The sequence below is a fragment of the Amphibalanus amphitrite genome, unplaced genomic scaffold (genome assembly GCF_019059575.1).
Source record: "Amphibalanus amphitrite isolate SeventyFive unplaced genomic scaffold, NRLGWU_Aamphi_draft 000115F_arrow, whole genome shotgun sequence".
Lineage (NCBI taxonomy): Eukaryota > Metazoa > Arthropoda > Thecostraca > Balanomorpha > Balanidae > Amphibalanus > Amphibalanus amphitrite.
In genome coordinates, this window is record NW_024881610.1 from 391,557 (window position 1) to 913,519 (window position 521,963).

General features: G+C 51.5%; 23 protein-coding genes across 56 annotated transcripts; 10 read left to right on the forward strand and 13 right to left on the reverse strand.

Annotated features, from left to right (window-relative positions):
* Positions 1 to 5,229: 5,229 nt before the first annotated feature.
* LOC122381185 (transcription cofactor vestigial-like protein 4) lies at positions 5,230 to 40,758 on the reverse strand. Of its 2 annotated transcripts, XM_043365068.1 has the most exons (6): positions 40,620 to 40,758; positions 31,615 to 31,694; positions 15,550 to 15,736; positions 13,631 to 13,872; positions 7,473 to 7,610; positions 5,230 to 6,397 (listed from the first exon to the last, which is right to left on the reverse strand). In XM_043365068.1, the coding sequence occupies exons 1-6, from the start codon at positions 40,628 to 40,630 to the stop codon at positions 6,300 to 6,302; spliced, it is 756 nt and encodes a 251-aa protein (XP_043221003.1). In that variant the 5' UTR covers positions 40,631 to 40,758; the 3' UTR covers positions 5,230 to 6,299. The 2 variants fall into 2 exon arrangements, with proteins under 2 accessions (XP_043221003.1, XP_043221004.1); XM_043365069.1 differs by lacking the exons at positions 31,615 to 31,694; positions 40,620 to 40,758 and adding an exon at positions 19,878 to 20,097.
* Positions 40,759 to 41,883: 1,125 nt separating this feature from the next.
* On the reverse strand, positions 41,884 to 68,529 carry LOC122381184 (N6-adenosine-methyltransferase non-catalytic subunit-like). 2 transcript variants are annotated; one of them, XR_006256484.1, is made up of 9 exons: positions 68,336 to 68,512; positions 67,211 to 67,378; positions 66,747 to 66,890; positions 66,154 to 66,327; positions 65,565 to 65,774; positions 65,077 to 65,249; positions 43,207 to 43,334; positions 42,739 to 42,945; positions 42,691 to 42,706 (listed from the first exon to the last, which is right to left on the reverse strand). XR_006256484.1 is itself a non-coding variant. In XM_043365067.1 (8 exons), exons 1-8 carry the CDS (start codon positions 68,399 to 68,401, stop codon positions 42,851 to 42,853), a joined length of 1,158 nt encoding a protein of 385 aa, XP_043221002.1. In that variant the 5' UTR covers positions 68,402 to 68,529; the 3' UTR covers positions 41,884 to 42,850. The 2 variants fall into 2 exon arrangements, 1 of the variants encoding a protein (XP_043221002.1); XM_043365067.1 differs by having other exon boundaries at positions 41,884 to 42,945; positions 68,336 to 68,529.
* Positions 68,530 to 74,836: 6,307 nt separating this feature from the next.
* Positions 74,837 to 107,275, forward strand: LOC122381186 (adiponectin receptor protein-like). The gene is made up of 10 exons (XM_043365071.1): positions 74,837 to 74,866; positions 76,304 to 76,428; positions 80,652 to 80,757; positions 85,104 to 85,244; positions 93,712 to 93,840; positions 98,101 to 98,272; positions 102,092 to 102,272; positions 104,620 to 104,807; positions 106,289 to 106,482; positions 106,813 to 107,275. Exons 2-10 carry the CDS (start codon positions 76,319 to 76,321, stop codon positions 106,942 to 106,944), a joined length of 1,353 nt encoding a protein of 450 aa, XP_043221006.1. The 5' UTR covers positions 74,837 to 74,866; positions 76,304 to 76,318; the 3' UTR covers positions 106,945 to 107,275.
* A 1,703-nt stretch (positions 107,276 to 108,978) lies between these two features.
* LOC122381187 (E3 ubiquitin-protein ligase Hakai-like) lies at positions 108,979 to 122,930 on the reverse strand. 2 transcript variants are annotated; one of them, XM_043365072.1, is made up of 6 exons: positions 122,689 to 122,930; positions 113,520 to 113,658; positions 113,124 to 113,354; positions 112,453 to 112,539; positions 112,056 to 112,241; positions 108,979 to 111,684 (listed from the first exon to the last, which is right to left on the reverse strand). In XM_043365072.1, the coding sequence occupies exons 2-6, from the start codon at positions 113,625 to 113,627 to the stop codon at positions 110,746 to 110,748; spliced, it is 1,551 nt and encodes a 516-aa protein (XP_043221007.1). In that variant the 5' UTR covers positions 113,628 to 113,658; positions 122,689 to 122,930; the 3' UTR covers positions 108,979 to 110,745. The 2 variants fall into 2 exon arrangements, with proteins under 2 accessions (XP_043221007.1, XP_043221008.1); XM_043365073.1 differs by having other exon boundaries at positions 108,996 to 111,684; positions 122,870 to 122,887.
* Positions 122,931 to 123,403: 473 nt separating this feature from the next.
* Positions 123,404 to 135,893, forward strand: LOC122381190 (resistance to inhibitors of cholinesterase protein 3-like). Of its 3 annotated transcripts, XM_043365075.1 has the most exons (11): positions 123,408 to 123,618; positions 124,662 to 125,042; positions 126,973 to 127,100; positions 127,510 to 127,653; positions 132,019 to 132,289; positions 132,629 to 132,771; positions 133,149 to 133,187; positions 133,442 to 133,504; positions 133,759 to 133,839; positions 134,048 to 134,099; positions 134,357 to 135,893. In XM_043365075.1, the coding sequence occupies exons 1-11, from the start codon at positions 123,471 to 123,473 to the stop codon at positions 134,461 to 134,463; spliced, it is 1,557 nt and encodes a 518-aa protein (XP_043221010.1). In that variant the 5' UTR covers positions 123,408 to 123,470; the 3' UTR covers positions 134,464 to 135,893. The 3 variants fall into 3 exon arrangements, with proteins under 3 accessions (XP_043221012.1, XP_043221010.1, XP_043221011.1); XM_043365077.1 differs by lacking the exon at positions 124,662 to 125,042 and having other exon boundaries at positions 123,404 to 123,618; XM_043365076.1 differs by lacking the exons at positions 133,149 to 133,187; positions 133,442 to 133,504 and having other exon boundaries at positions 123,411 to 123,618.
* Positions 135,894 to 135,972: 79 nt separating this feature from the next.
* LOC122381188 (DNA polymerase iota-like) lies at positions 135,973 to 142,184 on the reverse strand. Its single transcript, XM_043365074.1, has 2 exons — positions 142,132 to 142,184; positions 135,973 to 138,700 (listed from the first exon to the last, which is right to left on the reverse strand). Exon 2 carries the CDS (start codon positions 138,688 to 138,690, stop codon positions 136,321 to 136,323), a length of 2,370 nt encoding a protein of 789 aa, XP_043221009.1. The 5' UTR covers positions 138,691 to 138,700; positions 142,132 to 142,184; the 3' UTR covers positions 135,973 to 136,320.
* A 1,292-nt stretch (positions 142,185 to 143,476) lies between these two features.
* LOC122381177 (1-phosphatidylinositol 4,5-bisphosphate phosphodiesterase classes I and II-like) lies at positions 143,477 to 235,246 on the forward strand. Of its 5 annotated transcripts, none has more exons than XM_043365041.1 (28): positions 143,484 to 143,957; positions 153,237 to 153,427; positions 197,043 to 197,120; positions 200,756 to 200,824; positions 201,957 to 202,094; positions 203,308 to 203,441; positions 213,993 to 214,077; positions 214,408 to 214,508; positions 216,345 to 216,520; positions 217,161 to 217,307; positions 217,809 to 217,960; positions 218,510 to 218,674; positions 220,083 to 220,235; positions 220,532 to 220,802; positions 221,053 to 221,262; positions 224,218 to 224,372; positions 224,784 to 224,948; positions 225,484 to 225,651; positions 226,942 to 227,067; positions 227,912 to 228,089; positions 229,400 to 229,519; positions 230,837 to 230,902; positions 231,171 to 231,393; positions 231,628 to 231,739; positions 231,883 to 232,055; positions 232,235 to 232,346; positions 233,170 to 233,334; positions 233,674 to 235,246. In XM_043365041.1, exons 2-27 carry the CDS (start codon positions 153,329 to 153,331, stop codon positions 233,293 to 233,295), a joined length of 3,702 nt encoding a protein of 1,233 aa, XP_043220976.1. In that variant the 5' UTR covers positions 143,484 to 143,957; positions 153,237 to 153,328; the 3' UTR covers positions 233,296 to 233,334; positions 233,674 to 235,246. The 5 variants fall into 5 exon arrangements, with proteins under 5 accessions (XP_043220979.1, XP_043220976.1, XP_043220977.1 ...); XM_043365042.1 differs by having other exon boundaries at positions 143,493 to 143,957; positions 220,535 to 220,802; XM_043365044.1 differs by lacking the exon at positions 229,400 to 229,519 and having other exon boundaries at positions 143,477 to 143,957.
* A 56-nt stretch (positions 235,247 to 235,302) lies between these two features.
* Positions 235,303 to 239,480, reverse strand: LOC122381178 (asparagine synthetase domain-containing protein 1-like). The gene is made up of 6 exons (XM_043365046.1): positions 239,244 to 239,480; positions 238,824 to 239,021; positions 237,728 to 238,684; positions 237,310 to 237,489; positions 236,863 to 237,044; positions 235,303 to 235,872 (listed from the first exon to the last, which is right to left on the reverse strand). The coding sequence occupies exons 1-6, from the start codon at positions 239,286 to 239,288 to the stop codon at positions 235,395 to 235,397; spliced, it is 2,040 nt and encodes a 679-aa protein (XP_043220981.1). The 5' UTR covers positions 239,289 to 239,480; the 3' UTR covers positions 235,303 to 235,394.
* A 4,212-nt stretch (positions 239,481 to 243,692) lies between these two features.
* LOC122381193 (tuftelin-interacting protein 11-like) lies at positions 243,693 to 251,701 on the forward strand. Of its 10 annotated transcripts, none has more exons than XM_043365082.1 (14): positions 243,693 to 243,852; positions 244,287 to 244,604; positions 244,808 to 244,898; positions 245,053 to 245,300; positions 245,614 to 245,884; positions 246,060 to 246,258; positions 246,525 to 246,746; positions 247,282 to 247,490; positions 248,307 to 248,548; positions 248,976 to 249,187; positions 249,567 to 249,668; positions 249,869 to 249,980; positions 250,228 to 250,382; positions 250,777 to 251,701. In XM_043365082.1, exons 2-14 carry the CDS (start codon positions 244,403 to 244,405, stop codon positions 251,032 to 251,034), a joined length of 2,523 nt encoding a protein of 840 aa, XP_043221017.1. In that variant the 5' UTR covers positions 243,693 to 243,852; positions 244,287 to 244,402; the 3' UTR covers positions 251,035 to 251,701. The 10 variants fall into 10 exon arrangements, with proteins under 10 accessions (XP_043221017.1, XP_043221025.1, XP_043221024.1 ...); XM_043365090.1 differs by having other exon boundaries at positions 246,063 to 246,258; XM_043365089.1 differs by having other exon boundaries at positions 244,318 to 244,604; positions 246,063 to 246,258.
* Positions 251,702 to 256,767: 5,066 nt separating this feature from the next.
* On the forward strand, positions 256,768 to 303,935 carry LOC122381166. The gene is made up of 4 exons (XM_043365023.1): positions 256,768 to 257,160; positions 271,797 to 271,944; positions 288,007 to 288,141; positions 301,882 to 303,935. Exons 2-4 carry the CDS (start codon positions 271,802 to 271,804, stop codon positions 303,632 to 303,634), a joined length of 2,031 nt encoding a protein of 676 aa, XP_043220958.1. The 5' UTR covers positions 256,768 to 257,160; positions 271,797 to 271,801; the 3' UTR covers positions 303,635 to 303,935.
* A 100-nt stretch (positions 303,936 to 304,035) lies between these two features.
* Positions 304,036 to 390,747, reverse strand: LOC122381168 (serine/arginine-rich splicing factor 7-like). Of its 8 annotated transcripts, none has more exons than XM_043365032.1 (6): positions 390,725 to 390,747; positions 307,590 to 307,667; positions 307,141 to 307,294; positions 306,675 to 306,875; positions 304,833 to 304,922; positions 304,036 to 304,510 (listed from the first exon to the last, which is right to left on the reverse strand). In XM_043365032.1, the coding sequence occupies exons 2-6, from the start codon at positions 307,633 to 307,635 to the stop codon at positions 304,459 to 304,461; spliced, it is 543 nt and encodes a 180-aa protein (XP_043220967.1). In that variant the 5' UTR covers positions 307,636 to 307,667; positions 390,725 to 390,747; the 3' UTR covers positions 304,036 to 304,458. The 8 variants fall into 8 exon arrangements, with proteins under 8 accessions (XP_043220967.1, XP_043220966.1, XP_043220963.1 ...); XM_043365031.1 differs by lacking the exon at positions 390,725 to 390,747 and adding an exon at positions 309,393 to 309,420; XM_043365028.1 differs by lacking the exon at positions 390,725 to 390,747 and adding an exon at positions 309,112 to 309,393.
* On the reverse strand, positions 323,012 to 325,819 carry LOC122381175. Its single transcript, XM_043365039.1, has 3 exons — positions 325,539 to 325,819; positions 324,617 to 324,752; positions 323,012 to 324,238 (listed from the first exon to the last, which is right to left on the reverse strand). The coding sequence occupies exons 1-3, from the start codon at positions 325,630 to 325,632 to the stop codon at positions 324,058 to 324,060; spliced, it is 411 nt and encodes a 136-aa protein (XP_043220974.1). The 5' UTR covers positions 325,633 to 325,819; the 3' UTR covers positions 323,012 to 324,057.
* LOC122381172 lies at positions 333,360 to 334,671 on the reverse strand. Its single transcript, XM_043365035.1, has 3 exons — positions 334,490 to 334,671; positions 334,083 to 334,218; positions 333,360 to 333,604 (listed from the first exon to the last, which is right to left on the reverse strand). Exons 1-3 carry the CDS (start codon positions 334,611 to 334,613, stop codon positions 333,424 to 333,426), a joined length of 441 nt encoding a protein of 146 aa, XP_043220970.1. The 5' UTR covers positions 334,614 to 334,671; the 3' UTR covers positions 333,360 to 333,423.
* LOC122381174 lies at positions 355,525 to 356,961 on the forward strand. Its single transcript, XM_043365038.1, has 3 exons — positions 355,525 to 355,738; positions 355,997 to 356,141; positions 356,421 to 356,961. Exons 1-3 carry the CDS (start codon positions 355,630 to 355,632, stop codon positions 356,602 to 356,604), a joined length of 438 nt encoding a protein of 145 aa, XP_043220973.1. The 5' UTR covers positions 355,525 to 355,629; the 3' UTR covers positions 356,605 to 356,961.
* LOC122381173 lies at positions 360,269 to 361,521 on the forward strand. The gene is made up of 3 exons (XM_043365036.1): positions 360,269 to 360,421; positions 360,646 to 360,790; positions 361,006 to 361,521. The coding sequence occupies exons 1-3, from the start codon at positions 360,310 to 360,312 to the stop codon at positions 361,184 to 361,186; spliced, it is 438 nt and encodes a 145-aa protein (XP_043220971.1). The 5' UTR covers positions 360,269 to 360,309; the 3' UTR covers positions 361,187 to 361,521.
* Positions 363,916 to 365,345, reverse strand: LOC122381176. Its single transcript, XM_043365040.1, has 3 exons — positions 364,888 to 365,345; positions 364,597 to 364,741; positions 363,916 to 364,381 (listed from the first exon to the last, which is right to left on the reverse strand). The coding sequence occupies exons 1-3, from the start codon at positions 364,997 to 364,999 to the stop codon at positions 364,201 to 364,203; spliced, it is 438 nt and encodes a 145-aa protein (XP_043220975.1). The 5' UTR covers positions 365,000 to 365,345; the 3' UTR covers positions 363,916 to 364,200.
* LOC122381169 lies at positions 367,841 to 369,583 on the forward strand. Its single transcript, XM_043365033.1, has 3 exons — positions 367,841 to 367,967; positions 368,272 to 368,416; positions 368,781 to 369,583. Exons 1-3 carry the CDS (start codon positions 367,856 to 367,858, stop codon positions 368,959 to 368,961), a joined length of 438 nt encoding a protein of 145 aa, XP_043220968.1. The 5' UTR covers positions 367,841 to 367,855; the 3' UTR covers positions 368,962 to 369,583.
* On the reverse strand, positions 370,529 to 374,795 carry LOC122381171. The gene is made up of 3 exons (XM_043365034.1): positions 374,464 to 374,795; positions 371,360 to 371,504; positions 370,529 to 371,021 (listed from the first exon to the last, which is right to left on the reverse strand). Exons 1-3 carry the CDS (start codon positions 374,573 to 374,575, stop codon positions 370,829 to 370,831), a joined length of 450 nt encoding a protein of 149 aa, XP_043220969.1. The 5' UTR covers positions 374,576 to 374,795; the 3' UTR covers positions 370,529 to 370,828.
* A 4,063-nt stretch (positions 390,748 to 394,810) lies between the features above and the next one.
* LOC122381195 lies at positions 394,811 to 397,849 on the reverse strand. Its single transcript, XM_043365091.1, has 3 exons — positions 397,702 to 397,849; positions 395,608 to 395,752; positions 394,811 to 395,382 (listed from the first exon to the last, which is right to left on the reverse strand). The coding sequence occupies exons 1-3, from the start codon at positions 397,811 to 397,813 to the stop codon at positions 395,190 to 395,192; spliced, it is 450 nt and encodes a 149-aa protein (XP_043221026.1). The 5' UTR covers positions 397,814 to 397,849; the 3' UTR covers positions 394,811 to 395,189.
* A 12,954-nt stretch (positions 397,850 to 410,803) lies between these two features.
* On the reverse strand, positions 410,804 to 429,055 carry LOC122381152 (nardilysin-like). 8 transcript variants are annotated; one of them, XM_043364992.1, is made up of 20 exons: positions 428,962 to 428,983; positions 426,770 to 427,150; positions 426,445 to 426,551; positions 426,151 to 426,218; positions 425,713 to 425,853; positions 425,204 to 425,372; positions 424,633 to 424,880; positions 424,163 to 424,416; positions 423,730 to 423,940; positions 417,106 to 417,234; positions 416,611 to 416,740; positions 415,965 to 416,223; positions 415,419 to 415,569; positions 415,040 to 415,176; positions 414,346 to 414,475; positions 414,220 to 414,231; positions 413,647 to 413,883; positions 413,383 to 413,519; positions 411,816 to 412,023; positions 410,804 to 411,419 (listed from the first exon to the last, which is right to left on the reverse strand). In XM_043364992.1, the coding sequence occupies exons 2-20, from the start codon at positions 426,934 to 426,936 to the stop codon at positions 411,090 to 411,092; spliced, it is 3,225 nt and encodes a 1,074-aa protein (XP_043220927.1). In that variant the 5' UTR covers positions 426,937 to 427,150; positions 428,962 to 428,983; the 3' UTR covers positions 410,804 to 411,089. The 8 variants fall into 8 exon arrangements, with proteins under 8 accessions (XP_043220927.1, XP_043220932.1, XP_043220934.1 ...); XM_043364997.1 differs by lacking the exon at positions 414,220 to 414,231 and having other exon boundaries at positions 414,334 to 414,475; positions 426,770 to 427,077; positions 428,977 to 429,055; XM_043364999.1 differs by lacking the exons at positions 414,220 to 414,231; positions 428,962 to 428,983 and adding an exon at positions 429,003 to 429,052 and having other exon boundaries at positions 414,334 to 414,475.
* A 91-nt stretch (positions 429,056 to 429,146) lies between these two features.
* Positions 429,147 to 436,029, forward strand: LOC122381197 (protein FAM114A2-like). 2 transcript variants are annotated; one of them, XM_043365093.1, is made up of 9 exons: positions 429,147 to 429,281; positions 429,842 to 431,048; positions 431,279 to 431,486; positions 431,669 to 431,898; positions 432,175 to 432,292; positions 432,686 to 432,798; positions 433,120 to 433,233; positions 434,855 to 435,163; positions 435,476 to 436,029. In XM_043365093.1, the coding sequence occupies exons 2-9, from the start codon at positions 429,852 to 429,854 to the stop codon at positions 435,560 to 435,562; spliced, it is 2,376 nt and encodes a 791-aa protein (XP_043221028.1). In that variant the 5' UTR covers positions 429,147 to 429,281; positions 429,842 to 429,851; the 3' UTR covers positions 435,563 to 436,029. The 2 variants fall into 2 exon arrangements, with proteins under 2 accessions (XP_043221028.1, XP_043221027.1); XM_043365092.1 differs by having other exon boundaries at positions 429,163 to 429,281; positions 433,120 to 433,215; positions 435,108 to 435,163.
* A 130-nt stretch (positions 436,030 to 436,159) lies between these two features.
* On the reverse strand, positions 436,160 to 450,638 carry LOC122381198 (PDZ domain-containing protein GIPC3-like). The gene is made up of 7 exons (XM_043365094.1): positions 449,923 to 450,638; positions 440,705 to 440,801; positions 440,046 to 440,179; positions 439,070 to 439,208; positions 438,401 to 438,510; positions 437,898 to 437,979; positions 436,160 to 437,344 (listed from the first exon to the last, which is right to left on the reverse strand). The coding sequence occupies exons 1-7, from the start codon at positions 450,181 to 450,183 to the stop codon at positions 437,187 to 437,189; spliced, it is 981 nt and encodes a 326-aa protein (XP_043221029.1). The 5' UTR covers positions 450,184 to 450,638; the 3' UTR covers positions 436,160 to 437,186.
* A 6,737-nt stretch (positions 450,639 to 457,375) lies between these two features.
* On the forward strand, positions 457,376 to 519,191 carry LOC122381180 (metalloprotease TIKI2-like). The gene is made up of 8 exons (XM_043365047.1): positions 457,376 to 457,606; positions 465,342 to 465,416; positions 473,277 to 473,831; positions 486,095 to 486,247; positions 501,870 to 502,065; positions 517,145 to 517,235; positions 517,922 to 518,110; positions 518,419 to 519,191. The coding sequence occupies exons 1-8, from the start codon at positions 457,556 to 457,558 to the stop codon at positions 518,582 to 518,584; spliced, it is 1,476 nt and encodes a 491-aa protein (XP_043220982.1). The 5' UTR covers positions 457,376 to 457,555; the 3' UTR covers positions 518,585 to 519,191.
* The last annotated feature ends 2,772 nt before the right edge of the window (positions 519,192 to 521,963 follow it).

Here is a 521,963-nt window from a genome sequence, read left to right on the forward strand (position 1 = left end):
TCCTCTCCTTTCTGATGCTAGGTCTAGCTTTATGTCTAGCTTTTGTTCGGCCATATATGTATGTAAAATGTCGTTCGTTTCTACAGAAAAAGGGTGTGGACGGGGTTGGGTCGGGTAAGGCGCACTCCCTGCCCTGCCCTCTCCTCCTCACCCTCCCAGTCCCACCTCCCTCCCCTCCCTCACCCACCGTGCCCTGTCACCTGGACGGAAACGACACAAGTGACCCGACCTCGGCCGGTGAATAACGAGCAGGCGGCACGCGGCCGCGCCGGCCGGTCCGCATTTCACTGCCGTTTTAATTGCTCGGCATTGCAGGCAACTAAGGACGAGTCAACTCACTCGACAATGGATGGCCTGTACTGAGTGGGCGAACTTTGGCCCGTCTGCACCGCCACCCCACTTCCGTCGGTGCCTCAACTGGAACGCTTCCGCTCGGTTTTTTCGTCTGGAAGCTGCACACGTCTTTTGAGGAGTGTTTAGTGAGATAGTAAAGTTCTGAACCCCGTCGATGGTATGGTAGTTTGGCGTTATAGTCGACCTGCGACTGACAAGGCCCCGCCACGATTGGTAGACTACTTGCAACGCAGACCGGACAGCGTGACAGTTTGAGCGGCGCCATCCGTCAGCCGTCTCTGTCAGCGGCGCGGGGCGCGGCTCTGCCCCGTCGGCCCTGCATTGACACGCGGTGAGCGGGACGGCGGTGCGACATCAAACGGCCCGGCTCAGAGGCCCATCCGACACGGCACCGCGTCCCGTCAGCGGGCTTTGTCGGCCAATGGCCGTATCTGCCGACATAATGCCGCCATCAAAAAGGTGGCGCGCTCCGAAATGGGCCGACCTAATTAGCGCGAGCGATGACCCATTTGCGTGAAACTGCACGGGGTATTTTTCAGCTTCACTCGACGCTACCTGTTCCTGGTTTCGCGTCTCGTCCGCTGTTCGGTTTCATTCCCGGTCCTCAAACATTTGCCCATTTACCTGTCACCCTTCCCTAGGATGACCGCTCGCCGGGTTCGGCCACCGTCTCCGGGTTCCTCAGCAAACACCCCGTCCGTCTCTCCGCCCGGCCGGTCGGCTGGTCGGCGGGCCGCGGCGCGCTACCGTCCGCGCTCAGTGTTTATGTTTTGGCGCGGTGGCCGGCGGGTGCGGCCGGCCGGCGGCAGGTGGAGGATACTCTGAGTCAATATGGAGCCGGTCCAAAACACGGCGTCTCGCCGCCGCCGAGCGTGGTTCCTGGGGAGACAGCCGGGCTCCGGGCGGGCCGGCGGGGCAGGCTAACGTCTGGGCACCCCTGCCAACCCGCTGTGGAGCCGAGTGGCCACTCGGAGCAGAAGCAGGTGCTATTTCTGCATCCCATGAAGACGGCTTGGCTAATGCAATAAAATCGATTTATCGCGGCCGTGCGAAGAATCCCGTCAGATCACCGAGGAGCTATTTGCTTATCGAACTTTTCTCGGAACTTGGAGTTGGAGAGTTGCCGATAAGCATTGGATTCCTTCCTTGTGTTGTTTCAAGACGTCGCTGACAGAATTCAAAGCAGCATGAATTCCTGCACCTCCGTGATCGCGTGGACCTGCATTTTTGACTGAGCTCTGAGGCTGAGTCGCAGGTGTCGGACGGGCAGGCGGTGTGTTCTGGGGTAGGTATATCGAGAGACGTCTGTTCCGGGTGCGAAGGAGACTCGAGCTGTGGACGATCAGAGATCTGGACTGGACGTTCGGGTCGTGATTTTGTTTAGCTGGATTGCGTCGGGAAAGTGGATGCAGAGGTGCGCTCCAAGGAAGAATGATGAATTCGATAGGCATGTTGATTTTTGGTGTGATAAGCATAACCCGACAAGTGGTGAAATATTTGTGTGCAAGTCAAGCGAATCTTGTGAGTCTTACATAACAACGGTGACTGGTTCGAGTGACTCTGGTCCAAACTCCAAACTGTTCACGTCGGGAAGTACTGAGCTGATCCGATCCGCCTCGGCGAACTGCCCACGACGACGTTGGTACTGTCCCCGCGGCACATCAATGACCCTTCCCCCCTCCCCCTCTCGTCCCGCCACACCCATGTCGTCAGTCCCTGCTCCCGGGATGACGTCACAGTACGGCTAAGAAGCCGCCGGGTTCGCCGGCGGGCGTTACGCCGAACCGAGTCAGGAAGGCGTCGGTTTCGGGAACCGGCGCTCACGAGGCCGCCACGCCGCCGACAGCTCCAAAGGCGCCGCCGTGCAGCGCAGCGTGGCACTCCTGGCGCAGCGTGGCACTCCCGGCGCAGCGTGGCGATCGTGGAGCGCCGCCCGCCGCGCCGCGCCCGTGTCTGTCTCTCAACTGTGACGACTGTTGGACCAGATAGCTTACAGGCGGCGGCGGAGTCCAGGAGATGATATAAATGGGGAAGGCAATGGGAACGTGTTGTTTTTATATTAAACACGTTCAACAGGTTTAACACGTTTAACACGTTTAACACGTAACACGACGTAACAACACGTTTAACAACACGTTCCCATTGCCTTTCCCATTTATATCAATACGTCTATGTAATAATAATAATAAAAGTCCAGGAGATGTCGCACCTTCTGAAGCTGAAGAGTCTGTCCTCTCGACCTTTTCTGACTGACACGATCGTCTCTCTTCGTTCTAGGTGTGATGGTGGGAGCAGGGAGACTAGTCAGCGGCGAGGTGGGAGTCGGAGACTGATGATGCGTCGGGAGGTGGTATCTGAACACGATCCGGGCGGCGCGGGTCCTCTCGGAGGGTGATTGTGGAGGCCCGGGCGGCGCCACAGACCGGTTTGGACTATCAGTCGCCCGGAGACATGGCTGGCCAAAGTGGCCGGGCAGGGGAGACGTACTCTCATCGTGGGAAGCTTCTTCAGGCGCTATCACAGATGGAATGATTACCGACCCAACCGCTATGAGCTCGTGGCACGGCACAGAAGAATGAGACTTGTTCCGTAAACACCGGTAAATCATGCCTGGTGGTGGGTTTTGGGGCAGTGCCGGGCCGCGATGGGCGCTACTCTGCATTTTAGCCGGCCGTGCAGCCGGGACGCGGGGCTCTCACGGAGCTGTTCGTCGCCACGGAGATGGATCTGGGCGTCTGTCGCCGCCGGCGGAGCGGCTTGAGGGCAGACCCACGCCAGGAGGGTGGCTCTAGGAGCCGGCGGCGGGGGCGGCAGCGATCCCGGCCGCCCGCCGGCAGCAGAGCAGGCTGATTGTCTGAACGGGGCGTGCTGCGCCGTCATTAGAGACAGCTTCGGTGAGGGCCGGGCGCCCGGGAGTAGCTGCTGAGAGCAGTGAAATTAATGCTAATCTGACTCATGCCGCTGATCATAATAGGGCATACATAGCTGAGTTACTAAGCTCGCAGACCGTATACGCCTAACTGCAATCACGTCCGACCCGTTTGCTTCGTTGTTTCGTCTTCACGTTTTCTTCATCGTTGACGGGCACTACATCCTCCCGAACATTCCTCCATTCTGTCGACTAGTGGTGCGTTACGGCGCCCTGCGCTGACCGGTCGTTGTCTCCTCAGTTGCCGTCGCCGCTGTGCCGCCGAAGCCGGTCGGTCGGCGGCGCGGTGGCCGGTCTCGGCTGCGGGACCGGACGGCGCCGGCTTCCGGCAGCGATCGGCGCGGATAAGGGGGCCCACCTGGCGGGGTGGCGCCGGGCCGAGCCGCACTGGACGACCTTGACGCCGGCCAGCCCAGTCACCGCACCGCGCCGGTGGCGGCGGCGGTTCGGGAGCGGCACGGCGGCGGCAGAAGCAGCGACGCTGGAGGCTCGGTGTGGCGCTGGATCGCTGCACCGTCGAGCGTCCGTCGCTCATCTGCGGCCGCCGCCGGCCTTTGATACGTTGCCGTATATATTGTTGGATAAGTTTTTCCTGATGTAAGAAATGGCGCGGAATCGTCTTCACGTTGGAAGGAAGATGCTGCTCACAGGTCTCCGTGAAAATTTGCTGCTGGTCGTGGAAAGTTACCGATAGTTTTAAGTACGGGAGAATGAACGAGCATTTGAAGAACTGCAGAAGCAGCTGGCGTGGGCTTTGTTCCTCTTGGAGGCGTGCAATATTCACAAATAGCTTGTGGCGAGCGACGGCGAAAGGCAAATATCATACGTTTCCATATTCCGGGATAGCTGTTTGTTGTTTTCGGCACCTGGCTTTCATTTCAATAATGAATTCTGATGCCGGAAGAGGACAAGCTACCTGTCGAACTAATTCATGCCGTCTCTAAAGGTCTACGGGTCCTCCGACATTTGGGCTTCCTTCCAGCGGTTACGGGGCGCAGCGGGCGGGGCCGTGGCGTTGCGTGCAATCCGTTATTTCCGTGAGGTCGTTTGCACCACCTATTATGAGCCTGTACGCATGAATATTTCACCCGCACAATATACAAACATCAGACGGAAAGTTCAACGTGTCGTCCTAAATCATAGCGCACTACGTGGTAATACTCCACCCGACAACGGCTCACTGAGTTGAAATGTCAGTTCTGGTGCGTCCACCCTGCCCCTGTACCGGAATCTTGTCGTGTTGTGTATCGGGAACCACAGCCCAAATTAGGCATATCTGCTCGTTACAGATGCTATAATTTAACAGTCAAATTGGCCGCACTGTTTCCGGACGTCTGTCAATCTGCATTAGTCATGCATGCACGTCTCAAATCGGTCGGCTCTGGCATTGTTCAGAGATATGCCGAGAATGCTGCTAGGCGGCCGTGGCATGCGGCTCGACGGGCCTGCACAGACGGATGGTTGATGTCTGCAGAGACCAGTATCCAATTATAATATGATCGCTGGTACGGGAGCGTGGGGTGCCTCTGCTGACTCCACTCCGGTGACAAGATGCTACATTACCTATATCTGCGCCAGAACGTTAATGCCAGTGACACGGCACTGACTCAGAAACATCTTGCCTCAAGCATTGTGTGGAGTTCTTAGTGCACACTGCACAATGATGAGCCTTCACGGCGCGTGTTTTGACGCCCGTGCAGGTAGTCAGCGGCAGAGCGCGGCCAGGAAAGAAGTGGGACGCCAAACCTGAATTTGTTATTATGACTCAGTTCGGCTCAGCGCTGTCAGGAAATGCCCTCCGCTGTCGGAGCCGCCATGGCGGTAACTGGGAGAGACGGACATGGATATTAACTAGGCAAATGGAGACCAGACCCCAACGCTAGCCCATGGCTGTGCAACTGAACGCTCAGCGAGACGCACCACCGACAATCCTGACACTCAGTAGGTAATCATTATTCAGCTTTGTATTTACATCACACATGCTCGGATAACACAGCTGGCATACCTTTACAAAACGGCGGCGGCCGTATGCCGTGTTGGGCGCCGCGGCAGGCTTCGGTACCGTGGAGTATACCACCCCGCAGTGCCGAGCTGGACTGCCGAGGGCCGGCGCACAGCACACGCCACCGCCACAGAGCACAGAAGGACGTCGAAGAACTGATCAAGTCGAGGCCGTCGAACGGAGGGCCAGTCAGCGGCGACAAACCCAATAACAAAATACAAAACAACGCGCTCTGTCATCACAGATTATTGTACTGTACAACATAACCGCCCGCGAAGCCGACCTTTGCAGCGTGAGGCGCCCCGCGCCACCGCCATAGCGACCGGCCCCGTAAACATAGAACACGCATACATCAACCAGTAAGGTAAACATCCAACGCAATCACACAGCTCCCTGTTCTCCGCCAGTCGCGAACTGCTCACGGCCGACAGAATCCGCCAATCACGGCTCTCGGCCGCCACTCGCACACCAATCAGAGCGCTCGGAGAGCGCCGCACACACACCCGACCGCCGCTGTGAATGGGACCAGCCCTCTGACTGCGCGCTGCGCCTGCGCGAGCGTCCCGGCGCGCTCGGTCGCCGCGCGCCCTCCCTGATTGAGCCGCACGAGTCGGCGCCGACGTCACTCGCTCCCCGGCACCCCTGGTGTCCGCTCGTGGTCGCCGACACCGACGACCGTGCGCCCTGTTGACTCGGATTCTCATTGCGTCGCTCTGCCGTGCGCGGACGCTCACTCGTGCCTCCCGGTTCCGCCGGCTCCGTCAATATCCGTCGCAGCACTGTGGGTCACCGATCGGGTCACTGCTGCTCCAGTGGAGTGACTTTCGGATGTCCACACGCGGTGCGGTGACGGCAGTCCACATGCCCTCTCAACACGACAGTGGAAACGTCGGTCCACACATCCACACAGCTGGCGGCGGTCCACACTGCTGGCGGACGTCCACGCGTCCCCCACAGGGCGCCGGACGCTCGCGGAGACCCGAGTAGCGGTCGGGACGGCGGCTCGGTCAGCGTTCACGTCACCAGCGGCAGGGCCTGGTCGCTGCTGCTCTGGTCCTTCTCCTGGAGTTTGATCCACGTGTCGCCCAGCGCCTTGGCAAAGTGGTCGTCCACTGGAATCAAAACAGAGAAACAGTCAGTATCGTGACACAAAAAGCGGAAGGCGGCTACGAACCATTTGTTGAAACGTACTTTTTAAGCACTTGTGAAGCGCAATGTGGCAGCCTGTTCTGAGAAGGTGTAGGTCATTTTGTGCGTCAAGCGCGATTTTACTGCCCATCGCATAGAAGTTGTTCGTCGAATCAATACGTTCGACGTAAACTGCTCGTACGTCGTTCTATCCGTCTCCAACACCTACACTGGTAATTCACCTACCCACGCCATGCTCTTTGAACCCACAAACTGGCAACCATTACGCACGCAGTTTACACAGCGAAATATTGTCCGGCTGGAACAAAATGGCTCAGGATTTCTTGGACTCGTTCGGACGGTACAATGACATCAGCGCGAGCTCGGACTAACTCATCGTTCAACGCCCCCGGGCCATACAAACCAAGCACAGAAAGGGCGGCGCTATCGTGCTGATTCCCATCCTTGATTGCCTGATAAGACTCTGAATGGGCCAGAGCGGTTGAAAATTACCTGATGAGCTCTCAGGAAACGGACCGCTTTGAGCAAGTGACCTTCCCAGTTCTTGAGAACAGGATGTGCGAGCCAGGCGAGTGAGCCATTTAATAACTTAACCCGTCTGACTGCAGTAGGGTATGGGCAGCAGATTCGCCCCAAACTTTGTAAGCTAGCGACGCTGATTGACTCAGAAACTCAATTTAAATGTGACGTCCGCTCTCTGTCCTGACTGAGCGCTCCGGGCGTCGGGTCGGCTGTCAAAGGCTGCGGACGGCTCGTCCGAAACGGCGCCGCAATCATACGTCTTCCGAGTCTAATCTGTCTGGCTCGGAACGAATCTGTCCAGTCCGGGCTCTGCAGACACCTTTGTCATCCAGCGACCTCTGATGACCTCGGGGATTCGGCGACTCTGTGACCCTTCAACGGACCCAAGCAACTCCCGACTACCCTGTGACCCTTTAGTGAACAGTCACTGGCACGGCGACACCTTCAGTGACCCTCTCAGTGACCAGTCGGTGGCACGGCGACCCCTCAGTGACCCTCGGTGACCCGGTAACTGACCTGACATGCCAGTGACGTCCTCCTCTCTGGCCTGCGGCGGAGACGGGGTGCTGCTGCTCTTGAACAGGGACGCGTAGTGTTTGCCTAACGAGCGTCGGAAGTGCTCATCTATCACCGGATCACACACGCCAGGGAAGTCTGAAACAGGCAGAGAGTCACGGGTCAGTCGGCTGGCTGGTGGTGACTCGGAGTGCCGCAAGACCAAACAGCTTGGACGGGAAAATAGTCCCAGCGGCGGAGGTCACGCACTGAAGATTGCATCTTCCCAGGAATGACTTTGTAATGCTGTCAGGGCCGGTTATCGGGCCGGTAAATCGCATGATAAGAGCAGCACAGACACGGTATTACACGGCGTTTTAATGGCGTTACAACAGACTGTCCAGTTCTTCTGGCAGGTGTGATGTGATTGCGATTGCACGGCGCTCGGCGCCATTCAGCTATAGACAGCTGAACTGACGGAAAACAACATCTCTGTCATCGGCGCTGTCACTGCCAATCGGTGCCAGCTGGTGCTGATAGGAACAAAGGCCGTCAGTGTCACTTCCAGAAAGCCGGCTGGATCTGAAGTGTTGCCTGCGCCAGCAGACAAGCTTAACCATGACCAATCAAATACCTTAATCACCGTTCCACTGAGCAAAACCTTCGGCTAAACACAATGACTACAATTGCCATTTCGTTACTGCTAGGTCAAGCAGTTGGACCAGTGTTGGCCCGCCGAGCACGTTGCCGGCCGGCGGCGGCGGTCGGTCGGTTGGCGCGGGCCGACGCTGCGTCCCGCGGGCAGCCGCCTCCAACGGTCGGCGTCCTCCTCCCTCCCGGTCCGCCATTACCGAGAGGCGTCCGCCGCCGCGCCGCCCAGGTGCACCGCGCTGTCGCAACACGCACCCTATTCAAAATCGGACGAGATAAAGGTTCTTGATTGTACACACGGCCGCGTCTGCCGGGCGGGACGGGCTCGCACGCGGCCGGCCGGCGCGGCGGCAAAAACGACTCGGGCGGACGGCGCGCGGACGACGCGTCGCTGGATCCATATTCATCCGGAGGAGCCGTCGGCGGGCTGTACCGGCGTCCAGCGTCGACAAAAAGCCGGTCACGACGACCGGCCGTGTCCCGGTGTTACATATTCGGTCGGGCCGTCCGCGCCGCGGGCCAGACCAGCGAACCATAATACCTGGCCGGGTCGGGTCGGGCCCCGGCGGCGGCCGCCATTAGGGAGGGAGGGAGGGAGGACGGTCCGCTACACGGGAGGACGGCTGGGGAGGAGGTGCGCCGGCCGGCCGGCCAAACAGTGGCGGCACCGCGGGACGCCGCGCCGCTCCGCACTCGGCGGCCCGGGCCACAACACGGAGCCCGGCGGACGGACCACAACAGACCGGCCCGCGGTCACTCACATCCACGGCGCCGACACAGCCTCGGCACAGGAGCCAGTGGCGGGCGCTGGTGGGAAGTCGTCAAGGAGATGGGTCCATATACGTTGGAACACAGCCGTAGTGTGAAAAGGCGTAAGGAACGTCTTACGTAATTTCTTCAAATTGTCATCGCGCTGGAGATAACGATCCACATCAGTCACTTCAGGCTGTCGCACATGACCTATGCAAGGACCGTCCACGACAAATACGTCCTCAGCACGCCATGGTGGCTCGCTTCCTTCCACACATGCACATTTCATGTCATGCATGCCTGTGGGCCTCGGTCAAAGCTGCCCTGTTTCCAAACAAAGGGTTTTCTGCCCTTCAAACGGCCCACCATCATCAATAGCGAGTGCAGAATCGTTCGACATTTGCCGCTGCAGCTTGGGTCGTGACTGGCCCATTTTAGTTACGGTACGAACGGCCGCTCTGCACACTAAGTGCGACTATTCATTAGTAAACGGCACGGTGCATTACTGCAGTTACCGCAGCCAAATCGCCCGACAAAACAAACGAAACCGAAAACTCGCCCGGTCGTTCGAAGGCGAGTGTGCCGCCGCCGGGCCGCGCCGGGTTGAGTGAGTACAGGAAGGCAGCGTGCACTTACACCCTGACGTGCGACATGTGTCGGAGTGAATTATTAAGATGCACAACTTCATGTTGAGCCTAGATAATGACTCTATAGGTTGATTTGGGTCATCAAGCAGTGATTAAGCACGAGGCGGTTATATAATTATACAACATATCCACCCTGCGGCTCGAGCATCAAGCCTGGGCAGAATTGAATAACAGCGTGCTTGCACTGATAACATACACCTCGATGGTGTGTGCAATTATGCGGCGGCCTGGCGCTTCCAGCATTGTTCCCATAAAGTAGGAACGCGAGCGCCGGTGCCCGGTAACTCAGGCCAAAATTAATGACAGACAGTTAAATGTCCCCAGGAAGCACCACTTCCACTTCATGAAACGTTTATTCCATTGCGCAGCTGGACCCAGTCGCGTTTGTAAGAGGTCGGGGCTTGCGACTTGGAGACAGTAGTCGACCGTGACTCTTCACGGCCGTGACAGTCGGCGTGACATGTCACGTGTGTGATAGTTGGCGGCACGACCCCAGCGACCGTGACACTGCCGGTGTCCAGGCGCGTTGTCACCAACACGGGCGCCGCCACGCGCTCCGAGCTCGTAAGGCACTGCCATACAGCCGAGCCGGCGTAATACGACCCGACTCCGTCACGGACTTCCTAGAACTCATCAGCACCGCCAGACTTAACAGTCTGATGGTGTTAGGACAACTCCAGTCGTCATCCGCTCGCCAACCCCAGCTCGAATGTCCAGGAGACGACCACCTTCACGGTCCGTGTCTCAATTTAGCCTCTCGACCATAACTCCTCGAGCATGCACTACTCCTTCCCCGCGGCCGAGCCGGTTCGGGCCGGCGCGGCCATTGATAGCTGCTGTGGGGCGCTGGGCGCGGAGCGGCCTGGACCGGCCAGCTGACGTCATTTCCTGGCGTGACCGGCCATAAACGGAGCCGTCGGGACGCCGGGTACATGGGCGGGTCACCGCCCCTCCCCGTCCGCAGCCGATGTCGCCTGCGATAGCACGGAACACGCCAGGCGGCTCCGAAACCGCCGGCCGGACAGAGTCGGCTCATGGAGGCAGTTTGGACTTCGGTAAACCGCCGAACTGGTCACTCGGTGGCTAGAATTGAACATAATTTGAACACCGGTAAACCGCTCGACTGGTCACTTCAGTGTCTCGAAATGAACATTGACAAGCGGTTGTGGGAACGATCACCGGGCAGCGCGGCCACACCTTGTCGTTTTTTACCGCCGCGGCCGCCCGGCGACGACAGACTGTCGTGCTCGTCGTTGCGTCAGCAGTCGCTCATGAATGGGCGGCGCCAAGGTTGTCGGGTCGGCGGCCGCTGTCGGATCGGCCCTGCCCGCGACATGTGCCACCACCGTGTGAGGCGCAGCGTCCATCAGTGTTCGACAGGCTCAATGTAAGCAAAGGCTGGGGCCGGCGCGGGGAGCGCCGTCCACCACGGAGCCGCCGCCGCCAGTCCGCCCATTCATTGAATACTCGGCGGTGCTAAGCCGGCTGCTCAAAACAAAGGTCCGCCCGCCCTGCATCGCCTGCATCGCGGCATCCCAATAAGCTATTCGTGTCCGTCCATGTCGGGCGCCTTTCCGGTCGCCAAATCGGCCCAGGTGTGTATGTAATTCACTCCGCCCTAATCTGGTTGGACAGGCCGCGCCGCAAACCTGGCAGACACCGGTTCACAAACTGCCGAGTAAGGCAGCTAAGCCCGGCGCCCGTTACAGCCCACATGATACCTTCATAATATGCCGCGACAGCGATGCTTAGCCGTGTTCCTGGCATAATGTAGGCCTGCTAATGCGCGGCGGTGTGTGTCTCAGCAGTCCGGGCGCAGCTTTGACCGGTCTGTGTCCGGCTGATGACTGACAGTCGGCGGTCCCCCGGCGGTGCCTCTGCCGGCCCGGGCCCAGCTGTTGAGCCGGAGTGCGGCTCGTCCCTCTGCTGGGAGTGGCGCGGGCGGCCCCACGCAGCCGTCCGAGCCGCCGCGGCAGCCAGAGGCGCCTCCGCTGCAACATTCCCCGCCGGACAGGTGGCGTTTCACGGATTAGACGGATCCCACCGCGCTTACAGACACACGTCCCAATGAATGGCGCTGATAAGCGCGACTAGACGTCACCTGGCCAGCCGGTTTAACGGATATTTGCAATACTCAGGCATGGATTGGATCTGTATGCCAAAGCCCAAGTCGCGCATTTTTTTACCGCCATTAATGACGGGAAATTTTAAAAGGCTGCTGCACAGCCACAGTGCACACCGTGTGCTTAGACGTTCAGTTATCATATTATGCCATTGTCGAAACAGTATTAATCGCGATGAAAATAATGAGCCAGCGTTACAGCGAACACTGACTCGACTTATGTAACGTTGGTCTCGCCCACCTGTTCTCCCATGTGCCAGCTCGCTCTACCGAGTACCGCCGTGACGCCCGCGACTGTGACCTCTGCGCCCGGGGGCTGAGTCACCCCATCCCTCCCCGCGGCCGGCAGTCACGCCCCGGTTCAGTCGGAGACCGGTGACGTCATAAAACGGCCGTCGGAAGACCTGTGACGTCACAAACAACACTTGTCGCCAGCTAAGAGCTGCGGCGGCGTGTGTGAGTCAGCCGTGGGGCGACCCGACCTGACGTCCTCAGGCTGTAAAACGGTGAGGCTCGGGGGAGCCCGACGGCCGCCGGCTCAGCCCCGCCCCCGTCCGGCGCCGACAGTCGGAGTCTCGGCCGACGGTCACGGTTTGAGCCGGCCGTGACGGCAGACGCCAGACGGTAGGCTGGGCTCTTAGCAGCGCCGCGGTCGGCGATTGACGGTTCCGCTAGGCAGACTAAAGGCTACGGATGGAGCATGGGCGCTGGCTGAGAGTGGTAGACCTCACGCTCAGTCACGAATGCGAGTACGACCGGTCCGGTCTGGCGGAACCCACAGACGGGCACGTCCTATGGTCTGGAGAGTGGCACGCCCTGGGACCGTGCCCTGTTTGTCAGTACGCCGCCGTGCCGGGCGTGGGTTCGGCCAAAGGTGACGAGCACGGCGGCGTGGAAAGGTCAGACGCCACAGAGACCGACCGGCGAGGTGTGAGCGATGCCGCCGCCGCAGGGACACACGTGAATACGGAATCAATTTGCGGCCGATATGGGATATATATTAGGGATACAGCCGGGTTGGGTGAACTTTCCGTCCAAATAAGGTCACTCCCGGAGGCCGGCCTGGGGCGGGTGCGGTGTCCGTCCCGGGTGTGATCGATCGGACACTGCCAGCCGTCAGTCGCCGCGACGGCCGCCTCTCGGTGTATACGTTCGGCCTGCACGGACCGGCCGCTCCGCGGAACCGCCGGCCACCGAGTCTAAACAACCGGCCTCGGACCGGCGCGACACACGGCACAATCGGGTCGACCGCCCCGCAAGGTCGTCAGGATGACCGGGCAATGGCAGAGAGGATGATGGAACCCTGGGATAGTGGATGCTCGGGGTGAGTTATGCGCGGACTTTCGCTTGGAGGCTGGTCAAGAGGCATCAGGACACCTCGAGACACCAGACACATTTATAGAGCGTTTCGGTGCTCCCGACCTTGTGTGAGGCCGTTCTTACGTCATCATCTCACACGCGGAGCACGGCCGGTCAGAGTTCATACGATGAGTGGCGGCTCACTCCGCCAGTCATCGTCTCACATCCGGGATAGGTCATCCGTCGCCCGTGATTGCCAGGTGGGTTTGTTATCTGCTGCACGCACAGCGACACTTTGGCGAGGAGTGATCCTCTCGACAGTCATCCCGCGTGGGTGCGAGCCCTGTGCGGCGCCGCGCATCCGCCTTTCGTCAGCTGTGACAGATCGGGAGCCCCTGACCTTTGATGCCCTGATTGACGACTGTGACGCCGCTGGGCGAATTAGCTGACGTCATACACGCGGTTGTTTTCAGGTCAGAGATCGCGTTGACATCGACCACTTCAAATCTATCACATCGTATAAATCTGCAAATCATCTAGGTGTGCTTTGAACCGACGGCGTAATAATTACGAAGCTTCTTTTCGACGATATCCCAGATTATCTCCCTCACAGTCGTGGAAGCAAACATCCCCCGACAGTCTTAGAGTCCTTCCATTCCTCTCGGAAGCATCCTTTCTCACAAACCCTCCCGTCTTCCTGGCACACCCACCTTTGATGACCTCGCGGGTGCGCAGCTCGTCGGGTCGCAGGTCGCCGTCTGACCCGGCATCCTCCGAGTCGGACCGTCCCGGCCCACAGGTGATGACCGACGGCCGGCCGAGCTGCCGACCGGACGGCGACACGGCCGCGCGGTACGGCGGCGGCGAGCCCCGGCGGACCGTCATGTCCAGGGGGCCGTCTGCACCGCCAGCCGCGCCGCCCTCGTCACTGTACGACGCCGACGAGTCCTCTCTGGAAAGGAAAGATGGGGACGGGTTAAAAAGGGGTGTCTGTGCTGTGGGTTAGGGAAGAGTGTGCGACGGGTGGACTTGGTAGCGGTTGGTGAGATAGAAACGGATGCAATGGATACGAGATATGGCGAACGCGATGCCCGAACAGATGCCCAAGACCTGTGAGAAGAATTTTTGCATCACAAGGCTTCCTTGGCAAGCTCCCTTTGATTGGGTGATCTCGCGTCTCCCCACTATCGCTTCCCACCACTTGGATACCCCATACGGGCCGTATGCCGTCCCCCGGGCCCGGAAGCCGGTGGCGCACTGATCCGACCGACACGGCGCGCGGCGCCCGGCTGGCCAGACGCCAGCGATGCGCCTCTGGCCGGCAGCGCTCGGCATTTCCTGCGGTAATGACGGCTAAATGGCGGCTCGGTGCGCGCCGAGAGGGGCCGGGGAGCCGCGCCGCCGCCCCCAGCCCCGCCCGCGGCCCATGTCGGCGCTGAAATCACTCACACCCGGCCGCCGGGGGTCGGTAACTCGCCGCCGAGAATGCGGCGGCGTGCCTACGGCGCACGCCGTGCCCTGGCGTGCCGAGTGGAGAGTAGCGAGTTGTGAGTGCCGTGTGGTGCTAATGACGTCAAATGAAGAGTCGAAGGCTTTGTTTTCAAGTGTTGACATGTTGAGAATAAGTATTTCACGCACTAAAAACAAGAGGCGTCATTTTCAATGTTAAGTGTGACTGTCACACTTGAGCTCGAGTTCAAGTGGGTTCGAGTAGTTGTGTGGGTACGGTGACCGACTGGTACCGACTCAGCACGCTTAGACATCGTGTGGGCGCTGTGATGCCTCCCTGCCCACGGGCGGCCACCGCGGGTGTCACGGTTCCGCCGTGCTGGAGGTGACTAACAGGCCGCGGCTCTGCGGCCGGCACGGAACGTCCGGCGGCCGCCACACCAGGCGCCGTGTCACGTGATCACGGGACGTGCCGGCGCGCGCGGCCGGCGGGCCGGTCACGTGACCGGGCGACGTTTGGGTGAACGGGTCGCCGCCTGGACGTGTCGGGCGGAGCCGCCGCCGGCAGTATCAGGCGACACAAGTGGCGCTCCTGCACGCCGGCCCACCTAACTACCGGCGGAAATTTACTCCGCATTAGGGCCTCAATGGACGGTGAATTAACGTATGGCGCTAAATGAAACACTAATACCGCACCGTAAATGTAAAGAATGTGCTGTGTGCACAACCCACTGTGTGCTGCGAAAGCATGAAAGCCGCCTTAAATAATTGCATCATCAAGTGTCGCGTTTCATGAACGATTTCAATATTTCACTTGCATAATTTCATTGCGAAGTCTGCAGCTTAGCCGCAAAAATGTAGTCGTCATAACAACTTAAACAACGGCATATGCAACGTGCATCAACTTCTCCAAATCCACCCGGGATTTCGTAACATAACCGCAGAAAGCAGAACACAATGGCGACATAAAAACAGTGCGTGTATGTCAGCACGTCGTCCCATTCGAGTGTGCGTGAGTGTGGGTGGGAGGGGAACGCTTGCGATTGCGAAGGCTGGTAGGTGCGTGCTGTGCGTGACCGGCGAACCGCCCCGGCGCGGCCTCTCTCCGCCGCGCCCGCCGCCTGTTGACGCCGTCTGTCTGTCTGTCTGTCTGTCTGTCTGGGCGGGGGCGGACTCGTACCTTTTGACGCGCATCTTGGGCCCGGTGAGCGGGTCGTGGCGCCGGCTCTCTGACCGCTCCACCTTCCACTGTCGCGTCGGCAGGTCCTTGGTGGGCGACCTCCTGTCCTGGCTGGAGGACGGCGACAGACTCGAGCCGCCGCCGCCGCCTCCCAGCGCGCGCTGCGCCGCCCGACGCCGCAACTCCTCTGAAACAACAACACACAGACGTGAGTACGTGAACATCGCATCATCGCTCTATATCACAGCTCGACCTCCTCGATTAACCATCACATCACGTGACGTCACAACGGCGCCAGATTTGTAGCTCTGGACAGACCACGTGACAGGCCGTCGTCACCCCTGACCCGGCCGCACCCCGCCGCCGCCGCGCCTGCCGTCATCACTCGTCACCCATCCCCAACCCACCGGCGTCATCGCCGCCATCGCGGAGCCGCCTGCGTCACCGTCATCCCGCCGCCACGGTCCCCGAGCTGCGTGCGCGCCGGCTGACCGCAAATGAAGCCATCCGTCAGTACACGCCGGTAAACTGAACAGCACGACCGGCACGCCGCTCCGAGCACGCTGCCGTGCCGGGACGTGCGCCGTTCTCGGGCTGGGACGTGCCGGCGGTGCGGCAGTGTGCTGAGCACGGCACACAGGTATCGAACATCGCGCCTGCGACCGACCGGCGTACCCGCTGCTCGCGCCTGCCCGCGGAGGTGCCGCGCCTCGCCAGGACGGGTGTCTGTATCGACCGGAGGCGCGCGCGCTCTCCCATGATTAATCACAGTGGAAAAGGTCGTCCGGGAGGCGCGCACCTATTGTCACCGGTGTTGATCACGGTAATCGGTCCTGCTGGCGGGTGGGGGCGGTGAAGGAGGCGGAGGCACAGGTTGAGAGCGGGTGGGGCGGGCGGGGCGCCGGTCAGGGTAGGCAGGAGGCTCAGGTGAAGGCAGGTCGGCCCTGAGGTGGGGTTACATATCGCGGGAGATCGAGGTGGGGAGCTCAGGCAGAGGGGCGGGTGAGAGTGTATAGAGGACTGGGAGGTGGGATAGAGGATGGGAAAATCGGGTAGAGGCTGGGTAGAGAGAGGCAGACTGAATCGGCGGATGTCTGCGGTAGGGCGGACGTGCCATTCGACGGAGGAGGTGTGCTTTCCTGGTACGGAGACAATGATGAACGGATCGCGAATGAGGATGCCGCCTGGCAAGGTCGAAGCCAAGGTGAGAACACGCTGACAAATTGTTGTCTGTGTTGCAAAACCGCGAGCCTTCACAATCTCATCATCTGCAGCAACTGACAATAAAACTCCATCGGTGAAAAATAGCCGCGCTCCTACAGAAAGTGAGTCATCAGGTGTCACCACATCGCACGAACGACGATGAAGACACGCCGCCCCCCGACACGGCCCTTGTCACGCGCGTCACGTAACGACACGGTGTCCTCAGGGTGGTTCGGCCGTCCCCGTACCGGTCGGTCCGTTAGGGGACCCAGGGCGTTTCTGGTAGTCCCGCAGGCCCGTCAGTTACGGCGGCTCCGGCGGTCCCAGCCCGCAGCTCCGTCCCGATCTAACCGTGTGCACGCCGCTCAGCCTGGGGCAGGCCGTGGTTCGAATCAGGGACTGAATGGGCTCCACGCCGTCCGCCCGTCACGCTATGACGAGACACGCAACGACGATAGGGCCAGACGCAAAAACAATGCCGAACACAAAACTCAGGTAATGGACGTCATGGTGTGAAAAATAGTCCGCAGGTAGTTGTCAGCGGCTACCATGTAATTGCGTCTACTTGATGCCGTCACAAAGCGGCCTGCCTACGCGGCCGTTCGGGCGCGCCGCTGTCCGTCGCAGGGCGCCATGCTGCGTCACGTCCTTCTGTGTGCTGTCGGCCCGTGTCCGTCCTTCGGGTCGGGCCGGCACACGGCGCCGGGGGCTCCGCCACGCCACATACAAATGCCGCGTCATGAAGGCGGCGGCCGAATGAAGGCGGCGGCCGTCCGTCCACCCGGGCCGTCTGTCCGCCCCGGGCCGCCGCGAGGGCGCGTCCTTGTTGATGTGCCGCAGCACGCGACACAATGATTTCTCATGCGTCACGCCAGCGGCCCATCATTAGGCTCACCGCGGCACGGCGCCCTTCGGCGGTTTTCACCGACAAATCCAGCATCGAAAAACCACCACTCAAAGGCAAAGCGCTCTGAATTTGTGGCTTTTGAACTCGGTGCTGAACTGCGATTGAGCGCCTGCGCTTGGTGGTGAGTGGGATAGCTCAGGCGTTCCAGGTGAAGCGCCCCTCCCTCCGCCGTAGTAGCTGGCGTCCACAGCCGGGGCCAGAGAGCCCCTCCTCCGCGGGTGTACCGTTGGGTCCGGTGTCCGCGGGTCCGGCGGCCGCGGATCCCGGGTCCGGCGCCGGCCTCATTACGGAGGGTCAGCGTCCCCGGACGGCGCCCGGTAAACAGCCACCCCACCGGCGAGGAGCCTTGCCGCGGGCCGCCGCGCGCGGCCGGCTAACAAGAATTACAGGTGTCCGCCGGGCATCCGGCGCCGGCACTGTGCACCCGAGCAGCGCGCCCGGCTGCGGGGAGCGGTAGGGCGGTGAAGCGGGACGGCCGGGACCAGCGGAGGACTGGCTGAACAAAAACGCACTGGAGGAGACGGTCCGACCGACTGGGCAGAGCTGGGACGGCACGGGACGGGTGGGATCTGGGACCGCACCAGTCCCTGGACCGGACGGGCGGAAACTGGAATATAGGAGAGGGGGAAGACAACCTGTCCCAAGAAAAGAGCGGTCCGGCCGCCGGGTCACCCCTCCCCTAATGACGCCCATGATCGGGCCTAATTTGGGCCCGGACGGTGTCCCGCGCGCGGCCGGATGCCCGCTCAGCCCGCTCGGGAGAGGCGGTGCCTTTGAAGGCTCGCCGGACACAAGGCATTAGCGGCCATTTCACGTTTTACAAGAAGTGTGAATGGAGCGTCGGGCTTCTTTTGTGCGCGCGGCTGTCGTCGAGGTAATTTTACGGCATAGCAGCTCGGAAAGGGCCGGCCGGGCCCAAACAAACACGCACGGGCGGCGCGGGCACAGGTGACACTGTCCTCCGGCTCGCGGTGGGACGGAGGTTGGGTCCGGTGTCCTGTTACAGGCGGCTCCACTCCGCAGGCCGCCGGTCCTGACCGCCGCGCGGGGACCCGCGGATCAGGTCGGACCGTGGTCCCTCAGTGGTGACACGGCGGGAGGAGGGTACTGTGATATGACTGGAATGGTACGCCTCGACTCCGACCGGTTCCGTGTGAACCCACCGCGGTGCGTGGCGCTCTGCCGCTATTGAACTCATTCGGAACAATCGCCAGGATCAGTGGAGGCGCAGACTGAGGCGCAATTTGCCGGGCTTTACGACGTGCGTATAGGTGTGTCGTATCTGTATCAGTCCAAGCAGCGTACGCACTACGCAGTACGTACCGTACTGATACGAGCGTAACTGCGTAAATACAAACAACCGAAAGCCGATGGAAGGATTTCACAATCACAATCCGCAATTCAATCCGTATTTTCACAATTTTCGACTCTGTGCTGTGCGACCTGTCCTACCCGCACGACATCGTGAGCTGTTATGGTTGTTGACAACACAAACAATCAATAACAGCACTGTAAGTCGCCACGTCGGCGTGCATGAAGTGTCGCGATGAAAAATGAACACCGCGAAATAACACCGACAAACAAGGGTTCAGTCAATTTTTGGTGTGCAAACAGCTCGTACTACCGATGTTTATAGACTATCGGGAGACAGGTGGGAAATTTGATGGGAAAGTGAATTGGTTAACTCGAAAACGGTGTTGACGTTAGTGGCTTGTCCACATTTGTACCTTATCGAATAATTTTCTCGAGTAAACGGCTATATTTTTAGAAATACGATAGAACTGCCTTTGATTTATTTCTTCTTGATCGATCGAAACTCGAAGTTATCATACTGGATAGTCCATGGCTTCCACCGACAACACAAATACCTACTGGTCGACAACTCTTCCTATAGTCATTTAGGAGATTTGCATCCCCAAATTATCGGTAGAAGACACAGCCCTGGAAGTGCACTCATCCCGGATGCTAAGTCGTCGGTGAAAACCGTATGCACTGCAAAGCGGCACCACTATCCCCTTGTAGAGGAACTGACATTAAAAAAGGTTTTAAAAGTCGAATTAGTACTGCGGATCGAAAATGAGCTGGGGAGGCGTTACCATGCCCGACCGTCCAAGCTCCACCACCAAGTGGACCACCAAGTGGACCACAAGGTCCACCCGCGCTGCCCGGCGGCCGCCGCCTCCGTCCGCGTGGCTCCACTCCACTCCACGTCACTCACCATCGTCGTCCTGGTCGAACCACGGCTGCCACACTTTCACCCGTGGTCGCTCCTGATCGGACATAGTCGGCGGCATCGGACTGCTCGGCTATCGTCCACCGCCGCCTCTCAGCATCGTCACCGGCACCGAGCGTCGCGCGCGACACACACCCACCGACAGGTCTCCGGGCCGACTGCCGGCCGCCGCCGCCCCGCCGCCGCCGCTGCCGCCCGGGCGGCTGAATGAGCGGCGGTGGCGGCGGCGGGCTGTGATTGGTGGCTGGCCGCCGCCGATTGAGGCTGCCCGTACCGCCACGCCAGGTGATCAGTTCACTGGCTGCGGCCCTGGAGACGATGTCGTGTGGAGCATTTGATGGCCCGAGGCCTTACTCGCAGCGGTGCAATGCACCGCTGCGAGTGCATGGATGGAAGCTAAAAATCACGTCAGCCCGGCATGCCTGTGGATCAGACGAATTGTATCGAATACCGTCCCCGGAGTAAATCACCAAGCCCAGAGCAGCGCTAACGCAGCTGTGCTGATCCAGCTCAGCTCAGCTTCCCGAGTCGGTCTTCAGGAGCACGTCCGCTCGTCGGCCGCCCACACAACCTCCCGTCGACGGCCAGACAGCTCGGCGGAGGAATTTGGCAGCCGCCCGAGACGTCTGAATGCCGCGCGCCGGCCGGCACACGTGAACTATTTGTAACCGGAATGCTTAGGAAAATATTGTCTCTGCCGCTGGCCGGCCGACTTGGCTGGACTCTCGGCTACCTCTGATCACTGACGGGTGGACCCGGTGGGCCAGTGATGACCAGCGACCTTTCAGAGCTGGACGGTAGCCGAAGCGTGGCCCACAGTGGCTAATTGGACAGCTTTACGCGGCCGGAGCCGGGCGCGGTTTGGCGAGGTCAAACCGCTCGGCACGCCGCTGGGACCGGTGCACTTGCACCCGGCGCTCCCAGAGTGCACGGCGATTTGTGTGAGAAAAACGGCAGAGTAATGTTTGCGGTAGGCAGACAGCTTTGCCACATAAATTTACTAAACAAAAAACTTACTGGATGGGGAGCATGTGTACAACGGGCTTCCGCGTCAGCCTGTAGTGCCTCTATATTCCTTATTTTGCTTTTGAGGACGAAGGCACGAAGCGTAACACAGCTAGCGTATTTTCAACTATAAAGCCAGCACTGCTTTTGAACGTATGGATATTGGATACCTTCAGTGTTCGCAACACATTGAACACTTTACCAACAGCCATAGACCATCGTTCGATTTAAAATGTCAAAAACGTAACCTCTCACATTAATTTCGATCGTTGGCCGCCGTGACACTAAACGGCCGTGAATGATCTATCGCGATTGATAGAGATCAACTGTGGAAACAAGAGCGCTTACACAAGCGAACGATTGGTGAGTCCCCATTGCGGACAATTGTCTCCTTGTCCTGGGATGAGCAGTTAAAATGTCCCGAGAGCTACGCCGTAGTTTCTTCCAGCATCGGAAACCGGTAAGGCTGCTGGCAAGAGGACGAAGGAAGGTCGAACTTTGAATGGACATTCCACGATAAAAATGACATCTACACTAAACCATCCATCCAAACTCACAAAAATAAAACCGGTCAGACATACCTTCCACCCTGCAATATTTTTGCCGAAAAGGTAATTATACCTAGCCCGAGACCGAAACAAGTATGACGCTTGCAATCTGCACAGCTTCCCAGGGCGTATTGTCCCGACACAGGTCTAACGAGGAACCGTTGTTAGTAGAACGGTTTGTGGTAGGCGATTGTCATACCGATAAAGGCATCGAGCATCGTCAGATGAAATACCTCATCATTCGTCAATAAGATGTGCTCGAGATAGCGGCGCCAGGGATCCCGGTTCGGTTGTGCACAGTCAGTGCAGTGTTTCCCACGGCTGGCTGGGCTGCAGGCGCGCGTTGCTGACTGTCAGGACAGGCGGGGATCTTATGGTGACGGGCTGTCACGGGCCTGTACTGTCACCTGTCAGCTGCCAATGTGACTGCCACACGCATAGGACTGGTTTAAGTCACCGAGAGAGCGCCGAACACAACTGCAGGCCTGAGGTGTGTGCACTGGACGTAACATATCCTGACGATGTCACATTGTGAATAGTGTGTCCGACAACGCAGCACTGACAGATCTCAGACAGACGAGATGGTCACCCTGTGCGGTCCGGACGAAGCCCCCGACTGAACACTGGACACCGGACAATGGACATCCGACCGGACAGTGGATAGAAGACTGCAGAGAGAGACTAGACCACCCGCGGATGTCCTGCTTCGATCACTGTGGTCTCGCGCTAGACGAACAAACTAAAAAACAACCTCTGTGCACTACCGCATTCCGGAATCCCACAACGCCCTCCCGAATCCGTCAGACCTCACAAACGACGTCAAAGCTGACACGGAACACTCAGAGACAGCCCACGGACCTCTAAACCGACACGTCGCCCGCCCAGCTCGCCCAGAGCACCTTACCTGTGCACCACATGTTCTGCTCCGATCACAATGGTCGACTGAACCAGTCCTGGCCGACGCGGCCGTGTCGGTGCCCGGCACCCTGTCCCCAGTATCCTGTATGCCACGCCGGCCGACTGCCCGCCCGTGTATCCTGTATTCCATGCTGGACGACACGGCAGCTTCGCTCAGGGTCAGCGGGTCGCGCCGGAAGTGACCCGTCGGACCGGAGCGACACAGCTCCTCAGAGGCTTCACCGAACGTCACAGATAGGTGACGTCATCGAGTGAGCGTTACGTGATGTCACTTGAAGAGATGTGACGTCAGCGTGACGCCCGTGCCGGACGAAACGAGTTCGCACTGGGGCGGAGAGCTCCCAGGTCTAAACAAACCACCCTCATGGGACGGGTGGAAACGGGTGGTGTATGGGCTTCATGGAGTCACCGTATGACAGCCACTGCAATGAAAGTCAAGTATAGTCGCTAGGGTACATTTAGTATAAGCTCTGGTGTGCGTCACCTTATGGCTTATGTAACATCCTCCGCTCCCCTTTGATACAAACACTTAAACAGATGACTAGCTTGACCAAGGGTCAGTTCAAAGTTCAGACCAATTAACCCTCGCCCGCACATGGGGGGGTGGTTGCCAGGCAGTCTTTCTGCTCTGCACTCAACATTTTTAGAGCTAGAAGGCTGATTTATCGTGTAGCTGCTCGTCTATCCTTTCTTGATGTCCACTGAAAATTTCAAGTTTCTGTGATTTTCGGTTTTGGAGATATGACCTTGTTTTTCAGGTCATGTCATGACCCAAATGGCCAATTCTCAACATCTTACGTTTGCCATGGGCCTTGTGAGCTTTTGACACCCTGATTTCGGCCTTTGTTGCCAGTCTTACCTCCCACCTATCATGGAACATGTTGTTCGACGATGTACAGGGGTCAAGGTCAGGGTCAAGGTCAACCTAGGTCATCTAAGATAATTGCGTTTTAGGCAAGCTGAATTTACTTTTTGTGAAGTTTTTTGACTGCATTTTTGGTAAAAGCTTCTCAGATCATGATTTCATGTGATATTGACCCAAAAACAATCGGTGCACACATCAGTATACACACAGACACACACAAACATACAAACACATATAATTGACCTTGACCTAACTTGACCTGAAATGACCTCAGCAGCAAAATTCTGGTCGGATAGTGTGACAAAGAGGTTATAGTTGGCTTGGCACCAGAAAACAGCATCGTCATCGGTATTTGATAAGCAGCGCACTTGATATCCAACGGTGACCCAAAACAGCAACATTTTTTAGTTTGACCTGACCTGGAAGGTCAATGACTGACCTGAGAAGGTAAAACTGGGTATCATTGGATTCGTCTCTTCCCAAAGAATCTTTTTGGTCTTTACTGCTAAGCTCTATCTCCAACAGGAACGAAATGGCGCGGGGGGGGTGGCAACCCCCCCCCCCCCCCCATGTGCGTTCTAGGATGGGAAAATGGCATGTGCGGGCGAGGGTTAAAACTTGCTTTAATGCATGAAGATTGAAGCTATATGTACATTTACAAGTTGCAAGAACGCCACGCTGGCAGAACATTGTCCCCGAGGTGAACTCTTCAACCGGCTTCCTGGCCATAGGCATGGCCAATGGCCATCAGTTTTATAAATGTCTGATGTCTCTGCCCCCGTCAGACGCCGGCCTCCACCACACTAGCGTCCACAAGTCCAGTTCGATGTATCTGTCCATCGTCGGACGCCGGTCTCCAGTCGCGGGCCGTCACAGACCGGTGGGTAGCCTGGAGGACGCTCCGCGCGGCGGACGGCAAACAAAGGCCACGCCGCCGCGCCGCTCCGTGGTCCGAGACGCACCCGAGCAAGGCCGCCGCATCTCTGAACCTGCGCCACAGCAGACGCCAACGCGCCGCAGACGCTGCGACGGAGTAGCGCAGACGTGACGGAGGGCTACTCTCGTCAGACCTCAAACTTCTTCTAGCTCGCAGAAGATTACACCCCGCCAGGAAAAATCAGACGCGCAGAGTGACGCGCCGACCGACGGTAACTTTTGCGACCGTCACGACGCGCTGATGGGATCTCTTTGCGCCGCCGCAGACGATCTCACGGCCACTTTTGAGGGGCTTTGGAGTGAAATGCTCGGCTGATGGCAGGACGTGCAGCGCCACAGTCGGTAGTCTGGTTTCGGCCCGATCGCCTTGGCCCGGCCCACAAGTGGGGAGACTGGGGCAGAGGATATGTCAGTGACATCGTCCCCTCAGAAAACAGACAGACTGTTCCGAATCCGGATAGGAGCTGGAAGTGCGAGCGGGGCGATGCTATGTTGACCAGGGAGCCGGTCATCCTAAGTGGGTGCTAAATAGACCGATCTGGTTATCTTTACTAAGCTGGTTTGGCAAACAGGCTGATGTTATTTCCAAACCCAGAGATAAAACTCGCTGATCAGCGATAGGACGGTTTACATAAGCATCAAATCAACTCCCGCCAGACGTTTTACAGGATGGGCTGGACTAGGGCGACTAGGGTGCTCAGCAAAACAAACCAGTTGTGAATTAAGATCGATTCGGCCTCTGTAAGTGTGCTTGAAGCGCATCAGCCATTACTGGTCAGTTGGCGTTCCCGTTCGCGGAGCAGCGTGGAGGCGGTAGACAACCACTTCCGTGGCGGCGCGCCGGCGCTCAACCAGAGCCGACGACGACCTTGGCGGCGCCGCGCCACCTCCGCCGCCGTACCGCAAAAAGGCGCCACTTTTGACGCGGCCGGCCGGCGGGGTGCGGCCGCGGCTCGCGTACGCTGCAGCGCGGTCGGCGCGGCGCTCGTTTTTGTTCCCAGCCGATGTATGGTGTATCGGCCGCGGTGAGCGCCGGTGGCGCCGCCGCGCGGCCGACGCTGTCGACTTCCCAAGGTTGGTGCGGCCGGCGCGGCGTCACTGCCCGCCGCCCCGGGCACCGCCCGCAGCGGCGGCGGCGGCGCACGCGAGGCCCGGCCGGCGCGCCCGGAGCGGCGGTAGGACCGAGGCCTGCGCGGCGCCGCCCGGTACGGCGGTGTCAACGGCACGACTGCGGCAGACGGCGCGCCGTAAACGGAGCCCATTGATTGTCGACGGGCCGTTCCAACTAAAGCGGGAGGCCGTGACTGCGCTTCTGGGAGCAGCGCTATTAGTCAGTGACGTGGCGACCGCGCATGCAATGGAGTACCCCCAATTACTTGTGATAAGATGTTCAGCCAGGTTTGATGGCAGAGGAACTATTAATTCAACTAACTACGCTCATTCACTAAAAGGTGCATTCTGATACCGGACATGCCAAGCGCTGTACAAAAATATACGTTCGAGACGGCACACGAACGAAAGCCCATGGTCCCGACAGAACACGTTTTGTTTCACCACTCATTGAACAAAAGCAGCTGCCTCGCCGGATCGGTACTTGTTTTGACAGCCGGTCCCGTTTTCCGCATTGCTAGGAGCGAGCTGATTCATTCAGCGCAGTGTTTCCGGCACAGCGCGCCACCAGTCCCGTTTACATGCTCAGGAAAACCGTGCCGATATCATACTAAATAATGAAAGCTCTAGAAGTGTCAGTCCTGTTGCTTGACGTGTTTTTATAGTGCAGACGAGTAATGAAACACACGATGCCCAGCAAATTGCTCATTGAGCACTGTGCAGCAAACGAATGAAGAAGTTTGGACTTAAAATCAGTTTTTGGACAGAAAAGGTTGATACCTTGAATGGATCATGGAATTTTTATCGACCAACGACAGACGTGCGCAAACGCCATCGGACCATCACAAACGTATCCACTGTGGGCCCTCTCGGCTGCCGGTCCGGCCCAGGACATCGACCACAGCGCCACCTACACCATCGGTCCGGGTACGCGAAGCGCCACCTACCGCCTGCAGCTCAGTCACTGCCCATGCGCCACCTATACCGCCTCCCAGCAACTAGCGCCGCAGCGGAGTAGGTAAGGTACCGCTACAGCAGCGCCACCAGCGGCCGACTCGCGAACCACTGTTTGAAATACCGCTCGATAGTGTGCTGGCCACTATCGAGCGGTCTGGCTCTGCTTTCCCGGGTCGGGCGGGGCCGTCGCTGCCACTCGGGGCGCTGGAACGAGGGCGCATCTGCTCCTGGCGAGACATACGGTCCTGTTTGCGGCGGAGTGCCCCGGCCGGCGCCGCGCAGTATGACTCACTGCACGCCGGCGGGACATGCCTCCAGGCGAGGGGCGGGGGCAGGCGACAGCTGACGTGCCCCACTCGGCCCTCACGGAGTCTGCCGCGCTGCATGTTTTGACATGGGCCTGGTGACGAACCCCGCTGAAATGCGTTTGGATTCCACGGCTAAACATGGGCGAGCCAGCAGCGTTGGCCTATCCAAGGAATGCCGTTAGCAAACAGACGTGCGCAGTTAATGTCTTCAAATGGCCATAACCGAACTTGCACTGAAATAGTACGCATTCCACTCACAGCGAACTCGTGCAGTACGCGTCACATTGATTTAGTAGTGAATTTAGCAGCACAGCGGTCTAATGCCTGGACAGGGTTACGGGCCCGTTTTCGAGTCGGCATATTCACAGCTCAGTTTAATAAGTTCATCGGCACGGCATTGCATGCCTTGAAAGACTTGCGGTGCTTCATGGCAGCAGCGGATTTTTCACATGGGTGAATTCAGGAATGTCGTAAAGGCAAACGACATTTCTTATTCAATGCAAGCCCAGCTTGGAACATAGCTACGAAAGCACATGACAAGCCGACTTTAAAACAGGGGGCACGAACGCTAACTTGATAAAACATGCAGTGCTATGCGACAGTACAGCCAAGTTTCGTCGCCGGCAGTCAAACAAGCTCGTCTCGTCTGGTTTATTTCCGCCGGTACCGTCACGGCGAGCCCAACTGAGACCAGCTGGGGCTGAAAAAGCGGCGCCCCGCCGCGGCTGGACTGATGCGAGTCGGCGGCCGCGGCCCCTCTGAGGGGGCGGAGACGGCGCGCACAGCTGCTCGTCGTCTGTCCCCGCCGGCCGTCGGATCCGACGGGGTGAGACGGGCGCCGGCTGTGACCGACGGGTGGTACGGGGAACCCGATACTGTGGTAAGGGCGTCGGTACAAGTGAGGAAGCCGTCAGCGTCACCGCCGCCGCGAACTATCGTCATCGCCACCGCCGCCACTGCCGCCATCGGTGCTGCCATTCCCGTCATCACTGCCGCTGTCGCGATGACGGCAACTCCGCTGTCGTCGGAAGCCTCGGAGTCGCTGTTTTGCTCCCACATTTCGCAAGCCGCGCGGCGGCGGAGCGGTCCAGAGCGCTGGGTCAGTGCACCTCGCGGCCGGCGCATTCCTCGCCGGTGCCGCAACACACGCACAGAACACGCTATTTTCGACGGGCCGAGTTCACAGGGCGACCAGGACGGCGTCGGGCGAGGGCCTGAAGGCGTGTTGCAATGGTGGAATGACCCGTCCCCGGTGATAGGGAGGAATGTGCAATATTTGACACTTAAATTCGCACATCGGCTGTATGTTTGGATAGTTGATAATAGCTCGTCACGGGAAATTGGTTCTTGTGCAATACGTCAGTAATTGCGTTCGGCTTTATTTTTCTCCTCGCAAACGTGGTGATTAAACGCACGCATTCTTGGTTGAGAAAGTCTAACATACCTTTAATTAACAAGTCCAAGCCGCTTCCACTTTTTCAGTCCCTATACTTTTCTCTCCCCTCTCCCTCTCTCTCTCTCTCTCTCTCTCTCTCTCTCTCTCTCTCTCTCTCTCTCTCTCTCTCTCTCTCTCTCTCTCTCTCTCTCTCTCTCTCTCTCTCTCTCTCTCATTTCTCTCCTTCTCCCTCCCTCAGGTCCTCTCTCTCCGTGTCGCTCCCGCCGGCCGGTCTGAGCTCTGCTCTGCCCCGGCTCTGGTATGGCCCTCGGGTCCGTGTTTGTCGGCGCCATTCCCGGCCACATACCAGCTGTATCGGGCCACGAGTGCCATCATCTCACAGTCACGAGCGGCACAGACCGTATACTAGCGGGCATACCAGCAATGAACGACAATCAGCTGTCATACCAGCGACCACCAGCGGACATACCAGAGGTCACCAATGACCATACCAGGTCACCAATGACCATACCAGGGGTCACCAGTGCGGCACCAGCGACTATACCAGTACAGTCACCAAGTGCAGGCCAAACTAGCGGGCGTGCCAGCGATGAGCGACCTCCAGCGCTTGCCAGTGCTCATACAAAGAACAAAACAAGGGCTCACAGCGTTCTTGCAAGCTCTCCGCATTGCTTACTTGCGCTGATCCTTACCAGTGCTCACCATCAGCCATACCAGTGCTCACGGCACCATACCATACCAGCGCTGCGCGCTCACAGCGTCTGCCGGAGCCGCATTCCGACTGCGGCCGGTCCGCAGAGCGCTGGACGCCGCTGCTCCGTCGGCCGAGAGCCCAGCTCCACATACCAGCGGCTCGGAGCGCCAGCTGAGAGTGCCGGCCGCGCTGCGCCGAGTGACGCTCAGAGGACACTCAGCGGTCGAGCGGGAGCGCAGCCGAGACGGAACGAATCGGAACGCCGAGCCCGAGACAGTCACATTCCTGTGAGCTGAACCCTGAGACCACCGAGCAGAGCGGCCGCGAGCCGTGACGACTCTCTCGGACAGAGACTTCTCTGCGCGCTATCGCTGAATTTCAGAGTCGAGAGTTCCTCGCTCCAATCTGGAGAGGTACTGAAGACAGGCGCGCAGAGAATGTCGAGCAGTGCTGCGGATCTGCTGGCAGTGGAGACGGCGTGGGCTGAACACTGAATGCCTTTCAATTTGCGCTCAGTATGATATGACGTAGTTCCTCCATGCGCAGTTGGCGTGCCTTGGTGGTAAGCTTCGGAAAGAACATCGAAGGCTGTCGGTATAACTGAGGTCTGACATTGCCGCAAATGTGATCAAATCTGTATTGTTTTAAACAGTTCCAAGCAAGACAAAAGATAACCGCGTGTCGCCTTGATAAACCTTTTACGAAAGGTAGACAAAGCGTACGCTCGTGAAAGCGTTGCTCGACAAAGCCCCGTCTCGGTGCCGCCTCTGAGCGGCTCGGAATGCCGGAGGTCGGTGAGGTCAGAGCGCCGGTCGGCCGAGCTCTCCTCCGAGTCGTGCTGAGCTCCGGTCGCGCCGCGCCGACCGCGGAGAGCGGCGAGCGCCCAGTCGCGGCGCCGCCCACCCGTATTACCATAACACGGCTGGAATCCGGAGCTGGCTTTCTCACGGCGCTTGGCCGGCTCACACCGAGCTCGACTGTATGGAAGCAGGGGAGACCAGGTCGAGGGGCGACAGGGGCTACCGAGCATACCACAGGGGCTGACGCATAGGACAGGGCGGGGCCGGCGGCACGCGGCCCGAGGGGACAGCACGGGGACACGGCACGCCGCCGGAGGGAACAGCACGGGGACACGGCACGCCGCCCGAGGGGACGCCGCGCGACACGTGCCTCCGCGGCGGCCCGGCGGCGGCACATACCAGCGAGCGGCGTCCGTCCGGTCGGACGGCGGTCCGTGCGGCGGTCCGGGGACGGCGACAGAATAGGATCGGCACGCGGCCCGTCCCCGCGCGCCCCCGGACACAGCACCAGGTATGTGAGTAATGCGGGAGCAGAGCGCCGCGATGAAACCGGAGGAGAGCGATATTCAGACGAGGTCTTATCGATGGGAGCCGGCACAACGGATCAATGTGGTAAAAAAACGGAACCGAATTATCCACATAGACGTCTGCATCTCGCCGTGGAGCATATGGGGCTCGTCTAAGAGCTTCCGAAGAATAGCCAAGAAGAGGGCAAAAAATACCGGACCATAATGAACAAGACGCTGGAAATAAATGCTCGGGCGTCATGTTTCAGGGAGGTGATTGCTCCGACCCGGCGCGGCCGGCCGGCCGAGACAGCCTGATGAATGAGGCAGTCGTACTCACAGAGGAGGCTGACGTCGGCCGTAACATACCGCGCCTAAACGCCCCGACCGGCGGCTGTTTATTGTTGCTGGACATGAACAACATTCCCCCGAGCAAACAGTGCCCGTGCGAGGGTTACGGCGCACCCCGGGCTCACGGCCACCTCTCACATTCCGGCCGGCCGTTACCACCGCCGGAAGTACAGCACGGCACGGTATAGTGCCGTACAGCACGGTACGACACCGCACGGCACTTCACGGCCGGCCGAGCCGACGGAAGCGGCGCCCAGGTATGCCGCACTAAGGCGTACGCGGCGCGCCGGAAACCCATTCAGCATCGGTCACTCCCACGGCCGGCGGCGGCGCGACCTCCAGTCCGACCGGCTGAGGTCGGCCCGGCCACCGGAGCGCCGGAGCGCCGGCGCGCGGCTGCACGGCGCCCATTTTCACGCGCTGTTTGGCGCGCCGCAGCTGGCACTAAATTCCCGACAAATTGCCGCTGTCGCGCCCCGCCGTTCCCGCGCCGTTCAGGTCGGACGGTCGGGCGCCTTGGGTTGAGGTGCGTTGGTCCGCCCCGTGCGGCGCCAGGCTCGGCGCCGGCCTCGGAACCCGATCCGGCGACCTGACGCCCCACAGGGCCGTGGGAACTGCGCGAGACGAGAGCGAGCGCTTACAGGATACCCCAGCCGACGCACGGAGTGCGCCGGTCTCCCTCCGCCCTCAGACCCGGCCCGAGAGGAGGGCTGCTTTGTCGCGCGGAGCAGCCGGGCGCACAAGAAGGGGCCGAGGTCACCGATCCGGCGTGTTGCCAGGCGGGGTGTGAACTTGAGGAGGTTCTGGTGGGAACTTTGGGCTGCGTGAGGACTAGGAGTGCTAGTGAGATGAGGACCTGGCGAACAGGACCAGACAGGAGCGAGGCGATTCCTCACCAAATACCGCCGGGAAACGAATAATCGCACACAATTTGCCCATGATTGTGAAACGAGCCCACGAATGTTCGGAAGTTTTTAGTACGCATTCGGTGAAACCAGGAAATACAAAGCGAACAATACACGCCGTGCCTAAGTTAGAGCTGCGCAGCAGTCGCACTTACCAAGCCGCATTCCCGCCCAGTGAATGTGACTGTAATGTGTAATGGCTACTCATTCCGGCGAACCCTTCAGGTCGATCGTCCAGTCAGATGGAACCCACCGAAACGGTAATCGGAACCGGTATTTATCACTTGGTGGAATCCGCCGCCCACATTCCGCTGACGCCGCAGCGCGGTCGGCCGGCGCTCCGGAAGACGGTCTCAGACAGGGAGAACGGACGGCGGGGAAGGGGTAATGTAGCCCGGGTCTGGTGACCCGGCCGGTACTCACCGATCTCCTGTCCCTGCACCATGGAGGCCGCTCGGGACAGAACGTCCAGCGGAGACTCGCCCGCTGCCTCCATGCCCTCCCTGCAACAGCAACACACTCAGTCAGTCACGTGATCGGAAACACCAGTCAGCAGTAGTGCACACGTGACCGGTGTCGCCGGCAGCTAAGCTGAAATACACGGCAGCCCGGGCCGATGACGTCATCAGCTCGCTCCGGAGCGCTGCTGTGGGTGGAGTGATCAATACATCAGTCAGCATTAGATCCGATCAAGGCGGGCCGGCCGGCAGTCCGACTCGGCCTCCGGTCATTACAGTTCGACGCCGCGATACTCTGCAACCGTGGATTGAAAGTCGCCGATTATCCCTCCGTGCAGCGCGCCCATCGGCGGACAATTAATCGCAATCAGGCGCTGACCGCGGTCGGACGGTCGTTCCGTCAAGGCCGGACACCGTGTGACGCTCCCTGCGGGACCGGGCCGGACGCGACAGGTGCATGTGTGCGTGTTCAGCGCGGCCCGACAGCCGGCTGCACCAGCTGTCAGCCGCACCTGAGGGGCACACTCCTGAGAACCGCTGACGAGCGCGTCCCACAGCCGCGGCGGGTCGGTGTCCGAGGGACACACGACATCCGGAGAATTGATACCCTGAGAACGGGCCGATAGAATCACTGGCGTGGTTCGATGTCCTCCGCAGGGCTGGAGGAGGAGAACGGCGTTCCCACGTCACGGTGGTGTTATCGTCACGGGGAATGTCACAGTCGTCACCAAAGCCACCATCACCGTCATCGGTAATGTCGCACCTGCCGCTGTCACCGCTACTCAGCTGCCGCCGTCTCTGCACCCTTGGCCTTACCGCAAACTTTCGCGCTGAGTATTACGCCGCTAAATTTCGTTTACCCTTTACAATTTAGTAGGTAACGTCCGTCACAAATGCTGTCACAGTTGCTGTCAGCGTCTGTCACGGGTCACCTGCAGTCACCGTCACCGCTGTCATGACACCCCCCCCCCCCCCCCGGATCGCGTCAGTCTGTAAACTTCCGGCCGTCGGTGTCGGCTCTGGGCCGGCACCGTCGCGTGCCTCAGGCGATAACGCAGACACAAGCCGTCTGAGCACACAACAGCTCCGAAATAAGCGGCCTGGATGGCGGATAAGTGGCATAAAGCCGACAACCGTCGCTTGCTCCACTTTCAATCAACTCGTAAGGTGCATTTCACATGCGCTGTCAGGACCACAAATCACTTGGCACTGTCGTCTTTGCCATACAGCACGGCCATATTTTGAACTCAGGCGAGGATTTCAGGTCATCGGAAAACACGGACTGATTTTCCGTCTTCCGTCATGCTGCACTGAGTGCCGAGTGTCGCACTGCACTGCAGGTATATGCGCCGCGGTGCGTGGAACCGGACCGTGCCACGATGCGATCTGTACCGTCACGGGTAGCGAGCTGCGCGCATCACGCTCCTTCACATCCAGGGCGGTCGTCTGCACGTCTCTGCCCCGGTTAGTGGCACTGTGACGCTCAGGTCACGGGGCTCACTAGATCATCGAGTACCGCTTCGGCCGATCCCAGTGCACTGAACGTCATCCGTTAACCCCTGCCAATGGCGCAGCTCCCTGCAGCACGGTAGCCCACTCGGTGGTCGGCCGTTGGAGTCATGTTTTGTACGGCGCTGTGACTTGATCACGGCGAGCGGCTCGGCCCCGTTCGAGTCGTGTCTCTGGTCACAGCGGGACAGACAGCTCTGAGCCCGGCGAACCCCAGCCGAGCGGCATTCCTCACTACTGGCGTCACTATGGCCAACGGACGGCGACGGAGCTAAACAGGAGCTAACGGTGCTAGACAGGAGCCAAGGAGTTAGCTCGGTCAACATTGACGCTCAAACTGAGCAGAGGTCGTCTCAACAAATCTGGTTTGCGAGTAACATCGTGCCGCGCTTCCCATCCATTCGACCTTTCAGACTGACTTTCTCGGGAAAAGTTCGCGGAATGATTGGACAAACCGTTACTGATGCCAGTGGAGCGACACCGTGATCATGTTATGTGAGAAAACGAACTGGAAGAAAACGAACGGACGTTACATACTAAAGAAAAACACGATCAGGTCAGCTGGAACCACAACTCCATGTAGTTAGGCTTCTATGCAAATTCAGCATTATTACATTTTCCCAAAAATTGACCGCCCAAATGACGTATTCATAGCTGGAAAATTGGCTGATTTACATGTGAATACCCGCTCATCTACCAAGCATATGCGGCGCAGCGATCGGGGCCGCTGAGCGGGACACTCATCCCAGATTCCCAGCGTGGGTCGGCGCGCTCAGTGGAGCTCGGCACGCGGCGACATTCCAGCCGTCACTCTGAGAGCGGGCGGCGGCGGCGGCGGCGGCGCCGTGACCGCTGCGCCAGCCGCGCGCCGTGACCGTGCCGTGAGCGGGCGGCGTTCGGGACGCACCGTCTGCGGCGCAGAGGGCGGCGCTCCTGTCCGGCGCCGGCAGCCGGAATTTACGGCTATTTTCGACACATTCCAGCTGAGCGCGGCGGAGTCGTTACGGCTGAAGCGGCCGCCGCCAGCTGGCTGCTCGGACTGACGGCGCGCGCTGCGACCGACCGGAGCGACCGCTTCTGCTGGAAGGGCCGCTGCGCAAGAGGGATGGGCATGGATATGGTATGACGGTATGGAGGAATGACCGGAAACTGGGGATCGACGAATGCGTTTGTTAGGATGAAACGATGAAAGATAAACAATCAAATTGGAAGAGAGCGCATAGGAAGAAAATACCACGGAAAATACATGCAGGTAACAATGAAGACCGTAACGTTTAACCACGACCCGACCACGACGCCGAAAAGACGTCAACTTTACCGAACCTGGATGGACCGGCAGGGAACTGGGACCATTTTCGTCCCACATTCCGGCTTCAGGTGTTCTACAAATCGGAACACTGCCGCGGTAGCCTCAGCAGTTAAAGGAAATAGTTCACTTTTAACATGGGGTTTTGAGCTGGAATAGCAGTTTCGTAGCTTGAGCTGAGACTAGCACAAATCAGGAGCTTTTACGGCTCAACGATCACCCTAGACGAAGATATTCCATTTCTCGTTCCGAAAAGAGTGCCTTGTAGAGGAATGCGTGCCTTGCACAGGAATGCAGCCACGTCATCGTCAGCCAATCAGCGTGCTGCTTACAGCCAATGCAGTATGCGTGGGTTTGAGCTACGCAATATGATTGGTCAATGCGTAATAAGCTTCCGCGTCAAACATTATTTTACATAGAATATAGTTCGTCCTATATTAAAATATAGAAAATAATTGTTTTTACAAAAAGGTTTTATTTTATTTCATGATTATTTTGAGCATAAAAAATCATAAATCAATAGCAAAATACTGATTTCAGGAAAGTGGACTGTTTCCTTTAAAGCAGCGGAGTACCAGAGGCTGACCGCGTAACCAAAGCCGCATGGAGCACAGGCTCAAAACTTAGTCCCGGATGCAGTCGAGTCTTCCACCGAAGGAAGTTAGCTGTAATTCTGCAGAAGATAGCGTTCCCAGAAGGGAAAAGACATCATCCGCCGCCGTCAGTCCGAACTCGGAACGCGAGACAGTATCGACAAACTTGCACTAACGCCGCCCGAAACATGCCAGTGGACTCATGTCACATACCTTCTGGCGAAATTGCTACAAGTTCGACCCATGGCTAGCGATGACTTCACTATTTAGACATACCTCTCGGGTATGTGACTGGAATGCGTGTCGCCGCGCCTTGCGACCGGCCCCGCAGGAGCGTACTAAACCAAACATCAGCCGAGGCGCACTCTGCCGATCAACCCAACCAGTCAGTCTGTCTGGTACCGCATTGGATGCACATATGTCTACGTGCCGCCGCTTCAAATCCAACGGACATACCGGCGGACCGGTCCCAGCGACACACGGCGTGTTTGGAACGCGACTCTGGTGGAGGGGTTGACGTCTGACATGACCCCTCCATCTGTAGCCGTCTGAGCCGCCCTGCGCGCCCAGCGGGTCGTCCCGGGCCGCTCCGACCCCCGCTGGGTCACTCCGCCGGCCATCTGGACAGAGCCATGGACAACGTCCGGACTCCGGACTGCAGCTGATCGAGCTGTCCTTGCTGTCTGACTCCGCCCCTTCTGTCTGTAATCGGACTGGGGAAAGCTGCCGGATGCTTGTCTATCAGGTGGCGTGTAACCACAGCGCGTCGTGACGGCCGGGGGCGCTCAGAGGGGGGGGGGCAGCTGGCGGGCCTGCCGGCAGCTGCCGGAGGAATGTGAGGTATGGCACCAGCAGCCTGCCGGCGGCCGGCATACCGCCGCCTGCTCGCGGTACCGGCACGGTGCGGCGGCCGGCCGGCTCCGGAGCGCGGCGGCCGGCGCTCTCCCCGCTCCGGAGCGCGGCGGCCGGCGCTCTCCCCGCTCTCCCCGGCATAGCTCCTCGCTCCGCACTCTGCCGCACTCCACAATGGATCGCTCTAGCCAGCCGCACTTCCTGAATGCTCAAAAACATTCCTGTTTTGCCCCTAACAAATTAACAATGATAATGTTTAAACTTTAAAGCTAACCTGAAGCAATGCTTGTACGGCATGCAATATGTTCACTTTATAACAGTTTCATGTCTGAGGAGCGCCCACACTTCTCGGTGGGCGTCGCGTCCTAGGTTAGGTATTTAGTTAGCATAGACCAGATAGAAATGACCGATATGACTGCGATCTGCCAGTCACCTCATCACACACACTCTCGTGAATGATAATCCCCGCATGGAATGTCCCCTCGCCGTGCCGCGGCGTCCGTCGTAATCTCCTCACGATAGGAGCGTGCGCCTTCCATCCTGATCCCGTTCTCACCTCTCACTCTCACCGCGCTCCTGGGATTCCTTTCTCACTCTGTCGGGACTCCTCTCTCTCCCGGCACGCGCGGCGCTATGATCCTCCATCCCAGAGGAGCAGCGTGCCGCCGTACCGGGCTTTCTCCCGTCCGTCACGATCGAACCTCTTTGTCCACCGCTGCTGAGAGATTTTCACGCCGACAGCGGTGTTTATGGATACAGGAAGTGCGTTTCTGGCCTTCTGCGCTCGTGTTTCTTTCGGTCTGTTTGTTTCGAGGCTGTACCGGTGACGGAACATGTGTCTGCAGTCGCTCTCCCCTCTATTTATACATCCGTTCTCCGGTTTATTTCGGGCCTGCGCGGTTCGTCTTTTCTCCCTCCCAGACTTTCCAGGCGCTCACTAGAAACAGGCACGGAGCGACCAAAGAGGACGGGAGCTGTGGCCTAGTACGCGAACGTGCTGCGGAGTCTTTTCAGCGCCTCTTGTAGACTTTTTGTCACGTCATCTATCCGCCAAAACCCAAAAAATTGAACCAAACAACGGGACTAAAATTATCGGTGAGGAACCACATATTACGAATTTCTCACGCCCGCACGGTGCGTAAAGTTGTTCATACGAAACAAAGCACGGTCCCTATCGGTGACGACAGGTTGCACCAGCCACACAAAGGCCAAAGGTGCCGAGAGTGTACCATCACTCCAGGGCAAACAAGGCTACAGAATGGAGAGCGCCGCCCTTTGCTGGTCGATAGCGCTCCTTTATAGACCGTAAACTGAACAATATAAATCGCTGAAGAGGCGAGGGCACGCCTAGAAGCACTTATCAGACGTCTTACGGCGCCTATTTGAGAGCATTATCATCGGATTGCAAGAGTGTTGAGCTTTTCGTGCCGTGACCCCGGCCAGGTTGCGGTGTTACGACACTGACAGGTCGGTTGACACGGCACGAGGACACGTGTGAAGGCTGACACACATGACATCCATGACACAGCTCGAAAGGTCATCAGAAATGACCTGTTTCGTGTAGTTACAAGCTGTACACGACACGGTAGGAAAAATCAAGGGACTAAATCGAATTTCAGATTAGAGACGTAGCAAGTCAAGCTGGTTAGATGCATGCAGCGCAAGTTAGTTTCAGTAAGGAGCGAACGAGGACAGAAGAACATTTCTAAACTCAAGTGGGGGACACTGTCGTTCAGGTCTTCCCGCCGACCGAACTACCAAGTGGTCCGTCCACCTCGCCACATCGCCACACCTCGCCACACCGCGGTCTTGACGTTCCGTATGTCTTGGCGCGTTCGGCGTTCCTGTGTCCGCCCTAACGTGTCCCTGTGTCCGCGCCTTGCCCGCCCTAACTTAACCCTGTATCCGTTCTGTGTCCCGGTGTTCCTGTGGCCGTCCTGTGTCCACCCTAACATGTCCCTGTATCCTTCCTGTGTCCCTGTATCCGTTCTGTGTCCCGGTGTCCGTCCTGTGTCCCTGTGTCCGTCCTGTGTCCCTGTATCCGTCCCGGTGTCCCTGTATCCGTCCCTGTGTGTCCGTCCCCGGCTGGTGACCCGGTTTTTGTACCGTCGACAGTCGCGGCGCCGGCCGGCGGGCGAAGGCCGAATTCCTGTCGGCGCGGCGGCGCGTGTTTTGTTTATGATTGATCTGGTGGGAGCGGCCGGCCGGCCGGGCGTGTTTTGTGCCTCTGCTGCTGACCAGGCCGATCACGGAGCATGTGATGGTGACCGGCCAGCGCTGCAGCCGTGCACAGGGGTAAAAACGACTCCAGATCCTAATGGAGAAATGCATGTTTAAGTTATGCGCCGGGTAAAAAGAGGTGAGCTCTGGTGTGGGCGGGCATGCTTGGCAAAGCACTCTTGTTGCTGTTTAAAAATTGATGTCACTCAGTGCAGTAATGCGGCCTAAATCGCCTTACAGGAACGCCGCCCAAGTTGACCGCAATTGGGGCGTTAGCCGATAGTCGCCAGACCTTAGCGGACCAATAAAACCACCGAGGAATGCCATCGCTCCACTACGGAGCCAATAAAGCAGCTCATCAACAACAAACCGTCACCAGCTACGCGCGGATCGATCGGCCAATAACCACCGCCGGACCGTAACAGGACCATCGCCGGACCACTGCAGACCATCGCCGGACCACCACAGACCGCCACAGAGCACCACGGACCACGGCATCCCCACAGCCGGCCCGGGCCGGGCCGGGCCGCGGACCGTATCGGCCCACATTCCGGGCCGGGCGACCACGCCTTGTCGTCTCACGAGCCGAGCGGCGGCTCCCACACCGAGTGGACGGACTGGCTGGGGAGCTGGGTGGAGCAGAGTGCGGCTGGCGCAGCTCCCCGGTATAGGATGAGCCTCTGATGTGGATTGCTGCTACTAGATGGAGAAGGGATGAGGGAACGAGTTGAAAACAAGGTAAAACGAACCTACAATATCAAACAAAGACGGCACGGACGTTGATCATTGGTCAATCACTGGGTAGATACACCCACGATATAGACTCTCCAACAGCTGCACTAATATTAGGAGAACGATAGTGAACGGTATCCAGGCGTTGTTTACCGCACGCTACAGGAATGTTGTCCGTGACTCAGCTCCCCCTACACCTACGGAACTCACCACGGCGACAAGGAAACTGGAGCAGGAGGTTCCTGAGTGTGTGTGCTGAGAGAGCGATAGGGAAGGGAGAGCACCAACAGAGGGACGAGGGGGACCGGAAGTGCCAATCGGACCGGAACCGGATTCCAGCGACTCTCTGAAGTGTCACGCGGACACACAGAAACGAGAAACACCTCACGGGAAACGAGACGCGATTGATTGCGAGAACAATGGCGCAGAGACGAGGCGGAGGATAGAAATGCGTAAACCGGAAAACGAGGACAGGCACGCTGTGATCATTGCGTTACGCTTCAGCTGATTGCAACTGGCGTGCCGATCGGGCCCAGCCCGGACCAAGCCCACATCCGGTGCACAGCGGGTCGCGCCCAGCACACTTATTTCACCGGCCATACGTCATCACTGACCCGCACCCGTCCCGCACCCTTCCGCACCCGTACCCACCCAGAGCGGCCCAAATGGGGCGTCGGCGCGCCCAGCCTGCCCCGAATAAAGTGCTGGGCGCGCACGTGAATCATAGCACGACCGGAACAATAGTGAGCGTGTGCCGGCCTCTTGACCCCGCGTGACCCGGACGTACCGCCGGCTACAGAAAGGGCCGACCTCGCGGACCGAGACGAACGACATTCCAAGACGGCGGGAATTATCAGACAGTGGGACTCAAAGATCCGGAACTTCGCCTCGATAACGACAAAGTACGGAGTCGGGTAGGTGGGCTTTTCTGGAGAATCTGCAGTTAAGGATGGGTGTGAGGAACGTGACAGCGCGACATACCCGCCAGCTAATGTCACGGTGCCAGTGCATCAAAGGGCCTGCATGACTAATAAAACAGACGTGCTATCGGGTCCTCAGACAGAAATCGGTCAGTCCACACGGAAAGTGGACCGATCCACATTCCAGTGCGTTTTATCAGCACTAAAAATGCGTAGTCAGTGGGATCGGCTGCGAAGTTTAAGACTGCAATGCTCATTGGTAACTGGTCCTTAGCGCCAATGCCTGCGTCGACAGCCCAAGCCCCGCACCAGACTCGTCCGTATGTGACCTTTGAAACCGACGCAGGACCACACTGCCCCCTTCAGCCCCCTCCCCCCCCCCCCAGTGACACGTCAGCGGGTGACACCACCATGGTCACGGGTCGCTAAGTGACACCCCGTCCCCAGTCCCTACCCTCCCCGGCGAAGACAAGAATGCAACAAGTGGGGCCGGTCGGCCGGGCACCGGTACCGGTACCGGTGGCCGGAGCGGCGCGCCGGCCGACAGCCCGCTCGCCCACATTCCTAGCCGTAACAGGCCGGCCGGAGCGGGCGGCCGGGCAGCACGGGCGCCGGCCGGTCCACCGCCCAGCCGCGGCCGGGCTGTCTCAGCTCAGCGGCGCAGCACGAGCGGCGGGCACAGCCGACGGCGCAGCTCCGGCTGCCGACGTGCATCCGACGCAGCTCGGAACAATCGACCGCTCCCGGCGCGCCGCCATACCGCGGTCCTGCACAGCGACACGGAACGACACACAGGGCCCCTGCAACCCACCACCGCCCCTGCGCGCCCAGTACTCACTCGTATCTCATCTGTGCGTCTCTGTGCCGTCTGCTGTGTCGATGTCTTCAGTCCGCTATCCGCTGGCACTTCCTCACCCGTCGGCCGTCGCCACACGCCTGCCGCCGCCGCCGCCCAGCCGTCCTAATCAATGAACTATGCCTGGAATGCCGCGGTCACGTGACCGCCGCGGCGCTCTCTGATTGGCTGACGGCCAGATGCGCGGCCCGGCGCGGGCGGCAGGAATGCGTGGGTCAGAATATAGGCGCGCTGGTATTTAATCCGGGCACCGCGGCCCTGAGGGACGGAAGGGGGTGCAGGTGACGGGGGCAGGTGACAGGGGCGCGCACAAGGCGTGTGGAACGACTGGAATGGACGCTAGTCGGCGGACCGGGAGTCGGGGCGGACCGGGACCGGGCGGGTCGCGGGGACCACGGCGCGGCAGGGGACGTGCGCAGTAGTACTACGAAGGAACGGTACGAGGGGCACACTAGAGCGTGGTTGTGTGCCTCCCTTGAAATAACTTGGTCAATATTGAGCCATGCCTCCAACGCTAGACATCGCACCGTTCCTGATCCGATTGTAAGGAACCGGCGCTAGTAAACGTTCACTGAGCGCGAAGTAGTTCACTGAGCCGGTTGTAAAAGCAGCGTTAGTGTACGCCATACGGAAGTATGCACTGGCCTTTGTTCCATATGAACGTCATACCAGTGCTTCGGCCTTGGATCAAAGTAAAAGAAATGAAGCGGTTAATTATTCAAACTTCCTGCAATAAACCCTAATGATGGTGTCAGCGCATACATAAATGATATTCTTACAGCATTTCAACGATCAGCACACAACATTGCAACATGTGGCAACGAATACTGTCTCAGCACCGAGAGTTTATGATGGGAGTGTAAATGTGACCAATGCGAGAGTGCGCAACGCTTTACTGGCTACCGGCAGTCTAAATGAAAAAAATGGGCACCCAGCGCCACTGATCGCTCACGCCCCAATAAATCAGGTGATTAATGAGATGTTTGGTGACTAGAATGTCTAATAAAACATTAAAAATAATAGACAGCCATTAATTACCGAGCTCATCCCTATGAGCATCCGAACGCCCCTACATACATTTTAAAAATGCATTTCAATAGGGTCGGAACTTAAAGTTTAGGGTTCGAACGTCCTCTTTCGGTCGCACAAAACCATGCCCAATATGACATGCTAGGTACCTGCTACCTGCGGGAAGGAATAAACCAAGCAGGTTTTCCTGTCTTCAACACCGACCGACCACACAAAATTGGTATCCAGTTCTCTATTGACGTACAAATGGACAGTGAGTGGCCGCCACTGAGTTTCAGTGGGCCGGAGGCCGGCGGCTGAGGCGGCAGCGTCACTGAACGAACATGCCGGAACTTACAACAGAAATGCCGTAATAAGGTCAAACAACAGCGCAATACATGTCGGGTCGACATTGTCCAGTTACGAATTCATAACGGATGCCGACACAAGGGCGCGGTCAGAACATACCAATCAAGATAGCAAATAGTGTATCAAATATTGGTCTGGTACGGGGTCCACCACTAATAGAAAGACAGACATCGAAATGGGAAACATGTCTCGCGTACCAATAATATGCAGGGAGTTCAATAAAACTTATCTACCTCTAACTGTTCATCACAGAACGCCGAATGAAATGCACTTCCTCTCCGAAAGGAGACACAATAGCCGCGTTTACATAGGGATTGTTGCAAGCTTATAGCTCCGCCCATGATGTTGCAATAGATGCCAATGGTACCTTACAATTTACAAAATGATGCCTTTTAAATCTACCAAGAGCATTGCATCGAAATTATCGCAAAATAAATGAGCTGAAGCCTCGTCAAACATGCTATGTAACCAGGCATAATATTGAATATTGGGCGAGACGACAACCATTCCATTCCAGCTCTTACTGAGTCAGTGATCACTGGTCAATGATCGTTGATCAGCCCATCCCTAGGTCCCAACACAGTCGACAGATGGCAATGCCGTCGTTCTGTTATACGCTCTCTCTCGATGAAATCCACCAGTTCGGGGCAGTGTCTCCCTCAATGAAATGTATCCCGTACACCACACATGGCGAAGGGCTGCCAGCGGGTGAAGAACGTCTGGCAGTGTGAGCACGTGACGATGAAGGAAAGACACCATGCGATCTGGCCGACAGCATTCGCACTGGCAGCGCCACCTACACAAGCAGCTAGCGACTAGAGCGCCACCTACCGCGGTCAGCGACCGCCCCGGCCGCGGCCCCGGCTGTAGCCACCGCGACTCTTGGGCGGCGGCGACTTGGGACGCAGCGCCTCGATCCGCTCCGTGCAGCCTGCCGAAAAAAAACGGACAACAGTCATACCTAAGCCACAGGGGAATTTGTGATTAATACGGCACAGCGAAGTGCACTTAAGAGCAAACGAGATCAGTGAGTATGCACTTGGCGGATTACACGTCATCGAATAGTACAGCCCCTTTCCCTTTCCGTGAAAACTAACTAGAAACTCATGACATTCGTAGCCGTTGTAGAGGTTCGGAGGCCATACTATTCCAATAAGACCCCATGAGCCACGGGCGCCGCCAGGGACCCTACCGGTGGTGGTGTTTCCGCCGGCGAAGTAGCCGTTGTAGAGGTCCGGGTCGAAGTTGGACGAGGTCAGGCCGGGTCCGACCGTCAGCCAGCCGGGTCGGATGGTCGACTCGCGGCCAAACAGATGCAGTCTGCCGGGCACACAGGGGTGCGGAGGGTCACCTAAGGTCATACATCCCCGCCATACATGCACTGCATCGGTCACACTGAGATTTGTACAAAGCCATACACTCCGTGCAGTCGAGCGCACAGTAAACACGCTTTGCGAACGCTCCCATTTGATGCCATAGTAACAAATAAATATATGCTGTCCAATCAAAGTCGCTAAAACGGCAATTACGCTGAACGCTGTGGGTAATTTTTCGTTCAGGGATCCCCCCGATAGTTGAAAGTACCGCATGGAGCTCGGGACTTTGGGATCACCAGCCGGTAAAGTCTGTTTCCAGGGCAGCGAATGGGTGCAGAGGTCAATGGGATAAACAACATCACCACTGGATGACCTCGCATAGGGGTAGGATGGTGGCAAGGCGATAAAATATAACGCGATTAAAGGACGCGTTGAAGGCACCTAACCCAAAATGGCATCAACTTTTGCAGTGTTGTGGCTCGCAAGAGGATTCCCAATGTGAAAAAGGAAGCGAGCTTCTTACTCGCAAAATATGAATTGCCATGTCATGATTGGCTACATAACGCTGGTTACATTCATTATGTGGCCGTTCACTGCTAGGGACGTCGTGTCAGTTCAGAGTTAATTGTTCTGATCAGAAATTTAATTGAGTTCAGATCAGCGGGTCACAGCGCACCAACTCAATCAACTAAAATGGTTTACTTTCTCCTCCGTCAATTACCTAATGTACAAACAATGGGCTGCTCGCTGCCTATTGTCAAGGTCTCAATTGCACGCAAGCTTAAAGGGACCCTCCCACCTTAACATTAGATTTGAGTTGAGATGGCCAAAATGGGGTCCCTGGCTCACAATTACCGGTTTGGGCACTCACAACATCGAGAAATGCCTTAAATCGGAAATATTGAATTTCAAAATTGCAGCATTTTGATTCAGAGGGGCTAATGCTTAGGAATACCCCTCTGAATGTGTGACGTCAGCGCAGATATCTAACGATTTTTAAATGTTTGACTAAAACGTTTTGTAGCACGCGGTGGTATATGCTATTTGCGCGCAACATCTGCCGCAAACGCCGCACTTCTGAAATAGAGGTGGCAAAATGTGGACCCGAGGACCCGGTCCAAAGAACCAGTCTGGACCCATATGGGTCCAGACCGGTTCCCGGAAATTTTCTGACGGGTCCAACCGGGTCCTACCATAAACTATACATCTTGCACACTACACATTATTGCAAAATATGAAGTGAATTAAGTGAATGTTTCTTTGCACACAGAAGCTCATGAGTATTCCCAATTGGAAATAGGCTCTCTTGCATGATGCAACTAATGATACCTGCAAGTAGTTTGTATTAATTGACTTTTGGAGAACGGGTCCAACTGGTTCCGATTCCAACTAAGACCGGGTCCGACTGGTTCTAGAAATGTCCAGCCGGGTCTGGTTCGAGTCTGGTTCCCAAAATTTTCATCTTTTGCCACCTCTATTCTGAAATAAAGTCGCTAGAAACAGCGGAGATCCCAAAAAAGTAAACAAAAGTAAAAGTCTAATATCTTGAAAACCGGTGAATATTTTTCGGTGAAATTTGGTAGATATTCGTTTTCGCTCTTTCTGAACCGAGCGACATCACTTTCATGCCAATTCATAAACTTTTTTGAAGGTGGGAGGGTCCCTTTAAAGGGACTATCCCACCTTATAAAATGTTTTTTAAAACCAGTTAAATTGTGCCCGACTTTATAGATTGGATGACCAGGAACACGGTTCTGGCATTTATTTTTCATTAAACATCTTAGGCTTCCCATATTCCAAACACAAACTTTCAAATATGTGACGTCACAGCCCAAAATTACCTCCTTCTCCAGGCCACATTACTGTCATAAAGCTGATTCTTTTTACTCTGTAGGCACCACAACAAAGTTCAGACAAAGTTTCAAGCGATTTTTCAACGAACAAACCCATTTAAATCAGAATGACTAAACGAGGTGACGTCACACTAACGGTCGCTCCATGTTGAAGAAGGGCCTTGTACAAGGCCCATTTTCAAATGAAGGGAACGAATTTCTTCAACACCAAGAGGCCGCGGGGGTTGCAACCTAGATAGATAGTGGTTTCTGAACAGTGAACCTCGCCGCAAACTTGGCTATCTCAACTCAAACCCCATGTTAAAGGTGGGATAGTCCCTTTAATTATTTCCATGACTGGTTGGCAAACTAGTCAATAAGCATTTGATGCTGGATACAACACATGCACATCATACTGGCAAAAATATAAGTGACACTTGTGACAGCCTTGGTTACGGAGCGAGCGAAGCGAGCGTACAGGGTGTCCCGAAAGTTTTGCAACATCCGTTTTCCCATATGTTTTGTCTCTACCGCTAATATCAACGTTCCACTGGCAACCTTCCGCTTGTCCCGGGTAGACGGCGCGACTGCCCACCCGACCCAGCGGCGGTTATTGCCGCGGGGCACGGCTGACCAGTCTGGGGCGGCCGCCGTCTGACCTTAGGTCAGTCGCAGACATGAAGGTGGCCGGACGGGTAACGCGCAGAGAGGCGGTGCGCTCCCGCGCGATCGGGTTGCTGGAAGGTGGCGTGGCGCAGGGGGTTGTCGCAGAGAAGCTGGGCGTCGATCGGACCACTGTCTACCGGTGGTGGAAACGTTTTCGCGACGGCAAACCGTTAGCCGACAAGAAACGTTCAGGCCGGCCGCGTGCCGTGTCCAACGTCGCCAGAATCGTCTGTGCCAAAGCTGCTGGCAAGCGTGGCCAAAGCGTCAGGAAATTGGCCACGCGGCTGACGCGAAAGGGTTACCCGGTGTCAAAGTCGGGTGTCCATCGGTTCATGACCCAGTCGAAGCATTTCCGGTCGTACAAAAGATCAAAACAGCCGAAAATGACAAGAAAACAGAAGCTTGCAAGATTGGAATTTTGCAAGAGGGTAAAAAATTGGGGCTTCGATGAGTTCAAGAACGTCATCTGGTCCGACGAGTCCATCTTCGAAATCCAGCACACGCCAAATCGGCAAAACGATCGAGTCTGGGCGAAATCTCGCGACGAAGTGCCCCCGGTTGAAACCATCAAGCACCCCGCGAAACTCATGGTGTGGGGCGGAATGACCGCACAGGGCCTGACTGAACTTCACGTGGTGCCAAAAAACCAGACTGTCAACACCGCATACTACGTGTCCGAGATTCTGGAGGGCTCACTTCTGCCGGCGGTCAACCGTAAGAGCAGCAATGGCGGTGTCACGGAGAAGAAAATCGTCGACCGGAGGTCAGAAGGAATTTTTATGCAAGATGGCGCACCAGCACACACCGCAAAGCGGACACAAGAATGGTGTGCGGAACACCTCCCAGGGTTTTGGGGTAAAGGGGAGTGGCCTGGCAACTCCCCCGACCTGAACCCGATAGAGAATGTGTGGGCAATCATGAAGGAGAGCCTCGACCAGCAGGAGCCCGCCACCAACCTGGGTCAGCTCGAGCGCCGGCTGAAGAAGGCCTGGAGAGACATCTCCGCGGACACACTGCGCCGCCTGGTGGCCAGCATGCCATCACGTGTCCAGAAGTGTGCCCGGCTTCGCGGTGACTATGTTGGTTGTTAAATAAAGCGGAAAGGACAACTCTGAAGTGTTTAATTTACAACGTTAAGGATGTTGCAAAACTTTCGGGACACCCTGTAGTCTTTCCTTAGATTAACGGAAATTTCTGAGTATGAGCGGCCGGCCGGCCGTGGTCACGCTTTTGCGAGGCTTATATCTCAGCAATCACTTGACCGATTTACACGCGGTAATTTTTGTAGGGTAGCTTCATTCCTTCTTCCAAGTATTGGACTATTCCCGATGCATGTGGGTGACCCCTTATGCACGTGCCACGTGCAAAACGAAGAGGTGTCACTTTTGTAATAGTTGCAATATCTCGGTAACTACTGGGCCGATTGCGCTGAAAGTTGGCATGTAGGTAGGCACCCACTAGGCAATGCATATCCATGTGCCAGAGTTGGGGTGCTGCTGCACGTGCGCACGTGCAGGGGTCGATTCCAGATCTCGAGAACGGCTGGACCGATTGCGCTCAAATTTGGTACACGGTTACGGAGCAGTTAGTAGGGTGCCGTGCACAAGTCAGTTGGGACCTATTTTGCACGTGCGCACGTGCAGGGTGCCGCTTCCAGATCTCGAGAACGGCTGAGCCGATTGTGCTCAAATTTGGCACATCGCTAGAGACCGGTTAATAGGGTGCCGTGCACAAGTCAGTTGGAGGTACCCCCTCGCAACTTCGCACGTGCAAGGCCCACCCTCTCGCTTGCTCCGTTAGTCGCCCCAAAAGGCGTTTTACTGGTACTAGGTAGTCGAATTGTCCTACATCTAGATTCATGACATTTCTTGGTTCTTATGGGGATGGTCTGCAGCTTGTGAGCTGTTCTCCGAGGAAGAGAAAAACTTTTTGTGCGTGACTAAAGATCAATATTTATTCAACGGACAATCCTGATACACTGCGTTACGGAACTCTCTAGCCCTAGTCGACCATGCAATATAAGATACCCAATGCGGTGTTTCCTGCTATTTGTGAGAAGAAAAAATATTATCTTTAAATGCATTTGGTGTATTCTATTAGAATATGAGGGGATATCCTACAAAGCACACCTCACAAATTTAAATACTTTCAACAATATGACAACCTGCTACGAATAATGATACCCGTATAATTTAATAACACTCCTTGACAACATAAGACCAAAGCTCACGATCTATCAGTTTCTATCATCACCAAAAGAAATTACGACTATATCTCATATGTGGCAGATAAAACTCTACCAAGAAGGCAACCCAGTAGGCTGCGCATGTTTCAGCTGACATCCTTATCGTCTAAGCGACCATCTTTTTGATCCAGTCCATGTAGTGGCTGACGTCCGTGTAGACGCCTGGCAGGCCGGGCCGGCCACAGCCGATGCCGGCCGACACGACGCCCACCAGCGTCGAGCGGCCCTCGAGCGGCAGCAGCAGCGGGCCGCCGCTGTCGCCCTGGCACCCGTCTCGGCCGCCCTCCTTGAAGCCGGCGCACAGCTGGCCGGCGTGCAGCCGGTTCTTGCGGCCGGCGGCGGCGAACCAGTCGGTGCACTCTAGCGGCCCCATCACCGGCACGGACACGGTGCGCAGCCGGTCGGCCCGCTCGCCGCCGTCGCGCACCTCGGCCGTCCAGCCCCAGCCGGCCACCGTGGCCGTCCGGTTGAGCACCGCCTCCGTCTGGTCGGAGGCCGGCAGGCAGGCCGGCTGCACGCGGCCGCCCCAGACGGCCGGCTGCGCCAGCCGCAGCACGGCCAGGTCGTGCCGGAACTTGCCCACCCGGTACTCGGGGTGCAGCGCGATCGCCTGCACCGGCAGCCGCTGCTCCTTGCCCTCGTGCTGCGTCAGGTCGTGCTCGCCGGCCACCACGCTGAAGCGGTCGGCCTTCATGTTCTTCAGACAGTGGGCGGCCGTGACGACGAACCACTGGCTGACCAGCGTGCCGCCGCACCACGGCTCGCCGTCCAGCTGCAGCGACACCAGCCACGGAAACTGGCCCGGCCGCGCGCCGCTGCCGCCCACGATCTTGGTGGCCGCCCGCTGCTTGCCGCACGGCACGTCGGCCACGTTGAGCGCCGCCGCCGCCGCCACCAGCGCCGCCAGGGTCCACAGCAGCAGACGCAGCTGCATGGTGATGCCGCTCGAAGGAGGGAGCTCACTGACGGTCAGATAGAGACTGTGGCAGCTGACTGACCGAGCAGAGACGGACCTGTTGTCCTGTCCTGTCCTGTCCTGACCGTATATATCCCACACTGGAGCACACTGGAATCTGAAGAGACAGCTGGTGTTGTGACTCCGCTGTACTGGACAGCTCAACGAGCTCTGGTGCTATCCCAACAATCCGGACAGATTTATACGGGCTGCCCCCGGGCGGTGTGATCACGTGACCGCAGTATTAGTCGGCACACAATGTCACGTGTACTGTTGGCAGCCGACTATCATGCGCTGCAGTGAACTCTTTGTGACTGGTAAAGCAGATATGCATTTAGTCGCGGTGAAGGCTACAAGTTCATTGCAGTGTATATCAAGAGCATCACGGAAATGGGGCAGTTGAAGTTCAACGTCAATGACATGGGGTTAAGGACATTGACCATGGGGAAGGGAATATTTTGTACGTGTGCGCTTTTTTCTGCTGAATACAGTGACACGCAAAGGATAGAGGAAAGCTAGGGTAACAACTGCATTGAAAGTTGAATGTTCAAGAAAGGAGTACTTTCAAATAATCACAAAAATGTGTCGGCTAAATTCAATGGCATGGATTTCATTAGTCCCATATCGCTATTATGCGATGTAATGGAGGACTGCTTCGAACCATATTATCAGTTGAAATGGTATCATCATTTATAATTACCGTAAACATATTTATATCTCGCACATGATGTAAATAATAGCAAATGAACCAAAGGACACAACACAAGAAACCTTACCAATGGTTATGCAACGACAGTAAAACCCACATTTACCTACGAATTCAATGCCATTGCTAAAGTGAATTACATTTTTACCGTTTAATTCCGAACACTTAATTTCTATTCCGAAATTTAGACATCTTAGATTTTCCGATACGCATCAAGAAATACAATTTTCTGAGCGTTCTACGCCAATTGGAAACAGAAGAATATAAAAAAGTTGAATGACAGGACGGCGTATCAGATGGTAACTAATGCATCAAGACAGTGCTGATATTTGCACAAAGCTTATCAGTCCAGGGCTGCGGAGTCGTAGTCGGAGTCAATAGTTCTGCCCGGAGTCGGAGTCGACAAAATCCTACCGACTCCGGCTCCGGAGTCCCGAAGACCCGGAGTTTTACCACTGCATGCCTCAAAGTCATGCCCTTCACCTCTTTGCTTAACAACATAACATTCGTTGAACATAAAAAAATGAGATATAGTCCCAGCCAAGGGCATTCCCTTCATTAAGAGGAGCGTTTTCATGGAAAAGGAAGAAAACAGCGGTTGCGCCACAACCCGTTTTTATTTTTGCATGTATTGAAAAAGTGTAGGTGAAAGGCCTTAGAACGGACAAAGGTTCGTTTCAGACAAGATGAGATCTCCGACATGAGCTCTTCTTTCATTATATAGACTGGGAGCAATGTCCGGAGTTGGAGTCGCAGTCGGACACAGAGTCGATTTTTAAGTCGGAGTCAGAGTCGGAGTCAATTAAAAATCCACCGACTCCGCGGCCCTGCTGCGGACCGGACCTTTGGTCCGTAGGCCGTATCCCACCAGTTTCTGATCGCATTACATGGCAGACTTCTATCCTTTACAACGTTTTCCCCAAAACCCTCCTCCAGTCTAAGCATGCGTCGTTGCTACTGAAGACAAGTCCACAATGTAGTGTTTATCTCTGGTGTTGGATGGCAACAGAAATAAGCGACCATCACCAGAGTATGCCAAACCGCAGAAACATCTCTAACGCCAGATGGCATTGGAAGTAAGCGCCTGATCACTGATGGGCATGCTGTACCGCAAGTACTGTCTAACTCTGATGTTTGACGCTAGATGGCACTGGAAGTAAGCGCCTGACGGGTATGCTGTACCGCACGTCCTGTCTTACTCTGGTCTTCGACGCTAGATGGAACTAGTAGTAGGCGCCTGAAAGGTATGCTGTACCGCACGTCCTGTCTAACTGTGGTCTTTGACGCTAGATGGCATTCGATGTAGCCGCCTGAAAGGTATGCTGTACCGCAAGTCTTTGGAGAGTCCGCCTTGTTGCCTCCGTCGGGCGTTAGAGAATAGTTAAATAAAGTTATTGTCGTGGCATCAACTGGCAAGGTTATGATGCAGTTTAAAGTGAAGAAATAGTGGCTTCAGTGTGCAAGATTGGTGGTTTACTTGATTGTCAGGGGAGAAAAGTGAACCGACATTGCTCAAAACCAACGTCAATATGGCATCAAAATAACGGTCACGATTAGATAGGTAGCATCTAAAGAAATATGTCCAACAGGCCAATCATAACTCTATCCTTGTTCCACAAGCTCAACTCAGTTCAGCGTTTGCATCCAGCTACAGGTAGGCGACATTTTGGATGTCAAATTTCCGTTAGCAATTAATTGCCCAGTCACCTTTGGCTTTCGCGCAATCACAAGGATATGCGATGCATACAGCTATTTGCTCCCATCTACATTTAGCTGTACTTATTCACAGTGATGTTGGGCTTATGCTGCATTGTACCTTTCCCTCCCTATATCTACACATATCCCTATATCCCTCCCTATATCCCTATATTCACATTGTTATAACATAAGTAATTTCTGGTATGGCGAACGAGTATGTACATAAATAAAGGACTGGCCTACAGATCGGTCGCAATATGTGCGTGTTACGCATACTCTGTCCATTCGCCGGGTAATTCAGGAACTCTGTGTTGCATGATGTTCAATGGAATTATTGAAGAACGAAATCGATAATTCGTAATGCATTTTATTCGCAAAATTGTATTCTCATAATAAATAATTAACAGATAAACATCCACCACCATTCATAAATACCTACAAGCACATTGTGCCGAGTATCTACACAAGAGCACACCCTTGCTACTAGTTGCAATATCTACAATAGGAGTTCGAACAAACAATTATTTTAAATAGCTACCCGAGAAAAGTTCTAACAGCACCCGTCCAACGTAAGCGAGTCAAATGTGAACGCAGTTGCCGTGTCTTCCTTTGAATTTACGCGACCATCTTTTTGATCCAGTCCATGTAGTGGCTGACGTCCGTGTAGACGCCCGGCAGGCCGGGCCGGCCACAGCCGATGCCGGCCGACACGACGCCCACCAGCGTCGAGCGGCCCTCGAGCGGCAGCAGCAGCGGGCCGCCGCTGTCGCCCTGGCACCCGTCTCGGCCGCCCTCCTTGAAGCCGGCGCACAGCTGGCCGGCGTGCAGCCGGTTCTTGCGGCCGGCGGCGGCGAACCAGTCGGTGCACTGGTGCGGCCCCATCACCGGCACGGACACGGTGCGCAGCCGGTCGGCCCGCTCGCCGCCGTCGCGCACCTCGGCCGTCCAGCCCCAGCCGGCCACCGTGGCCGTCCGGTTGAGCACCGCCTCCGTCTGGTCGGAGGCCGGCAGGCAGGCCGGCTGCACGCGGCCGCCCCAGACGGCCGGCTGCGCCAGCCGCAGCACGGCCAGGTCGTACCGGAACTTGCCCACCCGATACTCGGGGTGCAGCGCGATCGCCTGCACCGGCAGCCGCTGCTCCTTGCCCTCGTGCTGCGTCAGGTCGTGCTCGCCGGCCACCACGCTGAAGCGGTCGGCCTTCATGTTCTTCAGACAGTGGGCGGCCGTGACGACGAACCACTGGCTGACCAGCGTGCCGCCGCACCACGGCTCGCCGTCCAGCTGCAGCGACACCAGCCACGGAAACTGGCCCGGCCGCGCGCCGCTGCCGCCCACGATCTTGGTGGCCGCCCCCTGCTTGCCGCACGGCACGTCGGCCACGTTGAGCGCCGCCGCCGCCGCCGCCAGCGCCGCCAGGGTCCACAGCAGAAGACGCAGCTGCATCGTGATGCCGCTCCAAGGAGGGAGCTCACGGACGGTCAGGTAGAGACTGTGGCACCTGACTGACCGAGCAGAGACAGACCTGTTGTCCTGTCCTGTCCTGTCCTGTCCTGTTCGTATATATCCCACACTGGAGCACACTGGGACCGGAGAGGCAGCTGGTGTTGTGACTCCGCTGCACTGGACCGCTCACCGTGCTCTGATGCTACCCCAACAATCCGGACAGATTTATACGGGCTGTCCCCGGGCGGTGTGGTCACGTGACCGCAGTATTAGTCGGCGGACAATGTCACGTGCTGGCAGTCGACTATCATGCGCTGCAGTGAACTCTTTGTGACTGGTAAAGCAGATATGCATTGAGTCGCGGTGAAGGCTACCAGTTCATTGCAGTGTGTATCAAGAGCATCACGGAAATGGGGCAGTTGAAGTTCAACGTCAATGACATGGGGTTAAGGACATTGACCATGGGCAAGGGAATATTCTATACGGGTTCGCTTTTCAGCTGAATACAGTGACGCAAAGGATAGAGGAAAGCTATGGCAACAACTGCATTGAAAGTTGAATGTTCAAGAAAGGAGTACTTTCAAATAATCACAAAAAATGTGTCGGCTAAACTCAATGGCATGGAGTTCACTAGTCCCATATCGCTATTATGCGATGTAATGAAGGACTGCTTCGGACCATATTATCAGTTGAAATGGCATCATCATTTATAATTACCGTAAACAGATTAATATCTCGCACAATAATGCAAAAATAGCGGATGAACCAAAGGACACAACACAAGAAGCCTTGCCAATGGTAATGCAACGACAGTAAAACCCACAATTACCTACCTACGGATTCAATGTCATTGCTAAAGTGAATTACATTTTACCGTTTAATTCCGAACACTTAATTTCTATTCCGAAATTTGGACATCTTAGATTTTCCGATACGCATCACGAAATGCAATTTTCTGAGCGTTCTACGTCAATTGGGAAAATAAAACTATAATTAACTTGAGTGACATGACGACGTATCTGATGGCAACTGATGCATCGAGACGGTGCTGATTTTTGCACAAAGCTGATCAGTCCAGGGCTGCGGAGGCGGAGTCAACAGTTCTGCCCGGAGTCGGAGTCGCCAAAATCCTACCGGCTCCGGAGTCGGAGTTACCACTGCATGCCTCAAAGTCATGCCCTTCACCTGTTTGCTTGACAATATTACGCTCGTTGAACGTTCAAAATGAGATTTTGTCCCAGCTAAGGCCACACCCTCAAAGAGCGTTTTTTTTTAAGAGCGAAGAGCGTTTTCATGGAAAATGACGAAAACAGCGGTTGCTCCAGAACCCGTTTTCATTTTTGCAGGTATTGAAAAAGTATAGGTGCCAGGCCTTAGAACCGACAAAGGGTCGTTTCAGACAAGCTAACAAGATCCCCGACATGAGCATTTCTTTTATTATATAGACTGGGAGCAATGTCCGGAGTTAGAGTTGGAGTCTGACACAGAGTCGATTTTTGAAGTCGGAGTCGGAGTCGAAGTCAACCAAAAATCCACCGACTCTGCAACCCTGCTTATGACCTTTGGTCCGTAGGCCGTACCCCATCAGTTTCTGATCGCATCACGGCAGATTCCTATCCTTTACAGCGTTTACCCCAAAAACCTCCTCCACTCTAAGCATGCGTCGTTGCTACTGAAGACAAGTCAACAATGTAGTGTTTATCTCTGATGTAAGATGGAACAGGGAACATGAAACAAGCGACCGAAGTATGCCAAACCGCAGAAACATCTCTAACGCCAGATCGCATTGGAATTTGGAAGTAAGCGCCTGATGGGTATGCTGTACCGCAAGTGTTGTGTAACTGGTCTTTGATGCTAGATGGAACTGGTAGTAGGCGCCTGAAAGGTATACTGTACCGCACGTCCTGTCTAACTGTGGTCTGTGACGCTAGATGGAACTAGCAGTAGCCGCCTGAAAGGTATGCTGCACCGCAAGTCTTGGACAGCAGTCTTGTTACATACCTCGGTCGGGCGTTAGGGAATCGTTAACAAAGTTCTTGGCGTGTCATCAACTGGCAAGGTTATGATGCAGGTTAGAGTGAAAACATAGTGGCTTCAGTGAGCAAGATTGGTGGTTACTTGCTTGTCGAGAGAAAAGTGCACCGACATTGCTCAAAACCAACGTCAATATGGCATCCAAATAACGGTCACGATTAGATAGGGAGGATCTAATGAAATATGGCCAATCAGAAGTCCATGATTGTTCCACAAGCTCAACTCAAACCCAGCGTTTGCATCCAGCTACAGGTAGGCGACATTTTGTATATCAGATTCCCGTAAGCAATTAATTGTTCAGTCACCTTTGGCTTTCGCGCAATCACGAGCAATGCAATACATACAGCTATTTGCTTTCCATCTGCATTTAGCTGTTCTTATCATAGTGATGTTGGGCTTATGCTGCATTGTATCTTTAACCCTCCCTTCACATTGTTATAACATAAGTAATTTCTGGTATGGCGAACAAGTACATAAAGGACTGGCCCACAGACCAGTCGCAATATTTGCATGTTATGCATACTCTGTCCATTCGCCGGGTAATTCAGGAACTCTGTGTTGCATGATGTTCGATGGAATTATTGAAGAATGAAATCAATAATCCGTAATGCATTTTATTCGCAAATGTTCCAGTCTCATCAAAGATAAGAAACAGATAAACATCCACCATCATTCATAAATACCTACAAGCACATTGTGTCGAATATCTACACAAGAGAATATCAAGAGAATCTCTACACCCTTGCTAATAGTTGCAATATCTACAATAGGAGTTCGTACAAACACTTTTTTAAATAGCTACCCGAGAAAAGCTCTAACAACACCCGTCGAACGTAAGCGAGTCGAATATGAACGTTGTTGCCGTGTCATCCTTTGAATTTAGGCGACCATCTTTTTGATCCAGCCCATGTAGTGACTGACGTCCGTGTAGACGCCCGGCAGGCCGGGCCGGCCACAGCCGATGCCGGCCGACACGACGCCCACCAGCGTCGAGCGGCCCTCGAGCGGCAGCAGCAGCGGGCCGCCGCTGTCGCCCTGGCACCCGTCTCGGCCGCCCTCCTTGAAGCCGGCGCACAGCTGGCCGGCGTGCAGCCGGTTCTTGCGGCCGGCGGCGGCGAACCAGTCGGTGCACTCGTGCGGCCCCATCACCGGCACGGACACGGTGCGCAGCCGGTCGGCCCGCTCGCCGCCGTCGCGCACCTCGGCCGTCCAGCCCCAGCCGGCCACCGTGGCCGTCCGGTTGAGCACCGCCTCCGTCTGGTCGGAGGCCGGCAGGCAGGCCGGCTGCACGCGGCCGCCCCAGACGGCCGGCTGCGCCAGCCGCAGCACGGCCAGGTCGTGCCGGAACTTGCCCACCCGGTACTCGGGGTGCAGCGCGATCGCCTGCACCGGCAGCCGCTGCTCCTTGCCCTCGTGCTGCGTCAGGTCGTGCTCGCCGGCCACCACGCTGAAGCGGTCGGCCTTCATGTTCTTCAGACAGTGGGCGGCCGTGACGACGAACCACTGGCTGACCAGCGTGCCGCCGCACCACGGCTCTCCGTCCAGCTGCAGCGACACCAGCCACGGAAACTGGCCCGGCCGCGCGCCGCTGCCGCCCACGATCTTGGTGGCCGCCCGCTGCTTGCCGCACGGCACGTCGGCCACGTTGAGCGCCGCCGCCGCCGCCGCCAGCGCCGCCAGGGTCCACAGCAGCAGACGCAGCTGCATCGTGATGCCGCTCCAAGGACGGTGACTCTTTCAAAGTATGACAAATTATCCGGTAGCTGGGGATGGCCGGTGCAGTGGGCAAGGCTCTGAACTGACGATATATGCTCAAGTTAGCCAAGTTCTTTGTTGAAACCAACTAGAACGTAGAGCTTTCCAGCTGTTGTGCAGTGGACTGCTGACTGGGTTCTGATGCTGCCGTCATTCGTCACATACTTTTATGCGGGACGCCTCGCGGCTAATACAGTCACGTGACTTTGTTATCCGTCAGCCGGCAAAGTCACGTGGCACCAGCCGACCAGCAACCATGTGCTCCAGGCCGCGCTTTGTCGCTATCAGGGAATATGCGCGTTGGCGATCCACAGTGAAGGCTGCGGGCCGCTTATCTTCACACGGGTCATTGTATTCCGGAAAAGCCAGTTCACTGTGAATGTCATAAGGTTAAGGTCGCTTACCAGTGATGAACATCACACCGGCACATGGGGCACCACGCTGACAGCTTATCGCATCGTTTATGCGGTGTAATAGCTCATTATGCGGGATCCTACGGTAGATTGTATGTAAAGCATGTCCACCTGTCATCATTCGTCCAAAGTGCAGACCACCTGCTCAGTGCAGGCCTAAATCAGAGATGATGGTTCAGGCGCGTTTACCTCTCTGTTGGCTATGTATCTACTATCTATAGTCATATACCCTGAAATTTGCTCGTCTTTAACGACACAAAAGTAACCGCCCCGTCATGTGTATTGGTTAGCTTATCCCAAGGCCCTAGGCTTATCCAGTTGCAAGAACAGCCGGCAGGGACGGGTGCCATTAAACAGAGCCGAGCCGAACCCTTAACAGAACTGCAGATGTGTCGGTAGCTATACAGTTATACACTCCCGTTGCAACTGTTGCACATGCATGGAGGGTAGCTATCGCCTGTCGGCCGCCGCGCCGAATATCACGCAGTCAATGCTGCTTCCGTTCGGTCACATCTTCCATGTTTTTAGACCCCGAACACAGTCTTTAATAAAGGTCAACAAATATTGGTCTGAGCTATTCCGAAGAAAAATGTAGGCATACCATTTCGCCCGCACCATACCACAATGACAAAAAAAAAATGACAGAGCGTGTCATCGCCGTCTCGACTGTTCGGCGATATCCGTCGCACTAGAGCTGATTTCCTTAAATGGTTCAGGCAAAACAAATAATCACATGACCTAAGCGGGCTATGAGAGGTTCGGCGACACCAGGGTGCGATTTCATTGTACCTGATCTGAGCAGTAGCACAGTCATGGCTGTCTTTAACCCGATTTTACCTACACCAGAAGCGCCGCATGGCAACGGTATGAGTCAGCCCACCAGATTGGATTCCGCTCCAGTTCATGGAACATCATTGGACCCGACCTTCACCCCACTGGGATGACATTTCACGCTCCCCGACCCCCAGCCGCGTACCCTTCAACCCGTTCCTAGCCCACTCACCAGGCTGGCCAGGTAACAAGCCGGCACCGTCCCTCCCCCGCGCCAAACCGGAAATGAGCAGCACAGGTGCTGAGCAGGTGCCGGGGACACGGCCGCGGAACATCTACAACAGTTTACTACGGTGCGCGGCTGGGGCGCGGGCGGCCGGTACCAGCTGATCGGGGTGCGGACCGCCGCCCGCACGGCCCCGACTTCCGGGGCCCGCCGCCGGCGGCAGTGCCCGGTATGCGGATGTGATGTCGGCTGAGCCGCCAGATCTGGCGTGAAGCGTTGTGTAGTACTGGAAACAATGGCCGGCGAGCACCCAGCTGATGGTGGCAGACAGAACAGGAAACGGCGCACGTAATTGCCGAGTTATGAGCGCAACGACGATAAACGGTTCCGCTTACTGAGACCGTCGGGCTTTTTTTGCGCGAGAAGTTCAGTCTTAGTTGGCGTCAAGGCCAGCTGATGTAATCGATAGTAGGTACCCGTATTGAAGAGACCCGTGTCAGATAGGTCTATTGATTTGTGAAGGTGACTTGGATCCAATGCGAACACGCAGGGGCCAGGGAACCCCTACATTTACTTGCTATAGTAAATTCAAGTCGTTACTCAAGAGGCTCATGAAACTTCAAGTTAGATTTGACAAGCAAGTAAATTTCAAATATATGAGTTCACCGCACCGGCGTGGTGCATGGAAACCCTGCGTAGTTCAAACAAAAAATCCTCCATTGTTCAACTTTAACCCGCGAGTTGCTGGGGAGGGGCGTTAAACGCCCCCACCTTTTTCGCCGCGCTGTAGCTGGGTACCTGTAGGGAATTGATTAAAGCATATTGTGCCAAAGTTTAAAAAAACAACTCGGTCCTAACAATTTTGAGATATCGAGGTTTTAGTGACGTCATTAATTCTGAGATTTCAACCCAAAACGGCATATGTTCGAAAAATCATATAAAATCACAGAAAAGATATACACACATGCCATAAACGCCAATAGACTGCCAATGCTATGTATCATCAAATGGCCATCTTTGATTTTTGATAACCGTTTAAAGGGACTATCCCACCTTCTAAAATGTTGTTAAAACCAGTTAAATTGTGCCCGACTTTGTAGATTGGATGACCAGGAACACGGTTCTGGCATTTATTTTTCATTAAACATCTTAGGCTTCCCATATTCCAAACACAAACTTTCAAATATGTGACGTCACAGCCCAAAATTACCTCCTTCCCCAGGCCACATTACTGTCATAAAGCTGATTCTTTTTACTCTGTAGGCACCACAACAAAGTTCAGACCAAGTTTTAAGCGATTTTTCAACGAACAAACCCATTTAAATCAGAATGACTAAACGAGGTGACGTCACACTAACGGTCGCTCCATGTTGAAGATAGGGCCTTGCACAAGGCCGATTTTCAAATGAAGGGAACGAATTTCTTCAACATCAAGAGGCCGCGGGGGTTGCAACCTAGATAGATAGTGGTTTCTGAACCTCGCCGCAAACTTGGCTATCTCAACTCAAACCCCATGTTAAAGGTGGGATAGTCCCTTTAACATTTTCCAAAAGCTTGGACTAAATCTCGGCTATTTCTCGTGACACTTCACGACCATGATGCATTTATTTCCTAAATTGATATTTTTCAATCAAACACGTAGGTACTTGTATGATAAAATAAATGACACCATCGTGCTCCACGCCCAAAATTGCCCATTAAACATGTGTCATAGACTGCAAATACCAGTTTTGATTTTCGGGGGCATTTTCTTACCTGATTGACCTGACCTTGACCCTAACCTATGTTTGACCGACCCCTATATGGATCTGACACTCTTGTAGCACTTATATGAAGGATTGTGCACCGTTTTGACCAGAGTTTATGACGAGAGGCGCCCATTACGAGGTTCTGAAGTCCATGCTACCGAAAGCCCGATTTCAGGTGCTTGACCTGACCTTGACCCGATCTGTGACCTTGAAATTCAACTTTCAAGTACTCACAGAGCCTATTTTAAGGGAATTTGACTGGGGGGCAACCTGGAAAATTGTCTTTAATAATCCATTAACCCTCGCCCGTATTGGTGTTTCCAGTAGCGAGCGTATAGGGGGGGGGGGGGTCCGTTGAACCCTCCCCCTTGCCGTTTCGCCCCTGATCGAGCTAGAGCTTCGCGGAAAAAACGACCGTGTTGCCCGTGATGAAAGGAAGCCGATTATACCCAATTTTAAGGTCCTAGGTCATCGGTTGACCTTCCAGGTCAGGTCATTGACCCAAAAGTCGGGAAAATCGGGACCTGTTAGAGCGTCGTAAAGAGTGGCTGCTATGGTTTTTCGGGGTGCTGATCACGAATGTCATGTTAGTTATGATCATAGATGATGTCTTCATGCATTTAGGCCAGGTCAGGTCAGGTCAGGTCAACCAGTAAGGGTTTTGCCGGGTATTCGTAGTAGGTGGCAACCGCCTCTGACAGCTTCGTAACATGTTACGAAGGCACCAAAACTACTTCGTAAATGGTCAAATGGTTGCTTAATTCGAATTCAGCTCCAAAAACTAGCCTAGAAACATATAAAACTCGAAAATGTGAACCGAGGTCATCAAAGGTAAATGATCTGACCTGACCTTCCGGTGATCTTGACACCCACCCTAATGCATGGGAGCAACATCATATCCCATGTTTGAACGTTTGAAACCACGAAAAGACTGCAAACGCGCGGCTAATGCGAGGCGACATACGCCGAATCGCGACCTCGGCCAAACATGGTGCCATGGTGCTAGGCCGCCGGTGCATCTGAAAGAACTGTGGTGCCCCTGACAAGCCTGAAGTTCCAACGACAGGCCCGTGGTGCCCCTGACAGGCCCATGATGCCTTTGCGAGGCCGGTGGTGTCCACGTGAGGCCGGTGGTGCCCCTGGGCCCTGAAAGGACTGTGGTGCTCCTGACAAGCCTGGAGTGTCCCCGACAGGCACGTGGTGCCACTAACAGGCCCAAGGTGTCCCAGTCCCTGCGAGGCCGGTGGTGTCCCTGCCAGGCATGTGGTGTCCATACTAGGCCTCTGGTGCCCCTGACAGGTCCGTGGCGCCCTTGCTAGGCCTATGGTGCCTCTGGCAGGCCTATGGTGCCCCTGGCGGGCCTGTGGTGGTACCCCTGACAGGCCCAAGGTGGTGCCCGTGCGAGGCCGGTGGGGCCCCTGGCAGGTCTGTGGTGCCCCTGGCAGACCTATGGTGCTCTTGCTAGGTTGATGGTGCTCCCAACAGGCCTGTGGTGCCCCTGACAGGCCGGTGGTGCCCCTGGCAGGCCTGTGGTGTCCCCGGGCCCCAAGACGGTGAGGGGTCATGACCCATATGACCCACCCTTAGATACACCACTGGTCATTACTTACAGACTGACTCATTTGACATCCATTGCAAAACAAGTCACAGTAGTTACGTAGTATGTTTGTCACCCTGTTCCTTTATGCCCATTTTTATAGTGGGCAAATCTCGACGACTAGGGGGGCAATTCTGTTGAGTGCGGGGGCATTTGCCCCCCCCCAGTTAACATGTTAAAATAGGCCCTGAGTACTCATCTGCAGCGTCTCGTCGCGTTCTTTCGTTTGCCGCCTCGTGCGTTTCGCTGCGACCATTGGTTCTCGACTTATCGGCTGGGGGCGTTTAACGCCCCTCCCCAGCAAACGGCGGGTGGCGAAATACCCCAGCAACTGCCGGGTTAATAGATCAGCTAACATAACAACGATCTTAATTAACGCATATAAATTAACGAGGCGAACTCAATTTTCGAGCTCCTCGTTGGCAAACATCACATCAGCAAACTGTTTCGCTCAGGTGACAGATCCTAAGAGCTCGGCTCGCGCGGTCCCCCTCGCTATTTGCCACAGGAGGGTTGGTCAAGTTATATGCCGTCGAGGCAATGATCGTGCCACGACCAGATGAAGTCGGAAGACCGGGTTCATCGAGTCGGATTATACCCGTAAATTATTCGACTCTAAATTGCCTGAACGAGCGTGTTGATAAGGATTTTGTGAGAAAATAATGAGCCTGATGGCAGTTTCCCAAACAAGTAAATCACCGGCTACGGATCTTTAAATCGCCAGACTTGACAGGCCACGCGAAAAAAGAACTGCCGACGTGTAAAGATACCAGCAATTCTAACAGATATTTTTCACATCGGCGGTAATTTTTCGCGCAGTATCTGAAACTTGAGTGAACTTATATCCTAATTACAGTTCCAGCCGGGGATTTTACTGTTGATAAAATTAGCCTCTGGTAAGTGTTAATTCTTGAAATCTTGGGATTACAAACACCGGTACAAAAATAAACAGAATCCAGCTTTCTATTGGCTTAAAAATATTTTATAGGAAAAATATCACGTGGTGCAGGGTGAATAAATTCCAATATCCGAGCTAACTATCTAGTCAAAAACTAACTGCGCATATGAAACTGCGTTTCGTCAAACACTCTGAATGACTGTCAGAATCCCCGCTCGTGCGCACTGTGCCGGCGCACCGGGTCTCGAGATAATACGGGTGATGGACGGGCGGCCCATAGGGACACAGGGAGTGCATAGACCCCGCCGGGGCGCCCGTCCCCAGTCCAGGAAACGGGCACGGGAAGCGGAAGAGCGCGGCGCGCGCGGGACTGCCGTAACGCCGCCGGCGGCTGATCGCCGGAGGGGAGGTGGCAGTGGCGACCTTCAGCCGCCGGCTCACAGCACGTGATACAGTCGGCCGGGTACGGGGGCAGTCACGTGACCCCACCGCCCCGAGGCAGCCCGTATATAGGCGACTGGCGAGGGGTCATCAGCATTACACCACGGTGAGCGGTCCAGTGCAGCGGAGTCACAACAGCCAGCTGCCTCTCCGGTCCCAGTGTGGTCCAGTGTGGATATATACCTACGGACAGGACAGGACAGGACAACAGGCCTATCTCTGCTCGGTCGGTCAGCTGCCACAGTCTCTACCTGACCGTCAGTGAGCTCCCTCCTTGGAGCGGCATCACGATGCAGCTGCGTCTGCTGCTGTGGACCCTGGCGGCGCTGGCGGCGGCGGCGGCGGCGCTCAACGTGGCCGACGTGCCGTGCGGCAAGCAGCGGGCGGCCACCAAGATCGTGGGCGGCAGCGGCGCGCGGCCGGGCCAGTTTCCGTGGCTGGTGTCGCTGCAGCTGGACGGCGAGCCGTGGTGCGGCGGCACGCTGGTCAGCCAGTGGTTCGTCGTCACGGCCGCCCACTGTCTGAAGAACATGAAGGCCGACCGCTTCAGCGTGGTGGCCGGCGAGCACGACCTGACGCAGCACGAGGGCAAGGAGCAGCGGCTGCCGGTGCAGGCGATCGCGCTGCACCCCGAATACCGGGTGGGCAAGTTCCGGCACGACCTGGCCGTGCTGCGGCTGGCGCAGCCGGCCGTCTGGGGTGGCCGCGTGCAGCCGGCCTGCCTGCCGGCCTCCGACCAGACGGAGGCGGTGCTCAACCGGACGGCCACGGTGGCCGGCTGGGGCTGGACGGCCGAGGTGCGCGACGGCGGCCAGCGGGCCGACCGGCTGCGCACCGTGTCCGTGCCGGTGATGGGGCCGCACGAGTGCACCGACTGGTTCGCCGCCGCCGGCCGCAAGAACCGGCTGCACGCCGGCCAGCTGTGCGCCGGCTTCAAGGAGGGCGGCCGAGACGGGTGCCAGGGCGACAGCGGCGGCCCGCTGCTGCTGCCGCTCGAGGGCCGCTCGACGCTGGTGGGCGTCGTGTCGGCCGGCATCGGCTGTGGCCGGCCCGGTCTGCCGGGCGTCTACACGGACGTCAGCCACTACATAGACTGGATCAAAAAGATGGTTGCCTAGACGGCAAGAACGAAACAGTTAAAGCGCAAGCAGCGCTTGGTTGGAAAGGTTGGAAGCGAATCAAGAACCAAATATGACTGCGAACGGATTCCATAACGGATTACGGACGCCATAGGATCTCAAGTTAAGGAATCAGAGCTATGCCATAATTTAACCGATTACATCACGAGACAGAACCGAGATATTGCAGCACTTTGTCGTCAATGTGGCACCTCTGCCTCACATACCTCTGAGAGGGCTTAGGTTGAAGTTCTCATCATTAATAGCTGTGATCGTGTGGAAAGTAGATTTCATATTATTACCAATATGACATGTTAAGTACTTGTAATGGATTTATTTATAAGTAGTGACTAAACTTACTTGTAGTTCTTGCTGTTTGTGAGGCGTTTATGTTTCATAAGGTTTGTGTGATTTTCTAATGTTAAAACCTAAAATAAAAATGAGTAGTTTTTAAGAATGGTTCTGGTAATACACCAGTAGTTCATGTACGAATGTTCCATTATGATGTTCAAATATACAACCACACAGGCCGCCTACCGGTTGATCGTCTTTCACTGGCATGCTGGGCACCTACGTGGTAAGTGAAAATCCTACGATTCGACAGGAAAGCGATATACAAATCAATGCCTGCGTATTAACTGTGGACAGACTTAAACGTACTTATCTTTCCAACGCTCTACGCCTGAGTTAGTCTAGGAGTTAGTCTGTGTTTAACTTTATGAGTTAGATTGTGAATGAAATGAGGATCGAGGATCCGGTAAAAATTGTCTTTTCGTAACATCGGAAGGTAGCGGTTGCAGCGACCCACTCACGTAAGATGTCAGTCGCTCATGTCACTGCCTCCCTGTTTCCTGAATCCTGCACTATGCATTGCATAGCTAGGAGGGGTGGGAGATAATATGACCGAGACAGCGGACCGATGGACACCCAGCGCCATCTACATTCTACGGGCAACGGGAGTAGTCTGTGCACACCCTTACTCACATAGCGGCCGGACCAGGAGGACCTACCGAGTCACTCCAGGCAGGCCTGACCTGACCCACGACACGGCCAATGCGGAACAAACATGAGCCGAGTGACGAGTCGTGGCAGGACAGCCGCAAGACGCCACACCAAGACGGAACTGGGGTGGCCCAAACCATGACACAGAAAAAGATCACAATAAATCACAATAACCCAGCCAGCGCCGGCGGGACTGACCTGCGCCGGCCGAGGCAGAAGTGCTCGATGATGTGGAAGATCTCCTTGGCTTTCTCCAGCGACCCGTAGCCGGGGTCCTCGGCGATGATCAGGTCGATGTCGACGTTGGCGTGGATGAAGTCTCCGTCCACCGACCGGCGCACCGTGCCCTTGATGCCCATCAGGCAGTGCTCCTGGAGACGGGGTGGGCGGGGGAGTCAGGTGGGAAGTGTACGGGTAGTTGGGAGGGTGGAGACACAGAGCATCGGCGAGGTGTCGGTCTGGTGGTCCGTGTGATGTCCAAATCGGCGGCGAAAATTCACAGTGGTTCTGTAGAACCTGTCCCAAACCTCATGCTCACAATGTCCATATGTACAAGTCGCTAAATTCATAGCAGTATTGACCTCTGACAATGTCAGACTACGTGACAAAAAGAGATGTAGAGTGTAACAAGCGAATTCATGTAACCAAATATGTGTACAAGCCAAACAAAAAGTTCAATCATTCACCTTTGTGCGCTGGAAGATGGCCTTAGTCTCCAGGTTTTTGTTGTGGCCGGGGTTTTTGATGTTGGTCTTGATCCAGCAGATGTCCTCGCAGCGTCGGAATCCCCACTTCCTGAGACACTGTCTGCCCTTGTCGAGACCGTCGGACGAGCCGCACCAGAGGAACACGAATGAGCGGTGCGCGGCCACCTGGTCCAGCTGCAGACCCATTATCTGACCGGAGAAACAGGGAGGTCAGATGTCAGCGGAGAGGTCACCTGGTGCAGTTGTAGACCCATTATCTAACCGGAGAGGGGGGACAGCTGGAGAGGTCAGCGGTGGGTTGACAATCAATTCATACACCCTAGCTGATAGCTGGATAGTTCCTTGACCCAAGACAGAAATTCGATGATAACATTTGATTCAAAACATTGACATCGCTTAAAAGTGTTATATTATAATGCTCGTCTATCCTACATAGTCTATCCTACATAAGTCTCCTACGAGCGTTGAATCTTGATAGTACTAGCATATATCGGCAGCCCTGTCCTCCTCCCTCCAACCCCTCGTTCCTCGTATTCCCCACCCTCCACCACACCGCGCCGGACCGCACCTCGTCCCAGTTCCAGAAGCGCTCGTTGGTGACGCCCAGTGTGCGCTGGTACTCCTCCAGCGGCGGCTCGACCAGGATCACATCGAACTCACTGCGCAGCTGGCGCAGCTCGAACGACAGCAGGTCCGTCTTCAGGTACATGGGCGGCGTGGCCGTCTCCTCGATCAGCTCGTCCTGCCGCGCACAGACGGTCCCCGTGAGCGGGCAGTTTGTACTGGTGTTGTGGGAGAGTGACGCGGCGCGGAGGGAGCGCAGTGAGCAGAGCTCGGGATGGAATTGTGGAAGTGATGCTGTGGTCGCAGGGAGGAGGAGAAGGTTTTTGAAGGGAGTATGGAGAATATAGTTGCATGAATAGAGACATGATAGCAGAAGGGTCACTCGCATGATGAGGCATGGATGCATTGTAACCATAAAGTAACCAAGGTATATTCTAGGAGAGGTGACTATATAATATATATCTAATTGGAGAAGGCTATTCACTACTCACAAGTTCCATATAGCTTTGCATCTTATGTCTAAAATCTAACATACTTTTGTCCCTGCCGTCTTTTACCAACATTTCCGAATTGATTTTCGCAGAATATCGTACCGACCTTCAGTTTGATGAGCTCCCTCAGCTTCGGGTACTCTTCAAAGCGGTCCTCGAGTCCGACGTCCCTGATGAAGTTCTGCGGCCGCTGGCCGGTGTCGACAAAGTGCTGGCAGTAGTCGTTGTGGGGGTTGGCCGACTGGGTGCCCTGAGAAGATGCGGAAATGACGGAGGCCGGTGAGTGGGGGCCCAGTCTCATTTTCAAACGTAAGTGGCAAAAAGGATGTTCATAGTGCAAATGGCCAAGCAACATGCCAAATCAGCTGTGAGACGATAGGTAATTGAAGTAAGAGGCTGAGAGAAGATGAGGGAAAAGACTACAGAGATGTTACCTGGTGTCTGTCATGGGTGTAAATTATGGGGACTAACAAAAGCAGGGTGGTCATTTCTTGCATTTAAGACATGAAAATGATGTTCACGCCAGTATGTCCAAGAACTTGAACAGCAGCAAATTACTACTGCTGGTACCTTGAGGAAGGCTGAAGAATCAGTATACACCATTTCTTCAGCTGTGTCACTTTCATCACTTTTGGCCTTCTTTGCCTCTGGCTCCTCTTTCTTCTCCTCATTTGGCTTCTCTGATGATGAGGTACTTCCTAGAACCTTGCCCAAATTTTGTGGGCTGGAGACTCCAAGCTGAAACAAAAACAACAATCATGAAGTCCCTTCTTGCCATTAACCTGATTGTCAAAGCAAAAGCAAGAACCTTTAAATACATCGCATTGCACTACCTACCTAAGCATCATAAGCACAATGCAAATGTTTTCAAGGAATAAAAAATAGAACTCATAGGCACACTGAAGAATATTTACAAAATATTAGAGCCTGTTCCAATTCCCTAAAGAGCCTTAACAAAATCTGCTAAGGAAATCACAAGCCGGACACAATCTCAACTCACCCAGACTTCAACTGACTATGTCTACTCTGACTCCCTTCCATAAGTAGCCAACCATCCAACATCAGAAGTGTCATGCATCAAGTGCAGCAATATGCCTGATATGCTTGTTATAGACCTGTACCAGGCTCCCACTGAATGTTATGACAGATTACGTTGCATGAGCTAGAGGAATATCAGAAGCAACAAGACCCAAGCTGAAGGTCATAATGTGTCTCCAAATTTTAAAACTCATTCAAGCTATGTTATGATCACCTGATGCAATAAAAAATATTCAATTGATTCAACTATTATGTCTCATCTTTCCCATATCTCAGAAAAGGCTGAGTTTGAAAATCCTGAGTGACTTTTTCCTGAGTAAAAGAGATGTCAAGTATATGGATGAAATAAAAAAGCTAGGCAATGAATTCAGCTATTCAGTTTTCAAGTGACTTTTAATAGCTGTCTCTCATCTCTGACATTCTAAAAAGTTGTGTCAGTGTAAAAACTTATCATATAGCTTAGCAGGAAAACTATAAGGACCATGGGATATAAAATGTTTTCATGTTGACATGAAAACGATATAAAACACAATATAAAGCACAATATAAAACTGTTTAATTCAATACTAATCAAATACCTATATTGTCTAGGAATAGAAGATAGGGCAGGTATTACAGAGCCGAAAGAAACACAAAATTAGAACATGAAGCACCTACCTGCTGAGCCAGGAGCTGCCTCCTCCTCTGAGACTTTTCCCGCATCTCCTTTAGTTTCTCAGACATTTTAATAATTATTTGGGAAGCTAATAATGCGACACAAAGAGAATAACTTGAAACACCACAAAAATACTCATACACACCAATATACACAATATCCACACTATCGTTATCCGATGCGCGCCAGGGTGAACGGAGACAACTTTTTAATAGTATTCTGTCCGATACGCTCGCTTTGCGCTCGCTTATGCTTGTAGTGTAACTCAACTGTTTCTGATTAATATTCACTAAATTTATCAGAAGAAAACAAATATATTAACACATTTCAAGGGGGGAAAATGTTATTCTATCATATTTCTATATTTTGATATACTACTTTTTGATAAAGCCCAAATATTATATGTGCATTCTGTTTTCTTTCACTACGAACTGCGGAAATGAACACAAACGAAAGTTCTTAAATGGCTGAACTGCGCTGTTTTTGTAAACAGTACTCAACTTTTCGAATGACTAACAAAAAAATTAGAATTAAGCATAAAACCGTAAATTTTAGGAAAACTTCTATTTTTTAAATTTAAAAATAAGCTATACATTTGATGAATGGCAAAACGAAATAAAGTTCTGAAAATCGCAAGACGTGAATCCCGATAGGTGGCAGCAGCAGCCAACCCCTGAATCATGCTGCACCGGATAACACAAAATGACAAAAGCGCATGAAGCTGAATCAAAAACGCTTTGTTTGGTGTTTTGTTGGGTGAGGCCGGCTGGCGGCTTTCGGTCTGACAAGACCATTTCAGAGCCGGAAGGATGATAGGAATTAGGGGGAGACACTGGTCTGGGCAGACACCCTAGAGAGTCGCCGGGGCTGAGCCCGTCCAATTGGACAGGTCGACCAGCCCCCCAAGCACTCTCTGCACCCGGCTACGGGGTGCGCTCCCGCCTCCCTCGGGAGCAGCGGTGCCGCTCCAAGGGAGCAGCCCGCATAAGATTAAGGTGCCTCTCCAACCATAGGCGGCGGAACAGGGAGGGCACCAGGACACCGTGCCCCCGTTTGATTTCGGCATTTTAACATTAGCCCTATGGACGTTGCATGGAAAGAATGGGACCAAAAGTCGGCAGTGCCCCCCTTAATTGCAGGTGTTCCGCCGCTACTGTCTCCAACCCGATGTGGGGGCTGCAGCGTAGAGGAGGAGTTCAGTACCCTGAGGACGGAAACGACGGAACGGAGGATCGAAACCGCAAGAGTAGAGCATCTATATACACGGCGGGTGGCCCCAGCAGTGGAGACGGAGCAATTGGAAAGTGTGGAGCCTGTTGCAGTCGATGGTTGAGTGTCTGTCTCTTGTCATACACATAGGCACCGTAGGTCAAGCCCCGGGGGTAGAGTGCATTGTGCAAAGGGGCCATTACCCGTACACTAATTAGCCGTTCGATTGCAAATTCTACCGTGGGACTGGGTGCATAGATGATGTACCTATCATGTAGGCACACGAGCGTATTCCTGCTCTCTCCCTTCTTGTACCAGCTAGCAGCAGGTCACAGCTGAAGCCGACACCGGAATGGGATATTTCCGCTAATCATTCCATAAGATATTCAGCTCTATGCGTATATTTTTAGCCTATGATCCTCCTATTTTAAGCTGCTCATGTTATCTTTGTCAGTCACAAAATGTCAACACGGGATCGGCTGAGTGACCAAGTCGCATCACTCATTGCTGAGCCCACATCGGGTAGCCAGCCATCATTCCACTCCCCGTAATGAATTTCGATTAGCTGCATAGTCACGGACACGGTACCTAGGGCTTTGTTCCATGTCGACATCCAAATGGTTTCAATGCACATTATTGTTTTGAACTATATGGAGGGAGGGAGGGAGGGAGGCACAAAAAAAAACAAAAAAAAACTCTGCGACACTAATTTGTCTAAACCGGCCTATACGTGCGATATATCCTGGAAAGGCTGTGATTGAGCTGCATTCCATAGCCATGTCATTTCCGGTATACTGTCCTCAAATAACGCATATATCAGTCGCAGCCATTCGGGTGCAGTGGCATGCACAAATTGCACCAATCTAGTCAGAATGGTGTATTGCCTCAATCAGACCGATCGAAGTGTTATAAGAAATTGCAGCAATTATGCTTCATACCATTAACGAAGTACGATTTCAAAGAGGGGTTCGTCGCATGGTGACCGTTCGAAGAAAGGTTATATCAGTCAAAACAAGCACCGCCTCAGAAGTCCCCAAGGACCGATCGGCGTCAGACGGCAGAAATATGGAGCGTCCTCTAGTCGAACAGAAGGCTTTTGATTACAACGAGAGATAGTCAGCTTTCGACCGACGATCGAAACGAAATATTGACGAGCATTGCTCGGGCAGTGCCGACAAAAGTTGATCGAGCTGCATGAGTGCTGGTGCAATTGTAAGTGGATGTATAAGGTCAGAGCACAGAGGAAGTTGCCAGTATCATTCATCCTGCCGTGAGCGTGAAGCTGAGGTGCCGAGGTTTGGCATAAGTTGAGATACCGCACGTCTCGAAGTCGTGCGTCATTCATTTGTCGGTAGTTTCCGTGAGTCCGGTGAAGAGTGTCGGCGCAGAGTGTCGGTGCGAGCACTTGGTACCGCCGACGAACGTCATGCGTTCCGCGGCGGCCTCTCTTCTGCTGCTGACGTCCGCCGCGCTCGGAGCCGAGCGGTTCGACCGTTAGCAGGACCTGCAGCCGGTCAGCTGGATCCACCAGGTGCCGGCGCCCTCTCTGGTCAGCTGCTCGGCCCGCTGTGCGGCCCACCTCTCCTGCGGCCAGCTGAGCTGGGAGAGCACCGACCGTCTCTGCAGGCTGGCGGAGTCGACCGCGGACGGCGGGCAGCCGCCCAGTGACGCGCCGCAGCTGACGCTCTACCGTCCGGCGGCCGCTGCGGCGACCACCCCTCCGTCCAGTACGTCTGCGGCGACCACCCCTCCGTCCAGCACCGCTGTGGACGGCCGCTACTACTGGCACGCCACCTCCACCACGGTTCTGAGCTACGACGACGCGCGCACGCACTGCCAGGACCTGATGTCGGGCGCCGACCTGGCCAGTCTCCACACGCAGGCCCAGCTCGACTTCCTGTGGGCGGACACGGCGCGCCCCATGTCTATCGAGTTTATCGGCGTCACATATAGGGATATTAACGGTGAACGGCGGGCCCGCAACCCCGACGACACAGACCTGGCGTTTGATATCACCGACTACATCACCGGCAGCAGTGGCTCGCGGCTCGTGCTGCCCTCCAACCGGGGCACCGGCCAGCTGCTCAGGATGAGCCACAGCGGCACCAGACTGACCAGCATGGTCTGCGACTCGCTCACGGCTCCTCCGAGTGACGTGGTCGCCACGCCACCCTAGGGCTTTAATCCATATTAGTAGGAAGGTGGCGTCTGGTCCGTGGAGTCTTACCGATAGCTTACGCATCCCATGCGCCAATTGGGTAGTGACGATGGATTGTTCAAGCAAATATAGGTAGGTACCTACCCATTGCGCCAATAAAAGGTAACTCATAGTCAAGAAACATATTTTGTGACAGCATAGCTAGGTGCCAATGTTATATCTGCTTGATAGGAGGCGCAGATAAGATTGTCCCCGGGACAGCGGACACTTTACAATAACCACGAAGAAGAAATAAAGTATGTTTTTGCTCCATCACATCGGATCATCCTAAAATATATAAACATTGTTTGCCCACGACCTGTGCCGGTTTTAATACGTTGACGAAAATGCATGAAATATCGCCGCGCCCTGCTTCCGTCTTTTTACGTCTGCTGGGCTAAGCGAACAGCGGTAGTTTTCCTGAGTCCCGGCTCGGCTCAATTGGACATCGGAACAACCAACGAACAAGTCAAGAGACACACATCGTTTGAAGAGTTGTAGGCATCATTTCCAATAGGTAGGTATAGGTAGGTATGTCCGTAAGTCGATCGCTCAGGAGCAGCTCTTGTCAGCGGCCAGCGCTGATGGTCACACTCACACAAATGCATGATGATGTCGCACGGACAACCAGGGAAAGCCAAGGATAGCTATAGCCTATAGGAGCATGTTCTTTCGAGATGGGTGACCGTTTCAGCGACTGGGTAGTTGTGCACTGTGCATAGATGATTCGGTGGCATGTCTCAGCCAGTCACGCCGGCACGCTGTAAACCACTGCAGCCATTTAGGGATAGCTGAATTAGCCTGAGACCTCGCCCTCATATCGTATCATCCCATCCTTTCATACCTAGGAAACACCTTTCCATGCTTCTATCCTCAGGATACTGAGATCCTTCTCCTCCACGCCGCAACCCCTCTCCGGGCTGGACAGGCAACTTTATCTCATGCGGGCTGCTCCCTTGGAGCGGCACCGCTGCTCCTGAGGGAGCGCACCCCGTAGCCGGGTGCAGTGAGTGCCCTGGGGCTGGGTGGCCTGTCCTCTGGACGGGCTCAGCCCCGGCGACTCACTAGGGTGCCTGCCCAGACCAATGTCTCCCCCTAATTCCTATCATCCTTCCGGCTCTGCAATGGTCTTGTCGACCGAAAGGGCCTAACCCAACAAAACAAACAACAATACCTAGGAAAATGATCAAACGCAAGAATTGGTTGTCACTTGTCAGCCCGATACATGGCCTCGTGTCAGCCGCGAACTGCGAAGCATAATGATGGAAAGTCGACTACAGAATGATGTTCCACTTTTCATAGGCCATTATTTGCCTGGAGTGGTAGGCTGTGCCGCATCACACGGGCTGAGTTTTCAAATTATAGCTTTGTCCCAATGCTCACAATCGACACACTTAATTGCGTGATAAACGGCACAACTTAGCGCTCCGGTTAACTGATAGCTTCTGAGGAGTGGAACATCATTCTGTAGTCGACTATACATCGCAAGCTAACACAAGCGCAATAGCTTCCACAGGAGGCTTTTTATCAAATAAGGATCTTTTCGTTGGAGGTGAGCTATGGCTAGTTTGAGCATAATTATGAATATTATGATGGTAGAAAATGACATTATGCTCATGATACAATGAAATGATATTAACCCGCGCCCCACTGGGGTCTGCGTATAACACGCCCTACTGGGGGGGGGGGGGCTATTCATAGCCCCCCTCCTAACTCCGAAACTACTGGGCCGATCGTCAAAATTCAAACGGTGTCTGATAGCCCCGGAAAAACTGTCGAGCGAAACCTAATTTCATTGACCTCGAGGTCACCGATGACGTCACAGGTCAGGTCAAAGTAAAAATTATTAGCATTTTGGCTTCTTCACGTTTTGGGCTCTGGCCGCCGTCTTACAAGTCAGATCAGGCTCATTTTTGGTTCACACACTCGTGAACAGATGCTCTAAATACTCTGAGGGTACCAAACTTGTACTTTGATTTTCAGGTCAAGGTCAGGTCATCACAGGTCACGAAAATATTATGTCATCCGTCGGTCACGTGACACATGTTTTATGGTCCATTTAGGCCAAACATTTCGAATTTGATGTCGTCTGTGTCATTCGAGGTCATTTTGAGTCAAATTTAGCTTAGGTCAGGTCACTTTCAGGTCAAAAAAGGTCAAATTTTGAAGTTGAAATTTTTCAACAAAAAAGATGTCTATTGGATGCAGTTTGAGCTCAGGAACACGATGGTGCTATTTATATTGGCGTACGACGTCGAATTCGTGCTGAAAAATTGATTTGAAAAATTAATAATTGTTAATTTTTTGCAATAATGCGTATAACTTGGTCATTTTTGAAGATATTTGGCTAAAACTTGCTAGAGTTAGTCATAATAATGCGGTCTATCACATATATCCCGGTTTTTTCGAAAAGTCAAAACGTTTTTGAAAAAAATTAAAAAATATAAATTTTGAATATTATTATATAAAATTTTCGAAATGTTCAAAATTTCGAAAATCCGAGATAGCAGTTTGATAGCGCAGTCTATTCTAAGTCCTCTCATGCAAAGAAATTGGATCTAGCTTAAAAACTGAGCTCTTGGGAGCGATTGCCGTGGTTCAATGTTTTGCGTCGAAATCGGCCGAACATGACGTCACTCTGACGTCATTTCCGGCCGACCTATGGTAGGTACGAAGTTCAAATTTTGACACAAGGTGTCAAATTGATGCAGCCGAAGGTACTGAAAGTTTGGCGTCGATACGTCAAACGGTTTGGAAGTTATTGCAGAAAAACGGGAGGGGGGGCTATAAATAGCCCCCCCAGTGGGGCGCGGGTTAAAATAAGTTCAGAAAGTATTATGATACCTATATTTCGACTTGCGTCGTCTTCAGACATTCTGAAGACGACGTAAGTCGAAATATATCATAATACTTTTTGGACTTATTGTTTTGCTGATACAAGCTCATTTTATTCAATCTTAAATCCTATTTGTATAGAAATACAATTTTTCCAGCCGTGCATTGCGTCCCATATATTTGTCTGCGTTTTAGTGCAATGCCAATCAGCTGTGCTTTTACCAAACCTTGGGAGCATTGACAACTTTCTTGCGTCATTTGTTGTCGTTCGGGCGCCGAGGTCGGTTGCGGCGTAGGTCCCCCTTGGGTCCCCCCTTTGGTATTCCAATTCTGGATTGTTCCTTTGTTCCAATTTTGTTCTGTGTGTTTTGATAGGTTGGGGCAAGGCTGTATATAGGTGTTGGTGTTTTCCTGTTGCTAAGAAGGTCACTGGCATGTGAGTAGCCAAAGAACAGTGGCAACAGCTCAGGCCAAGGACCAAGGTTGTATTGGTATTGCTGCTATTTCCTGAAAGCAATTTGCTTTTGCTCTGTTATTCGTTAATACTCATAAGGGTCAATAGTTTGTTGCTATCTGAGAGGTTTAATGGTATTTCACCTGGTTACATTTAAGTTAGAATCTGTGTATTTGTATTTTGTAAAAGTATCATTGTTCTAGTATTCTTGTGTTAGGCGTTGGTGTAACTTTGAGCTTAACTTGCTCAATTGTGCTTTCAGATGAATTCCTGAAGCTTGCCAATATTTTCAAGAAATTAACATTATAAGCCCTCACCCTCACTTACGAACACTCTTGGAGATACAAACTTCCTCGAGCATTTTAATTTGAATTGTAAAATTAAAGGAATTAGTATCACAATATGCTACATTGCGCTTGACTGACAATTAACATTTTCTGCCAGTTAACTGTAACACTTAATGCTCAAACATTGGAAAAATTGATGTCAAAACACCTTTTGGGCGGGACGTTGACCTGATATCCCATTGTTAATGTCTGCATACGCCATGCAACATTGATGGATTAATAGACTTATCAAGTCTAAGTGCCTGCTTCAGGCTCAAGTCAATTGGGAGCTATGCAAAGTTGACAGAACAGAAGTGTTTTAGCTTGGTCTTATATAGGAAACAATAATTTTTGTTTCATATTTTATTTATCGTAGCAGCAAACAGGTATTAGGAATCAAAGTCTGAGATGCACCTGCCTTGTTAAAAACATTTTTTAATGAGCTCATTTCATTAACCTATTTTTGCTGCTTGTTGTTGCACACATAATGTACAAGCTGATCATATAGGGTGCATCACAGTTCTTTATTGTCAGTAGAAAACACTGGTCTTTTGACCTACACTTCCTTGTCATATATATAATCACATTCAATGTAATATCTACCCATACTCCTAGTATGGTGCATAGTATTGTCTGAAGATGCCATATGGAAAGCACAGGTGTTGATTGTTGGGTTCTGTCTGTAGTTGGGCTTTTTGGCTTTTCAGATGCAATACCTTACAGGCTTACTAGTTGAATGTTAGTCTAGAATGAAAGTTCTGGCTCTTCCAATATCTTCCAGTATATCTTGAGTTACTACTTACTTGTCATTTGTATGTGTACATTAGTATTTTTCAAACCTGAGTCTAGTGATAGCTCTACCACAGTGCCTTGTAGCCTGTGGGGCGGCACCTCCCCAGCACAGCAGTCACACAAGCTGTGCCCATCCTGACAGTGTGTCTCCCCGCAGCGGCATCGAGTCACCATGGCCAGTCCTGAGGATGTGATTGAGTACGCGCCGGTGGGCCCCGAGACGGTGCCGCGCTGTCACCGGCGGCGAGTCTCCGAGTTCTCCCAGTTCTCCGAGCTGGACAGGTGAGGTGCCGCCGCGTGACTAGCAGGGTTACAGCAGGCTGGCTGGATGGGCTTCTGTTGCATGTGTTAGCCCTTGCTGTTAAATGCTAAGATTGTTTTCAGTCATTATTTTGGCATGTTTTCAATGTGAATAAGTGGAGATAGCGATAATCGTCGCAACCACAGTTTGTTGCGATTGTCAGTTTCCACGGTTATTCGGGGTTGGCAAAGGTGTTTCTAGAAAGCACAGTGATGTTTTCAAATAGGTATTGTGGTGATCAGCAAGTGGCTTGTTTCTTTAGGTTTCTTTAGGTTATCCTTCTTTATCAGTAAGTGCCTTGATTGTTTCTTTACCGCACTTGATCCCACCTCTTCATTTGTCGGTCAAACGCCAAGTTTCCGTCACACGGCGAATGTTCCAGTAGATTGCCGTGTAAGGAAATATACCGTTAGCGCAGCCAGTCACCCAGAGTGCCTGCATTTCATTATTCAGATCGAGCCGTGAAATCGGCGAGGGCTGAGGAGGAAAGGGGGGGGGGATGTGACTTGTAGTCTGTCCGGCTAGGACTAGTACCCGGTATTTTAGCCTGGGGCAGGGTTGGCAAATGGAAAGTGTTGCTAAGTAACCAACTACCTTGGTTGATTGGTGCTGGCTATGGATTGTGCTCATATTGAAGCTGGGCGGAGACCAGACATTGTCGGTGTCGGGGACTGAGGCTTGAGCTGAGGCTTCGAGTAGACAATTTATGAGCTACCTACGATGGGGCTTTGCTGAAAATATCATCGGCTTATCCGATGCTCACAGTTTCCGAACATTTTCGTAGTTTCCATTACGATGCGTGAATAATCGATTTGTCCGGTTGAATTCGCGAACACATTAACCATTGGTGCTGAGTTCACATTGCCTGCAGCGCAGACCAAAAGTTCGCCTGCCGTTGGGCCGTCTCGCTCCGAGGCGGGCGCGGGCATTAATGTGTAATGTGTGAGCGCGCGGCGCGGCCGGCCGGTTGATGGCCCGTGTCGACTCGCTCATGTCTGCGCGGCGCCCCGTGACCTCACCGCCGGGTGCAACGGCCGTGCGGCGCGGCGGTGACGAGCGCGGCGCGATGGCGGCGAGGGTGGCGCACCGGAACGGGCGCGGACTCGCCGCGTCAGCGACTGACGGCCGACAGTCAGCGGCTTAGGAGCTGGGGAGTCATGAGCGGCTTCGTTGGGTTTCAATGCGAGCGGTGACCGCGTTCAAAGATGCGTTAGATAAGATTGTGGTGGGAGATTGGGTTTCACATACTCGTTGTCGGTTGATACCGAGGGCTGTATTAGCTGAGAAATCCGTGGACCGTATAATTTCAAATGTCCAGAGCTAAATTTACAAGGTTTCTTGGAAGTCTGCTGTCAATAACCTGCTGTAAGTCGCTCAAAACTCTGCTTTGCCAAATATATCAAATAGCTGATTTGTTGAACCGCTTGACATTCAGCCATTGTTTCTGGCATGCCCTGTAGTTTGGCCCAGCACTGGTAGGTAACGTTTTCAATCAGCTGTCACGCTCCCGTCCGCGCAGACCGCGATCACGAACACGGAGGTGGACCGTTTTAGCACCGAGTCCAAAGTTCTCGGAACAGTCCCGACCACAGCGGTTGTATACTCGTTGTGTAACAGCATGCGCCGGGGCTCGGAGATTGTCCGGGGTGTAAAGTTCGCCCTCGCCGCGAGCCGCCGAACTAAAACAGAAGGTAGTGACGTAGGCTAATACTGGTCTTCGTGGTGTGCCGGTGGAGAAGATTGTGGGCGGTGGTGGGATTGAATCCAAAGGTCGGTCGGGATCTTGAGATTCGCTGCTGTCAGAATGCTGGAACCGGTTTCGTGTCCAGATGCGTGGGGAGGCGTAGTACGGGCGATTGGGGCGTGGTGCCGGAGTAACAGAGGCCAGCGTGACCTTAGTATACTGCCCTCCTGTAATATCTGATTAGTGGTCAAGTTTCGCCGGGGGATTCATCTGCCCTCGTGATATTCGCCGTGGTTTGAACCGTCGACTCACGCCATGTGACAAAAGGTGTTAAATGATCACCAAATGTACCTATTTGTTCGAATATGGACGGCGCTATTCTCGTGAGCATTGAAACAGAGCGGTGGTCTTCGACAGCTCAATGACACTGGGATTTTCAATGGAAGTGACGTGAAGTGAACATTGTGCCTTGAACCAAAGGTCGGTCACTCGACCTTGAACCAAAGGTCGGTTCAAAGCACAAGGCTCACTCGTCTGTCTTTGGCAAAAAGGTGTTCTGGCAAAGTCCGCCAGCGCCCGATGTGCTTTCTCGGGTTCGTGAAGTGGAAATGGAAGTAAGGTAGGTAGGTGCTCTCGCTGGCGGCTGGGAAAACCTGATTACTTGGCTATCTCGGGTAAGATTACTTGCTATATGACTCAATGTATCTGGACTATGATTGGACTGCTGTGACTGAAGACCGAACTGATGCGTAGGGCTGGGGGGGGGGGGGGATATCGACTTGAACGCTCTGTATTGTTTTGTTTCGTTCGATGCCCAGGAATACAGTAAAGAAGACTCGCATTTCCCCTTCTTCTTTGCAGCTTCGCCTTTGACACATATTTTATTGAATGTGCTTCATTGCGCACATAGCCAGATATTCAGGAGGCCTAGGTTATCTGAGAATGTCTATCTTTTTTTTGTTGACCTGTCTTACTTTCCGTTCCATTTGGTCCGAGTTTGACATTTGACATTTGTTTTCCCCTGTTCTGGCCGGACGCGATATCTTGCATGTACATATAGTGTCGGTGCAAACGATGCTTTCTTTGCTTGTACAGTGTAGTTTAAACGACTGCTTCATTTATTTACCTTTCATGAGTGCTGCACATACAGCGCGCTGGTGACCGCGCTGGCCATGGGAGCCGTGCAGCGCTGTTTATCCCGTTACCACTGCGTCGGCCGTCCCGTTTGCGTGCTGACCCAGTATTGTCGGTGGGCGGGGGAGGCCGGCGGCAGTGCGAACCTCGGCACAGTGCAGTCGCGCCGGCACCGCTTCACGTATTGCCCCGCGTGCAGCCGTTCGGGCCAGTGCAAGTGGGTCTCCTGGGAACTTATTCGCCAGTCATGGAGTAATTTAGCGGGTCCTGGCCATCGCCAGCCAGGCATGCTCGCGGTTAATGCAGTCCGAGCATTCAGGCGTAGTAATGGCAATGAATTCGGAAACAGGCGCTGTTTGGATGGAGAAGAGCAACCGGAAAACATTGGGCGAATATCGCGGCTTCGATTACTTTTTATCTCCATTCGATTGTCCTATCGAAAAGTGCATCTTAAGCGCAGAGTGGGTGCTGTCTGCTGCAGTGTTTCATCCATAAGGGAAAATATACAGTTAAATGAATGAATGAACATTATTGATTCCCTTTTTCTTTTAAGATGCTTTAGAAACGACTGACCACTGCGCGGCCCCTGGGGGGGGGGGGGGGGTCCATTATCCATCATTACAGGCATTTTTCCTGTTCGATCTTACTCCCAACTTTTGCATTTGAATGAATGATATTTTCGCCCATCAATAGTGTTTATGACCACTTGGAACCTTGCTTTTGACTGTTTTGGCCTCTCACATAAGAGAGATGCGTCCATCCACATCTCTCGTCCATGCTTTTGGCATGTAATTTTATCTTCGCATTGGAAGCGGCTGGCACGATACACTGCGTTGACACAATTTTCGATTTTATTTTGCAAATGGCCACTTTCCGGTCTTCGAGCAAGACAACGATTTTTTTGGCGATCTAAATCAATCACAGTGTGCTCAGTTGCGAAACGGCTTTCACAAAAAATTGCTTGTATGGTTCTTGTTTGACTGCGTCAATATTTTTGTAATACTATCTCAAAACGAGTTTTAAGTAACAGCACGAAGCGGATTGGCCGTACTCAGCAGCACCTTTAATTCTGATCGGGGTAATCCAACACTTGTGCAACGAATTGGCTGCGGATAACGAGTCGCCTCTCGTTTGAAGGACGAAGCTCAAGCCATGCCGTTGCTCAATCATTGAGTGTATGGGAGGATTTAAGCAGTTTCGCCATGCTCACGTGTTTGGGGCCATTCTGCCTCGTGTGTTGTGAAATACTTAGCTTATCTTAGACCACGGCTAATCTTAATCGTAATGCACATCGTGACGAAAATGTTGAAACTGTCATGAAGCTGGATGTCGCAGTGCAACATATATTTTGCCAAATGTTTAAGCAAGATTGTTATTTTTCGTCAGATTCGAGCTGCCCGAGGTGTCTCGTCTTCTGGAGCAAGACGAGGGCAGTGGTGGCGGCCATGCCCTCCCCAGCACACCCCAGGACGACTCTTACGATCCCATGGAGGTATGTAACCTATTGCACATTATGGGAATATGCTCTTTTTTGGAATCGCTGCTCTAGGCTGTATCGTATCAATCACAGAATATAAACTCAATTTCATCGTGCACCCAATCGTTCCTGGTGCCGAGGTGCGTGCTCAGTAAATCTGCGTACCTTGCTGTCTTATCTAAATTGCAGAGTGATGTACAGGGACCTGCAGTTGCTACTGTACACATATATTACCAATTTAGAATTGCGCTATTATTTGCTAAGTGCTGGCCATTGGAGAAAGGAAATGTAGTGCAAAGTATGGAGGAATAACACATGTTTGCTCCTAGGACGTATGTTTTGTATAATTCCTCTTACCACAACAGATATTCTTCCAAAACTACAATCGTGCTATTTTTCCGCGCCGGCTGCCTCCCCAGAGCCCGTCCTTGGTATCGCCTATAGCTTCTGTTCCCGCTACGTGAATGAAAGTCACGTGACTACTACAGGTTTGCGCTCAGTACTAACACACCTAGCCCGAGGGCCGGTCCGTAGCGGGGAGGGGTAGAACGCCAGAGCTCCAGCGCAGTGGAGGTGGTGGTGGCCCGTATCATAAAGAGGCAACCGTAAGCAGAACTACAATTGCCGCAGTTTAAGATTATGATCAAGTTTTCTTTAGATGTATTGATTGACAAGTAAGTGCAATGCTTATCCGTAATCCGATATAATAAAACGGTGTCCAAGGCCTTGGAAGAACTATAAAACATATTCAGCAGCGTATACATTTCTGATACAGGCCATGACCTTTCACCTTGCCTCCGGGGAGGACCGCCCAGGAAGCCACATACCGAACGAATCGAAGCCTCGCAGCGCGGCGGCAGAGGAGGCGGATAAACCATCGCCAGATATTTCGCTTACTTATGTTTCCAGAAGAAGGAGGGGGGAGGGGGGTGGAGGGTGAGGGCTGTTTTCAACCCACTCACCAATCCTTTCCTTATTAACTTATAGCTTACCGAAAAATGCAATACAATGGTGGCCGTCACGAGATGTAGCGAAGAGTGCCTCAGCCACACCGGTTTTGAGTAAACTTTAAGCATTGGAATTCAGGCCAGTGATCCTGAAGCATTATTTTATGTTTGTCGTGCATAAGCTGGGATGACGTGGTTCAAGTTAATTGCGAAGAAACGGTTTTAGTTTCAGAACATTTATGAGGCTAGTCGCGCCAAATAGTATACGTTTGTTACAAAATGTCATAGAATGTTGACGTGCTATCCAGATGATGGAATTTATTTGACACAAGAAGTCAAAAAGTGGCATCGTTAGCCATCCTGCATACCTATAAATCGATTCGTCACTTTGGTTCGAGCTCAATAGTTCTTTTCGCGGATGATCGGTTTCGTTTTCTTTTTCTTTTCTTTTTTTTTGGGGGGGGGGGACAGATTATGAGCCAGTAACCACCCTCCCCAGCCCCCCAAACAACAATTGTTGACAAATACTGTGATGGCCTAAAAAATGCCCTCACTCTCCCCTATTTGGGGCTCTCAACTTTGATTTGTTAAAGTTTTTTGTCTGTTCATTATAAAAGCTGTCAAATTTGCCATATCATTTAACTTTTATTGAGTTTGTATTTCACACTTATCTAAAATGAACAATTTTGTCACTGGCTTCTTTTATGAATGGAATTGGATGGTCGCATGAATGAACGAATGAATAGCTCCATTTGAGCATCAGCTGAAATCAATCCTAAAATTTAATCTACCAGTCTGCAACGAAAAGGTTTAAAAACCAGTGCAAGTTAGGTGCAGTTTCTAATCTATGCCGTTTTTATTAAGTGTCTCATAGCTCCTTAATCTTGAGCCGCTTCTCTTACGATTCATCTTATGTGGTGCTTAGATTGTTCAAGAAGTTATAGTATTCGAGCTCGTTGGTCTTAAAAACTGCTATCGAAGTAAATTAAAGTACTTCGGGCTTCGGCACTTAAAAAACAATCGATATTTAACCCTCACCCACTTAGGCATTTCTTTCCAGCGTCTTACATGTAGCGGAGGGGCGTAGAAACCCTCAGCCATTCGGCCCTTGATAAAAATAGCCAGAGCTTCGCTGAAAAATAAAAAAAGAGCGAGCTGCTCGTGACGAGAGAAATCCGATGATTTGAGGGTCCTGGTCATCGCTGACGAGAGAAAGCCAATTATTTTTATATCCTGGTCAATGCTGAGATCCTAGGTCACTGGTTGACCTAGATCAGGTTAATAACCCAAAAGCACGTAAAAATGGGTCCTGCTAGAATTTCTACAAGTGAAGTTTGCTGGGACTTGGCTTGCTTCTGACTCCGAATTTGCACTTGCTTTGATCAAAGATGATGTAGGTATCAAAGCATTTGGGGTAGGACGGCTTACGCCAGATCACCCATTAGGCGTTCTGCCACCTATCCATAGAATGTTAACCAGCACTTACAGCCTTGCAACATATTGCATAGGCACTATAACTGATACCTAAGTATGCCAGTTTTCAAATGCTAAAATGAGTGCTAAATTTCAAACCAACACTTCCTAAAAACCACATTAAAAAGGTGTGAATTTAAGGAAGTTAACCGATATCATTTCAAGTAAATGACCTTAACCCTGAGTTTCACGTGACCTTGGCACCCACAACAATCAATGAGACAAACATTAGATAGTATATTTCACATGTTGTCACGTTGCTAATTACGAAACGACTATGGAAACACACAGAAGATGTGCGCTGACTTTCAATTGCTATTCTGGCCTGACATGATCTTGGGAAAAATAATCACAGGTTAAAGGTAATTTGGTTCAGGGATTTAAAATTATCAGTCAAGATGCAAAAATGATCAGGGCTATTTAATTTTCCGGGAAGTTGTAAATTTGATTAACTCCAGGGCACCAAAGAATCGTCGCAATCCTTCGCTTTGCCGCGAATCGCGATTTATTGGTTAAAAAACAGGGGGCGCGGTCTACCTCTACTTATATGTGTAGTGAGGGCTAATATTCATTTTATCTGTGTTGATGAATATGCAACAATTTCTACATGAACTGAGACCAGTCAATGTGAGTATGTTTTTCTCACGGACAATGACAATATAAAAACAATGCGAATAAAACCAAACGTTTCGGACAACAACGTGCCTTCGTCAGTGGAAAAAAATAAGTGTATAGGTTTAACATCGATGAGAACTATATGCGGCACCGTCTCGGTCTGGCCAGCCGGGTTGCCGATAAAATACACAAATGTTTATAAGCTTCCATGATGTGCTTAAAAAACTGCTGAAAATATATCTTAGAAAATAAAGATAACTACTTCATCGATTTTATCGAAAGAAAACATGTATGCCTAATTACTTATTTCTTGCCACTGACAGAGGCATTTTTTTTTGTGCGAAACGTCTGGTTTTATTCGTATTGTTATTGTATTGTCATTCCCTGTGAGAAAAAAGGATAACTCTTCAGTTAGTAACCATAACAGCGAAACGGCTTAATGTAACACAATTCACTGTGTATACGAGACCATAAGTCCCTAAAAATAATCCTATTTACAACTGTATAAAAAGATACAGCTTATACACTATACAGCTTAGGCATACAATTTTTTCTGCAATAAGATAATATTCATTTATCTCCACAGAATATGGCAAATTAGTGACGCTGAAGTTCGCTTTCGAAGCGTCTCCTCCACGCATTCCACAGCTCTCGTGCCATTTTGGATCACGGAACATGGCTGGGCGCAGGACAGGCCGTCTGCGAGCTTGGACGGACCACGTGATCACCTCCTCCCCTCCCCCTCACTCCCGTCCCCTTCCCCAGCACGGCGTCCGATCTAACCGCGCCCCAGGCAGTCGGCTCGGTCCGACCCTCCTCTGGTCGAGCCACGGCCCGGTGCCGCCTGAGTTTGTGCCGGGTGCAAAACTGGAGCAGTAACTAGCGCCGGAACTAGTAGTCAGCACGACCATCGTCAGATGGCAGGAGTAAATGGAATAAGCGGTTCCAGGTTTTAGAAGGAATGGGGCAGGAAAAAGCGCTGAAAACAATGTTTTGCTGATATAGCCATAAAAAGTTCACTGAATTAGGAGAGCAGCACATCAGTTTAAAGCCTTTCAGATGGTGGTTTTAATAAGCACACAATCATTTCCCAATTCGCCTCCAACGGTGTCACAGGCAAAGGATACGCTGAAATACTAGTGTGTACAGAAGCAACTGCGGGTCCCTGTACCCCCGCCCCACCTGTGAATCCGACCTTGTGCCCCTTTCCTGCGCCGCGGTGCGCGCCGTGTCCGGTGTTTCCGCGTTCCGGTGCCCTCCTGCAGCCGGTTGTCTGACGGCCGACCTCGCGCCGCGGCCTCTCCTGCGCCCTGTCCTGTCCTGCAGCGGGCCCCTGTGACGGCGCGGCCGCCGGCGCCGGGGGCAGCAGCCCGCTCCCCGGCCCGCTCCCCGGCGCGACACCGCTCGGCGGACAGCGTGCAGCGCCGGCTGCGGCAGCGGCACCCGGCCATCGCGCAGCGAGCCTCGGTCAGTGGGGGCGCCGCCCGCATCCTGACACGGAGCGGGGCTCAGTCACCGCACCAGTGTCCTGTGTCCTGACCAGACCCGTATCCTGTGTACTGGCCGGTATCAGCGCGCGGCGGGGTAGATTGTCCCTTCCGGTCATCCTTGCAAACCCGAAAGGAAATGACAGATAACAACTGACCACTGCACGCATAGATAAACAATGCTTATTGCTTCATTTTTAAATATTGAGCTTACAGTAACTTACCGGTTTCCGATTGTTCTGCTTAGGACATTACGTATTAACTATTATCCAGGATGCATATTGAACTGTGCAATGTGCAGGATCGTTGCATGCTCCTCTGGAGACTGACGCCCGTCCTGTTCACGACATCTGCTGCTAAGGCCAAACTTGTTAACCTGGTAACTTACTAGGTTACGTAACTTTTTGTGAACTGTGCTAGAAATTTCACAACTAAAGGGGATGTCTACACAGCCACACCAGCAGCATGCGAGTGGCGTTATGAATGTACTGAATATCCCACGATACAGTCCTTCGTATCATTTGCTGCAAGCTGATGCTCATTATTGGTAAAAATTACATTTCCCTCATCATTGACTGTACGGTGTCAAATATAGCCGCGGGCTGTGACACTTTAGACTTGACTTCCGGCGCGCGATGCTCGTCCGACGGATCTGGTGAAATACCCGGTCGCCACACTCGCATAGCATCGTCGCCTCTGAATCTCTATCCACTTCTATATTCTCCCGCCCCCTGTCATCCTCTCAGCGGATGCTCCCGTGCACGGGCACGTGACTGCCAGATCCGGTTACCGTTCGGTCGATGTGTGCCGGGCGGCCGGTCCGTGGCCCTCGGACCGCCCGGCGCTCTCCAATCTCCCGGTATCGACCGACCGGCCGGCGACGTGTGTGCGGATGGATCGACCACGACCGGGGAGCCATGCTAATGGCGACACACGCTCGTGGACAGAAATATGGCGAGAGCATCGGATGGAAATGGCGCGGCCGGTCGCGAACTTTTCCCAGTCTGCAGCGTCTGTTCAACTTGTTTGTGGCTTTGTTCTATCTGCTGTTTTTATCTCAGCTTTGCTAATTTTTTTTTTTGTAATGTGATCACGGTCTTGGTATTTTTATTTCGCTCTCGTCTGGCTAACGACCCGCAGGAGGAGAATGTGATAGGAGCCGCGGCGAATGGCGGCCAGCTTGGACCGTGGGCGGCCGCCGGCGTCCAAGGTCCTCTGTGTGACCTTTACGGGCCCACGGGACGGCCGCAGCGGGCGGCCCTCCGACCCGTCTCGGTGTGCGTGAGTGCGCCGGTCCTTCCATCGAGTGCCGGCGGCGGCGGCTGTAGCGGCGGCTGTGAGTGAGGGGCGGAGAGGAACAAGTCTCTGGAGTCCGACTATATCGACCGCCCCCGGCGCCGCGCTGCCTGCTTGGGAGGTCAGGCCTACGCCGTCCCATTCAACACTGATGGGATGCACATTGCCCATTCCACAACAGTGGTAATGGTAGTGCCGCCTGACAATCAGCGATGGATCGGTTTGTTGTCCAAGCGATCCTGAACGGGCTGTTTGTTTTCCAGCTGGTCATAAGGAGGCCGTGTTGTGAGGCGGCGCCTGTGCGCGGTCAGGGCTCACGCAGTACCGTCCGCCGGCGGTGCTATTGGTAACAGCAATGGTGGCGGTGTATGCGGCGGCGGCGGCGCTTCTTTGTTCCGTGCCACGGCTGGTCGGGGGGCAAACAGAGCGCGGCGGCCGCTCTCCCTCCCGGCGCTCGATGGTAGTCCACAGTCGATCGACGAGCAGTCGCCCGGGAGAGAGAGTCGAGCTTCATTGCAGGCCCTCTCAGCGCCCGCTCTCATTTCCGGTGATTCCTGGGCGACTATTTCGATACGGGGATGACGAAAGAGGGCTTTTTTACGGGTAGGACAGTGAAGTTTGAGAGTTCACAGTCGGGGCGGCGGTGGTAAGACATAAAAGTGAAATGAAATTCGAAGTACGATGAAGGTTGGATTGATAGGGTGACTTTCGGGTAACTCTTCTCGTGAGGTCGTCAACTCAGTCGATTTGTTTGCTGGCCCGTACCTTACTTTCCCGTTCTTAATTGGGGCTGCCGCAGCTCTAGGTACGGTCTCTATTGCATTTTATTGGGGCTCAACATGAACAGCGATGGGGCTAAGTCACGCCTTATGAGAAGCAAACACATTCCATAGTTGGCCGTGAGCTCGAAATAGTCTGCCCACCCCGCCGCCCGCCCTTGACCGTCAAATCACCGTTTGTGTCGGCGCCTGGCTCGGTCACGAGGCCGTGTTTTGGGCGGAGTCGCGTTCCGTGACGGGAGTCGGTCCGGGCGGCGGGCGGTGTTGTCGCCGCCTCGCGGCCCAATCGATCGCTCGAGCGGCAACCGATGACTGCTGTGCGCCGGCCGGCACCGGTCGAACGGTTTGGGTGGTCCGGCAGCGAAGGGGTCGTTGCAATGGGTGGGGAGGCAGAGGCGGGTGCGAAGGTGGAGACAGAAGTAGAGACGAAGGAGGAAGGCTTCGGTGGAGCTGGGATCAAAAATGCTTGAGAACTATGAAAAAGGGACCAAAAATCAACATCGTTTTCAATTCATTAGTGCGGAGCTGCGCAATGTCTGTTCGTATCGTTGCGGCACAAAAAGTGTAACGATGGTTTCCTCTTGCGGAATTCAATTAGGGATCTTTGTTAATTATGCCAGACTGCGTGGCTGAATTTGTGCAATCAGACGCTCTGGTTTCCGTTGATAAATAATACAGCGCTGGAGTGCAAGCTGTATTTGAAGAGCAGCAGCCCAACTCGTATCGCTCATTGAAAATTCACTGACATCGCTATCGATAGGTATCAGCGCTAGTTTTTGTCCACCCTAACACAGCAGATACAAATAGCGGGTCAGTCCAGTGGGCTGTGCGTCCGGTAGCTGTCTTCGGGTTTTTGTGTCACTGGGTCGTCAGTTCAATGCTCGTCCGTCAGCCTTCCTGCGATTGACAACAGTTCACTTCCTGGATCTGCTGTGGAACTGCTACAAACTGATCGAGTATGGAATAACCCCTGACCTTTATTTGCGCCTACATGGACGGGCATAATCCACTTATTCTGTGGTTTTTGTATCGAAGACACGAGACTAGAGTTTTATGCTTCCTGTTTCTGGTGCGATTCCTCGATGCTGTACACAGCTTCTGGTCTGCCTTCCGTCTATGCCATCGGCCCATTTCTCCGCTTCATTCCGTGTTGTCGTGCTCGGTTCTATCGGTATTGCGTGCCGGGCCGGACCGGACGATCCAAACTGGCCTGTTTACGGGGCGCGGCGCCTTCCTTTGTTGCTGCGTGGGCCGGGGACGACCATAGCGGCCGACAGCGCGGCCCGGGCTGAGCGGCGGGCGTGCGAGTCACCGCCGCAGGGAACGGAGCTATTCCGGAGCGACTGCACTGTGCGTGGGCAGCGGCCCGACCCCACAGGTGGCGGCTGCAGTCTGTACCCGGAGGGGCGGATGGGGAAAGAGTGGTGCGTGCCGCCCTGCGCAGCTCCCCGATCACCGCGATTTGACCTTGGTGCCAGGCTGCGCAAAGTGCAAAACGCCTCGAATGGTCTTTGTATATACTGCGCCCCAACTCTACTATGGACGTCAAACCCCTTGAGACCCCACTTTTTTGCGATAATTTTTAAATGCGTCAACTCTCGTTGACAATATTCTGGCAATGTGTGTTTCAGAACCTGCCGAAACTTTTATTACTAAGGTATTTTGACGCCAAACGATTATGAAAGGTACTTCTCATTCACTCGTAATGCTAAGGTCAATTCAGGCCCGGGCAGAGGCTTGCGCTCGGCCACACTCGAGCCCCGCCACCAGCGCCATCTGCTCTTAATGTCATCTACCAGCGCCCGCTACCGCTACCAGCTACCGCCCACCATCAAGCCTGAATGGAGCGCGAGACGCGAGTGACCGGTCGCCGGGCTAGGAGCGCCGGAGGGGTAGGGCGGAGTTTAGCGCTGACGTCATTACGTGGCTCCGCCCCACGAGCGCGTAGCCTCTACCCAAACAGCAGATTCGTTCCGTGAAATTTAACATTACGAGTGAATGAGAAGTACCTTTCATAATCGTTTGGCGTCAAAATATCTTAGTAATAGAAGTTTCGGCAGGTTCTGAAACACACATTGCCAGAATATTGTCAACAAGAGTTGACGCATTTAAAAATTATCGCAAAAAAGTAGGGTCTCAAGGGGTTTGACGTCCATAGTAAGTCGCTTCTGCGATAATCCTATGTTTGGAAGATACCCTTTTTCCTTGACCTCAGGTATGTGGTTTTAACTGATTTAGATGACCCACATCATATGTGAATGCTTAAATTGCAATTCTGCCGCGGCTTCTGTAACGCCTATGACATTTCTTTCTGAAATACCATCATCCGACACGCCTTACGAAACGCGTGTTCATTGGCTGGCTCAGCTTGCGCAACGGCGCTGCCCGGCGGGTTGAAGCTGCACAGACCGTCTAGGCCGGTTCCGACGCGCCCTGCAATAATGCATGTCGACCTCAGGTGTCCAGTACGCGTCCTTGACCGGCCGCTTTGACGAAACATCGCGCCACACGACCCGACAAGGCCGTCTGCTCGGGTACGGGGGAACGTCGGGAGATGTGCGGCTGTCGGAGTCACTGCCCCGCCAGCTACCCTGCCGTGCGGTCGCACCCACTCTCGGCGCTGCGTGACGACTGCCGACTGAGCGGGCACCTGCCGCCCGTCACGTGACGCCGCCGCCGCCGTGCCGCTGATGAGGAGGTCGCCCGGCGTGCAGAGGGTCTGGCTGTGCGCTGCCTGTCGTCCGCGGCGTGCGCCCCTGGTCTCGGCCGCCGTCTGTGTCCGCTGTCTGTCTGAGGTCGGGACGACTCCGCCGGGCCCGGCCGACCGTCCGAACGGAGCTCTGCGCACACGGAGAGACACCGCGCTGTCCCACCGAGTTCACGGATAATGTCGACCACCTACACGGTCCAACGAACTGCTGCTCCTGCTGCTGATAGCATGGTATGTGGTCGGCGGGAACTTCAAATGGGCTAGACACTAGAGCGATGGATAGTGAGGTGCTTAGTATCTTCACTCTGCAGCGATCAGTGCTCAGATATGGATCACTAGGAGTTCATAGGGAAAGCTGGCCTGATAACGACGGACTTCACTGCCCTGCTGCTCTGTTCCAAGCCTACAGAGTACAGACTCGGGCTTTAAGGAGTAAGACAAACTTCCTCTACCCTGAGCGGGCCAGGCCGCTGTCGATTGAGTCACAGACCCCGGGGGCCAGATCCCGTTCAGGGCCGTGTGCCCGCCCACCCGACTAACCTAGTTCGTGCCCAACGTCAACAAACGGGGAGATAGATACAATGAGCCCAGCATGCGGTGTGTTGATTGAAAATAGTCGGCGGGATAATGCGGGCAAGACTAGGAATTTCTGTTTTACTGCTCGAGAAGTTTACTGACGAAGTCGATCGAGATCTATCCATCAATAACTTGCTGACTTGGCTGAACTAATGTCACTGTTAGAAATGTGGCTTATTCGACCGCCTATAAATTTCATCAGCTATCATTTTGGTAAGAAACATGGCTGGGCTGACCGAGTCGTGCAGTTATTGATGGGTTCCCAATGCCTCCGTGATGGCTAGAGAGCTCGTCAACCATCGCGCTGTGGCCATAAATACGCACATCGGCTCCGTTCAGCTCATGCATCCATCTCTGGCCCGCCCCGGTCGCTGCTGTGGGCGGGGCGCGGTGACAGGCTGGGCCGGTGGTCGCCGCCGGGGCCTTGAACGGCGCCGCCGTGCCCCCGCCCCCGCCCCGGCCCTGTTCGGCACACCTCGGACCCAACTGCGCGCCAGCCGGTGACGACGCCATCGCCCGACCTTGATCGAAAGCCGCCATCGTGGCGGAAGTCGGCGGTGTTATCCTCTTCATGGTTACCGTATCGAAAGTGGAATGCTGGCTGCTATTGATATACTATGAGGAACGTGATTGTAATTGTGGAGCAGTAGGTCTTCGTCCACTGGCGCTCTTTACCGGTGGAGGTGCCGTTATTTAGTGCGTGGGCGTGACCCATGGTCGCCCTGGTCGCGGCGGGACACCTTTTTGTTTGGTTGCTGGGTGCCTGTAGTCAGGCACAGGACACGTCAGCTGGACTTTTTTTTCCTTTGGCGTTTGTGAATGTCGTTTCCAAGAAGTGGAAACATGAGTGGTTAGTAACGGGACGTTTTTTTTCGCGTATGAAATGCTAGGTTGGAAAACGGTCAAAGTTCTTAAGCATCCAAACATTTAACAAGTCATGTTGAAAATATTGGTTGAAAGATAGGGCAACTTAAAATAGTTCTGCTCTAAGGGCGCGAACAGTAACCCTTTTCCCATTCCCATTGTTCTCGGAAACATCAACAAACTCGGACGCTCGCAACGCTGAAGTGTCGAGCCGAATTCGTCTCAAAGGCCGTACCAATACAGCAGTGCGCTGCAGCGCACTGCAGCGTCGGGCCGTGAAACACCGCCCAGCTTGTACCTCTGGCAAACGTAGTCAACATATGCTGAATAGTAATACGGACATGACACGTCATCGGTTAGTGCGACGCTCGGTACACTCGAGGGCAGATTGATGTTCCACAACTCTTTATCCACCGGGTTCCTATGGCTCAGCATTGGCAGCAGCCGCCTGGTACCGGTAGACTGTGCCGCTTCACTTACTTGTCAAGCGGCACAGCCTACCCGAACCGTATGCCACCGGTCTGGGTCGGTGGCTGGAAGGCGATGTGGGCCGCCTGTGACGTCAGCGCAGCGGTGAGGGCCGAGCCCGGGGGCATGGCTCGGGTCGGCGCGGCGCGGCGGCTGGCGAGGGCTGGGGAGTGAGGTTGGGTGGGAGCACGGACATCGCGCGGCTGAGCGAGTGTAGTTAACTTTCGTGTCTCAAGGCGCCAATTATTCTACCTAACAATTGTGCTAAAGCAGTTGTTAAAATGTGCTATCCCCAAAACAGCGCCTATCATCATACTTGTCATGCACATTACGACACACTTAAGCGTGGCATTGGGACAGCCGATAGAACTTATGTCACTCGTGCATCGAGGTGCGGAGCTATATTTTGTATAACATATTAGTATTAAGGCCTTGATTGAGCAGATTGGTGTCTATTATTTCGCACGGTAATCGTCCAGAGACGTGGGAACTGGGGGTTATGAGCAGTGCTGCAGCCAACGCCCAATTTAAAGCGACTATTACTGTTGCTCTAATACCTAATATAATAATAATAATAATGTATGTGGTCGCAGCCCCCAATAGCAAACCGTTCCAACTAGGAGCCAAAAAGTCGGCCACTCAGAAGGGTTCGAACCGGGCTTCTCCCACCGGCCAATTCACGACTCGAGCGTTCATCCACTGAGCTACCGAGAATGGTCCTCGTCTGCACAAAACAAAATGACTTTCACCCGCTGACCGCCAATGACAGCATTGTGACATTTGATCGCGTTTGACCGCGGCGGGTGGTCGCTGGTTTCGGCAGCTCAGTGGATACACGCTAGCGTCGTAGGGTGACCGGTTGGAGAAACCCGGTTCGAACCGTCCCAGGTGCGCGACTTTTTCGTTCCTAGATGGAACGGTTTGCTATTGGTGGCTGCGACCACACATTAGAGGAATAGTAAAAGTTGCTTAAAGTTGGGACGCCGCGCTATCCAAAAACCCCAGTTCCCACCTCTCTGGACGATTGCTTTGTGAAATAATAGACACCAATGAGCTCAATCAAGGCCTTAATACTTATCTGTTAAAAACAATGTAGCTCCGCAACTCGATGCACGTGTGATATAAATTCTATCGGCTGTCCCAATGCCACGTTTAAGTGTGTCGTAATGTGCATGACAAGTATGATGATAGGCGCTGTCTTGGGGATAGGACATTTTAACAACTGCTTTAGCACAATTGTTAGGTAGAATAATTGGCCCCTTGAGACGCGAAAGTTAACTACACTCGCTCAGCCGCGTGATGGTCCGTGCTCCCACCCCACCTCACTCCCCAGCCCTCGCCAGCCGCCGCGCCGCGCCGACCCGAGCCATGCCTCCGGGCTCGGCCCTCACCGCTGCGCTGACGTCACAGGCGGCCCACATCGCCTTCCAGCCACCGACCCAGACCGGTGGCATACGGTGTGGGTAGGCTGTGCCGCTTGACAAGTAAGTGAAGCGGCACAGTCTACCGGTACCAGGCGGCTGCTGCCAATGCTGAGCCATAGGAACCCGGTGGATAAAGAGTTGTGGAACATCAATCTGCCCCCGAGTGTACAAACCGGTATAATTCAGGCAGCCGTTTTTTCCGTCAGCGTCTTTTACCATCCACCCTCCTTTGTTTTCGCTACCGAGCCAGCTGACTACCAAACACATGCTGCGACAGGATCGGCGCTATTCTGACGCAGCCTCTAACTCTGTGCTGTTTCCGCCCCACAGGACGAGTTGGTGGACCAGGTGATCAACCGGGAGGAGTCCAACAGTGACCTGGACTTCAGTCAGCTGGCGCACAACGCCATCGAACATGCTGAGGAGCTGGTCCATAAGGCGGAGGAGTTCGCTCACAAGGTAGGTAACGTGACGTGACGTGACCGTGCGGTGACGGTGACGTAACGGGGTGGTGACGGCATGTGACGGACGGTAGAGCGCGCGGCGGTCGACGAAAGTGATCTTTAGATGGGTGTTGTGGTCGTAGTCAATGAGAGAAGTCATGGAAAAGTGCTGCCAAAAGCGGCGATGTCTGGCACGGTGGTAAATGTCGTGTCTGAGAGTCAGTTTCCAAAGTGGCGACGAACATGATATTTATAATGTAGATGGTGGCACGGAGTTATGGTGAAATATAAGATGGCTAAAGTTGGAACGATTTACCCCATTGTGAGCGATGACTCCGAAACAAGCTTTTACGCTTCCATTTGCCTAATGGTTTGAAACTGCATTAGGGCGCACCGTCTCTGGGTATTGCCGTCAACTTCAATGTGCCCATTCTCAGTATTTTAATTCTGATCTAGCCCGGACTCGAAGCCTCTCCAAGACTTGATTAAAATTCACACGAACTCCGGGATAAGCCAAAGCTGTGCTCTGCCCCTGTGGTCTTATTTCATTTAGTGCTGTTGCTTTGTGTTGGCGCAGTCGAAATGAGGTGCGTAGTTATACAGCAGTGTCTGCTGGATACCGGTTCCCTCGCCTAGCTCTCAGGAGGCATCTTTGTTCTTAAACAATAGCCAGAAGGTGTTTGTTAATGTCCTCCTTTATGACTTAATTAGAACATCAACAAAGTGCTGCGTCCACAAAGGAGTTTGCTAAAGCACACGTGGGTGAGTTGAGTATGCATATGGAGAAGTGATTACAAATGCTGGGATCAGTGGAAACACGCACGACCGAAACAGTTATAAACTACTTGTCGGTACACAGCTGCAGTAGCTGTGTACCGACAAGTAGTTTTTATCGAAGGTATTTTTGTATTCTCGTACGAAACAGTTATGTTTGTGGGACTAGGAATAGATGAATAGTGTTTAAATGAATTAACTACCTCCATTCCATTGTCCACTTTTCCCTTCTCCCTCGCTCTTCCCTGTGTTCTCTTCTTCTTCTTCTTCTTCTTCATTCTTTTTCATGTTATCGGGGCAAGAGGCACGATGTCCTGCAGGGCCCGTTCTCGCCGAGGCTTTTCTATTGCACTCTTTTCTCTCCTCTCTCCGTCAGTCTCTTCCTCTCCCTCCCTCCCTCGCTATTTTCCCCCGCTGCCTCTGCAGTAACTCCTTGCCTCTCTCTCTCTCTCTCTCTCTCTCTCTCTCTCTCTCTCTCTCTCTCTCTCTCTCTCTCTCTCTCTCTCTCTCTCTCTCTCTCTCTTTCTCTCACGCTCGCTGCAGTAGCGGCGGAACACCTTCAATTAGGGGGGGGGGGGGACTGCCGACTTTTGGTCCCATTCTTTCCATGCAACGCCCATAGGGCTAATGTTAAAATGCCAAAATCAAAGGGGGCACGGTGCCCCGGTTCCCTCCCCGTTCCGCCGCCTATGGCTCGTTGGTCCATTTTCCACAAACGTCTGCCGCTCGAAGAGTGCCACTTTAACCCAGGCTGCTGCGGAGAGTGGCACAGAAGGACCATACTCCTACTCCGGAGAGTGTCATCCTAGGTAGAGCAAAGGTACAATAACGATTTCGACCAACTTCTATAAATAGGATGTCAAAAAGTCAGAGAACGGTCTTATCGTCCAGGTAGGTACAAACTTATATTGGCAGGCTGGGAGCCTATAAGCAAGCTGTTTGTTGAAATTTTAGCCACGCAATGATCTTTCACTTTCAACTTTGAACTATTGAGGCGGACCTCTGTCTGTGAGACTAGCCTATGCACCTGTACGATCACCCGCTCACGGCTCCCGGTCCGCCGGGCTGAGTGATGACGGTAGCGGGGCCCGGGCTGGCGGGCGCAGAGCTGCCTCAGCTGACGGTGACGTCCAAAGGAGGCTCGGCTGGCAGCGGCCGACCCGCGGCGCCGCCAGACACGTGACGTCACCAGCCGGGGCACTTGTCACCGTGGCGGGGGGGGGGGGGGGGGCGCCGCCCTGAACACTGGGCTCGCAGCTCAGGCCAGATTGAGATCTATTGGACCCAGCGAGCTGCCAAAGCGGCGGCAATCGGCTCAGCGGTGCGCTGGGTAGTGGCGGGCGAGAAAGTGCGACCCGTCTGACCCTGGGAGAGAGAAAGAGAGCGAGAGTTGGCTGCGGGGATGTGGTTTGGTGAGAATATATGCTGCTTTGGTTATTGGACTGCATAGTTGCTTGCCACAGTGCTTAGAACTGAGAAACGATAAGAGGTAGTTTTTTTTTGTTTCGGACAATTTTTTTTGTGTTCAAATATCCGGTAAGTCTGCTCTATTTGGCCACCAAACCGTTGTGTAAATCGTTCAGAATTACATCTGTAGTAGGTAATCTGGGTCACATGCTTTCATAATTGACAGGTTTTCAGTCAGGTTACACCGTCTAGCGTGGTTTGCGCTGGCTTTGGGCCCATGCCAAACTTTTTGTTGGACTCGTCCCACCTGCTGTAACGCCTCGGAAACTACGCTGATTGCGTTAAACTTGCTCGTGCACCTGTGATCGACATATCATCTGCGTGCTGCTCTGAGGACTAGTTCTGGGGATCGCCGTGCCAATGTGTCCGTGGGACTATTTATTTTTGCAGTGCGCCAGTCTTGAAGACTAGATTGGAGAACCGGTGTGGTAGCCCGCCCCCTCGCCTCGTCTTGAATGACGCCACGGTTGCCACAGGCCATCATATGTTGAAATTCGGTGAAGGACAATTCTACTCTGGGGATTATATGATAAAAATGTTGGCCGTACTCGTGGGAATTTGCGTTGGGCAAATAAGGATGAATGGTTATCTGGCTCGCAATAAAACGCCTGTTTCTCAGTCACAATAAAGAAAGGAACGCTTTTTGTAAGGCAATGTTTCAAAAGCATTTGCCAGAAGCCAGAAGGTCGTAAGTAGTAGTCACTTCTGCTGCGCCCTGTGTTGGTACTTTCTGGAAACAGGCGAGAGTGCTGATGTTAAGCGCTGGGAGCTTCATAGCGAACATATAGTGAAATTCTCTAATAATTTCGCTATTAATAGCCGAATTATTAATAGCTGTATCCTTATTTAGTCATCCGCAGAAGCGGTAGGAGCATCAGTTATTCGTTTCCAGCTAGCGCTCACATCAGGCCCAAGGCCATATGGCATCGGACACTGACCAACACTGACATCGGGCAAAAGTGACGGGGACTCTTATCCGTCAGAGCCACGTTTGGAGGATATTGTCGGCGTCCTCGGCTCATCTCTTAGCAGAATAAATGTCCGGCTCGACGGTATTCGACATCGCTTAGTAAGCCTGGGTGCTGGAAACCAGCAGATTTGGTATAGATTTACAATAATTATTTGATAATGTGCTTTCGCCCTTCGTGATTATTTTCATGAGAATCGTGTAGTGTTCAGTACATAGGTATGCGTTGAAGCCAATAATCTATTTCAGTTTATTTAAAGCGTTCAGAAGCGGCGCCATGTCCGGAGCGCCATCCGGCTTTCCCGTGAAGGGGTACCTAGGTGTTTCCGAGCTAGAAAGATTAGCTGAAATTCTGCACACCTGAGTGATCTAGATAAATGGGCTTAGGGTCATTGGGTCCCATTGTTTGGGCACCCTGACGCACAGCCTGAACAACACCAGCTTATGAAGTGTTTGTGTCGATCACTGGATCCACAATAATCGTGCCGCGCTTGAGACTGATAGTGTCTGGCCGTTTCCTGAGTATGTGGAAATACCAGCTCACGGTGGAAGGCTCTGGAGCCGATTCGACTGAACCTGTTTGTCTACAGAGGATGTGGGAGCAAAACGTGACTGCTGCTCCAGTGAATATGCGGCCCGTGCGGTCTCTGCACCGACCCGCAGTAACAATGTAAACTGACGACCTGGAGCTGGGCTCGGGGGACAGCTGACACACGGACACCTGTTTTGATTTTTGCAGTGGTTATACGTCCATAGTTTCCATTTTTCTGCGAATACATTTCGCCATCGGTGGTATTTTCACTGTCCGCTGGTGCATTGCATTGCGAAATGTGGCTTTTATTTTCTTTTGTCTTTCTGGTTCTGGGAGGAATTTTTTCTGTTCTCACACTAAGCGTTGTGTGTTGACAACCGTCCAGAGACAACCAGTATTATCTGGGGCTAGCAATCTGAAATGTACCAGCCTAACGTTGTAACGTGCTGTTTGACATGGCTGATCATCTGTTCGTCCACACTGCTCACACCCCTACTGCACTAACCGCCCCCTCCCCCTCCCTCTGTGACCGGCAGGTGTGGGCGGCCGGCACCCGACTGGTCTCCTTCCACGCTCTGCCGCCCTGGGCGCAGGACAACGACTACATCCACAAGTCGCACCGGGCGCCCATGCCGTCCTTCTACGCTTGCTTCCGCTCCATCTTCTACATACACACGGAGACCATCAACATCTGGACGCATCTACTCGGTGAGAGGCTCGAGGGCTGTCGCAGGGGCGGGCAGGGCGATAGAAGACACATGAGTGGATGGTGTCCAGGATTGTAATCGGTGATTGACAGGGATGAGTTATGACTGCAAGTGCAGACTCCATGCAGCCTTCACATTTCACATTTGCGCTAAATCGCTACTGTAGGATTATGGTAAATCCAGTGGCAGTCCTTGGAACAGTCTCATGAGATGGGGGTGGTGAGATGAGGCGGTGGACACGGCGTCACGTGCGGTGATTCCGCACCGGTCCCGAGGTCGGCCCGCCAGCGTCTATTTGTGGATAACTCCGCCGCTGCCGGAGCGGCCCGGCCGACCTCGCCGCCCGGCCCGGCGTCTGCCACCGAACGGCGGCCGGCAGCGCTATTGAGATCGTGCCGCGGGTGACGATAGTCGCCGAGGGAGGCGATGGGACTGCAGAGCGGCAGGCCCAGATTGAGCTGAGCGGGCCGTGATGATGATTGAATCCGGGGCGGCCGCCAGCAGTCGGACGGTCGAACGAGCCGGTCATCGCGGCCGGCCCACTCAGTGGGACAGTCTCTACTGAGCGGCCGGCGCTTTGGAAGTCTCGATCACGTCTCGGCGAGTCGCGGCTGTCCTGAGGAGCTCATTGAGCGGCTCCGTTCCCGGCGCGGTGACCGAGATAGACGCTGCGGCCCGGTGCAGTGAGCACGTACCGAGGTAACGAACCGGCGCCGGCCGGCGGGCCCGGCGGCAGTGGGCAGAGCCGGCCGGCGTTCCGGCGTCAGACCGATCAATAACCGACCCTTTGACCGGGTCCGTGCCGCCCGGCCGGCCAGCCGGGGTTTCTCGGCTAGATGACGGGATGTGGGGCTCCGGCCGGGGGAGACACAGACATGCGCGGTTGGTTGGAAGTTATTATTCATGTGTAGCTGCCTGCCGTATTCGATTAGGACTAGTGCTCGAAGCTGGAAAATATTTTGTCTGAGTTGTTAGTCAGTGGTTCTTCGTTATGCTAGCTACCCCACGCCGGATGTAGACAAACCTTTATTTCCTGCCCAGAGATTGGTGCCGTGCGTCTTGGCAACACTGATGGTTCTGGACACTTGTCGACCCGCACTCATGGCTGACCCCAAACCTTTCCCTGCCTCGTCCCGCTGATCGTCGTGATACAGCGGTATACGCGCACCTGAGTGGCGCCGCGCCGCCGCTCATAGCACGCTGTAACTGTACCCGTCGGCCGCTCGGACGGCTGCCCGTCACGCCCGGCTCCCGTGTCGGTGACTTCCGTATGACCTTTATTTGACTGGGAGGAAAAACTGGGCCCCAGCCGCGACCCGAGTCGAGTCGTCGCCGGACCGGTAGCTAAAAACTAGCCCGGAGGATTAAATGCCGATGAGGTTAGGTGTATTTCTTGCAGTGTGCCTACGGTGCATCCAATGCCTCGTTGGCGTAAGGGATGTGATGAGCGATTGCTTTGTAGTTCAACTTTTGCTTTAGTGTTGGTTCATTTTGGCGCTTTATAATATACTGTTTTCGCCTCTATGGGGCTGGAGCACCACCATTATGCCTACCATTGGGAGGCCATATAAGCTGCAATATGAACCATTGCACTCACAAGCGGCCAATGAATCTACTCAAACATTTGTAAAGTCTGCTTTCAAATGCACCGGTCCGAGACATTTCCACGTCTGCAGTTCAGTCGTGGCATCCCTTTCTCTTGGTGTTTTTTTTTTTTTCGAGAACTCGTGTTTTCGTTTTACTGGAGACCATTTGCGCGTTGCCAGTCGTGTCGCCACAGCTGCGGGCGGCGGCCCGCCTCCGTCCGTCGCCATTGATTCAGCCGGCGGCGGTGTGACGTCACGGGTCGGTCAGCTGGCGGGTCGGCTCGGGTCGAGATGGACGGTCCCCCGGCCGGGGCGGGGGCGGGAGACCCGCCGTCGGCCGTTAGCGTGGCTGTCATACCGTGAGGGGCGCCTGTCCATACCAGAGAGGCGAGGAGGGCGAGAGAGCGCCAACAACAACAGAACGCTGTCAGAGGACCGTCTGGCGGCCCAGGGAGGGCACGGGTTTGGACAGAATTCCACTGCTGGGTCAAGAGAAATCCTCGGTGAGTGGATGACAATTGACAGGGAAATTAGTGTACGCCCAATGGTGTCCCCAAAGTGACCATTATCTGTCACCTATGCCTGGTGTGCCTGTATACAGACATCCTAACTTATGCACAATGCGGCGATATTACGCGGTTTGAAGCTTACGACCATCATGTCATTAAGCAGTAATCACACCTGTATTGAAGCGTTCTATTTGCTATGCTGGCACTCAATCTGATGGAATCTCCGCACCCTTTGAAGAGTACTACCGTGTTGTGCATTACCATAGAGGGTCGTGTATCTGGGTTGAGTACGTCCGATCGGGTTCTGAGCCGGATGTTTTGTATGCCCTCATTGAGGCTTTGTTTCGGTGGGTGCGACAGGGTATATACAGGGGCAGGACATTGTCAGCTCTGAAAGCCTCGTCAGTCGTCAGTCACACTCAGAAACTGCTGATATCGGGGTTTGGTGTGCGACTTATGGAAGCGGTAGGTTATGTTGGAGTGTAGAGTATGAATGGACCTGGAAATGGCTTGTCTAGGGTAAAACGGCCTTCGTAAAACGGGCATGGCGATGGCCGATGCATCGGGTAACGCTAGTTTGGTCTGGAATTCGAGTCTGGTTCCAATGGTTGGACGGTTTTGCTGTCAATAGCACTGCCGCATCGCCTTAGCTGTCTGATGATTTAGGCGCTTATTAGCTGCTATAAACTTTGCTTCCAAACTCCCCAACTTTGGCTAATCAAACTCAACGTGTTCGCACGTTGCAATAAGCGCATTGAGAGTTGGGAACGTGACCTGAATGCCTCACGGGCACAGCACGTGTCAGGACTGGCTGATAAAGACTGACTCTTCACCAATGATAATGCCACTCTTTGGGACCTTCGCATTTCTCAACAGTCCCGATAGTACTGATAGTAACCCTATCTCTGGCGTGGTGTTTGATGGGGACTGACGGGTACAGACAGAATCTGGTTGCCTCTGGAGAATATCGTTCGTACAATCACGCCTGGTTTGCGCGTCAGAGGCGGCCGGGTAGCGACACTCGGGCACGTATGCTCTGGGGGGAGGGGGAGGGGGTACACCGCTCGGAGTCCCGGAGGGGGAGGTGGGGGGGGGGGGCGCAGATGGATGACGCACGCCGGTCGTCCACTCTCCGCCCTCCGTATCGCGCTCACGGCGCCGCTATATCGGTACTCTGGACAATTGGGCGGCCACTCCCCCGCCCCATGTCGGACTGACACTCACTTGACGGACTTAATCTAATCGCAGCTGTGAGCCAGTCATTCATCTCTGAGTTATGAGCCGGGATAGGACAGACGGCCAATAGGCTCAAAATTATGCTGATTGGATGTAATTTCTCTTTGTTCTGTTATGTAAGCTAGGAAATATATTTGCGAATGTTACAGTTCTCTTTGTTTCCACCATTGAGGCTAATGCGTTTGAATGAATTGCTTCATTGCTAGCGTTTGGTGCCAATATAAGATATTGACCTTTCCCATGATGAACGTGTACATTAGTGTTATAGGATGGAACGATTTATGCAGCTATATATTCGTGATATGTTCACGGGAATTAATTCCACCTTACATAACTCCCCTTAGTGCCAGCCCATCACGCCTCAGTAACATACCCCCTCCCCATCGCTCCCAGTTGGAGCTCAGTGACCCCCCCCCTCCCCATCGCTCCCAGTTGGAGTCAAGGCCGCCTCCCCCTCTGACCGCCGTCCCTCCCCGCTCTTTCCCGCAGGATGTATCGGCTTTGTGATAATCGCCACCTACTTCCTAACGCGGCCTTCGGTGGAAGTGGACTTTCAGGAAAAGTTGGTGTTCTCGTGCTTCTTCGCCGGCGCGATCGTGTGCATGGGCGCCTCGTTCACGTTTCACACGGTCGGCTGCCACTCCAAACGGGTACTGCGGCTCTTCTCAAAGTGAGTAGGGAGGACCCACCGGGCTGTCACTGCAGTGGCGGCTGGTGACCAGGTGTGGTATAGGGTACTGACAAAAGCTGGTGATATACTGGGGGCTGCCTCTCGTGATAGTGGCTGTGCTGTACCTGCTGTGATTTGTGTAAGACATCGACCTTGACTGGCCCAGAGTGATTGAAGCGGTAGATTTGTGACTGGAAGTAGCGTGTCCTGAAGTTGAAGCCGCTCATCTAGCTGCGATCGCCGGCTGCTTTGTTTGCTGGCAGCTCTCAGCCCTGTTAAATCAATCGCCCTCCGAGCGGAATGAATCGCAGGCGGGGCGGCGTTCGCTACATAAATTCTCAATGCCGGGTCGATCACTGACGGTCCCCGGCTCGCCGCCGCCTCGGGACCCCGCTCGATACATCGATGGGCTGGCACCTCTGATGACTGTTAACTGATCGGCTAATAGTGCCGCAAAGTCGGCAAAAACGACCATCACCGGCCGCCCAACTGGGGAATATTATCGCAGCGGCCATTGCCTCATCACGACTGCCGGTATTGACTCCCCAACATTGATCCCTGCTGTTGTTTTATCAGAGACCAAGAGATTATTTCAGCCTTAACGTTGCTCTCTGAACGTGCAAAATCCATGCACATGCATTCAATGGTCACCACACTTTGTTGACCCGTTTACATCGATCCCTTTCTATATGACGCTGACCATGCGCAGGTCTTGGTGTGGTCGATTGATGCTGGTTCACCTTTGCCAGTGCCATTCAATGTTGGTGAAGTGTGGCTGCTTTACCTAGAACCCAGGGTTGGCGGTCACCTCAGTGAGCTGTGTTTGTGTGTGTTTTGGTGCGTGGCTCTGGAGACGGGCATTAACATTTCGCCACTGACCAGACATTACCCAAACGACTAAATAAGCCCAGCTAGGTGGTCAATAAGCCAGGCCCAGGGACATTTGGAGCACTGTGGGGAACGTTTCGAACACCATGGGAGACAAATTATTGGGACGATGTGGTGCAATAGCTATCTGTAGTGATTCTAGGTATTAAATGGCCTGCCTGAATTACATGGCTACCGTAACGCATGTGATAAATGTGCGTTGTCCTGCAATCAAACATTGATGTCGTTTACATATTACGTGACTGAACGAAATGGGTAGGATACTTCGGTTCTACCCACTACGCTGCTCTTGCTTTGTTTCTGTCATAGTATGGAGCGCACATACAGCCATAGACAACTTTTTTGTTGAGATGGATCGCCCAAAAATTCTCGAAAATTTATGTTTTAGTGAAGCATCTGAGTGACGAGTTACAATGAAAGCGTTTTAGTAGCAAGTCAGGCTCGAACTAAGTAAAAACCCTATATATTCTTCTGGTCAGGGACATCAATTATCCGCATACCATATAATGGAAAGAAGTCATTCGTTGTTTATGGATGCAATAAACCATAGGGATATGTGACGGCCATAAACCACAATGACAGTCGGGCCATATGAGTGGCGTCAATAACTCAGCCCAGGGGTGAGGTGAGGAGGTGCAACATACTGGGACTGCAGACCCTACCCCATTGTTATATACTACGTCACTAACACGTCCCTTCGTGACGCACCGTGTCCGTCGCTGCTCCTTCGTGACATCACGGGTCCTGATTGCTCCCTCCGTGATGTAGCTGACCACCAGGGTTGTGCTCGACTCAAAAAAATTTGCCGACTCGACTCATCATTCAACTTCAGAAAGCCCTGACTCAACTCTGACTCAAACAAAGAGCTGATTTTTTCCCTTGACTCGACTCATGACTCAAGCGGCTCAATGAAAATATGAGTTGACTCAAACTTGACTCAATTTTTTTTTTGTTGAGTCAAGTGTGTTAACTCAAAATTGACTCAGACAAAAAAGTTGTTGAGCGCGGGGGGGGGGGTGAAAAAAATCCGGCAGCAGGGCCAGGCCTAAGTTGTTAAGCGGGGGGAGAATGAAAAGCTTATATATTGTTTCTAGAAAGATAAGTCAGCTGACTCATGTTCCTAAATGTTTTTGACTCAACTCAATGTCAAAAGTTATTTTACTGACTCAACTCTGACTCAACTCATCACTTTAATATTTTTGTCTGACTCAACTCTGACTCAACTCGACAGCTCAACATTTTATCTGACTCGACTCAAACCTGACTCATCGGAGTCAGAGTTGAGTCAAATCTCTGACTCGACTCATGAGTCAAGCACAACCCTGCTGACCACCCGCGCCTTCTCTGTGGTATCCCGTATCGGTCCGTGGCCGTGCTCCCATACTGTACGGGGCCTCCCTGTTCCATCTGACACTACTGGCTGGTTCCATGGCGTGACGTCCCACCGTTTGTCGGTCAGGTTCGACTACTGCGGCATCTCGCTGCTGATTGTGGGCTCGTTCATCCCGTGGCTGTACTACGGCTTCTACTGCAGCTTCGTGCCCAAGGTGATCTACCTGACGTGCGTCATCTGCCTGGGCTCGGCCTGTATGATCGTCTCGCTGGTGGACAAGTTTGGCGAGCCCGAGTACCGCATGCTGCGAGCAGGTCAGTGGAGGACAGAGGGCGCGGCGGGCTGGTGGGGACAGGGTTGACTGGTCGGGGATTGAGTTGTGTATGTATGAGAATTGTGTATGTTCATTGTGTAATGTGAATACTGGTCTTCGAATTGATAACGAACTAAGATCGATATGTATCTTCGTAGTGAGGCCGTTGTTTGTGAGTTGTTTGAATGTAAAGTAGTTGTTATTGAGGACGTAGCGGTACCCGTAGAGCGCCGAGTAATCAACAGCATCATTCATTCCCCAGCAGCAGCCTATCCACGCTAAATTTCCGCTATACTGAGCACTCATCGGTCGATGGCGTGCAGGCGGCCGATTATTATACAGAACCGTGCCGTCTTGCGTCAGCTGCCGCCGAAAGGCGCTCCCATTGTGACAGTGCGCCGGCCCGATCGAACTCATTAGTCCAGGGACCATTAGCACTCGATTTGTCCCCGTGACGTATGCGATTGGTGGTCGCTGTGTGGGGTCACGTCAGCGGCGCTCGGTGACAGACTGACAGGTCAGCGGGTGAGGTATGTGTTGGTAGCGACTGCGGGCCCGGAAACCGTGGGGCGTGAGGCTGCGGGCTGATGTCATCGGCTGGCAGTGACGGTGGCCGCTGAACGATTCATGCAGTGATTTAGGGGGCGACATTGCGACTGCTGTGTCGTCGTGATTTAGTGAGGAGGGAACACGGTGGATTTGTAGTGAATGAATTAGCTGGGGTCGTTTGGTTCACTTGTAGCGATTGCATTATAAGCAGCGTTGCAGTTCTTGCTGCCGGTATTTTTTAGATGTGGTGTTGTGAAGGGACAAAGTGGTCCGTTTTTTTCCCCGATTGGATCAGAGTTGCTGTGCGTGCACCGTGCAGTCATTGTATAGGCGGCAGTGTTGCTTTTTTTGCGAATCATGTCGATGCGTGGTGCAGTATATCACGGCTATGCGGGGTGTACTCTTTTGACGTGATTGAATGGTGGTGCGCGGCTGGGGTGGGTCGGTTATAGTGTTTTCCGGGTGCCCGTAATGCTGTTTCGTATCGTATCTATTGTTCCGATGTAAAGCTTTTCCAACCCTGTGAGCTGCGCTGGTCCGTCCAGCTGTAGCTCGTCGCCGCCGGTGACTCGGTGACGCGGCGGTGACTTAAGCGAGGTTTCTGACTGCACCGTGTGCAGGTGTGGCTGGCCGACGTGCCGGTGCACGCTTGTGTGCTGTGCACTGTGTAGTATTTGTTGCTTCCGCTGCACGTTTTTGAGCTACTGCACTGTTGTGGTTGTGGTTGTGACGTGGCCACTGCGGTGCAAGGTGGTGTCTTTATGACGCCCGAAACCTGTCGTGATGAACTAGAAACCACACCCGGCCGGGCTCAATGCCATGTACCCAGATTGCGCGACACGCCAGCACACATGCACGTTGCTGACCAGTGCAGAACCGCCGCTGACACCCCCTGACCACCGTCACTGACCGCGCGCCTCCTCCCCCGCCCAGGTCTGTTCCTGGGTTTCGGTCTGAGCGGAGTGGTGCCAGCCGTGCACTACCTGTACTCGGAGGGCTGGTTCAACTCTGTGCCGCTCACCGCCGTCGGCTACCTGGCCCTCATGGGAGCTCTGTACGTGGCCGGCGCGCTGCTCTACGCCTTCCGCGTGCCCGAGAGGTGGTTCCCCGGCAAATGCGACATCTACGTGAGTAAATTGAGTGGTGAATGTGGGTAAAAACGATCAATGGTGGTATAGAGTTACTAGAATGTAATTGCCTTTTCTTGAGTAGCAGGTTGCCATTCTCAGCCGTCAGACGTATTATTTTTTTTTTGTATTTTGCCAAGATTTGACAAGTTTAGGTCGCATTTTTTACTGTTACGCGAATTAGCCTGAATTAAATGATAGTTCTTTCATAATTTGCTTGAATTTCCACTTTTGACACTCCGATGTCATTGATAAAGCCAGTCTGTAACCGTCCACTACGTTACGTTCCCATACATATTCTAACGCTGTCCCCCTGTCGCGTGTGCGCAGTTCCAGAGCCACCAGATATTCCACGTGCTGGTGGTGGCGGCGGCCATGGTGCACTATCACGGCGTCTCCGAGCTGGCCATGCACCGACTCACCAACGGCGAGTGTGCCTCCGATCAGCACCTGGTGCTCTGATGGGCCGGACGGCGCCGATAGACACACACAGGGGAAGCGAGCCCCGAGGAACGGGACGGACGGACGGAGGCCGCCGGTAAGGGCGGACGGACAAAGTGTGAGAGCAATGCAGGGTCGTGCTGTGGCTGGCGCGGGTCACGTACGGCACGCGAGAGACAGACAGAGATGCTATTTAGTGCAGCTGCTGCTGCGCGGGCGGCGGCGCCGGCTCCGATTCTGTTGGCCGTAGCGGTAGTCGTTGGAGCTGTTATACCGGTATATGCGTTACGATCAGTGTATTTGAATTTCCGTTCAAGTGAGATCAGTATGTAATACACACTATCCGACACGAGGTGTGGACGATTGTCATGCAATAAGAACATGAAATAAACTAAGCTCGATAAATCACAAACTTGAAACGATCACGAAAATGCGCCAGATGAATGACATCCAATTCAACATTGAAACAGCAAATCAAATGATTTAGACAATAGGGGCGTTCCACGACAAATCGACAAGTGTCCTGCACCCTCATATTTTATTTTTTGCTTAAAATTGGTCTAATGGGTTGTGATGGGCGGGGAAGCCAGCTGTGGCAAGGATTTTTTTCTTCGAACAACGGTTTCCGAGATATAGCCTCGGGCAATTCCTGGAGTTCGCGCTGCAGCCCTATGTTTGGTGGCCTATAACTCAGAAACTATTGATTTTTTACGATAAAAACTTTAAATGGTTCAACTGACAATCAACCAACAAATATTTTGGCTATCTCGGATTTTCAATTTTTGAAAATTTTGATCACGTGACCTTTTGTCCTATTTTTCGAAGAGTGACCTTGCTATTTTCCCCACTGAAAGTTGCAATTTTGTCTGATGACGATTAAAGCCTTATCAATTGTAATTCATATGCGATAATAAAAATAGTGGTTATCGCCCTGCGTTGACCTCAGGTCAGGTCATTTTTATGACCTGTCCATCATTACGAGCGGGAGCGACAGCGAGATCTCAAGAATAAAGCAAGATAGCGACAAGCGGTAAACGGCAAAGGGTACACACGGATAAGGTCTATAATTCTTACTGAGGTCATTTTCAGGTCAGGTCAAAGATGACGTCACAGGAGCTAAAAGGAAGTCAAAATAGCAGCACTATACATATATATGAAGTTTTTCTCGAATAACTTTCAAGGCATCCCACCTAGGAACAAACTAATAGCACCATCGTGATCCTCTCGTCGATCCGCATCGAAACATATGTATGTTGACCTCGAAAGGTGGAAAGGTCAAAAGTTGACCTTAGATCACGTGACCTAAGGTCAACTTTTGACCTTTCGACCTTTCGAGGTCAAAATACATATGTTTCGATGCGGATCGACGAGAGGATCACGATGGTGCTATTAGTTTGTTCCTAGCTGGGATACCTTGAAAGTTATTCGAGAAAAACGTCATATATATGTATAGTGCCGCTATTTTGACTTCCTTTTAGCTCCTGTGACGTCATCTTTGATCTGACCTGAAAATGACCTCAGTAAAAATTATAGACCTTATCCGTGTGTACCCTTTACCGTTTACCGCTTGTCGCTATCTTGCTTTATTCTCGAGATCTCGCTGTCGCTCCCGCCTCGTAATAATGGACAGGTCATAAAAATGACCTGACCTGAGGTCAACGCAGGGCGATAACCACTTTTTTATTATCGCATATGAATGACACTTGATAAGGCTTTAATCGTCATCAGACAAAATTGCAACTTTCAGTGGGGAAAATATCAAGGTCACTCTTCGAAAAATAGGACAAAAGGTCACGTGATCAAAATTTTCAAAAATTGAACATCCGAGATAGCCAAAATGTTTGTTGGTTGATTGTGTGTTGAACCATATAAATATTGTATCGTAAAAAGCCAATAGTTTCTGAGTTATAGGCCGCCAAACATAGGGCTACAGCGCGAACTCCAGGAATTGCCCGAGGCTATATCTCGGAAACCGTTGTTCGAAGAAAAAAATCCTTGCCACAGCTGGCTTCCCCGCCCATCACAACCCCTAACACCAGTTTTCAACGAAGAATAAAATGTGAGGGTGCAAATTTAATTTTTTATTTGTCGATTTGTCGTGGAACGCCCCAATAGAACAACGAAACCTACAAATATTTATCACAATACGGAACGAAACAATGCGAATTCATTAAGACTACATTCAATTGATTTGTACGAATTAGCCAAAGTGTTAGATAAACAACATCTACTGTAGATAAGATAAAAAGTGCAATTATACGTAAGCAAACAGGTATTGAACAATCCGCAAACAATTACAATGGGAATCACCCCGCGAAACATCCAGGCTGGACCCAAATAGAACATCAATCGGCGAAAAGATGACTGCCTAAACACTACGGTTGTCCAAAAATCACTGACAAAAGGTACACAAATCGCACTGGCCAAAAATCACACATTGTCTTTTGTACGACTGCACGGTACACATTAGTGGACTAGACATAAAATTACACCAAACTGGTCACGCGTGACACGCGGATGGGATCGCTGACATCTCATCAGGGGCCAGACGCCAGAGCGGCGCTGGGTAAATCCGGACAGTTCTGGATCGTGCCGGATCGATACACGAGGGATGAATGGGGCGGGCGACTGGTGGCTGCCGTTCCGTGGTGACTAGTAATGGAGTGTCGGGAACGGCCGAGGAAGACGGAGCTTCCGGAAACGCGTGGAAGGCCCAGAATCGATGGCGGGGGGGGGGGGGGGGGGGGGGGCGCCGCGCAGTACTATGAACTGCGTCGCTCTTCCAGCACGGCGTCGACTGCGGAGTAATACAGGTAGCGGGCTGGCCCCCGCAACGCACTCATTCATTAAATGAAAAACGGGACTGGCGCGTCTTTAGGAAACATCCATGAAAAGGTGAAACGTCTTTCGGACGAAACCCCGCAAACGTCACGCCCTGAGACGTTCAGTAGCCACAGTACAAGTGAAGTATGAACCAGGGAAAGAAAACAACCCAGTGGTGAAGGCGCAGGCCACAATTTTGGCTCAGGTGTGTCGAATCAAACTGATCAGCAGACATGCCTGAATGGCCGTCGCTGATACCAGATTGGTCACGTAGAAACCCAACTTTCAGCTCACACCTAAAACAGGGCGCAAGGGGCTGTCTGCGGCAAATATGAAAGCATGCTTCGGTTGCGATTCTCCAGGATGCGAAATAAAACCATAAACGATGGTGAAATAGACATAGGTCCAGGCAGCCACTGGCACACTCCTTTCAGTGTGTTTGCACGGCTTCAGTTCCATCAGTGACCAAGAGACCTGTGACTATTAATTAGCGAACGCTGTGCCAAAGCCACTGCAATTCAACGCCAGTTGGCACAGAGGGTACGACTAGACGAAGTCAGCCGAAATAAGAAATCTTTCTCGAATCCCTGAGGCACCAGCTGCGACAATTCGTGGACGATAGCACTCATGGAAGTAGCTTTTCCTTCCTCAGGCGCTTTTTGACATGTTTTGCAGCCCTGTGGTCACAGCGCTGCAGTGACCAACGCCTAACGCGCAATACATGGAGCTAAATACGGTTAGCTAAATGCTATTAAATAAATGGTAGAATGACCCTACGAGTGGCCCAAGAAAAATGTTACGAACATGAGTGGCCCAGCTGTCCTCGGCAATGGCGAGTGAAATATGACGCAAAGCAAATAAAACAAAGGAAAAAAGAACTGACCAATCAAATGCCCAGAGTTCCGGGCTTGAAACCGTCCATTCAAACCCACACCCAGCCTTCCCCATCGACCGACGGCAGCCTCTCCCACCTGAGCTGTCGGCGCGGCAGTGGCGCCTCTAGCGGTAGTAGTGCGAGGTAGGAGGCGGCGGACGGCCCAGCGGCGGCGCCGCCGACCACGGCTGGGGGGCGCCGTGTTGGGGCGCGTGCGGTGTTCCGTGCTGTCCGTGCGGCGTTCCGTGCTGTCCGTGCGGTGTTCCGTGCTGTCCATGCGACGTCCCGTGCGGAGTCCCATGCTGAGTAACGTGAGCTGCCGTATGCTGTAAGTTATGCTGCGTAGGATGCTGGACGCTATGCTGTGTAGGATGCTGGACGCTGTGCTGTGCAGGATGCTGCACACTATGCTGCGTAGAATGCTGGATGTGCTGTCCCGGGTGCTGTCCGCTGTGCGCCGTTCCGTAGGGCGCGGCCGGCGGCGGCGGCGGCCCGCTGGGAGCGAAGGGCCGGCCGTACCCGGCGGCCGGCGGCGGCGTGGTCTGGTAGAAGGCCGCCGGGGACACGGCCGGCTGCTGGTAGGTGGAGTGCTGCGGACCGGCGGGCGAGTACCCGCTCTGGTAGCCGCCGTACTGCTGCAGCGGCTGATGGGACTGGTGGGATTGGTGGGACTGGTGCGGCTGATGAGACTGGTGAGACTGATGAGACTGACGGGACTGCTCGGCCGCCGGCTCCTGGCCCTGGATAGGGATAGTGATGAGGTTACTGCTGCGCTGGGTGGTCATCACGGGTATCTGCTGCTGCTTCATGGGCGGCGCCGGCGGCTTGGCGCCATAGCCAGCCGGCCGCGGGCTGGTCAGGCCGCCCGGCTCGCCGTGTGCGCCGTACGCCGGCGGCGTGCGCGGCTCGTGGCGGCGCGGGTCGCGCGGGTCCGGCAGCGGCCGGTCCTCCGACAAACGTCTGGGCGGCGGCGGCGGCGGGGGCGGCAGCGGCTCCGGTGCCGCCGGCCGCGACAGGCCCGGACCGCCGACCGGCAGACGACGGTGACGGTGGTTAATGTGAGCCTGAAAACGACACAGTGTCAGCGACTCAGCAGCATTACACAGTTTCTATAGACTACAATACTGAGACAGGTCAGGCTTACCGTAGTTTTCACTGCCAGTGCCAATTCAAGCAGGGCGTACGTGCTAAATACGGGTGCAGCAGCCAACACACTGGCTCCTTGGTTGAGCTCTACCCTCAAACCCGAGTAAAAAGCCTTCCGTACACACCACAAAGTTTGTACCGCTTGACCGGGAGCTGGCGTGTATCTCAACGCCAGCTTCCGCTTACTCCAGCTCAAGCCTCGAGACCATTTTTCCCATGCTCGCCCAGTCTCCTTTCAGCGTCCCCAGTTTCTCACCCTCCCCTGCTCTCCCCACTGCTGGTAGCTCACCTCCAGATCTCGCTGGCTGAGGTAGGTGCGCCGACACCCGCTCACGTCGTACTGTTTTCCGTCGTGCAGACACATGAACAACTTCCCTAGGCCGGCGCGCTCCACGCGCGTGGCCCGGTCGCCGCAGCGCCAGCACTTGTCCATCACCTTGGCGCAGTCGTAGCAAAGCACGTGCTTGCACGGAATCTGACAACGTACAGAGGAAGAACACGGAGCGGTCAGGACACTTGGCGACGCACTTGCAGAGAAAAAAATATCCGATAGCATTCGATAATATCGCACCATTTATCGATTCCTATGAAATTATAGGACCGTTCAGTTGGTAAAAAACATCATACAAAGTATGAAAGCAGACTATAAAAAGTTATACAAACAATTACACCATATATATTCTTACCATTCTTCCATAGGCCAGGATGGGGCAGTCACACTTCTCACACAGGTGTATCAGTGGATTGAGAACCTTTGTCGCAATCAGGTTTACCTGGTAGGCAGAGGTAAGCGATCAGCATCAGCAGCGTATAATGGTTCAACGTGCTCATAAATCCTGCACAACACACGAAGTACGAACAAAGAGAAATTCAACGCAATAAGGAAGCAGACAGCAGTGCTGTGTTCATTGCTCAATGAACGAAACTTTATGACATAAGATCACATGCGTTGCGATGCCTGAAAATTAGATCACCTGATTCCATTCAGCGTGGAGTCATATGTATTAGCGTTATGCCCGGTAATTGTTAATGTTTGTGAGCGATCTGCCCCGATACGGTGTGCCGCGGACCGGAGACCGGACTCTCAGACGGCACACGGAGCTGATGGGGGTCGTCTCCGCAGCTCGGGAAGGACAGGGGAGAGGATTACAAGATAGTCGAGAATGCAGCGTTGTGAGCGCAGTGCACGCTTTACGTGTTCGAACGATTTGATCATCTGACGAACAGATCAAGTAGAAATCCGAATTCGCACTCCACCGGAGCAGCATATAGTCCATTTTGCAGCGGTGATTTTCGTGTTTCTAACTCTGAAACTACCTCACTGAGCGCCTCCCAGTGCCCCGTCACCGCCCGATACCTTGTGGTTCCAGGAGAGTCGCAGCATGGGCTCGGGCTGTCCGCGCGGGATGGTGCTGAACGTGGCCGGCTCCAGCTCGGAGATGTCCGCCTCCATGTCGAACACGCGCGCGGCCGGCGGCGGCGGCGGCTCCACCGGGGAGCGGGGCCCGCCGCCGGACGGCGCCGCGGGCCGACATGGCGACGAGGAGAGCTCCGATCCAGAGTCGGCCTCATCGTCACTGGCGATCACCTGGGGATGGCACGCAGCAGAGACGCCAGTGTTCAGCATCCTGGGGGACTGGGTGGGGGATGAATAGTGAGACCTGATGGTTGGTATAGTGTATTACGTAATTGAAAAACCAATCTAGACAGAATCACAGGAGAAGTGGAGCCATACATAGACACCCCTACTCACCCTAACACGCCGTCTGACTGGACGAGCCCTGCCTCGCGGTCGGACGGGAGGGCGATCCCTGGCCGGCCGGCTGGTCACGCGGCCCCCAAACCCTTGTCCCTCCTCCATGGCGGGATGACAGACACTACTGCCTCATGAGCTGTGGGGTGCCAGAGCTGCTGTCAGACACAGATAAGGTGAATTACACTGACAAGTTGAAGTAGAACTTAGAAATCAGGTAGAAGTGAAGAAGATAATGAGGTCCAGTCTGCACTTTGAAGTAGAGTTTTGACACTTTTTTTTTATAAATTTAGCCCGAACCTTTTGATGGGAAGGATTCACAAGGACAGAGCCACCGCTAAGCGAAGCTTGTTGCGATGACCCTGCCCTCTACCCTCCGATCGCGCAATTCCGGTGCTATGGCAGAATTTAGAGTCCAAAGTTTAACGTGCGCACAAAGCCGCGCACGGCCAGTCCCCTCGCTGACTTCGCCTGGCTACGGCCTGCCACCAACCGCAACCATACCTGTCAGGAGGCCCATAAATGTCGAGCGCCCGTCGCGCTTCGAACCCGGACTGTCATAACCGGGAACGCGTGCTCTCACCACGCGGAGTCCAACGCTCTAACCAACTGAGCTACGGGACCGGCACTTTCCAGCAAGGTCTAGCCATAACTATAGTGCGCACCATAAGGCTGGTAAAGGCGACAAATTAAAATAATCTTTCACCTGCTGGTATTAGGTAATAAGTTTAAATAACATACAATTAAAGGAAACAGTCCACTTTCCTGAAATCAGTATTTTGCTGTGAGAGGCGAGCTCCAGCCTTCCAGGCTTGAGAGCCTGCCTCCGCCTATGGCGGCCGCCGTCACGTGACCTGCGCCTCGGAGGTCGCGGGGCGCCGCCCGATGGCGGCCAGTCTTTGCTCGGTGAGTGACGCGCGCGGATCTCACACTGGTGGCAGCGTAGTGAACGGTGCATCGCCGGTGATTGGACGTGCGTACTCGGTGAACAGACGCACTGTGTGGAGTGTGGACATTGATTATGGCAGAACGAGGCTCGGACAAGCTGGTGTGGGGGGAAGGAGAGACGATACAGGATTATTTGCGGCGCGTGGATGCCTATGCGCTGTTGGGGGATGAAAAGAAGACCATCGGGAAGACTCTTCTGGGACTCGGTCATCGCATCAGCGTCATCGACTCGCTCAGCGATACGGACAAGAGCTCTGTGACGAACCTGAAGGCGGCCCTGCTGAGAGAGTTCGGCGACACAACCCAGCAGAGCCAGCGGCAGTTCCTGACCAGACGGAAGCGGGACGGTGAGACGTACGGCATGTTTCTCTCAGCGCTTCGAGTACTGTTTCAATCTGCCTATGCATCGAGCCCAGGTCAGTCCAACACCGATGAGAATTCGGCAGTGGGGATGGCTCTGATTAAGTCGACGTTCCTGTCGGGTATTGATAGCGGGGTGGCTGGGCAGCTCCGTCTACAGTTCCCAGACGCTAATATCCAAGATTTGCCAACCCATGCGAGGGCAATTGAGGAGGCTATGGGGCTGCGGAATGGAAAAGCGGACGTTTGTCAGGTTGCCGAGCAGTCTGGGAAGCCGGACCAGATTGCTGCGCTTCGCTCAGAGGTGCAAACCCTGACAGAGGCTGTCAACGCCATGCGCTTCGTCGATGCTGGTCGGGGCCGCGCGGCTGTGCCGGTGCTCGGACGCGGCGGCGGCGCTGAGCCGGGTCGCGGTGGAGCGGCCCGGCGTGGGTCACGTGTCCCGCTCGGGGCGCCGCCGGCCGCCCCTGTCTGGACAGCGGCTGGGCGCAGTGGCGCGCACAGGGTCGGGACCTGGGAGGGCGGCCCCGGCGGAGCGGGGCGGGGATGTGACACTGACGCACGGGGAGTCACGTGCTGGACGTGTGGCGAGCCAGGTCACGTGCAAAGGTGGTGCACGCGCGCGCCTCTGGCAAGGGGCCGCGGACGGCCAGCGCCCCTGGTATGCTGGGCGTGTGGCGAATTCGGGCACACCCGCTACCAGTGCTCTACAACATATTTAAACTGAGAAGGGTCGCTGCCACGGAGCGAGCGGCGGCCTCTGGGACAATGGAAGCTCCCCTAAGGACGTCGAACACGCTACACGTACGGGGAAAAATTGGGAAGCTGGACTGCACGTGGATGGTGGACACGGGCGCGTCAGCCACTTGTGTGTCAGCCTCCCTGCCGGGGATTCAGGCGATGCACCACGAACCCGCTGATGTTAGACTCGTGGCCGCCAACGGCTCGCCGCTGGTGTGTCTGGGTGCGTTATGGACTGACGTAATGTTAGGACCAGGACTGATTCGGCACGGCATTAAGGTGTGGGTTGTCGAGGATTTGTCAGCTCCTGGTATTTTGGGAAATGATGTACTTCAGAAGTTCGGGCAGTTTTCAGTTGATTTTGAGGCTCGTGTGTTGGAGCTTGCAGGCCACCGGCTGCCGTTGGAGGCGCGCGCCAGTGGAGCGCCGGTGCACTCTGTGCAGGTGCGTCTGGGACACGACTGCCTTCTGGAGCTCACTCACTCACTCACCGACAGCCGTTATAACACTGGGGGACTTTAACACGGGAAACATATACCTTGACAGGTCCTTTAATGGGCAAAGTGGCATAACCTCATTTGACTACAAAATTAAGGAAACAGCTGACATGCTTAACTTTAACCAATTAATTGATGAGCCAACCAGAGTAACGTATGATGTCGCAAATTTAAGAGACCTAATCTTCACAAGCAACACGGACATAATTCAAAACAGCGGCACACTGTCATCATTTGCAAACCTTGATCATTTCCCCATTTTCACCGAACTAGACACAACAATAATCGACAATGTCGAGAAACCACCAATTGTTATTTGGGAATATAGGAAAATAAACATCGACCTCTTGACCACGACACTTACCGATACTAACTGGAATGACATAATTGAACAAGACATTGACACAGCCACCTCACAATTCATTACCAAACTACAAGACGCGGCAACAGGATCAATACCAAAAATAGTCATCAGACAAAAGCGCAAAGACAAGCCATGGATAACAAGCAACTTAAAACGCAACATTAGAAAAAGGGACAGACTCTTCAAGCTTGCAAAACAAACACAAACTGACTTCAACTGGACGAGGTGGCGATATCAGCGCAATTTAGTTACTACAATGAGCAGACAACTTAAAAACGAATTTATTAAGAATCAAGTTGAAAAACTGATCGAGCAAAGACAAAACCCGTACAAGTATCATAAAACATTACGTACCGTCATAGGCAGATCTACTGACAAAGACATCCCACCACTGCTGACACAAACCGACAACGTGATTACTGACAACATGGAAAAAGCGACACTTTTCAACGACTACTTTGCTTCTCAATCAACTTTAGACGTATCTGACGCTCATCCACTTCCAGACACGAACAGGACAAATGCAAACATTCCACAACTACAGAACTTTACAACCAGTGAACAAGAAATACTTCAAATCCTAAATTCACTAGATGCAAATAAATCGACAGGCCCAGATGGATTACCGACCCGATTTCTTAAACTTACGGCAATTCTTATTGCGAAACCCCTATCACAGTTGTTCAATAAATCACTTTCTCTCGGAGTGTATCCAACTGAGTTTAAAACAGCACATATTAAACCAATATTTAAGAACAAAGGGTCACCATCAGACATTTCAAACTACCGACCAATCAGCATCCTTTCAGTCGTATCCAAAATATTCGAAAAAGTAGTCTTTAAAAATATATATAGACATTTAACTGATCACAATCTATTAACAGATAAACAAAGCGGCTACAGAGGAGGTCACAGCACCGAATTACAGCTTCAATATCTGACACAAAATCTCTATAAATCTTTAGACGATGGTGGAGATTTTACAGCGATATACTTGGACATCAGTAAATACTTTGATAAAATTTGGCACAAAGGGTTAATTTACAAATGTGAAAACGAATTTGGACTTTCAGGAACACTTCTCAATTGGCTAAAATCATATCTATCCGACAGAATACAGATAGTTAAAATTCAAAATTCGTTCTCAGCTCCCCGTAAGATAAACGCTGGCTGCCCACAGGGATCAGTTCTCGGCCCTTTACTTGCACTTTTATACCTCAACGACCTCTCAACTCGTACAAAAAATGACATTTTATTTTTCGCCGATGATACATCACTTTACGCTTCCCATACATGCAAAACATTGAATTCCATTCAAAATTCTTTGCAACTCGACCTTGACGAAATTAAAAAATACGGACAAGAATGGGCCATCAAATTCAACGATTCCAAAACAGTACAACAAACATTTTCCCACAAACCAAACAATACATCACCAAAACTCACTTTCGGAGGACTTCCAATACCCATAACAAAAACACACAGGCACCTTGGATTGACCTTTTCTAAAGACCTAAGATTCCACGAACACATAAACGCCATCCTTACAAAAGCTAACAAATCCCTCAGTCCATTATATCCCATAGCACGATTCCTTCCCCGAAACACTCTCGACGCAATCTACAAGACGTACATTCGACCACATCTAGACTACTGCGACACTATTTACGACGGACACATTACTATTCACGACACCATGAGACTAGAGACATTCCAAAACAGGGTAGCAAGACTAATAACAGGAGCACTTTTCAGGACCTCTTCTGACAAATTACGTTATGAATTAGGATGGGACAAACTAAAAACCAGACGACAACTTCACCGACTACTACTTTACCACAAACTATCAACACCCGGACGTCAAAATTTACCCTCTTATGTCACCTCTCTTCTACCGAATTCACGACATCAAGCCACACAAAGGACGCTAAGGAACGCCGCCCACCATTCCCAGCCACATGTACGCACAACCAAACACCAACGCACATTTATAACACTCACAGGAAAACAATGGAATCAACTACCAAACTCAATTAAGCATCTTCCCTACAAAGACTTCAGAAATGAGATCAAAGAGCTCATGTGCATGAACAAGCCTCCTCTTTACTACTCATACGGCACCACGACACTTAACACAATGCATACAAGAATACGACTTAATATGACGATACTAAACGAACATAAGTACAAAATACAAAAGACAGATAATCCTAAATGTTCATGTGGCAATTCCCAAGAAAACGTAAAACACTTTATATTTTCATGTCCAAACTACGACCAACAAAGAGACATACTCTACAACAGCCTGCGTCGCATCCTTAACTTTGACCTTAAACAAAAACCCAAATCATACCAACTTGAAGTCCTCCTGCACGGCCGCGGACTCGGTGGCGGGGGCGGTCGGCTGGTGGCTTGGCACTTCCAAAAATTTTTGCAAGAGTCAGGTAGATTTACCGGTGGATACTAAATTACCTATTCTGTTCGCTGAGCCGGGTGGGCCCGCGCCCGTCGCTGGGCACGCGTGGGGGCGGCTGGCTGCGCGGGGCAATCCTAGACACGGCGGCGGCGGTAGTGGTAGTGATACTGGAGATAGTGAAGAGGTCGAGATTTGGCGCCTCGAGATGAGCCCATGGCTTTTGCGCCAACTCTCCGTGATACATACTCGATGTACCTCATGTATTATGTCAATAAACTCCGTGTGTGTGTGTGTGTGTGTGTGTGTGGAGCCGCACTCTGAGCGGGTGGTGGAGGTCAGTGCCGTGGACTTCGGCGCGAATGAGCGGGACGTTGTCTTTGAACCAGACGCTGCAAGCAGCCTGCGTTTGGGAGTAACGCTACCGCCCACAGTAGTTCGGTCCGGTCCTATGAACAGAATGCCTCTGTTGGTATCAAACCGTGGTAATCAGTCAGTTCGCCTATACGGTAACATGACGCTGGGGGAAGTCACAGCTATCCAGGTGACCGAGGGTGAGCAGAGTCTGAGGGCCTGTCGACCCGGACCAGCGCAAGTTGACCTTAGCAGCGCGGAGATAAACGAACAAGAGAAGAGAAGTGTTGAGAAGCTGTTCAGCAGATATCGAGACACGTTTGCAAATAACGATGACGAACTGGGCAAGACACATCTCAGGGAATTCAGGATTGTGACAGGGGACTGTCCGCCTGTCGCTGTTCCAGCCCGGCGCACTCCATACCATTTGCGTGAAGAAGTTGCGATTCAGATACGGAAAATGGAACGGCAGGGTGTCATTCAGAAGTCCAACTCGCCTTGGTCAGCTCCACTGCTACTGGTAAAAAAGGGTGACGGCAATTATCGGTTTGCCATCGACTATCGCGCTCTCAATGCAAAAACGGCAACAGAAGTGGCATACCTCCCAACAGTACGCGAATGTTTGGACAGCCTAGCCGGTTCAAGATTGTACACAACTCTGGATCTGAATTCAGCGTATTGGCAGGTTCCCATCGTACCGGAAGATCGTAAAAAGACTGCATTCTGCACGGAAACAGACCACTGGGAATTTCTAGTCATGCCATATGGATTGAAGAATGCGCCGAGCTGCTTCACAAGGCTCATTGCTGATGCACTGCGGGGTCTGTTGGGTAACGGAGTGACGGCCTATCTGGACGATATCATTATCGGTGGCAAATCTTTTCAGGAGCACCTGTCGCTGTTGGAAGCGGTGCTGGAACGACTGAAGCAGGCTGGGTTGACGGTGAAAAGTAAGAAAGTGGTTGCCTGTCGGCAGAAGCTCCGTTTCCTCGGGCATCTGGTTGGTGATGGAGTGGAGCCGGACCCGGAAAAGGTGGCGGTAATCAGATCCTGGCCCAGACCTACGTCCACGAAGGAGTTGCGCTCATTCCTCGGTCTCTGTGCTTACTATAACGACTTCGTCCCTGACCTTCAACGGGTAGCAGCGCCGCTGCACAGGATTTCGGGAAAGGCGAAGTTTACATGGGATGCCGAGCGCGAAGCGGCATTTGAAGGCTTGAAGAGGGCCCTCAGCGAGACCACCACTCTACAGTTCCCGAACATGCAGAAGGAGTTTGAGGTCAGTACAGACGCCTCGGATACAGGCTTGGGATGTGTTCTTTCTCAGAGAGACGATTTGGGTAGGGACAGACCAGTCTGCTTTGCATCGAAAGCGTTTACTGACAACGAGAAGAACTGGCACATTCGTGATAAAGAGGCCTTTGCTTTCGTGGTTGCGTTGCGGAAATTCCGACCGTACCTCCTTGGAAAAAAAGTTCAAATGGTTTACAGACAATCGAAGCTTGACGTGGCTACATAACACAAGAGATCCTCGAGGCCGCTACGCTCGGTGGCTTGAAGAAATTCAAGAGTTCGATTTTGACGTGGAATATCGCAGAGGGGCAAGCAACTCACATGCTGATGCCATATCCAGATTACGTGTCTGTGTCACACAAGAACATGAACCACGAACTCTGAGCATGGTGAACGAAGTCGACATGGTCTCGGCTCAACAAGAGGACTTGTGTTTGAAGAAGCTGTACAGTGAGATCAGGCTAAAGCGCACCAATGGACCAGAGATGGTGAAGTGGAGGAAATTGGGCTGGGAACCGAAAATCGAACCGGGAAGCGGCCTGTTGGTGGCTACGAGGAAGCAGAAGGAAATGCTTATTGTTCCTGAAAAGTTCATTTCGCTGGCTCTTCGTCTTAAGCATGATGATGCTGGACACTTCGGAGCGAAAAGGACTGGGGTGCTGCTACGACAGGCTGGTTACGGCTGGCTAACGATGAAAGAAGACGTGAAGCACTACTGCCGCAGCTGCGTTACGTGCGCTAAGGCCAACGACCCCCACCGAAGGTACCGCGCTCCGCTGTCGGCAACAACCCAGCCAACCGAGGCCTGGCAGCACGTGTCATTGGACCTGATGGGACCGATCGGCGTCACACCCACCGCCCGAGGTAATCGGTTTATTCTTGTGGCACTGGATCTGCTCACTAAAGGGGTTGAGTTAGTCGCGATTCCTGATAAATCCGCCAAAACGGTGGCTGAAGCGCTGGTTGAGAATGTTTTCTATAGACACGGGCTGCCTGAATCTCTGCTGACTGATCGTGGTCTGGAATTCGACAACCAGTACTTTCTGACACTGGCACGAGCGGTCGGCATTGACCGGAAGAGAATCAGTGCGTTTCACCCACAGAGCAATGGTGCTGTAGAGCGGTGTAACCAAACGCTGGGATCGCTGCTCCGAAGAATGGCCCAGGAAAAAGTAGGTGACTGGGATGATCACCTGTCGCTGGTTCGGTTTCAGTATATGACAGCTGAGCACAGGGCAACCGGACATTCGCCTTTCTATCTCCAGTTTGGCCGTGAGCCCCGTACACCGCGCCTCGCTGAGAGGGTGGAGCCGACCGGACGGCCGCCGGACGCCAACTCATGGGTTGAACGACTGACAAAGGAGCTGAAGGCAGCTCACGCCACTGTAGTGGAACGGGAAGAGAGGACGAAACGGCGGCGTCAGGAGCTCAGTAGCCGGAATGCGCACGTCGCCCGGTACAAGAAAGGGGACCTGGTGTTCCAGCGATGTCCTCCAAAGCCGGGTCGACCGGGGAAGCTGCAGCCCCGCTGGGACGGTCCGTACATCGTGGTTGAGTGTCGTCAGGGCAACGTCTACTTGATCAAAAGGTCGCGGGGCGCCGCCCGCTGGCGGCCAGTCTTTGCTCGGTGAGTGACGCGCGCGGATCTCACATTGCTATTGATTTATGATTTTTTATGCTCAAAATAATCATGAAATAAAATAAAACCTTTTTGTAAAAACAATTATTTTCTATATTTTAACATAGGACAAACTATATTCTATGTAAAATAATGTTTGACGCGGAAGCTTATTACCCATTGACCAATCATATTGCGTAGCTCAAACCTACGCATACTGCATTCGCTGTAAGCAGCACGCTGATTGGCTGACGATGACGTGGCTGCATTCCTGTGTAAGGCACGCATACCTCTACAAGGCACTCTTTTCGGAACGAGAAGTGGAATATCTTCGTCTAGGGTGATCGTTGAGCCGTAAAAGCTCCTAATTTGTGCTAGTCTCAGCTCAAGCTACGAAACTGCTATTCCAGCTCAAAACCCCATGTTAAAAGTGAACTATTTCCTTTAACTGTACAACACAAGTCTGTCATAGTTCATGCTGTGCTGTCATTATTTGTTACAGCAATGCATGATGAAAAGTTGCATTCATTCAACATTACTGTTATAAACTTGAAATGCACGAAAAAAAGCTCTATAGGTACCTTTATCAATATCACCCAGCTCTCAAGCTTGCGCACCAGTTGCAGTAGCGGCCCCTACTCGATCTGAATAACCCGAACGTAGTATATGTTCTTCACCATGCTAGACGCGATAATTAAAGGGATCATGCTTGGATCATGTTACGTGACGGATTTGAACAATTTTATTTATATTTATCCTTCCCTCCGCGGCGTATCCCCGTTCCCGTCGCGCGAGTCCGCCCACAACAAGCGAAGAGCCGATGCCAGATGAGCCAAGTTGCCGAAAATCTCGAAGTCAGCAGAAAACATCACTATCATTTAAATGAAGATTACGTAGTATTCATTTTTTCAATCGCTTGCATGATTTATTATCAGAATATTTATGTCATTTTACTGCGAATTAAATATCTAAAAATATGAGAAAAATAAATGAAATATTACGTAAAACAGTTGCAAGTTTTTTTTAATTACGTCATAACGTTTCAAATTTATCAAAAAAATCTAAAAATCTCGCTAGATTTGGGAGTTCTGTCGGTTTCTGAACAATAAACCTTCAAAGCGGGTTCATAAATGAAGCACAGTTATTTATAACGTTTCGGAAACAAGTGTGAAAAGATCGAAAGCTTATCTTCAATTTGTCTGCATAAATAGTCAGCAATCAGGCTTGGCTTTTGCATCGGTTCTTTGAAATGACTGGAGATATCTCTAATAACTTATAGCGAATCTCTAGAACATGTGCCGTATATCGCAAGTTCATTGAAACAAGTAGAACTGGCAATTCGAACCATAACAACAAGTCGAAGATGGAGGTCGCTGCGGGGCTTAGGTCAGGGAAAAGTGTGCTTATTTTGTCCTTAGTTGTTGGCTGCTTCGCTTTATTATGGCCAAGAATATTCTTCCCCATGCTGCAGTCCTCATTCACCCCTGCGCCTCCGGAAACGACTAATGAAGGCAAGTATAAGGCTTCTTCGCAAAATGAGTCATTTCTGGCGCAAAAATTGGCTGCAAAAGTTTTTTCATCTTGAGGTTATTGCGGCTAGATATGGATTTGCGTTATGCCAAACACACTTTGAAAAGTTTTTCAATATTAATGTTTGCTGTAACTCAAGAAATGGCCAGGTTTAAGAAGATGTCTTGTGGATGCACTCGGCTTGCATGGACTTGCTGTCGTGTGTACCCAAATGTTAGCGAAGGGTCTTAATCCCGGACAAAGCTGTGTGTGCTCCTTTTTTAACTTCTGGTTACCAGGGGTAAGCAAGGCCTAACTTTTGGAGCTTAGTTAATCATAGATATGCTACTTTGACTTAAATTATTTTGTTTGAAAACAGCCACACACAAATTTGTTCACTTTAGAATGCCTAGAGCAGTGTGGCTGTTTCATCACTGCCAGGGCCCTGTTTCACCGGTGATAACAGCACGCTGCTTTTACACGTGTCAAATTGGGTTTCTATGGAAACATCAACAGGCCCATTGCTCCAACACTACCACAAGTGTGACGTCAGCTCGCGCAATTTGATAGCAGCGTGGTAGCAGCGTCCCGTGAAACACTGCCCAGATTGCACGTCATGGTGACAGCTGACATACTGGGCCAGCCAGGATAATCAACCAGATGATAAACCATTCCACTCCAGCTTAATTAAGGAAGCTCAAATGTTAGCATTATGCCATGGCTGATCTTGTTCTATCTTCCTTGCCAACACAATAGATTCCTGGGCATCTGTCAGCACAACATTTTAGACCATGACCTTGAGCTGCTCTGTTCTTCAGGCCTTTTAGGCTTGAGCTGCTCATAAAGCAGTACATCATTCTGAAGACTGGCTGCGGGATATTCCAGGCTTTGCTGAGACAGTTTTGCCAACATTACCATTCTTTGCAGCATGGTAGATTGGTTCCCAAAATTTATGGATAGGTTATCAATTGACACTGGCTGGAATCTCCAGTTACCACTGCCCTTCCCTTGAGGGTTAACTCTTCCATGACCCCACATCCAACAGCTGCCATTACTGGCACCCGACCTCCGAGCATTCTGCCCTGCTGCCACCCGGTGCCGTTCACCAAGGAGCGCAATGCGCTCTTCTTCACGGAGCTGTGTCGGCGGCTGTCGTGGCGGGCCGACCGCAGCAGCGCCGAGACTGCCTCGCTGCACCTACCGCCCGAGCCGCGGCCGGACATCTGGACGCCGGGCCTGGCCGGCTGGTGCGCCGACGAGCTGTGGCGCGCCTGCGGCGTGCAGCTGGATGAGCCGGCGCTGGAGAAGTTCCGCCGCGCCGCCGACGACCCGCCCACCAGGAACCTGACGGGCTGCCTGGAGGGGACGTTCGGAGTGCGGAGGGCGGACGTCCGGCCGCCACGCGGGATCGAGCTCACCGCCGCCAGTGAGCGCTGCCACAGAGTCGCCACACGGTCCCGGTGGTGGCGGACGTCCTAATAGAAATGTGACGCGTGACTAACAAACTGCTGCAGCTCATCAATACCAGATGACGGAAATGGTGGCTGCGTTACAGTTCCTGACCTTCTCACGCGTTTTGTGAAACATGACTAACACGGTAGCTGGAAGCTTTGTGAATAACAGTGAACCTGCCTCTATAATGCGTCGGGGGTTTGCAATACTGATATTGTGGTTGTTTGCTGTGGTACGGCTCTATTCGTTCTGAATAATAACGCCTATCTTTTGCATGAATAATTCGAGCCATTTCAGCCACTACAGGGTGTCCGGATAGTTCTGGCGCTTTTCAACATTTTCTAAAACAAATGCCATTGGTTCATAGATACTAATCAATGGATCAAAACAATGACCAGGGACACCAAGCCACATGCTTCCGCTACGTGCTCATTCAATGTAACCATCGTCGGCGCCGACGACGGCCTCGACGTAGGGGAGGAAGCGTCTGCGGGTTTTGACGATGCGGGGCATTTCCAGGTCCTCCCATGCTGTCATGATGCGAGTCTTCAGCGACTCCAGGTTGGGGTGAGAAATGGCCTAGATCCTGTTCTACAAAACGCGTAGCACGCCTTAGTCGAGCGGGTCAGGTTAGGAGAATAAGGCGGCCTGATCTCATTTCGCCACGGTGATCTGGCCCGGCAAGCTCCTCTGTCAGTTTAGCTTGAATGGCAGCGGCGTTGTTGGAGGGTGCTCTGTGCTGTTGAAATGCGAAGTGACCCTTAGGGCATGTCGTCTTGACCCTCGGGTTGATGTGGCTGTCCAGGAACCCCTCGTGGGCCAGCCTGTTATTCATTTATTCGACATTGACGAAGATGATGGGACATTTTTATCCATCAGACCCCCGCACTTTCTTCGATTGCCGCGCTGAAATGCTGCTCCGTTCCCATATCGCGTTCGAAACGGTCTGAGGATATTTTCTAAGGAATTCCCGAGTCGAAATAAACCTTTACCTGCTAAACCATTCATCGAAAAACGCCGCATCGCGCTGCAGCTCGAGCCTCGTTCAAGTCGCACCCGGCCGCCGCGCGCAGGCATTCAGCGACAAGGCGCATCTTCGCCCATCTACCCATCACTGAAAACGATTTCAAGGTCATATTTACACGACCTCTGGCTGAGCAATCAACGAGGGGTCATGTCTGTGATGATTGGCTGAATGTCCAATAATCACAGCGCGCGTTACACGGCGTCCAAAAGAAGCGCCAGGACTTTCCGGACACCCTGTAGTGCATGTGTTGATGCTAACAGATACTAAGTGTCTGATGTTAATGAATTTATGCTATATCCATTCCGATGTTACATAGATAGGTTTGTCTGTCCCGTAGCTCAGTTGGTAGAGCATTGGACTCCCGGTAGTGAGAGCCCGGGTTCGAGACGCTCCGGCGCTCGATATTTGAGACTCCTGACGGGGATGGCTGCGGTTGGTGGGAGCAGCCGCAGCCAGTTGAAGTCAGTTGAGTGGGACAGGCCGTGTCCGGCTTTGAAGGGCACGTTAAACTTTGGCATCTAAATCCTCCCGTTACCCGGAATTGCGCAATCGGACGGTAGGGGTCGGAGTCTACGCAACAAGCTCTGCTTAGCGTGGGCTCCGGCTCTGTCAATCCGTCCATTCAAACATTCGAGCTAAATTTATAAAAAAAAAAAAAATAGGTTGAAGCTTCAGAGTTAACTTACTCAAGTGAAACTTCGTTGCCGTCACTGATCTGATCTTTTAGCGTACAAAACACCACGTTTGTCGAACTCTTCTCTTGTTACTTCTGTCGCCAACGTGATCAGTGGTCTCACCCATCACATTTTGCACCGCCCTTCTAGCTCCTCCACTCCGAGGCCTGTGGTGACAGTGTCCGTCTCTCTCCGTCCGACAGACCAGCTGCCGGCGGGCCGCAGGGTTCCCGTCCACCCGGGACTGCGCGGAGACCTGCCGCCCGCCGCCCAGGCTCACCTACACGACATCAACCGACAGCCGAAACGCATCATGGACCGAATGGGACGGGTGAGTCGGGTGGGCCGTAACGGGGGCGGGGCGGAGCGTGGGTTGAGTAGGAGGCAGGATGTCGGGGATGTCGGGGCCACAGCAGCGAAACACGGGTATCAGATGAAGGGGGATGGCCGATGGGGGTAGGACAGTGGGTCTTTTTGTAACACCGGTGAGCTGGTAGACGCGTTTGGCTTCTAGGTTGGACGGGTGTATCTGTGACGTTTTGTGATGTTCACCCTGAAAACATGGGTCATTCGTTATTGATAAAATTCTTCGCTTTCATCGCGTGGCCTTCCCTTTCCGTTCAGTGTCATCTGACTACTAGCCACCCATATTCTATTGGTTCCTCCCTCTCACTCTCTATTGACCATGCTCTTTCCGCCGTGTATCATTCCGTGTTGACCCGGCGTGTATCCGGTTCCAGCCGGGCCCCCAGCCGGGGAGCCGTCCCACGCCGGGCGGCTACGGCGCCGTGCCGCCGTCCACCAAGGGCAGCAGCACCATGGGCATCATCATGCCCATCTACACCATCGGCATCGTCGTCTTCTTCGTCTACACCATACTCAAGGTGAGATCGGAGAGCCGTGATGGAGCTGGGGACGGCTGGTATGGGCGTGTGGAGTTTGGAGGAGATCTGTTGTGGACGCGTGCTGAGACAGTGCTTAGTCTGCCTTTAAGGAGCTCAGGTGGGCTAGGTGTTTCATAGTCTTATCTTTGCACGCTTTTGTAAGGGACGAAGGAAATTTTGTAACGTGCGTATAAGGTATGATAATACGAGTGGAAGTTTCACTAATGCTGCGAATCACTATGCGTCATTGCAGTAGTTGGTTTTCCATTTTTCGATGCTGTGCTAACGCGACAAACCTGAAGCTCGCCGGGTGCCTATGATTCCTGCCGACCTCGACACCCTACCTACCGTGTTATGTTACGTGCTCACGTGCCGCGAGCGTCTATCCTGGCTCTCGTCGGCCCCTGCCGACCCCCCGGGGGGCGCACTGTAGGCCGGCAGCCTGAAAAAGCGCTAGAAATTCCCCCAAACTGACTGTCCGCAATATGAACAAAATAGGTATCATTTAATCCCAAATTGATCGAAGAATACGATTCCGATGCTAGTTTTGCCCTAAGGTCAAAATTGAGCTCGTCAGTTGTCGCCAAACACAAGACAATTTAGACTCTCTATAGGCCACCACATTTACCGATTTTAATGATGAACTTTAGTGGTAATTTATTAGTTGACCAATCGTCGTTTTGAACGAAATTTCCTGTCAGACTAGTTCAGGGCACTGTTGTTCACTGTGCCAACATCATTCTGACATATTGCATCGCTTTTCTGCAAGATAAGCTAGCTGTTTGCAAGCAGCTGCAAGACGTAATTTAAAATCATATCCAATTTTTTAATTAGACTTTTATAAAAACGTTATTTCGAGCAGCTAAAAATGAACATTTTATACTATCCTCTGATTACTCATCTTTTGTTCCATATAGGTGCTTTGCTGCTTTTCCCTGCTACTTTTCGAGATATGCGCCAGTAAACCACATGATGTAGGGGCAATTGTCACCTCGCCGCTCTACTGAAGGCCCGGCGCTCTTTAAAACGCTGGAAGTTGTGAAAAACAAACGCTTATAATCTAAATAGAATATATGTCCCTGAGCTCAGAATTGATCAACGCACACAATGCTGTCAACATTTCTGGGCCAAACTAAAAAATTCAGTCATTATTAACCCCTAAACACAAGTCAGTGATAATCAACAACAACTTGCTCTTTAGTTAGACTTTTTGAGAAATGTTACTTCGAGCCGTTAAAAATGGCCATGCCATACAAACCACCAATCATCTTTCTGTCATGCCCTACTCGCAATTTTTGCTAATGCCTGCTACTCTTCGAGGTCACGTGACCTCACCATTAAAAGTGAATGGGGAAATAAGGAAACTGTTGTTTTTGCGCATGGAATGATTTCAAACTATCTCAAGCACACGGAATCGTGATTTCGTGCACTCCTTGCAAGATCCGATGCTTTACTTTTGCATTTTTGACCTTCCGTGACGTCATTTATGACGTCACACCGGTCATAGGAGTTTCTCGTCAATAACTCATGATCAAATTGAGCCAGCGACTCGGGAAAGCCACCAATGGACTCGGGAAGACCTCCCGAATCGAATGATATGCGATACGACCTCCTTCGATAAGTTCGTGGCCTGATGGGCTCTGAACTGACCTTGACTCGAGGTCAATACCTTAACCCGCGAGTTGCTGGGGGGGGGGGGGGGGGGCGTTAAACGCCCCCACTTTTTTCGCCGGGCATAAAAACGCGCGCCAAATTTTGGGTACCTGTAGGGAATTGATTGAAGTTTATTGTGACAAAGTTTCAAAAAAAATCGGTCGGACAATTTTTGAGATATCGAGGTTTTAGTGACGTCATGATTTTTAATTTTCGACCAAAAACGGCGTATGTTCAAAAAATCATATAAAATCACAGAATAGACATACAGACATGTCGTAAACGCCATTAGACTGCCAATACCATGAACAATCAAATGGCTATCTTCGATTATTGATTATCGCTCCGCATTTTCCAAAATCTTGAACTGAATCTTGACAATTTCTCGTGACTACTTCACGACTATGATACATGCATTTCTTAAATTAAACATTTTTAGCAAAACACGTACACATATGATAAAATGAATGTCACCATCGTGTTCTACGCCCCAAATTACCCATAAAACACGTGTCACGGGCTGCGAATATCAGTTTTGATTTTCGGGGATATGTGCCTACCCGGTTGACCTGACCTTGACCCTGACCTATGCTTGACTGACCCCTACATGGAGCTGACACTCTTGTAGACCTTATACGATGGATTGTGCACCATTTTGACAGAGTTTATGACGAGAGGCGCCCATTGCGAAGTCCTGAAGTCCATGCTACTGAAAGGCCGATTTCAGGTGTTTGACCTGACCTTGACCCGACCTGTGACCTCAAAACTCAACTTTAAAGTACTCATCTGAAGCGTCTCGTCGCGCTCTTTCGTTTGCCGCCTCGTGCGTTTCGCTGCGCCTATTGGTTCTCGAGTTATCGGCTGGGGGCGTTTAACGCCCCCCCCCCCCCCAGCAAACGGTGGGTGGCGAAATACTCCAGCAACTGCCGGGTTAAGTTGACCTCACCCGAACAAAAAGTATACCATTCGACGGGCCGAGCCAGGCGAGCACGATGGTGCCAAAATCGCTGCTCTGCGGCCATTTTTTGCGAAATTATTTGCCAAAAACCAAACCCTACCTTGGGCCTTTTGACTTCACCTCAGAGGTTACCGGTTGACCTGGGACCTTAAAATCGGGTATCAATCGTTCCGCCTTGAAACGGCGCACACGCTTGTTTTTTCCGCGAGGCTCTAGCTCCATAAGGGGCGAAACGGCAAAAAGGGGTCGTACCAACCCTCCCCCTCGGCCGGCCGAGGGGGTGGGGGGTCCGACAATAGGTCCGGCGAGGGTTAAGCAGCCCCACTTCGTTTTTAGCATGTTTGCTTGTCACTGAGATCAACAACTCAATCACAAATAATTTCTAGCACTTTTCCGGACCCCCGGCCCAGTGTGGGGCGGCGGCATACATTCCTCGCGTACCTGACTGCCCCGAGCTGAGCCCGACGGAGGTTATACAGGCTGCCCTGCCGATACCAGCCGGGGCCCCCGACCGGCCCGAGCAAGGTGATGATTTGTCTCACATCAGTCACGACACGACCGTTAATTACGAGGTCATTGAGAGTTCGGGGATGGGGTTAGAGTATTTTGGCAAAGGTACTGTTTGGATAGTGATATTTGTGTGGGCGGGATCGCCGTAGAGTTATTAACTATCTCTTAAACTATTTGGTGTGATAGTTGGAGGGAGCCGAGTCCGACAGTTTTGTGAAACTTTAGGCCCCACAGAGCTGGCGTTTTGTGCGGTGGTTATTTTTGATGCGCCGCTCAGATATTCGGGGTTATGTTGCGTCATTACCGTTTTCCCATCTCGGTGATTTATGGGCGCCGTGTCGTCAGTGCTCTCAGGACGTCCCCGCATTGGCTGCTATTTCGGGGTCGGCCGCTGCTCCAGCCGAGGCCTCCGCGGGCCGGGTGTCTGCCCAGAGCGGCCATTGGCGGTGTATGTTAAAAATGCAGGCGTGACCTTTCCACCCCATCTCACGGACCGGCTGTCTTGGCGCACCCATCCTATCGAGTTCCCGCCGAAACATCGCGCCATTATTTGGCTTCCATGACGTGCGTATGTCATACGGCTTCGTCCGCCGCGGCATATCCTCGGTTATCAGTCTCGGATAATACCTTCTCATCGCTATCCGAGCGGGTTAGAAAACCCTTGGCCACCTCCGCACAGCTGATGCTCGAGTTCAAAGTCTCTCAGCTGTGCCGGCGACTCTGCACCGGGCGCGGACGGAGCCCCGATCGGCCGGTGACAGTCGGCCGGCCGCATTTCTGCCGCCCCGCTACACTCTGTCTGGTGTCGGGCAGACGGCCGCCCGAAATAGGCTGGCAACAGCGCCCTGCCGCCGCCGGAGACAGGCCCCGGGCCACGGCCAAGGCTATCTGGCAACGGAGACTTTCAGAGATTTACCGGCGCGTTCCGCTGCGGTGCTCCTGTGCGCGACGCGGCTGACATCTAGTGGTGGAAAGAGGAAACAGTAGTTACGTGATTATTTACGACTAATGGGATGTGCTTCAAGCTAGAACAATGAGGCTGTGTTGAGAACTAGGAAAAGTGGGTCCGTCTACGATTTATTGTCCAGCCTTAAGTTGCCTCAACATTTTCATTTTTAATGGATTGTCTGATTAATAACACTGAAGCTAATACATGCTTGCCCAGCGTCATTGTTTCATTCTTCGTTTCCCTCTCCATCAATCATTTATTCCGTCCAGCGTCTGACTGTTTCCCCGTGTCTCAGGTGATGTTCAAGAACCCGGACCCGTCGGAGAGCAAGGAGCCCATCATTCCCGACTACCACCTGTCCACCGAGTACCGTTCGTACGGTTACCACTCCGGCTCGGGCCGCTCGGCGGTGGACGGCGCGCCGGCCGGCCGCTGCCGCCCCGTGGTCGTGCGCCGGCCCCCGCCCGAGCCTGAGACCCCGCCGCCCAGACAGAAGGCGGCCGTCACCGCTGCTGCCGCGCCTGCTGCCAACTCTGTCCCCGCTGCCGCATCGGCGCAGACCCGACGTGAGTGCCCTGTCATGTCTGTTGTAGCTGCGTAATGGGTTCGTCTCCTAGCAGTTGTTCATATTGTTAAATGATGTTCTCGATTTTCACTCCTTCATACTGCTCAATCATTGTACTAGTTTTAAAGAGCAGACGTGTTCCCATGTCTCTTTAACCCGCAACTATCTGAACTCGGAATGAGTTCTCTCGTACAATTCAGTTGACCTCGTCCCGTTGGCCCTCCTTCCTTTTAGCCTCCCATTACCCCGGTTATCGCCCCCAGCTACCCAATGTCTTTCTAACCTTCGATGTCCCTAGTATGACACCCTTGTGACTTTCCGGTCTCTGTGTTGGTTTCAGCGGAGGACGCCGAGATTGACCAGTTGCGCCGCCGGCTGGAGGAGACCGAGAGAGCCATGGAGCGCATCATGAAACAGATGAGCACCGTCTCGGAAAAACTGAACGTCGCCAAGATCAGCTCCAACATCAAGGCCATCAAACAGGTGGGATATGCAGCCAGCGGGGGCGTGGTCTTGAGTGGATGACTAGAGGGTGAAGCTGATCGGAATCGTTGTTACACTACGGTGGCATGAAGTCGTTTAATTTGGGTGGTGTGATTGATTTCTGGACTGGGGACTGGACGGTTCCCAGTTATGCTCTCCTCCGTGTTCTTTGGTATGCTTGTGTTGGTGTTTGATGGATATGGATAATTGCCGCCGTTTGGCAATTAAGTCAGGGTACAAGAATATTGTAAGGCCCAGTGAATACCTGCTAATATAATGGTGAACCTACCTAACGTGATAGTTGCGACACATTTCACGACTGTAACTGAGCGACGGCAGCTTTTGACGATTGACATTTCCATCATGCCGCTAACAAGGATGAGCCTGATGATGGAGAGGAGGAAGTTGAGGATCAGGTAAGAATACTTCAGCTTAGATGGAGCAATTTATTACTTGAGCTGTTTGAACTTTTTCTCAAAAGACAAAAACACTATTTTGTACTACAAAACTTACAAAGGGAAACGGCGACAAAATTAGTCAATCAACGATTAACTATTAATGTTTGCCCATGCAATGCAGATGGATAGACAGGAACGAGGTAAGCAGGCGAAGCAGTGGTAATCTTTTCTCCAGCAGATATTTTAAAACCTTTGTGTCGTGTCATTCCAAGCTGCCCTCTGATCAGGAGTCAGAGCATCAGGAGCAGGAGGAGGCCGATCCGGAGGATCAGGAGGTGGGTCATCACATCAGCGATCGCATATTACACAAAGAAGCTGCAGATTGCATGCATTCAACAATTTGCACGCTGGTCGATGCGATCGTCGACACTGATTGTTGATGTGATCGGCACTCGATGTGCCGACGAGATTGTTATACGCTACCACTTCCTTTGTTGGGCTGTCAGTCGTCACCTCGGATTTTCTCCCTCCCCCCCCCCCCCCTATGTGGTTGAAGTTCTGCCGGTGACGCCCCGTCCCCTCCCGACAGGACCTGTGGGGCTCCACCGACTCTGTGGCCTCGGACAGCCTGGCGTCGGAGCGCTCACTCTCCATGGAGTCGCTGGCACAGGTACGACTTACAAGGGACGGCTCACGCACGGTATAGTTAGCTAGACCAATAGACCATGGAGTCACTGGTACAGGTAGGACTGAGATAGGCCGCTCACGCACACTGCTCTTAGGGCAGCAATAAGGCCATATGTGGGCATACACCGGTCCTTGTGTGGTCAGTGTGGTGTTGTTGGTGTGGTGACGTCTCATCCCCGTACGGTTTTCAGACGGAGGCGTCTCTGGCTTCACTGGAGGAGGACGTTGGCAAGGCGGCCCAGGGTAAGCTCTCAGCCACACTGACATAACAGAGGGATATATTTGTTAGTGGTTATGCATTTTGTTTGTAGAGAAACGGACTGGCAGAATTGTCAGTCATGTCGAAGTGTAAACAAGGATCATTATTTCGGAAGATTGTTCTTTTCTGTTATTTTACTAGAAACGCGAAATGCAAATATCAAGGAGAAGTATGTAGCTTCAAAATGTCCATCGTACTATTCTGTATTAACATTTCGCCTGTCTGTTTTCCCTCCGTCCAGCGGTGAACAAGAAGAAGGGCTCCAAGGAGAAGAACGGCCACGCGGCTGCCAACGGCACCAAGGCAGACGTGGCGGGACGGAGGCGGGTCCAGGAGCTGAAGTCGTGAACCGACCGACGGACGAGAAGGAACGAGACGGTAGAGGAGAGGTCGGTGGGGTCTGCGTGTGGCGCGACACTGTTCGAACTGTCGATGGTTCGCCCGGCCCGGCGTGAGGTCCCTGAGGAGAGGGAGCAGCGCCCAGCCCGGCGCCGGGAGTGAAAACGTGGCCGAGGTGGTGGGACAGGTCGCCGGTACATTTGGACCGTACGTTCAGAAGGTGGGGTGTTGATGACAGTGCTGCCGGGAAGGCACGCGCCACTCGTTTGGAGTAAACCGTGTGGTGTGTGTGGGGTTACCATTTTGTCAAAATCAAATTGATGGCGATTGTATTATCCCCACCCGTAATACTCACCCGTCCGTATCGGCTTCTCTGATCTGAATTTACCTCAGTCAGTCAAAGTTTCAGCGTCAGTGCTCACTGAGACACATGTACCGAACTGTATCCACATCGGAATGGCAGGGCTGCTCTAGTCACCATAGTGCTTTCGTTTTGCAGCTGAGTTGTGCATTTTTAGGGAACGCTTTACTTTGTGTGTATGTACGTTTTTGTGGCTCGCTTTATGAGGCATATTTACCGGATTTTTTAGGTTCCCGTGTAAGAACTTTTTATTTCTTTTTACCAGTTGCAGTTTTAATTTAGATGCCGTACATCTATATGCGTAGTCACTAGTTTCTAGTGCCTTTTCAGTTTGTGAGTTTCTTTAACCTGGTATTGTCGTGATACTGAAGAATGTTAGTGTTCACATACCTACTTACTACCCCGACAATCTAGTCATGGCATGCGGTTCGTAATGCTCGCAGTGGATGTATGTCTGTAATCTGTATGTGTGCGTGTACGGACATACCGGAATCTCCCGATCAACGTGACGACATTCGATACCATGAGCGTTGTCAAGCTAACATTTTTCATGTTTGTTATCATGACATGATCAGTAAGAACAGGTATACGTCTCAGCAGTTGCTGGCCGCTGAAACCTACCACGTGGCGTCACTTGTCGTCGTGTTACCGCGTCGAGCACACCCGCTGGACAATTGTTGTTCCGCCGCGTTAGTAATGCCGGTTTGTGTGCGTGTGTGTATGTCATTGTATCTCGCCTCGGACTGTTATCTCTTATTGGGCGCTGTACTGGAACCCTCGTGGAGCGACCGAGCTCTCAGAGTGTGAAGTACGTTACGGGGAGCCGAGCCGACCCAGTGGTAGGGGCCTCCCCGGCCGACGGTTAACGGTTCGTCATTGCGCATGGACACGATTAGTGGGAACATCTGGCTCGGAGGGTCGGCCCCGGCTAGTCGGATGTATAGTGCGAGTCTGGTCTGACGCTTTATCGAGACAGATATCCTTTACACGGTGATTTTTGGTGCACGGATGCGCGATCACCACTAACGTCTAGTCACATGTGCAATACACCGAGATAAATACAGACGTTACAATAATACTGCCTGTTTGTAGTTTGTACGTGGTTAACCATTGTTCTTGAGCATGCCTCGGGTTCGCAATAAAGCACTTCCGAAATCTTATGCGTTGTAAAGACATATATTGTAAAAACGTATCACATTTCCAAGCTTCTAACGGCAGTATTTCAACACAGCACATTGACAGGCGGCTCCGCTCTGAGCCGAGCGCCACGCACCCGTTCGTCCCATCCGGGCTCTGCGGGTTGGTGAAAGCCTCTAAGCGCATCTCCAATCCGTCCGGGCGACTGCAATGAAACCCATCCAGGCATATTTAAAGATGCAAACATAATTGATTGCACGATACGGCTTCAATGGATTGGACAACTGGCCCGCCAACAAAACAGTCGACGCTTCAACACTGTACAATACGCGATTAGAAAATCAGACAGATCTAACCTAACAGCACAATCACTTCTTAAAGAACTTCAGAATCGACCCGTTCCTGGCTCGCCCGGCGGCTCCAGCGCCGACGGCAGCGGCAGTTGGTCCCCTGGGACTGACCTTTCCACCACCGGAGGGCGCCCCACGGCCCGCCGACCGACGCGCCATCTTCAGCTCGAACTGAATGTCCGGCGGCAGCTGACTGAACACGTCCGGGTCCCAGTCCTCCGGGCCGGTCCCCGACCCTCCTCCGCCTGGGGTCTGGTCCTCACACCGAGCGCTCGGGTCTGGGTCAGCTGCAGCTGATGCTGCAGCTGATGATGCTGAGTCCGGTACGGGTCCGGGGGCGGAGGATGACGGGGACTGCGCCGAGGCCCGCCTATGTAGGGTGGCTGGCGTCTCCTCGCTGTCAGCTCTCTCCTCCGATGAGGGGTGTGAACGATGAGCGGGGTTTGCTTGGGTAGAAACGCTCGGCGCCTGGGGTCGTTCGGAGGTTACATGAGGTGAAGAATTTGCAACTGATCGCGAGTTCACTGGGTCGTCCGACCGACCACCTCTGGTGGGAGAAGCGGTTCTCACCTGTTCGGCGTCCAAAGTCTCCCGTTCAGTGGTGGAACTATTCACCTTCGACTCAGCCTCACGACGGGTCGTCGCCGACCTCGCGATGACCGGTGACCCTGGGTCATCAGAGTCACTGTCGGGGTCATCCAGGTCACTGTCTGATCCCCTGTCATCGTCACTGTCCTGTAGCTCCACGGGGGAAGGGCTCCTTGACCGTGTCACTTCGTCACCTGCAGTGTCCCCAGCCTTATCAGAGCACGTTGGCATGCTGTCTGACCTCTCATCTAGAGCGGCGAGCTTAGAGTCACTCTTTGAATCGATTGAACCGCCAAAGAAGCTGGCAATAGACCTCTGCTTTTGTTTCTTGCTCGGGCCCACCTCCTGGTCACGTAGCAGTTCCGATTTGATGTCCGGCGGCAGGCTCTCCCACACTGCCGGATCTACGCCTCCGGGAGGGGCGTCATCTCCTGTGGCATCATCTAGACTCTTCCTCTTGGTAGCCGAGGAGGCAGCCTTCTGGACAAACCTGGCGATGCCGGCCTTCTCCGAGCCGCTCTGTTCGCTGAACCCGGTCACGGCCAGTCCGAGCAGCGTCAGGTGGAACGGCTCGTCCTTCAACATCTTCTTCAGCAGCACCATGGCCTCGGCCAGCAGCCTGTCGCACACCTCCCGCTCGCGCTCCCTCCACCTGGCGAACAGCGAGGGCGGCACCTTGGTCTGCCGGCTCTCTCTGAACCTGCCGTAGTCCTCTCGGTTGTAGCGGCGGATCGACAGCTTGAGCACGGTCGGCGTGCGCCCGTCCTCACCGAGCAGCACCAGGACGCGCCGGGCGAGCTCCCGGAGCTTCACCTCACACTCCTCGACACTGTCCACCCGCCGGAACCCGTCCTCGACGCCGATACTGAGCGCGGCGGAGGAGGGCTTCACCTCACCCGGGTCCACACCGAACGCCAGAGCCCTCAGAGCCGCGACCGTGGCGGCGCTGCCCAGAGGCCGCAGCTGAGCCGGGGTCGCTCGGCGGAGATCGGCCGTCGTCCGCACCCCGAGATCACCTAGCTGTGCGGCGGTGCGCGAGCCGACGCCGGGCAGCGAGCGCACAGCGCCGGCAGACAGCAGCAGCTCGTTCACGCCTCCGAAAAACAGCACCGTCTGCTGGTCGGGCTTGTGTGTCGCCCCAGCCAGCTTAGCGAGGAGTTTGTTGAAGCTGATGCCGGCACAGCTGGTGATGCCGAGCTCCTCTCGGAGGGCGCGGCGCACGTCCGCTGCCAAACTCGCCGCCGCCGTCAGCCGCGCTGAGCACCCGCACGAGCAGCTGTCGGCGCTCCCCAGCGCGTGTCCGGGCGGCGCCGCGGCCGGCCGACCGCCCGCCGCGCGTGTCGCCGCCTCCGTGACGTCCAGGAAGTTCTCGTCGAAGCCGAGCCGCTCGACGCGCCGCGAGAAGCGCGTCAGCAGCCGGTGGATGCGCGCTGACATGCGCCGGTAGCGCGTCAGGTCGGAGCCGTTCACCAGCACCAGGTCGGGGCAGGCCTGCAGCGCCTCCGTCACCAGGCAGCACTTGCCGACGCCGCGCGCGCGAGCCGCGTAGTTGCTGGTGACGACAATGTTCTTCTGCTGGATGCCCAGCGGTTTATCGCGCAGCTCCGGCCGTTCCAGCATCTCCACCTGGGCGTAGAAGCAGTCGATGTCGATGTGAATCACGCAGCGCCGGTGTGAGGGCGACGGGTCGGCGGCGGTGGAGCGCCACACCTCCTCCGGTTCTGCCGGCCCGGCATCGGCCAGGTCCTCCTCTGCTGGGTCATCCTCCATTTCAGCACAGTTGTCACATGGTGCAGACATGGCTGAATACCTAAAACAATATAAAAGGTGTTTCAGGTTATGCCCAGTAAAGAAATAAGACATAAATAGGCAGTGTGTAAAAGGGACATAAATGAACTTGGTACATGTACATGAATGCTTTATGCTTATTCCCAGGTCCCATCCATCATGATGCAATTTTTGCCCCAAAACAATGCTCCTGATGTTGCTTGTTATGTTATACATTTATTTAGTACAATGCATTTCCTGAATCAGTGGGTTACAAGTCATGAATGATACTGATACCTTCTATATAGGGTTTATGACTAGAAACAGGTGAAAATCAAACTAGAGTGATACATTAGTGAGGAAAATATGAGAATGACAAGCATGGGTTCTTGTGCAAAACCAGCTGACAGATATTTTTGAACCTCTGACTATTCTGTTCATCTATCATTATTGATTAGTAATTGAGTCACAACTGCAACACATGCTTATAATAGAATGCTTCCCTTTTATATCATTTTAATAATATCTTTGTTATCTCAGCTTCACACTGATTCAGCATTAGAGTAATTTATGACTGGAGCCACCACCCCTCTCCCTCTAGGTCATAATTGCTCCTTCATGCCTGGATGCAATCATTAGTCACTAGTCACTGCACTGGGATCACATTTGATACCTACAACATTCCTGATTGAACAAATGCACTGCTCAATATGAGAATGGGACCATCAGGCCAAGTGACCTTCAAAATTCTTTAATATGCTATGGTGTGTCCGTAGTGCAGTACCTAGGTAACTGCCTAAGTTGAAGTGATTCATCAGCCAAATAGACATTAGACATCATTCACACCACACAACATAACAATACATAACACTAATACCACACTAATACATTACATTAACATAAAAATAAGGTAACAATAATTGGAGATGTGACAAAAATGAGGAACAAAGAAAGTGAATAATGTATTGTTAAGCAAATATTATATTAAAAAAAGTTACATGAAGTTCAAAAGTTCTTAATTTCATCCAACATTTTTGCATTATGAAGCCTGAACCAGCATGAGCATGAATAAAAAATTTGACAATCGACTGATAAGACAATCACAACCAATAGACCGGTTTACATAGGGTTTGTTGCAAGCTTATATCTCCATCCGTGATGTTGCAAAAGATGCCAATGGTGCCTAACAATTTACAAAATGATCCCCTCTAAATATCTGAAGACCACTGCATCGAAATTATCGCCAAATTAACGAGCTAGAGCCTCGTCAAATATCAATATGCTATTTAAACCGGGTTATTGATACGATACGGTTACGATATCCGTGGCGGCGGAACGGGGGGGGCACCGGGGCACCGTGCCCCCCCTTGAATTCTGCAAGGGGGGCACCAATAGCAAGGTGCCCCCCTTAAATTTGATGTATTAGTACCAGGGGCGGATTCGGGAAAACTCTAAGGGGAGGTTCATGAATCGAAGTGGTGCCCCTACCTATGCCCAAAATTAAAACCTCAACGGATTTCGGCCACTTAATTTTGGTGGTGCCCTATTTTCAGTTTTTTTCTTTATTTTTGGCTAGTCATGTGATGACTGGTGCCCCTGCTAAGCCGCTGGTGCCCCTGGAAAGACTGTGGTACCTACCTACCCTGCCCCCTGACAAGCCTACGGTGGGCCCTGACATGACTTAGGTGCCCATGGGCCCTGACAGGCCCGTGGTGCCCCTGACAGGCCTGTGGTGTCCTTGCTAGGCCTGTGGTGTCCCTGGGCCTTGGCAGGTTTGTGGTGCCCCTGTTAGAACGCAGGTGCCCTTGACAGGTTTGTGGTGCCTCTGACAATCCTAAATTGCCAACGACAGGCTTGTGGTGCCCTTGACAGGCCCATGGTGCCCTTGCGAAGCCGGTGGTTCCCCTGCGAAGCCGATAGTGTCCCTGACAGGCCTCTGGTGCCCCTGGCAGGTCTGTGGTGCCCCTGGAAGACCTGTAGTGCTTTTGCTAGGCCGATGGTGCTCCTGACAGGCCTGTGGTGCTACTGACAGGCCCGTGGTGCCCCTGCTAGGCCTTTGGCACCCCTGGCGGGCCTGTGGTGCCCCTGTCGGCTGTCAGGCCTGTGGTGCTCCTGGCAGGCATGTGGTGACCCCAGGTCCTAAGTCATGACCCATGTGACCTCCACCCTGGGATTCGCCACTGATTAGTACTGCGATGGCTTCTTGGGAATTATACATGTAGGATAAATGGAATTTATCAAACGACAATAAGGAAGAGACAAACACATAGGTACTTGAGGATCAGCTTAAAGTTAACCACACATACGGGCAGGGGTGTAATTTTCCTAAAATGATTGTGGGTGCCCAGCTGTAGGGGCGCCCGGCGCCAGGCCGTTTTGGGGCGCGATAGATATTCTTTATGTGGGAGCCTAAATTAACACCGAATTTGATAACATTGCTAGCCGAATGGCGCTTCAAGTGACGTGTCTGACTAAGCAAATACACGCCTAAAAGTGGAAACTGACCGTAAGGACGTAAAAAATATGTAGAGAGGCGCCATCCAGTAGGAGGGGCACCAAATGTGGAGGCGCCAGACGGTTACGACTTACGAGGGCGCCGTGAGACGATGAAAAGGGCGCCATTCTCTTAGGAGGGCGCCGAGTGATTGAAAACGCTATGTGGTCCAGGGGCGCTAAGAGGCCAGAAGGGCGCCGCACAGTCAGTAGTGCTACGTTGGTGGGGACGTGGGGGCGCCAGATGGTTACGAGGGCGCCTTGAGATCATGAAAAGGGCGCCATTCTCGTAAAAGGGTGCCGAGTGATTGAAAACGCTATATGTGGTTCAGGGGCGCTGAGAGGCCAGAAGGGCGCCGAATAGTCGAGGGATGCGCGGTGAACAGAGACCATAAGGACGCGCGACGGTCAGGAGGGCGCCGTTAGACCATGAGAATGGCGTGGTGCTGTCAAAAGTGCGCCGTTCTCCCAGAAGGGCGCCGAGTGATCAAAACGCTATCCATGAACGCGAGACGGTCAGGAGGACGCCGTTAGAGCATGCGAAGGGCACCGTGCTCTCGAAAGGACGCTTGCAGCCTTGTAAAAGACTTGTGGGTGCCTTTTCATCATTGTGGGGGCATACTTCAGGATTGTGGGTGCATATGCCCCCACAAAGAGATATAAAATTAGGTACACCCCTGCATACGGGGGTGAACTGCCATTTTCGTTTAGTAAAAAAAAAACAAAAAAAAATATCGTGTCAGGGCTGTGACGAAAAATAAGTGGCCTAAATCCGATGAGAAAACAGGATTTGGGGGTACCCTAGGTTTGGCTCCTTGAGCCATGGTGCCCCCCCTTGTCTCAAATCGTTCCGCCGCCTATGGTAACGGGTGACTTTGGATAAAATTGTAAGCACGGAGCAATAGTGATCCCTCAAGCAGGCCAAATGATGGTTAAAATCAAGGTATATAAAAACACTGTTAAAATTAATGTAACTCCAACCACGTGTCTTTCGCGAATGCGTAAACAAAAGGGCGGGGATGTCGACTTTGTTTTGCGCCATGTAATGTCTGACCTGCGTCAGTACTGTATGATACTTTGGAGACTTTTCTTCAGGTCTCGTCTTTTAGAGATTTAAGTCTTATTTTTTTTTCAAATGTCTCAAGATTCTTAAAATACCTGGAGAAAGTCAAGACGGATATTTCTTTTCAGGTTTTCCTAAGATGTCAAGGAGCTTCTGAAGGTTCATTCTAGTTGAATTGCATTGCAATAGAGTTTTATCTTCATTTGTTGTTTTTCATTTGTGCTTTCATGACTTCAATTTCATCTGATAGGCATTGGGCATTTTCTGGTTAGCTGTGAAATGAATAAATGAATGAAGCATGGGTGAATGGATGATTGTATTTTCTTCACCAAACCTGCCTGGATAAGTGAATGAACGTCTAACATCTGTAAAATCATAGAAAATAAAGACTAAAATTATCAGAGCTGGGCAAGTGCGTTCCTTTAGTGCGTTCCTGCGTTCTTCCGTACGTACGCACCGCCCTTTTTAGGAACGCAAGAACGCAAGGTTTTTCAAAGGAACGCAAGTAAGAGGAACGCACCACCCGAAATTTTGAAGCGTTCCTGCGTTCTTGCGGAACAACCCGAAAAATTATATTGCTGCCAATGACCTCTGTGTCAAATGTTTGAATCTCGAGTACGTGTGTTTGCCGGTAGAGGCGCCACTTGTCGGTCGAATCGAAGAAGGCTTGCTTAGATTTAGTGGTGATGTTTACTATTCGATTCGGTTTCAGGCATTAAATGTGTAAAGATTTTTAGTGGTGATGTTTACTATTCGGTTCAGTTTCAGGCATTAAATGTGTAAAATAAATATGATAACTTTTACTAAGATACATCTTTTAACTTAACTATTGTTTTTAAGCAGGTCGTATTTTTGTTGAAAACCCTACGGATGATGTTCGTAAAACGTATTTCAGATATTCGATTCGGAAAAGAGATGTCGAGTTGCTTTTCGGCCCCACGTCGCCATTCTGGGTATTCTGTGATCGATTCGCCCCGTGTTTGGTTGGGCCCGCGCCGCGTGGTTCGGCGGTATTTTTGAGGGAGGAACGCAGGAACGCAGGAACGCTAACGCACCGAACGAAAAAAAATGAGGAACGCTATTCCAGGAACGCACTAACCGCGGCCGGAGGAACGCAGGAACGCTAACGCACTACCGAAAATCGAGGAACGCGCCCAGCTCTGAAAATTATAGGAGGATTGTCAGAATGTCACTAGTAAAAGAGACTTTTCGATAAGTCGTCATCACTTGGCAGCGGTCAGTTTACACATCTGGCATCACAGCAGCCCGCGGCCAAAAGTGAAGGTGCGGCGGGGGGGTACTGTTCGCTCGCGTTTTGGTGACGCTTGTGTTGCAAGTTATCGCGAAATGGTGTTGCGGACGAGGTATAATTAGTGAGCGTGATCAGTACTAAAAGTTTCCTGCATTTTTGCCACACGGGTTGGTGGCAGGGAGGTTCCGTCCCGCCTGGCACCGGGTCAAGGTCAGGCGCGGGGAACCCGCGTGTGTCAGTTCCGAGCTGGTGGCGCTCCGTGCCGGTTGTGCCCGCTCGCCGCCGTCCGCGTGGTCCAGTGGTGGTGCCTATCACGCCCGTGCATCGCTGTGTGGTGAGCGAATTGTGGCGTGTGCCCTTCTAGGTCTAATTTCTGTTTCGATAATTCCGTCCGAGTCATCCAGACAGTGGCCTGCTAGCCTTGGGCCTGCGCTTCGGAAACCGGGAGTGGGAGACTCTCCGCGCTTCCTTGCACAGCTGCTGCAGGTGCAGGTAAGGCTCCAGCTGTTGAGTGTTTGGAATGCATATAGTTCTCAGTAACTTATTTGAATTGATACCCATTGAATTGCATGACATGACAGACCTTCTCCACTCCAACCCAACCCTTGCGGATGTGTGCGAACTCCTCCCCCCCCCACCCCCATTCCTCACTCAGCCAAGTCCTCCACGAGGCAACCTAGGTGTGGCGCCTGGCGGTGGAAAGAAGGACGCTTTTTTCGATAATATTCATCTACCATTGAAGGTCAGGACATGTCATCAGCTACGACGGTGCTTGACTTGCAATATGACCCTTTCGTTGTGTCAGGTCTTGACCTTGACCTGTTTTGATGTCAACTTTCAAGGTTATCCTTAGATGTCTTGGGTATTATTCGGAATAATACCGGGTGACATCTATTATCTTACTACTTTAATTTTATATCGTCCGGCCGGGCGATATAAAATTAAAGTAGCAAGATAATAGATGCAAGCCAAAAGATCAACATGCTGCTATGAAAAACTGAGCGCTGCTTAAGTGGAGGCAAATGCTCTGCTTTGCTTAGAAAGATGCAGTGCTCTTTACCGACCCGACATCGAAGAAGCCCTCGACATCAATTAGGTATCAAGATCGACATTATGATCATCATCCAAACATCGACTCCACATTTGAGAGGTCACTCCCGAGGGGGCGATCAAATGTCTTCGCTGCTAGACGTCGAGGAGCAGTATGTTCAATGGGAAGTTTCTACATTTGATCTAGATCCGGCCATCGGGACTCGATCTCCGAACAAGACGGATGGAGAGTGGCCTCGACGCCTCCTGGCCGCATGGGACGGCGTGAGAATCCCGGATAGGATAGCGCTGGGTCCATGAGATTACGCTTCCGACCCAACTTGCTTGCTCGTAGACGTCGCCATCCTCCCGGGGCTCCACCAGTCATGGTTCTCGCCTGTTTACTCCCATTGTTCCTCTCTGCCACTACTTTTGACAATGATTCATCGCCGGGAAAAATTGAAATGCAATAATTGCTTTATTCGGCTGTTTTCTGTGATCATGAACATATGTCAAAAGTCGCGTCAGCAGTCGTCTTACAACCGTCGGTCTCCTTTGATTCACGCCCTGATTATATGCGTCCTACATTGATGACGCATTGATGGCGTACAAGAGTGGTAGTTCACTGTGAATACTGAATTATGCATTTGCTATCCTGGATCTGTCCTTGCGTGTAGCATGCCACAACGTATATCAGACTTGTAAGTTGTACCTACTTTTTTGGGCGTCATATTTTCGTCACATTTTCTCAGCATCTTTCAAACATGTCGTTATTCGGTGGCCTATTTGAACTCCGTGACATCCATCTCTTCAACTCACATCTTTACCCTACCCATGGCGACTCTTGTCATCGATGGTTCTTGGGGCGGCGTTGTCACGTTCGAAGGACGCTCAATACGGTCATCCGGACTGGCCTGCGGTTTTTGTCCTCGCCGCCTGTCTCCGAACACCACGGGAGCAGCGCGCTGACCCGATCAGATCAGATCCTGTCCGATGTGATCTGACTGCTCCGCCTGTTGACGCCGCGGGCCGGCCTCGGGACGTATTGATCAGACGGCGCACAGTTGCGGGACACAACAGACACGTTGCAGGCGCGCGGACGGACGTCGGCTTCAGGTGACGAACGGATGGGGTCTCGACTGTCGGAGGGTACGCCGCCTGAGGGCTGCGGGATGGAGCACCGCCCCCGTACATACTACCCTGGCGGCGCAGACGAACTCACCTTGTCCCTGTGCTCGAATCTCAGTACATACCTCTATGCTTTATGCTGGCAGTGTGATCGGTTGGTGTGAATGGGGATTATGGTCGAAACTTCACTTTGTGTGTGTATGTTTTAGGGACGGATCAGGATGAATGAACGGTAACGGCCACATGCTAGATTATCAATTTCTTATCCCACGTTGTCCCGTCTGACTGACTGACTGATATTCAGTCACCAAGTTGCATAGGTAGGTATTTGGCAATCAAGACAGTCGCTACCATTTGACACAGTCCCTTGATGCCGGGTTCACTGTGAAAGTTTGCTGATGGAACACTTTGGATCAATAACATATTATTGAAACCTGGATCCTGTTTCGCGAACACAAGTCTATTCCCATATGTCATTGACAGCGGGCTTTTAAAGGCATTCTAACTACTTGATATAATTTCCACCAATTTCGGAATGTCACAACTGGAGAACGAATCACTTAGCTGATGGCTTTTCAATTCGTATCGAAGGGAGAGAGGGAAGGTAACTGCGCTAGGATATTTGGAAGTGTCTTATCAACTTTTTTCATCCAGGCCTGTCCGTCTAATGCGGCTAATGGTGTATGCGTGCTGACGTGACAGTAGCAAAGCTTCCACCCTTTGGCCTGGCCGTTCTTTTTACCAAGCACCATTTTCTATTGCTGCCTCATTTGACCCGTCCGGCGGCCAGTATCTGTTGCCCATGAGTGGCAGTTGGAGCTCAGAGGATGATCCGTCAGCCTAATCGGCTTAGTCCACTCGTCTGACATCTTAATGGCAGGCTTTGGCCCGTCTCCGACGCACGCTGAATGCACTCAGCTCCTATCATGTGGTAACGATTTTCGCGTTTTTATGTGCGTTTCCGTGACCTTTTTGCTCACCGACCGTTTTTCGTGAAATAAGCGCGGAGTCTGTTGCATCGCCTGTTTATTCAACGCTATTTTTAACCCTTGTCGTACTGACTTAAAAGTCACCGTCCAGCACAAGAAGAAGATCTATTCTGCTCTCCTCTACATCTTCCAGCCAACTAAACTCACAATCCCCCTCCTGGCACATCCACAGCTCGCAGACACACATCTCACATCATCACCAACCAATCGCGCTGTCATACGTCATATATCTCACATCATAACCAGCCAATCATGCTCCCATACGTCATGCCCGGCCCAGCTACTTGCAGGGTGTAACTCGGCCCTGCCGGCATCAGATGCCGGCGGCTATGACCAACGCTGGGTCACCGGTTCACAGCTCGACGCTGAAGCTGACTCACACTTATACGGCTCACATTCATCCTTGCGTCACGCTACATCACCCCCTGGTTCTGAAGAACCACATTACTCTACATGTTACATGTCATTCAATCAACGCATCAACTACATCCTCTGGCACACCATCGCCATATCTTTCCGGCTCTCTTCGAACACGCGTACCACGCCGCAGCGTCGCAGGCACGAACGTTTCACTCTCGTCTGCGGACACATCGGACCCGGTCGGTGGATCGGGGTCCGGGGACTGAGCGACGCTGGGCGGCCGCGTGTCCGACTCCGTCATATCACTCGGAGCTGGCGACACACACACGCCATCACACTCGCTGTCATCAGACCACTCCACCGTTGGCGCTCGCAGAGCCCCTGGCCTCGGACATTCAGGGACGGTCAACCGATGTCGGAGGTTTCGCACATGTCGTGGGACATTATCGACTTCGATTGTCTGGGCCGAAACGACGCCTGTCACAATACCCTCGTCTGACTTTACAAAACATCGGTCGCCCCGCCGCCGAACCCACACCTTGTCCCCTACCTGGTATACACCGGGTTTCTTCAGCGGCAGGGCGTCACCAGGCTCGTCTGAGGTTGTGCGGGGCGTCACGTCAACGTCTCGGCCAGGGTGTCGAAGCACCCCGTTGATTGGAGCTGTGGCCGGGTCACTGCCATCCTTCGGTGTCACGTTGTATCGATGGACTGCTTCAGCAACGGAGCAGGACTGCCGGGCCACCATCACTTTGATGGTACGATGATGGCGCTCGACGATGCCGTTCCCGCCGGGCTCGTAGGCAGCGCGGAACCGGATGGATACGTCCCAGCGAGCCGCGAACGCTAACATGACCCGGCCACGGAACTCTGTCGCATTGTCCGTGAGTATTTCCGCCGGGGCTCCACGCTCTAGAAACACGTTCTCCAGCTCACTCACAATCTCCAGAGCTCCTGCCCGGCGAAGCCGTCGCCATATGGCGTACCTCGACGGCCCGCAGTCCACCAGCGTCAGGTATGGGTGGCCGTGCACGTGGGTGACATCCATGGCCAGGCGATCCCACGTGCGTTCTGTTCCGAGTGACCCACCGGGCCAGCGCTCCGGCGCCGGGTCAATCGAGGCACACGTCTGGCATCGTCTGACCACGTCTCGCACAGCTGGTTTTGACACCCGCCTCACCCCCAGCTCACGTCGGGCGTACCACAACGTTCTCCTCACTCCTTGGTGACCGATGTTTTCGTGGATGGTGCGGATGTCACTCGCTGAGGCACTTGTGATGGCAGCGACAGCCACCGGTTGTGCTTTGGACGAATCAGTGGTTGGCTGGTCGGCAGTCTGCAGCCAGGCGTTGGGCACCCGCGTCACCTCATCAGCACGGTTGACCGCTGACGCGACCAGCTCGATAGTGACCTCCAGTTCGTACTCGATGACGAGCTGACGGAAAACAGCCACGCGCCGTCGGATAAGCATTTCGGACTGCGCCTTGGTTCGCAGCCTTGCCTTACCCGACAGCGCGTCACTCAGCCAGCGGTGCACCGTCACCGAGTCTGTCCGGAGCGTCAGGCGACGGAAGCCCCATGCTACCGCCAGGTTGACACCGTTGAGAGCGGCATCCAGTTCTGAGATATTGATGTGCACGTCCCTCTCCGATTCGGCACGCAGCCAGGACGCATCCTCGATGATGGCGCCCGTGTCAGGGTCAGTGAGCACGACACCGCGGGCGATGGAGCTGGCGTCGGTCCACACCACGACGCTCGTCCCTGTCACACACCACTGGCCGCGTGCCGGGTCACATGCTCGAAACCGCCGTGACACCTCATCCACCTCACGTTGTAGTTCCTCGCTGACGATCGGAGTGTCCCAGTCCGGGCTGAGGCGGTTGGCAGTCCGCTTCATCCATGCAGCGGCCGGCCGCAGCCAGCCTGCGACCGGCACATGAGATGTCAGCTGGCCGGCCCACGCGAAGACAGATCGCCGCGTTAGCACGGGTGGAGCCTGCGTTGGTGACTCCCCGTCCCTACTCCACTGGAGTGCCGGCCCGTCGCTCTCGGCGACACGAAGGCCCAGCATACGTGCACCGGTCGCGACCCGCTCCGGCGGCTTGCATGTGAGCCCGAATCGAGCGAAGTGCTCGGCAACCTCATCAGCCGAGACCACCGCTTCGTTGACCAGCAGATCATCGGCGTAAGGCAGCACTGCCTCTGCCAACCCGGGGCTCTGTGCGAGCACCTTCCTGACCACAGCCTTCATGATCAGAGGCGCGATACTGAGCCCAAAGCCGACCCTGGTCAGGCAGTACCGCCGCCCTTGCACGATGACTGTCTGGTACGGCCACAGGGCCGGGTCCACACGAAGCTGAAGAAAAGCTTTCTTCAGATCCAGGACAGCGACCCGGCGTCCGTGACGTCGCCACCTTCGCAGCTCTTCCACGCAGACGTCAGCGTCGGCTGTGTGACGTGTCAGGTGTTGATTAAGTTCCCGATAATCTAACACCGGCCGCACCTTGTCCTTCGCTGCCTGAGTAACCACCATCAACGGGATCAATCCCTGTGCGGGACCGTACATCGTCTCATCGTATTCGCGCAGCCAGCCCTCACTAATCCACAGCGCCAGCTCTGCATCGAATTTTTCACGCGCACAACTCGGCACACCGTACTGAGCTATCGAGTTTCCAAGCGGGGGCGGAGCCACGCCACCGGCCCATTTCCAACGGACTGTCCACACATCATCGAACACAGCCGTGAAGTCAGTCTCGTCAATCCTTAGCTCCGGCTCCGTGTCGACCGCTCGACACACCTCCCGCTCCGGCGGGACCTCACGCTGCACCACAGCAGCCGTGTCGACCGCACGACACACCTCCCGCTCCGACGGGGCCTCACGCTGCACCACAGTAGCCGTGTCGACCGCTCGACACACCTCCCGCTCCGGCGGGGCCTCACGCTGCACCACAGCAGCCGTGTCGACCGCTCGACACACCTCCCGCTCCGGCGGGGCCTCACGCTGCACCACAGCAGCCGTGTCGACGCTCGCAACTGGGTTGTCGCTCCCGAAGCGAACGGATCCTCCACTTACACTCACGCCCTGCAGGGCGTCAATGCCGGTCATGCCCAGCAACACGTCTACGCCCAGCAACCGGGCCGGTACGACGACCGCCCGCACACTCACTGTCGCCCCGCGCACTCCAAGGCTGACCACAGCCCGCCCACAGCACAGCACCGGGCTGTCGTTGACAGCGACCAACCTGGCGTCACTCCGCTCCCAGCAGGACACCATGCCCTTCCACACCACTGTCTCGCTGCACCCTGTGTCGACGAGTGCTCGGCACTTGCGCCCATTTACATTGATGTCGATGATGGGGGCTCTTGGGTCACTGCGGCAGCTGGCGACGGCGGAGCCCGTGGCGCTGATGTAGCGCCGTCGCCGTGCCCGTTTGGGCAGAGCCGGGCGATGTGGCCTACCTGGTTACAGGTCCAACACCGCAGTGGTGGACGGCGACCCGTCCCTCTGGCTCCCCGCTGCTGCTGTACATATGATGGCGGCGGCTGGACGACAGCCACCGATGCAGTCGCTCTCTCCCTGGCCGCCATCGCCAACGTTGACCTAGCGACGGCGACGGCTCGCTCCAAGGAGAGAGTTTCATCTCCAGCACTGTTACGTACTGTTAGCCGCACCTCCGGCGGCAGACCTTGCAGGAAGTGCGTCGTCATCACTTCGTTGGACACTGAACCTATGAGGGATATCAGCCGCTTGACTGATCCCAGGTAGGCATCCACAGACTCGCCCGGTTGTAGACGTCGGTGATACAGCTCATACATAGCCGCGTCGGGTCCCAATGCAAATGCACGATGCAGTTTTTGGCGGACGATTGCAGCATCCCGCTGCTCGGTGGAGGAGAGGGTGGCCCACACCTCGTACGCCTGGTCCCTCAGGCGTGTGGGTATGACAGCGGCCAGTGACACACGACGCAGGGCACACAGCTGTGTCGCCTGCTCCAGCCATCTGACGACGTCACCGCTGCCGTCGAACTCCGGTATTGCCCGCAGATCGAATGCAGGCGCAGGAAACTCTGGTTCCATGGTATTGGTACCAGCTACCGGTGCACCACTGCCCTCTTCTACGTCAGACATAATCACAACACTTAGTCGAGAAGGCCGAAATAGCTTGTCGTACTGACTTAAAAGTCACCGTCCAGCACAAGAAGAAGATCTATTCTGCTCTCCTCTACATCTTCCAGCCAACTAAACTCACAATCCCCCTCCTGGCACATCCACAGCTCGCAGACACACATCTCACATCATCACCAACCAATCGCGCTGTCATACGTCATATATCTCACATCATAACCAGCCAATCATGCTCCCATACGTCATGCCCGGCCCAGCTACTTGCAGGGTGTAACTCGGCCCTGCCGGCATCAGATGCCGGCGGCTATGACCAACGCTGGGTCACCGGTTCACAGCTCGACGCTGAAGCTGACTCACACTTATACGGCTCACATTCATCCTTGCGTCACGCTACAACCCTCGCCGGCACAGGCCATTTTGAGTCCTTCGACGGCACAAGGGGGGGGGGGGGGTTGGTTGGTACGACCCCCCCTCGCGTTTGGCCCCTGATCGAGCTAGAGCTTCGCGGAAAAAACGAGAGTGTTGCCCGTCACGAGAGGAAGCCGATGATACCCAATTTTAAGGTCCTAGGTCATCGGGTGACCTTCCAGGTCAGGTCAATGACCCGAAAACCGGGAAAATCGGGACCTGTTAGAAAGTCGTAAAGTGTGGCTGCTATGTGGTTTTCCGGGGTGCTGATCACGAATATCGTGTTAGTTTTGATCAGAGATGATGTCTTAAAGCATTTAGACCAGGTTGGGTCAGGTCAGGTCAGGTCAACCGGTAGGGGTTGTGACGGGTATTCGTAATACGTGTCAACCGCCTCGGACAGCTTCGTAACATGTTACGAAGGCACCAAAACTACTTCGTAAATGTTCAAATGGTTGCTAAAATCGAATTCAGCTCGAAAAACTAGCCTAGAAACATGTAAAACTCGAAAAAGTGAACCGAGGTCACCCGAGGTCACCAAAGGTCAATGACCTGACCTGACCTTCAGGTGACCTTGACACCCACCCTAATGCATGGGAGCAACATCAAATCACATGTTTGAACGTTTGAAACCACGAAAAGCTTGCAAACGCGCGGCTAATGCGAGCCGACATGCGCCGAACCGCGATTTCGGCCAAACATGGTCACAGAAAAGAGGTCACAGGTCAAAGGTCATTGAGGTCAGGGTCATGAAATTTTCAGGGTAGGTGTAAAATTGATCAATGCGAGGGTACTGAAAGTTTCGTCGCGATCGGCCGCTTTTTACGCGAGTTATTCGCGAAAAACCTTAGGGGGGGTTGCTTCAACCCCCCCCCCTGTGCCGGCGAGGGTTAAGAACTGGCTAAAGCCTCACATAAGTGTTCGCTGTAAAGCTCAGTCCGTAAACCGGTATACACCGGTCTATGGGTCGTGATCAATTATAATGGCGCTTATAACTACATAGAAAGGCGAGCCGAATGTTGTGATCCATCGTTCACATGGAGGCTTGCATAAAGGCAGCGATGATCTCGCTCGCGATGACGACTGCTGTGAAATGTCCAGCTCTTCCGACTTTGGTGCGGCTCACGGGTCGTCTCAGAGTTTCACCATCTGAGTCTGAACCTGTTCAAAAGGACGGTAGAATAAGCGACCCGCTCAACGGCCGCTTAGTGAACTGGTTCTGACATCGCCAATCCGGCCACTCGAAAGACGTGGTCTACTTATTACACTGGTCCGGTTTGCTTCATTTTCTGCCTTAGGACCCGCGAGGCGCCTCTCTGCTCCTTGGTTAGGACTGGGTGCGCCCTTCTGTGGCTTCTGCTTCTTGTTTCGGTCCGGGCACCCCTCTGCTGCCTGTTTCGGACTGTGGGCCGGTGTATCTGGCCTCATTTCCCTGGCTGGCTATAGGGCGCACCACTGTACCCTGGCTCGAGCTGTGAGCGCCACCTCGCTCTGGGCTCCGTTCCCTGTCTCGGCCCGGGGCGCCCCTCTGTTCCCTGGCTCATGGCTGTCTCGCCTCTCGGCCCGGGGCGCCGCTCTGTTCCCTGCCCCAGCCCGGGGCGCCGCTCCGGGCCGCGGCTGTCAGGTGTCTGTCGCCGGGCCGGGCCGGGTCGGCCGGGCCGGCTCGCTGCCGTCACCGCTCGCCGTCGGTCGGCGCCCGTCTGACTCCCTCCCCTCCCCTCCCCTGTTGCAGGTGTGCGCGCGCGGCGGCCGACGAGCCGAGCTGCGCCGTCCCGCCGGCGGCACCGGCAGACTGTCGGCGGCGGCGGCAGCTGACAGCGGGCCATGGCTGGCTACCGGCCGGCCGTACACGTGGTGCAGCTGCGGCCGGCTGTCGTGCCCGAGGAGCTGCAGCGCGGCGACAAGTTCATCCGGTGGGACGAGGTGAGTGTGCGCTGGGACACCTGGGACAGTGAGACACCTCCCCACCTCGGGAGGGACACCTCCCCGGCGCCGGCCCGGGACACCTCCCACCGCGGCCCGCCCCGCTCTACACCTTCGCTCCGATCGTGGACCGGTTCAGACGGGCGCATTTCACGCTACGGCGCCGCGCCCGGCGACCAGTCAGCAGACTGGCTCTTTTCCCGTGCGGTGCCGATTCGGCCCAGCCGGCCCCGCTCCGCCGCCTCGCTCGGCTCAGCGACCGAGGGTCGGTGCCTGGTGAGTGGTGGTACTATCTGCTCGATGTCGCTGCCTCACCTGTTGTGTTACTGCTGCGTTCCTGCTGTGTCATCGCCCGCCCCCCAACTCTCACACTCGGAGCCACATTTGGGTCGGAGCTGAAAGGGCCTATTTACTCGCGGCTGGTAGGTAGTGCAGTTGTAGCGTAGGTATTTCAGTCTTGATATTCCTGCTCTGATACACAGCACAGCATGTTGCGGCTGCTAAGCGCTGTTCACGTTTGTCTGCATTTCCAGTTAATCATGAAGCAAAACACCGTACGCACAATTGGTTATCAGGTTTTCCGCGTCCACGATATTTTGCAATGCGCCAGTTTCTGGATCTAGAGCGCACAACCACTTTGGGCATATAAGAGGAAATATGGACTAACGTATGTGTATGTGCTGTCAAAGCAAATATAATCAGTAATATTTTACAAAAAAGGTACGTGAAGGTAAAGGGAAAAGCTTTGCTTGGTATGACAATAGTAAAGGAAGTACAGACGAATGCTTAGCAGACATGTGCATGGATCCGAGTGATGGATCTAGGATCTCAGTGGATCTCGAAGCAAACTGCAGGCTAGGATCTATGATCCCACCCGATCCGGCGTGATTTTTTTTAAATCTGGATCTGTGATCTCATATAATCTGACGATAAACCAAGAACATGGATCTATGATCCGAGTGGATCCCACGAACTCTCTGATGTGGATCTCTCCAACATTTGAAAACATGTTTCCAAGTGTTTCTAAATAAGTGACACAAAACTATGGAGTATGACGTGCAATCACATACAATCTCTAAAACAGAGCGTTTTTGAGTTGCAACGAGTGATTTTCTGGGATTTCTGAGTTGACAAAAATAAGTGTGGATCTATGATCTCACCGGATCTCAAGCAAAAAATTAGCCTGGGATCTATGATCCCTACGTATCTCGATAAATTGCAGAGCGGATCCATGATACCGATGGATCCGAGATCGGGATCCGTAGGATCAGATCATCCATTTTCTCGGATCTACGCACATGTCTGCATACTCAGTACAAATTGTTGAATATTCTTCTAGTTCTACCGTAAACACATTAGACTTTCTCTCCACTTTCATTTCTTCAGCTTCTTTGATGGTTAGATCATCCTTGTAATTAAAGAGAGGTAGCAAACTCCCAAGTACGTAGAGCACCTAATTTATTTGTTGGCACTCGCAGTTGTTTTCTTCGTGGCACATGAAACCTTTTTTTTTCAAAACTTGTGCAGCACAAATGCCGTCAGTGATCTATGTAGAGCCGTACTTTTATTCTCGAACTGTTAGGCCCTAACGGGATACGTTTCAAAGAGTCTGCAAGCCTGACAAAACTTTTCAAATGGAAATGGAATGGGTTTTGCTGGGAACGACTCCACATCTTTTTTAAGGATCACACCCGCAGTGCGGCAAATCATCTCGGTCGATTTGCCTGTAAGCCATTTTTATCCCCGGACGATGCCGTCTCTGCAGTCCTAGCAACCTCTCTCTCTCTCTCTCTCTCTCTCTCTCTCTCTCTCTCTCTCTCTCTCTCTCTCTCTCTCTCTCTCTCTCTCTCTCTCTCTCTCTCTCTCTCTCTCTCTCTCTCTCTCTCTCTCTCTCTCTCTCTCTCTCTCTCTCCCCCTCTCTCTCTCTCTCTTTTTCTTTCTTTCTTTCTTTCTCTCTCTCTCTCTCTCTCTCTCTCTCTTTCTTTCTTTCTTTCTTTCTCTCTCTCTCTCTCTCTCTCTCTCTCTCTCTCCCTCTCTCTCTCTCTCCCTCTCTCTCTCTCTCTCTCTCTCTCTCTCTCTCTCTCTCTCTCTCTCTCTCTCTCTCTCTCTCTCCCCTCAAAACTGAATTCCTCACTGCTGTATTCTGTAGACAGGTTTTCCGACATGAGAGGGTAAAATTGCCGGACCGACGCGGACGGACAGACCAAGACTCGGCTATGCTCCAACGGATGTTCAAAACCGATAGGGACTGGGGGCACTGAATTTGATATCCAGAGTGATGGAACACGTGGAAAACAATATAAAAATACACGATGAATACTTATTCAACTTCGTCTCGCAGTGCTAACAACACGCAAGGCCTGTCAGATTTGAGTATTGTTAACTGATCTGAACTCTGAAGCCAGCCGAGCCTAATCAAAGACCACGTTTTGCAGTTCTGTTTGATTCAGAGTCATTGCAAGAGTTCAATTGAATGATTGGTAACTATGTGTTACTCGTTTTTCTCTGCCGTTCTATCCTTCAGGTCAGTCCCAGCGACATTGACCTAACCAGCACGGACGGTCCACTATCAGTGCCAGTTGTGCACAACTCTCTGCGCTGCTGTGTCTCAAACCGGCAGCGCTGGCTCTTTTCCTTACACTCCGTGCTTTCTGAGACTGACTGTGTAGCAGCTCGGTAGTTTCTGAACGAGTTGCACCCCTCCGATGTGCGCACTGTGCCCTGATGTTCGGTAGGCGGGCAGCAAGACCTCCTCACAGTGCAATGAAGCCCAGTGCAATTTGGGAGTTGCGGCTGATGATGAGTGAACCTGACAAGGTGGTGGGAAACTCATAATGTGAAGCCCTATGTGGTTTCTGAAGCTCACCACAATTACCTACAGCGTAGTTTTGCAATATGTTTATGTTTTCTCGCCATGCAGTTAACCTTTCTGATGGCGGTAGCCGGTAGGTCAAAGGTATTTCTTGTCAGACACATCTGAGGTCAGCCGAGTGAAACCTGTCGCGCGGCCTCGTGCCTCGCCCTGCCATCTCCCATAGGCGCCGCCATTGTCTCACGGCGAAGGCTCGTATGTCAGTGTCAGCCTCGTGTCGCTCTGGGCGTTCCACTCACCGCCGGCCCGGCTACCGTCGCTAGTCGCCATTCGCCGGCGGTTTTCAGTGCTCATGTGAAGCTGCTCGAATATTATTGACCGTTTTTGCCGCATTGTTTTTTATAAGGACGGTAGTGTGATGCTGTTTGAAAGTTCGATTGCGTTGCTGTGAAAAGACCGGTCGTTTAGGTCGTCTCCACAGCGGTGTTACATCAAGTCGGAGGTGAAAATAATGATATGAATAGGATGTCTCATGAAGAGCGATTTTTGATCTGAAGATGATCTGAATCACCTGCGGAGGCTGCTGGGCACGAAAGGATCTGGACATGACGAAACATAGCCTCGAATCGAGCTATACGCCAAATATTTTGCTTGCGCGTTGGAATTCTTTTGTGCTCCTCCACCAACTCCTTTTGTGGTGCGGCATGAAAAGATCTGATCATTTGCGTGGCTTTCACTGCCTTGGAGGAGTTGAGGGATGCGAAGCTAAAGTAAAGTGGGCTTTCCATGACCGTTCACAAGCCAAGGACAATTGAGTTTCCTTTCGCCGATGTTGCTCGTGCGCGTAGCCCAAATCGCTTACATAATGCCTATTCAGCGGCCTTTTCGTCGTGGAATTGCGCAAAGAACGTTTGCACTCTCAACATCAGTTTCGGTTCCACAATTCTTTTTATGGAGACTTCCACACGCGGGTAAGTCGCGTGTAAGTGGTTTGCGGGTAAGTTGGCGTTTATCTCGCGTTTAAGTCGGCGGGTAACTTTGCCCGGAGACTTCCATCTGCGGGTAAATAGTTTGTTCGCTAAGTTAGCGACCAAACTTACACGCGAGCCACCCCATGTATTAAGTTCGCGGGTATCTTTTCGGTGGTGCTTTTTGGTCCTTAGGGGGTTTTAAAAGTTTATTTCTGTGCAAATTTTATGTGCAAGTGATAGACAATAGTGCAATCATCTAGTTCTGGCTTTTTCAGCCAGTTCGGCCTAGCCGTTCGGCTGCTAAGATTAGACGAATTTGAGGTCACCTTTTCATAGTACTGAGGCCAGTTTTACCAACAGAAAAATAGCCGCCTGGCGGAATTTTTCGCCTAAAGGCCGATTCACATACGGATCGAGAGCGGTAAAGCCCTATCCGCTTACGTGCTTATCGCGTTTACACTATGTATGTGAAACGGTCTTTAGGCAAAAAATTCTGCCAGGCGGCTATTTTTCTGTTTGTTAAACTGGCCTCTGTGCTTGTTGAGGGGTTACAAATTACGTATTTCATCACTGCAAGTAGGTATCCAGATGTTTTCAACAAGTCATACATGAGTAACCAGAGCAATATTTGAGTTGACAGAATTGAGGATGTAGGACTCAAATTTTCAAATACGGAGGCATTAGTCTATTTCCATCGCACCTATCTCCTTGCCACCAGCTGCTATTTCGTAATCTTCGGGATAGTGAGATGGGATTCGTATCACATCCGAAATAATGTGATCGTCGAGCCAGCCGGCTAGTGTCGGGCCCCTGTCGTCGCACTTCGCGTTACGTGTCAGTGGGGCGAGGACCAGCTCAGTGGAAGCAATACGAGTGTCCGGTCAACAACCATGGACAGGAAGAAGAGGAGCAGAAATTTCAGTAGTAGAGACATGCATTTGTTAGCCGATGTCATGAAGACTGAAGTAAAAGTCATCGAAAATAAGCGACACGATGGAAGGAGTAATGAAGAACGAAAACGGTCTTGGAAGAACATTGTTACAGCCTGTAATGCAAGGTCAGAAGAAAAATGGGACTAGAAACAGCTGACACAGCTCTGGAGAGATATGAAAAGGACGGCCAAAAAGAACCATTAGCGGTTTAAACGGCAGCAAATGGGCATTGGTGGTGGACCGGATCCTGCGCCGTTGGAACGTCAGCCACCCCCGCGACACGCACATATTAAACTGATCACTCATAATCCTCCTTTGTGTGGCATTGAATTGGACACCGACGACGCCTCACCGGTTCCAAAACTCGTGCATGTCATGACTTTATGTAAAAAGAAAAAAAGAGGCAAAAAAAATATTAGAAAAAGAAAGAAAAAAAGAGAAAAGGCCAAAAAAAAGGACCTGTTGCTCGTGAGGCTGCCGTCAAAGGGTGCAGTCCGCCACCGACCGGACTCAAGAAGCTCAAGCGGCTCAAGAAGAAAGGAAAGAAAAGAAGAAGAAGAAGAAGAAAAAAAAACGAAATGTTCCAGAAACCCACCAAAAGAACATGCTCCCGACGCCACGTCCGCCAATACACGCCGAGACATCACAAATCGGCCGATATCGCCTCTGGCGGCAGGCCAGCATTATAGCACATGGACATGGACATGGCCTCACCGGTGAAGTGACGGGGCGGGGGTGAGGACGGGGGGTGACGGAGACGAACCGACGAGTGCAGACGAGTAATCTGAGATACGGCTGTTGCAAGATCATGCAGTAGACTGGCGGTCGGCCATACAGAGTGAAATAACACAAGGCGATTAGCATTACTGATGCTGATTGGCACGGCTTCAAACGCTGCTCTGGTTAGGTTAATGCATCACCACATCCCATTGTTACGGCTGTACTCATTGCATGTGTAAAAACGCTGATTGGGGGCCACCGGTCCCATAAATAACGGAATTTCGCACTTGTTCATTGGACCAGCTGATCGCCGCATCCCGATCAGCTGATCGGGAAGCCCTTTAAACTGGCGTGTAAGTCGGCATTTAAATATTTACACGCGTGTAGCTACCCACCAGTTAACCGCGGATGGAAGTCCCCGGGTAAAAGTTGGTGGGCAGCTACACGCGTGTAAGGAAGTTAGCCACCAAAATAAACGCGAGTTAACCGCAAACTGGAAGTCTCCAGCTTAAAGTCTTCGTTATCGCATGCTAGGGTTTTGTATGAGCGAAACAACTCATTTGGCCAGTCTCATTTGCCCCAACCTTTTGCGGACAGACGATGTCAAAGCACCGGGTTTCGTTGGTACCGAACAGAGTGTGCTGCTGAATTCAACCTCGAATCTAAGGACATCTAGTGTCTTTGGTCACCATTCCACGGAAGCACTCTGTTGGCTATGGATCGGGGTTACAGCTAAGCCTATGGCTTCTGAAGGGGCCTCAAAGAAAGCCCTCGGGCCGTGTTTCATAAGATATGGCCTCTTTGTTTAAGTCGATACACGGAACTTACATCAATCCACTCACGGCAAAGTGCACTTGTGCATGTATTACATACCTATTCAGATCTCATAAAATTGAATATTAAATTGTGTCTTGCATGAAAGGGATCAAATGGTTCACTTCGTGAAATCACTAGGAAAGAGCTCGTATGGAAGCTGTGGGAAACCTGAATGAAGTAGTCAGATCCACTTCCCGCCGAGCTCTTTGGCAGTGTGATGGCCGTATGATATTTTACTTGGTACTGCGTCCTGAGATTTCAAACCACTTTCAAACCACTAACACCTCTTTATTGCTTGAATACATTTCCCCTGGAATACCCGACGCTTCCGAAATATTACCCATATTGCCTGGGATTGAAGGCCGCTTACTACAGTGTTGCGAGAAGAGTTTGTGAAAATGTGTGTGGGTTTTCCTAATCAGTTACATAAATAACGGAAACTTGCTAGTTGACCGTAGGATATTGCCAAATGTCTTTGGAATTAAAGTCAAGAGGCCAAGTTTTTATAGATTTGTTATGGCAAACGGTCTAATTAAATGCTCATGTCGTGGATTTGGACACAATGCTTAACTAAAACAAGCATGTGTTCTTTACGCTTAGTGGATGCCTGCCGACTGAGTCATTTTTCAGTATGTCTGTGTTATTTCGTGGCGTTTATATGCATTCACAGATGTTTTTAGTTTCGGGATTTGTAAACACCTCTGGCGCAGGCCTCCCGTTACAGCAGGCCTGCAATATTGAATTTGCGGTTCACTGAACCGTCTCGATCGCGCCGCGGATGCTGAAATTCTCCGATCCGCTGACAAATCATGTTTTCCGTTCGGCATATCGCTGAGAGAATAGAGCGGGTAAAAGGCGGCGCCCAGCTGCCGTATGCCCATTACCGGCTTTTCCTCAGACAATCGGAAGTGTATTTCGCCTGAGTAGAAATACTGTGCTGGTGGAATGTTCCATATCGCCGACGGATGCCAGTCAGTGCCGGGCGATATTTGACGTCGGTATTTGTGATGATGTAACCATATGTGTGTGATTACTGGTTGGTCTGTTTTTGTCAATGGTTGAGTCAGGCTAGTCTGCGTCGACGATAAGAATGGCAGCGCTGACTGTTTGATAAGCTAAAAGCTTTCTGAAAACTGGTAGTTAACCGAACCTTGATCAGGGGTTTCTTATGACTGGCTCAGGGTTTAAGCGTAAACGTTGTTTTTTTCTGGATGTATTCTATTGATGATAAATTGATTGCAGTTATTTAGAATTTAAGGGCAATCTCGCACCGTTGTGTTTTCTTTCTGTAAATTTTAGTAACCAAAGTTCAAAATAGACATTTTCTGTAAAAAAATTATTTGGATCCATTAAATTGTTATGTTCTGGCCGGGCCTCGCACCAGACTCCCTCAATATCGTCCGTACCTGTGGGACTCCCATAATTAATGTGTTATGCCGCACCCTACTATTGTTCTCGGTTGCTCGGGCGTTGTGCTGGTCAGAACAATTTCACAGCGTCGTTATGCTCTAGCAGCTGCCCCGCGATGGCCTTGTTTTTCGCCGCCTCCTTCATAAGACGGCGGCTGATGCGTAAACCGGCACTCGCCCTCCCACCACTAAGGGCGGAACCGCACGTCAGTGCCGTCATAACCCAGAAGTGGTCACCTTACGACCAGTAAATCCATGCAATATGTAACAATTGGTCATCAGCGGCGCGTCTGCTGTCGGTAGTGTGGTAGTATCGATAACAAGCTGAGCACGTATCGATTGCTCCCGTGCACTAAGGGCTCGCGAGCTGCGGGCTCGTCTGCTCGGCATAATGAAGCGTGCCTTGTGGCTGTCGATGTGGTTTAGCTCGCTCCGCGGGCGCTGGTGATGGGGCCATGTGGGCAGATTGCCAGTAATGAGTCCCGTATGTCATGGTGAGTTCCGTGTAATGTGTGAGTATTCATGGTGCACGGACGTCCTAACCTGGGTTTGTTAGTTGGGTTCTCAAAATTTTGAGCGTACGCCGTACGGTCCAGTTAGCGGAAAAATTATCGGGAAGGTGTGACTTCCTGGTTAAATTTAGTTGATCAAGCGTGTGCTGTTGATTTAATCACAGCATGATTTCGTTTGCCAGTCAAAATGTTCAAAATGGTATTCTTGAACGGCGTGCATTTGTTCTGTTACTATGCCCTTTAGCTAGCTATTCTCGTACTCCAAACTGCATGTCTGGTTGCAGGCCCACTCAACTAAACCATTCACCTTGTTCCGTTCCTGAGAGCCAACTTTGCGAGCGAGCGAGTGGCCACTTTTTGAGCTGAAGCACTTGCGTCACTTCCATTTCACGGTGGCGGGGTCCGAGGCGGTGACGCTCGGAATCACTGACCGTTCGCGCTGCGGGGCTGGGTTTGGCCCCTAGCGCCCGCACCGGGCCGGCGGGCCGCTCCCCCGGGCGCCGCGTGGGAAGCCAAAGTGAAAGGACACGGCGCTGCCGTCCGAACAATGGCCACGGCGCGGCACACGGGGAGAGAGAGACTATCGGTTTCTCAAACTCTTCCCGGCACCGCCTGCCTGTGGCGAACTGTTAATCATGTGAGAAAAACCGCCATGTGAGCTGGCTGGGGCAGATACGTGCCTACTGCCGGCATTTGGGGGTTATTTGGGTGGGTTACTGCTGTGGCCCAACGCTATGGACGACTTTAAAATGTGAAATGTGTGCGTCTTTGTGTCAGTATGCTCCCGGCGTATCCCGTTTCGGGTTAGCATAAATGAGTGAGCCATTCTTTCCGTTGGCACGTCTGAGGTCCGAGAATGCATACGGATGAACGCTCGTCTAGCTTTCAGCCACTTGATGGCTCAATGATGCGATTCGATGCGGGCTATCTCACATGGTGGTTGGACTGTGGAAGTACTGGTTGAACTCATCCTGTTTTGGGTAAATCTTAATCTTCGTTGTGTGAAACCTATCCTTCCGCTGCCCGCTTCCGTGCCCATCACTATTGGGACTTGGGCTAATGTAAAGAACGCTGAACTGGCTGAAAAAAACAGCGGAGAATCTGAAGTGCTCTTCGAAAGGTCCTTACGGTTCTCGAGAAACGGCTAATGGCGACAGATAGTGGACGCGGCTGGGAAGGACCACAGTGGTCACACGAGCATCAGGATCCGAACGTGGATAGTCCACACAGTCCACAGAGTACGTGTACACGAAGTCCACACAGTTCAACCAGGCATAGAGGCCGAGGTATAGTGGAGAGGCCGATGGACGAGACACGGATAAGAGAGTTTGATTGATGTCTGAATTAGGGTCGGATCTTGATGCGGACGGGAAGATTCTGAGAGCAGCGGACAGAACTTACTCTGCTGTCAAACTGTGCTCCATCATATGCAAACAAAAGTGTCTAATTCTATAAACTGTCGAGCTGGAGATGGTTTTCTGCGCCTCTCCATCGACCGGTACGCGCAACGACCTTGTGACGCTGAGCTGGAGAGGCAACGCGAACCGATCGCTGAAAATTGTGGTTGACTGGGAGAACGGAGGGCGGCTCTCTAACACGCGGTACGGTGCAATCCTCGGGGTGCGGCTTCCCTCCGACAGTGGTTGGTTGCCGGTTACCCGCTGCTGCTGCCGTCTGCCACCTTCTTCCTCTGTTGAATTGTGCACCTCCCCCGCCCAGCGGTGCAGCCCCCTCGCTGCTGGTCGTGACATTTGGCACCTTGCACACTCCTGTCGAGTCCCCTATCGCCCCCTCTCTTCACCCCTTACATCGTCGCTGCTTTCGTCATCATCGTCGTCGTCACTGCGTCAAAGATTCAGTGGCCCGGCTCCAATGCGGAGGGTGGCTCGATGGGGAGCGCAGCGGACAGGGGCGGCGCCACGGGTTTTCGATAGGGGGGGACGGGGACGGGGGCTTCCCTGACCGAAAATCCTAAAAGTAGATACTGATCGTGTATGCAAAAAAAAAAAAAACGAGGCACGTAACGCCACGAAACTTCGCAAAGCCCAAAACACATCGAATGGTGCATCCCGTTTCCAAACTTATCCTAGGACACCTAAGATCGATCACCTTTTCAAGCATCCTTGCCTCTAAATCAAAATTTGCAGTCTTGCCAACTCAAAGCTGGTTTCCTACAAGCTGCGTACCTATTGCTTAGGTATGAGTAGCAGTGCCAACTATTCTTACGTTTCGTACTTTCAAATTTTCGACCTTGCGTCTGGTCAGCATCATCGCTTCACCATCATATATGTAGTCATGGAGGATTGAGGAAAAGTGGGAATGTCTTCTGCTCTGACAAGTGCGCAAAAACTGCAATATAATTTCAGAATCATGACATCACCACCTGATCCATATGCAACGGGCAGGGTGCAGGTAATGGCTAGCCGTCAGTGGTCATGTCATCGGTGGTCACTCAAAAGGTCATGCTAGGTCATGGAAGGTCACCAGCCGTTATTTAACCCACGAGCCGCTGGGGGGGGGGCATAAAGTTGCCCCCCCTTTACGTTTTGTGAAATATCTCCGAACCTGATGAGCTACGAACGTGAAACTTGGCATAGCTTCAAATGAATACCTAGGCAATGTTTGAGGAAAGTTTGGTGGTTGTAGCACCTAGGATGACGTCACAGTGACGTCATAAAGTTTTGTCGTTTTCCGATATGGACCGTTTCTGATGACGCTGAGCATGAAATTCGACTGTAAATGAACTAGACAGCACCTGCTGTCATCCTAAAACATCTTACTACACTTCCATCTAGTTTCTGACCAATAATCGGCCCTTTATATTCGGTCCCATATATGTGATGTATCGTGAGGAATATGAGAGTCGCAAATCTATAATTTCACTTATGACGTCACTGTGACGTCATTTCAAATGGGATCTACACCAAATTTGGACACAACCTTGGCTAGGTATTCAGGAAGATGTATGCAAAGTTTCGCTTCTCTATCTCTTCGCGTTGCGACGATATCGTCGCAGAAGTAAAGGGGGGGGCAACTTTATGCCCCCCCCCCCCCCCAGCGGCCGGCGGGTGGCGCGGAGGCCCAGCGGCCGCCGGGTTAATCACACTTTCTGATGGATTTTACTTACCAAGAGCTTCGCGGGAAAAACGAGCGCATGCACCGTGGAAAAAAAATTGAGTGAAAGGGTCTCAGGTCCGGCGACCTCTGTAGGTGACATGCCCCAGGGTAGGATTCCAGTCCTTGTTGATTAACTTCGTCGAAATTGGCAGTAGAGCTGTGATGTCGGCACCATTGTGTTCGTCATGATCGAGCTGGCACGACCTGCATCGTTCTCATATTCACCCTCCAATCGTAACAACTACAGCAGGGATTGGCAAATGGCGGGGCACCCCCTTTGGGAGGTAATGAAGGTCTCTGGAAACCTCATCCCTCATCTCTTTAGCATTAGTGGCTCTCCTTATGGAACAGGTTTCTTGACTGGTCTGTTTCACTCCAGAATGCAAAGACTAGTCAAGGTAAAACCGAGCGCACCACAGTGAGCACAATTTCAATTTGATAAGCTGGTGCATCTCAATTTTCATGTAGAACCTTTCACGTATCACGTAGGGTTAAATGGCATAGATTTGCTGGGGTTAAATGGCATAGATTTCAAATGGTTCCTGTGGTAGAACTGCCATGCTTGAATTTGACTAATTAGGAATGGAAAATATCCATATAGTAACGGAAATCTATGGAATTTCAGTAAACTTGGTTTTGTCGGCAATGGGGTCTGGCAGTGGGGTGGGGAGGTAATTACCCTGCCTGGCGCCCCAAAAAGGGGGGGGGCACGATCCCCGAGGCCCTGCCGATCACCTTCTAACTACAGGCATCACAGCTCCACACCTTTTGCAGATGGCCAGGACCCCCTGCGATACATCCCAACAGCAATCTTTATTCAGAACCTGCCTTGATTAACCAACGATGCATTAAATGCGACGGATAACTCTACAATGCATTATTATCAACTATTGAACGGGCCTCGCCGATAGGGGGGTACTGTACCCCCCTAACTTTCGATAGCGGGGGACCTGTCCCCCCCGTCCCCCCCGGTGGCGCCGCCCATGGCAGCGGAGCTATGTTTAGCGAGCAGTGCGAACGGTGTCAGTCAGTTGGGACTGAGCGTCGCCGGTGACTCATCACAAGGCGCGGAAGCTGGGGCATAAACTTCTAAGCTGGGGCATAAACTTCTCCGTCGAGGGGGATAAAAGGGGCGGAGCCAGGGGGCAAGAGGGGCGAAGAGAGCGAGCTTGATTCGCCGACTTGGCCCGGCACTTTGCCGACCGATCGCCAGCCGGCGCCACCGTCGCCCGCCGTCGCAGACGCGTCGCCAGGCACTGCGACGCGGGCGGCGAGTCGGCTCGGGCCGGCCGGCCGGCAGGCGACCGCGACGGATGATCAATCAGCGAGTGGCCGATGCGCACATTGTCTGAATCACCAAGAATCACAGCTTCAGCCCTATCCATCGGTTTTTCTACTACTGGTATCATCGTGACCTTCGCACCTGGTTCCTGGTATGATGGCGTCCTCACGATGGCGAGGTCACAAGTCCGACATGACCTCACGTGACCTTTAGGAAAAATATGGCAATCATAAAACAGCAAGCCTGTGTATTGCTAAGCTACTGACCTCAACCGACACATATCACACCCTGACACCGTGTTTCAGCTTGACATGCTTATTCGTTTTTTAGCAATGAAAAGAGGTGATTACATAAACATTTCATCTCTTAATATTACCGGGTGGCCCCCCCCCCCCCAAAAAAAAAACGTTCCGAACTCTGGAGTCCTATATCTCAAATTCGAGTGCAAATAACGAGCCAAAATTTTTTATCAAGTTTGCGTCACTTCTTTGCGCATTGGTATGCCAAATTATGACACTGTACCATCATTTTCAAGCCAGCAATCTTATGTTGAATTAAGTAAGACGTTTTTGCTTTTTTGCCGATGTTGAACGGTAATGACGATTGGCTTAGACGTACCATGTTAGAAAGAAATGGAAAAATAGAACACGTGAATGAAACCAGTACGTGTGATGCTATTTTAAATATTTTTGTCCAATTATATGCCAAATATTCAAATACTTAGCCAAAATGGTGGTACTGGATGACATTCGTTTGAACACTAAGTGCTTTTTCGATGAATGGCAGTGGCACAGTGCATGGGTTACTGCTGATCGCCCCCCCCCCCTTCAAAAAAAAAAATCAAACAGTAAATTGACCGAATAACGAAAAAAGCTAGATGGAATGTGTCACCCTGAGGCCTGAACCATCAATGAGACTAGATGCCAGTAGCATGGTCATGGCAGCAGGCCATGGAGCCGAGTCAAGTGACCCGTTCACTCACATTTTTTAGTAAGCATAGATAGATAGATAGATAGATAGATTTGTATTTCAGACTAACAGTCCATTGCTATGAGTTGATGATGGATGTACCAGATGGATGATGGATGAGCAACAAACATCGATTAAGGCACACTCCCAGTCGATGCACATTCAATGTAGCACAGCATGACAATAGAGCTTACTGAGCCAAAAGCGTCTCAGTTTTGATCTGAAACGGAGATCCCCTGAATTGATTGCTTCAATGATGCTATTGGGGCTTTGTTCAAGTCTTCTCAGAAACTTATAAATAAGTTTCCTGAACACGCTTTCACAATTCAGCACTCTAAAATATGCACATGTCATACTCGTACTCTCAAATTTCGATAACCCGATAAGTCGTTTAAGAAGGTTGTGATAGCTCACAATGAGTCGATTCATAGTTGCCTTCCTATAGTTCCACCACAGGTGTGCACAGTAGGTACATCGATGAACAGCAAGTCTCAAATAGTTTCAGTTTGACATCTACAGTACACATGTGAAACATCCTTATGATCATATTCCCTCTGACAAATAAACCTTTGTTCTGATTGGCAATATCTAGATCATCAGTCATGTCTTCCTCTATGATATGCCCAAGATATTTAACTTTATCAACACATACTAACGGCATGGGTCCTAACATAAAATCAGGTATTTTGACATTCCTCATCCCCTTCGATCTACATGACATTGCAACACTTTTTGAACTATTATACACAACATCATTTGCCATACCAAATTCATGGCACACATTCAACAGTTTTTGCATCCCTGCACTTGATGGAGAGATAAGCACCACATCATCAGCATACATCAGGTGATTGACCAATTTCCGACCTATAAGACAACCTATGCCCATTTCATTTAATCTGCTAGACAACTCATCTACGTGTATAAACACGTTGAAAAGGGGAGGTGACAAGATACCTCCCTGCCGCATCTAAGCAAAAAAGTAATTTTTACATGGCATGCTAGAAACACAAACCGTTTAAAAAGTAATTGACCGAATAACATAAAAAATCATGTCATTTACTGAAAATATATGCCGCGTTGACTAATGGATGTTTCAATGTTGTATTTATATCACTTTCTGAGAAATACCTATTGATTTAAAGTTTAGAACGTTTTTTTTTCTGGGCAACCCGGTATCCTTTTCTAGGGGAGCTACACTGCAATCTGGCATGATTGAAATCAGGATGTGAAGCACTGCTGGCTTAGCCCTCGCATGTGTAGGTGGGGGGGGGGGGGGGGTCGGATGGATCCCCCCATTGGTTTTTCGCGAATAACTCGCGCAAAAACCGGCCGATCGCGATGAAATTTTCAGGACCTTCGAGTCGATCAAGTTTACACATACTGTGAAAATTTCATGACCCAAGTGACCTTTGACCTGTGACCTATTTCTCGAAGCCATGTTTGGCCGGAATCGCGATTCGGCGTATGTCGGCTCGCATTAGCCGCGCGTTTGCAAGCTTTTCGTGGTTTCAAACCTTCAAACATGTGATTTTATGTTGCTCCCATGCATAAGGGTGGATGTCAAGGTCACCTGAAGGTCAGGTCAGGTCATTGACCTTTGGTGACCTCGGTTCACTTTTTCGAGTTTTACATGTTTACAGGCTTGAGTTTTTGGAGCTGAATTCGAATTCCATTCGAAAGCCATTCGAACATTTACGAAGTAGTTTTGGTGCCTTTGTAACATGTTACGAAGCTGTCAGAGGCGGTTGACACGTAATACGAATACCCGTCACGACCCATACTGGTTGACCTGACCTGACCTGACCCGACCTGGTCTAAATGCTTAAAGACATCATCTGTGATCAAAACTAACACGATATTCGTGATCAGCGCCCCGAAAAACTCCATACCAGCAACGCTTTACGGCTTTCTAACAGGGCCCGATTTTCCCGACCTTTGTTGAAAATTGGGCATTATCGGCTTCCTCTCGTCACGGGCAACACGATCGTTTTTTCCGCAAAGCTCTAGCTCGATAAAGGGCGAAACGGCAAGGGGGGTCCAACCGACCCCCCCCCCCTACACATCAGAAGCTGGCAAACGCCGCACACATGCGAGGGTTAAGCTTAGCCCACACCTTCTGGAGCTGTCTGGTGAGGCAAACGATCTTGACGTTCTCTTGAAGAGTCACCCAGAGAGTTTTGATGGGATTAAGGTCTGAGTTATTCCCAGGTCAGCTATTGTATACGTCCAGAGGAAGGACAGGTTCTCACAGCGCCAATCTTGCGCATATTTGCCGTATGAGGAAGGACTTCAGCAAACATGAAGAAAGATTTCCTTTGCGTCGGGCACGATAGTGCGCTTAATCATCTCCCCACCTTGGCCCCATCAGTGGATTAGACGGGGACGCTCGTCTGAGAGGATGTTCCACTGGTCGCATATATGCCTTATTTTTGGTGATTTTTTTTTGGGCACCACATGAAAGGCTGACAACACCCGGAGCCTCATTGCCCGGTGATTTGCACCTTTGCCGGATGCTGGAAGGGTAGAACGGGCGGGACATCGGATGCATCAGCAGTCCCCACGCGGTTGTTCTGCCGGTTTGACGGATGAAAAGGCTTCAAAGATCAGATTTGGCGCTCTTTGGCAAGCTTCAAGCGACAATGCTGATGTCGTTTCGGGAATTCTGGTCATCTCGAGGATTTGCATGTCTTGATTTTCTATTTTTCACGGATCTATGTGGTATTTTAGATCGGATTCCGGCCGCAGTGGGCCATTTGGAATATCCGGTATAATAGTGTATGTAACTGTACATCCCCATCATCCCCATATCGCACACAAAATGCAAATTGCAAGCGCTCCTCGAATAACAAACCCGTTCAAAAAAGTATGTTTCCCGATGACTGGTTTGTTGACTGACTTTAGGCCCTTACATTCAGCGTTGGCTCCTGACGGTCTTTGTTGGCCACTGAGAGCCCTCCCCGGCTACTGGGGGGCGGGCCTATATAAACCTTAGAAGACCCCTACACAGATAGCTGAGAGCCTCCAGCCGATCTTTGAAGCCCACGCCGAGTTTTGGAGCTCTTAAGCCGGCCTCTAGGAGTCCAACGCAGCTGACTTTACTTTCATGCGGTTTTGGATGCCCCATTCCAGCCCACGAGGGCCCAAGTCTGCCTCTAAGGGCCCCATTGGCTTCTGAGGGCCTAGCCTTGCATTTGTCTCTGAGGGCCTCAGTCCGGCCTCTAAAGGTCCCTTGCAGAACTTTGAGGGCCCCACCAGCCTCTGAGAGCCTGCGTCGACCTCTGAGGGCTCCAAGACATGCCTTGAAGAATGTCGGGCCAGCGATCGCTGAGTCCAGTCAGTTGACAGTCTAACTCGAAAGTTAAACTTTGTGGTTATCATAAACAACATCACGAACAACATTACCAATAACGATGGCACTTTTAGTTTTTCTTCATTTTATCGATTAACGGTTTCCCCGTATGACGTTTCCTCGTATCGGCCCACGTCGCTTGGGTCCGCTTGAGTAAGTAGGTAAGAATCACTTGTGTTCTCCAAATATTGATACTTTTCTGACTAGCATGAATGTGTCGTTTGTGGGACCACCTTAGAGCGGTATTGGATCTCTTTGCATGCGTCATATTGTGGGAAACAGTTCTCTTTCTCACAGGCCTTTATGTTACTGAGTCCCCACCTACCTGGGCTCTGTACCTCCCTGTGTTGAGTGTAGGTGCCCTTCCTGTGGTCTGTTCTGTGCCCCTATCCTGCACTGTATATCTATCGCCATTCCTGTGCCCTGTATATGACATTCCTATATCTGCTCTATCCTGTGATTACCTTGCCTGTGCCTGGTCCTGTCGGCTTCCTGCCATGCATATGCCATGCCCTATCCACTGCATATCCGCTACCCTACCATCCCGTGCCTGTTCTTTATCCTGCCCTGCGCCCGGTCGATTCCCGTGCCTAACCCAGCTCAGTGCCCTTTCTGTCTGACGCCCCAGCTTGCTCTAGGTAGTCCCTCCCCATTCGTCAATGCCCTAAAATGTGGTGCCCTTCTTTCCTGGCGAATGACCGGTCCATGGTTTAGGTCTTGCAAACCATCCGCATGCGCCCTTCAACCTCCTTCACTGACAACCAAAACGATTCTCTATTCCCTTTGATCATGGTGTGTCATGCTCCTATAACTCTGCCGTTTTCCTGGCGGAATGCCCTTAAGATACTCAAATGATTCCTCAAATGATTCCTATTAAGCATATCAGGGGTTTTGGTCTAAAACAACACCCTGATCATTTTCTTCGAATATACCCAAACTATACCCTCATTCTTTAAATACCTCCCTTGAATTCTTCTAATATACCCTAGTGTACAGTCTCTGCCGCTACTGTCAGATACCGTACCTGTGCCGCTCGGCGCCTCCGGCGGTGACCGGTCGGCGGGCCGGGACTGGCCGGCCGGGCGGGCGAGGAGGACGGGCAGTCGCTCCCTGGACGTGTTGCTGACCAGTGACCACTAACCCGCGCCCCGCTGGGCTATTCAGCCATACGCGCCCTGCTGGGGATAGAACCTTAACCCTCGTTTTGAATGTGTTACGACATATAAAGGGAAATCGGACGAGGGAGCTGAGAGCAATGAGACAGTTTCTGAGCAAGTTCTACGACGAATATACCTAGGGCATTATTATTTTCCCTTCTGGGTTTATGTGGGGTCTAATGCAAGAATACACTTTGAGATCAGTGATGGAAATCACAGAATAATACGGGAGTGTTACGTGGTATAATGCGAGTATAGTTTGCAAAATATTCCCCTTATACGCTTAGAAGGAATACTAGAGGTTTCGATGTAAGGGTATTTTGGTAGGTTAAAAGGAGTGTACTGTGGGTATCGCAGGGAATAGAACAGGAATCATATTCCTTTCCTCTTCGGTACTTACTAGGGTATATTAGAAGAATTCAAGGGAGCTATTTAAAGAACAAGGGTATAGTTTGGGTATATTCGAAGAAATGATCAGGGTGTTGTTTTAGACCAAAACCCCTAATATGCTCAAAAGGAATCAAAAAGGTTCTCAGTGTAGGGTATATTAGAAGAATTTCAGAGTGATATTCAAAGAAAGTGTATTTGGGGTATATTCGGAGAAATGATCAGGGTGTTGTTTTAGACCAATTCCCCTAATATGCTTAAAAGGAATCAAAACAGCTCTCAGTGTTTCTCCCTAGCAAACCCGGCCTGTCTTAACCCTCGCCCGTAAACGGTGTTTTGCCACCTTCGCCCATGCAGGGGGGGGGGGGTGCGACCCCCTGGCGTTTGAAAACGGAGCGTCGTAGAGCTTAGCGGAAAAGACCAACGGATTGCTCTCAACGAGATCTCGCGATTGGTGGTATATTTTTTGGTCCTAGGTCAGCATTTGACCTACTTATGACCAGTCAAAGGTCAGATTTTCGGAAAATCTAACTTTTTTTAGATTTCCGCGCCGATTCCGGCAAAACGGTAAGAGATATCGACTTGAAACCTTCACTATCGTGATCCTTGATCAATTCTCTATCGTTTGGTGTGTATTTCGATGTCATAACTCTAAAAATGATGCGTTGGGAGCATCGGAAGTCTGCAAGGTCATTTGTGCATTGGGTCACGTCAGGCGTGTGACGTCACTGACCTGACCCTGACCCAAAATGAACTACAAGAAACAACCGACGATGCCTGAAATGGATAGCAAATTCGAATTCAGGGCATCAAAATACCCCGAAAAGGCATACAAGTGCAAGAAGTCATTACAGGTCAACCGAGGTTACTGACCTGACCTTGACCTTTAGTAACCTTGAAAAGGTCAACGGACATTGTGCCAATGTCAAATCAGCCAGTTATGATTCTAAAACAATCCATCAGTGTGTCAGGTAAGTCGGCATTTATACCAATGTGAAGCAATCTCCAATTTAGCGTAAATCTGGCCGGAGGTTGTTCCCTTTATGACGTCATAACTCCGTGACCTGACATGACCTTGACAAAAAAAAAAATACCAAAAGTTGCGCAAAGGATGCCCCATAGGGTACTGAAAATTTGAGCGGGCTATCTGAAACGGTTCGGCGTGTAGCTAAGAAAAACCTCAGGGGGGGGGGGTTGCACCACCCCCCCCCCCTACATGGGCGAGGGTTAAAACTTAACATCCCTGCCCTTTAACCCTACCCTGCCTGTTCTACACCTGCCTTGGCACTGCCCAATGCCCATGTTTCAACATTACATTTCCCCCATCAACTGCCTTAACCTGACTCGCCCACTCTGTTCAGTTCGGTTCGACCCGAGGCCTCTTGCACCAAAATCCTCTTGCACCAAAGGTGGGATTATTTTGCATCGTATACCCAGTCCAAGTCTCAAATGTAGCAATTTGCGTGCAAAATTTAGCAAGCACATGTAGGATTATGCATTGGGCTATTGCAAACAAATTTACCACCGTTAGATTAGCTTATTCTGAAACCGGTTTTTCGATTTTACCTAGCTAGGTAGTTTGGTGCAAGAGGCCTCCGGTCTAGTCAGTTTCAATCTGCTGACTTTGTCCTTCCGTATCCTTTGATGCTCAACAAGGAGAGAGTCGGGGCTGAGGGGCGGCCCCTGCCCTGCCAACTGCTCAGTAATGTGAGGAAAAGCGAATTCTTTCAAAAGATCATCTGAAATCAATTTGTACCTAATTAACCAACACAGTTGAAAGAGAACAAGTCATTGATGCATCGAAAATAAAATGTGATAAAGACCGCTTCCTTTCCTTGTCAAAACAAATGTCCTGAATACTTACAGAAAAATAATAAAATCAATGCTGATAATACTTTTGCGGCATTTATGTCACTCAAATATGATGCAACAAGCCAATTTTCGGTCTTCGAAACATGTACGGACATTGCGTACAAGTTTTGAAAGGTCCGAAAACTTGTACGGACACTGTGTAGTGTCCGTAGTGGTGGCGACGCACATGTGGCGCGTGGGCTGTAATGTTTGGATAGATCGTCCCGTACCCTTCTAAACGTGGGCTGTGACTGAACTGTTTCGCTGGATCAACCAGCGCCCCACCGTGACTGTGTCTTGATCAGGGAGGAATGTTCACGCGGCTGTGTTTTTAATCAAGAACGAGTGTGTTTCGGTACATCGCCATTCACCCGACTGAAACGCGCACTGACGTGGTACGTGTCGCCAGAGGCTAGTAGCTTAGCAACCTACACATATTTTTTTTTACGATTCATGATGGACATATTTTTCCTGAGGGTCACGTGAGGTCATTTCGGACTCCTGACCTCGCCATCATGAGGTCGCCATCATACCGGGGATCAAGTGCGAGGGTCACAATGATACCAGTCTCAGGAATAAAGAGAAGGCAGCAATTAAACGAAGCATACTGCGAAATAATAGGATAAACAAACGGCTTCAAGCACTAATAACTTCATTAAATTATTATATCCTAGCATAAAAAATGCATAGCAACATGGCGTTTCGGTAGATAGAGCTGATAAGGAGGAGGCAACAATTAACGTAGTAAAATGCGAAATAATAGGACAAATAAACGGCTTCAAACACCAATAACTTCATTGAACGACTATATCCTGGCATAAACATGGCATAGCAACATAGCTTGTTGAAAGCGCCTTCGATTGAATCCAAGAACAAATCTATGCGACTAATGTGAGGGGAGATATGTAAGCTAAAACATTTTTATGTTGTCATTTTAATACGTTCTTTCAGCGCCGGCCGCCCGCCCGCCGCCGCCCGCAGTCGACGCTAGCGCACCCTGTGGCCGGCCGGCGAAACGGGGCAAAGACAACCAATCAGCTTCCCCCGCCGCCCGCTGGATCCGCCGCTGGCCGGCAGTCCCAATCGAGTACCAATGAGTCCCAAATGCGGCCCGAATAGTTCCAAATGTTAACACGCGCGGCTATGCATTTGGTATCATTTCGGACTGATTTGAAACTGCAATTGGCACTGCCCATTGAGTTCAACATTATTTGGAACTAATTGGTACTAGAAATTGGGAGAAGCACCCTCCGAGTCGAGCGCGGAAGCTGGGGCATAAACTTCTCCGTCGAGGGGGATAAAAGGGGCGGAGCCAGGGGGCAAGAGGGGCGAAGAGAGCGAGCTTGATTCGCCGACTTGGCCCGGCACTTTGCCGACCGATCGCCAGCCGGCGCCACCGTCGCCCGCCGTCGCAGACGCGTCGCCAGGCACTGCGACGCGGGCGGCGAGTCGGCTCGGGCCGGCCGGCCGGCAGGCGACCGCGACGGATGATCAATCAGCGAGTGGCCGATGCGCACATTGTCTGAATCACCAAGAATCACAGCTTCAGCCCTATCCATCGGTTTTTCTACTACTGGTATCATCGTGACCTTCGCACCTGGTTCCTGGTATGATGGCGTCCTCACGATGGCGAGGTCACAAGTCCGACATGACCTCACGTGACCTTTAGGAAAAATATGGCAATCATAAAACAGCAAGCCTGTGTATTGCTAAGCTACTGACCTCAACCGACACATATCACACCCTGACACCGTGTTTCAGCTTGACATGCTTATTCGTTTTTTAGCAATGAAAAGAGGTGATTACATAAACATTTCATCTCTTAATATTACCGGGTGGCCCCCCCCCCAAAAAAAAAAACGTTCCGAACTCTGGAGTCCTATATCTCAAATTCGAGTGCAAATAACGAGCCAAAATTTTTTATCAAGTTTGCGTCACTTCTTTGCGCATTGGTATGCCAAATTATGACACTGTACCATCATTTTCAAGCCAGCAATCTTATGTTGAATTAAGTAAGACGTTTTTGCTTTTTTGCCGATGTTGAACGGTAATGACGATTGGCTTAGACGTACCATGTTAGAAAGAAATGGAAAAATAGAACACGTGAATGAAACCAGTACGTGTGATGCTATTTTAAATATTTTTGTCCAATTATATGCCAAATATTCAAATACTTAGCCAAAATGGTGGTACTGGATGACATTCGTTTGAACACTAAGTGCTTTTTCGATGAATGGCAGTGGCACAGTGCATGGGTTACTGCTGATCGCCCCCCCCCCCTTCAAAAAAAAAAATCAAACAGTAAATTGACCGAATAACGAAAAAAGCTAGATGGAATGTGTCACCCTGAGGCCTGAACCATCAATGAGACTAGATGCCAGTAGCATGGTCATGGCAGCAGGCCATGGAGCCGAGTCAAGTGACCCGTTCACTCACATTTTTTAGTAAGCATAGATAGATAGATAGATAGATAGATTTGTATTTCAGACTAACAGTCCATTGCTATGAGTTGATGATGGATGTACCAGATGGATGATGGATGAGCAACAAACATCGATTAAGGCACACTCCCAGTCGATGCACATTCAATGTAGCACAGCATGACAATAGAGCTTACTGAGCCAAAAGCGTCTCAGTTTTGATCTGAAACGGAGATCCCCTGAATTGATTGCTTCAATGATGCTATTGGGGCTTTGTTCAAGTCTTCTCAGAAACTTATAAATAAGTTTCCTGAACACGCTTTCACAATTCAGCACTCTAAAATATGCACATGTCATACTCGTACTCTCAAATTTCGATAACCCGATAAGTCGTTTAAGAAGGTTGTGATAGCTCACAATGAGTCGATTCATAGTTGCCTTCCTATAGTTCCACCACAGGTGTGCACAGTAGGTACATCGATGAACAGCAAGTCTCAAATAGTTTCAGTTTGACATCTACAGTACACATGTGAAACATCCTTATGATCATATTCCCTCTGACAAATAAACCTTTGTTCTGATTGGCAATATCTAGATCATCAGTCATGTCTTCCTCTATGATATGCCCAAGATATTTAACTTTATCAACACATACTAACGGCATGGGTCCTAACATAAAATCAGGTATTTTGACATTCCTCATCCCCTTCGATCTACATGACATTGCAACACTTTTTGAACTATTATACACAACATCATTTGCCATACCAAATTCATGGCACACATTCAACAGTTTTTGCATCCCTGCACTTGATGGAGAGATAAGCACCACATCATCAGCATACATCAGGTGATTGACCAATTTCCGACCTATAAGACAACCTATGCCCATTTCATTTAATCTGCTAGACAACTCATCTACGTGTATAAACACGTTGAAAAGGGGAGGTGACAAGATACCTCCCTGCCGCATCTAAGCAAAAAAGTAATTTTTACATGGCATGCTAGAAACACAAACCGTTTAAAAAGTAATTGACCGAATAACATAAAAAATCATGTCATTTACTGAAAATATATGCCGCGTTGACTAATGGATGTTTCAATGTTGTATTTATATCACTTTCTGAGAAATACCTATTGATTTAAAGTTTAGAACGTTTTTTTTTCTGGGCAACCCGGTATCCTTTTCTAGGGGAGCTACACTGCAATCTGGCATGATTGAAATCAGGATGTGAAGCACTGCTGGCTTAGCCCTCGCATGTGTAGGTGGGGGGGGGGGGGTCGGATGGATCCCCCCATTGGTTTTTCGCGAATAACTCGCGCAAAAACCGGCCGATCGCGATGAAATTTTCAGGACCTTCGAGTCGATCAAGTTTACACATACTGTGAAAATTTCATGACCCAAGTGACCTTTGACCTGTGACCTATTTCTCGAAGCCATGTTTGGCCGGAATCGCGATTCGGCGTATGTCGGCTCGCATTAGCCGCGCGTTTGCAAGCTTTTCGTGGTTTCAAACCTTCAAACATGTGATTTTATGTTGCTCCCATGCATAAGGGTGGATGTCAAGGTCACCTGAAGGTCAGGTCAGGTCATTGACCTTTGGTGACCTCGGTTCACTTTTTCGAGTTTTACATGTTTACAGGCTTGAGTTTTTGGAGCTGAATTCGAATTCCATTCGAAAGCCATTCGAACATTTACGAAGTAGTTTTGGTGCCTTTGTAACATGTTACGAAGCTGTCAGAGGCGGTTGACACGTAATACGAATACCCGTCACGACCCATACTGGTTGACCTGACCTGACCTGACCCGACCTGGTCTAAATGCTTAAAGACATCATCTGTGATCAAAACTAACACGATATTCGTGATCAGCGCCCCGAAAAACTCCATACCAGCAACGCTTTACGGCTTTCTAACAGGGCCCGATTTTCCCGACCTTTGTTGAAAATTGGGCATTATCGGCTTCCTCTCGTCACGGGCAACACGATCGTTTTTTCCGCAAAGCTCTAGCTCGATAAAGGGCGAAACGGCAAGGGGGGTCCAACCGACCCCCCCCCCCCTACACATCAGAAGCTGGCAAACGCCGCACACATGCGAGGGTTAAGCTTAGCCCACACCTTCTGGAGCTGTCTGGTGAGGCAAACGATCTTGACGTTCTCTTGAAGAGTCACCCAGAGAGTTTTGATGGGATTAAGGTCTGAGTTATTCCCAGGTCAGCTATTGTATACGTCCAGAGGAAGGACAGGTTCTCACAGCGCCAATCTTGCGCATATTTGCCGTATGAGGAAGGACTTCAGCAAACATGAAGAAAGATTTCCTTTGCGTCGGGCACGATAGTGCGCTTAATCATCTCCCCACCTTGGCCCCATCAGTGGATTAGACGGGGACGCTCGTCTGAGAGGATGTTCCACTGGTCGCATATATGCCTTATTTTTGGTGATTTTTTTTTGGGCACCACATGAAAGGCTGACAACACCCGGAGCCTCATTGCCCGGTGATTTGCACCTTTGCCGGATGCTGGAAGGGTAGAACGGGCGGGACATCGGATGCATCAGCAGTCCCCACGCGGTTGTTCTGCCGGTTTGACGGATGAAAAGGCTTCAAAGATCAGATTTGGCGCTCTTTGGCAAGCTTCAAGCGACAATGCTGATGTCGTTTCGGGAATTCTGGTCATCTCGAGGATTTGCATGTCTTGATTTTCTATTTTTCACGGATCTATGTGGTATTTTAGATCGGATTCCGGCCGCAGTGGGCCATTTGGAATATCCGGTATAATAGTGTATGTAACTGTACATCCCCATCATCCCCATATCGCACACAAAATGCAAATTGCAAGCGCTCCTCGAATAACAAACCCGTTCAAAAAAGTATGTTTCCCGATGACTGGTTTGTTGACTGACTTTAGGCCCTTACATTCAGCGTTGGCTCCTGACGGTCTTTGTTGGCCACTGAGAGCCCTCCCCGGCTACTGGGGGGCGGGCCTATATAAACCTTAGAAGACCCCTACACAGATAGCTGAGAGCCTCCAGCCGATCTTTGAAGCCCACGCCGAGTTTTGGAGCTCTTAAGCCGGCCTCTAGGAGTCCAACGCAGCTGACTTTACTTTCATGCGGTTTTGGATGCCCCATTCCAGCCCACGAGGGCCCAAGTCTGCCTCTAAGGGCCCCATTGGCTTCTGAGGGCCTAGCCTTGCATTTGTCTCTGAGGGCCTCAGTCCGGCCTCTAAAGGTCCCTTGCAGAACTTTGAGGGCCCCACCAGCCTCTGAGAGCCTGCGTCGACCTCTGAGGGCTCCAAGACATGCCTTGAAGAATGTCGGGCCAGCGATCGCTGAGTCCAGTCAGTTGACAGTCTAACTCGAAAGTTAAACTTTGTGGTTATCATAAACAACATCACGAACAACATTACCAATAACGATGGCACTTTTAGTTTTTCTTCATTTTATCGATTAACGGTTTCCCCGTATGACGTTTCCTCGTATCGGCCCACGTCGCTTGGGTCCGCTTGAGTAAGTAGGTAAGAATCACTTGTGTTCTCCAAATATTGATACTTTTCTGACTAGCATGAATGTGTCGTTTGTGGGACCACCTTAGAGCGGTATTGGATCTCTTTGCATGCGTCATATTGTGGGAAACAGTTCTCTTTCTCACAGGCCTTTATGTTACTGAGTCCCCACCTACCTGGGCTCTGTACCTCCCTGTGTTGAGTGTAGGTGCCCTTCCTGTGGTCTGTTCTGTGCCCCTATCCTGCACTGTATATCTATCGCCATTCCTGTGCCCTGTATATGACATTCCTATATCTGCTCTATCCTGTGATTACCTTGCCTGTGCCTGGTCCTGTCGGCTTCCTGCCATGCATATGCCATGCCCTATCCACTGCATATCCGCTACCCTACCATCCCGTGCCTGTTCTTTATCCTGCCCTGCGCCCGGTCGATTCCCGTGCCTAACCCAGCTCAGTGCCCTTTCTGTCTGACGCCCCAGCTTGCTCTAGGTAGTCCCTCCCCATTCGTCAATGCCCTAAAATGTGGTGCCCTTCTTTCCTGGCGAATGACCGGTCCATGGTTTAGGTCTTGCAAACCATCCGCATGCGCCCTTCAACCTCCTTCACTGACAACCAAAACGATTCTCTATTCCCTTTGATCATGGTGTGTCATGCTCCTATAACTCTGCCGTTTTCCTGGCGGAATGCCCTTAAGATACTCAAATGATTCCTCAAATGATTCCTATTAAGCATATCAGGGGTTTTGGTCTAAAACAACACCCTGATCATTTTCTTCGAATATACCCAAACTATACCCTCATTCTTTAAATACCTCCCTTGAATTCTTCTAATATACCCTAGTGTACAGTCTCTGCCGCTACTGTCAGATACCGTACCTGTGCCGCTCGGCGCCTCCGGCGGTGACCGGTCGGCGGGCCGGGACTGGCCGGCCGGGCGGGCGAGGAGGACGGGCAGTCGCTCCCTGGACGTGTTGCTGACCAGTGACCACTAACCCGCGCCCCGCTGGGCTATTCAGCCATACGCGCCCTGCTGGGGATAGAACCTTAACCCTCGTTTTGAATGTGTTACGACATATAAAGGGAAATCGGACGAGGGAGCTGAGAGCAATGAGACAGTTTCTGAGCAAGTTCTACGACGAATATACCTAGGGCATTATTATTTTCCCTTCTGGGTTTATGTGGGGTCTAATGCAAGAATACACTTTGAGATCAGTGATGGAAATCACAGAATAATACGGGAGTGTTACGTGGTATAATGCGAGTATAGTTTGCAAAATATTCCCCTTATACGCTTAGAAGGAATACTAGAGGTTTCGATGTAAGGGTATTTTGGTAGGTTAAAAGGAGTGTACTGTGGGTATCGCAGGGAATAGAACAGGAATCATATTCCTTTCCTCTTCGGTACTTACTAGGGTATATTAGAAGAATTCAAGGGAGCTATTTAAAGAACAAGGGTATAGTTTGGGTATATTCGAAGAAATGATCAGGGTGTTGTTTTAGACCAAAACCCCTAATATGCTCAAAAGGAATCAAAAAGGTTCTCAGTGTAGGGTATATTAGAAGAATTTCAGAGTGATATTCAAAGAAAGTGTATTTGGGGTATATTCGGAGAAATGATCAGGGTGTTGTTTTAGACCAATTCCCCTAATATGCTTAAAAGGAATCAAAACAGCTCTCAGTGTTTCTCCCTAGCAAACCCGGCCTGTCTTAACCCTCGCCCGTAAACGGTGTTTTGCCACCTTCGCCCATGCAGGGGGGGGGGGGGTGCGACCCCCTGGCGTTTGAAAACGGAGCGTCGTAGAGCTTAGCGGAAAAGACCAACGGATTGCTCTCAACGAGATCTCGCGATTGGTGGTATATTTTTTGGTCCTAGGTCAGCATTTGACCTACTTATGACCAGTCAAAGGTCAGATTTTCGGAAAATCTAACTTTTTTTAGATTTCCGCGCCGATTCCGGCAAAACGGTAAGAGATATCGACTTGAAACCTTCACTATCGTGATCCTTGATCAATTCTCTATCGTTTGGTGTGTATTTCGATGTCATAACTCTAAAAATGATGCGTTGGGAGCATCGGAAGTCTGCAAGGTCATTTGTGCATTGGGTCACGTCAGGCGTGTGACGTCACTGACCTGACCCTGACCCAAAATGAACTACAAGAAACAACCGACGATGCCTGAAATGGATAGCAAATTCGAATTCAGGGCATCAAAATACCCCGAAAAGGCATACAAGTGCAAGAAGTCATTACAGGTCAACCGAGGTTACTGACCTGACCTTGACCTTTAGTAACCTTGAAAAGGTCAACGGACATTGTGCCAATGTCAAATCAGCCAGTTATGATTCTAAAACAATCCATCAGTGTGTCAGGTAAGTCGGCATTTATACCAATGTGAAGCAATCTCCAATTTAGCGTAAATCTGGCCGGAGGTTGTTCCCTTTATGACGTCATAACTCCGTGACCTGACATGACCTTGACAAAAAAAAAAATACCAAAAGTTGCGCAAAGGATGCCCCATAGGGTACTGAAAATTTGAGCGGGCTATCTGAAACGGTTCGGCGTGTAGCTAAGAAAAACCTCAGGGGGGGGGGGTTGCACCACCCCCCCCCCTACATGGGCGAGGGTTAAAACTTAACATCCCTGCCCTTTAACCCTACCCTGCCTGTTCTACACCTGCCTTGGCACTGCCCAATGCCCATGTTTCAACATTACATTTCCCCCATCAACTGCCTTAACCTGACTCGCCCACTCTGTTCAGTTCGGTTCGACCCGAGGCCTCTTGCACCAAAATCCTCTTGCACCAAAGGTGGGATTATTTTGCATCGTATACCCAGTCCAAGTCTCAAATGTAGCAATTTGCGTGCAAAATTTAGCAAGCACATGTAGGATTATGCATTGGGCTATTGCAAACAAATTTACCACCGTTAGATTAGCTTATTCTGAAACCGGTTTTTCGATTTTACCTAGCTAGGTAGTTTGGTGCAAGAGGCCTCCGGTCTAGTCAGTTTCAATCTGCTGACTTTGTCCTTCCGTATCCTTTGATGCTCAACAAGGAGAGAGTCGGGGCTGAGGGGCGGCCCCTGCCCTGCCAACTGCTCAGTAATGTGAGGAAAAGCGAATTCTTTCAAAAGATCATCTGAAATCAATTTGTACCTAATTAACCAACACAGTTGAAAGAGAACAAGTCATTGATGCATCGAAAATAAAATGTGATAAAGACCGCTTCCTTTCCTTGTCAAAACAAATGTCCTGAATACTTACAGAAAAATAATAAAATCAATGCTGATAATACTTTTGCGGCATTTATGTCACTCAAATATGATGCAACAAGCCAATTTTCGGTCTTCGAAACATGTACGGACATTGCGTACAAGTTTTGAAAGGTCCGAAAACTTGTACGGACACTGTGTAGTGTCCGTAGTGGTGGCGACGCACATGTGGCGCGTGGGCTGTAATGTTTGGATAGATCGTCCCGTACCCTTCTAAACGTGGGCTGTGACTGAACTGTTTCGCTGGATCAACCAGCGCCCCACCGTGACTGTGTCTTGATCAGGGAGGAATGTTCACGCGGCTGTGTTTTTAATCAAGAACGAGTGTGTTTCGGTACATCGCCATTCACCCGACTGAAACGCGCACTGACGTGGTACGTGTCGCCAGAGGCTAGTAGCTTAGCAACCTACACATATTTTTTTTTACGATTCATGATGGACATATTTTTCCTGAGGGTCACGTGAGGTCATTTCGGACTCCTGACCTCGCCATCATGAGGTCGCCATCATACCGGGGATCAAGTGCGAGGGTCACAATGATACCAGTCTCAGGAATAAAGAGAAGGCAGCAATTAAACGAAGCATACTGCGAAATAATAGGATAAACAAACGGCTTCAAGCACTAATAACTTCATTAAATTATTATATCCTAGCATAAAAAATGCATAGCAACATGGCGTTTCGGTAGATAGAGCTGATAAGGAGGAGGCAACAATTAACGTAGTAAAATGCGAAATAATAGGACAAATAAACGGCTTCAAACACCAATAACTTCATTGAACGACTATATCCTGGCATAAACATGGCATAGCAACATAGCTTGTTGAAAGCGCCTTCGATTGAATCCAAGAACAAATCTATGCGACTAATGTGAGGGGAGATATGTAAGCTAAAACATTTTTATGTTGTCATTTTAATACGTTCTTTCAGCGCCGGCCGCCCGCCCGCCGCCGCCCGCAGTCGACGCTAGCGCACCCTGTGGCCGGCCGGCGAAACGGGGCAAAGACAACCAATCAGCTTCCCCCGCCGCCCGCTGGATCCGCCGCTGGCCGGCAGTCCCAATCGAGTACCAATGAGTCCCAAATGCGGCCCGAATAGTTCCAAATGTTAACACGCGCGGCTATGCATTTGGTATCATTTCGGACTGATTTGAAACTGCAATTGGCACTGCCCATTGAGTTCAACATTATTTGGAACTAATTGGTACTAGAAATTGGGAGAAGCACCCTCCGAGTCGAGCGCGGGGCCGTCACGTGGCTGGATAGCCACACGTGACGGCGACGTGCCCCCGGCGTCACGTCACGTATCGGACGTCCGTGACTGACGTGCCACGGCGCGCCACTGCCGCCCGCCGATGACTATCAGTCTGTTAGCATTTTGTTGTCGGCTGCTATTTCGAGAATCGAGCCCAGCTAAGCGTATTATGTTAAATTGACCACACTGCGACTCAGTCGAGGAGAGCTTGCGGTAAGTGGTGACCGGATCACCGTTGTGTGTATTTTGTGAATCACAGTTTATGGATGTAAATCTGTTCAGACATTCGCGTCAGTAATGACAGGCTTATCATCATGCATGTATCATGCATACCATCAGCCATGAATAGCGTCTGATGACGAGTGGCCCGCGATATCGGGGCGTGCCTTCCTGTCATCGGGTGACATCGCCTTGATAGAGACCGGTGACGCCGTCCCGGCTCATTTCCTGGCGACCGCTGCTGTGTCGATGATCAGAGAGGACGCTACTCGAGTTGGACAGTATCGGTCAGCACAAAGGCTGGGTCGATCGGACGCGACGGTGGCCTTTCCTCTTCATTTTGGGTATACTCCCGGGACGGCGGGCCTCTCAGCTCCTTGGCAGCTCACTCGGTCGATGGTTTAGCGCGCTCGGTGCAACGCTTCGATAAACATAATCGATTGGTTGGCGCTGTTGGCGGGCTGGGGAGCGGATTCTGAGGCGAGGCGCGTCACGGCGCCCCGGTGTCGGTACCGCCCGGTCCCTGCGGCGGGCCGCGACCCTCCGGTACTGACGGACAACCTCCGGGCCACGGATTAGCGGCCGCGCCGGCCCCTGTCGGCAGTGTAAAATTTTTACTTCACCGTTACCTGTGCAGATGAAAAAAGTTTTGTTTTTTACCAGTCAGTGATGAAAAAAATTGACCGATCTTAACATGCAATGATGATTTTTACACTAACGGGTGCTATGATGAAAAGAATGACAACGTGTTTTAGATAAAACATTGTTTTAAATGGGCACACGTTGAAAATATAAGCAAATGGGCTAAAATTTCATCGTATCAGTATGGACCTATGGTCATTATTCACAAGTTATGGGCAACAATCAGCACCATCTTCTCTGATCAGAGAGGATAGTGCTCGAGTTGAAGGTGAAAAACTTCTTCACAATGTAAAATTAAAATAATTCTGAAAATCAAAATACCTACCAGGTTTCAGAGAGCTAACCAGCGACGCATTACCATTACGTTGCCTATATATATCCTGAGCATTACCCTCTATCAAAACGGAAGGCACGCGACGCGTTGTTTGCGCCGTAGTTTGTCACGCTGGCGCCAGCAAATGCGGCTACTAAATAATTGCGTTGCATTAAACCGAACCCGGCCCCCGACACCGTAAGAGGTGCAATTTCCCTCGAGACATTACCCAGCCTGCATGGCATCAAATCGGAAGAAACTTGCACCACACAGTTCAAAAATGATCGAGGCTGTCACATATGTATAGTATTTGCCATATCTTTCATCAAATCATGAGATAGCTTGCGTCCATGTTGCAGCCTGGACACCAGTCCGAGGATGAAATTTTTGTTCATTTTCGAAAGGCAATATTTTTATATCAACAGCAATCTAAGAGTTTGTATGTATCTTATAACGAAGTCCAGTGTCTTATCTTCTAAAAAATGCATTACAGTCATGAAAATATTGACTAGACTCCCTACAAGCATTCTCGACTGGTGACTAAAAATCGAAGAATTTTTCATCCTCGGACACTCTGTAAGAAAACAGCTATAATTTCCCTAATATTCAATATTTTTCGATTATATCTTCAGCAAACATGGAGAACGATCCATTTAACATGCTAATCCAAACAGCAGATGATTTGGAAACTTCATGAAGGCGTGAGAGATCCCCGCGGTTACCTGGAAAATTTCATCCTCAGCCTGGCCTTTTTAATGCTTTTTCATCCTAATTTCATCATTCAGTTGTAGAACTAGTTTAATGCAATTCTTCAGGGAATGTTTATACAAAAGCAATAAATTAATTTAATTTTAATTTTTAGACATTATTTGATTGATAATATTGTATTATCGAGTGTATTTATCTGCACTTACCTACACCTTTTTATTGTTCTGTTTCTTTTTTTAATCGAGGCAATCACGAAGCGCATGATACATACACTGTGCTGAGATATTTCCATGTGTCATTACTATCATTGCTGATTGGAAAGGAAGGTGCGTATAATTTATCATGTATATTTTTTGTGGTTTTCATGATAGGTGCAGTTTTTAACCTTCTAACATTATTTTGGGACATTTTAACCGATTTGAATAAGGATTTGGTGCATTTGTGTTGAAAGATGAAAATTATGAGCCAGGATGAAAAATTAGCAGATTTCATTAACTGTGATTTTCCAGGCTAATACCGGAAAAATTTTACACTGCCTGTCGGTCCCTGCACTCCCTCCTCGGCGCCCCAGCGTCAGCCTCGTGACCGGTTTTACGCGCGCGGCTCGCCCGCTCGGGCACGGCCGAGGCGGCGTGGCGTAGCAGCGGGCACGGCGTGGGCTGGCAGGAAAGGGGGTACCGCGCGGGGTTTGCCGAAGTACCTGAGAGGGGCTATAGACTACAGAGTGCTGACCACCAGTGTGGGTATCCCTAGTGAATTAGCGCCGTCTTCCACTCCTGGTCGGAGGGTGTTAATCTGAGGTGTCACTCCTGGCGGCCGACCCACGTGTGCTCCACACCAGGTGTTTCCCCGCGGACAGTTGTGGGTTTTGGCTGTTTGCAAACGACTGGCATGTGCCTGCCACGTGATGATAGTGCGGAGTCGTTGCTTTCTGGCGACAGGAGTACCGCCTAAGTCGATAGCATGATTCTGTCCTACTGCCTGCCTCATGACGATGTTCTAATTAATGGATCGTATTCACGACTGAGCATTCAAATCAGCATTCACAGTAGATACTTTTTGATAACATTGCAATGGTGTTTAACACCATTGCTCTATGTTGTATCATTGGCACAGTGGCGTTCCAGTCATATCACAAATGCACATAAAAATTCTCCCGCGTGGCCCAAACACTTGCATGAGGGCCTTGGCCGCATTCTTAGCTGTCTGAACGGCTACTATCGGTTGTCTGCGCTCCGGGATCGCTGTTTTTGGTGCTCGGCTGCCTCGTGTCCGCCGTCAAATAGGCCGGTTTAATTGCACGCTGTTTGTCAGCCGTGTTTGTCGGCCGGTGTTTGTCAATGGCGGTCGTGCGCCGGTAATTGGTCCGCCGCTGACCGGAGCTGACGGTCGCGTGCCGTTCGCCCGCGGAGGGGCGCTCACACCGGGCCGGTTAGGGCGGATTCCGGAGCGGGCCGCTGCCCCCGGTGGGGCGCGCTATGGGCGCCGATCGGACGTGAGCGCGCCGCCGCGAAGTACCGGACGCCCGGGAAGCCACGCCCCCGTGTCCAGTCCCCGCCGAGCGGCCGGGGTTTTTGTCTCTCCGGGCTGTCACATTAGCGAGTTTTGTTGCGTGCCGGTGTGATATGGCCCAGCACGGCGCAGTTGCCTTTCACGGCATCCACGCACGCTGTTTATACCGCTCCCTTTAATTAGCGAGTGTTGGTTCAAGGCTAGTGCTAAGTGCTGCGTTCACCTTCACTGCGCTACCTTGGACGCAACCGATGTTTGCGTGTCAGCCGACCAAACTGCTAGGATGATGGCAAAAAGTTAGATAGTTGCAGCTAATTTACCGATTCTGTAGCCGGTATTTGGTCTTAAGCTTTCAGCCGTAGCAGTTACAGTTTTGGATTGCTTACATCAGCCAGGTATTTTTGGGCTGTAGGTATGCCAAAAAGACATTGTTCTTGCTAGTGTTTAAATATGGGGTCATTCAGATAGACGCTTCCATCAAGTGTAGCCTTATCCGCGTCTCCAATCATTCCACTTCAATTGCATTCCAATAAACCCTCGGCGCGAGTGGTTGGAACCCGGCGAATCCCGGTCCTGTCGGCGGATGCGGCCATCAAACCACCCACCGCTGACGCTGCCTCCGCTCGCCGGAGAACAGGCGCGCCCATCGACAGCGGGATCTGTTCAATATTCCCGGCCGTAAGTCGGCCCGAGCCGGCCGGTTCGTCTCCGGCAGACATCCGGCCGTCAGCGCACGGCCAGGTCGCCGGGTTCCGCCGGGACCGATCACCCTTTGTGCCGCGAAAGGAGAGCAAATAAACGTCTCCCGCCGGCGGCCCGCAGTGTTTAGAGCTGTTTCCGGAGTCGACGCGATGCGCTCGACTGCTCCTCGACTGACAGCGCGAGGGGTGCGGAGCAGACTGGCGTGCCGACTAACCCTGCGGAGGTCAATGGGTGAGCTCTCCGGCTCAGAGGTGGAATAGCGGCCGATATTTGTGCGGAAGTGCTGAAAGTTTCCTGTTCACGCGAGGAACGCCGAAATCGTTTTCTGAGTCACCCGAGTCACCAGCTTCAGAGAAGTTTTCTATGAAAGAAGACGTTGATTGGTTGCTAGGTAACATTGGCTATTTCCCAGGCAATGAACTAGTTACAAACAAAATGTCATTTGTTTAACTCCTCGCGTGCCTTATGCTCAGCTATGAATTCCGCCACCTGAACCAGCGCAGCGTCCTGCAGTGCTCCATCCCTCGGATTTTCCCCGGCCCCGCCGTGCCGGCAGATCGTGACGCGGGGTGCCATCATGGCTCTCAGGCCGGGTCACGACGGGCCGGGCGCGCTGAAAATATACAGGCCGGCTTTAGGGGCTAGCTAACGACCGCATTCTCGGTCGTGCTTGTTTTTCTCTGTTTCGAGGGCGTCGTTATTACGAGCGAGCGAGCGCAGCGAGCGAAGTGAGTCTTTTCTATATAACGGAAAAATATCAGTATGAGCGGCCCGGCCCGGCCCGGCCCGGCCCGGCCCGGCCCGGCCTGTAACGCTTTTGAGAGGCTTATATCTCAGCAACCGCTGGACCGATTGGCCTGCGGTCTTTTTTGTTGGGTAGCCCCATCCCTTCTACCCCGTAATTGACTACTTTTGATACATCTCAGTGACCGTCGTGGCACGTGCCACGTGAAAAGTCAAGGGTGTTCAAGATGTTTTGCAAAAGTAGTGATTTTGAGAGGCTCATATCTCAGCAGCCGCTTGGGCGATTGACTTGCGGTAAATTTTATAGGGTAGCAGCATCCCTTCTACCCAAAATAGGATACTCCCGATGCATGTGGGTCACCCCCAGTGCACGTGCAAAATACAACAATAAGAGGTGCCAAATTTGTTCCCATTTCAGTAACTCAGTAATTACTGGGGCGATTTCGCTGAAACTTGGCATACAGGTAGGCACCCACCAGGCAATGCATTCCCATGTGTTGCGGTTAGGGTGCTACTGCACGTGCGCACGTGCAGGGGGCGTTTCCAGATCTCGAGAACGGCTGGGCCGATTGCGCTCAAATTTGGTACACGGTTGGGGACCAGTTAGTAGGATGCCGTGCAAAAGTCATTTTGGACCCCGTTTGCACGTGCGCACGTGCAGAATGCCACTTCCAGATCTCAGGAACGGCTGGGCCGATTGCGTTCAAATTTGGCACACCGCTAGCGACCGGTTAGAAGGGTGCAAGCCCGTTGGAAGCACCCTCTCGCCCTTCCGCACGTGCAGGGCTCACTATCTCGCTCGCTCGTTCTTCGCCCAAAAGGCGTTTTACTGGTGCTTAAAATACCTGGTGCCAGATGGACCCGTGTTTCGTGAGTTTGGTAATTCAGAGGGTAATTTTCTGGAGCGGATGGCTGACCCCGAGAGGATGTTAGCTCGTTAGCTCCGCGTTTTCGGTTGGCAACCCAGGTGAGAGCCTTTTCGGCTGGTAAACCCGGTGGGGTGCTCTATCTACGAGGGACGATTTTTGTGTCTGCTTGTTGTACCGAACGTCAGTCAGCTGAGGCGAAGCGTCATCACCCTATATTATGGCCTCTCTCATCATCCCCACAGAATCCCCGCAATGCTTTGATACATTCGCCGCATCGCGGCACACTACGGTCTCCATAACGCTGCTCGTTTGTCCCTCCCTGCCCACCCACCGTGGTTCCGTTCTGCACGGTCCGGCCATATCACACCCGGGGGAGCAGCCAGCCTTGGTTCCGAGTTTTTCCTCATCGGACGCGTAATGTGTATCGCCCAAATAGCTGGGCGGCCATCCATCGGATCGGCCGCCGCGCCGGGCGCCTGATGAGGACAGACGAGCTGGTGCCACTCGACAGACGGGCAGAGGGGACCGAGCCGAGCTGAGCTGGGGACCGCGTCGGCTCGTCGCCATCCATCCGTCGGCGGCGGCAGCGGCGGTACGTCAGTCTCTATTCAGCCGGTCTCTGAGAGGCTGTATTTGTGGCCGGCCGGCGCGGAAGTGGCGGTGGAGCCCGCTGCTCGGCGCGCTAGGCTCAGGAGGAGGCCTCACGCTGCAGCAGCCGATCTGAGCGCCCAGCCTCACTGCACGAGTCGGGCTGGAACACAGTCGGGCTGGAGGAGGCCCGGCCGAGCCCGTGGAGTCGCGCAGCGCAGTGCCACACGTCCTCGCCTGTCCGTCTGAGAGCGATAATGAGACGCCGGCCACGCAGAAAAGGCCTCACCGGCCAATAGCGTTTTCCATTTACGTGTTTCGCTGAGAGCCGGCTTTGATGGCTTCGGTGGGGGGGGGGGGGGGGCGCTAGACGGGCCTCTCCGTGAGCTGGTGAATATGTGTGTGGGATGGAATTTGATGGAAATAAGAGGTCTGAATTCAGCGAGTGATTGAAAGACATGAATGGATTTCGCTGATATGATGCGAAATGCGAAAAGACTGCCTTGATTATAGGAGACTGGTCGGATGCGTGCGAATTTATGTGGGGAGAACGGCAAGAGATGAAGTTGAAGTGACACTGGTGGATGATCTGACTATTCATGTATTGGTAGGCAGTGTAAGTTTTAGTCCTAAGGAACGGTACTGAATGCGACCTCTGGGGGAGAGAGACGAAGGCGGGCTAGTCTTCGAATGCTCCTGTAGGCTCGATGATAAACTTCCTATACCAGGCTGACGCGGGACGCGTTATAGCTGTAGCTGGTGTGACCGCTGACGGTTCACGGACGCTGGAGAGCGACCGTCAGCGGGTGCCCGTGCCCGCCGGCCCGCCACCGGCCCAGATCGGGTTCTCCCAGCGCGGGGTGTGGAGTTCTACCATGACCGGCAGCCCTGCAGCCTGCATGCACGGCCCATCAAGCGGCCGCGGCGTGTTGCCTGGCGCCGCCTGCTGCACTTGCCGACCTCACGTGCGAAGCTCGCGGCTCTCCGAGTAGCTGCTCGTCTCTCTCGTCGCTGCAGCGGGGCCGCGGTCAAATGAGAACCTGTGAGTGTCCTCGACCTGGGACTGGCGAGGTTTGAGTGCCGCTCCGGATATCTGATGTTTTCGGACGAGTGGGCACACTGATAGGAGGAGGATATCAGTTTGCTTTGGGTGGTGCGGTGGTATTTCTGATAGTAGGTTATGGCTGCTGATGGCCACAGTTTGGCTTCTGGCTAGTGTTTTGTACAAGTCGTGTTGTTCGGCGGGCATTGAGCGCGGGTTGGAAATGAGGCCCTTTGCTGGTCCCAGTCGGGTCCAAACGATTTTGTTCTCCTTTATAAATTTATACTCCGGCACCTGAAATCTCTTAAATTTCCAGACTGTGTAATGAAAACTGTTATTATTACGCCTAAAACATGCAGCTATAGCATTGAGAGAACACATTTTATCAACTATCACATTTAGTAGGCCAAACATATGATTTTCCTGTTGAGTGTTCTAAAAGCTGGCCGGTTCGCCGGACAGATTTTATTCTCCGGGACCCGGACCAAAATTCACAATTCCAACATTGGCACGGGTACAGGGTCCGACTTCTCAGGAGAGTTCGTCGAGGTGGTACGAGTACGAACATCGGTACGAGTAGAAATACGGTTCATTCCCCCGTTCCCGGCTGGCAGGCCGGTGCGTCTAAGAATGTCTAAGAATGTGACACGTCTCGATTGGGATGATGGCTTACCATCGTATAAAGATAACGCCTACACCAAACCTAATGTCGACAAGTGGAAAAACCGGGCTATTTGCACCGGCTGTTTGAGCCCGATGAATGCCTCGCGTGCTGATTAAGGTTTGCTATCGGCCGCCGCCGCTTACTGCGAACTAAATAGCTCGTTATCTGGGGCAATAACCCCAGTGTGTTCGGACGGGACGTTCAGCCTCTCGCCCCCGGCCGGGTCATCATAAGTTCGGCGCTGTGATCTGGGAGGTGTTTCAGCACGATTGGATGGGATCGTTTTTATTTCACTCATCCTAGTTATTTCATCTGTTTTGTAAAGTTTCAGCTCCTTGCTGACGTACTTACACAGCGGTACGTGTGCTTTTTCGCTCCACTGATAATTTGAACTAGAACAGGCATGCGCAAAAACCGGTTAATGATCGCACAAATCCAGGGATGCGGAGCCGGAGCCGGAGTCGGAGCCGGAGCCGCCGGAGCCGGCATATTTTGCCCGGAGCCGGAGCCGGAGCCGGAGCCGTGAAACAATATAGCCCGGAGCCGGAGCCGGAGCCGGAGCCGCCAAAAAAGGGGGCGACTCCGGCTCCTTTTTATTTTTTGAAGAGGAAAAAAAATAATTGACCTAGTTCGGTTTGACAGTACAAGGCAAAACATATGGTACTTACGTCATGGGCCATCAAATGAATGAAAAAATCCGAATATCCCCAGTATCCCACAGTACGCAAACAACTTCCTGTTTGCTCTCCCCCCCCCACGTCTACTGCATCCCCAGAACATGAGGACCAGTCATCAGGTGACGGCCATTGTTTTCAAACCAGTGCAGTGGACTGCGACTCCCAGCACTAGAGGTGGCAAAAGATGAAAATTTTGGGAACCAGACTCGAACCAGACCCGACTGGACATTTCTGGAACCAGTCGGACCCGGTCTTAGTTGGAATCGGAACCAGTTGGACCCGTTCCCCATGCAAACTACTTGTAGGTATCATCAGTTGGATCATATAAAACAGCCTATTTCCCACTGGGAATATTCGTGAGCTACTGTGTGCAAAGAAACATTCACTTAATTCACTTCATATTTTGCAATAATGTGTAGTGTGCATTGTGCAAGATGTAGTATAGTTTATGGTAGGACCCGGTTGGACCCGTCATAAAATTTCCAGGAACCGGTCTGGACCCATATGGGTCCAGACTGGTTCTTTGGACCGGGTCCTCGGGTCCACATTTTGCCACCTCTACCCAGCACCGTCTCATCCCACACACCCCCCACCCCTCACCCCCCAATGCAGCCGAGACGGGTGTCAGCTTACGATGGTTCACTGAACTCCGATTCGCGGCGACTGCGTTTCCAATGCCATCGCTTCCTAGCCCTTTGTTCTGCCAGTTCTCTCCGAGGTGCGTTTGCGCGGGGACGCGGTGAGCCGGTCATGGCAAAGAGTAACGCGTATAACCAATCCAATTTTTCTTCCACCCGTATTTAATTGATTGCGTAGGGGATGTACTGAGTCGGAGCCGGAGCCGCCGGAGCCGGAGCCGCCGGAGCCGGACCATTTTACTCGGAGCCGGAGCCGGAGCCGGAGCCGCCATAACATTTCACCCGGAGCCGGAGCCGGAGCCGGAGCCGATTTTTTTCTCCGGAGCCGGAGCCGGAGCCGGAGCCGTCTGAAATTTCCACGGCTCCGCATCCCTGCTGACAAATCAAAGCAAAAATGTGTTGCGGACTCCACATTTACATGAAAACCGGTTGGCATTGCCAGTAATGGCGGTGCGAACGGACCGCACTGACGCTCGCGACATTGCCGCTTGAATGAAGCATGGCATCGCGATGAAAAGTCCACACGACACGCCGGCGTCCCATATTCCGAGCCGGGTTCCGTTGAAGTTACAGTGTGGCGGAAGCTCCTGGGCGGTCGATCTTCGCCAGGCGGCCGATCAAGGTCGGCCGTTTCGCCGTGATCTGTGGGAAAAATTTGCCGGCTCGGTACACTGGGTGTTTTACTTCGGACGGAAGTGCTTGTTTGTGTGCAAAAATGCTGGGTAAATAGTGGTCCAGGCAAATTGCCAACAATGTCTGAGGTCGAGCTTCTGTAGTTAGTGGAAGCCGTAGGGATGTAACTAAGCGGAAAAGAAGACGGCTGTTTTGATTCACATGTCGCTCTAGTTTCAAAACAAAAGCGCAACGGACCAAATGTAAACTGATACACGTGAGAACAGCCCACAGACATCTTAGCACTGTGCATCAAGTGATTCTTACGTAATTTACGATCGTACATAATGCCCACCTTATGGGTGTTTTGCGGTTACCACACGAAAGTAAGCATCATAATTTTGAACCGGATCATCCGAAGTGTGCCATTTACAATATGCATCGTTTCTTGTCGTTACTGCTGTTACGTCTGAGTGCAACGCTCGCCACCTAGACATCACAGCACCTCACCCATTGTGAGTGCACCTTACCTGCAGGGCGCTCTGAATGGTATCAACACGACAGGAACGTGCGGTACGCTCGGCCCGTCCGGTGGGACGCACCGTCACCGCTCTGAACGGCGTCGTTTACATAATCTGTCGGATTCTGAGCTGGCTCTGTGAGTGTTGGCGGCGGATCTTTGGATTCCGCCGCTCTCTGGATAAACTGGAGCTAGTCTCGCCACAGCAGAGTGAGATGCGCTTGACTCAATGTGAGGCTCGTATAGCTGGCCCCTGGGGAACAGCTCAGGCGATGTCGTACAAGAGAGTCACTGATGGTTGCAATCTCACTCCAGATTTGATCTGAGAACTCCGGCGTCAAGTCCTGGGTGATTCCACGGTGGTGTCGCTGTGAGCTAGGGATTTAATACTCTGACACTGGCCAGGTGGTTACCATGCCGTCATGTCGTTATCGCCAGGAAGGGAAGAACCGTGCTTGTGGCAGCAGGTGGGAGCCGCTGGCGGTGGATTCTCCACTCGCCGCGACGGGGCTACCCCGTCGTCGAACCCTATACCCTGGCTGCTGTCATCGTCTAGAGCCGAGTGTCAGTGTCTCACTTCCCACTCCACGGTCAGACGCGTGACCGGTGCGAGACGAAGACGTGACGGGGCGCCGGCCGGTCGCAGGCCGGCTGATGCCGCTGGGATGGGCGGCCCCCGGCTCGTGTCCCACAGCGATGACCTGACGACGGCCGAGTACCTCAGTACCGTGGACCGGGGCGAGACGTATGTTACCGCGGGGCAGAGCATCCGTCCGTCCGTCCGTTTGTCCTTTCTCACGTTTTATGTATCTGGACATGTAGATAGTGGGCACTGGACATGTCTCCCGTCATCCGTCCTCGAAGTGCACTGTTTCACGCCAGCATTCCTCTGATATATTTGTTTTGCGACGTCTTCTCTAAGGGAAAAACGCCTTTCTACCCCCGCCGGCAGCCATCTCATCCAGTGATTGATTGGCCGCGGATAATCGATGGTACAGCCGTGTGTGGGATGCTCTCCAATGCAATGGCGCGCACCAGTAGCGGCGGAACACCTTCAATTAAGGGGGGGGGGGGCACCGCCGACTTTTGGTCCCATTCTTTCCATGCAACGCCCATAGGGCTAATGTTAAAGGAAATAGTTCACTTTTTAACATGGGTTTTGAACTGGAATAGCAGTTCCGTAGCTTGGGCTGAGACGAGCATAAATCAGGAGCTTTTACAGCCCAACGATCACCCTAGGCAAAGATATTCTATTTCTCGTCCCGAAAAAGGTGTCTTGCGTTGAGGATGTGTGCCTTGCATATATTTCCATCCAGTATGAAAAGAGCATGGGTCCCGAAAATTCTTCAGAAAGTAGAGAAATTATCTACGAGAACTCTAGAGAAATTCTCGTACTGATCAATTAGGACATTCAGGGGAACATTATCAGATCGAGCAGATCGCCCAAATGCCGGTGGCTGCGATAATTTCTGTTTCTGAAGAATTTTCGGGACCCATGCTCTTTTCATACTGGATCGCGTGTGCCTTACAGAAACTGAAAAGTTCTTCCTATATCAAAATATAGAAAATAATCTTTTGTTATAAAAAGGTTTTATTTTCTTTGCTGATTATTTTGAACATAAAAAATCATAAATCCGTTGCAAAAAAAAAATAATTTCGTGAAAGTGAACTATTTCCTTTAAAATGCCAAAATCAAAGGGGGCACGGTGCCCCGGTGCCCTCCCCGTTCCGCCGCCTATGGCGCGCACGTCTCGGGCTTTTCCCGTGTGTGCCGACGGCGATGGCGGGTGTTTGACGGCTATAGGCAATAGATGGGCCGGGGATCCCCGGGAACGGGTTCATGGCGGTTGTGGGATGACCTCTCGACCCGGAGCGCGACCACTCGACAACCAGCTGATGCGGACGGGCATAGAATGTGATTTGCAACTTCACCTCTCGCATCTCACTTGCCGGATGCTGGTATCGTGTCACGGTGACAGGTGTTCATGTTCGAGCCCGTGTCACGGAACACCTGTGCGACCTGGTGACCCGAGGATGGGGAGCTCACGGTCCCGAGTCCCGCTCCGCCGAAGGTGTGGGCTGGGGCGATCAGCCGCGGCTCCTGTAAATGGGCACTCTTCATTTTTTTTTCCAAGAGCTAGCACCAAGTTTTGTGCAACTCTTTTGTTTGACCTGCGATTTTTGCTCTCTTTTTAGGCCCACGCTCATCTTATGCCAATCTGCTTTTTCATTTGTTATTTTCTATTCCTTGATTTCATTTAGTATTTTACACATTTCCCTCCATTTTTTGTTTTCATCCATCTTGATATTTCACTCAGCATTCAGCGTTATATTAACCGTCTCATTGATATTTTCCCCGCCCGCCGTCCGCCGCCGTCTCGGTGGTGCACTGCCCTTTCGTCACGTGTCTGACGCCGCTGTTCTCCGTGTTACAGGACTCGGCCACCGGTGTGCCGGTGACCCTGAAGGTAGACCCCAATGGGTTCTACCTCTACATCGTCGACCAGAATAAGGTAAGACAATAATGCAATAATTTTGCATCCTAACCTATGCCGGAGATGCATGATAACAACCAACGTAAATGTCATTGGTGACTTTTGTGGCATAGGTCTTCGTTGTTTGGGTTCTGATATGTGATATTTACCTTTGGAGTGACACTGACGTGGCATTTGACCTTCTGGCTGGGACGGTGACCTATCCCGTATTCATTTAACCATGACCGCGGCCACAAGGGCACGGTAAATGGAACTCGAGTCCCGGTGCTATTCATGGTCCGGGGCCCACGCTCTGGGCTGAGCCTGCCTGCCCTCATCGTCTGGGGGAAATCTGATGTCTGTGGGCACCGTGCCACTAAAGGATGCTAGATGCTAGAGTAATCGCAGGTCAGATAGAGTCACCAGGGCGGCCGGCTGATGGAATGGAGCTCTGTGAGGCCGAGCGGGGCATTGTGACTGCGGCACAGGCCACGACCCTGTTGTGCTGATGGGACGGGACACGGTGGCGATGGCGGCGTCCAGCGGGGCTGGGATGGGCTGCAGCCGGGCTCTCTGTGCAGTGCTGCCGTGTGGTGAGGGGAGGGGGTGCTCCAGCGGGGCGTGGCTGGGTATCGTCCGCGGACAGGCCGGTCGGCAGCTGATGGACCCACCAGCTCCACGGGGGGGGGGGGGGCTCCACACTGCAGGCGCCAGGGCCGTCAGCCGACCGTGGCCGCACCACGCGGCTCCACCGGCCCGGCACGCTGAACTCAGACGGCCGAAAACCTGCTCCTCGCCGGCGAAAAATGAACGAGTCGTGCCGTCAAAACTGCTCGAATGAGATAGTCATCGAAAAGGTTCAAACTTGTGTTGCTGAGTGTGTTCTCTGAAATTAGCACTAACTATTCGTAAACAGTTTTGTTATCTGCAGAATGGCCACTTTTGATCATGCTGACATGTGACAATGCTGGGAAGGATCATGCAGCTACTATCTGTTGGCACATTTTTAGGCTGACTCCGAGTCGGCGTCAGGCCACCTAGTTAGCCTGGCGAGTCGTACGATCCACAGTCCCACCGAGCACCAGTTCTCTGTTACCGGACGGACTGCTCCGCGGTCAGAGCTCAGTCCGACACTGTCAGCCCTGTCAACATAGGCAGAGCCGTCCGTCCGTCGGCCGGTACAGACCGGGGGTTCCCCGCGCGGGGCGGGGCCCGCCGCAGTCAAGGTCACACCGGGGGGGGGGGGGGGGGAATAGGTGCGCAGGTGCGTCACTGAACGGAGTCACGCGCCGGGGAGGGAGTGAGGGTGAGTGTGGTATGGGGTATGAGCACTGTGAGTGTGAACGGTGCGACTGGGATGTTGGCTCGGAACGACATAGCTGTGGCAGCGGCGGGTCGATGGCAGGTTTTTTGCTGGGAATGGTGTGCTCAGTAAACTGTGTGGTGTATTGTTGTGCTTTGATGGGCCAGGGATAGCGCCGGGTGTCGTGATCTGGCCCGGACTGTTGGAACGAGCTCTCTGCACTGCCGTTGATTCTGCAAGTGGTGGGCTGTGCAACGTGCAATTGCATGGAAGATGCGAGTGGACATCGCAAGACGTCCAAGCTGACACGAGCATTGTGCAATCCATTTAAGCCATTTGCGACCTCATTTTGAACTAAAAAACACGCGCCTCACTCCTAATTTTCCCCTCTTCCATGCAACTGGCAAGCTGCCTGGCAGTTCGGGTATCTCCGACCTGGGGTCCTCAGCCTCTCATGCCGGGTCGACGATAGCCGCCCCTCTCCCACTCCCCAGAGCCCTCTCCACTCTCTCCGGGGCCCTCTCCACTCTGCGGTCAGTGTTTGCCTTGGCCGTCAGTGTGAGTGTCATTAGTGGACGTGGCACCCACTCTGCCCGCCATCCTCCCACACTCTCTCCTCCCCACGGGGACAGTGGGCGGCCCATGGGGGCGAGTCTCTGGATTCTGCAAGCTATTATGTGCCTTCTCTGCTCGACGAGCAGTGCTCGCTTATCATATCTTCTTCATGTTAGGCCCTGCCCTCCCAGACACCCCACGGCCCACATGTGTCTCGATTTGGCCGTATGACGTAAATTGTTCAGCCTCGGCATTTGTTCTGTGTCAACCCGCACGACTGGACCCGTACTACGGGTGACCAGTAGCTGAACTTGCAGCCTACCCCAACCTGACTGAGCTGCCCCTGTCAGTGCCATCTGAGACACAGCTCTCCAAATGCAGCGGATATCTACATAACCGGCGGTCATTCGCATCGCATTACCATTTCATGTTGACCGATAAAGTGGTTCTCCTGTCATATTCCAGTGCCTTTTTGGATAAATGCATTTACGGTTATGAATTATGCGCATTTCACACGTAACTCAGCCGTGAGCAAGCGTCCAACTATCGGGTTTACGTAGGTGGCATATCCAGGGAGAGTAATAAAGTCATCCGTTTGGGTCTTACAGTACTTTGATTTCACTCTAGGAAATCTTATTTGAATAGACGATGCATTATTCATCCGTCAGGAAACCACATCAGCATCTTCAATCATTGACTTTTGAGAGTGAACTCTGACCCAGTACCTACATGCCTAATTCAGTACGTCAGGTCATGAGCTATTCACGCCATTCCATCTCGTATGGCCGGGCCGGGAAGACTGTGAACTGTCTCTCGTTCGTCAGCCAGCCCAGGAGACCTTGTTAGCGCGGGCTTCATGACGACGCGTAATTGACCGCGGGGGAGGTGCGTCCTGGGACCGCTGCGACCCGCCTGATTGACCTGGGACCGAGGTCATTGTCGGAGGGTCCCCGGAAGCAGACCGAGGACCGCTGGAGGACCACAGGGGACCAATCGGACCGTCCTCGGACTAATCACTAGTGATGTGGGATGAGCAATAGTGTGTTGTGATGATATGTAGGGTTGATGCATTGTGCTGCATTATAACATTACAACATTGGGTTGTACCTACTTATTGCATTATATTATTTTGATATTGTCTGGCGCGTTTCTAGAATTTGTAATAGACTTTGATTCCTGCAATCGTGACTCACATTGTAATGTATCACATCCTTTTTGTCGTGATAGCAGGATGAATCTGTCGGATATCATTACCACATATTCGTAGATCCCGCAGTGAATGATGTTCGCTCGGGATATTATTGAAGTTTTGATTGTGGTTAGAGCGGGACACGCAAAGCTGGAAATTCTCGTGGCGTTTTCTCAGTGCTTGCAGTTATTTATTTACAGCTTTTGTTTTGTTATCTTCCGACCAAAATTGGTCAGCATCTCGGTGAACAGATGCTTTTGCAACCCTTATCTGAAACCGTATTTCGTTTGTTTTACATTCTCGATCTCCGTACCTAATGTAGAAAGCCACCGTCCACCGAGTACCAGTCCATATTGTTTGGCTCCTAATGCCACCTTTATAGCCACCCCTGGTAACTGGTTGATGGGTATTACCGTCTCTCCCTTTCTCAGCGTTTCTTCTTCGCCGCCGTGACTGTCGACTGACCTGTCGGTGTACTTCCGTTCTGTGTCTCTCGGTAACTGAGCTTCTGAAGCTTCTCTCCGCTGACTGACCAGTCTGTGTATTTCTGCGTCCCTCGCTCGCTCAGTCTGTGTTGGAGGCTGTTTTCCACTGTCGTGACCGTCTGTTTTTGTCTCTCTTCCGCAGGAGGTGGAGCTGCTCGACATCATGACCATCCGTGACACGCGGACGGGACGGTTCGCCAAAACGCCCAAGGTCAGTCGGTGGGGGCCGCGCGGGTCGGCCGGTGCGGGTCGGCCGGAGGCGGGGGAGTCACCCTGACGTTTGTGTATCGCTGTGGTCGCCGCTGACTGCGCCATTCCGTACGGGCTGGCTCCGACTGCTTGCTGTAACCCCTAGCTACGTCTCCCACCCGGAGTCATGGACCGACGTAATTCTTGCTATAGTAGAACACCTATGTGTATTCTGTAGGTATTATTTATTATTCACCCGTGGCCGGCATAACGCCGAGGTTCTGATTTCATCGTGTTATCGTTCCATCACCCGTTGCGCTGACCGACATACAAATCAGAGCAATAAGACGGGATTGCGTCTATTGCGCCGTGCCGCCCGCAGCCGGGCTCATATCCGATTTTGGACCATGACCGTGTAATTTCCGCCCTGTGATGTAGGATTGGCGTTGTTGGAATGACATGACCTCGCGGCCAGGTGGTAGGCGTCTCGCACATGAAGACTCAAATGACAGACAGGGATAGAGAGTTCGGCCTGAGAGAAGAAGACTGCTCTTAGGGTTTTATCGATTGTCGACGGCAGACGTGGTATATCGGGCCAAAATTGGGCTATCAAGGGACAGAGCCTGACACTGACATTCGTTCACATCATCTGCCCCGGATGTAAGGTCTGGGTCACAAGGTCTGATTTATGTAGCGCTGTACGGAGACTGAATTCATGAGACTGTCTGTCGCAGTGAATCCCGCTGGAACCTTGCCGTTACCGCTGCCAGCGGTTTCACCATTTCAGTGGCTCACGTGCCGACTGCCGGGCTCTGAACTGTGAGCGCGTGTGATTCCCCTTTGATATCAGGTGCTGTCCCACTTGAGAGCGGCAGGATCATTGGCTGATGGCTGTGATCTACAGACGATCTGGTGCTTGAGATAAGGCACATCAAACATGATAAATCGCTAGGCATTAAGATCGTATCGGTTTATTACCGTTTGAGCTATATGACCCTGTTAGAATTCAGAGCCACATGTGACCCCAGCTATCATTTTTTTTTTTTTAGTCTCTCTTGCCATATGCTCTTCACTACCGATTTAGATGATACGGGCTGATCTAACCCTGTTATGGCCCGTCTGACGTTTCCTCACGTTCCTCTGTGTGGTCACAGGACCAGAAAGTGCGGGAAGTCGTCACCATGGGCAGCACGGGCAACCTGGAGGACAAGACGGTCACCGTCTGCTACGGGCCCGACGTTGTCAACCTCACCTTCGTCAACTTCTGCTGCCTCAAACCCGAGACGGCCAAGGTACGAGACGCGCGCGTCACGAATCAGCTCGGCTATCCTAAACTTAAGCTTCTCCGTCTACTCTTTTGCAATGCGGTGTTTGCTATATTGTGGTCACTGGGTTTTGACTATGGCATTAGTTAGAGTTTTACTGTTGTGTTTTCAAGTGCCGGATTTTGATGGTGATTTTTAGGGATCCCCTTTTACAAAAGGTATATCGATATAGGTGTTTGGCGCTGTTGTGTGTTGATCTGTTACAACGATATTGTACGTGTCCCTGACACACGAACGCCCGGGCCCCATTGTTCGGTGATTTGGTGCCTTTTTGTGCTTTGTTGGCTGATTGTACGTAAGCCTGCGGCACGATGGGCGCTTTTCAACGGCATTATGTAACGCTAGGGCAATGTGGGACGACGTGGCCGTTTCCGAATGGATTGATTCTCGGCCGTTCGCTGACAGTGCTGTTTCCATTGATTTTAAAAGCGAACGTGTTATCTCATTTTGCGAATGACACCCATTTCCTGACAATGTTCATCCCGGTTCCATTTCGAGCCGTGGAGCGAGGTCGGTCGTTGCCTGTTGACCCGGCCACCTCTGACCTGTCCCTGGGGTGTCAGCACGGCGCTGTCCCAGAGAGACACCGCTCTGCCGTGGCGGCGCCTCCATCCGGTGTTGTGTTGTGACGGCGGGGGCTGCGGGAGGGGGGGGGACGGGGGTGTTTTGTCTGTCCTGTCTGTCTGACGGGCCTGGATGTGGCTGCTGTGAGCTGCGGTCCGCGGTAGCCGAGCTGATGCCGTCGCCCGGCCGACCGCTGACAACTGGCCGATGAGATTGGTTCGTCTGACATGGGATTTATCAGATATGGGTCAGGAAGTGATGTCGGGCTGGATAGCGCGGCGTGGTCGATAGGGGACCCCGTCGGCTTTGGGGACATTCTGAGCCGTCCGTATTGACAATCTTCCATATTGATCAATGATAAATCTAGTTAACAATATGAAAGCTAGCCATAAGTTTGAACGTGTCCTTTACTCCTTTGGTAACAAGCCCATAAGCTCAACATGTCGCGGTTTTTGGTTGCACCGTATCAAACTACGTGCTTTGTTCAGCGTTTGGTTTTCTTGTTCGCCTCCCACATCCTCCCATCCTAGTATATTGTCTGGATTTTCCCCGCCGACCCTGGCGGTCGATGTCAGGTCGATCCCATTTCCGTCTAACGCGTTCGCCTTCTCCGCAGTTGTGGTGTGACGAACTGCTTAAGATGGCCTACAACCTGTTGTCCCTGCACGCCAGCGTCGCCTCCCTGCTCCAGAAGGCCCACACGCGCATCTGGCTGGACGTCGACAAGTACGGCCGCATCCCCGTCAAAAAGTGAGTCGTCGCCGCGCGATTTGAGCCGCGATATCGCTGCGCTTTGACGTCGGATGATGAAGTGTTGTCGGGACTCGACAGGACGAGTGGATGGCGAAAATATGGAGAAAAAAAAAACTTTGCTATAGCTGACGAGCGCCGAGTCGAGATCAGACCCATAAACTTATCGCTCTGGGAAGACTCCGGTGTTTCACATAGCGAGTTGGAATCGGGCGAATTCGAATATTTCCACGATGACTCGGCAGATACGGGCAGTGTTTTCACTCGTAGGCATGACTCCGTGTTGTGTAGCGGGGCGCGAATCTACACAGCTGTATTCACCAGACTGACAAAACGTCGTCTGGCTGCTGTCTGCCCCAAGGGCTTTGTAAATACCTCATCATTTCCGGTGGATATAGCTGGCTTTTTTTCTGTGTGCAGAGCAATGCATTTATGAGCGATTCGCTAGTCCCCCAACCCGGGTGCAGCATGCTGTCGCACCTCCGAGCCAGACTCGCCAGAGTCGCCGCCGTGTACCGGGTGCAGTGTGTTGTCGCCATCCTGACTGCAGCGTGACAGAATCCACCTGTGACGCGTTACCGAGCGGGTCGACGGAGAGACTCAGACGCAGTGATCAACACCCTCCAATCAGCCACCGACTCGGTTACCTGTTTGTTCTGTCTCTGATTCAGATGTTGATTGCGTACCACTGGCTCGAGTTAACTAGTTGTGTGACTGTCGGGACATTTGCAATAACTGCGCAACATAATGCGAGTGAGCCCTTTGAGGGTTGTACTGGTTAAATATACGGCGACTCGCATTGTTGTAAATAGACTGATCAAAAGCCCGGCGCGGGCCGCTGAGGCGCCTATCTGCAGCGCATTCAGCAGCGTCTGCTGTGACCTGTCTATCTGTGGGGACTGCCGTCGTGTCGCCAGCCGCCAGGCTTTGTGTGGGGTGCTTGTGGCATGGTTTATGGCGCTGTGAATGACGCGGTCCTGACTGGAAGACCCGATAGCGGCGACGCTCGTGCTGAACCTATGACCCTCGTGGACCCCCGGCGGTGCTCGTTTGACCCTGCACTGTTGCCGGGACACAGCCCGCGGCGATGACCTTGTGACCCCCGCCCCCGGGGCCACGCCTCGTCTGCGCCGGTCTTTTGAGTGTCGCTGTTGCTAACTTTTGTCATCGTGGCGACTTCATTTATCATCCAGTGGCGGCTATTTCGAGCCTCATTCTCTGCTGCCGACTCTTTCGTTCCGCTTTGTGCAGCGGCGCGACACCCTTCTGTTGCTTTCTGGCGCTGTCGGGTGGCTGCTATGCAGACTCAGCACCGACCCGACAGGTCAGGAGTCACGTAGTTGCGGTGCTGCGCCGTTGCTACCGATCGATTCACGGTTAGGTTAGGTGGAAAACACGGCGGGATCGTGCCGTCTATTGTCGCCAGTGCTGAGCTCATATTGAGGAAAACGTGGCGTCGGAGATGTGCGTCGTTGAGAGCCCTGGCGTAGTTTCGGGGATTTCTGTCGAAACGGACCGATCCAATGGGGACTTCCGATGATTGGCATGGAGTTGGGTTGGTTTTACCATTGACGAAGCGGTAGGTTTTTTGTCTTTTGGAGTGGATTTACCTCTGGGTAAATTACGGCTTTCTGTCGTATTATTTACGGAGTCCGCCTACATGATCACGATCATTACGATCATTGGGTGGAACCCGTGTTGAAAATCGGCGCTAGTCGTTAGCTCATCGCTGCATCCGGGGCCCAAAGGGGCTAATCAGGACCTGCAGGCTTCCTAGCCTTCCTCATCCGGAGCGTATCGATCCGGGAGAACAGTTTACCTCTGCGAGGCGCCCGGCCGGGACGGAGCGTGGCCCTCACCCGGTGGCAGAATCACGCAGTTGGTTCTGCGCTGTTGGCACGGTGAGCGACCACCGCTCAGGCTTTGTTGAGTCTCTAACCCAACTATCGGAAACTGACACATAGGTCATCCATGGGCTTTATTCTTCGGTTGTGTGGACGTCCCGAGTCGTTGCTGCCGTGCTGGATATCAATATTTACGTGCGGAGAAGGTAGCGTTCAGCCTGAGGTCGGGCTCGACATGAGGACCAGGAAGGGCTCTCTTGATCCCTGGATTTGTCATTTTAGATGGATGAACTGAGACGCTTTGAGGCTAAGCGCGGATAAAGCCGCGTTCAGAGTCGGTAGTCGTTAAAGTGAGCTGAATCGACATTTAGTGTGGGAGCGTCCAAGTTAGAGCGATCATCCTCGATTTCAAATCTTATAAATGCTGCATCGTCAAACTGGCAATCTTTCGAGGAACTACGCTTAGTTGTGGTGTGCACTTTTCATATTTTACCAAAACAGCCATCGATGTATCTCTGAAGTCCATCTGTAAACTCTGGGGCGTTTTCCGTTCCACCGCACCACTCCTGCTAAGTGCGCTGGGACTGTGTGGGTGCCGTGCCGCTCTCTGCTCTGAACGGCGCGCCGCACGTAGCATGTCGTGGACGATGGATGGCCGCGCCTGTCGGGCTGCGAGCTGCGCGCCGCGCCGGCGGTCTGGCGGTCTGGCGGTCTGGCCGCGCCCCGGTGTTTTAGGCCCGAGTGTGACCTAAATGGGCGGCGGCCAGCCGGCGGCCGGCGCGCGGCGTGCGACGCTTTATTGGCAATCAGGCCGAGCGATCGACCGGCCGGCCAGGTCGGCCCGTGGGCGCCGGAGATGCTGCTGCTGCTGCTCACTTCTCTCCGCTGTCTCTCCTCACTCCCCGGTCACCAGGATTAGCGGCTGTGAGCGGCAGACACCGGCGGACGGAGGAAGACGAATGCTAACAGATGCGGGCGACAGCTGCCAGCACAGGCGGAGAGAGAGAGAGAGAGAGGAGAAAAGACTGGGAACGGAAGGAAAACCGGGCGCCAGAGCCGAGGAAAACAGCTGTTGGAGAACGACTCCGGATAGTAATTGGCATTCCGGAGGAGATAAACAGACACCTGTCGGCTGAGACGGTGTGGTGAACAGACAACCAAACATGAACAACATTTCGTGAGTCTAGTCTGTAGCGGCGTCTCAGACGGGTCGAGACCAGCTGAGGATGAGACCATACCTCACCCTTCCCGTCACCGTCCCGTGATAAATCAACCGGAAACGCTCGTCTTTCAACTGAAAAAGCTCCGTCGTGAAAGGTCTTCCGTTTCCTCCCCACTGAACCGGCGAAATATAGCGCTGGCAGAGTCACCCGTCAGCTATGAGAACCCAGTTGATCAGTTCGTTGTGTCACGGACCCAGGCGCGTCACTTGGACGCGGTGTGCTCCCCTGGTCGTCAACTTCGCCCTTGGGTGTCTCCCGTGCGTCCCAGTCTCGCGAGTGATGGTGCACTTGAATGACGGCACCACTTATGCGGCGCAAGGAGTGTGGGCTTTGTTCCTCACCGGGCACACCGCACTAAACGAGTAACGGATGCTAGAGCAGGGAATAAAGAGAGAGAGAGAGTGGAAGGTGTGAGAGGCAGAGCGGGGAGGGGAATGGGGCTGCGACCTGTGTGGGAGGGTGCAATACGATTAGCATAATGACCGGTACCAAGCCATTACATGCGATAATGTGGGTAAACATTACATTAGGTAACCTTAGGTAACCTACATGTTGGTAACCTGAGAAGTCTGATCTGCGTTTTCCGGTGAAGGCGGGTGATACGTGCAGATTGGTCTGCAGTAGAGCTCTTGTCTCCGTGTGACAAAATTATGAAATATATTTCATTCGCCCACCACCACACGAACGGACGGTAAGATCAGGAGCTGCTGAAGCCGAGATTTAGCAGGGGCTCCGGTCCCTCCACGTTGGGCCTGTTTCTCACGGGCGGCACGCAGTCGGCTCACTGCCAACATATCTTCCTCCGGTGTGTTTACGCGGCTGTTTGGTGGCCATCGCTGTCCGGCCAAACTTTACGGCTGTGTTCGGACGTGACTGCCGCTGCCGTCTGCTGGAAGTTGTTGCCACGCTGGACGGAGAGGGCTCGTGAAGGTGGCCAGCGTTGTGCTCCCTACATACAATCAGTGTGGTTCAGGGGCCAGTTTTGTTTCCACAGTAGTCACCTTAGGAAGCGCGGTGCTGGTTATTGATTGTGGCTAGTTAATTTTCGGTTTAGCATGTTCGACTCCTCCGATTAAACAATGTTGTTTCAAGTCATCAATGTTTCATTGGTTTTCCGAAGTCGCAAATCAGCAGTGTTTTTCACCAAGAGTTATTTCCAATTCCAAGATCGGGAGGCTGACTGCCAAACTGTACAAACGGTGCCTACTGTTAACGTATGCAAACGACCCGGAATGCATGTCCAGAGCCTCAAGAGGGTTCCACTGTCCAGCTCGATCAATGAGCTTAATCAACCTTTTATGTGCTTCTAATTTTACGATATAAACAAATAGGCATGTTTATTGATTATGACAGTGGGCGCATAAAGCGATAGCTCATGCCTGCAATCTTGCAGGCAGGTACGCCAAAGGGAACGATCTGTCGTCCATAAATTGGGCTCTCCTGCCTCCACTGTTGGTAAGACCTAAATAATGGCTGTAATGAATAACTTGTTACGTGATATATGGCTGAATTTCGTCCATCGTCCATAATTTTAAGTTAAAAATCTATCACGTTTATCGTCCGGCTCGCTGCATTTCAGCGTTTTTTGCTGCATCGCATTTACAAACAAACTGTGTTTTGGAGTCAGCCGGGATAATGGATGAGTTTCGATTTACACAGTCAACCATTATCGACTGGCCTGTTGTGGTTTAATATACGAACTATAAACAGCGTGATTGTTTGATATCTTGAGTACGTAGCTGGTCACCTAATTGAACTTAATTGAAAAACAAATGCCGGGCCCTCGACAACACCGTGGGACCACTTCAGTCCGATAGGATGAAGCTGATTTGGTTCCTAGGATTGTTGACGTCCTTACAAGGACATAAGGAAACCTGTGCGTACTGAGCAGGGGCGGATCCAGGAAAACTCCAAGGGGAGGGTCATGAATCGAAGTGGTGCCCCTACCTATACCCAAAATTAAAAACTCAACGGATTTCGTCCACTTCATTTTGGTGGTGCCCCCATTTTCAGTTTTTTATTTTTATTTTTTATTTTTAGTCAGTATCTTACCTCTTAGCCACAACCACATTTACCAATTGTAAGCAAGTATATATGAATGTGCTATGTGTATATACCGGGTGGCCCAAAAAAAACGTTCCGAACTTTGGAGGCCTATATCTCAAATTCGAGTGCAAATAACGAGCCAAAATTTTCATCAAGTTTGCGTCACTTCTTTGCGCATTAGTATGCCAAATTATAACACTGTACCATCATTTTCAAGCCAGCAATCTTATGTTGAATCAAGTAAGACGTTTTTGCTTTTTTTGCCGTTGTTGAACGGAAGTAATGATTGGCTTAGATGTACCATGTTAGAAAAAATACAAAAAAAAAATAGAACGGCTTGAATGATACCAGCACGTGTGTTGCTATTTTATATATTTTTGTCACACTTATATGCCAAATATTCAAATACTAAGCCAAAGTTGTGTTAATGGATGCCATTCGTTTCAACACAGGTCCTGTTTCGAGGCGAAGCCTAGTGGCACGGTGTATGGGTTACTGCTGATCGCCCTCCCTTCAAGAAGATCAAGTAGTAAATCGACCGAATAAGGAAAAAAGCTAGAAGGAATGTGTCACCCTGAGGCCTGAACCACCAATTTATAGTATAGTTGCCAGTAGCAGTCATGGCTGTAGGCCGTGGTGCCGAGATGGAAGTGGCCCGTTCACTCACATTTTTGGTAAACATCAGAGCAAAAAAGTGATTTTTACATGGCATGCTAGAAACACGAACCGTTTAAACAGTAATTAACCGAATAACATAAAAATCGTACCATTCACTGAAAATATATGTCGCATTGACTATTGGAAGTTTCAATGTTGTATCTTTATCACTTTCTGAGAAATATTGATTTAAAATTGGGAACGTTTTTTCTGGGCCACCCGGTATGTTGTGGACGCTGAGTAATGAGTACTTACCAGGAACGTTATCAGGTAAGCAAATCGTTGTCAGTCCGACGAACTTGACCCTGGCGTCTAAAGGGTCTGTCCTTGACACTTCAGGCTTGTCAGGGGCACCAAAGTCCTTCCAGGGACACCACAAACCTGTCAGGGGCACCTACGGCCTTGTAGGGGCGCCACAGGCCCGCCAGGGGCACCACAGGCCTGCCAGGAAGCAGGGGCACCACAGGTCTAGCAAGTATACACGACAGGCCTGTCAGGGGCACAACGGGCCTGTTGGGCCCATGAGCACCCCTAGGGGCAGGGGCACCACAGTCCTTCCAGGGGCACCGCAGGCCTGTGAGGGGCACCAGCGGCCTAGCAGGGGCACCAGTCAACACAGGCCTGCCAGGGGCACCACAGACTTGCCAGGGGCACCAGAGGCCTGCCAGGAGCACCACCGACCTCGCAGGGGTAACTTGGGCCTGTCAGGGCCCAGGGGCACCACGGGCCTGTCGAGAGGCACTTCAGGCTTTTCAGGGGCACCATAGTCCTCTCAGGGCGCAGGGGTAGCAGGGGCACCAGAGGCCTGCCAGGGGCACTACAGGCCTAGCAAGGGCACCACTGGTCTATCAGGGGCACCACGAGCCTGTCATAGCCAGGCATCTCAAGCTTGTCAAGGCCCAGGGGCACCACAGGTCTGTGAGGGGCACCAGCGACCTAGCAGGGGCACCAGTCAACACAGGTCTGCCAGGGGCGCCACAGACCTGCCAGGGGCACCACAGACCTGCCAGGGGCACCAGAGGCCTGCCAGGGGCACCACCGGCCTCGCAGGGGCACCTTGGGCCTGTCAGGGGCACGACGGGCCTGCCGAGGGGCACTTCAGACTTTTCAGGGGCACCAGTCCTCTCCGGGCGCAGGGGCACCAGAGGTCTGCCAGGGGCACCAGCGGCCTAGCAAGGGCACCAGAGGCCTGCCAGGGGCACCAGCGGTCTAGCAAGGGCACCAGAGGCCTGCCAGGGGCACCACAGGCCTAACAAGGGCACCACGGGCCTGTCAGGGGCACCTCAGGCTTGTCAGGGCCCAGGAACACCACAGTCCTTTCAAGGGCACCGCAAGCCTGTCAGGGGCACCAGAGGCCTGCCAAGGGCACCACAGGCCTAGCAAGGGCACCTCTGGCCTGTCAGGGGCACCTCAGGCTTGTCAGGGCCCAGGGGCACCACAGTCCTTCCAGGGGCATTACAAGCCTGTCAGGGGCACCAGAGGCCTAGCAAGGGCACCACAGGCCTGCCATGGACACCACAGGCCTGCCAGGGGCACCACCGGCCTTGCAGGGGCGCCTCAGGCCTGTCAGGGGCACCACGTGCCTGCCGGGGACACTTCAGGCTTGTCAGGGGCGTTACAGTCCTGTCAGGGCCCAGGGGCACCAGGCCCGTGGTGTCCCTGCTAGGCCTGTGGTGCCCCTGGCGGTCCTGTGGTGCCCCTGTCAGGACTGTGATACCCCTGATAGGCCGGTGGTGCCCCTGGAAGGTCTTTGGGCCCCCGGGCCTCAAGGGGGGGGGGCCATGACCCATGTGACCCCCCCCCCCTTGGATCCGCCCCTGGTACTGAGCTCCACTACATTTGAGAAATGAATTTCGGTGAGCTCTGTAGCAGGAGTTTTTGCCTTAGTAATCATCGCCGGTCTCCGTCCCTTCGAGCGGACAGGAGGCGGTGCGTCCTGCGGTCTCTCCGTGACCTTTGACACGGGTCACATCACACGGGTGACCTCTGACGTCGGCCGGGGGCGGCCTCCCATCTGATTTGGCCACGCTTAATGCCGTGCCTGTCCAGGATCGAAGGCGGCTACGGCCTTTGAGCGGTATCACTGCCTGCGTAGGCGAGGGACTTGAGTGTTGGGTGTGAACTGCTTTCGGCGAGACTGGTTAATTGAGGATCGCGCTGACATCTGGGAGGACAAATATGAGAGCGAGTCGGGAAGGACCCGCTGCTATGTGTCATGGCTGGGACATCACCTGCAGTCGTCACGGCTCGCGGGCGCGGCCGTCGCGCGCCGGGCCTGGAAGGGCGCCAGAGGACGTCCGTCTCGTGTGACCCGGGCTCCCCGGTGAAGACAGATGTGCCGCTGTTACTGTCCAGCCGAGAGACCATGAGTCAGACGGTCACACGGCCGCCCCCGCCTGGAACTTTGTCATTCGGTCCGATCGGGCCGCGGTGGGTCGCCAGACGAGTCATCGAGAGATGACTAGGTGAGGTTTCCGCAGTGCAGTTGGGGGAACGGCGGTGTTCCATCGATCCGACTAACGTTCATTTTCTCTGTTCCGTTCGTTCTGTTCGTTCTGTCCATTCCGCTCGCTGTCAAGGGGTGGCGTAGATGGCTGAACGGTATGGATGACGGCTATATTTAGCGTCGGTGAAATCTACCGAGACACGGCGAGCTGACACGACAAGACGGCGCTGCTCGAATTGCCCAGCGCTCTGACACGGATGTGCGCCAGCTCCGAGCGCGCCGGCCACCAACATGCAACACGTGCACGAAATTCGGGTGCAGTATGACGGTGGTTGTTGTACCCCCGCGTCACCGAGGCAGCTCGCATTGGACCGTTTTTATATGAAAGCTGGACGTTTGGCGTGCCGTGCCGATTGGTGTTTCTTTTTTGCAAGATAAGTGGACACCTGATGATTATGTTTTGACTTGGTGAATGTTGATTACCTGCAGCCAGATATGGAATAAGGTTGACATTGCTGGGGGCGGGTTCTGTCAGTTCTCCGTCGCCCCGCGGTGGGCCGGGTCTCTGTTGGAGTTCGTATTTTGCTGCAACATAGAGCCTGGTGGATTTTCACGAAACGTCATCGGGTAAACAACATCACGAACGTGAGCACCAAGTTCCCGGGCTACTGACATTTTCAAATTTAGTAGTTTGTTATCGCTCTCTGTTTATGTTTGCAGTTCTGTCCCGTTGGCTCTTTTCCTGGATGTTTTTCACTTGTATTTCCTCTTTCGCCGGTAACTAACGATGACATTCGGGAAGCAGCGACTCTAGTGAAATCTCGGCGATCTGTTTTCGGAAGCGCCTCGAACCCTCCCGCTTCGGCTGTTTACTTTTTCGGACGTATTTTTCCGGTATTTCCTTTCCGTATAGCTCGATGTTCGATATTTACTGCAGACATTTGCACTGTGATCCATACGGAAGGAGCGAGGCGGCGGCAAATGGGTCGTGTAAGAGCGCGCAGTCCGTTCCAGCTGTGTTGTTGTTGATGCTGCAGTGCAGTGGGACCGGGGACGCGGCGCTCCCGTCTGCCCCTCGGCGGCTGGCAGCCCTGCAGTGCTGATCCCGGCCCGCTGTTTGGGTGTCCGAGCTAGGGGCCAGTCTTAGTGACTGAGACGGCCACCGTGGCCGGCGTCTTGCGCGGGTCGCCCGCCCTGGCCCCCTGCCAGCTGTGGCTGGCTCGGCCATCCGTCCGACACCGGCCCGCTCCGGCCCGGAGAGACAGGCCGACCTGTCCTGGGAAGTGTCCCCGGTATGTGGCGGATGGGTCACGCTCAGTCACTCGAGTTGGGGTTGACAGAGGGCCCGGCTGCTCAGAGACTCTCGGCACTCGGCAGTCGGTCGGGGCTCACGAGCACGGTGGTAGCTTGTATTCGGGTAGCGATTATAACATTGTAGCCAATTGTAGCGATTGTTATGTTCTCGAGGCGATAAAATATGTTGGTTATTGACATATTTCGTTGCTCCTGTGTAACAAATCACCCCGTTGTCCATCAGCTCCGCTCGTAACGCTGTTACGCTGTATTTACAAATCGGCGACGCTTTATGTGCACCATGTGCCTCTGCTTTTGATGACTAGAAACAAGCATCCGGTATACAAAAGGTACCCTGACACATCGAACAAACGACCATGCAGCCGCAATGTGGGCTCGCATTTGTCAATCCTGTTCGCCGCGTACGCTGCGACACCGTTTGTTACACCGTGCGTGTGGTGAACGGTGTGCGCATTAGGCTTAGACGCCCATTCTCTATGCGCTATTGATGCTGTAATGATCTATGTCGGCATTGGTAGGGGGCAATCCGTGTACAGATTATAAATGGACCGGGACTGAGGCAGTGGCGTATTGGGTTTTGTGTGGCGTGTGTGCTAATTACTTTCACCCGACAGCTATTCCTCGATCCCCAAGCCGGCGCGGTTTACAAACACCTGTGTCGATGCATTTATGTGGTGAAGTTTGTTTGGTCGATGTGTTAATTATTTGTTGATTCCTAATAACCTCGATCGCTCGGGTTCCCTCTTCGAATGGCATTGTTTAGTCGCCCGCGTTGGTTCTCTGCGGGAAATAGAAGCATTTGCAATGCCTTGGGAGAATATTACGTTGCTATGCTTTGCAAAACACGTCCAAGACGATAAATACCGAACGTCTGTAGCTAGTGAATTCAGCACGGAATTTAGAGGCTGCATCTTATAAGAGATGCGGTCTTAAAATTTCGGTCTATCACCCGCACCACCGTTTTGACTGCGAGCCTGCCTACCGTCTAGCCCGTCTAACACTTGTCTCTCCTGCGTTTCAGCATCGTGAAGTCCTTCGCCAGTAACAAGGAGGACAGGAAACGTGTGGAAAAGGCCCTCGAGTCCAGTGGCCTCCCTTGTGTCAAGGTAAGCGAGCTAAAACGGCCTAAAGGAACGCGGCAGTCTGTTTCCGATACGGCAATCCGCAGGCATGTTTACGCCTCCTTTGGTCAGTTTGATAGCCGACGTTTATTATAATTGTTATCCGCCACTTTATGGTTGCTTTGTTGGTATTTTGCTTGTGGCTAGAAAACATTGGGCTCGGTAATTAATTATATGAGTACCTACTGTCGTTTTTTCTACCGATGGTTACCAAATGCATTAGGTTTCATAGAACTTTTACGTGCAAGTGATACCGCCAGTGACCTGCCAAACCGTTACGAATTGTTCACAGAAACGTATCTCGTTTTCCCGCAGAGTGACACCATAGAGCAAGACAAGTTCACCATGAAACACTTTCTGGCGTTCTACATGCACCTCACCGGCCGGCGAGAGATTGAGAAAATCTTCGACGAGCTGTGAGTTTCGCTACTAGATTCCTCCGGCCACCACTTTGACGACAGCGCAGTTGGGGACCGTAAAACCCCGGTGATCCGTTTTGAGTGGGTTTCCAGTGCGTATAGTACAGTTTATTTGATATAACTTAAGCTTAATGACATCGTAATCGTATTGCGTTTAGATGTCTGTGACAGGCTGGCAGGCTGGCCACTGACGGCTTACCGATTGGAGCTACCCGAAGGTACGCTACCCTGCGGGCGGGATGTTGCGCTTGTTAGGCTGGGAGGTCTGCTGGAACGCGCCTCGTGTGGGGCCATCGCGTGCACGGAATATGACCGACTCGGGCAGTGGCACACTTCAGCAGCACGGGCTGCTGAATTGCACGTGAAGTCAACATGGGGCTAGGTATAGGTGTGGTTTTGGAGCAGCGATCGACTGTCCTGCGAACCGTGATTAATGTCCAGTCCACCACGTTTGAAATGGTACTACTTTGTGCATCTGTCCAGTGTCGTCAGTACAGATTCGTCTGTGTTTTTGCGGTCGCCCCGTGTGCCGTGTGCTGACGCTCGTATCTTATTGCCCCCGCAATCGATGTCGCTCGCTGGGGCTCGGACATTCCGCCGGTCACTGGTTACTCTCTGCGGGAGACACGCCGTTGGCGTTGTCATGGCAACGGTAAAACAGACGGACTCGGACTCTGGATTCTGGTCAGGGTCGACTGCGGTGTCCCTGTGAGCGAGGGAGGGGCCGACGGCAGCGGTGGTTGGGGCGCAGCGACAGCAGCAGGGGGGGGGGGGGGGAGCGTCGCCCGACTCTGATAGCGTCCGTGGCAGCGACTCGGCTAATCTGTCAGCGCCGAACAGTAATGAGATCAGCGACAATGGCGGCACGGGACGGAGCGGTGCTGGATAATGGGTGTCCTCTATGCAAGATTACTTTGTTCTGTTCTGTGGTTTCCCCAACAGAAGGGTTTTTGATACCGACGGTTGAAGCTCTAAAGTCTAAGTAGACGCTCAAAGGCGATTTCGTAGCCAGAAACGACGTGAAAAGTGAAATAGTTCGTAGCTTTTGGGCGGTCTCTTTCACAGAAAAATGAGCCCCTGTGCTATCAATTGGCACAGTGACCCTATGACACTGTCATAAGCACCAGTCTCGTTAGTCGTTACATGCGTCATCAGTAAAGGCACTCTTTTTGGCGCCATGAAATATGGTGGACCGGGGACTGTTTTGTCTCCCTCAATGTCATATAGCGAAATGGAGTGTCCCAGCTTTCTTTGGAGGTGTTCTATTTCGGGTGGTTCCATTCAGTTCCCTGCTCAGAAGCGTCCCACGGGCCCCCAAAGCTCATAGACGACGGAACGCTCTATTCAGTAGTTCAGCGAAAACTTGGCGTCTCGTGAATTGGCTTATTTCGGCTTAACTCGTGAATTACAGCTCATTTGCTCCTAATTGACGAGTTCGATAGTTGGTCAGAGGATAACCTGATTGGTGGCAAATTTGTGCGCCGTAAAAAGGAGGTAGAACTTTTATTTGACCCAAATACCACTGATCTGCCGAAGCTAAAGCGTCTACTAAGGCGTTAGGTGTCTTCACACATTGCATTTCCTCTGTGTTGTGTTTAGAATGCGTCCCATATTTCGTGTTATTGTTGATGTTTCATGAACCTGTTTTCTCCGTTTTCCTTACATACTTGTAGGTCTATTTACATAGATCCACATAGTGATGCTATCCACATGCGTGGATAACATTCCCAATTGTAACCGTTTTCTGTTCCACACACACTCTGTCCCGCACTTCTCCTCCTTGTATCGCCCCACCTCCCTCTAACCCGCCCCTCCCTCCCGCGTCACCGGTAGGTGCGGCGGCGGCGGCCGGAAGAAGGGCCAGATGACCGTCCCTCAGGTGGTTGAGTTTCTCAACCACGAGCAGCGCGACCCGCGGCTCAACGAGATCCTCTACCCGTACGCCGACACGCAGAAGGCGCGAGAAATTATCGCCCAGTACGAGCCGAACCGGGCCAACGTGCAGAAAGGTGAGTGGACCACCGCGGGGGCGCCGCGCGTGCCCGCCGCGGGGCTCTGGTACGTACCTGGGTACAGCTCGGGGTGGCTGTAAACTGTTTGCTGAGTCCGAGGACGTGGCTGTTCAGGCCGCAGGGTTGGGTTTCTGGGGAGGCCGGTGCCACCCCGTGCCGGGAGGCTGCTGCAAGGCTTCTCGTAAAATGCATCACTGTGTCTGCCTATTCGCTGTTTTTGATTTTATTTGAACTGCTGGACTTTGTGGAATTTTCAGAAGTTATCGCCGCGTGGTTTGAGAACAATGCTCAAAGCTGCTTTGTCGGCGATTTCGGCCGTCATTCTTCGCCGGGCTTCGGCCGGTGCCAGTCTAAACCAATGCTTTACCGAGTCAATCACTTTAGGCGTCAGGCGGAGATGGCATCTCAGACGTGTACCGAGCAAAACTTTGGCAGCCTCCCCACGCAAACTCGGTGGAACGGGTTTGTTTTGTACAACTGGCGCGTAAGTGTGTCGTGGCCCACGGTGCTGGTCGACCGCTGTATGTGTAACCATGGAAACCAAAGGGGTGTGCGGGTAAGATCAGGGATGATATTTACAGCACCGATAAAATCCAGAAAGATCATGTTTCTAATTGGATTTTTCGGCGATTTGCAGGGCTCCTCAGTGTGGAGGGTTTCATGGCGTACCTCATGAGCGACGACAACGCGGTGGTGGCGCCCGAGAAGTTCGACCTTAGTGACGACATGGACCAGCCTCTGTCACACTACTTTATCAATTCGTCACACAACACCTACCTTACCGGTGAGTTGACCTGGTGTGGGGTTAAACCACCTTGTAAAAGTCCAAGAGCGTCTTCAATTAGAGAAATGGCTGGCGTCCGCTAAGTCTGGGCTTCCCCACAGTTCACCGTGGATTTTTCGACTGGACTGGTGTAAGATGTATTTCATTTCATTTCGAGGGGAAATGGTCTCCGTGAGGCCAATCAGTGAACGCCACATTGACTTGCCATTTCGAATAAGAGCAGGGTATCTGTCAGCTGACAATTTCCACTTTAACGTTGATTTCGGTACTGGATGTCAGTCCCATGAGCACGCTCAATTAATCGTGAGCCCAGACTGGGCTATAACCATCCTTGACCTAGGACGCCCGTTATGTCCCATGCCCCGCCCCGCTCTTCGCAAGTCTGCGTTCTCCTGTCGTACACCATCTTGCCCTGATAAATTCCTTCCCGCCCCGTCCGGCTCAGTCCAGCTCAAGCCGTGACCCAGCCCGACCTGACGGTGACCCTGTGTGTCCTGCCAGGTCACCAGTTCACGGGCAAGTCGTCAGTGGAGATCTACCGCCAGTGCCTACTGACCGGCTGCCGCTGCGTGGAGCTCGACTTCTGGAATGGCCGCACCGAGGAGCCCATAGTGTGCCACGGCTACACCATGGTCACCGAGATTCCGGCCAAGGTGGGGATGGCGGACGGCGTCAACTGGCTCCAAGTCAAACTCATGTTTATCATTGTCAGCTTTACAGCTATTCACGGATCGCTGGTTTTCAGTCCTTGGGAATAGTCCGTCCAGCACAGGCTACAGGAGTGCATTTTTTTTTTATTCACAGTTGCTGGTTGGATATTTTTATAGCAATTAACGAGAGGGAATTTCCATGCCGACCCAAATAATCGTGATTTATGTAGTGATTTACGACATTCAATGTCTGCAGTATTGCCCTGGGACCGTGTTTGCCGCAATCTTTGGCTGGCATTTCCACGTTTGCAAATTTAATTACCAACAACGATGCGAACTGCGGAGGCGTTAATTGCCATTAGCTGATTGAGCCCGGCGCTTAACGAAATAGCTAGCAATTAGATAATGAACAAATTACCAAATCCGACTGTGGCGCGGCGTTCGATCCTGTGGCTCTAATGCAACCGCGTGTGTTTGTCGCCCTGATTTGCGATTCACTGTCGTTTGGATGCAGTTTGTGCTTTCAGTTCTGATTGTTGATGTTTTCTACAGGACGTGATAGAGGCTATCGCCGAGTCGGCGTTCAAGACATCCGAGTGGCCGGTGATTCTGTCGTTCGAGAACCACTGCAATCCCAAACAGCAGGCCAAGATCGCCCAGTACTGCCGGGACAGCTTCGGCGACCTCCTGCTCGACTGTCCACTGGAAAACTACCCGGTAAGAGTTTTTTACATGTTGCCATTTAAGTCCATGTTTAATTTGTTCCAAAAATCTTTCCATGTGCGGCTGTTGGCATAGGTCCAGTAATGCAATAGAAAAGGTGAACGCACAACATTTATTCTTGAGAACACCTGTACACTATCGCACGCAGCTCTGATACCACAAGCCACACCGTGCACTCCCCTCCCGTGCCTACTGCCTGACCCGCCCGTCCATCCGGTCGTCTCACCGCTCGTCACTTAGCGGCACCTCCTGGCGGCGGTGTCGTCTGGCTGATGGCCGGCGGTGTCGGCAGAAAGGTGACACCGCCGTCCGTCCGCGCCCAATTAGCGAATGGCGCCCCGCCCCGCGTCACAGCGCGGTGTCATCCGGTCGATGGAGGTCTGACACGACTGACACTGTGTCGATACTGACACCTGTGACATCAACACCGCGGGCTCGCTAACAGTGCACTATACGAGGGGCGTCGATTAGACGAACGGAAACGGGAATGGTAGAGTCGGAACGGACCAGATATTTACGTAACTATTTTGGAACAGCATCACGCGCCCTGATCCAACGAATATATATCGTGCCCGGTACCGGGCTAAATGTCTTTTCAACATACTATATGGTCGTTCTAGCATCTAGCCGCATCTGCTCTTGAGTCGGTGCCATGGTATGCCCACAACACATGCCCGATCAGACCGCAGCGTATCGGCGCAACAACGGGATGTGCTGGGCAAACTGGTATCATGACTGTAGTGTGACCGTTTGTATATTGTCTAGAGTGTGACCTGCGATAGACGTTTCTCCCTCTCACGGGCGGGCTACGCCGGGTGCGCCGAGCCGGGGAGACACGCAGGGACGCGGGGTGGTCTGTCTCGGCCTGGCAGCGCTGCAGTGTGTCCGGCCGCGGGTGTGTCTCTCTGTCGAGTCCACTAGTTGCGCTGAGCCGGAGGATCATGCGGGCGCGGCCGGTCGACGGGCGTGACCGACCATTGATCCGTGCGTTCGGTGACTGTCGAGCGCCGTTCGGTGACTTTCGAGCGACTGACTGTGTTTGATCGGACGTAATTTGGCGCGACTGCGGGCGACGGCTCTGTGTTTGTAAGGCCAGTTAGAGTGGTGTGGCCTTCAGCTGCAATGTTGGAATGTGTCACTCGGGATGGGAATTCGATAGGTTGGCGATGCGAAATGTTTGTACTTGGTATGTCAGTCGGATGCTGTTGGTTTTTACCGTTACGTCTTTCGGCCACTTTTGTTGGATTCGAATATATCTTCATATGATTGTATTGTGTTTTTGCATTTGACTCGACTCCATGGCTCTTAAGCGAAGATACACAGTTTGTTGGCATCTAAAGTAGTTGGTAAATTTTTTAGAACGTCAAATTGCCTGAGTTTTCACACTGGTTTTTCCGCGCAGCTGGAGGCGGGCTCTCCTCTGCCGCCGCCGACGGCCCTGAGGCGAAAGATCCTCATCAAGAACAAGAAGAAGCACCACAAGCAGAAGCTGGTGACGAAGCAGACGTCGGACACGACGTTCCACCTGCCGCTCGAGTCGGGATCACCGCAGGAGGTACGGGGTGTTGTAGAGACTGGGGGCTGTGTGTTATATGGGCTGGGAGTGTGCTGTTGGTGGTACACTTGGATTGTAATGGCAATCAGATGCGGTACCTGACTTGGCTGAATTATCAGTTGTGATCATGTAAGTATAAGCGGTGGTTTGTGAAAATCGAACGCTTCATAGCGTATATTCAACGACGTATCCGCCCAATAACCCCGTACAGGTTTTCTTAAAATAATAGCCGTAATTATCCATCCGCCGCTGCTGACAACTCATCCCCCTGTCTTCCTTCCGCTCTCAATCACCAGCAGGTACAGGGTAACGGCGACGTATCCCGCCCGGCCCCTCCGCCGCTGGAGAAGCAGCCCAGCCAGGCGGACGACGAGGACTCTGACGACGCCGGCAGCAGCAGCTCGGACTCGGACGAGGACAGCCTCAGTCCCGAGGAGCGCCGACTGCGCGAGAACACACAGAAAGACTCGGGCACCGCCGGCAAGGAGTCGGAGGCCGGCGCCGAGATATCGGCGCTGGTCAACTACGTCCAGCCCGGACACTTTCACAGCTTCGCCGAGGCAGAACGTGAGGACATAGGGGAGCTGTAAGGGTAGCGATGACGGGGAGGAATGTCTTTTGTTATGCGCTTGACTACGTCCGCTCTGTTGTAAAATGCATGCTCTCGCGATTCTGTTCGTGGAAATGATGTCACTACGAGAAGGGTCATCTCGTGGGACTGTCTGTCCACACACTGTACTGCTCCCATGTGTGAACTAATCTCCGGTAGCGCCGCCAGCGCCGACACGTCTAACCGTCCCCCGGGTCCTTCCGTCAGGCCGTAACCGCAGTTACGAGATGTCGTCCATGGTGGAGACCCAGGCCACCACACTGCTGAAGGCCTTCCCGGTGGACTTTGTCAACTACAACAAGCGGCAGCTGAGCCGCGTCTACCCCAAGGGCACGCGCCTGGAGAGCTCAAACTTCATGCCGCAGGTCTACTGGAACGCCGGCTGCCAACTGGTGGCGCTCAACTTTCAGACACTCGGTGAGCAGTGGCGCGGAACTTCACAGCCGGGGAGCGAGGGAAGTTTGTGAACTTCGGTACTGGGTAGACGGAGGTATTTAGAGGTGTCTATTTGTGATGTAGACGACGCAATTAGATGATGGGTTTGAGGGGGTGGGCGGATGTATTGTTGGTTAATCGTAGATGACTCGCGCGCGAGCTTATGTACCCCCTTAGAAGTTCCTCGCTATTATGGTTTTAATTCGTTATTTATTTCAATCCCAGACTGCTAATATCTTAGCATGCGTGCAATTACAAGGCTTAGATAACTGGTGGTTCATAAGCACATTTTCCTGAATCATTAAGAGTTTCGCCTTACCAGACCGATGTAGGTATGCCATTATGAATGTGGAGTCGACAGATACAGCCCAATGAACACCTCTGCTGAATACGTGATGTGCACAGTAAACTCGTCGGAAATTTATCGTATGAGGTCGGTTCTGGCCCTGAAAGTAGTGAAGTGAGTCTTTTCCACTTCATGCACCACCTGGATCAATGATTTCACAGCTTGTGGCTGTGTCAGACACGAATTTAATATCGACTCCATTACTGCTGACTGCCGCGCAGACCGCGGTGCGGATATTGCCACCGCGTTGCCACGCTGACCAAAGCCGGTCGCTTTCTCTGGGCACCGCTATCGCGGTAATGAATCACTCGTTCATTGGTGCTCAGCGTGGCGGCAGCCGCGCCGAATACCTGATGGAAGGAACGTGCGCCGCATCTCTGGCCGCCGCCGGCCGCGCTGATTTTCATTAGTTCTCATCACGAGCTAATGGCGGAGAGGTGGCCCGTGGCCGGTCGGTGACGGATCGGGCCGGCCACTTTGTCCCGTGATGACGGCCTGTCGTGGGACGCCTTTTGTTGGATGATGCTATCTCCCCTCGTATGTACGAGGCTACTGCTCACCACGGGCCGGTGTGGCGTGGACTGGCTAGTCGTGGCGTAGCGCTTCCCAGAAACAAAATCACGTTCGTGGGTGTGGATGCCACTGGCTACAGCAGCTCAATATTTCGCCGCGTCTAATGCGGTTTTCTAATGAACCCACGAGTTGATGCGTGGTACGTGCTAAGACCACGATGGCTTCCTTGGCCTTATATGTGTACCAATGATCTGCAAGGTGTTAATTTGTTCCGATGATGACGAGGTCAGCTCGCCACGGTAGCGATAAACCGAGTTGATAATGTCGTACGTACGGCCTACGGGCCTCGCTACCTCACCTTTCATCAGTTGTATTTCAGTTGAATCGAGTATCAGCTGTCTCACTTAGGCAATAGGTGGTACTTATAGGCAATCTTGAGCGTTTCTGCTGAACCCTTTTGGTTGTTTATTTGTGCAGTTATCATCCATAGCTCATCACGTAGAAGCAGATAATATCGTTACCGTATAATACGCGGAGATAGTAACACACGTACCACTGCTTCCCAGAAAGACAGGTCAATTTCCGCATGGCGCATGCATAGCGGGACTGTCGCACCGAGCCGTTTGTTCTTTTGGGATCATTTATTTTCACAACTGTCTCCTTCTGTGTGAGCCCTCGCAGCCAATTGTACTTATTCTGTGATCTGCTCAGGCCTGAGCTGTGGCTATGTCCAGCAGATGATCTGACACGGTCAATCAGCGGGAGTTCCCGATAGTCCCCGGTGCAGCCAGCTGATCCACCGTCCTCCCCCGCTAGAGCACGTGCCCGGCGAGCGTGCCAGCGCGGCTCGCTAGCCGCTGGTCCGCTGACATTTCATTACGGCTGGTTCTGAGTGATAGCCGGCCTTGAACACACTCAGCTGTCGCCCCCGGGCACGTACGTAGACAATAGTCGCGCGTTGGCTCGCCGTCGACCAGACAGAGTGGACCAGCTCGTGGCAAGGCCCATCATGGGAGAAGGATGATTGTACGTCCCAGATTTCAAAATGGGATGGTTGTGTGTGTCGTTCGGAGCTGCTTGTTAGGCTTGAAACGCCTTATCGATTATCTCCACCAGTGGTTTTCCTTCTGTTGGGCTGTACGTTTGATGTGATTGTTTATCGCAATGCCGCTGACATCATCATCAAACACTAGTGCTTCCCCGCCTCTCGTTTGCACCATCACCCCGTAGAAGTATACGTTTTTCCCGCACATCAATTCCGCTGTGTCTCGCTCCATCTCCATTCAATTATTGTTCTTTCCCGTGACTGCTCTCGCTCCCCGTCTCATGTCTGCCCAAACGCTGGCGCATCTTCCTCTTTCACTGGACCTTCCCATTGTGCATCTTTCTGGCGTTCATCAAACCTGCATCACTCGCCAGTTACCAGTGTCCTACCGCTCACTTGTCACTATATCAGCATTTATCCACGCCTCCCACTGCATTCCCGACGCAACGGCGACGGAGACGGCGGAGGGAGCAGTGCCATGGGGAATATGAGCACGGCACGGCAGTGTGTCCACGGCCTCTGCAAATGGCCTGTCAGCAGAGATGGCGTTTTAAATATGGTGATGACTTCCGCCACGCGCTGCAGGCGCCGTTCCGGGGCTGGGGAGGGGCTGGGGACTCGCGTGTCCGGAGATGGACGACCAGGCTGACCCTGAGAGCGGACTTTCTGCTGATGGGGTGACGACGTCACGTGACAAACTCTGCTGTGGGCAGCTTCACATACCGTCGGAGCAGTGGAAGGACTGAGCAGTCACGGCTCATGTCTCATAATGAGACTGTGGAGGAATATAGGGATGAGGTCTTGGTAGTTCGAACATTCTACGAGCTGATCAGCCGCCAGACATGGCACTTTTGGGCATCAATAAAGTGTTACTCGTAAGATGCCGGCGGGATATTCCTTTTTTTTTTGTCCCAAAGTTGTGACTTTCTAACAAAATTGTGCCAAACTCCTGCTTGTTGTTTTTTTTTTTCGTTCGCACCGCCATCGCGGGCCCATTGTCGCCTTTTACGTGACACCACGTCCCTGTTTCCAGACCTGGCGATGCAGCTCAACATGGGCATCTTCGAGTACAACAACCGGTCCGGGTACCTGCTGAAGCCGGACATAATGCGGCGGCCGGACCGGCGCTTCGACCCGTTCGCCGAGTCGACCGTGGACGGCATCATCGCCGGCACCGTCTCCGTCAAGGTGAGGCGCTGCTTCAGTGGGAGCTGAGGACATTCAGGCAGGAGTGGCGAGCAGGCGAGGTCGATGGTTCCAAGGAAACGCGTAGTTTGTGTAGCTTCATTAGCCCGACTGAAACCTCCAGATGGATGGAAAGTGATGCCTATGTTGTGATTTGTTACCTTGGCTACCCCAGTTCACTTGATCAGTTCTAAACGTAATCCGTTATTGTACATACGTATTGAGGATTCTTGGTAAATTGATATGCATTACCGGCATATTACTCATGTAGACGTGCAAGCAATACAAACCTAGTATAGGTATTCGTTTATCTCAAATCTTTTCTCCGTTCACTCTGTTCTGAGATGTGCACCTGTGCACTCAACAAGCACCTGAGCTGTCCGCGTATCCTCACGCCGCCTCCACTTCCCACAGGTGATCTCTGGCCAGTTCCTCTCTGAAAAGCGCGTCAATGTGTGGGTGGAGGTGGACATGTACGGTCTGCCGGCCGACACCGTGCGGCGGCGCTTCAAGACGCGCGTCATCCAGAACAACGCCATCAACCCCGTCTGGGATGACGAGACGTTCGTCTTCAAAAAGGTGAATGGGAGAGGGAGAGAGAGAGAGAAAGAGAGAGAGAGAGAGAGAGAGAGAGAGAGAGAGGAGAGAGAGAGAGAGAGAGAGAGAGAGAGAGAGAGGGAGGGAGGGAGGGGGCGGGAGGGAAGGACAAGTACTGGGGTGGTGGATATGATCCACTGATGTGCGTTAATCGGTGTACTGGGCAAAAAATTACGGTCTTTGTAATACTTTGGGACAGAATATGCTGGTTCTGACGATTTATTAGGAGCCTCACTGCCGGTGACATTATTGATAAGTTTGGTTCCTAAAAGCAATTACGGTGGTTGCCACGTAGCATTCTTGCTCTGTTATTGGTAAGTGCTTGCAGCATATTCGTATGTTAATGCTTTTGTGCGTTTGTTACCCTCTGCCGGGATGTATAGGTTTTGTTCAATAACAATAAATGGTTTCATGTAACTCATGATATTGAGTTTTATCGTAACCCCATCATTGTCTCGTGCCCGGTCATGTTCTGCCCCCACCATCTAACCTCCCCCTCCCTCTCCCCCCTGTCCAGGTGGTGCTGCCGGAACTGGCCGTGCTCCGAGTGGCCGCCTACGAAGAGTCGGGCCGGCTGCTGGGACACCGCGTGTTGCCGGTGGTCGGTCTGCGGCCCGGCTACCGGCACATCAGTCTGAGGAACGAGTCCGGACAGCCGCAGGGACTCAGCACACTGTTCGTCAAGGTATGGACACCTAGCTGTGTTAGTGGGTTGTCGAGGTATGGCGCGATTGTGTTACTGAGTAAACTTGCTTTTTAGAGAAATATGACGCCTACTTGTCTCTTGTCGAAGACTCAGCAGGCTACTTGACAATAGCCAGGTTCGTTCGAGACAACAGTTATGTAGCGAGAGACGTAAACAGCTCACTGATGGATGTTATTGTGCAGTTCGACGGTGTGATGATCGTAATCAGAGGTTTATGGTTAGCTGGGTCGCTGCTTGGTCTCAAGCTTGGTTCACTCGACCCCAAATGTTAGTTTACCCATATGTATAGACTAGAAGTTGTGAGTCATGAGTCCTGTCATCCCTGTGTTTGGTAACGATTAAGTCCGTGTTTAGTTGTGCTTGCCTTATCCAGTTGGCTGTAATTTTACAATCCCGCACTATGCGCTTGTATACGTGGGACAGCGAGTTTCACAGGCATTTGAAGTGGTTTTGATTGCCCTGTGTTGCGACGCTATGCTCCGGGCCCCGGGGACAGAGACGAGGCTGCTGGCTGGGGTGTTGTGTCGTACTATAGTTCGTTTTTCTTAAGTTTGCCCCTCACTGTAAACGTCTTTTTGAACATAGCACGAGAATTGCTAGCTGAACTACTGAGAAAACTGGTTGGCGCACATTGATTTGACCAGATTTCACAGACGATCAATTTCATCAAATTTATTTACTATTTCACAGACTCTTAGCTCGTATTTGCCAATACCTACAGCCCCACAGGGATAGACGACTCCTCAGGAATTATATCTGAACTAATAAATAAATTGCACGGCGCTTAACATAACGTTTAATCGTCGGCGTTGAAAACTTATCTTTGAAAATATTATTCATATCTACCATACAATGTGCGCTTACCAGTTTTTTCAGTAATTCAGCTAGCAATTCTCGTGCTATGTTCAAAAAGACGTTTACAGTGAGGGGCAAACTTAAGAAAAACGAACTATAGTCCCCATCGTGTGCTGTCTCTCAATATGCTATCGGCGGACTGAGCTACCGGGGACCGGCGGCGGGCTATATTCGGCCCTCGTCTCCCGGAGCCGGCCACAGGGGACTGTCACAGATAGCCAAAGAGAGAGTAGGTGGGGGAGAGAGAGAGTAGGCTGTGAAGAATGTCGTCCTAGCCTCTGCACAAGTGACCTGACAGGCTAGCCCGTGTGACCTGACGTACTAGCCTCTGCGAAGGTGACTTGGCCGGCTTGCCTCTGTGACCTGGCGTGCTAGTCTCTGCGCCGATGACCTAACGTGCTAGCCTCTGCGCAGGTGACGGTGGGCGACTACGTGCCTGACGGTCTGTCGGACTTTGCCGAGGCTCTGGCCAACCCGATCAAATACCGGGAGAAGCGAGCGCAGCAGCTGCGAGTGCTGACCGACGAACCTGATGGGGAGGTGAGGGGGAGGAGAGAGAGAGAGAGAGAGAGAGAGAGAGCCGCAGACGACCGGGAGCCTTTGTTCGGAGACTTTTTGTGGGCGTCATTTCCGGCTCAAGTATAATCTCAATGGCCGCTGTTCCAAAGTGGGAAACTCTGATGAGATATGACGTCCATTATTGCAGTTTGATCTAAAACTTTCCAGCTAAATATTCTCTCTTTGAAAAATGAAAATGGTCCAGCGCCAGATATCGTGCCATTTTTATGCCGGAAAGTTCTCATATTTCTTGCTAAGCGTGTCCAAGTTGGTTAATGGCTTAGTTATAATAATTGCTGGAGTAATTTACTATTCAAATGAAACAGCTGTGCGAGCGAGCCATTTTTTCCTCATACTGCGGAAGGACCCCGACTCCGGGTAAGAACCGAGTTGTCCATGTGTTTGTGTGTCATGTGTCGTGTATCTCGCTGTGTCCAGTTACTACACAGTAGTTGTGCGACGCAGACAGTCTCGCCATGGGGTGGGTCGGCCGGCCGGTGGCTCTGGGGAAGAAGGCTATTACTTTGGCATAGTTTGGGTATCCTACCGACCCCTTACGTTCCATCCGGTAAAAAACTAGTCTGAGCGCCCTGTGGGTGACCTGTCTGCCAACTTGTGGTGGCCCAAGAATCCCATGGCTGCCCTCTGGTGACCTGGGTGACCTGGGATGGGTGTCTGAGCATTGACCACTGTGTGGATCTCTGCTGCTGACTGTGTTAACCTTTGTTTATCTTTAGTGACCCGTGTCTGACCTTTGGTGATCAGTTTCACCTCTCTGATGACCTTGCTGACCCCCGCCCACCCCTTCTCTCCGCCGTTCGGTTAGGGTCTGCTGGACGACGACCCGGAGAACGCCTCTCTGCCGACCCCGGCCCGACCTCCGCCCACCGAGGAGCCGGGGGTCGGGGACGGAGACGGCGGGGTGAGGGACGGACCGGACGTACAGAGCCCCGGGCAGCCGCCGCCGGCGCGCGGGCCGGCCGCCGCGCCCGGCCAGACCAACAGTGAGTACACCGGGGTGCAGGGACCGCAGTGATACATAGACACGGGGCCGGCCGCCGCGCCCGGCCAGACCAACAGTGGGTACACCGGGGTACACTCACCACAGAGACACAGACACGGGACCGGCCGCCGCGCCCGGCCAGACCAACAGTGAGTACACCGGGGTACACTGACCACAGAGACACAGACACGGGACCGGCCGCCGCGCCCGGCCAGACCAACAGTGAGTCCGGCAGTGGAGCAGCGACCCTGGACACAGATACAAATACACGAATACAGATGCACCGGCACGCCGATACGAGAACACACTGATTAGCGAATTCTTGAGATTATTTACTGATTGGATTACGTACAAATACTGTAAGTCGATTTACGAATAGCCACGAATTTCACCATATTCATTCCCCTAGCCTCACTCTCACTCTTTCACTCACTCATTCACTCATTCACTCACGGGCCAACATATCGCCTTCCAAACACTTCCCAGGCAGCTTGGCGTGTGAATCGCTGATCGCATCACCCGCTTTGCGTTTGTGTGTGAAAATAGCACTCTGCGTGTCCCCCTCAACACACCCCTGAGTGACGTGCCTGCTTACCAACTGTAGATTATCACCTGACTGTGTGTATATTTTATATGTTCGCTTCTGTTTTCACGTATAGCGTTTTGCCTGGAGTGTTTACCCTCGCCTGCCCATGATACCGTTCGTAAAATAGTTGATTTGCTGTTCACCAACATGAGTTCAGCATGTCATTGGTGGACGAAAACATTCTCCCGCCGTTGCTGATGTCAATTACCTCCGCTTTGAACATGGCACAGCGCGTGAGTTTGACCGACGTCATTTTCCGAAAGAGTAACCGAGGGACGGAGACGGAAAATACGACTGGTCTCGAGTTGTTTGTGATATAGATATGCGATATCTTACGACGGTTACATTATAAACATGCGAAATAGCGCGGAATTTTAGAATTCGGAGTCATGAGTTTTCGTAATAAACAGCTTATGGTCTATGATTTTGAAACATAAATTCCGTAATTTTACATCAATGGGGACCGGAACCATTTATTTTTGCTGGCTCCGGGACCGGGCCTTTAGCGGTTCCGGCTCCGCATTCCAAGGTAAAATGAGCCTTTTATCACCTTTACCGAGACTCACTGCACGCTTTTAGGAGCTGTTGTCACATAATTTGTAGCGTCACCCCCGCCTTGTCGTGTCGACCCCCACCCCGCGCTTCTCCCCTATCCCCCGCCGGGAGCTGGTAGCGCCTTGTGTGACGTCACCGGTCCGTGTGTGTGTGACGTCACCGGCCGACAGGTGACCCGTCGGCGTCCTCTGCTGGTCTGCTCGGTGTGTTTCCGCTGGTGTTCTGGCAGCGGTTCCTGCAGTCGCGCGGCTACCAGCCGAGCCGACCGGACCACCGGCAGCCGGCCTCAGGTGTGACCTCGACCCGGCCCGGAGCGGATCTAATCGGAGGAGAGCTGACCGGTTCTGATCTCCTTCATAATCTGATCGAGTTCTTACCTTACCGACATGGCTTCACAGGCTTGGCATTTCCCCAGAATCCAGAAAGTTACGATCATCTCCCGGGGACCATCCTACCGAAAGAGCAAACTGTCCTTCTAAACCTTCTGACTGAAAACCACTTTGTGCCTCAGCCTTTCCGAACATTACCTGACCATCATCCATATTCCATACACTGACAGTGCCACCGAATTCAGTTCTTCACAGTTATATCTGGCTGACTCTCTTTTCAGCTTGCCCGGCTGTGGCCTGTCCGTCAGCTCCAATCTCGCTTATCTGTCTCGTCTATCTTCTCTATTTCGCCTGTCTTTTGTCTCTCTCGGGTGTCAGACTATGTCTTTGTTGTACACATTTCTGGCTATTCTCCCTTCTGTCTGGTGTTGTGTTGTGCGAAATGGTCTCGAGTGCTCCTTTTTCTGACTGTTGGTGAGAGTTTCTGGCTTCTATTGGTCAGAGTTTCTTACTTCTGACTGTTGGTGAGCTTCTGTTCTTATTCTGTTGGTGAGAGTTTCTGTTTTCTTTCTCTCATTACGGAGCAGGTTCGAGTGGTGTGTGGGAGTGAAAGTAAATGGTATGTTATCTGACGGGAAGAACAATAATCACTGCTCTACGAACTCCTAACAATTTTCGATGTAACCGAACGGTCACCGTATGACCGGTGGGACTGATATCGATACCGAGTTACTGACCTCTGGGATTTGGTTACAAGATCAACTATATGATGCACTCTTCTTACAGTCCTGCCTGCCCATGGGCGCGGTCGGCACGCGATACATGTCCCGGCTGGAATGTCCGGTGCATGCCGTCCCCTTCCGGCTCCTAATTGCATGTTCATTCAGCTCGCATGGTTGCAGCGGTATGCAGCATAATTATGGAAGGCGTCGCATGTTGGCTGGGACGGGCGACTTCATTAAATTTATTCATTACGTTATGCTTTTTAATAACGAATGTTTTCTAGGGTGCAACATTGCTTGATGGCATTGCATACTCTTAGATGAATCCAATTTTGTTCAAATATTGATGAATTGTAACGTCAGAATCAGTCTCATATTTTATTAGATAGGTATCACAGCTTTATACCATTTAATTTTTGCGTTACATTGACTTCCGACATTTTATGTCGTCTATGCTCTACTTCGTGACCACCTCTGTCCACTCTCTGTCCCTCGCCTGACCGCCTCCCCGCCTGACCCCTCGTCTAACTCTGCCCCTTCCCTGCCGCCCCTGCAGAGCGGATGGAGCCTCTGCGTCTCCAGCACAGTCAGCCCAACTCGGTGGAAGAACCCGCCATACCCGGTGAGATGGACCGCATATTCTGCTCACCGCTCACCGCTCAGTGATCAGTGGTGGCGAGCTGGTATATTTGAGGGCGTGCCGGCTGCGTTTTCTGTCCTAGGCAACTTGCTTGTGTCATAGCAGGGGCTTTGTTGATGTACCTATAAACGTTTATGAAATACATAATCATTAATTGACAATCCATGAGATGTTACTAGATACGAACGTAAAGCAATGTTTCTAATTGATGTTCGTGCGATGGACTGACCGACACCTTTTCCTCTCTGAGATTGTCTCCTGAACGCCGTCCCTCTGGACAAACTCTGGGAGGATAAACTGGTTCGGGAGCGGCGCCAGGAGCTCGACAAAAAGCTGGAGAGCATGCGGAAAAAGTTCGCCAGGGAGCGGCTGCGACCGCAGGACGCGCCCGGCCCGGCCACCACCGAGAAAAAGAACAGCTTCTCGCGGACCCACTCCAAACTGGTGAAAAAGTTCTCCAACTCGAACAAAGTGTGAGTGAGAGAGAATTGAGGACGTAGGGTCTGTAGTTGTGATTGAATGAGGTTGATTAGGTGTTCATATGAGTTTTATATTCATGAGTTCCATAACAATTTATGTCCAGTCATTTCAGTGATATACGTCATTCACTGATTGACCACTCAGTCGCTCAACTTCCACATGATAACTCGTTGCGTTCCTATGCGACACCCCGCTGACGTGACCCGTCTGTCCGCGTGTCTCTGCAGGGAGGGTCTAAGTCTGGTGGCACCCGACCCGGCCGATCAGGAGGCTGTGAAAACGTTCTGCCGTCAGGTGGCGGCAGCAGAGCGGGAGCTCACCGAACGCTACATCGATATGGTGAGTCCTGTGCTTGGCTGTGGGATTTTGGCTGTAATGGCTAACGCAGGTCCAGATAACATCTTCGCTATAAATACGTCTTTCCGCACCGTAAATGCTGTTCTGTCTTCCATGCCATAACCACGTCTGCTCTTTTGCCACAGATTCACGACGCGCTGGATAAGGTGGTTCGCAGTGCGCAGGCGCAGCAACTGAAGAAGCTGGAGGTCTACTATGACCAGAAGGTGGCCGAGAGTAAAAAGAAGATCGAGAGCGAGCTCAAGGACGCCAGCAAGCGGCTCGACCGGAAGAGCGTCTCCAAAGACGAACGGTCCAGGTGGGTGCTTTCAAAAATAGTTGCTAGTGTTTTCGCTGGCAACGTCGACTTCGATTATGTGTTGTCAATGGTGTGCTGCTAGCCACACGTGCCGTGGTTTGTTCAACAAGAGATATTTCCACTGTTAGGGTGTTCCGAACGCTTCTGCGTACTGATGCTGATGTGTTGTTTGTTTCCAGGTTGCGCCGTGAGATGTCGCAGGTGATTGTCAGGGATGGCGTGCAGCACCGCGAGCGGCTCAACGAACAGGTGCAGCAGGCCAAACAGGCGCTCAGTCAGCAGCACAACCAGGTCAGTGTACTGACAACATAGTTCAGTATATCACTGACCCACGAGCGGCTCAACGAGCAGGTGCAGCAGGCCAAACAGGCGCTCAGTCAGCAGCACAACCAGGTCAGTGTACTGACGACACAGGTCAGTGTATCACTGACCCACGAGCGGCTCAACGAGCAGGTGCAGCAGGCCAAACAGGCGCTCAGTCAGCAGCACAACCAGGTCGGTGTACTGACAACTGCAGAGGTCAGTGTATGACCTGCAGTATATTACTCACCTGCAGCAGGCCAATGATCAGGCCGGCTCAGTCAGCAGCACAATCAGGTCAAAGCACCCGCTATAACAGGTTTCGCCGCATCATATCGGACGGTTACGTCGGAACCTCCCTGTGGTCCTCGCCGTGATGTATGGCGTACTTACAGCTTGCCCGAAATTCCTTCACTGGCACATCAGCCTTCTCTGTGACCGGACTCCTTTGACATCCCTCTCCTTCTCCCCAGGTGCGTCAGCAGGCGCTGGACCGCCGGCAGCGGCAGACAGTACCCCTCTGACCTCCCCCTCTCCCCCAGGTGCGTCAGCAGGCGCTGGACCGCCGCCAGAGCTGGCGGCAGCGTCAGACAGTACTCCTCTGACCTCCCCATCCCCCTCTCCTCTTCCCCAGGTGCGTCAGCAGGCGCTGGACCGCCGCCAGAGCTGGCGGCAGCGGCAGACAGTACCCCTCTGACCTACCACCTACCTCTCTCCCCAGGTGCGTCAGCAGGCGCTGGACCGCCGACAGAGCTGGCGGCAGTGTCAGACAGTACTCCTCTGACCTCCCCATCCCCCTCTCCTCTCCCCCCAGGTGCGTCAGCAGGCGCTGGACCGCCGGCAGAGCTGGCGGCAGCGGCTGGACGCCGAACAGACGGCCCGCACCGATCAGCTCCACACAGAGTGGCTCGACAGCCGGCCAGAGACCAACGCCGCCTGAGCGGGCCGCCGGCGGCACCCACCCTCCTCCGAACCAAAGGTGCGCTGACAAAACGATGAGAGGTATGTGTGGTTTGAAGGAAGCCTTGTCAGGATAGCCTGGTAGGTATCCTGGATAGTTGCCCCGGATGTACGATTACGAACCTAACTTGTTTTTAGTTAAGCGAGGCGGTGTAGACTGTGGACTACCTACAGCTTGTAACGATTAAGTCGCTTTGAGGACTTTGTTACCTATTGCCTTATTCAATTGCTGCACCTACGAGCTGCAGCTACGAGCTTCAATTGCTGCAGTTTCTCTTTCTGCTCGAGGGCTGATCTGGAGCTCTGTGCGGCTCTTCTCCGATTTGCACTGTGACTAACGACAGTCCGCCGGTTTCAGACTGATCAGCCAGGGCCGCGCCCATCAGGGAAGCTGCACGCGCCGCCGCCGCTGCCGCCTCGGGCGCGCCAGCTACCAGTACAAACCTCCGTCGGCTGGCCAGCCGCCTACGCTGCCACCTGTCAGTCGCGCAGCGCACTAGTATTATCGGCCCGCTCGACAGATGGCACTGCGCACAGTCCGGCAGTGTGGACCGCGGCCGCCGCCGGGCTGAATTGTTCAGTAGGTGAATTAGGTAACGAAGGCAGTTAGAATGCGTCGGGTAGTCATGTGTGTATGTGTGTGAGAGAGTTGGGGATTGTATCACGTTTTAGGGGGCTGATTGTATTGCGATATTTAGCCTCTGCCCTCCGTCAATGCCAATGTTCGAAGATAGGGTCGCTGGGGAATGATTGATCGCCAATTTAATGATTTGACAGCGCTGTCAGGAGCAGCAGGCGGGCCCGGCTCCAGTATCACTGCTGTGTGGTCGGGCTCGCGCCTCCACAGCGGCAGCTGCAGCTAGAGAATGACGTTTATATGCGAGCATTTTACGCGTTGACACACTCGAGGCCCGCGGCCCGAGTTTTGTTAATTTATTTTATCGTTTCGGACCATATCTGGACGGCCATGACAGTCAGGTGCGATGATTGAGCGCTTTATAGTATGCCCTGCCACTTGCTCGCAAGCGCACGTGATTTGTTTGAACGATTTTCTTGCCGACAGACTGGTGCGAACAAACGCACGTGATTGGCGGCGCCAGCAGTGATTGTGATAGTGATTGCGCCGATCGAGCTGTTGCGCCGGCGCCGCCAGCCGGCCCGCCGCAGGCTATACGTTATTGTGCTGTGATCTGAATATACACTACTATGAACGTCAAACCGCTTGAGACCCCACTTTTTTGCGATAATTTTTAAATGCGTCAACTTTCGTTGACAATATTCTGGCAATGTATGTTTCAGAACCTGCCGAAACTTTTATTGCTAAGGTATTTTGACGCCAAACGATTATGGAAGGTACTTCTCATTCACTCGTAATGCTAAGGTCAATTCAGGCCCGGGCAGAGGCTTGCACTCGGCCACACTCGAGCCCCGCCACCAGCGCCATCTGCTCTAAATGCCATCTACCAGCGCCCGCTGCCGCTACCAGCTACCGACCACCATCAAGCCTGAATGGAGCGAGGGACGCGAGTGACCGGTCGCCGGGCAAGGAGCGCCGGAGGGGTAGGGCGGAGCTTAGGGCTGACGTCATTACGTGGCTCCGCCCCATGAGCGCGTAGCCTCTACCCAAACAGCAGATTCGTTCCGTGAAATTTAACATTACGAGTGAATGAGAAGTACCTTTCATAATCGTTTGGCGTCAAAATACCTTAGTAATAAAAGTTTCGGCAGGTTCTGAAACACACATTGCCAGAATATTGTCAACGAGAGTTTACGCATTTTAAAATAATCGCAAAAAAGTGGGGTCTCAAGCGGTTTGACGTCCATAGTAGGACAGGCGATGTGGACAATCATTCCTGCGAGACAGAGCGTTATCAATGTCCGTGTGAGCTCCTTCGTGTACGTGTCAATATATGGAAACATATGACATGGTATGATAACTGTTATTTGTGGGATGATACGTTTGCATGATGATGGAATTAAGTACGAGTACCACAAAAACATGTTATATTGAGCACGTAAATGATGTATGAAATAAGCGTATAACAACATGATCGGAAGGCACAGCATGCAATCAAAACACTACAACATGCCGTCATTTCTGTTCTGTATGATCGTGACATGCGTCACAGGGAGAGGTTTCCCCGTACTATTGGAATCACAGCCACCGGGTTCGGATAGAGATAGTTTGGCGAGATCTGTGTGGTCTAGGAACTTCTCAACTACCGCAAGCGTGGGATGGTTTGGGATCTCACCGCCGTGTGACTCGACTGTCACCCGCTCCGACCGTACTGTCCCGTCTCCGCCGTCCGCCGGCGCCTCCATCAGCCTGTCGCACACGTCGGCCGCCTTCTCCGTCCTGCTCTCCAGCTTGGCGATGCGGCTGCCGAACTGGATGGCGCGCTTGGTGCGCCGCGCGGCGGCCGGGGCCCCGCAGCGGGCGGTCAGTAGGCGGATGGGCAGTTTGTCGCAGCCGCTCCAGCCGGGCCCCGGCTGCGCCTTCAGCCAGATGGGCAGGGAGCTGAGCAGACTGACCACCGACTCGTCCAGGAACGGAAACCTGACGGGAGGGGGGAGGGTTAGCTGGGGCTGCCGGGGAGCTGCAACACGGCAAAACGAGAAAGGTCAAATGGGTTGTCAGCCGGTCAACATCACCCGACTCTGGAGAAACATGAAACGACGGATACGATTGAAATGATAAGCTCAAACGGAAAATAGTCTCAAGAGATTCAGTACCTTTTCAGCTCGTGACGCCCAATCCATGAAAACTGTGGCACTGGTCACTTCTTACATCCTGATAGCCTGATGACCCCCTTCAGCACCCCGTCCCCGCCACTGACCTCGCCTCCCTGCCGTGGTCGCTGATAACAGTCCTCCTCGCCCCAGCTGTACCCCTCTCTCCGCCACTGACCTCGCCTCCCGTCCGTGGTCGCTGATGACCCGGTCATCCCTGCCCCTGTACCCCTCTCCGCCGCTGACCTCGCCTCCCTGCCGTGGTCGCTGATGACCCGGCCATAGGGTCCCCTTTTCCTCTTCCCTCTCCGCCACTGACCTCGCCTCCCTGCCGTGGTCGCTGATGACACGGTCCTCCTCGCCCCAGCTGTACCCCTCTCTCCGCCACTGACCTCGCCTCCCGTCCGTGGTCGCTGATGACCCGGTCACAGGGTCCCCTTTTCCTCTTCCCTCTCCGCCACTGACCTCGCCTCCCTGCCGTGGTCGCTGATGACACGGTCCTCCTCGCCCCAGCTGTACCCCTCTCTCCGCCACTGACCTCGCCTCCCGTCCGTGGTCGCTGATGACCCGGTCACAGGGTCCCCTGCCCCCCCCCCCCCGCCACTGACCTCGCCTCCCGTCCGTGGTCGCTGATGACCCGGTCACAGGGTCCCCTGCCCCCCCCCCCCCGCCACTGACCTCGCCTCCCGTCCGTGGTCGCTGATAACAGTCCTCCTCGCCCCAGCTGTACCCCTCCCCGCCACTGACCTCGCCTCCCGGCCGTGGTCGCTGATGACCCGGTCGTAGGGTCCCCCTGCCCTTCCTCTCCGTCACTGACCTCGCCTCCCTGCCGTGGTCGCTGATGACCCTGTCGTCCCTGCCGAGGTTCCTCTCGCAGATGGCAAGCAGCTGAGTCTGAATCTCTGCCACCAGACCAGGCCAGGAGCGGTCTCGGAAGGCTGAGCGGTGCCGCCCGTACCCGGCCAGCTGCTCGTCGGCGCCCATACCCACCAGCACCACCTGGCGGACGATACAGGAACCTCTGCGGTAATGTGTTGACTTCGAAAGCTTGTGATCGTTGCCATAACGAATTCGAGTCAGTTAAGAAGATATACTTCAGTTTGTTACACAGTTTGTTTACATGGCAGCTTTTAACAGAATAAGCTGTTGCGAAATCAACAAAAAGCTGATGACCGAACTTCAACTTTCGCGTCCTGAAAGTAGGCACACTAAACCAAATCCTAAAACACGTCCGACTGTCCCATGTCACCCTCCTCTGACTTACTCTGGCCTGCGTCTGGTACGGCCGGCGGCCGGGCCCGTCCCCGGCCAGTACTCCGGCACCTCTGGCAGCGAACCACACCGCGCAGCCGATACTGTCGTCCAGCACGGTCTGCAGGGGACTGATGAGATGGCGGACCCGCGCCGCCCGCCACCGAGACAGCTCCGCGGCGGTCACATTCACCTGAGAGGAACGGGTAGTGGTCAGTGGTGAGGGCGAGAACGTCAACATGTATGTCTTTAGTTCTTCCATCGGCGAGACTAGTCAGACTGCTTATCCGAGCGGGTGAGCTGCAGTTGTCAGTGACATTTATAGCTCTAGCTCCTAGATCAATAACAAAAGAAGGATTTTCAGCGAAATAAGAAGGAATCAACGCGTTTACTCACTAGATAAATCCACTCCACCGTTCCACACGGCTTACCTCAACAAAGTTCCACCGTCGTCGCGGGTTGATCGTCTGCAGCTCCCGCCATCCGTCCCGTCCCGTCACTCGGTCGGGCACGTCATACTCGGACGGCGTCTCTGCCTCCGTCTCTGTCGTCCCTGAGACAGTCGGCCGGCCACGGCCAGCTTTTCTACTTCTCCCCTCTTTGCTCGGTGTTTGTGCCTGTTTCGGCCGTTCAAACGCCACATTGAGAAGATCCACGGGCTGGTCATCGGGGAGACATCTATCGGCCATCGCCGCAACTAACATCGAGTCCACGCCGCCAGAGAAGAGCACCGCCAGACGTGGGTGGGGGCAGGCTGCGGGGCGGCTTCCCGCGGCGGCAGCGGACTGCAGACAGCTGGCACATACTGGCGGCATGTTCCCCACCCGGCGCCTCACCGCCGCCAACATGGCCGCCTCGAACCGCTCCATGGCGGCCGCCATGCCAGGCAGACGCTCCGCCTCTTCCAGGCCTCCACCAGCGTCGAGAAGTGTTCTGAGTTCATCATCTGGCACCGCTGGGTTGACAGTCATCACGGCGGGGCTCTCCAGCGGCGGGCCGGGCGCCACAGACGGCCGCCACGCGTCCGGGACCGTCACGTGACTCCAGGGGTGCAGCCGCAGCCGGAGGTCGGCGATCGACTCGCAGTCAGGTGGGATGTGGACGGAGAACAGGCCCAGACACGGCACCTCGGTGAGGTCGGCGCGGTGCCGGCCACCGACCGAGGTCAGCGTTACGGAGGCGGGGTTCAGCCGGCCGGGGGAGCCGTTCCACAGGAGGCTGCGCCGGCCGAGCGGGTCGCGGCCGAGCCAGAGCCGGCGCTCTGCCGACTGCCAGAGCACTACCGCCCACGGGCCGCACACTGAGCTCAGAGTGGATACCACCGCAGACTCTGAGGCACCGGACAGCAGAGCCGCCAGGTGACTGGTGTCAGAAACACCATCAGGAACCTGTAAAACAACACACATGCTCTGAAAATGTATAGTCATCACGATACAATTGCTCAGAAACAAACTGGGACCTTTCAAAAATAACAGAAAATAATACGCATCAATAAATGGATTGATTCATCATGCCAGATCAATGTACCTTGACTCCATCAAAGATGTTCCCATTCCACAGGAGCAGGTCACCACTCTCGTTGACAGCTGGCTGACGAGTTGCATCATCCCCTCTCATCCATAGCACATACCCATGTGCCAGAAACTTCAGTTGCCCACACAGCCATCCTGAGTGGCAGGCCTGATAGTCGGGCCCACGTCTCTCCAGAAGTTCACTCACAAAGGCCTGCCAACAAAAAAGGCCAGAAAGTAGCATCAAGCAAGCTTGAGCTGTCAAACAGAAAAAAATAGGAACCACTGAATTTCCCAGCCTCAATTTCATGATTTTTCGATTTCAATGATTTCAATGATTTCAACAGTCTCCAAAATAACAGACAGATATGGTACGACCAATCCAAATCCCCAGCCCTGTCTGATGTTGACTACAAAATGAAATATAGGTACTCACATCCACAGATGCATCCGTAAGGAGTATGAAACGAATCCCGCACATAATACCAGGTTGTAGAGCTAAAAATTGGCCCAACGAAATTAATGCGGGTACTAATTATGTGAAATTTTACAAGTAAACAACTAAGCCACGATCTGGACATGCCTAAGAGCTGGACTTTTTGCACGCGTTCCCCGCCAGGGGGCGCCACTGAGGAAGCACCCTCTGACGTCACGATAAAACTGCGCGCACTGTGCGCACGGATCTGTAAGCAAGTAATATAGTGGTGGTTTCATGGTGGAAATTGGAATAAGTATTTTGACGTTATAAAATTTCAAGCCGTTTTTGTGAAATTAATTAGTAAATGCATTTCAAAAGAATTTATTTAAAGTGTGAAAGGAGAATAATTAGAAGAACATGGATATTTTTGTTCCAATAGCTTATAATGTGAGACATGATCGGTACTAACGGGTACTTCTAAGAAGTAGTGAAGAAGTACCAAACAGCCTGCTCGGCTACGATCGTCAGCTGTCCTTTGGAGCTGGACTTCAACGCTGTAAAAAAAATATGTGGTGAATTAATTTTTAGTTTCACCAAAATATAAGCAATTTATCATTTCTTTTTCACTTTTGTAATTATTGTTGAGTGAAGAGACATGTTGCTAGTTCTGACAATATAAATTATTAATTTAAAAAAAACGAAATGCGACGGTAAGTATCTGCTACTAAATTATCACTTTAACCAAATACATGGAGAATCTTGCTACCATTGCTTATAAAACGTGCTTATCAATACACAAATGTTTTATTTCAGACAAGAAGGATTTATTTGCCTGAAGTCTTGCGTCATGTGCTACTGCTTTGATTCCAAAGACGCTCTCCGGGTCGGGGTAGTTTAGTTCTTCATCGATCGATAAGATATTTTGATTCCATTGATATCCAAATTGATAAGCTCGGCACTATGGAGTAAGGGCGTCCCCACAGGGGTGACGCAGGAAATATGAATGGCGTTTACACCGACAGTAGTTTCTCACAGCCGGCAATGGGAATCTCCTGTCGGTGTAAACGCCACTATAGTCCCATGACCCATCCAACTCAAACACTGGGGAATATCCCCGCACTTTTGAGGACGGAAATCTATGGACCTGCTCGAAAAATAGTGGATAAAATACGGCGAGCTTTCAGTTTTATGGGTGGGTCTCCCATCCGAGGCACTTATTTACGGGGGATATTGGGTCATATTCCCCCGGCGTCCTGATGATCGGCGCCCAGCTCAACGTCGAAGGCGCCCTGATACGCGGCACTGCTATCTGTGAAGGTGCCCAGGTTGCTGCCGCTCGAATTTTGGTCGCCTACTTAACAAAACCTCCGTTGGTGCCATCTCAGTTTCCTCGAGGTCAGGCAACCTTCACACGCCGTTGGCTACCTTGGCTGGCCGGCGACTCGTTCCCCTCGTGGCGACGCTCTTGACATCCAGTCAAAAGTTGGAGTGGCTGGCGCCCCCAGTGGGGGCCGGGGAAGGGGCAGTGGGCCTCCACGTTGCTCTTCCCGAGCCTATGGTGACTTGGCTCAACTCTCCTCAATAGAATCTGGATTCTGCACGCTGTATTAACATGGGCGTAGACACCACTACGGACAATACGGACAGTGGGTGTGACAATCAGTAGTGCCATTCATATAGAGGGTGTCATATATGAGCGGAGAGGCAACAGTACAGCTGAGCGGAGAGACAACATTAAAACAACAGTACAGCTGGCGTTGCATGGAGCTGCAGGCAACCGGACAGCGGAGGCTTGCGAAAAATAAACAATTCGTCACTTTAACGTATAAACAATAGTATAAAAAGCAACATAAACACATATTCTCATGGTCGAACCCATGCACTAGCGGCTCACGGCGGGCACAGGCACGCAGTGCGGTAGCGGTACCGGATCACACGTCATGGGCGTTGTCTCAGCATAGGTTGTTATGACTTATGAGCGGAGAGGCAACAGTACAGCTGAGCGGAGAGACAACATTAAAACAACAGTACAGCTGGCGTTGCATGGAGCTGCAGGCAACCGGACAGCGGAGGCTTGCGAAAAATAAACAATTCGTCACTTCAACGTATAAACAATAGTAAAAGCAACATAAACACATATTCTCATGGTCGAACCCATGCACTAGCGGCTCACGGCGGGCACAGGCACGCAGTGCGGTAGCGGTACCGGATCACACGTCATGGGCGTTGTCTCAGCATAGGTTGTTCGCAATCTAGTTGAAGCCTAAGAAGACGGCCAGTGGGGTCTCACTGCTGCTGAGGCGACCTCGGAGACGATGCGTCGCCCCTCCTGTCGGCGACCTGCGGTGAGCAGGATTCCAGATAGGTGTCTGGCACGTTGCCGACACTGCCAGACGCTGTCAGCAGGCCTCACTGCTGCAAGTGATGTGCAGATGGACGCCAGGTGACTTCGTCTGCAGGCGATTCCGGAGACCGCGGCCTCACCAGGCAGTACCACCTGCATCGCCATGTCGGTGTTTCTAGAAATGGAAAAATAACAGTATCGGTGAAGGACAAGCAATACAATGTATTCTGTTTTCCTCTCTTGCAGGTATACGTAATCTACAATTATCATAGTTCCTATTTCATTTAACTGAACCTGAAAATTCCATATTGGCACATTGTTTGACTAAATTTGTGTAGTTGGGAACAGGGGCGACGCCACGGTGCGACGACTGGAGGGGACATTGACCATTTTGGAGGGGACGAGGACCATTTCAAGTCGATTCTTTCCATGCAACGCCATAGGCGTAATGTTAAAATTTTAAAAAGTGGAGGGGACGAGATCCCCTCTGTCCCCCCCCCCCCCTGTGGCGACGCCCTTGGTTGGGAAGCAGATTGTTTGAAATACATGTTTGGCTGAACAGTGCGGAAAATATTTCATTGATCACTATAGCTGCAACAAAAATACTGAGACAGAAAACATTTGCGCTTACCTGGCTCCTTAGTCAGTCCCGCACAACGGAAGTGGTACCATTTATCGCAGCCGTTGCATCCGACCATCGGTGCTGCACTGATGCTGCTGCACTCCCCACATTCCCAGTACCTTAGGAGCGTCTTGGCTGTGAAAAGATTACATGAGTCATGGCGCATACATGAATAGTAAGATGTTTTATATGTTTAATATCGCATAGCAAAGACACAACAGCTAGGAGTCAAGTGTAAGCCAAAGTGTAAGCCCTGCCATGTTTTGCAGACTGGATTTTAAGCAAGAAAAGCTTTGCTAAAAATGACGCTTGACGAAGCCTCATCCTACTGGGCTGTCTGTTATGTCTCCCTGTAAAAAGCATGTGGCCCTTATATTGTATATATGATGAATATGTTAATAATGCAGAGAAAACACAGTATAAATTATACCCAACGTTTCATCTTAATAGACTTTGTCAAGGGTGTTTGAACAGCTTGAGATGAGTGAAGTGTAAGGGTACCTAGGTACATCTGAAAATAAATTGAATCTGCGTTCAATTAACATTGATTTTGATAATACATTTCACAACTCAACTGCTAATAACAATCATACTAAAATAGCACGACAGATAACTAACAATCTCATGAAGAACTTCTTGAATCGCCTTGACATTGTCGTCCGAACGAATGTTAACCCGGTTTACATAGCATATTTGACGAGGCTCTAGCTCGTTAATTTGGCGATAATTTCGTTGCAGTGATCTTCAAATATTTAGAGGGGATCATTTTGTAAATTGTTAAGCACCATTGGCATCTTTTGCAACATCACGGACGGAGATATAAGCTTGCAACAAACCCTATGTAAACGCGTCTGTTGTCTGAAGTTACACATTTGTCTTTTCTGCGCAGCATTTGTGTTTGCCATTTACCGCACCAAATGTTCGCCAGCGGTGGTGACTTTTCCTTACCTGCTCACGAAACGTCACACACGACATGACGTCACCCGAAGACGTCATCAAAAAGTCCAGCTCTTAGGCGTGTCCCCACGATCTCATGCCATGCACGCTTTCTGAAGAAACGTCGATGTCTGCTTGTTCAAATGAATTCGCTGATGAGCACTTAAAGGCTTTTCTGACCCTCTACGATCATCTATTGGTGAAATTATTCGTGAACTTCAGAGGATGTACATAATTGAACACGGAAAAAGAGCTTCACAAATGTACGAGTCGCGCCGTCAACACTTTCTCAATAATTGCTACCATATTCAGGAAAATGCCTCATCGTACCATAAATCGTAAGTGATCTACCAAATCAATTTCTCAACAAATATATGCTAAAAAGTTATCCGTGCTTTGAAAAATTGTAAATGAAAGTGAAATGAAGAATCGGGGTCAAAAAGATCATTTATATATCATTGTTTTCATTTTCACACTGATGAGTTTCCTTCGTTATTTTCACGGAAATAGAGTAATATGGAAGCCAAGACGAAAGCCATATCATGCGCTCTAGGGATGATAAGCTGCGCATTAAAATCAAAGCGCCGGAACGTTTACATTTGCGTTTTGTTTTGTGAGTTTTTTTTTTTGCGTTTGCTATCTGGATAGATATGGAACTTATATGGCCTTGATCCGGATTGTCCTGTAGTAGTTTCAAGAAGCCAGTGTCTGGATTCGTTTATTTGGTAAGGTTTGGTGAAAGTATGCGACGCGACCTGGGGTTTGCGATTTAGCTAATTAGCTTTCAAATGCTACTGAATGCTAAAAGGTATCATTGGGAATGGTTTCCAAACATTCCACCTCGGAATATCCTTTAAAAAATATATGAAATAGACTCCCAATCCCCCGCTCCTCCCAGCCGCCTTAGGTTACTTCAAGGCGATATCAGCGGTGCTGCCACCTTTTTGCGGAAAGTCCCTAGACTCGACAGTTTTTTAGATATCTACCCAAATCTCAATCTTGCTTATACAGGTCTTCATCAAGTCACAAGTATTACAGAACAAAAGATAACCTAAACTGACCTAACCTTAACTACAACCTACCAACCTAAAACCTACAAACCTACAAACCTACAACCTACAATTTACAAACCTACAACCTAAAACCCACAAATGTGCAGCCTACAGCAAAATGTGTGCAAATTTCTCCAGAACTGGTGATTCTAGTCGCATACGGCATCAAGACCTGTTGGCTGTTGCTCAACACTGAAGCCACCTCAGTGGCAGAGTCACCAAGATGGGGGACCAGATGGAGGCGTTCGAGGTCACAGACTACGACCTCGAGTCCGAGTTCAACCCGCACGCGCGGCGCGGCTTCCGTCAGACGCGGGAGGAGCGCATCTACGGCGTCTTCGCCGACGACAGCGGCGACGAAAAGGCCGGCCCGTCGAAACCGAAACGGAAACCCAACTACTCGGCTCCGCTGGGATTTGTCAAAGGTGAGAATGATCGCATGGCTCGTCCAAATTACTGGCATGGTGCTTTTTTGTCAAAATGACCAGAAATTATATTGATGAACGTATCTGCGTTGTCGGTCGGTGACGGTGTGAATTAAAGCTATGCATCTTCCATATCACTCTTTCACTACCATTTCAGCTGTGCCATTAACGCACGACGCATCTGACACTGTGCCTGCGTACAGGTGGCATTCACCAGGTCGGAAAGGACGCTGTGCCGGCGAAGAAGTCCGATGACGAAGACGACGATGGCGACGGCCCACCTGCCGGCTCCAGGTGAGTCATGCGTCTTTGGTTTTGTAGATTACACATCTGCAGTGTAATTCAGTTAACATAACTGAATGATGTATCAGTATCTGCCGGGTGATGCCTGTAGCATCACCCAGTTGCGTCACCTACCTAGCTCATCGTCCCCCTCTCCGCCCGGCAGTGACGAGGATGAGGCGGCGCCGCGGCTGGGTGCCGGCCTGCCGCGCGCGTTCGGCTCCGGTCCCAAGCAGCGCCGGTTCCAGTCGTCGGGCGCCGGGCCGAGCCGGGAGGAGATTGCCGGGCTGCGCAGTACCGGCGGCGCCGGGCCCACCGCCGGACTCGGCGACATCGGACACTGGGAGAAACACACCAAGGGCATCGGAGCCAAGCTGCTCAAACAGATGGGCTTCAGGGAGGGCGGCGGCCTCGGTGAGTGGTAGTCGGGTGGTGGATCTGGAGCGATGGATCGGTGTCTGGACCTCGAGTTGAAATAGGCAGTTCCTGTTTCTATTGTATGACAGAAACGGCGTTGTAGTGTGCATTGTGTTTAAAATGCATTATATTCGTCGGTAATCGTCGAACTTACGTTTTCTACACGATATAGCGTTTCCGATCCATTATACAGGAGTTTTTACTGGTTCACGAGAGCCCTCTAGTTCATCTATCGTTCACAACTATGTGGTAACAACTCACATATCACCACATGAGTTATCACTAACACCGTCCTCCCTCCCTCCATCAGGTAAGAACCTGCAGGGTATCTCCACCCCTGTGGAGGCCAAGCTGCGGAAGGGCCGCGGCGCGATCGGAGCCTACGGGACCGAGAAGCCCGCCTCGCGACCGACGCCGGCCGCCGACAAGGAGGGCGACGAGCCGGAGCGAGAGTTCAAGGAGAAGCTGGGGCAGTGGCGGCGCGGGCCCAGACGCAAGAAGGTCGACTACGTGTACAAGACGCTGGATGAGGTGCTTCAGGAGGGCAAGACGAGGACGCTCAAACCGGGAGTTTCGTCCAGGTAGGCTGAATGTGATGGTTGGGAAAGGGCTTTCTTATTCGATGAAGGGTAGGGCGACAATGAAGCCAAAGGTTACGATAAATAATGAAATAAAGGTGCGAAAGGAACTGACTACTTCTTGGGAGTGCCGACTGGAGACTCATCATCTGACCTCCCCTCCGCCTGTCTCCGTCAGCAGCGGCGGCGACCTGGCGCGTACGAAGGTGATCGACATGACGGGCCGCGAGCAGCGCGTGCTCTCCGGCTACCACGCCATCCACGGCCAGCGCGCCCCGCCCCAGACGGAGACGGCTGCCGACGACGACTCCAAGAGGACGTTCGACATGCCCGAGCTGCTGCACAACATCAACCTGATGGTCGACCTCTGCGAACAGGTCAGAGACCGCCGGGAGGCCGTGGAGATGTGGTGGCGTTAAGCTGAGAGATGAATCCGCATCTTTTTAAGAGCATTTAGGCAGACTCGGAGGGTCGTTTTTATAGATCCCGCTTTCTATAATAATTTCTGTTTCTTGAGAAGACGCGTAATATTTTAATCAACTATGCACTAAACATTGAAATTTTGTAGGCGCACATCCACTCACCTCCACCAGCAGTACTGCATCCTTCCAGCGGCGTTTCTAACCCTCCCTCTCCCCCACAGGACATTATCCGCTCGGACCGGTCGCTGCGCTACGAGCGGGACCGCCAGGTGACGCTGGAGCACGAGGAGGCGCAGTTGTCCGAGACCATCGAGCGGCACAAGTCGCAGCTGGAGCGTGTCGAGGATGTATCCCGCGCAGTGGACTACATGGAGGCCCACAAACCCGGCTCGGAGAACCCGAGCCCGCTGGACGTCATGAGCAAGATGTTCCTCAAACTGAAGGTGCGTTGAGAGTGCCGTTTTTTTTTTTGCGGGGAGCATCTGAGACCTGTTTATGGGATGATTATGGGTCCCCTGACGGGTATGGTTGCGGTTGGTTTCAGGCCGTAGCCAGCCGAAGTCAGTGAAGTGACCGGCCGTGTGCGGCAATGTGCGTACGTTAATTTTCAAACCCTAAATTCTGCCATAGATCAGGAATTGAACGATCGTAGGTAGAGGGCCGGACCAACGTAACAAGTTCTGCTTAGCTGCGGGGGCTCTGTTCTTGTGAATCTTTCCATTCAAAAGGTCGGACCAAAGTTAAAGAAAAATCAAATTTGCTGCGATTTCCCCTGTATAAAGCTACATGAAGCACTGACAGTGACGAGCAGTCCGTCAGATAGCCGGATGATATTGAACATCTGCAGTCCCCTGATCAATATATGTTGATAGACCGAATATCGTAGACTGGTTTGCTGTCCATTCATACAACTGTCCAGTGGCACAGCGTCATAGCCAATCTAACGCGCCCCTCTCTCACATCCATCTTGTTCCCCAGACGGACTACCCGATCGAGTTTGACGTGTTCGACCTGGACTACCTGGCCGTCGACTACGTGTTCCCGCTGGTCAAGGAGCTGCTCAACATGTGGAACCCGCTGAAGAACCCAAAGTTCGCCACCGAGGTGTTTGCTGAGCTGAAAGAATCTCTGGAGAGCAGCGACAAGCCGCAAATGGAGTACGGCACGCCCGTGGACGTCTACCACAGGTGGGCCATGATTCTACTGGTGAGGGTGACGAATGGTGATGTTGAATGGTAGTGGTGATGTGCTGGATGGTGTTAATGCTTTTGGAAGTAGCGTTATGATATCATGAATATGTTTAGGGTAATACGATGATTTTGGAGAGAGAGGTGGGGAGAGCTAGAGTGGTGTGTTACAGCTACAGGTAAGCGGTCTCTCTGTTGCAATACGGGGGCTGAGTGAACCGTTTGTGTAGGGATTTGAATGATGAGCTGGTGTGTGGGTGTGGTGATTTATATTGTTGCGTCAGCCGTCAGTCCTCGTGTCGTTATGCCAGGCTCATGTTATCCTTGGCGGTAATTTCTAATGCTCCATTGGTTTCCCGCTGGCCTTTGAGGTTTCCTTGCGAAAATGTTGCTTTTCAATCTGGGAGCTGTCATATTATTTCATCGCGCCATTAATATGAGTTCCCATGTAACTTGAATTCTTGGCTCGTGTTCCTTTGACACGGTAACTGATTTATATCCATACTAAATAATGCCAGTAGCTTGGCACAGATACAAATGGCGTGTCATTGGTCTTGTTTCATCGCTGATGTTGAGTGGTAAATGTTGTAACATTTCGTCACCGGTGAATTTAACTTGCTAGAGAATGAGGTGACCGAACTGCGACCGCCAGCAGCTATAGCGACCTCTCCCACTGCTAATCACAATTCAACCCTTGTTTCCTGCCGTCACTCTGCTAACCCTCCATCCCCCTCTCTCAGGCTGCTCTGGGAGCTGTGGATGCCGCCGGTGTGGCAGACCGTCTGTTAACCCTCCCTACCTCTCTGCTGTCTCCAGGCTGCTGTGGGAGCTGTGGATGCCGCCCGTGCGCCAGGCCATCAGTCTGTGGCAGCCCAAGCTGCAGCCGGAGCTGACCCAGCTGCTGGAGCTGTGGCGTCCCGTGCTGCCGCGCTGGATCTTCGATAACGTCTGCGACCAGCTGCTGATGCCCCGGCTGCAGACCGAGGTGGACGCCTGGAACCCGCTCACCGACGCCGTGCCCATCCACAGCTGGATACACCCCTGGATGCCCATCATGGGTTAGTAGGGAGGGGGGACAGTGCCCATCCACAGCTGGATACACCCCTGGATGCCCATCATGGGTTAGTAGGGGGGGGGGGGGACAGTGCCCATCCACAGCTGGATACACCCCTGGATGCCCATCATGGGTTAGTAGGGGAGGGGGGGGGGGGGGAGACGGGACTCGTCCGGTCCCTGGAGTTAATCATGGGATCAGAAATAAGAATTAGTGGTTGTATTGGTCAGCCCTAAGATAAAGGTAAATCGTCATTTTATTTCACATAGTTTCGCATCACTACGGACATAATAACACAATGTCAGCAAATTCAAAAGGCAACGAACATTTAATCGGGATAATCACCACACTTGTCTTATCCTAGTATATCATATCGTATAGGTAACGTACTCGTCTCAACAAACTAACTACTCTCCTGTTCCTGGTTTCAGACCAGCGCCTGGAGTCTGTGTACCCGACGATCCGCCACAAGCTGGCCAGCGCGCTGCTGGCCTGGCACCCTTCGGACCGCTCCGCGCGGCTGATCCTGTCGCCCTGGGTGGGAGTGATGGCTCCCGGCAGCCTGGAGGCGTTCCTGGTGAAGAACATCCTGCCCAAGCTGCAGCTGGCCATGTCGGAACTGGTCGTCAACCCCAACCAGCAGGTGAGGCGATTAGGGAGGGGAGAATGGGGACAATGGATACTTGCGGTCAGGAATGAAGGGAAGATACGAGGAGCGTCGCGTGAAGCAAGAATGTAAAATTGGTTGTCTTAATTCTTCAGTGTAGTGGATTGGGTACAGCTAGGGAAACGAAAACGAGCTTTTGTGTATTGGTGCCTCCGATAGTGTAAAAAGCATTACGTTTAGTTTTTGATTACTGCTGAATGTTACGGTGCTGTCATCTCTGGAAAGGGTGGGACTCTGGCAGATCGATGATGAATGGATCTAATGTAGGTCCAACTGACCCCTCTTACCCCAGGTGTTGGACCAGTGGAACTGGGTGATGGATTGGACCTGACCCTCTGTCCCATTCTGTTTCCAGGTGCTGGACCAGTGGAACTGGGTGATGGACTGGGAGGAACTCCTCTCGCCCGTCCACCTCGTCAGCATTCTCGACAAACTCTTCTTCCCCAAATGGCTACAGGTGAGTCTTGACCCAGTGAAATGTCGCGGATGAGGAAATTTAGGCAGCTAATGAAAACTGGTCGCATTCCGTCGGCCAGATGACGATCCTTGCCTATCATGCCCGTTGCTGAACGATTTTTGTAACGGAATGGTGGCCGAGTATGTTGCCGATACTCGATGAGCTGACCTTTTGGCATCGCTCCCCCCTCCTCCCCTCAGGTACTGGTGACGTGGCTGAACCACGCGCCCAACTACGAGGAGGTGACCAAGTGGTACCTGGGCTGGAAGCAGCTCATTCCCGAGAAACTGGTCGGACATGCCGTCGTTAGAGGTGAGCTGATCCACGTTATCATGGTCCCTACGTCCCATTGTACTCATGTGTAAACGTTTTCAAAATAGCTGTTTCATTTCAGTGGTGTTTCATCCGACGTGCACAAGCACCAAGGCCATGTTGCATCACTTTTTCATGCTGCTTCACAGTCGTATCGGCACGCCAGCTAGCGTTCGTTCACGACAGAGCATAGGACCGCCTTTTGATCCATTTCGCTGGTCTAATTTCACCGCTCCGCTCCCCTCAGAGCACCTGAACACTGGTCTGCAGCTGATGAACCGGGCGGCCAGTAACCCGGGCCAGGCGGTCTCCTACCAGGAGCTGAGTCACCTGCTGGCCAGCAGTACGCCGCCGCCGCCGCCGCAGCCGGCGCCCACGCCGTCCCAGATCAGAAACCGGGAGGTAGGTGACGGGCAGCGCCTCTACCGGATGGTGGGGGAAGTACGGGTAGGGGTTGCAAACGATAGATGGGGCGGGTGGTCTCATGGTGACGTTTCAGGGAAGGAAAGTGTGTGTGTTGATTGTTTGCTAATGGCTCGTAAAGCGGAACATAGAATGACATCTGTATTCTTCGGACGAGTAATTCTAACGCACCGTTAGGAGTTGTATAGCAAACACATCGACTTCAATCACTTAATTAGCCGGTAAACATCCGGGTTTTAACAACAAAACAACAAAAATGTCTTAATTGCTGTTACTAGAAATGATCACATATTCAATGAGGCCTACCTTCTGTCGTATGGGACAGCCTTAGTGTATCTGAATTCCCCCTAACTCCTCCCGTCACCTTCCTCAGGACCTGACGGCTGCGATCCGCACCGCCTCCGGCTCCGTCACGATCGGTTTCCGGGACCTGCTGGAGCGCCGCTGCGAGGAGCGCGGCATCCTGTTCCACCCGCTGCCGGGCAAGTTCCACGAGGGCAAGCCAGTGCTGCGCTGCGGCGGCCTAAGTATCTACCTGGACAGGAGTGTGATCTTCGTGAACGACGGCGGAGTGTGGGTGCCCAGCTCGCTGCAGAGTGTGCTGGATAAGGCGGCGCTGACTTCAGTGTAGTGTGTTATGGGGAGGGAGGGCACAGAGGGCACGGGAGGGCAGGGGAGTGAGGGAGAGGACAGTGTGAGAGGCTATATGAGATGACTGAAAAAATGGAATTCCACGTCGACGATAAAATCTGTGAAATGAATTGACATGAGGGCTGAGACTCTATAAGGCTGTTTTTTCCTTCAGTTATCGAGAGTCGTTTCAGATCCGCATGCTTTGGCCGTATTTGGTTCGCCCGCTTACGTATTGTATGAAAAAAACAAGTTCATGACCTCTGTCATTCATCAACCGACTTGAACTCCATCGCTCATATTGTAGCGCTTGTCTTTCTCGTAACATTTGGCTTCCTAGTTTGTGTCGTCACCATTCCAGGAGACCTCCCAGGAGACCCCAAATGCTGCGTCGCACCATGGGTGGACCTTCAACGTTGCGCTGCGTCGTATCGCAAACCACTGGGGTCGTTTTGACGGAAGCCAGAGCACCAAGTCACATACCGTCTCACTATGTGCGATTTTGTCCTCGTATATCATTCGTTGACCTGAGGAGGGAGGATGCGCCCTGTGTGCGACTCGCGGCTGGGCTTAAGGCATGTCCCTGAACCCATCGGGGCTACTTTTGCCAGTGTCTGTTCCACGTGTGCGACTTGAATACAAATGTTGTTTTCGCATTGTGGTACAAATGGATTTGTATTGTCGCGGCTGTTGTAAAACCGGAGAGTTATGGCTCGGAGAATGGATACCGAAGCGGAGACGAGAAATTAACCGAGTGATGTTTACAACCGGTGCGATCGTCATAAATGCTCAATCAGTGAATTAATCGGCTGGGTGCTGTCACAAACGATCACCGTGATCCTTTGGTGGGCAGTTGGTACACAATGGACGGGTTATTCGATGTCATCAGTGGTCAGCGCGTAATATGTATGGTTTATGAAGCTTTTAGCGAACCAAACTCCGAAATCATAGCTCCATCGAGCCGTTACAACCGCTAAAAACACCCCCCCCCCCCCCTCCTCCCCTACCGCGACTCTGCGCAGTGCTGCCGTCCAAAGGCAAAAACGCATGTGTCGGGTCATGACCTGACCCGACATATGCGTTTTTTCCTTTGGACGGCAGAGTGAATGTCATTGCGTGGTTCGCCCGCGGTCACTGCCTACCACCTCCAAACAGTGCCGGAGTTCACGGTACTCTGTTTACCCGTGGCACAGTTTACGGAGCAGCCAGCGACCCTGCCATGACCCGCCAGGGCCGCCAGCTGATCCTGGGGCGCTTCCAAGAACGCAGATCCCCGGTCTCGATACCCACCGGCCCGCTAAGGCTTTGTGCTCCCGGGCTGTTTGTGTTGGGGCTGCGGGAGTATTTTGAGAGTGCGATTGGCCGGTATTGCGGCGGTCCGTGTCTGGTTTTCCGGTTGCCCAATTCGCTGCTATTGGCTGTTGTTGTTTGGCCTAATCTGACCTCGCGGCCGGTGCCGGCGGAAAATGCGGACTTTTAATGGACCCGTGCCGTGCGGTCTGATACTGAGAACGGAACTGGGGTAACTCCCCACTCCTGCACGGTCAGGATACAATCTAAGGGAGACGGCCAGTTCTGGAGATCACCGGCCTACCGGCCTACCGGCCTACCCAAAAGGGACGTGGGTGGTTCCTGCGGGCCACTTCCGCTGTTAATGCACTGCTGACTGCACGGACTGTGCCCTACATGGAGGAATTCATGGGTGGTTTACTGTACCGACACGCGGAGACTGAGAGGATGGGCAGACCCCCGGCACCTGTTACTGGTAGGTGTTGCTGACGTCAACCGAAAGATGTCGACCGGTTCAAAAGTGTCCATCTGGCAAAGCGCCATCGTTTGGGGCCAAGCATACCACTTTTGACCTAAGAATAAGGTCGCGGGCCCCAAATGCCTCTCCCCCCCCCCCCCACACACACGCACACTCCATGTAGTGCACAGCCTACCACGGCACTGAGTGTAGTGTATTGCGGCACAGCCTACCACGGCACTGAGTGTAGTGTATTGCGGCACAGCCTACCACGGCACTGAGTGTAGTGTATTGCGGGCTGCGGCACAGCCTGCCACTGAGTGTGGTGTAGTGCGGCACAGCCTGCCACTGAGTGTGGTGTAGTGCGGCACAGCCTACCAATGTAACGTGTGATGCATTGCGGCACAGCCTACCACTGAGTGAAGTGTATGTGTACTGCGGCACAGCATACCACTGAATGTGTGAATGTATTGCGGCACAGCCTACCACTGACTTTGGTGTATTATAGTGTGGCACAGCCTATCACTGAGTGTGGTGTAGTGCGGCACAGCCTACCAATGTAACGTGTGATGTATTGCGGCACAGACTACCAACTGGAAATAAAACACAGTGGCGTTTGTCACCGGCAAACAACTCGCCCCAGAAGAGTCGAGCTGGGAAACTGTACCTAATCTCGAAAGTACGCAAACAGCGCCATTAGGGCTCATTTCCACGATCATTTGGCTCTCACATTTATTCCGTGAGCCTACGAGGGTTTACCAATTGATCCAGATAATGTTCAAATCGAGTCTTGAGGATCGTCTACAACTTCATTTTCTTTCTCATTTATAATGACCTCCGTTTGACCCCGGCTATCTGAGGACTGAGCTGAAGGTGTCTGGTTGTAATGACATTGTATTTATCTCCCTCCGGCGCTCCCCCTTCTGGCGCCGCACCTAGCGCTAACCAGGCCCTCGTCAGTGGCCTCAAACAAAAATACACATCCATTTCCACATATGGTAATGCATACCATGGGTGCCGACATCATGCCCATGAATGAGCTTACAAAACACTAAAGGCATTCGTGACACCATTTGTTTAATTTATTGATGACATGCACGAGCAGATAGCTCAGGGCCTGCTTCTCTCGCCCGCCGGCTTACACCACTGTGTATTTTCACCTCATTATTCCGGAATCTGAGCGGCTCGATCGCGGCACGTCACACGAAAAGGCCATCTCTTCTCTGGGTATCGGCTCCGTCCAGCACCTGACGTTTAACACAGAGAGATACGTCACAGGAGCGACGCAAGTCGTCCGCTGCGGTGACGGTCAAATTCGGTCGGACGGAGGGCCGATCGACGGACCGTGACGGGACGGGGCAGCGAATCGTACTGCACTCGGCAGACGGCACATCGCAGTGTCTACATTACAGTGCGCCGTATAGCGCACCACAGATATCTGCACTGCAGTGTCTGTACTTTGTACCTAATGGACTGCACTGCAGTGCATTTTCAGCGACCTGTCTTGGCCAGCCGTCTGGCTCAGGTCACTACAGTGCCCCCTTTCTTATTCTTAGGAGACGGTACATGCATAAGTAATAGACATGTATGGACCCGATTCCCGCCCGTGCCGTGCCGCTCGTGCCGCTCGGAATGTCATCCCGTCCCGCAGTGACGTCACGGGCTCATCAGATGAGCCGTGTAAACACGACTGGCCGGCCGGAGCGCAGTCTGATCCGCACACGGCCGTCTGGTCGGTCCGAGCCGCCCCCAGCGCAGGTGTCCCGGCGGAGACCGCGGCGGTATATCGCCGCCCATCGGGGCACGGAACCACGGCCCGGCACCGGCGCCTGTGGCCGAGGCAGCACGGGTATTGTACAGAGCTGCCAGGAGGAATGCAACGTTCTTGCATGATGCAATTCACTCACTGGCATTGTCCTAAACTAGGCATTTTTCTCACATGGGTTTCTTAGTATTGGTCATAATTAACATAGGTAACGTGATATGTTCGTCATAGTGTGGATATGAAACGTAAGACCGTGAGACACAGAAGGGGTGCCCTGCCATGTATGGATGAAACGATTATTATATTTCAAAGAATGGTGAGGGGCGCTGGGGTTCCGTGACCCGATGATTTTGGGATCGATAGTGGTGAAATCGATGGTGCGCTTTGGATATGAAGTCAAATGAGAGTTCTGATAACGTTGCTCCATATAGGTCAAAGGTGTCACATGCACGTCAGGTCGATGAGTCGTAGGCAGGACTGCGGACTGCGGAGTCAGAGTCGGAGTCGGTCGGAGTCTACAGGTCTGCCCGGAGTCGGAGTCTGAGTCAATTTTGAAAACCGGATTCGGAGTCGGGAGATGGAGTCGGTCGGGGTCGAAAGTTCTGCCCGGAGTCGGAGTCAGAGTCGGAGTTGGTTTTTGAAAGCCGAAGTCGGAATCGGAGTCGCCGAAATTCCATTGACTCCGCAGCCCTGGTCATAGGGCAGTGCAAAATTCAAAGGTCAATAAATATATAGGATTAATGATGATACAATATCCATATTGGTACATCTGAATTGCTTGATGTTTTATACATTCGTGATTAAATATTCATCAGTGTTAATTGTACGCATATGCAGAAATGTTAAAAGTAAAATGAAAGGTGAGCCTTCTTCAATCTATGCATATCGAGCATTGAAAACGCTAAAAACACATCATATAAATATAAGATGAACCAAAAAATCTTATCAGAATCAAGGAAATTCTACCGATTTGAAATACCTAACAGTTGATTCCCATCTATCGGCGTCTGGCGACTGCTAATCGAGACGCCTTGCAGACTGCGCTCGCTAACCCGCAGCATAAAAAAGGCGCTCGGAGCGACAGCGTTCCTTCTGCAGTGGGCGTTCCGAGTGCACGGTGTATGAAGCATAACAAACTAAAAAAGTCGCAGCCAATTAAATATACACACGATAATAAGGAAATGTCGATTTTCGACCGTGCTCATTACTACAGCGGCTTGAGGCTGATAAGGAGGCGCGGCTAAACGTGCTTTGTTTTAGTTTGTTTTTGCCTAATTCGGAAGCATGTGGGAGACGACAGGGGTAGGTACCTATAAATGTAGAATTGTTATAAAGGTTGACATCGAAAACATGCCAAGGGGAAGAAACAGAATCATGGTGCATCTATGCATCTTTGACTTGATTAAGTATACAGGTGGCTGTCGGAAAGAAGTTTGCTGTTTTTTTTTTAAGCTTATCGTTGCATGCGTTGCGATAAACGACCATATTCCCATACTATCGATTCGTCGGTCGGCAAAATAATTAATTTTACTTTGTAATGATCAGAAATGGATCGGACTTCGGTGTGACAGAAATATCATTCACTTTGACACGTAGAAAAGAGTGGACTTAAAATATCTGTCAAATAGTTAACGCGCGAAAATCACAACAGTTTCCATAACGCGGAATACCTAAATGGTTATCCAGCACTGTGCAGGTAGGTCCTAGCGGTCAACATCAATGAGGGAAATATCCCAATGAAAAACACGCACGTTGCACACTTTCATTCAGCTGTATCTAGGTGCGAGGCCCCGTGGGAGAAGCAGCAGGTGCGCCGCCTGGCACTGCACTGGTGAGATAACAGCACGCCTTCATTCACAGCCGCAGCTGCGTTATACAAGCGCAGCTGAACTTTTTGTCGCTCCTCGTGTCCGTATTGTAAATGGGTCTTGGCAGACTGTTTCACTATTTTCGCGAGGTCCGTTCGGTTCAACAGCTGATCGCCCCGAGACGTGGTGACCCGTCAGATATGAATTGTGACCGGCCCCGTCACCAGAAGACAGACATCCCTCGGCGGATCTACTGCGCCTCTCGGTAGCGCCGCGGGCGGCGCCGCCCCCGCCCCCGCCCCCGCCCGCGCGCACGCCGCCGCCGGCCATGAATACATCGGGCGCGCACCATGTAAATGAGCGGCCGGCCAAATACGGGCCGTCGGCCGTCGGCAGATGCCCCGCCGACGCCGCCCCGGCAGCCGGCGCGCCGCGAGCTCCCGTCGACACCGACACACGAACGTCGGCGCCGACGTTGAGCGCATGCGCGCCGCGGCTGCGCCGAATATAGAGTTGTGATACAGGAGCCGTGTGTTGGGCTCGGCTGCGTACGCGGCGGCGGCGGTGGCGGCCGGAGCGGGCGAGCGCCGTAGACGGTACGGCGCGGCCGGGGCGGGAGCACGGTCGGACGGGCGCAGTCGTGCGGTGTCAGTGGGTGCGGACTGGTGCGGACTGGTGACGCCGCGGAGACGTGGTGCTGGTGCACACGGACGGACTGTGTACGGAGCGGGACGGAGCACAGTCCAGTGGTGTGAGGCGGTGACTGGACGACTTCTAAGGATGATAACACCGGACGGGATTTGATAAGTGAGTACAAATACAACCCTGTGGGTACTATAAGCAGGGTATTTGAGTAATACTGTCACGAATCATGGAAGGTTCATTGTAATTAATTATCTTCAAGAGCCAAGCACGACACGTTTAACACCTGTTCTGGTGCTCGTTGTTCGTTAATGAAGACTTTCCTTCCTGGTTAGGGATCTTATGTTGAGGCACATATGTGCCAATGCTGACCGTATGGATAAAGCGTCATACGAACAAGATTTTAAAGTTGCATTGAAATACAATTACACGTATAAACAACAAGCAGTTGATAGATATTGACATGTTATCATCTAACGCCATGCCTAGCCTCATCATGAAAACTTATTGGACATTTTAAATACGATGTTCCAAACTAAATAAAACATTTAATAAACGGATAATTGTGCAATGTGCGTGCAGCGAGGTACGCAGGACGCGCAAAAACTCTGTATGTGTACTCTGGCTGCGTAAAAGCTCTGTGTACTCTGCTGGAAAGTCTTTGGCTGCCTTGACAACTTTTGAAGAATGCCAATGCAATCTGCAGGAGTAAAATGTTACAATTTAGCTCGCGATCGCTCCGCAATTTAATTCGAGATTAATTTGCAAACTTTGCGGATCAAGCAGCTCGCATGCCGTTTGATGATCTCATATATAACGCTGGAAGCGCGTCAAAAGGGCTTACGTCTACCTACGAGCAACTGCTTCAACTGTTGCTTATATGTTTTTTTTTTGTAAAATTAGGCTTAAAATACACATGAATCGGCCGCGCCCAATGGGATGAGAGAATTATTGTCCTCATCATCATTCGGTAGTCCGGTCCTTGCGGAGCACATTGGCAGCAGCTTCATATAGTTACTTATCAATAAAAAGCGTATGCCTCGTTAAAAAGACAATCATGCAATGCAATGTAACAGAAACCCCGCAGAAAACGCTAAAAATGGAATCGTATTTCATAATCACCCTATCAGTTGTGTTACCCATATTTTGCTTGCCGGAGACCGTTAGTTATCCGTTTGAACCACAAAGAAAGGCGTTTAGTCGACGGGCCGGGCCTGAAACAGGCATTCCGTTTCCATTTCCGTTTTCCTATTCAATTTCGCCGAACCGTCGACTGATCTTGAGCCAGTACCGAAAACGCCACACGGCTGCATGCGACAGGGGATTTGTGACGTATTAGCGGCTCTGTTACCGCCGCTGTCATTTTTCGGCTCCGGCATAGCACACGTGCCGGCGCTTCGTTCTGTGTATTCCGGTTGGTCGTCGGTCCGGCGAAAAAAAAAACGTCGGAAACACGCCTGGACTGCGACCGGCGGCCTGTGGCGCCGACTGTTCTGCTTCCAAATGGTCCTGGCCGACTCGTGCTCCCGGGTACGCGGGACTCCCTCGGTGAGCTTCTGGGAAGCAAGTTCCTGCCTCCCCATGAGACAAGGCGCGTTCCCAGGGGACAGGGCAGGGAGTTCGTCTGTCATCGACAACACCCTGTCAGGTGTCACACAGTGATAACGTGAAAATAATTATGTCCGTTTATCGTAGAATCAAACCCAGGGAGGGTGTTTTAGTGGTAATGGGCCGAAGGTAATGACGTGTTTTACACGATTCTCCACGCTACCACACCATTGAGATAAAGGTGGAGAAACTGAGGCTATAATTTACGAGTAGTTGTTTCTACGTTCAGCTTTTCATCGTCGTTTTTCTGTGAATTATATCCCTGTCTCAGGTTCTTTACTCCCTTCATTTGACTATAACCTCCGGAAAATAAGTCATGAACGTGTCGTAAAGCCAAGCTAATCGTTCAGCGCGAAGCGAAATTGATCACGCCAGAGTCATCATTTTCATCAGACGGATCTGCAGCTGCATTTCGTCAATGAAACGACGTCTCGCGCTGCAAACACCTCCCCTTCCGCGCCCACTTACCGCGATGCGATCATGCAAGAGATGCGATCGATTACGAAGTGAAACGGAAAGAGCATGCAGCGCCACTCAGGCATCACTTTAATCAGACACGGCTGGCATCGGCCCTCGCTGAATGCCCGCCTCTTTTGCATATGCATCGCATTGATCATGTTCGTCGTTGCATGACTGCCGAAATGACCGGCGCTCCATCCAAGGAGCTGCTCTGATGAGTGCTGAAACGGGAGGTGCGGGCGCATATAATGACAGATCAGAGGCAGCAGCTCCACAGCCACCGGCGGCGCGCGTTGACCGGCGCCTCGTCCGACACGCACCGGCCATTAGAAACCCATCAATTATTGTGCGCCGGCCCGGCAGACGGTCCCCAGGCATAGCTTCGGGCCACGGGAAGCTGACGCCGGGGTTCGGGTGGAAGCTCGGCTCACTAGAAACTCCGACATATTTCGAAAGGCTAGGGACAGGGTCCTATGGACTAGATTGTCCCGAAATAATTCCGGAGAAGGGGAATTTCAGCTGGTCTCGTCCCGTCACCCTCTCATTTTTCACTCCGTCCCTACCGAACAAGATCCGCCCCGAGACATGCCAGTGGTGGACCGCCTGACGAAACCCTAGCCGGCGAAAGTTGCTCTGGTAGCTGACTTTCCACCGATTTGGAAATATGGGCCGAGGGGAAATACTTCAACCGTGTCGCGGGCTGTTCCGTCCAGGAAACGTACAGTCACCGTCACGGGAAAGGCTCTGTACGGCAGATATAGCGAGCCGGCCATGGAAAACTCGACTGGGACATCTATCTCAATGAAGAGCGTAGGATTCTATTGCGACTTGGATGATTGATGACCATAAATACAGTATTTATCTCCGAAACCAAAATAATTGTATGCTCAGGTGAGTGGGAGTGACAGCTTCTATCTCCGTGATTCATTAATCATACGAGAGCGCAAAGTTAATTTATTTGTGATTATCTGCAGTACTACACAAATAGCCAGGCACCATAAATGATACTTGGCTTTCTAGTCGTGCAGACAGAGATGTGAATCGTGTGTAGCCATAGTATCAACGCACTGGTGCGTGCAAAAGTGAATGTACAGCCGCCACCCACGGGGACAGGACACACCTGAATCACTATCGGGAAGGCCGCGGTGGTAGTTCCGTGACACCGCGTCGGAACCAGCAGGTGCGTCCCCTGCCCTTTCACCATCACGACTCGGAAGTTTGACACAGGAGAGGGACCATTGGACTTGAGACCATCGCACCAGGGACCTTCGGGTCGAATGGACCAAAGACCATTGACCAGTACGCATCGCACCGGCCTCTTCTGTCGGCGATCTCTGCCCTCCCCTATTTTCGACCACACGCCGTCGATCCGCCTCAGCCGGCACGTGGCAGGGATGTCCCATGGAGCCAGCTGTGGCCCGTCTGTCGGTGGGAGACAGGTGCTCCGTGCCACCGACCGACCGACGTAGCGACCGCGCCGACGGACCACGCCTAGTCGACGGACCGACCGAATGTCGTTACGGCGAACCACGCCGAGTCGACGGACCGATTGACTTCACGTCGGAAACGCCGTCGGTGTCAGCCGAACTCGGCCCGAAGACGGTGATTAGCACTTAGCAGCCACGTCCGCTGCCCAGGTGGGCGGGCGGGCAGCCGGCGCGTTATAACTGCCCGGTCAGACCCACCCCTACTCTGCTGACCCTCTCTGCGCTCCTGTCCGTCGGGCGGGCACAGGAACAGGGCCGTGTTGCATGCGGCAGAGCGACAACCGTAAAATGTTCCGTCAGCAGGGTAACACGTACCACGTATTTGGTGGCCGTGTCCATCCTGAGACAATTGTGGCGCGAGCACCTGATGTCACCCCGGTGCTGATACGAATCCGACCAATTTATATACAAGGTGACATGTATCTATCCTCAAAAGCTGAATGGCGGCCCGGCTAAAAGCTAGCCCTGTCTGTATGTTTGCGCTCTCTGAGCAGAGGACATCTGGCGGGCGGGTCGTTTCCACATTCCTGTGGGTGGCCTGTTCAAACCTTCTGACAGATGTCTCGGTAATAACATGAGGCTTTACGTCACGTATGGTAAATACCTGCCGCACGTGCCCCGCATCAGTTTTTAAATTCATTGATTTATATCCGTTATACCACTTAAGGAGTTTTATTTGCTTGAGCGCAGTGCATGTGACAATGCGGCATGCATATATTTCTACATTATATTTCAAGATCCGCCTGATGTCCTCAAAGCAGCCTGCACGTATATATTTCCGTAAGCAGTTACCAGAGGCAGCGTGATTTCCGCGTGCCAAAAGCAGGCCGCGAAAAGCTGATAAGGTTTGATAATATAATCCAAACTTCAGCACCCAATGATCACCAATCTGATAATCGCACCAATCACCAACTCAGCTCTAGGTGCACCAGCTGCCTGACGTACCCCGGCCACCGTGTTGTGATGGAGAGCGGCGGCGCGCGCGGGGCGGACCTGGCCGGTCAGGCGGCGCCGGAACCGGCCCGCCCCGATAGCGTGCGTCGCGCCGATTTTTGGCGCCGCCGCGTCTTTTGCGCCGCACCGGAAGGCCACCTGTGACGGGCGGTGGAGGTAACCGATGGGATTTTACCCGAACGGACACGGAGGTCCGCCCGACCACAGCTCGGTATGGGCAAACACGGTCCGCGGTATAACAGGCACGGAGCAGCACAGAGCAGCGGCGCTGTGAAAACGACAGACGGACGGTATACCGAACAGAGACCGACGATCTAATGGCCGAACACGGAGCCGAGCAGCGACCATAGTCCCGTGACCGGGTAGGCATACATGTCTGCATAACATCCCATCCCAGCCGGTCAGCCAGGCTGCGGTCCATGCCAGCCGGGTTCCCTCCGTCCCAGCCATGCCCAGCGCCCGCTCGGCAGGTATATGGCCCGCGGCCGGTCTGTCCAAATCCAGCCGACATCACTGCCATTCCAGGCATCCGTCCATCTCGGCCAAATCGAGCTGGGCACGGCCGAGCCAAATCGAGCCGCCGGTACAGGTCATACCCGGATCTACCGGCGCGTGGACGATGCTAAATCAGCCCAGCGATAACCCGATGGTGACGATAGAGCAAACGGTGACGTCACTACAGAGCGAATGGTGACGTCACTGTTGCGCGTGACTGGGTCGCGCCAAAGGTCATTGTTCGTCGACACAACGCGCTGGCGTCACCGAAAAACGTCATTCACACATAGTGTGTGAATGAAATCGAGTAGTCGCCTTTTACTACATCCTTGTGTTTTGTACCACGATTTTGCACCGCTCCCCAGCCATTAGCCAAGACAGCCTGGCTTCCCGAAGCTCCCAAAATGCAACACATGCTTATGGTTCGGCAGTTAACTGCCCCTTGTGACCTCCACTTTATGCAAACCGGACGCTGTACAAACTAACAGATGTCGCCACCGATTTGCACACGTTTGCATTGACGTATTGGGTGCATATTGGGGTCATGCATACTCTTCTCCGAATCCAGGATCCTTCAAGCTGTAACAGACAACAGTATTATCTCATGACAGCTCTTGGAACAGGGATCCTTCGTCTCAGCACGTCATAATTTGCATTCAGACATAATTATGTTAGCTGTAACTGGTATAGCAAGGCGTGAGACTTTTCGTGTCACAGACACGTCATAACCAGAGCCTTAGAATGTATCAACTTCTCCACCGCCTAAGCTGGCAAAACCGGTATGGTCCATAATCCCACTTAGTTCGTCATCCAGAAACGAGAAAAAAAGTAAACGCGTTGTCCCAAAACCACTACCATTGCGCTTTTTATAAGCGCATGCCACGGATCTGGCCGGCTTCTTTTCTAGCTTAGGCTGCGAGCCTGTTGGTGCATCAGCTAGCTAAGCGTCAGCGGGATTTTTGGCCTCTCGCAGGCTAAAACCAGCCCGCACGCAATCCCGTTCTGCGCAACCGGCGTGGGTTTTTTATGGTCCATGTCAGCGCTGGCTTAGTGCAAGAGATTTCACGCATGACCCGGGTGATGGCACAGCGCTGCTGAGTACAGTCTCCCTCAGCACCCTCCATGTTCAAGCGTCGTGAGAACACGCCAGTCTACTGCACTGAGTGCGTCTCCCTCTTACCATCTCACACGGGCATCTCGGTTAGCTGCAGGAGGCACGCCGGGGATCCACGCCGACATTCCGCACATCCCATGACAGCCGGGCAAATTCCTGGCAGAGAGCGGCCTCTCCACTGGCTGCAGCTGCTTACATTATGGAGCCGTCGTGCAGGCGGCCTCCCAAAACGGGCGACTGTGCAGCGGCAGATAGCCGCGCTCGGAGCGCGCTCCCGGATACGAGGGGACAGTGACCGGCGCGCGCGCCAGCCACCAGCGGCCGCCGCCCCGGACAGACCGCCCCCGTTCACCGAATTAATCCCGATCGGTGCACAGATGCCGCCCAGTCGGCTCCATATGGATTCTCCAGGGACGCACTCGTGACCAAACGCGGCGGAAGACGGGCGGGTGAGGGACGGCACACGGCGGTTAGTGACGGGGTCAGAGGGCGACGGGGGCCGGGCGGGCGCGGCGACAAAAGGGATGGGGCGGATTAGGGTAATATTGTCCATCGTGGGCGGCAAGGCGACTCTTCAATGGAGGCATGGGGCTACTGATCCGACAACCGGTCACTATACAGGTGCCTCCAGCCTTGACCTGCAATGGGTAAATGTGAGAGGATTAATGGAACCGTGTCGAATGTGCACGCAATGGCAATAATAATGATTATCTTGCAAACCTTGTCCACCAGCACGCAAAATTAATTGTCCATCACTTCTATCAGATATTTCAGTCGTTTATTTTTGTGGCGTCTGTTTTATTTCCCGACCTCGTTCACAGGTTCGAGCTGCTGGTTCGAGACAGCTTTAAGTGTGAACAGCTGAAGACGCCTTTCACCGGTGATGTTAACACGAACCTTGAGATTGTTTGGGTTTTGGTGCACGTCAGTAAACGTCAGTCGCTATTGGTTGCATCAGCCTACAGAGTGCCTTCAAACAACACACAGCAAGTGTCTGCCGATCTAGAGTCACTTGAGAACCAGATGCAGTTTATGCTTGCCAATTACCCTCGCTCCACCCTTGTTATTGCCGGAGATTTCAACTGTTGTTTACTTAAGGCCAGGGGTAGTGCCCGCGAACGCATGTTGCCCGACCTGTTTGACACTTACGGACTGACCATAGCTAACCGTGATCGTCCCACCTACCGACCTGCCGGTTCTCTTCTCGATGTTGTTGCCACGAACCGCCCGGACCTTGTGCGCAGAGCCGGCGTGACCCGGTGTCACTTCGGAGGTCCACACGACTTTACCCGCGTTATTCTGGAGCGGCAGGGTCCCCCCGGCAGTGTAAACCAGCAGAGAGTCGAGCGGCGCTGTTTCGGTCGTGTTGATGTTGCTGCCTTCAATCGCCAGCTGTTTGATTGTGATTGGTCCGGTGTGTACCTGTCTGACAGCCCCGCACTGAAATGGCATGCCTTCTGTGAACTGTTCACGCGACAGCTGGATACCGTGGCCCCAGTTCGCCGGGTGACAGTCCGACCGGCAGCTACTCCCCCGGTATCGCCTGATACACAGGAGCTGCTCAGGCTGCGGCGCGCGGCTCTGACACGCGGCTCCCGGGACGAGTATCGCGAGGTGAATAGGCTGTGTAAGGCTGCGATTCGAGGCGACTGTCGAGCCTTCTATCAGCAGCAGATTAACCGTGGAGGGTGGCACAGTCTGTGGCGTGTTCTACAGCCCGTGATAGGACGCAAGCAGCAACATGCCGACCCACCTGCGGTCACGCCCGACGCACTAAATGACTACTATGTCACTATAGGACCTGCCACAGCCGCTGCCGTGCCGTGTCCCGCCGCTCCGGTTCCTGTCAGGCTGCCGCGCGTTACCTCAGGCACGTTCAAGGTCCAACCCACCGATATTGACACACTGTACTCCACACTCTTGAGTATGAAACCGTCAACGGCCACCGGAGTTGACGGTGTTAGTGTTAGAATGTTGCAGACGTTTTTTCCCGGCATTGGCCATGCTATTCTCGACATCGTGAACTCCAGTTTATCGACTGGTCTCATTCCACCTGGATGGAAGCACGCGATAGTGACACCAATACCGAAAGGCAAAGCAGGGAACACGCCAGCAGACACGCGCCCTATTTCCATTTTACCAGGCATAATGAAAATAGTTGAGCGCATAGTTCAAACCCAGCTGATCGACTACCTATCCGAGCATTCTCTGCTGGCAGCCGAACAACACGGGTACAGGAGACTGTACTCCACTGAGACGGCCCTCAACGTCATTACTGACCGCATTCTTCAGTCCATGGACAACGGTGAAATTTCAATTTTGGTCTTACTGGATCTTTCAAAATGTTTTGATGTCGTGTCTCACCAAAAACTCCTGCAAAAACTTAGCCTATACGGTATCGACACCGACTGGTTCGCTAACTATTTGGCTGGGCATGTGCAACAGGTCAGAGTCCGCGCCGCTGACGGCTCCAGTATCACCTCCCGACCGAGAGAAAACACCATTGGTGTTTTCCAGGGAGGTAGTCTCAGTTGTGCCTTGTACATGCTTTTTGCTAACGATCTCAGTCTGCACATGCCCGACGGAGTCACCATAGTACAGTTTGCAGATGACACTCAAATTTTGGTCACTGGAAAGAAACGGGATTTGGATTGTATCATTTCACGCACTGAGGCCGCACTCGACGCCGCCTACCGATGGTTTTGCCACAATGGCATGAAAGTTAACGCCGCCAAAACACAGATGCTGGTGTTGGGCACACCAGCAATGTTGCGTGGACTCCCGCCCGTCACTGTCAACTTTTGTGGTTCAACTGTAGTCGATGCAGGGACGGTGAAGAACCTCGGACTTTATCTCGACCGCCATCTGAACTATCAAGCTCACATCACCGCCATGGCATCAAAATGCACAGGAATTTTAATCGCTCTCAGTCATGCCCGCCACGTGATGCCAGCAAACACACGTAAGGTAGTTGTTCAAGCCCTAGTCATATCGATCGTGCGGTATTGTATAAGCGTGTATGGGTCGTGCGGTGTGACCCAGATGGCTCGTGTCCAGAAAATTCTCAATTTCTGTGCCAGAGTCGTCAGTGGCCGTAGACGCAGCGACCACATCTCTGACGTCATACAGCAGCTCGGCTGGCTGCGGGCAGACGAATTAGCCGAGTACCACACTATCTGCGCAGTCCACCGAGCCATCACATCGGGTACTCCTGAACATATCAGTGATACCATCGGTCCGGTAGCCCGCGACATACACGACCACAACACCCGAAACGCAGGGCTGATAACACAGCCACGGGCCCGAACAGAGACGGGGAGACGTCGACTATGTATTAGAGGAGTCGCGATGTTAAACGGTACCGAGTAGAGCCCGTATATACCAGCGTTTCGCGCCAATGTGAAGCGTGTGATCATGTCGAGACGCCGAGTAGCTGTCTGAACCTGTTCCAGTCGCACGCTTGTTTGTGTTTGCCAGTGATATCTACACTGATAAAAATTTTGACACCCCACCTCTACGACGACTCCATGTTTTAGAGTCTGAGTGCTTAGATTTTGGTGTCCGACTCCAAAATGTATGGTCATTGACCCCATCGTTTGGCGTCGGTTTCCGACGAAGCCAAAATATGGTGTCCTCCTGAGAGGGTCATGACACCCTTAAATCGGATCAGTGAGCTCTGCGAGGGTGTCCGACACCAAAACGGCAATAGTTGACGCCTTTGTTGGGGAGTTGGCTATCTTTAAAAGGGAGTCGTGCATCTTAGCAAGGGAGTAAGACACCCCTTTATGAGAGTCAAGTTAAAATGAGGTGTCTTGACTCTACGTTATTGCACTCACTTAACATGGAGTCGAGACTCCTTTTACACATTTGACTCCCATAAAATGTGCTTTACTCTCTTGCCAAAATATCTGACTCCTCATCAAAGAAGAATGACTCTCTTTTGAACGTAGGTGACTACCTTTGGAGAATAAGTGATTCCCTTTTGAAACTATGCCTACTCGTACTGTCTATATGTTCCCCGTTTTATCTGGTTTTACGTGTCTGGTGAAAAGCCACTTTTATTGTGGATCCTAGATGAATACACATCTGTATCTGTATCTGTAGGTGGGTTTCCTTGCAGGTCCTGTCCGCCCCCGCGTATACCATTCTGTGCGGCGACTCTGATGGGCGTCTAGCCGACCACTCCCCGCTGGTTCGGCCTGTGACACCAGCCGTTATATCACTCACATGTGCATCTGCAGCGCATATATACCCGGCGATTCGCCCTGATAACATCCCATAAAGAGGTATTAATGCTTGTGTAACATTCATGATCACCGGCTAGTGCCTCTGATAAGGCACATTTTAATGCATTGGCAGCCGCTCCCAGTTTAGCATAAGACGACATTAAACGACCGCATACATAGTTAGGGTTTTATGTATCAGGCATTAGTAGAAATGAATTGTCAATGGTAATTACGTCTGGTCGTGACTGCCCGGCCCGTCTCAGAGTCACGACTCACGGCCCACGGATCAGCGGCGTACAGGGACGGTCGTCCGGACGGGCGTGGGAAAAGCAAATACTGCCGACTACTGATGACGGGCGAGTGACAGTGACAAAATCCTCAGTCTTGTCTACGAACTGGGCGTTACATTGTGACAAGAGTCTCGACTGGGGCGTCCTGATGGGCATTCAAGTGTCACGAACCGTGGCTTCACATTGAGCAAAGTGAACACCAAAGTGCCAGCTATGTGCGGCACCTTTCATCCACGTCATATTTTCACTCTGTCTCCATTGCATACTCGTCATCGCAGCCGAGCTCTTCACTGGATATCTCTGTCTCAGTATGTCGCATGTGACTATTCTTGTGACTGAGGCATGTTTCGATCCATCACAAACAAGGCACGCCTTTCTCGCCGGAATGCGGCAAGCACCAGGGTCACGAGTACCTGAACGCTTCACGGAACTCGACTGGGCTGGACCTGGACACTGACGTCTAATCGTGGATTGAAATCTTGCTCTGCTGAGCCTGCATACGGTCTTTGTTACACCGGGGACCTTGGCTAAGGAGAGCCGAGTTGACCCGCTCATGGCCGCTGGTAGAACGGTTCGAATCACACCGGGATTTCTAAGCAGTGAACATCTGCACACAACCCTTTTCATTATTGTCAAACAATAAATAGCATGAATCATGTTATCAATAGTCAAACTTATAACAAATTCCTTATCGATCTATCCCATAACATCCAAACTGACGATTTCTATGTCCGATCATCTCTCTCCCGCTCGCCCCTCTCGGCCAGGCAGGCTCGCTGGGATCGTCAGGACTCCAGGATATGGTCGGACACCCGCGGTCCACCCGCCCGGTAAGGAGCTATCGGCCTCCGTACGAACGGCCCGCAACTCCGGGAATGGAGACACGACCGGGGCGTGACGATCGCGGTGACGCACACGAAAAGACCGAGCGGAACTCGGAGGAGGAAAACCGGCAGAAATGACGGAGCACGGAGAGAAATGACGGCAGGAATGGCCCAATGTCACGCTGGAAGGCTTGATTGAGGGGTGAGCGAGAGAAAATTGAAAGGCGAATGAGGAAATATGTCCAGTAATATCGAGGAATATGGCTAAACCTTTCATCAGCTGTCTGAATGGTCTGCGAGCGAACAAAGGAAAACGAAATACCACCTCCAGGGATAGAACCTAGTTCAGAACTCACTACAGTGATTGTCTAAGACGTCTGTGATATCTTATACGGCATGCAACGCGCAGTCCGTGTCCCCCCCCCCCTCCCAAGCTGTTAATACGGGCGCAGCCAATGTAACCCAACCCCGAACACACACACACACACTCAGTGTAGTGCACGGGTGTGAGTCAGCCCTGCAGACCGCCGCCCGGTGACTCACTGAGTCAGCCGCCCGAACTGTGACGGACGCGCCATCCGTCAGCGCTGGCCCGTGACTGGCCGATCCCCTAATGTACAGAGGTGCCGCCCGCCCCCGTGGAACGCAGGCCATTCATCAGGGCACGGCGGCCCGCCGAGGGGGAGGCACAGGGGACACGAGGTCATCAGAGGGTCACGAGATTTACGAGAAGGTCACGACGATCGAAGGGTGACCGGGCTGCTTGAGGGTGAAATGTCAGGTCTGAGGGAAGGAAAAGGTGTAACACATGGGAAGATGACAGCTTGGACTAGTGCGCACACTGAACAAGACCCCTCGAGGACAGATGCAAAAGTTTGAGGACCGGCGAAATTGAAAGAGTGCGAAGGTTTTGCTGATCAACGATGAGTCACTAGCGTCAGTTAATGATCGCCACGACTCTGCGCCGCTCTGAGCTGCGGCCGTGCCGGCGGTAGCTGCCACAGCCGTCCCTGAGGAACTCCCCAGCTCTCCTCTCCGGCGGGTCAGCGACAGTGACCCGGACCAGGCGCGGCCCGCCGGCACTGCGACCCACCCCGCTGCCAGGGTGCAGCCGACAGACCCGGCGCCATACGGTCATACGGACCCACCCGCCCCCCAGCGCTGCCGAGCAGAGCTTGGTGCAGTCCGGTCCCGATGGCTTTGTAAGCCGGCCACCGACTTTAGGCGTCGTCCAGCTTGTTCCGATTGTAAATAGACGGACAAAGCAGGCAGTGATTGCCCACTTAGGTGTTTCGGTCTGTGTGAACCGCCTCACGCTTCCCAAACGGATGTGCCAAACAAATTGAGATGCACAACAGCACACGGGTGAAGCGGTCTATCCTATCGCAGTTCACGGGAGTCCCGCAGCCCTCAGCAGAGAAGTGCTTATCCTGACAGCGCCCTAAGTCGCCTCACCTCCCCTCCTTAGCTGTCATTCTTGTCGGACCCCCCAGGGCGGCGGCTACCCGGTTAAATCTCTCCCGGCGCACCGTTTAGCGTCACAGCTGTGTGTGAGAGGCCGTCTCTCGGCTGTCGCCTCTCCCGGCGCCACCATCGCATTAGCATAATGCACTCTGTCAGCGCTTCCCAGTCCTTGTGCGGGGGTGGGCGGAGCGCGCCGCTAGTCGCCGGCCTGTTCGGGCGGTGTGCACAGTGTTCACCGTGAGCAGCTGTCACGGCGCCGGCCGATATGGACGGCAATCAGATCGGTCTGCGTCCATCTGTCCTTCTGTTTGGAGACGGGCGCTATATCGGTCCGCGCGGCGCTTTGAGCGGTGGCTGCCGACTATCGATATGGTCAGGGAGCTGGGCGGGCCGGCCACTTGAAACGGCTCGGCTCGGCATATCCGGGAGGGACGCGGCGGGGCAGGAAGATTCACGGAAAAAGGAATGGCAGCCATTGATGGACCATCATGTCGATGAACTACACAATAGTCATGAGAAATTTCACTTCACAAACTGCTGAAAAATAATGAAACATTTTAAATGGGTGCATTTCCGATCATTTTCAAGACAAAGAAACTGTCCTTGTTATGTAAATGAGTTCGTCCTCTTTCTCACCAGCCCGTATTTCCGCCCGCCTCTGCTCCTCCCTCTGCCGGTACGGCTGCAGGTCTGCACTCCTGCGAGCTGGTGCGCACCTGGCATGTCGGGTGTCCGCTCAGTCGGGATGTCGGCTGTCTCGCCGAACGGCCTACCTGTCATGTCGACCCGACAGGCGGCCCCGACCTCCATTACCGACCATTTGTCTGTCTGTCTGTCGGTGTGTCGTCACTCATCTTCCTGTCTGTTGGAGTTTGTCTGTGCGAGTCTGGACGGAGGCTAGGTGGCGCAGCGCAAAGAACCATTATATACCTTTGTAATGTATTGGCTTCGCTAATGCACTTGAACGGAAAATGGTACCTGAAAAACATGCGAATCGCGTACGGCTCTTGTGATAACACACCGTGTGGTGTTATGTTTATGTGCTTAGTCGGAGTCTCCGTTACCTGTGCGTGAGCTGATATGTCCGAACGCCTAAAATAAAGTGTGGAGACTAAGCCCAAGGCGCACGCTAGTTTCATTGCGACTATGATTTACTGTCGTTTCAATGCATCAACATCGAATAATAAATAAAATCAACTTAGTTTGAACTTTGAAGAATACAAAATCTACTGCCTGTAATCCCTATCGCTCCTAAGCGCATTCAATAAAGCCCACTTAGCTGCCAGTATCGCCTCACACCCTTGTCATATTATTTATACGGCGTGCTATCGTCTGATCGGTGTCACACCTCGGCTGGGGATGCGTCGTTCATGTATGATGTATGTCTGTGAGCGGCACTGTGGCACGGAGCGCCGGCACGACACAGTCAGCCATCCGGGGTAGCTCCGGGTAGCGACCTGACCCGGGCCACTCCTCCCGACCCTCCGCGACCCTCCCCGGACGGAGAACACTGCCAGCAGACCGGCACGGCCGGCACCAGACGTCCGCCGGCGGAGGATCGGATCCGGCCACTCTGCCGCCATGCAAATGTCGCTCTCCGGTGCGCCGCGCCGCAGTCACGACCACCTCTCGGCGGCACACGACAATCTGTCGGCCGGCCCGATTTGGCGGCCGGGCAACCTTGCAACAGGCAGATGAGCGCCACGACCTGACGGCCGCCTTGTTTACAGGAATTATGCAGACCGAACATGGCTGCGCACCAGGGGACCACTCTGACCCACTGCTGAGACGCTCCACGCGCGCCGGGCGGCCGGGCGGGTCCGACACCAGTCCGCGCCCGTCAGACTTTTACCTGACGCCACCGTGTCTGTCTGTTGCAGGAATTATGCAAGATCGCGATGACCACAGAGACATGACAATCAAGAGCAGCGGCAGTGAGAGTATGGCTCCGCTCGGGATGCGTTTTCCGCTCGATTTCGACCTCAGCATGGGACAGATGGCGCAGGAGGAGGCCGACCAAAACTCCAGGTGAGTTCAGCCGGTGACTCGGCTTCTCCAGAACGGTCGCCGGTCGTGTGCCGGCATGCTGATTGCTTATCAATGGGACATGCCATGGAAGCAAGCGGCTGTCGTCCATATGCAGGCATCACGGTCATAGAAAGAACAGCTGCTGCACGATTGTATGCAACACGATCCGGCGAGCGTGTTTTATGAGCGTTTCCCAGAAGTTTCATTACGAGTTTCTAAGGCGAACCTGGCCGCACCAGTCCAGAAGCACAATCAGAGGCCGGCACCGTTCTGCTCTCACGGAAAGTGACCGTAATGGGCAGTTCCACTGGCAGCGCCAACACCGAGCCCTGCACGGAAAAGCCGGCATTGCATGCCCATACCGGGCGGATAGGGTGCCCCGGGCAGTGCAGCGGCCGCCGCGTGCCGCCACCCTCCAGAGGGGGTGGATGGAGGGGGCTCCCGTTCGCCGTAAGCCAGGTGGCTCCAGCACACCTCCAGTAAGCAATGAGTCATGCCTCGGAGCTCTGGGCGCCGACGGTCGGCTAAATTCCACTACGCTATTCGTCTGAATGCGCACACTAAGTGGGCGGGAGTAAGAGCCACAGCTGTTAACAGGTGTCCAGGCAGGCTTGGGAGGGGAGAGAGACAGTGCAGAAAACAGCCCGGTTCATCCTGCTTCAGCTGTTCTACAAGCTGTGCCAGGTACACAGTTTATTGGAGGAATTCCCCGAGACATGTTCTGGATTGGCGAAGTGCATGACGCATGTCTGGAGGATGCTAATTGCTGCCTTTTGCCGACAAATGGTCTAAGGAGGTGGGATGTCCACATTCCTAATTCATATATGGGATCGCTCCTGAGTAATATGAGACTGTCACTGAACGATACCACGCAAACATATTTTACTAGTCGACTGAAATAGGCTGAGGATGGGTGGTGATTTATTGTCGAGTTCGTCTAACAAAACTGCATCACGAATTACACATACGGACTTGGTCGTCGCCTATTTTTGGATTCCCTCAATTTATATATGTGGTACAAACCCTACCAATCCCATTCCTAAATGACGCAAACCGCACCGCTTCGTCATTTCCGAACCATGTTTCTACCACCGGCCGCCGATTCTTAGTCGGCCATGGTGTATGTAGAGTTTATCGTGTCGAATTTCTCCACAACACCGATCTGTACTTGTGTGCAGCCTTCACACCAAACCATAAGCCGCAAATCGTCTTTTCGATCACGTATAGCGTGCGCGAGCGGCACGTTCATGGGGAGGGGAGGAGAGGGGGAGTGTGTTCAATTACCGCCACCGACCTGGACTGACGTAGCTAACGCGCACAGGACAAACCGGCCCCATCCGTCACCAAAACCGCCCACTGCGATCATAGCCAACCACCGCGCGACAGCCGGCCTGAATCTGGAATCCGATGGTTTTACGATTATTTACATGTCATGCAAAAACGCTCGGCTCCGATGGAAGAGTGATTGAGAGGCATTTCGGTCCTTACCAATTAGGAATAAGCGGATCAGTCAGCGAATGACGCGGTATCGAGCGATCGGCTTAGGGTCGCGTGTGACTGAAGGCAGCCGTATTGTCTTCTGTCTCCTCCGTCGACCAAATCGGGCTAAGCCGCTGAGGTATTTGTTTCGTGATTCGCCCGTATGGTCTAATGGTCGAGCGCGCCGCGGAGGGTCGCAGAGACTGAGTTTTGGGCCGGATCTGGGCGAGGAGGGCTGTCTGTCTCCGGGCGGCGGACCGGGCTGTGTCAGCTCCGGCCGCCGTCCTCTCGCACCGCGTCGCGGGCCGTGCCATGTACGGACGGAGGCACGCGATCGGCTCCAACCGGAGCCTGTGACAGCCCCGCCCGGCGTCCGGCTGTCGTCCCGGGGGACCCGTCACCGCCGCGTTCCCACGGCCTCCCGGCAGCAGGCGCGGCGGCGCTTTCTCGCAGATTACGGCGACTGGTAGAAACCGCAGCTGGGGGCGCCGCCGGGCTGCCTCAGCCGCTGTCGCCACCACGGTCCCCGCTGTCTCCCCGCCGCGATCACGAGACTTTGTCTCCATCGCCACGCCGCATCGACAGAGATCACGCGTGTCGAACTCGACTGCCGACCGGCCTCCGCGGCGTGGCGACTTCACGTCGCTAGCATTCTTTGTGCGATTTATGGAGCTCGTTTCGGGTTTGTGGATTCGGAAAGTGAAATCTTGCCATTACGATGACGACAGTAGTTTCACAGCGAGCGGGCACACGACGTGCTCACGCACTGTGACCGGCAGGTGCGGGCCGAGGCCAGATCCGAGACGGGGTTTCACTGTTCTCCGGACATCGGACTTGATCAGAAGAGCAAACATAACTGCCTTTGTGAAAGCGTATCAGCTCTCGTAATGAGTCAATCTTTAGCATGTATCATTAAACAAATAATTTATCTGGTTGTTACAATCATGGAAACGGCCAAAGGTTATTTAAAGGCACGTCTTAGATTACCCGTTCAGAAGCAAAGGTGTGAATGTCTGAAGCAACTCGGACCCAGACATTCCACCGACGTTTCCACTCCATCTGTGCATTGGTTCTGGCGGCGCGGGTCGATCAGTCTCGATGAACACATCGCTCCGATCGGCTCCACTCATGATCTCGAGTCACCTCTCGTGACTCTGACTCACGCCCGCTCCGGCTCGGCCGCTCTGCAGTAGTCTGGCTGAGTCGAGCAGACCGGACATAGCGCTGGGTGCGGGGGCGACCAAGCCGCGCTCCTCGCTGCGCTGTGCCGGCCCACGCGGATCTTCACACACACCCGACCGATTTACCAGCAGGAACTGACGCTCACGCGCCCAAAGATTTATGATGTTTTCAGCAAATACCGCCGTCATACGGTGTATCAACTTGCCATTCACTTGTCAGTGGGCGTTCGTTAGTTGTGCCATCAAAATTCTGGCCATGCCGCTGACACGATGGCTGTCTGTTATGGCTAGGCAGATCGGATGTTATTTCTAGCCTCATCCCACCCACGAAGGCTATTGGAGATTCACAATGCACGGGTGTCACTGGCGGCGCCTCTCGTGTGCAGAGCCTGGACGGCAGCGGGGGTGGAGGGGATCGGGTGACTGTCAGGCTCCGACACCCGTCCTGAAGTCACGGTCCCCTGTCCCCGGACCCGTCGTGAGCTCATGAGGAAAACGGCGAAACGAGACTACACTACATCCGCACCGCAGACGGGAAAAATCGAACGTTGAGCTAACTTCTTGGACAATAGCAGCGCGGCGCAATATAGTTAGCCTTCTGTCCACCGGACATGCCGAATTGTTTTGCTGCTCAGTTCATTGACGGTTTGCGGTCATATCACGTCACCCATCGTTAGCAGTGCATCCGCTTTCAAAAAGCAAACCTGCTTGTGAACGTCGCCAAAGCTCGGCCAGTTAGCAACCTCAATGCTAGTGATACGACTCCTTCACGGCTAGTGGTTTCGACGTACATGGCCATGCACAATCTAAATGTTGTTTTTGCATGCTGAAATGGCTTGATTCAACAACAATCGTGCTTAGATCTTCATGAATTGTTGGCGATGGCGTGTCTTTTCAGCCAGTGTAACGCCGCACCTGTTCCTCTCTAAGTCAAATGCGGTGTATGTAAATTGTTTCGACAGCTACATTTAGGCATTATCACTCGTAGCCAAAGTGGTTCCAAAAAGCTTGCATCATACCGGAATGTGTGGGCTGCTAAAAAGAGAGCCGCACCTGTTAGGACACATGTAACTGCCCTACAAAAAGGCTTTGTTCATGTTATCCACCTGGCAATGAGCGGCCAGCTTTTGATTTTCAATTCGATGACGATGGTTTAATGTGCCGTGGAACGCCATATAAATGTGCATTATATTTCAGCGGCGCATTGCTGCACGTAAAGCGGCGGCATGCAACGTCAACATGATGAACTGAAGATGGTATACATCTCAATAATGGCTGGGGGTTGCGGTCGGCACATCATGACGGCCATCTGAGTCCGTCAGGGGCGGGTATACACCGCGCCGTAATCTAGGATCCTGTTCACACCACAACCGGCTGAATGGCCATACAGGTGAACATAGCCGCCCCGATCCGACCGCAGTACACTGCTGGCCCGGCTTCAATGAAGCGGGTCTTTAGCATACTGCTGAGTCACATTGGTATGCAGAGGGGATGCTGGCGGCCGTGCAGCCACCTCGGAGCCACCTGGGAACTCCGTGGTCCGCGCGGAGACACCTGGGCGCAAAGTAACGCCGGTGTCCGCGCCCCGAGGCGGTCCACACTGACCCCTCGCAGCCGCAGCAGTGGCGCGGGAAAACCGGCGGCCCGAACGGCAACATGAGAGCCTTACTTCAAGAAATTACCCGAGAAGCAGGAAACTAGAAGTACTCATCGGAAGCAATGTTCGGTCTCATTCAACAGCATCTATTTCTTGCATTTACCGGCCGTCCTCGACCGTTTGCCTGCCAATGACAGTATCCACGAGCGATACGTGTACCTCGCGGTGACCTCGGTGACACGGACGGGTGGGCCGGCCGGCCCGACAGCCGCCGGGGCGGTCTCCAAGGCGTCGCCACTGATGTATTCCGTGTCGGGACGCCAATCTGCACGCCGTTTTGGCAAAGTCCGGTCCGCGCCGCGATGGTTTGGCTACGGTCCTCCGAGGGTTGTTGGGGGACCACCGGACGAGGGTGTCTCCTCTGTCCAGCAGCCGCCGGCTGATTTCCAGGGGAGGAGCGCCACCACTGAGGGCTGCTGATCGCTCGCCAATGGATGTCCGTGTGTGGCGGCGGTCGTCCCGGCGGAGGCGCTGAATTGGGCACGGTTTGACGGTTTGAGGACTCTGACGATGGATAGATGGCTCGCAATGAATGCTGCAGAGAGTATGCAGCTTGTCGCATCTGTCAGACGACACTACCATTTGTAAGCGGGCGGATGGATTTTGCATAATGCCATTCCGGTCGGGGATCGAGCGCAGAGATGTCCGTGTTCGCCATTAGTGTAGACAAAAGAGTTTCCCTCGTACGTCGCCCGCTGTGACAGGGCAGACAGCCGGCCTGTCCGGACGCAGCACCGTGGGCCAATCTAGATCGCTGCCCCCGCTACCTTCACTGTCCCTGCTGCTGCTGCGGCGGCACTTCTCCAGGACTTACGGCCGCGAGATGCGACAAACTGATGTGACATCAGGTGTGACGTGGGCTCTGATCCACGAGTCACGAGTCGGGCTGACGCCACAGTCGCCGACCTCAGCTCACGCCGAATCCGTTCGAACAGCATCGGTGTTTTCCCGGGCTGGTGGTGTGTTTCGTGGTCTGCACAGCTGCGGCAGGCACAAGGTTGTACCGATGCACAGAGATTGGCTGTCAGCCGCCGAGGGAGGGGGAAAACTCGCGCTGCACGACCGTCCAGTTATCGCACCGATCACCATCAGAGAAACAGCTTGGTACGGCCGAGACGTTTGTGATGAACGATTACGCGGAAAAGACAAACTTTGAATGTAGTTGCCTGGCCGACTGCCCAACAAGGAGCTGCATCCGTATGGAGCGCATGGAAGGGCTGACCGCGACTCCGACCACGCAGAACTAGCCTTGCTGTGGTCAGCAGGGCTGACAATGCTGATACCATTGTTGGCTACCGCTCAGTTGCCATCAGTTACCGGACATGGTTAAACAAGGCGCTTGTCTAGCTGTTCGTGCTTTGACTAGGACAATTGAGATAGCCTTCTTGGATTGCGGAATCGGTCGTATCTTACTCAACCTGCCTCCGGGCTTGACATTTTATCGACTCTTTATGTCTTGATTCCGAATGCCAATGGTAATATAAAAAGCTCGCTATGAATAAATCAGCCCCCACTTAGTTAGCTATTTGATGGACTGAGATGAACCAATCGCGATGGTTTGATAGACCGTCGCCGACTTATCAGGTCCACCGACGCGATACCGCCTCGGCTCGGCTCACTGGACACTCGCCTGTGGGTTGGAACCACACCTGTGGTTTTCCCGTCTCCCACCCTCTCTCTTTCTCTCTCCCTTCCCAAGCTCTCCCTGTCGTCCACAAACAACTGCAGGAGATACATACTGTTAACACCGCACATATGTCAACAACTGATCAGATCCCGGCAGCTCCAGCCACCGTACTCACCCTATCACAACAAAGCGATGTTACCCACTACCTCCCCCCCCCTCCGTTGCCATGTCGTCCTTGCGTTAGAGAGGGTACGCCCTGCAGCAGGCACGCCGACACCACCACACAGCCATCTTCGCCACTGCCGGCGCGTCCGGCGCTTGATATGACCATATTGGGCACGTCAGGGCCACGGGCCGCCTGTTTACAATAAATCTATTTGGCATCGGCCGGTGCACGCCCTGCGTTTACTGGCGCTGGTGGGCGGTGACGGTCGGACGGGCGGCCCGCCCTCGCGGGTGAGGCTGAGCTGTCGAGCCTCAGCTGGCCGTTTCTCCGCAGTAGATCTATGTCGGACGGTGGATCTGGAGCTGAGGTCCAGCCCCCGTCGACCTCAGGTCACGACACGAGGTCAGGCTGTGACCCGGCAGCACGGCTCTGCTCGGGTTAAAGGAAGGGTGCCACCTTCCGAAATTTTTGTTCTATGAATCTATTTTACTTATTTGAATTTTTAGACGTGGTTAGCGCGTCCACAATATACAAAAAACCGAAACATTGCATTTAATACATTGGCCAAAAAAAAGATCGTTGTTTATATCACCACTACAACTCAAGGTCGTTTGATGTGGCAGCTAGGACGGCTGGCATATCCTGTTGTCATGGCAACATATCATTCTGCCATTTGCATTGATGGCGCAACTGAGACAAAAAGATGAACAAATAAAAAGGAAGAAGATACCATGATTTGAACTAAGTTGTAGGTAACCAAGTAGGTAACTGTTGGCCATATTTGCCAACAGTTAAAGAACATCAAATAAGTCGAGTAAAGGTTTTTCCTTTACAATGCTTAAGAGATCTATGGAACCCTTCACCCTTCATGCAACTTACTAGAAAAACTTCCCAATTAAAATTTTAAAACTTAAGTGTATACCATAAAGAAAAAATATACCCTTTCAAAATGATAAAACATGCTTCAAAAGTATAACTTTTATACATACCTTTGCTGATTTCATGTTTTATAAAATACCCTTAACACGACGAGGAAATAGTGCTGAAGATTTTTGCCTGCCCGAATGCTGGCAGCAAAACTCGCAAATGATAACTTCACGTGCGGATTCAATGCTGACCGTCTCGAGCATAGGTAAGTGAAGCCGGTTTTTAGGTTCATGTGAGGCTAATCTTGTAAAAACTGCGTTGTGTCCAAAAGGTGGCACCCTTCCTTTAATACACTGCACCCGGGCTCTGCAGTGTCCGGCGCGTCTCGCGGCTCTCTCAGCCGGCAAGGCCGACGGTCCAGCGCGCTCATCGCCCTGTTGTGATAGCCGCTCCGATAGCGGAGGCGCGGGCCGCGTTAGCCTTTTACGGCGCGTGCGCTGGGCGCAACTCGGCGCCACCACGGGGCGCCCAGCGGGGGTACATTAATTGCCGGCCGGGGATGGATGGCCGGTGGCGGCACGCCCGCCCGGCGCATTGTTAGCGAGTACCCGAGCTCCGTGTAACGTCACGTCTCCGCGCCGGCCGCCCGCTGCGAATGGTACATACGTGACGCCAGTTGGCGAGCCGGCACACAGGAACAGTGACTTAGACCGGACGACAGATGGAGCGAGCGGGACAGCAGATGTTGAGCGAACGGTAATGGCTGCAATGATTGTGCAGTGCGCCCAATGCATATTGCATATATCTTAGGTACCATCGGCGTCCACTCGTGTTATGTCGTAATGAACGCCTTCGGAGCACAAGGTCGTGGAGCTGATAATTGAATTCATCACACGTCACCGGACCAATGGAAATAATTCAAGCTGGTTGTGAAGAGCATGATGTCGGTAAACAATTCGTTGAAAGCTTCTGGAAGTAAGCCATTCAACGCGCCTGGCCCGGCGTTTGACCTCGTCCACAAATATCCTGTCCTGTCATTTTCAATCATCCAGTGAGTGCTTCTCCACATTCCACACTGCAGGCTCCCTGGGCGAGGGCATGACTCGAGTGCTGACTCCGACTATTGCAGCGACTCCCTGGGCGGCTCCAGCCCAGTGTGAGTGAGCAGCTAACCAAACAGCGTCTGATGGCCCGGCGGGCGGCGGCCCCCGCCGAGCGACCAAATTACACCGCCATATTTACCCGCTCCCCGTCCGAGCCACCGCTGCGGAGGACGGGTGGCGACCGGGAGGGGAGTCGACGGGCCCATCGTGGGGTCGACCTGTCTCTTGGATTTCTTAAACACGGTCAACATTTCTACATTATACAATAAAAATGCCTCAAGCAAGATGTTGAAACTCTCGGAAACCGCCAAATTATCCCAAAGATGGTTGCATACCAAGCATTTCAAAATTATTTAGGGCAGCTTGACGCATCCAGTGACTGGTGGAATGACGCATTACTTGAAATGCATTGGGTACAGCGAAACTACATTTTTAGAGTAACTCACCCCGTTCATCCCCGCCATAATTTCAGCATCTTTCCCCTGTCCAAACATTCATCTCCCTGTCATCTCCCCAGTGCAGTCTGTTGGCCGTTTTTACCCTCTCCGTCTGTGAGCGGTATCGGGTGACCTCGGGGGGAGGGCGGCGGGTTGTGCAGCTGCCGGCGCCACTGGTGTCCCGGGCAGCTGGTGAGGCGTGTCGCGATGTCCGGCTCCGATAGCCCGGTCGGGCTGAGTGTCCGGGAGTTTGTCTCGACCCGGTCACAGCAGCGCTCGGCGGCAGGTGCCACATTCCGTCCCGGGCCGATAGCCGTACGGGGAGAGGCCGGACGCGCACCTGACCAGCTGCTCCAGACCGGCACCGGCCAGGGGCACGGGGACAGAGCACCGACCCATAGGACGGCAGGAGCACGACTTCGGAGCAGGGCAGAGACACCGAAACAAGTAGCGCCGAACTGCAGTGCAGTACTCAAGAGCACGGCTCAAAGAGCGAGGGCATATAGAGCACAGCTCTGGAAACACAGCTTGAGAGCATGGCCTCGCAGCAAGTCCATGGCCCACTACGGGAGACGTAGTGACCATAAAGACGCAGCCGTGCTTCAGCTCAGAGTTCCGTGCTCCAGAACAGAGGTCGTGGTGTGAAAGCGGCTAAGCTCATTCAGCCCCCAGTCGTCTGCATTTCTTAGAGGCGACGATGTAAATCCACCCTCCTCAGTGTTATCATTAAGCTGCAAATATAACAAGCTTACCAGACACAAAGACACTAATTCGATTCGCATTTTTCCAGGGCAGATGATCCAGTCTCGCGTGTGGCGGAGCTACGACGCTGCTCTAATCTCGCACCAGTCGAGCGCACGCTAATCCCCCTGGGGCCAGGTGCTTTCTAAGGCGACTGGATTTTCGGAGATCTACCATATATGTAAACATCCACTCATGGAGAGCAAGCTTATCGCATGCATTACGTCAAACCTGTACCAAATGCATCTCAAGCCTCATCAATGATGTCACCATCCATTTTCATCAGCCATTAATCAATGAAGTCATTACAAACAGGTTTTCTACCTGCAACCTCGCCCAGCCGTGTAACCTTGCAGAATCAGCTTAGGAAGATTAACCTGAGATCACTCAGACTAATAACAAATATCAGGCGGACCGCCCACCGCGAGGTCGTGCGGACTGCGGTCCGCCCGTGCCGCCGCGCCCCCTGCTGTGGTAGTGACCTCAGCGATCAGTCCAGACGCCCGGGCCATTTTCTGGTGGTGACATCAGTGCCCCGCCGGCCGGCTCAGTCCGCTCCGATCGAGAATCAGACGTGGGACGGGCTGGCCTGCCGTGATTCGGGCGGGCCAGGCAGAGGCTGCGCACTGGCAGGTAATTTTGTCGAGATAAGGTGAAAGCTGAGGTGGTAAATGCAAAAATATGCACCTATTGACACTCTGCGTCACAATTTCCATAGTCCCTAATCCATTTTTGTCCCTTACCGACGGCCTCCTAAGATCTACCGCCACCCACGTCAGCCACTCGCGTCCAACCTCTCCCGGCTCGCGCACTACACATCTCTCCATGAACCTGCGCTGAGCCTCCGCCGCGCCGGGCCGAGAGGAGAGCCGCCCGGCCGTACCGGACCGTCTCCCCATCTAATCCGTCCGCGTCGCCGCCGAGAACCTGACGTAACTCGTCGGTCACACGTGACACGGCGTTCATGAGCGCGGGCCTGTCTGTCCGGGTAGGAGGCGGTGTTCCTTGCAGCGTGACCGGATGGGATGCATGGCGCGCCGTCGGTAGAGAGACGGGTCGGCCGGAACGGTTGGAGCGATAGGGGTGACAGGGGGCTGGGAGGGAGGAGACGGGTGGTTGGGGAGACAGGCGACGCGCGCCAGGGCATGGAAAGTGAGAGGAACAGGTGGGGTTTAAGAGAGAAGGGAGACTGAAGGCATTGCGATACGACATGAGTGTACAAACGAAATCGAAGTCTTGCAGTTTGCTCATCTCCCGAGGGCAGACGAAAGGAAGGAGATATCGGGTGTTAAGAGATAAGAAGGCAGGGTGATGTAATTGAGGATAAAGGGAAACGTATGCCAAAAGCCTACTTTGGCTAAAAATGCCAATACGTATTGTTCTCGGCCGGTAGCGGCGCACGTCGGAGCGACCTCCAGAGAACTACGCCTGCTAAACTGTGGGATGTAGAGCACGCCCAGGCCATGTGATCATGAGCACGTCTAAAGCATTAGTTCATATAGCACGTCAGAATCAGTGGGCCGTAGAGCACGCCCAGAGCACGCCAGGTGCACCGGGCGGTGCGGGCCGTAGCCCTCGCCGGCGACCGACCGGTATGGCGGACCGATTTTTGGGCGCCGACTGCCATAAGTGGCAATAGGAGTGCCCTGTCGAGAACTCCGCCTAATCCTGACGGCATTTGGATGGGCCAGATAGAGGCGACGCCGTCCGCCGCCCTCCCGAGGCTGCAGTGACTGGTTAGCGCGGCTCGCCCCCGTATGGTATGTCGGGTCACCCGGATAGAGGAGAGGTCACACAGGTCACACCGCAGGGGTCAGCCGAGAGGCACGGGTGGTAGACAATAATTGCCGGTTAGTGGTGGTCATTAGAAAACGAACACAAGTTGATGCTGACTGAGAACCGTGCGATAATAGTTATCCGTCGATATAGAGTGTTAAACGCCCGAATTGAAACGTGACTTGCACTAACAAGGCGAAGCGTGAATAATGACCACACATCGGTTGGTTCTTTGTCAAATCCGACTCGGTAGTCGCACGCTGCTAATGTTGACCTATGGCTAGCCAAACATGTGCTCAGCTACCATTCTTTGTACTCGAGTTCACTGCCCCGTTATGCACGTGCTCACGGTCTGTTCGTCCGGAGCCGGTGGTGCAGAGGCTCCCGAACCCGCCCGTACCGTGCTGAGCTCAGCCGAGCTTTCGGCACCTGCTGGTAGATGGTATCAGCCGCGCTGCCAGTCGCGGCTCTTAGGCCTCGTTCTGCCGGCAATCCGCCGCCGATAGCGCCGCTCTGCCGTACAGCTGGCGGCCGCGGAAAGTCTGCCGATTGCTGCCCGCCGTCTGGCGCAGATTAGGAAAGAAATCAGTGGGGGAGATTCTGCTGCGGATCGGCTGCGCCATGGCAGGAGGTCGGCAGCTGTCGCAAATCAGAGCGTCTCTCTCTCTCCTCTCTCTCTCTCTCTCTCTCTCTCTCTCTCTCTCTCTCTCTCTCTCTCTCTCTCTCTCTTTCTCCCTCTCTTTCCCGTCTGTAGCTCACCATGCCGCCCAGCTGCCCTCTGTAGCTCACTTCATTCACCACCCCCGCTGTCGTCCATAGCTCACCTCATACACCGCCCCAGCCACCACAGGGACCCACCGCACTCCCCAGCTGCCGACGGAGCTCCAACACTCCCCAGGTGCCTCCGAGGCCCGCCTCCCCAGCTCACTACACTCCCCAGCTACCCCAGCTACCACGGGGACTCGCGCGCGGTCCCAGCTGCCGCGGGGAGGCGCGCCGCCCATCGGAATGCCGCCGATGACGTCTGTGGGACGGCGCTTATGGTCTATCGGCGGCGGCACCTCCCCAAATGTCGCCGACCGACACAGAGATGGACCGGCCGTTAGCCGTTCCAATACGGCCGACAGCCGCCAAAGCCGGCGGCGCAGCACGCAAACCGTGTCGCGTGACCGGGCCCCCAGCCATCCGGAAACCGGCCCGGCCGGGCCGCGCTCAGAGGCGGCCGGCGACCGGCAATGCAGGCGATAAAAACGCCGCAATTTTGTTATTAGATAAATTCATACCATGTTTGCAACTGAAGACGGATTAGGCGCTTGTATCGGTGACTGTTTATGCAGCGGCATCGTCGAAAATCCTACAATGATCGAGGTAGTTGAGGATTTTTCATGCAATATGGCTATAATCTGGTCTTAAATGGTGTTGGGAGATGCTATGGATTTTTCTGTAGATTGTTTTCGTTCGATTCATTGCTGCGGTTGACGTGCAGCCAGGGAGACATTATCGTTGAAATATGGACATCGGACACCGCCTAACGTTAGTGGCTATTTATTACACTGGCACTGCAGGTGTGGGTCCAACAATGATTATCTCAGCGTGATGCCAGGGTGATCGTGCACGTGCGCACGAGCTAGCCATAGGCTGATGATAACTTTTGAATGCTATGTTTATTGAAAAACACCAACAATCACAAAGGTCATCACACCAGAAAGCAGAGTTAAATTAACATTGCTTTATGTTTCATAGGTATTTAGAGGCAGCCCAGCACCGAGTAACTCTGACCCCGGCCTCCGCTCCCATCACGGACCTCATCTCCATTCGGCGGCTCCTCCCATGTCACGAACGCTCCGTATCCCCGTGTATCACCGTCCGGCTCTGTCTCCGCCGACCGCGCGCGATGTCCCAATCTGCCGCCTCTCCGGGCCGCACTGCCGACACCACGCCCACTCTCAATAAATAATTAAATTAGCATAGACAATGGATGCTCCGGCACCGGTCACACGGTGCGTGTTGGTCCCAGCTGTGTGGGGATCCGAGGGGCAATTCGTATGCGCCGCGCCGGCCGACGTTCAGTCATGAGAGCATTTCGGCTGGACCGGCGCGGCGGTACGGCGGTGGCTGAGCGGTCCGTTGCTGTGGCACAGAGGCCGGATATGTGTCACTAGGTAATGGAGTGACAGGCCACTGGCGGTTGAAGCCGTGGGAAACTGAAGGTGCGATCGTGGGATTGTGATTGGTGTTGCGTCATCGTTCGCTCGGGTGCCAATGTGCGATTTTCCATGGTGGGAACCAAAGTTTTTATTAGTTTATGCATGCCTAGCATTGTATAAATAGATTTGGAAAGCGGAGAAACGTTTACGTTAATTGTTATCCAACCGTAAGCACAGCATAAACAGCATAAGCCAAAAGCATGCCATCTATGCAATCAGGGAACATCTAGCATGCTAATCCAATTAAATGGCAATTTTTAATCAGCCGGTCACATCAAATCAGCTTGGCATCACGATGTGGTCTCTTTGAGCCCAGCGCCGATCGCAAACCACCACATCATTTGTCGCCACCGTCGCTACTGGCCTCTTTCGCGCAGTTCACTGTGACCGGATGCTGGTCTGGTGAATACACGTCGATGACAGCGCCGTTCGTCCATTAAACCAGGTGACACGGTGTTGGCGGGGGCCGCAGCGACTTCCCACTGTTCTCCATGTGTCAGCGACTGTACACAGACAGCCAACTCCATATAGGGAGCGCGTCATCTTGTCGCGTCGACTGACGACTCGGTTTTGAGGGTCGCTAATCGGCTTTGAGTCTGCGCCCGTCGGGCCCGTCTGCTTACCATGTCCGGTTGCATGACGCTCGTCATGAGAGGGCCAGCAGACAGGACAGGACAGGACAGGACAGGACAGGACAGGACAGGACAGGACAGGACAGGTGGCAGCAGAGTATAGGATGGGTGGGTTATGGCCGGGGGTACGGCAGCCTCGCTGTCTGCCGTTCCCTGTCTGTCCAACAGTGCGCGCAGTCGGCCAGTTTGGAGCCGCAGCGCCCGACCGGCAGTCCGTTCGAGCAGACCGTCCGGGCTTGTTTGGTCACAGCGTGACCCGAAGGTCATTTAGATTCATCGACCTCCTTATTTGTCAAACGGATTTGACGTCAGCCGTAAGTCTTTTGTGGATGTCTAAAGACTTAAAACGTTCAAGTAAAAATGTGTACAAGTCGTTAGCTCGTTTGAAAAGTGTCCTGAAGTGGCTGTCGGTGGACGTGGCTGGACGGGCTCGACGTCGGTCAGCGATGGCGACTCGCCGACAGCCAAATAGAGCCACTGTGTGGCAAACACAGTCACGCAGATGATCCCAGGATGGAGTCATCTATAACGCCACCGACTCCCCGCTGTTTCGACACCATAACGACCGTGGTCCGCCGCGCACCGAGCCGCTGGCCACTCTCAGCATACCACCGCATCGATCTCCATGACATTTACCGATCGCAGAGGCGGCATTTCTCGTGTACTGTCACCGGTGCCGTTTGGTCTGCAACTGGGACCGGCGCCTCCCACGGTGCCGCGGCGCGATGGACCGCCGGCCCGGCGACGGCGTGCGGTCTGCACGGCCGGCGGACAGTTCTGCTGAACAGGGGCGGATTCAGGCGAAAGGCGGATCTGAAATATGTCTGGAGATCTGATTTATGGTGACTTGTTGAGGGCTGGGCAGAGCATGACGAGCAAAAAGTGAGAAAAGTGTAGATGTCATGTTGGTTTCGTTATTCTATTTTAAATGTTTTCTGCCTGCTTATTACTCGTTGATTGAACGACCGACATCCTTTCAGGCTCATGACAGCAGGGCATTATCATACGCCTCACCCAGCATACCTAGCCGGCCTTGCATGCCTGTCCAGGACTAGCAGGTAGATAGATAATCCGTTCAAAGTCCAAACGTCGTTCTGCTACTTCTGACTGATCATGCGCCAATGCATTATCGCACGCGTAATCTCGCATGCCTATCCAGGATGGAGACTTTGTACGCTTCTCGGACACCAGGAGACTTATGACCGCTACCATGGACACTGCAGAGTAATGGTGCACCCCTCAGCACCATCGCTCAGCGCCGTGAGACCGCCGGTCCCACACCACATCCAGCCATCTGAGTCGGCCCTTTTGCGGCACACTGCAGCCGCGCGCGGAGCAGCCCGTTGGCCATTTTTACGCCGGCCGCGCCATAGCCATGTCCGCGTTTGACCTTATACGGCGCGCACCATTGCCGAATCGGCTCAATTCGAGTTAAGCCGCGTGATAAATGTCTGGCGGACATGCTGGCGCGGCGGTCGGACCGCGTGGCCGGTCTGTGGTATGTCGATGGCCCACTTAGGGGCGCGCCGCGCCGGTCGCACCTTACCCCAGCGAATCGATCCGTGTTTGATTGGCCCGGTATGATCTCACCGACGACTGTAAGTGTAGAGTACCGGGCGTCGTCACCCAGTCATGCAAAGGGCACCGGTGGCCGCGGCGGCACGGACCGCCAGGGGGTGGCCCGGCGCTCCCAACGAGATCTGTCCAGCATGCAGAGACAACCATCAGCTGTGGCTCAAAACCCAAACAGCGACCGGCTGGCAATGCGGGGGATTCTACGGGAAATATCTGATAATCAGGCATGCAACTTTTTCTCCAACTGGTAACCGGCACCACATCAGCATGAAACTGAAAAAATGACGTTTACTGACTGGTGCAATATGCCGACAAATTACCACCATTTAGCGGCCATTCAAAGCCAGCGCGTCATCCGAATGCTATGCCGCCGGAAACTTACGATTCACAAGAGACGGTGGCGTCACCGTCCCGCCAATTTGTCACGGGCATGGAGATATAAAATGATACATTGCAGTCTGATATGGTATTTACGCATCACATTCATTTTATGAGTGTACACGTATCAATAGTTTGTTCATGCCTCACTTTACCCCTGACTGCATCACCATTCCTACCATTAGCCAAGGTGCATGTGTAGCTGACGCGCTCTTCGCCCCCTTTTGTGATTTCAGCTCTTCGATGAAGGGCTACTCGCAGAAGAACTACCACATCGGCGACGGGACGCTGTACAGCGTCATGATCCCGCACCAGACCAAGCAGGTGGCGAGGACGTACCGAGGGTCGACGCCCGGCCGCGGCAGGGGAAGGTGAGAAAAGAAAAGCTGCATGCCACGGCGCTCCGACCGCACCAGGCGCGCACACTCACACAGCGCTGGAGAGGCGAAAGGGTGGAAGGAGGGTCACTTTGGTAGGAGGTAGGGATAACAGAAGTGAGGCGAAACATCGCAGCAGGTTGCTGGTACTTGTGGCAAGTAAGGCAAACGATAGCACATGCAAAAAGTAAGCTATCACAAAGAAAGATATAGTGATACATTTGAAGGTCATGTAGCCCTTTTATTTAATTTGTAGCCAGATATAAGTGAACTTCAAAGACCAAGGTGTGTCTCTAACTGCGTACAAGTACGGGAAACACACCCAGATGAGTAAAGATACATTCACAGAAAATGATAGCGATAGGCGTTCTACTTATGTTCTTACGTACGCCTACCTTGTAAACCGATCCCAGAAAGATCGCTCATCATTTTGTTGTTCTTGGCGGAGATCAAGATGAAGATATGATAGCTAGCGATTACAAAGAACAGGTATTACGAAAGAGGAAACACTGAGAATGAATCATTCCAGCTTTTTGCACTTACGGTGGTGCGGGAGTGAGCATCGTACCATCACTTAGTCATGGTTTACAACGCGGGACAGCTGACGGCGGGACCGTTGTATTCCTGTTCCAAGTATAAGCTCCATCACTGACAGATCGCCGTTACAAAACGCACCGACCTGATGCGCACGGACGGCAGCTCCAGTGTTGAGCATGCAGAACCTGTTTGCGGCCGTCGCACCGAAGTGGTCTCAGCCTTGCGCGCCGCACGTGCAGATGCCATCCATACCCGTCCGCCGCTGGAATTCGCACAGCCAACGGTTCCCACGGCCTAACCCGTCCGCTGAGGGGGGGGGGGGGCGACAGCACACGGAGCACCTGCAGTGAGCACAGGCAGGACTCGGGTTGGGGAGAGCCCCTCACACCACCTCGGGCCAGTGTCAGCTGCGCTGCAATACCTCGGCCAGGGGAGCCAGATAGTGTAGTCACAAGCCGAGGCATTCACGCACATCCTGTCAGCTCGAGTTCCGTCAGGACGTGCCTTCCGTCCCCCCACATGTGACAGGCGCCAGTCGCATTCGGTTACACGGCCCAAAATAGAGCCGCTTTCGGCTCCTTTCCGGGAGAGCTTGGCGCCCAGCGTGCCCGGGGTGGGGCGAGGCGGCGGCACGTCGGGGAGGGCCCTCTTACCGCGGCGCCGCATCGCGTGTTATTTTGGCACGTACTCCGCCGGAGGACGCCTCCAAAACTGGAGTGCCGCGCCGTGCGCTCTCTCCAGAGAGACAGAGAGGAGGCGCGTATCGGAGAGACGGCCGAGCAGACACCGCCAGCCAGCGTGCAGCTAAAATAGCCGGGTCGTGCCGAGACGAAGGACGGGCGCCTCGCCTGGTCCTCCCCGCGGCCCCCGCTGCCGCGAGCTCCGCCCACGTGGGAACCGGACGGAAGCCGGCGACGACAGCCACATACCTTGGGGTAGTTTTGGAGTCGCCCGCGCCGTCACCGCACTCTGGATGGATTTCCTTCCATGGGCGGACGTTTTCCGGTCGGCACAGTGCATTGTTGCACGAAAGCGGTCCACGCAGCCGGAGGAAAACCTGCAGACTCATGAATGGTGGCGAGGCTACGAGCCAGACCGCTGGCCTTCGGATTCTCGATGAATTATGAATGAACATGGTATGACGTTTGGTACCAATCACAACCTGACAGGTTATTAATCTGTACAGCGACCTATATATGATCGCCAGTATTAACATGTTCATTCACAACCAACCCACAAAAGGACTTCAGCGACAAAACGGTTTGTTTCAATTCGGCGATATACCAGGAAATCCATTCTCAAATGCCGACAGCGTTGTTAGCAAATGTCAACCAAACCTTCAATACAGACGAACCTAACAACATATCCAGCTACTCGATTAGTCCTCAACTGCTGACGGTTCCGGGAGCTCACTCTGCTCAATATATCCCCCGTCGATTTCCATCGCCGATATCCATAAACCCCGTCACTGTGTGTCCTCCCGCCGTCAGCACCAGCCTGATCTCGATCTGACTCAGAGCACGAGTAGCTCCGACTGTCGAGGTTACCAGAGCTGCGGACGGCCCAGGTGCAGCCCCCGGTGTACCGCAGCCACACACCGGACGTTCCAGGGGCGCCACTCACCGCCGCCTCGCCCCCGCAGCCGAGCCAATATCGCCGCAACTGATCGGCTTCTGTCCTTATAGAGCGGGACGATTCACCTGCGCCGGGGGATGGCTGGGGTGAACCCGGCGAGATCCGTCAGATACGGGAACCGTCCCCACCTCACCTCAACACTGCCGGACCTGTGGAATTCAAACAATTTCCCATAAGAATCAGCCGTCCAGGTTCACAGCAATATCTACTTATAAAGCGGAACGTCAAACATCATGATAACGCACCGCAATGAGAGATATCTCAAAAAGAAAATAGTGAACCGACGTCAGCACTCCGGATACAGTGGGCTCCTCGCATCCCGTCATTCATCACCCGTGTCTCTCAGCGAATCCCAACACAAAGCGAAAAAGGCCACTTGGCTGACGTTCGTGGCGGGCGGACTGCGATCAGCTGCGCCCTGACGCCTCGGGGCGCCGCCCCCGCCCCCGCCGCCGCCCCGGCGCGCGCGCCGGTCGCGCCATTTGCGGCACGTCCGCCCGCCCGCCATGCATACCATTAGAGCGTCTAATTACGGGCGGCGCCGCCCCCGCCGCCGCGCAGACGCGTATATGGCGATGACTGCGGTTGAGGCCGCCAGAGCCCACAATGCCTCCCGGGGAGGTCCGACTGTGTAAGGCGTCAGCGGCAGCCCAGCGCCAATCGATCCCGGGTGGCCGCTGAAAACCCGTGAAGATCATTGTGCAACGTCTCCAGAGCCGACCACTAAGAATAGTTAACCCGACCGGTAACCGAGCCGACGCTGCCTACACAAACAGGTGGCCGGCTATTTTTATTGTTTGCAGTTGTGACATTTTTGGCGAAGCGAGGTGGGGCTCAACCGTAACAGCAATGAATTAGCCTGAATAGAGTGCAAATAGCGCGGATTCACTGTCCTTCGCCCACGCAAATGACGTTGCTAGATTGTAGAACAACAGTCAGCAAACGAAACGAGCCCAGGGACGGGGGCCGGTGCCTCTTTTCGATTATAATCACGTACGGCTTTTGTAGGGCGTTCGGCTCAAAGGCAAACACCTGCTGTGATAGCCGTAAAAGACGAGACATTTCTTTAGGAATGTGGTTTGAAGTGATTTTCTACGTAAATGGCATATTCGTGTCAGGAGGCGACGTCACCGAAAGCAAAACATCGATACGGGGATATAGTTTATGGCGGCTTTGCGGTAATGCGATTTACCTATGATCCAATTTAATCATACGAAACTCACTGAATAAAGATGGTATAAAAATAATGTTTTACTACTCTGTCCGGTGCTTTTACTCTTTCTGAAAATAGCATGAATGGTAATTATAGTAAATTGCTTTGCAAGCAATGTTGGTCACTATTAAATGAAAAAAGCTCAACAAATGTAGGAACCGACCCCTTGGAAATGTTAAATACGAACTAATAGCAACACAGATGACAGACGGGAAAGGCACAAACGTTCGGATTTATTCGCCTAGCGGTTTTCCCTACAAATTGAATATTGCACACTGAAGGTAAGGTAAGTGATTTTTTCCATGATGTTCATTCCGGAAGCAGGCAGCATAAATGGTAGCATCAAACAAAACCGGGCGAAACCACACTTCGCCATTCCTTTGGTCTATTCATTCCTCGAAACTTTAGATGAAAGTTGCACGATTTACCGTGGATAAAGTATACTTTTATACTTACGCCTTGGCAAATCTGACAAAAAATAATAATCCAAAATCTTCATTAGCTATTCCACATTCAGCTGTGGATCTGGGCTGGTGGTGGCGTGGCAGCCCATATGAATGCCCGCCGCCACACCGCATTATGGAAATGCGATCCCCGTATAAGCGAGGTGCCGCCTTTATACGGCAGTCGTATGTCCACGGATTTGCCTGACCAACGAGATTAGAGACCATATAGACTGGCTTCTCCTAACCAGGTTCGATTTTTCCCGTGCAATCGGACATTCTGATGTGACATCAAAGCTGTCACCAAAAAACCTCAACAGGCATTGTTAACTCATCGTAAAAATACCGCCGCCGAATAAGTCGATATTACCGGGCGGCGCTGTGCAGCGGTCGGCCCGATTTTCATCACGTGCCGCTCCACGGGGGTGTCGGGACACGGTACCGACTCTGCGGACACTGGACACAGTGTCACCTTTTCCGATCGGACAGCCGACAAATGCGGCCAGTGCGGACCTCCAGCCGCCCGCGCCCCGCGCACCGTCATCTATTTCCATCGCCGCCGGTGATCTGGGCCGGCGCGGGGACGCGCATCTGCACGTGCGCCGCTGTTCAGCGCCGTGCCTCCGCCAGCCAAATACGAGCATATCGAGTAACAGCGCCGAGCAGCCGGCCAAAATAGACACTTAACACCGCGCCGGCCGGCCGAAAATAGGCCCGCCGGCTACGGCCCCGTACGGCAATCGGCGCCGACGATGGCGGCCGGCTTCGGTTGCAGCCGTCGGCGCCGACGATGCCTAGTTGTGGGATCGGCCGCGAGGCGGCGCCCCTGTGCCGGTCCGCCTTCACTCAATACATATACCCTGGGTCCGCCGACCTGCAGCGGATGTGGGGGAGGAAGGGGGATTGGGTGGTTCCGACAGCTCAGGAAAGAGCGATTTGTGGCATGAACCGAAACAGCCGTCATGGGAATTAAGACCTCAGAGTGGTCGTCCGAGCGAGCGGGGTCATCTGTCCGCGCCCCGCGGTCAACGAGGGCCGTCCGGTGGGCCCGGTGCCGACTGGCCTGGTGACAGGGACGTCCGTCCACCACACGGGCGCCGACCGTATCGGGTTTCTTATTTACTTATCTAGGGGCGTGCAACATAACGGGTGAAAGCGATATGTTTGCTGGGGTCAAATAAAGGAGTCCTCCTATGCCAGGGGTCGGCAAATGGTGGGGCATGCCCCCTTTGGGGGTAATGGCGCCCTTCGGTGGGGGGTAATGACGGCCTCTGAGAAAGCCTCATCTTTTTTAGAATTAATGGTTCCCTTGATGGGACAAACATCGCAACTGTTGTGCCCCAGGATTCAAAGATTAGTCGAGGTCAAACGCACAAAGCATGAACTGATTAGCTGGTGCATGCCAATTTTCATGTAGCTGCTCACCATTCCGTACAGTCGTGGAAAGTAACTGTCATGTAATAGCCGGCGCTCGTCTATTGGCGTTTTCACAGTCACTAACGCAAGGGAGAGGAGTCGTCCATTGCACCCTGACCTGAGCATCTCGGTCTCTGAGCTGGAGCTTTGCAGAACAATTGAGCGTGTTGCCCGTGAAGATAAGCAGCCGCTGCTACCCAATTTAAAGGTCGTTGGTCATTGGGTGACCTTCCATAGGTCAATAACAAATGCCGAGTTAATCGGGTCCTGCTGTAACTTCTTGAAGTGAGATTTTGTGGCCTGCCATGATCTCAAGAAAATCTCACAAATCAACGGTTATTCGGGTTAAGGTCATGCCATTTTCAGGACATAAAAATGATCGGCTCGATGGTACAGTTTTTTTTTTGTAATCCGACCCTTTTAACGTGATCTATTCTCGAAAAATACCCGCTACCCCTATACGTATGGGGGTTAACCCGCGCCCCGCTGGGGCTCCTGGATTTCCACGCCCTGCTGGAGATGGAGGTTGAACACCCCCTATTAACTTGGCTCCTGGGTCACTAGCGAAACGCCGTAGTCGGCGATCGAAGAGCGTAAGAAATGATGAAGAAAAAACTATGGTCACCTTTTAGGTCAAATCAAAGGTCAGGTCACCAGAGGTCATCGAACGTAAAATTTCGCCAATTTCCAGGTCAACCTTTGACAATTTTCGACAAACTGGCCTATAGCTCAGGAAAGGATAGAGCTAGAGCGCTGTGTGGTGTGGTGCCCTCGGAGAGCCGGCGAAGTCTTCAGATGTCGTAGTCGGAGAGGGAGAGGCTTTGGAGAGTCAAACGGGATTCGCCACTGTCATCCCTCGTACTGGGTAGATGTCCCAGCCGGTTGGGCCGTGTCCCCCGTGCACTCTCCTCCACCCCTATGATCGATACCCTCCTCAAGGTGGACGCTGGCCCGTCCCAGTGGTGCCCGTAGGGCTAAACCGCGCCGTAGGAGGTATAGGCGTATATTTAAACGAGTGAGGCTCGTGTCGATCAAAGAGACCAGTTGAACAACGGAACTGAACAGTTTGGCTTTACATTGTTGAGCCACGGAGAACATTGGTAGTAACGGTGAAAGTAAAAGTGACATCTGTGTGTAGCGGCGCAAGTAGAGCTTCGCGGTCTGCCGCCAGGGGCAGACTGAGCAAGCGAGGTGGCGCAGCTGTCGCTACACCACCCTCCCCCCAGACACGTCGCTGTGGAACGCGACGTGGAGAAAACGCGCTGGTGGGCGCACAACACGGCCGGATCGTGTCGTGCGGAGACACGGTCGTAGCGGTGGCGGCGGGGGCGGCGGCGGGGGCGGCGGCGGTGGCGGCTCAGGGCGAAGTGGCGGCAGGAGGAGCCGCGGCCCAGCGGCCGGCACCGCCGAGTTCGAAGGTCGGCTGACGGGGCCGCAGTCGGCCGCCGCGGCCGGGGCGTCAGGCGGCTCTACGAAGGCCGGCTTGACGCGGTCGATGGACACTGTTTCCTCGCGGCCGTTTCGCAAGATGCGCACAGTTTTGTCACCGCACTGCTGCACTCGGTACGGCCCGTCGTACGGGCACGCCAGCGAGGGTCGCGCCTCTCGTCGAACGAACACATGAGACGCGTCCCGGAGTGTCTGCGGCACGAAGCTCGGCCGGTGAGTGGCCGAGGCGCGCGGCACCACTGGCGTCAGGTCCCGCATGTAGCGGCGGAGCTCAGTGGCGTACGAGGCTGGGTCCGTGACGGCGGCGGCCGGCGCGTCGCCGAGGAACTCGGCCGGCAGGCGGAGTGGCTGGCCGTACACCAGTTCCGCGGCTGTGCAGTCCAGGTCCGTCTTGACGGCTGAACGGACGCCGAGTAACACCAGCGGGAGCGAGCGGGTCCAGCGTTCGTTCCCGTGGGCCCGGAGGGCTGCCTTCAGCTGGCGATGCACCCGCTCGACGAGTCCGTTTGCTTGCGGGTGGTAGCTGGTGGTCCGGTGGCGGGTGCAGCCGAGGATGGCAGACAGTTCTTGCCAGAGGTGCGACTCGAACTGCGAACCTCTGTCGGTGGTGACACGTGTCGGCACGCCGAAGCGTGCGATCCAGCCGGACACGAATGCATTGGCGACGGTGGGCGTCTTGATGTCAGGGAGAGGGATAGCCTCCACCCAGCGGGTGAAACGGTCCACGCAGGTGAGGAGGAAGGTCTGACCTTCGCTGGGCGGCAGCGGGCCTACCAGGTCGATGTGAATTTCCTCGAAGCGACCGGAGGGAGGCGTCCATGTTGCTACCGGAGCGCGGGTGTGCCGGTGGACCTTGGAGCGCTGACAGGCGACACAGCTGCGGGTCCAGTCGCGCACGTCCTTGCTCAGTCCCGGCCAGACGAAACGGCTGGAGATGAGCTGCTGTGTCGCGCGGGCGCCGGGGTGCGACAGACCGTGCAGCAGCTGGAAGTAGTGCCGTCGGAGGGCAGTTGGGATGAGCGGTCGCGGTGAGCCGGTCGACTCGTCGCAGAGGAGCGAGCTCCCTCCAGCGAGCGGTACGGCGCGCACCTGCAGGCTGTGGGGCGTGTCGAGGTACGCCTTCAGCTCGCCGTCTTCCTGCTGTGCTGCCGCGAGTGCCTCGAAGTCCTGAAGCGGCGGCGTCGGCGACTTCAGCATGCTGACAGTCCGGGACATTGCGTCGGCCACCACGTTCTCGCTGCCCGGCACGTGACGGACGTCTGTTGAGAACTGGCAGATGAAGTCGAGATGCCTGATCTCCCTGGGCGAGTAGCTGACAGAGCCGGAGCCGATGGCCGACACAAGTGCCTTGTGGTCGGTGAAGATGGTGAAGGGGCGGCCTTCAAGAGAGTGCCGGAAGTGTTTCACCGCCAGGTACACGGCCAGCAGCTCACGGCCGAACGCACTGTAGCGGGTCTCCGGCGGTTTCAGCGTCCTGGAGAAGAATGCCAGCGGGCTCCAGGCTCCGTCGATGTGCTGCTGTAGCACGGCGCCGACCCCGGTGTCCGAGGCGTCAGCCTGCAGACTCAGCGCGGCCCCGGGCGTGGGGTGCGCGAGCTGGGTGGCCTGTGACAGGGCGATTTTGACGCGCTGGAAGGCGTTCTCTGCGTCTGGTGTCCACTCCAGCGGTGCAGCGCGTTTGCGCTTGTGGTCCAGGAGACGGTGCAGCGGACATAGGAGGCTGGCGGCACCCGGCAGGAAACGATGGTAGTGGGTTACCATACCGATGAAGCGGCGTAGCTGGCGCTGCGTGGCGGGCTGCGGAAAGTCCTTCACCGCAGAGACCTTCTCCGGCAGAGGGGCGATGCCGTCCGGTGATACGTCGTGGCCCAGGAACTTGATTCGGCTGGCGCCGAACACGCACTTCTCCGGGTTGACGGTGATGCCGAACCTGTCCAGGCGCTCCAGGACTTGGCGGACGTGGCGGCGGTGTTCCTCGTGGGACGTGCTGGCGACCAGGATGTCGTCGAGGTACACGTAGCAGCACGTCAGGCCGCGCATCACCTCGTCCATGAAGCGCTGGAATGTTTGGCCGGCGTTGCGGAGCCCGAAGCTCATGCGGCACATCTCGAAGAGGCCGAAGGGCGTCACGATCGCCGTCTTCGGAATGTCGGCAGGTTCAACCGGAATCTGATGGTACGCGCGCACGAGGTCTATCTTCGTAAAGACCGTGCAGCCATGCAGATTCGCGGCGAAATCCTGAAGAAACGGTATCGGGTACCGGTCGGGCACAGTTACTTTGTTGAGTGCGCGGTAGTCGCCGCACGGTCGCCACTGTCCGGGTGTTGGTTTCGGCGCCAGGTGCAGCGGCGAGGCCCAGCTGCTTTTGGATGGGCGAGCGACGCCGATCTCCACCATCTTTTCGAACTCGTGTCGAGCGAAGCGGAGCCGGTCCGGCGGCAGGCGGCGGGGGCGCCCGACGCGAGGGGGGCCCCGCGTGACGATATGGTGCGTCACGCCGTGCCGCACGGGTAGGAGCCGGGTGGAGGTAGACGTCACGCGCGGAAATTCGCGCAGCAGGCCACTATAATCACTCTCCGCGCACATCCGGACGCCAACGGAGCTGACGCTAGCGGGAGAGCCGACGACGCACGTTACGCCTTGGTCGGAGCGCAGCACCCGGCGGCGCATGTCGACGGTGAGTCGGTGGAAGGCCAAGAAGTCGGCGCCGAGGATTGGTGTGGAGACATCTGCCACCAGGAATTTCCACTGGAGAGACTGTGCGCCGAGCCGTACGGTGGCGTCGACGGCACCGTGGAGCTGGATGGCGGAGCCATTAGCGGCTTCCAGTCGTGGTGCGTCGCGTTGGGCGGTCACTTGGTCGTCCGGCGTCAGAACACCCGGTGGCAGGACGCTAACCTGGGCGCCGGTGTCGACCAGAAACCTCCAGTTCTTTACCGTGTCGGTAACGTAGAACAGAGGCGCCAGTGGTGGGCCGCCCGTCTTTGCTGGCGCGAGGGCAGACAGGCGAGCTAGTTTCCCTGCCACGAGCAGGGCTGGCGGCACTGGTGGGCGTCAGCGCCGAACCGCTCGTGATACCAGCACAGCCCGTCCGTTGCCGGCGGCTGCCGAGTGTCGGCGCGGGCCGTGCCCGTGCCGGGCGTCGCTGGCCGGCGTGCCGGGCGGGACCTGCTGCGTCGCCGAACGTCTGCGCGGTGGCTCTTGTACGATGCCTCCATCCGCGCGACGGTCGCGGTGAGAGCGGCCACGGCAGCTGTGAGATCCGTCCCTGCCGACTGCTGACAGTTACAGGAGTGGCTGGCCGGCGGAGCGACAGCGGCGGCCGGCGGGGCCACAGCGGCGGCCACCACGGCACCTTGCGACGCCTCCTGGAATCGGTCTGCGGCGCTGGCGAGGTCGTCGATTCCGGTCGATTCTGGCAGGAGGGCCAGGGCAGCGCGCGTGGTCTGCGGCAGGCGCTGGAGGAAGAGCGTCCGCAGGAGGCCGGTGTCATCTCTTGAATTACCCAGCATGTGCTGCATGTTACGCAGCAGCTGGGTGGGCTTCTGGTCGCCTAACTGCTGGTCCCGGAGCAGGGTCTCTAGGCGAGACGCGCGAGACTGCGCCAGCCGAGACCGCAGCGCCGTCACCAGGTCCGTGAAGGACGGCGGCGTGGCCGTCACTACGTCACGTACCTGGGAGGCTACGTGCACTGGTAGGTTCGCTACCAGCAGCTTAAACTTGGTCGCATTGTCGGTGATGTTTGCGACGTCGAATGCGCAGTCTACCTGCACCAGCCAGAGTTCCGCTTCCTCCGGCGAGAAGGCGGGCAGGCGAAACGTTGCGGACGGACGCGAGTCTGCAGTGTCGGGCATGGTGGCGGAGGTGAACGCTCGTCGCGCACTCGCTGTGCAGCCACTGGGGCGCCCGCTGCGCAATCACAGAGCGCTCGCTGCGCTGTCACTGGAGTGCACTCGCTGTGCAACCACTGAGGCGCCCGCTGCGCAATCGCAGAGCGCTCGCTGCGCTGTCACTGGTGCGCTCGCGGCGCAATCACTGGCGGGTCTCGCGGGCCCGAGTGCCACACACACACACAGTCAATCCGCCGGGCAATTACGAGCCCATTCTTGCCGAGGCGATGGGAGGCCAGGTTCGGGTAGAACCTATTCTTGCCGAGGCGGAGCTGTCAGAATCTCGTAGGATCACGTCGGGGTCACCATTTGTGGTGTGGTGCCCTCGGAGAGCCGGCGAAGTCTTCAGATGTCGTAGTCGGAGAGGGAGAGGCTTTGGAGAGTCAAACGGGATTCGCCACTGTCATCCCTCGTACTGGGTAGATGTCCCAGCCGGTTGGGCCGTGTCCCCCGTGCACTCTCCTCCACCCCTATGATCGATACCCTCCTCAAGGTGGACGCTGGCCCGTCCCAGTGGTGCCCGTAGGGCTAAACCGCGCCGTAGGAGGTATAGGCGTATATTTAAACGAGTGAGGCTCGTGTCGATCAAAGAGACCAGTTGAACAACGGAACTGAACAGTTTGGCTTTACATTGTTGAGCCACGGAGAACATTGGTAGTAACGGTGAAAGTAAAAGTGACATCTGTGTGTAGCGGCGCAAGTAGAGCTTCGCGGTCTGCCGCCAGGGGCAGACTGAGCAAGCGAGGTGGCGCAGCTGTCGCTACACCTGCGGAAAAACGCATTCGATAGCTCTCTTAACGTTTTTTCTGATGCCTGCCCTCAGATTCAACCGAAGATGGTTTAGCCTGCAGGAGACAAAAACTTCCAAAATGTACGTTGCTTGCTGATAGTTTTTCTTAAATAACTTTTCACTTAAAACTTGCAAGAGCTCACTTTTATCAGCATCGTGATCCTCCCGTCGAGAAGCATCGAAGGTTTTGTTGCATATCAGTCGATCCGTATCGTCGAGCTGAACACATCTAGGGCATTTTCATCGCTCTGGGATGCCTTTATCAAAAGTTATTAGCGAATAGCTGTTGGATACCATTCATGACCTGAAATGACCTCAGGGACATACAGTGGGGTTACGGGTGCAATTTTCCGGTTCAGCGGTCATGTTTACTTGTAAATAAGAGTGTCACAGTGTTAGGAATGACACTGGTCCAAAAGAGGCGCCTTTCAATTTTCTACCATTGACTTTGTGCCCTCTCCCATTGATAATGGGAGAGGGCGTGAAATTGACCTGAACTTTGGTCACCGACATCAAATCTCCGAGATACAAATTTTTACATGTTGTTGCCTTTATCAATTCCTGAAAGTTTGAAAGAGATCTGTCACTCAATGCAGCTAAAGCAGGCGTTGCAGTCTTTACTGAGGTGAGGTCACTTGACGTGATCTGGTGACCTGACCTTGAGTGACTCTGGTCTGAAATATTCACAACATGTGCAGAAACGATGTATGATAAAATGTCCCAAAATGGTGGCGCTCCGTGCCAACGTTTTTGAGATATTTTGCGAGAAACCGCAGGGGAGGGGGCTTGCGGTTTCTCGCAGATATGGTACCCAAAGAGTCACGGAAAAGTATGGAATTTCAGTAACCTTGGTTGCATCACCAATGGGGTCTGGTAGGTGGGGGTAATGGCCCTGCCTGGCGCCAAAAAAGGGGGCACGACCCCGGAGGACCTGCCGACCACTGTCCTATGCAGTTATGATAATTAGACTCGGCCAGCAAATGGCTGCTGACCGCAAAACAAAGTCAAACATACGCTATAGTGTGATATGCCTATTACCTACTGCCTAGCGACTCGTTAACCGCATTACGCATTGACGACAGTAGTTAGTCGTTCAACCATGGCCGGTCGGGTCTGTCCCTCGTGCACATTATAAGGCGCGCTCGGCCAATTTAGCATCCGTTACACAACACCCCCGGCCAGGGCCGTCACAGTGGCACGTGCATTGTCAGCGTGCCAGCTCGCTCGTAAAGTCCCGTGTGCAGAAAACTGTCAGCGTAAACAACGATTGTGTTCGAAATACACAGAAACATACTTTGGCCGGCCAAACGGCGCCCATTGTCTGTCGCCGGTGATATGAGGATGCACGATCGCCGCGAAACACCCGAGGCCGCGAGCCGCAGTGGCCCGACTCGTAGATTCCAGGAATGCTATTTTCTCCTTAGCTAGTTGGAGCATGCAAGCCGGTATGCCGTTCTGAATGTAAATTATGTGTATTTTTATTCCAGTCGTCTGATGGGGAATATTGAGCCGGACTGTCCAGGCCGAATGAATATGGCCATAACAGGGCTGCCTACCAAATAAGAACAATGAGCACAAGCTCCCGTATAAGTAGTAGAATTTCCCAGATTGAAAGTAATTGAAACGGGAAAAAGACGTTTACGCTCATGAACAGCATCAACAACTTAAGCTGACGTACCGATTAATAACAAGCCTTGCTTCATGAGCACCGACTTCACTTCGGATGGAGGGTACGACCAGACCCTCAAACCGCGGTCATTTGTCAGGCAGTTTATATTTCACAAGACGTAGATTCTATCTCACACAGTAGCCTGGCGCTCATTCGCGTAAATTTCTGCGGCCGCACAGCAAACACTAACCCCGATCAACATCTGGTCCTTCTGATCTGACTTGGCCGGCCATACCAGACTGAACTGACGACAGGCTAAAACGGCGCGGTATCCTATGAGCAGGCCGGCAGGTGACAGATATATGTGCCATTAACGCCGACCGCCCGGAACCGGTGACGTCATTATGAACGGGTGACGTAATCAGACCCTCGCAGACGTCATGTGACCAGTGCAGGGCGCGGACTAACCGCAGAGCAGACAGATCTGATGACTGAGGCAGATCATCACGTGGTTATTGTTCTGGCGGACCACATGCTTAGATAAGACAGACAGACAGGTGCGGAAAACAAAACAGCGAGATAACAGATGCCGTGGTGTAAGCGCTGAACTGTATTATCCATCTACGGGCTGGGAGGGGCTGCCTGTTCATTGCATGGTACGATCGCACTGTTTGTATAAGCCACTGCCGCGTGTGCGCAGACTCGCTGTTTCTGTTGTCCCGACTCTGACGCTCTTCTCTCTCCTTCCGCAGGGGTCGAGGCCGGGGCCCGACGGCCGCTGCCGGCGGCGCGCGCGGCCGCCGCCAGCTCAAGTTCCATCACCAGGCGCTGCCGCCCGAGTACCTGGACCACTACGTGCAGCGCATGAACCAGGAGGCCGCCTCGCTGCTGGCCCAGGAGGTGACGGCGCAGGCGGCGCGCGAGGCCAGCCCGCCGCAGCCGCCGCCGGAGCGGCCGGCCGCCACCGCCGCCCTGCCGCACCTCACACCGGACGTGCTCAGCGCCGCCTGCCAGGCCGGCCGGCGGCACGGCACCAGCACTGTCCGGCCAGAGACACTCAGCAAGGTGGCCTCGGTGATCGCGGCCAACTCAAAGTACCGGCAGATCCTACCGCGGCCGGCGCCAAACCGAGGCACGAGGACACGCGGCCGCGGCCGGGGGAGAGGACGAGGCTCACGAGCCATCCCCGGCTTCATCCAGGAGGTGCACGGCAGCATGAACAAGGGCCAGGAGAAGATCCTGGTAGAGAAATCCTCCTACGACGGCGGCAGTCTCTTCCCGACGTCGGTATCGGCACACCTGGTGAAGGCCATCCCGGGCCCGTCGGCGGCGCTGGCGGCGGCGGCGGCGGCGGGCTGTGAGCCGCCGGCAGGGGGCGCTGAGGCGGCCGCCGCTGCCGCTGCGGCGCTCAGCCGGCTTCAGGGCGGCCTGGAGAGTCCGCTGGAGGGCCGCCACCGCAGCAGGAAGCCCCGCAAGGCCGACATCTGTCACATGGTGGACGGCGGCGGCAGCGAGCGGTCGCCCAGCTCCCCAGAGACCCCCGATACGCCGCCAATGTCGATGCTACAAACACTCCTCAGCGCCAAACCGGAGCCGGGAGACGGAGCCGAGGAGTTCTATAGTCGCCTGCACGAGTACCTGCCCATGTACCAGCGGCTGCTGGCCGGCGCCGGCGCGCACAGCGATTCCGGCGAACAGGAGGAGCCGCTCAACCTCTGCATCCGCGACCTGAGCCTCAGCGACGGGCCGTCGGTGAAGTCGGAGCCGTCGGCCGACGAGTCGCCGCCCGACTCGCCGTCCGAGGCCGCCTGGGGCAGTGACTACGTGTTCTGGCCCGAGGCCGGCGTCATGGTACACCCGCTGATGCTGGAGCATCACTGGCGGCAGCGGGCGAAGGGAGACGCCGCCACCTGGGCAGGTGACGCGCCCGACAGCCCCACAGACGCCGGCGGGGCGGCCGACGGAGGATCGCGGCGCAAGAAACGCTCCCCGGCTCACGTGCTGTCGGGGGACTCCGCGTCAGCCGGCGCCGGGGGGTTCGGCTCCACCTCAGATGTCAGCATATGTAAGTTCAAGTTCAAGGGCGGAGCGAACCCCAGTCTCCAGGAGAAAAAGAAGCTCTCGCTCAACAGCGACGGCCAGTTCCGCTTCTTCCAGAACGAGCGCACGCCGCCGACGGCGCTGGGTGAACAGAGTGTGGCGAGTACGAGCAGCGAGCGGGCAGCGCCCAGTCCCGACCGCAAACGGAAGCGGGCCGGGCCGCTGGAGCAGCACCGCCAGCTGGAGAAGAAATTTCGCGAGCAGGGCTTTCTGATTCAGACGGCGCAGACTGAGTCGGCCGAGGGCGCCACCTACTGCAAGTTTCGTCAGCTGAAGAAGTTCACGCGCTACCTGTTCCGCAGCTGGCGCGACTACCTCCCTGAGGAAGGCGAGGAGGGGGACACCGCCGCGCCGAGTGAGACGGCCGGCAGCGAGTCCCCGCCGCTGGCAGAGGTCAAGTTGTGACTGGGGCGGCCGCCGGATCGATAGTCGGCCCGGCTATCAGTGTGCCCGTCCCTCGCGGGAGGCGCGAGTGTCGACTGTATGCGTGCGCACGTAATGGTGACTGTGAGGTGGCGAGTGCCAGCCGGAGTGTATTTATCGCGTGAGTCTCATCGAGTGGCGCATTGTCCGTCCGCCGCGCGCCGCATTCGTCACTTGTTATTGTTGTCATGTGCGAGGAGGGACAAACGTGCAATGCCTAGTCATGTGTTTGCAGTGCCATTTTAAGCAATAAACGGCCGTAAGTGCCTTCGCACACCGCCCAATGAACTTCTCTGCTCTCTCATCTGACTCCATCACAACTGCTAATCAGCGCATCATCACAGCACATCGTTTCTACCCACATCCCACTACCAAATCCAATCAACCTGTCAACTGTTTATTGACACCAAAAATAATCCATGGCGCGTCTCACGGTTGCGAGGTTCTCCACGTCCTGTGGCAGGGACAGATCTGCACAGACCCGTCCTCCGACCCCGCGGGCGGTGACTCGTTCAGGTAGCGGCACCCGGAGCTGACGTCTCTCCCAGCTCGCTCCGACCAGGCGCGCCGAACTCCGGGCGCCGTGTGAGCACACACCCACCGTGTCAGCGCTGTCTACATCTACAGCTACTAGCAACTCTAGCCGAGAGAGAGGAGAGAGGAGAGGGCGGTGATGATGGAGTAAGCAGGACAGAGACTGAGTGGCGGCGGCGCCGGGCGCTGACCTGACGCGCGGCTCGTCCGTGAGTGTATGATGCGGCCCGCTGGCCGGCCGGGGCGGACCTCAGTCCCGGCGGGACGGCCTCTCAGTCCCGGCCGTTGGTCCTCGGCGAGCGGGAGCGGGAGCGAGAGCGCGACCTGAAAAATAAAACACGAGGCCCAAGTCAGATGACGTCGAGACCGAACAGGGAGTAATGCATCACGCATTCAGCACTAAGGCCGTCAGCGGAACGAGCGCAGGCAATCACAAAATGCGGGTCTGTGCGAAATGGCCAGCCTTACGTAAATGCTTTAATGAAACACGGCACGGATTAATGCTTTGAACGGGTGACAAAGTTTTTAGTTTTATACAAGCCCACTTCGTACACAAACAATAACAAGCTAGATAGTCCCATCCGTATATGCCGTATATGAAAGTGAAATACACGTCCGAGCACACGTCGACGCCAGCGCCACCTACTTGCTGCGCGTGTAGGAGCGGGTACGTCCGCGCCGGTCACGAGAGCGCGAGCGGGAGCGACGGTCACGGTCGCGGTCGCGGCTGCGGGACCTGAAACAGCCCCGGGGGCAGGCAGGTGTCAGCCGCCGCGAGCGGGGCGGGGCGGGCTGGGAGAGGGCGGACGGGCAGTTACTCAGTGGCGAAGAACGCAGGATTGGTTGGAAAATGTAGATAAATGTCCGCAAGTGACTACCCTCGGGAGAGGTAACTGAACAGAGGCAACAGAGGACTAGTAGGAAGCTGAAATGGGTAAGACAATACGACGGTATAGCAATGTGTAAGGATACCTCCGTGACCTGCGTCGACACACACACTTCAAGCGACACTCTTCACGTGGTTGCTTAAAATAATACATTTCTTCAAAAGCAAGCCGCATCTCGATTCGCGACACACCAGGGTACTTCAGGGTAAGGCATTCAGATGGGCATGTTCACAAAATTACGAATTCCGATTCGTGAAGAGGATACGCTACACCGCAACGTAGTGACTTGTGTGATATTGGCATGGGTTGCAAGCATTCATACGAGGTAACTAGTTCGAGGGAAACATCCGCCGAATACAGGAAACCAGCCAAGTGAATTATCAGGAGAGCGTAAACATTGGAATTCCGAGGGCACTACAATGTTTGGGTTAGGGATTCAGCAAACGGATCGAACCGAAAAGGTGCCGAAATCAGACTCAGTAAGCTGATATGTACATAACCTTTTACATTTTATTTCGTCGCAAGTCAAATGTGTCTATCCCGAATTTCAGTCGGTTTAAGGTTGTCCCTGTTTGACTGAATTTCTGCCCATAGCAGAGAATGGTGTAGCGCTACTGTATTCAATCCTTTGAAAGTGTTTATCAAAGGTTGCATCATTAAATTGTACTTTCTTCCTCCAGCAGCTTACTCGATTATCCAAGACACCGAATTTTGGATGTGATAAAGCGATCTGATAAGTTTATATGATGCCTCCAGCGAAAGAAAAGAAAAGTGTCAAGCAAGCTTTTTACAATGATAATTTTTGTGATGGAACTTAAACAGCGCCACTCAAAATGGTGCTGAGGTAAAAGGTGGAGACAAGGTGGAGACTTCCACTGGCGTCCAACTGGCGTCTGGCTGAGCAGGCGTCCAAGTTGGCGTCTAACTTGGCGCCTAACTGTTGGAAGGAGACTTCCAAGCTAGACGCGTCTAGCAAGACGCGAAATGGAAGTCTCCACCAGCCTTACCTAAGAAGTAAGACCACATAACCTGAATACCAGAATCATTCAATTGTAGCCGTCCGACATTTCAACTGTTAACAGTTCTACCAGCAAAATAACAGCTGAATCGAGTTTTGCGATACTACGGCCTCTCCATAGCACGTTTCCTCTTTCACACAGGTAATTTTCGGTCTGCCTGTAGCAGATTTGACCAGCGTCCGGTCCGACACTGAGTCTCTGTCCACTGTGGCACGCGCTAGTGCATCTCTGTGTGCCCTGTGACGGCGTCTCACCACCGAGCTGGGCGGCACTGGGAGCGGTGACACGCGGCTGACTGGGAGCGGTGACACGCGGCTGACTGGGTGGGGATGGGTGCGCACTGCGCGCGCTCTGCAGGCAGCGCCGCCGATCACACGGCTCGGACGGTCAAGCTGTGACGGTCAAGCTGACTGTGCGGGCGACAATCATCCCCTACGAAACGTCAGAACAGCGCGTCAGCAGGCCATCGACCACCCATTAACCACGGGCACGACACCAGCGGCCACGAGCGGACGCGTGTCTTCTCCGCCCTCCCGCTGGGGCCCGCCCCACCCCCGCCGACCCGCCCGGCCGCCGGCTCACCTCTTGCGGCCGCCGGCGCCGGTAAAGTGGTTCCTCTTGTCGGGACAGTCATAGGCGTAGTGGCCGCGGCCGCCGCACTCGTAGCAGCGGTCGTTAGGGTTGTACCCACCGCTGCTCCAGCGGTTGAAGCCGCCGCCGCCGCCGCGGCCGCGTGATCGGCCCGTGGACATCTCGACGGTGACGCGGCGGTTGCAGACGGTGCTGGAATGGCGGCAGCACGAGCGTCAGACAGCACAAACGGACATTTGTAGACAGTCAGACAGAGCGCAAACGGACAGCGACCGTCAGACAGAGCACAGATAAACTGCAGCCGTCAGACAGAGCACAAACGGGACAGCAGCAGTGGCCGTAGTCAGTTAGCAAAACTCATAGGATGGCTGCTGGACCTAGTATAACTATAATGGTACATATCTATACAATTGTCCACTTGTCTTGTGTCTGAAGACGCATGCGGTCTTCAACTTACCGTCCGTCCAGACCTCTGACGGCGTCCCGGGCATCGCGTGGGTCCTCAAACTCGACGAAAGCGAAGCCCGGCGGGTTGCGGGCGACCCAGACGTTGGTCAGCGGTCCGTAGTAGGAGAAGGCATCCTCCAGCTCCGTCTGTGAGGCGTTACTTCCTGAAAATGGACGAGTTTACAAACGCGATATCAATAATGATCCTATGATCCTATGATCCTAATGATAATGAAGTGAAAGATAGAATTTGTAGTTGCATGTATTGTACATAGCAGATAAGCTGACTGAAATTAACAAGGGAAATGACAGCACATGATAACCAGCTCATTGTTATTTCATGCATTCAAAAGGACCAATTGTATCAAACAGGTTGACTATATGAGATTAATAGCCAACAACATTCAATTCTAAATGTTTCACATGTTGACTTTCAATTGGTTAGATTAAAATGCTTACCAAGATCCCCCACGTAGACTTTGCAGTCAACATTTCCTCGAGACATGCCTTCAGATTGTTAGCAGACCCGATGGGCCACTGTAACACACAACACAGCACATGGTTCCATGACTTACAAGGACAAAGGGATGGCTATATTGTATGCACACACATACCATCAGTGACTACGCCTGGGATTACAACATACCTAGTGTTCATGGCTTGAATTAAAGATCTGAAAGACCTTTTCTGAAGAAAGACCTTTTCTGAACAAATACCTTAAAACTTAACTTTAACTTAGGTACTTTAAAACCGGGGGTAACTTGACAGGCCAGGGTAGCTTTGATTTGAGATGGCTGCCCCCATGGAACAAAATTGACCTAATTTCTGACCATTATTTCAGAGGTAAGCAGTAATGTAAGCTTTCTCAACCTCATGACATGCATTCCCAGATGCTGGACAAATTTGTTAACATAACTACCAAAACCAGATTTATTGTTTAAAGGGAATTATATTGCTGAAACTAACACTGCTTAGTGCTTTTTGCCCCCCCCCCCCATCAATGACCAAAATTTTTTTTGCAGCCACATTTAAAAAAAAGCACTTACTGCCTTTATTCTTATTCGAACAGCCTTCAAATCAGTCTGCCATGATTTCTCAAGGATTATATCACCATCTTGTGCTAACCAAAGCAGTTTTTGGAAAATTAGTCCGCATGAAAGGGATCAATCTTTTAGAACCCATGTTTATTCAGGAGTGGCAACAGCATGCATTACACTGTTTGTGATAAATTAGGCACCCTTTTTTATAGGAGATAAAGAAGGAATATAATTCTATGCAACTTTGAAGTTAGCTATTAGGAGTACTGAGGAATTCCATGTGTAAGTTTCATGGAAAAATGAACACTTTTGAGAGTAATTAGTAACCCCACCTAGCGCCTGCCACCTGGGGTTACTTTGATCACGCTGTTTTTCACTTATATCTCATGTTCCAATTATGTTATAAACAAGAAACTTGGCACATATGTAGTCTTGCATTGAAATGCAATTTGGTTGGAACTTCAGCAAAATATCCCAATCCACATAAGAGTTATGACCCAAAAACCTTGAAGTTTAATCAGGGTCAAGCATTTCATTTAGGAGGGGTCCGACAACTGAGGTCCACCATCCTGCTCAGGTTCCACCTGTCTCCCATATATGCAATTTGCCAACCCCATTGAAAACATCAGGATTGGTGACCAGACTATTGATTTGAAATACTAGCACATTTGATCCCAATGAACAGAGCTTGGCACTCTAAAAGTGAGTGGTAGTTGCGTAAATGGCCGTCGGCATACCTATTTCATGTTTTTTCATAATTCATTAGCAAGATTTGCATGAGGGCTCTCCAGGCATGCATACCCTGATTCGTCATTACACGACTGGGCTGTGCCTTGCACGATTGAGTAAGGCTAGCGGAGACCCGTGCGCACCCGAGATCTCGTCGAAACCTGCCACGTTTTGCAGCTTGGGGGAAATGAATAGACAAACATCTGCGCTTTTACCTTGAAAATCTCTCGACTATCAATGCAAATCAGTCGCAGTTCTACGCGAAAATATCTTCGAACAGACTTCAACCCTCAGTCAACATATAAAACATTATATTCACTGATATAACTTGGATATAACAGATACAGCGTTGCGTGTAGACGAGAATTACAACCATAGGGCTGTTCGGCTGCGCAGCAAAAATGAAATATGCTGCAGCACGCATGCGCAGTGAGGGCTTCGTCGCCTGTTAGTCCCGCCCACACCACTGCGTCACCGCCTGTGTGACGTCACCTACTGAAGCATGCTTCGTTTTCCTGCAGCACGAAATTTGGTGCTGCAGGAGGCGAAAGTGGCGCGGATTAAAGTTTACCGTCCAATATTTCATGTAACGGAAGTTAGCAGGGATTCAGCAGGGGTTCAGCAGGGATTCAGCAGGGATCGACGGCCCCTACGATTTCGCTGAATTTTGGTGGAGAGGTGCAGAATGGTGTCCTCTATCGAAAATCCTAGTGCCAAAATGCGGGGAATCCATCAGGGGGGCCACAAATCCAAAAAAACAGTATGCCCTCAGGGCACAATCGACGAACTTTGAAAACCCTACTTCTAGCCGTCAAAACAGCTAAAAATGCACGTCATTCGAAAGAAGACAAAATTTTACGTGCAACGGTACCAAATTTAGGGGGCTAGCGCCCCCTGAACCGAACAAAACAGCTTCAAATATATGGGCCCGGGAGTATGCCCTCGGGGCATAAATAAACGTTTTCAACAATTTTAGGCCTATAACATCGACAAAATCCAGCAATATGCACATCATTGGAAAGAGCGTGATTTCCCAAACAAAAAACCCCAGTAACATTTTTCGATGGGGCCCACCTGGGGCCCACGGGACCCAATTGAAATTTGGGGCCCAATGGGGCGGCCCCTACGATTTTCTTCAAAATTTGCACAGACACTCTCCTGGGCCCCCTCTTCAATCTGGCTGAAGAAACCTACCGGGGAATCCAAAGGAAGGGGCCCAAAGAGGGCCCCAAAGAGGCCCTTTCTAAGTATTGCCCCTAATTTCGCGACCAACCCCGGCAATATGCACATTATTGGAAAGAGCGTAATTTCCCAAACAAAAAACCCAAGTAACATTTTTCGATGGGGCCCACCTGGGGCCCACGGGACCCAATTGAAATTTGGGGCCCAATGGGGCGGCCCCTACGATTTTCTTCAAAATTTGCACAGACACTCTCCTGGGCCCCCTCTTCAATCTGGCTGAAGAAACCTACCGGGGAATCCAAAGGAAGGGGCCCAAAGAGAGCCCCAAAGAGGCCCTTTCTAAGTATTGCCCCTAATTTCGCGACCAACCCCGGCAATATGCACATCATTGGAAAGAGCGTAATTTCCCAAACAAAAAACCCAAGTAACATTTTTCGATGGGGCCCACCTGGGGCCCACGGGACCCAATTGAAATTTGGGGCCCAATGGGGCGGCCCCTACGATTTTCTTCAAAATTTGCACAGACACTCTCCTGGGCCCCCTCTTCAATCTGGCTGAAGAAACCTACCGGGGAATCCAAAGGAAGGGGCCCAAATAGGGCCCCAAAGAGGCCCTTTCTAAGTATTGCCCCTAATTTCGCGACCAACCCCGGCAATATGCACATCATTGGAAAGAGCATAATTGCCCAAACAAAAAACCCAAGTAACATTTTTCGATGGGGCCCACCTGGGGCCCACGGGACTCAATTGAAATTTGGGGCCCAATGGGGCGGCCCCTACGATTTTCTTCAAAATTTGCACAGACACTCTCCTGGGTCCCCTCTTCAATCTGGCTGAAGAAACCTACCGGGGAATCCAAAGGAAGGGGCCGAAAGAGGGCCCCAAAGAGGCCCTTTCTAAGTATTGCCCCTAATTTCGCGACCAACCCCGGCAATATGCACATCATTGGAAAGAGCGTAATTTCCCAAACAAAAAACCCAAGTAACATTTTTCGATGGGGCCCACCTGGGGCCCACGGGACCCAATTGAAATTTGGGGCCCAATGGGGCGGCCCCTACGATTTTCTTCAAAATTTGCACAGACACTCTCCTGGGCCCCCTCTTCAATCTGGCTGAAGAAACCTACCGGGGAATCCAAAGGAAGGGGCCCAAAGAGGGCCCCAAAGAGGCCCTTTCTAAGTATTGCCCCTAATTTCGCGACCAACCCCGGCAATATGCACATCATTAGATAGAGCGTAATTTCCCAAACAAAAAACCCAAGTAACATTTTTCGATGGGGCCCACCTGGGGCCCACGGGACCCAATTGAAATTTGGGGCCCAATGGGGCGGCCCCTACGATTCTCTTCAAAATTTGCACAGACACTCTCCTGGGCCCCCTCTTCAATCTGGCTGAAGAAACCAACCGGGGAATCCAAAGGAAGGGGCCCAAAGAGGGCCCCAAAGAGGCCCTTTCTAAGTATTGCCCCTAATTTCGCGACCAACCCCGGCAATATGCACATCATTGGAAAGAGCGTAATTTCCCAAACAAAAAACCCAAGTAACATTTTTCGATGGGGCCCACCTGGGGCCCACAGGACCTAATTGAAATTTGGGGCCCAATGGGGCGGCCCCTACGATTTTCTTCAAAATTTGCACAGACACTCTCCTGGCCCCCTCTTCAATCTGGCTGAAGAAACCTACCGGGGAATCCAAAGGAAGGGGCCCAAAGAGGGCCCCAAAGAGGCCCTTTCTAAGTATTGCCCCTAATTTCGCGACCAACCCCGGCAATATGCACATCATTGGAAAGAGCGTAATTTCCCAAACAAAAAACCCAAGTAACATTTTTCGATGGGGCCCACCTGGGGCCCACGGGACCCAATTGAAATTTGGGGCCCAATGGGGCGGCCCCTACGATTCTCTTCAAAATTTGCACAGACACTCTCCTGGGCCCCCTCTTCAATCTGGCTGAAGAAACCTACCGGGGAATCCAAAGGAAGGGGCCCAAAGAGGGCCTCAAAAAGGCCCTTTCTAAGTATTGCCCCTAATTTCGCGACCAACCCCGGCAATATGCACATCATTGGAAAGAGCGTAATTTCCCAAACAAAAAACCCAAGTAACATTTTTCGATGGGGCCTACCTGGGGCCCACGGGACCCAATTGAAATTTGGGGCCCAATGGGGCGGCCCCTACGATTTTCTTCAAAATTTGCACAGACACTCTCCTGGGCCCCCTTTTCAATCTGGCTGAAGAAACCTACCGGGGAATCCAAAGGAAGGGGCCCAAAGAGGGCCCCAAAGAGGCCCTTTCTAAGTATTGCCCCTAATTTCGCGACCAACCCCGGCAATATGCACATCATTGGATAGAGCGTAATTTCCCAAACAAAAAACCCAAGTAACATTTTTCGATGGGGCCCACCTGGGGCCCACGGGACCCAATTGAAATTTGGGGCCCAATGGGGCTTCTAAGTATTGCCCCTAATTTCGCGACCAACCCCAGCAATATGCACATCATTGGAAAGAGCGTAATTTCCCAAACAAAAAACCCAAGTAACATTTTTCGATGGGGCCCACCTGGGGCCCACGGGACCCAATTGAAATTTGGGGCCCAATGGGGCGGCCCCTACGATTTTCTTCAAAATTTGCACAGACACTCTCCTGGGCCCCCTCTTCAATCTGGCTGAAGAAACCTGCCGGGGAATCCAAAGGAAGGGGCCCAAAGAGGGCCTCAAAGAGGCCCTTTCTAAGTATTGCCCCTAATTTCGCGACCAACCCCGGCAATATGCACATCATTGGAAAGAGCGTAATTTCCCAAACAAAAAACCCAAGTAACATTTTTCGATGGGGCCCACCTGGGGCCCACGGGACCCAATTGAAATTTGGGGCCCAATGGGGCGGCCCCTACGATTTTCTTCAAAATTTGCACAGACACTCTCCTGGGCCCCCTCTTCAATCTGGCTGAAGAAACCTACCGGGGAATCCAAAGGAAGGGGCCCAAAGAGGGCCCCAAAGAGGCCCTTTCTAAGTATTGCCCCTAATTTCGCGACCAACCCCGGCAATATGCACATCATTGGATAGAACGTAATTTCCCAAACAAAAACCCAAGTAACATTTTTTCGATGGGGCCCACCTGGGGCCCACGGGACCCAATTGAAATTTGGGGCCCAATGGGGCGGCCCCTACGATTTTCTTCAAAATTTGCACAGACACTCTCCTGGGCCCCCTCTTCAATCTGGCTGAAGAAACCTACCGGGGAATCCAAAGGAAGGGGCCCAAAGAGGGCCCCAAAGAGGCCCTTTCTAAGTATTGCCCCTAATTTCGCGACCAACCCCGGCAATATGCACATAATTGGAAAGAGCGTAATTTCCCAAACAAAAAACCCAAGTAACATTTTTCGAGCTCGTTTTTGTGTCTGGAGAGTGTCTGTGCAAATTTTGAAGAAAATCGTAGGGGCCGCCCCATTGGGCCCCAAATTTCAATTGGGTCCCGTGGGCCCCAGGTGGGCCCCATCGAAAAATGTTACTTGGGTTTTTTGTTTGGGAAATTACGCTCTATCCAATGATGTGCATATTGCCGGGGTTGGTCGCGAAATTAGGGGCAATACTTAGAAAGGGCCTCTTTGGGGCCCTCTTTGGGCCCCTTCCTTTGGATTCCCCGGTAGGTTTCTTCAGCCAGATTGAAGAGGGGGCCCAGGAGAGTGTCTGTGCAAATTTTGAAGAAAATCGTAGGGGCCGCCCCATTGGGCCCCAAATTTCAATTGGGTCCCGTGGGCCCCAGGTGGGCCCCATCGAAAAATGTTACTTGGGTTTTTTGTTTGGGAAATTACGCTCTTTCCAATGATATGCATATTGCCGGGGTTGGTCGCGAAATTAGGGGCAATACTTAGAAAGGGCCTCTTTGGGGCCCTCTTTGGGCCCCTTCCTTTGGATTCCCCGGTAGGTTTCTTCAGCCAGATTGAAGAAGGGGCCCAGGAGAGTGTCTGTGCAAATTTTGAAGAAAATCGTAGGGGCCGCCCCATTGGGCCCCAAATTTCAATTGGGTCCCGTGGGCCCCAGGTGGGCCCCATCGAAAAATGTTACTTGGGTTTTTTGTTTGGGAAATTACGCTCTATCTAATGATGTGCATATTGCCGGGGTTGGTCGCGAAATTAGGGGCAATACTTAGAAAGGGCCTCTTTGGGGCCCTCTTTGGGCCCCTTCCTTTGGATTCCCCGGTAGGTTTCTTCAGCCAGATTGAAGAGGGGGCCCAGGAGAGTGTCTGTGCAAATTTTGAAGAAAATCGTAGGGGCCGCCCCATTGGGCCCCAAATTTCAATTGGGTCCCGTGGGCCCCAGGTGGGCCCCATCGAAAAATGTTACTTGGGTTTTTTGTTTGGGAAATTACGTTCTATCCAATGATGTGCATATTGCCGGGGTTGGTCGCGAAATTAGGGGCAATACTTAGAAAGGGCCTCTTTGGGGCCCTCTTTGGGCCCCTTCCTTTGGATTCCCCGGTAGGTTTCTTCAGCCAGATTGAAGAGGGGACCCAGGAGAGTGTCTGTGCAAATTTTGAAGAAAATCGTAGGGGCCACCCAATTGGGCCCCAAATTTCAATTGGGTCCCGTGGGCCCCAGGTGGGCCCCATCGAAAAATGTTACTTGGGTTTTTTGTTTGGGAAATTACGCTCTTTCCAATAATGTGCATATTGCCGGGGTTGGTCGCGAAATTAGGGGCAATACTTAGAAAGGGCCTCTTTGGGGCCCTCTTTGGGCCCCTTCCTTTGGATTCCCCGGTAGGTTTCTTCAGCCAGATTGAAGAGGGGGCCCAGGAGAGTGTCTGTGCAAATTTTGAAGAAAATCGTAGGGGCCGCCCCATTGGGCCCCAAATTTCAATTGGGTCCCGTGGGCCCCAGGTGGGCCCCATCGAAAAATGTTACTTGGGTTTTTTGTTTGGGAAATTACGCTCTTTCCAATGATGTGCATATTGCCGGGGTTGGTCGCGAAATTAGGGGCAATACTTAGAAAGGGCCTCTTTGGGGCCCTCTTTGGGCCCCTTCCTTTGGATTCCCCGGTAGGTTTCTTCAGCTAGATTGAAGAGGGGGCCCAGGAGAGTGTCTGTGCAAATTTTGAAGAAAATCGTAGGGGCCGCCCCATTGGGCCCCAAATTTCAATTGGGTCCCGTGGGCCCCAGGTGGGCCCCATCGAAAAATGTTACTTGGGTTTTTTGTTTGGGAAATTACGCTCTTTCCAATGATGTGCATATTGCCGGGGTTGGTCGCGAAATTAGGGGCAATACTTAGAAAGGGCCTCTTTGGGGCCCTCTTTGGGCCCCTTCCTTTGGATTCCCCGGTAGGTTTCTTCAGCCAGATTGAAGAGGGGGCCCAGGAGAGTGTCTGTGCAAATTTTGAAGAAAATTGTAGGGGCCGCCCCATTGGGCCCCAAATTTCAATTGAGTCCCGTGGGCCCCAGGTGGGCCCCATCGAAAAATGTTACTTGGGTTTTTTGTTTGGGAAGTTACGCTCTTTCCAATGATGTGCATATTGCCGGGGTTGGTCGCGAAATTAGGGGCAATACTTAGAAAGGGCCTCTTTGGGGCCCTCTTTGGGCCCCTTCCTTTGGATTCCCCGGTAGGTTTCTTCAGCCAGATTGAAGAGGGGGCCCAGGAGAGTGTCTGTGCAAATTTTGAAGAAAATCGTAGGGGCCGCCCCATTGGGCCCCAAATTTCAATTGAGTCCCGTGGGCCCCAGGTGGGCCCCATCGAAAAATGTTACTTGGGTTTTTTGTTTGGGAAGTTACGCTCTTTCCAATGATGTGCATATTGCCGGGGTTGGTCGCGAAATTAGGGGCAATACTTAGAAAGGACCTCTTTGGGGCCCTCTTTGGGCCCCTTCCTTTGGATTCCCCGGTAGTTTTCTTCAGCCAGATTGAAGAGGGGGCCCAGGAGAGTGTCTGTGCAAATTTTGAAGAGAATCGTAGGGGCCGCCATATTGGTCCCCAAATTTCAATTGGGTCCCGTGGGCCCCAGGTGGGCCCCATCGAAAAATGTTACTTGGGTTTTTTGTTTGGGAAATTACGCTCTTTCCAATGATGTGCATATTGCCGGGGTTGGTCGCGAAATTAGGGGCAATACTTAGAAAGGGCCTCTTTGGGGCCCTCTTTGGGCCCCTTCCTTTGGATTCCCCGGTAGGTTTCTTCAGCCAGATTGAAGAGGGGGCCCAGGAGAGTGTCTGTGCAAATTTTGAAGAAAATCGTAGGGGCCGCCCCATTGGGCCCCAAATTTCAATTGGGTCCCGTGGGCCCCAGGTGGGCCCCATCGAAAAATGTTACTTGGGTTTTTGTTTGGGAAGTTACGCTCTTTCCAATGATGTGCATATTGCCGGGGTTGGTCGCGAAATTAGGGGCAATACTTAGAAAGGGCCTCTTTGGGGCCCTCTTTGGGCCCCTTCCTTTGGATTCCCCGGTAGGTTTCTTCAGCCAGATTGAAGAGGGGGCCCAGGAGAGTGTCTGTGCAAATTTTGAAGAAAATCGTAGGGGCCGCCCCATTGGGCCCCAAATTTCAATTGGGTTCCGTGGGCCCCAGGTGGGCCCCATCGAAAAATGTTACTTGGGTTTTTTGTTTGGGAAATTACGCTCTTTCCAATGATGTGCATATTGCCGGGGTTGGTCGCGAAATTAGGGGCAATACTTAGAAAGGGCCTCTTTGGGGCTCTCTTTGGGCCCCTTCCTTTGGATTCCCCGGTAGGTTTCTTCAGCCAGATTGAAGAGGGGGCCCAGGAGAGTGTCTGTGCAAATTTTGAAGAAAATCGTAGGGGCCGCCCCATTGGGCCCCAAATTTCAATTGGGTCCCGTGGGCCCCAGGTGGGCCCCATCGAAAAATGTTACTTGGGTTTTTTGTTTGGGAAATTACGCTCTTTCCAATGATGTGCATATTGCCGGGGTTGGTCGCGAAATTAGGGGCAATACTTAGAAAGGGCCTCTTTGGGGCCCTCTTTGGGCCCCTTCCTTTGGATTCCCCGGTAGGTTTCTTCAGCCAGATTGAAGAGGGGGCCCAGGAGAGTGTCCGTGCAAATTTTGAAGAAAATCGTAGGGGCCGCCCCATTGGGCCCCAAATTTCAATTGGGTCCCGTGGGCCCCAGGTGAGCCCCATCGAAAAATGTTACTGGGGTTTTTTGTTTGGGAAATTACGCTCTTTCCAATGATGTGCATATTGCTGGATTTTGTCGATGTTATAGGCCTAAAATTGTTGAAAACGTTTATTTATGCCCCGAGGGCATACTCCCGGGCCCATATATTTGAAGCTGTTTTGTTCGGTTCAGGGGGGCGCTAGCCCCCTAAATTTGGTACCGTTGCACGTAAAATTTTGTCTTCTTTCGAATGACGTGCATTTTTAGCTGTTTTGACGGCTAGAAGTAGGGTTTTCAAAGTTCGTCGATTGTGCCCTGAGGGCATACTGTTTTTTGGGATTGGTGGCCCCCATGATGGATTCCCCGCATTTTGGCACTAGGATTTTTGATAGAGGACACCATTCTGCACCTCTCCACCAAAATTCAGCGAAATCGTAGGGGCCGTCGATCCCTGCTGAATCCCTGCTGAACCCCTGCTGAATCCCTGCTAACTTCCGTTACATCAATATTTCTTATTGTAAGTGGTTTGTATGCTGTTTAGATAGGCGCAGCCACATGAGGCACATGAGCGTCACTGCTCGCCGCAAAAGAGCGCCATTCGACAACGCCACTGACAACACTATTTGACCGCCACCCTTGTAGTCATTTTATAACTCAGGAACTAATTCACCAATCTGAACGAACGAAACACCATTCGAATCAAAGGATACGATTTTACTAACTGTTTTGAATATAGTGACATTAAGTGACCTCCGTGACCTCAAAAGGTCAACTATACGTTTTCAGCTATTACAGCCATTCTATAACTCAGGAACTACTGGGCCGATCGCGACGAAAACACCACCAGTCGAATCAGCGTATGCGATTTCATCAGCAGTTTTGAATATGGTGATCTCAGGTGACCTCAGTGACCTCAAAAGGTCAACTTAACGTTTTCGCCATTGCAGCCATTCTATAACTCAGAAACGATTGGGTCGATCGAGACGAAAACACCACCAGTCGATTCAGCGTACACGATTTTACCATCTGTGTCGAATATGGTGACTTCAGGTGACCTCAGTGACCTTGGGAGGTCTCATGACCGTTGTCGCGCCTATGGCAGCCATTCTATAACTCAGAAACTACTGGGCTGATCGAGACGAAAACACCACCAGTCGTTTCAGCGTATGCGATTTCATCAGCCGTTTCGAATATGGTGACCTCAGGTAACCTCGGTGACCTTGGGAGGTCATGTGACCTTCCAAAGCGCGAGCCACCAGAAGAATTTTCAATCAATTTTTAATCATTAAGCAGTCAATAGTTTGACGGCAGTGCAACGGATGCACTATGGTGAGACGTACCCCCCGAACAGTTTTTCGTCACGCCCAGGCCGTACCTATCTACATAGTGAGACGTACCCGAACACTTTATTTATTTACCGATTTGCCACAGTATGTTTTAGGATGTTTAGAACGGCTTTCGCTAAAAAAAAGCCTCGCAACTCAGTTTTCTTCCATTGACTTATTGAGGGGGATGTTGTAAAATTTATCTGACATCAGCTCACTGACATATCTTTCCGAGATTTTTTGTACCTAAATCGTGTCACCCTTATAGGTATGTAAGTACCTATCAATCGCGGGAAGTTTCAAAGCAATCAGTTAGTCAGTGTAGCTGTGACGAGCAAAAAGATTTATTGAGATTGGGGGACTTGATGTGTCCTGTTATGAGTCCTGGGCCACGCAGCGATACGCGGAAGGCTGCGTTCGAAAGAGCGCCAAAAATAATTACGAAATTACTTCGGTCGCTTTTTTGGTCAGGTCAAAGGTCAGGTCACAAGAGGTCATTGAAAGCAAAATTTCGCCGATTTTCAGGTCGAATGTCGACAATTTCCAAGGAGCCAACGCATAACTCGGGAACCAATAGAGCTACAACGCCGCAGAAAAGCGCATTCGATAGCCCTATTAACGCCCTTTCTGAGAATTTATCTCAGATTTGACCTAACAACAACGGTTTTGCCTGCAGGCAGGGGGCAAAAACTGCAAAAATAGCCGATGTTTTTCGGAAACAGTTTTTCTGCAATAACTTTTGACCCAGGCCTTGTACGAGCTTACTTTTACCGGCATCGTGTTCCTCTCGTCAAGACGCATCGAATGAGCTATAACTTGACCTTGAAAGGTCAACTTGAAAATTTGACTTCAGTTCAAGGTCATGACCTGACCGGAAAATGTCATGTTGCATATCAGTCGATCCGTATTCCGTATCGTCGAGCTGAACACATCGAAGGCGTTTTCATCGCTCTAGCATGCCTCTATCAAAAGTTATTTGTGAAAAACTGTTAGATACCATTCGTGACCTCAGATGACCTCACGCGACGGGAATAAAGAGGGATCACGGACACCATTTTCATGTTCATTGTGTCAAAACCACTTGTAATTCAGTGTTTGGGAGTGTTTATAATGTCTTTCGTCCAAAAGAGGCGCATTTCAATTTTCTCCCATTGACAAATGGGAAGTCGCAAAATTGACCTGACCTTAGGTCATCGATATCAAAATTCTGAGATATACATTTTGTACATGCTATTGCTCTTAGGCAGCAATCGCTGAAAGTTTCAAAGCGATCGGTCACTCAGTGTAGCTATGGCAGACATTGAAACTTTTATGAGGTGAGGTCACTTCAAGTGATCTGGTGACCTGACCTTGAATGGCCTTGGTCTAAAATTTTCACAACAAGTATAGAATTGATGTATGATAAGGTGTACCAAAAAGATATTCGCGAAAACCACAGAGAGTTCAACCCCCCCCCCCCCCCAGCAGGGCGCAGGACGCAGGTTAACCCTCGCCCGCCGAAGTGCGGGCGGTTGTCCCCCCCCCCCCCATAAGTTTTTTTTTGCGATAGCTCGGAACACGCTGTCTATAGAGAACCGAAGCATGGCCTACCTATCTGACCTTCCATTTAAGCCGGATCTTGTGACTTAACCCGCGAGTTGCTGGGGGGGGGGGGCGTTAAACGCCCCCACTTTTTTCGCCGGGCCATAGCATTAAAACGGCGCGCCGCAGGCGCGCCAAATTTTGGGTACCTGTAGGGAATTGATTGAAGTTTATTGTGACAAAGTTTCAAAAAAATCGGTCGGAAAATTTTTGAGATATCGAGGTTTTAGTGACGTCATGATTTCTGAGTTTTCGACCAAAAACGGCATATGTTCAAAAAATCATATAAAATCACAGAATAGACATACAGACATGCCGTAAACGCCATTAGACTGCCAATACCATGATCAATCAAATGGCTATCTTCGATTATTGATTATCGTTCCGTATTTTCCATAATCTTGAACTGAATCTTGGCAATTTTTCGTGACTACTTCACGACCATGATACATGCATTTCTTAAATTGAACTTTTTGAGCCAAACACGTACACATATGATAAAATGAATGTCACCATCGTGTTCTACGCCCCAAATTACCTATAAAACATGTGTCACAGGCTGCGTATATCAGTTTTGATTTTCGGGGATATGTGCCTACCCGGTTGACCTGACCTTGACCCTGACCTATGCTTGACTGACCCCTACATCGAGCTGACACTCTTGTAAGCATTATATGATGGATTGTGCACCGTTTCGACAGAGTTTATGACGAGAGGCGCCCATTGCGAAGTCCTGAAGTCCATGCTACTGAAAGCCCGATTTCAGGTGTTTGACCTGACCTTGACCCGACCTGTGACCTCAAAATTCAACTTTAAAGTACTCGTCTGAAGCGTCTCGTCGCGCTCTTTCGTTTGCCGCCTCGTGCGTTTCGCTGCGCCTATTGGTTCTCGAGTTATCGGCTGGGGGCGTTTAACGCCCCCCCCCCCAGCAAACGGTGGGTGGCGAAATACCCCAGCAACTGCCGGGTTAAACCGCATTTCGGGTCAGGTCAGGTCAGGCCACTGACCTATGACGTCGTAAGTGAACCTCGGCACGGCCCTAAAATGTCGCAACTTCGGAACGCCCTCATTCCTTAATGCCAGAGGAGCTTTTGCGGGGAGATGAAACTTACAGGACCTAGTATCCTCGATAGGTTTCACAGCTTGTATAGATCAGATTTTCCTAAGGGTCACCTGAGGTCAGGTCGGTCACGTGACCTCACCATTATAAGTCAATGGGGAAATATGGAAACTGTATTTTTGGCGCAGGGAATGATATACAACTATCTGAAGCAAGCGAAACCGTGATAACATGCACTTCTTGCTAAGTCTTATGCTTCAATTGTGCACTGTTGATCTTACGTAGTTATATATGACGTCACTAACGTCATATGAGTTTTTTTTTGTCAATAACTTCCGATCAAATTGAGCTAGCAAGTCGGGAAAACCATCAATTGACTCGGGAAGATCTGCCAAAAATGCGATATGACTTAAGTTGACCAGCATCGTCACTTCAGGGGCTCTGACTTGACCTTGACCCGAGGTCAACATCTTTAGTTGACCTCAATCGAACAAAAAGTAGGTATACCAATCGACACTCTGAGCATGGAGAATAGTGGTGTCAATCGGAGCTTAAATCTTCGGATTTTCGAGTTTGTCCAATGAAATGCCCAAGCAAGTCGGAATTTGGTTTGACAAAGACAACAGGCTTGGGACAACATTGGACACTGGACAGTCACTTGCTCCACCTCAGCATTTATATGAAGTAATCGTGTGTAGCCTTGACTGGCGAATAGAAAGCTCAGGTTTCGATATGATAAACACTTTGGAGGTGGTAATAGTTGGTACATTAAAAGCAAATTAAATAACAGTGTTGAGTAGGTTTCGTACGTCTTTGGACAAATGGCTGGCTTGGACATTTTTGGACGGACTGTGGACGTACCTAAGTGTTGGACATTTGACAGACATTGGACATACCTACATTTTCTGAAAATGACACCACTAATTGAGAATACGATAGTGCCAAAATCGCTGCTCTGCGACCTTTTTAGGCGAAGTTATTTACCAAAAACCAAACCTTGGGCCTTGCTTGTGCCTATGGGCCGCTTGACTGAGCTCAGAGGTCACCGGTTGACCTGAGATCCTAAAATCGGGTACCAATCGCTGCGTCTCTTAACGGCCCGCACTGCACACACGCTCATTATTCCGCGAAGCTCTAGATCAATTAGACGCAAAGCGGCGAGGGCTTCGTACCACCCCCACACCTCGACCGGGCGTATGCAGAAAACCAATAAGTCCGGCGAGGGAGTCGCCTCACAGATGACAGAAGATCTAAAAGAATACATTTAATGCTGTCTAGGTACGGTAAAAAAGGCTGTGAAAAATTCCACGAAATAGCCACAGAGTGAAATCTAGCGACTAGCATTATCATCGGGTAGGTATACTGGAAAAGCTACTTAACAAGGTCACTTATGACGATATCCTCACAGCATAGGGGAGATCCGTGTAAGACGCCCAGGGTCGGTAAGAGGCCCCATCGCTTTTTTCACCAAACCAATAATGTTATTTATTTTTTAATGTTCTTGTAAAGCAGAAGCCCTCTTGAAACAACAACTCACGAAACCTGAGGTATCAGGTGCGTCGAAGCGACTTTTGGTAAGCCTGTTTCTGTTTTTGCCCCTTTACTTGCTAGATATATGCATCTTTATCACCCTTATATATCTGAAAAAAACAATGGCTATCAAATGCAATCTTTTCTCATCGAAATTGTCACATGTTAGCTTCAGAATAGACCATGTTCTGGTGCGCTGCAAATGTCTCATAAACCATAAATATTGTGGACGTAAAAACACTGTATTTTTTTAAGAGGCCCTCCCTTCGAGGATGATAAAACGCCCCCCGATAAAAAAAACGCCCCCGATGCTAAAACGCCTGCACCTGCGGCAGGCGTGGCATTCTTTTTTCAAGGAGTTTGTTTTTGTTTCTTTTTTCTGTTTCTTTTCTTAGAGGTTATAGGTACAATTTTCGTTGGTCATCAGCGTTTGGTTGTGCTAGTTTTCGCATTGTTCGAGCGCTTTGGAAGTGTTATTGGTTTCGATAACACCGTATTTGCTTAGCTTTTCGAAATAAAAGGCCTTGCAGCTGTGTTCGCAAAGCGTCTTTTACAAGTCGACTTGACTTTTAAAACGCCCGAGGGGGGGGGCGTCTTACCATACCCATAGTGTAAGAGGCCCTTTTGCAACTTTTTCCAAAATGTTAAAGTTTACGGTTTGTGTACCCCCTAGATTCATTTTGAATGCAAATATGTATGGGAAAATGATGCATGCTCACAGCGCATGCACACGTTAGCGCTTAAATATTATCAGTTGTCTAAAAATAGTAACTGAGCTTAAGGGGGGGCCTCCTGCACCACTCTCCCCTACTTAATTTAATAAGCATGCTTCAACACTAGCGTGTAGCATTAAAAAGGCTCGAGCTGCCAAATCATCCAAGGACAAGCAAACCAGCCTTGGCAGTGGGTGGTAATTCAGAACGGCATGCACTGCAGACGCAGCCAGCCACCCGGAACATGTTGTAAGCACGCACTTGTCAGCTTCAAGCCTGTAATTTCTCCGCAACCGCAGGGGAGATCGCACAAGATAGTCGCAAGTGCAGGCATGCGACGATGCTATTTCTGGCACTTGCGTTCGTTTGACAAAATATCTCAACGCTCTGGTAAGTCACAACCCTGGTGCAAGTGCTCTCATGGTACGAGCAGATTAACGCCAGCATATACCAGCGTCATTGCAGAGGCGCCAGGAGGTCAGTTCCCTATGTCGAGCAGCAAGTTTACGTGCGTCATCTCCGGAGTCCGGACAAGTGTCCGCTTTTCCCAAAGTTTCACATGGTTTTGCTCGTAGACGTCTTAAACGTTTTATTTTTTATTAAAAAAGTCAATCACATTTAAACACTAACACACAGCATCAATTTGACCGAAAATGTCAATCAATGAATGCTTTGATTGATGGTTCTTATACACTTTTACAGATACGGGTACTTATGGGCTGGCAAAGGTACCAGCTTGCCATTGACATAATGCTTGCACACCAGCCTGGGACAGCAGTCAGGAAAGGACTTGCGTCGGTCACCCGAAGCTTGTCTGCAGAACAAGTTACCAGCTTTCAGCTTCTTGAAGTCGACCTTGTCGGCCACGGCGGGGCATCTGCAACGAGATAAACATGTAATGTAAACTGTAGTTGGCCCATGGCAGCGAAACAAAACTGCATTTAGATTGTAGGGTTTCCGAATAGCAATCCTGACAAACGACTATATGAGAAGTAAAGTAAAATTATTTAAATGCTGTAATAAAAATAGCAATACATTACAACAGCGTAAAAGTTTTCGACGAACTTTAGTTTGAAATCGTCATTGACAATAGGTAATTGTTACCTCCTATAGAGCCCCGTGTTAAGTCTCTTTTTTACGAAAAAAATGAGCAAATGAGGCATTGGCTCTGCAAATACCGTGCATACCATCCAACATGTAATTGGAACATATCTATGTGTTAACTGGAGACGAACAACAAAACCGCCTTACTCACTGGAATCTGTCAATGAACAGAACACCGTTTTCCCTGATGCAGTGGCTCTGTTTGCAACCCGAGTAGCGGGAGCTCCATACTTCTCCGACTTTAAATCTTTTGTAAATCTGCTTGTCTAGGCATTCCGTGTCTGGGTCTGCAACATAAATAGGTAGGTATATCAATCATGCGTATAATAATCATCGTGGGAAATTCACATTATCGATAAACGCAAAATAAATACGGCACCATGCCGCCCTGCCTACCCATAACAACGTATCGAACAAAACATTCTTACACATTGGCTCGGGCGTCACATAATCGGTATTTTTCATAGTATTTTTCATGATGCTGTCTGAAAAAAAAACACGACTTGACCGCTGAATCGCAACACTATATAATATATATGGCCTTGATCGCAACCTTCTTTCCAAATCACGAATCAGAATAATGATTCGGACGCACAACAAAATTGCTCCTAAGCGAAATACGCATGGTAGGTAAGCCTGAGTCCACTTTCATGTATACTATTTTGGGAACAATATACAAAGTTGCTACATAGCGAACTATAGAGTAGCCGTTTTCACGACGGTCTAATCCGGCGAGTGCACCTAATTTGACCAAATCTGCACCTAATCTCTTTTACAGCAAATATCTTCATTTTATGAACTTATTTTAGAGTTTTAATCGATGATGCCCTCTGATAATACGACAAAGCAGGCATATAAGCGATTAGTGTAACCCTAGCTGATAGCTACTAAGAGACACACTGCCGAACCTGATTTGACCAAATCTGCACCTGATCTGCACCAGATATGCACCAAATGTGTACCAGATGGCCGTCGTGAAAACGGCTAATACCTACCATATGCCTCTCATGGTATGATATTCCCCATTTTCGAGAACGAATGCATACTGCATATGTCACCGCAAATTCCCTCACCTCTCCCGACGGGCAGCTTGATGTACCGGGGGTAGTGCCACTGGGCACAGCAGAGCTGGGCGCAAAGCGAGAGCAGCACCAGAGCTCTGAGCATGACGGCGATCCTCTACCAGAGACAGCGGCCGGGTGATGACAATCACAGGAAGTGGTCGAAGGGGGTGCGCCGTGCCTGTCAGGGGTGCGCCGCGCTGTCCTGGGCGGGTGTGCGTGCCGAGTGCTCTCCGTTCGCCCTCTGCACCCTCCGTCCGGCCGGCGTCGGTTATATGTCGGACACAGCGGCTTCCGGCTGCGTGAACGGGGAGTGGAACGGGCTGGGCAGGACCTGATTGATCCAGCCACGAGCGGCACGCACAAACGAGCCAAATACACGTGTTGTGGCGCTGCAATGTCGAAGGATAATGCTCTGGATTGAATACCCACATTGAACTTGTAAGGTGGATGAATCACTCGCAATTTTACGGAAATCTAATGAGGGCTAATATTTTCTACACAGAAAGTCGCTGCACGTGGAGATTCTTCATTAAACATCACAAAGAAGGCATGATTTACTTACCTGCTCGAATGTTCTTTACTGCGCTTATATGCTTATATTAAGAAGGTAACTGTCACCAAAATATATCCCTATCATTGGAACATACCAGGGACGTAGCCAAGGGGGGGGGGGCGGAGGGGGCGCCCGCCCCTCCCTTGGGGTTTTCAGGAGGCCCCCCCGAAAGGATTCAGGCCAACGTGGGCCGAAGGCCCACGTTGGCCTGAATCCTTTCGGCCTAAATCCAACGTGGGCCGAAGGCCCACGTTGGCCAAAATCACGTCGGAGGCGAACGAAATTCACCCGGGAATCTAAAAAATGACGTCAGAACAATCAGGGCCCTCTGACCAGCCTGACAAGTGACAGCTAGGGCCCTTCTCATCTCCTGTGAATAACCACTAGTGTCTGTGTCTGACCGCTAAGGCCCCTCTGACTCCTCAGTAGAGAGGAGGCCCTCTGTGGGTAGGAGGCCCTGTGTAGAGAGGAGGCCCCCTTAGAGAGGAGACCCCCTGTAGAGAGGAGGCCCTCTGCAAAAAGGAGGCCCTCTGTAAAATAGAGGCACTCTGTAAAAAGGAGGCCCTCTGTAGAGAGGAGGCCCTCTGTAGAGAGGAGATCGTCTTAAGAGAGGAGGCCCTCTGTAGAGAGGAGATCGTCTGAAGAGAGGAGGCTCTCTGTAGAGGAGGACTCCCTCAGTAGAAAGGAGGTCCTCTGTAGGTAGGAGGCCCTCAGTAGAGTGAAGGCCCTCTGAAGAGAGGAGGCCCTTTGCAGAGATGAGGTCCTCGGTATAGAGGAGGTCCTGTGTAGAGACGAGACTCTGAAGAGAGGAGGCCCTACATAGATAGGAAGCCCTCTGTAGAGAGGAGGTCCCTGTAGAGACTAGAGAGGAGGCCCTCTGTAGAGAGGATGCCCTCTGTAAAGGAGGCCCTCTGGAGAGAAAGACACCCTCAGCAGAGAGGAGGCCCTCTGTAGATAAGAGGCAATCTGTAGAGAGGAAGCCCTCTGTGGCTGTGTTGGTATTTTTACGATGGAGGCAATTACCCAAACCATTTATCAAACCGTGGTGATATTCCCATAGCCATGCTTCGCACAACTCATAATAATTTATTTGACCGGGAAATTAATATATACCTATCCATCGATTGTTTGTTTCATCTACGGCGTAAATGAAGCAAACCACCTGGGCCATAGGAAAATTTACTAACGAAACCATGTTTTACTTACAGCAAGTAAACGTGGCATCATTCACACATAAAAAATTGATAACCGTATAGCTTCAATCTTGCAGACGTCAGTCAGGTCAGAATCGTGACAAGCCTATTGGAAAATATAATGAACTGTGTCCTGCTTCGAGAAAACGAGTCAAAACCACCCAATTCTTTCTGAATTAGGTACGTCAGGTCAGATTATCTGATCTGTAAGCACCCAGGTGGCATTTACTGACAGGGGCACCGGGAAGGATCATCTGAGGTGAGGTGAGGTCATCAACAGTTTTTAGCCAATAAATCACGACATGATGGGGCTAGATAGTTGTTAGTGTACCAAACCGTTCGCCTGGTCATGACGCGCCGATTGGTACCCAGCGTGACCTTCCTAGGTCAGATTTTGAAGTTGACCTATCTATGTAGGTCGTTATAAACCATGTTATTTGTTATGACCTCTGGCGACCTCAATATTGACCTGACCCAAAAAAGTTGTTTACAAAAGTTGTAAGTCGTTCAACGAACTATCAAACGCCGTTGCCGTTTGTCGCTACGATTCGTGCTTTTCGAGTTCTGACGGGGGCCAAAAAGGCCCCCGCCCGATTCAGAGTCTTTCAGAGCCCGCCCGGAATACGGTTAAGCGCTTGAACGATATATGATAATACACCAAGTGTTAGGTACTCTGACCGTCATCCAGTATCCATCCATTCCTCGCAGATCCTCCCCCCCCCTCCTGCTGCGGTCCGGCCGCCGCCGCCGCCGCCGCCGGCGCCCGAGCTTTTTTTTTTGCCAGTTACCATGCCACTGGGAGACTTGTGATATGCGTATGTTTCTTACCGCGACAGCGGTAAGAATAAAGAAACATACCAGTGCGCTGGCCATATGAAAGCTGAACAAAAGTCTGCATTATGTTGTATATGTAATTTGTAGGCATGAGACCCTCTGTAGAAAGGAGGCCCCTTTAGGGAGGAGGCCCTCTGTAGAAAGGAGGCCCCCGGGATTCCTCCGCCCCTCCCTTGGCCAAATCCTAGCTACGTGCCTGGAACATACGGTTGCATTTGGACAAACTAACGGACCGCTGTTTTCATAAATTTTATGTGCTAACGACTTCTGTGCAAAACATAACGTTCTCTGCCCAGTTACAATGAAAGATTTGAGATGGGTTGATAGCACCGTAAGCCAGGGATTGTTTTGTGGTCATATCTCATGAAGGAACACAACAACACGGTTATGGGGAACACGATGTTGATCCAAGTTGTGAGTAAATGGACCCAGTCAAGGAAGCATTGTTGGAACATTGAAAGTGTTCTCGAGTTTGTAATGAGACCGCGGTTAGTTGACCGCACCACGCGGCCGGTTCATGGCAAAGCAGAGCCATATAACAAGGCAAGATACCTGGGGACTGCAACGCAGCACACATATGTACAGTACCGACTTCCGCGGGAGACTGCAGTCGTACACAAGAGAATATCACGCTGCTCCTGACAGTCACCCAGATGGAGACTTCCAATTGCTTTTGTATATCATTATGCTTTCCGCAGTTGTATTTAATCCGTTATCTGCAATGAGTAGGTAGTCATCATTCATCATTAACTTTTTTAGGATCTGTCTCTTCGTGATCTGCTCCAAGCAGTCAGCGGCTGCTAGCGATCACTTTCAACATTTTTCAGTTACCTTATTGCTTCGACGACATAGCTGAACTACTATGACATTTCTTTTCTCACGCATTTTACCGTTAGGCTCTGGAACCATAACACCATTAAAATGGCAACGACCGCTCGCTTGGCAACGGACAAGTTCTCCAGAACAGGGTCATCATCTTACTCTTGGTTGCACGTGCAGCGAACACAGTGAAATGCGTAAAACGCGCAGTGAAACACGGATTAACGCAAGGATTAACGGCACTGAACGTGAACTGAGATAACCCCCGCAGTTCGCTTAATTCTCTGCAGCTTAGTCTTGTGACGTCAGCGAGCATCCCTGGTTACAAGCCAGGGGAGGGATGGTAGATATGGGTAGATACAGCCGTTTTCAGGACGGGCTATGAGGCAGATGCACGTAGTTTGACCAAATCTGCACCAAATCTCTTTCACAATAAATATACCTATTCGTATCATGAATTTATTTCAGTGTTTTAATCGGAAACAAGGTCTGAAAGTTGAAAAATGAGGTAGGTATATAAGCATCTGTGCAGCCCAAATTGATAACTCTAAGGAACACACTGAACCTCATTTGACCAAATCAGGGGCGGATCCAGGAAAACTCCAAGGGGAGGGTCATGAATCGAAGTGGTGCCCCTACCTATACCCAAAATTAAAAACTCAACGGATTTCGTCCACTTCATTTTGGTGGTGCCCCCATTTTCAGTTTTTTATTTTTATTTTTTTATTTTTAGTCAGTATCTTACCTCTTAGCCACAACCACATTTACCAATTGTAAGCAAGTATATATGAATGTGCTATGTGTATATATGTTGTGGACGCTGAGTAATGAGTACTTACCAGGAACGTTATCAGGTAAGAAAATCGTTGTCAGTCCGACGAACTTGACCCTGGCGTCTAAAGGGTCTGTCCTAGACACTTCAGGCTTGTCAGGGGCACCAAAGTCCTTCCAGGGACACCACAAACCTGTCAGGGGCACCTACGGCCTTGTAGGGGCGCCACAGGCCCGCCAGGGGCACCACAGGCCTGCCAGGAAGCAGGGGCACCACAGGTCTAGCAAGTATACACGACAGGCCTGTCAGGGGCACAACGGGCCTGTTGGGCCCATGAGCACCCCTAGGGGCAGGGGCACCACAGTCCTTCCAGGGGCACCGCAGGCCTGTGAGGGGCACCAGCGGCCTAGCAGGGGCACCAGTCAACACAGGCCTGCCAGGGGCACCACAGACCTGCCAGGGGCACCAGAGGCCTGCCAGGAGCACCACCGACCTCGCAGGGGTAACTTGGGCCTGTCAGGGCCCAGGGGCACCACGGGCCTATCGAGAGGCACTTCAGGCTTTTCAGGGGCACCACAGTCCTCTCAGGGCGCAGGGGTAGCAGGGGCACCAGAGGCCTGCCAGGGGCACTACAGGCCTAGCAAGGGCACCACTGGTCTATCAGGGGCACCACGAGCCTGTCATAGCCAGGCATCTCAGGCTTGTCAAGGCCCAGGGGCACCACAGGTCTGTGAGGGGCACCAGCGACCTAGCAGGGGCACCAGTCAACACAGGTCTGCCAGGGGCGCCACAGACCTGCCAGGGGCACCACAGACCTGCCAGGGGCACCAGAGGCCTGCCAGGGGCACCACCGGCCTCGCAGGGGCACCTTGGGCCTGTCAGGGGCACGACGGGCCTGCCGAGGGGCACTTCAGACTTTTCAGGGGCACCAGTCCTCTCCGGGCGCAGGGGCACCAGAGGCCTGCCAGGGGCACTAGCGGCCTAGCAAGGGCACCAGAGGCCTGCCAGGGGCACCAGCGGCCTAGCAAGGGCACCAGAGGCCTGCCAGGGGCACCACAGGCCTAACAAGGGCACCACGGGCCTGTCATGGGCACCTCAGGCTTGTCAGGGCCCAGGGACACCACAGTCCTTTCAAGGGCACCGCAAGCCTGTCAGGGGCACCAGAGGCCTGCCAGGGGCACCACAGGCCTAGCAAGGGCACCTCTGACCTGTCAGGGGCACCTCAGGCTTGTCAGGGCCCAGGGGCACCACAGTCCTTCCAGGGGCATTACAAGCCTGTCAGGGGCACCAGAGGCCTAGCAAGGGCACCACAGGCCTGCCATGGACACCACAGGCCTGCCAGGGGCACCACCGGCCTTGCAGGGGCGCCTCAGGCCTGTCAGGGGCACCACGTGCCTGCCGGGGACACTTCAGGCTTGTCAGGGGCGTTACAGTCCTGTCAGGGCCCAGGGGCACCAGGCCCGTGGTGTCCCTGCTAGGCCTGTGGTGCCCCTGGCGGTCCTGTGGTGCTCCTGTCAGGACTGTGATACCCTTGATAGGCCGGTGGTGCCCCTGGAAGGTCTTTGGGCCCCCGGGCCTCAAGGGGGGGGGCCATGACCCATGTGACCCCCCCTTTGGATCCGCCCCTGGACCAAATCGGCAAAAAATCTGCACCTAATCTGCACCAAATGTGTACCAGATGGGGATCGTGAAAACGGCTTCTGTGCGCTCAATAAATGACAGACCTATATCCACGCATAGTTGACAGGTGCCAAAAAATTCAACAACCAGCCCAAGAACACCCATTTTGGATACAAAATAAAATCGTAGTTACGACGAATCTGAAGGTAATCCGGGTTGTCAGGAAAAGTCGATGACGCCAGCTGGATCTACACTGAAACCTGTGGGCTAGGTGACGTCCAACCCGACATGTGGTATGTAAGGATCGACCAATAAAATGTCATTGACGTCACACCTGAACCGCGTCCAGAGAGATCCGTAGGGAGAATTTGACGTCATACCAGCATGTGTGACGTAGAAAGCGGGGTGACCGGGGAAAATGATAGCTGGGGCTGTGGTCGATTGAAGGTAATCCATGTTTACCCGCCCGTTATTATTTTTTTTTTTCACGAAGTTCTTGATAGTTTGACTTGAGACATTAATTGATGAAATAGAAATCCCATGAGCTTTTCTCAGAAAAAAAAGAACTTGAATGCTTTCTAACGGACAGTGTCATTTATTTTAACCCTCGCATGTGTAGGGGGGGGGTCGGATGGACCCCCCCCCCATGGTTTTTCGCGAATAACTCGCGTAAAAAGCGGCCGATCGCGACGAAACTTTCAGTACCCTCGCATTGATCAATTTTACACCTACCCTGAAAATTTCATGACCCTGACCCAAATGACCTTTGACCTGTGACCTCTTTTCCGAGACCATGTTTGGCCGGAATCGCGATTTCGCGTATGGCGGCTCGCACTAGCCGCGTGTTTGCAAGCTTTTCGTGGTTTCAAACGTTCAAACATGTGATTTGATGTTACTCCCGTGTGTGTCAAGGTCACCTGAAGGTCAGGTCAGGTCATTGACCTTTGGTGACCTCGGGTGACCTCGGTTCACTTTTTCGAGTTTTACATGTTTCTAGGCTAGTTTTTGCAGCTGAATTCGAATTTAGCAACCATTTGAACATTTACGAAGTAGTTTTGGTGACTTCGTAACATGTTACGAAGCTGTCAGAGGCGGTTGACACGTACTACGAATACCCGTCACGACGCCTACTGGTTGACCTGACCTGACCTGACCCGACCTGGTCTAAATGCTTCAAGACATCATCTGTGATCAAAACTAACACGATATTCGTGATCAGCACCCCGAAAAACCCCTTAGCAGCCACACTTTACGACTTTCTAACAGGTCCCGATTTTCCCGACTTTGGGTCATTGACCTGACCTGGAAGGTCAACCAATGACCTAGGACCTTAAAATTGGGTATCATCGGCTTCCTCTCGTCACGGGCAACACGCTCGTTTTTTCCGCGAAGCTCTAGCTCGATCAGGGGCCAAACGGCAAGGGGGGGGTCCAACCGACCCCCCCCCCCCTACACATTAGAAGCTGGCAAACGCCGCACACATGCGAGGGTTAACACTTGACATAGAGTCGTACACTTGTTTAATAGAATAGTAATGCTTTTATATTTCTGCAAAACATAACCGCCATCACACTATCGCTTGCCCCTTACAAAATATGTAGATATGATCATTGAATGATGATGCTGACAAATGTTTCGTTTTGAACTACACAGAGCATGAATTGATAAATTCTACATCAAAGCATCGCTCTACAAACATTTAAATCTATCGCGAATAATAATCACAAAAGTTAAAGTTGAAAAATAATCACATCGTGAATTATGATTACAAAAGTGGATTCAAAATATGTTAATATCATGATCACGACTTGCATCGCACCGCATACACTATAATAACATCAATGTGTTAAAACGTTTTCCAACTCCGCAGTAGCAAAAGCTATAACACACCAATCAAAATCAAAATCAATACAATAAATGAGGATGCCTACACGTTATGATTACAGATCTATACAAATAAATATCACGAAACAGTACCTCAAAGGCCTTGTCTTCCTCCTTTGCATTGAACAGCCAACAGGCGCATTGGACCTCACAGAAAGACGACATAGGTGGTAGGGTCCTGTGCCATCAGCTTCAGTCGAGCTGTGCGAGTATAAGATCTCACAGGTAGGGATACTTATGCAGCGGCAGGGGAACCAACTTCCCGTTGAAGTAGTATTTGCACACCAGGCGGGCACAACAATCTGGAAACGGTTTCCTTCGATCTCCTCTTGCCTCTCGACAGAACAGATTATCGGCCTTCAGCCTCTTGTAGTCCACTTTGTCTTGAACCGAAGGGCATCTGGCGACACACAACACACCATCCATTAGCGCACGGAATGCACGGACTGCATAATGCATTGTTGGCTCAGAGATGCTTGGAATTACACCCAGAAGCTATGCATGGGCAATCAATACATAATGTACGGCGTAGTCGAGTAGCCGTAAGCCGCTTGAGTCCGTTGTTTACTGACGAAATAGTGCGCCGCATTGATTGTGAATCATTCACTTGACAAAAAAAAAAGTTATATAAATAGTAGGAACTTAAGTCGCGGTCTTAGCAACGATATTCAGTACCATGGTCAATCATTTCATCACTATGTATACTCGTATTGTATTTACACTGAACAGCATAGCTTACGCTACTTTACGCTTCGGTAAATACATAGTTATGTTAAAGGTTAAGTGTCACAATCTATCACTACACACTTCCCAACCACTGTAAAATCTCGACATTTAGCGCTCATTTTTGTGGAGAATTAGTCAGACTAGGGACTTACTGGAGCCTGTCGATATAGAGCACACCCTTTTCTCGAATACAGTGGCTCTGCTTGCAGCCGGAGTAGCGCGATGTCCAGACCTCTCCAACTTTGAAGCGCTTGTTAACTTGATAATCCATACATTCTGTATCGGGATCTAAAACATGTCACAATGGCCCCGGATGAGCTTCGTAAGCTCTCAGGCATCTTATTTTCAATATATCTCTTTTTGAGAGTCACCTCCCCTCTTTCAAAATGAAATGACATCTTACACACGTTTATGTTTGATAGATCACAAATAACCAATATTTCTACCATTTGGCAAAAAAATTGGAAAAACTTGATCTATTATCCATTTCTGAACTAAGTAACCCATTTACCCTAATAACAATATCATTGCATAAGAGCTGCACTGATATTGGACTCACCTCTCCCCACAGGGAACTTGAGATACCTCGGGTACTGCGACTGCGCCTGTGAATACGACTGCGCACAGCTGCACAGCTGCGCACTTAGAGACACGACCCCCATCACTGCCAGCAGCCGCATCATGACGCGACCGACGCCTGTAAACGCCGCAGTTGGCACACGAGTTGTCCACCCTATAGGAACGGAGCAGCCGCTTCTGTGTGACCCTGGGGGGCGCGCCGGTGATTATATAGTCGATCTGCACACGATCTGCAGAGTGCCAGCGGAGGCCGTAGGCAGATGAGGTGGTGACCAGGCTCAGACTCCGCCCCCGATCGGCATGAATATCGGTAATTACGTCACTGGAATCCTGAAAAGACAGTTCACTGGTGAGAGAGAGAAGCAGTCGAGCCGGACCGGGGCTGAGTCAACTGGTGGTGATGTTGCATAGTTACTGCTTAGTTTGTTGGCAGGGTGACCATTTGAAAGGCTTCCTGCGAGTTGAATCATTGTTCTGAGTTTGATGAGGTGTTATCTGTTTCCTTCCATGAAGCTTAAATCAGCCGTTAAATCTGAAGGTGCATTCCATTTTAAGTTAAAACGTCTTGAATCTGCACTACCAATGCATATATTTAAATAGTTAAGGGCGAGCATTTTTGCATTCTCTTAGATTCTTCCATATTGATGAAACATGAATGATATTGGCAGGCACAAATAAAGGGCACATTATACTCATAAGTCTTAGGAAAAAAGATGAAGCTACAAGTTATGCTCCATTCTCGAGATATGTCGCAAACTTGATTATTAAGTTCAGCGAGCCGTCTACTAGAGATGTCAATCAGATACCAACTTTTTGGTATACCGATACCAAACCGATACCAACTCGGTATTTGGTATTTCAATCCTAATGTGTTTGGTATCTTGCCGGTATCATGAACCCTTGCTTATGTTTAAGAGGCTACGAAATCGGTAAAAAGTTGGTATTTTCCTCACGTTCCCAAGTTAATTTGGTTTCGGTATTTCTCCACGGTTTTGGTTGGTATTTGGTTTGGTATCGGTATTCCGATTTTCCGTAATTGACATCATCCGTCTACCCTGTACGTCGATTGAAATCATAGGTCACGGAGCTCTTGAACCACAATTTATTCGCATTTTTATCTTCCACCTTTCAAAGTTGATGCATTTTTAGTTTGAGAAATGTTTACGGGAGTGCGACGCAACGTACCGTGCTCAATACTCAAGGTAAGAAGTAACATAAGCTCTATGTAATGCTCTACAATGCGCAACTCGCTCTCGTCACTCATGACAATGTTTTAGTTGAGTACGTGGAAGAGCGAACTACGCCACAAATGACACCTGTGAGGCAAGTAAAACGCAGATAGTGAGCAACTTTATCGCATCATGAAAGCAAGAAATGTCCAAAAGTACGCTCTCTTGAAATTTTGACGACTGTTTGCGTCTATTCATTGCTTCATCATGTTTTGGAATCGCGCCCAAGCGTGCATTACCATTTCCTGAGAGACGGGATCCTGTTGGACGGCAAATTACAGCTTCACTAGGTCGGCCCGTGGTCCGGCTAGGTCAGCGGCATGTGACAGGGGTCTCCGAAGGATGTGACAGGAGTCTCCGAGGGATCGTGACAGGAGTTTCCACCGGGCGCCTCCTCAGCGCGCGCTGGGGGTTGGCACCACTGGCGCCGCCCCGTCGCCAGCTCGGCGCCTCACCGCAGTTCCAGCTGGCACGCTGACCGATTGCAGAATACCGGCAAGGAAGTCATGCGTGGTTTGCAGCGCAATGTTTGGAGCATGTGCCAAGGGGCAGTGAGATGGGGCGTTTTCCTCTGATCGGAGCCAACAATAGTGTATAAATTACATTCGCATGCATACCACGTAGGACATAGGATAAAACAGCTAAATAATAGTTTGGAAAAGGAACAACCAGGTATAAACCGGAATCGATAATTAAGGTGTGTTTCATATCAATGTAAAATGGTAATGTGCAAATTGAGTGAGCACGTTTTTGGATGCAAATGTACGTACTAAATATACATATAATCATCATGCAAGTCGCATAAGGAACAGAACAAAAGGGCCGGTCATGTAATTGAAAGGACTTTCTAAGTCTATCTGCAGATGCAGAAAGGCCAAAGATTATGCACGTATATCTGACGGAAAATTGAACACTACCAAACAAGAATATTTCATGTGCGTTTTATCAAAAGAAACAAGCAAAAGGGACATTACATCACGCTTTCACCGGAAAGGCATTCCACAGCCCCGGAAGGGTGCACCTTCCGGGACTGGTACGGGGTGGCGCGAGCTCGTGCAGCCGACCGGCCATCTCGTCGTTTGACACCTGCCGAGCCTTCTCCGCGTCAAAATCCGACATTCCGCCATGACGACATCGGTCCGGAGTTTCCAATCCGAGGCTGTTACGACAATCAGAAAGATCGTGACGGTTATCTTGCATTGTTGTTGCGACCATCCTTGGACACATATATGGCGAAGTGTTGTCTGTCAGCACCGTTACATGTGGTGAATTCTGAGAAGATATTTGGGGTGTGTTGGATATTTTGTTATGAACTGCATGTTGGTTATTTCATCATGTACCTGCAGCTGCAGATGCTGTCACATGACAACAATTTACATGGGTAATGGGTATGCATATCATGAGACGCTCAGATAATATCAGTGCTTAATTCGCAACGTCTGCTAGATTTTTCCTAGTATTGGGCACGTTTGTAAGTACACATATCCGAGGAATTTTAAATAATTGTAGGCCATTATCATGCCTTATAAAACACGATTTATGATGAAATTGCGTTGAATTAGGCAAATATGTCAAAGCACTATCCGCGTCGACATGCCTTTCGCGGAACCCATGCCAGACCCATCCTGTGACCTGTATCGTGTATGTCACCCAGAATTAGAGTTGATCGGCTCGTTTCCGGAACACCTGTATTGTGACACAACTAACGACATATCACCGCACCGGTCAACACTGCACCATGAACCAACACCTGTCGCAATTCTCCAGGTGTGGCAGTTCGCACTCAAACGGGAATACACGCCCGAGTGCTGAGAAATTCTGGAAACATACGCCGTCTGAGCCGCAGCTCGATTCCACAGCTGGCCCGTTCACACGACCGCTCAACTGTGGGCTCAGAACCCGGAGAAGCTGATTTTCATGGCATCCAATGATCCCACCCGTCCACTTTCAGGAAGAGAGCTGTAAAAGCTGCAACCTTTCCGCCGTCTCGTCGGCTCAATCGGACTCCCAGGGATGAGCCTCAAAAACAGGGAAATTTTCCAACTTCGGGCCCCACAAACGGGGGGCCGCTTAGGTTCGTAACCTCAAGAACAAGAAAAGCTGCAAATCATGCGCACGTCAAAGGACACTTTGGATTTGTTAACTACGTTCGCTTCGCACTAGCAAACCTGAAATACTGGCGAAACATGGCCATTGCTTAACCACAACAAAGACAATGCGAAGAATAGCAAAGTTTGTGAAGAGTAGGTAGGCAGCGCACCAGTTTCATGCGCGAGTGAGAATCTTGGAATATAACACCATTCAACACAAAAGGTACTGGGTGTGCAGTTCACATGCCTTTCCAAAATTAGCCTGCCTAGCTCGTCACGCTGAGTAAGACGAAGCTAAAATCCAGCCATGGGCTCCTACTTGTAAAGCTTTACGGATTACATATGTCAGTAATTTCCTGAGCAGCACCTGGCTTATTGCATTTGGGCGTAACCACGGATGTAGCCTGTGTTGGGAGTCATCCTATCCACTGCCGACTGCGGATTGCAGCCGTGGAGCCTCCGTCCCCCAGCGCTCTCTGAGGCCTGACGTTTTCCCCAGTCCCCAGTCCCCTGCAGAAACAGGGGGAGGGAGAGCCATCGCCCGTCCGGCGCCGCGGAGCGCCCGATCAGCGACGCGTGGCGGACTGCGCCATTCTCCGTCTCAGCGGCGCCATGTCTGGCAGCAGCACTAATTTTACATGCCAGCCGGCGCCAGCATTCCGGTCTATGATTGCACCATTATTGGCCCGGAGTGAGCAGGGCCTCGCTGATAATGGCACTTCCGAGACGTCCCCCGGTGTGTGGAGAAAGGGTACGTCCAAGTATGCTGCGAAATAAGTGTGGGTTGACGTTGGCCTGTCTTTCTCCGCATGGGGGTCCGCATGGCGTGTCTGACTGGTCAAGAGAATGAAAATACCACAGCGTGCCACGCACTGGTGATTGGTGGATGTTTACGCTTTTTTTCGAATAAAAAGGAAACTACAAAGCTGAACATGCGCTATAGCGCAGGTTCAGCTTGCGCTATAGCGCTACAAAGATATCTTCGCTCGCTTCGCGTCGCGTTGGCCATAGAAATGATTAGGGAGAATAGTTGCAACTTGTTGTCTATATAGACAACAACCCATGGAGCGTGAAGGATGGAAATCAGAGTGGGTTTATATAAACTGAAAAACAAAATCGCACCACGTTCTCACAGCTTTCACCGCATTTTTGGATTAGCAACTAAAGACACTTTTAGTTCATCCAACTTTGACTGGCCAGCCAATTTCTTATAACCCGGCGACAAACCACAAAAAGCGGGCTCAGCGATACACGTGCCTCCATGGCTGAGGACTGAGGAGAACGGCGGGGTACGGCGCGAGTCCAATTCGAACTTCCACTTATTGGCACCGTTTCTGCCCCTGACATACATACATGGACAGTTATCAGCTAATGGTAGCTGCTTAATAAAATTAGTGGACGGGATGTAAGAACAGCGATATTCTAAAATGAGTCCAGCGTGCCTCGTACAATATAGAACCATAACACACCAACTCTGTACTGGTCATGTGTTGCCGTTGCGACTTTCTGGAACCGTCACAGCAGCCGCCCGTCCGACCAGAAGAGCCCTATGTGGACCGTTACGACTCGCGACAACTGCACGGTGCCAGCCTGAGACCGGCTCATGAGACACCCAGCTCAGGATAATCGGCTGGTCCGTCTGACCGAGTGCCGCTCCTGTCGTCCCGAGGCCACGGCAACCTCCGCTGTCACAAAACATCAGCGACTCGGGCACAAAGGCGCCCGTGGCACTTCCTGGTGGTTCCTGAGAGCGAGGACGCGTCTCGCTGGTGTGTACTGAAGGTACAGCTGTTGTGTAAATCGCTCACCAATGTCAGCGGCGGACACTCAGAGGACGTGCGGAAACATTTCAATTTAGGAAAATTTGAAGCTGTTGAGCGGATTTCGGGTTGACCATCAGATTGCTTTTTTTCAAAGGCGAAAACCCCATCGAATAGTTTCCTGTTCTCAGAGGATGCGCGAGATCCTTGAAAGACATTATGCGCATGACATAAGTGCCAGTTAGGAAGCGTTACCCAAGGTTTCATGATTTGTCCGCCAAAAGTGGAGCAGTACCGACAAGGTCAACGCGACCGCAATATTTACAGACCTGCAGTTTGATAAATCGACGGCAAAAACATGGTCTCAACATCGAGCAGCGCCTGCAATATGTGGTCGATTTCAAAGCCAGTTAGATAAAAGACAGATATTATTGTCAATATCAAGCAATGTCAACACAAAAGCAATCGCACTTTGCAGAGGGCTGGAACTCCCCAATAACGACACTATTCCATCCCTGGACTCCCCGACCTGCCTTTTCCCTTCACTCCTCCCACCGCACTGCCGCTGATGACCGATTTTACCCCTCTCCACCAGTCCCCTTCGGCAAAAGCCCTGAATTCTAGGCCCTAGCCAATCAGAGGTCACCAACACATCAACAAGTAAGGCTTCTTAATCTGGTTGCCATGGCAACATAACAATTGTCACGAACTTCCTAAATTCCGAATTAACACTAAACAATAGATACTTGCCATCGGTTAATAATGCCGTGACCGATGCCGCCCAGCGCCGGTCCGCTGCCGCACGTGGCCCTCCGAGGTCAGGCAAGGCCGCGGCGGGCGGTCCGTCCGACCGGGCGCACACCCGGGTCCTGCAGCTGTACGACCCGGCACGACGGCATCTCGTCGAGACCGGTCTCGGGCCCACGGCCCGCCCGGGACGGCCCAGATGGCCGTGTGAGCCGCCGCAGCGGGCCGCGCCGATCAGCGTTTTTCGGGGAACAGGCAGGCTGGTATTCGGTCAGAATGCCCGGTCCGCGGGTCGGTGCAGGGTGAGATTGACCGCAAGGTGGATTGTCAGGCATCCTCGCTGACACTGGTGGGTCACTTCATATATGGGGTGGCAGAGTCGCAATGGGTCTCTGCCTCTTCACGGCGACCCTGCCTCTGACCTCTCATTGACCTCTATGACCTCGCTTTCACTGTAACCGAAGAGCCATCGGGTAAGTACTTACATTCATCGGGTACAGGAGCGCACACAGCAAGAAAAGTCAAAATGGAGACTGGAGAGAATATATTCTTATAGGGCACTATACTCATGTATGCATATACGTAGAATAAAAGTGAGTTTCCAAAATGAGTGCGTTCCATCTCGTTGCAAGAACCAATGTTGCAATCATGCACACCGCGTATAGTAACGGATGCCATCTGATAATAACATCACGTGGCCCAGACCTATGCGGACTTTAACCAGTTTATTCTGACCACGGTCGCTATGGAAGCTCTCCTGTGTCAGAAACGCTGCATAACGAGTTCTGGGTGCGATAAATGAGCGTCTTTGTGCTTTGTGACCACTTTCTATTGCGCGTTCTAGGTGTCTGAGGAGCGCATGATGCGGCTCTGATATATCGTGTTATTTTTCCATCTGTTTCCTTCAGTCATGGGACTACGAATACAGTAAATTGTGTTATATCTAGTGATCCTTTTTCTGTTCTACGAAATTGCTACATGGATGTCATGCCTGTCTAATTGTGTTGTTTTGTTGGAACTATTCAGCTGAACCTGAAAAAGTTAGCTAGATGAAAAATCAACTTAGCATTGAGCTAAAACCATTTCCAATTTGAGACCGAAGTTTGTGATTGTAATTTGTACTTGCGTGTTATGCCAAATCCCTGCAATGATGCTGACAAATGGTAAAACTTTTGTGTTAAAATCTGTCATGTTATCGTAACTTGCTGTGAAATACCTAATAACCGAGCGCCAGGAAAATCCAAGCGTAGAAGGAACTATGGTCTATATCTTGATGCCTCAGATTACTCTTATGTCACGAACAGCTGAAATGTTCTTAACCCGGCAGGCGGTGGGCCTCCCGGCCACCTTCCGCGCGGTGGTGGGGGGAGGGGGGCATCTTTTTGCCCCCCCCCGTATCTCCGAAATTACTGGACGGATCCGGAAAATTCAAATAGCGTTCGATAGCCCTGTCAAATTTGTTGAAGGAAACCAAATTTCATTGACTTCGGGGTCACTGATGACGTCACAGGTCAGGTCAAAGATAAAATGTTTCACCGTTCACGGGGCTTCTAGGGAAAGCGCTATTACACCGAGTAAAACGCATTTTGTCGAAAATCAGCGATAGGGAGTCAGTTGTCTAGTACATATGTTGCTATTAGAGGTCACTGGTCATACCAGGTCAGGTCACAGGTCAGGTCACCAAAGGTCACCAAGGGTCACCACATGAACCCAACTTTACTAAGGTTGTGCGATGCATGTTTTATGGCCAGTTTTTTTTTATTTCCAACTCAATGGTGTTGGCTATAAGACCATCAGGTACGGTTTAGGTCACTTTCTGGTGAAGGTCAGGTCAAGGTCAGGTAAAAAAAGATCAAATTTCAAAGTTGATATTTTTGCATAAAATGGGTATTAATTCGATGCAGCTCGTCACGGGGAGTCTAATGGTGGTCTTCGTTTTGCACTACGAGGTCTAAAATTGATAAAAATTGAGTTTGAAAATTTGACGTCATCAATTGAACAGTTTTTTTTCGCTATAACTTGGCCAAAAAAAGAGTTATCGATCTCAAATTTGGTATGTAGATAGAAAGCGGTAGGGACTATCACATATATTCCATTGTTTTCGAAATTCAAAAAACTTTTTGGATTTTTCGGCTATTTTATTCAAAAAATCAAGTTTTAATTTTTGGGGGTCAAAATCCAACAATTTCAAACACCCGAGATAACAATTTTGTAGCGCTTTAAATTCTACACCTTTTATGTCTGAAATATTGTTCTGTATCTCTAAAGCTGTAGGCCTGACAGCTCTTCTCGCGAAACCTTTTTGGGTCGAAAATGGCAGAAATGACGTCACTCTGACGTCATTAGCGTCCAACCTATCATAGCCTTTTGAACAATTTTTGGTCACAATGTGCAATGGCTATTCACGGGAGGGTACTGAAAGTTTGGTGACGATCGGCGCAGCGGTTCTCGAGATATATCGAAAAAACCAAAGGGGGGGGCAAAAAATGCCCCCCCCCCACCGCCTGGAAGGTTAATTTGTTTGACATTCTCTCCTTTCTTTGAATTTCAGCACAGCATAGTATCAGCCTTCAGCTTGGTATGCACCTGAGGACAAAAAACAATAAAGTTGTTCATAGCTCATCACCTTTAAAACGCACTGATCGGATCCCGGTACGCATAATTGAGTGCATCACTGGCATTAATACGTGCATACGCTTATCAATCAATGCGTGCACTTTCTCAGTCAGCCGAAGACTGCATTTCAATTGAGAGCAAATATAAACATGCGGGAAAGCATCCAAGAAATGATGCTTAATCTTCAATGAAAAGTTCTGTGAGGCTGATGTCCAAATGTGAATAGCGATATCCACAAACACCCTAAACATCTCTTATACCTTCGATCGGCAATTACGTGTTAGTTCACCAGTATAACGCCTTTTGGGGCGACTAACGGAGCGAGCGAGAGGGTGGGCCTTGCACGTGCGAAATTGCGAGGGGGTACCTCCAACTGACTGGTGCACGGCACCCTACTAACTGGTCTCTAGCGATGTGCCAAATTTGGGCACAATCGGCCCAGCCGTTCTCGAGATCTGGAAGCGGCACCCTGCACGTGCGCACGTGCAAAATGGGTCCCAACTGACTTGTGCACGGCACCCTACTAACTGGTCCCTAACCGTGTACCAAATTTGAGCGCCATCGGTCCAGCCGTTCTCGAGATCTGGAAACGACCCCTGCACGTGCGCACGTGCAGCAGCACCCCAACCTTAACACATGCAGATGAATTATCTGATGGAGACCTAACTGTGTACCGAGTTTCAATTCAATCGGCCCAACCGTTGTGCCGTTATAGAGGTTGCAATTTTGGGGGTTCTTAAAAAATGTCCAACTTTACCACGCGCCACGTGCGGTGGTTGGCAAGAACGCATGGTGGCCATCACACCACAGAACTTTTACGTCCAAGTGACATTCAGTAAAGAAGACCGCTTGTCAATCGGATGTCCCGTTCCTAAGATATTAGCTTTTGAAGAGCGTCCCCACGGCCGGCCGGCCGCTCATACTCAGAAATTTCCGTTAATCTAAGGAAAGACTCCGCTCGCTTCGCTCGCTCCGTAATTAGCTTTACCAATGTGCGCTGTTCCCTGATACGCCGCTATCACTGTTACCTAACAGCATAATCTTCATCTGACGTCGACTGCAGGAGTTCCCAACAGCCGTGCTGTGATGACGCATGGATGTTGTCTCGAGCAAAATCCGCGAGCCCTCTGAAGGCCAGGGCTGCCAGAGGTGAGCTATACAGAGCTACAGGCCAAATCCCAGCCAGCCCGTCAGACTGCCATTGCCGCACAGCTAGGGAAACTCCAAAACTGGAAAGTTGATAACGGATACGTCTGTAACTTTTCTCGACGGCACAAGCGGATGATGGTTTTCCCTGTGAGAAACCTGTGTTATTGTACGCTGCAGAGGTAGGATGAGATGAACTTAGTAAAAGCCACTTAGAGATAACCAGTAAAACGCCTTTTGGGCGACTAACGGAGCGAGCGAGAGGATGGGCCTTGCACGTGCGAAATTGCGAGGGGGTACCTCCAACTAACTTGTGCACTGCACCCTACTAACCGGTCTTTAGCGATGTGCCAAATTTCAGCGCAAGCGGCCTAGCCGTTCTCGAGATCTGGAAGCGGCACACTGCACGTGCGCACGTGCAAGCGGGGTCCAAACTAACTTTTGCACGGCACCCTACTAACTGGTCCCCAACCGTGTACCAAATTTGAGCGCAATCGGCCCAGCCGTTCTCGAGATCTGGGAGCGCCCCCTGCACGTGCGCACGTGCTGTAGCACCCCAACCTTAACACATGCAGATGAATTATCTGATGGAGACCTAACTGTGTACCGAGTTTCAATTCAATCGGCCCAACCGTTGTGCCGTTATTGAGGTTGCAATTTTGGGGGTTCTTAAAAAATGTCCAACTTTACCACGCGCCACGTGCGGTGGTTGGCAAGAACGCATGGTGGCCATCACGCCACAGAACTTTTACGTCCAAGTGACATTCAGTAAAGAAGACCGCTTGTCAATCGGATGTCCCGTTCCTAAGATATTAGCTTTTGAAGAGCGTCCCCACGGCCGGCCGGCCGGCCGGCCGGCCGGCCGGCCGCTCATACTCAGGATTTTCCCTTAATTCAGTATGAGACTCCGCTCGCTTCGCTCGCTCCGTAATAATGAATTTGCTCTGAGAGGAATGTGGCGTGATCACGCGATTCGCTGAATGGTTTTTTGCAGATCACCATGAGCTGATCGGACAATGTGGAAGGCCCAGAATCAGAGATAAAAAAGCGTAATAGGATAGGCTCGAATGCAAGAGGGCGAGTGACCGCATGAGCCAGACCTAAATAATACAAAACATTGCATTTATTTCGTTTTAATTATAAACACCCTTTCATTATGTGCAAATGTCCATGCAGATTGAGATTTAAAGGTGTCAAATTAAGTGACACAAAAGTAAAATAGAAAACGGAAATAATCGCAGCATGAAATAACATAAAATTTAAACAAAATAAAGAGTAACAAAATAAAAATAATAAATAATAAATAAATAATTATGACTTAGAAACATACTTAAATATGTATAAAGAAGAAGCAGCTAAACCGGCGGAATAAATCCTTGTTATGGGGTACCTACTGACTACCAAGTGCATTTTCAATCAGGATTCAAAGCAGAAGAGGCATTTACTTACATGGCCGTTTTCCTGCTGAGCCACACGATATGCTATGTAAAGAACTAGTAAGGACACCCAGAGAATGAATATCTAATGCACGCTTACCATGCATATTGCATAATGATTCGACCTTGTCGCTCTGCCACGTAGCGGCATAGTCATAGTGCCACATGGCGCACAGCGGAACGCGCATTTAAATTATTTCAGTTATATCAGTTATGTTGAATGTGGCCAATTTTACACACAAAAGCTAACTTATCATCTTCCTAAGCCCATTCACAAATTAGCCGGCCTTGGTGACCTTGTTTAACCAGTTTTTCTTCCAATGCCAGCTTTCTTGCGGACGATAGATTCTCGGAACCGGATAGATTACGAGACTCTCCCACCTTCCGCCATTTACGGCTCGCACAGAAAGTTTGTGCGTGTGGCTCGTGGAATGGAAGCCTCAGCGAGGGCGCGGTACCGGTATATAAGCCGGAAAGTCTGAGTTCCGGTCCACACTGCCACCTTCCATCTCTGCGTGAGCACGCACGGTTAGCTGGGCTCGGAGGACGACATGCTGACCCATCTGACCAGCGCGTTCGTCGCCCTCACTGCGGCGGTAGCAGCGGAGCCGCTGGACCTTTCGAGAGTAGAAAGGGGAGCACTGTTTATTCGCCTTCCAGCACGTAAGTCCTGACGGGAGTTGATTGGTTGTTACTCATTAAAGCATTTATCACTGCAGAAATGTTATTAGTTTTGCAATTATTCTCTTGCCGTCAGTTTTTAAACGTGTTTTTAGCCTCCCATTATAAATGATAAAATCAAAACGACGATGTTTTTAATTTGGATGGTTTTATTCTTTTCGCAGCGTATGGTACCAGCCCGGTTAAGTGCTACGACCCGCAGATTAACGAACACCACAGCGTCGGAGAGGTCTGGTCGTCGCCCAACTCGGGCTGTAAGCTGAGCACTTGTGTCAACATCAACGGCGTCCTCAACGTGGAACGATACTCGTAGGTTTTCAAATATGTCGCACTGTCAAAGCCAGATACTTTTGAAAAATGTATTTCATGATATATATCATGAATATAACAGTGTTGTAGGAATATCCCCGCCACTCACGGTCGTCATATTTTTACGTTACAGGTGCCCGATAGTTGGCAAAAATGTTGACTTCACCCGACTGAAGAAAGAGAACTTTTTCTGCCGAGTGCCGTGAGGCCTCGGGTGACAGGAACAAGCAGTTCCCTTCGTGTTGCCCCTCTCTCCAGTGCAAACACTACGTGGAGGGCAAGTTGGTGCCGCTGCCGAAGCACATGTATCCCACGCTGCGGTAACCCTCTGTGGATGGGAAGAGCAGCCCTCGTGTGTTAAACTCTTCTTCAGATGGTTGTTTCAAAGCTGACGTTTCGTGTTGTTACACTGATGTCGCAGTGGCGCTAGCAGTTACACTGAAAACAAATCGACACAGTGAGGGCATGTTCTGTACTGGTAACACATCAGTCATGTGTTAATCGCACCCAAAACACAATAAGGCTGTGTATTTTCACGCTTGGCGGGACCTTCGACACGTTTGATAACACATAAAACAGAATAATGACACAATTTTCTCGTCCCAAGCACGCTGGACGAATGTAATGCATCAGTGTATCGAAATCATGTGTTGTCGGATATGGTAGACGTGTACCCTTACACAAATACACCGTGTCATCCACCAGTGAGCGACCTCTGAACCTTAACTTCAGATGGGGATAATAGAGGGCGTTTTTCGAGCACCGACTTTTATGCTGGGTTTTTGTAAAAAATTGCCAAAGTGTTTTGAGAAAGGTCAAAATGCAAAATACAGCCGAGGGAGTCGATACATGATAAATTGTCTAGAGCAATATTCGCTGATTACATCAAGTGCAAGCTGAAGCATAGCTAATTAACGTCTGCTTGGAGGAAGAAACTCCTCGGTCTATATAGGATATATTTGAAAAATCGGTGGCCGTAACCTTATCCCGGCTGTCTGGACAACTGGGGCATTCCACGATAGATCGTACCAGGCCCGTCACCCTCATCTCTCAGATTTTAATGAAAATCGGTCCTAGGGGTAATCATAGGCCCCAAAGACGCCTGGCAAATTATCAGACTTCTCAGATCAAAACTTTTTGAGTTATATTGCATTACATTTTTTAAACTTCGGTATGTAACGGTGAGTTTGATGGCCTATAACTCAAGAACGGGTTAAGCAACCAACAAAAAGTAAACAACACTAAGCTTGCGATGAATCAAAAAATAATATTACTATTTAAAAATTCCAAAGAAAAAATTTCATTGTTGAGCAAAAAACTTAATCTTTTTTCATTTGCCTCTAATGACTTTTGGGACCAAAATTTTTCACATTTTTATTTTTTCAAAATAATCTTCATGTCATTGCAAATCGACATGCAAAAAATTAGAAAGGTGTTCTGTCTATAAGCTCCTCATTTTCCCGCAAACAAAATGGGTTTCGGAGGGGTTGATACGACCCCAGCACGCCGTTTTGCTTCTAATAGAGCTAGAGCCTCGCGGAAAAAAACGAGCGTGTGTGCCGTTACAAGTCGCAGCGATTGGTACCCGATTTTAAGGTCTCAGGTTAACCGGTAGCGTCTGAGGTCAGGTCACGTGACTGAAGTTACGGGTTCGGTTTTTTGTAAATAACTTCGCAAAAAAATGGCCGCACAGCCGCAATTTTGGCATCATTGTGTTCGCCTAGCTCAGGTGCATCGAATGGCATACTTTTTGCTAGGATGAGGTCAACTTAAGTAGTTGACCTCGGGTCAAGGTCAGGTCAGAGCCCCTCAGGTCACGAAGCTGGGCAAAGGGTATCATATGGCATATCATTCGATTCGGAAGGTCTTCACGAGTCCATTGGTGGCTTTCCCGACTCTCTAGCTCCATTTGATCGGGAGTTATTGACGAAAAACTCGTACGACCCTAGTGACGTCATAAATGACGTCACGCAAGGTTAACCATGCAAAAGTAAAGCATTGGACTTTGCAAGGAGTGCATGAAATCACGATACCATGTACGTGGGATAGTTTTAGATCATTCTCGGCGCCAAAATAACAGTTTTTATATTTCCCCATTGATTTATAACAGTGATGTCACGTGACCGACCTGAACTCATGTAACCTTGAAAAATTCCCAGATATGCAAGTTGTGAGACCTCTGGAGGACACCATGTATGCGTCCTGTAACTTTCATCTCGGACAGCTATGGTCATTGGCGTCCAAAACAATGTCAGAACCAAACAGCCTTTTTCACCCTCGCGCTTATAGGAAAGAGGGTTGAATGAACCCTCTTTTCACTTTTTTCAGATGACTCAGACTTGAATTGAAATTTCAGTAACCCGTGATGTCACTAGGCAGCTTTACCACGCCATTTGTAAGCTTCCCTCCCGAAATCACTATTCGAAACCGTTATCGTGACGTAAAATAAATACATTTATAGAAAGAACACCTTCCTAATTTTTTGCATACTTCTTAACAATGAGCCAAATATTTTTTTAAAGAAATAAAAATTCAAAAAAATTTGGTCCCAAAGTCCAAAAAATACAAATGAAAGAAAACTCGATATGTCATATATAAAAAATAGCGTATTTTTCGAAATTTCAAAAATACATATTAATCTCTGTTTCATTGCAAGTTCAATGTTATATCACATTTGGCATTTGAATAATCCGTCTTAGAGTTACAGCCCGCCAAACTTAGCGCTGCAAAGCAAGATCCAAAAAATGTTATACACCATAACTCAAAAATACTTATCTGATAAGCCTGAAATTGTTACAGGTGGATTCAGAGCCCCTGATTACCCCTGAGACCAATTCTCGTCAAATTCCGAGAGATGAGGGTGTCAAATTGGAAAAAAGTGGTACGATCTATCGTGGAATGCCCCAACTGTATTATACAGTATAGTCCCCCAATTTGGGGCATCGTCACTTGGTACTCAGAATGAGCTGTCCACGTGGCGCGTTCACCCTTCGGCTCTGGAGTGGCCGACCGGGCGCAACTCCAGCTCGTGTATGGGTCGGCGGCCTCGTATGGGTCGGCCGGCCACATGCTCAGCCCTGACCGCGCCCGCCCTGAACATATGGGTCGGCCGGCCGGGTGCTCAGCCCTGACCGCAGCCGAGCGCCCGATTCCACTCGGGGCCCGGCTTTGGCAGTCAGCCTGTCCAGCCAAAGCCAAAGTCCCTTCAACTGCGCCCCGGTAACAAACTACATAATCACCACGTGTTTCCTTCTTTCATTTGCGATTTCTGTTAAATTTAGTAACACATTTACCTTGTATTCTGCAAATGTATTCACACAAGCCTTATGTGTTGAAGACACAATGATATTGTGTTTTAGGACACAACACGACTGGGTTAACACATTTGTAAATTGACACGTCTGCATAGGCGCGGGAGCCGGGGGGGCAGTGGGGGCAGCTTGCCCCCCCAACTCTGGGGCCGTGGGGGCGGTGCCCCCACAGCTTTGAGACGGAATACCACACTTTTTTTGCAAATGTTTTCTTTTTTGTTGAAAAAGCCGAGGGGTGAAAAATAAGTGGCCTAAAACCGGTGAGAAAACTAGATTTGGGGGTACCCTAGGTTGATCTCTATTATGGTGTGCCCCCCCAGTCGGAAAGTAGTTCCCGCGCCCCTGCACGTCTGCGACGGGTCAAAAAATGCATGATGCAGGGTACACAAGAAAGCTTAGTTAACACGCTCTGCCTGTGCGTTTTTAGTCGTTTTTTGTGTCATTTTGTTTTCAGTGTATGATACAGAAACATTTTTCAATATTGTATAGGGGTTTCCAGTGAATGTTTTCTAATATTATCACTTATCCCTATTCGTGCAATGCTGGTTCACCTGTTATTGATATTTTTAAGTAACTATATGCGGATAAATGATAGTATGCCAACTGCCGATTACATTGCCAATGATGTGTTTATTGAGCTCATTTTAGCAGTCCAGTGTAAAGTGTTACAGGTGTTGCACTGAACTTGCAATGCTACAATCGATGCTAGAAATGAGTGAAACAGTACAAATGGAAAATAAAGACGATACTGAAGTGATATTTTGATTGCCTTTTACCTATATGCAACACTACAGCTGACAGCTTCATCACACTTGCTCAAACTGCAACTCAAAGAGCGCTACAACAGTCAACTAAAGAATTTATTGCTTCACACGGAGACAGCAGTCTCCGTGTGAATGTGGTCCTAATTGGCTCCTATATAAAAGCTCAAATTGAGGACCGCATTTGTGACAAGGGTGGACCACTCATATCTCACAAATCTGGCCAAGTTCAGCAGTCTCGGCGTAAAGCCCCGCGGTGCAGGACGTCACACACAGAGCGGTGTGTCCGTACATACATAAGGCGGCCGTCTCAGGACCAGAGCACATTACGGTACCTCAGCTCACGGAGAGCGGCCGCACTACACGACAGACAGTATGATATCCCATCTGAGTTTGGCACTCGCTGCCTTCAGCGTGGTGGCGGCAACAGAGCCGATGGATCTAACCAGGGTGCAGAGAGGAGCTCTGTACATTCGGCTGCCAGCACGTGAGTTTTGACTGCTTTGTGATGTTTTTTTTTTTTTGTCAACCATCGATGGACGGTGGTATTGTTGCGATATACAAAAATGCCATCCACCCATGAGTGTTGCTGCTGAGCCACGGATGAAATTAAAATATGCAAATCGTATTGTGACTGAGCTCTCGTTATCTTCTCAGCGTATTCGACCAGCCCCAGTCAGTGTTTCGACCCGCAAGTGAACCAATACCATAACGTTGGCGATGTCTGGTCGTCTTCTCAAGCAAGATGCAAACTGAGCACCTGTGTTGAGATCAACGGCATTCTCAACGTTGAACGCTACTCGTAAGTAATCCTATCAACCATCTATTATTTCATTTTTGTTCAAGTGTAGACGATTTTAAAGTTTTTATAATGTAACACATTTCTTCACAAAAAAACAATGCCCGACAATTTTCAAAACATCAGTGCCTATCAGCTACCTACCAAAATAATGATTTTCTAGCCTTGCTGCTTATCATTCAAATCACTTCATGCCATGATAGTAAATGAAGGTCAGTAATTGAAACGAGTACGTAGAAATACAGTACAGAAAAATACAGATTCCTGTGTTGCTCATCAAATTATCTCTACGCCTTACAGATGCCCGGTGGTGAGCAAAAACATCGACTTCACCCGACTGAAGAGGGGCAACTTCTTCTGCCGTGAGGCCGCCGGTGACAGGAACAAGCAGTTCCCTTCGTGTTGTCCTTCGCTGCAGTGCAAACACTACGTGAAGGGCAAGCTGGTGCCGCTGCCGAAGCACATGTACCCGATATTGCACTGATGTGGCCTGGCAGGGACGCGCCGATCTCACAAGTTCATTTTTGTATTCCCTAGTGAAGTCATTTGCAATTGTCTTATTTTGAACGGGGACATGTAACTAGTGATTTTGTAGAGACATCTCGAGTGTTGCATTTAGTAATTAATGTGTGCCGTTCGTTATAACTCGTTTTTGTGTCTTGACAACTGGTTGGGGAAGTAGTGCTAATACCCTATGATAATGCAATGCTGGTGAGCTGAGTTGTGATCGTTTGAGTGTACAATTGCGTGGGCGTAGCGTTTAGTGTGAAGCAACGTGACAAGTCGCTGCAAATGAGCTTATATTGGGCTTGGGCTATTGAAGTGATCGTAAATTACCTCAAGCAATGATTATGGACATTTGTAGAAAAAATACATAAGTAAAAATATGTCATTCATTTTGTGTAGCTCTTCCAAGAGCAGCGAGCTTCTAGTACCATCCTACACCTTCATACAAATCACAATTAAATCACGAGCCAGTGCTATCTAATAGCATAAGTGACAGTTTCAGTAAGAATTAGCAGCTCAAGCTACGATCTACGATCTTAGCCGGTCCCGTAGCTCAGTTGGTAGAGTGTTGGACTCCGCGTGGTGAGAGCACGCGTTCCCGGTTATAACAGTCCGGGTTCGAAGCGCGACGGGCGCTCGACATTTATGGGCCTCCTGACAGGTATGGTTGCGGTTGGTGGCAGGCCGTAGCCAGGCGAAGTCAGTGAGGGGACCGGCCGTGCGCGGCTATGTGCGCATGTTAAACTTTGGACTCTAAATTCTGCCATAGAACTGGAATTGCGCGATCGGAGGGTAGAGGGCAGGGTCACCGCAACAAGCTTCGCTTAGCGGTGGCTCTGTCCTTGTGAATCCTTCCTATCAAAAGGTTCGGACTAAATTTATAAAAAATAAAAAAAAATAAAAAAAATCTTCTTAGCACCGGCTCAACATATCACCGAAAAAATAACAAATGTAAATGCCAGTTAGGGTCCAATATGTCAGATAGTGGGTGCCATGCAGCATGTTACTCGTAACTCGCTCCGTGCTGGTGGTATCGGTTTTCCGTGTTGTGCGGGGATGGGCGTTTTTTCACCCCCCCCCCCGTCTATCTCGGCTCCTTGGTCGCGTAGCGACACGTGGTAAGCGGTATTCGAAAGAGCTTCAAAAATAATGACGGAACCACCTTGGCTATTTTTAGGTCAGGTCAAAGATCAGGTCATCAGAGGTCATCAAAGGTCAAATTTGGTCTATTTCAACAACTGTTGAAACACCTGACGCATAACTCAGGAACCAATAGAGCTACAGCGCCGCGAGAAAGCGCATTTGATAGCCCTTTCACAGGCCTTTCTGAATATATGCCTCAGATTTGACCTCAGGTCAACGGTTTAGCCTGCAGAGGGCAAAAATTCACAGGAAGCCGTTTTTACAAAACAGATTTTTGGTAATAACTTTTGATTCGAGAGAGCCATGACATTTATTTTGCCAGCATCGTGTTCCTCTCGTTGAGACGCGTCGAATGAATTATAAGCTGACCTTGAAATGTCACTTTGAAAATTTGACCTCAGGTCGAGGTCATGACCTGACCGGAAAGGGACATGCTGTTTATCAGTCGATATACCTCGTCGGGCTGAGCACATCTGACGTGTTTTCACCGCTCTAGCACGTCTCTATAGTAAAAGTAAAAAAAAGCTAAAAAAAGTAAAAAAGTTATAGTAAAAAGCTTCTGGTGACCTTTCATGACCTGAGATGACCTCAGAGACACACAGAGGGGTCACAGGTGCAATTTTCCGATTCATTGTCATGTTAACCTATAAATCCGTATTTGACATTTTTTAGAACGACATTCGTCCAAAGGAGGCGCATTTCAATTTTCTCCCGTTGACTTATACCTAATGGAGAGGATGCAAAATTGACCTAACCTTAGGTCACAGGTATAGAAAAAAAACACGCAAGATAGCGACGAGCGGCAAACGGTGTTGGATAGCCCCAACAGGAAACTACCTTGTGACCCAACTTTATTGACCTAGGTCAAACTGATGGCGTCACAGGTCAGGTCAAATGTCGAATTTTCACCTTTTACAGGCATTTCAAGAAATGCGTTGTAAAATCGAGTAAAATGCATTTCATTGAAAATCATCGATGAGGAAATGTTCATCTACCACATACTTTGCTATTTGAGATCACTGATAACAGGTCAGGTCACAGAGGTCAGGTCACTGAGGGTCAAATATGAAAATATTTGATGCATGTTTTAATATGGTCCATTTTACATGCCAAATACGATTATGTGGGTCAGGCAGCCTTTGGGGTCAGTTAGATTATGTTCTGCTGAAGGTTAGGTCAAGGTCAGGTCAAGTTCAGGTCAAGGTCAGGTCAAATTAGGTCAAATTTAAAAAGTTGACATTTTTGCATCAAATGGGTATCAAATCGATGCAGCTCGTCACGGGAACTTCAACGGTGGTCTTGTTTTGCGCTACGTAGTCTAGAATTGCTAGAAATTGAGTTCAAAAACTTGACGTCATCAATTTTGAACATTTTTTTTTTTCGCTATAACTTGGCCAAAAAAGGAGGTATCGATCTAAAATTTGGTGTGTGTATAGAGGAGCTCAGGAACTATCACAAATATTCCGTTTCGTCGAAATTCGGAAAACTTTTGGATTTTTTTTGCGTTTTTCTAAAAAAAAAAACTTTTTTATTTTTGGGGTCAAAATCCCATAATTTTGAAAATCCGAAATAGCAGTGTTGTAGCGCCGCCTTTTGTCTACATGACCATATAAAGAACTTTGAAATTGCTTGGTAACTGTAGCTTTGTGAGCGTTTCAAGATTTCACGCTTTTTGCTCATTTTTGCTCGAACATGACCTCAGGTTGACCTCAATAACTCCTGACCTAAGGTGAGCTAAGACTTGAAATTTTGTGTGAAGGTGTCAAGTTGATGCCCGGGAAGGTACTGAAAATTTGGCGGCGCTACGCACAGCCGTTTTCTTGCTATTCAGGAAAAACCAAGGGGGGAAATTGCCCCCCCCCAGCGGGGCGAGGGCTAATATGCAGGAAAACTGCATCAGTCGTAGTCTACGTCCTTTCAGGAAGTCGGTCGCTGGTGCAGAAATGCCTGATAAGCTGAGGTACGAGTATAATGTTCATGGCATTGTAGCCATGCAGGCACCACTAACATTGACACTGCACTACGGTCCACAAACACTGAGTTTTGCGGGCTTATACCTGTGTGGCCCGTGTTTCGCCTTGATAAACGTAACGCTGAGGTATATGCAGCTGGCAGTGCATTACAAATTCATATAGAGAAAGCTGTGTGTTATGTCAAAGCCAAACGTAGTAAATTTGTTATCAACAGGTTGTCGTCTAAACATAAAAAGTTTTCGATAAAAGTGTGTAAGGAATTTTTGTTGTATTTACGCTAAAAACTGCCAGTGCCACCATCGAGCAAACACTACCAGTCATTCATGGCCTAGCGTAAGTCCTGCGTACCCGGCAAAACCAGTTACCTACACGAATGTGAGCGCGAAACACCTCAGGTGATTAAATGAAGACGAGCCGGATTTATGACGTGGGGGTGGACCACATGTAACTTGCTTAACCACCCAACTTTAGCGGGTCTCCGCGTAAAGTCCCGAGGCAGGACGTCATATACGGCGTGAGATTTCGGTACATAAGGCCGCTGGTCCAGGAGCAGAGCATACATTCTCTCAGCGCATAGCTCGGAGAACACGCACACAGCAGCGGAGACCAGTCATGTCTCTTCTGGCGTTCACGTTTGTCTGTTTGAGCATGTTTGTGACGGGCGAGGCGATGGATCTCACAAGGGTGCAGCGAGGATCCCTGTATATCAGACTGCCACCACGTAAGTCGGAGCTCTAGGTATTTAGATTGTGGGTTTGTAATATCATTTACTTTTTCTGTATCTATTTGAACATATTCTTGTAATAATCGATGAAGCTATTTCTTTGTAGTTAGGTATATCACGTAAGTGAAAGAACGTATGAATGAATGAATGATTCGGAATGATTGAAAAAATCATGTGCTGTATGATCCATTTCACTCATTAGGTTGATAACAGTGCATGATAGATGCCACAACTTGACACAATGTCTCTTTGCAGCGTATTCGACCCGACCCAGCCAGTGTTTTGACCCACAAGTTAATGAGTACTACAACGTCGATGACACCTGGACATCTCCTCAATCTGGGTGCAAGCTGAACACTTGCGTTGAGCACAATGGAAAAGTTAACGTCGAACGATACTCGTAAGTTATTTTTCCTCACCTAAAGTGAGCAATGAAGCATAGTAAATGCAGTTATTAATAGCGAAACCAATAAACGTTAATAATTCACCATTACAAGTACACTCGATTGAAATACAAACGGACATTTCTTCAAATGCTATTACAAAATACGCATAATTGTTGTTTGCCCTTCTCATAGCACAGACATATAAATGTAGCCATTTTGACAAAGCTATCAGGAGTCAGTGGACAATTCACCTCAATACGTACTCAATACTCATCCATACCTTTATGTTGCAGGTGCCCGGTTGTGAGCAAAAGCATCGACTTCGCCCAACTGAAGAAAGAGAACATCTTCTGTCGTCAGGCAGCCGGAGACAGAAGCAAGGCGTTCCCTTCGTGTTGTCCCTCTCTGCAGTGCAAACATTACGTGGAGGGCAGGCTGGTGCCGCTGCCAGACCACATGTACCCCACTCTGCGCTGATCTGGCACTCATCTCGTCCTGTATGTAATTTCAGGAAAGGTGCAGGTCGACAGAAATGTCAGCATCAACTGCGAGCGCACTGTTGAGCTTACTCGTATGATTATGCTTTGTGCCTTCAGCTGTGCAATGTTCTCATCTGTTATTTATGAATGAGTCAGTGTGACGAGATATTTGTGAGACATATGAAATGTGCAATGTGCCCAGACTGGGTACCCGCCTGCGTATATGCAAGCGTATACCTGCATCGCTTTGCATTGCGTGAAGAGCTTAACTGCTGCGGATAAGGGCAGTATTAGGGTAGTAGCTGAGATAATTGCAAATGTCAATTGTGACGAACAGTGAACAGAAAATAACAGAGAAACCAAATGCAGCGTATCTGAAACGCTTGCCTCGTGAGCTATGAAGGTATTTTGAACATAATATTTGACATGACGGAATCCGTAATAGTTAAATGCAAGAACAAAGTAAATTAGTAGCAACAGAGAGTAGAGCATCCATGGTCGAAACAAAATAACAGCATTGCCATCTGTCACTAGCATAGTTGCTTACGGTTGTGCTGCATGGCACCTTGGTTCGTAGCAAACAGCGTGGAGCAACGACAGATAGATGCTTGAGAATTTCGCACATTGCGTCTTTTGAGTCTGTTGCGCTCCGAAAGCTCGCATTATCAGACGTTGCCGGGCCCACACCGGCCCAGCGAACGTATATTTCCTCGCGTCGCGCGTTGCAGCTGTTCATTGGTGCAGATACGATGCAAATTACCTATATTCAAAGCAGTGTATATTTTAACAGCGCGCAATATCCCAACACACCCACCAATCCATTCTCGTGCCTTTTCCGAACACATCTAATAACTAACCGATTACGTTTTAGCTTCCTGAACTGCTTCTTATATTCAAGACTATCAGTAAGGTTAGGATAACAAACGTAAATAGATTCACGAAGACAACTGTTCGCCATTCATATACACTGGTATTACGCACACATTAAGGCATCAATAGAAGCAAACTTATAAGCTCAATTCATCAGCAGCAGTCGAGCTCGGCGCTGCTGCATACGGGTCTTGTGGTTTGTTGGAGGGGGTGTGCCGCCACGTGACCTCTTGATAGCCTCCGACGACCTCGCTATTGGCACAGACGGTTGACCCAGATCGGTCATAACGGGATTACTTTGTACGGCAGCATTACAGCAGGTTTCCTGGGCACAGTTTGGGTGGTTGGGACTGACCAGTTCTGATCTGAAGTATCTCCGTATGATTCACCCTTCTCCATGCACTAGTTTGACTTCAGAGATAATACCTTTTTTGCTGCGCCCTCATCTTTCGGTCATGCGTCCGACAACCATGCTTAGACTGTCATGGAATGCTTCAATGGAAAAATATTCCTTCGTTGAGTCACTAATCTAACCGTACGTTAACCTCCATACAGAGGCGTAAAAGCGTCATGCCAATTATAAAGCGCTGGCCTCCTGAGATGGATATTAACACACTATGTCACTCGATGCGTGTCACGGTGGTGTAAAATCGCCAACTTATCTACTATCCACTGCTTTAAATATTCGGCTCCGGACATTCCTATGTATATGCTATCTCGATCTTCTTCACTCAACACCAGACGTAAATCCCCAGATGGAAGGTGATGAGAGGGGAGTGTAGAGCAGGTATATAAAACCAACACCAGGGTTCAAGAATCACAACAGTGCCGTGTTGCTTCTCTGGTGCGAGCGCGCAGAGAAAGCATGCTGTTCTATCTTGCAGTGGTGTTTGTGGTCGGTGGGGCAGTGGCAGCAGACAGCCCAGTGGATCTCACCAGGGTGCAAAGAGGAGCGCTTTACATTCGCCTACCAGCGCGTAAGTCTTCACGCAACTTAGAACCATGTAGTTACGCTGCAAAACGACTCCATCAAGCGTAAAGAATAATCATAGAATAGCTATGGTGTTAGTTATTCCAGTACTTTGAACTTATACATCCGATGAGCTTAATTAAAAAAATAATAATAACAAAATCTAAAGACGACAAACGTTCGTTTTGACAAGTTTTCGTTCTTTCCAGCGTACTCAAGCAGTCCCACCCGTTGTTACGACCCGCAAATCGACCGCTACTACAACGTTGGAGATGTTTGGTCTTCTGCCTACTCGAGATGTAAACTCAGTACCTGTGTCAACATCGACGGAGTCCTCAACGTCGAGCGATACTCGTAAGTAAGCGCAATTTGGTGATGTTACTGGAAAAAAATTCATTGCACATGTCGCACACCAAAAGGTGGTTGCTAAGATATGCTGATAAGCCATTATTTCAATAAAGCGTACATTTTTGTTTTTATTTTGTTATAAATTTGCATAAAATGCTCTAACGCTATCATAATGTTTTGTAAAACACCATAAGCTCGGCTCTCAATCATGCATGTATTTCCTTCAGGTGTCCGCCTGTGGCAAAGAACGTTGATTTCGACCTGCTCAAGTCAGGGAACTTCTACTGTCGCCAGGCCTGGGGCAACCGGAACAAGCAGTTCCCCTCCTGCTGCCCCAGCCTCCAGTGCAAGCACTACGTGAAGGGAAAGCTGGAGCCGCTGCCCAAGCACATGTACCCCTATCTGCACTGATCAGCATTTGGATATTTTGTTGTGTATTACCTCGAGCATAACTGTGCGTTTATACTGCTCTGCTAAAGAGATTATCATCAGCAGTGATTCATGGAAATTATTGTATACTCCTCCACATCATCATATGCGGTTGTGATAGTAGTGAATGATGCACCACCCAATGCTGAACGTCATGGTGAACTGTCCTGCATGATAGCTGTGATGTCATATGCTTGTAAGGCTGTGTACATATAGTTATTATAGAATAAATATTGAATATTGAATATGCTTCACGAGTTTTCAGTTGAAGTGATGCTGATTGCCTAAGATGGAGACCATCTTCGTATATTTACATACGTACCTATACCTCATCAAAGTATTTCACCCCTTCCGACGTCCCACCGAAACACTCATTGTTAGTGGCCAAAAGAATAGCGATGACACTCAGAAACTGTACGTGAAAACTGACAGGGTGAAGCAACGGCAGTACCAAATCGCCAATGTTCGCCAATGCATAAGACGTTCAGAGCAATCCCCTGTGATCGACTGAAGAGCCTTTATCATAACAAATAGCATGCACACATGTGAATGAGTACAATAAAGCACACGGAGTTGTAGTCGGCAAGGTAATTTAATTGGAGCCGTGAGCGCAAATCCACTGTAAAATATAATTTTTCGCTTATGGAAATAATTGTGTTCGCTGCACAGCTTTTAGCGCTTGATTTTCTTCCAGAATTAATATTGAAATGAAACAAAACTTTACAATAGCTTAGACAAAACTGGCAAACGTTTAGTCACGATATACGAGACAGCGCACCTGGGTAACGCATTTACGTTGAGTAGCTAATTTTATCGCGGCTTATCGCAGCACATCATGCGCTGCCACACACACCGGATCTCAATGAAAGCGGAAATTCTCCGGCCGACATGGGTATCGAGTCATAAAGGTTTTATTTTGACCGGATGGCTCCTAAGTCTTTCCCGAGAAAATCACGTACGACACGGCGTCATGCGAAGGTCGAACACTGGTGTATAAAGGTCGGTAGTGCGGACTGGTGCTCACACTTCTTCTCACTACCTGCGAGGGAGGACACGCACCGGTCGCAGTTGAGGCAATAATAGATTATGTTGTCTCGGGTACTTATTTTGGCTGTCGCCATCGCCATGGCCGTGGCAGAGGAGCCGATGGACCTCACCAGGGTGCAGAGAGGAGCTCTTTACATTCGACTGCCAGCACGTGAGTTGACCTACCTCGTTTGGCATTCGCTACTGTATTGGAATTGAAAAATGCAAAAGCGCCCACAACGCCTTTATTGTGTTAAACAGTGGACAAAATATGTTGAAAATAAGCTTTCCAGATTTAGATATCACCATTAAGGATCATAATATTGGAAAAGATGAAATTATTTTTATATTATTCAAATGGTTCATAGGTAAATTTAACGACATTTGTGATTACAGCGTATTCCACGGCTCCAACTCAGTGTTATGACCCGCAAATTGACGAATACTTCAACGAGGGGGACGTCTGGTCGTCCTCCTACTCGGGCTGCAAGCTGAGCACCTGTGTCGACATCAACGGCATCCTCAACGTCGAGAGATACTCGTAAGTTTCACTGGATGTGACTCGTGTTCTTATTATTGTTAAGTTGTTCTAGCTTTTTGGAACGCTATATAAGAGCGCATCATGATTTTCACATGCCTCGAGAATTATGCAAAGAAAAAATATTAATTGAGTATCATGTTGTCATGCCACTTAGTTGTTAATATTACCTTATTCGTGCAGTCTGATTTCATACATATTTGTTTCTTTTTTCCCAGGTGCCCGCTGGTGAGCAAGGGCGTCGACTTCAAGCGGCTGAAGAAGGAGAACTACTACTGTCGCCAGGCCTGGGGCAACCGGAACAAGCAGTTTCCCTCCTGCTGCCCCAGTCTCCAGTGCAAATACTACGAGAAGGGAAAGCTGATGCCGCTGCCCAAACACATGTACCCCCTGCTCTGAGCTATTGACTAGGCAGCTTTAACCGATTGTGGTACCTCTCCGCCGAAATGCACTGATGTAATATCAGAAGGCTGTCATTATTCCTATCGTAGCTGTGCTAAGTTATTGATTGGAGTGCACGGTATTTATGTATGATGGAGGATGCATATACTATGCATTGGAGGGAAGTGCAGCAGCCAGTTATTTGTGCAAGTTTGTGTTACCTGTATATGCAGGCTTATGTACGTTTTTTTATGAAAATAATTTTGTATCGATGAAGCTCTCGATGACAATGTATGTATTGTATAATATATCGTATGCATATACTTGAGTTAAAGTATATTTGAAATAAACAGAACCACACATGTAGTCAGTCTGTCTCTTAACCCGGCACCGCCTGGGCTATTTCCGTACCCACGACAGCATGGGCGGGGGGTCGGATCCGACCCCCCCCCTGTTATCTCGAGAACCAATGGTTGTATCGAGCCCCGCGAGGCGGCGTTCGAAAGGTCTCTACGAGACCTTCCCAAAGCACTCTTAAGATTTTAAGATTGAGGTCAACTTTCGGGTCAAGGTCAGGTCAAAGGTCAAATTCTGGGGTTTTGCATGATTAGGCTTACGGGGAGCGGAATCGATAGCTGCTGCTCGAAACTCACCAAAAATGACCTCAAAGACCTAGTAAAGGTACCATGTGCGTATAGGGGTCATACTAAGTACGGGTCAAGGTCAGGTCAGGTCACGAAAGGTCACGGTTTTCACTTTCTGCCACATGGGCGTACGACACATGTTTTATGGCTTATTTTTCACGCCGAATCCGAATGGTAATGGTTATATGTGACCCCAAGTCAATGTGCTGGTGATAAGTGTGCATTGAAAGCATAAAAAATCGTTTATACCATACATAACTAAACGAGGGCTAAGAAAAAAGTCAATTTTTCAACTTTTTATTTTTGACATAAAAATGCACTTTTCTAGACGAGCTTTGCCCCAGGAATCTAGTGGTGCCATTCTTTTCACATGCGATGTTCAGAAGTGCCTCTAATTCACGAAAATGCTTATGACGTCACCATGCCCAATGCATGTTGTAGCTATTTTTTTACAATTTGGGGTCAAAAATCAAAATAGAAAGTTGAAATTTGGGACATCTAATGTTGTAATAGAGCTCTATAACATATATTCCGGTTTTTTTTTTTGGAAATTCTCACAATTTTGGATTTTTTAGCTATTTTCCAAAAAATATAGTTTTTTGAATTTTTAGGGGTGAAAAACGCATTTTATGGAAAATCAGAGATGGCCATTTTAAAGAACTCGTTGAGTTGCGTCTATTCATGTCCTTAATTTGCAATTTACTTCAAAGCTTGATTTTTGGCGATTTTTTTAAACATTTACCACTTTTAGACTGAAAACGCCATGTAGTTTCATCACTAAAATCGATATATCTAAAAAAATGGGAAAATTTTCTTACAAATTGCACCGAAAACGTTAAATTGATGGGGGAGAAGGTATGCCAAGTTTCAAGTTGATAGCGTAAACGGTTCATGAGTTATTAAAGAAAAAACGGAGGGGGGTCGGATCCGACCCCCCAGGCGGTCGGGGGTAATGGTCAAAACTAGAAGGAGAGGTGATGCGTGGACTGTGGAGTGAACGATTACACGATAACCACATTATGTGTGGGGGTGGCCGAACAATCAGTGTTACATAAGTGTATTAGATTGGAGACGCATGGCTGTTTTATTTCAGTTTCCTGCGTTGTTTTTGCAATGCTTTATACTATAGCAATATTTCTGTTAGCGGCTGCAGGAGAACGATATGCTGCCACACAGCCGCACCAGATTCAAGTTAGGCCGGGCACCGCAGATATTTACAAACAATCACTTCTGCATGTTTTGAAATTTAGCTCATTTTCACCGACATTCCCTGGGATGACTTGTATTTTCATGGAGAAATGACAGCTCATGGAGAAAACGGACACTGTTGGAGAGTGGAACTCCATTTGGCTGTCGTATACCATATAGGCATGTGGGTGTGCAAAACCGTCTTAGGTAAGGATCGCCTAAGAGCTGACGCAGCAGTAAAGCCCCTTATACATTTCAGGTGGGGCTGGAGGGTAGCGGCAAATATAACAGCCCGTGGCCGTTCAATGGTAAACGTTGTAAGACTGCTGGTGAGCCTGAATTGACAAAGCAGACCTACTATGAATCCAGTATTGTCAATTTTTGAATATGTTGATGTTTCTGTTGGCTAGCTTGATTTAAACGACAGCTGCTATTTGCTGGATGAGAAACATTGTTTTGCCTCTGAATAAGTAGGTACAATTACTATATACCTATAGTGCCCAGTGTAAAACATATAAATATATAATTTTTTACTTTTATATCCATCATCCGTCCTTCTAACGCAACGGACTTCCGTCAGGCCAGTTACGGGAGGTTTCCTCTTCTACATCTCCCTCCTTAGGCTACAGCACAGCAGCGAGACCCCATTCTGCTCCTGATGAGCATGGCTGGATATTCGCCACTCTGGAGGTCGGGCAGCTCCGGCAATTAGAGCAGGGACCTCCCGAGCACCGAACTGATGCCGTACGAACCGCGCCACTACATAGAGATGGCTCCGTGCCGTGGGTAGCGCAATAGCCTTCATCGCTCAGCAGCACGCTGACTGGTGGCTGTTTTGTGGCCATGTAGTCCATTCCTCGTCGGTGTATCATCTAATCAATGCTAGTAAAAGCTTCCTGTTTTTAGCACATTGCCTTTGTTGTTTGCATTATGTGTATTTATATAAAAACATTTCAAAGTGACACACTCAAACGAAGCTCAAATACACAAACTCACAAGCACACATTGCATTGAGAAACAGTAATACGGGAATTGCCATTCCAGCACCATTGGACAAACCGAGCGTCGCTTTACGACGCCGTTACACTTCACTCAAATAACTTACACTACAGGTCAGGTCATTTAGGAAGCTCGATACAGTTACACGACTTTTCTGCCAATCTGACTATTGATTAGCGGTGCAGTCTTTATGAATAAGGCTCAGAGCAGAGGGTACATGTGTTTGGGCAGCGGCATCAGCTTTCCCTTCACGTAGTACTTGCACTGGAGACTGGGGCAGCAGGAGGGGAACTGCTTGTTCCGGTTGCCCCAGGCCTGGCGACAGTAGTAGTTCTCCTTCTTCAGTCGCTTGAAGTCGACGCCCTTGCTCACCAGCGGACACCTGGGAAAAAAGAAACAAATGTGTATGAAATCAGACTGCACGAATAAGGTAATATGAACAACTAAGTGGCATGACGACGTGACGCTCAATTAATATTTTTTCTTTGCATAATTCTCAAGGCATGTGAAAATCATGATGCGCTCTTATATAGCGTTCCAATAAGCTAGAACAACTAAACAATAATAAGAACACGAGTCACATCCAGTGAAACCTACGAGTATCTCTCGACGTTGAGGATGCCGTTGATGTCGACACAGGTGCTCAGCTTGCAGCCCGAGTAGGAGGACGACCAGACGTCCCCCTCGTTGAAGTATTCGTCAATTTGCGGGTCATAACACTGAGTTGGAGCCGTGGAGTACGCTGGAAAAAGGGGCAAAATTGTATTTATTAATGCATTTCCTCTTATGGTTGCAATAAAAAGAAAAATGCTTGTAGTAGATATGAATTAAATAATGATATAAGTTATTAGATAATATGAATAAACAAGCAATGTTCATTGAACTCACGTGCCGGTAGCCGAATGTACAGAGCGCCTCTCTGCACCCTGGTGAGATCCATTGGCTCCCCTGCCACCGCCACGCTGAAGGTAACGAGTGCAAAAACCACACAGAACAGCATATTGTCGCTTTTTGCACTGCAGACGTGTTCACAGAGAGCTGGTGTGAATTAATGTGATCCAGAGCTCTCGCATCCGACTTTTATACCAGTGCTCGGCGCCTAGTATGACGCGTTACTCGGGGATTTACGCGGAGTTATGAGCCATCCCACTATAGGCACCTGAGCTTCATGGCCGAATGTTCCATGCAAGCTGTGGTTGGAGTGGAAGTGGCCGTATATATTCGTGTGGGTGGGGTATGTGTGCTCATGCATTAGAAGTATACTTATCTAACACATAATACCTGCATAAATAACGCGATTAATGCATTCAGACTTGATCTATAAAGGAAAATAGATCTTCATTCGGTAAGTGGTAAGTTTATTCGAGTGATTGAGCATAAAGATACACAGCTTTGTCATACAATTTCATCAATATCCAGTACTATAGCATAACATTTACGTCGTAACATATGTATTTTTGACAATCTTGCATAACGACACACCGTTCGTTTTGTATGCATTACCACCGCACACCATGTGTTTTTTCCTCTCTCTATGTATCTATGTAAATCCATGGTTCTATCGAATTCCCCTTGCCATACAGTCACCGATGAACGTATTCACGCATTCATCACCTTACATACGAGTATGCCAGTAAAGCACCATTCTATTCGACAATCACAGGTAAGGGTACATGTGCTTGGGCAGCGGCTCTAGCTTTCCCTTCACGTAGTGCTTGCACTGGAGGCTGGGACAGCAGTCGGGATACGCCTTGTTTCGATTGCCCCAGGCCTGTCGGCAGTAGAGGTTTCCCGCCTTGAGCCTGGTGAAGTCCACGTTCTTGGTAACCGATGGACATCTGAAATAATCATGAGCACTAATAATGAGTGTGCTAAGCAAAGAGGCGATACAAATAAATGAGTGACAGGAAATGAATGGCAGAAGCTGCTCGATAAACGCGGTTTCAAGCCTTCACACCCCATTGGTTCTATGAAAACTCTACTTTCTTCAGTATGTAAACGTTGAACATTTTTTTTTTCGTCTCCAACCTCACGAATGCTTCATTTCATGCCAAGTCGTGCCTGATTTGGGAATAAGTCCATCAAAATTTATGGTCAGTGATGTAAAAAGGACACAGAGTGGGAACTGCACCTCAACTATAATTCATTATTGACTCAATATGCAAGTAAAAGAGTGCGAAACGCGTCAAGAGACCCACGCAAATGCCCTTCTGTCATTCAGGACTCGACTTACGAGTAGCGCTCCACGTGCAGAACCCCTCCGATGTTGACACACGTGTTCAGTTTGCACGCAGAGTACGCCGACGACCAGACATCGCCGACGTCGTAAAACCGGCTCACTTGAGTATCAAAACACTGCGGGTGGCTGCTCGAGTAGGCTGGAAGCAGTGACAAGGAAGACAAGTGTTGGTTTATGCCATAAACTTTATGACATCAAAGAGAGTACTATGCTTCACTGATGGGCACGGGAAGAGCCGTACACCTATTTTTGAATTATTGCTTATCCTAAACATGCCTAAATATACGAGTGAAAATCACTTTATAATTATGTATACAAATAATTCCAACTGAAGTAAGCAGATATTCAAAGACAAGCTTATATCTAAGCATGCACTGCATGCCAGTGTAGTGTGCTATTCCTACTTACGTGCTGGTAGTCGAATGTAAAGCGGTCCCCTCCTCACGCTGTAAAGATTGTCCGACCCAGCCGTGACAATCACCTGAAGAGCCACCAGCGCCGCTGATACACGCGAAAACATGATCACGGTGCAAAAGAACACGAACGAATTCACTGAGTCCTGGTTTCCGAGTGCAACAGAGGTGCAGGGTCATACTGATATTTATACCGGAACGCAGGCCCGGCCCACATGACGCAGCCTCAATTACAACGATTTGCGTGCAGATTGCGGAAGTATGGCCATCAAAGTGAAAAAAGTAATAAAAACGTTCTCAAAGCTACGGAACTGCGTCCTGTATTGATTACAAGAAAAGTTGATCATATAATCATCAATACAGCACAGATGCATGAAACATTTCTTAGTTATCAGAAATGGTCGCGGATATTTGCGATAAACCATTCAACAGAAATGCTTTAGAGTGCCTAGACTCTCGTTTGCTGCTGGCTGTACACAATAAGCTGTGTTTTTCTACTTAGACCGAGAGCTGTGTATGGGCGGATTTTTAAGGCCGGAACCCACGCTAATCACAGCCTGTTCTGACCTCTACCGTCCCGTTGGGAAATTCTGGGATCGGTCATAAGATAAGAACGCTTTGAACGTGCTGGACAGAGTGCTAGGTATCGTAACTGGACAGAGCTCGGTTTATGCTAAAATATATGCGCTAATATAATATCTTTACATGCTGAACTATCCAGGCACGAGCTAATTTCAAATGCACATTTCTGCGATAAAAAACATAGGCAAGCCTGATTGCAGCTATACTACTCGCATATCACTCATGACCTGATGACAGCTTTGCACCTTCTTGGGCATCTGTTGTTTGATGTTGTTCTAGGCTGCAACTTTTATCATTCAGAGACCGCTACCCACCACCAGGACAAGACCACTGACCGCTGCACTGTGACGTCACGGATCGCTACTGACCGCTGATCTGACGTCATTTGTAGTGCAGCAGTAACATGAAAATTGCACCATTCATAGAAACCCTCCCATCATCTGCTCTTCGTCCCATCCACATCCTGGAATATAATCCAAACACACCACAGAAGCAGCGTAAATCCCGGTGGTGTCAACAAAAACCGAGACGCTGGACACAGCCACATATAAGGACCTGGTGCCACCGTTGGCGACACAGTCTATTCATGCGAGTGATTGATCGCCCGCTGAGAGTACTCACCATGCTGTTCCGCGTCGTTGTGATGGTGGCGGTGTTCCACACGGCTGCTACAGAGGAGCCAGTGGATCTGACCAGGGTGTCAAGAGGGGCACTCTACATCAGACTGCCAGCGCGTGAGTTGAAAAAGGGTGGGCTTTTGTATGCAATTACTGTAGGGTGACTCGGTTTCAAGCTTTACTTTAGCAACAGCTTTCAGTTAGAGTACTCGTTTTATGTTGTTTCGTATAAAAAGTGTTGTTTATCCGCTCATGAAATACTAAAAATAAGCAGCTATCTGTTTTTTTTTTAATTAGTACCTAGCAGTTAGTTTTGACCTAAGCGAGGATAACACAGCAATATGTATTTCACAAAATTGTCTATCATCCACGGACTTGGCTTACCAGTTATAACGCCTAACTCGCACACTTTTTTTCCCAGCATACTCGAGTAACATGTCGCAGTGTCTGGACCCTCAACTGAACCAGATGTATGACGAGGGTGATTTCTGGTCCTCGCCCTTCTCTGACTGTAAGCTCAACACCTGTGTGGACATCAACGGTGTGCTCAACGTGGAACGCTACTCGTAAGTTTATTTCAGCATTGAATTGTAGCTCAGCTAATTGGATTAGTTTCGTAGGTCTACGGAAGCATTGACAAAAGCAATCGCAACAACGCTGTTAAGTACCTATTGAGTTAAAAGGTGCAATTTTTATGCAAGTCTACCGTCCTTGCCGCTGTGAGTGACGAGTTCAAACCAGTTCAAATGCCAAATGTATAACGGTTTGAGACTAACGAAACTCATTACGGCCACTTGTCATTGGCTTGATGACAAAACAATGCAGTTGTGCATTGAATAAGTGTCTTGATGGATGCCAGTTTGGCAGATACATGAATTGTTCGTCAGTGGGCTCATAACGACGTAGCTCAACTCCTCTGTTTTTGCATAGATGCCCGACGGTGGACGCGAGCCTCCTGAAGAAGGAGGGCTACTTCTGTCGCTACGCGTTCGGCGACAGGAACAAGGCGTTCCCCCACTGCTGTCCCAACATCCGCTGCAAGCACATCGTCAACGGAAAGATGATGCCGCTGCCCGAACAAATGTACCCGGAAATGCACACTGCACAGTGATAGTTGACATGGCATCCGGAGACTGTCAGTTCGATATAACGTGACATGAGCCGAGACGTCGTGCCAAAGTTTGTCCTGTGGTTACCCTGATATGTGTTCAGAAGGATCCTTCCATCATATACCAAAGTGAGGCGCTTGTACGTCGCCATGCGTGTGTGTGCCTCTGCAAATGTTTGAATGTTGTTTCTGTGTTAGTATGAGCGTGTGGATGAGAAACATCATCGATAAATGTAAAAGCGCTCGCAAGATTCATTTTCTTCCGTAGAGTTAGTGGTTCATGCTATCCATCCAATTGTGTTGACTCTGAGTCATGAATCAACTTTTGAATAAATGCGTCATATTTGTTTGAAAAGATCTCTAGCATCTCCAGGAATATGAAGGCATTCTTACCCAATTCTAACCTTTACCTTATCTGGATCAGTGACCGATCTTGTTTGGCCTTATCTAGCTATATGCAATCAACTGGAGATTCTCACACTGTATTAAAGTGCATGGAATAAGCATGAGTGCGTTCTAGGCATGGTATCGTAGGTTCATAAAAGATTTACTATTCTTAAATTAAAAGTACCAATTAAAGAAAAATCGTTCGCAAAGCGCAACACTGAGCGTGAATGAATAAAAGCACACAACTATAGTTCTGGCTCTTTGGATGATGATAATCTTAATACTATCACCAGACCTAAGAAGAGCCACGATTTTTTGTTTTGTTAAGAGGCATTTAAGCGTTACCCCTAACGTTTGCCATTTTCATTTCCAATCTCAACCTTCCCCGGCCGAAGGGGTAGGGCACTCAGTTTTTTTTTTCGAGATTGCTCAGAACGCGCTGGTCCCAGAAATAGCTGAAAGTGGCACCCCCGACCTATAATTTAAGCCAGATCTTGTAACATCCAAAATGGCCTTAACCTGACCTTCATCTGAGGTCATCACCTAAAGTTGGCCACACCCATAATAAGAAGTGTATCATTTGAACCATGACAAACACCAAGGTGCCAAAATCACGGTTCTGTGAATTGTGACATTTTTTTGCAAAGATTTTCAACTATACCGAACCTATACCTTGGAGCACTTGACCTGTACTCAGAGATCACCGGCTGAACTCAACTAAATCGGGTAGCAGTTGTTACGCATCATAGCGACGCACACGCTCCTTTTACGCGGGGCTCTTCTATATGTTCAATTAAGTACGAAACGGCAAGTGTGTATGTGTGTGGGAGGTGGGGGGGGGGGGAGGGGGAAGGGGACTGTCTAAACACCGGCCCTCAGCTGCGCCCTATGTAGAAAACTGATAGGTCCGGTGAGGGTCAAGTCGAAAGGGGATGATCAGACGCCTATTCCTTGTGCAGTTTTAAACATCTATGTATGATGAAGAAGGCCACAATCAGTGATAAGGTTCGTAGTGTGGGGACCTGGTTTTATAGAAGATTGCGAAACCAATCGCGTGAAGCGCAGACAACCGAGCCTTAGAATATTTACGCATTTGGTCCCATATTGAAGCAGATCTCTGCAATACTTCACTTAAAAATGTAACAAGGAAAGCAGCAACGGCCACTCTAAGAAAAACTTGCTTATTTTTATTTATTTAAATGCATCCAGAATGGCGCGTGATCGTATGCATATTCACATGTATCTGTTTACCAACTACAGAGTAGACCTTCATTCAAAGCCTCACTTATACTGAGGCAAGAAAATCAATTTTCGGAGCATAACATTTATGTCAGCTAAACGCATGTCACATCATAACTCTCACTCATACACATCGCGTGTTGCTTTATACATTCAACTTCTATTTTACAACACTTTTACTTTGGCTTTGCAGGAAGCGGGTTGAAAATGACGCATCGATAGGCCTCATTCAGATGCTTTGGATCTAGCTTTCGATCTTCTTGTAGGGATACATGTGCTTGGGCAGCGGCATCATCCTTCCCTTCACATAGTGTCTGCAGGCGAGACTGGGACAGCAGAAGGGAAACGCCTTGTTCCGGTTGCCCCAGGCGTGGTGGCAGAAGTAGTTCTCCCGCCTCATCATGTCGAAATCCACGTTCTTTGTGATCACCGGACACCTGCAGAGGGTGAAACAATGGATGTAAGTCAATTTACACAAATGTAGGCTTCTTTTTATTTTACGGCAAAGTCTGCTCAGATAAAACTCGCTGATGGCATGACTGTTACATAATAACAGCACAAATGCGGTGAACAAAGCATGCGTATTCCTATCCATGCCTGCAGTTATTTTGTACGCGTAAACACATAAGTCGCATCAGCTTAATCACCCCGTCCATTCACTTTTGAACTAGCCATTATCATTTCCACGGTCATGCCATTGTGGTGTGTGTAGGCAGTTAGGCATATCAACCTGTGTGAAAAAGTACTCAAATTGTGCCCACCGCTATGAACTCACGAGTATCGTTCGACGTGTAGGACGCCGTTGATGTTGACGCACGTGTTGAGCTTGCAGTCCGAGTAGGCAGAAGACCACAGGTCACCCTCGTTGTAGTACTTGTTGGTCTGTGTGTCGTGGCACTGGCTCATGTTGCTGGAATATGCTGGAAACAACAAAATAAACACAATTTACTCTATGGGCAGATTTTACACGAGCGGTACGTTCTGCTTCTTTTCTGTTAGTTTGTCGGTGTTATTTAGGTTCCACGGATGTTTTACACGATAGCTATTTTTTACATTTACATTCTCATGTAAGCATGGATTACTATATCTAAGCATGTATTAACCCATTTACGCCCTTCGTTGCGTTTTCGCAACTCAAGCAAGCGTCGACGTGATCGAAGCTTGAGAAGTGTGTAAAAGAGACTAACCGATGAGACAAGTTTCAGCGTGTGTAGCATGGTTGTGCGCATGATACTACGCAGTTACAAGTCTGTGCGGCCGGTAAGTTACTGCCTAGAGCTCCCAGAGGGAAGTCGAAGGTTTTGTGAGTGATGACGTCACGAAAACCAAGATAAGTAGGCTAAGTGCTTAATAATATCGTAATGAAACTTGTGTAAACATATTCTGCAGAGTCCCTACAATAGCGTAGATATGCATTTTGTTAAGAAATAATGCTACAAAAAGGGTTTGTGACTATTTTCAAATATGACTACGGTCGCGTTGCGGGAACGCGACGAAGGGCACATCGGAAAGACAGCGGTGTTGCGAAAACGCAACGATGGGCACATTGGCAGGGTAGCGGAAGTATGAATATCAACAGTAGACTTCACTCGTGATACGCTGTGGGTTCTCTCTTTCTCTCTCCCATCTTCCTCCCTCTCCTCCTCGTTCCCCAATTCTCTCCCCCCTCTCTCTCTCTCTCTTTCTCTCTCTCTTTCTTTCTCTCTCTCTCTCTCTCTCTCTCTCTCTCTCTCTCTCTCTCTCTCTCTCTCTCTCTCTCTCTCTCTCTCTCTCTCTCTCTCTCTCTCTCTCTCTCTCTCTCTCTCTCTCTCTCTCATTTTGTAGCCATGAGGCTGTAGCGGCGGAACATCTTCAATTAAGGGGGGGGAGCACTGCTGACTTTTGGTCTCATTCTTTCCATTTCCATTTCCATGCAACGCCTATCGGGATAATGTTAAAATGGCAAAATCAAGGGGGGCACGGTGCCCCGGTGCCCCCTCCCCCCGCTCCGCCGCCTATGCCATGAGGGACGTATATAGGTATGTTTAGTGCAAGGTGCGTTCGCACGTAAAATGTTGCGACACATTTCATATTTGCTGGCTCAAACAGCCACAAACACTCCTTTCTTTTTCTCTCGCAGATTTTCGGCCTCGGGCTGTTCGTTCACTAAGCAATGTGTTCCCATGCATCTGAAAATCGCATGGTATAGGAAAAGGACCCATGCATCAAACGGTCGGCGATGCTAACGGAGCTGAGAGATAATTAGGTCCTTTGGAAATTGGATCTACTTTGTACATTGTGCATAAATAATGAATAACGGGGATGTATTCTGGTATCAGGCGACAGATAGGCATCGCCATTCTCGGGATAGAATCTGCTGACTACCAGCATTTACGTTAGAAAAGATAACTGAGGGTCGGCAAATAGTGGGATAGGCCCCCTCTGAGGGTAGCTGAGCCCTTCGGCAGGGGCAATGAGGGCGGACCCATGGTAAAATAATAATTTTTAGGATTCATAACTCGCATAGATTCATAAGCTGCTTGATGTGGAGTATACGCCTGTTTTCTTACTTTGATAGGCTTTTTATCTAATCAGACCATTTTTAGAGCTAGCAGGATTATTGGAATTAGGGGAGACATTTGTCTGACCGGACACGGTCAATTGTAGACTGGAGACTGAGCCCAGCCAGTGGGCAGCCGCCACCCATGACCCACCCCCTTCCCCCCTCCCAAGCACTCACTGCACCCGGCTACAGGCGCGCTCCTATGTGAGCTGCCCGATTGCGATATACGTTGCCGGTCCAGCCCGGAACAGGGGGATGAGGCGTGGAGGAGGATTCAACTATCCTGAAGATGGAAAGGACGGATTGACGTCGAATCACCATTCTGTCCTGGCATTGTCTCGAGAAAGAGGTTACACGTGAAGGTCGCTGAGAGTGGGGCCATGAAAATTTTGGATTAGGTGTAAACATGATAAACTGGGAGTCGATTTGTTGTGATGCGCTACGCCTTACGCGGGTAATTTGTTAGAGCCGGATCGGTCCTTTTTTCTTTTTGCTGAGAGTGGGTACGACTAACTTGCAATGGAATTTAACTTTACTCCTAGGAGGGTTGTTAAAAATGATTGCGGATATACGCGCATACGAGAGGCACTGGTTTACTCCCAATCCTCCGTTTAATTGTATTCAGTGTGCACTGTGCAGGGTCTGATAGGTGGAGGTAATGGATCTGTCTAGCTTCCAAAAAGAAAGCATCACCCTGGATACGTGTCGACCACAACTTTAAATGAACAGCAATGGACAACGTAAATGGTTGATAATGACCGTGTTGCCATCTCCCCGTTCGCGAATCATGAAGTTATGCTTCCTCACTGAGGCTCTTAGGCGGGTTATAGAGCATGACGGATGTGGGTTCCGCATTTTCAAGCAATAGTTGTCAACAGTTGATTGATGTTTTGTCAAAACATATTAGCATATACGGCAGTTCAGTGTACTTTATGTCCGTCTGATGTGCCCGTCGTTGCGTTTTCGCAACGCTGATGGCGCCCGGTGTGCCCTTCGTTGCGATTTCGCAACGCATGTTTTTTACGTTTTTCTCGAGAAACTTTTGCTGCAGGCAAAAATTATTTTCGATTCCATACAAGGCCGTGGTAGGAGCATAACATATTTTGATTTCGTCGATTTTCATGATGGTCAATATTCCTGGGCATAAATGGGTTAAATGTGACGGTTCTGGTACAATTTGTTTAAAACTACCTAAATCTATCAATTGATTTTTATACTCAGAGACAGCAAAATACTTCAAGTAAATCAATGAAATGAAATATACGTGTATCAACTGACATTGTACAAATAATGTCAGAACAATGTCACAACACAACACAAACATTGGGAGGACTCACGTGCGGGCAGGCGGATATACAGCGCTCCTCTGGAGACCCTCGTTAGGTCCATCGGCTCGTCAGCCGCGGCCGCCTGATGCACCGTGAGCGTGAGCAGCAAATAGAACAGCATGGTATCAAATCCACAGTACCAAGGTGTGCACAATGGCCTCTCTGGTTGGGTTATGATTGCAGTGGCGCTGAATCGTCTTATATACCATCACACTGTGCACTGTTTTTAGGTGGCGGTTGGGATTTGCGGGGACATTTTGGGATGAGAGGATTATCCATGCTTCTGGAGAGTGGACTTTAATCTGCTCCCCGCGTCGCGAACCTGTCCCCAAAAATGAGCAGTTGTGTCAAAACAATGACAGTGACCACTGCGACTGTTCTCTGTTATAAGTATTGGCATTCCATGGTTAGAGAAAACGAAGAAAACCGAACAAACTTTTTTAGAAGATAAACAACGTACTACGCTGTTATTTTCCACTCAAATGCGTATAGACGTGGGCTCGTCATTGGTAGCAGCATTGGTGAAGCCAGAAAGGAGGCCGGGACGGTGCAAAAAGGGGGGGAATGGGGCATAGTCCCGAAGAGGCTTTTCAGTATCCAAAATACCCGTTAATATCGCTTTGTAAAGGTTCTGGTGTGCAGGTAAACATCCTTTTTTGATTAACGCTGCTAAGCATTTTTCTTCTTCTTTAAAACGAAAGCGCTAACATTTTATCGATTTTGGACGTAGCGGGATGTGTTAATTCGCCCTAAATAGTCCGCCATGTGAGTGGAAAATCATGTTTCTAAAAGGAGATAATTGGTAAGAGCTCGAGCTAAGCTTGCGACTTGTAATCTTCAGCTGTAATTTGTAGATTTTAGAACTAAATTTAGATTGGTGTGGAATTGGAGTGTTTTATAGTTCAATGGTTCAATGAGAAGTGATTTAATATTCCTGTAAGTATATCATATTATAAGAGAATAATTCACATCAAGCTAATAATGGAATACCTACCCAGTGACCCACTTTATTGTGTATAGGGGGTATGCCGCACTAATGGTATGCACGCTTAAAAATATATGGTAAACGTATGTATCCTGCGGGAAGGGAGCCTATAAGTGCTTCGTATCGTATTTCTAAATCAAAGGTATTTGTGAGCCAGGCTAGATCACAAAAGGTGCAAAAATTCAAAAGCAAATCTAATCATGTGATTGGACAATTATGGTCAGTCATACTCCGCGCCGGGACGATGCTCGGCGCCAACCGCGCCGGGGCCGGGTGTGGTTGACCCCCCCCCCCCCCCACACACACACCTAACTCGGCTCATGGGCCACGCAGCCACAACACGGAACAGGCGGCATTCAAAAGAGCGTCAAATATCATGAATATAATTAGTCATTTTTTGTCCTCATTTCTTTAGGTCGGGTCAAAGATCAGGTCAATGGAGGTCATCGAAGATTAAAGTTTGTCTATTTCATTTTTTTTTTTGACAAAACGGCGCATAGTTCGGGAGCAAATTTGACTATGACCTCGGATTTAACCCAAGAACAACGGTTTAGTCTTCAGAGAGCAAAAACTATTAACCCTCGCCGGCCGAGGGGGGGGGGGGGCGGGTGCCGCCGCCCCATAGGTTTTTTTTTCGCGATAGCTCCGAACACGTTGGCGATAGAGAGCTGAAACTTGACATACCTGGCCTTTGATTCAAGCCGGATCTTTTGACACCAACCGTATTTTCGGGTCAGGTCAGGTCACTGACCTATGACGTCATAAGTGAACCTCTGCACGGTCTTCAGATGTCGCAACTTCGCAACGCCCTCACTGCCAGAGGAGATGTCACAGGGAAATGAAACTTGCAGCATCTAGTATTCATTATGAGTCTCACAGCTTGTATATCTCGGATTTTTCCTAAAGGTCATATGAGGTCAGGTCATTTTCGTGACCTACCTCACCATTATAAGTCAATGGGGAAAATGAAATTTGCTATTCTGGCGCCCGGAACGATCTCCAACTATCTCAAGCACACAGAATCGTGATTTGATCCACTCCTTGCGAGGTCACTTTTGCAATGTTGACCTTGCGTGACGTCATTTATGACGTCATCAAGGTCATATTAGTCTTTTGTCAATAACTCCCGATCAATTAACCCTCGCCGGACCTATTGGTTTTCTACATACGCGCCGACCGAGGGGGGGGGGCGGGTACGACCCCCCTCGCCGTTTCGCTCCTGGTAGAGCTAGCGCGTTGCGGAAAAAACGAGCGTGTGCGCCGTTACGAGACGCAGAGATTGGTACCCGATTTTAAGGTCCTAGGTCAACTGGTGACCTTTGAGGTCAGGTCAAGTGCCCCAAGGTACGGTTCAGTTTTTGGTGAATAACTTCGCAAAAAAACGGCCGCAGAGCCGCGATTTTGGCAGCATCGTGTTTGCCTCGCTCAGGCGCGTCGATTGATATACTTTTTGTTCGGGTCAGGTCAACTTGGGGTGTTGACCTCAGGTCAAGGTCAGGTCAGCACCCTCAGGTCACGAAGCTGGTCAAAAGAGGTCATGTGGCATATCATTCAATTCGGCAGGTCTTCCTGAGGCTATTGGTGGCTTTCCCAACTCGCTAGCTCAATGTGATCAAGAGTTATTGACGAAAAACTAATATGACCTTGATGACGTCATAAATGACGTCACGAAAGGTCAACATTGCAAAAGTGACGCATCCAACCTTGCAAGGAGTGCATCAAAAGACGATTCTGTGTGCTCACTGGCGGATCCAGACTTGCGTTTTGGGGGGGGGGGGGGGCCAACTCCTGCAAGTAACCAAACCTAGGGTACCCCCAAATCCTGTTTTCTCATCGGATTTAGGCCACTTATTTTTTCGTCACAGCCCTGAAACGATATTTTTTTAAACTAAAAATAAAAAAAATATAGAAATGGTAGCCCACCCAACCCGAGCCTAAATACTACTTTGAAAACACTTCAAATTGCTTTTGTCGACCAATTAGCCCGCTCCGGGTCGGTGTGTGGCGCAGCCTTCGCGGGCTGGGAGGTGTCGGTTGGACCCCCTGCCGTTCGGCCCCTGATTAAGCTAGAGCTCGCGGAAAAAAAAAAACAGGCGTGTTGCCCGTGAGTGACGAGACGAAGCCGATGATACCCGATTTTAAGGTCCTTGGTCATTGGTTGACCTTCCAGGGCGGTGTTTCACGGTCGTGCTGACAGCCGCTGACAGCGCATTCTGCGAGCTAAGGTCAGCCTTCGGTAGTGTTGTGGGTATAAGCTTGTTGATGTCTCCATTGAAACCAAAAGTGCCATCAGCGCTGGCAGCGGCTGGCAGCGTGCCGTGAAACACCGCCCAGGTCAGGTCACAGACCCAAAAGACGGGAAAATCAGGACCTGTCAGAACCTCCTAAAGTAAGGCTGTAATACGTTTTTTTGTGCTGATCACAAATTTCATGTTAGTTTGGATCATAGATAATGTCTTCATGCGTTTAGGCCATGTCGGGGCAGGTCAGGTCAGATCAACCAGTAGGGGTACTTATGGGCGTCCGTATAGCAGGTGTCCACTACCACTGGCAGCTACGTAACATGATACGAAGGCATCAAAACTACTTCGTAAATTTTCAAATGGCTGCAAAATGCTAAATTCAAAATCAGCTAAACGAAACTATCCTAGAAACATGTTAAACTCGGAAAAGTGCACCGAGGTCATCAAAGGTCAATGACCTGACTTGACCGTAAGGTGACATTGGCATCCGCCCTAATGCGTGGGAGCAACATCATATCACATGTTTGAGCGTTTTAAACCACGAAAAGACTATAAAAGCGCGGATAATGTGAGCCGACATACGCCGAATCGCTATTCCGGCCAAACATGGCCTCCAACATGGCCAAACAGTCTCGAGAAATAGGCCACAAGTCAAAGTTCACTTGGGTCAGGGTCATGAAATTTTCAGAATTTGTCACCATGAGGGTACTAAAGTTTCGTCGCGATCGGCTTCATGATACCTTACACGATAACTTCACACGTCGATCGAGAGTTAAAGCATGGATGAAGGAGAACCTGGGGATGAAGGTTCTTTCATCCATGGTTAAAGTGTGCAATAAGAACTTCTTGGGTGAAGACAAGACCAACACTTTTATCAAGCTCACAGATTTTTAATGATACGGTATTTTCTCTACCTACTACGCCCTTCTCACATTCATTTTTCTTAAGTGTTTTTGGGGACAAAAAATATATGTTGTTCCCCTTTCAGGCTTGGGGGCATGACCCCGTGGCCCCCCTGGATCCGCTAGGCCGAAACTAACTAGGTCGTTTTCAAACGGTCTGATATTTCAGGTCATAGTTTGCAAACGGCCGGTGTTTTCAGGTAGTTTCATATGGCCTGACTGGGCCAGGCCGTTTGCAAACGGACCGAATTTTCATACGGCCTGTAACATATATTCAGATTTCGACATCTGTCGTAGCATCAAATGCTGATGTGGCGCACTCAAAAGCCGGAATTGGTCCTTGGATGCCGTAAGGACCCTTTAAAGAAATAAGTGACCCGACTGACCCTTAGAGATTGGCCTGAGCTGTGACCGAAATAAGTCTTTTACCGTTTCGCAGGAAGGGACAAAAAGGTCCCTCATATGCTTCTTGTGCAATTACGAAACAAAACAATTTTTATCAACGAAAACTCAGTGAGTTTTCCTAAAAAAATTATTGCGCATATTTCGTGAATGAAAAGTTGCGGGTCATGTCAGGTCAGGCTGCCACAGCAAGTTTGTTAACTTGACAGCTCAATCGATATTTATGCAATAAGACCTTCTCGGGTGACGATAAGACATGACGACACTTTATGAAGGAAGCTAGTAAAGTAAACCCGGTAGTTTCTCCATAGGCGCGGGAACCGGGGGGAGGGGGCAGTGGTGGCAGCTTGCCCCCCCCCCCCCCAACTCTGGGGCCGTGCGGGCGGTGCCCCCACAACTTTCAGACAGAATACCGCTCCTTTTTGCAAATGTTTTCTTTTTTTGTTGAAAAAGCCAAGGGATGAAAAATAAGCGGCCTAAAACCGGCGAGAAAACTATATTTGGGGGATCCTAGGTTGATCTCTATCATGGTGTGACCCCCCCCCCCCCCCCCCCCGTCTAAAAGTAGTTCCCGCGCCCCTGGGTTTCTCTACGCTATTGAATCACGCTGCTGATTCTAGTAAGTATCTACTACACAACCTTCTCACATTAATTTTTCTTCGAGCGTTTTGGGGGGCTAAAAGATATGTTGGCCCCCTCTTTCAGGCTTTTTGGGCCCATGGCTCCGGTGGCCCCCTTGAATCCGCCAGTGGGGGCGGTGCCCCCACAACTTTCAGACAGAATACCGCTTCTTTTTGCAAATGTTTTCTTTTTTTTGTTGAAAAAGCCAAGGGATGAAAAATAAGCGGCCTAAAACCGGCGAGAAAACTATATTTGGGGGATCCTAGGTTGATCTCTATCATGGTGTGATGACCTCCCCCCCCCCGTCTAAAAGTAGTTCCCGCGCCCCTGGGTTTCTCTACGCTATTGAATCACGCTGCTGATTCTAGTAAGTATCTACTACACAACCTTCTCACATTAATTTTTCTTCGAGCGTTTTGGGGGGCTAAAAGATATGTTGGCCCCCTCTTTCAGGCTTTTGGGGGGCCATGGCCCCGGTGGCCCCCCTGGATCCGCCAGTGGGGGCGGTGCCCCCACAACTTTCAGACGGATTACCGTCCTTTTTTGCAACTGTTTTTTTTTTTTGTTGAAAAAGCCAAGGGATGAAAAATAAGTGGCCTAAAACCGGTGAGAAAACTAGATTTGGGGGGACCCTAGGTTGATCTCTATTATGGTGTGCTCCCCCAGTCTGAAAGTAGTTCCCGCGCCCCTGACTTTCTCTACGCTATTGAATCACGCTGCTGATTCTAGTAGGTATTTACTACGCAACCTTCTCACATTAATTTTTCTCCAAGCGTTTTGGGGGGGGGGCCAAAAGATATGTTGGCCCCCCCTTTCAGGCTTTTGGGGGGGGGCCATGGCCCCGGTGGCCCCCCCCCCTGGATCCGCCAGTGTGTGTGCTTGAGATAGTTGGAGATCGTTCCCGGCGCCAGAATAGCAGTTTTCATTTTTTCCCATTGACTTATAATGGTGAGGTCAGGAAAATGACCTGACCTCATATGACCTTTAGAAAAAAATCCGAGATATACAAGTTGTGAGACTCATAATGGATACTAGATCCTGCAAGTTTCATTTCCCTGTGACATCTCCTCTGGCAGTGAGGGCGTTGCGAAGTTGCGACATCTGAAGACCGTGCAGAGGTTCACTTATGACGTCATAGGCAGTGGCGTATCCAAGGGGGGACCCTGGGGGTCCTAGGATCCCCCTGGAGCAAAAATTTTTTTTTTTTACTCGAAAAAAAAATTGAAAACACTTTGAGGGCCCTTTTCACCACTTACATTTTTTTTTTACATAATGAAAAGTAACAATTACATTTTTAGGGACCCTTTTAGGACTATCAGAGGATCCCTTTAGGCCAACGAGGGACCTTGTAGAGTAAATTAAGGGCCCTTTACAACAAACAGGACCTTCTCAGGCACACAGAGGGCCCTCTCAGACACACAGAGGGCCCTCTCAGGCACTCAAAGGGCCCTCTCAGGCACTCAGAGGGCCCTCTCATGCTTTCAGAGGGCTCTCTCAGGCACTCAGACTTCAAAGGGCCCTCTCAGGTACTCAGAGGGCCCTCTCAGGCTCTCAGAGGGCCCTCTCAAGCACTCAGAGGGCCCTCTCAGGCCCGAGGGCCCTCTCAGACATCTCGAAGAGGTCGAAAAGAGCCCTTTGAGCTCAAAGAGGACCCTCTGAGATAAAAAAGGCCCTCGGAGGCAACAGAGGGCCCTACAATGCAACAATAGAGCCCCCTGTGCCCTGTGGTCACCAAAGGGCCCTCTGAGGCGAATAGGGGGTCGTTTTAGGCAAACAGAGGGCCCTTTGAGGCAAACAGAGAGCCCTCTGAAGGGGCGAATAAAGGGACCCTCTGAGACGAACGGGGGCCAAAGCCCAGAGGGCCCTCTCAGGCACTCAGAGGGCTCTCTCAGACACTCAGAGGGCCCTCTCAGGCACTCAGAGGGCCCTCTCAAGCACTCAGAGGGCCCTCTCAGGCACTCAGAGGGCCCTCTCAGGCACTCAGCGGGCCCTCTCAGGTACTCAGAGGGCCCTCTCAGGCACTCAGAGGGCCCTCTCAGGCACTCAGAGGGCCCTCTCAAGCACTCAGAGGGCCCTTTCAGGCCCCGAGGGCCCTCTCAGACATCTCGAATAGGTCGAAAAGAGCCCTCTGAGGTCAAAAAGGGTCAATTTCAGGCCACAAGGTACCCTATGAGGCCACCAGACGGCCCTCTTAGATCAAAGATGGTCCCTGGAGGTCACCAGAGGGCCCTCTGAGGTGAACAAAGGGCCCTCACAGCCACCTCAAAGAGGGCCCTCTGAGATCGAAGAGATCAAAGAGATCAAAGAGGGCCCTCTAAGGCGAATGGAGGGCCTTCAAAGGCCACAAAGTGCCCTCTCAGGCCACTGGAGGGCCTTCTGAGGTGATATGATGCTATGTCAGACCACCATGAGTCCTATGAGGTCATCAGGCCCTCTGAGATCAAAGAGGGTCCTTGGAAGTCATCGGAGGACCCCTTGAGGCCCCTTGAGGCGAACAAAGGCCAGATGGCCCCCTTAGACACCACAAAGAAGTAAAAAAGATCCCTCTGAGTTCAAAGACAGCTCTCTGAGATGTAATAGGGCCATTTGAGGCCTCTGAGGGCCCTCTGATGCCACAGAGAGGCGCCCGCTGATACCAAAATAGGGTCCTCTGAAGTCTGAAGCCACCAGAGGGCCCTCTGAGGCGAATAGCGGGTCCTCACATCCACTTCAAAGAGGGCCCTCTGAAAATCAACTGGCCCTCGGAGTCAGTGTCCCAAAATTGTATTTTGGCTTGGGTGTCAGAGGGGGAAATAGGTCACCCAAAAGGGGGATAAGAGTGGACAATTGTCAGTCACAGGGCAGCCGGAGCCCTCTGAGAAGGTCACTTGAGCCTACACCAGAGGGCCCTCTGAGGTGATATGAAGGCTATGTCAGGCCACTATGGGCTCTATGAGGTCAGCAGGCACTCTCTGAGGTAAAGACTGGCCCTCTGAGGGGAACAGAGGGCCCTTTAGGACAATCAGAGGACTTTTTAGGCCAACTAGGGGCCTTAAGAGGTCAACAAAGGGCCCTTTGGGACTCAAACAGGGCCTCTCAGGCCACCAGGGGCCTCATGTATTAGACAAACATACGGCCATCTGAAGTAAAAGAGGACCTTTTGAGGTAAACAAGGGCCCCTGGAGAGAAAACAAAGGGCCCTTTCAGGTACCCAGAAGGTCCATGGAGGTCACTAGAGTGCCCTTTGAGGCCAGTGATGGTCTGCAGAGGCCATCAGAGGGTCCCTCTGAGGGTAACAGAGGGTCCTTAAGACGACCAGAGGCCCCCCTTGAAAATGCAGGTGTCACAAGGCCCGGTTTGCATCAAAGGTCAGGTAGCTATGCCCAGTTTTGGCTCTCTGTTGCCGACGTGTTCCGAGCTGTCGCAAAAAAAAACGATGTGGTGGCACCCACCCTCCCACTCGGCCGGCCAGGGTCCTTCTAACCAGGGATGCGGAGCCGTGGAAATTTCAGACGTCTCCGGCTCCAGCTCTGGAGAAAAAATCTGATTCGGCTGCGGCTCCGGCTCCGAGTAAAATGGTCCGGCTCCGGCGGCTCCGGCTCCAATACTCAGTACATCCTCTATACAATTAAATACGGGTGGAAGAGAAAAGATGAAGGATTGGTTCACGTTGCTTCTGTATTTGCATAACAAGGCTATTTTGAATACCACATGTTTTACTGCCTTGTACATACTGTCAAACCGAACTATGTAGGTCAATAATTTTTTCCTCTTCAAAAAAGCAGCCGGAGTCGCCGCCTTTTTGGACGGCTCCGGCTCCAGCTCCGGCTCCACACCCCTGCTTCTAACTCGGCTTCTGAGCCACGTACCAGCACGCCAAAGGCAGCGTTCGAAAGGACGCAAACAATAATGACGAAATTACTCTGGTCACTTTTTAGATCAGGTCAAAGGTCAGTTCACATAGGTCATCCAAGGCTAAATTTCGCCAATTTTCTGGTCCAATTTCGACAATTTTCAACAAGCCACCGCATCACTCGGAAATGAATGCCGTGCCGGGGAAAAGCGTACTTAATAGCTCTTTTAACCCGCGCCGGGCCGGTGCTCTGAGATTCCGCGACGGGCCGGAAGGGGGTGTGTCTGAACACCCCCCCCCCCCCCATTCTAATTCGGCTCCTGGGCCACGTAGCGACACGCGAAAAGCGGCAATCGAAAGAACGTCCAAATAAGGACGAAAACACTAAGGTCATTTTTTGGGTCAGGTCAAAGGTCAGGTCACCAGGGGTCACCAAAGGTAAAATGCTGTCTATATTTCAACATTTTGGAAACTGCCAACGACTATCTCGGGAACCGATAGAGCTACAGCGCCAGAGAAAAGGGTAGGTATTCAATAGCCCTTTTACAGACATTTCTGATTAATGTTCTCAGATTTGACCTCAGGTCAACGGTTTAGCCTCCAGGCTCCAGAGGGCAAAAACTCCAAAAATAGCCGTTTTTACGAACAGCGTTTTTTCGGCAAAGCGTTTTTCGAAAAACTTTTGACTCAAAAGAGTCATGACATTAATTTTGCCAGCATCGTGTTCCTCTCGTCGAGACGCGTCGAATGAACTATAATTGGACCTTGAAAGGTCAACTTGAAATTTTGACCTCAGGTCAAGGTCATGACCTGACCGGAAAAGGTCATGCTGCATATCAGTCGATCCGCAACGTCGAGTCGAACACATCTAAGGCGTTTTCAGCGCTCTAGCACGCCTCTATCAGAAGTTATTGGCGAAAAACTGTTAGACTCTGTTCGTGACCTGAGATGACCTCGGGGACATAACGAGGGGTTACAGTTGCCATTTTCCGATTCAGTGTGCCAATTTTACTTACATCTCGATGTTAGAGAGTGTCTAGAATAGCGTTCGTGCAAAACAGACGCTTTTCAATTTTCTCCCATTGACTGATAGGTACCTAATGGAGAGGCCGCGATATTGACCTGACCTTAGGTCACCGATATCAAAATTCCGAGATAAACATTTTATAGATAATGTTGCTCTTATCAATCGCTGAAAGTTTCAAGGCAATCGATCAATCGGTGTAGCTATGACGAGCATTCTTATTTTTTCTGAGGTGAGGTCACTTGGCGTGACCTGGTGACCTGACCTAAGGCGACCTGGGTCTGAAATTTTCACAACATGTGCGGAAATAATGCACAAACAGGTGTGCCAAAAACGGCGGCGCTTTAGCGAAAAACCGCAGGGGGTGTTCAAACACCCCCCGGCCCGGCGCGGGTTAACATGACCCGTTTCGCCGTCCTCAGGACATTCAAATCCTTCTCCTCCATGCCGCAACCCATGATCCAGGCTGGACCTGGGCGGGCAACTTTATACCATGCGGGCGGCTCCCATTGGAGCGCACTGCAGCTCCAAAGGAAGCACACTCGTAACCGGGTGCAGTGAGCACTTGGGGGGCTGGTCGGCCTGTCCTGTTGGACAGGCTCAGCCCCGGTGACTCACCAAGGTGCCCGCCCATGGACCAATGTCTCCCTCAATTCCTATCATCCTTCTGGCGCTGAAATGGTCTGGTCAGACCGAAAGGGCATAGCCCAACAAAACAAACAAAACTCTTTTGACACTCTTTCTGTAATTTGTGCTTAGATTTGACCTAGGGTCAACGCTCCAGCCTGGGGCTGGGCCCAACCCAAGGCGGGGCTAAACTGTGCTCAGATTTGACATAGGCCTGTTAATTGTACACCTTTTATCTCGGAACATGTTTATGTTTCTACAGCTCTGTAGGGCTGACAGCTCTTCCTGCGAAACCTTTTTTGGGTCGAAAATGGCAGAACATGACGTCATTTGCGGCCAACCTATCATAGCCTCTGGAAAAAAATTGGTCACAATGTGTAAAATGGATGCCCGTATCTGAAAGTTTGGTGGGGATATCTGCAGTCATTTAGGAGATAGCTACGGAAGAGGACAGGGGGCCGTTTCGCCCCCCCCCACGGGACGCGGGTTGAACGCCCTTTCAACTCAGGCTACAAGGGCCCTTTTGCCACTGGAGGGCCCTTTCAACCCAGTCAGTCAAGGGCCCTTTTGACTGCGGATCCCCCCTGAGAGAAATCCTAGATACGCCACTGGTCATAGGTCAGTGACCTGACCTGACCCAAAAATGCGGTTGGTGTCAAAAGATCCGGCTTGAATCAAAGGTCAGGTATGCCAATTTTCAGCTCTCTATCGCCAGCGTGTTCGGAGCTATCGCGAAAAATCCCTATGGGGGGGGGCGGCACCCACCCCCCTCGGCCGGCGAGGGTTCAGCTAGCGAGTCGAGAAAGCCACCAATAGACTCAGGAAGACCTGCCGAATCGAATGATATGCGACATGACCTCTTTCGACCAACTTCGTGACCTGGGGGTGCTGACCTGATCGTGACCTGAGGTCAACACCTAAGTTGACCTGACCCAAACAAAAAGTATATCATTCGACGCGCCTGAGCCATGCGAACACGATGCTGCCAAAATCGCGGCTCTGCGGCTGTTTTTTGCGAAGTTATTCACAAAAAACTAAACCGTACCTTGGGGCACTTGACCTGACCTCAGAGGTCACCGGTTGACCTAGGACCTTAAAATCGGGTACCAATCTCTGCGTCTCGTAACGGCGCACACGCTCGTTTTTTTCCGCGACGCGCTAGCTCCACCAGGGGCGAAACGGCGAGGGGGGGTCGTACCCGCCCCCCTCGGTCGGCGCGTATGTAGAAAACCAATAGGTCCGGCGAGGGTTAAATAACCGTTTTTCATCAAAATGTGTTTTTTCTTGAATAGCTTTGGACTAAAGAAAGGCAACAAATTGCTCTACCAGCTGTCCTGTCGTCAAGACGCGTCGAATGACCTTTAATGTAATGATGCGATGATGCGATGATGCATTAATGGCGCTATTTGCGATGAGTACCAACCTTAAGTGCATATGTCTTTGTTGGACTCCCTGTCTGTAAATATAAGAATATCTCTCTCTCCTCTCTCTCTCTCTCTCTCTCTCTCTCTCTCTCTCTCTCTCTCTCTCTCTCTCTCTCTCTCTCTCTCTCTCCCTTTCTCTCTCTCTCTAATTTGACTTTGAAAGACCATTTTAAAAATCTGACGACCGAGTCAAGATCATGACCTGACCAGGAAAAATCATGTTGCAAACCAGTCGATCCGCATCGTCGAGCCGAACACACCTAAAGCCTGAAACAGACTCTTTCCGCAGTCAGGAAATCGCATGCGAGAGCCTATTCGAATACATGGAAGCACGCTCGCATCAATCGCACGCACCTCCTGCATGTGATTGATGCGGGCAGAATTATTATGCATTTGAATAGACTCTTGCATGCAATTTCCTGCATGCAGAAAGAGTCTGCTTCAGCCTTAAGACGTTTCCATCGCTCTAGCATGCATCATAAGTTCAACATTCGTCCGAAACAGGCACCTTCCCCTTTTCTCCCATTGAATTATAATGGAGAGGGTGCAAAACCGACCTGTCCTTAGGTCACCGACATCAAGACTCAAAGATATACATTTTATACGCACTGTTATATTTATCGATCGCTGAGAGTTTCAAAGCGATGTAGCTATGCGGAAAAACATTCTAATTTTCTGAGGTAAGATCACTTGACGTGAGTGACCTGGTGACCTCATCTTGAGCGACCTGGGTATTAAAATCCATAATTCTGCTGAAAAATGCATGAACATGTTGAAGTGTGCCAAGTTTGGCGGCCATTTAAGTGTGCCACTCTGCGTGTTATTAACAGAGGGAAACAAATCAAACTGCAGTTAAATCTTGAAACCATGTATAGTCAACGCAACGTAGAAAAGTGGAAGTCCATAAGTCACGTCATTACTCATCTTCTTATTCATTGATGGCATTGACGTCACAGATGATGGCACGTGATCTATGACAACAGCATGTATGAGCGTAGAGCTCTTGTCAGCCTAGCAGCATCAATTGTGAATGACGAATGTTAAGTTAAAAGTGCATGCGTCTCACAGGCACAGTGGGGAAAAACGGTCGTTTTGCAAAATGCCTAAGCAATCTGCAAAATGTCTGATACTAATGAGACAACAGTTTCCCGCAGCTTTGGCTTTTAGATTTTCATTCCATGCTAGTAAGAATATTCACGTCGTTACATATTCGATGTAAGCGATATGCTTCTATATTTCATACCTAGTCATAACAAGCCATCAAAATATTTATGAGAAGCAATTTTATGTATTAACCTTATCATTAGAAACATACACACATTAGCCAATAAGAGCTTCTCGTGCACACGCAAGAGACATATTCCTAGCAGTAACCTTAGCTAGGGACTTTTCCCATTCCTGACAATAATCTTATATTGCTGAAACAGCAGCGCGATGCAACAAAAGCTAGCTTTCGATCTTCTTGTAGGGATACATGTGCTTGGGCAGCGGCATCATCCTCCCCTTCACATAGTGTCTGCAGGCAAGACTGGGACAGCAGAGGGGAAACGCTTTGTTCCGGTTGCCCCAGGCTTGGTGGCAGAAGTAGTTCTCCTGTCTCATCATGTTGTAATCCACATTTCTGGTGATTCGCGGGCAACTGCAAAAGAAAACAGACGTTTCAGTGCGCTGCGTGGTGCGTAGTGCGTACTTGCTACCACTTAACCACTTCTCAACTTCGCTGATAAGTTAAAACATCTTGATGCCATATTGAATCGGTAACAGGAAACCTATCATTTATATTGCTACATCTTAAGTAAATACATTGAGCAAATAAGACATTTAAAGCTCTTCACCTTGAACATTTTTAGCCAGCTCTCCTTTAAAGGGACCCTCCCACCTTCAAAAAAGTTTATGAATTGGCATGAAAGTGATGTCGCTCGGTTCAGAAAGAACGAAAACAAATATCTACCAAATTTCACCGAAAAATATTCACCGGTTTTCAAGATATTAGACTTTTACTTTTGTTTACTTTTTTGGGATCTCCGCTGTTTCTAGCGACTTTATTTTAGAAGTGCGGCGTTTGCGGCAGATGTTGCGCGCAAATAGCATATACCACCGCGTGCTACAAAACGTTTTAGTCAAACATTTAAAAATCGTTAGATATCTACGCTGACGTCACACATTCAGAGGGGTATTCCTAAGCATTAGCCCCTCTGAATCAAAATGCTGCAATTTTGAAATTCAATATTTCCGATTTAAGGCATTTCTCGATGTTGTGAGTGCCGAAACCGGTAATTGTGAGCCAGGGACCCCATTTTGGCTATCTCAACTCAAATCTAATGTTAAGGTGGGAGGGTCCCTGCGAATCATTAGAGTATTCATAAGACTGCCACTGCTTTGACAAAGTTTTAACCATTTGCTCTTGTGTATGGCACCTTGTTTACAGCGGCAAATTTTTTATGATGCATGAAGTGTATGCCAATGATAAGAGATAACTTACGAGTAGCGTTCTACGTTGAGAACGCCATTGATGTTGACGCATGTGCTGAGCTTGCATCCCGAGTACTTAGATGACCAAAAGTCCCCCTCGTTGTAATACTCATCCGTTTGAGTGTCGTGACACTGCGACATGTTGCTTGAGTATGCTGAAAACGAATTGTTTTTCCGTTAAACCATGCATGTAATTTACATCCGGTAAGCCGTTATCAAGACAACTAATGGCAAAAAGCATTTTCATGCCAATTAAAACACTAAATCGTAAGCGAGAAAAAGAGAGAAAATGTTTATCACGTAAGCGAGAACAAGTACCATGTAAAGCAAGTTGGCGAGCAAAATAAGCTCGGCGAATCTCTGAACAATATACCCAATCGACAAATTATACACACTTAAGTCTTTACTTACGTGCTGGCAGCCTGATGTACAGTGCTCCTCTTTGCACTCTTTTGAGATCCATCGGCTCGTCGGCCGCCGAGACAGAATGGATGGCCACAAGCGCCACAATCAAATAGAACAACATGACTGCAGCCGATGCTGCACTACTGCAACTTATCGATACGATACCACAGGTCCTCTCGGAGATAGTGTGACCTCAGCAAAGCGACGTCGCCCTTATATACCTCCAGAGATATCGAAGTCACAAGTTTTGTTGGGATTTTCGAGACGTTTTTAGCTAAGAGAGATTATCTGGGATACAGAAATAGAGGCTTAAGGTGAGTGTGAGTGTGTGAGTGTGACATTGGGTGGCATTTCTAAAAAAGACTAGGTCGTATTACAACTTCGATGTTCAAAACCCACAAGTCCCTCCATTAGTACCATATCTGACGGCTAAAATAAGTGCGGTTGAAGCCGGCTAAAAACAGGAGCGACATCGTGTGAGATAGTGATCTGCGTGGCCACTGGCCCCGCTTTGTTTTGTACCGCTGCTGTTGTGCTGGAAAAGCCGCTATCAGCCATTATGTGTAACGGCGTCATGTGTTGATCCTTACTTTTCAGCGCTATTGCTCGACTTCATATCTTTTTTCCTTTTTTCTTTAAACAACTGTAGGGCTTCCTCGATATATATGCGGAGCCTGCAGTGGGCATACGTAAGGCGGTTGGAGCGTGGGGTCAAAATGACTGTGGCGTCCTGGATGGAATCATCGCGGCCTATCACATCACGACCGCTCCATTCTGAAATTCAAAAACGTGATTTTAGCTGGAGCGTTACGCTCACATAACGGGTGTCTACTAATTAATGAGAAAAAGTTTAAAGGCTTATATCTCGGGTATTTTGTAACGTAGATAATCGAAAATTTGCATGCTTATGCATCCTCCTATTGGTTATCAAATACCTTCAGCGCAGCGCACTGAGCACACCATGTTTCACGTCACGCCGCACGCGCCACCCGACCCTCGTGGTCGAACGTCGCGGCACCTCCACGTCAAACGAGACCGATAATTCCCGCCTTCCCGTCTTCAGATGTCGGTCCAAAGCTACAGTCGCGGCTGGCGGACCCGTGGGGTCTAGCGCATGCATTTAATAGCGACACTGTTTACACCCAGAAAATGTGCCCGGGGACGACTGACCCCGTCTCGGGTGGCTCCCGGCCCGCTAGTACGGCAGTGGTGGCGCGGTATGGCGGCCACTGAGTGCGGCGTGTGTGCCGTTGGGTCTTCTGAAGTGAGGCTGGTAATGGTGGCGTAGCGGACCGGGGCGTCCCGTCAGGCGTCGTCATAACCCGGGACTTACTTGGAGGTGGCTCCATTTCCGGCTGTTGGACGCTGGTATCCTGGTACCCCTCGCCTCACCACAGAGTATCGTCCGTCCACGCCTCACCGCACAGCGTCGTCTCCTCTCGCCCCCACGCGGCGACTGACTGTCTGCGGCGCCGCGGTCAGCCCGCCTCCCCTGTTTGTCACCGTCTAGGGTGTTATCACTGCCGGCGGCCCGGCCGTGTGTACTTTACTGCCCCGTTCTCCTCTCCCGTCCCCTCCCCGCCCCAGCCTCCAACCCACGATGGCCGCTGCGCCGGTCTCCCGTCCGTTTCCCGCTGGCCAGAACCTCAGTTATCTTTGTGCGATAACTAACCGGTCATGTCCCCAGGGCCCTGTTTCACCGGTGATAGCAGCACGCCGATTTTACGACTTGTCAAATTGGGTTTCCATGGAGACATCAACAGGCCCATTGCTCCAACACTACCACAAGTGTGACGTCAGCTCGCGCAATTTGATAGCAGCGTGGTAGCAGCAGCCCGTGAAACACCGCCCTGGATACATTTCTTTCTTGACAAAGCCTCACAAGTATTCAATCGGCCACAGCTGCGACACGCAGGGTGGATTGTCTTCTCGATCTTTCATGGGTACGCCGACCCCCTCCAACATTGCGATGGTTTTAATTGCATAATGGACGAAAACTAGGTCAAATCAGAGTGCATAGTTGCCATTTGGGTAGTATTCGTCTTTTTTACCTTGGTGCCCTAAAAGATAAGAAATCAACGCGTTTATTTGCCGTCCCCCGCACTATAGAACATCCTCCCAATGATAACTCATTTTGGACACATGACTGGCAGCACCTCCCCTTCCGGAGAGGCCGTTTAGCCGCATCAGTAAGCTGGAAACCGGTAAGGAGACGTGTCCACAGGTTGCAGTTGTATCCCCCCTCACTGGATCATACAAACTGGCAATATATGACATATCTGTTCCTGGGTAAGTCAAACAGCTCTCGTCACCCATTATCATATCAATGCGTTCTCACCAGTTGACAGCTTGCCCCTGATTAGCCGACGCAAACGCTGTTATTCTCTGCGTTGCTGCGCTTGAGTGACCTCAGGTGCCTGTATGCACCTCCGGTACTCAATTGCACATTTTCTACAGCAAAAAAAAAAAAAAAAAAAATACGACATAATAATGGCAAATATAGTGGCGTCACACCAGCAGGCACATTGACACCCCTCACCTTGCCCTTCGCACCCCATCGAAGGGGACCTTGTTTCTGTGGCGAAACTCGCAGAGTTGCAGCCACTTCAAACCTTTTCCAGCATGCTGAACGTTTCCTCTTATCTCAAATATCATAAGCATGCTATTGCCACTTGGCTAAAAACCTTTAACTTGCACTTGGAGAGCCATAAGTGCCATTTCCGTTGTAGAAAGGTAATTTTTCTTAAAATTGGCGAAGATTGCTTAGAACCGTTGTTTGCTTAACGTTCTTATGGCGACTGACCATGGTATTTAAAGTTTTCGTTTTGCGTGATTGACATTCGCAACAGACATGTCTTTCAGCATGTGAGATATGCAGATTATGTATTACCTTTAAAGGTTCGTATTTACTACCTGAACTTTTTCTCATTAATTAGTAGACACCCGTTACTAAGAGGCTGAATCGTTTTTAAACATTTTGTTTCGCTCCTCCTTCGAGCTGCCAGCAAACATTAACGACACAATTTGACGACTCTGTGGAAAAGCGTGACACCCACATCCCAAGCCCCTCATAGGAAAAACCCGTAGCTGTATGTACAGAATACAAACAGGGCTATTGGTGCATTCAACCCCAAAGCTGCTGCTGCCCCCCCCCCCCCCCCACAAGGCGTAATAGTGTCCCCTCATTGCTAATCCCTGTCGTGTGTGTCCTCCTCCGGAAAAAATTCCCAACTAAAGAAAAAACTTGGGAACCTACTGGGAAAAAGGCATGTAGTGGAAATCCCGACATATTTACGAGTATCGTATGTGTAAAAGCATATAAGAAATATCAGTGGTGGGTGAGTGAGATGGCAAAACAGACCAAAAAACGCAAAAACCGAGCTGTGACCATCCGGACAACTCAACACAGAGTATATAGACAGTGAACGTAACCACTTTGAACTCCGCGCCGCCGCCGCCGGCTCCCGACGAGCCGAGGCAATCCAGAGGAGCAACTGAGGATGGCTCCCGTTCAGTTGTTACGAGCGAGCGAGCGCAGCGAGCGAAGTGAGTCTTTTCAATATAACGGAAAAATCTCAGTATGAGCGGCCCGGCCCGGCCCGGCCCGGCCTGTAACGCTTTTGAGAGGCTTATATCTCAGCAACCGCTGGACCGATTGGCCTGCGGTCTTTTTTGTTGGGTAGCCCCATCCCTTCTACCCCGTAATTGACTACTTTTGATACATCTCAGTGACCGTCGTGGCACGTGCCACGTGAAAAGTCAAGGGTGTTTAAGCTGTTTTGCAAAAGTAGTGATTTTGAGAGGCTCATATCTCAGCAGCCGTTTGGGCGATTGACTTGCGGTAATTTTTGTAGGGTAGCAGCATCCCTTCTACCCAAAATAGGATACTCTCGATGTATGTGGGTCACCCCCAGTGCACGTGCAAAATACAACAATAAGAGGTGCCAAATTTGTTCCAATTTCAGTAACTCGGTAATTACTGGGGCGATTTCGCTGAAACTTGGCATACAGGTAGGCACCCACCAGGCAATGCATTCCCATGTGTTGCGGTTAGGGTGCTACTGCACGTGCGCACGTGCAGGGGGCGCTCCCAGATCTCGAGAACGGCTGGGCCGATTGCGCTCAAATTTGGTACACGGTTGGGGACCAGTTAGTAGGGTGCCGTGCAAAAGTCATTTTGGACCCCGTTTGCACATGCGCACGTGCAGAATGCCGCTTCCAGATCTCAGGAACGGCTGGGCCGATTGCGTTCAAATTTGGCACACCGCTAGCGACCAGTTAGAAGGGTGCTTTGCACAAGCCCGTTGGAAGCACCCTCTCGCCCTTCCGCACGTGCAGGGCTCACTATCTCGCTCGCTCGTTCTTCGCCCAAAAGGCGTTTTACTGGTAATTATAAATAAAATATGAGCACGAGCTCCGAGTGTTGGCGAGGTCCTAATCGTCCGTCTCTTATACATCTATGTATGTACTGTACAGTGTACACCTTCTTTCCTGCAGTTTGAAGAAGTTGGAGTTCAGTTTGAAGAAAAGATGCATTTCAATTTGGAAAAGATGTCATTCAATTTGGAAAAGATGTCATTCAATTTGGAAAAGATGTCATTCAATTTGAATTGATGCCTCTTTCAAATTGAAATGCATCCTTTCAAATTGAGCTCCAACCTTTTCTCCAACTCCAATTCAACTGAAGGAAAAAAGGTGTAGTTATGAACAACTTCGCATGAGTGGCATGCATTGTTGATGATGACTTGGCTTTGGATTCAAGGAAAGCTCGAGATACAAGGCCATGAAAAGTCTTGAAACTGTACAAAGCCGTCATGCTTGCAGTGCATCCACTAACCCTTTCTGCGCCTAGAGTTTGAGAGGATAACATCAAATTTAGGTTATTTCTGACTAGCCTAGCATGACCATTAGAAATCGTGTCAGCAAGTGTCAAACTCGTAAATTCTTACAGATAAAGTTGAAATTTCACAGTTAGCATGACTGACCCTCAATTTAAGCTGGTTCGATTATTATCACAAACCTCAGTTTTAGGCCAGCTCAGGTCAAGTCAGTTCAGGTCGGGTGACTGCCGTATGACATCATTCATGAGTTCCAAAAATGTTACAGTTTCGCGACACTCTTCATGCCATGTGGAAGCTGCAGGGAGATCAAGCTTTCAGAAAGAAGTAACCTAGCTCGGGTCCTTACAGCTCGTCTGCATTAGAATTTTCATAACCGTGTAACTGTGTGCTAAGTGAGTGTTATGACGTCAAAAACGTACAACAGACTGCCTACTGCTAGCTAAAGTGCCTCAATTCGCTGGTTTTTCTGTAAAGTTCATAGTTCAATATAGGGCGAAACAACGAGGGAAACTAGGATCGCGCCCATCCTTTTCCTCAGCCATGTGCTCCAAATTGATGGGTCCCGAAAAGACAAAACATAAATTGAGCGGGTAATTGTATTTTGATTTCAGTGACAGGTTACACGTACCTATTGCATGCACTGGTGAACACATCATGAAAACAGCTGAAATGCTCATTTGAGGGCTCCTGCAGCAAACGTTTTTTTTTTTTTTTAACATTTGCACCGGTAGCGCAGAGTGGGGATGTGACTCACAAGTTTATTACACTTTTATCTCATCTAAGTTGAGATACACATGAAACATATATTGCATACATGTTAGGACAACAACCTGCAACGAGGAATACGCAAACAGCATCTTCTAAACTCAGCAACCATGGCAAAACACGATATAATCTCACACACTATTGCAAAGACGTTTTACCGAAGAAGGCGCTCATTTTCCGTAATAAAGTCAATTAACTTTCGATCTTCTTGTAGGGATACATGTGCTTGGGCAGCGGCATCATCCTCCCCTTCACATAGTGTCTGCAGGCAAGACTGGGACAGCAGAGGGGAAACGCCTTGTTCCGGTTGCCCCAGGCGTGGTGGCAGAAGTAGTTCTCTTGTCTCATCATGTTGTAATCCACATTCTTCGTAACCATTGGGCATCTGTAACAGATAAGAACGTCTCGTGTGAGACATGCATGTGCTGGCACAGAAATATACATGCGCTCGTACAGAACGGCTACCTGATTCTCAAACATTATTTTGGTACTTGAAAAAGTTACACTATAAACTCATTCAGTAAAATGACGTTCAAATAATGCGCCACAAAAACATTGTTGAAGTTTATAAGCATCACGTTTGAAAGAAAGCCAAGGGCAGTTAACTTACGAGTATCGTTCGACGTTGAGAACGCCATTGATGTTGACGCAGGTGCTGAGCTTGCATCCCGAGTACTTGGATGACCAGAAGTCTCCCTCGTTGTAGTAATCCCCCGTTTGTGTGTCATGACACTGCGACATGTTGGTCGAGTACGCTGAAAGAGAGCATTTGGATCAGTTGTATTAGCATCATTACCATATTTTTATTTCTAATGTTTACGCTTAGTAGCCGATACAAACGAATCGGAGAAGGAAAAATCTTTAATTTGCTTACGAGCTGCAGTAGAACAGTCTATCGAGTAAATGTCTAGTGCATCACGAGTTGTAGGAGTTCCCTACAGCCGCGCACACCTGCTGCGCATGTGTCGGTGCGCCATTGCTTATGTATACTCGTATGTCCGCGCACACACGCTGCGCATGTCTCACGTTACTAGATAGACCGTCTAGCGCATGCGCGTAGTTTTAGTATACCGTCTAACGTCCGTGTGTGCTGTACATTTGTAAAATCTGAAATTTTGTAAATACACACACTTTTCTACTCATCGGCAACAAGGCTTTGGAGGGAAACGGAAGACGAGGAAGCGAGGGCGACATGAAGAGCCCTGGTGGCTGACGAGTGCTCGGAAAGGAACACGTTTCCCGATCACCACGATCGGATGACTGTAAACTGGGACGACCGTCTCTCCCCCGCAGTTTACACTGGTGACCCCGACGTGATACGAGCTACTCGCGCACCACGCCATGGAGTCGAGCGACGCCACCCGGCAGCACACCGCTCCTCCCGCAACCAACTTCGGCTCGCCTACACATCAACCGGATGCAGCAGACCGGTTAACAGCCCAGCTTACTACCATCGCGGCTCTCATCGTGAAGATTCAAAACCTCGAGGCCAGCAACCGACGCCTGGAGGCCAGCAACCGACGCCTGCAAGACGCTCTGCGACGGGATCGTGGCCGGAGCCATTCCCGCCGACGCCCAGCGCCTCGCCCATCACGGCTGCCGACACCAGCGTGCTCTCCGACGCCGACACACAAAGATGACGCCGTCTGCTGGTACCACCAGCGATTCGGCACCAGGGCACGCCGCTGCAAAGTGCCGTGCAGCTTCTTCCGCCGCGACCGGACTCATCAACGCGACCGTCAGACGCCTCTCCCGTCACGCCCTCCGACGCCGACGTACCCAGACAGCTCTGTCTGCTGGTACCACCAGCGTTTCGGCAACAAGGCCCGCCGCTGCGAACCTCCGTGCAGCCGGGCGAAAGCATCTGCCGCAACACTTCTCTTCGTGCGGAACACGAAGACTGCCAAGCAGCACCCGATCGACGCTGACGCCTCACTCAGCGCATCTCCTCGCGGCAACCTACCGAAGCAACCGACGCCGACGCCAGCTCTGCCCAACAAGCAGCCGGTAGCCGCCAGCGCGCCAACCAGCAACATCAACCACTGCGAGCCTGCGTCTCCGGAAGAGACGCCACACCAACCTGCGCAGCAGTCTCCTGCCTCTGCGACTCTGCCACCATCAGCTGCCCAGTCGGACGGCCTGGAGCTGATGCGGCCACAAGACACGCCGCCTGAAGAACGCCCATCTCCGAGGGCAGCAACACCAGAACCAGCTCCGCCGCGATCTATCCTGCGCTCGCGCCCCGATCGCGAAGTACGACCTCCAGACCGATCTCGACGCGTCATGTTCGCGACCCGTCTAGGGAGGGGGTAGTGTAGGAGTTCCCTACAGCCGCGCACACCTGCTGCGCATGTGTCGGTGCGCCATTGCTTATGTATACTCGTATGTCCGCGCACACACGCTGCGCATGTCTCACGTTACTAGATAGACCGTCTAGCGCATGCGCGTAGTTTTAGTATACCGTCTAACGTCCGTGTGTGCTGTACATTTGTAAAATCTGAAATTTTGTAAATACACACACTTTTCTACTCATCGGCAACAAGGCTTTGGAGGGAAACGGAAGACGAGGAAGCGAGGGCGACATGAAGAGCCCTGGTGGCTGACGAGTGCTCGGAAAGGAACACGTTTCCCGATCACCACGATCGGATGACTGTAAACTGGGACGACCGTCTCCCCCTAAGTTTACAGAGTTGTTCAAACTTACGTGCAGGCAGCCGAATATACAGTGCCCCTCTTTGCACTCGCTTCAAGTCCATCGGCTCATCGGCCATTGATGACTGAACTGCCACCATGGCAAAGAAAAGGTAGATCAACATTGTTTTTGCTTCACTGCGCGGCTCCGAAAACGACGCTCGAATATGTTGACGGCTGTGAGAGAGCAGCTTTATATACCCGGGTGCCTTTTCTCCACCACCGATGTTGTTTGGGATTTACGTGGATTGGGAGAGGATAATCGTTTGAGCTAAAGTCTGCCGAGATAAACATTTTTTGGTGGTAAATTGTGTCCAATATCGGCAGCACAATACAAACACCATTACTTGGGGTTGGTGCCGCAGCATTTGCCATTTGGGGAGAAAGTGTAATATCCTACGAAGGCATGGAACTCAACAGAAAACGAGCAAACTTTCCCAATCCCCGTGAGCGCCCCACTACGTGTGCCGTGTGGTAAGCCTTCCTCTGTGCAGCCCCTCTCATCACTCTTCTTCTCTGCCCCCGAAAGGGTGACGCGGGATCGCCGTACCTACCAATGTATCTATAAAAAATCGCCGGTTGGCTTATCTAAACTAAATTGGGCGCTGCCATTACCCGCGCATGACTGGGATATTTTCCATAACGCGAGTACTACTGGCCTGGTCGTTAAAATTCAAACGGCGTCTGATAGCCGTGGAAAAACTGTTGATCGAAACCTAATTTCATTGACCTCAAGGTCACCGATAACGTAGCGTCACAAGCCAGGTCAAAATAAAAATTATCGGCATTTTGGCTTGTTCACAATTTAGGCTCTTCCTTCCGGCTAACAAGTCCGATCAGGCTCATTTTTTGCTTACGCACTCCTTGATATACGAGTATGCCTTAGCCCTATTCCTGGCGGGGGGGGGGCCTCAGGAGCCCCCCCTGAGGTTTTTTGGTTATTTCTCCCAAACGCGTTGAGCTAGGAAGCTCACATTTTCTGACTTTTCCTAAAAGGCTTCTACGCAACATGTCTGAAAATTTTGAGTTGATCTGACCTCAGGTCAGGTCACCAGAGGCGGTTTGGTGACCCTACCTCAGAAAAGTTTGCAATCACGCCAGAGCTAGAGTTTTTGACCGATCAATTTCTTCTCTTCAGGGTTTAGTTAGGGTACCAGTATGTGCAATTTGTATATCTCGGAATTTTGATATCGGTGACCTAAGGTCAGGTCAATTTCGCGACCTCCCCATTATAAGTCAATGGGGGAAAAATCAACTCCCTGTTTTTACCACTAAAACGGGTCGGAATGGCCCCATATACCATACATGACTTCATATACGATCAACCTTCACTACCTTGATGTCTGTTTTGCTGTTGGGCAGCTGTGAGGTCATGTGACGTCATCAAAGGTCACCAAAGGTTTTTGGCCAATAACTCCGTACAGGAACAAGATACAGACGCGTGGATGGTCTCATTGTGTTCAGCTCGTCAAGACGCATCGAATGATATACATGATGACCTCAAGGTCACGTGACCTGAGGTCAACCTTTGACCTTGACCTTTCGAGGTCAACATATATATCATTCGATGCGGATTGACGAGAGGATCACGATGATGCCCTTAGTTTGTTCCTATCTTGACTAATTCGAAAGTTATTCGAGAAAAACTCTCTCCATATCTAGCGCCGCCATTTTCACTTTTTCGACCCCTGTGACGTCATCTTTGACCTGACCTGAAAATGACCTTAGTAAAAATTGTAGATCTTGGCCGTGCGTATCCGATGCCGTTTACCGCTTGTCGCTATCTTGCTTCGTTCTCGAGATCTCAGGGGGGGGGGCCGAATCGGCCCCCCCCCGCCAGTTTCTTGTCCCGGCGGAGCCCGCCAGGAATAGGGTTAGATACGCTAAGGAATAAGGATACCGTAAAACGGGGTGAAGCGAGACATTTTTCACTTTTAAACCTCTGTAATTCCATATCTTTTGTAAGAATTTCTGTGCCTTTTGCTCCAAAGTTGAGTCGTGGTTTATACTAGAGATTTGTACTTATTAAAATAACCAAAAAGCATATTTAACCTTATATTTTTCAAATATTCAGTGTCTCACTTCATCCCACGAGGTGGGGTGAAGTGAGACACTGACGTTTTCATTAAAAGTGTTGTTTTAGGCTGAAATGAGACAGGGAACAACTTTTTAAAAAAGATCACACTTTGATATAAATTTGTTATACCTATAGGTACCTACAGTTAAATTACCTGACCTTATTTCAAAGTAAATGCACAAAGCTTTTCATCGAAAGTTCTTAAATCTTAAGTTATTGAGAAAAACACTGATATATTTCGAGCACTGCTCATCGTCGGTCTTAAAAAGCAAAAATGATCACATGAAGACACAAAATGCATTCTGTGACTCAGAATGCCTTCTGAGCCTACTGACGCATTCTCACGCTATTCTGATCGTCAATGTGCAGGACTTTGAAATGCTGTTTGAATTTTAAGAAAGCGACCGGTAACTTTCCGGGATATCAGGGGAGGGTCCGACCCCCCCCCCACGAAACCGACCCCCACCCCCACCCCCAACCGTTGGCAGGGTCCGGGAATTGCCCAACGGGACGCGAAGGAAGAACAATTTGATGATTTTTCTATGTTTGGAGGTGAAACTTGACTCAATGACCTATATTCTAGGTGTTTGGCAAAGTTTTACAGCTGCGCAAAGACACTCAAGGTTAAAACATAGCGGAAGCTATAGTGGGGAATTTTGTCGCGCCCGGAACTTGCACGGAACTGCCGGCCTTCATACATCACATATAAGCTGGTGCCTTCAAGGGCAGTGCAGCCGAGCGCTGAAACAGTGATATTTTTCCTGTGGATTAGGCTCGACGCCCATGGTGCGATAATTCATTGACCCGTCAGTTGGTCTGTCATTTGGCCAAATCCAGCGTCCTACAGTGCCTACATTCCGACGTTCATGTCGTGCTAGATGATCTGTAGGTACGCGGAATAGACGGGCTTTAAAATGTGCATGTTTCTGTTCCATGACATCGTCTACACCGTATCAAGAATGCTCGTATTGGCAAAAACCTTCAGTGTTTCCTTGTTTTTTTTTTTTATTACCTATACCCAGTTTCTTATCAATGCGTGTTTGAGATCCAGCGTCGAATGCATCATCTTCTCAACCAATGTAATATGTATGTAAACCTATCGTCTAAAAGGCTGGTTTTGTTTATAGTTATAGGGCTTCACTGTCCTGTGAATACAATGAGGAGGAATGCAGTAAATACCCACGATTAATCGTGTCTGGCTACTTTTTCGTCGCACTTTTGCGCAGAACAGATCATCTGAGCTCTTCACATTTTCGAACCCATGGAAATACCCAGCTGGTTTTCAGTCCATTTATAAAGCCTTGCAAGTAACTGTCCCGTAATCTTTCGAATGGCAAAAAAAAAAAACGATTACTTGTCTGTTGCGTAATCCGTTCACATGAACTTCATGCAAATGTGAGGTGCAATGTTGATCTCGATTACAAGAATGACCACCCGTAACATCGAATCTGTGCTCACGACATCGTGAAATACTCTGCTGAATCGGATGCGGGTGGGGCGATTTCCAGCATTCCCAGTCGACCACCTGGCGCTGGTGAAATTCGTGGATAACCGGAACGGAGTCGGCTCTATCCCCGCCGAACGGACACGTGGGAGGGGAGGGGGGGGGGGGGAGAGTGGCGTGCCAGACAGACACGCGCGTGTGAAACCCGAGACGCCCCCCCCCTGGGCGCCGGACGCCAAGGCCATCAGACGGCATTGCCCCCAGCCCCTGCGGAGCTGCGGGCCGTACGATTCGACACGCGGCCGACTGCAACAGCCTCGGTGACGTCATTTACATTCGGTGATGACGCACGTGCGTCAGTGCAAATGATGCAGGAGGCGCCCAGTAGCAGCTCTAAAGGCGGTGGTCGAGGGATTTCCATGGGCTTTTGGGCAGCCGGGCATGAAACTGCAGGTTAGCTACATCTCCTAATGCTGTCTGACACTTCATCTTGTGGGTGAAACGCTCAGTTTCCAAACGTAAGTACTAAGTACCATTAGCTTTAGCAGTAAGCTCGTCGATAAGCTAGTTTTGTTCTCATCCTTAGAATGCATTCCAGGTGGTTAAGCACGAAAATATGGGCAAAAAGCTAAAATACAAAGCATACACAAACAACGCTTATGTAATCTAAATCGTACTTACATATCGTTGTCAAAAATGATAATAAAATAAACAATTCTAATAGCACTTAACGTTTGCGAAAATCATAAAAATGCTGGATCAGGAATCCACAAGATTCAGTGGATGTATGTATGTATGTATGGATTTTTTTACGCTGCATCCCGGTGGGACAGCCCAGGAGAGCCTCAGTCGTGTATCCGGCCATGCGAGTGAAAACCAGGACCGGCCAGACCCGTCGTCCCCTCAGAAAAGGCCAATAGCTGGCTCAGAGGGGGTGCCGCTATAGGGGTGCGCTCGCTCACGCAAACGGGCTCCGTGCGACGCTATTGGCAGGATTTAACGGGCGAATTTCACAGCTTATCGCGCCATGCAGCCAGTACACCCGAGAGCTCAGCTCAGTTTAAATGTCTTGAAGGTTTTCGTACGACCTTGAAATTAAAAGCAATTGAGACTTCTTTGTCTGCAGATCTATACCACTCAGCGGCCAAGGTCGTATTCATTCACGCCGTATGTATAGTAGTACATACACACCGCATGCGACAGGCCATGAATTCATTTCGATGTAATTTTAGGAAATGCCCTATCGGAATAGAGCGCGCGGTGCTGTACGTCTTTAATTTAGCCAGCCTGATTCTTTTTATAAGGTGATAAACCTTCTTCTTCCATACAGCAGTAGGTATGAGGGTGCGAATTGGGATGTAAGTACCTATTCCCATGTATTCCGATGCCTCATCAGTCCTCACTGACATCAACGATTCACTGTGGAAGATTCTTGTGTTCAGATCATCCATCTCCAACAGCGATTCCCTTATTTTACCGTCTGAGCTCTCAAAGGTGCAATCCTGAAGATAGAGACATCTTTTCTGCAAAAAAAAAAACGGAAATGATTACATCTACTCGTACTCTTCAAGAGAAATGATGACTGCAGAGGTATAAGTCATGCAGATGGCTCCCTGCGCGTCGTGACATGAAGGAACGACTCACATACAGGTGCTGATAATCCCTACCAATGACCCACCCTCCCCTAATGGTCACGTTACTGACGTGCACTATGCAAGTCTGGGAGTGTATACTCTGCAAGCCACGTACCTATATGAATCATGACACTTACGCAATGCAGGGTTTCTAAATTTGTCGGATTCCAATTCCCGTACGCTCTTGGATCGAGTCTCAGTATTATCCATCTTTTTATATTCCGTTGTGAACAAAATGCATCGAATAAAGCCAAAAGTATATGCTAATGGAATGTAGCTATACTTTCGACACAATCATGAAGTGCGCCTTGTGCCATAGACAAAGAAGAAATTATCTAGTGGCAGTGCAATGTGTGCTTTGCGGTAGCGGCTGATATGCAGTTCACAGTGCACATACTCATAAAATCTCGCAATGCAGTGCAGCATGCATTGTACCATGATTATACAAAACAAATAATTTACTGTCACCCGTACAAAAAAAAAAAAAAAACACAAATGAAATTGTCGTGAATCTTGTGCATACCTGAATAGCGATATCTAACGTGCATCATCACTTCAATTTCTCAGACTCGCTCAGCAAAGCAGGTACAGATTAAAAACACTAAGAACGATTCGGTGTCAATCTTCTCAAAATCCCAAAATACGCGATCTGTTCATCTACGTTTTCGGGAAAGCGGTCTGATCTGAAACAGTTTTTCTCGCTCTGCAGCACGTCTAAAAAGTTGCAGACTAACGGGGGCCAACATGACAGACGAAGCTTTTTTAGAAGTAAAGTGGCAGCCTTGTCGTCAATCTGGCATCCCGATCGCGGGCAAAACCCACCCCAAGTTCCCCACTATGTGAGCCGTGATTTGGATGGCCGCAGTTTTATCTGGCGCTGCTGCTCTGTCCGGCACTATCCAGTCACCCGAACCGAGATATCGCCGCTGTGTGTCCAGCACGTGTCTCTGGAGGGGGGGAGGGGGTCAGCCTCCCACACCAGGTGCGCCCCCCCCCCTCCCGAGCGGTACCAGGCCGCTCCAAGTCCCCAGGGGGGGGGGGGGGGTCGTCCCAAGGGAGGTAGGTATCTATTCCCGGAGCTTTGCCCACGGACGACGTAGACTCAGAAATCCCGCGAAAACAGTCTACACTAATACGCATCACTGTCGAATAGCGAGATTTAAATGCGCACCGGTTCACTGCAGTGTGAAATACGATTGCAGTTTGCACCTATGGGTACCATGCTGACGCGTCCTGCATGCTTAACGTTCATATAACGTCCCACTTGGATTTGTTCGCTAACAATTTTTTTCCGCCGATTTTTTACATTCGCACTAGGATGGTATCGCTAAACTACATTATGGGATTGTGCGTTTCGCTAGCCTGCAATTTGGTGCCAACTGATTGACGAACACAGTAGATATTAACGATGGATTATGGGTACGAATCTGCTAAACTTTTTAATTTGAGCAGAATGCGTATGAATATTTAGGTATGTCACACATGACACAACGTCACCGAGCATAACGTGTTGTATGCTAGCGTAGGCATAGAGTCGGGCGAGGACGAGGATGTTATAAATTGTTTATTTTCTACAGTATGTAACGGCTAAACCTCCTAACTCAGCTTGCAGTTTTATGACTTATATTACCACTTAACTATTTGAGGAATCTAGTGCCAGATGTACCTAACTAAGCTTTATCCATCATGTAGCACTATAATGTCAAGATTAACAGGGCTAAACTGTTCATGGCAAGTTTTCTGATAAAATCAAAGCAACGTTTGTCACGTAACCGACAACAAAAGCCACACTTCGGTATATCTAAGGGTCCATCACGGAAATTCCTTAAACCTGCTCACATATGCCGGTTTTTCCAGTGCGCAATCTAATGATCTTTTATTACACCATTTTCGCATAACATCAGCACTTAGCAACGTGTTTACACAGCTGTACCTATAATTATTGAGAGCCTGGCTTTGTGCAAGAGCCAGACGACTGGAGACTATGTTCCAGTTAAAGCTGCTGGAAATGTCGGCACACGGTGGGTGGTAAGAGGACAGCGCCGCAGCTGCGACCGACCAATTACGCTGATACTTCCAAGCACTTTGGCCGCTTGTTTGCGGTGACCAAATTGACACAAATCCGCCGGTACAATGCGTGGGGCCGAGCCGATCCGCGGCCGCCCAAATCATTCCGCGGACCCCACTCGGCGCAAACAACTTCAGTCGCTGCGCTAAGCCGACTGAGCAGGCTTCTTTTCGGTCAACTGAACGTGTTTAGTGGCGAGCTTTTAGAGGAATTAACCGCAGTTTTGGACGTCGGAGCCAAGATGAGACGGTATGAAATCCTGGGAATGTGGCTGAAGACATCCACTTCACTCCGACCAGCTCTGTCCGAACTGGTAAAGTATAGGTGCGTATGTCAGAAAACAAACGCTTATTTCTAAATCTGATCTGCTACCTTCTATAACATCGCTAATGACTATTGAAGATATTTTTCATTCTAAGTGGCAAGTGCGCTTAGCTGGAACTTTTATATTATGTTCAAAATGTTCCTTATGAACAAATGAATGATGAACCTTACATAGCATTATATATTTTGGCCGTCCAATGCTAAACGCACATTGTTGATGATATTCAGTAGGTAATCAAGACGACTATCGTCGTGTCCCGTAGGTATACTGAAGCGGCACGAGAGCTATGGAGAGAATACGCCAACATGTTTCATGGCCAAATACGATATTAGACGTCTTCACGACGGCTATCTGGTGCACATTAGGTGTAGATTTGCAGGCTACAGATTCGGTCAAATTAGGTTCATTTGTGTTTCTTAGAAGTTATTAGCTTGGGCTGCGCAGTTGCTAACCTATATGGTTTTTCAAATTATCCGACATTATTTTCCATTAAAACGCTGAAATAAAATCGTGATATGAACATATTTGTTGTAAAAGATATTTGGTGCAGATTGGTCAAGTTTGGTGCATCCGCCAGACAACTCGTCGTGAAAACGGCTTAGGTATCAATAAATGTGTGCTGCACTTTGTCCAAATTTCTCAAGCGCTATATACAGGAACGTACTTATGTAAAGTCCGTTTCTTATAGGTGAACTTGAACAAGTTTCTAAATTCGTAGCTGTACGACCCTCAAGGTAATTTATAATTTGGATAAGCCCCCAGTTATCACTCCAGAGAAACCTGTCAAACATGTTCGGACCGTAATGTTGAGAAGTTGCGTGCTAAGAGCGTTACACATGGCACCGTTATCATTGTGGCATCTGGAAAACACGGATACCTAACAGGATACATAAGTAAGTGGCCCGTTTCGATGAAAATTCCCCATGAAACTGTGTTACCTACACATACAGTCTGCAATGATCTTCACCGTTGTCAGGCAGCGTGCGTAACATACGACTATAAAAAGCCGGATGAGCGGGGTGCAAATGACGCACATTATAGGTAACGCTGGGTCACGTCGAGCAAACGTGCGTTACCAGCCGGGACTTCACTTCATGATAATAGCGCAATTCAGAGTTGCTTGGTCCCCGAATATCCCGCAGTGTGCCGCGTCAAAACCACTAAAAATATGTGAGAGTGCGTCATGCAATTAGGTTGCAGCAGGGGCTTTTTGGATTCATATGAGGTTGATGGCCGGAATAGGATTTTAGACGCCCAAGCGTAAAAAACGTTGGATTAATGGTGAGAATGGGTTAATCATGACATGTATGTACAGGGTGTCTCAAAAGTTCGTTCACAGGTACCAGCCATGCTTTTTTGTCAATAATTCTGAATCAACAAGAAATTAACAGTCGAAATTTTGCATGGGCATTGGTGACAACCTTCCTCAAGCAGTCTCATTGTTTTCAAGTGCATTCGACCCTTCATGAGCTCACAAAAAGGGTTCACCTCTGACCATGGGTCAGGCACGAAAATGTAGATTGCAAAGTCGGGTATGTTGTGAAACTCTCTGTTTCAGGACTAATGGGAATGGTTAAGTCGGAAATGACACATGGTTAAGTGTCGGCGAGGATGAGTGCAACATGATGATCATCTCATAAAAACGGTGGCTAAAATTTTTGAAGGACGAAACCATGCGAGACTAACGGCGTTTTGAACGACCCTCGCACGATAGCAGACTCGTGTTCCGGAAAGCAGCTGAAAATGCGGTCATAACTATTGAAAACTGGCAAGAAGGTCACAGACAGAGGTTACCCATTTTCAAAAAGTGCAGGTCATCGTAAAATAAAGACAAATTATAATTTAAAATTGTTTATAATATCTATAACGCTAATTTTTTGGGACAATAACACAAAAATCGTCAATGCCAAGGACACCTGACCCTCCAAAAGTGTCAGTTATTGTAAAATTTTATCTAACGAAGTTTCAAGAGGCAGATCTGCAGCGAATAATTTTCTTTTAAACACAAAATCCCGATAAAACCACACGATGGACTGGTTTGGGCCGTTTACAAAGCAGAACATCTCCCGAGGAAAACACTCCGCAACCGAGCGAAGGTCTTGGCGTGGGGAATGACGAGCGCTTGGAATTTGCAAAATTTGCACAATGTGTCTGAGAAACAGACGTCCGACACATTCTGCTACCATATGATGCGAAAAATTTACTCCTGGCACTTCCCGTTTGTTCAGGACTGGGGTCGTTTTGAAAAGGAAAATGGCGCTTGGGATGTCGGCGCCAGTCATTCATGAAGGAGTTAGCGCCAGAGAATGCCTACAAAATACTCAAGAATGGTGTCGATGCAAGCTGTCGGCTTTCAGGGAAAATCAGATGTTGCCGGGGAGCTAGTCAAAACTAAATCCGACGCAGAAACTGCAGGGGATTCCCCTGCAAGAGCTTGAAAGCTGGTAACCTTTTAGGTATCAGCCTCCGGCAGCTGACGGAGCAACAAAAATCGGTATGAGCAAATATTTTTGGAGATACAGCAAAGGGGTTAGTTTCCAACCTTCTTAATCAGTTGCCAAAGCATGCATATTTGTCTGGTGTACACACAGACACCAAAACCTTATACTTTTGGCCGGTTCTTATATGCTTTATTGGCATGGGAAATGTGTGAACGAACTTTTGAGACACCCTGTACGTATCTAGAATATATATCAGTAATTATTTAGGCCTACCCAAATTCCTCTTGTTCCTATGCGGCGGGCCACATGCTCGGTGCCAACAGCGCCGGGCCAGCTGGAGGAGTGTTTGAACAACCCTCCTCTCCCATCTATCTCCGCTCCTGGGCCTCGTAGCGACACGCGGTAAGCGGCATTCGAAAGAGCGTTAAAAAGCATGACGGAAGTACTGCAGTTATTTTTAGGTCAGGTCAAAGGTCACGTCGGCACAGGTCATCAAAAGTCAAATATCGTCTATGACGACAATATTCGACAAATTGGCGCATATAAGTCGGGAATAAATAGAGCAACACGGCAGCGGAAAAGAGCATTCGATTAGCTCTGACGTTCTTAATTTGTAAATTGTCGTCAAATTTGGGCTAAGATCAACGGTTTAGCCTCCAGAGGGCAAAAACTCTTAAAATAGCCGCTTTTATGAAAAATGTTTTTCTTTAAAAAAACTTTTGACTCTGAGTCAAAAGTTTCACTTTTGACTTTCCTGCAGGAAAGCTACGGCATTGCTTTTGCTGGCATCGTGTTCCTCCCATCGAGACGCGTCGAATCTATAATCGGACGAAGTCACTCTATAATTGGACATTTAACGTTATTGTGACGTCAATTCAAATGAGCTTGACAACACATTTTGACAAAACTACCACTACCTATTCAAGAATATTTTTGCTAAGTTTCGCTTCTCTGTTTCTCCGCATTGCGACGATATCATCAGAGAAGTGTAGAGGGAACAAGTTGCCCCAGGGTTTCCCAATTTTAGGTAGCTCTCTATAGTCAGCGCGTTCAGAGCCATTGCGAAAAACCGTCAGGCGTCGGTGGCGGCACCATCTCTTCTCCTTGGCCGGGCCGGGAGAAGAAGTATTAAAAGCTTGAATTTTTATTTCATTTATCGATAACGGGGCAACTTTGAGTGCATATTATGCACAAAACCAGCGATTTCAAATGAAGCTTTCCTTTTTGGGTCCACAGGATGACCGGACCGATCCACAAATCTGTTGAGTGTAGACCCTCCACTTTTTTGGCAACTATGTGCGGGATTCCCTCATTCGGACCCGGGCCAAATGTCCTCTGCTAGCAGTGGGCGACGCTCCCGGCCGGTCTGCTCAGCCCATCACCTCCCTAGCGGGCCGTGTCAGAGCAAGGTCGGTCGGTGTTCGCGGCCCATTCCTGGCCGGATCGGCGGCGAGGCGGCGGCCTCTGATGTGGCCGGCGTCACAAACAGTCCCCCTCCCCCAGAGATCTGCAGCGGGTGAACACTGAACGGTGGCGGGTCGCCGGCCAACAGCCAAGAGACACTTCAAACCGACACAGGAACACAACCATGAAAGATACCGGACCGACACAGGAATAGGCCGTGCCAGATACCGGAACACAGCCGTGTCAGATACCGGACCGACACAGTCGTGGCAGATACTGGACCGACACAGGAACACGGCCGTGTCAGATACTGGACCAGCACAGCAGTGTCAGATACCGGATCGATACAGTCAGATACCGGGACAACACAGGAAGGCACAACAGTGTCAGATACCGGACCGAGACTCAGCAGACAGCAACACAGCCGTGTCAGATACTGGACCAACACAGGAACACGGCCGTGTCAGATACTGGACCGACACAGGATCAACACAACTGTGTTAGATACCGGACCGACACAGCCGTGTCAGATAGGTACTTGGCCGACTCAGGAACACAGCCGTTTCAGACACCGGACCGATACAGGAACACGGCCGTGTCAGATACTGGACTGACACAGGAGCAGGCCGTGTCAGATACCGGACCGACTCAGGAACAGGCCGTGTCAGATACCGGACAGCCACAGTCGTGTCAGATACTGGACCGACATAGCCGTGTCAGATACTGGATCGACACAACCGTGTCAGATATTAGCCCGAAACAGCCGTGTCAGATACTGGACCGATACAACCGTGTCAGATACTAGCCCGAAACAGCCGTGTCAGATACTGGACCGACACTGCTGTGTCAGATACTGAACCGACACAGCCGTGTCAGATACTGGACCCACAAAACCGTGTCAGATACTGAACTGTCACAGAATACTGGACCGGCACAGCCGTGTCAGATATTGGACCGACCCAGGAACACGACCGTGTCAGATACCGTACCGACACAGCCGTGTCAGATACTGGACAGACTCAGCCATGTCAGATACTGTACCGACACAGGAACACAGCCGTGCCAGACAGAGCAACACGATGCCAATGGCGAGGCGGCCGGGTGACGTAATGGCGAACTGACCTAACGTTCCTACGTGGAAAGCAAGAAACACTATCAGTGGCGAATACAGATACAGGTTGTACCTTCTGAAAATGCGTCCTTGATATTTCTGCACACAGAGCATCGCGAAGTCGAAGCATTTGCCAGCCGCGAGGTGACTACATAGTACATATAGGAGTATCAACCTGGTGTAAAAAAACACCGGTCGATGGCCAGAACTTTTACGGAAGTAATACCTATATACTCTGAAGACCCCAAAACCGGACCGACCCGTACCCCGGCCCAGTTGCAGTGGGCGAGTACGGATCACTGTACGTACTGAGTGATGTCCTACTGAGCCACGGTACGCTAGGGAATGTTAGTAGCGCCGCCACGGTATACGACGGAATGAGTGCTGCAGATGACGCCACTAGGGAGGTGGCCAGGTGACTGTATCAACCACTAAACTGGAGTCTTTTCCATTGATACCCGCAGTCTCCACAGTTTGTCCATCCGTAGAGGAAAAGTAACTAAGGAAAACGTCATTTTAGGAATTTTCAGCAACATGTCGCTTTTCTTTTTCTTCACCAGTGCAGTCGTCAGACTACGTTCTGAACCAGACACTTGAAGGAAAACACAATCCACCGTGAATACAGTTGTATTACATAAAACAAAGATCACAAGCCAGGTGCCTCTAAGTCAGACAGGCGGCACTCGATAGCAACACGGTTCGCCTATTTTACACATTTTGACACAGCTCCTCGACTTCCACAATAACCTGTCACAGCAGTGTGGCGCCCTGTAAAAGTAGAAAGTCGATCGACTGGAAACTTTGTATTGGTATGACAGCAGCATCGGCACGTAATGATAACACCACTGTGGCACTGTTTTAGTTAAACCATTGGTCCTAGTGTGGTCCGGCGCAGCCTCATTCTACGATCCTGGTCACGGGGAAGAGGTAGAGCTCCGTTTTGAACTTCTCCACCGAGTCCAGGTAGCGCCGCTCGTGCGAGGCCGCCTCTCCTAGCAGCAGCGGCAGCGCGTGCGCCGACTGGGCGCCCCCCTCGGCGGCTGCGCTCCCGCTGCTGGCCGAGTCGCCGGCACACTCTGCGGGCGGGGTGACTGGGGTGCCGACGGGCGGCAGGTCGGCCGCCGCGCTCCCCACCACCTGGACGGCCAGCGCGCGCCGCTGACACGTCACCGCCTCCTTGAACACGTCGCGCACCTCCTTCAGCGTGATCGACTGCAGCAGCTCCGACTGCGCGGCGGGGAGGGAGGAGGGAGGTCAGAATACAGAGCACAGCACCGGCGGGGAGGGTGGAGGGAGGTCTGAACACAGGACACAGCACTAGACTGATGTAAGACAAACGTGGTTCCTCGGTATGCGCATGCCACGAATGGATGGCAGGTAATTGTAAATGAATGCAGTGCCACGTCGTCTCTAAAGCGTTATGGAAGCTCATAAAACAATACAAATAGAGATGGACAAACTCAGCGAAAGGATTCCCAACTCGGAAAGTTTAGAACAAACTGCAAACTCACTATCAAGCGAATTAAATAAAAAACTCCGCCCTTTCAGCCTTCCTTCCCTGACTCAGGCACGATGCCTTTATCTCCGTCCTACCACCCACCCCCTTCTGTCCCTCCACCTCACCTCTTTGTCGAGTCGGTCGAACACATACTCCCCAGAGCAGATCTCTGCCCAGTTTCTGTTCACCTCCTCCTCTAGAGACACGTCTGCGCACTGCTTGTTCCTAATGAGAGCGTCCCGCACCACGTCCAGCTCCGACTTGGTCAGCGCCGACAGCTTGTCCACAAAGTAGTCGAGGAAGGCGGCAATACGCTCGTCCACATGCTCCGGTCTGAATACAGAGGAACAACAGTGAACGATGGGTCCTTAAAATGCACGAGAGGGTATAATTACATTATGCTTACTCAGTGACTGAAAGCAAAGAGGATTGTCACTAGGGTGACCCGCGTGCTCCTCAACGCGAAAAGGGATATTTTCGATCGGCGGGTGTTCGGTTGTTCTTGTGTCGGTTGGGTTATCTATCCATTTCGGTCGATTGCTTTTTGACGGCTAAACGTTTTGGTTTGTGGAAAAAATATCCACCGCATCGAGGTGCCCGTGTCTGATAAGCATGCTTTCCACTTCAGAATCTGTCAAATGTGCTTTATAATTTAGGCGCGTAGTTTTATGACAAATTTAAGGCGTAGATAATTTTCACTAAAAATCGTTTTGCAGAGGTTTGAAACATTTATATTGTTAAGAATACTGTTGCTTGTCATGCAAACGTGATGATTGGATCTTGGAGAGAATTGAATGCTCTTTCCAATGATAGCATTTTCAATTGTCAAACGTATCAGGTTAAGCAGCAAAATCCGTGTAATTATTTAGTGGCACATTTTGGACAAACACCATTTAATTCAGCGATTTTTTCCACATTGTTTTTGATCAATTAGCTTTTCACATTTTTTCCATGAGAGACGGTACATTTTTATTGCTAATAGGCGCTGTTTCAACTCATTCCGTCTGACGATCACCTGAAATTAATATGAATTCCAAAATCCGTCCAAAACGTCCATTTTTCAAAAGAAAGTGTCCTCACCGGTGCTCGTGGCGCGTGCCAACCCCTGCACCGCACACCATTCGATAGCCCGTTCGATTCTCTACACGATGCTGTTTTCCCCGTACCGGTCGGGCCCACGGTTACCGAGATATTGCACCGGGACCGGACCCGTGTCGGGCAAATTTGGCTGTTTTCGCCCGTTTTTGCCAGCCGATTAATACATGTAAAGTCTATGACGCGAATTTGCACTTTTGGGGCACGCGCCACGCGCTCGCTATCGATCCGATCGAGCTGAGACCCATCAAAGGCACGTTGTCCATCCTTGTTCTATGAGTTGCGCAAACTTCAGCGCGGTAGGTGCAACGGTGTGACCTGTAACCCGCGCTACGTAGCACCATGTCGCGACCTTCGTAATAGACAGAAACTACGCCTTCCTCAAATAGTAATATAGATATGAAATATTCGGAGGTACTTTGTGTAGAAAGGGTAAGTACGGACAATTTCAGTAAAAGAACGATACTATGGGCACTAATTAGTCGTGAACAATCGTGTAGAAAACAACTTGCCTAAGCCATAAAACACCTTCAAAACTCGCAACACTAACTATCCTGCCCACGTCTCTTCATTACCAGCCTGCCACATAATACTGACGTGAACTTGTCGGCCTGTGTGTTGACGCTGATGGTGAAGCCGAGGATGCCGTGCACACAGCGCATCAGCGAGAACACGTGGTAGCCCAGCTGCTCCTGGGTCCGCAGAAAGTCGAACGTCGGCTCCTCCATCACGTTCTGACGGTGCAAGGGTGAGTCAGTCAGAGTTAGGGTGACGTTTCAGTGTCAACAGCACTGTGCAAAAAACCGCCATTGACTCCCTCCAACGTGGAAATGATGGGACACGGCCGTCTACAGGTCTCACCATGAGCAGCTCGAGGGCGCAGGCGGCGCGGATGGTGCCCGGCCGCCACTGGTAGAAGTTGGTGATCATGGTGTTGGTGTTGCTGGTGTTGAAGGAAGCGGCGCGGCAGTACGTCTGGCCCTCGGGCAGCTGCACCACCCGCGTGTCGGGCCACAGGACGGGCGGCAGCGGCTGGTGGCCCAGACACGAGCGGGACGACTCGAACAGCGACACCGCCTGTCGCTCAGTCATGTTGCCCTGGCGGACAGAGGCGGCGGCGAGTCGCGTCGGTCACTGGGTAGAAATAGGCGGTACCAGGGCACTAAAGTCGGCGGTATATGCTGTCCATGCAGTAGGTACAATATGCTGAAACTGCGCGCGGAACACTCATTGTAATAGTTGACTTGCGTAAATTTACTTATTAAAAACTAGTCATCCTACCGGATATTCATGAGAGCCCCGACAGCATTCGACTACCTACCGTCGATAATACACCCTGGACTGGGGGCAGCCCCCTGGCCCTGTGACGCCCTCGCAGCTCAGCAGCACCCCCCACCGAGCTCGTATCGCGCCCGTCCACTCTGTCCGTGCTACCTGTACGAGCATCTGCAACAAGCCCGGTCAGTGTTACGTGTACGAGCATATTCTGCAGTAAGCCCGGTAAATGTTACCTGTACGAGCATCTGCAGTGGACCCGGTCAATGTTACCTGTACGAGCATCTGCAGATGGAGCCGCGAGGTGAAGGCCCGGCTGAACTGCCGCAGCCCGTCCTCGGTGACCGAGAGCAGCGCCCGGTGCTTGTCCAGAGCCATCCAGTGGGTCTGTTTGAGCACCTTCAGTCGCAGGTCCCTGCCGAGAGAGCGGTGAAGGAGGGTTAGTGTGGGCAGGGAGGAGTGAAAGCAGGTCACAGATAGGTCGAGGGGAAACATAGAAAGGTGGAGAGGTGTTTGAAGAGAAGTCGAAGAGCGTCTGCAGGGAAAGATGAAAAGGAGGGAGGCCTTCGCGGGGAAAGAGAAGATGTAAGCGGACAAGTTGGGAAAACATTGGCAGAGAATGAGAGGACAGAAGAGGCATTAAAGGAAAGCGAGGGGTCATAGCAAAAATATAAGGGGATGAAGTGAAACTATGTAAGAAGGGAACCAAAAAACTTGAAAGATAAAGTAAAATTGAGTGTTTGCAGCTGCTAAAGCAGCTGCATTGCTTATGTGTGGCTTGGTTTTCTTTTTAGCAGATAATATGCATTGATATCGCCACACATGCCACATCGGCAATAAATCAAGAAAGCTGAAAATAAATATGATTACATTAGACATTATAGTTTAATTCTCGAGCCAATCTCTATTTCATTGTCTTTGATCGATAACTAATAGCCGAGTTAGGCTGATGTTATGCCCCTACGCTGGAAGGCCTCACTTGCAGGCGTTGATGGGCTTCAGGAACCAGTTGTAGTAGGCCTTGAGCTGCTCGGTCTTGAGCATGTTGAACATGTCGGAGTCGAAGACCTTCTCCTCAAAATTGGCGATGTGGTCGATGATGACGCTCATCAGGTCCTGTCGGTAAAAGTGTATAAATACTACCAAATTAAAAAGAAAACACAAACTATTACCAAAACTGGAAACATAGGCCATCAAAGAAAAGACAAAATCCAGAAATATATCTAACCACCATGCTTGGGTTAAACAACCGCGAACGATATTCATCAATACCTACTAAAAATAGAAAACCGTTAACGACAGTTATAATCACATCCCCCATCTCTCTACCGACCCAGAACTGCCCGGCCCACACTGACCGGCAGTTTCTCACTGAAGCCGTCCACGCGGATGACGAAGCCGTTCTCTCCCGACTCGAGCCGATAGTTGAGGCGCGCGGCCATAGCCGGGTACAGCGTCTCGGTCAGCTGGTGCGTCAGCATGTTGTCGATCAGGTCCAGCATCGCGTAGCTGCGGGGAGACGGTGACGTCAGGCAAATTGCTCAGGAGGAAAATAATCGTTGCCAGTGATAACACACAATAACATAGACATCTACTTAGACATCACGGTCAAACTACTTAGAAGATTAAGAAATTCAAGCAAAGAGCGAGGAAAATAGGCGTGGAACACCTCAAGCAGCTCGTATTCTACAAGGTACAAGGTATCTACATACTTTTTCATTACCAGTGATTACTGATTTCCAACATACCAGTGATTTGTTCCCATCCATGCCCTCCTATCCCCTCCTGAAGCCTCGCACCACACCACTTCTGCGTCAGCCGTCAACAGATATAAGACTCCCGAAGTCCCCAGGCCCACAAAGAGATCCTACAACAATCCAATTTCCGTTCCTATTCGCACTCACTTGAGCGCCGACTGCATGGGCAGGTCGGAGCAGAGTCTCGCGCTGATGTAGGCACGTGGCAGGTTGAACTTGCAGTCCCGCCGGTAGAACAGCTCGCCGTCAGGTCGGCATATGACGCGGCGAGGGTGCGGGGTGTGCGGCACATCGGGCTCGACCAGGGCGAACGAGCGGGCCACGAACGGGTTCACCTCGGGCACGTGGAAGCTGCCCTCCAGTGACGAGAGGTCGCGCCACCGCGCCAGCCACGCCGCCGGAATCTCTATGAACGGGGAGAGGGGGGGGGGGTGAGTCAGTGTCCGTGGACGGCGGAGATCAGCGAAAGGGTGGGGTCTACAACAGGTGCTCACTGCTCTACCACCACCTGGGCCATAGGCTATTTTCATATTCATATTAAATCAACATATTTCCTCTTTTGGTTGTTAATGTTGTTGTTATGTCAATCAGACTGGACAACTAAGAATGATAGGAGCCTGCCAATCACGATTTAGACCAAAAACATTTCGATAATATAGTTGCCACCATATCTTTTCTCCAGTCAACCAAATGTGATAACACCAAGTAACGGATGGCCGAAACATGTGTCACAAAACACAACATTCACGTATCCTCTCCAAAGCATTCCTGATCCATCTCCCGTGCTGCCCACCTTGTTCCGAGTAGCGTGTGCCGAACCAGGGCTCGGTGAGCTGACACTCGCCCGCCTCCTCGAACGTCCGCGAGCTGAGCATGATGTTACAGTTGGTCGGCAGCATCGCGTCCTGACACGACGCAATCAGCTGGAGCGGGAGTAGAGGGAGAGGCGGTCAGTCGGTGTCGACATACAGGGCGGAGCGACCAGGTCGTACGGAAACAGTGGGCGAGACAGCAAGAGAGCACAGTTTTAGCAGAATAAAACGACAACTGTCGTTACAGCGGATAATTTCAATACGTCTGTAGCCTTGGCCAATCACTTGGCAGTGCAGGACGAGTTAAGCACAACAACAACAGACTACTGAGGACGAACAAAATGTCAAAATCTGTCTCAGTCAACAATGAGCAGCCCCGCGACGACCATCCCCGTTACACCCACACCGCCCCAGTGTCAGTATCACATGGTCTCCCACTTCCCAGCCCGCATCACAAACACTCGCCCGCGGCTTACCTCGTGGTCGTAGTGCAGCAGCAGCACATCACCGCAGATAAAGTCCTCCGGCTCATAGCTCTGCATGTTGTCAGCCATCGACTGCACCCAGTCCTGTGGCGACGACTCCTCCTGATAGCGGAAACTCATCTGCCGGACGAGGGGCGGAGGCGAGGGAGTGGGTCACGGGTGGATTCACGTACGCACGGTCCGCAGAGTTTGTGGGACGTGGTGATTGTGGGATATAATTTCAACTCTGACTGCACTGGCATTAATTAATGCTGCTGTGTTCCTATAAACCTTACCCACCACAACCTTGTGGGAGAGGTCTACCCGCTTTCGTGATCTGCAGTTGAGGTGTGCATTTAGTTGTGTTGTGTACAACTGTCTGACACAAGACTCGGGGATTTATTCCTTTGTGTTTCTCAGCCCATAATTTCTGAAAAAGGTCAAAGCTTCGTTATTTCGTTGAACGGGTTTAAATTCCACTGCATCGCAAACAAATGCAGTAACCAACGCAAAAATGTTACTTTCAGTTCAAAATACGGATAACAACCAAACTGAAATGTATTTGTGCAGTCACTAGTACACACAGCAACAGACTCGCAAATGCACGAAAAGAAACAAAGTCACATACATGCCGCATCACATGTATGCCGGCATTATCCGAAAACACACGTGACGGGCAGATAAAGGTAACTCAGTACAAGCTAGATGCCACAGAGCTAGTGCTGTGCTGAGCAGCTAGTGCTGAGCAGGATTGGCTAGTGCTGCTGGACGTTCATCCTTAGACACAGCTCTCTCTCTCCTAATCGAGCTCGCAGGTCTTCCCGTCATCAGCCAGCTGAAGTCCGTCCGCACAGGCGCACTCGGCCGAGGGAGAGTGGAAGTATCCGACGGTGCGCAGGCAGAGTTGGGAGCACTGGAGCGCCCCCGGGCCGCAGACGGGTTCACTGGCCGCCGGCTGGGTCCAGGGGTGCAGCAGACGCAGCGCGCCGCCGCCGGGCACCTCGGCCAGCGCGCGGGGCTCGGCACCCTCCTTCAGGGCGTCCACCGACCACAGTGTGCCAGTGGAGGTGTCCGTCCAGAAGAGACGATCATCGACGAGCCGGCCCAGGCCGCCGGCGTGCTCCAGACTCGGGTGGGTGAGGAGGGTGGTTCGCTCGTCCTCGCTCCAGAGCTCCAGCGCGGCGCTGGGCTGTGAGTACACTGACCGAGAGGCGCGGTCCAGCCACAGGGTGCGGTCCTGGAACTCGTCGCCGGTCATGGACACGGCCACTGTGGAGTCGGCCATGTCGGCGGCGGCGGTGATGATGGCCGTCCTGCTGGCCGACTCGCCGGTCATGGTCCACCGCTGCACGGTCCACGCGCCCGCGATGGGCTCCAGCTGACGGTAGGTGAAGGTGCGTCCCGTCTCGTGCACGGTCAGCAGGTGCTGCTCGGACCACGGCTGGGTGAGGACCGTCCTCGGGTGGGCGCCGTCCAGGCGCGACAGCTGCACCACCATGTGTTTGTCGTCACGCCGAGACATCCACAGCAGCTGGCGTTGACTCCAGTCCACAGCCACGTCAATGACACGCTCGGAGTCAGTGGAGGGGACCAGCAGCTCGACGGCGCCCTGGAGACCGGCCGGCGACCACTCGGCGCGGTACAGTCCGCCGACATCCACCCAGAACAGGACGAACTGCTCACCACCCGCCCAGAGCACGTCAGCCCGGCCGGCGTCGGTGAGGTTGGCGAGCAGCGTGGTCACCTCGCCCGTCTGCAGGTTCACCGTCTGTAGAGACTCGGCGCCGAGCACGGCGGCGTAAGCCGGGTGCTGCGGCCAGCAGCGCAGTCCCAGCAGCCGCTCGCCCTGCGGACAGAAGCAGGTGGCGGTCTCCGTACCGTCTACCATCGTGGGTACGCAGACACCAGAGCAGTCACTACAGACGCCCTTGTCTTCTACGTCCTCCTCCCAGAACTCTTGGGAGATGATCTCCTCCGGAGAGACAAGGGCCAGCGTCAGCAGGTCGTCGAGTTGGTCCAGAGCCTGGATTTCTGTTGCTTGAGTTTTGGCAGCCGGTTCGGTGGTGTTCTTCAAGCCCAGCACGGCGATCTGGTTCCTGTACAACGGACTCCAGGCGACGATTGCGCTGCCACCGGTGACGTTCAAGATCATATGTCCCCCATCAGTGCGCTCCCACAGGCGCTGTTTGTCCTTACCCTCGTAGTTGACACTGTAGAGGGCCATCGTCTTCTCGTCTTCATCCTGTTCCGTCCAGTAGAGGCGGTGGCCGACCGGGTCCACGGCGAACTCCACGGCGATGCCCATCTCGACAGGCACGTCTCGCGCGTCGGAGCCGTCGAGCTGCGCCACCTGCAGCCGCCGCTGGCCGTCCTGATCGGGGATCAGACGGAGCAGCAGACGGTTGGGAATGTCGTATGCCGACGCGAAGTAGTGTCTTTCCGACGGGGGCCCCACGTCGACACAGCGTTCGAATTCGTAGCTGCAGACAAAGCTGCTCCACAGTTTGCGCGCCTGGGAGCCGGTGAAGTGCCAGTTCTGGCCGGTCCAGTCGAAGGCGAGGGCGGTGATCTGAAGCAGCGGCAGCTGGCGAGGCACCGGCAGGTCCCACGTCTCGCCAAAGTTGTCCAGCAGCGCGCAGCGCAGCGCCCCGGGAGGGTTCAGGTCGACGGTCGGCGCTCTGAACCAGCAGACAGTGTTGTTTTGCGGTATCAGCGCTACCGAGTGGCCCAGCTGCCAGGGGGGCAGCTGCTCGCGGCGCCAGTCGAGCAGCGCGCCAGACTCGTCCAGTCGCAGCAGACCGCGCTGGGTGACGGCCACCAGATGCTGGCCGGCGACCAGCGGGCCGCACAGCACGGCAAGCGCGACCAGCAGCGACAGCGACACCGTCATGGCGGGGACCAGCGCCGAACCCAGCGCCTCGACTTCCCACTACAGCAGCAGCTCCGACCCAGCGAGTGCGCCGACCAGCGACCGTGGCGACGTCGAGAGTCCCGGGCTCGCCAGCCGAGACAGCCGACCGTCCGAGCGCCTCTAACCCTCTCGGTAGCCGAGAAACAAATGCCAGTCGAGGAAGGCCCGCCAGTCGCCGCCCGCCTACCAACCAGGAGATACCAAGGACGCCCATCGCCCCGGGCCGTCGTCGTCGAGCCAGACGTGTTTACTGTAGCTGGGGTTCGACTGAGTGACCGCCGCCAAGGCCATGTCTGACGTCGGGCAGATGAATCCACTACCTCGCCGCCTACGTGCGCAAATAATGTCCGTCCTGCCCTTGAGCTTCTTGTCGTGCCGCTGTCCCTCGTTTGCAAGCCATTCATTGCAGCACACTCGGCACGTTTATGACTTGTGAATAGCATTCTGAGGTTTCAGGTACTCCCCCGAGTTTGCCTTAGACGGGGTTGGTTTACGAAGGAGCCGTGATAGGCGTTCAAGGAGACTGAGAATTCCAAAGTAAAATAGAACCAGGGGACGCCCGATCGTTTTGAAAAAAAAAAAATTGACAGAAAGACCTGGGGAAACAGCGGCTTTGGGTAAATAAATACGTAATCGTAGTTAATAAACCTTTATACAGGTGGACTACATATTTTCTGGATGAACTTATGACATATTTTACACTGAAAACACTCCTTGCATCATTCCAGTTTTCCGATTTCGAAAAAAATCTAATGGATATACTCTTACGCAACACAATGGCGCATATCACTACACCCTTTTTCCTTCAGTTTGAAAAAGTTGTAGCTCAATTTGAAAAAGGTGTAATTCAATTTGAAAAAGTTGTACTTCAATTTGAAATAAGGTAACTTCAATTCAAAAAAGATGAAAATCTTTTTGAAATAGTTAAAATATGTACAAATAGAAAAAGATATAATTCATTTTGAAACGTATCGGGCTCGGAAGAGAACAAACTACACGTGTGCTGTGCCTGCGGATGTGCCTCAGGGCATGCAATCGTGTGCAGAAGTACTTCGCTGGGTGCCTTGAGGAACGCGACCTCCGTTTAACCCTGTTAGTGGCAGGGGGGGGGGGGTTGTTTTTATCCACCCCTCAGGTTTTTCGGGAATATCTCCGAAACCGCTGAAGCTACGATGCTGAAATTTTCTGACTTTTCCTAAAACTAAATTGGGCACATTCCCTGAAAATTTCAAGTTCATAACTTTACCAGGGGCGGCTCCAGAGCACTGGGAATTGGGGGGTCCCATTCGTGAAGCGAGTCATTTGGGCGAAGATCACGATGCTGCACCAGTTTTACGAACAGTGAATGAAAGGTATCATGTGATAACATATACAAAGTATTGTGCATCCTCTTTTGACACGTTTTTGCTATAATAGGCGGATCCAGGCGTCAAAAAAAGGGGGGTTATTTTTTACCTCCCAACATAGGTGCCCTGACACCGCCTATGCATGACCAATACAATTTTAGTCGTTCTCTCATAAGAAAATTGTAACATAACAAGACCATTGCCACCCTTTTTAGAAACAGTACCAACAAAAACCTTATTTACTATACTTTTTGTGTAGGGTAGCCTGGGGCAAGACGCCCCAGATAATTTATTTTGCCGCATAAATTTTGTCCCAAATCACCTGGAAGGCCAAATTTGTGCTCAATGCGTTCTTTGGACATTTTACTTTAAATTGCACCCCTCAAATTCATTCACTTGTGATCGGACTCCAACCTAGGAAGTGATTTGTGAAGCAACTGTAAATGGGGCATTTTGCCCCAACCCCAGGGCAAAACGCCCCACGGCATGGGGCAAGTAGCCCCATACTTTAGATTACAGATTTAACGTGGTAGTTGGCTAAATCTTATGTGAGAGGTCCGTTACACCTCTGAGGGCACGGCGCTGAAGTTACCACTTTCCATCCTGTCAGGTGTTCAGCTATGACACTATTGTATGAGCAGGTTTTTCACCTGCCTCATAAGACCAAATAATAAATTATTGCAATGCAAATGTTTACAGAATACTTCCTTTGCCATCCAGTTGCTGGGAAAAATACACATAAAGGCATAGAAACTTACTGTTCGCCAGCTACCGAACATTAGAAAGTGGGTAGCCCGAACAACACATGAGGTAAAACGCCCCATGGGCTTTTTGCCCCGCGACCTACTGGGGCGTTTTACCCCATCACGTAGTTGGGTCAGAGAACAACGCTTTGCACTCCAGCAAGACATAATTGAACACGAACCAACCCGGCATGATAAGCGTTAGACAATAGTTGTTCAAAATACATAAAAGTCGTTAACCTGATGTGGCCCATAAAAGAACGCCATGATGCATAATCTGACAACAAAACATAAAAATCACTCAAAAAACACATTTTTGGCTATGTCTCCCGAAAGAGTCATCACAATTTCTTTCCAGTCTGCTCATATAATGATCATATAGTGCACGTTTTATAGAAGAGAGGATGTTTCCCCAGAACTCTGCCAGTTCCGAGAAACATCGGCGAGGCGTTTTACCTCGGCGGGGCGACTTGCCCCGGTCTACCCTACCCCCAATCTCAATGATCTGTATCCGCCTATGATTTTTGAAAATGCATATTTTTAGGATCCATGTGAATTCCTGGTTCATTCTGTATCGATCGGCAAAAGTTGCGTTAAGATTGGTTCAGAAACCTGGCCGTGATAAACAGTCTAAAATGTATCTGCAATTTGCCCGTTTTTACCCCCCTCTACCCCCCTATTGACATTTTTTTTTTTTTTTTTTAGAAATGTAGATCTCGTTGAGCCAAATCGAATGCCGTTTGAATTTTGTAAATCGGCCGGTTAGATCTCGAGATATCAAGGGGGGGTCGTAAACAGCCCCCCCTGCCACTTAATATGGGGTAGCCAGGAGCCTGCCACTAATAGGGTTAAGATGGGCGTTTAAGATGTCCCTGCTTAAGCTGCGGCTCTGCCGCACCGCTGCACTGTTTTCAGCTTTGAAATGTGTGCCCGTGGTCGGGTCGCAGCGGGTCCGACTTCTGTCCGCTGGCAGAGTCGATTACCTGCCCATTCATTCCGATCTCTGTGTCATGGCATCAATACAGATGATACCAAACATTCGCTCGTTTCGTTACGTGGTACCTAATGCATATAGGCATGCAAGTAAGTACTAAGAAGTAAGGTAAGGGCATTTTTATATCAAATGAATCAAATTACGAATTAGAAGACGTTAACCGGCTCTCAACCCATCCCTTTACGAGTAATAGTACATTACTAAGTTACTCAACATGGTTTCTTTTCAAATTGAACTTTATCTGTTTCAAATTGAATCCTTTTTGAAATTGAAATTGTATATCCATCAGAGATAAAAAATCTCAGTAGTACGGTATGGAACCAGTCGTAACTATGCTAATCCATTTGAGCTCACAACTGCACAGTTAATACCAAACATCTAAAGCAATACATCACGATAATACAGTGGTGTGTGACCCCTGAAACGAAAGCAATATCAGCATTTGCAACAGGACTTTCCATTATTAGCTATTTCTTGTTCGAGAGAACACCTGCATAGTAGGCATAGTAGGCTACGCTGCGCTTGAACCAGAGCCACAGTTTACATTGTTCATAAGAAAACTGAAAAATTTGGGACTGAAATTACCTCATTCCCATCCTTCCTGCATCGCGACGCGCACCCACGGTGTACCCTCGCACCCACCTGGTCAATGTCCTTGATCTCGTCGTAGATGCGCTGCTGTGGTCCGATGCGTCTCAGCATGGCCATGTAGGCCCAGATGGCGGCCAGCACGTCCGGCACGTGCTGCAGGCCGGCGTCCGTCAGCTTCACGGTGACGTAGTAGCACGAGGCCGACGAGTTGTGCTCGAAGCCGCTCTCGCTGTTACCGCTCACCAGACTGACAGCCCACATCCTGCGCGCAGTGGAGGCACACAGTAATAGCACGCGCTGCTACGCGTGGAGCGTGGTGGGTATACATTTTTTTTTCGTTTCAGACTGGAAGCAACGAAAAACGCATCGCACCATAAAATTCTTTATAGGAGAGACGAATCGTACATCTCGCGCTACTTCTCTGATTCGCCTGTGACGATAATGGTTTGGGTTCACGGCGCCTGGAGGCGAGTCACCCACTCACCTGTGTTTGAGGTAGGAGAGGATGCTGCCGCGGCCCTCGTGGCCCATCAGCCACGAGATGTAGTTGAGCGGCCGGGTGCGGTAGTGTTTGACCATGCTGGGCAGCTGCCAGGTGACCGTAAGCTGGTGGAAGTCCTTCACGGGGATGATGCGGTACAGCCGGTGGAAGCGGCTCGGCTCCCAGGGCAGGCCGTGACTGGCGAACGACGGCCGCGGCTCCGAGCAGCCCGGCACGGCGCTGAATATGTCCACCACCTGGCGTGGGCGGACAGTGTGAGAGACAGCGGGAGCGGGCAGCGGAGAGAAATAACGAGCAAAAGAGCATAACAGGGACGCATCAGCACGTATTCCACGTTCATTGCATCAACACGTCCATTTTCTCACCACCTGACTCACCCATTGTTTGTTTATTAGTTCTTAAGAGCGCACCGACTACAAAGATACGCCCCATTACACTGAGCCCTGACTCACCCACTGCTGCAGCGTGTCCAGCGGCTGGTCGGCCTGCACGGCCAGCGTCATGTACGGCGCCCGGTAGTAGCGCCGCCAGAACTCGTGCAGCCGCGCGTGCATGCAGTCGTCCTTGAGGCCGGTGCGACTCTCCGAGAGTGACTCCATGTTGCCCCAGGTGAACTTTCCCATCGGGTGTCCGTCCCGCGCCAGGGTGGCCAGGAGCTGGTCAGCCCGGTGGGAGTCGTTCGGCAACGCCTCCAGGTACTCTGGCAGACACGGGGAGGGCAACAGCCGGTCAGAGAAGGTAAATGAGCTCTGTCGTCACTTGTCGATGTTGTTGATCTCTATGAGCTGACACCAAAACTAAAAACAATTTGTAAGTTGGATTGGCGTGATATGTGGAAAACGGGCTCAACGTCGGTGTAAGTGAAACTCAAATGTTACTACACTTTCTAATTTATAACAGCCGTAGAATCCATAGATATCCAGAGCTTCTCCATAAAAGAAGCCCGTGTTTCCCTTGGCAATTCGCCTTCACCCGTTCCTCTCTCCCCTCTTCTCTTTCTCCCGTTCCTTCCTCCCTCCTCACCGTTCTCCACGGCCTGTCGCTCGCGCTGCATGCTATCCTTCCTCATCAGCGGCGATATGAAGAACTGCGCGAACCGGTCGAGCGCCTCGCGCATGTGCGGTGAGTTGACGTCGAAGTAGTAGGCCGTCTGCTCGCAGTCCGTGTGCGCGTTCGTTGAGCCGCCGCTGTTCTGTACCGGGGAGACGGCACGGGGGTGGGGTGGGATCAGCATGCTGAAGTGCAAAAGTATGTGGGTATCGCGAGAGAGGGCATGTTTGAAATAGCAAACAAATCCTGAGTTAGCATACAAAAGCCATCCTTTACAGCACAGAACATTATCACTGATAGCGGTTACAAAAAGCTGTTACAATTGTAGGACAAAAACGACTTGTTCACACATGACAAAATCCTGCAAATGAAACATCACAAAGCTGGTCGCTTCGCATTTTGATTAGTTTACCGGTTAAGTGCAACAAAGTACAGCAGTAAGTGAGTTCAACAAACGCGCTAGTTTCAAACCACTGCCTTACCTTGACGAACACGTCAAAGCTGTTCTCCTCCGGGTACTTTTTGTTGCCCATGAACACCATGTGCTCGACAAAGTGCGCCAGTCCCTCGATCTCGTCCGGCTCGGAGAAGCTGCCGCAGCCGATCGACAGGGCGGCGGCCGCCTGAAACGGACGCCGGTCCACCCGGGGTCACACACACGGCCGCCGCTCCACTCGGGTCCCGAACACGGCCGGCATCCCGATCAGATCACAACACACGACCGACAGGTGTGAGTAAGACGCATGAGGCAGGTACTAAGACTGGAAGGGGCATTGTCACGGAAAGTTAGTCTTATTGTAGGTAATGTTGTTCCGTTGTCAGCAATCTGACAAAGCAACGTTTGCGCATCGTAAAATATCACAGCGTAGCGTAAAATATCACACAACACCCCTTTCAGAGAGGAGAAGCGCGATTCTCACCATTTTTTCGTCGGTCTCCTCTCCGTCGCTCTCGTTTTCCGACTCCGAGCCGTCAGACTCGCCGGCATCTGCAACCAAGGATCGAATAATTTGTGGATGCTGTGTGGCTTATCGCATACGTTTTTAAATACATTTTCAAATAATTTTACACACAACTGAATATTGTTGGCGCGATACCAGCATTCGTAGCACATTCTTAGTGAAAACATCGAGACATTCTATGGTCAAATAATACAAATTGCATAACATTAGCCCATTTCTCGATAGATTCTCACGATTCGATCGGACATTTACCCTCACGACTGCGACGGGCCAGGAGCTTCGTTTTGCTCATACTCTCCAGCGGAGGACGGAGGTCGGAAATGAGCAGAGCTCGCAGGCCATTTGGAAGCTTGATTGCCCTGCAATCAGACAGCATCGGGTGGTTCATCACTGGTCGAATAGCCGCGAGCAGCTCGAGACCTTAGTAAGTTAGTAACTCGAGATTGGTAAGCAGAGTGAATCACAAATTTAACTTAGAATAAAACTTTAATAATTTACAAACAAAATGACATTTAAGAAGAAGAAAAAACACATGGCATGCTCAAAGCCACAAAACATCTGCACACAGAACACTAACCTGTACTCTCTTTTGTCATTTTCCGACTGGAGAGGTTTTGGAAGCACCTCGCAGACAGTGCTGCCGCTGCCGCTGCCTGCCGTCATTCCTTCCGGTGTCCTACTGCCCCGAGCCTTCTTTGTTTTGCTGCCAGAATTGCTCTCAGAACCAGAGTTGTGTCTCTTCATTAGCCCCAGGGAGCAGGCACGGGACAGGTGTAAGGAGGGCGATCGTGTTCGGTGAAGTGATTTTGAATGAGAGATAACTAATTTCTCCCAGAGTACTTTCAAAGTGTTGAAAGAAATGTTTAACTTTGATAAGAGAAATAACTGAAAAGAAAATCCAATATCAGCAGTTTGTGCATCACAGAAACAAACATGTGAACAATTACAAAATCAGTACCTGTGAAAAAGGACTTCAGTCAGCTTCACTATAAAATCCAGGATATACCTAACCATAAGACATGAGCTTAGCATAAGCTCCAGGACATAACCTTAGCATGTGAATGGCAGTCAAATGTTTAAAGTTATTATAGGTAATGAATCCAGCTCCAGCTATGAAAATTCAACTCCAGCTCTGAGTCTAACTTTCACTCTGGGTACACACTACACAGAACAGCCTGCATTTAGCATCAGAGTGAAAATAGTTTCCCTGTCATAACAATAACTTATCCCCCTGTTAGATTGAACTACATCTGCTTAGCGAGGCTCCGTCCTTGTGAATCTCTCCATTCAAAAGGATCGGACTCATGATCTCCTTCTTTTGCACCCTTAAAGTCTAAATAATGGAGGAATTGACAATATAAAACATGAAAGGAAAGAACATATCCTTCTTAGCTTAAAAGGCGACTGACCTCACAGCAATACTTAACCCGCGCCCCGTCGGGCTATTGGCGGACCCTAGTGACCCTACCACCCGTTGGGGGGAGGGGGGGGGCGTTTCGAACCCCCCCAGACCTCGGAAAGTTACCGACCGATTTTTAAAATTCATACGGCATTCGATAGCGCCACTAGGGAACTACCTTGCGACCGAGTTTCGTTGACCTAGGTGCAACCGATGACGTCACAGGTCAGGTCAAAGGTCGCACTTTTCACTGATTACGGGCCTTCTAAGCAATGCGCTATAACATCGAATAAAAGGCATGTTATCGAAGATCAGCGATGCAGCGTCGGTCGCCTAATACATATGCTACTTAGGAGGTCACTGATGCCGGGTCAGGTCACAGAGGCCAGGTCACAGAGGTCAGGTCTACTGTCTCAAAGGGTCACAATATGGACCCAACTATACTAGGGTTGTGTGATGCATGTTTTATGACCAATTTTTACATTTCAAATTTAATGGTGTGTGTTACACGACCATTAGGGCCATTTTAGGTTCCGTTCTGGTGGAGGTCAAGTCCAGGTCAGGTAAAAACGGTCAAATTTCAAAGTTGATATTTTTGCATAAAAATTAAAAAGGGTGTCTATTCGATGCAGCTCATCACGGGCAATCCAATGGTGGTCTTTGTTTTACTCTGCGTGGTCTATAATGAAAACTTTACTTAATAAATTTTTAGCAGTTTCATAGGTACATCACACAAAAATCACCCTGGATGAATTGCCAGGGGCAGGTAACTGGGTACCGGATAGGCTTCTTGTGTATTGGTGTGGCATGCTTTTTGCTCGAGTCTTGCAGTGCATATTTCTTGTTTTGTTTCCGAGATGGCAGGCTTGTGGGCTGTGGCTCATATCAATACTTGAGTTCAGTGTGGCTTTCAACTGGTCATTTGTGCAGGTTTGGTGCATATTTCTGGTACTCTCAGCCAGCTTTGGTGCCGGTTTTCTGGCTCTGTTTGAAGGATTAGTGCAGATTTTGATCTTGGGCCGGTGCATCTGCCATCTCGTCGACCTGTGAACCTGGAGCCATACTTTGCACTGTCCCTACAACCTACAAACCTACAGCACCTCTCCTCAGTTGGGAAACCTTCGTGTGACGTCTGCTCTGCTCTAATAATGCCCATTTTTCTATGCTAACATCGATTTATTGTTTATTACAATATGGTGTTTTTGGTTCTATTTTGAGCCTAGGGTGCAAAGGGCGATGGACGTTAGGAGTTCGGACCAACTTTATTAAGAAAAAATAGCCCGTCGTTGAGGCAATCAGAGAAGCCCGTACGACACGGGTGGTGAATGATCCTATTTCAAAATTTAAGATAACAAAACAAATACATATACCACTGAAAAATTTACACGTCTTCGATCTAGTATTCAATGACCGTGCTTCGATCGAGCGCGCAATCAGCGCGTGGGCGACGATTTTCTGCGCAATTATACGTATCTCCTACGTCAGAAATGCCTACTAAAATGCTACCATATTGCCACGAGAATACTTTAATTTGGTAGCCTTGAAATGAAGCTTGTTTTTGGTGTTTTTGTGTTTGTATTTACACTACACTCGCGTGTAGACGTATCAACAGATCTACCTAAAGATACATTTTATTTGCCTATATTGCGCTGGGAAGTGTTGCTTTGCATTGCAAGAACTCGCTAGCACAGTATGTATTGAGTGTAGATCAAGATAGAATATATTTGCTCAAATGTAGCCAATGTAGGACTTTTTTTGTTTTATTTGCTTTTGTCCATTTTGATTTTTTCTGAACTGAAACAGCTGTTAATTATTCAAATTCCGTGAGAATATTGCAGCCTTCAACAATTTTCATGAACATTATTATTGACTCATATGTCACAGTTTGCACTGAGACCCATGCATGGAATGGTATAAATCCTTTTCAGGTTTTCCTAAAGTGAAGTGAGGGATGCCTTGCATGCCGTCTCTGCAGGTACCTTTTTTAATATTTTAATTTTATGCCTCCCTGTCTGGTCATTTGGAACAGCTTGCTATAAGTTCACCTTTGTCTTCAAGCTGATGCACAGAATATGATGCCTACCTTAATTTATGTAACCCTACTTTGCTTTATTTCTGATGCTGAAGATGGGGGTGGGTTGGGAACAAGTAAGTCAATGAAAAAAAAATGCTGCAGAGTGCATATCCAAATAATCCATTCTATCAAGTGGCTATATTCTCATGGCTCATGACTTATGTGTTCTTTTTCAGTCATTTGAAAATGTCAGACTCTGAGGATTCAGACAGTTTTCTGAGTGCTGATGAGGGGGAAGCCAAGGCTGATGCTGGAAATGAATCAAGTGACATCACCCTCTCAAGTGACTCTGAGCCTGAGGAGGGAGACAAAGCTGCTGCTGGAGACCATGAGTCCAGTGACATAACACTATCCAGTGATGAAGATGATGATGATGATAAAGGGCCTCACTTAAAGAGTGCAGGTAAAGAAGAGACTATGGCTAAGGAGGTTAGCACCAGTGTCAAAGAAGCTGAAGTTAAGAGCAAGCCTGACAAGCCCTCTGAAGCTGATGTTAGTAAACATGATGACAACAAGAAGGCTGCATCAAAGTCAGAACACAGTTCTGATGCCTCATTTTCATTGTCTGCTGTAACCTCTGCTCTTCCCTCCCATCCAGACAGTGGTAAGAGTGCTGCTGTAAAATGTGATGCAGCTGCCTCTGAACCACTGGACACAACTGTTCCAGTGCCCACAACTAAAACTTCCAAAGCTGCAACAGCTGAGACACTAACAAGCAGTACTGAGACAGATTCAGCTGTCAAAGAGCAACTGTCAGACAAAGAGGCAACTCCTGTCAGTAAGGCACCAGTTGCATCTGCACCTAAGTCCAATGATGTGCAAGAGCAGCATGCCACTACTGCTGTAACTCAGAGTGATGCCTCTGTCCCAGATGTTTCTGATGGCTGGGGAGACTTTGATGATGATATCATTCTGCCTGATGATCCAGGTGCCAGTGAAGAAACCAACAAAACAATAACACCTAAGGGTACAGACACTGCAACAGTACAGTCTGTACCAGAGGAAACCACTCCCAAGGGAACACCTGATATGGCAGCTGAGTCCCAGTCAGTCACTGCTACACCAGAGAATCAGTCAGCATCCCAGCAGGAGTCCTCGCCGCCCCCGTCGGAGCCGGCGGCGCCCTCGGAGCCGGTACCGGAGTCTGCGGCGCCCCCGTCGGAGCGGCGCCGCCCCGAGCGTCGGGAGCGCCGCGGACCGCTTAAACTGGGTGCCAAGAAGCTCGGTGCCAAGGTGGCCGCGCCGCAGCCGGAGCCGACTAACGATGACGCTCCGGCTCCAGCCAAGGAGAGTGGTGACCCGAGGTCGACGACGGGAGTCAGATGTGCTGAGACCTCACCGTCGGCACCGGCCGCAGCCGCCTCCACTCAACAGGAGGAACAGGTACTATTTACCAGTGGAACCGTGTCCAGACATTCGTGACAGAGCACAGTTTTTTTACGATGGTTCTGTGGTGGTCGAACTTAACATTTTGTGCTGTCGATAGTTCCAATAGGTGAAATCACTGTTGTCTTTGAGATGTTAATCCCGCCAGTTTCAGTCATTGTTTCTGGTCGTTGCACAGTGTATCTATCCCACCTCTGACGGCAAATGCCTCTCCCTGTCCCCGACAGGACGGCTGGGGCGGCTGGGAGGCCTGGGGCACGTCGCTGCTCTCCTCAGCTGCCGGCGTCACCAAGACGGTGCTGGAGACGGTGGAGACCGGCTTCGGAGCGCCCGAGCCCGAGGACCTGGCGCGCATTACCCGAGAGGGACGGCAGAAGCGGCAGCAGCAGCAGGAGGAGGAGCAACAACATCGGGAACAGCAGGCGGCGCAGGCCGGTAGGTTATTTACGTAACATATGAATGCTGGTGGATGAATGTCCGTTTTGCCTGCTTTTTGTCCATTTATGACACAAGCTAAATGTTGGCCTCGTTTATCGTGAATAGCTTTATGAACATTTAATGCAATACATCGAATCGCGCTGACGCCTCGCTAACAATTATCTCCGTATCCCTTTCAGCTGAGACGCCGGCGCCGGACGGCGGTCTGGCCGACTCCGGTTTGGGCCTGGGCTCGTGGTTCGGCGGCGTGTCGCGTGTCCTCGGCCAGACCTCCTCCCTGGTGGTCAACACGGGCCTGGACACGCTGGAGGCCATCGGCAAGAAGACGATGCACGTGCTGCAGGACGACCAGCTGGGCATTCACGACACCATCACCCAGCTGAGCGGCCAAAAACCCTCACTGGCGCAGGTGGGTTTACAGGAACCATCACTTGCAGATGTGGTTACTTAAATACCCTCGGTCCTCACTGGCACAGACAGAGTCCATCACTGTTTCGGGTTTTGAAGAGCAATGGATTGTTGGTGGGCTTATTTTTACCCACGCCGATGTTGGATTTGTTGAACCTCGTTAGAGTTACCTGTCTCAGTCACTGTCCACTGCTCGTCACATCTACCTATCGCGATGTGCCTGTGACCCTAGCTGTCAGTTCCTCTGCTGTGCGCTGTTACCGTCCCCCGTTTCCAGGCGCTGCGGGAGGCCCGCGAGCGGCGAGGGGACGCCGTGCCGTCCTCCTCCGCCGCCGGGGACCGGGCTGCCGCCGCCCAGCCGGTCACCTTCACACACATGTTCGACCAGTGCGACGGTACGGCTGAACTTAGTGAGAGGGTGGACCGCGCTGGGCCTGGAATTCAGCGGGGTGTTGTTATTTTTCTCTCTTAATTATTTTTTTATGCAGTTTGCTTATTAATTAATGTTGAATTCAGGGAGCAACATCGAGTCTTTATTTTTAATATAATGCTGATTGCTGACTGTTAGTAATGATTTTGATGTCAATGCAACTTCGATCGATAGCTTTGTTACGGCAGATCTGGCGTGACAAATGTCAAGCGTCATGGGCCGTTTCTGCTCGCAAACGCCAGCCCTCACCATTCTTATTCACTGCATTGTCACAATTCTTCTAACTCGTTTTAGCCGGAACCTCTCAGCCTTTATACACCCTCTCACCATGGCCACTCCTCCCCTTCATCCTGTGCAGGAACCGTCCATCTGGAGGCGCTGGAGATGCTCTCCACCCGCTGCCGGTCCCGGGTCAACGCGGCCAAAGCCAGGGTGGACGAGGGCGTCGGTGTCATCCTGGACACCATAGAGGTCGGTAGGGGTGTGGTAGGTCGGAATGGATTGGCACAGTTTAGTAGAGGTCTAGAAGGGTTGGTAGAGGTCAGTGTAAAGGTTGAGCAGATGTTTTTGGTCGTCGTTGGAGGTCGGTTGAGGTGGTAGGGTTTGACAGAGGCTATTCCAGGTCGGAGAGATTCAGCAGATGTCGGAAGGTGTCGTTAGGTAGGTTACTAGGAGCCAAAAAAAAGCCAGAAAACGTAGAAGACTAGACTTACGACTGTTACGATAGCTTCTAGGTGTCACCTCCATGACGCTCTACCTGCTGCGACTGACACTGACCGCTGCCCCCGACAGGACCTGTGCAACTCGGACGAGCTGGAGGAGGTTGAGGTCGGCGACTTTGACAGCGAGCTCTCCTCACTGGTCGCCCGGCTCGGCGTGTCCGTCAAACCCACACGGCTCATCATTGTGAGTATGGGACGGGTAAAATAACTCCTATATATCCTCCCGGCTCGGTGTGCCCATCAAACCCACGCGGCTCATCATTGTGAGTACGGGGCGGGTAAAATAACTCCTATATATTCTCCCGGCTCGGTGTGCCCATCAAGCCCACACGGCTCATCATTGTGAGTACGGGACGGGTAAAATAACTCCTATATATCCTCCCGGCTCGGTGTGCCCATCAAACCCACACGGCTCATCATTGTGAGTATGGGACGGGTAAAATAACTCCTATATATCCTCCCGGCTCGGTGTGCCCATCAAACCCACGCGGCTCATCATTGTGAGTACGGGGCGGGTAAAATAACTCCTATATATTCTCCCGGCTCGGTGTGCCCATCAAGCCCACACGGCTCATCATTGTGAGTACGGTACGGGTAAAATAACTCCTATATATCTCCCGTCTCGGTGTGCCCATCAAACCCACACGGCTCATCATTGTGAGTATGGGACGGGTAAAATAACTCCTATATATCCTCCCGGCTCGGTGTGCCCATCAAACCCACGCGGCTCATCATTGTGAGTACGGGGCGGGTAAAATAACTCCTATATATTCTCCCGGCTCGGTGTGCCCATCAAGCCCACACGGCTCATCATTGTGAGTACGGGACGGGTAAAATAACTCCTATATATCCTCCCGGCTCGGTGTGCCCATCAAACCCACACGGCTCATCATTGTGAGTACGGGACGGGTAAAATAACTCCTATATATCCTCCCGGCTCGGTGTGCCCATCAAGCCCACACGGCTCATCATTGTGAGTACGGTACGGGTAAAGTAACTCCTATATATCCTCCCGGCTTGGTGTGCCCATCAAGCCCACACGGCTCATCATTGTGAGTACGGGACGGGTAAAATAACTCCTATATATCCTCCCGGCTCGGTTTGCCCATTAAACCCACGCGGCTCATCATTGTGAGTAAGGGGCGGGTAAAATAACTCCTATATATCTCCCGTCTCGGTGTGCCCATCAAACCCACACAGCTCATCATTGTGAGTACGGGACGGGTAAAGTAACTCCTATATAGCCTCCCGGCTCGGTGTGCCCATCAAACCCACACAGCTCATCATTGTGAGTACGGGACGGGTAAAATAACTCCTATATATCCTCCCGTCTCGGTGTGCCCATCAAACCCACACGGCTCATCATTGTGAGTATGGGACGGGTAAAATAACTCCTATATATCCTCCCGGCTCGGTATGCCCATCAAACCCACGCGGCTCATCATTGTGAGTACGGGATGGGTAATACAACTCCTATACATCTTCCGGCTCGGTGTGCCCATCAAACCTATGCGGCTCATCATTGTGAGTACGGGACGGGTAAAGTAACTCCTCTCTCTAGTCTCGTCTAGTCTCTGGTCTTCTCACTAGTCTCGGTGTGCCCATCAAGGTCACTTTCGCCATTTCGTGATTGTTCGTGTTATAACTCTTGTTGAGATCCCATTAGCTAGTCAGTAACCAGCATCAAGCGTACCAGTCCTGCGGCTGTGGCACCACAACCGGTTTATCGCTCTGATATTTGGTCACCCTTCGACCTCCCTGTGGCCCACATGACCCCTCTGTGACCGTCCCACCCCCGCCTCCAGGCTCAGTCGTCTGCCTGCCAGTGGCTCTCGTCCGGTCCCTCTGATCCGGCGGCGCCGCGCGAGGTGCTGACCCGCGCCGTCCGCGCTGCCGCCGAGGTGGGCGCCGGGCTGGCCGAGTTCCTGCACAAGCTGGCAGAGCTGCGGCTGGTGGAGCCCGGAGGGGACCAGGCGGCGGCCGGCAGACACCTGGCCGCCCTGGCAGCCCTGGTGGCTGCCCAGACCGGGGCGCTGGCCGCACGGTTCGCCGAGACCCTCAGCGGACAGCCCGACGAGCGGGCCGCGGCGGCCACCACCGATATTTACTTGGAGGTGAGACTGGGGGACTGGGGATGGGAGCTGTTGGAGTTATTGGAGTAATACTTTCAGTGGTATGAATTGATGAAGAGATTAAGTCGCTTGATGTGGAACATTTGTGTAAGGGGACGATGTCTTACAAATATTGAAGTGGTGATTCAATGAATGGCTCAATGGCATATTTCTGCCAGGCTCGAGTGCCAGTGTAGCACTCACATATGTAACTTTTTGTGCTTATTTTGCACAATACACGAAACCGTTTGGAGTAGTGTAATCTCATTGGTGCTTATTTGTGATATTTACAGCAAATCCCATTTTCCTTTTCAGGTGAGCTACCTGCAGAAGTTTTGCGGCGACTCGCTGAGCCTGATGGCACCTGTGCTGCAGATGGCGGCACTGAACGAGAGGTCATGAGACAGGGAGCATCACGGCCCGCTTCTCCGTGAGTGTATACTGGCTCCTCGCCAGTTGACGTCTGCTGAACCATGTCAACGCCTTGTGGCTGTAACGTTTTGCCGGGTGCTGCGTGATGAAAGTGGACGATGAATCTTGTGAATTGAATATCGGCCGAATGCTTTACACTAATCCAACGATTTGATAGAGTTGGTGCTTGCGTGCAATGAATTAAGACACGGCATTGAATAGTTCCCAGTTGCCATTGGCCTGAGAGTATGACTGGGAAAATGTGTTTATCTACACTATAGCTATAACTATAACTATTTCAGTGTCGGTGAATTATGATGTGAGGTAGAACATGATTGGGTCACATGCGGTGCACAGGCAATGCTGGAAGTGTCTCTATTTTGGGAATGGGTGCCACTGGTTGTGCTTAGGGTTTGCTTTTTGAAAGTATTTTTCAAATAAAGATGCCTAAGAAGTAAGAGTGACGTTCGTTACAAGGTGGGATTTCGTAGAGTTATTCGTAGAGTGGAGTGGAGTAGAGAAGATTATGCGTTGAGTTTCATAGAGACAAGGACAGTTTGCAGCTCTCGTCTTATCACAAAGCGTCAGTTTATGTGGTCGGATGTATTTCTGGCATATAGGTACGATGTGGTCGTGGTCACACCGGGTCTAGCTACAAAAGTGCCCATCGTTCATCACCAGTCTGTACACCCCATTCCACAGTGGAATGTCACAGTTCCCGCCCCCCACACACGTCCATCTAATTCCACAGTGGAATGTCACAGTTCCCGCCCCCACACACATCCATCTAATTCCACAGTGGAATGCCAGTCCTCGCCCCACACTCGAGCCCACGCCATTCCACAATGGAATGTCGGGATCCCCGCTACAAATATTCCACAGTGGAATGTGGCGACTCTCACCCAGCTCACGGCCACCTCCTTCCAGTGGAATGTCAACCCCCGGCACACGAGACAAGTCTCCCGATTCTTCACCAATCCATCACACACTAACATACTTTTTGTCTCATTCTGCCGCATCCGACCGCATTCAGTGGACGTTTAGATCTGCCCCGCACGTGGATGTACAGGTGTGGACATTCACACACCGCTCACATATGTTCGTGCCAAAGTATGTGCACGGTGAGTCATCAGTGAATGATTCACGTTTCGGAGCGGCAGAGACTTGTTGGGGTCTCGGAACGTAACACTCGCAATCGCTGTGTTTTCCTCTGCCGGTGACATGGATTCTGGTCAGTTGAAGTTGTCATGTCTATCGCACTGTCACTCCTGGCGTGCCTGGACTCCGTTGGCTCAGTTGTGTCTCCGTTGTGTAGAGGCACCTGCATTTCTTATCTAACTGCACTGCGATTGAAATGCTTCACAGTTCTACTAGATGGCCTTCCAATCGAAGCATCGCGCCAGCGTGTCATAAATTGAAGCACGCAATGTTGCCTTTAGAGGTGCCTCTGTTCTGGAGTCCCGTCTCGAACAGCGACCACGTCCTAACCGAGACACCAAGTCCTCATGGACCACTCACAAACAGCCACACTCCACTCGGAGGCCACCTGACGCTCGCCCGAGGTCAGCCCGGGTCACCTGACGTCCTCACGTCACTCCACAGGGCGCCTCGGTGGTCATTTGACCCTGCCGGCCTTGACGTCTGTGATGGCGCCCCACAGCTCGATGACAAAGTCGTCGGTGAAGCCAAACGCCTCCAGGTCCGAGCTGTCGATGGCCTCGGCAAAATCCATCGTGTTCTCCTTGTTCTCGCCCAGCTCCCAGATCTGAGTCGCTGGAAGGGGAGAAGAGTGGTCAGTGGCTGAACGTACTGAAGGAGTTGAAATGGACGAGCAGATTTGAAGAGTAAGAATGTATCATCGGTCAATGGGACAGTGATACGTGTACGGGTGGTAGTGAACGTAGCGTGTGAGTCGAAGGCTTTGGCAGCTCAGTGCTAAAAAGTCACGACTCATAGATACAAATCATAGCAGCTGCCATTTTTTTTTTTTTTTTTAATGGCGTCGTGTACTATTTAGCGACATTGGATATTTACTATCGGATTCCTTCCATTCCAACTCCTATATTTAGGTCAATCTGAAGCGAGGCACGGCCGCAGTCTTGTCGCTATCGAATCGAACCAACACGTGCCGCACGATATTGGACGAGGGCCGCCACAAACGGAACCTCAGATATGCCTGCGATATCCACTATCGGCGCAAAAACGCACAAATGTCGCCGTTATTGTACGCTCGGGCGCGGTGTCGGTTTGTTTATCTGGGTCCGTGCTGGTGACACAGGGCGGCACTCTGAGGTCAACAGCGCACTCGAGACAGACGGACGCTTACCGAGCTCCGAGTCGTTGATGCCGAGGAAGCTCTCCAGGAGTGTGTTGATCTTGTTGGTAGCCGCCTCCACCATCCCACAGGGCTGTTGACAAGGGCAGAAATGTTAGTCATTGGGTGTTGGGCTAATCGACAGAGAAGTTTTCATGTGTGTGAAGGTTAGCGTATTTGCTCGAGTTTATTGGTTTTGAGGTAATCGTTGTTTGAGCGGCTGAGGTTCGTGTAAGGCAGGTGATCCGCAGCCACTTGAGACGTAAACATGTTTTCCATGAACATCTATGAAAAGTAGCTCACATCTATGTATACATAATACAAATTAGCACTTTCCAGGACAGGTTTTCCATGGTTCACCTCTCCTTCGCTCATTATATCGCGGTCTGGTCATCAGCGCTCCATTCATGTATTAACCCCTTTTCTAACCCATCTGAGCCCTCTTTCCCTCGCTCCTCATCCCATTTACTCACCCCCCCCCCCCACGACCCTCGGTGACCAGAGTCACCACTCACCGCCTCCTCGACGCGCGCTTGACCGTTGGCCCGCAATCGGAGGGTGGCCTTGCCGGACCCGTAGCCGGCCTTCTTCCCCGCCCGTGGGTCCGTGCGCGGTCCGATGTTGGCTGGAACAGAACGTGTTTCTACGGTGAGGATCAGGAACCCAGCATGGGCTCGTACTCAGCGATGTATTTGAGGCTTAAATAAGTGGTACGCAATGTCGCACGGTATGGAGTATTTCGTTTTTGGCGTAATAGCATGCATAAAAAGGTGCGGAGTGTTTATCGGTTTCACTCGAAGCGGACGTGCATGGGCTGGACTTGGAGGCATTCGACACACTGCGGCTTCCATGATTTCTCTCTAATCCCTGTCAGTCCGTTGCATTGCACAGTGCACGCACAGTGCACACGTGGCTGGATTCCGTATGACATTAAAAGCGAGGCTAATTGCGTGGCAGAGCTGTGACTCATATGGACGCATTTCTTTGTTCAGCCAGTGATTCAAGTCTAGCAGTTACGTGAGCTCTAGATAGTCAACAAAGCAGCGAGCTCAAAAACAATATTTTGATATATGGCTTAACCTATTGAACACCTGATTGTACCTACTATAACCCGATAGCGTTCCATCCTAGAATGCACGGTATTCATTAGTGCACTAATTGCTACCCACAATTGACTGACTCACCGAACCCGGCCTTGAGCGGCTCCACGACCCGCAGCACGAACGCCTGGTCCACGGGGATCTCCTTGAGCATCTTGGCTACCTCGTAGTGCCGGCTGCCCACCAGACTGACGCCGTTGATCTTCTCAATGTGGTCGCCCACCTGGAGACAAAGAACGTGCTGTAAATGATGCTACCTACGCAATGGCGGCCGTGGGCCGTGGGTCCATCGTCGTTCATTTGTCGAAAAAAGGCTGGTCAATTTGAGAGTGAATGATCTTCCGTATTTTCAGTTTATCTTATTCGATAACAAATGTTTTTTGCCTGAAACGACAAAATAGTAAGAAACCAACGCGACTGCGCAAACAATTTACACCAAACTTAAATCATGACGGCTTTCACTGAGTACGTCGCCATGCACGCTGCACATAGGTACTTAAAAAAAAAACGACCAAGGCCGAATTTACTGAGGAAGTTTTGGTGACGGCTAAACAAGGTTTGCATCATGCATGGTATTGTTTTGCATTTGACCAAACCTTTGTCACGCTATCGGGCTACGGTTATATTTCAAAGCTGCACGAACGGGATTCAAACTTGTCCTATGTATATTGTTATTTGTAACGAATCCATGACAGCTGTAGAATGACGATAATAATGGCAATAATGACGGCTTCATTGTACATTAGCATTGTGCAATAAACTTGGGTTATTATTGTCAAGTTTATTGTTACGTCGGATAGAAGAAATACTCGGTTTGTTGCCTTTAGAGTCATGTGACGTAGGTATAGGCTCCCTAGTTACATGCTCAAACCTAGTACTCAGCCATGTGACAGAAGAGACAAAAACGCCTGTTAAGTTGATAGCCCGCAGCTGTAAGTACAGATCGAGGACAGACACCACACCTGTGGCGGCTCTATCCTGTCGACATATGTCAGCACCCCGACTGTACTCGTAGCCGTGGTACGGCTATCTGACACGTCAGATGCTTCCCCTGCAGTACCTGAACGTGCGGTATCCGTGAGATGACGCTGCCCTCCTTGATGCGCTTGATGAAGGCGTAGCCAGCGCCGTTGTCGGTGATCGTCAGACCCAGCGCCTGCTCCGTCTTCACAATCTCAATCTCCTTGGCCTGACCTGGTGACACCAAACCGATGTTACATAGGGCGCTGATGTCAGGGAGATGCTTTCATAATGTAATGTCCAACACAGAACTAAGTCGTTATACAAATACCGGCAGTGACGATTGACTTGCAGTCACATGGCTCGACTATGAACGTTTTCATATTGGGTCTACTTGTTTGTGTTTATAAAGTATATGTGACTCACAAAGACTGAAGTCCCGTTGAATGCATTGGTGCTATACCAAAACAAGCTTTGCATAGCAAAATGTCGTGCACTATAAGCATGTGCTTTAGCCTTTCCCTTGTTTCTACTTTTCCTTTGTGGCGCCGCGCCACACTACAACGCCGACTGCTTCAAATTTTACCTCCTCTTGCGACAAAGCAAAGGGTCACCCGTCTTCCGATGGAAGATTTAATGGCATGAAATGCACGGATTTCCTGACGTGCTATCTTGACGCTGAAGGCTAAAGCCCACCGTTAACCCTAAGCACAGACTACTGGCCCGTTATGATCCGCTCTAGATCGTTTCAAGACTTGCCTTTTCTATGTGCGAATATGAAATCCTCCAGGCCGATCTGCCCTCCGAGAAGTTTGGCCATGTCCAGCTTGTGCGTGTTCAATGTGCAGAATAGTACCTGAAAGACACAGAACGGGACACGTTTAAACGCTCGCCGAGCAGAAGACTCACGAACTATGATCCACGGGCTAAGTAGTAAAGAATGCCCCACCGCATATGGATGAGTCTCGTTTACCACAACGGCGTCTTATAGCTGCTCGCTTCACCGCCGATTTCCCATGCCCCGTCAGTCCGGTGTTAGCGCCTCGTGCCGTGCACCGCCCACTGCCCTGTGGCGCGGTGCACACGCGCGGTCATGTGGTCAAAATTGAGTCTCACGGTGATGTAGTGAAGCTGGAGTTTCGTGCTGGTGAATGGCATTGCAGCGAGATGCCATTGTGCCGCCCGAGAAGCATGAGCCATAGATTGGTATGTGATATTCGTTTCAAACGGATACGAGAAGATTGCCATTTCCGTTTCACCGTACGACATAATAAATCATATTCGGGGTAGTTCTATTCATCAAAAGTGGTTGTTAAGTAGCCTCGGGGAACGGCAATATGTACCCATAAGTCTACGTGTTAAGTGGTATTTTCAGATTAAATGGAGCTATAGATAATTTAACTTTATATGCGCCGACCACCGAATACCAGCATTTTACGGAGCATCCGTTGCCTGCGGTGCTCAGCTGTCACCCCCCCCCCCAATTTCCTCCTCCAATCACCCCTCCCCCGATCACAGCCTGTCAGCGGCCCGGTTCAGTACCCGTCTGACTCGCACCTCCCCGCCATGTGCCGTGCACCCGTGTGGCGTGGGACGTATTCCGACACTGGAGCTGCCATGGCGCCGTGCCGCCACATAGGCCGACTACGCCCCTGAAACGGCTACGCCCCAGCACGGCGCGGCGAGCCGGAACGGACCGATTTGGTCACCAGTTACGTTACCAGTGGTTGGTAGAACGTGGGTCGTACGGATAGTTCAGGATGCGGGGTCATGGGCTGGAGAAGCGAGTTGACAATCGTCAAAATTGTGACACGTTCGTAACAAAAATGCATAGTGAAAAGTTTTATGTTTATCGTTCCAGTTTTTGTGTCATAACCTCCAATCTTGAAGACAAAATGAACGATAAAAATTGACATTGACACATGCTTCAAGTACCTTTATCCCGAAGTAACAGCTGGTTCGTTTAATGCTTGAGAACCTACTTGGGTGGGCCACATCGGGTCCGTACACACATCTCGGACTCCAACATACGAGTTCTACGGTGTGTTTGGGCCGAACATTCCGTTATGGAGGAACGGCGGCACACAAACAGTACAAAAACTGGCCACCAGAAAAACAGACAGCCTGACGTGCTGAACCGTGCCGGGGAGGGAAGGGGTGGGGGTAACGGAGCTGAGCGAGGGCGTCGTGACCCACCGAGGTGCGGGCAGTGACCCGCGCCACCGGGACACATGAGAGCTGAGAGATCCTGTGAGCTATGTATAGTGCTGTAGACTTAACAGTTACCTAAATTTAAATGTCCCGCGAGACATCATCGAATGCATTCCCGAGGTTTCTGGTGACGATCGCTAAGAGGTCATAATGGCATAACAATAATGAGTTCCATTATCATAATTACATTAATAGGCACCGCATAATGAGTAGGTACCTATTCTAGAAATAAATGCAAGATATAAAATCAAACGCTTCACGGTGATGCAAAAAGGGTACCTTCTGTATGGGAAAGGTTCATTCCTGTTTTTTTAACTGACCGTGTCCGTCGACAATATCATTTGGCTAAATACATATAGTGAGAGCGCCGAGCGGGCGCTTAACCACTCAACCTTATGTACTGCTGAGATCAGCTAGCACCCTGGCTGGTAGGTGATGGTTACTGGCTGGCATCAAACCACAAACGGCCGCCACAGACCTCCGCTAACTAGACGGCACACGCGGCGGACAGGGCCACCCAGCCCTGATCTCGGCGGATTTGAGTTGAGAAGTGACCCAGCGGGGGTATAACCACAGAGCTGGATAAAACCGAACGTTCATAGATGATCCATGGATTAATGCAGCGTGAGTCCACTGTGAGCTCGGCCGTCGGCGTGAGTTCGCTGTGAGCCCAGCGCGAGCTAATCGTGAGTTCAACATGAGTTGAGTTAAATGCGAGCCAGCGTAGCTTGAGGTCACCGTGGGACATCAACGATCTTGGAACTTGGAAAGTCATGCGAGAGCTACGTTACGCCCAAACAGTATCATTCAGAAATGAGCTTATTGTGAGCTCAACATGAGCTCAGGATGGGCTCAAAATGAACACAAGGTGATCTCATATAGTGAGCTACCTGAGCCACAACCCTGTCTGATGCAGACAAGTCCGCTGCGGCCGGTCGGGACGGTGACTGGACAGAGTACACACTCAATTAACGCGAACCGTGCAGCGGCAGCATGCGATCACTAAACCTGACGTGCATGGCAGCCAACCAGCCCGTGAAAAACCGTGCATGAAGTGGCTTTCCGCTGCAGACCTGCAGAGGTATTTGAACTTTGATGGATCTCTTGGAGGGACTCGGAGCATGTGAGTGTGCCTGAGTGAAGATATCGAGCAACGCAGCCATGTTATCACCAAATAGTGACAGTCATTAGTGTGAGATTAGATTAAATGAGAGATTAAACATTTAATTTGTATCACTGTTTCCGGGGATAACTACTCGGAATGATTTATGCCTGCACATCGGAACTAGCCAACTGCCTCCAACCAAACAATCCCCAGCAAAGCTGGCGGTCTCTCACGATCCGCCTCGGATTCCGGAATCGTGAGGGTGATAGCCATCTGGCCACAACACACAAATCCCTCCGAATCCACTGAGAGAAAGTCGCGTCTGCCGGGACCCAGCTGGCCGTGCCGGCCACGCTACACCCGTCCCCAGACCGCACCGGGTCACGATACTAGCGTGATTCCCCGGCGAGCCGGGCTAACTAGCTCACCGAGCGTGGAATATTGGCCGGTGCGTCCCAGGTGCCACACAACTGGGCCACCCCAGTGAAAGTCGGGGGCGGCGGGGCGGTGCGTATGCCTACCGACCAGCGAGCGTGGCGGGCGGTTACCGCCGCGCAGCTGCTCCCTCGAACCCACGGCGGATGCGCGTGCCTCGTGTGCGTGCGGGGTGAGTGAGCGCGTGAGAGGGTCAGGGCGCAGTGGGTAAGCACGGAGGTATTGTTGACAGGATGATTGTATCAGCGATATTGCGACAGAGGTAGAGAAGATGCGGCATTGTGTGCTGATGGCACATGAGGCACACCGTGAAGGGATACACTAAAATTGGTACTTACAAGTACCAGTTCCGTTCCTCTGACACGGAATCAGCTCACTTACTTGTCGCTCCCCACTCAGAGCTCCATCTGAGAGTCCCTGCTCAGTGCTCAGTGCTCACTGCTCAGCGCCCAGTGCATATGTAGATATACGGTATACCAGTAGATGCCCTCTCTGTTAATTAGATGCCCTCTCTGTGCTGCTGCACGCGGACTGCACGGACCGTGACCGTGCGCCTGTACACCTCCACCTCACACTGCACCAGAGACCCCGCTATTCCCCAGTTACCGGTGAACGAGGGCACAGACACCACGTGTCGAACGGCTCTAACCCGCTCATCTCCAGTGCAACAGACCGAGACGGCGGGACGCACCCAGGGCCGGAGAGGCCGCTGTATAGTCAGGCAGTACTCGGCGTCGGCAGTCGTTTTCTCTGCACAACAGCTGCACTGGGGCGAAAGTCTGCCGGCGCTTGAATGCCCGAGATGAGTTTTTAGATTGTTAATTAGATGTAATTGAAGAAAGTTCGAACTTAGAAGTGACTGTAATTTATAGGCGAAAGTCGTGAACCTTCATACCTACTCACAGGTCAAAAGTCAGGAACTTTTTTCCATTCGCAGGTACTAACGTGATAATGTTTTGATAATTATTATTCTTATTTGAGAAAAGTTCAAATCCTAATTACCTTATACAGTCGTAAGCTGCATGACTTGGCTTTATTCAGCCCAAGGCCGAATGCAGAGACAAAGTGATAAGTGTGATAACGTAATATCTACATTCTCTGTTTAGGAGCCATTTTCTCGTCTCGATAGGGCGTCCGTGAGGCTATCTCGGATAATTGTTCCAACTTCCAACTTCATCAGATATTCGCCATTATATAGTAGAGTGGCCTTGGGTTGAAGCTGTTTCACGGTCGCGTCCATCAAGCGTACGCAAGTGAAAGAACGAAAAGACCGATTCTTTGTACGGCGCGCGGCATCCGTGTCAGTGTCTATGTCCTATGCCGTCTCACACTGGCTCTTGTAGATATCTTTTCTTCCTGTAGCTGAATGACAGAAGCGAAATTGTTTAGAACTTTCTCACCCTGTTAACCCTCGCCGGCACAGGGGGGGGGGGGTTGATGCAAGCCCCCCCTAAGGTTTTTCGCGAATAACTCGCGTAAAAAGCGGCCGATCGCGACGAAACTTTCAGTACCCTCGCATTGATCAATTCTACACCTACCCTTAAAATTTCATGACCCTGACCCAAATGACCCTTGACCTGTGACCTCTTTTCCGAGACCATGTTTGGCCGGAATCGCGATTCCGCGTATGTCGGCTCCCATTAGCCACGCGTTTGCAAGCTTTTCGTGGTTTCAAACGTTCAAACATGTGATTTGATGTTGCTCCCATACATTAGGGTGGGTGTCAAGTTCACCTGAAGGTCAGGTCAGGTCATTGACCTTTGGTGACCTCGGGTGACCTCGGTTCACTTTTTCGAGTTTTACATGTTTCTAGGCTAGTTTTTGGAGCTGAATTCGAATTAAGCAACCATTTGAACATTTACGAAGTAGTTTTGGTGCCTTCGTAACATGCTACGAAGCTGTTAGAGGCGGTTGACACGTATTACGAATACCCGTCACAACCCCTACCGGTTGACCTGACCTGACCTGACCCGACCTGGTCTAAATGCTTAAAGACATCATCTCTGATCAAAACTAACACGATATTCGTGATCAGCACCCCGGAAAACCACATAGCAGCCACACTTTACGACTTTCTAACAGGTCCCGATTTTCCTGGTTTTCGGGTCATTGACCTGACCTGGAAGGTCACCCGATGACCTAGGACCTTAAAATTGGGTATCATCGGCTTTCTCTCGTGACGGGCAACACGCTCGTTTTTTCCGCGAAGCTCTAGCTCGATCAGGGGCCAAACGCGAGGGGGGGGGGGTCGTACCAACCAACCCCCCCCCCTTGTGCCGTCGAAGGACGCAAAATGGCCTGTGCCGGCGAGGGTTAAAGTACTTTATTGCGCTTGTAGGCCGATAACTCACCATTCAGTGGATATTTGTATGAAAAATAAAGAATATGTCGCTTCGACGGTCACGTTTACAGTTTGACGTCGACGTCGTCGCATTCGCTCAGGTCAAAACGTCGGAAAGCTGTCGCCTCCAACACGTTTCAGACTCGAACAAGGCACATACCCAGTACCCACTATTATACATACTATGAAGTATCAGAGTGGATAACGAACAATTACCTACCAGGAAACCTCCGAGCTCGAGCGTTCTCGCACCTGCGAAAAGCTAGGATCGTGATGTTTTCTGGGATTAGGACTAATGCCGATGCGGAATTCACATACCCCATAACGGTTAATTGTATAATGATCGAGCCTGCCATTTTTTTTTTTCAGGACGGCCTTCAATGTGCCTACACTGGCCTACACCATGCACGTCCGCATCATGGCCTCCACGGGCTGGTTTCCTCCGCGGAATTGCGTCTATGGGCTACTGATCAGTTTCCTGGTATTCTCATATTTCCTGAAACGTTATACCGGCTGGAACGAGCCGTGTGCGCCGTGCGGTCTCATTTGCTGGCGATGTGTGGAAGTGCGGACATTTTTTATGCATAACTACACAGGAACCTTCAGACGGTCGGAGTATGTATAGGCATTTGAATTCAGACTGTCCATTGCGCTGGTTGAGGAAAAAAAGAAATATCCTACGGAGCGGCGGCATCAAATCAGAGGATGAAAGATACCGACGATGGTTATCTGTGGGAAAAAGGACGAGTTCTCCGAGTGCCGGACGAGCAGGCCGATGATCTTTTTCCGGTCAGGGGATTATCGGGACGAATTAAACTTAATGCTGGCCAGCGGTGAGGAATGATCTTTGCCAAAGACGACTTGACAGTGATGTTAACACTGTACATACAAGTGCTTTTTCATGGAACCTTTTGAGCTAGAGGTGCTTTAGTTTTATCTTTTATAGCCGATGCAATAGGTATTTAACACACTCCTAGTTACCTATGAAGTGAGAATGTTATATTTGATGTGCTAAAATATCAAATTGTCTTTCGAATGTCCAGCTCTTTCTCTTCGATGCCACTCAATGAAGCGTTTCTACATATTTGACTTACAAATTACCAGCTCTGGCACCTGTTACCGGGCCGATTTTCACCTTTGCCATTCACCCGGAGGTCCTAACACCCTCACACAAAGGACAACAGAAGGCCAGGCCAGTGGACCGTGCCACCGATGACGTCACCGCAGGTGGCGGCCCACTGATGACGTCACCGGGAAACGGTCACAGCTGGGGCGCCGTCCGAGCGACGGGGCGGGCCGGCGCCGACGGGGCTCGGGCGGTACACCTGGCGCCGGTGGTTACGGGCCGCCCTGTCGGAATCACGGGGCGGAGCCGACCCAGGGGCTGGGCGGCCACCAAGTCAGGCAAATGACGGGCTGAGGGTGGGTGTAGGGCTAGGAAAGACGCTGGAGTCAGAGAAGATGTCGGTTTAGGTCAGATGTCGGAGTGAAAACACACGATGAAGCTAGGGCAGACCTTGCGAGCTAAGGTATAGACGTCGATCTAAGGAAGGTGAGCATACGATATTTATCCAGGGTGGGCATCGGGCATAAAGCTAGGGCTGGGCTAGAGTAAGCGCTGGACTCGATAGCACACCTGAGGTAGGGGTCGGACCCCATGAGCCCAGGGTAGGGGAAGGGGACGCCGATCGAACCGAGCCACGTCCGCACCCCTCACGGACCTCGCCAGTGAGTCATCTAATTAGACGACTGTGAATGACCGTGCTGAGGCCACGAAGGACGCTAGTTAGGTAAGTACTGTGAAACTGCTTTCTGGGCTCAAGTCATGCCGCGACTAAGCTGTCCACGATGGCTTGTATTCACGACAACTACATGGCTAATAAGAATGTTCAACATCTGCTTAAAACCGGTTCAGGCGTAAGCAGAACGGATAGGAAATCAGGTTAATTCGGTTGGCATATTTCATCTGAAAAAAGCACATTCTAACTCTTTCTCAGCATGCTTATTTGTGTAGGTATAACGAATACGTACTGAAGGGTACTGAGGCGCCAGAATGCAAAGTATAGTTAGAAGTTCTTCTTTTTCCTTGACCGTCTAATGCATTTGATCTGCCATACTTCGGGGAGATGGATTTGCAGCTTTTGGCGATATTACCCGGCTGAATGGTGATAGTTGTCCGCGCTGCTGTTAAGAATATTGTCCCGTTACTGAACTGTAGCCTGACAAAAATATTGTTATGCTTCACCAACATAAACGAAATTGATTATTATTCAATAATTTTGAAGCACCGTTATCTTCATTTTAATTGTTTTGAAGGCTCGTACATCGGCACGCAAAACAGCAGTCTCATTTATATTTATGATATCTAGTAGTTTCACTGTAAGACAGTTATAGACGCAGACACATGAGTTGTGAAGCCGTCCAAGGGCTAGGAAGCCTCGTGAACGTGCCCCCTAGCCCGAGTCTCCCGAGGATAATGTAACGCCAGCGGGAAGCGGACGGCAGCGTGACAGGCCGACAAGCGAATGTCTTCGCAAAACGCTGGTGGGTGGCGGAAGGTCATTTTTCATTTGATAATTACATAATTGCTCAAAAACCTTATTTATTATCCTGCGACTTGCATGAATTTACTGGTGCTGTGCCTATCAAACAACCTGTGGTTACTATGCGAGTCCCTAGTTCGGGACCAACGGAACATTCTGAATGAAACCAAGCGGCTCAGTGCTCTGTTCTGTTAGACATCTGGTTCATGTATGAATAATGAAACATTATGTCTAATATTATGCAGTCATTATTCATTACTCATAAATCATAATGTCAGAAGATGATACATCTGATAAATGCCTCACTTTCCTATTACTCCCGTGTTCCTATGTCTCGTGTAGGTAAAGCCGGGAAACTCCAAACTTAAAACTCGTCCGTCTCAAGCACTGTCATCCTGCCCATCGTGCAACGGGGCTAACGGTGTCCCCTTCGGTCAGCGTGCAGACCTGCATCGCTCGAGGTGACAGGGCAGTTTGCAGCAACGAACGGCTGGTTCCATGTCTGTGCGAGCTGCAAAGTGCTGTTGCTGTCGCAGGGACACGTCTAAGTCTTCATTGACTTTTGGCGTTCGGTGTATTGAAATGAATGAAGATTTTAGCTCGGAGCGCTTGTGTCTTTATTTTAACGGATTTATACCAATTGAGCTAATCCCAAATATACTGATGAGTGCACGCAATTTATAGACATGGAATAAATAATGCCAATGAGCATAATGGGCCTTATGCCTGACCTGACCTCGTAATGTCACGCGAACGGAACGGCTCTGTCTCTGTCTCTGGACGCGACTGAGCCGAAACGAAACCTTACAAATCTGGCCGATTCGAGAACGGACCCGGTTCTCCGCCGGACAGAATGTGATCAGGAAAGACGATACACTAGGAACAATGACTGAACCGTACCCAACCGCCCTTTGCACGGCGGCGTGCAACGTGCATTGTTGCAGAGGGCTCTCTGTTCAAGCTTCCAACACGTGAAACCAGACACGTTTCGTCTCTCGTGCTGTGCTGGAGGGATGACCAACGAGCTAGAAAGCTGACATTCGTTAGTGCGCTTTCACATATCAGCAGCTGAGAACATCTGTCCGTCATTTCTGACTCATCAGCTGTTCTTTCTGCTTCTGTCTTTGCTTCTGTTCGCTACTTTCTCTACCACTACCTGGTCTAAGCCTCCGATTCGCTCCTGCCATACAGCGTGTATGCTACGTATGCTTGATCTCATAGCTCCCTGTTCCTTCCGTTGCACACCCCAAGTTAGTGTTGCTCGGGAGGTGCCTCCCTTCCTTTCTGCCTTCCCAGTATGTCCCGTGTCTGTCTCGTACTGCCTCAGCCAGCCCCGTCTCACCTCTGACACAGGCAAGTCGTAGCAGTCGGCGATCTTCTGGTAGAGCTCCTTGACATTGGTGAAGCCGGAGATGATGCCGGTGGGACTGCCGTGCGCCAGCTGGCAGTGGAACACGAGTTTGGGCCGCGCCGGCGACTCGGGCCGGCGCTCCTGGCCGGGACCGGGGCTGCCGCCCGAGCTGCTGCCGCCGTCCGAGCCCGAGCGGCCGTTCACAGGGCTGTCGGCGTCGCCGCGCCGCCGCGGACGGTTAAACAGCGGCATCGCGCGTGCCGGAAGTGTGGCCGGAAGTCAGCCGAGGGCGGGGGGCATCCGGCGCCGAGAGTCGCGCCGCGGGCCGCCGCGCCGGGCCGCGTCCTCGCCGGCTGAACCGCCGCGCAGAGCGGCACGACCAACCGGCCGGCGGACGGGCAGTGGACCGGAACCGACCAGCCGCCCAACACAGCGAGGGCGACGGAAACACACCGGTCAGACCGGCGACCGAGCGGGTACGGCTCACTCTGACCCTCAAACACACACTCTGAGACACGGGCGCGGCACTCGCTAGGGTTCACTGTCGCTGGCGACACCACTAGCCACCCGGCTCGATGGAGCAGCGGCGCGGACACGGCAGTCGGCGCTCTCTCTGTGACTGGTCGGCGCAGGTGCCGTGCCGCCGGGTTCACGGCCCGGCACGCCTCACACACCTGCCGTCCACGGTCGGCGCTGGCGACCGACCCGCCACCTGTCTTACAGGTAAGAAAGCTGTAGTTCTGGGGACCGGCGTGTGGCGCTGAGGGTCAGCGGCGCAGGGTTAGTAGGTGGCGCTGTGTAGGTATCCACTGTTCTACCGTAACATTGCTGGAATGCGTACTGGAACTTAACAATTGACATACTATTGATAACGGCATGGATTTATCTGACGCCCACGATAGGTGCCTATTATGTATAGGCAGGCTATTTAGATACCTGCGGTTACTTCGCCTGATAAGACATAAATCTGCAATTTTGCCATGGGAAATAAATTGGCTGAGTTCGTCGCTTCCGTCTTTATTGATGCTCTTCGAACCAATGCTTATGAAAATTGAAAACGCAAAGGGTTTTACCATAAGCTAATTTTTCCACCGACCCCTTTGATGCATCGGCCGTTATCGACAATTTAATAGACAGTCACGACTGAATTTTTCCTTTGTGTGGAAGCGCTGAGCTCACACAAACGTGTCACAATAAGAATGAACCAAAACGACATTAAAATCAATGACTAGAGAACCTATTGTGATGCCGAACATTTATAATATTGAATGCGGTTGCGCGTGAGTTCGTTAGTCGGGGACACAGAAACGGTGCGAAAATGGTCTGGGCACGAAGTGATTTGCTACAGTAAACCGTCGCCAGATCTATCGGCTTTCGGCACACGTCTCGGCCGAGGGAAGAAGTGCAACCCATTGACGCCATTATGCTCCTAATTTAGTAAACGCTTTGCAAAAAACGAGCAAGTGTATGCCACGCTATGATGAACAGCGACTGGTATTCGATTTTAAGGTCTCAGGTTAACCGATGACCTCTGAGGTCAGTAGATAGGTACACTCGAGGGCAGATTGATGTTCCACCACTCCCTACCCATCGGGCGATCCCATGGCTCAGCACTGGCTGCTGCCAGTGTTGCCTGTCCTCAGCACTGGTCAGCACTGCCTGCCAGTGCCAGTGCTGCCAGTGCTGCCACTGGCAGCAGCCAGTGCTGAGCCATGGGAGCCCGATAGGTAGGGAGTGGTGGAACATCATTCTGCCCCCGAGTGTACATGTGCCCCTAGGTAAAGCTACAGTTTTTAGTGAAGAACTTTCGCCTAGAATGTTACACATTTTACTTGTGAAAAGACAATTTAGGGCGTTGACCTCGGTTCAAAACGTCATGCCAAGGCCGCTCAGGCCAAAAAGTCTGCCGAAAGAGGTTAAATTGCATATCATTCGATTTAACATTTTTTTCTGAATCATATTGATGGCGTTTCGACTCGCCAACACAAATTGATCGAAAGTTATTGGTTAAATATTCGGATGACCTAAAGCGACCGTAACACTCATATTAGATGTTATAACGTCTACGCAAAGTCCACAGTGCTGGTCGCTCACAATGAACACACTAGCTGCATGCTGTGCTGCACTAAACTGTTTAGTGTCACACCGCGCAGCCTAGCGTAGGTTTTAGTTTATTTTACCGCTCAGAGTCCCTTGAATGATGCTCGGTGCCTCGAATGAGCGATGTTCGTTGACACTCGCGGTTGATCTTGATCGTCACTCACGCTCATTGAAACGTCTGCCGGCGCTATCGTGTAAAGTGAAATGTCATGTTGGCTGGGGGATGCGACAACAAACTAACGCTGACAGATGGAGGGCTATCAAATGGCACATTAACTTGGCAACTTAATTTGGGCGGAGACGAAAGATGTGCCCCACATCATGTGGGGACGGTGACCATGCTTATGACTTGTTAACGGTCATTATTCAGCAGAATTCTTTACAAATTATTAAATTAGATATATTCAGCTAGGCTATATATGGCATAAAAGATACACCTACTAAATGTATTGGTTTTTCTTTTGTAGCCTCTCTCTCTTCCCCCCCCCCTCTCTCTCTCTCTATCTCTCTCTCTCTCTCCCTCTCACCAGCCGAGCACTGATGCTTCCAACGACGAAGATTCGTTATACGGCAGATGACCATTGTTCGTTCTCGTCCAATATCGGGCCCACTGGATAGCAGTCCATGCTGCCGAAGAGAGATTCACAGCGTCTGCTGTTCAGTAAATGACCGATATTACATGGTCATCAGCCTCTACTTATGATGCTCTCAGGATTTTCAACACAATAGTGAAGTGCAAAATGGACAACAACCAGCTATTGAGAAGACTTTATTAAGTCGGTTACAGCTTTCTGTGTATACCTAAAGCTCAACTCTCTACTTTCAGATAAAATGTTGCGTATCGAGTAGTTTTATAAATGCTTCTTACTGGTTTTAGCGACTGCCCAAATGTTGCTGGAGTGACGATTTGATGTATTATATATGAAACCGCGAGTAGGTAGAACAAATCTTTTAAATGTCGAGACGATAGGCGAGACGTTTAAAATATTTTTTCTTCCTACGAGCGGTTTAATAGTTTTATCCCGTACCGCCGATATGTTTCGGGCGCTTAAAGGTAAAAACACATTTTATATAAAAAATACGACATAATTCAGACTAGACGAAGTGCCTACTACTATGCATTTCAGACCCCATGAGACCCTGCTTTTCGGCGATTATTTCTTCAATTGTTGTCCAATTAGCTTGAAATTTTGGCAGACGATATTTCAGCTCAAGCGCCAATTTTTATCAATATGGTCTCTTAACAAAATATCAAAATTTAGAGCACTTGTCGTTGGCTCGTAATGTTAATCAGTTTTTGCACCCGGATAGAGGCTCGCTCGCTACCGCACCGGATTGGATAGGAGCGCTGGCCAATCACGTTGCGCCGGGCCCAACTAAACTCCGCCCACTGGCCGTGACCGCGATGGGTCTGTGCCGCTTCAGTCGGTGTCAGCACCGCGGGGAGGTCGGAGCGGGACCACATACTGGAGACAAGTGATGCTGGCAAAGTTGTTTCGGGACGAAAGCCAAAAAATTATCCGTTTGAGGGCATTTGGTATCCTCTTCTGAGTCTTCACCTTATTTTGGTATTTAAACGTCGAACCAGCTCAGAATATTCAGAATGATCAGAATCAAGGTAGGATCTATTGGAACGGAACCGGCCGTAGAAGGAAAGATGGATAGACTCTTGGACTCTGAACATTTATTTAACCCGCGCCCCACTGGGGTCTGCGTATAACACGCCCTACTGGGGGGGGGGGGGGGGCTATTCATAGCCCCCTCCTAACTCCGAAATTACTGGGCCGATCGTCAAAATTCAAACGGCGTCTGATAGCCCCGGAAGAACTGTCGAGCGAAACCTAAATTCATTGACCTCGAGGTCACCGATGACGTCACAGGTCAGGTCGAAGTAAAAACTATTAGCATTTTGGCTTCTTCACGTTTTGGGCTCTGGCCGCCGTCTTACAAGTCAGATCAGGTTAATTTTTGGTTCACACACTCGTGAACAGATGTTCTAGATACTCTGAGGGTACCAAACTTGTACTTTGATTTTCAGGTCAAGGTCAGGTCATCACAGGTCACGAAAATATTATATCATCCGTCGGTCACGTGACACATGTTTTATGATCCATTTAGGCCAAGCATTTCGAATTTGATGTCTTCTGTGTCATTCGAGGTCATTTTTAGTCAAATTTAGCTTAGGTCAGGTCACTTTCAGGTCAAAAAAGGTCAAATTTTGAAGTTAAAATTTTTCAACAAAAAAGGTGTTTATTGGATGCAGTTTGAGCTCAGGAACACGATGGTGCTATTTATATTGGCGTACCTACGATGTCAAATTCGTGCTAAAAAATTGATTTGAAAAATTAATAATTGTTAATTTTTTGCAATAATGCGTATAACTTGGCCATTTTTGAAGATATTTAGCTAAAACTTGCTAGAGTTAGTCATAATAATGCGTTCTATCACATATATTCCGTTTTTTTTCGAAAAGTCCAAAATAAAAATGAAAAAAATGTAAAAATATAAATTTTAAATTTTATTATATAAAATTTTCGAAATTTTCAAAATTTCGAAAATCCGAGATGGCCATACAAACAAATTGGATCTAGCTTAAAAACTGAGCTCTTGGGAGCGATTGCCGTGGTTCAATGTTTTGCGTCGAAATCGGCCGAACATGACGTCACTCTGACGTCATTTCCGGCCGACCTATGGTAGGTACGAAGTTCAAATTTTGACACAAGGTGTCAAATTGATGCAGCCGAAGGTACTGAAAGTTTGGCATCGATACGTCAAGCGGTTTGGAAGTTATTGCAGAAAAACGGGAGGGGGGGCTATAAATAGCCCCCCCCCCCAGTGGGGCGCGGGTTAAGCCGGAGTTGCACCTATCTCATCGTCAGGTTCGGTCAGGTCACTACCCGATTACCTATAAGATCATGTGTAAGCCTCTGCTTGACCCAAAAATATTGATATATTTGGCAGTGCCAACAAATGTTTCTGAGGAAGGCGCAGAAAGCAACAAAGGAGGATGAAGAGTCTCGGGCTCGGCCGATTGCCTGGGGCATCGCTCCAGCGAAACGACCGTATTCGTGATTCGTGGAGCGGTGCGGGGCGCCGGGTGGGGCAGAAGCGTAATGTGTCGTATGGTAGAAATGGCCTTTATCGCGGTGTCATGTGTGTGCTATGACGTGCACAAAAAGAAATAGCAATGTGGCAGGCGGACGTTGGGCACTACACGAGAACGATCATCAATAAACTCGTATCTTTTTTGTAAAACTTAAGTAACAGTAAGTATGTCCTCAATGGCGAGGAAACTATCTCTAGGCTTTTACTTTTCATGTTTGCATTTCAACACACAAGCTCTGGGGGTAAAGTTAGTCTGGCGACCTCCTCAACCTAAGTCGATGATCAAATGGATTAGTCCTGAAGGTGTTCAATGCTTAGTTGCACCGGGATGATATAAATAGATCACGCCGGCATACATTCCTAATCAAATTTCATATATCAAACACATAAATTGTATCATGTTAATGGTGATTCTGTTTTGCAATTTTGACGTAGTCTGACGCGATACATAATCTTACGCAATCATTTGAAATCAACAGCGTCTTTTATGCGCGTTTTTTTCACAAGCCCCAAATCTTGTGTGGAAATATATATTTTTTTGTGACTGAACAAGGTGTACGTACATTTGTGATAGATACAATTAGTCGAGGGCTTCAGCTGGTGCGTTACTTATGCGCGCTATTTAGCTCATTCGATGAAATTACGGCTGCAACGACAACTGCACGGCAGCTACGGTCCATGCGAGCCGCCCTGGTGCGACAGCTACTGCCCCGCCCGCTCCACGCAGCCGACTGACCGGCCAAGGTCACTATCCCGTCCGCCGGGAGGGCGGAGCTTAATGGTCACGTGTTTGTGACGTCACACCTACGCACGGATAGCCTCTACTCCACTGACGGATTTACGGAGCCGATTTTAACATTACGAGGCAACGACAAGTACCCTAAAATTTGATATTTTGTTAGGAGACCATATTGGCGAAAATTGGCGCTTGAGCGGAAATGTGCATTGTGAAAATTTGAAGCAAATTGGACAAATAGTAAATAAATTATCGCCGAAAATTAGGGTCTCATGGGGTCTGAAAAGCATAGTAGACGTTTAACAGTTTGTTAATCGTCTAGACGTTTAACAGTTCAGTTAAACGACATCTGATAATTTTCTCTTTTATCACGTGAAGCAATTGTAAACACTGTCTAAACACTATCAAGCTGGTGCTTTCGGAATGAGGCATGAGACATTGGTCGTAAGAACCCTGAACTGGGACATTATATGTTGAATGTTGATGTTGTATGTAAATTAAAAATTTGCTCACTGAGACCCTTCCGAACATCACGTGATACTCAACTTATCTTGAACCGTCTGTTCTCCTGAGCTCAAAGACAGCAAACCATCATAGCATGATTTAGCCGTAGGCGCCGTTCCGTAGTGATGGTCTTATTTTCCAAAGTTCAGAAAGACTGTACCGCAATACATGAATGCCGCGCGGCGCAGCCTACCACTAAGGTGCGGACTGCGGATCGGGATCACCATGGTTTAGCAGCCATCGCTTCGCTCGGCCTGAAAATGAAATGATCCTCCGACGTTCTTTGTTCTGTAAAAAGACGAATTATGGTACTGTAATGAAAGAAACAAATGAGCCGATTAAAACCCTCCATTGTCAGTGAAAAAATGTTAAATGAATCGAGATCCATGTTATACTCTTCATCAAATCATCATTGATATCGCAATAAAATGCATTTAACTTTGAAAGTGTAAACATCACTCCAAATTGCACATCACCGTTTGGTTTACGCGTCTCACCTCTCCCAGTATGTCAATGCCAGATACGAAGCGACCGCAGCGCGCCTTGGGGCCGCCGTGTCACCGCTAACCGTAACCCACACCGTGTCGAACCGGCGCCCCGGGGCGGCCGACCGGCCAGGACGTCAGCGGCCGATACCATCTATCGGCCCGGGCCGGCCCAAATCGGCCATCATCGCCGCCAAGACGCTCATTAATCGCCGCCGACGCCTGCTTTTTAGCACCGGCGCCGCGCCGGCCGCGCGGGCGCCACCAACAAAGATCGCCGATACGCGCTTTGAAGCGGCCGCCGCCGCCTCCGCTGGCTGACGGTCCACCAAACATAGGAGCCGCCGATCGGGCCCGACTGACCCCATAGCAGGGTACTGAGCTGCGGCCGCACAAACGTCCCGCTGCGTGACACGGGCTTGACCTCAGCGGCCGGCCGGCTGAGCGGCGGTCTCTGATTGGTCGGCGGGCCGGCCGCCGACCGCCGCGGGGCGCGGGCACGCCGCCCGGGTCCGCCGTGCAGCGGCCGGCCGGCGACTGCCAGTGAGCCGCGCGCCGCCGTGGGGGGGAGTGCGTGGGGCTGCGAACGAGGTGCCCAGGCAGTGTGCGGTGCGTGCGAGGTGCCTGGGGCATAATGGGGCAGTGGCTCGGACAAAGTGGTGCATCGATCAGGTGATTTTGTGCCGGGACAACCATGGGATTGCTGGTGCTAAGTGGAGCTCCCTTGCCCAGACTGATTTATATGGTAAGTTTATCGTTTCCGCAGTGAAATGTCATAGTATATCATCCTTCCTGAGATCACCTATTTACAATGACGTTCAAATCCCTCACAAGACGCGAAAATTCACCGCCACCATATCTCGTACCCTCATTTCATAACAAGCCGTCTATTAAAGGGACTGTCCCACCTTAACATTAGAATTGAGTTGAGATAGCCATCTTGATGGGCGTTCTTTGAAAATCAGAGTCGTGAAAACCGTTTCTCCAGCAATTACTTCATCGCAAATAAATTCGTGTTTGATTTTGACATCTGTGCAAATAAGTGCCACAATGTATTGGTATTGGCACTTAAAACCTGTGACGTTTCCGCCTTTTCCGAAGTTTCTGTATCTGTCGACTTGTTTTTTATTGAAACCTTGAAAAATAACAACGCCTCTTGGAACAGCGCCCGGCGCCACGAGGTGGAGAATTAAATTGATATGCCAAACTAATTCTAATAGTCTTCTAATTCTAGCAGTATTTTTATTTTTGTATTTAAATATTTAAGAGGCCGTCCTACATGTGACTGAAGAATGCAAGAGCCATGAACTTATCAATGGCAGGTGTCAAGTTCAAGTGTGCAACTCACTGAAATTAATCATAGTATCAAAATCATAAATGATTTGCTCACTGCTGTTTCAACTCCATAATCAAGACATGCTCTGAGGAGTCCACAATCTATTGATGGTGACAAATAAGGAAGAGACAATGAATGTTCACCTTTTTATTTCTGAACATCCAAGACGACTAACCTTGAGCCGTTAAACATTGATAATACCCTGTTTGCTGAAGTGTGGGTGGCCTGAGGTCGACCATGTCTAGTAAAGAACTGTTGTTTGTGTGAACACCATGCAGAGGTATTATGAAATAAATTTTAGTGATGTAATGCATCATTCTTTGAACTGAGTTGCTGATGGCGGATGAAAGCGGAAGTGCTGCACGTTGAATCAGAAATGCTCTGTTGCGCTTTTATGCTTATGTTAGATTTTATAGATGGCTTAGTTTTCCTGCAGATTTCATCTTAAAGCTGTCAATAGTGTTTTACCTTTGTTTCCTGGGAGCAGATCAAGCTACTAACATGAGCATGGGACCAGGACTGGGCCTTTGTACCACAGTCGCCTGCGCTGCTTGTCAAAACCTAGGTAATGTGCTTTGTTAGGCCATGCTGTGCATTTTTTAATTGACACACATATTGAACCTGACAAACAGCAGCAAAATCACACCCCATCCTTACCTCTGTGCAGTGTCACCCAACAGACAACAGGGCTTCAAAACAGGCCAGGTTCCGCATTCAAGTCGCTTCTTGCAACTATGTGACTAATGTTAGGACAATAGACGTGCTGCACAGGGAAGGTGTGTTCTTTGTAGCTCTTGAAAAATGAAGTCATGCCTAAAATTCAGTTTATAATATTACAATTACAAATAACTTGGATAAAAGTTGCAAAACATGAACTCTGACTGGTCAGTCGAAATATCTTGAGTCAGTGAACCACGCCTGGGCTGGAGGTGGTCAGTTCCCTGACTTGCGCAACCTCGGGCACCTCGGGCAGGAGCTGTGGGACTTGTACATGGACAAATTAAATAGACGCTAGCCTAGATTATGTCGTGGCTGCAGTCCAAGACGTGTTCACCAGTTGCCGTTGCTGCCGCTGCCTGCTGCTGCCCTGCGTGCCGGCTGGCAGCTCACTGCTGGACTGTTTGCACGCCAGGCATCCTACTGGACGAGTGGGGTAGGTCGCAGATCTTTGAGAGTGAAATGTTTGGTCTAAATATAGCTTGAAACTCTTACAAATAATTTAATTAAAAGGAAAAATTTCAGAGGACTCCATTGGTGTCTCAGTGGTGACAATCAGAACTTGATCAGAACTGTTATCATGCTGAATGCTGAAACTGAGGATAGGGCTGAGCTGGTAGGCTAGAATTTAATATGCAGGCTTACAAGGTCCCCAGTTAATCCACAAATTTGTCAGACTTGCCTGTAGATAAATTCATGCAGATGAAATGTTTCTGGCAGATAGCCCTGAGGCAAAATGCTATTCAAGCTTGTTCCGCAGCTCGTTGCGTTCCACATGAGCCACTACATCAGAGTCACACAACTCTGCCAAATGTGCTGAAAGGCCACGATTTTTCCAATAAGTAGGTATATTTATTATTTTTCACAGACACAACAAAAATACAAATGCAGGTCACTACAATTCATTCTGCTTCAATTACAATTGCTGGAATGTGTTTTGCAGACTTATTATATTGAATCTTGAACAGACTATATTATATTACTTTGCTCATGGGCCCAGGCCAGTACTGCAGAGTATGGCTCGCAGGTCGCCAAGGAGCACTGGCCTAAGTTCAAAATTTACACAAACCCTGCAAACTGAGCCAGAAAATTCACACCAAAGAGGGCTGAGAGAACACTTCGCACCCCGCTCCACTAAATCTGCACCACACCAAACCAAATCCACACCGCACCACACTTAAATCCGCACCAGACAAAGGAGTCTGCACTGACATCTGGACAAAATTGCCATACTTTGCAGTCTGGCTCATGGCTATATCCATTGTGATTCTTAGGTCTGATTATTGAAGTTGAGCTCACTTCCATCATCCATGTGCCCAAGACATTGTGGGCAGCATCAATAATCAAACATCAATATCTTGCTTTTGCTTATTAGGGAGCATTCTATAATCTTTTAAAAATGATAAATAAGGCCTTGTTGATATTCTTTGCAGTTTGCGACCTTCTTCTTGACAAAGTTCAAGCTTCAATTTTCCAATTTTCATTTCAATCCTTTCCATGAACATTGAACATGTTTGTGTTACTTTGCATGTTACTAAAATACCAATTTCCTGAGTTTTGATTTCATGCGCAATGTTTGTACTATTCGCGGCAGAAGCGTAACAAAACTTTGTGCCACCGATTTGGCAGCTAGGAAAAAAACTTTGCCCGATAAGAAAACAATCATATGACGTAATCGATCCAAAATCTTTAAATTGGAATTTTTAAACAATTAGCCAACTATGGGCCGAATGTTTGCCAATTTCGTGTACAGGGGCCCCTAATCTATGTCTTGCAACACAAGAACAGTATATCAAAGCAATTTTTTAAAGGTGGGACAGTCCCTTTAACCGAAATACACACCGCGCTCTAATGCTCTCACATTTGTAAAGATTACCCTGATGACCTAGCCAGTTGACTCTAATCCCTGCTCCGGTAGTTCCCTGGACTTTCTGTCACGACCCTAAATAATGGCCCCGAGTTTTTCTCGGTTGCAGCGCACCGCCTACCAGCTGCGGCCTAAATATCATTGCTCGCTTGGAATGCCGTAAGTGATTGATGTGAGCGGACCTGAATGGTTCCTTTGATGACGGGTAATGCTACACGAACTAAACGGTGTCATTAGAGGCGCCTTTGCACGCGACATGTCCCCATGCCGGTGGCGGACCTCCTCATGTATGTGGCCCGGCCGTGAAGCGTGGCACCCGTCCGCCTGGTAAACGGTTTGTAGCCGATGAGCGCACGAATCGTAGGTGTGGTCACTAATGACTGGGGTTTTACCTAATGGCCTAGCCTAGGTTTGGTTGGTGTGATAATCGATGGAAATACGGAGACGCTTAACACCGTAAGGCCCATCCCATCCGTGTGTACGCACACCCGATTCCCAGGGGCTCTTGAGATGTGCCGGATTTAGACCAAAGAGCTTCCCGGGCTAATGCCAACACAGTGGAGTGCGCACTGCGCACTCGACGTGCCGCATTGCGATCTTGAGGTAGGCCCGCGGCGATGACAGTGACCACTCTGTGCCAATATTTACCGCTCCCATGGCCCGTGTGGCAAGCCGCGGAGCCGGTGGTTTAAATGGTGGCCCCCTGTTTGGCGTCGGTGCCATTGCCAATTTGTTCCAGTGTTTGGCGCAGCGGTGCCCGGGGCAAACAGTGCCAGCTGCCGCCAGCTGTGGCGGCCGCCGCGCCGGTCCCACCGCGGCAGATACAGGTACCGACTCCGCTGCGACCCCGCGCCGTGGAGTCCTTCCCAGAGCCCGACCGGGACCCTGCCGCGGATATCCCGCTGCGCCCAGCCGCGCCGGGCCCTACCTGGCCGTCACGTGACCTTACCTGGCGGTCACGTGACCGGCCCGTGCCCGGAGATCACAGGTGCCGCCGACTGCGGTCGCCGTCCGGCCGGGCCCGCGCCCCGCCCGCCTCATGACGGCATTAAATTGTGACAACGGGGAAGGGTCGACGAGCGCCCGGCTGGCCCCGGAGCGACCCGAGTGGCCGCCATCGGGGGATCGCCCGGCCGCCGCCACCGGATTAAGACCTCATGACGAGCGCCACCGATTCGGGACGCTCGAGTCAGGCTTACACCCCGAGTGATGGATGAGGTCGGCGGGCATTGTGCGCGATTTCCGCCTGTCCCTCCGGTTAGCTCAGCTGGACCGCGGTAAAAAGGCGCCAGCGGCCGGCCAGACACCCCGGCGCAGTCGGTAAGCCAGGAGGGCGGGGACGAGTCCGCCGGCAGCGCGCTTTCGTTTGTTATCAATAAATCCTCTATTAGAATACTCTCACTTGATTCCCATACTGGGATATTGCGCGGTGTAGCGGCGTGGCGAATAGTCTCGAGACCGCTCCGGAGGGTACGGTGCGGCAGGTCCCCTCGGAGCTCTGTCCGACAGGTGCCGTGTCTCCGTCTCCGCGTGAGGTAATTTACCGTCATTTCTCCTGACGGCGGACTGGAACTATTCATCAGGCAGGACTGGGGCGCCGCCGCGCCGCCGTCCGTACCGCGGCCGCCGACCGCTGGCGAGCGCGGTTCATTTGTAATCGCCGTCATCATCGATATATACGGACTCGTCCCGGCGGCTGCAGAGTGGTCGGCACCGACTCTCTCTCTCTCTCTCTCTCTCTCTCTCTCTCTCTCTCTCTCTCTCTCTCTCTCTCTCTCTCTCTCTCTCTCTCTCTTTCTCTCTCTCTCTCTCTCTCTCTCTCTCTCTCTCCCTCTCTCCCTCTCTCCCTCTCTCTCTCTCTGTGCGTACCAAATGAGCCGTGACAGCGGACACCGTCCACTGACCGTCACGGCCGTGACTATGACCACCTCCGTGACGAGGGTGACGCTCGGCCGTCACATCTAATAAGCGTAACGACCGATGCGGGAGGATTTGCTCCCCTGCTCTCCGGAATGAAGTGCCGATAGATGAGTTCCAATGCCCCGTCTGTGGCTAGTCTATACCAGTCTCTGTAACTAGTTGGCCCTCGGCCGCCGCTGCCGTCGCTCCTCCGTCGTTCTCGACGTGACCTCGCTCCGTCGCCGCCGACGAACCGAGCTGTCGCCGCCGACGGCTGACGTCTCCTCGGCGCGCTAATTAGCCCGCCTGATGACGGCCGCCCTTCCTCCTCTCTCGTTCGTTCCCCTGCTCCCGCGGGGCAGTGCTCCGTACCAGATTGGTTCAGGGGCGCACGCCAAAATCGGTTCGGTCGACCACAGTCTCTGAAACACTGTGTGGTGCTGTCACTTACAAAGGGAAGCTATTTTAGTGTGACCTTAGGAATGCCTTCAATACTATACAGTAATTATTATTTCCTCATGCCTGCCGTTTGCATGAAACTGCTTGACATGTCATCCTGATATAAAATTTCTTGACCGAGACGGCATGCAATAAAGATATGCAGTTTACATTGTTTTGACAGCGGAGGCTAAGTAGATTTGTTTGTCAGAATGCATTGAACTCAGTAACCGCTATTCCCTCTCAGTAATATCATACGAATTATCGTTTACTTAGATATGTATTCCGTGGTGTATTACAGTTCCGGTCTTGTCGTCGGTTTCTGGGTAAAACATAGATGCCTATATTTTGCACCTGTCGAGAAAACATGTGCGCGTCTGGTGCCTTGCTATTTGGGATACGCTAGTATCGGCCCACCTGCAGCTTTGCGGTGCCAGAGTGCAGGGCCCCTGCTGGTGACTTATCATGTGAATATCCCGTGTCTGGTAATGCTCCGGAACGTTGTCATATGTCGGGGCAGCAATTTTTTTTTCTGAGCCTACATCTGAATGAATTACAATAAAAAGTTCATTTTGAAACATCCGTTTTTATGAACAACTCTGTAACAAGCAGCTACAGCTCTCGGCCAATAAAATACCTCGACGTCCGTATTACTGAGACATATCCACTTCCATGTGCTCTCCTTATACACTACCCAGCATAAAAAGCTGAACGATGTTTTCTAGCTCATAGTTAAGTCTTGCTTTTTGAATTTCAGCTCAAAGATGCCTTCATCTTTGCCTTTATACACCAGGCTAGCCAATAGCCATCAACCGAATTTGTCGTCTCCTTGTCGCTGTTTCAAGTTTCTTGAAAGGTTGGGACCGTCCTACATACCAGTCCAGACTACCTCGAGTAGTCTCCTTCGGTGTCTCTGTCCCCTGTTCTCGTCTCGGGCCTCTGGTCCCCAGTTCCGTCTCCTCTGTCCCCTGTTCCCGATCTCCTCCTTGCCCTGTTCCGTCCCTGTTCCTATGATGGCGTCTGTCCCCTGTCCCCATCTATGTTCCTCCGATCTCCTCCGTCCACTGTACCCGTCCTGCGCCTCTGAGCTCCGTTCCCTGTTCCTCTGATCTTTATTCCCTGTTCCCGTCCCGCTCCTTTGGTTTCTCTCCCTGTTCCCGTCTCCGCTCCCTCTCTGTCCGCTGTACCCGTCCCGTTCCTCTTATCTCTGTCCCTGTTCCCGTGCCTGTTCCTCCCGATCTCCTCCGTTCGCTGTACCCGTCCCTGTTCCTTCTCTGTCCGCTGTACCCGTGCCGCCGCCCGTGCCGCAGTCAGTTCTGAGAGATTGCCATCGGCGGTCATAAATCGTCCTCGCGGGGCGGCCCCGACTTCAGAGGCGCCGCCGTTTGATCCACCTACCAGCCCGATCTTGTGATGTGCACCGCTGAGAAATGGCCCACGAACTGCGTTTTACAGATATCGTACCTGGCGGGGTCACTTAGCCGTGCCTAGGCTCGACCTTAGCTAATTCCTGAGCCTCTGCCCCACCTCTGGCCGAGCTTGTGGACTTCCTTGCCGCTCTGATGTCGTCAGTCCCTGTCTAGAATTTGCAGTCAAAGCCCGGATTTTCACTGTGGTCGACGCTGAATTCCGTATCAAAAAGTTATTGGAGAATGTGACCTCGTTTGTTTCAAAACGAGACGGCTGTGTCTGACATTTGATGGTATTTGATAAAAGACGTGTCAGTGTTTGACTTTTTATAAGTTTTTGACATTTTTGTATTCAGCTTTCATCTCGTCTGGCCCATCCGCTGGTATCGACCTCTCCCACACTTCATTTAATATCGTCTGACACGCTTCAACATCGATCTCAATCAATGCTCCTGAGTCGACCAAATTCATATCCGCCAACCTCCTCCGATCTCCACTCATTCCATCCGATGTGCGATCATCCCATCCATGGCCATGTCGTTAAACGATCGTGTACTGATGAACCCGCTACCGCTGATCCAGCTCTCTGCTGCACAATTTCAGCCCACTGAACCATGCCGTACTGCGGCAGAATTTCAGACTGCTGACCTCGCTCTGTGCCGCTGTCTCAGGCTAACTGCTGACTTTGCCTGACCGCTAACCGTGCATTGTGTTACTGGTGCAGCTGCTGACCTGTCTGATCGTTCACTCGATGTTGACAGTCGAGTTGCTGACTCCGTCAGACTCCTGACCCGGTGTTGTGCCTCTGTTGCAGCTGCTGGTGATCGTGGTGGCTCTGAGCGGAACGGAGGCCCGTCGGTCGCGGCGACCTGACTACTGTGACCCGCAGGTGAGTTAAATCGACGACTATCCCAGCAGATATAGATGACACAAGGAACTGAAACAGCACCACGCGGCTCTATTTTCACACACCGACCTTTCGCAGAGTCATTTTGCCCTCTCGAGATGCAATATTTTCAGAACATTCGTCAAATACACACTCCTCAGGGGCTCCTTCCGTCAAATACACACGTTTGAGTGGTTCCTATGTTAGTCAGACATCAGAGCAGCTGAGTGCCCCGGAATCAAAATCAACAAACGGCAGCCTGGGCTGAAAGTTCAAACATTCTCCCTTCAGTGATTCTTTTGGCTCTTTCCTCCGTGTTTGCTCAGTTCTCTGCCGGTCTGTCGGTTTCCTCTTTTCCACTTGTCGTCTTGGTGTGACAGAAAAACGTCGGTGGCGGTGACGGCTGTGCCGACTGCGGCTGTCGGACGGCGTCAGCCCTCGGCAGACTGGCGAACTGCAAGACGGACAAAACGTTTTTCACTTGTCGAGACCTTTGTCTTATCTTCGTTTATCCCTAGTTGTTGTCTTTCATATGTTTTCCACAGAATGCTTTTTCTATTAAATTGTTATGAATTAGACGTTATAACGGGTGTCAAGTCCAAAATGAGACAAAATTGAAATCGCTCTATTTTCAACCTCCCTATTCACCTGAAATTTGGACAGAATGTCCATACGTGAATTGCACGAGCATGATGTTAAAATATTGTGGCTACGTATATAGATCAGTCGTCATGAAGCCTTTGAGCAAGCAAGCCGCAAGAGACATTGTCGCGAGAGTAGTTGACAAAACCCGAACTTGACTAAGGCTCAGGTTTTCCGCCATGTTAAATCGCTTGGTATTCCACGACCGACTGATATATCGCGTTATCAATACATTCCTAGACAAAGGACACATACGACGAGCTCTGAATGGCAGGCCTGCTCCCAAAATGTCAGCAAAGAGGCGCCAAGGCCTTGTTTGCATGGCAGACGGCAAAGTCGGCGTCTCACTTCGTCTCTTAGGCCGCAGCTTTGGCATAACGCATGACAGAGTGAGACACATTCTCAGAGAGGAAGGGGTAAGATATAGGATGCGCCAGAAAGCTCCTCCGGTATCTGCTCAGCGAGAACAATCTCAAAAGGGCCGCCTGCGACCCCTTAGCCGGGGAAAACTGAGTGCCACTCGAGAGCAAGATGCCATCATGGACGATGAAAGCTACTTAACCTACACTGGCTCAGAAATGCCACAAAACCGTGGTTTTTACGCTGGGCCTGGTGGAGACATACCTTCGAATGTGACGTATCGTCCGATTGGAAAGTTCCCACGTAAGCTTCTTGTGTGGATAGCCATATCACCCAAGGGAGTAGCAAAACCAACAATTTGCCCCAGTTCAACAAATGTTAGCGCCCATGTCTTCATCACAAAGTGTCTGAACAGCAAACTCAAACCGGTCATCGAGGCCAGCTACCGAAGGGATGGATATGCATTTTGGCCAGACTTGGCTTCAGCTCATTATGCACGTGCCACGTGCCAGTTTCTGGAGGAGGCTGGCATACCTGATATTTAATCCGCTAGGAAAACCGGCCGAATGTCCCGCAGCTGGGACCAGTTGAGGACTTCTTGGGCATACTTAAACAAGAAGTCTACCGTGGTGGCTGGACAGCGTCATCCGATCAGCAGCTGCGTGCCAGAATCCTGAGCAGCATCAATAAAATTGTCCCGGAGGTGCCGCGATCGATAATGAAGATAGCGGGAGAGCACGTGCGTCTGGCAGACAGGCATGGACCCCTGGTTCAAATTCATTAGTACCAGTGGACTGGCGACAGAACAAGGTATATGTGGTGAAGGTTTCGTTAAAATATCTAATAATACACAGTGTCTACCTTAATTTTGCGTTTGTCCCATTTTGAACTTGACACCCGTTAATCGATTTTTGTAGCGACATTGAATTCTTATACTGACGAACTTTGTTTTCCTTTTTCCCATCCGATGCCTAAAGTAAGAGAGCGATGTTGTCCGAACAGCGTTGCTGAACTCAGGGCGTTTAACGATATACATACTGATATCATGTTAAAAATCACCGTTGTACCAAATCACTCAAAATTGTGTGCTGTTTCTTCATCGCCTCCACCGAGAGCCGTGGTTCCGCTGATGGTTCCGACTGAGAAGCCGGCGGTTACCCAGGCACCACCCACCTATTGTCCTGGAAGTGCCCATACTTAGGTCCTGATGTGGGCTCCGGGATTTGGCAGTCGGGTCTGGGAAGTCGACAAACGGACTGGGAGGCGGGCCAGGATGGCTCCAGACGGCTGATAGCCATCGGCGGGGGCACAGCGGCGGGCGGCGGGGGCGGCGGCGGTGGCGGCGGGCGGCAGGGCGGAGGCGGCGCAGCGGCGGGCGGCGGGGGCGGTGGTGCGTGCGGAGGGCTCTCATCACAAGCCGCAGAAAAGGGACCGCTGCTGTTCGGCTGTTCGTCTGGGTTGCTATGTTTCTACACAAGGACGGAGAGGTACGATATGGACGGACAGATGCGATACCAGACGGCATGGATTATGGAGTAATTGCTTCAGATATAAGGGCAAAGTCAAGCGCATTACAAATGCGTTTTCTTTCGCCGCTCAACACAAAATGCGTTTGTAATCAAATACATATTTAATTCATATTCATAGCTGTTTAAATGATTATGGAACGATTCGTGCAACAACCACCCATCATGATAAGCACACGCTAATTGAATCTGAATGAATGAGAGCACTGGAAGCGGAACGGAACGCCTGATGCAATGGCATGCCAAATGATGCAATGTCTGCAACAAGGGCGAGTATGTAAATCCCAGAATACGAATTCCATTCACCACCCTGCTCATATCTTTGAGAACCTGTGAGAACTGAGGACCCACCCTGTATTATGCGGGTCTGTCTGACACACTGGGCTGACCCGAGTCTGACCTCCGGGTGCCGCCCACCGCTCGTACACCTCGCGTGGCCGCAGTGAGAGCCGGCGCACACAGCCGCTATCCAGGTTCAGAAGTGGCCAATACCCTAATTTTTGACAAATTTTAAAGCGTGCTTTTCTCACATTTTCTGGTCGTAAATTGATCAGACTGTATAAAATATCATCCAGAAAAAATATTACTCATCCTGGCACAGATTGGTGGGCTCCCAAAGTACACCGTTTTGTTTTGCTCCGTGAGACCGAACTTGTGCTGCGATTTTCATGTAAATGTTGACGAGTCTCCTGTCATATTCTTTGCTTGAAAATGCATAAGTAAGATATCAGCTGAAAGGGGAAAATGTGCTGAATCCATTGGTAACAAAAGTGCATCTAAAAAACTTCCCACTCAGTTATTGTAAGCTAATTGTTGCACACTTGCACAAAGCAGAAGGGCTTGAGGGTCTCAATATTTACATAGGCCTACCAAAAAACGCACAGCGTGCTTCACCTCGAGACAGCGTCCATAACATATACCGTACAATTGTGATTCATTTGCTGAAAAAATTAGGTCGGCATCACACTGCCGGCAAAAGTTATTGCAGTTCTAGCGACGCTAGGTCGCCGCCCGGCCGACCCCGGTCAGGTCGGCCGGGCGGCGGCCGTGCAGCTGACTTCCGTGCGGTTCGGCAGCTGACCAATCAGCTGCGAGAGAGGAGCGCGGTCCGTCTAATCGCCCCGGCAGTTGCTTGTGCGGAGGGGGGGGGGGGGTGCTCGACGCTCGTGTCGATTGCATTTGTTGGTTGTCGATTGTCGATTGACTTGTGGGTATACTTTCTGGTGACCAATAAATGTACGTCGTCTTAACTGAATGTAGTCTGATCAAATTCAATAAAGCCAAAAGACATCCAGCCAACAGAACATCGTAAGAATTTCCGATATGGTTGATAACATTCAGAGTTTTGGGGAGCAGCCATCGACCAGAATGAACCTTATTGGCTTTTGTATGTAACGTATGCATTGCTTTTGGAAAGTTTCAGTCAGATATGTTCAGAAATGGTAATGTTGTCGGCTTTTGCATTTTACCGTAGTCGGTTAATCACAATTTTCGATATTGCAAAGGCAATTTCAGTACGTTCTTGCCATCGAAAACCAAAACGAATAGCATCATCGTGTTCCAGAGCTCAAATTGTATCCGATGCACATCTTTTTTGTTGAGAATGTTCCACTTCAAAATTTGACCTTTTTGACCTCGCCGTGACCTGACCTTCATTTGTCGAATGGAAATAGTTTCGAATCGGACGACCCAGATGACATCATTTTTAGATGCTTTTGCCGAAATGGACCATTAAAGATGTGTCGCATGACCTTAAAAATGTATGCATTTCCTTCCATGACCTTTTGTGACCCATGACCTTTCCATGACCTTTTGTGACAAAGTTAGGTCTCGTTTGTCAGCTATTCCTATCAGAAACCGCTTGAATTTTTAGTATTGAACGAGTAGTTTCGAAGACATCAGGGAAGCTATGCAGAATCCCCTGCCGAGTCACCCACGTTATGGGATATACCCGTCATCCGCGGATTACAAGCAAAAATATTTTTACGGCAATGCTGCTGATCAGCAGGATGCTCATACGTTTCCATACGTGACCTTAAGGTTTACTTCACATATGATAAAAATTCCTTGGCAAAATGTCAACTGGTTAACGAGTTATCGCATTTTGGCCACTTCCGAACTCAAATAGCGGCTGTGTGCGGCGGTGCGGCCGTAATTAATGACCCAGCATTCCGCCGTGGTGGCCACTGAGGCCCGGCCCACCTCTCAGAGTCTCACCGGCACGGGGCCTCAGCCGTCGGCCGGTACCAGCTCCTGCTCCATTTGATGTCTAGAGAAGCGCTATGACGTGCTTTCTCGGCTATGAAAAACACTCATGAACAGACGTCAGGACAATAATATAAAAGTGGTTGCTTGAACTTGAGGACAGGATAGTAATGTCTGGTTTACTGGATGAGAATCAATCTGGCGACATGGTTAGTCTGTCTCGTGGCGATTCATTCATAAGCCTTCAACTGCTCCGCCAGAAAACGGGGACCTGCATATCCCATCAATGCTGCACGGGTTGATTTGTTCCATCTCTCTCGGTTCGTGCAGCCCGACTGTTCGGCTTTCAGCTCCGGCCCCGGCGCTCGGCGCTCACTGCCGCCGATCCGGTCCGCAGTATCCTTGACGTCTGATCAGCGCGAGCCAGCGAGCACCAGCGTGGTTACCACTGCGCGAGCACGGGCACTGCCGGCTCTGCACGGAGTATCGTGCCGTTAACCGGGCGCCGCCGGCACCGCCGCCGTCCGCTCAGTACCTAATGAGAGGCCGATTACCGGCGCTCGCCTCGGGCGCCCGTCCGATCGGCCTCTGACGGACTGGCGCGCTGAGAACTCGCCGCCGCCGCCGCACTGCATGGCTGATGAGCGGGCTCGGTCGGCTGTGCGACTGGGCTGGGTCTGCAGCGGCGGCGGGGTCAGGTCGGGTGACGGGGTGGCAGGGGTCAGCGGCAGGTCAGCGGCAGGTCAGCGGCAGGTCAGCGGCAGGTCGGCGCTACCGGCACGCCGCGGCGGTCTACTATCTGTCAAACTGAGCAATTAGGGGCGCTAGGCAGAGTGTCCTGACCGTGGAGCCGGGGCAGACTCGGCCAGCGAACGGCGGCGGTGGCGGCAGCGGCGGTATGTAATGACGATCCTGTATGTATCAGCCGGAGCCGGCCCGCGAATGGCTATGCATTCAGTCACCTGGCTACCCGGCCGGCGTTCCGAGAACCACAATTGACTGCTGTTCCGAGTCCTGGCAGTCTTTTGATGCGCTTCTTTTGGCTGGAATGGTGTCAAAATGCCAGCTCCCGGACAAAAGTGCGCGGAGAAAACGCGAGGATGGCGATGTCGCATGCCGTGAATTTTCCTCAATGCCCGCCATGTATCGTTGCATTATGTTTGCGTTATCAACTTGTAGGTAATTCTGCAACAGATGCTCACAAAGACATGACATGCAGTTTGTTACGGTGTGCACGTTCCGTTCCACCGTCCGTGGTTGGCAGCATGAATAATTAGGTACCAGGCGTCCCCACGGCCCATGATGCACGGTTTGTATTTACAAACTGTCAAGTGATGAGCCGTAAGTGTCACATTCATTTTGCATGGTTTATGAACAAGAAACAAGATAGGACGTGTAATGTCCAATGTCCATTGTTCAATGGAAATGCTGCATATATGTTACAGGCAATGTGTGGAATCAGGCATTCTATAGAATGCCTAGGCATTCTATAGAATGCCTGGCCGACCAGGCATTCTATAGAATCCCTAGGTATTCTATAGAATGCCTGACCCACCAGGGATTCTATAGAATCCCTAGGCATTCTATAGAATGCCTGATTTTCAGGCATTCTATAGAATGCCTAGGAAATACACGAATCACGAACATATTAGTGTATGTTGTATGTATAAGATTATGAGCACAGACCGATATGTAACATTATTATTTTCTGTAGGCTACCTTGCGGTCAGCTATTTATGTTCATTCAGTCAAATGTTCATTCAGTCATTCATGTTCATTCAGTCAAATTTTCCGGTCAGGTATTCAATCTAGCCTTATTAGGTCAAATTGTATCAGGATTTCATTCTGAAAGTACAGAGTATTTATCTTAACGCTAGAAAGACGATGGTGGTAATGTCAATATCGGAAACGCCTTTGGTAAAAATTACACAGAAAAAAAGTTTGACAAATCGTCCATTTCTGGAGGTGTTTGCCTTCTAAGGAATTGATTTAAGGTCAAACTGGAGAAAACGGCTACGAGCCAAAAATGGACAAAAATTTGCCTGACCTAAAAATGGCTTAGCTATTTGTTTTAGATATGGCATCCTTTCGAACATTGGCAAAGAAGAACTGGAGTAAAATTTCATTATTTTGACAACCTTTCGAATACCGCATGGCCCAGAAGTCAAGCTGGAAGGGGAGGTCGAACAACACCTAATCCGGCTCTTGTTACGGCCGGGCCACCGCCCGGACGTGGAATAATGAACCATTTATTTGGGTTATTCCCTGACATTACAGTGTGGGTTGAGCTGTCCATGTATATTGGAGTCATTACACGAAGTGCTTATGACGACATAAAATGTGACCTTTGGTATATTCTTCACCTTCATTTCTAACATCAGAACAAAGCCACCGTCATTCGCAATCACTTTCGATTCAAGCCTACGGTCCACCCTCCCAGCCAACACTCTTCTAATGCAGCTTCGTATCTGTAGCGGCGTAATCCTCCGAGGGTAACCGTTTGCGACTGGTTGGCCTGTGGCTCTCCCGCGTGCCTTGCGCCGTGGCTCTCCCGTGCCAACGGGATTGGATCAGTTGCTGCTTGCGGCGCACCATTTGGTGGTCGGCATAGCCCAAGTTCTCCCTCGCTTCCTCTCAACTCATTGCCCTGAAATGGTGTGAGGTGACGACCGGCCTAGGCCAACAAAGAAAATTAGGTTAACAAATAGCATTACTGCCACTGACCCCTAATTTTCGAAGTGTGTTTCGGACAATCAAAATACTTAGGCATTCTATAGAATGCCTGGGAGCTTAAGCCAGGCATTCTATAGAATGCCTAAGCAGTCAGGGATTCTATAGAATACATAGGGATTCTATAGAATGCCTGGTCGGCCAGGCATTCTATAGAAAGCCTAGGCATTCTATAGAATGCCTGATTCCACACATTGCCTGTAACATATACATATCTCAGTCCACAAGTGAAATTAAATGTACAGCCTTTTAATGTTTCAAAAGGTTGCTTATTTTTCTCCCCTGACACCCAGTAAAAAGATCTGGTAGAACACGGCTCATGCGTGATATAAAGCCTGAGGACATCATGTTGCTTTCGATGCTCGGTCCTCTGACAGTCGCCTCACTCCGTCTGTTTCAGTCTCGCCAGTCGTCGTTCTTGTGGCGGATCGACACCAAACCACCGTCGTACTTTTTCGGCACCATCCACGTGCCGTACAACCGCGTCTGGGAGCACATTCCGGAGAACGTGAAGCGCGCCTTCCGGCTGGCCGACTCGGTGTTCTTCGAGCTCGACCTGACTGACGAGCACACCATATCGGCGCTGACCAAGTGTCAGCTGCTGCCGCGCGGCGCGCGTCTCGAGCAGCTTCTGCCCGGAGACATCTACCGCCGGCTGGAGAAGCACCTCGACTACGTGCGCAACATGATGCCGCTGTGGCTGACCGCCGACCAGCGCGGCCGCGGACTGTACGCCGACTACCTCTTCAACGCCATCGCCGGCAACTGGGAGCAGAAGCGGCCCATCTGGGTGATGCTGATGGTGAACATGCTGACTGAGAGTGATGTGCGCGCGCGCGGCGTGCCCGTGCTAGACCTCTACCTGGCGCTCGAAGCCAAGAAGACCAAGAGGACGGGTGCCGTGGAGCGGGTCGAGGAGCAGTGTCTGCCGCTGAACGGACTCAACATTTCACAGGTCAGTCAGTCACTTCGGCAGACGCTTAGGTGGAGGTGAAGGCTGGGAATGGCGTTGAACGGCATGCTCGATGCTCAGGGATGTTTTGAAGGACCTTTCCGGATGATTTTCAAGGACTTCATTTATAATTTTTCCTCTTATTATTTCTAAGTAAAAGTATCCACATGAAGGAAGTCACTTGCAAGTGGAATTCACTTTACTTTTTGCTCAATTTGTTCAAGATACCTATGCATGTACCAGGAGCTCGTCCATTTTCCAGCACTTATTCCCCACCTCGCGTGAGACGGTGCGTTGATATCAATTTTTGACGCGAGCCTTCATTAGTGTGGACAGGCGGCGTGGCAACATGCGACGCTAATTGTCCGCAGCCGGCGTGTCACTTTTTACACGTGAAACACGTGTTTAAAGTGACGCTGTTCACCGCAGACATCGCTGACGTGCTGTTCTTCAGGGCTTAGAACGCATTGGTAATCCACTAAACGGGCTCCGAGGTCAGCACCAACAAATTGTTTCAATGCCTGACTCAGGTAAACGTGAGGCGATGCTCAGAAACCGTGCAGCGATGCGCCCGAGGGTATAACTTTTTGTGCGGAGAAGTGCTGCTGATTAGATAAGGATAGGTCTGGGATCGTAACAAGCTACGACTGGTAAAATAATGAAATTGGATAACATGTTTGGCTCACTGGAGATTCACGGAGGAATGTTGTTGATGGTCGGATAGGCCGCCAGCGAGCGGTGTCTGACATTCCCCTGGGATTGTTAGCCTGCGTAATGCTGACCGTTCGTGACTGTTCTGAGCAACAGCCGGAGATGGAACACAAAGAACATGATGTCAGGCCACCCGGTTTGTGGTTGACGGTGGGAATCATCCTGATCCTCAGCTGCTGATTGTAACCAGCAACAGTGTTCAGATGGCCGCTCATTGACGATGATGTCAGCTAATGGCCAACTATTCCTCTTGGCATCATGGCTTACAGAAAATTCACAGTAAGAATGCTCAACCAGCCTGTGTGAACTGCCCTTTTCAGAGCCCACCTGTTCGGCACCCGCGGCTCCCTTTGGGTACGGAGTCTGCGGGTGGCCCGGTGTTCGCCCCCACACCCCGTGTCGCTCTCGTGGTGTTTACGCTCAGACGCGAGGGGCGTGTGATTGTCCCCACATTTTCAAACGGCCTGGCTTCTGACGGGACGGATTGGACGCGCGTGTCGGGCGTCGGGCGCTCACTCGTGGCTGGCCCGTTCAGGAGATGGAATTCCGCCAGGAATTTGCCGGTCCCCACCTCCCGCTGTGCTGGGCCGCCCGGCCGACCCTCCCCCGTGTCCAAACCGCCCGGCCAGCCGACCGAAGGCTGTCCGAGCGGGCGGTACAATACGTGTGCTGATACAGGCGAATTTGACGGTCCAGTCGCAGACCTGGCTGGTCCAGTCAGCGGCCAGTCGATGTGGAAAGGTCATTTCTGACTGAGTGAGGCTGACGGACGAGAACAAATGCCTCCATACCGAGCGAGCATCGAGCGCGAAACGCACCCATTCAGGGTGATTTGTCTGTGTCAGTGCGCCGAATTTGTCAAACTCATGACTGCGTTTTGAAACAATTCAATCGTCTGCTATTTTGGGATTCAGGTTTAGCAGCTTATGTCGTTTCGCTGAGTGCAGTTAGAGCTTTAGAGATTCGCAAGACACCGAAAATGTCTCTAACGTCCTTGCTTGTAATTGATTGATCGCCCACAATTTCGTTTGTACTGGGATTTAAGTCTACATAACCATGACGTTATTTGTCATGATGCTGATTACTTTCTTAAAGATGAAAGCCAACTGCTTGTTATTGCTTTTTGACAGTTGAAAGTTTCAGCTAATCAAAACTTTTCATTTCCGCACCGACAAGTTTTAGTGCCCCGGATATTTATCAATTTCCATGCCCATTCAGCTTGTAACAGCTCTAGTCGAAACGCGGTGATTGTATGCTATTTATATTGTAATGACACGAATTCACATGATTGAGAGGCTCCATTAAGACAGCAAATACGGCATGAACATCAAGGTGACAGTCATTCAGGTTCATTTGTGTTCATTATGGCCATGTGTGCCAACCACAAGGCGAAAGCATTGGATGGTCGCCATATTATATGGCTTGTTATTCATCGATTTCATATTTATTTCGTCTCCATCTGATTTTGTTTTGACCTTTGGCCAAAGTGTTCAATGGCCATTGGGTGGCTAGGTTCAAAGAAGATCATTCTTGACTTTTTGTTTCGATATAAATATTGGTTTCTCCAAATTTGTTTTGTGCCCACCTGGCTCTGTCACGCAACTTTTTACCATGACCAAAAACGACACACATCGTCACACCATGCCAAATGCAATCTATCACAGCGCCTCACATCGTATCGCCTCAGCATCAAACCGTGTCCAGTGAGCTACTCTCCCTAACATACCGTGTCATTCGGTGCTGCGTCCTCCCTTCACAACACGTGTGCGTGGTTTCACGCTACATCGATTCGTATCTATTTACTTCATGTGATTCTCTCTAAACTTCGTTGTTCGCTGTTGTAAAACTACCGCGGTTTGAAATCCAGAAATTTTCAGCAATATAAGGTTCGTTTCAGTTGTTTCCGTTGTGATATTTTCCATATATCTCTGTCCAACTGGCCTATTGATCTTCCTTCCTCCTGGTCATCCAACGCCGAATGTTCAAGTTCGGTTATTCGTTCTTCCTCCCATGCAAACCAGCGAACCAAACACGCCCCCTCTGCCCTGCCCCCGCTTCCCGTCCTGCCCTGTCCTGCCCTCATGCCCCGATGGCAGTGCTATGATGTATGCGCCGCCGTGTATAGGTATGATGGATGCCTCACCTAGCAGTGGGGTGCGACTGGGTATGGGAGCGCTCCTCTCCCCTCATCTACCACCGGTGACCGCTCCTCGGCTGATGAGGTCGGTGGCGCATGTGGCGCTCTGTCTATAGTCCCACGACTGTGGAACGCTGATGAGGGTTTCCATGAGCTGAACATTGGATGAAGCAATGCTTTGTGAATGCAATTGGCTTACTATTGTTATTGGTAACGCTAGATAATAAGACATAAGTGCGATGTGAACTAATCAGCTAATTAGGAAACAACGTTCAGGGGGTCAGCTTATAATCAAGCGACTCCCGTTTTTGTCGATAGAACAGCTATGCATAAATTTCAACAACAGCATTCCTAATATGCACTTGCAACGACAAGAATGCGTGCTCCCATCTCCTTTACGATCATGTTCATCTCGTGCGGTTTTCCACAATTCAATACAAGGGATACCCACTGAATTCATAATAGAGTCCGAGTTATCCGAACATCTGATAGACTCATGATAGCAAAACCGATAGTTATGTGATATCGCTTTGCCGAAGCCTTGTTTGGAAGCCTTATGAAACACAATCTTTGTGGTTTTAAGGTTTTCTTTGATACACCGACTCATATTTGTTTGATCAAGCACGATTTCCTGGAACTATTTGATGGTTTTCAAGGAACGCAACTTATTTGAAATACCTTATCTTGTTGTTTCTTTAATTTTTGGTGCATTCTGTTGTCATTATAATTGAAATACTCCTTGGTCAAATCAAACCTCGCTGCGCCGAAGTGGGCCTTTTGGAATATTTATCGATTCAGGAAAATAATTGTGTCTTTGCGTGCCACTTTTGATAATTCGTGTAAACCACACTCACGTCACTATCGAGAGACCAGAGTCGTCACTCCACGTCCTTATGTGAAATACTAGTGTTCCGTAACGGGCAGGAGACCGGCAGATGTTCCCTGTTCCTGCTGACCTCTGAAGAAGCAGTCAGTGCTGTCCGAGCGATCACCGGGCGCAGTTCTTCACGAGGTGACGACTCGACGAGGGCCGGCGGTGACGGCGGTGGCGCTCCTATCTCTCCATCACCTGGCGGTGTCTGTCAGACGTCCGCCGCCCCTGACACACACTGACACACGAGCTGACACACGCTGAAGAGTGGTGACACCCGCCGACGTGACACGTCAGATAACTCCACAACTTGTTCAGCTTCTTCAGTATTACCCTTGCCGGCTCCCCGGCGTTCCCATGAAATCCAGTATCGCTTCTTCAGGACTGAAAAACTGTACGCCCATGCCGCTCCGCGTAAGGTAGCGTTCCGGCTGCGGGGGCGGCGGATGCGTGGCGCTATCTTTGCCAGCCTCCCACCCGTCCGGGGTTATCTCTGCTCTCACCTCATTAACCGCGGCACTGGCGCTGTATCACGTCCTCGCCCCATTAACTGCTACCGAGCTGTGGGCGGCAGCGGCGCCACGCCCCTCGCCCTCGCCCTCGCCCTCTCCCCACTCTCCCGCACCATCCCGCTGGGCACCGCCATCGTCACGCCTTCAACACTGACCGAGAAGTAAGGATTTATATGGATCAGCCCATCGGTTTTCCGAATTGGAAGGGCGTTTAAAATCTGTGATATCCTCGGGATTGCCTCAGGGCGTTTGGGTCACCCTGGGTAGTTTCTGTGCTCCACAGTGATGAAGCAGTTCGCGGAGCTAGTTTCCCCGAAACTGGGCCAGTCTGGCAGACCGGAGGCGGGGTGGCCTGCCCCAGACTGACGCCGAGACTGGCGCCACCCTCCCCCTCCTCCCCCAGGGCGTGCTGGGCCGCTCGTCACGGGGATGATTCCCTCCCCACCCCCACAGCCCAGAGCGGCCGTCGGCCAGCCTTCTTATGAGGTCTTCCGGCGCCGGCTGGCCGACCATAGACGCCGCCAATTGCATTGTGATGCACGGCTTCCAGGCGCCGGCCGCATTGTGTCTTATTGTGGTAACGGCGCGGTAACGCGGTGTGACGGGCCGTATAATACGGCGGAACACTCTCCCCGGGCCGGCAGAAATGTGTCTGATGTGCCGCTGTCTGACCGGAGCCGACGGCCATCACCACCAGGCGCCAACCCAACGCCGTCAGTCCACTGACGAGGCCGTCGCATGTTCCTCCCTTGAAAGTAATGCACAAAGACCACAGCGGGGATACCCGGCCAAAACGTTTAGATAATAAACCATTATTTTGGTTGATTTTAGAGTTGTCTCGCTCTATAGGTGGCTGCTGAATGCTGAATAAAAGGGCGCTGTCAAATCTCGCCCAGCATTTGCAACGTTGAAAGACAAATCGAGAGAGATAAACAATCGGCTGACAGCCAGTTGTGCCTTGTTCAAAACTCAGTCGGCTCATTCGGGCTTCAAATAATTCGGGGTAATGCAGCCAAAACTCTTTCAACATGATATGAACCAGGTTCTCCCAAGGGTGAAAGTCGCGTGCCAGTTTTCGATGTGTCTCAAATAAAAAGCGACAGGCTCTCTGTCGTGCGGCACATTCAAATGTCACCTCGTATCAATTCAATCTGCCGATGACACGCAGTCGGCACATTTTCTGCAGCGTTTGCTAATTTACCAAGAAATATGGACGACGCAATCGCCGAGACGGTCCGTTAATCCGTTTCCAATCGATCATTTTTTTCGGTGGCTCTCGGCCGAATCCGGGCGATATGACCGTGGTCAGGCGCAGCGCGTGGGCCGGCATATTAGGTGCGTGATATGATCTGGCAGCAGACTGCAGCAGCGGTCATTTGTTATACCGTGAGCCTAACGGACCTGACACTGACCGCCACGCAGATCTCTGCAGCCAAATCAATTCATACAGATTGGTGACGGTTTGTATATTTTTATAGCGACCGTCACCGGCTAGGTCCCCCATGCAGCTGAGTCTCTCTACCGAACTGTTGACGAAGTGGCACCATTTATATGGGATCATCGAGACTGTAGAGGCGACCGTGTTCCAGCATATCCAGATTTGTGTGAGCTCAATCAGACCGTGCAAAATGTATCCAGTGCTGATGTTCACTGGCTGGTAGCGTGTTACGAGTAACACCTACTGAAGGAAAGCACTTGCCCACGGCAACCCTCGTTATGGCCGAGTAAAAAGGCTATACGCGCATGTTTCTATAGTTTAAAATATCTGTGCGCATGGCTGCATGTCGGGCTGTTGAACTTACATGCCATGAACAGGAGCCCGATACGCCGGAATTAGCGCATAACTACGACTTAACGCTTGTTAAGCCAGTATCATTTTTCCTTCTTTGGCTGGCTACTTTTGTGATCGCGTGCTAATTAATCTCCAACCTTCGTGCAAGGCTGAAAAGAAGCCGTTTTGTTTGAAGTGTGCAATGTTTGGCAAAAAAGGCTACGCTGCTGTCCGGTCGCACCTAAACGGATCTTCAAAGGGCCGGCTCGGGCTGCTTTTTACTGTTCTGAGTGTGGAGCGATGGAAGATGTTGGGATTAAGAGTGAGAGGGGTGCCATTTGAACCCCCTGTCCCCGGAGCCTCCTGGAGCTCTGTCTATAGATCGGCCTTCCCCGTAGCTGGGGCCCACCTGGGGACTGCTGAGGGGAATAACGCCGATCTGTGTTTGATGTGCCGCCGCCGCTCCCGATAGCCATGTGTATCAGAGCCGGTAACCTTACCCGGACGGGTGATCGGGCCGACGATCAGGGACGACACGTCATCGTACCGCCTCACGAGGTGCACTCACCACCGCCGGCGGGTCGCGACTCGCGATCGACCTCGTACCGTGTCGGGCACCGCGAGCACTACCGTCATGGTTTACGGTTACTCTGCATCTTCCTCGTGGTATTATGACGGTTTGGTTGTAGTCCCGTGGTGTGAACCCGTGCAAGGAGGGGCATAAACTTGTAGTACTCGCTTGTGATACTCTCCCTATACATCTGATGTAATGCCGCTTCATTCGGCATTGAATGGAAACACTTAGCGGGTGTCTCTGAAGAGATATATTCGCTCTGCTGTGAGTAATGTTATGATTGCTGCCTGTGTGATGTGTCATTCACATCGAGTGTTACATCGAGACTGCCAACAGAAGGTACTGTCTTCGTGCCGCGTTGCAGCCAGTGATGACTAACTCGGGATGCTCTACACTCTCTCTCAGCTCAGAACATGACCAGAAGATCAGCCTTGGGATGGCCTTTGCCGTGGGAACACAAGGTCGTGATTCGGCGTGCAGATACGATGTGCACGTCAGTTGATAAGAAGGACGCGAGATACTGCAGAAGTATATGTGCAGTATGCGGATTTAGACTGGATTGACGCGAGTGGTGATCGTCCTTCGATGCCGACCATCTGAATCAGATGTGAACATCGTGACCCAAGGGCTTCCACTGCTGAACGTGCCTGCTGGATTTATTATCAGCACACTTATGTGTAGATTCGCAGAGTACATTATCCACGGGATCACTATTTACAATAAATCATAATCTTTGAAATTTTGATTTGCTCAGCGAAGTATTTGGTATCGGCAATGGGCATTGCCTATCTCTTTGATGTGTTGCTAATTGCTTGTTTGTGTTTATTGTTTAAAGTGCAGCCCGAAACTCGCTTCGGAGACGATAGATGCAATGTTTGTAATCATAATAAACGCTTTGATCCGGCCTGAGATAGAAATGAGTCATTTGTATTTATCTCTCAGCTCGCATGAAGTCTCAAAGGCTTTATCAATGTTTTGACAAAGGATTTATTGTAACACTTGGCCAATAAGAATTCCTTTCGATGTTTTTCTTGGGAAAATTATTAGCGAAGTGCGATCAGTTGTTGGCCGTGGTAATGACACATGCCACCTTTTGGCACATTCATCCCTCGAGTGGCGCATTCAGAGGTGAATCGCGGATCTGTCGGACCAGCAGCGACCGTGTTGCAGCGGTCGCAGCTGCTCCCAGAACGGACGAAATATCGGTGACATTCATGAGGCCGGGTGTTGCAGCTTTGACAGAAACATGGTCCGCGGAAATTCAGCCCCATAATCGATAGCAAAACTAGCACGCGAGTGACACAAACAGCGTTATAAAGCCAGTGGTCCGGGACCAATCCACGCCACAAAATGATACAGACTGTCAGGAAAACTGGCGACGCTGGCTCTGTGAAGGAAATTCTCCAAACCCTGTCGTCATGAGGTCACTATTCAAAGCACACCCACGGCCACCGTCATATATGGAACCGCTGAGCGGCCACGCCGAGGACGCAGCCATGCAAGCTGGTCTGCCCTGTCGCTAGTGCTTGTCTCAGATATGAGGCGTCATGAAACCATTATAAAAAGTACCCGGACTGCAAGTCGGCAGATTTAAAGTTTGTGTGTAAACTAAGAACGATATTGAATTACCAGCTCATTCAGTAAAAATAGCAAATCAATTAGCAACAGGATATTGTCTATACCTGCGGCTCAGACCATGCAACTACATGACATTTTTTAGCTTATTTTTATGAATCAATATTTTGAATTTATCGCCAATGATTGGGATTTCATCATCTCTCCGACTGTATACAAGATTTTTCTGATGCCTCTAAATGATCGTTAACTATTGTGTAGTTGTCTCAATTCCTGTTGAGTTGTGTCTAGAGGTATTTGCAATGACTGAGATGATAGCGGGTTTGAAAAATGAAAACATCAGGCATCATCCGTCTGGCCGATAGAACAGCTTAACGCCTGTCGGCTGCTTGCCACTTGCCGCATATTAACATGCCCGATTTCATTTTGATGTCCTCCTCATCAGATGAGTAGGATCAGTAGGACATTTATATTCTAATCTCCAGCTTTGTTCGACTTTGCCTCCTAGTCCGAACGCAGACTCCTACACTTTTGTTGGCCGTGAGTCCACGCTGAGCTATACGAACTCCAGCCTTTTTGGAGCACTGCCCTGGCGGTTGACCTCTGCGCATTGTGTGAGGAGGGACACACGATGGGCCGCCAGACACGCGCCGATCCGGTCCGATGTGGGCCCGATAGCCGGCCGAGCTGGCAAGTGGCAACGTTCCGCGGTAGTGTTCGCACTGCGATCGGAGCTGATCTCGAGCGGCACACGGCCCGGCCCGACCCGTCTGCACAGACTGCCTGATTGGGCTGATAAGGGAGAACGGCCACCGCCACCCCGGCGCTGCCTGTTGCTCTTGGAACGGGCGCAGAGGAGGCGCGATGGCAGACTTGTTAGAGATGCACCGATGACCCGATGGCGGTGATGGTGGCGATGGCGGCGATGGGAATGAGATGACAGACGAGCCAAAGCTGCCGCAGACGCACACCGTTTCCTTGAAGATGTCTAAGGCGACTTGGAATGTTCGCAGGTCACCGGGAAATGATAGGAATGTCTGGAGATGTATTGACATGTTGAATATCCCCTGAGGATGGTATGACGAGGACCGTCTGGAATTCTGCGTGCCCCTCCTCGCGCCCGCGCCAGTTCAAGCACAGGATGTTTACACAGCGATGATGAGAGTACCGGCGAGGTCGGCGGTCTGCGGTGGTGAGCTCCCACTGCTACGGACTCGTGTGCGCAACTCACTGTGGTTGTGTGGACGGCAGCGCATCACATCAGGCGATCATATGAATACCTAAAGGAAAGACCCAAGCAATGTTTTTCTTTTCTTTTCATCCGCCGATATATGCCATGATGATTAACCAAACATCTATCCATGCTCCTTGGCATTTCACTCGTGCTGGCACGTCGTGGTTTCGGCAACTCGACGTTCTTTCCCTCTCCCTTCCCGCCCATCCCTCAGCTCTCTTCATTTGTCCCTGGGCCTCTGCCTAATCCGCACTTCCGGCGCGGCGCGCGTGTCTGACTGGGTCCGTCAGATTCTGCCTCCGATTGGCGGAACATCCTTTGGCAGGGATGATGAACCACGGACGGCATGAGGATGTTGCAGAACGGTCTAGCGCAGGGGCAATAGACCAAGAATTAGTCCTTCCTAGATGCTTCCGTTTGGACTTGATGCGATCTGTATGGATTCTTTGATCTCCCTGTCTGCGCAGGTTCGCTTCTGGTCTGTGTCCGATTCCTGTCCCCTCGCTCGCTCCGATCTCGCCTATCTCGTCCGCTCAGGCTCTGAGTCCTCCTGATCTCGTCAGGGAGGCGAATTGACGCACGTCCAGTCGGAGGGGATTTTCACGGGATTACTGTCGACAATCAGATGGGCCCATTTGGAGCCGATATCCCGGCTGAGGTGTTGGATTAGAGGTAGCTATGGTGACGGTCGCTTCTGGCTCGTGCCCTCTGGCGACCGGTGCGATGGTGTTCGTGCCGATTTTCAAGGGTATGAGATAGAAACACTTCGTGGAGAACCCCGAAAACAGAAAAACAGAGACTTTGTTCTGGGTGAGTGACGTTTCGTAATTGTTTTTGAAACGGAGCATTGATGGTTCCGGGGACAAGAAACCGTACTAGATAAGATATGTGAGGCAATTGTTTTCTTCTCGGCGCACATTGTATTGTGGTTCGCAATAATTCATCTATCTGTTCACTTGAGAGATAATGGCATGGTTCAATAAAGCAGCTGTTTTAAAGTTGAATGCATGGCAGTCACAATTTCCCGTATACACTATACGCTATATCAGTTAAGTTCCCTTCGACGCCGTGCTCACCTCCATTGCTATTTTAGATTAACAATACATCCCAGATGCCCAAATATTATATCTTGACATTTTACGATTTATAGGTCACTATGCCGAGGCCGGTATTATCAAAGGAATTGAGCAGTCCATATCATTTAATTATCAGCCTCCAGAATGCCGGTGATTTGGTGATTTCTGGCGGCATTAGCGCACTTGCGGTGCGGCCGGGCGTTTCTTCCCGGGAAGTCTGCGTTTATGTCTGTGTTTTAAACAGTGGGGCGACAGAAAGCGGCGCTGTTGATAAATGTGACAGCGGCGGCCCGGCGCCAGTCCAACTGTCTCCCGTGATTTACGTCGTGCCGAGAGGCGATTGTTTGGTTTCGCTGTGTGTTTCCGGCCGCTTCATCCGGCCACAGTGTGGTGCTGAGCGATTGTCTGGCCATGGGATCAGTTCAGTTGGCGCAGCCGTGTGTTGATCAATTATTGTATCTAAGGCGGTCAATCGATGAACTTCTATCGATTTTATGATTCGATGCATATCGGTAATTTGCGTCGCTCGAATGAACATAGAAAGCTCATTAAAAGTAATGTTGTACATGAATGTAAAACTGTAACCCTTATCAACAACTTTGAAAACATGGAAGCATTTTCACCCTAGCTACATCATCATTGCTCTATTTTCACTTCCACCAAATGTTCCATTTCCGCCGTATATTCCCGCCTCCCTGCCGGTTTTGCCCGGCTGACTGTTCAGGGACCTGGGAGGTCACAGCGCCGTGCCTTTACACGCCGGCTCCAATCTCTCCTCGTGCACGCCACTGGCTGATGACGACGGAGTCATTAGCCGGTGATTAGTCGGCACTCTTTGTTTTGACTTACTCGGCGAACATCACCGCCGCGCAATGAAACATGCGGTGGATGGCTACCTCCGCACCGCCCGGGCTATTTTCGGCTGTGTCTGTGTACCGCTTTCCTGTGAGATTAGATGAGGTGAGCGGCGGTGAGTTGCGGTGAGTCGAGACCCTCTGCGCTGGCTGAGACCGCTGCCTCGCTCTGCGCGGCGCCCGGGGCTGCCTGCGGCCAGTCTCGTTGCCGGTCGTTAGCGGTCGGTTCTGATCCATCGGCGCGCCGCCCGGGGCCTCTCTGATGGCCAGTTCGGTGTGCGCCCGGGGCGGTCATAGCGGGCTGATGGGCCGGGCAGACCGTGCACTCTGCAGCGCCCCGGTCCGGTCCGGCTGACCGCCGGGCGGTGAACGGTGTGGTGCGGGAGGGCTACATCGCCAGACGGCAGTCGTGAGCTACAGCCGCACCGGGTCTCACACTCCAAACAGGCTCGGTAGGAGTGGGTAGACACATGAGCTCATTACGCCGCTCCCATATATGCCTTTCCACCTGATGTCCCGGTGGTGGGCACCCCGGTTGTGATTCACGCTAATAGAAATGTCACATGCCCGTCAGATGTGGCATCGCTGCAACAACAGCAGTCCTAACAGAGACAGAGATGGGTATTTATTTTGTTGAACATGCCAGACCCTCTGATGAAGATGGGAGCTTTAGATGCACTGCTCCTGAGCTTGGTTGAATAATGCTCGTTGGATACGTCACAGAACGTGATGCGTTGCAATGTGGTGCATTTATTTGTCCGGTTTCAACTCACATAATCAACACTGCACAACATATTAACAGCATGCTATTTCAACAAAGTGTCACGAATGATTGAGCTATATTTCGTCATTATTTCTTATCTCTTTCACAGCTTATACACCTATTCTATATCCTACACCTATCTTTGCTGTGCGAGTGCATTGATGCAGTGTTTTTCTGCCCGTTTTCAGGTGGTGTTTGCGCTAAACCAGACTCTGAACCAGCACGAGAGTATCCGCGCTGGGGAGGAGACTCCCCTGTACACCACCGAGGACCTCATCAGGCACTACAACTGCGGTGACCTGGACGAGGTCATATTTCGCAGAGACTCGTCCCAAATACCGGTGAGAGGAGGCGCCGGAAACGGCGACCGTAGCCGGCGGGGGATTGGGTGGTGGGGTGAAAATGAGACAATTTTAGGGAATGCCCACAGACATCAGTGGGTGGGGTCTGCGGGGATGCGTCTAAAATGATATTTGGCTGATTCGCTGCCACGATTGCGGAATATCTTCTGGTGCCGAGGTATTGTGATCTAAGGTGGTGGATCTAGCAGGATATTATTCGTCTTTATGATTGATGACTGATAACATTTTGCGCGCGACATGATCTAAGAATAAGTGGCTCTTAACCCGCGCACCGACGGGGGTCTGCGCCAACTTCGCACCGACGGGGGGGGGGGCGGATGACCGCCCCCCCCTGAGATCTCGAGAACGAAGCAAGATAGCGACAAGCGGTAAACGGCATCGGATACGCACGGCCAAGATCTACAATTTTTACAAAGGTCATTTTCAGGTCAGGTCAAAGATGACGTCACAGGGGTCAAAAAAGTCAAAATGGCGGCGCTAGATATGGAGAGTTTTTCTCGAATAACTTTCGAATTAGTCAAGATAGGAACAAACTAAGGGCATCATCGTGATCCTCTCGTCAATCCGCATCGAATGATATATATGTTGACCTCGAAAGGTCAAGGTCAAAGGTTGACCTCAGGTCACGTGACCTCGAGGTCATCATGTATATCATTCGATGCGTCTTGACGAGCTGAACACAATGAGACCATCCACGCGTCTGTATCTTGTTCCTGTACGGAGTTATTGGCCAAAAACCTTTGGTGACCTTTGATGACGTCACATGACCTCACAGCTGCCCAACAGCAAAACAGACCTCAAGGTAGTGAAGGTTGATGGTATATGAAGTCATGTATGGTATATGGGGCCATTCCGACCCGTTTTAGTGGTAAAAACAGGGAGTTGATTTTTCCCCCATTGACTTATAATGGGGAGGTCGCGAAATTGACCTGACCTTAGGTCACCGATATCAAAATTCCGAGATATACAAATTGTAGCTACTAATGACCTAATGATATCCTGCGACTTTCAAAGGCCTCCGACATCTACTGTAGCTCTGGCACGGTGACAAAGTTGCAAAAAAGTGACTTGAGGTTGGGTCATTCAAAGTGACCTGGTGACCTGACCTTAAAAGGTAGGAGGTTCAAACTTGCACACCATGTGTAAAATTGATGAGGTTATAGTCATACCAAATTTCGCGGCGCTACGCGCCGCGGTTTTCCCGCTATTTGCGAAAAACCTCAGGGGGGGCGGATATCCGCCCCCCCCGTCGGTGCGCGGGTTAAAGGGACCCTCCCACCTTAACATTAGATTTGAGTTGAGATAGCCAAAATGGGGTCCCTGGCTCACAATTACCGGTTTCGGCACTCACAACATCGAGAAATGCCTTAAATCGGAAATATTCAATTTCAAAATTGCAGCATTTTGATTCAGAGGGGCTAATGCTTAGGAATACCCCTCTGAATGTGTGACGTCAGCGCAGATATCTAACGATTTTTAAATGTTTGACTAAAACGTTTTGTAGCACGCGGTGGTATATGCTATTTGCGCGCAACATCTGCCGCAAACGCCGCACTTCTTAAATAAAGTCGCTAGAAACAGCGGAGATCCCAAAAAAAGTAAACAAAAGTAAAAGTCTAATATCTTGAAAACCGGTGAATATTTTTCGGTGAAATTTAGCAGATATTCGTTTTCGCTCTTTCTGAACCGAGCGACATCACTTTCATGCCAATTCATAAACTTTTTTGAAGGTGGGAGGGTCCCTTTAAAGTTGCATTTTCCAGGAAGTAAATTGTGCACTTTTTCGGTTATTGATGCATCGACCTTTGCTGCACTATTTTAGCTTTCGTCCAAGCATGTTAGTGGGTCAGACAGTCGTTAGACGATAGGCCAGACAAAGATTCACCGATGTGATGAGCTAAATCATATCGACTAAAATTTCGGACACACGTGAAGAGAGGATGCTCCGAAAATGTATGCCCAGGATATGAAATACCTAAATGGAACGGGGATGCCCCGAAACGTTTTGATGCGGATACGGATGCTGCGAGGAGCTTCAGCTGGTGCGGTTTCTCCAACAGCCCAGTTAGGCTCCGGGAGCTTTAAGGTCTGATATCGATCTGATTCTCACGGACGCTCACTGACTCAGCGTCGATAATCAGATCCTGGTGAACCGACATCAGAACGGCCCAAACCAGCGATACTGCGGTGCAAGAATGTCGGACTTCCCAAAATGCCGACCCAGTAATTGTTCGGCCACTGATTATTTGTTGGCTATAAGATAATTCTGATGGCAAAATATCAGCGTTTCGTGACAACCGGCTATCACGTCTTTAGAAAAACTCTCGTGACTCGATGCTTGTTTTCAGCTCGAGTGCTCGTATGATTTACTGAAATGATGTGTTCTGATGAGTAACTATGCTCGTCTATAATATAGATGATATCCTTGCATCGTGGGAAGTGCTCGTTAGATTTTATTTTCTTTCTTCATCAATGATTTTGTTACGGTGATGTCGTCATGCTCTGAAAACCCAACTAACTCTTTGATTTTAAGCAATTAATCATAGTTTTATTGCCTTAAATTAGCATTTTGACGCCATTTTAAATAATGCGATCAGCTGCAATTTCTTATGAGTTTTGCTGTTTATAACCTTTTAACATCACCTTATCACCTTGTAGTAACATCACCATTTACTAGGATCGAAGAACTTCTAGCAATGGCACCAATCCTCTCGTCCTTCCATCCTACACTGACAGCGAAACGAGCAGCGAACTGGAACGACCCGCTTCGTATGATTGCGATCCTCTAGTTGTTCTACTTCTGACTAATTTAGCCCTACTGTTCGGCTGTCCTGCTAACAGGTTTCCTAGCCCCCTGAGCGGCTGGTAGAGTCAGACTGCTGGGAAAGGCTGGCCAGGTGGCGTTATAAAGTGATTTGTGGATTGTGTGGTAATTGGTCACGGTTGTGGTGCAGAACGGAAGCTCCTTAATCGCATCGTGAGTCGATTCCGTAAATTAGCCGCAGTGCTGTGCTGGAACCGCTAACGACGGAAGCTACTTGGCATTATTTGACCAATTAGAACAGGTTATTTCCTTATTGTGCAAAAGCTGTTGCACGCATCAGTACTGAACATACCCACATTATATAACTACACGTATCAGTACAAATATTCGTGTGCCAGGCACTGATTTCTTTTCGTGTGCAGATTTCCGTATCAGTGGGGTGTTGATATCGCGAAATTGCATCACTCGATCAAATGTCAGTGGTGAAACGATATTATAACTTCCGTCACAGAAACGAACGTTACCGTTGAATGTGTGGAGCAAGAAAGAAGACGTTTCATTTCGCAGAACGGTCAACAGTGTGGTCCCAGCCCGTATATGAAGATATCGATGGCCACGGCGCACAGGTGACACTCCACGTGGCCGAGTTGTGCCTATTTGCTCTGCACTCCATGTGCCTACTGCCTATATATCCCAACGAAGACAGCTGGGTGGCCTGCTTTGGCTAGAACTGTTACGAGCAGGGTTGTATACGACTCAATCAATAGCAATCAATTCAATCACGACAAATTTGGGAAACCAATCAAATCAATCAAGTCAGAGCAGTTTTCGGGAATTGATTCAATCGACTCAAACGCGACAATGAAAGGAATCAATCAACTCAATCAAACGACTCAAACCAAGATATACATTAGGTTTTTTGCCCCACCAACTTGGAAAAGTGTCCATAGCAGTCTGGTATACCTACCTACCTACCTACCTACCTACCTACAGAAGAAACATAAAAATATTGTCATTTAAAATTATAAATTGCCATGCCATTCAAAGTTTCTATGTAATAAGGAAGGATACCTAGTGATGGACAGGTGGATCATGATATTGAGGTTCAATGGGTAGAATTGGAGCAGAAGTTTCATTTAATGGGTGCAAAATAACCCAGTAGTTGACTTCAACAAACGCCCCTTAACCCAAATCACCACCTTTTACCTAAAAGTTGTCAATTTAATTTTGGCCATATTCCAGCTAAGTCATCAGGCCATCTACCCCATTTAAAGCCCCCGTCTGTCTCTTATGTGAGTTATGCGGAGCTCTTCTGAATTGAACCCTGAACATAATGAACCTAGCTAGGCTTCATGCCACACTGACACCATATGAAAGTGTTGAAAATGTGCTACAAATTTGACAACTTCATTAGGTATGCTTTATGAAGACAGCAGGAAAGCAGGTAGGTACCTACTTACCTGCCTAGATGTGTCACTGGCTACCAACAGTACCAACGAAGGTAGATAGGTTATATGTGAAGAATTCAAAACATTTTATTGCAATACAATTTGAAACTGTTAGGACTGGGGGATAGGGATGAGCATTAAAAATATATTTAAAAGGAAATGGAAAGGACAGGGACTCTGGAACCACAGGATAAGTTAAGGACAAAGGAAGTAGGAACACGGAAAACTAAAACGCGAAAACGGCACGGCGCGACTGCGAAAAAAAAACAAAGAAAACGTTTTGCCAATAAGTATGCTAAGCTTTTATAAATCCTTATTCTACGTCTTTTGATTTTTTGGTAAGATGACGTCATTGATTATCATGTAGTATGGTAGATCATCATAAAATGAATCGGTTGTACAACACCAATTTCGTTTTACTTATTATTTCATTTGAAATAAAACCACTTAATAATATTCGGTAAAATATTTCAAGGAAAATGAAATATATTAAATATGTTATGCTTAGGCTCTCAGGAGAAAAGGATCAACAAACGTTCTGCTGCAAATTAAACAATGCAGCAAATTAGCTATTAATGTAAACGTAATTAGCGAGACGAAAACGGCGCTTTTGTTTCAGTTATTTTTGTAGGGGTTTCAGATTGTTCAGTATTGTTCTGACAAATCTCTCAAATCTCATTCCTCATCGCTGCGAGGCCGTAACAACTCTTGGCCATAACGCACAAATCTTCTCATCGGTCTTTGGCACACTTTATTTTGCCACATCAACCACAAACAACCATCCAGCCACGAGACCAAGGCAAGTAATGACAAAATCATATGAATCAACGTTGAAACACGAAGTAATGCATATATGACGCGGCTGCGTCAAACAAAGTGAAAATTCGGCAAAGTTCCCGGATGTTGGACTAAACCGCTGCATCTGCTAAACAGCTGCAAATTCTAGAGGAGATACAGTGGCACTAATTTAAATCCTCAACATCCTCCCCACCTTTGAACGTAGACATACTTCAAACACAACTCAATCACAGGTTAGCAATTAACACACATGTTCTTCTGCAACGGCGGTTACCTTAACCTAGAGAGGCAGTGAGGTGAGTAGAGCTAACACTGCACAGACCGTAGGTACTTAAACACTAGAAGGGTCGGGTCCCAGCTCCAGGTCGTGGAGACGCTGGATCGCACGAGTCCGGAGGCCCCTGCTGGTGCGGATCTCTGCCGATCTGACCGACCCGTCTCGACCTGGATACAACTTGGTGACAACACCAGTCACCCACTTCATTCTCGGGGTGTTGTCCTCACGCACGAGAACCACAGAACCGATCTGGAGCCTGCCGCGCGGGGAGAACTTCCTCACCGACGGCGGAAGGCTCCGAAGATACTCAGTTGTCCAAACGGACCAGAAACGGTTCATCCGTCTCTCACACAGCCTGGCCCTCTCGGGCAACAGCTTTGCAGTCACAGCATCCGGATCTTCCAAGACTCGCGCCTGGACTCCCGCACCTCTGCCGATCAAGAAGTGACTCGGCGTTAGCGGGTTTTCATAATCTACTCCGTCGCCCACAAAGGTAAGTGGGCGGGAGTTGACGCACGCCTCAACATCAAAAAGAACCGTTTCCAGCTCGGTCCGCGTGAGAGCGCGCGCACCCAGCGACTTCCGAAGGCCGGACTTCACGGATCTGATCAACCGTTCCCACCAGCCTCCCCACCATGGGGAACGAGGCACAATCCGCTTCCAGCGCGGAGCCAGATGCCCGTAGCAGTTCTGAAGCAGCTCACTTGCGCTCAGAAACGTCTTGGCGTTGTCGGAATATATGACGGACGGCATTCCTCTCCTAGCCGCAAACCTCCTAAACGCCAACATAAACTGCTCCTGCGACAAAGAATCAACCAACTCCACGTGAATGGCGCGGGTGACCGCGCACGTGAACAAAGTAATGTAAAACTTCTTGCCCGGAAAGTCTACACAAAAGACTGGTCCGGCGTGGTCCACTCCCGTCACAGAAAAGGGCGGCGCTCGAGTGACCCTGCTCTCAGGTAGCGGAGCCGCCGACTCGTTACAGCTGGGAGCGTCCTGGCGCCTACAACTCACACAGCTGCGCTTCACTCTCTTTGCTAAACAGCGCAAGCCCACTATCCAAAACGACGACCTGATGGCACTGATGAGCGTCGAGACACCAGCATGGCTCATCAGCCGGTGCTGCTCCCTCACCAACAACTCTGCCACACGGCCCTTCGGAAGCAAAACAGGATGCTTAGCCTCATACGATAACTCTGACATCTGCAGCCGACCTCTCATCCGAAGGAGCCCGTCATCACCCAAAACGGGCGTCAGCTGATGGATAGGCGAGGACTTGGGCACCGGCCTGTTTCCTCTCAGCGCCCTCAACTCATCCTGGAACGCGACCCGCTGCACGTCCTTCAACAGGTCAGTCCGGGCGTCAATCAGTTCATCACCGGACAACTCAGTCTGCAGCTCGCGGACCCGTGAACGACAGTTCCGGATGAACCGGCGAACCCACGCCATCACGCGCACCACCTTACCGAAAGAACTGCAGCGTTCGGCGTCAACTAGTGGTGTCACGGGCTGGCTCGGAGCGATCAGCACTCCTGTCTCCTCCACTGGAGACTCATCCTCGGCCAGCTCCTCGCTGGTGACAAACAGTCCGCAATCCGCCGGCCGCTCTAGCGGCGACCGCAACCACACAGGTCCTCGAGTCCACAACTCCGAGGCGAGCAGATCCTCCGCGAACAGACCCCTGGACGCTGCATCCGAGGGGTTGTCCACGCCTCTGGTGTGGTGCCAGTCGGACGGGTTCGTCAGGCTCTGGATTTCAGCAACCCTATTTCTGACGAACGGCTTCCACTTCAAGGGCGAGCTCTGAACCCATGCCAAGGCGACGGTGGAATCCGTCCAACAAAAGACAGGCACATCATCAGACAACATCAGAGCCCTCCGCACATGGCCCACCAGGCGAGCTGCTATCAAGCAGCCCATCAACTCAAGCCGAGGGAGGGTCACCGGCTTCACAGGCGCAACACGAGCACGTGCCAGAACGAATGACACAGCAAAGTCACCACTGGGCTGCTCAAATCGCAGATACACCACACTGCCATAGCCCCTGGTGCTCGCGTCACCGAACACATGGATCTCCAGTCCCGTCATCTGGGACCAAGTCACTCCAGACACAGTGTAGCAGCGAGGGATTGTCAACTGCTGCAGCTGCGGAACCCCAGTCAACCACCTCTGGATCACGCCAGCGAGCTCACTGGGAATGGGGTCATCCCAGTCCAAGCCAAGCAGCCACAGCTGCTGAAAGAGAATCCTGAGCACCATCACAAATGGTACGAGAAAGCCCACTGGGTCAAACACTCTCGCCAGGAGGCTCAGGACAACCCGCTTGGTGGGAACAATGTCTGAGGGAAGACTGACACCGTCATATCTCAGTACATCATCGTCTGGGTCCCAACCAACACCCAGAACCTTCAGAGTCTCTTCACGGTCCTCCCGAGGCGAACTAGCACGGTCCAGCACCAGCGTGCTGTTGGAGTGGCACTTGCTCAGCACCATCCCTGCCTCGGACAGGATTTCTCTCCCCTCAAGAAACATCTCGCTGGCCTCCTGCTCCGTGTCAGCACCGGTCAACCAATCATCAACATACAAGTTGCTCTGTAGCTCAGTCACGACCTTGGACTGCGGATACTGACTGAGGTGGTGTCTGACAGTAGCATTCAAAAGAAATGGCGACGAGGTGACCCCAAACGGAACTCTACAAAAGCGCATCTGACGCACCCTGCCGTTGAGTTCCCACAAAAATCGGAGGAAGTCCCTGTCCTCCTCTCGCACAGAGATCTGAAGGAAGGCCTTACAGATGTCCCCAGTCACCGCATACCTGTGACGGCGAAACCGCAGCAAGACGTCAGTCAGGTTGGGGATCAGGGACGGTCCAGCCTCCAAACAATCGTTCAATGATACCCCGTTGGGGCCACACGCCGAGGCGTCGAACACAGGACGGACCTTCGTAGACGCACTCCCAGGACGCACAACAGGCCTGTGGGGCATGTAGAACGCATCATCAGAACCTTCAGCCACAGGCACCTCCTCAATCACACCAGACTTCTCCCAATCCAGGAGAACAGAGTCATAACTCTCTTTGAGCTGAGTGTCACGTTCTAACTTACGCATCAGCCCAGACAATCTGGCTTCAGCAGAGTCACAGTTGTTCCTCAACTCAGGGAGATCCTTCTTCCATGGAAGTGCTACCTCATAGCGACCTTCCTTCTTACAAACAGATGCATTGAAATCCGTGAGAATAGGATTCTGACTGTCATCATCATCATGCTGAACACCAATGATTTCCAGATCCCACAAGTCACGGAATGTTTGGTCTGGCAAATCGTTCAGCAACAGGAGCTGGCAAGACGTGGTCAGAGCAGCCACCTTACCGGTCACCGATCCCGAGACAATCCATCCGAAGACGGTCTCCTGAGCCACCAGTCCAGTCGGGGTGCGAATCATCCCGTCTCTGACTAGCTGCCAATACTGGTCCAGTCCCACCAGCAGATCCACGGTCAGACGGTGGTCGGAGCCGAACCTCCCATCAGCAAGGTCTACACCAGCAAAGCAGCGGAGAGCCTCCGAACAGACCTGGGGACGCTGTAGGGGGGCACAAATCACTGGCACCTCGATAGCTCGCAGGGAAAACAAACCAGGCCTAGCAGTGTTAGCTCCTGTCATCTCAGCCTTGTACACATTTCGGTCACATGTGGAGGACTTTCCTCCAAACACACAGTAAGTAGTACGTTCAGCGCCCACCCACTCTGGGCCTACCTTCTCTACCAGAGCTTGGCTGACATAACTACGATCACTGCCAGTATCAAATACCACTGTAGCTTCTACCTCTCCTTTGCTACCCTTCACAAGAACTCTAGCAGTGGGTAGCACACTGCACTGCCTAGGAGGCACACATGACAAAGAAGCACCAACTGACCCCCCAACCCCAGTGTGTTCTCCCTCTGCACCCTGAGCCTCATGACCATTGGAGTCACCTTTGTTAGCAGAGTCAATCACATGTTTATAGCAGCACAGAATGTGATGCTTGCACTTACAGTGAGCACACTTTTGAAGGCAGTACCTGGCTCTATGTCCACTACGGAGGCAAACAAAACAGAGTCCTGACTCACGCACTCGCTGCTGCCGAGCACTAACATCTAACTTCAGAAAACTGCTGCACTTGGCTGCCTGATGGGCACCAGAGCAAAACCCACACCTGTCTGCCGGAGATGATGACTGAAGAGCAGCTCCAGAGGGCACAGGAGCACCTCTTGGAGCGTCCCACCTTGCTGGAGCATGTCCTGGTCGACCATCTCGGGCTGCGCCAGAGGGAGCAGGTGCCCTCTGCGAAGATCTCTGAGACTGAGACGACCGCAAGTGGCGGCCATCACCACCACCTCCCGATCCGCCCTGGCGACGGAGCTCAGGAGCGCACAGTTCAGTTTGAGCACCAAGCACAGTCGACCTGTCCTTCCTCTCAATCTCTGCTTTGAGGCATGAGAGCAGATGTTGAAGATCACTTTCTTTGTCCGCACTGTTTCTCGCCCACTCCATTCGAAACGAGTCTGGCAGACGGCTCAAGATGAGTGGAGTAAGAATGACTCCATATGTCTCACCTCCGATCCCCAGTCTCTCCAGGCTCCTCACGTGAAGTTGGAGGGCATCTTGGACCACCTTTAGATCATCACCGTCTTTCAGACCCAACTGCAAGAGCTGATTGACATGAGCAAAAATGATCTTTGACGGCTTGGCAAATCTTTCCTTCAGTAGCTTGCAGGCTGTTTCATAGTTCCCATGCACCACAGCCAGCCCTTCTATGACCTTCTTCGCATCTCCGTATAGGACAGAGCGCAAGTACACAAACTTTGACACCTCTGGGAGATCTGAACTGTCCACTGCTGCCTGGAATTGGTCCCAGAAAGTAGACCACTCCAAAACGTCTCCCCCAAACTTGGGTAACTCAATTTTTGGCAGGTTCACTGTTTTGATTCCACAAGAATCACTGTCACCATGGTCTTCCGCAGCCTGACCAAGGAGAGCTTTACGAGCACGCAATGCCAGTATCTTACATTGGTGCGCCCGCTCCCTCACTTCTGCTGCCTTACTGATGTCTTCATCGAGCTCAGCACTGTCGATTAACATCTCAATGTTTTCCTGCAGCGAGTCAACCTTCAACAGACGTGCTTCAAAGTCAGCATATGCACAGTCTAGCTCCACTAGATCACCTTCACCTTCGATGACCTGCTCAAGTTTTATAATTGCCCGCTTGAGCCAACCTCGGGCGGCAATTCTGGCGCGCACCAGTTCATCCAGGCCCGCCATCCCTCGAGTTTCGGCACCAAATTGTTCAGTATTGTTCTGACAAATCTCTCAAATCTCATTCCTCATCGCTGCGAGGCCGTAACAACTCTTGGCCATAACGCACAAATCTTCTCATCGGTCTTTGGCACACTTTATTTTGCCACATCAACCACAAACAACCATCCAGCCACGAGACCAAGGCAAGTAATGACAAAATCATATGAATCAACGTTGAAACACGAAGTAATGCATATATGACGCGGCTGCGTCAAACAAAGTGAAAATTCGGCAAAGTTCCCGGATGTTGGACTAAACCGCTGCATCTGCTAAACAGCTGCAAATTCTAGAGGAGATACAGTGGCACTAATTTAAATCCTCAACACAGATATTTATAGAGTTCATTGGGTTGTTTCTGAGGAGGTGTAGAGATGTGAATTATTAATTAATCACACTTTATTAGTATATAGGGCCTTGCACTTTATCATCTGGATTAAACAAAAAGTTTCCTGCTGAGTGCAGAAAGGTAGGTAGGTGCATCGCCAGGTTCTATCACCAGGATTGGAGCAGTTATTGCAGTTGAAAGTCAAAGTTGGCTGTTCATGTTTAGGCCCTGTTCTTTATTTGGCCATCTACCCCATATTGCAGTTGTGATGACAAGCAGTTTTCAGTGTAGTTTTGTGATCTTTGATGTCATCAATTGGTGTCATTATTTTTCGTCAACTAAAACTTATTTGAACTTTCCATTCAATCGACTCAATCATACGAGTCACTCTAATTTTCGGGAATCAAATCAGTCAACCAGTCGCTTAAGTCAAACGAGTCAGTCAACCAGTCATCTCGAAAAGTCAATCGACTCAATCCAATCAACTCAAAATACGCGTTGAATCAAATCAATCAATTCAATCGACTTGATTGGTATACAACCCTGGTTACGAGATAGTTATGTTAGTGATGTGGTGAATGACGAAGGCGGTTGTGGTTACCTCCGGCCACAGAAAGTCACAACTGTGGTTAGTGCACGGTCTCTGGGCCGTTCTCGGCCAACTGCTCAGCTGCTCCCGACCGCGTGTTTTAGTCACGGTGTTGCTATTTGGGAAGCTCGCAATATCATTGCGTTACTACGGTGTGGGTCTGACGGACCACGTAATCGTTGACTGCATTGGAGGATTATCATCAAGGTAAATCGGAAAAATATGAGGCGCTGCTGCAGCTGCATGTCTCTCATTTGTAGCATGACTTACGTCACATTTCACTTCAGATATCATCTCTAAAATACCCTATATCTGCGACGGAGTAGGCTGTATTTATGGTCACAAATCCTTCTTGAGTAATTGTATGACCGAGCTACTGAGAGCTGTGTCGTTTGGATAATCCATTTGACATCTCGCAGTCCTCTGTGTCTCTAGGACGGCTCTCCATCACAAATAAACAGTGGGCGCTCGTGCCGCCCGGTCCCATATAAGGCTTCTTTACGGGCGGCGCGGTGACCGCGGCGGCTGTTTGTCGGTACCCGGTGCGGTGGTGCGCGGTGGAGTGGTGAGGGGCGGCACTGCACCCGGTGAGTGGTGCGCGGCTCTGCGGTGAGGGGCGGCAGGACTGCGGCGGCCTCCTCAGGTGACGAGTCTCCTCTGGTCCCTCTGGACCGCGCCGCGTCGCGCTGTGCCGCCGGTTTGTGTTCACAGCCAGGCCGCGGTGACAGGCGCGTCGCACGGCCCGTCGGACACGTTCCGGCCGACCGGACGCGGCGCCGTCGCCTCCCTCCTCGTCGGAAACGCCGCGGCTTCTTTGCTCCCCGGCAGTGCGTCGCGCCGGCCGCCGGATGAAGCCACTCAAAGTCATCCCGCCGCCGCCGCCACCGCCCACTGCCATTGCCCGACGTCATCACAGTGCCACTGTCACACCGGTCCAAGCGCATTATTACTAATCTCGCTCGATTTTTTTTTTAGAATAATGAACCAATATTTCGTTCCTGGAGATACACTCACCAAATTTGATAGCCAAAATGGGAGTCAAGATTTATAAGAAATCAGTCGGCTCTTTCTTTTAATTGTTTGATTTGTGTCCCACGAAGAACGCATTTTTTTTTTTGCAAATCCATTATTCACTCAAAGCTGTTCCTCGAGATGTGGATGTTCTTCTGGGCCGGTCAACCTTCCTCCTCCCATCCACCTTTCATCAGCGAGCGGTGCCAACTGCTATAGCTGCCAGCGGATTCCCTCTCGCAGGCAGCAGCGCGCTCCAAATGAAAATACGGTGTTGACCGAGCGATTAGTCTCGCTCGAAGGGTTGCGTTTGAACTGAGCGTTTCGAAACGGCGGCACAAACAGAGAAGCGCTGTAATTAGAGCACCCTCGCGCGCGCGTCGGGGAGGGGCGGCCGGCGCAGCGGACTTCACGCGGGCGGGAGGAACGCCTGACTGACACCGCCTCGCTCTAATGGAAGAACCGGTCCGCACTGCGAGAGCAGAGACACTGAAAGCTGGCGGGGTGTAAAGGGATCGCCCAGTGAGTGACAGTGGATTGCTTCAGGCGGGCAAATGACCCCAGCGAGTGCCGATTGCTGAGCGGCGACGAAGATAAATGACGGTCAAGATGTCAGCGGGAGAGTTCGGCTGTAAGCTGCTAGCTACCACTTAGATGTGAAATTAACGCAGCTGCACAAGGAGCTAGATTTTGTCCTGTTGCCCGCATGCATTATTATAGCTAAGTTGTAAATGGACTACTAACGCCAAGGCGCATTTCTCTATGATCGCACAGCTATTTAGTGGTTTTAAACGGATGAATGACGATGGTGCACTAATTTCTTTGGTGACCGCCTTGCTCGAGCGTGGTTGTAACATACCTAATTATGAAATAATATAATTGTGGCGGCAATCCACATTGCAATCAACTCGGCTAATTGGCTGCTGAATGTCCTGCTGCTGCTGACCTTGTTCGAGTGAGCCCACTCTCCTCCCAGTGACCCCTCTGAACGTGTTCGGCCCGCTCGGCCGGCTCCCCGACCGTGTCGGGGTGCTGCTCTCTGCAGGGCGTCTCCCGATCGTGTCAAGGTGTTGCGCCCGGGGCCGTCTCTCCCCGCGTCGGACCGACTCGTAGGCCAGGTCACGTGCCCGGCCAACTAATGAATAGAACCGGTGCTAATTTATTCATGGGATCAGCGGCGGCGGCTTGAGAGCGGTCTGATAAAGACCTCCCGTCAGCGGCGCTGTCGGTCGGCAGGCACTGCTGACACAGATGAGATGGAGAGTTAATGACCGGCCTCGTAAGAGCCCCCGGTTTCCGTCGCTAGTTGTGCACGGCTCGGGGCGAGCTGGAACTGCGTGCTGCACGCCGCCCGAAGCGTTCCTGGTAGGTAAGGGGCGTCGTAAATTTGCTGCTACTTTCGCAGGGGGTGTTTACTGTCTCCAGCGGTATGGTTAAACTCTGAGCTGCCCACCGTCTGTTTGAACCCCCGAGAGATTGTCTGCTGCTCAGTGCTCATGAATATTTCTTTGAACGGAATAGATTGTGGTCATTCCAGTGTGACAGGCTATGATAAATTGCTCTCAAGAATTCAGAGCATTTGGATGCTCCACGGAGCACACAATTCAACCTAGATCCGATTAGGGACTGCTTTTCGTGATGCTTATCATCGAGACTTTTATAGATGATCCTGATGTGATTTTCACTTACTTGGTTATCGTTTTTCACGAGCACCATTCACGATCCGGGAGATATCGTCACGAACGTGGTATGTGCACATTGTGCAGCGGAGACATTCCACAGCCGGCCACGAAAACGATCTCTATTGCCGACACAACGCAACCAGGTTTCAGAGGACATTCACGATGTCTTCAACCAGAATCACTGGGTTCACGCGCGGTAATGACACGCTTAGGAAACACATGCTGACACATTTACCAGTTGCATCTTTATGAGAACATTAGTTTTCCACAAATACTGATAACGTCCCGTCATTCCACTTGAACCGGATGCAGTTGATGAATACTGCTGCAGGCGAGGAGACGTGCATATTTCTATCAGAGAGAATGAGCACGTTTTCTGCCGCAGAGCACAACTGGCCTTCGCGATCCTGTTCGCATTCCGCTCTGCAGTAACGATCAACTGGGCGTGTCGGCCGGCAAATTCCAAAGGCTGTTCAACTCGGTCGGTGAACCATTAGGCCTTTATGACATATTATAGCCCCTAATGAGCTGTTAACGACCGTCTGATTATTTATGAACACCATGTTACCGCCAAGGCCATACATCCTACATGCGACTGTGTGATTCTTGCTCCTGAGGCTCTCGAAGGCCCCTGGAGGCTCTCGTTCGCCTCTGAAGTCCCTCAGTGTCGATGCCTGAGGTGCCGTTGATTGGTCTCGTGAGCGGCTGTGATCACGGTCTGTGTGATCTCTCAGACATCTCAAATAAACACTGATAGAGTCGGCCGATGGAATGTGCGCAGTCCGCAGCCCCGGGGGTCCGCCTGCCGCGTCAGATTTGATACACGTGCTGATGGGTTTCAACCGATGCGCGAGTGGGATGATAGCCGCGTGTGGTGAATGGTCCCCCTGTGACCCGGCTGTCGGAGTACGGACGTGGTGCGGGCGGCGCCGCCTCTGAGGGCCGAGGGCGGTGGGGTTTGATGTGTCGGCTGCTTGGCGATATGCTCAGATCAGCTTCGAACTCCGTTGGATAGTATAGGTCCCTGCAGAGGGCAAATACGCTGGATTTGAGGAATCAGACAAACGAATAATCCTTTGGTGCTCTCGTCAGATACATTTGCATGATGCGCATTTGCCATTTTAACGATAAACCTTGTCTGATGTGACCTCTCCTGACTTGGCATGACCTGAGCCGGTTTGACCTGATGTGACTTGACCTGAGCTGAATTGAGATGTCAAGAGCTGCCCTGTCTTGCCCTGACCTGTCCTGAGCCTGACCGTCCCTGACCTGACCTGCCCTGCCCTGCGCTGCTCTCACCTTTCATCTCTGTGTGTTGTCGTGTCATGACATTCCCTGCCCTGACCCATCGTCTCTCTGTTTGCCGGCAGCCGTCGGTGTTCCAGGTGCCGCCCCTCCAGTCGGCGGCGGCGGCAGCGTCAGCCGCCCAGCGGGTCACCGCTCACAGCATCGAGGAGTACTTCCGGGACGAGCTCATCTACAAACGCAACCGGCGCATGGGCGAGCGAATACTGGAGCTGCTCTGGGCGCGGCCCAACGAGTCCTACTTCTTCGCGTTCGGCGCAGGTCAGTTCCTTCGGTGGGCATCTGTTGCAGGGCGATAGATCGAGGGACATGGGTGTGCTGGTTTAAACTTCAATGCATGCCATTGATTTATGATTTTGCTGTGCGACTTCTTTGTGATGCTATCGGATAAAACACAGATATTTCAACGTCAATAGCAACGAACCAGTCAGAGAACGCAGCTCCTGGCGTCTCGTTTGGCAGTCCGACCCAGTAGAGACTGGGTGACTCCGGGTACACATCCGGACCTGATGGTGAGGTCACCGGATGCCCTCACATGGCGTCCGACCCATGTGAGAGAGTCCGAACACGAATGCTAATCGATGTGACCCCTCACACCTGTAGATCTTCATTACCACTGTGATCAACACAGAACATTCACAAGGATACACACCGCTCACAGGGTATTTAACTGCACCATGAGATCCACACACACCCTCCACCCTTCATTGACAAGCTCCTGCGCCCCTCTCCGGCCCGATTTGGAGCGGGTTGCACGCCCAGCTGGTGCCGCCGGAACCCGGCAGTGTCGCTCCTCTCCAGCACACGGCCGCCGGCCCGCCCCGGTGCCGGTGACACGCCGTTTACGGCATCGACCTCCAGTTTGGGAATCGGGGCCGCCGCCTGTCCGGCGCCCATCCGCTCCGCAGCGCGCGCGCCGCACATACATTATGGATCGGGCTGACTCAGCGGCCGCGCGAGATGAGTGTATAGGTGTATATTTGGCGGTCCATGGACAGGGACAGGCGACGGCACAGCGCAGAGCTGAATGGGCTGCATCGTACACGAGGACGATGTCCAGCTGGCCGGAGCTTTGGATGACTACGGTGGCCGCCGGAGTCTGTTGGCGGAAGATGATGATTTGCTGTCTGTTGGAGCTCTGGCAGAACTGTTAGTGGAATCTGTGGGCTGACCTGTCGGCAGCTGTCGGCTGCTGTCGGCTGGGCGTGTGTCGGACACCACTAGCAGCTGACGAGCCGCGCGGCCCGCCGGCGCGCGGCGCCCGGCGACTTTGATCAGCCGTCAGAGCTGGTGGCGGCGCTGACGGGAGCCGTTCGGCCGCGCCGCCGCTGTGACGCCGCCCGTCAGCGGCCGCGCCGCGCTGACCCTGTGCTTACACCGCCCGCGGGCAGCCCGGAGAAACGACTCACCTCCTCAGATGACAGCCGGCCGCGCGGCGGTCAGACCTGTCACCGGCCGCCGTCTCGGCTCGGTGACAGGTGACAGGCGGAACTGAGCCGTCACCGGCGCCTTCCCGTCGCAGGGCCGGCCGCTGTGGACGCCAGGGCTGCGGCACATATGCAGCTGCACGGCCCCGCCAGAGATTGTCCTGTATCGAGACACGTTCAGTGCAGAATGGGACGTGTCTTATAGGTTCTAATAGAATGTTGGATGCAATTCATTAGAACCACGATTTCTTTCAGAGAAGAAGCCTGTATTGGGTATAAGTTCATGCGCTGCCCATTTTCACATGCGGGGTCACTGACTTCGAATTAGGTCTGCCTGCCATTTCCTGTGAAGGAATCCGTCAAATCCGATATACCATATTTGTCATGCCATACACATTTTATTGTTACTTGTTACCTTGAACTATATGTTATTTTGCTATTCTTGTTTTGTTTAGAATGCGCTGAAACCGGATCGGATTTGCTGATCGTTTGCTACGATAGGTATATGACAATAGAGACATTTCAGGAAGCTCACCTTGAATGCCAAGGAAGTGATTTCAGCCGCGATTACCTTGCCGATTTTTGCATTCCTCCGCCAGAATCCTTGTCTGTTATGCTAGAAAGTAACTGTCACTAGTCAGGAAAGCCAAGAATGCTACAACTATTTAAGTGTGTTGTGCTAATGTAAAAGTAAGTAACAAGTAAATGCGATTTTGGCAATGACTTCGTAGGAACACCTGCACCCGTCAAGCACCATTGCTGAGCTTTATTACCTAAAACTTTGTATGGAACGTCCTGGTGAAATATTCTCGCTGCTACCTTGCAAAGAAATCCTCCCGATATAAATAGAGCTGTACTGGAGGTATTCGTAGGGTGCTGAGGGAATTTGCGGTCGGGCTGAAGCGGCGGCTATTTGGTGTTTTCTCTCACCACAGAAGCAGCTGAGGAAACACTGCTCCTGCTTGCCTCCGGAGACCGGGGAGGGCCGAGGGGCAGGGAGGAACGTGGCGGCGGCGCAGGTTCACTGATCTGAGTCCTCAGCGCCGAGGGAGGTGTAAGGGCGGGGGACGGCACGAGCCGAGCACACGGCGCAATCACTGGGATGGCTGAGGAGACAAGTGAAAGTTCCTGTAAAATGCATGCAAATATAATTATCTAAACAAACCGTATGATGGCGGTGAACGCGTTCCGTCTCACCGATTAAGAAGCCATTCAAAGTCATCAGGCCTCAGAGCCGGACTTCGCCACGGATTGAGCCATCTCTTCTCACGAGTCTGACTCTCACTGACTCGAGTTCTGCATCGGATACCTGTGGTCACTGGTCAGTGCCATAACTCAGCGTGACGGGGTGGCTGCCCTCACTGCGGTCCGTCCAGTGACGTCAGGAGGAGGGGACGGGGGCGGCGGGACAATGGGACGGGGCGGCGGGACAATGGGACGCTGCACACCGCCCTCGGATCGTCACTCATGTCTGGCACGCCCGGTCTGAGACGTCCCAGAGCTCTTAAACCCCGCTCCGGACACGGCGACACCGTCCGCCCCACCAGCGGACACTCGCTGCTCCTCGTAGGGTGTGTAGAAACCCTTCGCGCGGGCGGCGGTGCGACGGGCCCGGCCGGCCCGCTGGAGTGGCACTGCCGCGTCGCACCCATGTTGCTTCACCTCACCTTGGGATGAGGTATGCTCCGGGTGTCCGAACGGACTGTGCCTGTCCTCCCATGCCCCGATCGGGCGTGACTGTACAGAGAGCTCTCTCCGCTCTGTACCTGACCCAGACTGGTCAGGTCCTCTCTCCTGCCCGTCGCGGCAAACTAATGGGAGCTGTTCAAGGCGATTGCCGCGCACGCACAGACGGCTATCAGCCTTGGACTCGATGGCCAAACTGGGCTCTCACCGCGCCCACAAACGCCGGTTTTCTCACATCAGTGGCCGCGTTTTCTCACATCAGTGGCCGCGTTTTGCCACGGTCGACGAATTAGGAGGTGTGTGCGCAATGCCCGCGGTGACTAATGGAGCCGCCGGTGGGTCAGTTTCGTCCAGCCGGCCCCAGTGACAGTAACGGGCGGCGGTGGGCTGTGGGCGGGGGCGGCGGCGGCGGTGAGCGGGGACGTCTGGTGGGCCGGCGGTGAGTTCCCACGCCGGCACCCATTGGTGAGAGGCCGCCGGTGGCGGCGCTGTCTGTTTGTTGTCAGTCTGTGTGTCTGTGTGTGTGTGTGTCGTATGTGCCGTGCCGGCAGTGTCTGGAGCGGCGGTAGATAGTGGCCACACTCGGCGTCGGCCCGTCTCCCCCGTCGCCCAGAGTATCTTCCCAGATAGGGGAGATAATGGCGGCCAGTCAACCAACCTCTGTTCTAGTTGATGCGGAATATACAGAACGCTCTCCTTAGGCAGCTGCTTAGGTTGCCAATTCTTAATTTTCTCAATTCTAGTGCAAACGTTCTAAACTCTAACTAAATTTGATGATAGTTGACATTTCCCATTTGAACAGCCAGTTTCCCTGCGAAGATTCCTCCAAGCCACATGGCTCAATCCCTTTTCTTATATCCCATCTTTCTATCGTGCGGCGTCCTCCCTCCTCCGTCGATGTGACCGGCCGCTGAAGTCGTCGCCGCCGTCGCCACCGTCGCCGCCGTCGCCGCCGCCGCCGCCGCCGCCGCTCGGCCCACAATGGGCACTAATGGCGCGCTGTTGACACGAAGATTTGCGGCGCTTACCGACCGTTGACGGCGACACAGCCAACATCGATGACGACGCACACGCCGTCGGCCGGCCTTTCATCGGCGCAGACGGCGACGACGTGCCCTGAAAGGAGCGCAAATAGCTCGCGCCCACGAAGTGTCGCCGCTGCCGCCGCCGCCGCCGCCGCCGCCGCCGCACCGCCGCCGCCGCCGCCGCCGCCCCCGCCCCTGCCGGACCCACGCCCACGCGAAAGTAGGTACGTCTGCACTAATGGTGGACAAATTGGGAAGGAGGTGTGGTACCTGTCGATAAACGACGCAACAAAAGCCAAAGTTGAACTTTCTATTCAGCCATGCTTGCTCGGCTGGTGCTCGATTGCCAGTGACCGTAAATGCAATTGCAAAATAACTTTTTTACGGAAGGTGTGCATATTATCAGTCATTCATGGTTACGCTTGCCAGAGGCTTTTTGGTCAATAATTTGTCTCATTGCACAGTGGGGATTTTTCCGATCTAGCGCCTATTAATTCAAAAAATATTTTTTGGATTTTGATTTATTTTTTGTGTCAGTAGGGCTAAGAAATGTCTGAATTTTTCATATATGGCATTGTTTTATCTGTATGTCCACAGCAAAACTAGGAAAAATGCGCCCAAAGTTCACACTCATGCGTGATTACTCAATGGGCTCAGCAAGGCCCGAAAGTATAGCTCAATTTCATTGTCCTGTCCTGTTGGTTTTAATCTTGCGAGGTCTTAAAGTTGCATATCGTCTGAAAGGCACCTTTATTAGGAATGGAATGGCAAACGGAAAGTATGCCACAACCTTATTTTGCCAAATTGTCAGGGAACTCAGATTTGTTTTTCAATAGAAAAACACAATTCTAAAGAATAGTGTTTTAACTATTGACAACAAACCTTCGGTTACTAAGGTCACAAAAATGCCCTTTACAAAAAATCCTTACAGACACCATATTGAAGGAATGGTATTCTAAATAAATGTAGGAAATCAACAATGTTCTCCACACTTTTCCACTCCGAAATATATCCTATCGAATTCGCCACTTTCTTCTGCACAAGACAACGCCTAGTTTGGCTGCCGAAACTTGCCTGAACACGGAATATTCACATTAGAGTATCTTAACACCCCACTCGAGGAGCGCTAGGGCAAACAGCACGATATAGGTATGTTCCGGACATAGGCGAATAATTTTACTTCGTGATTTATATGATGCATATTTTCTGAGACACATTCATTAGGAATAGGATGACAAGCGTAAATTATACATACCGTAACCTTATTAATCATCGCACTTGTGGGGAGGGGGAGGGGGAAGGGGTCGGATAAAACCCAATGGTTTTCCGCAAATTACTCGCGCAAAAAGCGGCCGATCGCGCCGAAACTTTCGGTACCCTCGAGATCATCAATTCTACATCTAACCTAAAAATTTCATGACTCTGACCCAACTGACCTTTGACCTGTGGCATATTTCTCGAGACCATGTTTGGCCGGAATCGCGATTCGGCGTATGCCAGCTCACATTATCCGCGGTTTCCAGTCTTTTTGTGGTTTTAAACGTTCAAATATGTGAAATGATGTTGGTGCCATGCATAATGGTGGGTGTCAAGGTCACGTGAAGGTCAAGTCAAGGTCATTGACCTTTTGATGACCTTGGTTCACTTTTTCGAGTTTTACTTGTTTCTAGGGTAGTTTTTGGTGCTGATTTCGATTTTAGCAGCCATTTGAATATTTACGAAGTAGTTCTAGTGCCTTCGTTCCATGTTACGAAGCTATCAGTAGTAGGTGACACTTCTATGGATGGCCGGCAGGACGCTACTAATTGATCTAACCTGACCTGACCCGACCTGGCCTAAATGCATAAAGACATCGTCTGTGATCAAAACTTACATGAAATTCGTGATCAGCACCCCAAAATACCCCGTAACACCCTAACTTTGCGAAGTTTCAAGAGGTCTCGATTTTCCAACTTTAGTTGGGTCATTAAACTGACTTGGAAAGTCAGCTTATGACCTTGGACTTTGAAATTGGATATATTCGGCCTAATTTCGTCATAGGCAGCACGCTTGACTCTTCCGCGAAGCTCTAGCTTGATCAGGGGCCAAACGGCTGAGCGGGGGTCCAATTGAACCCCCTATACTATGTTGATTATGCACATTTACAGGTAAAATTCTCACCAGGACACACCAGCCAACATCTGTGCACAATCTGGCTAAAATTCTACCTATGGTTTGCCCTCTACGAATAAATACGTGCTAGATCGGAAAAATCCCCACTGTGCATTGGTCAGCTAACCAAATGGTCATTTGGGCCTATCGCACAACATGTGCAATCCAATCAGCTGCACTGAACGCTTTTTGGTCTAACACCACGGAATGTGTGCCTGTGTGTGCGCGTTGGTGATTTGTCAGCGGACTATTCTCCGTTACATCCATTAGGTGCAATAACCAGTCGCGTTTCTCAGTTCATCCGACATTAATCACGCAGCAAAGTCGCCTCTCACGCGGTCACCGCTCCTCTGGCCATATGTCAGTTGCGTGATGACCGCCCGTCACGACCGGCTTTGACGGACCGACACCCCACACGGGGCGGCCTTTGACGGGCCGACACTGCTGCAGGGTGGCCGTCAGTCATCGGCAAGCCACGCGCGGCACCGTCAGAACAAAAATATAACACCGAGAATCGGCTCGACGGAAAATCGAACACCTGTGAACGTAAAGGTACTGATCAGACACCGTTCCAAGTGCAATCGAATCTGATAAGTGGCTTGACGGATGTCGGCTGTCAAAGTGGTGGATGATGGAGGGAGAGAAATCGACGGCGTGTGTGAAGACATCGAGACGGCGGAGGACGAAGAGTATGCAGTGTGCAGAATAATGGTTGAAAGAATGTGAGAATATGAAAAAAAATGCGCGATCGGTAAGCAGACAGTTATATATGAATAGACAGCAAAAAGGTGTATTTTTCGCTTTATCATTCGACAACTCTTCTGGATGTCCGTACTCTAGAGCCAGGAACGGAGAACAGAGCGATACTCTTTGAACCAGTTATACGGGGAAGATAAGGGCTTAATGGGCTCTACTCGTTACACTTTACATCAAACTGTCCCGCCGTCAAACCGTCAACAGCCCCGTCAGCTCCACCCGCGTCCTCACTGGACCAGGACTTTGGCCATTTTTTTCGACCCGCCTTGCTGGAAGCCCACCTGGGCCCGTCGGAGGCTCCTGACCGGTATACTGCCGCCCGCCTCCATATAAAACCGCGATCCGCTTACTAATCCCGCCGCCTGCTTTGATGGTGCCGGCGGGCGGAGAAGAAACATTGAGCCATTGCAGGCCTTTGTTGGCCACCGCTCGGTGCCCGCACAAAGGGGGCGCCGGCGCCGGTGGCCGCTGGGCGCCGCTGAGCGCCGCTGGACGCCGAGGTGCGCCCATTGTGTGTGGCCCCGTGTGGCGGTGCGCCCTTGAGTCGGCCGCCCAGAGAGCTGCGATGTACCCCCCACGTGGAGGCCGTGCCGTATCGTCCTCCACTGCAGGGTTGGGGAGAGGGGCACGGGACAAGTTCCTTTGCCAGGGAAGCTCTCAGGTGAATATGTTGGTCTGAGTGAGCTGGACAGAATTTCGTGCAATTGTGCCATATTTTTTTGGGTGGTATGTTATCTCCGTTCGTGCAAGGGCTATCTGTCGTCCAAGGCGTAAAACATTGTCTTCTTTGTAAAGCAGTTGGTGAAGAATGCAGCACAGTACCGCACTGCCCATCTCATGAAGACACAGAAGACAGTTGGAAATTTCATTTGCTTGTAACATAGCCACGAGAATGCGGGAGCGCATTTACCACCCATCTCACACCCCGAGTTGATGGGCAGCAGCGCCATGTCTCACTCTGAGTTTACGATGCCTCAACCCCGGCTGGAATGTGTCCAGCTGCCGGCCCGCCTGTTCTGTGGCCATCAGCCGATCTGACTTCCTGTGTCGGCCGGTGACCGGGGGGTTATCTGGGTCAGGGGATGTCCGTCGGCCCACCTGCCCGACCTGTGGCGGCGGCGAGGCTGTGCGCGGGCCGACCCCTGCGCTCCGCCGGCGCCCGACGAACCGCCGGTCTCCTATCTGGCGGCGATCTGCTCCTACCGACTGCCGGCACCCTCTCCGGGAGGACTCCGGGAGGACTCCGGGCTCCCCTGAGGACCCTTCTGCGGGCGTCCCGTGGCGGCGTGTGATTGAATTAAACGCACGGACGGCCCCCTCATTGTGGCGGGCGCCAGGGCGCGGCGGGGCGCCGCCCCACGCAGCGGGCCACCTTCGATAGGGGCAGCGAGCCCTCAGCTGCCCGGCACACTCCATACAGGGACACCTTTGGCTAGTGGTGGAGAATCCTCAGATAGCTTCTTCCATAAGACAGGAGTGAGAGCGGCCCTCAGATGGAATGATGAGCCCTCAGCTGTCTTCCTCTCTTCCAAAAGCATCGAGAGAGACCTTTCACAGCTTTCTGTTGGAAAGCTCAGCTCTCGACTAGCTCTTTTCTGAATTCATATGCCGTCCTGGTTTCGTCTATGCATCTTCCAACGCAATGAGAGATTTTAATGACTATGACCAGGCAATATGCCATGCAGATGTCGACTGCACTGCGCTGCTATAATAACAGTGCGGATTGGGTTGTTCAGATGTCACTTAGATGATTCGCAGAGCTGTCACTATCGAACCATGTCAAATGCTATTCCTCGACCTAGTTATCCTTCAGCGCATAACAAAAGCAATCATTCACAATGTTATTGCCGTAAGGTATGTCGGTCAGAAGTGAACATGTTATTTCCGCGGCCGCAACCACCGTGTGACCAGCCCAATGATGTGATCGGCGTCAATTCTGACGGGCCACATCACCCGTCATCAGCGGTGCGCCGTTCGCGGACAGCACCGGCCCGCTGGCATTACGCCCCAATCTGCGTCCTGCTGTCGACATTTCTCCCAATTCGGAAGGGTGACGCCCCTGCCGCGCTCACCACATTGACGCAGCACCAGCCTTTGGCAGACAATTACCCAGCCCCCACCGGTAGGACGTTATCGGTTATGGTGAGCCATGGAGCTCGCCGCAGGCGCCGAGCTTTGGTTCACCCCGGGAAGTGCGGAGGTTATATAGACCCGGGCTGGTTGTGGACAGCTGCTGGCGAGGGGTGCTGAAAAGGACCGGACCAGTGCACAAATAGTGGAGCAGGCGGGCGCTGGCACTTAATAAATTAATGTCAGCCATTGGACGGGTGCAGACCCCGGGTGAGCCTGTGTGTCAATGGACCGAGGACGAAGAGAGAGAGAGAGGAGGAAGGGAAGGAGAGAGGAGAGAGGCACAAGGTTACCGGCCCTGGCGGCGGTATTGTGCCGGGGACGGCTCCACAGGGCGACACAGAGCTGCAGCTGGCGCCGGCCCGCCCAGCGCCGCTCTGTTGTGGCATTTTCGGGGGATAGATGGGTTTAATGACGATAAATGAGCGCCACAGGAGGGTCCATATATCTGGGACTGACAGCAGCCAACAGCTCTGTTAAACGAGCCCCGACACAGGACGATGGATGGCGGCAGTTATAAACTCGTAAGGCACGCGTAAAATTATACAACTAAAGTGCATTCTATATGATTGGTAGTCAGTACCGAAATTATCATTGCTCTGTGATGGGTGAATTAAAATGTTTCACTTTTACGTATTTCATATTTCCTCATTTTCTTTCTTCAGAGGCCTTTTTCAAGCTCACATGAAAATGAACATTAATATGATTCCCCGTGCGTTCTCGGCTTTTTTACTGCAATCAAAGTAAAAGATCTAGTGCAGAAAAGACTGCACGCGTCAATAAAATAAATCACGCGTTAATTTTTTCGTTTTACTCTCGACAGGTTTTGCTTCTTGTTGACGAGCGCATTCAAGCTGCTCTTCTAAAAGCCAGTGATTGTTATCTGGTTTTGCTCTACATATTTGTGAATTTCTTTATATTATTTTTCTGATCAGCTAGCTGTATGGATATTGATAATGATGATGGGAGCAGCTCGGAGATGGGAGAAGAAGAGCTGGAAAACATGGTTCGACAAGCTGAACAGAAAGGAACAGCCATGAGAAGCCATTACATCGGTGCCATAAGAAGTTGGATGGAATGGTGACCAATATATACGCTAAATCATATACGTTTAATTGACGCGTGAATCAATTTTTGCTCCCCCCAAAAAGCCAAGCCCCTTTTTTCTTTAACTCTCCCCCCCCAAAAAAAACCTTTAATAGTCCTGACCGGAGCGATGAAATACTCAATGCTAAGAACTTGAACGACACGGGGAGTCATACTAAAATAGATTTTATTCACGCCTTCCCGTGAGTAAAGGATATTTGATGCACTCATGGGATCATTTAAACACTCGTGTGTAAATTTCACTCGTTTCACTCGTGAAATTTACACACTCGTGTTTAAATGATCCCACTCGTGCATCAAATATCCTTTACTCACGGGAAGGCGTGAATAAAGTATAATTTTAATATGATTCCCCGTGCGTTCTCGGCTTTTTTACTGCAATCAAAGTAAAAGATCTAGTGCAGAAAAGACTGCACGCGTCAATAAAATAAATCACGCGTTAATTTTTTCGTTTTACTCTCGACAGGTTTTGCTTCTTGTTGACGAGCGCATTCAAGCTGCTCTTCTAAAAGCCAGTGATTGTTATCTGGTTTTGCTCTACATATTTGTGAATTTCTTTATATTATTTTTCTGATCAGCTAGCTGTATGGATATTGATAATGATGATGGGAGCAGCTCGGAGATGGGAGAAGAAGAGCTGGAAAACATGGTTCGACAAGCTGAACAGAAAGGAACAGCCATGAGAAGCCATTACATCGGTGCCATAAGAAGTTGGATGGAATGGTGACCAATATATACGCTAAATCATATACGTTTAATTGACGCGTGAATCAATTTTTGCTCCCCCCAAAAAGCCAAGCCCCTTTTTTCTTTAACTCTCCCCCCCCCCCCCAAAAAAAAAACCTTTAATAGTCCTGACCGGAGCGATGAAATACTCAATGCTAAGAACTTGAACGACACGGGGAGTCATACTAAAATAGATTTTATTCACGCCTTCCCGTGAGTAAAGGATATTTGATGCACTCATGGGATCATTTAAACACTCGTGTGTAAATTTCACTCGTTTCACTCGTGAAATTTACACACTCGTGTTTAAATGATCCCACTCGTGCATCAAATATCCTTTACTCACGGGAAGGCGTGAATAAAGTATAATTTTATCATAGGCCTGAATATGCGTGATAAGTCGCATAGAGAAAATGGAGTCAGTTTCGCTCGGTGTCAGCTGGAACCGGTGCCCGGTACTGTTGAATGGAGCACGGTGTGAGACCTCGGCAGGGGAGGAGAGTCTATTTCCCGTCGGAGCCGATCCAAAACAAACGGGGTCAGCGGAGCCGACTGAGATCGGCCTGTCGAAGACGCGCTGGGAAACACCGGCTGCTAAAACAGCCCGGAAAGTGGCGAAATGTTTGGCTGTCCGATCTGTGTCCGTTGAAGGTAAACGGTGACCAGAGTACGGCGGGTCGGGTGGAGAAGGTAAATTGCCCTCGATGAGTGCATTATGCTTCTATTTTGCAGATGTGTGCCGGCCTCTAGCGCATGCCATTTGTCATTTTGCCATGAATTGCAGAGAAAATAAAATTGTTTTAAATGATTTTTGACTAGGTATAGCTGTAAACGTTTCCAGATCCTGACCTACACAAATGGCTCTGTTCCACGGCACTCCGACCTTGTTTGATTGATTTCGGCTCCTGCAGTAGATTTCTCAATGAGATGAGAGTATGTAGCAAAGTGCACCCTCCCTCGTACAGGCTGACACAAAGACAGACGATGTCGCTTCAAACGGCGCATGGCGCTTTGTAATGCAAAGCTCAATCGCCCGTCTTGTAAACGCTGGCGTAAGAACCTTGTCCCATTATCGAGTCAATAGGTCCGCCCTTTGTTTTTGGTACTCATGCAAATGTAATGGGCTTTCTTGTCAGGGTGCGTTCCATTCAGCGACCTTTCCCAACAACAATTTACCAAATATGCCAATAGCGTGCTTACTGCTCAGAACAACAACCAGTATTGCTGTCTGGAATGTGGAGCGTTTCACCAAGAATGCCGAATCATTTCACTGAAAACGGTTTTGGCTGGGTGAAAAATTGACATCCCGCAATGCAATCTGATTGCAGGCTGACTGTGACCAACAAGCTGGGTGCATTTGTTTCTGTCTTTCTGGCTATTCCCTTGTGAATTTACCTTGATTTATGTCGTTCTCGACCTCTGTTTTCTATCGTCGTGACTCGACTGTTTACCTCCACGCCTTTTTCTGCTCGCCTCCCAGTTTCTTATCGTCACTTCTTGCCTTGTCTTTAATCGTCGTCGTCCCTCGCCTGGCCACGTGCCGGTGTTTTCTCTTTCATCTCTCGCCGTCCGTGGCGTCTCTCCAGCGCGGCGGGCTGTCGGCCGACCTATAAGACGCCGAGCCGCGCGCAGCGGGACATCAGCGCCGTCGCGGACACCTTCATTTTTTAGTCGTGTCTCCGCCTCGCGGTGTCTGTCGCGCCGGCGCGGCGCCCACCCACGCCGCGACATTATACGGGTCGCCGTGCGGCCGCCGGCAGTGAACGAGCACCGCGAGACGGGTGGCGGGACGGACAGGTCATCCGCGGCGCCTCCGAGCCGTCACGCAGCGAGCCTCGCGCGGCGGCAGTGTCGCACGACGCCGTCGAATTGTCGCGGACGGTGTCGCAACGCGCCGGCTCCGTACCGTCTCGCCGCGCCTCGGAGAGCGGTGCGGTGACGGTTTTATTAGCGCGACTGTGGCTATGTGGAGCCGACGGGCCGGTTTACGATCTGTGCCGCTCCTAACGCGCTGCGCCGTGACAGCCGGGACGGCTCCGGTGTGCGCCGGCTCTGATGTCCGCCGCGACTGCCGCGACCGCCCGGGCCGCGCCCAGACGCGTCAGCCCTTGAAGTCGCCGTTCGAGCAGCGGCACACTGTAACCAGCCGCGAACCGCAAACGGTCCCCTGTACCGCTGCAAGTGATCTATGACGAGCTATTGTGGCAAGTCTCGGCGAGGTCCGCAGTGCCTCAGCCGGCGTGTCGCGGCTTGGCATGACCTCCGGATATGTTGGCGCGGCGGTTCGGCTGTCGGCCGCCAGGGGCGCCGTCCGATGTGTGGGTGCCGCCCCTCCCCTCCCCTCCCCTCTCCTCCCCTCGGCGGTCCGGTGACCCGACCTTGGCCGCCGGCGGACACCTGGGAGGACGCCGGTCGGTGCCGCCCTCAGATCACCGCCCTCAGATGGTGCCGCTGTTGATGGCTGGGCCGTGTTTGAGTTGGCCACCGGCCGGGCGGTGCGCGGACCCACAGTGGCACCGACGACCCTCCCCCTCCGCTCCCTGCCCTCCCCGGCGGCTGGGGTCACAGGCGCCGACGCCAGACATAATACGACCCGGTGCGAGCCCGGGGGGCGCGCGGTGGGCACGGCCGGACTGCGCCCGGCACGGCCGGTACGCCGGCACGCGGTACGCCAGACGAGACCGGTGTCAGGGGCTCACTTCAGAGCACTGCAGCACGCTCTCACCTTGCACAATGCATGCTGCAAGAGCTCGACCACCCGCGCCCATTCGTCCTGAGCTGCTACCGCCGCTACCCTCACTCGAATGTCCGTACCCAGTGGCGCGGGAACTTCTTCCAGACTGGGGGGGGGGGGGCTGAACCATCATGGAGATCGACCTAGGGTACCCCCAAATCTAGTTTTCTCATCGGTTTTAGGCCACTTATTTTCCAGACTTTGACCTTTTCAACGAAAAAAAAGAAGAAAATATTTGCAAAAAAAGTGAGGTATTCCGTCTCAGCTGAGTGAAGAAACTACCGTTTTGGCAACCTGGATTAAAGGTTTTAAGCTGCCAAATGAGTTGCCGAGTCAGTAAAATAGGTAGATTTTTCACTCACATGCTTTCTTCCTTTGTGACTCACAACCCCTAATTTGGGGAGGGAGGACAAGCTGCCCCAACGGTTCCTGGCCTCATGAAAAGTTGTGAGGCACCGCCCCCACGGCCCCAGAGTTGTGAGGGCAAGCTTCCCCCACTTCCCTCTCCCCCGGTTCCCGCGCCTATGTATGAATCTATGAAATTGTGTTGGTAGATTTCCGATTTCGATTCCTCCAGCTGGGGGGGGGGGGGGGGGGCTCAAATACATTACGAACCCCCCCAGCCGAAAAGTTGGAGGGGCTCAGCCCCCCCTAGCCCCCCCGGTTCCCGCGCCACTGGTACCCTCTGCCGCCGGGCCGACGCCCTCAGTCGACCGCCGCCGCCCCGTTTAACTACCCCCACTCTCCGCCCCCGCTGCCGTCCACTTATGTCGTGAATGTGCCTGCACACATGCAGCCAGATGCCAACTGAATGGCCACTCAGGGACGCAGCTATTACTCCAGCACAACTGATAAGGTCGCGTGTGCAAGCGTACTTAGTCACAATCATTTCGCGCTATTGAATCGCCTTGTCGGAACGCTGAATTGAAACGTCACGCCTCGTTTTCGCTGTCACGAACGCGTACGCCGGGCGCCGGGAGGGGTCTGTTGATAATGTGAAACGGAACGTCTGAGGACAAACCGGTGGGCGGAGAGAGCTGTCAGACAGTGAGCGTTCGGTCTGTTCATTACCATACGTGTGCCCGCTGGCCGAGATGATGGATGACTGGTGTGTCGCTGATTGGTTTGTTTGTTTGTGTCGGACGCTCCGTTATGTGGGAGGCGGCGATGGCGGCCGCCGCTCCTCATGAGTGGGTGCGTGTGGGTGGTGCGTGTCCCGCGTGGTGGTCCTCGTCTCTCTGTAGAGAGGTCACTGTCCCGAAAAGAGCGTCTCTCCCGTCACTCCAAAGATTTGTCGGCATCTTCCTGGCCTTCTCCACCTCTTCAGACCTGTCACAAAACACACATTTTCTATGGGCATCGTCCGAATCTTTAGAGCTGTCTTCTTTCTCTTCTGAATGGAGCCGTTTCTCATACTTCAGTCATTTATGTTTTTAGAAATGTCTTTTCTCCGTACCCGTCTCTATCAAGCATAGACTAGTCTCAAGTCCTCGGCCACAAATGGTTGCACAAACTGCTGCACCTACTGCCAGGCTTGACCGTGCCCAAAGTGTTGGGGCGAAGGAATACTATTTTGAAGTGGATTTGTTTTGTTGCAGGTCATTTTCTGGGCAACTACAGCGTTCTGAACGTGCTGCGCCAGGCGGGCTACAAAGTGACCAAAGTTGGACCTCGAGAACGGATACGAAGGTGAGTGAAGCTCTCGGGGCCGTTTTACACACCACACAAGGAACCGAACTGTTCCATGCCGTTAGATCGTTAGAAACTTTGGTCCGGTAGAGCTGAGACACTCCCTAATGCACACACAATCATCGTTGGGGAGTAAGTGTCCAAAGTTCACACGATGATTAAAACTAGACGGACTCGGAGTTTCTATTCAGAACTCTGAACACTTTTTGTTCTCACGAATACGGACGGGCATTGCTACAGGTCGGCAATTGTTTTAGTGGTCACTGCGTTGAGGAAGATTGCGACTAGCGCATAAAAAGATGATGAATCAGGCTAGTGACGCACTCGTATTCTTGTCTCGTTAGTAATGACCGTAACTAAATTAGGAAACGTCCTTCATTTACCGCTGGTTCTGATAGAACGGGCAAGTAGCGGGGACAAATGCACTATGCTGGAAATAATGCTACGAGCATGGTGGCGATAATTTTCTTCGCCTTGAACTTTCCCGATTTCAATCCATTGTGTTGCGATTTTAAGATTATAAAAAGGCGAATTTTAGAAGGGTACAGACAGCATCGTCTCTACATATCATTCAATGTAAAATATGGTGATATTTTTGGCATACCTAAGTGAAATGTTTGATAATTGATGCAGTACATTTCCATTACCTTGTTATCTAATGCCTTCCTGTGATCGTTTTTCGCCAGGTACAACCGCCGGCGTCGGCCGGGCGGCGGCGGTCGGCGGATTCCGCCCTCCGAGGGGGCCCGGTACCGCGGCTCAGAGCCCCCGTCACGGCAGGAGGGCCGGGGTCGACACGGGGCCCGCCACCGGGACAACAAGTACGGCGACAACTTCAGCGACCTCTGGGTCCGGATCGACGACTCGCAGGACAGGTGAGATTGGTGGGGAGAATGGTCGGAGTGGTTGAAGATATTGGTAAGATAGTTGTGAGAGATATTAGCGATAAATATTGGTTGGGGAGACCTGGTGATGAGATTTAATGCCGAGAGATTGATGGGAGGACTAAATGCTGGTGAATCGTGTGAGATAGTGACGAGATGTGGTGGCGTCGATCACCGGCTGGGGGAGGGGGGAGGGGGGGGGGGTCCGACGGTGGCGCCACCTTGAACGGACCGTACCGCGCGCCGCTGTGACTGACTGAGGTGCTGTATGACGGATGGTGCTGCCCTCTGTGTTTCAGCGAGCCCGACCCGGTGGTGTCCCGGTCGGACGAGACGGTACGGGTGCTGTTCGGTCTGCCGTCGGACACCTCTGTTCGCTCCACGACCGACATCCCACGGAGCTCCGCCGCGCTGCTCACTGCGCTTCTTCTCATAGTGGCGGCGCTCTCGCCACCACGGACATAGCGTACCCAGTGACCAGAGCGCCTCTGGTGGCAAGCGCTCAAATCTGAGCTTCCTAGACTGGACTGCAGGTGACGCTGTGTGTGCTCCTCGTCAAGGAAGCGGCGAAGTGCTTCGAATCGAAGCGGAATTTGCGAGTAAGGCGTCGTACAAATATCGTGGTGCGCTTTGCGAAGTGTTTTCTCTAGTCGTGGTGCCATGAAGGGATGTTGTTTGATACATGGCTGGATGCTGACTGGTGTGACCATTTTGTTGCCGTTGACCCGTGATCTATAACGTCACATCGTGTTGGTATTTGGTAATATTGGTCAAATATTCCGTGGTATATGGTGTCATCTTAGTCGATTTGTGACAACTTTGAGTGTACTTGTGTGACTGTGTGTAATGTGTTAGTGTGACGTGAGTGGGTTTAACACCGGACGAACTATGACATTGCTACTGTGTCCTTTATGTTGACCGGGTGCTGCCGACCGATATCTATTGAAGAACGACAAACTGCTGCACTGTGCCGCATTATATTAGTGGTGTAATTGAACGACACACATGACTTGTACCTCGTACGTGACCTTGTGACCCGCGTATGGTAATACAGGCGATATGTTGACCTCAGGCCACTGGCGTTTGTTGACTTCGCCAGAACGACGCTATTGAACAATTCAGTGACTTCCAAAAATTTTACTCACTGTCGCCAGATAGATATTCATTTTTTTCAGTTCTTACGCACCCAACCATCCCGATAACATGTATATTATCATTTTATCCAAACATTTGATGCCCCGCCGTGAATCGCGATGTTGCCTGATACTCTGTAGTCAAGCACCCACCATGTGCTACTTATCCTACCGTAAGTGATCACGTCTGGTGCGGGAGTGCGCGCCAGGCGGTGCTGTCGGCCCCGTCCCCCGCCAATGCAGTTTTTAGTCGGGTCGGCGGCCGGGCCCTAGACACGGCACTCTGGCGCCGGAGGTAGGGGGCGGGCGATCACCCGCCGCCAAATGGGGAAACGATCGTAAGGGATGGTAAATAAATCACCAGATGACCGGACCGGGAACGACTGGCAGCGATAGGTGGGGAGGGACACAGCGGGACGGCGCTATTGTGTGGTCAGGGAGGCGCTAAAACAACTGTGATTCAAACGCTGCCGAATGGATGTGGAAAATTGCCTTTAAGTTGGTCATTTTGTACGTTTTCTTATTTTTACTTTAGCACATGCCAATATCTTATGCGATGATCATTGAGCACGCATAAAAAACCTAACTTTCATCCACATCTATTCAACCGCCCCACTATACTCCTGCAACACAGCGTTGACCGAGATAGTCTGCGGCACAGAATACCTACTCCGGGATGTGCGAACTCGGTACGTGAGTAGAATCTGGAGCACGTCGTCGGTGGCCGTATGTTGTCGATTCAGCCGCTGCTGTCCGGTTAGCGCTGTAGGGTTTCAGCTGGCGACGGTGGCAGCGTTTTAGGGACAGTAGGGGCAGTGTCGGAGCTCCAGAGACAGTGGTGAGGCTACACGGACAGTAGTGACGGTACTGCGAGAGTGATTGGGTCACGCCAGAGTGTCGCGGTTTCAACGATAGCGTCGGCGTTTTAGCGGCGATAGAACTCCCGGAGTTTCGGCGACCGTGACGGCGTTTCAGCGGACAGTGTCGTTGCCATGGCGACAGCGTCGGCATTTCAGCCCGTACTCTCGGCCGCTCTGAGTGAGCAGCCCCGCTCCCGCCCCCTTCCCCGCCCTGCGTTCGGAGGCTGGCGGGGAGGGGCTGTCGCCGGCCGGCGGGACTGGAAAGTTCACCGGCCGCCGCCGGGGGCTGGTCGCCGCACGTGTCTGCAGTCTCCCCCGGACGACAGATGCAGCCTGCCTGCCGGTGATGGGGTCAAGAGAGGGCTGATGATGGATGACTTGACTTAAATGAACACTGCACTGTTGCCTTGATGCAAATATAAAGCAAATCTGTGCAATTATAAATGAACAACTAGATATAAAAATCAGGATTCATAAGATTGAAGTACAGGATAAGTTGAAAGAGCAATGGGTGGTGCAAGGGCTGCTGGTCTAAGAGCTTCCTTTGGAGCTTCCAGGCTATGCAAAAAGAATCGCAAGAAGTAACGACAAGAACATGCCCCGGGCCTTCGACTTGTAGGTAGGTATCTGTTAACCATATGCACGTCACTTACAAAACTTCGGCATAAAATTCAGGCCAAAGTTTTTTAAGCGTTCATCCCCGGAACTCCTCGTCAGCTCCTCAACAATTTATCACAAATCTCCCTATTGTTCCGATTCACAGTGCACTGTCCGTAGTCAGTTAACCCAAACAGTGGCACCGAACGATGGACAGTGACCACTTAGGACTCTGGGCAGTGGCTTTAATGACTCGGGTCACCTTGGAATGGCTTGGATCACCTTGGACTTTCCTAACTATCCTGCGGTACCATGGCCAGCCCCCGGGTGGGTGTGAGAGTGGGTGCTCCCTCCCATTGATCGGTCCTGTCCCGCTGACGACAGGTCAGCCGCTTAGAAACACACGGTCAGTGGCCCGAGCTGAGCCGCGCTGCATCTGCCGCCAATTTCACTGAAATAGAGCTGGTGTTTCTATGACATGCTTCTCTTAATTTTACGTTATTTTGATTTGCTTCATTGAAAAAAATTGAATTATTTTGGCCATTTATCCAGTGAGGAAGACATTTTTGACTTGCTATGTTATATTTTTAAAACGGAAAATACAAAGACCAGAAATATAGAGACGGTAAATTTTGATTAGCGATAAACGGCTTCAGTGTCTGTGACTGTGCATCGACCGTAAGTTCTATATAAGGGAAGGTTCAGAAGTCAGAATTGCTCCCGTAGGCATTTGGAAGAAGTTTCAATAAATGCGACTCTCCAAATCATTGTTTTCAGTTCCCAATTAATTATAGTGTTTTATACATTACTCATGATTTATTCGGGATGAACTGCAAAATGATCAAAATCACACATTTAGGTACTCTCGAGGGCAGTCTATCAAATTTTAACAAAAGGTTTGAAACCTTAGGCCTTGGGCTGCATAGTCGTCTAATTAATAATAGCCGGACATAATTGTCAGCGAGTGAAGAGGGCCCCTCGAGACGGAGCCAGTTTTTGTACTGGTGCAGTAGTTCCAGCTCATAAACAAAGTCTGTATTAATTAGTTTCACAGCCTGCTATCTGAGCCAGGTGCAACTGAGCACAGCTAATGATCGTGTCAGGGGAAAATGTGGGCGACGTAGACTTGCGAGAACAATAATTGTCACTTTCAACTCTTCAAATAAACTTCGGTCTCTCTGACATTAGCAGATGCATTTTGCATCATATTGCATCCGGTGGATAGTGAGCTGATTTTGACATGATTTTATTGCC

Coding starts and splice junctions, on each gene's coding strand:
- LOC122381178 (XM_043365046.1), bottom strand. CDS start 239,288: ATGTGCGGGATTCGTTTCATACTCCTTACGGATGCATCTGTGGAT. Junction 237,490..237,727: donor GACGGTGGAACTTTGTTGAG/GTAAGCCGTGTG, acceptor CGTTCCTCTCAG/GTGAATGTGACCGCCGCGGA. Junction 235,873..236,862: donor GACCACGGCAGGGAGGCGAG/GTCAGTGACGGA, acceptor CCCTCCCGTCAG/GTTTCCGTTCCTGGACGAGT.
- LOC122381166 (XM_043365023.1), top strand. CDS start 271,802: ATGCAAGATCGCGATGACCACAGAGACATGACAATCAAGAGCAGCGGC. Junction 271,945..288,006: donor GAGGCCGACCAAAACTCCAG/GTGAGTTCAGCC, acceptor TTGTGATTTCAG/CTCTTCGATGAAGGGCTACT. Junction 288,142..301,881: donor CCCGGCCGCGGCAGGGGAAG/GTGAGAAAAGAA, acceptor CTCCTTCCGCAG/GGGTCGAGGCCGGGGCCCGA.
- LOC122381188 (XM_043365074.1), bottom strand. CDS start 138,690: ATGTCTGCACCATGTGACAACTGTGCTGAAATGGAGGATGACCCAGCA.
- LOC122381190 (XM_043365075.1), top strand. CDS start 123,471: ATGGAGGTCGCTGCGGGGCTTAGGTCAGGGAAAAGTGTGCTTATTTTG. Junction 127,101..127,509: donor TCATGGACCGAATGGGACGG/GTGAGTCGGGTG, acceptor ATCCGGTTCCAG/CCGGGCCCCCAGCCGGGGAG. Junction 132,772..133,148: donor ACATCAAGGCCATCAAACAG/GTGGGATATGCA, acceptor GCCGCTAACAAG/GATGAGCCTGATGATGGAGA.
- LOC122381187 (XM_043365072.1), bottom strand. CDS start 113,627: ATGGAGGAGGGACAAGGGTTTGGGGGCCGCGTGACCAGCCGGCCGGCC. Junction 113,355..113,519: donor CAGTCAGACGGCGTGTTAGG/GTGAGTAGGGGT, acceptor TGCCATCCCCAG/GTGATCGCCAGTGACGATGA. Junction 112,242..112,452: donor TCCTGGCCTATGGAAGAATG/GTAAGAATATAT, acceptor GTACGTTGTCAG/ATTCCGTGCAAGCACGTGCT.
- LOC122381173 (XM_043365036.1), top strand. CDS start 360,310: ATGTTGTCTCGGGTACTTATTTTGGCTGTCGCCATCGCCATGGCCGTG. Junction 360,422..360,645: donor TTACATTCGACTGCCAGCAC/GTGAGTTGACCT, acceptor TTGTGATTACAG/CGTATTCCACGGCTCCAACT. Junction 360,791..361,005: donor CTCAACGTCGAGAGATACTC/GTAAGTTTCACT, acceptor CTTTTTTCCCAG/GTGCCCGCTGGTGAGCAAGG.
- LOC122381177 (XM_043365041.1), top strand. CDS start 153,329: ATGGCTGGCTACCGGCCGGCCGTACACGTGGTGCAGCTGCGGCCGGCT. Junction 220,236..220,531: donor AGTCGGGATCACCGCAGGAG/GTACGGGGTGTT, acceptor CTCAATCACCAG/CAGGTACAGGGTAACGGCGA. Junction 224,373..224,783: donor CCGGCACCGTCTCCGTCAAG/GTGAGGCGCTGC, acceptor CACTTCCCACAG/GTGATCTCTGGCCAGTTCCT.
- LOC122381175 (XM_043365039.1), bottom strand. CDS start 325,632: ATGCTCAGAGCTCTGGTGCTGCTCTCGCTTTGCGCCCAGCTCTGCTGT. Junction 324,753..325,538: donor CAAGCTGCCCGTCGGGAGAG/GTGAGGGAATTT, acceptor TTTATGTTGCAG/ACCCAGACACGGAATGCCTA. Junction 324,239..324,616: donor CTGTTCATTGACAGATTCCA/GTGAGTAAGGCG, acceptor ATCTCGTTGCAG/ATGCCCCGCCGTGGCCGACA.
- LOC122381176 (XM_043365040.1), bottom strand. CDS start 364,999: ATGCTGTTCTGTGTGGTTTTTGCACTCGTTACCTTCAGCGTGGCGGTG. Junction 364,742..364,887: donor GTACATTCGGCTACCGGCAC/GTGAGTTCAATG, acceptor CCCTTTTTCCAG/CGTACTCCACGGCTCCAACT. Junction 364,382..364,596: donor CTCAACGTCGAGAGATACTC/GTAGGTTTCACT, acceptor CTTTTTTCCCAG/GTGTCCGCTGGTGAGCAAGG.
- LOC122381185 (XM_043365068.1), bottom strand. Junction 15,737..31,614: donor GGTGCAGGGACAGGAGATCG/GTGAGTACCGGC, acceptor TTGTTGTTTCAG/AGGAGTTGCGGCGTCGGGCG. Junction 7,611..13,630: donor CACCCGCGAGGTCATCAAAG/GTGGGTGTGCCA, acceptor TGCCTGTTTCAG/ACTTCCCTGGCGTGTGTGAT.
- LOC122381193 (XM_043365082.1), top strand. CDS start 244,403: ATGGGGGACCAGATGGAGGCGTTCGAGGTCACAGACTACGACCTCGAG. Junction 245,301..245,613: donor CAGGGAGGGCGGCGGCCTCG/GTGAGTGGTAGT, acceptor TCCCTCCATCAG/GTAAGAACCTGCAGGGTATC. Junction 250,383..250,776: donor CCCAGATCAGAAACCGGGAG/GTAGGTGACGGG, acceptor CACCTTCCTCAG/GACCTGACGGCTGCGATCCG.
- LOC122381195 (XM_043365091.1), bottom strand. CDS start 397,813: ATGTTGATCTACCTTTTCTTTGCCATGGTGGCAGTTCAGTCATCAATG. Junction 395,753..397,701: donor GTATATTCGGCTGCCTGCAC/GTAAGTTTGAAC, acceptor GCTCTCTTTCAG/CGTACTCGACCAACATGTCG. Junction 395,383..395,607: donor CTCAACGTCGAACGATACTC/GTAAGTTAACTG, acceptor TATCTGTTACAG/ATGCCCAATGGTTACGAAGA.
- LOC122381197 (XM_043365093.1), top strand. CDS start 429,852: ATGTCAGACTCTGAGGATTCAGACAGTTTTCTGAGTGCTGATGAGGGG. Junction 431,899..432,174: donor AAAAACCCTCACTGGCGCAG/GTGGGTTTACAG, acceptor CCCCGTTTCCAG/GCGCTGCGGGAGGCCCGCGA. Junction 432,293..432,685: donor CATGTTCGACCAGTGCGACG/GTACGGCTGAAC, acceptor CATCCTGTGCAG/GAACCGTCCATCTGGAGGCG.
- LOC122381198 (XM_043365094.1), bottom strand. CDS start 450,183: ATGCCGCTGTTTAACCGTCCGCGGCGGCGCGGCGACGCCGACAGCCCT. Junction 440,180..440,704: donor CATATTCGCACATAGAAAAG/GCAAGTCTTGAA, acceptor TGGTGTCACCAG/GTCAGGCCAAGGAGATTGAG. Junction 437,345..437,897: donor CATCAACGACTCGGAGCTCG/GTAAGCGTCCGT, acceptor CTCCCCTTCCAG/CGACTCAGATCTGGGAGCTG.
- LOC122381184 (XM_043365067.1), bottom strand. CDS start 68,401: ATGTCTGAGAAACTAAAGGAGATGCGGGAAAAGTCTCAGAGGAGGAGG. Junction 66,891..67,210: donor ATTCTTCAGCCTTCCTCAAG/GTACCAGCAGTA, acceptor GCATCTTCTCAG/GGCACCCAGTCGGCCAACCC. Junction 65,250..65,564: donor CCATCTTCCAGCGCACAAAG/GTGAATGATTGA, acceptor CCCCGTCTCCAG/GAGCACTGCCTGATGGGCAT.
- LOC122381169 (XM_043365033.1), top strand. CDS start 367,856: ATGCTGTTCCGCGTCGTTGTGATGGTGGCGGTGTTCCACACGGCTGCT. Junction 367,968..368,271: donor CTACATCAGACTGCCAGCGC/GTGAGTTGAAAA, acceptor TTTTTTTCCCAG/CATACTCGAGTAACATGTCG. Junction 368,417..368,780: donor CTCAACGTGGAACGCTACTC/GTAAGTTTATTT, acceptor GTTTTTGCATAG/ATGCCCGACGGTGGACGCGA.
- LOC122381180 (XM_043365047.1), top strand. CDS start 457,556: ATGGGATTGCTGGTGCTAAGTGGAGCTCCCTTGCCCAGACTGATTTAT. Junction 457,607..465,341: donor TGCCCAGACTGATTTATATG/GTAAGTTTATCG, acceptor CCTCTGTTGCAG/CTGCTGGTGATCGTGGTGGC. Junction 502,066..517,144: donor CTTCTTCGCGTTCGGCGCAG/GTCAGTTCCTTC, acceptor GTTTTGTTGCAG/GTCATTTTCTGGGCAACTAC.
- LOC122381168 (XM_043365032.1), bottom strand. CDS start 307,635: ATGTCTCGAGGAAATGTTGACTGCAAAGTCTACGTGGGGGATCTTG. Junction 307,295..307,589: donor AGTCTACGTGGGGGATCTTG/GTAAGCATTTTA, acceptor GTCCATTTTCAG/GAAGTAACGCCTCACAGACG. Junction 304,923..306,674: donor GGCGCCGGCGGCCGCAAGAG/GTGAGCCGGCGG, acceptor GGGCTGTTTCAG/GTCCCGCAGCCGCGACCGCG.
- LOC122381174 (XM_043365038.1), top strand. CDS start 355,630: ATGTCTCTTCTGGCGTTCACGTTTGTCTGTTTGAGCATGTTTGTGACG. Junction 355,739..355,996: donor GTATATCAGACTGCCACCAC/GTAAGTCGGAGC, acceptor GTCTCTTTGCAG/CGTATTCGACCCGACCCAGC. Junction 356,142..356,420: donor GTTAACGTCGAACGATACTC/GTAAGTTATTTT, acceptor TTTATGTTGCAG/GTGCCCGGTTGTGAGCAAAA.
- LOC122381152 (XM_043364997.1), bottom strand. CDS start 426,936: ATGAAGAGACACAACTCTGGTTCTGAGAGCAATTCTGGCAGCAAAACA. Junction 426,219..426,444: donor GGCCCGTCGCAGTCGTGAGG/GTAAATGTCCGA, acceptor CCTTGGTTGCAG/ATGCCGGCGAGTCTGACGGC. Junction 413,884..414,333: donor ATCTGCAGATGCTCGTACAG/GTAACATTGACC, acceptor TCTGTCCGCCAG/GGCAACATGACTGAGCGACA.
- LOC122381172 (XM_043365035.1), bottom strand. CDS start 334,613: ATGATGCGGCTGCTGGCAGTGATGGGGGTCGTGTCTCTAAGTGCGCAG. Junction 334,219..334,489: donor CAAGTTCCCTGTGGGGAGAG/GTGAGTCCAATA, acceptor GACATGTTTTAG/ATCCCGATACAGAATGTATG. Junction 333,605..334,082: donor CTCTATATCGACAGGCTCCA/GTAAGTCCCTAG, acceptor GTGTGTCGCCAG/ATGCCCTTCGGTTCAAGACA.
- LOC122381186 (XM_043365071.1), top strand. CDS start 76,319: ATGGCCAGTCCTGAGGATGTGATTGAGTACGCGCCGGTGGGCCCCGAG. Junction 85,245..93,711: donor CCATCGCGCAGCGAGCCTCG/GTCAGTGGGGGC, acceptor TCCGCCCCACAG/GACGAGTTGGTGGACCAGGT. Junction 106,483..106,812: donor CCGGCAAATGCGACATCTAC/GTGAGTAAATTG, acceptor GCGTGTGCGCAG/TTCCAGAGCCACCAGATATT.
- LOC122381171 (XM_043365034.1), bottom strand. CDS start 374,575: ATGCTGTTCTATTTGCTGCTCACGCTCACGGTGCATCAGGCGGCCGCG. Junction 371,505..374,463: donor GTATATCCGCCTGCCCGCAC/GTGAGTCCTCCC, acceptor TGTTGTTTCCAG/CATATTCCAGCAACATGAGC. Junction 371,022..371,359: donor CTACACGTCGAACGATACTC/GTGAGTTCATAG, acceptor CACCCTCTGCAG/GTGTCCGGTGATCACAAAGA.